Here is a 529,308-nt window from a genome sequence, read left to right as displayed (position 1 = left end):
GGGAGAGATTCTGGGGGTTTCCATAACGCCGCGTTCGCATCTTCAGTCTGGCACCCACTGCCATTGTTTAATATGTTCGTGCGTTCGTCCCTGGCACCAGTCTGTGAGCGCCTCGAGCGCGGGAAGTGTCCTCTCCCCGCTGGTTGTCCCAGACCGCACTGTGGGGGTTGACATGCAGGAGCTGCTCAGTAATTAGCAACAAAAAGTGTATTAGAGGAGAAAGTGTGTTGAATACAAGTCGCCTAATCCGATCCAGATAAGTAAGGGGAACAGTTTGCAAATCTACGCCGTCCATTGATGTTCTTTGGTTTAGGACTTCCCACTCACAACTCATGAGTGAAAGTACCTAATTCTGACAAGTTGTCAGCGTGAGAGTTTGCACAGCAAAGCTTGTTCCTGTTCTGTTAAAGCTTCTTTGATACTAACTGCTAGGGGGACAAACCGCTAAAAAAATTCAACATTGTGTCACTTTGTTCCTCTTTCCTTTTCAACAGGAAATGGCACCTCCATCCGTAAATGAAAATACTGCAGTGAAACACACTTTGCAGTTAAAGTGTTTCTGATAGCGAAGAAATAAATCGACTTTAAAACAATCGACCAGGGCGCCTGGGTGGCTCAGTGATTTAGGCCGCTGCCTTTGGCTCAGGTCATGATCTCGGGGTCCTGGGATCGAGTCCCGCGTCGGGCTCTCTGCTCAGCGGGGAGCCTGCTTCCTCCTCTCTCTCTCTCTGCCTGCCTCTCTGCCTACTTGTCATCTCTCTCTGTCAAATAAATAAATAAAATCTTTAAAAAAAAAAAAAAACAATCGACCAAACGTTCCTAGTGAGATATATTTTTCCAGCGGAGAAAAATCTAAGCCTTTTTCATAGCTCATATGGTTAGTAATAACCTTCATAGTGTTATTTCTGAAATATATACTAGTTTCAAAGCATATAAGTAATTTATTTCTGGATACGAAGATTTTCATTGTTGGAGAAAGGAAATACAAATACAAAAAGGAATTAAGTAAAAATTCTGCAATCCTAAATTTGAACTTAGAAATATCAGTATGAGCTCATGGTTTGTTCGTTTGTTTGTTTTCATTAAAAGTCTGTCCACTGAAAAGGCCTGGATTAACAATCAGCACAATACATACCCTTATTCTCCATCATTTCTAAGTATAATTTCCCACAAAATATCACTTGAGCTCCCCTAGGAAATCAAGGACTGATTCTAAGTCTGGAACAGGAAAGGTACAAGGAAGTCTAAGATACATGTATCAGAAAGCAAAGAAGAAAAATCGTAGGAGTTGTGTCAAAAACTCAGGAGCCAATTCAAAAGTGTGCCTACTGGTCAAAGGACAATTTAGCATTAAAAAATATAACATTTGCGACTCCTCTACTATTTAAAATTAATGTGTGCTGATTTTTTTAAAACATCACTGGTCACCTTTGAAGATGCCAAAGAATCATCACAGTCTGAAAACTGACACAAGAGTCAAGCATCCTAACTTTCCTGTTACAAACTGACTTTCAATCAAATAGTAAATGTGGGAACGTTCTTTAACGATAATAAATAAATGCAGAAAATAGATATCAGCATTTTGCAAGCCCTAATGAAATAAGGGATCTGGGTAACAATCAGCAAGTCTAGAATCATTAGATGGGCGCCTGGGTGGCTCAGTGGGTTAAGCCGCTGCCTTCGGCTCAGGTCATGATCTCAGGGTCCTGGGATCGAGTCCCACATCGGGCTCTCTGCTCAGTGGGGAGCCTGCTTCCTCCTCTCTCTCTCTGCCTGCCTCTCTGCCTACTTGTGATCTCCCTCTGTCAAATAAATAAATAAAATCTTTAAAAAAAAAAAATAGAATCATTAGACAAAAAGCCAGTGAATGGATGGGGCCGACAACACTTGAAACTGTGAGATCAATTTTAATATCCTCCAAAGAGAAACAACTAGATTATTAAGTGTCTTCTTATGTGATGCTTTAGAGGAACACAATGTCACCTGTGAAGTATTCTTGCCAGAGGGGATATGCTCAAGATTGAACTTAAGGAAAAACTGCCATTACTTCAATATATAAATTGCAAGAAAAGGATAAAAAGGAAATCTCTTTAAAAAAAAAAAAGATTTTATTTATTTATTTGACAGACAGAGATCACAATTAGACAGAGAGGCAGGCAGAGACAGAGGGCGAGGCAGGCTCCCTGCTGAGCAGAGAGCCCCTTGCAGGGTTTGATCCCAGGATCGTGGGATCATGACCTGAGCCGAAGGCAGAGGCTTTAACCCACTGAGCCACCCAGAAGCCCCCAAAAGGAAATCTCTTTTTAAAATACATCTACTGAATACAATATAAGATCTTGCTTGGAGCCTGATTTGAACATACCAATTATTAAAAATCATTTGAGACTCTCTGGATATTTTAAATACTAGTTTCATGACATTAAGAAATTGTTAAATTGTTAATTATAAAGTTTTGGTGCTGCTTTCAAAAGTTATTATCTTTTAAAGATATATAAACATGTATAGGTAACAAGATACAATGTCCCAGAAAGTAAATGTGATCCCAAAATCCCCAAATAAATAAAAATAAAAATAACCCACACTGATGGGAATATGTCAGAGGACAGCAAGAGCCAACACAAAGAGCTCCCGATGGCAAAGTTGGAAATATTTGAGCATGGAACTAAGGTAGTGTTGGATTATAATCCAAAGTATAAAGTAAACCCAAGTTCATACTAAGTATATATGATCATACAGTATATATGATCAAATATATTAAAATGGAGAAGAGACAAATCTCTTGTGCAAACAAATTTGAAATAATTTCGGTATCTGACTCTTAACCCCTCTTTCTTAGGTGTAGACCATGTAGAATGACTTTTTTCCAAAGTGTATAATATGCAAAGGGAGGGAAAACAATAACTTTAGAAATCTGAAGAACACTAGTCAGGTGGTGGTGTATCAAGCATGTTATCAAGGTGTATATAGGAGGTGTGTCTTTCCGCAATGTCAGCTTTATTCAATCATAAAGTAAGGTTAATACAATTGAAAGCAGGTTCAGGATACTAACTCAATGACTAACTCAATGCATTTCACTGTGCATTTAACTTGGCTTCATACACATCACCAAAGTACAATACAAAGTTATGCAATAAACAAGACACACTAAGGGTAAGAACTTAATGAATCAAACCAAGATAGTCTGTGAGCGTGATTAAGATGAGGTCTTCGTTGGGTCTACACCAGTTCTAGACACTTACAGCTTAATATGTTCAAAAGTGGAGAATCTCTATTATGTTCAGAGATCAATCAGGCACAGCCTTACATAGCAGTTGCCTTTGAATGTGATCATATGAGAAAGGGTCAGTTTCTAGAGAGTCTGGCAGTTTACTGAAGAAATCCTCCCTTTTTACAGAAGTTTCATCAGTCTTGCACCTTTGCAGGCCTTTTCTGGCTCTAGTGATTAACAGCTCCTAGGTCTTCAAGGCCTTACAGGTTATTAACCTTTAGCACTCCCAGTCTAAACTGGTTTTGGTGATATCTGGTCTTACCTGCAATATCCTAGGCTGCTTTTCTGACCATATCACCCCTTGACATGAGTGACATCATCTTGATCCCTACAGGTGGAAAATGCCCACCGTCATGAATCATGTTCACAAGAAGTACACTTGATATGGTGCTATACAAATGGCACTCTACCTCTTTAGCCTTCCTTCCAAAAATTCTTTATCCTAGTCTTATCATGAGAAAAACATCAAACTCCAACAGTGGAACATCTTTCAAAATGCCTGACCAGAACTCCTGGAAGCTATCAAGATCATCAAAACAGGGAAAGTTTGAAAAACTGCCACAACCAAGAAAAGCCTAAGGAGACATAACAACTAAATGTAATAATGCGGTATCCTGAATAGAATTCTGGCTCATAGAAAGGACAATAGGTAAAAACTATGGAAATCTAAATAAACTCTGGGCTTTAGTAATAATGTATCAATCAATGTTAGTTCCTTAATTGTAGTTAATGTAACCTACTATTGTAATATGAGTATTAGGGGAACCTGAGTGTGGTTAATGTGGGAAACTCTGTTCTATCTTCTCACTTTATTCTGTGAATCTAAAATCATTTTTTTTTAAGATTTTATTTATTTATTTGTCAGAGAGCGAGGGAGAGCGAGCACAGGCAGACAGAGTGGAAGGCAGAGTCAGAGGGAGAAGCAGGCTCCCTGCGGAGCAAGGAGCCCGATGTGGGACTCAATCCCAGGATGCTGGGATCATGACCTGAGCCGAAGGCAGCTGCCCAAACAATTGAGCCACCCAGGCGTCCCTAAAATCATTCTTTTAAAAAAATCTATTACAAAGAAAAAAACATACAAACCAGAATTTGCTTCCAAACAATGGGAGAAGCGGGGGGGGGGGGGGAACGAATGCAGACAAGACTGGGCGTGAATTGACAATGTTAAAACTAGGTGATACATACATGGGGTTACCATTTTTCTACTGAATTTGCTTGAACGGTCCCTAGTCCCTTCCAAAGAAAGTTTTACAGTTATATGAGTGGCACCAACATATAACCAGGTGCGCTTGGTCAGGGAAAAAGTGATCACCTGTGTTGACTTTCCAGGCAGAGGTAGCAGATTAATTTGAAGAACCTTGGAAGACTTTAAGTGGTTAATGAGACCCAAGTGACCCTTACAGAGATACGGTCTGCGACTTTGTGCTCAAAATGCACCATCTGAGTTCTCAGGGCCAAATTTCTAGAAGCTGCTGGAATCGCGGTACTGTCTTGGAAGAGGAAGTTCGTGAGCACGGAATCCTGGGGTCCAGCTATGTCTTCCACCCCCTCCCGGAGGCACAGCCTGGCTTCTCCTGCACGCGGAGGGCATGCGTGGGCGCCACGGGGCGCACGTGGGCGCGGACTGCGCAGGCGCAGCACTGGCGCAGGGCTGGCCATTGGAGGTGAGGTGAGCTCAGGAAGCGCATCTGGGAGGCGAGGCTGCCAGGCATAGGCAGACGCCACCACGGCCAGCCTTCAGCGACAGGTCGGGGTCAGAGGCCCTTTCGCCTCTTACCAGGTCAGGGTTCCCAGGCGCGTGGGGGTGGGGTGGGCCGCGAAAGGGGCTGTGTGAGGCAGCGGGGCATCAGTCGTTGGGGATCGGACGTTGGGCCCTGGACGTTGAGGTTGGGCGTTGAATTCGGGCGTTGAGCGGGCACCAGGGGCCTGGAAGCAGAGAGGATGGAAGGGTGGAGGAGCCCTTGGAGCCTTGGCTGGGAAGGCAGGTCTAGGGTTGAAGGTTGTGGTGGGGGAGGGGCAAGAAAAGCGAGAATTGAGCCCCTGGGTAGAGGGGGGTGCCTGTAGGTGGTTTAGAAAATAGTACTTCCAGGCATGATTCTCCAAAACGTGAACGTCCACTGGCATCCCAATAGAGGAGCTCTTTGCTTTTGTCTCTGGGAGAATCTAGTCTGGGGATTCAGTCAGTGCTTTTGTTTAACTCAAACCTGCAGTGCAACACTGACACTTAATAGACCTTTACCCTCCGTCTTACCTTCTGTAGGAAATGTAGATGCACCACGGCTTTGGCTAGGTACGGGTAAACCAGTAGTGGTTCATTTTGTATGCGTCTGTAGCTTGTCTGGTGTGCACCAGTCGCATTTCTTGGCATTTGGGTCCCTGCTACAAATACATTGGCCCTTTTGGCCTCTGGAGTATGAGAAGTTGCTTCCAGTTCCCTTGTTGAACCCTCAGGGTATTGAATGGGAAGTGGCTTGGTCTAGGAATCTGACCTGGATTTTCAGCTCAGCTGTGTAAGGGGCTTGCCCTGGGGGGTTTTGCAAGTTACTTAACCAGCTCCGGTCTCCCTTACTTACCTGGACTAACAAAGGAAATAAGAATACTTTAATCTTCAGGTTATTTCAGTGTACAAAGTAGTTACACATGAATGGAAGAAATTCTTAGTGGTATGAAAGTGAAGTTTAAAATAATAGCTGCTTTCAAAGAACCTAGTAAGCACTAGTCACTGTGCTAAGTAGTTAACATACGCTCTTGAATTTAATCATGGCAGGTAAGAGTTTTGAGGAAGTTACTAAAATTGGCCACATTTTACAGAAGCTGAATCCAAGAAAGATGAAGTGATTTTGCTCGAGATAGCATACCTAATGAGGAAGGTGAGACTTTGCTCAGATTTGGTCTGACCCACTTTAAAACTCATGTTCAGCTGAAACCATTGAGTTCCATAGCTTTAAAACTGGATGTTTCCTTGGGTGTTTGATCAGTTCTTTATAGATTTTAGATCCTAGCCCTTTAGCTGATACAGCATTTGCAAATATCTCTCCCATTTTGTCAGCTGTCTTTTGCTTTTGTCAACTGTTTGCTTTGCTGTGCAGAAGCTTTTATCTTGATGATATCCAAATAGTTCATTTTTGTTTTTGTTTCCCTTGCCTTTGGAGACATGTCACATAAGAAGTTGCTGCTGCTGAATTCAGAGAGGTTGCGGCCTGTGTTCTCCCCTAGGATTTTGATGGATTCCTGTCTCACATTAGGTCTTTCATCAATTTTGAGTTTATTTTTGTGTATGGTCTAAGAAAATGGTCCAATTTCATTCTGCATGTGGCTGTCCAACTTTCCCAACACCATTTGTTGAAGAGACATTTTTCCATTGAATATTCTTTCCTGCGTTGTCAAAGATTAGTTGATCATATAGTTGAGAATCCATTTCCGGGCTTTCTCTTCGGTTTCATTGATCGATGTGTCTGTTTTTGTGCCAGTACCATACTGTCTTAGTGACTCAAGCTTTGTAATAGACCTTGAGGTATGAGACTGTGATGCCTTCAGCTTTGTTTTCTTTTTCAACATTCCTTTGGCTCTTCGGGGTCTTTTCTGGTTTCAGACAATTTTAGGATCATTTGTTCCAGCTCTAAAAAATGATGATAGTATTTTGATAAAATTGCAGTGAATCAATGTATAGATTGCTTTGGGTAGCATAGAAATTTAACAAAACTTGTTCTTCCAATCGATAAACATGGAACGTTTTTCCATTTCTTTGTTTCCTCCTCAGTTTCTATCATGAGTGTTCTATAGTTTTCAGAGAACAAATCCTGTACCTCTTTGGGTAGTAGCAATGTCCACAATAGCCAAACTATGGAAAGAGTTTAGATACCCATCGACAGATGAATGGATAAAAAACATGTCTATGTACACAATGGACTACTTACTACTCAGCCATCAAAAAAAAATCTTCCCGTGATGTGGATGGAACTAGAGTGTATTATGCTAAGCAAAATAAGTCAAGCAGAGAAAGACAATTATATGATTTCAACAAAACAGTATCATAAGGGAGGGAAAAATAAATACAAATCAGAGAGGGAGACAAACCATGAGAGACTTAACCATAGGAAACAAACTGAGGGTTCTTGGAGGGGAGAGGGTTAGGAGGATAGGGTAACTGGGTGATGGGCATTAAGGAGGGCACGTGGTATAAGACTGGGTGTTATATGCAACTGATGGATCACTTAACTCTATCTCTGAAACTGGTAATACACTATATGTTAATTTTAAAAAAATAAAATTTTTAAAAAACCCAAAAAACTAAATGTTGCCTTTGAGTAGCCATTCTCTCTGAATGTGTGTGGTTACCAGGAAAACAAAAGCAAACATTAAGAGAAGAAAAAGAAAATTATAGTTGCATATCTGCCTCGAGTACTTTTGGTATTAAAGGAATTAACACACTGCGGTAAGAATTCATTTTACTCTAGCTTCTATTCTGGGAAGGAAGGAAGAAGGCTTATAGTCACTGGTTGCAGGTATATCGTGGATGCTCTTGGCCAGAGGGAGGAATGGGAACAGGATTCCAGAGGAGTATTAGAAAGGGTTTGCCCCTTAGGGCGCTTCACGTTTTATTGGTGTCAAATCATGAAGCACAGGACAAAAGGACAATACAAAGCCAAGGACTTCTTTTTGTGGGTGGAACTGTAGCAGTTACTTCCATTCCACTGGTCTTTATTACATCAGTGATCACTTTAACATGAAGAAATTTGGGGACTTCCTAATTAACCTCTTGTGTTAAGGAAATATATACTAATTACTGTGAATTTAGGGATGATTATAAATACATTTTTTAAAGATTTTATTTATTTATTTGACACAGAGAGAAAGATCACAAGCAGGCAGAGTAATAGACGGAGAGAGAGAGGGAAGCAGGCTCCCCGCTGAGCAGATAGCCCAATGTGGGGCTCAGTCCCAGGACCCTGAGATCATGACCTGAGCCGAAGGCAGAGGCTTAACCCACTGAGCCACCCAGGCGCCCCTATAAATACATTTTTATTCATCATCACTAGCATATAAAAAATAGTAAACAGGAAAATAGTAAAAAATAGTAAGCAGGAAACTGCTTATTTTAAAACTGGGTAAGATTAGCCCATGAGGTATCATGACCATTGCAGCGATGTCTGTAATACACCTGTACCGGTACCCAAAGTCAGTAGCCCAAGGTTGGGAAGCACAGCATTATGGAATAGTGTTTGCCCACTCTAGATTCCGAGATGTCCAGTGCTTCACACAGGATGAAGCAGAGTAGGGATAATTGCAATTTCTTACAGGCGTTTAACGTTGAAATACATGTGTTAGAATTCATAGGACTATAAATCAAAAAAGGCAATTAAAAACGGCAATTTTTATAGGATAATAAACATATTTTTAAAAAAATTAAATTTCAAAAGATGGTAGGTAACTCCCAAGTTTTAGGCGTACTCAGAGTAGTCCTAGGCTGCTACTCCAAAAGCTAGTGCGTGATTGGAAGTAGTGTTCGTAGTGAGGGGTGGAATGATGGTTCTGTTGACCGGCTGTTGGCTCCCATCTGCAGTCCTGTGCTCAGTTAGGAGAAGGATGTCTGTGTGAGGGTTTCTGATGAGCTAGAGAAAGTCCAGACTTGTGAGAACCCTGGAAGGTGTTAGAACAGTGGTGAAGGACCTGGAGGAAAATGGATATAGTAGACATCTCAGACATTTGGAAGGTTAAGGAAACAGGGCAGCAACAGGAGTCAGTCAGTTGGAAAGTGAACCCTTTTATAAAGGAGAATGCAGTACAGTTGGTTGTCCAAAATTAAAGGAAGTTAGAAGCTTCTAGTTATAGAACAGGTCTACATGTCTATTTGCCCTGGGCGTTGTAATGAAAATTCCTGAATAGGGTGAGGCAAGCGAGGTGTCTTTCTAACCTCCATATTCTGCTCTAGGTGGAGCTCCTTTTAAGCTTAAACTCTTTTTATTTGCTGCTTAAACTTCTAAGACTGATTCAGTTTTTTTTTCTTTTCTGAAGTCAAATTTATTTACTACTTTTTGGACTTTGGAAGAGTGGGTGTAAGACTTGAAGTTTTGCTATAAAGTTTCAGAAAACCTCATAACGTGATGTGATTCTCCATTTGAGACTGCCACATGTAATGTGAGAAATCAGGGTGTTTTTTTGTTAATGTTTTTAACAGACCTGGCTCCTGCACTCAAATTACTTAAAATAATCTAGAATACACAGACAACTGTCTGTAGCTAACTGTGCTGCAGGATAGAAAGGAGCTGACTGTCAGCCTTATCAAATAAGGACAAAGGAAAGGCTATTTTAGGAGTTACCTGTTGTGTATTGAGGGCCCCACTGGTATCTTGAGAAGATGACTATATCCTAGTTTTGTGGTTTAAATATTACTTGATCCTTGGTTAGGAATTAACCACACTTGAGGAAAAAATAGTCTTAATTTAAATGTAATGTTAATATTTTAATCTTTAAAATGCTTTTTTTTCTATAAAAGTAATTCATTTTTAAACATAATTTGAGGAACTGGGGTGCCTTGGTGGCTCAGTGGGTTAAGCCGCTGCCTTCGGCTCAGGTCATGATCTCAGGGTCCTGGGATCGAGTCCCGCATCAGGCTCTCTGCTCAGCAGGGAGCCTCCTTCCTTCTCTCTCTGCCTGCCTCTCTACTTGTGATTTCTCTCTGTCAAATAAATAAATAAAATCTTTAAAAAAAAAACAAACAAACCATAATTTGAGGAACACCTGGGTGGTTCAGTCAGTTAAGCATCTGACTTCGGCATAGGTCATGATCCCAGGGTTCTGGGATGGAGCCCAGAATCAGGTTCCCTGCTCAGTAGGGAGTCTGCTTCTCCCTCTCCCTCTCTCCCTCCCTCTGCTTGTGCTTGCACACTCTTTTCTTTTCTTTTTTAAGATTTTATATATTTGTTTGATAGATCACAGGTAGGCAGAGAGGCAGGCCGAGAGGGGGGAAGCAGGCTCCCTTCTGAGCAGAAAGCCCCACGTGGGGTTCAATCCCAGGACCCTGAGATCATGACCTGAGATGAAGGCAGAGGTTTAACCCACTGAGCCACCCAGGCACCCCAGTGTTTGCACACTCTTGAGCACGCACACTCTCTCTCTTTTTTTGTTGAATAAATAAAATCTTTAGGAAAAAAAAAACCAACAAAATTTGAAAATGAAATAGACTATAAAAAAGATTCCTTTTGTCAATCTCCTTTACCCCATAACACTCATTTAAAATTTCATGTATTTCATTGACCTTGCTTATATGGAGAGGTTATTTATTTATTACAGTTATTATACAATGTTTCTGATTTTTCATTTCCTGTTCTTAGACATTTTATAATGTTTTTGAAAGCTAAGATTCTGGTTTTTAAGATTTTATTTATTCATTTGATAGAGATTACAAGTAGTCAGAGAGGCAGTCAGGGAGAGAGGAGGAAACAGGCTCCCCACTGAGCAGAGAGCCTGATGCGGGGCTTGATCCCAGGACCCTGAGACCTTAATCCACTGAGGCACCCAGGTGCCCCGAAAGCTAAGATTATAAATGGTGGTGTTAATCTATCTAGTAGAGATATCACAGTTAACTTCTTTCTCAATTTTTTTCATTATTTTAAATAGGATTTTTTGATGTTCAGGATCATTATTATTATTTTTATTTTTAATTTATTTACTTATTTTGAAAGAGAGAGGAGGAGTGGGCAGAGGGACAGAGTGACAGGGAGGGAGTCTTAAGCTGACACTTGGCTTGATCTCCACAACACTGAGATCATGACCTGAGCTGAAATTAAGAGCTGGGTGCTTAACTGACTTGTGCCAGTCAGGCACCCCATTGTTAGGGTTATTTTAATGGGATGATTTCTAGGTGTAGATTTACCAGGTAAATGGCTAGAATATTTTTAAGAATACATGTACACTTGGGGTGCCTGGGTGGCATAGTCAGTTAATTGTCCCACTCTTGGTTGCAGCTTGGGTCATGAGATCAAGCCCCTTGTCAAACTCCGTGCTCAGCATGGAGTCTACTTGAGATTCTCTTTTGCTCTGCCCTTTCTGCTCATGCACGTCTCTCTCTCTCTCTCTCTCTAAAATAAATAAATAATAAAAATGAAAAGAATGCATACATACCTTAAGAATATGTATCTATTTATAGACGTACACACATGTAGGTGTGTATATGTATGTATATCCAAATTGTCTCCCCATAAAAGCATACGAATTTATATTCCATGCAAAGGAATTTTGTTTTATTTTTCAAAGATTTTATCTTTACTTTTTTAAAAGGTTTTATTTATTTGAGAAAGGAAGAGAGGGCATGAGCAGGGGGGAGAGGCAGAGGGAGAGAGAGATGCAGGCTCCCGGGATGGTGACCTGAGCTGAAATCAAGAGTTTGTCACTTAAGGGGCGCCTGGGTGGCTCAGTGGTTTGGGCTGCTGCCTTCGGCTTGGGTCATGATCTCAGGGTCCTGGGATTGAGCCCTGCATCGGGCTCTCCGCTCTGCAGGAAGCCTGCTTCTCTCTCTCTCTCTCTCTCTCTCTGCCTGCCTCTCTGCCTACTTGTGATCTCTGTCTGTCAAATAAATAAATAAAATCTTTAAAAAAAAAAAGAGTTTGTCACTTAAGCAACTTTGCCACCCAGGGGCCCAATGGGAGTGTCCTTTTTAATCACACCCATGCTGGACAGAAAATAATATATAATTATTTAATTTGATTTTTTAAATTACAAATGAGGTTGAATGCTTTCCCCCTTATGTTTATCAACTAATCTTCATTCTCTGTGCATTCTGTTCATGCCTTTTGCTCACATTTTATTGATATCTTTATCTGTTGGGCTGCAAATAACAGAATTCATGGGTTTATTTGATGTCACAGTGAGTCTGCATCGGCCAATCAGGGCTGGTGACTCAGGGATACTGACAGAGACATCAGGTGCTTTGCCTTTTCCACTCTACCATCCTTAGGGTGTGCATTCTTCTTTTTTGCTTATTGATTCCTGATTGCATTAAAGGAAGAAAGGGGTGAAAGATCCTGCAGCCAAATCTGTTCCTGTTCATCAGGAAAGGACAGAGCTTTCTGAGAAATTCTGCTAGGAGAAATTCTGCTCAGGAGAATGATTATGGCCAGCGTTATCTCTAACTCAAGCTAGCAAAATCAGAGGTAGAAGATGGCCTTTGGGTTAAGTCACATCGCTGTAGTATCTGAATGTTTTTACTATTTATCCCATTTTTTAAAAATTTTGATATAGAGTTTTACATCTGTGCATTAATCTTCGTTTTCTGGCTGCTTGCTATTTTTTGTAATTGTTTTATATAGTCATGTTTGCTATTTTCTTTGTGATATTTTACCGCGTTAAAAAACTAAACCGAAACCCTTCACCTGCTCATGTGGTTGTTGTAGGCTGATTCTCTGGGAAGCAAAACTTGAGGTGGAGATTTGGTAAGTGAACGTGTTTTTGCTTGGCATTAGTGTTTCTGGAGTCCGTGGAGGTGACTTTTCTAGTTCGATGTATGCCCCGTGTTGGAAAAATGAATGCTCTTGATTGTATTGGTCCTTAGTAGATCAAGTTTATCGTGGTATTAAAATAGCACTCGTTTTCTGTCTGTTGACAAGTGTGTAAGGCAGGTGTATATTTACTGTGGCCTAAATTTCTCCTCCCTCAATCAGTTTTTGTTTTATAGATCTGAGGACATTGTGATGCACTGATTCTTGGGTGTGCTCTCTCCTCGGGTGTTTCTTTCATACATGTAAAAAATCTTTGTCCCAGTTGAATTCTCTTTTATCAGCTATCAGTATTCATATTTCACCTTTTTTAAATTATTTGCATAGCACATGTTTTAATTCTATTATTTCCAAACTTGCCATAAATTTTATGTGTGCCTGCTGTGCATAACCTCTAGCAGGATGTTTTTCTCCCTCGTTTTTTCTCTTTCAATTAGCAATAATCACGCCTTGGATAAACCTCATTGGCTACGATACTGCCACTGAGCAAAGCTCGTTTTCTCTCTTAATTGAGACTAAATCATTGATAATTGGATTGCTTGGGTTTGGTTCCGGCATCTTATTTGGTGTTTTCCATTGTCCATGCTTGAATCTTTCTTTTTTTTCTTTTTTGTTAGACTGAGATTTTTCTTCTGTAATTTTAAAAATTACACCTTGTTTTTGTTCTCGTAGTTCCCCTAGTATCTTAATGTGCATTGTTTATATTTCTTGTAAATTGTCTGTTACTCAGTATTCCTAGCCCCACCCAGTTTCCCCTGAAAATTAAGTTCTTATGTAACTTCACAGAATTTGTCTCTTACCGAGCCCAACAATCTCATTCCCACCCAGTCTGAGCCGTGGGAGGATGTGCTTACTGTCAACTGTGCACTTTCCCCAGTGGCTGTAGGATCTCCCATAACTGCCCATCTGCACCCTTTAGTTAGGGATCTTCTCAGGATCTGGCCCACTGAGAGTCCCCCTCCCCAACCCCCACGCTTTGAGTGTGCATATGTATTTTTTTTTTATTATTTCATTCTCTTTTCTGTATTGTCACAGATTAGGCTAGGCCTAATTTAAAGCAAAAAATGATACAGAAATTTTAGGTCACCAGGAGGGAAGATGTTTCTGCTATATTTTTGTTTTCCCTTTAAAACAGTGTTAATCTTTAGATACTACTCATACCAGTTTAGCTTTCTGTGGCTTCCCCTCCTCTCAAAACTGAACAGTTTTGGGACAATAGGCAGTGTTACCTGAGGTCTGTGTACAAAGCTGTAGGTCACAGCCTCAGAAAGAAAAGTTGTTTGTCCACTTTTATTACTTCCCTTAGGCAGGACACTTAGTATTCTTTAAGAGTAATGGGAAAAAAACAAGCTAGCATCAAGTCTGCAGAGAGGTTTCTCAGAGGCACTTTGTAACAATACATGTACCTTATTTTCAGAGAAAGGTGCGTGCAGTTAAGTCCTTAAAAGGAGTAGATATAAATTACAGTTTATGGAAGCTAAGTTAGAGATGATCAAGCAGAGGGCTGGGGGAATACAGACCAAACAGAGGTAAGCTGAGGCAAACCGTGAAGGGTGCCTAGGAAGGAAGGACTTTGCCAGGCCAGTGAGGAAGGTAGAGGCACTGAGAGCTGGGCTCAGCATATTCAAGATCTCAGTTTCTCAAGTAGGAGCAGATAGAGGGATTCTGAGAGGCTGGAAAGGTAGGTGATGACCCGATGAAGACAATATCCTCATTGTATCTGACTGTTAAGTTGCATGCTCTGGCTTAGAAATATTTCTCTTAAAACATGCAAGTCCTTTTTTATTCCTGTTGTTTCAGAAGCTTTTTAAAGTAAAAAATGGTGTCGAACTCTGAGATGACTCTTTTGATGTCTCTTAAGTTAGCCTTTTGTCTGTGGTTGAATTGTGTGCAACTTGGGAGTTTGTACTTACTGAGATAGAGACTCTGTTCCTTTTGCTTTTAGGCCAGGATCTGATATCAAGGTTACCTCTGCTTTGATGAGCCTTACTTGTTACATAAGAAGGGACTGCGATGCTTCTACTTTTGTAATTAAAAATTGCCTTTTAAATGCACTTCTTCCCATAGGCTTCTGTGAATGTTAAATTGCCACATACTATGATGTCAAGAAATAATTTGGAGTCATCTACTTGTAAGATGACAGAGCCATTTAATTTTGAGAAAAATGAAAACAAGCTTCCGCCACATGATTCTTTAAGAAGTCCTGGAGCACATGCTAACCACCCTAATTTCCGGTTGAAAAGTCCAGAGAATGGAAATAAAAAAAACAGTAAAAACAGTTTTTTGCTTTGTGAGCAAACCAAACCGTATTTGGCTAGTCAGGAAGACAATTCAGTATCTTCAAACCCTAACAGCATCAATGGAGAGGTGGTTGGATCCAAAGGAGACAGGAAGACGTTGTCAACAGGTAAGTGAAAACTACAGGCTTATTACTTCTTGATTCTGATGGTTTCTTTGGCTTATCACAGGTACGTGATCACACACCCATGTGCTATTAACAAAACAACTAAATAGCTACTTTACAGTATTTGCATTTAAAGGTTTAGAAGGAAAAGCCAGGTGCCAAATAACTTCCTTTGACTAGATTCATCACATGAATCTACAGAGGAGCTTCCCCCCACAATGGGAGAACCATACAAGGAATGTAGAAAGGACATCCTCTGCCTTTTTAAAGATTGGCCATGTTTAAAAAATACTATGTAAATTGCATAATTTGCATTTGAGATACACAATCTGTCACAAAGATACACATAAGACATTATATTGTTTCATCAGATTTTTAAAAAGTTGTTCCTTTAGTCCTAATTCCAAAAACCTGGTTTTGAAGTTGGGGGAGCACTGGGTGAACGTATATCATATGTGATCTTTTAATGTTATGGTGATGTGGTTCTGGTGCATGGCCCTTGGGCCTCTGAGGTTTCCCAAGAGGTCGAAACTATTTTCCCGATAATACTAAAATGTCATTTGCCTTTTTTGTTGGGCTGACTTTACACCAATGATGCAGAAGCAAAGGTAAACCATTAATGCCATTATCATTAATGCCTCATTAGCTCCTACCTACTTGGGCTAGTGGTAATTGGGTATTTTCATTGCTATGAACTTGAGGTTAAAACAAAACCAGAAATGCCTTACTCAGGGCTGTCCTTGACAAATCTTGACACCTGTGTACGCATATTTTTAGTATTTTGTGTAACAAAATGGGAATTACCCCTAACTTCTGCTTCATAGGAAGTATGAAAAGCATGTATGTGACAGAGCTATAGGCTGTATGGAAACTTTTTTCTTGGAACATCATTTTTTACTTGAAAAGAATGAAAAATTCTGGTTATTCAGATTTACGTATCTGGCATTCATTTTCTCAAAAATGAATAAAGTGAACCTATTACTTCAAGGAAAACACCTGACAGTATTTTTGCTAATGATAAAATTCAAGCTTTTGAGCAAAATGAGAATTTCAGGAAATGCATATCTGCCACTCTGCCATGACAGCTTCTCGATACTTGGACTTTCCTGGGGAGGTGCCTGGTGATACTAAATAACACATGAATTTTAAAATATTTTGTAATGGAATCTGTCGACAATTGAAAGATCTGTATAACTCAAGAGTTTCTCATTCTTCTCCAAATGACCAATGCCTCATGTTGCACAGTCACTCATGGGTAAAAATCCACTCAAAGTGCAGGATCAATCAATGGATTCCAATGTCACATTATGAAAAAGTTTTAGATTCCTCATTGCAATTACCCCTCAAACTACCACTTGAGTTTTGGCATGATGTTAAAGGAAAACATCCATAATTACCTGAGAAAGCCGTTAAATACTCGTTTTTTGCAACCATGTATCTGTGCGAGGCCAGATTTTCTTCATACTCTTCAACCAAAACAACACAAAGGATTGAATGCAAAAGCAGGTATGTGAATCCAACGATCATGATTTAAACCAAACATTACAAAAATGTACAACAGTGCTACTCTTCTCACAATTTTTTTTTTTGCTTTTGAAAATGTAGTGTTTTACATACAAAAATCATGTCAATGTAGTGCATTTATTTTTAAATAAACTTTTAATTTTTAAAACTAATTTTTAATTTCTTTTTAACAGTTTTTAGGGGGAAGAGGGACAGAGGGAGAGAGAGAATTTTAAACAGGCTCCATATCCAGCACAGAGCCCTCACAGGGCTCAGTCTCAGGACCCTGAGATCATGATCCAAGTCAAAATCAAGAGTTGGATGTTTAGCCACTGAGCCACCATGTGTCCTTACTTATTTTTTTTTTTAAGTAAGCTTTGTGCCCAATGTGGGGCTTGAATTCATGACCCTTAGATCAAGAGTCACATGCTCGGGGCACCTGGGTGGCTCAGTGGGTTGAGGCCTCTGTCTTTGGCTAGGGTCATGGTCATGGGGTCCTAGGATCGAACCCCACGTCAAGCTCTCTGCTCAACAGGGAGCCTGCCTCTCTGCCAACTTGTGATCTCTGTCTGTCAAATAGATAAATAAAATCTTTAAAAAGAAAAAACAAAAGTCACACGCTCTACTGAGTCAGCCAAGCACCCTTTAATTTCTAATATAGGTAAGTATTGAGACACATAGGCCATATAAACAAAATCTCTCTGAGGTTCGCAATTTCTTAAGTGTGTAAATGAGTCTGAGGTTCAAAAAAGTCTGAGAATTGCTGCCTCGGTGAATGGAGAAAAATTCACAAGAGGAATAGCAATTAAGGAATGTTCAAACAAATCCTTATTTTTCATTAGGAAAAGTAAGTTGTTTATTTGTAGTGTAGGCTTAAGGCTATTATAGTATATCTTTATTATTTGAATATCTAATTATGGTTTTGTACATTTTCAGGAATAAAGTAATATTTGGCTCTTTATGTTTTCTCTCTCCAGGAAACTCCGTGTCCCCATTAAATGCCGGAAACAATTCACCACCCAAAGAAGTAAATAGTGTAAGGTTTTCTGTTTGTTTTCTATTTTGTGTTTTTGTTTGGGTGTAAAAGATTCTAAACATATTTTATATTGTGAAGAACTACTCAATTTTCAGATGTTATTGAAGGTGAAGCTTCCTTTTCTTCATCCTAATATCTTTAAAAAAAAAAAAAAAAATTCAGTTCTGTTGACGTAATTACAGTGTGCCGTGCCACTGTTAGTTCAGCCCTGCAATGACGTGCAGAGAAAATACAGATCCTGTGTAGCTCTTTGAGTTTCTCCCTGTGCGATGTGCTACAGAATTTAGTAAAATATGGTAACAAGGATGTTGACAGTGATACTGTCAAGATACAGAACATTTGCATCTTTCCCTTACATGCTTTTTTATGGTAATACCATTTCCCTCTTGCCCCTACCACCTCCTTAATCCATGGAGGCTACAAATCTAATCCACATGGAGAGTTTTGTCATTTTAAGGATGTTATATAAATGGAATCCTACAGAATGTAACTTTTTGGGATTGGATAAATTCATTCAGTGTAATTCTGTGGATATTCATCTAGGGTTTGTTGTATCCGTAGTTTTATTTTTATTGCTGAAAAGTAGTCTGTGGTTTAACGTTCACATTCTCAAGTGAACCTGCAGGGTTTCCAGTTCTTGGCTATCACAGTTAAAATTTACAAAACTCCATGTGCAAGGTTGATGTGAACAGAAATTTTTTGTTTCTGTTTGTTTCTCCTCTGGGATAAATGCCCAGGAGTGCAATTTCTGGGTCATGGAGTATTGCATATTGAGTTTTTTAAGAAGCTACCAAAGCATTTTCCAGAAGAGCTATACTATTGGACTTTCCCACTGAGAATATCTGCAGTGTCACACCAGCATGTGGTGCTGGCGGTGGTTTTATTGTCCCCCAGTCTTATAGACACATGTTGATATTATGTAGTAGTTTTAAATTGTGTTCCCCTGATGGCTACTGATAAACACTTTCTCATGTGCATAGTTGCCATTTCTATTTCATTTTTGATATGTTTACTCATGTCTTTTGTCCATTTTCTGATTTGGATCTTTTTTTTTTAACTGCTCAGTTTTGAAAGTTCTTTATATGTTCCAGGTTCTAGTCATTTTGTCAAATATGTGTGATTCACTAATGATTTCTCCCAGTCTATAGCTTGTCTTCAATCTCTTATCAGGCAAGGTGTTTGGCAGAGCAAATGTTTTTTAATTTTAATGATGTCTTGACCACTTTTTCTTTTATAGATTTTGCTTTTGGTGTCAAGACTAGAAATTCTTTGCTACTTCAGATCCAGAAAATTTGGGGCATTATTCCCAAAAAGTTTTATAATTTTACCTTTAGCTTTGTGGTCCACTTTGAGTTAATTTGAAGGTCTTTTTGTTTTGTTTTCTTTTAATTTCTCCACCATTTGTTAAAAATGCTCTATTTCCTCCACTGAATTGCTTTTGCACTTTTGTCAAAAATTAGACGTATTTATTCCATTGGTGGGGGGAAGAGGGTTGAGGGGGTCTAAGGAGAAGCTGTCTCTCTGCTGAGCAGGGAGCCGACCTGGTTTTGATCTCAGGACCCAGAGATCATGACCTGATCTGAAGTCCAATGCTTAACCACCTGAGCCACCCAGGTGCCCCTTTTTTGGTCCTATCAAAGAACCAGGTCTTTGTTTCATTGATTTTTTTTTTTTCTCTACGTTTTTGTTTTTTAATTTCATTGATTTCTCCTTTTATCTTTGTTTCCTTGCTTCTGTTTGCTTTTGGCATTTTTTTCTTACTTTTTTAGATTCTTAAGATGAGAATTTAGATTATTTGAAACTTTCCCTCTTTTCTAGTGTGTGAACTTAGTGCTATGAATTTACCTCTTGGCAATGTTTTAACTGTGTCTTACAAATTTTGATTTGTTATGTTTTCATTTTCTTTTAGTTCAACTTTTTTTTTTTAATTTCTTTTGAGACCTCCTCTTTGACTCATGAGTTGTTTAGAACTCTATTGTTTTCAAATGTTTGAAGATTATTAATTACTCTTGTTACTTATTTCTAGTTTGAGTCCACTGTTGTTGAAAAATCTACTCTGTGTGATTTAAATTTGTTGAGCTTTTCTTTATGGCCCCATGTGTTGTCTTAGTATATGTTCTTTAGCACTTGAAAAGAATGTCCATTTTATGGTTGGGTAGAATGATCTATAAATGTCTAACAGAGGGCGCCTGGGTGGCCAGTTTATGCCGTTTCGGGGTCATGATCTCAGATCGAGTGCATCTATAAACTGTCTAAATAAATAAAATCCCTTGTCTAACAGAATCCCTTGGTTGATGGTGATCTCAAGTTCTTTTGTATTCTTGGTGATTTTCAATGTAGGTCTACTAATTGTTGAGATAAGGATATTAAGGTCTCTATAATTATATATTGTCTTTTTCTCTTTTCAGTTTCATTTTGCTTCAATTTTTTTCTGTTAAGTCTATTGTGCTTATTGTATTTTATTTAATGTGTTCTTCCTTTCCTTTCGTTCCAGCATTCCTTTATTTCCTTTATGTTTAGAGAACGTCCTTTAGCCATTCTTTAAGTCTGCTGGTGACAAATTCTTAGTTTTCTTTCATTTAAGAATGTCTTGGTTTCTATTTCTTCTTTACTCCTGCAGGATACTTTAAAATGTTGTATTATTTTCTTCTGCTCTCCAGGGTGTATTTTGAGAAATCTATTTTCTTCTGAATTACTTTTTCCCCTGTAAGTAAAATGTCCTTTTCCTCTCTCTGCTTTTAACTTTTTTTGTCTTTAGCTTGAAGAAGTTTGACTACGTGAGTCTTGGTGTGGATTTCTTTGATTTGGTCAGGGACTTGCTCAACATGAATTTGTAGATTTATATCTTTTGCCAAATATTGTAAGTCTGGGGCATTTTTTATTTAAGAACTTCTTTGGGGGTGCCTGGGTGCCTCAGTGGGTTAAAGCCTCTGCCTTTAGCTCAGGTTATGATCCCAGGGTCCTGAGATCCAGCCCCACATCGGGCTCTCTGCTCAACAGGGAGCCTGCTTCCCTTCCTCTCTCTCTGCCTGCCTCTCTGCCTCCTTGTGATCTGTCTGTCAAATAAATAAATAAAATCTTAAAAAAAAAGAACTTCTTCACCCTGACTTTTTTTCTCTCCTGGGACTCCAAAGACATGAATGTTAAATATTTTGTTATAGTCCCATAGGTCTCTGAGGCTCTGTTTATTTAGTTTTTTCTCCATTTTGTTTTTTCTCTCTTCTTAGGTTAGGTAATTTCTGTTGTTCAGTCTTCAAGTTTACTGAGCCTTTCCTCTGTTCTCTCCATTTTGGCATGGCATCCCTCACCCCAAAATAACATTCCTTGTTATTTTGCTTTCCAGTTGTGAAACTTCCATTTGGTTCTTCTTTATATCTTCTGTTTCTTCACTGGGACTCTTTACATTTGTTTCAATTGTGCTCCTAATTGCTTACTGAACTATTGATGGCTCCTTTAAAATGTTTGTCAAACTTCTCTGTTGTCTTGATGTTGGCTTTTTTTTTTTTTTTAATTCAGTTGTGATTTCCCTTTTTCTAAATAAGACAAGTGATTTCATATTGAAACTAGCACATTTGGGGTATTATGTTAATAAAATTCTGTATCTTATTTAAACTTCCTTTTTAGCTAGCTTCCTCTGACCCTACATCAGAGGGTGGGTGCTGCTGGGTGGGAGTAGATGTCCAGGTTCTTCAGTCAGCCTGAGCTGGCACTGAAGGAGGTGCCTCCCTTGCCCTTGGGTGAGGGTGGGAGTTCCAGCTTCCAGGTAGGCCTCATGTGATACCTCCTCCTTGCCAGAAGTGATGAGTGCCTCTTTACTGATAAAGGAGTGGGATGGAGTGGGGAGAGAGTAGGTAGGTCAGAGAGGAGAATTAGAGGGGAAGATTTGGGAGACACTAATTACTTTTGAACAGTGGTTAAAAAGTCCTGATTGTCCACTGGGAGTCCTCTTCTACCTCCCCAGTAAAGGTGGTTGGGGTAGGAGGAATACTCCTACCTGTTGGGTGAAAGTCCGGGTTCCGGGGGAGACTCCTAGGGATGAAACGCCAGCACCCTACTCTAGAACAGGGCCACAGTTTTTACTGTGGTGTTTGTCTAGGGTAGAACAGTTACTGGTTTTCTGTATTGCTGGGATGCCCATTTCTTCGTCTTTAGCTCAAGAGAGGATACTTTCTGTTGGGGCTTTATTGTCTGTACTGTTTGGCATTTTGGGTTGCTGGCTTCTCCAGCACCGTGTCTGAAATATGTGAGGCAAAAAGAAAACTCCGGAACTCATTGTCTTGTTCTTCTCTGGGCCCCAAATTTCCTAGCCTGTCTGCTGCCCTCTTGTCAAAGTCAGCTTATGTTTGTTTATATTATAAGTCTGGGTTTTTAGTAGCATGTAATAGGAGGACTAGGGAAAGGTGCATCTTTTTTATCTGTCCAGAAGAGGAAATCCCAAATACAGTATTTAAAAAAAAACTACTACCAAGTTTTAATATTGCTATTCTCTTTTCTTAATAGAAGCCTAGCAATAACGTGCCTCCTGCAAAGTCAAAAAAAATACACAAGTTGGTTGAGAATTCCTTGTCCATAAATAATTCAGCACTCTTCAACTCCTTAGGACCTTCTTTTCGGTCAACAACTTGCCATCGCTGTGGCTTGTTTGGTAAGCATATTTCCCTAACATGTCTGGATTATTTTTTCACACATTTGAAAAATATTTTTACTATGGAAAGTTTAAAACATAGTAAGTATGAACAGAATATTGTACCTGCTCTATACCCATCTCTCTGCTTCAGCAGCCACTGGCATTCTACGGTTGTTCATTCATACCTTTCCACTCTTGCTGCTTCCTTACCCGATTATTATTTCCCATAGTTTTGTTTGTGACAAAATTTACATGCACTGGGAAGCACAAACTCACATGCTTATCAAGACAATATTTCTATCTTCTTAGAAAGTTCCCTTCTAGCTCCTTCCAATCTCTATGGCCACGAGAGGCAACCACAGTAGTTTTTTTAATTGAACTGTAAATTAATTTTGCCAGTTTTAGAACTTCATAAAAATGGAATCTTGATTCTTTTGTGTGAAGCTTTTTTTTCATTTAGAATAATATTTTTAGTATTAATATGGTCGACATACACTATTTTTTGGTGCCAAATAGTAGTTATACGATTCTATCACAGTGTATCTGGTTTTTTGTTGAATAGTTTTGCTTGTGTTTAGCTTTTGGTTATTATAAATAGATCTCTTTCCATGCTTTTTCACAAGTCCTTATGAGGATATATATTTCCCTTTCTCTTGGGTACATACCTAGGAGTATAATTGCTGAGTCAAAGGGTAGGTATATAAGTTTAGAGGAAACAGCCAAGCCATTTTCCTGAGTAGTTATCCTGTTCTGCCTTCCCAATGATAGTGAGTTTTGTGCTCCACATCACTGTCATTCGGTGCTGCTGGTCTTTTCAACGTTAGCCCTCCTCGTGGGTGTGTACTGGTATTGCAGTGTGCTTTTATTTTTATTTATTTATTTTTTTAAAGATTTTATTTTTTATTTGACAGACAGAGATCACAAGCAGGCAGAGAGGTAGGCAGAGAGAGAGAGGAGGAAGCAGGCTCCCTGCCGAGCAGAGAGCCCGATGCGGGACTCGATCCCAGGACCCTGAGATCATGACCTGAGCTGAAGGCAGCGGCTTAACCCACTGAGCCACCCAGGCGCCCCTGCAGTGTGCTTTTAAATTCTATTTCCCTCATGACCCGTGAGTGATCTTGAGCAGTATTTCACATGCTTACTGGCCACTTGGACATTTAGCTTTTTTTTTTCTTTTGAGTAGAACCATTTGAGGCCAGCCTGTTTTTTTTTTGGTTGTTGTTGTTTTTTTATGTGGGTTTTTTTTTTTTTTCTGCCTGTATATTCATAGGTTTTTTTTAGTACTTTATTTAAAAAACTTCTGGGTTTTTCTGGATGTGATTCTCTTCATTGGATTTTTGTCTTGTATTTTTTTTTAACAGCGCGAGGTAATAAGCCGTGTCAGAGTTTGCTTGCGCAAGTTTGTTTTCACAACCACACACTTTCTGTTTCCTTTGATTGTGCCTTTTATAATGTGTTCTGGGCTCTACTTTAGGAAAGTCAGTCATGTTTTCAGTCTGTCCCACCTTTCATTTTCATCTTTGCATTCCTATTTGCAATCTGAGAGAGCTTTAAAAATTTAATCATAATGCCTAATCAAAAACATCATCATCCTCTTCAAGTAATCTTCCTGATGTGATTAATAGAATGGTGATTGGTATGTCTGGTCTTTGAAAATGTCTTGCTCTCAGCAACAAATACTTGGAATAAAACACTGGTGATGTTACGGGCTGTGTTCTGTAGGATCGCTGAGGTGCTCACAGTGCAAGCAGACCTACTACTGCTCCACAGCGTGCCAGAGAAGGGACTGGTCCGCACACAGCATCGTGTGCAAACCTGTTCAACAAAAGTAAGCATGATTTCTTTTATTCACTAGGGAATATTTAAACGGGCTTTATTTTTGATAGTGTAAGAATCAAATGAGGTTAGCAGGCCATAACTATGTAGAAGTTGTCACTTTTATTTACTGAAGTGGTAACATAAAGGATGCAAATTTGAAATGAAGAGCTTACAAATTCAGGACTGAGTTTCCATGAATATGATTCTATTAGTACATATTCAGAGTCAGAACTTTAAGTTTTTAGTGTTTGTAATAAGTAGACCTTTATAATTTTTTTTTTTTAAAGATTTTACCTGTTTATTTGACAGAGAGAGACAGAGAGGTCACAAGTAGGCAGAGAGGCAGGCAGAGAGAGAGGGAGAAGCAGGCTCCCTGCCAAGGAGAGAGCCCGATGTGGGGCTCGATCCCAGGACCCCGGAACCATGACCCGGGCCGAAGGCAGAGGCTTAACCCACTGAGCCACCCAGGCGCCCCTATAAGTAGACCTTTAGAATTCCTTTTAAACACGTGTTCTTTCCTGAATTATGATAAGGTAGAACACTCACAGTGTCTCATGAATTGCGACTTTAAAATATGAAAATCTTAGTGGCATGGCATTTACCAGTATACAAAGCAGTTTCACATCTATAACTTCATTCAGTCCTCAAAACTATTGAGCTCGTGTAGGGATTACATCTTGCAGATAAGAAAGCTGGGGCTTGGAGATTGTGGCTGCAGAGGTCCCTTTAATCAGGTTGCTTTGGAAGAGGCGAGCTCGCCCACAGGGTAGACGGGTGCAAAGCCAGCCCTGGACTATTTTGCTCTGTTACTACTGTGAAACTCTCTGAAGGAAGCTGTTTCTCTCCTTCTGGATTTTGATGATTGAGAATTTAACATCACTGTGGCCCCTACTCTTGATTGGCTCTGTACTCTAAGTATTATAATCAGCTGCTTTATTTCAGTTTCCACAAACGTGAAGATAGTAAGTCACCTTTTGAAACAAAGAACATGGAAGTGAAAAATGAGGTATGATGTACTTTTTGTCTTTAGAGTGAATTTTGAATGATTTCCTTTTAAATTAAGAGGGCTTAAGCTAAATGCAATACCACTTCTGCATTTCACCAATGTTTATCCACGTGATCTCCACACCCAACATGGGGCTCGAACTCTCCAGATCCCAGATGGAGTTGCAGGTCCGTCTGACTGAGTCAGCGAGGTGCCTCTGCATCAATGTTTATTTTTTTTTTTTTATTTTTTTTTTTTTTAAAGATTTTATTTATTTATTTGACAGACAGAGATCACAAGTAGGCAGAGAAGCAGGCAGAGAGAGATGAGGAAGCAGGCTCCCCGCTGAGCAGAGAGCCCGATGCGGGGCTCGATCCCATGACCCCGGGATCACGACCTGAGCCGAAGGCAGAGGCTTTAACCCACTGAGCCACCCAGGCGCCCCTGCATCAATGTTTATTAAATCCTGTGTTTCCTGTGGAATAACCTGTACACCTTAATGATCGATTGGGTGACTGTTGGGGATTTTTGAGCATTATGTGTGCCCAGCACTCTGCCCCGAAGGACTTGTGATGCCTGTGTCTCAGTGTAAAATTGTTTGGATTCCTGAGAGACAGCCCCTCTCTCTAGTCCCTGCATGCACACATTCTCTGGCTTTGTGTCCTGCCCTCGTACCGAAGGAGCATTTTTTTCTCCAAGACCTCTCTTCCATGTAGGTAACTGTGGGCTAAGTCATTCATAACTTGAAAAATATCAGTAGTGCTCAGCTCATCTATAATTTTTAGGCTTCTCTAGCTGGTCCTAGTTTCTACTTAAAAAAAAAAAAATCTGACTTCCTCAAATATTCATACTTATAAAATGTTAACAAGTTCAAACTTAAAACACTAACCCCCCCTCGTTTTATTTTATAAACTCAACATTATCATCACCACTGATGATACTTCAGTATCATCACCACCACCTGATACTTCAGTGATCCCACTGCTGTGTAAACTGCCTAGGGACAGTGGGTTTTATTGGCTTTTGGAGTTACACACTATATCTCTCTGTTACTCAAGCCTCAGGGGCTATTTTGGCCTGAATTCCAGCAAATGGTGGCCACAGTATTGCTTGGAAACATGTGCTTGTATAAGTAACTCACTCATGTGTTTTGTTTTTTTAAAACCCAGGGTGATTACCCTCTTGGAGTTACTAAAGAAATAGCCACTGGTGCTGATAAAATAATGTTTTCTGATTTGAGAAGTCTACAACTCAGGAAAACCATGGAAATAAAGGTATTTGTTATTTAATTTCTATAGACAGAGATCCAAAGAACTATAGATTTTTATTCCTTGTTTCCTGTTTTTAGTTTGAGCTTCTAAGTGAGCTACGAAATGTAACTGATGAAACTGATTGTGAAAACTGTCTTAAAATACCCTTTTAAAAATCTCATTAGAAAGCTTTAAGAAATTCCCATGTGCTTGTGTTCTCAGTGAATTATTGCACCTTTTCTGTCTTTTGAAAGGGTACAGTTACTGAATTCAAACACCCAAGTGACTTCTATGTGCAGTTATATTCTTCAGAAGTTTTAGAATATATGAACCAGCTTTCTGCGAGTCTAAAGGAAACCTATGCACATACAACTCAGGAGGATTACATTCCTGTTAAGGGGGAAGTTTGTGTTGCCAAGTACACTGTTGATCAGGTAACCGCTGATGAAGTGAATTATTTAATACGATGTTTTAATTTACTTTTGTCATATAAGCTGGACACCGGAGCTTTTAATAATGCATTTGCTGGCTTAACCAGAGTCTGTGGTCACATTCCTGTCTCTCTTCCTCATTCGGTATTATGGATTTGTTGGGTGAGCCCTCCAGCTCTGTCGATAGGCGCCTCCTCTGCCAAGTGCAGACGGACAGCCAGCCCTGCAGCCTATGCACTTCTGTACTGAGGCATTAGTGTGTCATTGTGTCTCCTGGGCTAGAGTAACCTGGGAGTGGTTGTGTGTACATTAGTCTCCTAAGTAGACAAATTCAGGGATTTCTTAGCCAGATTGTTAGAAGATTAACCTGTTAAATGAGTCCCTCAGAACAGAGCTGTAGTTTCTCCTTTGGCTGTTCTATAGATGGGCTGAGAGTTTTGAAGCCTGAGAGACCGTTTTGAAGCAGAGCACCATTATATTTCACTTTCAGACCTGGAACAGAGTAATGATACAAGATATTGATATGCTGCAGAAGAAGGCACATGTCTTATATATTGATTATGGAAATGAAGAAATAATTCCAGTAAACAGAATTCACCAACTAAATAGAAACATTGACTTATTTCCTCCATGTGTAAGTCTTTTTTACTTTCTGAATTCCTAATAGTGTCCCCAAAGAGCTGTCTTTAATATATATATATATATATTTTAAAGATTTTATTTATTTATTTGACAGACAGAGATCACAAGTAGGCAGAGAGGCAGGCAGAGAGAGAGGAGGAAGCAGGCTCCCCACTGAGCAGAGAGCCCGATGTGGGGCTCGATCCCAGGACCCTGAGATCATGACCTGAGCCGAAGGCAGAGGCTTAACCCACTGAGCCACCCAGGCGCCCCTATCTTTAATATTTTAATGGGCACAATATTTGCTTGCTCTGTTCTGTAATGGTTATTATAAAAAAGTACCTATTGGTATATTTCTCATTTTTACTAAATGTAGATAAATGTCATTGGCTTTCTTGGATCCATTTAAGAAGCCTTAGGTAATACTTCATTACCTGAGAAACTTCGCATTTTTTAGGGACATCTTATCCATCTGTTCTTTTTTTTTTTTTTTTAAAGATTTTATTTATTTTTATTTGACAGATAGAGATTACAAGTAGGCAGAGAGGCAGGCAGAGAGAGAGAGGAGGAAGCAGGCTCCCCGCTGAGCAGAGAGCCCGATGCGGGCCTCGATCCCAGGACCCTGAGATCATGACCTGAGACGAAGGCAACGGCTTAACCCACTGAGCCACCCAGGCGCCCTCCATCTGTTCTTTTAAAAACAATCATTTCTATGTATAATACATTGTCTGGAAGCAACCTGAATTTATATGTATTTGAGGGATAATTAGTTATCCTTTCATAAATTTCTCAAGCTTCAGGTCCCAAAAGGAAAAGTACATGGATAGAGTAGCGCAAGAGACAAATTACATACAAAAATTAGATACAAAATTACGTAATTACATACATAATGTACATATGTAAAAAAATACATAATTACATATGTAAATACATAATTACATATGTACAAAAAACATAAAATTGCTTATTGGTTCTTGGAAGATTTCTGATAAATATTCAGTGATAAATGTATTACCTTTAAAAAATCTTCATGTTACTAATTAGAAAAAATCATTTTCAAATACTAATTTTTTAGTAACTCATGTAAAATCTTTCAGGCCATAAAGTGTTTTGTGGCCAGTGTTATCCCAGCAGAGGGGAACTGGAGCAGTGAATGTGTCAAAACGATTAAGTCACTGTTAATGGAGCAGTACTGCTCTGTAAAGATTGTTGACATTTCCAAAGAAGAAGTGGTTACCTTTGCTGTGGATGTGATGCTGCCCAGCTCAGGTAAGATCGAACTCTGTTTTGTAGATGCAGCAATTAATATGGTGTTTAGTCTTTAGCTGTTACGCAGAGAAGAAATAGAAACATGAAATGAGGCCAAGTAAGCTCCTCGCAAGTCCTTCAGGGTGTGACCTTGCTCTTGCCGGTGGCAGTCAGTCGGAGACCCGGCATCGGCATCGGTGGTGGAGCTGGGGGACTTCAAAGGCTAGGTGCTGACTTAGTGTGGGGATGACTGTTAGCCTTTTTTTTTTTTTTTTTTTTTTTTTTTTTTTTTTTTTTTTTTTTTTTTTTTTTTTTAGATGACAGGGAGATCACAAGTAGGCAGAGAGGCAGGCAGAGAGAGAGAGAGAGAGGAGGAAGCAGGCTCCCTGCCAAGCAGAGAGCCCGATGTGGGACTCGATCCCAGGACCCTGAGATCATGACCTGAGCCGAAGGCAGCGGCTTAACCCACTGAGCCACCCAGGCGCCCCGACTGTTAGCCTTTTGATACGGCTGTTACGATCACCATTCCTGATTTCTACTCACTTATGGAGAAAAATTTAAGAGTTTCCTTATGAATTGGTCCATACTTTCACCACGAGTGCTTTTTCCTTGAAGAATCTTCACAGAAGTGCGTTTGGTTAGTAATGAGAATGTAAGTGCCTAGTATTTAAGTGTGGAGATGGAAACCCCTCGGAATCCCTTCTGTGTGTTCAAAAAGTGACTTCTGACCATGTGCTTATAATTGTGTCTCACTTTCCAAGGTATCATTCTTTTTCTTTAGGAGACATACTATTGGTTGATGACATGGTAGAAAGTTCATTTAAATCTTTAGTGAAATTAAGTGTTTTCTTTGCTGTGTATTATTTTGTATTATGACTCAGTCTTCTGGATGGTATTTCTTTTTTTTTTTTAATTTAATTTTTTTTCAGTGTTCCAAAATTCATTGTTTATGCACCCACACCCAGTGCTCCATGCAATCCATGCCCTCCGCAATACCCACCACCGAGTTCACACCCCCCACCCTTTCCCCTCCAAAACCCCTCAGTTGGTATTTCAAGGAACTTGAAGTTTATGACATGCTGGCTACCCCTTGTTTCAGCCATACTTTGAGAAAAAATAGTCTTAGTTTAACACTAAACTTATTTTTTTCTTATAAATGGTGGCCATACTAAGCCTGCCAGTGAGGTAGCAACTAAATCTTTCATGTTATCCAGAATTTTGAGGTGAAATATTTTTATAAAATTTTCTGCCACATGACAATGGTAATTTTGCTTCAATTTTTAAGGCTGAGCATTAGTTAACAGTATTTTGCACACAGAAACTGAACTGGTAACGAAATAGGCCAGTGTATTAATAGATATGATCTCTAGGTCACATGATTATGATTCATTTGTTTCATGTTTATGCTTTTCTTCTTGGTATAATATCTCAATGGGGATGTATTTTCTTAACCATTTTTAGGAAAACTCTTAGATGATGTGCTCATAGAAATGGGATATGGCTTGAAACCCAAGGGACAAAATTCTAAGAAGCAAAGTGCAGATGCAAGTGAGTATACAGATTCGTATAGAACAGTACAGTGACTCCAGGTACTAAAGAATATCTTCTCTCCTAAACAAACAAACAAAAAAGGGCAGAGCTGTCACACTGACAGATTTAATGGAAGTAACCATTCTTTGAACTTTATGTGAAAAAGATAAATGTTCATTTAGTAGCACATTACGTCTAAGCTTAGTCTTCCCTCCCTGCCTGTTTTCCTTCCGCATCTGTCTTCCGTATTAATCCTTGACATGACGATTATCAGAAATCTCCAAAGTACTGAATATCATGACAGTTTGAGTTGAAGGGTTTTTAGCTAACATGTCCTTAGTTTAATTTTCCCTCCTTACTTAGGTGTTCCAACAATAACAAATAGGATAATTCTGTTCTGGTAAGATGGTGTTTCTTCAGAAATTTTTTTTTTTTTAACTTCTCGTTTAATTATGCGTGTGGCTTTTCCGTTTAGTATAACAAGAATTATATTAAACAAGAACTAAGAAGTTTTGCTACTAGCATTTTATTTTCTCATTTCCTAGTTATATGTGGTATTTATTGCCCTGTTTTCCTCCTTACTTTGTCTCTTTACCAATCACTTTGGATGTAGACATACCTCATTGTTTCTTGCTCATTCATCCAGAGGTGATGGCCAGGTTCATGGTTCTGTGACTAGATGTATCCCTTCATATAAACCAGGTTGACACATTTTTAAGTCTACCTTATCCTTACCTCCTGTCCTTTGCCTTGTCTCATTGGTTGCCAGGTCTCGATTGGTTCTTCTTCCTGAATATCCTTTGTATATGATTTTTTTTCTTTTTTAAAATCCTTTTTTTCCTTATTATTTTTCTAGGTCAGGAATCCTGACCAGTTGTGGATAATTCCAACAACCTTCTCTGACTTTTTCTGATGTCTGAATTTTTTTTTTAATTTATTTATTTATTTGACAGAGAGAAATCACAAGTAGATGGAGAGGCAGGCAGAGAGAGAGAGAGAGAGGGAAGCAGGCTCCCTGCCGAGCAGAGAGCCCAATGCGGGACTCGATCCCAGGACCCTGAGATCATGACCTGAGCCGAAGGCAGCGGCTTAACCCACTGAGCCACCCAGGCGCCCCTCTGATGTCTGAATTTTTTTTAAAGATTTTTTATTTTATTTATTTGACAGAGAGAGAGATCACAGTAGGAAGAGAGGGAGGCAGAGAGGGAGGAGAAGCAGGCTCCCCGCTGAGCAGAGAGCCTGATGTGGGGCTCGATCCCAGGACCCTGAGATCATGACCTGAGCTGAAGTCAGACCCACTGAGCCACCCAGGCACCCCTCTGCTGTCTGAATTCTTTATAATACTATACATGATATCCCCAGAACACAAATCTTAGTATGACAGCTCTGCTGGAAAGTTTGTAGTAATTCTTTGCCATCTAGAGGAGAAAACCGATCACTTACTGATCTAGTAGTAGTCATGGTTGAAACCATAAATGCTGGTGGTATATTAGGGAGAGTGTGGGATCGGGGAAAAAAAGGGGGTGGGGGATAAACCCAGGGCCTACAGCATCGAGTGAGAAGTCATAATGGGGGAGGTGGGTAGAGTGGGGACAAAAGTTGCCAGAGCAACAGAAGGGTGAATGCTTCTAGAAGGAAGTCATCAGTAGTAAAAGCAAGGCTTGCAGAGCTGTCTCGTAGAAGGAACAAAAATCTCCTGGACAGTATTTGCTTCACTGAGGGACTATGGAGGTGCCTTAGTGGAGGGTATTCTGTGGTCAGGACAGACACGTAGAGAAGAGATGATAGGGACGCCTGGGTGGCTCAGTTGGTTAAGCAGCTGCCTTCAGCTCAGGTCATGATCCCAGCATCCTGGGGTCGAGTCCCACATGGGGGGGGGGGGGTGCTTGCTCAGCAGGGAGCCTGCTTCTCCCTCTGCCTCTGCCTGCCATTCTGTCTGCCTATGCTCACTCTCTCTCCCTCTCTCTCTGACAAATAAATAAAATCTTTAAAAAAAAAGAGAGATGATAAAACGGCATGAGAGCGAGTGCATGGAGAGTGCAGTGCGAGCACCTGGGCGGCCACCTAACCTGGGTTAGGGGGAAGTCTTTTCAAGGTGACACCACACTGAGCAAGAAATAACCAGGTTGCTAGGAGATTGGGGGTGTGTTCTGGGAGGAAGAATAGCATGTGTTAAGGCCTAGAGGTGTTGAAGAAGCGTGACTGGGTTTGAAATGCTACAAAAATCAGCTGAATGATAACCAGAATGCCTTGGTTTTTGTTTGGTTTCTTTTGTTGTTGTTGTTGTTAAGATGATCTTGAAGATGTTGGAAAAATGATAGCTGAAAACAAAGTTGTTGTGGATAGAAGTGATCTAATCCCCAAAGTGTTAACTTTGAATGTAGGCGATAAGTTTTGTGGTGTGGTTGCCCACATTCAGACTCCAGAAGACTTCTTTTGTCAACAGCTGCAAAGCGGACGTAAGTAAATTTTCTTTGATTTGTGCTGGTTGTATAATCTTTGTACTTCAAGAGACTCAACATGTGAAAAAGAAGATAATGCGTAGATTTGTATGTACTGTGTTTAAGATGTGATCTATATCTACAGATAAGCTCGCTGAACTTCAGGCATCCCTTAGCGAATACTGTGGTCAAGTGTCTCCACGCTCAGATTTTTATCCAACCATTGGTGATATCTGTTGTGCCCAATTCTCAGGTGAGGGAAGAGTCTTAATGAATTTTTTTTTTTTTTTTACTTATAATCAAGTAAAAAAAATGGAACAATCTCCAGTCTGCACTGGATGGCTGCATTTGAAGTTTGAGTATTAGAGTGCACCAATCCTTTAACTATGCACAGTTAAACTGAACCCAAGTATGCAAGGGAAGAAGGTCTGTGAGTGCTGGGGGAGTTGGCAAAGGAAGTTCCTATTATTTTAACAGCCCTTTAGTTTTGGGGGACCGGTGCAGGTGACTTTGTTTACATCAAGATGTGAGCATGGAAACTTCCAGGATCACGTCTTCACTAGTTTCTTGGGAAGAGAGGGAGGGCCTGGAAGCACGGAGCCGTCACAGCACAGCTGTGATAACTGGCTTCCGTTCTGTCCTGCTGAAGGGAAGCAAGTCCAGTTGCCTCACAGGAGGGTAAGACGCAAGTGGGCCTCCAGGAAATGGATCGCTTGGTCGGTAGAGCCTGGTTGACTCCTACTGCCAGTATTCTAAAAGTAGCCCTGCTTGAGCTTAGCGAATTGTCCCTGTACTGATCAAAGCATCATGGTGGATTCATTCCCAAGACCCAGACATGTTCTCGGGCCTAATGAGTTGTTGTTGTTAACGGAGACAAAGCATGTTGTAAGTCATGACCTCCCAGGACATGAGCGGTCTAGTAAGGTATGCATAAAAGGGAGTTTTTAGGAATTGAGGGCGTCTGAGAAGCAGAGGTTGTCGTGTTGACTAGGCATACATTGTTCAATAAAGCCTGGTACTCTGTTAACGTAAAACCTACGAATGACCATCTCTAAATTTGGGAGGGAAGGTTTTTGTTTATATCTGTACTAGAAAATCATTTGAGACATAGTCTCTCCTTCTTTCAGAGGATGATCAGTGGTACCGTGCCTCCGTTTTAGCTTATGCTTCTGAACAATCTGTACTGGTTGGATATGTAGATTATGGAAACTTTGAAATCCTTAGTTTGACGAGACTCTGTCCCATAACTCCGAAGTTGCTGGAATTGCCGATGCAGGCTATAAAATGTGTGCTGGCAGGTAGGACATTTTTGAGGTCCCCATATTCTTTTTTTTTTTTTTTTAATTTTTATTTATTTATTTGACAGAGAGAGAGATCACAAATAGGCAGAGAGACAGACAGAGAGAGAGATGAGGAGAAGCAGGCTCCCTGCTGAGCAGAGAGCCCAATGCGGGACTCGATCCCAAGCCCTTGGGATCATGACCTGAGCCGAAGGCAGAGGCCTAACCCACTGAGCCACCCAGGTGCCCCGAGGTCCCCATATTCTTAAAAGTACTAAAACCTAAAGTAAGAGCATTAGAACTTAAACTATCCAGAAGATAAAAGAATGTGTTTAAGTATAACTTCTGTTAGTGCAAAAATAGTCCTTAATAGAACACTTCAAATACACAGGACTATATTGCTATCTCTAATAAAATAAAGTTTAATTCAATGTTCCTGTGGTTAAGAAATTGAGCATTCTTTTTTTTTCTATTTGTAGTCTGGATTATTGGTAAATAACATAGAAGCTGATTCATTACACAAAGTAGAGCAAAACCCATTTGTAAAAACAGTATGTTCGAACATATGCTTAGAAATTACTATATATAAAATCTATCCCACCAGGAGCCAGGGCTTCTTTCCATGTCAATAAATTGGCCTCTATTACCTTCACTCAGATATACCATAATTGAAGTAGTATCTGATTATCAGAAGGATTATTTCCAAGTTTTTGCTAGTAGAAGTATTCTTTTTTTAAAAGATTTTTATTAAAGAGCATGAGTAGGGGTGGGCAGAGGGAGAAGCAGACTCTGCATTGAGCAGGGAGCCCAGTGTGAGGCCTATCCCAGGACCTGAACCAAAGGCAGACACTTAATCCACTGAGCCACCCAGGTACCCCGTAGCAGTGTTCTTCTAACTGTATTTTGCAACCCTTCCATGATCATTTCCTGAGGATGACAGGCTGTGAGATATAGCTGTACTACAGAATTCCTCAGGTGAAATGGAGGTGTCTGTGGGCATGTTTCTTTTCCTGTTTGTGGTATATGTTATTATTGCTCCCCAGAAAGGATAGAACTAGTTTATACACCTACCAGAAAGACAGCAGGGGAGCCCATTCCTTCACACGGTGCACCAAATAGAGATACCTCTCTATTATTTCATGTTAGCCAGTTTTGATAAGTTAAAACTAAATCATTTTAATTATTTTATTACCATGAGGCTGAACTTTTTTTTCCATACATTACTTGCTTTTATGAGAAGGCTAGGCATAACGTTGGGTTGTTGATTTGCAAGTGCCTTTGCAGTTTAAGTACTGCTGGTGTTTTTTTAATGTCATTGTAAGGGAGCAGTATTTCTTCCTGGATTGTTGGATGCTTCTGTTTATGATTTTCTTAACTTATTGAGATATAATTTACATACCATAAAATTCTCAGTCTTAGGTATACAATTCCATGATTTTTAGTAATTTACTGTTCATAGACAGCACCCTGATGAGGTTTCTTGTGCGTGTCAGTAGTTAATCCCAGCTCCCCTGGAATCACTAATCTGTCTTCGAGATATGTTTTTCTGGACATTTCATATCAATGGAATTATGGTTTGTTTACATAGAGGTAGAGTAGTTTTCTATAGGCTTTTTTTTTCTTTATAATTTTGCCTTTGTTTTAATATTAGAAAATCCTTCTGCTCAGGTGGGACTTTTTGGCTCTCGTGTTTGTCATGTTCCTTAAATTTAACTTTGAGGAAATTAGGAGCTAAACTTTATAAATGCTTGTTATAAGAAGTATTTTAAGGGCGCCTGGGTGGCTCAGTGGATTAAAGCCTCTGCCTTCGGCTCAGGTCATGATCCCAGGGTCCTGGGATTGAGCCCTGCATCGGGCTGTCTGCTCCTCGGAGAGCCTGCTTCCTCTTCTCTCTCTGTCTGTCTCTCTGCCTACTTGTGATCTCTGTCTGTCAAATAAATAAATTAAATCTTTAAAAAAAAAAAAAGAAGTATTTTAATATTCTTTTAAACATTCTTTGATAGGAGTAAAGCCATCATTAGGAATTTGGACTCCAGAAGCTATTTCTTTGATGAAGAAGATTGTGCAGAACAAAATGATCACGGTGAAAGTGGCTGACAAGCTGGAGAACAGCTCCCTGGTGGAGCTCGTGGACGAATCCGTGACGCCTCACGTCAGCATTGCGCAGGCGCTCAGGGACGCCGGCTTTGCCATCGGGGAGGCAGGGGAGCTGGCCGAGAAACCCAGTGTCACAAAGGAAGACAGCGGTGAGTAAGATGTCCGCTCCATCATGTCTGTGCTGGAATCCCGATGGCTTGTGTGTGTGTTGGGGGGGGAGGGTTCTCATGCTTTCAAAGAGAATGATGTTGAGTATGTTCTCTCTTTTTGAATCAAGCATTCATTTAAATATAGTATGAGTGTGTGGGAAAACTGAAAAAAAAAAAAAAAAAAAAAAAAAAGCAAAAAAAAAAAAAAAGCAAAACCTGAAGGTCACTGGCAGATGTCACTAAAAGTCCCTGGACTTCCTCAAAAGCAGATCCCTCACCAGCCATACCTCCCATCCACACTTTGACCATTTGTTTTGTAAAAGTTCATTTTTTTTTTTTTTCGCAGTTGCCTTGGGTATAGAAGCAAAACTAAATCCATTGGAGTGGACGTGGGTTGAAATGGCTGTTGACCAAACAGTAGATGTTGTGGTCTGTATGATGTACAGTCCTGGAGAATTTTACTGCCATGTGCTTCAAGAGGATGGTAAGTGGACTCTTCTCATCTATTTCCCTTACAGATACATTGGTGTGGTAATAACTGAAGAGGAGTTCACTCAATAATAGAAGTACTGTCTTTCCAAGAAGGGCCAGGGCAGTATTTCTATTAATAAGAAAGATTTGATTAAACTTAATTGCCTTTTATTCCATTTTAAGCCACTGTTTCTATTTTTAAAAATCTATTTAAACCAGTTTCAATTTCATAGAACGTTTTCTAAATTTATTTTTGAAAATTAAATGGTAGATTTTACTAAAGCATGACATGCATATATGTAAGTGCACAAATATTGCAGCATTGATACGTCATCACGAAGTCAAAACACTGAGTGACTGACATCTAGGTCAAGATAATGAAGCATTACCAGTCATCCAGAAGTTTCCTCCAGATCTCCTTTGATTACTACCCCTTCTCCCGTTAAAAAGTAAATACTATCCTGCCTTCCAATAGCATAGCTTTCCTGGTTTTGAACTTTACTTTATGAAATGTGATCAAACAGTATGTACACTCGTACACTTGCCATCTTTTTTTACGTTGTTTGTGAGATCAGTTCTTCGTTTTTACATGTAGCAGTGGCTTGTGGTCCACTTTGTGAATGACACTGCAAATCTCTTTCTTTATAGGGCTGAACATGTAGGTTGTTTCTCGTTCTGAGTTATAGAATGGTATTGGTGTGAACATTTCCATACAGATTTGGTGCACACGGATGTGTGCTTCTTTTGAATGTATATCAGGAAGGAAATCGCTGACTATATCCTAAAGGGTATTTATATTTTCAGCTTTGATCAATGAATGCCACAAAGTTTCCAAAGTGATTATGACAGCTGTCAGTTTGAGTTTTAGTCGCTCCACATCCTCACATTTGTATTTTCCTTCTTTTTCATTTGAGCTATCATTGAGAGCATCCTTAATTTTAACATTTCTAAAATCTTGGCTTGCTTCCTCCGTGAGGACATTGAACTAGGTACCTGAGTCCCTGTCTGGCTCCCAGTTTGTGAGATTTATCATCCCTCCTTCCAGAATCATCTGGTAGATGGACCACTATTTCATATAGCATAAAATTAAAAATTTTTAAAGTCAGTTTTTATTTTTATAGGTGATTATACAAGTACATGGTACAAAATAAAAGTTTAAAAGAATGTATAGTGGGAAGTAAGTTTCCCAGTCCCTCTCTCAATTTTCTAAATCTTTTCAGAATAAGTAAATAATAATAATAAGGTTCTTTTCTGTGCATAAGCTTATGTGGATATATCCCTGTTTGTGTAGGCATACAGGTAGGTAAAATACTTTAAATGATTTTTGCAGCTTCTATTTTCTTCTAGGTCTTGGGCTGATAAGTTCACATAGTCTTTTCTTTTCCTTCTTTTTTTTTTCTTCAAGATCTATTTATTTATTTTGAGAAAGAGAGCTGGTGGGGGAGGGTTTGCAGAGGAAGGAAGGTGGGGAGGGAGAGCAGCAGCCTCCCTGGTGAGCGGGGAGCCAGATTTGGGGCTCCATTTCAGGACCCTGAGATCATGACCTGAGCTGAAATCAAGAGTTGGATGCTTCACTGAGCCACCTAGGTGCCCCTCAGCATTTTAAAGCCATCCGTGGTTTGTATCTTGCCCAACACATGGCTGGTGTGTCCTTCAGTGGTTTACCTTCCCTGGTTTTCCAAACTGCTCCTGCCAAATAAATTTTGGAGGCTTAATTCTGTACTTTGCCTCGGAGCCCTTTCTTCCTTCTGGAGTCACCCTCTCCTTGTCTGTCCTCTTTTTCTCTAAAAGCTTAAGGAGCACACACAGCTCACCTCTCTGTTTCCTTAGCAGACATCTCTGCATCTTCTCAGCACTTCTGTGTCCTCCTTCAGGACCGCTTGTATGTCACTTTCTGTACAGGCTTCTGCACAAAGCTCATGCTCTGGTATGCTGATAGCAGTGCCATGGTAGGGGGTTACCAAGAGACTTCACTAATCATGACTTATTTTCCCAATTAACGTTTTAGTAAGGAAAAGAGAAAAGCATCTGATGTGCACTTAACAGTTGCTTGGGAATGTATCTGAGATTTTTTTTTTAAAGATTTTATTTATTTATTTGACAGAGAGAGATCACAAGTAGGCAGAGAAGCAGGCAGAGAGAGAAGGGGAAGCAGGTTTCCCGCTGAGCAGAGAGCTCAATGTGGGGCTAATCCTAGGACCCTGAGATCATGACCTGAGCTGAAGGCAGAGGCTTAACCCACTGAGCCACCCAGGCACCCCTGTACCTGAGATTTTATGATCAAAACATTTCCCAACTTTAGAGGAAAAGCTGTATTCTGCATGCTTTCTGAATATTGAGTGCTGTATATGTATTGTGTTTTCAGCTTTAAAGAAACTCAATGATTTGAACAAGTCATTAGCAGAATATTGCCAGCAGAAGGTGCCCAATGACTTTAAGGCAGAAGTAGGGCAACCGTGTTGTGCTTTTTTTGCAGGTAAGTTGCACTTGATAGAATCTTCACTTCATTGATAGAAACTTTTGTTTCTTGACATTCAGCCCTTATTTTTTAAAAAAAGATTTTATTTCTTTATTTGACAGAGACAGTGAGAGAAGGAATCCAAATAGGGGGAGTGGGCAGAGGGAGGAGCAGGCTCCCCCAGCCCCAGCTCCAAGCAGGGAGCCTGATGCAGGGCTCGATCCCAGGACCCTGGGATCATGACCTGAGCCGAAGGCAGCTGCTTAACGACCGAGCCACCCAGGCGCCCCCATTCAGCCCTTATTTTTAATGTGTATTTTATTCCTGATGTTTAAGCAAATATTTCTCAAAAATCAAGACAAAATGAATGCTTAAAATCTCATGTTTTGTCTTCTCTTTGTAGCAAGGAAAATCCAAAAGAAACTTTCTTTTTTTTTTTTTTTTAAGATTTTATTTATTTATTTGACAGAGAGAGATCACAAGTAAGCAGAGAGGCATACAGAGAGAGTGGGGGAAGCAGTCTCTCCGCTGAGCAGAGAGCCTTATATGGGACTCAATCCCAGGACCCTGAGATCATGACCTGAGCCGAAGGCAGAGGCTTAACCTACTGAGCCACCCAGGCATCCCGCCCCAAATGAAACTTTCTTAACTCAACTTTGTTAAACTTTGCTAAATGCTTTTCATTCCAGAATTTCTGATATTAAAGTAAATTAGGTAATGGGAAACCTGTTTGCTGAAGGTTCATTGTTTCTTCTGGTCACCCTGTGCATGTTTAGTTTGAAAGTATATTTTGTGAAACACCTTAATTTCATTGCGTGAGCTTTTCTATTTGCTTTTTACATTATTTTACCAATAACAAGTAAAACAATTTGTCCTTAGTTATGAGAGTATTGTAATCTTTCCAGATTGACAGATACGTTCTGTAAACATTCTGTTTACAGAATGTGAAAATGAAGAGAAGTTATGAAGTCTTCTCTTCACTTTCACATTCTGTTTATTGGATAGGTGATGAATGAAATCTTTAATTTACATCTGATGTTAAAGTGTGATGCTATAAACATTTGGATGTATTCCAAAAAGTGGATTTTGAGAATTCTGGGGATTTCTGAATGAAAAATTAAAGACATCATCTGGAGAAAGAGAACAAATTTATTTAGTTACTTTAGACAAAGGATTTGTTTTTTGAAGATGAAAATTTCAAATGTTAGTAGAAGGGAAATAATGCTCCATGTTCAAACTTTGTGTTAAATATAGGTGATGGTAACTGGTATCGTGCCTTAGTCAAGGAAATCTTACCGGATGGAAACATTAAAGTCCATTTTGTGGATTATGGGAACATGGAAGAAGTTACTGCAGATGAACTCCGAATAATCCCATCCAAATTTTTAAAACTTCCATTTCAAGGGATACGGTGCTGGTTAGTAGGTATGGTGCAGAATAAGAAACTTTCTCAACTGTCTTCTAATACTTACGGTATACATACTTCACAATATCAACACCTATAATTTTAATGTGTGAATTAGAAGGTCCTGCTTCATATTGTACAGTTTAGAAATGTATTTTTGAAGATCCTGGCTGAAACATTCAGTGTTGATGTTAAAGTAAGGAAACAGCTGCTTTTCTGTGTCTGAGATGGGAGCGAAAACTAACGTGTTCTCTTGAAGGCAGTTTGCAGGATTTCTTAAGAGCTTCAAATATTTCTGCCTTTTTGTCTCAGCATTTTCACTTGTAATCATTTATTGCAAGGAAACGATCTTGGAGTTTCACAGTTTGTCTACAAGGAAATTCATTATGCTGCTGTTAGTAATAGCAAAACTAGCTAACTAGCCAGTTACAGAGGATTGGTTAAATGACAGTTTGTACAATTGACAGTAATAGTACCTATTTCAATTGGTTGTTATGAGGATTAAATGAACACTTTGAAACAGACTTTTTCTGACATGCAAAGTTCGGTTTAAGTGTTTCCTTTTACAGTCATTAAAGTGTTGTTAACCATGAGCTATTAATATGAAGAATGGTTAGTGAGGTACATAAAGCATGCAAGTTATAAAGGAGATTCAGGATGGCATTGTGATTACAAGGACAGACTCTGGAACCAACTCAGGAAAATCTCAGGAAAATGATTAAGACTCTCAGTGCTTCTATTTCCTCATCTGGAAAATAATAGTATCTTCCTCGAAGAGTCATTAAGAATAAAAGAGATGAAAAATATAAAGCACTTAACACTTCCTGGCATTATATCCATAAGAGCTATTATTATTATTGCAAAGGTTTCTTTATAAAAGAAATGAGTACATATGTGCATGTGGGTCTTTCCATATGCACATGAAAATTATGGAAGGTTGGATGTCAAAATGCTAATAGTGCTCATGTCTGGCAGTGTAGATGCTCTTTATTTCTCCTTTGGCATGTTTTCTTTCTGCTTACTACACTAAACATGTTTTAGTTTATTTTTTTGATTACCATGCTTTATGTCCATGCTTCTTAAAATGTGGACCCCAGGGTGCCTGGCTGGCTCAGTCAGTCAGGTAACGGCCTTAGGCTTGGGTCAAGATCCCAGAGTCCTGAGATGGAGGCCATGTTGGACTCCCCTTGCTTTGCAAGGAACCCACTTCTCCCTTTCCCTCTGCCTGCCACTCCCCCTGCTTGTGGGCACTCTCTCTCCCCCCCTCCTCTCTCTGTATCAAATAAATAGATAAAATCTTTAAAAAAAAAAAAAAAGTATGTGGCCACCAGACAAGCAGCATCAACTTGAGAACTTCTTTAAACTGCAGATTCTCAGTCCCTGACGAAGATCTGCTAAATTGGAAATTCTAGCATGTGGCCCTGAAATCTGTTTTAATTAGCCCTCTAGGTAATTCAGATGCACACTCAAGTTTGAGGATTACTGTTCTAAAAATAAGGGTATAAGCTAAAATTATCCAAAAAATAATTCTTGGTGAGGTGTTCAAAATAACATTTTGAAATAAGCATTAGAAAACTGTTTATGGAAGTGAAGGTGTATGGTTGAGCTCTTCTGCCGGCATAATTAGGAACTCATCATCATATACATAACAGTACAAAATGGTGGCTTCTAATCCTATTTATGCTTACTGGAAAAATGCCTGGTAAAGACATATTAGGGGGAAGAATAAGGAAAATTTCTGAGCCTCCCAAAACCCTAGTAGTATGTTATCTGTAGTCAGGCATGGAAGATGTAGAAATGTAACTCAGCATTGAAAAACGATACTCAAAATCGCTGACCCAAATGCAACACTTGACAAGGACCAGTCCCGGACACTATTGAAGCAAAAAATGAAGCTTGGGCACAGAATTCTTTTTAACGCTCTTCTTATTTGCCAGATATACAGCCTAGAAACAAGCACTGGACTGAAGAAGCCATAGCCAGATTTCAGACGTGTATTGCAGGGATAAAACTCCAAGCCCGAGTGGTTGAAATCACCGGACAGGGAGTGGGAATCGAGCTCACTGATCTCTCCACATCATATCCCAGAATAATTAGTGATGTTTTGATTGATGAACATCTGGTTTTAAAAACTAGTTCGCCACTCAGAGACTTGACAAATAATAGAGCCATTAGTAAATGTGATCTTCAAGTTGATATCCTGGGGTTTCAAGGTAATGTGCTTAAACCATTGATTTGTTATTTAAATTTATGTTATCCTTTGCTTTTATAGGCTATGAAAATTTTTCTAGCAGTTTTTCTGTAGGAATACATACTTTGTGGAAATAGGTAACAAGTTACTAAAATTAGTATTTATTGGGATGCCTCAAGGGAGCAATCGGTTGAGCGTCTTGACTCTTGGTCTCTCCTCAGGTGGTGAGAGACTTCAGGGTGGTGAGATTGAATTCTGCTTCGGGCTCCCAGCTCAGTGTGGAGTCTGCTTCTGATTCTCTGTCTCCGTCTCGTCCTCTACCCCCACTGCTCATGCAAACTCTCTCTCTCTCATACATAAATCTTTTTAAAAAGATAGTATTTATTGAAACATGGTTTTATTAAAAGCTATTATTTTTATCGTAGTTATTTATCAGGTAGTTTTGCATCGTACCGTTATATAGTCTCTACAGTGCAAACCAGTTATAAGATTTACATTAACTATACTATGGAAATGGAAATATATTACAGAAATAATACAGGAGTACAGCAGGTCAAAGATTTTCATTCTAGATTGGACTCCTTTGTAACACAGAGTCCCTCAAACTGAATACATTGTTTTGTGAAAATACAGATTTTCATTTTAAGGATTTGTGAATGTTGATTCAGTTGATGAATAAATTGAATAAAGATAAAACTGAGAGAGAATAACAACTTTGATCTGTTATACAAGATCTGTTTTGTATGATTTCAGCCATTTCTTCCCCTGAGCAGTGGAGGACAATAGAATTGCCAGTTAATAAAACTGTACAAGCAACCATATTGGAAATCATAAGCCCACACTTGTTTTATGCTATACCAAATGAGATGCCAGGTAAGAAACCAAAATTTGAGACCTATTTATGCTCATCTTTTTAACTGTATAATGAAAGCTCTTTTCTGAACTCCTTAGGAAGTGAGAGAGAAGGGGAGGCTGGTGATTTTTGTTTTATTCAATGTTTTAAGGAAGAATTGGCCATCTTCAGGGGTATTTAGTTATACAAACAAATGTAAAATAAATGTGCAGGGAAACACCCTGCATTTAACACCTTCCCTATCCAGTCTAACCTACAGCTTTTCATAAGAAAATAGTTTCCTTAATTACTGTATACTTTGTTGTTTAAAAATGGATACTATCACAAAAAATAGGTACTATGTATATTGAATTGCACTTAAAAAGCTAACTGTCTACAACTTTTTGAGAAAACCTGTTAATATTGAAAGAGTGCTTTATAGGTCACTCTATAATCACTGTTACTATGGCTTAGGAACTTACAGAAATGTTTTATATTGGACCTAATCCTGAAGAAAAGTAGCATATAAATATTTTCTTACTTCGTGGACATTTGTAATTAAGAAATCTCTTGAACATGTTTGAGTTTATCCTTGTAGTGTCAGAGAGAGTTAGGGCAAGCTGGGTGATGGCTATGCAGAATAATGGCAGGTACGTGAAGGCTACGGAAGTGAACCTTTGTTTCAGGTTGTCAAATCACAAATTGTGGTGATACCAGCAAGTGCTCTTCAATCTCCAGTATTATAAACTGTCATCTTCAGTCTATGTAGTGGAAAGCAGGGACTTCGGGTTAATGAATCCTGATGAACTGGAAGTACTTTTTCTTATCTCATTAACTATAACACACTTCCTGAAAAGTATGCCAAAAAACTGGGAAAGTATGATTTAACAGGGTTCTGTAGTGTGAGCACACTAGTATAACCAACCTGATCTAGAAAATGGCTTTCTAGAAGCTTCCTTCTCTGAGTATTAGATCTCTTGCGTACAGGGTAACCACTCGTGGTTTTATGTGTTCTTAAAACATAAATGTAAATGGGTTTTTTTCAGTGATTCAATTTGACACTGTTTTTGTATACTGTCTAAACAGTAGCATTGAAAATTTCTTAACAAAAGATTGCTTTTTTATGTTTCAGAAGATCAGGAAAGATTGTGTATATTGACAGCTGAATTGTTAGAGTATTGCAATGCTCAGAAAAGCCGAGTGTCTTACAGACCCAAAATCGGAGATGCGTGCTGTGCCAAATACACAAGTAAGCTTCTTTTAGATAAAACATTAAACAGGAAATGTTTGTTCTCTTTTACTTTAAATCTTGTGTATTTTGTTACATAAGGTGCACATTTAATTTTGCTTATGAAATTAAAAGCAAGTTTGTAGGTTTAACTCTTCATGTTGGGGTCCTCCAGCTTTTCTGTTTTGTAACCATAGATTATATTTAGGTGAGGATATAGGGAGATATCTACAAATCTGTCAGAACTTTGACATAATCAGCTCTAGATAACTCTACTGAATATGGTGGCCCTTAACATATTTATATATGGAAGAGTTGCAGATAATTTTAGAACTTTATTCATGTACTCAAAAAGGAATAAATGCCTTAATTAGTCAGACTTGTTGAATCAGGTACACTTAACCATTGTCCTGTTGTTTAATAATTCATGTTAACAAATTTCTTTTAGTAATAACAGCAGTTGGAGTGAATATTCTTGGGCAGAAATTTAGGGAATTCCTGAGTCAAAGGATATAAATTGTTTTGTAAGTTCTGGAAACATATTACTCTGTGGGCATCTTAAAGAAATGTCCGTATGTGCCAAAAGTTTGTGAGTGGGCCAGTTTCATCTTCATCTTGCCACCAACATATTTAAAATGCTTTTGGACTATTGCCCACATACAGCTCATTTAAAATAATTTGAATTTAGATTTTTTTTTAAATAGAGCATTTATTGATGGAATAACAAAAGTGCTTTTCTTAAATATTCTTCAAAATACATTTGTACAACTTACAATAATATATCCAAAATAACTGTATATACAAAACATTACCTAGTTTTTTTTTTTTTTTTTTTTTTTTTAAAGATTTTATTTATTTATTTGACAGAGAGAAATTACAAGTACACTGAGAGGCAGGCAGAGAGAGAGAGAGAGAGAGAAGGAAGCAGGCTCCCTGCTGAGCAGAGAGCCCGATGCGGGACTCGATCCCAGGACCCTGAGATCATGACCTGAGCCGAAGGCAGCGGCTTAACCCACTGAGCCACCCAGGCGCCCAAAACATTACCTAGTTTTAATGTATGTGCTTTTTTCCCCCAAAATTACAAAGTAACTTCTTTTTTATTTTTTTGGCAAAGTTCAACCTTAACAGAGGTGACAATTTTAAAGGTTGGTTTAAGAAAATAGAACCTGAGGGAAATTGACACGCAAGAGTCAATGACAAGCAAGAGATTTGGAGGAATATTTTTAGTTTGTTAAATAAAAATGCGTTTTAGAATGATATTTTTCACATTACAAAAATAAACCAAAATGAAGAAAAGGTCACTGTAAAATGATGGAAAAAGGATCTGTAGACTTGCTAAATATATATAAATATATTCTGTTAGTTTTGGTTTTCTTTTTTTTTTTTTAATTTTATTTATTTATTTTGACAGACAGAGATCACAAGTAGGCAGAGAGGCAGGCAGAGAGAGAAGAGGAAGCAGGCTCCCCGCTGAGCAGAGAGCCCAATGTAGGGCCCAATCCCAGGACCCTGAGATCATGACCTGAGCTGAAGGCAGAGGCTTTAACCCACTGAGCCACCCAGGCACTCCTGTGTTTCTTTTGTATGATAATGGGATCTATACTTTCCCTCCCTTTCTTCCTGATAGAAATACGTCACAGCTTTTGGTTAGATAAGTATTCTCTGTTACTCTGTTGGAATTGCATAAACACTATTCACAGCCTAATCCTGTGGTCCACTGTAACATAGGAGATACACGGTGACATAACTCTTTTGCCTTTTTTGTTGTCGTTACTAGTGTTCTGTATACTTTTCAGTTCTTTGCATTGGTGCAGATTCTCCCAGTGAAACCTCGTGTACTTTATCAGCTTTTGTTACATTGCCAGCGCTTGCTGCCTTCAGACCTGCTAGCCAGACTGCTTGTCCTCCAGATGTGAGCCATCGCCCTGAAAGTTTTCCTTCATCATCTTGCTGGGGTTGTTTCAACACCACTCCCTCGTGTTTCACAGTTTTTTCTCCCATCCCACTATGTGTTCACAGTCTCTTCCTTCCTCATCTCACCTTGTTTGCTGCAATACTTACTTTGGATTTGTTCTAATAATTGGGTATATCCCATCCTCCAGAAGCTAAGAAAAGGCATGTTTCAGATAAATTTTCTGTTATTTCTCCCATGTTCTCCCATGTTTGAAAAAGTCTTTATTCTGTCTTAATTAATTGCTTGCCTAGGTACAGAATTCTAGACTGGAAATCATCTTTCCCTTAAAACTTTGACGGCCTTGCTTTTAAAACATTTCTTAATTAAGTACTCTCTACCTGCAGCACGGGGTTTGAAGTCACAGCCCAGACACTGAGAGTCTCAAGCCTCACCAACTGAGCCATTTGGGTGCCCCGCTTTTGTTGTTTTTTTTAAAGCTATTGATGTTGCGGGTCAAAAGAGAGGTCATTTAGATCCTCCGAACTTTGTATTTTTTTCTCCTCTCTGGAACTTTTAGGAATCTCTTCATTCCATGTTTTGAAATCCATGCTGTGACTTGGTTTTAGTTTTTACCATTGTGTTGGACACTTTTAGTGGGTGTGCCCTTAAGTCTAGGAATTGATGAGCTTCAGTTTTGAGAAAGTTTTCTGAATGTTTTTTATTCCCATCTTTCATTTTCTGCTCTGTTAGAAACTCCAAATATTTTTTTAAAGATTTATTTATTTTAGAGGGGGGAGGGGGGAGAGGGAGAAGAGAGAATCTCATGCCAATTCCCCACTGAGCATGGAGTCCCACGTGGGCCTCGATCTCAAGACACTGAGATTATGACCTGAGTTAAAAATCAAGAGTCAGGGGCGCCTGGGTGGCTCAGTGGGTTGAGCCTCTGCCTTCGGATCAGGTCATAATCTCAGGATCCTGGGATTGAGCCCTGCATGGGGCTCTCCGCTCAACAGGGAGCCTGCTTCCCCCTCTCTCTCAGTCTGCCTCTCTGCCTACTTGTGATCTCTCCCTCTCTGTCAAATAGATAAATAAAATCTTAAAAAAAAATCAGGAGTCAGACCCTTAACTGAGTGAGCTATCCAGGTACTCCAAATAATCTAATGTTGGACTTGAAACTCTTCTGCTAAGTTTCCTCTTTTCTCTTTTACCTTTTTTGCTTCTTTTTTCAGGAGATTTCCTCTATTTTATTTTCCAGTTTATTGTTTCATTTCTTTTTTTTTTTTTTAGGTTTTTTTTTTTTAAAGATTTTATTTATTTATTTGACAGAGATCACAAGCAGGTAGAGAGGCAGGCAGAGAGAGAGAGAAGGAAGCAGGCTCCCTGCTGAGCAGAGAGCCCGATGCGGGACTCGATCCCAGGACCCTGGGATCATGACCTGAGCCAAAGGCAGAGGCTTAACCCACTGAGCCACCCAGGCACCCCTATTGTTTCATTTCTGATACCATTTCTGGTTTTAATAGCTTTTCTGTTTGTCTTTTCAAGTTTGTGTGTCTTTAATACTGACTTGCTCTCATTTCAAGGATGGAAGGCCGTTTGTCTGGGGACACTAATGTCCTTCTTCTAACTGTCCCTGTCTTCTCCCTGTTTCTCTGAGTTCCTGCTCGGTTTGGTCTTCTCTGCTGGAAGCTTTCTTCAAATGTCTGGTGATCCGGGGTGCCTGGGTGGCTCAGTGGGTTAAAGCCTCTGCCTTTGGCTCAGCTCATGATCCCAGGGTCCTGGGATCAAGCCCTGCGTCGGGCTCTCTGCTCGGTGGGGAGTCTGCTTCAGTTTCTCTCACTCTGCCTGCCTCTCTGCCTGCTTGTGATCTCTGTCAAATAAATAAATAAAATCTTTTAAAAAAAAATGTCTGGTGATCCTTCACTGTTCACTTAGGACGGGCCACTTAGGCATTGATTGGAAGCTGATTTGTGGGCAGAACTTGTGTATGTGGCCTTCACTGCTGGGCCCTGCTGTTTCCCTGGGGACTCCAGCTGTTGCTTTCTTGAAGTGCATTTGCCTTGGGATGGTTGTCTGCTGCTGTGTGCACAGCTGGCCCGATGGTGCTTTGGTCAACTTCTCTGCGCTGCGTCATATTCCTGAGTCCAGTCGTCTGTCTGGTTTATCCTCACTGGAGAAGAAACCTCCAGTCTTCTGCCCTTGAGTAGAGCAGATGCCTTGAAATGGGAATGGCATTCTTAGCTTTTATATTAAAACACATGACCATAAAACTGACGATCTTCTTCAGCAACTTTAGTATGTGTAAATTTGTTTGTAAACTAAAGTTTATTCAGTTTTCTTGGGAAATAAGTGTGTTTTCTTTACCCAGTCCTCATTTCAGCCCTGTTCTTACTTCTACTTTGGAATGAGTTAATTATTGGAGCTTGGGGATTTAAGATGCAAAGGAAGATGCTGCTTCACTTCCCCGTAGCCAGCTTCGGTTGAGCTCTGCTAAACCATTTTCATTCCTGCCATCTGCTTTTCAGCTTCAATATCATATTTTCTTCTCTCTTGTCCTCTCTCCTTGTGGTTCTGTGCCTTTTTCTTTTTAATCACATAATTGTCTTTTTAGTAGGATCTGGAAGGAGTGGAGGTGATACTTTGGCTTTATCTGGACTCTAACCAGAAGTGTTGGCATGAATTTCTCACTAATGTAAATGTAACTGTGAATAACTGTCTTGAAGGGTGGGGGAGTCATTGCATGTAACTTCTCACGTGAGGTTGCATTATATTTTCAGGTGACGACTTCTGGTACCGTGCCATTGTTCTGGGGACATCAGATGCTGATGTGAAAGTACTCTATGCAGACTATGGGAACACTGAAATTCTGCCTCTTTCCAGAGTGCAGCCAATTTCCACCAGCCACCTGGAGCTTCCTTTCCAAATTATTAAATGTTCGCTTGAAGGTAGTCAAGTCACTTTGCAATTGGGATAGCTGTGTGATTTTTTTTCTCCTGTTTTATAGCCCTATGTCTGAATCAAATTTCAGGCCGGATTTTCCTAGATTTCTAAATATCAAACAGAGTTTAGGAAAAAAAAAAAACACCTATCTTTCATCCTTTATTTCATTCTAAAAAAATTACATTGTCAGCCCATTGTTGTTTGGAGATTAGGTTTGGCCACAGGTTGCACCGCTGGAAGTGGCCAGGGCTGGGGGACCTGGGCTGTCTGACCCTTCCCTAAATGCCCCTCCATTCTGTCTTGGCACTCTCTTGAGAGGCTTGAGATGACACCATTTGGGACTTCTTTACTGTGTACTGTGTCTCCACAAGTTCAGTTCTTCAGCTGGTGTTTGAATAAAGCGAACGGGAATGCTAAAGTAGCTTTTCACCGTTACTCGTGATTTCATTACCTAGTGGTCCCAGCAGACGAGCTCACTCAGTGCCGCATCGTCTGCTTTGGTTTGGACTCGGGGAGAGAGTTGGAACATTTTGATGTTTGCATCTCCTGTTATAATGGACACATGTCCACGGCAGCCGGCCATTGTCTGTTTATGCCCTCCCGACCTACATTAGTGTATCTGTTGAGTGATTTTTTAAAATGCAACAGCAGTAGTACATCAAAGCATACCTAAGCCCAGCCAAAGAAAGTAAGACTTCCGTTTATTGTCTTTAGACGATATATGTGAATATTTATCTTTTTTTAAGGGACTCGAAGATTAATATTCAGTTGTTTTCCCAGGACTAATGGAATTGAATGGAAGCTGCTCTCAATTAATCGTAGAACTACTGAAAAATTTCATGTTGAATCAGAGCGTAATGCTTTCTGTAAAAGGAGTTATCAAGAATGTCCATACAGTGTTGGTTGAGAAATGTTCTGAAAATGGAACAATCAATATAGCTGAAAAGCTGGTGACATATGGTCTGGCAAAAAACATCACATCTAAAAAGCAAAGTGCTTTAAGTACAGGTATTTTTTCAAGTTTAATTAATGACAGATGTAAGTGTAATTAAGAACAGATGTAACCAATGTAGGTGACCTGGCTTTTCCTTACTCTCTGCGGTCACGTTCCCTTTGTCATCCCCCTTTGCAAATCCAGTGCAAGGTGCGACTCACATTACCACCTCAGGGGGCCCACTGGATAGAAGCAGGCTCCCAAGCCGGATTTTCCTTAGCGTAGCCTCAGCAGCGTTTCTGATCACATTAGTGATAGCATTATCACTAGTGATAGTGATGACCGAGAGCTTTAGGAATGGCTAGTATTCAGAATTACTTCCAACTCACTTTCAATCCTGAGCAAAGTGAAGAGTTTGTATTTTTGAGATTGGACCTTACGGATCTCTCATACGATGATTATTTGGCAGGCTTTCGCTTGGCCGAAGAGATAACCCCATTTTTGATAGGCAAAAGTCTTAAAATCTTGGAGATGGGGGCATTAATTTGGTAAAACCCAGGGTGCAGTAGTAGGAAATACTAAAACCCAAATGAGAAGGTAGTCGATTAAGTCTTTCATAGTTAGAACCCACACCTCAGAGGCAGAGCGGTGTATAGTCAGATTCCTCTGTTTGTTAGTTATGGTGTATATTCTCTAATGGCTTTTTGTATTTGCTTCTAGAAAAGACCTGCAGGATGAATTGCTGTTGCACAGAGTTACAGAAACAAGTGGGTAGAATTTCCTTGAAGTGAAATTGTACTTCTTACATTTTTAGAAATGAAATAATGCTATTTTTTCTTCACCCGTAGGTTGAAAAACATGAACAGATTCTTCTCTTCCTCTTAAACAACCCAACCAATCAAAATAAATTTATTGAAATGAAAAAATTGTTAAAAAGTTAAGTAAGTTAAACTTGATGATTTCACCACTCTGTAACCATCAACAGAACATCTCTAGGCATGTTGGGGTAGAACTGATGACGTGTTCTTTATTTTGTGATCTGGTGATCTGAGGTCTAGTTGTAATGTTTTTGCTGTCTTGCTGGGTTTAATTCAGTCATCTTACTTTGGCTCTGCTAATGGGACCGAGTCCTGGGGTGTTCAGGGTGCAACCACTCACCTTACTGTTGTTTGGTTCTGAGTGCTTATGTTATTGATGACATGGAGGGACTTGTAAAAATTGTTGCGAGATAAAGTTTTGCCTCAAATTCTTTGTGTCTGCATGTGGAATTTTTTTTTTTAAAGATTTTATTTCTTTATCTGACAGACAGAGATCACAAGTATACAGAGAGGCAGGCAGAGAGAGGGGGAAGCAGTCTCCCTGCTGAGCCGAGAGCCTGATGCAGGGCTCGATCCCAGGAGCCCAGGATCATAACCTGAGCCGAAGGCAGAGGCTTACCCCCTTGAGCCACCCAGGTGCCCCAGGAAGATTTATTTATTGGAGAAAGAGCACCCAGAAGTGGAATAGGGAGGATCAGAGGGAGAGGGAGAGAATCTCAAGCAAACTCCCCCCCTGAGTGCAGAGTCCGACACAGGGCTTGATCTTAAACCTTGAGATCATGACTTGAGCCAAAAGCCAAGAGTCAGGCCCTTAATCCAGGCGCCCCTGTTTAGCACTTTTGGTGAAGAGCACTAAGGGGCCAAGAATGGAAAATGGGCTGCACTGATCGTGTATTTCATTTCCAAACGAAACCTCCTCTGCTTTGGCCGTGGTGATTCTCGTGCTAACAGACCATTACTCTTGAGTTGTAAACAACAGTTCTCCTGCTGTTTTACTGTCTGGGATGCTTTGTTCCAAGATAGGGCTCAGAAAGTACTTCATGGTCAGTAGCCAATTAGAATTTGATTGAAAAGAAATTGTCCTTCCTGCTTTGTCTAATTGATATAATTCCAGCCAAAAGTGGGGGGTCTTTTGATTTAGTTCTTCTGTGCACTCTTGGCTGAATGAAGCCCTGCCTTGTGAGCACACTTGCAGGTCCCGCTCTGGACGGTACCGCCCTCTGTGGGCGGGCACGGGAGCTCGCAAGTAGGGGCCTGCAGTGGGGCCGCAGCCGTCTTCTCCCCGCGGTCACGCACAGGCGTATGGTTGTTTCTAAGAAAGTACAGCTGAGTTCAGAGGGTCCCTAACAGTTCTGAGCCCCCTGATGGGTTTTCTTTACAAGTTTTGTGTTATTTCAGTAAGGGCTGACTTTCATTGTTAGCTACAAACCTTTAGTCCTTGTTAACGCATTCAGTTTCAATACTGACTGCTGTCTTGGGTGCTTGAGTTTAAAACATAAATTTAAAAATTAAAAAGGCAAAATTTTAATTTAATAATAACTTCCTAGATTAAGGGACATACAATGACCTGAACTTCTGGGATTCAGTTTTAGTGCCAAATCATCATAGTTTTTCTTTGTGTCTTTTTCTTTTCTTCTTTTTTCTTTTTTTTTTTTAAAGATTTTATTTATTTATTTGGCAGATAGAGGTCAGTAGGCAGAGAGGCAGGCAGAGAGAGGGGGGGGGGAAACAGGCTCCCTGCTGAGCAGAGAGCCCGATTCGGGGCTCGATCCCAAGACCCTGGGATACGACCCGAGCAGAAGGCAGAGGCTTTAACCCACTGAGCCACCCAGGCGCCTCTATTTGTGTCTTTTTCATAAGGGTTTTGAAAGTGCTCTCACAAGATGAAAGCTGGATTTTCTTTTGTTTCCACATAGGTTGAAGACCTTGCTTTGAAAACAGAACAAAACAAAACAAAAAAACCCTGATTTAAAGCATAGTAGTTGAAATAGCATTTCCTTTCCTGTGGGAATACATATTTTATCCATATTTAAATATAGCAAAACACCCTATATATTATTTTAAAAACATTTAAACATCTAGTCACATATTTGATCATTACAATACCCCTGAGAAGAAAGCAGACCCCATTTTATTTTATTTATTTTTATTTTTTTGAAGACTTTATTTATTTATTTGACAGACAGAGATCACATGTAGGCAGAGAGGCAGGCAGAGGGGGTGGAGAAGCAGGCTCCCCGCTGAGCAGAGAGCCCGATGCGAAACTCGATCCCAGGACCCCGGGATCATGACCCGAGTCGAAGGCAGAGGCTTTAACCCACTGAGCCACCCAGGCACCCCCAGACCCCATTTTATACAAGAGGCTGAGACTCTGAGAGGTTGCACGGCTGCACCAGATCTCTCTCTCTCTCTCTCTTCCCCTGTCCCCCACACACAGGGAACCAGGTCTTAGACCCCACGCTTCTCTCTCTCTACTACAATGTCCTTAGATCAGTTCTGGAAGGCATGGAACCCCAAGGGGTTATATTAGGAAAAATTACATACATGCTTGTTTAAGCATATCTGCTTCATTTTGGTGAAAGTATAGTTGAATATGTATCTTAAATTGTTCTTCCTGGATACATAGAAAATACATTTCAAATGTAAGTGTTCGATCTCTCCTGGAGAAATCTGTAAATAACTGTAAAATGGCCCCACTAGGAGTGCTGTGGTGATGACAACAGAAAGCTGTTACCTGGGGCTCAGATGTGATAAACAAGTACTTCAGCACACATGTTAATAGAACGTTTTCCATCTGAGGGAGAGTGCGCCTGTGTTTCACATTCGGCAAGGGGAGTACAAATGGTTGTGGCTAACTCACATGCGTAGCTCTTGCGGGCGTGAATTACGTGAATGCGTTACTTTCAGTTCAAAGTGACTGTTGGGTTTGCTTGCACTTAAGATAGAAAGTAAGAACTATAGCGTCAGAGTTTGTAAATAAGGCATAATGGGGGTTGATTCTTCTCTTTCAGAAGCAGTCTCTCTCCGAGATGGTCACTTAGGAGAAAGGAGACCTCGAAGGCCGGCCTTCCAGCATGGCCTCTTGAGGCTTTGATTGGCGGTGTTGTCTCCCGAGCCGCCACTCTTGTTTGCTGGCCGCTCTTCTATTAGGTTGGGCGGTTTGATTTTTCTCTCTGAGTTCTTCCTCCCAAATAAATAAGTCTTGAATGAAGGTTTCATACCACATTCATGAGGGACATTGGGAAGGGATACACAGAGGCTTTCTACTGTATATATAAATTTTTAGGATTTAAAGGTATTGAAGAAAATATGGCTCCATGCTAACTACTAGCAGATAAATCTAGTTGATGTTTTATTTTTTTTGAATTTTTCTCACTGTTTGAAAAGCTTCATAATAAAATGTGCCCTCTCGCTGTCCTTGTCTGAGTGAATGCTCTTTGGCTTGTTGTTTCTTCAGTCCTGGTTCTTCTTTTCCTGTCCACTCTGAGCTCATCAGCTTCCTTCTCTCCATCCTGACTCGGATCTCTTTTCCTTTGGCCTTTGGGCACGAGGTTTGTCTGTGGGCTCTCAGCCACTCCAAGGGGGAAGGAACTTTCTCTTTTCTGCTCCTGCCATCCATATACTTCCAAATCTGTAGCCACTTAGACTTGTTATTGTAGGATCTGCATTTCCTGAAATACAAATACAGTTAACAATGAAGTTAGAGTATGTAATTTTCTTTTTTTCTTTTTTAGATTTTATTTATTTGCCAGAGAGATAGCGAGCAGAAGTAGGCAGAGCAGCAGGGAGAGGGAGAAGCAGGCTCCCCGCTGAGCAGAGAGCCTGATGCGGGGCTCGATCCCAGGACTCTGGGATCATGACCTGAACCGAAGGCAGACACTTAACCCACTGAGCCACCTAGGCATCCCTAGAGTTTGTAATTTTCTTGAAACACATAAAGCAACTGTAGTTTCCACTAAACGCACGTACAGAATCATGGACCAGCTGACTTTTCTGCTAACCTATAAATTTCTGTTTGGAAATTTTTCCATGATTTAAGTATCAGACTCTGATAAACCTAAGATGTCACAAACTCAAAGAAGAAAATACTTTTTTTTTTTTTTTTTGCTTTTACTGGTAACATGTCAGCCAGATTATATGGAATTTTTCCTCATGTAAAAAGTTGTTCAAATATTGATGCGCTTTTATTCAATGATCATGTACTCTGTTTTGCTCAAAATCCTTTCACTTCTTCAGCCTTGTGTTCTCATGGCCATTGTTTTGATAACTTCCTTTTCTTACCTGGACATACGGGGAGCAGTGGATGCTTAATTTATACATTCTCAGTTTAATTCCAGTCATCATGAAAATGTAGGAGAAAACTATGGAATCACAAAATTGGCCTTTTTGTTGTGGAATATTAGAGAAGCAAGTCAAAGAACATCTAAAAAAAAAAATCTAAGTCACAGTTTCTCGGATTCCAAGGTTTTATATGCTCCTGGAAATTTGAATACAAGAAGTTTAATTAAATGGATTCAATATGATTTGGTGGTGGTTCAGCTATTTGTCTTATCCCCAAGAAGAGACAAATGCTATTTGTAGCACTAGTTTCACAAGTAGAGATCGGGATTAGTTTTGTATAATCCTCTACTGGACCTGCTTTAATTAGCATTAACTAACATTTGAGTATTTATTGACCTCTCTCTACTTGCCTGGGATCGAGGTAGGTGTGCTGTGTTTGTTCATTAGGGTCATGAACGATCTGTCACACCTGCTGGTGTTGGTGTTCAGTTTCCCTCGATACAGGTAGTTCAGTCAGGTAAGTACAATATTGCTGAAGCTGTATAACCAAACAAACTATCCCTTGGCAGACGCCATGTAAATATTGAGATAAAGGCGCGTGTGGAGGTATATTCAATATGCCTTTTCTTTGAGTTGGAGTCTTCTGCCTGGGGCATAGAAATGTGAAAGTCGTAAAACTGTGAGTGAGCGTCATAAATATGCTGAACTTGAGCTCTCCTGCTGTACAGTAAGCGCTCCAGAAAACAGGAGGCAAGGATCCTTTTCTGCAGGGCCCTAAACCGTTTCCAAGAGAGGAATTCAGTGGTCCTGAGGCTTGCTACTGGGCGGCTGGCGGCCCAGAGCAGGAAACCATTAGTGTAACTGGTGGGCTCATCACTGACACAGCTCCAGCCAGGACTGGGCAAACGGATCCCCTATGGGGCAGGCAGAGAGTAGCTTGGAGGCCATCACCAGAGCACGTGGTTCCGTAGCTGGTCAGGATTCTCAAGGATGGCTTTTGCTTTGTTTTTCCGGGTGAAAGGAATTGGAGGGCAGCCTGCGGTTCCACACATGCAGTTAAGAGTCCTAGGGTGATTTTACCAGAATGAAAGCGAGGCTTGGTTAGAGTGAGACGACTGCATGGCTCTACACGGCAGGAGCAGCAGAGGCTCACCCAGGGATCTGCTGATGGGTTTTCTGCTGCCCTGAATGTTGTTCAAGTTCCCACTTAGGCACTGCTGTCCATCTTCCCTAGGAAGCCTCTCGAACCTCAGCTGTAGCTTTCGGAGAACCTGAAATTGGTTTCGTTGAAGATTTGAGCTGCCCAGCCTCAGCCACTTTCCTTTGTACCTTGAGATGCTGAGACAGAGAGAGCACAATCACAATCCCCATAAAGTGATGCCACTTTTAAGACCTTGTAGTGATAAGCCTTCCAGGAAGTGAGGCAGACTGAGACTTATAAGTCAGAAGCCCTCCTGCCCCCAACACAGTAAGGCAGTCGTCCAGGTGTGAAAACGGAAGCTACAAAATTTGGAAGTGTGGGCAGTGTGAGGGAGGAGAGTGCTTGCAGGTTTGGTTGTTCAAATGACTGAAGGATGTTACCCGAGCCCTTGCCTTTGGAGACATCCCAGTATTTCCTTGATTCAGCCAGAAAGCCTCACATTTCCCAAAAGCAATTCCAGTAACCTTGTGTATGATTCATCCCCCTGTCTACAGGAGTTGGATTGTCTGCTTTACCCTTTAGAGCCGTTGGTGCCTATCCCAAAACTAAAGGTCTTTGGTTTTGAGATGCAGCATTTCCATTCCGCATGTCCCCCTGCACAACTTTGTTCTCTAACTGCCTTGCCTCCATGGTTTTTGCTCTGGCTTAATGTACCACCTATGGAGCACTTGAGAATCAGGCCCTTTTCCTCTCAGATGGTTTCTTGGCCATTTAAATACCCACTGTTCTTAGATTTCTTGAGAGGGTTCTGGGAAGTCCCCTTTTGCAACTCTAACCTATTCTCCATGGGGGTCTTTTCATGTTCTGCCTTGCTTTCATCATTTGGGGGGCCAGGTGCAAAGAATTTGGGGCTTCCATAGGTTTGGGAGCCATTGTACTCATGAACCTTTAATTTTGTAGGCCAGAAAACGGGGCAAACATTAAGCATCACAAAGCCAGTAGGTAGCAGAGCTGGATCGGGAACCCCAGATTCCCTCACTTCCAAAAAGGTGGTCATTCCACAACACTGGATGTCACCCGCTATGTATTGCTGAGTGCTGATGTCCCCAGTTAATCTCTGCATGAAACTCCTAGTCTTCAAGCCTTGTGTGTTCCCGGAGACACACTGTATAGTGCAGCTCACGCCGAGAAAGGGCCCTTGTGCATAGAGCTAGCAAGCAGTGGGGCTACAAAGATGAGGAAGGTCAAGTGTTTGAAAGCAAGGAGCTCACAGACTCTTTGGGATGATGGTCCTTCATAATGCCTTTATTTTTTAAATGTCCACAAATCTTCACAAAGGAGGGTTTGCTGTGGATGACAGACAGTAGCTGCCCAGCTTCTCTTTGTGTAAAAAACCTCCACCCCTTCCACTCTCTGTAGCCTGGGCCACCTGCCTTTCCCTCTTCCCTGCATGCACTTCTGCTAGATCTGATAGGCGTCTAGAGCAAACTATACTTCGATGTGAAGGAGTTTGAAGCAACCGGTATCTCCACCAGAACTTAGAGTTTTCGTCTTTTACTACTTAATCCTGGAATGAAAATGTGAAACGCCCCCTCCAGTTAAAGCCATCAAACTGTCAGGAACATCCAGAATTGAAATCTGACTTAGACGTCTAAGGTAAACCTGGTTAGGTAAAGGTTTGCTGGTAAATATTAGCAAACAATCACAACGGGTTGGGGAGGGCCATCTGCTGAGAAATTTCCACTTTTGGCAGGACTTGTTCTGTCCATCTCAAAACGTCTGGAGTGACACAGGCCACTCACCACATGTGGCTATTGGACATTTAAAATGTGGCTAGTCCAAACTGAGATGTGCTAAACACGTAAAACAGGATTCTGAAAACTTTGTATAAAATAACTTTTATTTTGGTTACACAAGGTATTTGTTACACAAGATCTGCTGGGCTATTAAGTTTACCTGTTCGTTACCACTTATTTTTCTTTCAAAGATTTTATTGGGACGCCTGGGTGGCTCAGTTGTTTGGACGACTGCCTTCGGCTCAGGTCATGATCCCGGAGTCCCGGGATCGAGCCTCACATCGGGCTTCCAGCTCCATGGGGAGTCTGCTTCTCCCTCTAACCTTCTCCTCGCTCATGCTCTCTCTCACTGTCTCTCTCTCTCTCAAATAAATAAAAAATCTTAAAAAAAAAAAGATTTTATTTATTTGACAGAGCACAATCACAAGCAGGCAGGGAGGGGGGAGGAGGAAGCAGGCTCCCCACTGAGCAGAGAGCCCTACGCAGGGGCGTGGTCCTAGGACCCTGGGATCACAACCCGAATGGAAGGCAGAGGCCTTAACCCACTGAGCCACCCAGGCACCCCTGTTCTTTCCACTTCTTAAAATGAGATTTTTGGCTTGCATTACATTTGAGACCATGCGCACTCCGATGTAGAGAGGAACCCCTCCCCCCATTCCTCCAAGTATTTAAACCTGCTGCTAAATTCCCTGGCACAGGTGCTCCTGCATTGCTAATATGCTACGTCTTTACAGTAGGGTGCTCAGTAAGTGTTCCTGGAAGGAATTAGGTGAAAAATGAGTCTCTTCTCCCCGACTTTTTTGAAGCTTGCAACATTTACTTACCACAGGTCGCTTTCACTGGAAACTTAATATTGGGAATGTTGGAAACCAACCCAGAGTCAGAAAAAGTGAAATGTTTTTAGAATTTATTTTAGAGATTTTGAGAGTGAGAGCAGTTGGAGAGGGAGAAGCAGGATCCCTTCTAAGAAGGACCCTGGGATCATGACTTGAGCCAAAGGCAGCGTCTTAACTGACAGAGTTACCCAGGTGCCTAGAGTTTTTTAAAAAGGAAAAACGGGGCACCTGAGTGGCTCAGTCGTTGGGTGTCTGCCTTGGGCTCAGGTCATATCCCACAGTTCTAGAATCAAGCCTTGTGTGGAGCTCCTTGCTCGGTTGGAAGCCTGCTTCTCCCTCTCCCACTCCCCCTGCTTGTGTTACTTCTCTCACTGTCTCTCTGTCAAATAAAATCCTAACCAAAAAAAAGGGGGGGGGGGACATAGAAAAGTTAGTCCTCAGGACTGACATTTTTAATAATAATAGGGTAAGAGGTATGGAAAAGAGGAAACAGGTTGTTCTTCCTGGAGGGCAGTTTGACAATATACATAAGAAGCCTTAAATTGCAAGTATCCTAGAGTCCAGGAATTTACTTTTTTTGCCGTTTAGTCCAAGTAAGTAATTAGACAAAAGCAGAAATATCTAATTGCATGATTAAAAGTTAATGTTCTGGGTGCCTGGGTGGCTCAGTGGGTTAAGTCGCTGCCTTCGGCTCAGGTCATGATCTCAGGGTCCTGGGACCGAGTCCCGCATCAGGCTCTCTGCTCGGCGGGGAGCCTGCTTCCTCCTCTCTCTCTCTGCCTGCCTCCCTGCCTACTTGTGATCTCTGTCTGTCAAGTAAATAAAATCTTAAAAAAAAAAAAAAAGTTAATGTTCCAACAAGAGTTTAAATACACTAGAACGTTAAGTAGTGGCTGAAAGCATTAGATGTTCCAGAAGAGAAAAGCTGGACTGAACTGAAAATGTAAACTTTTATGTAAACTTACTGGAAGAGCATTCACCATGATGATAGCAGTGATTATCTCTGGGTGGTGGGATAGGTGTGGTTCTGCAAGTTCCTTACTGGCATTTTCTTTTTTTGCAATGAGCACCCTTTACTGATGAAGTATGAAAACTAAAGATGATGGGGTGCCTCGGTGGCTCAGTGGGTTAAAGCCTCTGCCTTCAGCTTGGGTCATGATCCCAGGGTGCTGGGATCGAGCCCTACACAGGGCTCTCTGCTCGGCAGGGAGCCTGCTTCCCCCCCCCCCCTCCACCTCTCTGCCTACTTGGGATCTCTCTCTGTCAAATAAATAAACAGGATCTTGGGGGGGGGGGACTACAAATGATGTAGGAATAGCCAACACTTATTTAACACTTACTGTTTATAAGCATTGTACCCTTTTGTTTGCTGGCGTCTGATTTTTGAATATCCAGCACCTGCTAGGCTTAACCGAGGACGCTGGCCGGAGAGGCGTGCGTATTACCTCCCACCTGCAACAGCACAGGCAGGTAAACGGCCATTGCCGTGACAAATAAAATTGGTGCCAAAGTCAACATTTTCGCATGGGTCTGAGCCATAAATCCTGCGGAGTCGACAGCGGGTGGCACAGTGCTCCCCGCTCCACCGCTGGGAGACCCGGAGACCCGCGCAGAAGTAAGTACTTCTATTTGCCTCCCAGGCCAACGCGGTGTTTAAAAAACGCGAGAAGGGGTGCGGGCCCAGGTCCCAGAAGCGCCCGATGCACCTCCCACGGCCCGCGCCGCGCTCGCCGCCTCCCTTCGGTGAAGCTACAGGTGTCCCACGTGGCTCCCACCCCGGGCGCCCCTCCTGCGGGCCTGCAGCGCCCCCTGGCCCGAGCCGAGTCCGAGGGCCAGCACAGCGGCCTCGGCGCCCGCGTCCCGCCGCGCTCGTCCCGGTGAGTCCGAGCTCGGAGCCCGCGCGCCCCGGGCTCCGCCGGCGGCCTCGGAAGGGGCGCGATTACCTGCTCGCGCTCTCGAGGTGGGGATGCTCGGCTCCCAGCCGTCCCTCCCAGCAGCGCTGGCCCGGTGCTGCCCCGCGCGGACGCGGCGGCCCGGCGGCGTTGCGGGCTTTGTTCGGCTTTGTTTGCGCCGCACCTGAGCTCGGCCGCGAGGCCCGCGCGCTGCTCCGGGAAACCGGCGTCCCGGGGAAGAGCGCACCTGGCGGACACCGCCTCCCGGCTCCCGCCCACCGCCCCGGCAGAGCCGGCCCCCGGCCTTGGGACGGGGCGTGCGGCGGGCCCAAGAGCGGGCTCTCCCTTGGGTCCGCGGCACGGGGTCGCAGAACCGAGGGGCGCGGAGCAGAGGTAAGGGAACAGGCCTCGGCGGCTGTGGGTGGAGAAGGGAACCACGTTTTAAAGCCGACCTCCTTGGCACGGTCGCAGTCTCTTAACCTGGAGACTTCGGAAGGGGACATGCCTAAGCTTCCCCCCCCCCCCCCCCCTGCCCGCCGCCTTTTTCAGGGCATATGCTGGTGTTAAGGTGACTTCAATGTAATTTTCTCAGCAGTGAAGTGTCCCCAGCAAAGCCTCTGCCAGTAGAACCCTAGAAGGGCCGGTTGCCCACAAACTTGCCCCTGGGCAATGGGAAATCTAGGGGGATTTGTGTTGATTTTACATACTGGGATCCCCCCACGCTACCTGCTTCCTGCATTTCTCCTTCTGGGGGCTGCACACTTGGTCACCACCTGGGAGAGTAAATGGAAGGGTCTCAGAATTGCACCTTTGAAACTTGCCGGGTGGCATTGGTTTAAAAACATGGTGGGCACCCAGGCAGGAAAGAAGGGAGGTGGCACCTTCCTGCCCGGGTGGAATCTGTGGCTCTCCAGCCAAGAAAGGCCTTTCCCTATTTCCTTCCTCCCAAGCAGGCTCTGGTCCTCTGAAATGCATCACAGATGCCCATGTTTTTACAGGTGAGGAAACAGACCTAGAGAGGGCAAAAGAATGCCCCAAGAGTGAATGAGAGAGCCCCTAGGAACACAGATTCCTGGGTTGTTAATGAGCTGGATAAATGGCACAGTCATTAATTGGCAAGTGAAGACATTAGGGATAAATGGGTGAAATTACAAGAGCATTTTGTTACTGATGCTCCCGTCTTGTGTGTATCTTACAGAGTATATTCATTGTATTCCCAGTTCCTAGCAGGGTGCTGGGCGCAGAGCAGATGCTTACTAGTGTTTGTTGAATAGATGAAATTTCATGTAATTATATCATTGGACGTTTCAACAACATTGTGAGGGGTTTTAGAGCAGTGGTCCTCAAACTTTTGTACTTCTGCACGGCACAGATCCGTTTTTTTAAAAAGTTTCCATCAGGAGGATAACAACATTTTAAAATTTTCTTCCAACTTTTAATTTTATCCCACAAGAATTTTCTTTTTTTCTTTTTGCAAATAAATCCCTCCTATCATCCCCAAGGCTAGTGGAGGTCTCTTGGGGATGCTGCAGAAGGAGGGGGGTGTCTATCCTACCCTAGCTTCTATATCAGGTCTGCTCCCTGGGACAGCCGAATGCACTTGGAAGTCCCTTTCTTTTGTTTAACCCTTCATCTTGTAAACAGCTCCAGGCCTCCTTTTCCACCCACAGAATTACCAGCTGGCCTGCCCTCAGTGTGGCTACTGTCCCGGATCCCTCCTTTCTTTTCCTGATCCCGAGTCCCTCCTCTTCGCTGGGATTTCCCTGCTCTCCATGTAGGAAACTTTGCCCTCACTCGGGGCACTTGTGTATTGTGGTCTCATGTGATCCCGGCATCAACCTTTGCAGGAAAATAGGATGAGTGATGTCACCCTCATTTTTGAGGGAAGGAAATTGAAAGACTGAAGAGAAGGGATTTACTGAGAGGCTCATTTGTGGACTTCGCAAGGTGCAATCGCTCTTTGACCTTGGGTCCCAACTTCTACGAGACCATTTTTCTCGTGTAGAAAAGTTGAAATGATCGTGTCTGCTCTGTGGGTGTTAAATGAAATTAACTTATTAAATGTAATAATTCTTGGGGCATCTGGGTGGCTCAGTGGGTTAAGCCTCTACCTTCAGCTCAGGTCATGATCTCAGGGTCCTGGAATCGAGCCCCACATCGGGCTCTCTGCTCAGCAGGGAGCCTGCTTCCCCCTCTCTCTCTCTCTGCCTGCCTCTCTGCCTACTTGTGATCTCTCTCTGTCAAATAAAATATTTTCAAAAATGTAATAATTCTTTAACATTGTGTATTTAGAAAGTGACCATTAGGAGGGATGTTCACATACTATTTCACTGGATCCCTACAGTACTGCCTGAGTTCCTGAGTTTGTGAAGCAGATTCACCCCAGGTGCTAGATGAAAGACCCTGAGACAGGGGGAGCTGTTGTTTGCAGAGTCACCCGGGTGGTCAGAAGCAGAACTAGTCCGGAATTCTGTCTCTGGACTTCTGGTTTTGCGTGGATTCTCTTATACTTTTATGTCCCAAAGTCCAAAGAACTTGTGTTCTATACAGTTTAAATAAGGGATTTTCAAATATCGTCAGAACAAACATCAAAATCCCTCTTGACTAAGAATGTCTCTTAGCAGGTGTGGCAAGAGTGGGAACCCTGAGTTTCATGCCCGTCTGACCGGGGAATCCGTACAGCACAGTGGTCCTCCCCTGGTGCTGACTTCTGCTTCTCAGACTGTTGGGTTCTAACAATCTGTGGTTCTTTTTCAGGGAGCATGACTTTCCCCTGGGTAGCTTTTTAAAACACTCCCTGCCCTATCAAGCTAGAAACGTTTGGTCCACTTCCTTGGACCTGAACCAAGTGTTTTGCCAAAAGGCCAAGGAAGGTGACTGTTACAGTGAAAGACACCAAGGGCTTCCTGGCTTCAGGCTTTTACCTCAGATTTTAAAGTCTTCCTGTTCAGGTGCTGCCTGTTCTTGTAAAGGGCTCTGATTTCCATCCCGCTGTTTGAGAGGAGGCTGCCCAGGGCTAATCTAATTAATATTTAGGGTTGGCATTGCATATTGTAAGGAGGTAGAAGGGGTTTCCTTTTTCATTTTGAACTTACTTCCAATCATGGAGGAGAAGGCAGGCATTGTCCTGCAAAGCTGCCTCCAGCTCTTGCCAGTCTGGCCCTTTATTTTCAAAAAGTAGCGTTATTTTGGCCTCCGCTTCTTCCTGTGTGAGGGTCAGTGTCAACCCAGTGTTTTGCGGAGCCCTGCGGCCAGCTTCCCTCGCCTGCTGTCCCTGGTGCTGCAGCTGCTGTGTGGCACCGGAAGATGGAGGGGGAGTGGTGAAAAGCAGCTGAGTCCATGTGTGGGCATCCCAGGAGCCTGGGATCGTGTGGGCTTCGCATGGGTAATGGAACAGAAAGGAACAGATGATGAGTGAGGTGTTTGCGTTGGAAGAGTTGACGAGGCTTACCCGGGATGGAACAATCCGTTTCTGCCTTGGGATGTCTAGTAGACCACTCCTTTGCTCAAGAATGCGGGGAGTTCTGGAAACCTTCTCACGTTATGTGCTGAGTGTGGGACTTGCTGGCAGGTATTAGCTTGTGGAAAACTGCCGAAGGGTGGATTCAGGTGGCGGATTTTTAATTATGCTTCTGTTCCTTTACCTTCATCCGCCAGGATCAGGAGGGGGATGGGTGGAACGGAGCACTGGGAGGCTAGAGGAGTCCGATCCGCTGATGAGCTGTGTCACCTGCGGCAAAACAACTTCCCCGTGCCTCAGTTTTCTCATCTGTAAAATGGGGAAAACACGGTCGCCGGCTGACTGTGAGGGTCAAGAAGGGGAAGATGCAGTGCGGATCCCAGTACCGGGCACACGGTGTATTTACCGCTCACTAGATGGTGGTAGCTGTGGGATTTTTACTATGCAGTTCATCCTTTTTAAAAAAAAGTTTTTAGATGCAGGGTTGAATGTAGAATGTGGAATTAGTACTGCAAGCAGGTTTTGGTGTGGGGATGGGAGGAGACGGAAAGTTTGCGATAACGGGCGAGGACAGACAGCAGAGAGTGCAGTTACTACTGCACCAGCACCGAAGTAGCATTCGTTTCCTTTCTCTCGGCATGAAAGAGAATGCGGGGAGTGTCGCAAGCCCAGGGACTCGTCTGGAAGTCGGCGTGATGGTGGTCAGTGTAGCCAGGAAGCACACATCTCGCCTCCTGTGTGCCAGACCCGTGCGGGCGGCTGGGGCTCCTGCAGGGACCAAGACTCCGTCCCTGAGCTTTTTGCCACCGGGCGGGCGAGGTTCTGGCAGGGGCTGTGTGACGAGACAGGCCACACTCTGGGCATAGGGGAGGGAAGTGCTGCTGAGGTCCCAGAGCCAGCACCAGCTGGTCTACACACTTAGCAGGAGGTGGTCGACTTCTTGCACGGATTTGCAGATTGCCAACATAAATTTTGTTTTAATGAGCAGAAACTTAGAACACTCTGGAAGACATTCACCTGGGCATGCTGAGGCACATAAGAGAGCGAGGTGAAGTTGCTTTCGTTTGTCTCATAGCAGAGGGAGGGGACCCCCTGTGTCCTGAGTGCCTTACTAGGCAGCAGGAACCTGCTGTACTTCCTTCCACTGTGTCCTCATGGCAGCCTGGGGAGGCTGCTAGAATCCTGCTTTTATTTAAAAAAAAAAAAAAAAAAAAAAATCAATAAGCCTCAGAGTCAAGTCTTGCACTTGCCCAGGGTCAGAAGCTATGACCCCAGAAAATCATCATGACCCTAATTAAGGAGTAGACAGCATTGAACTGCCCCTTGTCCCCATGCCTTGCCCCTGCCTGGCTCCCGGGAGCAGGTGGGAACCCATCCTTCATCTGTTGTATGGACCAAGAGGAAAGAAAAGGTGCCTTTGGGGGAAAGGAAGATCTGTCTTGCTGGCAGGGGCTGGGCTGGAAACTCACAGGAGCCACGTCGGCCCCGCCAGGCTGTGTCCTCTCTGTCCATCTTCCCCTCTGCGAAACCTCTTGACTTTTTCACTCTTGTGATATTCACTCTCCACTGGCCACTTAGGTGAAGATGTGAGCCTCACGGTCCTTTGAGGCACAGAGACTCTCATTTTAAACTTTCTGGGAAAGCATCTGTATTTCTTGGCGAACGCCGGATTTCCAGGGGCCCTTGCTTACAGCCTACTCAGAATCCTCTGAATGAGGAGTCACGTTCTGTTTCGTGGCTGCAGCTGGGAGACGTGCGTCCCAGCCTCGCAGCGAGAAGGTGGAGGGTGTCTGACGACAGAACTTGTTTCAGTGCCAGTTGTGTTAAAGACCCTCCCATGAGCTGCTGAGGATGAGCAGGAAACTCCCACCCCGTGTTGTGGAGAAATGACACCCGCCAGTGGAGACGTGGGGGTCCAAAGACCCAAGATACACATAGGAGGACTTGGCCCTGCCGCCTCCTCCTCCCCGTTCTTAGCTGCTGGAGAGCACCGTTTACTGAAGACGTTACACGGACTTTCTGATTTGGGTGCATCAGGCAGAAGGGAGGTTCTCTGTCCTGGGCTGCCCCGTTGGGTACCCCACGCTGTGACCGACCACCTTGTCCTCTGCTCTCTTCTCTGGAACCTGGCGGGGGTCGTGGGGGGACCCTGCTGTGCTTCCCTTTCCATATCTCTGCCTGGGATTTTCTCTTCAGAATTGTCTCCCGAGTGAGTGTCAACATTATGTGTTTAATGAAGGAAACTTGAGTAAGACCTACCTGTGGCTGTGCTTTTTTTTTTTTTTTTTTGATGGGCATTTTATGGTGAAGGATAAGACCTTGAATGAATATGGAAACCTCCAAGGCAAAAAATTGAATTTCTAGAACCTATTGTTCAGATATTTTTTAAAATCTCCCTGCTAAATTGGGGGAAAAATCTATCAATTTCATTCTATATGATCCTTATCTCCTTATACTACTTGCAAGTACACTCGCTAAAGTGTAAGACCGTCTGAATTGTACAGCATGTCTTTGTGGTTGAATAGATAATGAAAGATCCATTTCCTGGGCCTCATGGCTAAAATAAGAAGTATGTCTCATGTATGTGCTCTTATAGAATCAAAGTTATAGTCGTTCTTACTAAAAGCTTTTACTTTCTTCCCTTATTTTCCTCAAAAATTGTCATCAGGCCCATGGAACTGAATCTTACCTATGCTATAAACATGATTGGGCAATAATAATTTTTAAAAACCCCTTTTGTTTCTTCTCCAGCCATATTACTTTAAAAATATTTTAATTTTTTAATAAAATAATAAAATTTTTTTAATTTTTAAAGATTTGGTTTATTTATTTGATGCAGAGATAGCAAGAGCAGGAACACAAGCAGGGGGTAGGGCAGAGGGAGAGCGAGAAGCAGGCTTCCCTGCTGAGCAGGGAGCCCGAAGTGGGGCTTGATCCCAGGACCCTGAGATCATGACCTGAGCTAAAGGCAGAGGCTTCACCGGCTGAGCCACCCAGGCGCTGAGGTGCTTTACTTTTTATAATTTAGAAAGTATAGGTTTTGAGAACTTGCTAGAAGGTTTCAGAAAATGAGGACATTGGAAATCAAATCTTCAATCTCTTGGATTCTAACTCCTCATAAGAAACAGAGGCGTTGAGAAGGAAGGACTTTATTCAAGGACATGGGCTGGTCAGGGCCTGGCCAGGCTAGGACCCAGGACTCAACCTTGGGTACAGCGTACCTTCCTGGTGTCTGTGAAGGAGCTTCGGGGGTGGGAGGCTAGGTGTCTGGGAAAGTTGTTAGACCATCCTTTGAAACAAAATCACTGGAGCAAAGTATCCAATGGATCTTTTCCAGGCTAATATGGTTCTTGTGGCAAGGAGGAGCCTCTAGGGCCATCTTTGCGCCCTCGAAAAGGCTGATTAGTTGTCTTCTCATTTGGGGGTGACCTGGGGGGTACACAGAGCTAATTGCTGATGCTTTTTTTTCCTGTCCTGCCCTGTAGGTAAATCAACATGCCCTCTTCCCTGTTGCTGGAAGTCCTCTTCATTTTCCTATTTTCTGGAGGTAAGTTTGGTCAGGAATAAGGTGTTGAGGGGTTTAGTTTGCTTCATTTCCTGTCGATTTTAACTTCTAGAGGCCTCTCAAATACATCTGCAACTCTCTACTTCACGGCCACCTACCTAGTGTAAGCCCCATCGTCTTGTGCTTGGACCACTGCAGTAGTCTCCCAGTTGGTCTCCCTGGTTCCACCTGGTTCTGCTCCACACCACTGTGCACAGAATAGTCATTTCAAAATGTAAATCTGGGGTGCTGGGTGGCTAAATTGGTTAGGCGTCCAACACTTGATTTTGGCTCAGGTCATCTCAGGGTCATGAGATCGAGCCCCACATTGGGCTCTGCAATCAATGGGAGGTCCACTGGAGATTCTCTCCCTCTCCCTCTGCCTTCCACACACCCCCACCATGCTCTCCCTAAAATAAAAAAATAAATCTTTAAAAAAAAATGCGAATCTGATCATGCCTGGACCCCTCTCCACCCCTACACCCTGCCTAGATTTTTTTAAAAAGTTTATTAGAGAGAAAGCAAGAGCGAGCAGTGGGGAGGCTCAGACGGAGAGGGAGAGCAGGCTCGATCGAGTGTGGGGATCGATCCCAGGACCTGAGATCATGACTGGAGTTGAAGCCAGATGCCTGGGTACCCAGGTGCCCCTTGCCTCAAATTTCAAATGATACCTCATTGCTCTAAAGAGACTTTGCTTGATCGGACCCCAGGCCCCCAGGCATCGTCTGGCACCATCTCCCTCCATGCCGCAGCCCTTTTTCCTTCCAGTCCCGCCCAGCCCCCTTGCTCCCCTTCTGCCTGGGGCGTTCTCAGTTACGGTGACACCTCTGCCTAGATCACCCCTTCACCCAACACTGCCAGCCCAGTAAACTACGCATCCGTCAGCACCCAGCACAGTTCCTCCTGGTCCCCCAGGTCAGGCCATTTCCTCAAAGACCTGTAGCCCCGGGTACCTCTGCTATGTAGTCCTTCTATGTGAATTTTTAAAGACTCAGTGTCCATCTTCTGTACCAGATAGAAGCTCCATGAGAAAGAGATTCTACATGTTGTGTATTCACCATTGCATAATCTTGGCACTCGGCACCCAGCACCGGACCTGGCGCACAGAAGTGTTCCAGAAGTGCACAGATGAATGAATAATGGAGCAAAGCAACTTTGTTTTTACTCCCCTCTGGAGCTCTAGCCTTGTTAAAAGTAGAGAGGAATCAGAGTTCAGATTAGTCCTACAAGTAAGAACAAGTGGGCAGGGTACCCAGCCATCCCAGTCTAGCTCAGGGTCCTCTTGTGGTCTCTGAGACTCTGCTATGTTGAACCCTGTCACCACCAGCCTGGTCCCTGCGCGCTGCGAGGTAAGAGAGGCTGGAAGAAGGTGGGTGGTTGCTCAGCCTGTCAGCCTCCCTCTCTAAGCCATGTGGGTAGACGGTGTAACATTGTAGCTTCGTGGTGAGGGGCCTGGGGAGGAATGAGATATGTTTGGGGACAGGGCCTGAATGTGGTCCCCGGAGGCTCAGGCTCTGGTTCTGCTCTAGCTCATTGCAGAGTTCGCCTTTTACAGCCCCATCCAGTTTACAGAGCGCTTGTCCTGTCCATCTCTGGGTTGGACAGATGAGGTCGGGGAGGCCCAGTGAGGCCTGTGACTTGCCCAGGGTCACAGAGCTGTTGGGAGCAGAGCTGGGACAAATGTCTCTCTCCTGACTTCTGGGCTGGCCTCATCACTCAGGGGTCCTCTCGGGAAGAGAAGGTGCAGGAATCATTAGACTAGGCCTCTGCTCTCATCGGTAGAGTCCAACATTCATCAGCTCCCTATTTCAGAGGGAAGCCCTGCAAAATTCTGAGTAACGTCCTAGGGGAGCCATGGGGACATCACCCATGGCACCAGGAGGGGTCATCTGAAGCCTGGCACAGACCATAACTGCTGAGCACGTGGTAGAGAAGGACACATTGGCTGAGTGACATCTTTAGTGAGTGGTCTCTGGTCACCAAGCTCCTCTGCCTTCCTCTCAGGGAGAGGCTGCTGGCCTGTCTCCAGCTGGGGAATTTGCTGGTAAGACTTATAAAAAGGTCCAGCACTTTCCTGTTCTTTGTAGGGCCTTGGAGATTCCTTGGCTGTTGGGCCCTTTGCAATACTTCATGGACTTATTCGGGAAACCTTAGTGCATGTCCGTGGTGCACAGAGAGCTGGGCTAGGCTTTGCAGAGGACGGATGGAAGCATTCCTGCCCTCGGGAGCTCCCAGGGCGGCTGGGCTGATGGGAGCAGCTCGGCCTGATAGGGAGGGGGCAGCCGGGCTGAGTGAGCCTGCCAGAAGCCGAGAGCCTCTGTGTTCTGGAAGACCAGTATGCTGAATTATTGGGTGAATTTTCAGGTTTTGAAGCATTGCCCAGCCTCTGTCTTAACATGTGCCATTTTTTATGCAAGTGAAAGGGTGGTGTTTTTTTTTTCTCCCCATAAACCCAGTCTACAATCTTTATTTGTAGTTTGTCTTGTTTCTGCCTCTGGTGGCAAAACCGCAGTGGCAGATTGTCCCAGACCCCACGAACGATATTTGATGGCTCTTGTCTGTGGGGTAACAGCTGGTTCAGCATTTTGGCCAAGAACCATCTTATGTGAGTGAGATTGGGAACAGGGCAGATCAGGTGAGCAGAAACCGACTGCTCGAAGGCTAGGTGGGGAGAGCTGGGAAATACTTTTGTTTGCACTGGGGAGTAGGGAGTGGAAAGGAGCCAGAGAAGATGGGGCTGGGTCGAGCCCAGGGGGCGGCTGACTAAGGGGGGCAGGGGGTGTCTCAAGCAAGAGGCGTCCCCATCCTAGACCCTGACTTTTTCTTTTGGTTTCTCCCTCCTAATCACTTTCTTGGCAGTCACAGAGCCCCTTGGGCCCAACATACTGGCCTGGTGGGAATCACCAGACCCTACTCCCCATTCCCATGTTCCCAGCAGTGCCCCCGTGCCCAACGTGCCTTCATCTGCCCCCCCCCCCCCGCCTGGCCTGCTCCCCTGCTCCCCTGCTCTGCCCACCTCATTTTATTTCCTCTGTGCTCACCCACCACACGTGGACATTGATAAAGCCCGGGGACTTCTGCCACTAGACATCAACTGTGTGCACGTGGCGTCTCGAAATAGCCCTCCAAGTGGCACCTCGTGGCCTTCAGGACATCCACCAGGATTGGCTCACGTTCAGCAGGCCTGGGGCTTCCTTGACATATTACCCCTGCTCTCAGAGTTCTTTTGTAAATCAAACAACATTACCATTTTCCTGGACATCCTGTAAGAGAAGGAAAGATGTATTCACGGACTTCCTCCCCCAAAACTTCTTGGCCCTTGTTCGTAGTAATAGCGCTGAATAAATTTACCAGTGTTGACTCATAGCTCCGTCTCGCCAGGATTTGTTATCCCCACGGTTCCTCCATCACAAGTCAACCCGAAAGGAGACCCCGATGGGCCTTTTCCCCTCTCCCTGTTCTTCCTTCGAGTTCCTTCCCAGGTCTGATACTGCAGGGGCAGAGGCTGTCAGCAGCTTTAGGACTCTTCATTCGTGTGGCCAAATTGTTTCCTAAAAGGGTTGTACCAGTGTTCACCGCCATCACGGGGAAGGTTTCTCCCGATTTGATCTTTCCCCATTTGCATTTAAGTGTAGAAGCTGGTCGATTCATTTCACAGTTAAAAGGGTATCTCATGGTTTGGGTCAAAAACATTTTGTCACCTGTTCAAACATTTTCCCTGTGCTTGTCTATGAATTGGATGTTTATATCCAAGGTTAGTTTTTATGGCAAGGTGCTGTACCCTGAAGGGGTGGGCATCCAGTTATCATGCCTAACCAGGGGCAGAACTCATCAGAATCACACCTCACCTTCTATATATATTTTTTTAATTTTTTGCTTCAAAATACCCAAATTTAAATACCAGGTTACCTGACAGAAGTGAAGTAATTGGAGGGGTTTCTTTATGCTGTCCATCTGGTGACTTTTGAGATGCAACATCCTTAAATTCCTTCACATTCCGGTTTTCCCTTCTACTACCCGTTGGTTCTGGTCACATAATGTGGACTAAGACTCCTCCCCTTTCTGCTTTGCATTGACTGCTTCTGGTGTCTTCTCTCCTAGTACCCCTGTCTCATGCGCTTCAGGAAGTCCACGTAAGCAGGGAGACCATTGGGAAGATTTCAGCCGCCAGCAAAAGTAAGCCCATGTGTTCTTCAACCTTCTAGACCCCCATGCTGGCCTCTGCATGACTCCAGAATGCTCCTGCCTCACTCCCATCTTCCTCTGACATTGTGGCCAGAGTCATTTTCTCCAAACAGGCCTGATCCGGGTCTCTATCCTGGGTGAAAACCTTGGGTAAATTCTTGTTGCTGAATTTCTTGGTCTTGCTTGGGAGTCCTCGGCTATGTGACCACCATCTCCCCAACCAGCCTCCTCCCACCATGTTCCTGCCTCTTCCTCCCTTTTCAACATCCCCTCCACCTGCTCAAGCCACACCAGCCTGTTCCCAGAGACGTTGCGTGTCCCTTGTCTCCCTCTCTGCTGAAATCCCCTTTAGTCAGTGCCTTCTGGGTGGTGCCTTTTCTCTGGTGCTTCTCTGATGTCCGCTCTCCTCCATCCTGATGGGGAGGTGGTAGGGCATGGATTCTGGAGCTAGACAGCCTGAGTTTGCTTCCTAGCTCCACTGCTTACTTGTACTTTGGCCTTAGGGAAGTTACTGAATCGCCCTGTGCTCTTCTTTCCTCCTCTCTCCGCCGGCAATAAAAACCATACATTTATTTAGGAGTGGGGTGGGGATCTAGGGAGCTGATAGCTAAAGGGTATAGAGTTTCTATCCTTTTTTTTTTTTTTAAATATTTATTTATTTATTTATTTGACAGAGAGAGAGAGAGAGAGAGAGATCACAAGTAGGCAGAGAGGCAGGCAGAGAGAGAGAGGGAAGCAGACTCCCCACAGAGCAGAGAACCCGATCTCAGGCTCAATCCCAGGAACCTGAGATCATGACCTGAGCCGAAGGCAGAGGCTCAACCCACTGAGCCACCCAGGCGCCCCTAGAGTTTCTTTTTGAGGTGATGGAAAATGTTCTAAATTTGACTGTGGTGAGGATGGAATGTATCTGTGAATATACTAAAAGTCACCGAATCATATATTTTATTTTATTTTTGAGAGAGAGAATGCACGAGCTGGGGAGGGGCAGAGAGAGAGGGAGAGAGAGCTCCCCAAGGAGGGTCGACGCTCCGCACAGAGCCCACCTAGCGCAGGGCTCAGCCTCACAGCCCTGAGATCATGACTGGAGCTGAAATCAAAACATGCTTAACCAGCTGAGCCACCCAGGTGCCCCCTGAAGTATATATTTTAAATGGATGAATTCCTTGGTATGTGAATCGTATCTCAATAAACCTGTTAAAAATTTTTTTTTAAAAATAGCAGTCTGTCTTAGGGTGCTTATAAGAAAGTGCTGGGGGCAGTGCATGACAAAGAGGGAAGACCCAGTCAGTGCTGCCCTCACTTGAACTCTGGGATAATGCAGCTTCAGGTACCAGGGTTTCTGGCTGGATCCTGGACTAGATTGTGGCCCCCAAGGGCTGGGACCAAGGATCTTTAGTATCCCTCACTGGTCCAGTAGCCCCTCCTCTCCTTGGCGCTCCGTTCCCATTGCTGAGTTAGACTCCTCCAATAGTACACAGACTTCTGCGCAAGGCCTGTTTGTCAACTTTGTGCCCGCTGTGGGGGCGGGGGAGTGTACTTGCTGCTGCAGAGGAGAGCTGCCTCTGGCTGGGGCCTTCTCCTGTGTTATTTTCGTGCATGGGCTAAGAAGAGCAGCAGCCTGATGTACCCTGAAGTTGTCTCTGCCTCCACTCTGCTTCAGGAGGGCACCCCTCTGGGGATTGGAGGGCAGGGAGGCCGGTTGTCAGCCACTGTGTTCCACTCTCCCTAGTGATGCAGTGCTCGGCGGCAGTGGACCTCCTGTTTCTGATCGACGGATCGCACAGTGTCGGGAAGGGGAGCTTTGAGAGGTCTAAGCACTTTGCCATCACGGTCTGTGACGCTCTGGACATCAACCCTGAGAGGGTGAGTGCAAGCCTTATCATCCTTGCATTCGGGCATCTTGGGTTGCAAGCGACAGAAATCCAGTTCTAAGCAGAAGAAGACATTCACGGGCGCCTGGGTGGCCCAGTGGGTTACGCATCCGACTCTTGATATGCGCTTGGGTTGTGGTCTTCTGTGGTGTCGGGGTTAGGGAGCGAGCCCGCCTCGGGGGCTGGGGAGTCTCCCTCTCCCTCTGCCCCTTCCCCGGCTCATGTGTGTGCAAGCTATCTCTCTCTCTTTCCCAAATACATACATACATACATACATACATACATACATACATACATACGTATGTTTTTAAAGCAAATAGAAGAAGAAGAAGAGAACATTTTGTTGGCTTGTGGAACAGGAACACCAAGAGGGTGGTCCTGGTTCTAGGCATGGTAGGGTCTGAAGCCTCATTCAGTCTCTTTTTCTCCTCAGTTTTGCGTTCCTTGTTTGGCTTCCTTCCCACGCAGCCTCTCCTTACACAGCACATTTGCCCTGTACTGCCTTTCAAGCAACTGATCCCAGTAAAAGGAAAATGGATTTCTTTCCCTGCGCCCGCAGCGGACGGTCTCCGAGAGGGCTGCTATTGGCCAAGGCACAAGTCTCATGACAGTCCCTTTCCCAGTCCTAGTAGTCAGCGGGGAAAGATGCTCTGGCCACGTGAGTCACGGGCTGACGCACCTTCTTGATTCCCCACTGGGAAGAGGAGCTTGTGGAGGAGCGGGAAAGGGAAAGCATACTGAGGCAGACAAAAACTCTCCCTCTGAAAGGCAGAGCCTTTGTATGAAGTGGGGCTCCTACCCCACACGTTCACTTGAGAGGAGCTACTCCTGCCGGAGTGAATCCAGCCAGTTTGTTCATCTCGTGCTCTCCCTGGCTCTGGGGAGCTGCTCTCAAGCAGCAGCAGACTGTGCTAACTGTGGCTCCCACTGCTGAAAGGGGCATCTTGGGACAACCCAATAGAAAAATGAACAATGAACACAGTTCCCAGAAATTGAAACAGAAGTAGCCCTTAGACGCAGGAAAAGATGCCCAACCTCACTCACTCTAACAGTACAACTTCCACCAAAATACCATTTTCACTTTCTGGATTAGCAAAATCCCAGTTTGGTGACCTGCCCCGTTGGCAGATCTATAGAAGCGGGTTCGTGCCGGCGATGGGAGTATAACCTGGTGCGACCTCCAGGGAGGGAGTCTGGCAGCGTCCATTGGAATTACAAAGGCGTGGACCCTGTGGCTCAAGAATTCCACCCCATGGAATGTGTTCTACAGATACTCCCACAGATGCAAAGTGTTGGACAGTTATTCCTTGCAGAGTTGTTTGTTTATGATCATAAAACATTTCAGGTCATGCAAACGCCCACTCACAGGTGACAGGTGAATTCATTAGGGTACATTCATAAGGGAAACATCGGGCAGCGGTAGAAAGTGAATGGGGAAGTTCTCTTAGATGGAGGGGCACCAACCCAGATGAGACTAAAAAGTAAGAGGCAAATGGCATATGTAATGTGTGACTTTTTATGAAAAAGGGAGGAAAAAGTCTGTGTTGGTACTTGGAGAGATCTGTGAAGAGGCTGAGAACAGTGGTTCGCTGTTGAGCAGAGGGGGTGCAGATCCAGTGGGGGGACTCAACCGTTTTACTTTTTTTTAAATACTTGATGGATTTTGAGCCGTGTGAACCTACTCCAAAGTCAAAATTTAAGAAGGGTGTTTTGATCTGAAAAGCCATTCTTAACTTGAATTAGAGACTACTTGCAAACAGGTTGCAGAAGGAAGTGGTTTTCCAAGATGACATTCCATGGTTAATCCCAGAAAAACCTCTAGGACTGAAGAGCAAAAGTGGCTTTTAATGAAAGCCGGATTTTCTCCAGAATGGCAGGTAGTTTGGGGAGAGTGAGCCCATCACCCTGGTCTGCCCGCCATCTGGCATGGCCGTCTGAAGACACCAGAGCAGATTCTATTCCATTTGGGCTTGGGCAGCCTGGAAGTTCCAACCGTGAAGCCATCGCAGGTCCTCAGAGGACCAGGGCCACAGACTGCTGAATCCCCATCTTCTTCTGCACAGTGTACTGCTTTCCAAAGGAGGCGATTCCCCCCATGAGGTTTCCGTAGTTATTTGTGGAGGAAGAGCCATAAAAACCAAATGCTTGATGTCGGCAGTGATGTAGTGTGTGTCCTGAAATGGGAGGCCTGGAGGCCCCAGAGGATGGTAGGTTGGGAGAGAAGAGCTGTGTGGAGTATAGGTGAACATTTTACTGATGAAGAAACAGACTCAGAGAGGCTAAGTAACTGCCTGGGGTCACACAGTAATCAGAGGAAACAGCTAAGTGTGGAAGAACTGAGGATCTTGACCCTGAGCTCAGGACTTGCTCTGTTAGGTCCTTTGTCCCTCCCAGTGGGTAGCCCCTGGGTCAAGATGAGGTGACACCAAGAAGTCATACCCTATTGCATGGCAAATGGATAGCTGGTATAGTGGCACTGTGTGTGTGTGTGTGTGATGTGTAAGGGGTGGGCACTGATGGAATTCAGCATCCTCCAACAGGGTAAGAAAACCACCACAAAAGACTTCATGGCTGGTGTGCACCGGTGCAGCTGTGTCAACCACAGGTTCTCCAGAACTTGGGGAATTAAAGCTTGGTGCTGCCAGACCACATTTAAAATGTGGCATTATTTCCGGAGGCTGATTTTTAGGCTAGAAATGGGCAAACCACTCAGTACCCATCACAAGGAGCCAGAACAGTGAGAGCCCTGGAAACTTCCATAGATGAAGGAAGCCGATGATGACGTTCAGGCGAAAGAGGGTGTAGAGTGGCTCTATTTCATTCAGACAGAATCTGGGCATTCAGAGAGTTCTCTTGGGGCTAGACCTGAGAAAAACTTTCTCCAGCAAGATTCGTTGAGCAAAGGGTTTGGGGGCTGGCGGCTCTGTTTGAGTGAGCTAGTGAGCCGCTGGACCTTGAGCTTGAGCCATTCCGACTTGCTGGAATGCTAGCAAAGGGTGTTTGCAGGAGAGCCTCTAAAGATGGTTTGATCTGATTCGTGCTTGAGGCTTTCTGTATTTGCTGCTGCATTTCTGTGCCTCTTTATACCTCCATGTACAAGGGATCTGCGCCTTTTTTTCCTTTCTAAAATTTAGTTTTCAAGGTGCTGTAAGGTAAGGCTTGTTATGGATGTTGTGTTGTGGAGATGGATGGAAGGTGTTTGAAGTCTTCCTCCCAGTGATTAAAAGCTGAGAAGTTTGCTTCCTGGCTCCAGTACAGTGACTGCAGCAGAGTGATTACAGAGCGCGAGAAATCCGGGCAGGCTTGCCCTTGAGCATACAGTCAACTGAAGATAAAAGGAAACTGCTTTGCTCCCAAACCACCAATTACATTAAATGTCTTAACCACTGACTCAAGTTATTTCTGTCTTGTTTTGTTTTGAAGTTGTATCCTTCCTGTTTAATTCAAGTAAATACACCCAGCTGCTGGTCTCCGGGGAGTTTTTTTTTAACTCAATAATCCATTCACATGGTTCAATTAAAACGCAGTCAATGCCTAGTTTCCCTCCTGCTCATATATTTTCCATCTGCCCAGTTTTCCTACCTGCTTGCTTTTTTTTTTTTTTTTTTAAAGATTTTATTTATTCAACAGAGAGAAATCACAAGTAGGAGAGGTAGTCAGAGAGGCAGGCAGAGAGAGAGGAAGGGAAGCAGGCCCCCTGCTGAGCAGAGAGCCCGACGAGGGACTCGATCCCAGGATCCTGAGATCATGACCTGAGCCGAAGGCAGCAGCTTAACCCACTGGGCCACCCAGGCACCCCTTGCTTGCTTTTTTTTTAAAAGAAGATTGATTGATTGATTTGAGAGAGAACATGCGTGCAGGCATGGTTGGGAGGGGCAGAGGGAGAGAGAGTCTCAAGCCGACTCCATGCTGAGTGTGCTGCCCCACGCTGGGCCCGATCCCACAACCCTGAGATCACGACCAGAGCTGAAACCAAGAGTCGGACATGTAACCGACTGTGCCCCCCAGGCGCCTGTCCCTATCAGCTTTCTTGAGCATCCTTCCAGAACCACTTCTCCAAACACAAGCAGTATGAAGTGTACCATGCTATATTCACTGTTCTATCCTTTGCCTTTTTCTCTTCACGGTATCTTGGAAGTCTTTCCATATCTAAGTATATAAGTAACATAGGCATTAATATAGATCTATATTATTTTTTACAGCTTATTAACATTCTGTCATAAGGATTTCCTGAGGTTTAATTAACCAATCCCCTACTGATGGACATTTGATATTACAAATACATGGTGAGCCTGTAAATCCATTATTTCACACATAAGTATATCTGCAGGATGAACTCCAAGTAGCCCTATGTAATTGTAACTTTGTAACTTCTTTTAAAAGATTATTTATTTGAGAGAGAGGGAATGAGTGAGAGAGAGCCCAAGTAGGGTAAGGGGCAGAGAGAGAAGCAGACTTCCCCCTGAACAGGGAGCCTGTTGCTGGACTGTGTCCCAGGACCCTGGGATCATGACCTGAGCCAAAGTCATGATGACCTGACCTGAGCTTATCTGACTGAGCCACCCAGACTTCCCTGCAGTTGTAACTTCCAATAAATATTGACAAATTGCCCTCCATGGATGCAGTAACATTTATGTTCTTACCAGCAATGTTTGAGAACTTGCTAGTTTCCTTTGCAAACATTGTATTTAGCTTTTTGCAACATCTCCATGTGGTACAGTTAAGCATCTTCTCTCATACTAAAGAGACGTTCGTGTTTCCTGTGCAATCCCTGTTCATATACTTTGCCCATTTCTTCTAATGTGTTGTTGGTCTTTAACATATCAATTCCTAGGCACTTTTTACATATTGGGAGAACTAACCCTGTGCCTCTGACTTGAGTTGCAAACTAATTTTCCATTTGTCTTCATTTTTTATTGCATGATGGCATGTTTTGCCCTGCAGAACTTTTCCTTATGCAGTCAGATTTATCAGCCTTTTCCTTTATGGCTTCTGGATTTCAAGGCATAGGAAGGCCTTTTTCCACTTTGAAGTTATGAAGAAATTCTCTCTAGTTTCCTTCCAGAACTTTCACAGTTACATTTTTTCACATGTAGATCCTGACTCCGTTCGTGATTGAGGCTCTGTTTTGTAGGTGGCTGTTCAGTTGTCCCAGTTTCGCTGGACCGTCTCTTCCCCACTAGTTGGAGATGGCGCTTGAACCCAAGCTAATTTCCAGGGAGATTTCCAAAGGATTTTGTTCCTCAGAATCTCCTGAGCTTCTCTGCTGCTGTTTTCCAGCGTCCACCTCCCACACACGCCCACCCAAGACAAATTTCTTCCTCCTGTAGATGCTTATGAGTGCCTCCCTAGAACTCCCTGTTGAACCAAGATCCTTTGGGCTGTGCTCGCCGGGAGCAGGTGCAGCTGGCCTGCTGGGGCGGAGTGCTTTGATGGTCCCCAAAGCACCAGGCCTGCTCCGGGATTGGCAGTGCAGGAATTCAGGTAGTAGGTAAAAGGCAGCCTGGTTGCTTAAATATGAATCAGACGGCCTGTTTGCAATCTTGGCCAGAACTGGGGACAGGTGATAGAGTAGTAGCTGAGAATGCAGTTTCTTGAGGGGCTTTAGAGAGCCAGTGACTGGGTTCAGGGCGTGGGCCCTCGAGAGGAGGCCTAAACGCGTATAGCCTTTTTTGCTCAAGACTGACTGGCGTCCTCAGAGCCCAGAAAGTGACTTTATTCAGTTTCCCTTCTCTGGTTTTGGAAGGCGTTGGCGTTTCTCCAGCGGCCTCCGGAGCGAGGCTGCAGAGTCCGTCTGGCATCACCCATGGCTCTGGCTCCTTCACCTGCAGGGTCACTTCAGCTTCAGTGTTGCTTGTCCTCCAGGGTGACTCTGTTCTGAGAGCGGGCCTTTCCCCAGTGTGGCGACTGCCCCCTGCCCATCCCCCCACCCCAAGGATGCATGTGTGGTGGCTGTGGCACCCCGGGTGCATTCTGCTGCAAGCCCGTGCTGGCTGAGAGGGCAAGCCTCGTGGCTGAGGCTTAGCGAGGGCTGGAGGCACATTAGGAGGGTCCAACGGCCCAGTGTCCCCCTCTCACTAGCCCTGGGCCAGACCTGTGTCCTCTCTGCAGTTCAGTTCCTCCAGCAGCCCCCTGAGTATTGATGGCACCTGGGTGGGTTCAATGAAATAACGCGTGAGATTGCTGAAAACAGTGCCTGCTCCTGGGAGGCCTTTGGACATGTGACCAGAGACCCTGCCCTAGAGATGCTGACAGCCCAGGCCTGAGGGCTGCCGGAACGTGGGCTGAGAAGTTTGAACTGGTGGTTGTCCGCACGGCACGCGGGCCGACTCCCTGTTTCCTTCCAGATGCTCTTCCTGGTCTTCGGAACCTTCTTTTAGGGACACTGGAGAAAGCCCTGGCACTGGTAGTTGTTGAGTGGGCGGGAGGCAGGGTCATTCACCTTTCTGGTCCCTTCTTTTCCCTTAGGAATGTTTGTGACTTGACCTTGTTCTCAGACCCCTGGGCCCTCTGTCTCCTACGGCAGGTCCGAGTGGGGGCGATGCAGTTCAGTTCCACTCCGCGGCTGGAATTCCCCTTGGATGCCCTTTCATCGCAACAGGAAGTGAAGGCCAAAATCAAGAGGATGGTCTTCAAGTATGTATGATGAGATGCCGCCGGGGTTAGGACGCAGCCAGCCGCCCTTAAAATCGCTCCCTCGAAGGGTGTGATTGGCCCGAGAGCGGGCTGTGGTTTGGCTTCCAGAACCAGCGATGCACAGTCCGTAATGAGAATTCCCCTCTCAGGACTGCTCCTCATTATTACGTAACAGCGTCCTGGGTGGGCGTTTAAAAGTGCAAGGTAAAAAAGGAAGTCTTTTTGCTTCTGTTGTGTGGAGTAGTCAGTTAACCTGGGACTCAGTAGCTGGTGAAGGTCGAGGTGGGTCAAGAGCGTGAGGTGGCGGGAAGAACACTGGCTCTTTCTCCCCGTTCTTTCCCTGGGCACCGCTGTCAGCTGGGAAGGTTGCTGAGAGAAGCCTCGTTTTTTGTCTTCTAGAAAGAGTTGGTGTCGCTCTTTAAGAATGCTTTAAAAATTTCTGAATAGCTATTTATGTTGCTTGTCCTCCAGTGTGACTCTGGTTTTGAGAGCTCCTACACACACACGCCCCATAAATTATGTATGTAGTGGGGTCGTAACATTATTCATGATACAAGTCGACTGATGTGTGTATATGCAAATATGCATATGTAAATACGCATCTATCTGGTGTATGTTTTATATACATGTATATTATATACACACATCTAGCCCTATGTGTATGAAAGTGTGTTATATACTCATGCTACACACACGCATTCACAAACCCACACCAAAGCATGCCTTTCCTTCCTCTCTGGATCCTCTGTGGTATCTGCTGCCCCTTGGGGCGTGTGCCCACTGGAGTGCCACTGACAGCTCTTTATAAAGGTCCCAGCCCTTTATAGCCCGCCACCAATGGCAATTGCAAAAGCCCTAGACTCCGTGGCCCTTTCCCCAGTCATGGGCCTCTGTACATCTGCCAGTGTCCCCAAGAAGCCTGCACCCTCACACTGGGCATGGCAGGAGCAATGGGGGCCCTATGGGCCCCAGGAACCCCCAGTGACTTCATCCCAGGTTATTTACCCCAGCCCAGGGGTGCCCTGAACGGAATGAGAGGCAAGTGAAATGCAAAGAAATGAAAGGGAAAAGAAAAGAGCACATTGAAATGTTTGTTAAAAACAACATTAGTGTGCCCTGGTCTCTCCTAGTTCCCTTGGAGCCTTCTATCCTTGAGGCCTCCAAAAATAGTTTCTTATAGAGAAGCAGTCCTTAGCTCTGATACCTGGCACAACCCCTGTTAAAGTGAGGTCTTTGGCCAGGGAGTGTGTCAAAATGCAGGTGCCTTGGTTTCCTCCCAGACCTACTGATTCCCTCTTTGGGCTTAGGATACTTGGATACTAGATACTTAGAATCTGTCCCTTTTAAAGATCTCTCCCACTACCCCCTGCCCTGTGATTATTATGCACATTAGCCTTTTAAAAATACCTTATTGACATTTAATTTAAATATCATAAAGTCCACACACTTAATATGGACAATTCAGTGATTTTGAGTGTATTTTCCAGAGTTACACAACCATTGCTATAATCTAATTTTAGACCATTTTCATCATCCCTACAAGAAACCTTATAAACAGACATTTCTCCAGAGAAGATATGTAAATGATTATTAAGCACTTGAGAAGATGCTCAGTGTCCTTAGCCATTAAGGAAATGTGATCCAAAACTGTAATGAACCACCACCTCACACCCATTAGCGAGGCTAGGATAAATGGCAGACAGTAGCAAGTGTTGACAGGGACGTGGAGAAACTGGAACCCTCATGCACCGCTGGTAGGGTTGTAAAATGGTGCAGCAACTTTGGAACGAGTCTGGCCTGTAAACACAGATTTACCATATGACCCAACGACTCTATTCCCAACAAACTTAAAATGTATGCCCCTAGAAAAACTTGCATACTCCTGTTCAGAGTATCATTGTTTAGAATTGCCAAAAAATGGAAACAACACAAATGTCTAGTGAATGAACAGATAAACCAAATGTGGTCTACCAAGCAATGGAATATATTATTCAGCCGTAAAAAGGAAGGAGGCCGTGATTCATGCTCCAGCATGAGTAGGGTTGAGAATAGGGTTGAGAACCTTGAGAATAAGGTTCTCATTTATATGAAATGTCTGGAACAGAAGCAGAGACAGAAGCAGATTAGTCACTACCAGAGGTGGCGAGGAGTGGGGATAAGGAGTGATTACTAATGGGTGTAGGGCTGCTTTGGTGGGCGATGAAATGTTTTGGACTTAGTGGAGATGTTTGCCCAACTCTGTGAATATACTAAAAAAAACAGGGAATTATATACTTTTAAAAGGGTGAATTTTATGGTATTTGAAGTATATCATGACTGATATAACATTTTTTAAAAATTTATTTATCTGACAGAAATCACAAGTAGGCAGAGACTCAGGCAGAGACAGAGAGAGGGGGAAGCAGGCTCCCCACCAGCAGAGAGCCCGATGTGGGGCTCGATCCCAGGACCCCGGGATCATGACCTGAGCTGAAGGCAGAGGCTTTAACCCACTGAGCCACCCAGGTGCCCCCTGATATAACATTTTATTACAAAAACATCTTTGTAGCCCTTCTATGCATGCTAACATCGGCAGAAGAAGAAGTAACCTGTTGCTTTAAGTTTAGAACTGAAAGTCAAAAATTGGGTGACTCTGATTCCATCATCTGGCCCTGCTCTCTTCTGAAATCTAAGCAAATTGCAGCAAATTGGTTCAAAAAGGTACTTAAGAGGTCATCCAGGATCTGTTCCAGCCTGTTCTTTTACGGGAGACTGCTGAGGCTGAGGAGGAGCAGTGACTTGGCGAGGGCCACGGAGGTCTGTGGCGCGTCCAGCAGATGCCACCAGCTGTCCTTTTCCATCTCTTTCCACCCTCCTTTCCCACCCTCTGAAGAGTTGGTTGACGTCTTCTCATCTGTGTTGAAAGTAATAATGAAGGGTTTGAGAGTATTATTCACAGCATAGGAAGTCCAAAGACTCAGTAAGAAGGTGCCACGTGAGGACAGGAGGGATGGAGAAAGAAGCTTCTCCATGTGTCTGCACAAGGTCAGCTCTTCTTGCACGGCTGTGTGTCGTTAGTGCTCGTGTGTCCTAGGATGACTATAAGAGGTAGCAAACAAGGCAAGGAGGCAGTAACTAATTTTTTGGCCACAGTTGCAGGGTCGCTGAGGACACTAAACATGAAGATGTTGTTATTAATCAGTACAGAGGAATGTTGGCCGAGTGGGAGTGATGACCTCCCTGCGACTCTACCCTTTTTCTGCAGTGAAATTTTAAAGGCTGGATTGATTGGGACGGCTCTACCCAACCCTCCCCCACCCAAATACTTGCCTTTTTAGACCACAGCGATCCCCTGAAGTGTGTTTTGAGGTGGCTAAGGAACCGTCCTGATGATCCTTTATCGCTCCTTTGCAATAAGAAGTTTAAAAATACTGCAATCAAATCTTCCAGTTTTGCACCCTGTGATAACATAAAATCAGATAGAGCATGGCCAGCCAGATCCACTCCAAATGTCCAGAGCTCCTGGCCAGCTGGCTGTGTAACCTCCCCCATCATTTCCCTAATCTCCCAGGAACGCAGCTCTGATTTTCTGGGACTGCTTTTTTTTTTTTGGACCCCATCTGTAGCTTTATCAGTGTTTTACTGTATTTAGATAGCTCTACAAAAATAGCACCTCTTTACCTTAGCATGGAGCCTTTTGTAGCTGTCTGTGGCGTCTTTCAAGCCACATTAACGGTCAAGCACAGCTTTTAGGGGAGTCGCAATTACAAGGTATTTTGTTCTTTTTCAACTTGCTATTTGGTGTGTCTTTTTTGGATATAGTTGCATTATTTTTCATGTTGATCCTTTTTAATGGCTGTATAATAACCCAATGAATTAAACTATCATAGTATATTAAGTCATTCCTCTAAAAGGATACATACACATTGCTTCTGAGCAATGTCTTTGTCTATTGATTAAAGAAAGAGAAAAAAAAATACCTGTAATCAAACCCCTCTCCCTACAGTGAGTTTTCTGATGAATTATTTCTCAGAATCTGTTCCACGGATTACTTGCATCCATGTGATCACTGGGGCAGAGGAAGCCGATTTAAAACACAGATTCCCAGCCTGGTCACACACCCACCACCAGTCTGGAGTCTCTGATGATAGGATCTGAGAATCTCCATTATTCTGCCTCCCAAGGGATTTTTTTTTTTTTTAAAGATTTTATTTATTTACAGGTAAAGAGGCAGGCAGAGAGAGGGCAGGGTCAGGGGTGGGAAAGTGAGCTCGGGGCTCCATCCCAGGACCCTGGCTGGGATCATGACCTGAGCCGAAGGCAGAGGCTTTAACCCACTGAGCCACCCAGGTGCCCCGTCCCAAGGGATTTTTAAGCTCATTGGAATTTGAGACTAACTCAAAAGATAAACTTCTTGGAGTAGGATTGCTAGTTAATTTATCATGGTAACTACCACTAATGGAACACTCACTAGGTACTAGGAGGTACTGGGTGTAGCATTTAATCCTCAATACTATTACTGTCCCTACTTTAACAGGGAAGGAAACTGACTCTCAGGTTAAGTAACTTAAGTAACTTTCTAGTTTACTTGGCTAATAAATTTCAGATCGAATATTTGAGTCCCACCAGCTCTAGAGCCCGTGTTTTATTTTTAATTATTTTTATTAACGTATAATGTATTATTTGCCCCAGGGGTACAGGTCTGTGAATCATCAGGCTTACACATTTCACAGCACTCACCATAGCACATACCCTCCCCCATGTCCATAACCCAACCACCCTATCCCTACCCCCGCCACCCCCAGCAACCCTCAGTTTAAGGTCTCTTATGGTTTGTCTCCCTCCTGATCTCATCTTGTTTCATTTTTTCCTTGCCTACCCCCAACCCCCCCCTTCCCTGCCCCTCAAATTCTTCATATCAGGGATAATTGTCTTTTTCTGGTTGACTTCTTTCACTCAGCATAATACTCTCTAGTTCCATCCACGTCATTGCAAATGGCCAGATTGTATTTCTTTGATGGCTGCATAGTATTCCATTGTATGTATATACCACATCTTCTTTTTCCATTCATCTGTTGATGGACATCTAGGTTCTTTCCATAGTTTGGCTATTGTAGACATTGCTGCTATAAACATTCAGATGCATGTGCTCCTTGGGATCAATACATTTGTATCTTTAGAGTAAATACCCAGTAGGCGATTGCTGGGTAGTGGGGTAGCTCTATTTTCAACTTTTTGAGGAGCCCTCATGCTGTTTTCCAGAGTGGCTGCACCAACTTGCATTCCCACCAGCAGTGTAGGAGGGTTCCCCTTTCTCCACATACTCGCCAGCATCTGTCATTTCCTGACTTGTTAATTTTAGCCATTCTCAGTGGTGTGAGGTGGTATCTCACTGTGGTATTAATTTGTATTTCCCTAATGCCGAGTGATGTGGAACACTTCTCATGGATCTATTGTAGAGCCCATGTTCTTAACCCACATGAGTGGCAAAATGTTTAGAATCTGGAACCACACCCCACCCCTGTCAGGAAAGGTCCGTGCCCTTCAGTCACAACTTCCCGAGACAGTAGTCAGTCTGTGAGCCTTCGCTTCTGGTCTGGTTTAGTCTCACCGAGAGGAATTGGAAAAATTCTGGAGAGACTCTGGCCTGGGACCTCCGTTGTCTGGAGCCAGACCCTGAGCTCAGAACAGACTCTGAGTTAGAAATGCTGCACAGGAACGCAGAGGTGGCAGGACTTTTCCTCATTTCCCAGAGTTCAGATGTCTTTAGGAATCTCACCTGACCTGTGGAGAGTTCAGGGGTTGGGGGGAGGCAGGTTAGGGAGCAGAAGTGGAGAGGACAGGCTGCATGGCTATTCATATGCTGAGTGATACGAAGGGCAGACGCTCCCCCCAGGCCAGGGCAGTGGGAAGCCTGAGCTCCCACGTCTTTGACATTTGAGTTCTCTCTAACCACAGCTAGGAGGCTTGGGGGCACACTGCCAGGAGCGTGAAGGCCCAGGGAGCTCTGTGGCATGGGGGCACCTTGGCTTTTGGTAAACAGCATTGGGACCATTTAGGTAGAACAGCCTAGAGCAAGGGTCAGCAGACTTTTTCAGTGAAGAGCCATAGAGGAAATACTTCAGGCTTGGCCTGCCATCATTTATGTATTGCATAGACAAGACATAAATGAAGGGGCGTGTCTGTTTCCCAGTAAAATTTTATCTGTAAAACCTGGCAGACTAGATTTGGCCCACAGGTTGTAATTTTTCAACCCCTGGCGAGAGAAAGACCACTGGCTTTGGAATCAGTCTGACTGTTTAACCTCCAGCTAGCTGGGTCAGAGGCAGATGACTTGAATGGCTGTATAATGTTATGGCTAAGAACTCAGGTTCTGGAGGTGGAGGGTCCAGGGTTCAAGTCCTGCCTCCACGTTCATGAGCTGTGTGACTTTTAATAAGGCCTTTCCCTGAACTTCCGTATCTCAGGGAGCTATGGTGAGAATTATCGGAGCTTAGCATCTGCCCACACACACACACAGCCATGCCTGCCTCATGAGAAGTGCTCTGGAAATATTAGCAGTTAGCATTACTGTTCTTTGGGCTGGAGTTTCCTCGTCTGTTAAATGAGGGTAATATTAGCACATTTTACCAGAGTTGGAGAATTACTTCAGTAAGAGGAGTAAGTGAGATACTTGGCCTGAAGGAGAAACTTGGTGCTAGTATTGTCTTTTAGAAACAGGAAACAGTTTGTCCGTCCAGGGTCCTTAGAGGAAGGCTCTTCACAGACACACGGGCTTTGGTAAAGGTAGTAGGTCTTCTCGGAAATCGAAGAATAACTCAGCTCAGCCCTGTTCTTTTCACTCTGGCTGCTAGGAAGCGAAGTGATCTTTTCCAATCTTTCTTTCATTAGCTTTCTCCACTTCTCAACTATATCAGTCTGCTCTTAATTTTGTTTCATTAAAAACTCACTTCATCTCTCCAATCATCCCTCGTTGGTTGTCTTCAGTGTCTTGTAGGCAGACCAGCAGAGTGTGAGGAGGGTTGGGGGCACTTGGTGTGCTCTCTTCCCCCCCCCTTTGGATAAGCCCCTTGCTCAGGCCAGGCTCTGCTTACCAGCCTCAGGACACAGCCGGTGGTGTTCCCCAGTGTCTTTGCTTACACACTTTCTCCGGATTGGAGTGGACCTTCCCCCTCCTAATCCATAGACCCACCAAGACCCCATCAGACACTTTCCCTGTGGGAGCCTGTTCCCAACTCCTTCCCTCAATGAAGCCCCCCTCAGAAGTCTTGTTCATTGTCATCCTCTCACTGGTAATTTGTATTTGCTGGCCGGTCCTCTTTCTTCGGCTTAGACGGGCAGTTCATTGCGGGCTGGGATCATGTTATGCTTCCTGGTCTCCCTCTCACTATCTTGCATTTAGAGAGTCCACGGTAAACACCTGTGGGCTGAACACTGGCATTCTTACTGATGCAGATGCTGATCTCTGGTAGACAGAGTCTTCGTTCTAGGAGCTCTCCACTCTTGCTGACATTTGCTAACTTTATGGAGCCCTGCGGAGAGAATTGCCCTTTAAGGGTGCACTTTCGACAAAAAGCAGTAGAAGTGAAGAACATTCTGGGCCTGGGCCATAAATCCTTCCAAGCACACTCCTTGCTCTTCCCTCATCTCTGCTGAATGGAGAGGACTTTGAGGATGGTGAGGAAGGGGGAAACCACAAAATGCAAGGAGCCTGGATGGATCTCTAAGGAGCAACTTGGAGGAGAACAGAGCAGGACAGATGCCCAGGCAGGAGGACCACGTCAGGCTTACATGAGAACTGAGCATTTGCAGTGTTATGTTTAAAAAGTATACACACATTCACACACGTAGGCATTCACACACCTCCTGTCAGTTAGATGTTTGCACATTAGAAGAATCACTGTAGGGCCCTCTGCGAGGCCGACATCGCCTTCACTGACGCTCAGTGTAGCCTGAGAATAACCAAGTACGCCAGATCTTGGCTCTGCGATCGGCAGTTCAGAATGACGGTCTCATGGTTTTTTCTGTGTGTACAGTGATTCCATCAGCCTTGACCTTGTTTTCCATGTGGGATGTGTTTCCACCCACCGAAAGGTTTGGCCTAAAACCCACTGTAGGGAATCACCATGTTCTGCCCACTTGACTCTGAGAGCTGGCGGTTCTCCCCCTGAGGACGCCTGCGGGAGCCTCCTACTGTAAGATTTCATTCCAAGCTCAGTGGACTGTCCCTCAAACGGGGCTGGGATGAGGTGGGACCGCTGTGACGTCCCTGCCCTCCAGTTGTCCGTCAGTTCAGCCTCCCAGCACCCAACCCTGAGCTGGAATCGAGCCAGGAAGACCTGATCATAGACATGACCCCCGCCCCCCACCTCCGACCTTCAGATCAAAACCCTGCCCTTCGCCCTCACAGATGCACACGGTTTTCTTCAGCTCAGTGACCTGTTTACCCCCCGCACTGCCCCCAAGGAGACGCTGAGCCATAGCAAGAAGGGGATGACACAGATGGGGGGAGGCGGGAGGTGGGTGTTAGACACGCGCACGATGAGGGTTGTCAGCCCCCGAGCTGTCACTGGAGGTGGGAGAGCGCGACGGTCACCAACAACCGAGAAGCCCCTTGTTGCAGGGGGTCGTCGGGCCTCCTGTCCGTGGGTGACTGACTCGTCTTTGCTTTCTCCCCCTGTGTGAGCTTAGAGGAGGGCGCACAGAGACAGGCCTGGCCCTGAAATACCTTCTGCGCCAAGGCTTCCCCGGCGGCCGGAACGCCTCTGTGCCCCAGATCCTTGTGGTCGTCACTGACGGGCAGTCCCAAGGGCACCTGGCGCTGCCCGCCAAGCAGCTGAAGGAAAGAGGCGTCACCATATTTGCCGTCGGGGTCCGGTTTCCAAGGTAAGAGCCCCCGGGACGCTGTGGAGACACTTCACAGCCACGGGACGGGAAGGGGTCTGGCCAGACCGCCCTGGTCCTTCCTGGGCTCTGTCTTCTCCTCGCTCTGTATGTCGTGCCTGTGTAGGGAGCGCCAAGTCTGAGAGCGTGTGTGGCCTCTGATTTAGGGGTTGTCAGCGCCGGAAACTTGAGTCTTAATTCTTTTTATTTTTTCATGTGTCAGTACTTTTAATGTTGTGTGCATCAAATTATAGTCAAAAGATGACTATAAACAACACGCAGCGCCTCTGTTTTCATGAACAACACAACAGAGGACAGTAAACTGAGTTTATATTCCACCATCAAGTGTGGCTGTCCCATTCGTTCACTTTGTGATGGGGCATTAAGAATATCTTCAAACCCAGTAGTCTCCTCATTATCCTCAAAATACCCAGTGAAAGGTTCGGAGCTTGGAAGCAATGGAAGACGCTGAACCAGCTGCGCTGCCTTGAATTCCGTTTGTAATGTGAGTGGAGCAGACAGACCCTGGATGTTTCTGAGTGTAGAAAAATTCATTTTATCTTGGTTGAACTGAAAATTTTTTTCTGATACTTCAAGAGTTCTGATAATCCAAATGTTCATTTTTCACACAAGGAAAGCCTTTTGGAAGATGATCATGACTTTCAAAACGTCTGCTGGCGGGGCCCCGGGTGGCTCACTGGGTAAAGCCTCTGCCTTTGGCTCAGGTCTTGATCCTGTAGTCCTGGGATGGAGCCCCACATCGGGCTCTCTGCTCAGCAGGGAGCCTGCTTCCTCTTCTCTCTCTGCCTACCTGTGATCTCTTCTGTCAAATGAATAAGTAAAATCTTTAAAAAAAAAAAAAAAAGAAAGAAAGAAAGGTCCGCTTGCTGAAAGCTCAGTACAGGAATGCTGTCCTGTAACCGAGACCCCAGCCCTCCGGTGTTCATCTTCACTTGCTCTGTGAACAGCCTCTCGGCCCCGTCCCCACCAGCTGGCCCCGCCGCTCCTTGACTCTCAATTCTTTGGGGCAGAAATGGAAGTCATGGGTTCCTCTCACTTTACTGGGTGGGTCGGGGGGTCCCTTGGGGCGAGCAGGAGCCATGAAGATCCTTTTCTGTCCTCCACACGCATCTGCCACTCCCTCAGCCTGGCCCCCCGAGGGACCGGGACCCATGGCTGCCCGCTGCACCCAGCTGCACCCCGGAGAGAGCAGAGTCATGCTTCCAGTTGAATGATCCAAGAAAGGCTTCTCATTAGCTTGAGTCACAGACCCCTTCCAGAGGCCGGGAGCATGGGGGCCTGGGCCGGGCCGCTCCCCTTCCCAGATGCTGGCACGTGCTTTCCACGCGTCCTCACTGCTCTCAACCTTAAAATGGGAGGTGCCTTCGTGGGCCCTCGTTGTCAGGGGTATTACACGAAAGGACTCTGGTCCTGGTGCTATGTCTGCACACAGAAATCTCTCCGTTAATTTTATATATTTATTTTTTTAAGATTTTATTTATTTATTTGACAGAGATCACAACTAGGCAGAGGCAGGCAGAGAGAAAGGAAAGGAAGCAGGCTCCCCGCGGAGCAGAGAGCCCGATGTGGGGCTCGATCCCAGGACCCTGAGATCATGACCTGAGCTGAAGGCAGAGACTTCACCCACTGAGCCACCCAGATGCCCCTCCCCATTAATTTTAGTACATTTTTTATTCTCAGTAAATGCGCCAGACACCATTCTTGAGTGTTTAGGGATACAGAGACAGTACCAGGTGCCTGCCTTCACGGAGTTCCCATTCTAGGAAAGGAACTAGATGATAAACAAGTGAGTGAATAAACAATAATGTCATTTCAGGTGGAAATAAAAGGCAGAGGAGAAAGAGTAAGAGAGAAGGTTAACAGACCGATGAGAATCAGGGAGCCCAGCTAGTTTAGAGAGGGGAGTCTGTCAGGAGTTGACTTTGGAGGAGAAACTTGAGTCAAAGGAGTAGCAAGCCTCCTAGACAGCAGGGAAAAGAACAGGGTAGGCAGGCGTGTGGCAAGCACAAAGGCCCTGAGGCAGTAGCTAGCTTAGTGTGTCCACCAGGGCGTATCTGGAAGCCAGCAAACGAGGGGTGGATTACAAGAAATGGGGCAGAAGAGGTAGGTGGGAGTCAGGTCCAGAGCCTCTGTGGGTCATAGTCAAGACTTGGGACTTGATCGTGAGTAGGTTGGGAAGCCCTGGGAAGGCTCTGAGCAGGGAAACGGCCAGTGTTGGCTAACTTTTGTAGAAGATGACACCTGAAGATGCTCTACCTGCCCGCCAGGTAGAGCATAGATGGGCGGGCTGAGGTGGAAGGAGAGAGGAGAAGCAGTACTCGGGGACAAGGGGCATTGAGGCAGGCAGCCTTTGGAAGCTGTTCACATGAGCGGTAACGGCCGTGTGTATTAAGGGGGCGCTGTGAGCCCCTGACGAATGGTTGGACTGAGGGTCTGTTCTGAAGGCAGAGATCAGTGGCCGCTGAAGGGAACATGGAAGGATTTTGGCCGGAGCCCCTCGGGGAGAGGGAGTGCTGTCTCCTGAGATGGGGAAGCCTTGGGAAGAACCAGGGAAGCCGTGTCCTGTTCCAGATCAAGTCTGAGGGGCAGACGGGACGTCTGAGTAGGGAAGCTGAGTCAGCAGCTGCGTGTAGGAGCCCAGGGCTCAGGAGAGGCTGCACAGAGACCCTGCCCTCGGGGACGGCATTTGTCACCTGGAGATCTCCCGGGGGAGTGCGGAGAGGGAAGACTCCCACGGCCCAGCCAGTGCAGTGCTAAGGGGACATGCCGGGCCACGTCCTGGTGGTGGTGCAGACAGTTCCCAGCACCGTCGTCATGCTGTCGTTACTGGCAGTGAGACGCCCTCATCGTGGACTCTTCGCGTGTCCTCACATAGGAGGAGATAAGCCCGGTGAGAGAGGAGACGAGGGTGTTGCTTCCCGGCTCACCTCCCACGCCTCCCACACGGTACTGGATGGACGACCTTGCACGTCACGGTTCTGTCAGTGAGGCTGGAGCTTCCCAGACGGTGGACATCTGTGGCCCGTTCTGGGCTTTCTTCCCTAGCTGCTCGCGGGAGCGCGCTTCTCAGATGGCCTGTGGCGGAGTCCAGTTTGCCTTGTTTTGTGTTTTAATCCATCGTGGCCTGGGACTTCAGAGAAATACAATACAAATGAGCTACTGGGAAAGTAAAATAAAAAAAACAGACAGGGAGCTCAAATGTTGATTATTTGATCCAAGCAGACCGAAAAGGACTCTGTCAAGTCACTGTACAACTAGGTTCTAAGGATTTTTATTCTGTGTCTGTGCTTGTCTGGTTCTGGGTGAGGGTGAAACAGGGCCGGGGGCCTGCACCGGCCCATGGACATGCTTTGAGTACCCCTCCCTTGGAGGAATCGAGAATCAGGAGAGGGGACATGGCTCAGACACAGCAACCACCCGAGGAAGCCCGCTGGGTTTCCAGGCCCTCCGGACTCCGCTCCCCCAACTGCTGGTCAAAGGCCGGGTCACGGCCGACCAGAGGTTCTCAAAAGTCTGTTTCCTGGACCAGCAGCACCAGCAAGTGAGAACGTGTTAGGAACACACACAGTCGGGCCCTACCCCGCAGAATCTCCAAAACTCTGGGCCGAGGTGCCTCCTTCGGCGGTGTATCTGGCCCTCAGTGGTTCTGATGCCCCCTGAAGTTTGAGAGCCGCTGCTGTAGACAGGGTGAGGCTCTCTGCGGGCATGAAAATCTGACTCTCACCTCCTGGGAGTATTCATCGAGCCCCTTCCCTGATGGTTCTCAGCTCTGGCGTTGGTGAAAATGTGCTGCTGGGCTGCCCTCTGGATGCCCCCCTGTGCGGGCCAGGGGGCGCCCTCGTCCTGGGGAGAATGGGGAGTGACAGGGATCAGTACATTTTAGAGATAAATGAAGTTTCGGCCACACTGGCAAGCCTTTGTCTCGTTGGATGAGTTTCTGGCGGGCAAGATGCTAAACCCATTACTGACGCCCCTGTCTTCTCAGAAAGGCTTCTCGGCATCCTTTAACGTTCTCTTCATGTCCTGGGTTATCAAGCCACGTGTCACTTCTGTCCCGGGCCCTAACAGTGGTGCCCTCTGGCTCCTTCCTCCACACAACCTCACGTCGCTGGCCTTCAAGTGCTTCTCGTTCTTCGGGACTTTTCTCTGTCATGAGCCGGCCTCGGTTTTCTCGTCTTGCCACCAAGCACAGCCACGTTCCCTCATTTCCTTTCTGGTCACATTTTTTCCTCCTCGGCTCTGGGTGACACGGCCAGACCGTGACCTCCGTGAGGACCGGGTCTCTGAGAAGAGCTGCTGGTTCCGAGGGGGAGGCCTTCCTCTGAGGAAGCAGGCGGGCTCTGGAGCGCACACATTAGGACCCGTGCTTTGGGCACCCTCGGGGTCTCGCTCGGGTTCGCTTCTGGACCTCACCGGCACCCCGGGCGGATGAGGTTGCCGCTGAGCGGCTCCTGGAGCGTGGGGTCGTGTTGATGCCCACGAGGAGCCCACGGTGTAGGGGATGGGTGGACAGGAAGGTGGGGGCCGGGCGAGGAGAGGCCGTGACTTCTCTGCCGGGCCCGGGGACAGGTGGGAGGAGCTGCACACGCTGGCCAGCGAGCCGAGGGAGCGGCACGTGCTCACGGCCGAGCAGGTGGAGGACGCCACCAACGGTCTCCTGAGCGCCCTCAGCGCGTCTGCTCTCTGCACCGCCGCCTCTCCAGGTAAGGCCTTCCGGGCTGGGAAGCAGCGGTCTTGCCCTTGGTGAAAGTGGGGTGGAGACAGTTCCTGAGGCCGCAGGGCAAGCAGCTCCCCAGGCAGGGGGCTAGAAGCATTGGTGTTAGAAGCATTGCTCTGCTTTCTCTCCCTGTGTCAGACCCGGTGGCCTCTCTTGGCCAGGAACCCTGAGCTTGTCTCCTTGGGGTAGAGGAAGCCAGGGCTTGGGGCCCAGATCTAGGGGGTCCCTGTGCCTGTCCCCCTCCTCAGGGTGGACAGCTCCCCGGCATGGTCAGATTCAGCTGGGGTGAGGTCTCTGCACGCCCAGTTGCTGTCGTCAGGGTCTACCCAGGAGCACGCTGTGTGGAAGGAGCACAGGGGCACACGGCTGTGAAAGCAGTGTGCGGGGAAGGCTTAGAGACTGGCCCCTGCGAGAGGCAGAGGGTGGCCCGGGTTGAGGGTGATGGAACCACGGCGGGGGGAAGGAGGTGTAACCGTGTCTTCTCCATCCGTGTGCCCTGCGGACACAGACTGCGAGGTCCAGCCTCACCCCTGTGAACACAAGACGCTGGAGACGGTCAGGGAGCTGGTGGGCAGTGCCCGGTGCTGGAGAGGATCGCGCGGGAGCAAGGCCGTGCTGGCGGCAGTCTGTCCCTTCTCCAGGTTTGTCCACGTGGTCTGGGGTCTGAGCCCGAAGACACGTCTGGGTGGAGAAGGAGGCCCCCAAAGCTGACTGCTGAGTGCAGGGAGAACAGCTGTTTGGGGTCTTGGCCAAGGAGAGTGACAGGGATCAGAGAATGCCTGGTGGGGGTGGGGGGAGATAGGGACAGAGTTGTGGGGTCCTGGGGGCGGTCATAGGGAGGATCACAGCTACACAGTGGCAGGGTCTTATAGATACACTGCCCAGGTGCCCAGAGTGAGTGAGGGTGACAGGGTCACAGCTCTTCTGGAAGGCTCATAAGCGACTCAAAGTTAGTCCACTAGGGCCGTGGTCTGGATTTGGGATGGTGATCTGGTAGTTTGGTTCCTCTGAATGCCAGTTTCCATATTTATGGGACCAAGTGAGGCAGGAGGTTTAAGGTCTTGGATGAATTCTAGTTGTGGAGGCCATGGGAGATGCAATATTTGTCAGATCTGGCGCCTGGGCATTCTAGAGTCTCTGCTGCTCTGTGGTTAGCCATTTTCTCAAAAATTCCTGGACTGGCGCTTGGCCTTTTATCCAGACTTCCTACAGGACAGCAGGTCAGCACCTGGCAATCCCACATTTCTGCCTTTCCTGGAGATCCAGGGGTGACGTTTGAACCCACTGCGTCTTTGCCCCTTGGCCTGCCCTCAGGGATGAGCTCAGGAGACACAGCAATGAAATGGGTTGGCTGAAAACCCATGAGCTATCATGCTGGGCTGAGGGAGAGTCCAAGGACTGTCTTGGCAGAGAAGGGCCATGCCCTGTACATGGGTCCAAGGAAATGGGGCCATGTCAGAGGCCACTAGAGGACCTCTTCAGAACCCAAGCTTTCAAGTGAAAGGAGACAGTTCTTTGTTTCTCCCTGAACATGTTCTGAGCATCTGCTGTGAGTCAAGCAGCATGCAGGGAGCAGACCGGCATAGACACTGCCCCCAGGACGCTCATGGTCCAGAGGGGGCTTTGGACAAGAGGACTAGTGACCGCTGTCAGGTGTCTCAGGTGCTAGGATGGGGCCTGTCCTCCCCAGGACATCATGGAGAAGGGGTTGCTGGAACACTTTGGAAAGATCTGGGAACCCAGTGGCGCGCTGGGCAGAGGCTTTCAGAGTTGGGAGCCCCGGGAGAGGCTGGTGGGTAGGACCCACTTCGTGGCTTTGTACTCAAGATGCTGGAGTCAGACTGCTGAACTTTTCATTCCAACCACTAATGAGCTGGGAACCTCCTACCCACCCCCTTCTACATTTGAAAGGGGGCTAATAACCGTACCACTGCAGGGGGTTGTGGGGAGCAGGTAGAGCGTTCATATGAGTTCACTAATCCTGCAAGCTTCTGGAATGATGCTTGCACAGAGGAGCTCATCAGCAATCTCCTCACTCAAGAAACACTGAAGGCCTCCTGTGTGCCCGGCACCGTCCTACGTCCTGGGGAATCGGCATGAAATGTCTCAGAAAGAAATCTGCCATCATGAGCAGTAAATACAGCGAAAGCATAACACAAACTATTAGGTAGTGATGAGTGCCACAGAGAGAAAGAATGAAGGGGTGGGTCAGGGTGTGGGGGGGGTGGTTGGGAGCAGGGTTGTAATTTTAAATAGAGCAAGGAAGGCCTTGTACAGAGTCCAGACCTGAGGGAGCCATGTGCACATCCAAGCAAAGTCCTGTGGCCAGTCCCTGCTCCAACAACACCGATTTCCCATGCAGGTCAGAGAGGTGGCGTGGGGCGTCCACAGAGCTTTGTGGGCTAGGCCTTGTGGTTTTACAAAGTTACTAGGAGGAGATGTGGAGAGAGAGATTTCTCTTTAATGAGCTGGCAGCTTGGCAAACTTCTGATTTTAGCACCTTGAGTTTTGTAATTGACTTGGCTCTTATCCCAAGTGGATGTTCTGCTCCAGGAAAGACTCTGCCTTAGAGGTGAGCCTAATTAGCCTGCCCCAGTGGTGGGGAGCCTGGGGGTGTCGCACAGCCAGAATCCACTTGTCTAATTCCCACTGCTTCCCCCTCCACCCCCCTTGGTGCTAGCCCTGGAAAGGAATTCATAATAGAAAGCTCTTCTCATAGTTCAGAGTTTTGAACACAGAGTATTTCCAAATTCTGACATAATAGCCAATTTACATTTTTAAAAAATTGATTCTGGGTAGTTTGAAACATTCCCCACTCTGTGTGCAACTTAAAGCTAGGGTAGAATCAAAGAAAACAGGGTGGTCTTTCTTGACCCCTATCTGCATAGGAATCTATCAGCTTTTAGCGTTTCAAATAACTTTCCAGGTTTCGGCCTTCCTGTTAAACTTTTATTTATTTATTTGACAGAGAGATATCACAAGTAGGCAGAGAGGCAGGCAGAGAGAGAGAGGGAAGCAGGCTCCCTGCTGAGCAGAGAGCCCGATGCGGGGCTCGATCCCAGGATCCTGGGATCATGACCTGAGCCAAAGGCAGAGGCTTAACCCGCTGAGCCACCCAGGTGCCCCCCCTGTTAAACTTTTGATCTCCATCATTTGCTCCCTCGGGTGATAGCTGGAAGAGAGTGTACCGAAGCCACCATTCCACCTGCTACAGGACCACGTGCCCAGGTACAGTCTGCCTCTTGGATTCTCTAGTTCTTTCTGGGCCCTGGGGACTTGGCTGGCTTCAGAAGGGGCGTTAGCACTCCTGGGGCAGAGGGTGGGGTGGGAACCAGCTCAGGGGTGGAGAGACAGGCATTTCAGAGGCAGAAGAGCACACTTGTGCCGCACTCAGTCCTCTTTTGCACAGTAGTGGTTTTCACTAAGAACGGCCTTCCTCAGCCAGCGCCCCTTGCGTTGACAAGAGGCGGAGAAGGGCACGCGTTGAGCACCAGCTTTGCAGGTAGAAAGCCTCACATGCAGCACCAAACTCCAGACGGGACACATAAGCCTCAGTTTCCCCCTCTCTAAAACAGGGGTAATGGTCATCCCGTGTCTGGAAAACCCACTTCTCTGCTCCGTATGATAGCGAGCATCATAATTGGGATCCTAGGGAAGATTGAGTAGGTAACGCCCACGGAAGTATTGGCATCATTCAACCTGTTCCCTGGGGGGGGCCTCCCTGCTCCTCACCAGGGGCTCCAGTGCACCCCACTGACCCGAGAGCAGAGAAATTATACTCAAACGTGTTGACATCAGTCCCTTATGGATTTGCTTCTCCCGAGGAGGCAGGGAGCATGTCTCCTGGGTCCTATCCCTGGGTTTAGTGATCTCCTCGGCATCCTGTTTTCAAGTTCTCACATTGCTGGCTTCTGAAAGGCAGGAGACACCGAAAGTTTGGTTGTTTTTGCTCAAAAATTAAGGTTTGAGCACCTAAGGCTTTGGAGCCACAGTGACCAGGGGCTGCATCCGAATCTTCGCCTTTCTAGCTCTCTGGTCTTCACGGGACTTCTAGTCCTTGAGCTCTAGCTCCCCTGTCTGCAGTGATGGGGGCCTTTACAGGACTCATCGGGCAGTGAAACAAGATCGTGCACATGTGGCACTTAGTGGGGTGCCTAGCGTAGAAGAGCGGCTCAGTTAAAGGCCCATGTCTGTGCTGCTGTCGGGGCCCCTGGTCATTTCCATGATACGCCTGGGGCAGAATGGCAGCCCGGGTGCTCTCCATGAGCCTCGATAATCCCTATCCTCAAAAAGCAGACAGTTTGGTTTCAGTGACGTGATCTCCAAGTTATATATCAACATTTTCATGTAGAAAGGCCAGAAATCTCTACTTCCACTGGTAGCCATACAACTAGTTAGGAAGCCCTTTGAATATAAGACACATGAATTCATGAAGCTCCTGCCTGTTCTCCGAAACTCTATGAGGGAGGGCGCGTGGTATTATCTGCGTTTTATAGTAATGGATACGAAGCTCAGATAGGATCACGGAGAGGACACTTCAGACGTGAACTGTGGCTCCCTGGGCAAAATACCCCATTTGAAAGAGTTGTGGCCCAGCATTTGGACCTCATATCCAAAAACAAATATTGTCTTTACCTGTTATGGAGTGTTGGCTACATGCCAGGCTTTGTGCTCAGACTTTCCGCAGATTAGTTCATGTAATCCTCACAGCAACACTGTGGAACAAGTTCTCATCCTTTTTAGTGGAAGATACTGGGGCTTGCCCCGGCTAATTAAGGTGCCCAGGGAAGCAGAGGCCACATTTGTTGGCTCCAGGAGCCAAAGGCTCCCTGTTTGGCAGTGCCAGCCTGCAGAAGCCGTTAAGAACCACCACGGAGAACTTGGGGAGCGGCACCTTCCACACTGCAGTTTCCCCCTGCATCTCAGGACACCTGTGTGGGGTCGTGATGCTACTGAGATCTTCATCCTTAGGGAGCCTGGGTCCAGTACCAGTTCATTGTCATGGCCACCCAGAGCTTGTCTAGGCCTCCTCAGCAGGCAGGGATGGTGAGGCCCATCATGCAGTTTTCTAGGCCTGCCAGAGCCAAGTACCACAGACTAGGGGCTTAAAAACAGAAATTTACTTTCTCACAGTTCTGGAGGCTGATGAACAAGATCAAGGAGTCGGCAGGTTCTTTTTCTTCTGAGGCCTCTCTGCTTGGCTTACGATGGTCGTCTGCTCCTGGGATCCTCACGTGGCTTTCCTTCTGTGCACCTTGCTGGGGTCTCTCCCTCTTCTTCTAAGTCATACTGGGTTAGAGCCCATCCTATGACCTCATTTAACCTTAAGGAGCCTTTAAAGACTCTTTGAAGTCCTTCTCTCCAAATGCAGTCACATTCCAAGGTCCTGAGGGTTAGGACTAATACATATGGATTTGGAGGGATGCAATTCAGGCCATAACAGCCCAGGGGCCATTGGCACATCCCCTGTGAACCTGTGGTTCACGCAGGCCTGATGGAGCCCACCACGGCGTGTCCTTTGTACCCGCATCCAGCCTCTCCTTTGTGTACCTCACTCGCTTCCTGTCCTGTCTTTGCCCCAGGTGCTCTGGCTAAGTCCCTAGTGGTCCTGGGGGAAGGAGGGAGCTGGGCCCTGGTGGGGCAGGGGGGCCTGCTGGACTCACAGCACTGATCAGATCCCTTTGTGAATCTGAGCCGATGTGCTAGGCTCTTAATGGGCATCTCTCCGATAGGCGCTTGTGACTCGCAGCCCTGCCAGAATGGAGGCACATGTATTCCAGAAGGACTGGACAAGTACCACTGCCTCTGCCCGCCGGCCTTCAGAGGGGAGGCTAACTGCGGTACGTAGCACGGGACTGTTGGGGAGCAGCGGAGCCAGGGCTCCCCCTGTCCACTTCCCACTTCCTAGCTATTAGACAGAAATGGGCCCTTGGATTTCAGAGCCACCTACTTTGCAAGCACACCACTGACCTGACGTTCCATGTGAACTAGCCTCTGAGTGCTCTGTGAGTAGGTGACTGCTGGGGCTGCCCGGGGTAGGACAGCGGCTCCCGGGTAACTGGCCCCAGAGTGGGCCACTGCCCTCCCCTCGTGTGTGGATGGGTGCTGTTGCTGACCCCAGTCGGACTCTGAGGCCTGGTTCTGGGCAGAGTCTCATCTCCCCTCTCATAGGAAAAGGAGCAAGGGGCCTAAACCCTTTTTGGTTTTAAAGGTATGAGATGAACGTTACAATAGACTCTACGCTGTAGGGTTGTGGAGAGTTTTAAATAAGGTAGATGCAAAGTGCTTTGTAATGATGCTTGACACATAGCAAGAGCTTGTTAAACAATAAGTTTTTAATATATATACATTTATTACTCTGAATTTTTAAGTAATTACCTAAAAAAATCGAGTGCTGGGTCAACTGAAGGTGTATATGGAAGAACCAAAACTGGACCCCCTACCTCACAAGCTACCCACAAACCAGTGCCAGCTGGGTCATAGATCTTAATACAAAAGGCAAAGCAGGGAAGCTTCTGGAAGGAAACAGAGGAGCGTATATTGATGACTTGAGGCAGACAAAGATTTCTCAAAGAGGACTCAAGAAGCAGGAACCATAAGGGAGGAAAGTTCTAGATTACATTTTAAATTTTATAAAAAATGGTCAGGGTGCCTGGGTGGCTCAGTGGATTAAGCCGCTGCCTTCGGCTCAGGTCCTGATCTCAGGGTCCTGGGATCGAGTCCCACATCGGGCTCTCTGCTCAGCAGGGAGCCTGCTTCCCTTCCTCTCTCTCTGCCTGCCTCTCTGCCTACTTGTGATCTCTCTCTGTCAAATAAATAAATAAAATCTTAAAAAAAAAAAAAAAAAAGGTCAGATGGGAGACCCAGGAGGGAGAGCTGTGTCTCGCCCTAACTTGTCGAGGTGCTCCCCAGCCTCTGCCCCCTCAGTGTCTCTGCCCTGACTCACTCCTGCCCGGGAGGGGGACAGGGCCCCTTGAGTCGGGTGGGATGGTGACCCACACGCTCCCGGGGGCCGTAGTGTGACCGCGGGCTGCTGTGATCCTGGCAGCCCCGAAGCTGAGCCTGGAGTGCAGGATCGACGTCCTCTTCCTGTTGGCCAGCTCAGCGGGCACCACCCCCGAGGGCTTCCTGCGGGCCAAGGCCTTCGTGAAGCGGTTTGTGCAGGTGTCGCTGAGCGAGGACTCCCGGACCCGTGTGGGTGTGGCCTGGTACAGCGGGGAGCTGGCGGTGGCCGTGCCCGTGGGCGAGTACCGGGACGTGCCGGCCCTGCTCGAGAGCCTGGACAGTCTTCCCTTCCGCGGCGGCGCCACCCTGACGGGCAGTGCCTTGCGGCAGGCAGTGGAGCAGGGCTTTGGGAGTGCTGCCAGGACGGGCCAGGACCGTCCGCGCAGGGTGCTGGTCCTGCTTACCGAGTCACCGTCCCAGGACGAGGTGGCCAGCCCTGCGCGGCACGCGAGGGCCCAAGAGCTGCTCCTGCTGGGAGTGGGCACAGAGGCCGTGCGGGCGGAGCTGGAGGAGATCACCGGCAGCCCGAAGCACGTCCTGGTCTACACCGGCCCCCGGGACCTGTTCCACCGAATCCCTGAGCTGCAGGGGAAGCTGTGCGGCCAGCCGCGCCCAGGTGAGGTCCCCGCGCCCCACGGTAGTGGGGCTCCTTTTGTAAGAGGTTAACAAGCTACGTTTGTCGGAATTAATGACCCCGTATGGATGCATCTTCATTTGCTAAGGACCCCAGCCCTAGTTCAGAGTTCCTTAGTTTTTACTTAGTGACCTTTTGTGCTTCCAAGAATTCTGTCTCGGACCCTCCGTTACAGGTGGTCATCGTGTCTTGTCAGGCTCCTTGGGGTGGCCGCTGTTCAGATGTGCTTGTGCCGGAGCGGTTTCTAAAACCAGTGAATCTGACCCACTTACTCCGTGCCTAATCCTTCCCCCTGGCTCCCCTCTGCCTTGGAAGAAAAGCTGAGCCCCTTGCACTGGCTTCCGAGAGTCCCCTGTGGCTGGCCCTTCAGGCCTCTGTACAGCCCCCGTGCAGGGGGAAGGCGGAGGAGCAGCCCCTCAGGCCCTCTCCCTGCCCTCCACGAGCCGCCCAGCCCTCAATGGACCGGCCTCCTCACAGAGAGTCCACTTGCTGTGTGGCTCCTGCTAGTCCATCTCGCAGGACCCCGCTTTCTCCCCCATGCCCGCTCCTGGGATTTGTGATTCTGGGTTGGTTTCGTGGCTGTCTCCCCACAGACCGTCAGCCCGAGGAGGGAGGCATGGGCCCACTTTGTCCACTTGCTATAGTGGCGCCTGGAGTACAGGGCGTGGCACACGGAGAGTGCTCAGTAATGAGGGTGCGGGCAGGGAGCTGTCACAGAGGGTCCCCAGAGCTCGGGGCTGACAGATGGTAGGCGTCTGTTGCACAGTTCAGAGGTGGGTGGCCTCAGCCCACAGGGCGGCTTGGCTATCTTGAGGTTCCACCTCGAGGTCCAAGGTCACGGCTTCGAAGGGAAGTGGAAGGCAAGTAGCCTCCTTTTGAGGACAGATTTTGGAAACTACGATTTCCAGCCACATCCAGTCAGAACCTCAGCATGTGGCCACACCTCCCTGCCAGGGAGTCGGGGAATGTGGTCTAACCCCGCATTCACGTGTCCTATTATCTTAGGAGAGGGTGGAGGGTGGCTACTGCAGGGGACAGACTGGCTGACCCGACCCAGCACGGTCCCTCTTGCTGGCCTGGTCCCACGGAGGGGCTCTGCTGGGCACGGCCCGGCCCGGGGCTCACCGACGCGCTCCCACAGGCTGCCAGGCCCGGTCCCTGGATCTGCTCTTCCTGTTGGACGCCTCCATCTCTGTGGGGCCCGAGAACTTCGCCCAGATGCAGAGCTTTGTGAGAAGCCTCACGCTGCAGTTTGACGTGAACCCGGACGTGACCCAGGTCGGCCTGGTGGTGTACGGCGGCCGCGTCCGGACAGCCTTCGGGCTGGACACCCATCTCACCCGCGCTGCGGTGCTGCTGGCCACGAGCCAGGCCCCTTACCTGGGCGGCGTGGGCTCGGCGGGCACAGCCTTGCTGCACGTCTATGACAAAGTGATGACTGTCCAGAGGGGCGCCCGGCCCGGTGTCCCCAAGGCTGTGGTGCTGCTCACGGGCGGGATGGGGGCGGAGGACGCAGCGGTCCCTGTCCAGAAGCTGAGGAACAACGGCGTCTCCGTGTTGGTGGTGGGCGTAGGGCCTGTCCTAAGGGAGGCTCTGCGGAGGCTCGCGGGCCCCCAGGACTCCCTGATCCATGTGGCAAGCTACGCAGACCTGAGGTACCACCAGGATGAGCTCCTCGCATGGATATGTGCAGGTGAGTGGGGCTGTGCGCGCCCTCCGTGCCCCTGGGGCGGGGAGGGGGTACTCAGCCTGAGCCCCTAGACACGTCATCGCCAGGATGGCCAAACTTGAGAATTTTTGCACCTCATTTGAACAGAAGATGTTGCTTGAATCCCTACAGATTCCTCCCGGAATCTAAGGATCCGGGTTGACTCCGATTTGTAGTGGACGATGGAGCTAGGAACATAGGCAGTTAGGCCAGCCCGGCCCCACGCCATCCTTTTGCCAGTGACCTCCTTCCTGCCTTTTTAAAAGTGTATCCATCCCAGTAAACACTGCTGCGTGCCCAGCACACGTGAGAGGGAGAGAGTCCCTGCCTGCCGCAGGAGAGCTGGTGGAAGTAGCGTCTCCGACCAGCCGTGCGATGTGGGCCCCCCACCCTGTGCTGACCTCCGCCCTGCTGCTTAAGGGCCCACAGGAACACGGAGATGCGTGGCCTCACCTCTGTCCCGGGCTTCCTGAGAGGAGGGGGTCCTTGGGGCTGACCCAGCCTGGGCCCTCTGGGCATGTTCTCCCTTGCAGAAGCCAGGCGGCCGGTCAGCCTGTGCAAGCCCAGCCCGTGCCTGCACGAGGGCACCTGCATCCTGCGGAACGGGAGCTACCGCTGCGAGTGCCGGGACGGCTGGCAGGGCCCTCACTGCGGGAAGCGTAAGTGCGGTGCTCGCGCTGCCTGTGGGTGCTGGGTGGGGGGTCACTTGAGCCCTGCTCGGCCCTTGGGGCTCGCGGAATCAGAGGCGAGGGCTTTGGCTCAGTGGAGGGCCTCCTGCAATGGTTTGTTCCTTCTCGCACGAAACATGCGGTGGGGACCACCGGCGTCCCAGGCGCTGTTCCTGGTGCGGGGACATAGCGGTGAAGAGTGAGCAGCTCGGCCCTCCTGGAGCTTCCGTGCTGGTGGAGAGACGGGCAGTGAATAAGCACAGCTCAGGGCAAGTCGGCGTCAGGCTCCAGTCAAGAAAACAGCAGCTGGGAGGAGGGTGTCCAGGGAGGCCTGGGTCGGGAGCACGGTGGAGGCGGAGAGGCAGGAAGGCAGGACGTGGGCACAGAGCGGGGGAGGCCAGTGGGAGGTCATTCTCGAGCATTTCTCTCTGCTCGGGGCACTGGGAGGAATGGCCATCCACCGAGGGAGGACTGGGGAGGCACTGGTGGCACTGGTGGTTGGAGCAGAGCACAGTCCCGGTCTAGGAGAGAGGTCTGGACGGGACAGTCAGCCATTCTGGGCAGCATTACAAGCCCGCTGGGGCTCCTGCACTTGAATTTCAAGTCAGAGGAGCCGAGCGACTAGCAGCAGATGCCCCTTGGAGCCTCGGGCTCAGGTAACCTGAGGCTGGGGAGCAGCCCTGAAGGGCCGTCAGCTAGGGCCTCTCTGGTCTGGCCCTGGTGCTTGGGCTGGGGAGCAAGGGAGACAAGTGTCGGGGCCCACAGGCCGCCCGCTGGGGAGAAGAGGACTCGGACACTCCTCCTGTCCTCAAGATTCGCCTCTGTCCCAGGGTCCTTGCGAGGAGATGCCCCCAAGGCACGAGGCTCCCATCCAGAGCCTGCGGAAGGGCAGCAGCCCTACCCCTCCCAGCAGCCACCCAGAAGGCCCGGGCGCCCCGGGCACTGAGAGCACGCCTGCGGCTGCCTGTCTTCTGGGGTCCTCAGAGCATCTGCCTCCAGCTCCACGGGGAACCCTCCCGCCCATGTCCCTCAGCCCCAGGAAGAGCTGTCCCAACGGCAGACTGTGCTGCTCAGGGACACAGCAGCAGCCGGTTCAGCCACTACCGCAGCTATTGAAGCGTCTTGATGTGTAAGTAAATACTTTCCATCCCTGGATGTGCCCTGGTGTCCTCTGCCAGCTTCTCCCTGAGGAGAAACAGAGGAGCTTGGAGAAGGTCAGTGTCCTGTTTGAAGCTCCCTTTGCCCACAACAAACACTAAATAATGTTGTTGGGATGGTACCGCTCAGGAGGAGGCCAGCACTGCAGGGTCCTTGGGACCACCGGAGCCATGGCATTTTGAGACTGAAAAACTGTGGACCTTTTCACACGTCTTTTCCCAGAGATGTCCAAGTGCGTTTGCTTTTAGTTTGAGAAGGGGCTGGAGTGGCATTTGTGACCAGATCTGTGCGTGGCAAAGACCTAGAAAGACTCCAGACTGAAACGTGACGGTGAACCAGCTTGTTTGACTATGGGAGAGGAGCTGAGCATGCAGACCACCCTGGTCTCCAGGGGCTGGGTGACGTTGGCGCCGGGCCTGAGCTACATTCCCTTGGAGGGGCTTCCTTGGGAGGTTACTTAGTGGGGGCTAATTGTGCAGTGCCTATAGCTTGTCCTTTCTTGGTAGGACAAGGAAGAGTGGAATTCTTAACAAATATGACCTAAAGAAACATAGAGGGTACGGGCTTTTTGAAGCTTCAGACTTATGCTGTTTAGGTGGTTTTGCTTTCCATGTCCAGTTTTGAAAGGACTATTTTGAGAAATGATGTTGGTTATTTAATGGAACCCGTGTGGCAAGAGGGTCCGCTGGCCTATGTTTCTGGCAAACTAGGTACTCAGCCCTGCAGTCTTCAGGAAACACTTCTTGCCCTTGGTTGTGTGGTTAGAATTTGGGTTTTCAGTAGAAAGCTTTGCAGAGCTGGCACCTAAGTCCAGACACTCTGTCCTGGCTTTTCTTTTTAATGTTAATAATGTAACTGTTTTGCATGCAAATGTTCAAGGCTATTTTGATTTAAAGTGCAGGGAGAGGTCATCAGGTGTTAGACATCACAAAGGAACGGTCATTTTCACTCCCATTATTACCTTTGCTGTGGTAGCAGCGACATCAAGGTAGGGTCACGTGTCCACCTGGCAGGTGCTGAGAGGCGATGTCAAAGAACTTACATGAACCAACCATCTTCAAATTGACAGCAGGTTCATCATTTTGTAGTGTGAGCTCTTTGTCCAGGTCAGGGCTCATGTTTGGCTATCCCATTTGAATTGCTTCAGCTTAAGAAAAAAAAAAAAAAGAGCCATGGGCTCTGGGCTTACACATTAAAGGCTATTTCTAGTTTTAGGTCCCAGCCCTCAAGCCTTTTTTTTTTTTTTAACCTTTTCTAGGGAAGGTGTCACTGAACAGTTCAACCCTCTCTGTGCCCCAGTAGTGGCAGAGGGAACTCCTTTCTTTTAAAAGAAACTGGCCTTTAAGTACATAGAAATCGGTTTTCCTTGGAAAAATTTACACAGTGCAGAGAGATCACCAATCTTGTTTTCTGCATGATCCCAATTCCAGCCAACTTGCTGGATGCTCTAATCCTAAGAGTTAATTCTCTTTTCTAGAAAGATATTTATAAATAATCAGACTCACCCCTTCCTTTTGATGTTTATACGAGTACTTTTGTCTAGGATCTCTGAAATAATGATTTTAAAAGCTCGTGTCTGTTTCTGAACCCGGAGGGATCTTCCATCATTCTATGTGGATGACTTTATCAGGTTAGGAATACTTTTTTAGGAGTGTGGAGATGATCTTTTTTACATTTAATCTGATCATATCATAAATGGCCCATTAGAATATTTTCAGTTCTTGAATCACCTTTGCTTCCTTGGATAAACATGATGTGGCCGTGACGCATGATTCTTTAAACACTATCAAATTTCACTTGCCAATATTAAGGTATTTTTCATCTTTGTTCAAAAAATGAGATTGGGATGGGGTGCCTGGGTGGCTCAGTGGGTTAAGCCGCTGCCTTCGGCTCGGGTCATGATCCCAGGGTCCTGGGATCGAGCCCCGCATCGGGCTCTCTGCTCAGCGGGGAGCCTGCTTCCTTCTCTCTCTCTCTGCCTGCTTGTGATCTCTTTCTGTCAAACAAATAAAAAATAAAATCTTTTAAAAAAAAAATGAGATTGGGGTTTTCTTCTGTGATTTGTGTTGGATATTTGGTACCATGACTGTGCTAACTTTATAAAATGGAAAATGCATATTCTTCAAACTAAAGGTGGTTTTTAAAAATTCTATTTAATTTTGCCTCAGGTTGTCTCTTTATTGTTTCGGTCATTTCAATGAGCCAGATTTTGTCTTGTTTTAAGTAACATTCATGCATGGAACTTTCTTAATTCTTCCTTAGGCAACCCTCCAAGTATTGGTACATTTCTCTTCCCCAACAATTACGTAGGGGTGTGTTTCACTTCTAGGAGGGCGGGGTTCCAGCCCCTTATCTGCAGAAACTGATCACAGGTGTTTCCTTTGTGTTATCCTGGGGAAATCCTCTTCCAGGCTTACCTCTGGGGCGTGAGTTAAGGAGGCTTAAAGTCTCCTGCTAAGATCGCACCTTGCAGTTCTACTAGTTTTTACTGCACATGTTTTGAACTTCAGTGTGTTTTCCCCTTAAGGTCGACGTCTACCAGGCACTGCCCCAAGCCATCCCATGAACTACAAGAAAACCCCAAAATACAGGTAACGTTTTATTAAAAAAAAAAAAAAAAATCGAACTCACCACTTGGTAAAGGACACCAAGTGTATATGACAAAGGAAATAAATGCCCTGGGATTAGGAAGACAACAGAAATCGAGAGACCTTTAGTTCTCAGGAACCAGTGTTAGAGAATGCTGATTGACAACCCCCAGAAAGGCGGCAGGAATGGCGGATGAAATGTTTCAATCAGTGTTAAAAACAAACAAAACAAAACACTGCATCAGAAGAAAAGACACAATAAACAGCACTGCCAATTCTAGGAGGAGGACAGTGTCAACCTGAAACAGAATTCACCATGTTTTTCTTGGAAGGCGCCTGGACATTAAGCAGAACTTAAAAGAACTTCTCCCCGAAAAATGGCCCGGCCACAGGACTGCATCTGTAAACACCGGGTGACCTTTCCTCCTACAGTAATGTAAAAAGTCAGACCTTAAAAAGATCCTTCTAAATCTGAAAAAGACACTTTTTGCTGTTCTAAATTACAGGATTATGAACTTCCCCCCCTATATAATACAGTATCATTTAAAATTTTATTTAAAAGCAATTGATTCAAGCCTGCTTTAGGCTGGAAAAAAGTCCTTTAGTGGGGACAGCCCCTCATCTTGGTCCCAAATATTCTCGCTGTTACTGTTTCTCAAGATGCTTGTCAGGGATGGCTTCACACAGGTGGTCGTGATGCTGTTTAAAACCACAGAAGACAGAGTCGGACCTGCTCATGTTGGAGAGAAGTCGAAGCTTGGACGAGAGATGGCAGGAGTTGAGGTCTCCTCGGTCACCCAAGCCACATGACCAGTGGAACAGGGTCCTGCTGCCTTGATTTCTTTTCCACCAAAGTCCCACCATCAGATGCTTTTCCCTACTTAAAAAGCTTGATAAAGCAGTTGATGAAAACATCAAAGAAAAAACACAGAAGACCCCTAAACACAGCAATGTCTTATTTCCATCCAGTAGCAAGTTAGGTCCCCAGAGAAGCCCTCTATTTTGTTGTTGTATTATTTCCTTTGGCTCTGAAAACGGACAGAGCCTCCTCTGAGCCATGCTCTCCGCCCAGAGGACCACAGTCCTTCCTTTTCCTTCGGAGCAGACTCGCCTCTTGACAGAGTCGCTGCTCTCACGAAGACTTTAATGAAGTAGGATTGTCACCAAGGTCCGTGATGGCAGGAGAGTCTTTCGATGAAGCTTGTCTCCTAACTTGTTCCTTTCTTCTCCCATTCCTAGAGTGCCATTCAAATACCAGCAACCCCCCCCCCCCAAAAGAAGAAAGTTAGTTTTCCTCTCTAGCAACCTCCATCTACATAGAAACAGTGTGAAGGAGAAATATTTTTCTGAAGCATTGAAGCATTTCAGAATAGAGAGGCCAGTTACGTTTCAACCCTTGTCTGTTTCCGATCTGGGGCACCTGCTAAGAGGATTCGGAGGCCGTGGCCCAGCAGAGCTTGCTGGGACTGCTCTGACACACGGGCCACAGCAGGGAGGGGGCGGCAGCTCACAGGCTCACCTGGGCTCGGCAGCCAGTCATTGGTGCTGGGGGGCTTCAGACTCTCTCCAGCAGGCAGGACAGAAACCAGGAGCAGACTTTCCCCCCAAAGGCTGCCCTGGGTCTGTTCTTTACAGTGCAAAGAAGGAAAAGATTGACAACACTTTTCCATCTAGCCCCCAGGGGGAACCCAGGAAGGCCTTCTGTCTATTCACACCCTACCAAGCCTTCACCACCATTTAGCTGGGGGGCTTGAGGCAAATCCTATCACCTCTCTGAATCCGTTTCTTAACGGCAGAAGGCCTTTAGAATCGCTGACTTTCTGATTTGAAAACTGGCCAGTCACAGCCTGTCTCTGAACTTAGGGAATCACCCAGGCCTCTACAGATATTCCAGCGGGGGATGGTTGCAGGATCCGGTTTCCTCGGGCGGACTGGTAAGAACGCTGGAACCCCGGGGCTCACGCCTTTCTGGTTGGCCAGAGCCCTCTCAGAGCTGGTGCCGGAAGCAGGGGAGTGCTACCCGGGCCAGAAGAGGGGGCCCCACCTTAGCGACAGTTTGGCCTGGTGGCCCTGAAGGAGGCTGGGTGTGACCGCTTACCTTGGCTTTCTGGAGGACGGTGCCTTTGCCCGTGACCATGACCGAAAGAGGCCTGTTCTTGAGGGCTGTTGCCGAGTTGACGGGGGTACAGTCTGGGGCAGGGGTGGGGGTGGCGGCTTTGGGCTGTAGCGGGTAAGAGGAGAGCAAGGCCTGAGCGGAGGGCCTTGGAGCCCTCCCCCCGAGCCCCACTCCAGGCGGCGCTGCAGGCGGCACGGAGGCACCCCGACTCCCGCCACTTACCCGGGGGCTCACGTTCTCCAGGTGTGTGGTGTCCACAGTGGTGCCCAGCGTCACGGGCCCGGCCTCCGCCTTCTTCAGGTTGTCCTTCACCTCCACGATGTTGAGCTCGAGATCCACACGCCTTCTCTCCTCCACCCGGCACTCCTCGTCAATCTCCTTCAGCCTCTGCTCCAGGCTGGCCAGGGCGCCCTTGTCTGGGGGGGGGTGGAATTCAGCTGGCTGCAGGCAACGGCGCCCCAGCTGGCTGCGGACCACAGCTCTGGCTCCCCCACACTCAGAGCTGGGTCCTGCGTTAGCATTCTGCAAAGGCTGGTACACACTCTGGGGGAAAAGAGCTCTGCCCTCACCAGAGGGCATGGGTCTGAGGTATAAAACCTTCTGGAAGGTTCTTCACGGCTCTCAGTGGTTTTGATATCTGCTATTGTTGCAGCAACCCCCAGGGAGAGAGCGGCTTTAGTAACGACCCTTGGAGAATGGCTATGCTGTTTCCACCTGCCCCGCTGAGTCCCCACAGTCCTTCCGGCACTCCAGGCCCCCCCCAAGCTGGCCCGGAGTGGTGGTTCTCAGTCCTGGCATTTCCTCGGTCCTGTTTTATTCTCACCCTGCAGTCCTCAGGTTGGTACCAGAGCACCAGAACTGATGGCTCAGGAAACTAGAGCAGAGCCACATGGCACCGTGGTTTCCCTGAGCTGTGAGCTCCGGGCCAGCAACCACTGCCATAACGAACGCTCTCTTTCAAAACCTAGAGTGAACCCTCACCTGTCAGCCCCTGTCCGAGGACAAGTAGGCACAGGGCCCGATGGACAAGAAAACTTTGCAGAGAACAAGCTGAGACGATGTCATTGATGGTTTTGGAACTGGGGTCCTATTTTCATGGTCAGTATCCATACTTTGAGAATTACTTTCTTTTGCTCTGGCGAGTTATTAGCTTAGGGTTTCAAGGCTGCTTTGCCAGGAGAATGAACTCGACTGGAAGTTTTCTCCTCTCCTGCCCAGAGAATCCATACGGAAGGGAACCCCAGCCCTGCCTCACCACCCAGGCCCCGCTCCAGGTTTGCAAGGACCGTCGCGGATGAGCCTCTGGTCACGCTTGTGCGCACATGTCCCAGCTCTGCAGTCTCGGCTGGGCAGAAAGGAAACCCAGCTTCCATCAGAAAGCAGATTAGGGGTTGCCTAGGGAACGGGATGGGGGGAATGGGAGTGACCGCTAATGAGTATGGGCGGTGAGATGTTCTGAGGGTGCCTGGTGCCGGTGGCACAAAGCCGGGACGATTCTAGAAACCATGGCGTCGTACAACGTAGATGGGGCAGCCATCTGATCTGTGACTTGTATCTCAATAAAGCTGTTCTAGAACAAAGAAAGCAGGTGACTCTGGTAGAGGAAGGTGAGGGGGGCATAGTCATGTTCGCGGCTTCCCAAGAATCAGCGGGGTTTGTCCCCAAACCTGCCTCCCACACTTGCGCTTGTGGGTGTGACTCTGCAATGCGAGACGGACTCTGAAAATGCGGCAGGTGTTTCAGGGGTCCCCTAAGAGGCAAGTTTCTTCGAGGAGATGGCTGCCGAGTGACAGGGAAGGATTGGAAGAGGAGCTACAAGGACTCGGACTTCTTTGTACATGTCAGGAAAGGGGACCCGGGCTGGCCGGCAGATGGCCTGTGTCTCAGGCAAAGGCCTCGGAACCACATTTGAAGATGGAACATGTTTAGGTGAAAATAAAACAGTGATGTCTACATGTGTGATTTTGAGACCTCCTCCTCTGACCGGTTTTGTCTGCTATCTACCGTCCTGCTGACAGCAGGTCAGAGGGTCTCCGTACAGAACAGCCGCATTTCAGACAGGACGTGGGGGAGGACAGGGCAGGGGAGCCCCCCGACCCCCGCACTGCAGGCGGATGGGGCCGAGGCTCGTGGGCCGCCCGCAGGGGCACAGATCCGGTTTCTTCCCGCGGAGAGCCCAAACCCGCTGCCTGACCTCCCCACCTGGGAGGCCCCTCACCTGTGCATTTTAACATGGTCTCTCTCAGCTCCCGTTTCTCTTTCCGGAGCTGAGCCAGGTGTCCCCGGATTTCTTCCTTCTTCTTCTCCAGCCTCTCCTTCTCCTCCGTGTACCGCTTCACCTCCGCCTCTGTCCTGTTCTTGCCAAGTTTGATCTCTACGGACCCAGAGAAGAGTAGCCCCAGGTCAGCCAGGCTGGGACACAAGGGCCATTCCACCCCCTCCCCGTCCCCCCCCCGCCCTCGCAGGCTCCGACGCAACCCGAGGCTCTGGCCGTGGCTCAGAGCTGAACACCAGGCCAGCCTGGCAGGGACGGATGAGGAAATCGGGCGCACACTTTCTTTGCTGTGTGACCTCGAGCAGGTCCCTTCACCTCTCTCCACCTCTGCTTCTGCGTCTGAAAGGGCGGGAACTGGACTAACTTCTCCACGCCATTTCCAGAACATGCAACTCTTTTTTTTTTTTTTTTAAAGATTTTATTTATTTATTTGACAGAGAGAGATCACAAGTAGGCAGAGAGGCAGGCAGAGAGAGAGGCGGAAGCAGGCTCACCGCCAAGCAGAGAGCCCGATTCGGGGCTCGATCCCAGGACCCTGTGATCATGACCTGAGCCGAAGGCAGAGGCTTAACCCACTGAGTCACCCAGGCGCTCCCAGAACATGCAACTCTTATCTAGCTCAGGTACCTGCACTGGCCACCCTCAACCTCTCCTTCACAGGTGGGCTGGCTCCGGCTGGGGTGACGGCCGCCATGTCGGGGCAGCTTGATGGGAAGGAGATTTTCTGCTGCTCAGTCTGGATTTTGACGGTCGTGGTTCTCAGGGAAGGCTCCTCGGGCTCTGGACTCTCCTGCCGCAGAGTCTGCTTTGGGGGAAACAAACATGGCTCAGCCAGTCCAGGCGTCGTGAAGGCGAGGCTGGCTTTCCTATGTGGGGATGGCCTTACCTGCAGTTCGGGGTTCTCTGGAGACTCTACCAGGGGCTCATCGGGGGCAGGGCCCGGGTCTGCAGGGAGAGTCTCGGCAGGAGGGTCCGGCTGGGGTGGCAGTGGGGACTGGGCCCGAGACTGTGCACCACTGGAACTGTGCAGAAAGGACTTGACAGGTGTGAGGTCCAGGTAGACGCGGTCGGGTGGGGACTCGCTCAGAGCATCTGTCCCAGGGGCAGCTTCCTCTGGCGTTTCCGCCTGCGGAGGAGAGTCGGGGGGCTGTCACTATCGCCTCTGCCCCCTGCGCTGTGGAGGGGGCGCCAGACCTCCCTCTGGTCCCTGCCCCCTTGTTGGGGTTCACAGGGACCCGCCTCCTGGGGAAGCTTCTACTGAGCTGGACTTAAAAGGCCAGGGTTCGAGTCCTGGGTTTACCATCCAGGAGGTGGGAGGCCCAGGACATCGTATTTATTGTTCCTGAATCTCATTTCTTCATCTGTAGAGAAGAGACTACGGCACATCCTTATGGGGACAGTTAGGATTAAATGGGACGATCCGCAGAAGCCCTCACTACAGCACAGGGTTCGGTGTCCAGTAAACGGGACCTGCCGTCGCTATGACTGCCCACCATCAGTGTGGGCCTCACAGGTTAATGGTGTCACTCTTCCCGACCCCGACACCCCTCCTCCCACCCTCCCACGGCCCAGGCCGGGTCCCCAGGCCAGGGGCAGCGCACACAAGATGGCCTCGTTGCACTAGGTCCCTGCACCCTGCAGGGGACTTGGAATCTGCCCATCTTAGGGACAATCTGCTGGTCTCTGGCATCAAGGTTTGGCGGGAGGAGGACAGGACAGCCCAGGTCGCTGCCCAGCCTGGGTCCTTACCACGGCCGTCAGCTCTGACGTCTCCACGTCATCGTACAGCATCTCCTGACGGTCCTGTCTGGGCAGGCCGTCGATGTAAGTGTTCGGCTCTGAGAACTTTCTCTGCATCAGTCTGGAAGCCCCGGCGAGACACAGCGAGAGGGTGTTGATGAGGGGGGGGTGAACGCCACCGGTCTCAAAGATGCATGACGACGCGAGGTGTGGCAGGAGCCGCAGGCCGTGCAGGGGACCTGGGCGCTGGCGTCGACCTCGATTTCAACTCCTGTATTTAGGGATAACTCCTCCCTCTCTTCCCAGGCCCTTCTTACTGGAACTCCCCGTTCTGAATTTCTCTTCCAGGAAAACAAACTTCTTTGCCCCCATCACTGTCCTCTCTAGATCCTACTGCCTTCCCGCCCGGACTCCTCCCTTTTAGGATCTTTTTCCAACCATGAAATCCTTTCTCATGTCTTCATCATCACGATGCCCTTGGGCAGCCCAGCCACATCCCCGTTTTTGGACACAGGAAAACCGATCCCACTGCGGCAGCTCGGCCAGCTTCCCTGACAGCTCCCCAAACCACCCTGATCCAGGAGTGCTTCTCCCAGAGCCCCGTCTGCTTGCCTGGAGAGCAGAAGTACCGACCCTGCTTATTTCAGAGTGGGCCAGGACTTCGGGGGGAAGCCAGGAGAAAGCGTTCCATCGGCCGCAAAGAAAGGGGACGGTCAGGAGAGGCACCAACCTGCCGTAAGGAGCTGGAGAGTGTCCACGCAGGCCGAAGGTGCTGGGCGTCCCCTTACCCCGCCCCACCCCAGGCCTGGCTCAGCTCCTCACTGTCCTCAGGCCCTTTTCCCACTCCTGGATAGAACAGGGCTGACCCTGGGTTCTCAGCTGCCACCCTGCTCAACTGAACAGGCCACGGGAAGGGGGGTCAGTTGTGAGCCTGGGCCCGTGTCGGGAAGCATGGCTGGGAAGGGAGGGTGTGATGCCACAGGGCCCCTGAACACTCACAGCAGAGAGTTTTTGGCCGCACTCACGATACAGGACACCCTGTCGGCATCCACGTAGTCGTAGGTGAATTCTTCCGGGTCTGTCTTGGAGCCTGACTCAGAGAGCAGGAGGCCCAGCCAGTGGCCCATTTCCTCAGAAGACTTGGCCTGGAGGAGACCCAGAGGGACGACGTGAGCAGAGCCGGAGGGTGCCGTCGGGTGCCCAGCCCTCCCGGCCAGGCCAGCAGCGCCTCCGCCCAGGTGCCCAGGCCTCACTGTCACTGGCTTATCTCGTCCCTGTGCCACCAAACATTTCCTGCTACCGTGGATAGCTCGGCGCCCCCCTCAGTGACGCTGTGGACATCTGTCCGAGGACCCACCGTGATTCATAGACGGGGGAGTCTGGAAGGCCAACGAGCCCCGAGAGCAAGCACTGGAGGGTGACACCTCTATTTTATAAACTACCATGAGGCAGTCTAATCACCCAATCTGTAAATACAAGACCAGAACCCTAAGAAATAACAAAATCCAAATTCGTTTTTGTTGACAGTTTCAGTAAAGTCAGTGTCAGGATACAGGGCATGTTCAACACCCGACAGCGGCTCGGCAGCTCTCATGGACAACGAGGTAAACCCCGGGGAAGCTGGAGCCCGACTTCCTCCAGCGGACTGTGCGGTCGAAGCGAACACAAATGCTGGGGCGCTATTAAAACACCAACACTGCTTCTTGCCTTTTTAATGAGAAAACACTGGGAATCCTACAAAGACTTCGGGTTTACTTGCACGAGTACCAGGAGCCACCCCACTGGCCTGACACAACTCAGCTGAACGGCTGATGCCTCTGTGCTCCTCCCAGAGAGGCTGCTGGGAGCAGGGCTGGACATCGAGCTGCTTGTTGTCCGCCCTTCCCTTTCCAGTGGGCATTTCCATCTGCTCTGCGTGGGCACCCTTAGCTCCAGCCACCACCCTCTCTGCTCTGGGCTACTGTGGCGGTCTCCGTGTGCCCCTTCTGGTGGCCCTTCCATCCCTTTCCCTGCCCAGCAGCTGGAGGAAGCATCTTGCAATCCCAAGCTCAGCATGCCACGGTCCCCTGAAGCCCTCCAGGGTGTCCCCTTAACGAAGTCACCCACCGGGTGACTCGTTGAGTAGCATATCACACTCTCTCTAGAAGCCAAGTCCAGTGACTGCACAGCTGTCTCCTTTACCACATTATTATACTGGGTCGGTAGCTGTCAACAGGACAGCTGGATGGGTAGGCGCTATCAAGCTGGACCCGGGGGTTCTCCTCCAGGAAGCAACTGGGATGTGGAGCTTTTAGCCACCAGAGGGCAGTATCGGAGCACAATTTGGAGAAAGACCCGGGAGAAAGGACCAGGTGAACGGGGGTGAGCCTGGAAGGGTGCTTCCCTGTGTGTCTAGAACTCTGGCTCAGGCCTGCCCCAGCTCAATGCAAGGCATTAGGTCACCTCTTATTTTCGCAATTGTAACATCACATCAAACAGAGGGTGGGGAGTGGGAGAAACCTCATTGTGTCACAAACCTCATTCTTCTCCCAGATAAGCCCTAACAAACAATTGTCTCTACATACAGGGCCCCATCTGGTGATACACAAACCAAATCAAACCCACTGTGAATCCCCAGAAGGTTTTTCAAGCAGCTCAGGGAGTTATAAATAATCCTCCTGCCCCCAGTGCAGGAAGTAGCTCATTGTCCCTTTCCTATAACACAACTGTTCTGAGGTCAGAAAGGGAATGGAAATTTTTTAAAAAATGCAAAGAAGTAAAATGTGAGGGAGTAAAAACAAACAAACAAAAAAACCCAAAACCACGTAGGGCTGTACAGCCTCTCAGATGGTAGGATGGCAGTCCGAGCAGCACAGCCGGCAGCCTGGACGCCCATGCCCGGCCTCGCCCCTGCCCCTGGCCTTCTCCCCACCCCCACCCCACCACCCCGTCCCCGGCCTCCCCCACAGGCCAGCAGTACCTCCAGCTTGGCCACCTCCTCGCCACGGTGGAGGATGCGGAAGGAGTAGAGGTGGTCAGGGCTCGGGTCTGGGACCACCTCACAGCCCACCAGGCTGAGGGGCTGCTGGGCCACCTTGCTCCGGTTCCGGTCCTGGTAGAAATGCAGGTGACTGTCCCTGACAGAGCACCAGCGTGACTTCCACTGGCTGTTCACCAGCACGTTCAGGTAACCTGTCAGAGAGGGGACAAGCACGTCCATGGCTGCCATTGGGCCTCCCAGGATCTCCCCCAGAATCTGTTCCCAGACCTGTCAGGCTTTGCCCGAGCAGCTCTCTCACCTCAAGGAGGCTGGGAATCCAGCCCAGTCTTTGCCCTGCCTGTGTGTACATGGGCAGACCCCTGGAAAGCAGACTGCACAGCTCTGTTGTGTGGGGGACTACGTCCGGCCTGAGGGGAGGGAGGTGTGCGGTTGGCTAGAGCAGGCTGGCTGGCTATGCTGCAGGACCAGGCTCCCTGGCCTCACACCCTGCTGGCAGAAGCCCTCCCGGCCTCTGGTCACTTGGGCCACGTGCAGGAAGGTCCCCAGCCCAGGTTGCCCCACCACGGGTGCTGTCAGCTCGCTGAGCTCTACAGCCTTAGCCTCCTCAGCGCCCCTGACAGACGGCCCTTTGGTCACCCAGTCACTCAGCCTCAGTCTGCAAATTCCTCTTCCCCTTACCCAGCTCCCTCTCCTCCTCCCAAACTCCGCTAGCCTTGCTTGACCCTCCCTTGGTCCTGCACGTCTGGCTCTGCCTCCCTCCGGAACTCCCAGATCCCAGAACAGTGAGGCCTGCTTCCATGTCAGCTGCCCCCAGCAGACCCTGAGCTTCTCCAGGGCCCAGGGTTCAAAGTCACGCGATGGGTCATGGTGCGTGGCCACGTTCCCACCCACCCAGTGCTGGGCCTACAGTGGGGATCATGAGTTTCTCAGAGCCACACGAATAGCAGCACTGGAGAATTCAAGCCTAGAACCTAGGAATGCTGGCTCACCCAGGCAAGGGCCTCACTTGCCCATCACAGTTCTCTGGACTGAAAACTCTGCGTCAAGAAAGCAGGGAGCACAGAAGGAGGCTTTCCCTAAGACGCTTCCAGCAAGAGCTCCCACCTCTAGAGGCCCGCACAGTCTGAGCCCGGACAGAGGCTCCCTCCGGATATTTTGTGGGACAGGCCTCTGTTTCCTCAAGACAGAATGAGGGGAGTAGAGATGACCTCAGGGAGCCTAGCAGCACCCAGACACACCCTCTGTACCAGCAACGTGGGCTTCTGTTGTCCCCTTAATGGGCCTCACTGTCCCCATGTCTGAGTCCTAGCTCCTGCCCGGGGGCACCATGTCAGCCCGTTCAGCTCCTGCCCAACTGTTGGGGCTCAGGTCCAGGAAGCCCCCTCCGACCTCAGAGCAGGAAAGGTTCTTTCTGTCCCCGAGTCCTTACAGCTACTGCAATGACACAGCTTGTGGCTTTGGGGTATGAAGCTGCACTTGGCCTGTGGGCTCTCAGGACTGTGTTCCCCCTCTGCCCGGTCCCCATTCCCGGGCGCTGCTTGCTGTGCTCCTTCAAGACCGATCAAATGAATAGAGCTGCCGGAGGAGCACCGGGAGGACCCATCAGGCGCACCAAGGATCCAGCACTGCCGCGAGACTGAGGCTGGTACACATCACGAGCCACCTCCGGGGACGGCAGACAGAGGCAGGAGCTGCAGGGCGGCTTTCCCTAAGATGCTTCCAGCAAGAGCTCCCACCTCTAGAGGCCCGCACAGTCTGAGCCGCCTTCCCGGAGCCAGGATCCCACCCTGGTGGGGAGCCCGCGGGTGCCACAGGCGGCTGCGGGTCTTACTGGATGTCTCGAGGGACCTGTCCGGAGGCTCCAGCGAGGTAGATTTCTTCCTGCCCAGATTCATTAGGTTGCTCAGTTTGAGGCCAGGAGAAGACTTCTTCTTGACTGTCGAGAGGAGAGAAAAAGCTGTCAGCAGGGCCCACAACCCGCCACGATGAGAAGCAGGAACAGCACGCCCATTCCTGCAGCCTCGGCCCCTCCCTCTTGTGCACACGCACACACATCGGCAACCCAGACCAGCAGCCACAGACAGAGCCAGGAATCCCTGGTATCACACACTCAAGAAGGGGACACCAACTCATTTTTTTTTTTTTTTGGTTAAAGAAAATTTCTATTTTTTAAAAAAAGATTTATTTGAGAAAGAGAGCGAGAGAGGGAGCGAGCGAAATAGCACAGGCAGGAAGGGCAGAGGGAGAGGGAGAATCCCAAGCAGATTTCCCACTGAGCAGGGAGCGCCACGCAGGGCTCGATCCCATGACCCTGAGGTCATGACCTGAACCCAGACCATGAGCTGGAGGCTCCACCGACTGAGCCAGCCCGGCGCCCCACACACTGGAGCATCTCCACTGACTGTACTGGCTCTAAGTGACTGGGTCCGGGGTCAGCAAACAAGAAGACACGCAAGACTATTCTAACCACCCCCCCCCCGGCAATTCATAAAACCTGACCTCGATTTGCTCATCTCCCCCTTTCTCTTGGCTTGATCAGCTGTATTATTTCCAAGCAGTTTATAAGTTGGAGGCATGTTGCAAGCAGCTGTTAAAACCCATTAGGGCTGAGCCGGACAGCCACGTCTCACAGCCCGGGACGCCAACCCCCCGCCCCAGCCGAGGCTGCCGGCCGCAAACGCTGGTACCATCTTTGGCCTCTGGGACCTCGGCGTGGCCTTCTATGGAGCTTCCATATTCCGGGGCTGACAGGTACTTCTCCGTTACATCTAGCTGCGGAAGAGAGGGAGACAAGTGGGTGACCTTGTCTGGGAACGGTTGCCTCAGGGATCACAACGTACGGGAAACTCAGAGCGTTCAGATGTAGGCCAGGGGTCACTGCAGAGTCCGGGTTCCTGATGGCCCATCAGCCAGGCTTCCCTCAGGCTCTCTGGGCGACCTGGCTTCGCCTTCCCTTTCCCAGCCCCATCCTGGAGACGACCCTCTTCTTTGGGCCACCATGCATCCGAGTACGCAAGTTCTCAAGATGCCTGCTCAGCCTGCTGGGAGAGCAACCCTGTGGCCAGCCCGGGGGAGGCGGTGCTTAGAGTTCTCATCTGTATTGGAGCTGAGCGCCGGGCTGGGAATCACCCAGGCATGAGGGACGCTTTCAAGAACAGACGGCACGATGCACACATCAGGCTCCCGAGAAAGGCCTGCTTGTCTACACAGGGGCACACCGAGGTTGGAGCCCTGGCTGGAACACTCTCCATCCAGACCAGGTGCCCCACTTATAAGCCCTTCTGGGCCCTGCTGTGCATGTATTTAAATAGGGATAATATACCCGTCTACACCCCCAGGGCTGTTGGGGTACTTAGGAGTTTCTAGAAGGGCGTGGTGGCTGCTGTTAGAAGGTGAAGCACTCAGAGCGTTCCAACTTAGCTTTTCTCAGAAAACAACTTCGCCCAGACCTCCGGGAAGCAGGCAGAGGGACGCCCAGTCAACAGGCTTGGGCTGAGGCAGAGCCTCAAGGACGGCTAGACCCAGGCAGGAAACACTCCGTGAGGGAGGACCTGTGCCTTCCGGACTCCCTGCTTGAGACATCTCGGGACCCTCTGCCTTCTTCCCTGCCAGGGCTGGGGGTACCAGGGTGAGGCCCAGGGACGCTCTGCTCTGTGCACTCCCAGGCTTCAGAGTACCCGTTTACAGATACCTGGGACCTGGAATGTGAAGCCATAGGTGACAGCCCCCCTTTCCACGAGCACCCGGCCCCCCAGCTCTAGGCAAATGAGCAACAGAGCCCTTTAGTTGGAATCAACGTGGGGACAGTTCTCCCAGCCCTGAAGCTTGACCAGGAGTCAGTGCAAAAGAAAGGCCTCCTACCATGAATTTCTCTGTGTAAGAATGGGGGGCATGCTGACCTCGGCTCAACAAAGCTTCCTGCAGCCAAGCAAGAGTATCAAAGTCAGCTTTTCTGCCTGAAGCTACTGGCTTTATCCAACCTTTGTACGTCTCTTACTCACGGGGCTGGTGCAATCTAATTTTTACAGAGAAGGCAGAGAATTGAACTCTCTTCCAGGCAGGATAGAGGCTTACTTTCTGACAGTTCAGACGCTGGACATCTGGGCTGTACTGGTTTCCGTCGGACGCTCCTTCTACAGGCAGGCCACTCACCTCCTGGATGACCTGAAGGGAGACGGAAGCCATCCGCGGACGTCTTTCAGCCTGAACCACAGCCAGACCTTGTGACAGCCCCTCGGGGTCAGGGCACACGGTGGAGGAGAGGGGACGGCCGCTTGCCGAGGAACAGCGACTCTCCCTCGCCCCCGCAGCACCTGGCTGGGGCCTGGGCAGGCTGCTGGGGGGAGGCTTGTTCCCTTGGCCCCCTCTCCTGCAGACCCCCACATGTTCTGGGGCTGCGCAGGGCGGGGCTGGGGGATGCTTTACAGCAAAGCTGGAAGATGGCCGGAGCTGCCAGCCCTCAGCTCTGTGAGGCCCCTCCGTGCCCTCATCCTGGGGCGGGGAAGGCTGCTCAGCTGTGGGTATGATAAAGACAGCATTTGCCAAAGCCCCCCCCTCCCCCCCCGCCCAAGCTTTTTGGGGTCGTGGAGTCTGCTGCGGAGATCCTCCTGCTGCTTAGGAGGCGGGACTTCTAATGACCACCTGGGGCCTGTCACAGTCCGCCCCACCCTACTCCAGGAAGAGCCTTTTCTCCGGCACCCAGGGGCCTGGGCTGGGGGCCCATGGGTCAGAGGATGCTCTGGCCACACTGGGCAGAGGGTAACCACCTTGGGCAGCCACACACACACACATGCACACACACACACACATCCGGAGCCCGCTGGGTTCAACAAGAGCTCTTTCACAGACCCTCCTTCTTCAGTCTCTGCTTAGAGCACTTTGTGGAAACAAGTTCCAAAGTCGAAAGCCAAAGAAGCGAAGAAGAATGGCTACGGGGCTGGGGAAACAGAGGGCAGGGCTCACTTCGTAGACAGACTCCAGGTCCGGACCCCGGGCCACGCAACGGGGTGCTGCGGGAAGACCACAGTCAGCCCACCAGCTGCGTGACCCCGGGGCCGCGGCTGCGGTCACCCCCTGGGGCCACACCTGCACCGGGGGCGGCTGTGGGGACTCGCATATGAGCCAGGGCCCGGAAATGCCAACACCCTCGGTGGGGGAAGCATGTGAAACCTGGAAACCTCAAAGGCTTGAGGGCTTCTCTGGGAGAGTCCTGCCTGTGCTTTCTGGTCCCGGAGCCCTTGTCCCATACTCCGCGGTTCCCACCCACGGCCATCCACCTGTCCTGCCCTGTGGGCGCAGGCGTGATTATGCAGCGCTGGGACCCGGAGGCCAGGGAAGGTAGGTGGGTTCAATAAAACAGACACGGGTAGGTGGTTGCGAGCCGTCATACAGGCACATCAGCCCTGCCAAACCACAGGAGGGGGCAAGTCCTGGGAGTCAGGACTTTGCAGCCGGGCCTGCCTCTGTGCTCATCTGACCAGGGAGGAAGGTACGGCCAGCCCAGCAGCTGTACCTTCTGAAAGCGGCAGCAGGGGGTCTCAGCAAGAGGGCGTGTGAGTCGGGGAGGGAGAAGACTGAGGGGTCAGAGGAAGGAGAGGAAGGTCTGAGCAGCAGAGGAGCAGCCCTGGGAACTGGGAGCAGGAGGGGGGGTGGTGTGTGTGTGTGTGTGTGTGTACAGGTGCCTGCAGGTGTCTGTCCCTCTACAAGTGCATGTGCGTGTGAGTGCACACAAGTACTTGTGTGTGTGCACCCGCAGACAGGGCTAGACAGCAGATCCAGAGCCGTGATGAGGAGGCGGCAGCAGGAACCAAGGAAGGAAGGGAACTCTCTGGCTCAGTCTGGCTTCACCAGGGGTCCTGCTGGCTTTGGACATCCCTCTGCAACCGGGAGCCCCTTCCTGGTGCCAACCTTATACCTTCCAGAATGGTCAAGCTTCTCTTTAACATGGGGCACACCAGGCTTCATCATCGCTGGGGCCGTACTGTGTACCTGCGGGCCGACCCGACCGTCTGCACGGGGGATGGTAAGACACACAGGGCTGCGGTCTGACAGTCGTGGGTTTGAAACCCGAGGTTGCCACTCCCTTGCCAGGTGACCTTGATGGGTCAACTCTGAGCTTTAATCAGCACCCCTGTGAAACGGTGCTGTTGACACGGGGAGGCTAGCCCCCGTGAGGTCAGATGAGTTGCGTTGGCGACAAGGGCATGGCCGGTGGTAAGTGCTTTACAAGTGACTCTGTCATCTAGTCACCTTTCCCAAGGAGGCTGGCGATGCCTCTCCAGCAGCCAAAGGGCGAAGGAGTCTCGGGGAGAGCCCAAGGCCGGGCTTAGCAGCAGAGTGCTGTGCCCTTTCGTTAGGCCTGACTGCTACCACTGAGAACACAGGTGCCCTGAGAGTCTGAAGGCCCAGAGATCCTTTGCCCTTGCCGGGTCATCTCTTTTAGAAAAAGCCAGGGCACCAGAACAAGGAGCGCCCGGGAGCCCCAAGGGGAGCAGGCATGTGTCCCCGCCAGCCTGGGGCCACCCTCACCCTAAGCCACTGCTCCGCTTGGTCCCTGCTCTGCAGGCCTAGCACAATCACGTCGGCGTTCATGGGCGTGATCTTCAGCTTGTGCTCCTTCTTCCGCACTTGCTTCTCCTTGTGGATGACGCTGCTGCCCAGCAAGTTCACGTCCAGCTGCGGGCTGTGGTCCTTGGAGGATTTGTAGCACTAAAAGGAAAGAGAGATGCTGTGCCGCTCTCCGAGGGGCACCAGGCCTGGGCGGGTCCTGCAGAGGGGGGCCTGTGGCACAGCGGGACCCCCCAAGCCCTGGGCTCTCCCCAGTCAAACCAAAGGGGCAGAAACATGGTCCTCAGTATCAGTAGCTCTTGTCCTTGGCGTCCAAGTGACCAGGCAGATCGTCCCCTGTCCCTCATGCCTCTTCCTTGCCAGCTTCGCCCAGGGATGCCTACGCACCCTGCTTACCCAGGCTGCTCTGAGGTCGCTGCAGGCCTCGGCGAGCTGCAGGAAGTGGTCCCCAGCAGCGCACTCCCATACCTGCAGGCTGAACTCACTCTTCCTACTTCCCCACCTGTCCGCCTTTCTCACTTACCACCCCAGGAAAGGGTGCATCGGGAACAAACCCCAAGCTGCTTAGTTAGGAAAATGATTTGCAGCAAAAAAGAAAGGGACTCGCTTCCCCTCCCAGACAAAACACTTTGCCCCTGTCTGTCACAGGACTGCGGAACCGGATTCTCAGAAAGAACGTTCGCGCCGAGCACAGCGTGACGTGACCCGAGAAGAAAGTGTGATCGTAATGACTCCAAGGCACTTCAAATGAGGACATAAAAGTGAATTGTAATTTAGAAAAACAGTTAACAGGGCTGTGGTCAGAGCGCTATCTTCCAATTCCTTTAGGGGTTTGAGTTATAATCAGTGTCTCAAAATACCATGACTTCTGAGACAACGCCTCTGATTCTAACATTGTGACAGGTGAATGCGGCGGCCAGAACCAGGGTAGGGAGAGCCCTGACCAGGCAGCAGGCTCTGCCCCAAACGGCCAGGGGTCAGCATGTGAGGAAGAATGAGCCCTCAGACCAGGGGACGAGATTCCCAGAAACCGCATCTATGTGACAGAACTGGCGGCAGGGGATGGTGGTCCCAGCCCCCCGCAGAGACCTATGAAAACCAGGAGACTTTCTTAGTTAAGAAGCAGCACACTCATCCAGTCACAGGATGTTTGGCACCGCGTTTCAGGTTAGAGAGGGGAGAAAGCCTCGAGATAGAAACGGCTCCAGCCACCTGGTATCAGGGTCCATCTCCCCAACTCCCCCCAAAGAGAAAAGATGGGAACACGACAGGAGCCCAACTGACCAGGAGCCTGGTGTCCTTGATGACGCAGAGCTGCTTGGCCCACTGCCCCAGCCACTTCTTACGCCACAGGAAGGCACAGATGCGGGCGTCACGCATCAGCTCGATGCTGGCCTCCGGCGAGGGCCACTGGTGGGGGGCCGACTTGCCCTTGCTGTTTTCCTCTTCATCATAGGACTCATAGGAGCTGCTCACCGCCTCTCCATCCTCTGCAAGGAAGACCCACGCGGTCAGGACCCCACTGGGCAGGGGACCTTGGTCTAGGGAGAAGGGCAGGAGACAGGGGCAGCCAGGGGCCTCCAGGCCACATGGCCCCTGCCTCTCTGTGCCTTTGAACCAGACTGACAGCCACCAGCCACAGACCGGGGCAGGCCCGGCCCCCAAGCCTCCTCGGTGAACCTTCTTGGATGCCGCTTCTGGCCACAGACACAAATCACCCAAACCAGGAGTGCTTCCCTTTTCCTCCTCAAATCTCATCCCAGGTTCCACAGAAATTTCAGACACGATGAGGTACACAGGCGACTGTCCACACTTGACAAGGCCAGTCCCGCCTGGGGCAGTGGGGGGCAGTGGGCGGAGCCTGGCTCCCGGGGGTGGGGGGTGCCCAGAGGAAGGGGCCACCTTCTGAGCCCAAGATGGGCACATGGTAGGCCTCCCAGTGTGGCCAGCTCCATCCCCGGTTTTGTCCCCCGGGGAGGGGCTGCAGTTTCTTCAGGTGAGATAAACCACAGCAGGAAATGGCTCTGGGGCGAAAGTGGCCGTCCCTCTTGGTCACAGCCCTTTTCCCAACCCACTCCTCTCGCTCTCCCACCCCTGCACACCTCCCAGCACAGACAGCCCCTTCTGGTTTCTACCTCCGGCCCCTCCTCCACCTCCAGCAACCCACCAACCCCAGGCGTTTGTTCTGTCCAAGAGGATCCCAGAGCCCATCAGGCGTGAACTGTGTTCTGTTGTCTGCATGCCTCCTGTGCCTCAGTTTCTCTTCCCTTCCACCCCTCCATGGCACCCTGCAAGAGTCGCTCTGTTCTCCAGGCCTCGTTCTGCTGTTTAGGGCCAACCAAAACAAGGCGAAGAAAAAAATAAATCAGTAAAACCCCGAAAAGCAGGACATGGAGAAAAGAGAACCTAGGGATCCCTGGTCTACACCCCTGGCTCAACACAGGAATCCTGGCTGTGGGAACCTTGAGGCTGCACCAGCCTCTGTTTGAATTCCCTCGGGATGGAGAGCTCACTACCTCCTGATCACTGGCTACCTCCTTCTATGACCAGGTAGCTCTAACAGAAAGTCCGGCCGCCATCCACTTCCCTGTGACATCCACAGACTTGTTCCATCCCCTGAGTCCGGGTGAACGAGCCTTCTCTATCCTTCCCTCCGACCCCCTTCAGAAAAAAGTCAGCTCCTGGGCCCTCACACTTCCCTTCTGCAGAAGCCCCTTCTCTCTGCACTGGGAAGATGACCACATTTAACTTAGAATATAGAATATACAGAATATAGAAAACCAGAAGGAGGCGGCTGCCGTGGTCAGTCCAGCTCCAGGGCCAATGAAGGTGTTTCACTATTTGTAACAGTAACACTTCCCATATTTTAGTATCAGCTTTGGCAGCAGTGTGGTGCCACTCCCCTTCACAGCCTCACAGAAAAGTTGCACAAGCTCCTGATCTCACGCCCATGAAACGAGCAAAGATGGGGAGGAGAGATGTACCCAACGGGGGACCCAAACTCTCCCGCGGCTCGGAGTATCGGAAATGCACAGGAGCCTCTCAGAAAACACGGCGGCAGCGCGTTGCGGCGAGAGCTGTAAACACACCCCTACCCTTGACCCAGTAACCCCAGTCCTGGGAGTCCATCCTAGGAAACCAGGGTGGGGGGAGGGGGTGTACATGCATCCAGATGTTCATTCCAGGGCCATTCACAGTCATCCCGGATGGCGGGATGCATGCACTTCGGGGCAGGCCAAGCCACCAAGATTGCCGGGAGCTCTGACCGCTGGTGTGCAGCTCGGTAAGGAGGATGGGGAGGGACGAGGCACGATTAAAATTCCCTGTGCGGGGGCGCCTGGGTGACTCAGTGGCTTAAAGCCTCTGCCTTCGGCTCAGGTCATGGTCTCAGGGTCCTGGGATTGAGCCCCACATGGGGCTCTCTGCTCAGCAGGGAGTCTGCTTCTCTTCCTCTCTCGCTCTCTGCCTGCATCTCTGCCTACTTGTGATCTCTGTCTGTCAAATAAATAAATAAAATCTTAAAAAAAAAATTCCCTGTGCGGACAGATCGGTGCTGAGAGGCAGCAGGACAACCTCAAGTAGAGCTGATCTGATCCAGTGCTGGGAGCCGGGGGATTTTATTAAAAAACAAAGTCCTCCTTGTCCATATGGTATTATCTATTCACTAAGGGAAATCAGAAGAACAAGGCAATGTCATCGGGATGCTTCCCTTCATAACAAAAAATTAATAGAGGGAGGTCGCAGAGTTTAGCAGGAAGACGTTGACCAAACCCCACCACTGTTGGTGCTTCTGGGGATGGCCCAGGCATCCGTGGAAAATTCTAACACCAGCCCATCCACCTCTAGGGGGTTGTGGGGAAGCTGGGAAGAAACGGCCAATCCCAGTAACCTCAAACCACTTGGAGTACCTTCGGGGACACTTGGGCAAAGGTACTGTCAGTTTCTTATTTATCTCTAAGAGCGATCATAGTAGGGCCGTGAAAGCCAGACAGATACGTGGCTTCCAGGGGTCCAGGATGAAGAGGAGGCTTCATGTAATTCCATCCCCTTTCTGCATCCCTGGGTGGGACCCCCCGCCCCATGTTCTGCTGGTGGTCTTTGGGAACAGAGGGCAGAACCACCACGCAGCCCTCTGGTCCTGCACCCGTGTGGGCATCACGCCTTCGGATGCCGCCAGCAGAGGTCTGTGGAAGGTGGAGCAACCTCTCCTTCTGGAAGGGCAAGACGCGTGTGCACATGCAGGACCCATGCACAAGGCTGGGGAGAGGTCAGAGGCCACCCCTGGGCATGCATCCCATCTCCAAGAGCCAGGCAGCAGGCACAGAGTCACAGGCATTCCAGCTCTGGGGACAAACAGTACCCAAGGTGATCGTGGCGTAAATGACTCCCTCAGGCACCTGCACCCATCTGGGGACTCCAGTGGGGGAAAATCCGCCAGAGTGACCTGTGTGAGATCCAGAAGCACAGAGAAAGGAGAGATGGAGAGAGACAAGGTGAAGAGAGGGACAGACCCAAGCGCAGAGAGAGACACAGAGGAACCCAGATGTGACCACATGGCTGCCTGTCCCCTGGAAGCGAGGACTTTCCCACCAGAGGTGTGGGCTTCTCGGGACCGGCCCAGCCGGTTCATTTCCCAGCCCCCACCCCTCCAGAGATGACCAGTAACGACTGCAGTCACCAGTGCAATGTGGATAAAAGTCACTTCAGACTGGTACTTTTAAGAAGCACGCAAGGGTTCTCCGCTCGCTCTCTGAAGAGGATGCTGTGGCCTTCGAGGGTGGCCGAGCCCACACCATTAGGAGCCTAAGCTTCCCACTGACCAGTAATACCCATACTGAACTGCTCACGAGAAAGAGATTCGTGTCGGGTAACTGTGCACTGGGAGGGGGGTTATTTGTTCCAGGAGCTGCCACGAGCGCAGCACGAGACATCACAGCCAAGCAGCTGACCTTTCACACACGCGGGACTGGCCCTCCCCTCTGCACGGGCCGTCAGGGTGCGGACTCAACTTGCACTTGGAGAGAGGAGCCTGGCCCTTGAGAGCAGTGTGGGGACAAGCAGCTGGGCAGCTGGTCTCCTGTGGGAAGTCTACACATCGCTGGTGGCCGAAGGCCATTCCTCCTGCCGTGACCAGCTCCAGCAGCTGGCGGGGGACGGGGTTGGGGGCGGGCAGGGGACACACAGGAACTAAGGGCAGGCTGGCGGATAACATGGGTGAAGCCCTCCCTTGGTGGCCCGTGTGACCAAGTCTCTCCAAGTCATCCTCGGTCCTTGTCCTCGCAGAACAGGAAAGACAACCGATGGCTCACTACCCACCTCCTCACAGGGACACCCCAGTCCCGGCTAAAAGCAACATGAATTCACGTCCGGGACAAATGCCGAGAAGCTTGAGTCCACTTGTTTACGATGGGATGAAGTGTCTGCTCCACAAACGGGCCCCCAGGAGTGTCTGGGGTGCAGGCCCGAGCTGGCTCCGGCCACACCCGGGAGAGCAGGGTTTAAGACGCATGGAGGTACCCGCCGTGCTGAGTCACAGCTTCCGCCTTCCAGAGGCATCCAGACAGCAGCGCCACACCCTCACCTTGGTCTGAAATCACGGCCCCGTCGGGGACTCGGCAACATCCCACACACTCAGTGGGTTCAAGCGAAGCGAGGTCTGGCCACAAAGCTGGCCTCCCAGAATAAAAGAACCTCATTCCAAACAGGTCCTCACCTCCCACACAGTTCCTGGGACCGGAGCAGTAGGTAAAGTGTGAAGAAAGAAGGATCTGACGTGGCTGCAAGGGTCGGGTCCCCTGTGATTCTCTGGTCCTGCTCTTTACGGAGCTGGCAGCGCCCCTGCCCGGCCAAGCTCGTTCCTATACCGCGGACCCTCGCCTCTCACATCGGCAAACTGCTTTATGCTTTCAAAGACCTTTCACTCTACAAGGAAGGAAGCTGACTGAGGTGAGAAGGGCAGAGTGAGGGGACCAGAGTCCAGCTGCTTGCGTGCACAGGCCACAACACACTCTCCCAGAATTTGTGGGGCCTTTCTGTCCTATTGAATCCCTACCCCAAGAGCAGTTCTGATCTCACTTGCCCAGGCTGAGCACCACTGGCCGAAGACAGAGGGGTCCAGCGTGAGCCCTGTCCCTGTGGTACAGGGGTCAGTCACTAAGGAACCTCCCCGTGGCTTGCACTCTCGTCAGAAAGAAGCCAAAGTCCTTCCTGTGGCCTGTGGCTGACCCCTTGGTCCCCAACCTCCGTCTCTCCCCTCGCTCTGGCCCCGCTGGCTTCCTTGCTGCTCCCGAAGAACGCCGAGAGCCCTCCTGCTTCAGGAGCTCTGCAAGTGCTGTGCAGTCTAGAAAGTTCTTCCAGCAGGTCTCTGGCCTCGCCCATGGCCCACTTCCTTCAGGAATCAGCTCAAGGTCATGCTACCAGAGAGCCCCTCCCTACCTCAGAGAACACCCTCTCCCACCCTAACCAGGCCCTGTGTTTTCCATCCTAACACTATTACCCATCCCCTGACACAGCCTAGGTTTACCTGTTGTCTGTCTCTCCTCACGGAATCTAAACGCTGGGACTCTGGGCTCTCCTGAGCTCTCCTGAGCTTTCCTGAGTTCCTGACTCCTAGAAGCACGCATGGCAGACAGAGTGAGCATGGTTAACTATGAGTCCAATGAAAGCCACCCTGGAACGGGCTCTGACTCAGCCTGACCACACTCCCTTTGCTTCCAAGCACCCCTGGGCCAATACGCCTCTCCTCCATCTCATTTCTGTGCTGAATCCAGCTCTGTTCGAGTGTCCGGGCAGGAAGAGCGAAAGGATCAGACACAGTAAAGCAGCTGACTGTGGGCCATCCCAAGCCCCTTCTTACAGGCAGGCCTGGGTCTGCGATGCCGCTCAGCTCTCCACAGAGCAGAGGGCCAAGGCTCTGCGGCCAGTTCTCAACTCCAGCCAGACTCTCTGGAAAGGGCAGCCCAGGCCTCCCTCTGTGTCCAGCACTGGCGTCTGTGCAAGAAGCGGTCGCCCCCTCCAAGCCCCAGCCCTGGCCCAGGGTGTACCATTGAGGGATGCGTCGTACGGCTCAGCCTCTTCATAGTAACCCTCTGGAGACTCGATCTTTGGGATGGAGAGCTGTTTCCGCTCTGGAATCTGTGGAATGAACAAATAAACATTTTCAGATATGATACACTGGGAACGACTTGGCATTAACCCTTTGGGTGGAAGGAGGGAGTCTAGAAGCAAATAAAAAAAAAAAAAAAGATGCCCAGTCGGGAGGGAGACCGTGAAATGCCACGGCTCCCATCAGTCACCATGTCCACGGGTTTGCTTCCAGTGAAGGGCCTTGCACGTGGTGCTTAACCTTGCCGAGTCTCAGCATTCTCCTCTGCAAAATGAGATTGAAATCCCCCCAACACGCACACAAAACAGCGTTGTGTCCATGATGCGGAATCCCCATAAAGGTCCAGATGGTTTTAGGCTGTTATGGCTTCTAAGTACCATATACTTCCTAAATGACAAGGGCTAATGAAATGCACATGGAGGAAGAGGACCAGGGCTCCAAACCCTAAATTTTTACAGTAAGTTCAATCATTCGGTCAGCAAACACCGGACGGCTCCCGCACCCCAGCTGTGAGGGACACATCCAGATGTTGAGGGGTCAGTCCTGGGGGACAGTCAACTAGATAGTGGGTGTTCAAGGCCTCCAACCTAGTGCACTGTGAGTCATGTTCTAGGAAATAAGGTCAAAGTTCTGCAGGAACCTGCAGGATGTGGGGGAACATTCACCATCTAGAGGACACGATCTTTGAGCGGAGTCTCGAAGATAACCCTGAGGTTCTTACGGGGTCTAGGGATGAATGAGCACAATTTGAGAAGAAAAAAGAATATACACAGGCATGTAGAAGCAGAGAGCATGAAATCCTCCATTGGACCATGAAACTCATCTTAGGAGTCACAGCAGGGGAGAAGAGAGGAAGTAAATTATTACATGAGTGTTACTGTACGCTGGTCATAAAGGTACAAGGATCCATCCCCACTAGTCTCTGACGTCTCCCTGAATCACGTGAGCCCTCAGGAGGGCTAAGGGAATATTCATAATGAGAGAACAGAAATGGAAAAGTTTTCAGTGCATTCCTACTTCTGGTTTTGGGGAGTCCTTATGCTGGGAAGGGGGGCTTCAAGTGAGAGTGGTAGGGGGCGCGGAGAAGACGGAAGGAAGGCAGCCAATGGGAAGACCCCACGGGGCCCTGGGCTCAGAGGGACCTCTGGGTCTTGAAGGATTCCCTGCCCTACTGGCAGGAGAAAGGGAGGATCCAGAAACCCCAGCCTCTGAAAATGAGTTTCTTTGAGGGATCTATGATGGAGACAGCTGCCCTGGTCTCAGCCCGGGAGCTGCTGGGCGAGCAGTCAGCCCGGGCTGGGGTCCCCATGGGACAGTACTCAGCAGGGAATTCAAGAGTGCCCACTCCCAGCCTCCTCCAGGGCAGGGCAAGGCCCCTGCGGCTGCTTCAGCAAAACCAGCATCCCAGAGCCAAGTGTGGCCTGGTGGCTGGAGTCTGTTCATATGGACTCTGCAGCAAGTAGAACTTGGTTTCGATCAGGGCTATAAGACTCCAAATATTTGGGGCGCCTGGGTGGCTCAGTGGGTTAAGCTGCTGCCTTCGGCTCAGGTCATGATCTCAGAGTCCTGGGATCAAGCCCCACATCGGGCTCTCTGCTCAGCGGGGAGCCTGCTTCCTCCTCTCTCTCTGCCTGCCTCTCTGCCTGCTTGTGATCTCTGTCTGTCAAATAAATAAATAAAATCTTTAAAAAAAAAAAAAAAAAGATTCCAAATATTTAACTGTGAGGATATGACGCCCTCTCTCTCTCTCTCTTTCTCTCCCTGTAAGACAAGAATAAAACCAGGGTTGTCTTGATGCGTTCCCTGAGACAAAACATGACAGGGTTTCACAGCCCCTGGCCCGGATCAAGCACAAGGAGGCTGTCGTCAACATCTGGGAGCCATCCAAGACCTGGGGCGGGGGAGGGGGCCGCAGGAGCCAGGTCACTGGATCACCGTCCTGTAGGTGGGGACAGATTTACCTGCAGAGAGTCGGCAAGGCCAGGCCACAATCTGGGCCCAACACAGGAGCTTCCTCAGTTCATCCGGCCTCACATCAAGAGAGCGGACACAAGACCCCAAGGCAGGCTCCAAGCGGCTCTCGGCCCCCAGAGACGCAATGCCCCATAGGCAGGAAGGAGCAGAGTCCTGCGCTCTTTTCCTGAGCAGATGAGTTGCAGCCCGGGGCGGCGTCCTGGGCCAGGCCGTGCACGCTGCACACAGGGGGCGCCATCAGGAGCTGCCCAGGCATGACCTTGGTGCTTTGCTCCCGCAAGCCCGGTGAGCCGGGTCTGCTCATCTCAGCCACTCCCTTGACCACGTCTGAGAAAGGCCTGCCGAGACCCAGCTGTGGTCTGCCGAGAGCCGGCTTCCCGGGGTTCGAGGGGGAAACCTCTCTCCCCCGACCCTTCCCTGGGAAGCAGCAAGGTCCTTGAGGATGGGTCCTGGAGCTCACGTGTCCTAAGCTGGCCCGGCCTCCAGCTCCGGCCTCCAAGAAGCCCCAGCCCCAGCAGGTGGTGCAGGGACCCTTGTCTTGGTGAGGAGGTGGATCACCTCCAGAGAGAAGCGCTGAGCACCCAAGCTCCAGGTCCAGCCCGGATTTCTGCTATCAAAACAGGACAATGGGGTTTACCCTGGGTGGCTCAGGTGGCTAAGCAATGGCTCTCAGCTCAGGTCATGATCCTGGAGCCCCAGGATCGAGTCCCACATCGAGCTCTCTGACCAGCAGGGAGTCTGCTTCTCCCTCTGAGCTTCTCCATCTCATGCTCTCTCTCTCCCTCTTATTCTCTCACATATATAAACAAAATCTTTAAAAAGAAAAAAAAAGGACAATGGGGGAATGAACCTTTCCTCAGGAGTTCCTCACGGGACCCTTCTCAAGGGGTCCCCTTGTCCTATCTGGGGGTTAGAGCATGAGGGAGTGTTTTCTGAGAGTCTCCTAAGCTTGATGCTATAAAGACACCTATAAATGTAGAGGCAGAATAGGGCCGTAGTCGGAATCCGATCTCCAGGGCTAGGGTTTGAATCCTGCCAAGCTGTGTGACCCCAGGCAACTTACTTGACTTCTCTGAGCCTCAGTTCCTCCACCGCATAATGGGGAGAGAAATACCTGCCCCATGGGGTCACTGTAAGGATTAAATTCCGCCCAGCACTATTATTCAATACATATGAATTTTTATTAACCTAAAAAATATGAAAGTATCAGTGAAGGGAGAAAGGTTGCCTACATACATGTTTAGTAAAGGAAGACCAGCTGTCACCTAAGGGGACGGAGGAGAAGTTTGGTGTCGCCCAAGCTGAAGCCCAAGCTCAGCCTCATTGAAGAAGACAGGCCCCGTCCTCAAGGTCACTGGGACAAAACCTAAGCGCTTGAGTCAAGTTAAAGGATCAAAGAGGCGCCTGGGTGGCTCAGTGGGTTAAAGCCTCTGCCTTCAGCTCCGGTCATGATCCCAGGGTCCTGGGATCGAGCCCCACATCGGGCTCTCTGTTCAGCAGGGAGCCTGCTTCCTGGTCTTTCTGCCTGCCTCTCTGCCTGCTTGTGATCTCTCTCTCTCCGTCAAATAAATACATAAATTCTTAAAAGTTTTTAAAAAAAGGATCAAATAATTCCCCCCAAATTCAGGAGAGAGTCACATAATTACACAGGTGTAATGGCCTGTTCTCTGAAGTCAAAGGAGTGAGAGATGCTAATTTCTCGGGGTTAAGACTAAAGGAGCAGTACTTTAATTATCATCATCATTGTGAGGATCCAGGTTGGAGACAGTAAATGAAGAGGTGGAAGAGATGTGACTTCACAACCGGAAAGAAGTCTCTGAGAACGCACAGGAAGGGGCTGGGAAGAAAGCTGCCCTGCTCAGCACGATTTGCCAGAGGTCTGCAAACTTTAACTGCAAAGGGCCAATAATACATACTTAAGGGATCTGCAGGCCATTTGGGGTCTCTGAACTCAGCTATTCAACTCTGTGAATGCAGAGCAAAAGCATCCATAGATAATACACAACTGAGAAGTATGGCTCTGTACCAATAAAACTTTATTTACAAAAGCAGTGACTGTGGATTTGGCCAGGGGGCTACAGTTTGCAGATTCTGATTGAGATTAGACACAAGAGCTCAAAGAGAGAGGTGACCCGGATGACCTGAGGGGTCTCTGCGGTTACCAGCGACCTGCCCCAGCCTGCCCTGTGGAATGTTCCAGGGACAGGGACAGCAGATCCAGCCAGCCCTAGCTCCCTAGACCGACCACAGCAACATCCTCTTGTGGAGTTGGCTGCCTCCCCCCTAGAGCAGTTCACTTAGCCCAGCGCCAATGCATGTTCAGGCCGCAAGGGAGCTGGGGAGGGGAGGGCTAGGCTAGCCAGGGGCAGAAGCAGCGCCAGCAAACATCTGCTTCTCCTACAGTGACCGCAGCACCTGGCCGTGCACACAGCTGCCTGAGTCACCGCTCACGCCCACAAGGTCGCTCCAGACCCCTGGTCGCCTCTCCCATTGTCTGCTACCCCACTGACCCGGGAGGGGACGGAAGGGGACCCAAGCCACCAGAGAGGGAATCAGGGCCTCCTAAGCCTGCCCCAGAGGCCACACTCCTGGCCCAGGCACCGGCTTGGAGGACCCCAGGCAGAAATCCGGCTTCTGTTTCAGCCATCAGCAAGCCTGGAGCCAGGCCTCAGGTGCACAAGCTTCACGGCACCCCGAAGCGTTGTGGTCAGGGTGGGAAGGGGCACGGGTTTTCTTGTCTCGGGAAGAGAGGTTACAAGGTCGCTCCAACCTCAAGCCACGCTTGCTCACTCTCTCCCTCCCTCCTGCTCGGATTCTCTCATTCTCCTCCCCTGGAGCCAGAAGACACAGCTGTTTCCCACTCCACCCTGACGTGCTCCTCTGAGGTCTGGGGCTGAAGAGCGAAGGTTGCCAGACTTGACCAGAGGAGGCCTGAGGGAGGTCGGGCATGTGTGCGCGAGGCTAAGAACTCGCTTACTCCGCACCTTGCTCACTTGGCCCGTGGGAGTCCCCTACTGTCGGGTGTGGGCACCCCAAACAGGACAAGGAGGGACCCAGGAAGGGCAGCAGTCAGGTCAGTAGCCCCTGTCCTTCTCAGCAGGGAAACCCCACAAGGACGAGGGTAACGTCAGCCTGCCTGGTGGAACCCTCCCTGGGGCCGGGACTGCGTCCACGGGAGCAAAACCGCCTCACGCCTGAAGGGCCCCCGGGGGCGGTGTTATTTTTGGGTGGTGACAGTTCTCCCAACTCTAGGGTTTCTCTCAAGGGCTGATACGAGCCTCTCTGGGCCCCGAAAGGCCCCGCAGTCACGGCCAACACAAGAAGCCTATTCTAGGGGAGGCCACCTGCTCTGGTCTTGTTCAGAGTTCCCGGGGCTCCTATCACAGGGCCCTTGGGACCTGCGTAAGAGCCAGCAACTCCGGAGTCAGGTTCCCAGCAGCCGCCGGGATCAGGGTGGCCTGATTCTCACTAGCACCTGGTCCCGGGCCTCCTCCCCTGCCACCACCACCCCCACCACGCCCGCAAAGCAATTTCCAGAGCAAGCCAGTGCCCCCCCCTCCCCAGGACTTGGTGCCCATGACCCTGGCCTGGTGGGTGCCTCCTGGCGCAGGTGTTGGCCCAGAAGCGGCTGCCCCAGGTGGGTTACGGTAGGCCCCATTGGCCCTTCTGCTACCCAGGAGCTAACAGCCCTGATCAGAATCCGATGCTGAGTTCCTGAAAGTTCCAGCTCAGAGCAGCTGCCTCCCCTCCCTGACCCACCTGGCAATGCCTGAAACACACCAGGTAAACCAGAGCATCGCCCATTGGTTTGTGCAGGGGCTAAGTAAGGGTCTGGTCTGGAGGGGCCGCACCCCCTCTCCTCGGTCCTGGAGCTGAAAGTGAGGGGAGCCTGTGGCTGGGAGAACAGAACGGACGCCTTCCCTCTGCTGCAAGAAGGGCTTCCAGCAGCCGGGCCGCAGAAGGGCCTGGAAACCGAGAACCTGCACTCAGACCTGGGCCCTGCTACATCCCAGAGGCAGGCCCCTGGCTGGTTCTTTTAACTGGGCCTGTTTCTTCATATAGAAACAGTGACAGAAGTCTGCACCTCTAGACACATGGTGGGGAGGACCATGTTTGTGTGCATCGGGGTGACTAGCTACTCTGGTGTGGCCGTCACCTGCTTTGTCAGCATCCTGGGGACACCAGGACCTCAGGCTCAGGCCATCAAGTCTCACCCAGCCTGAGATGAAGAGTCTCTGTGAGCGGTCTCCCAGAGGGAGGGCTTCGCGCAGTGGGATGCTGTCCCAGGCATTCCAGAACAGCCTGCCAGCTGTGAGAGCAGCCTGAGGAGCCCGGCCACCTCCGGGGAGGCGTGGATGGAGGGGGCCAGGCTGGGGTCGGCCTCGGCAGGAACCCGAGCCCACAGATCTGTCCCTGGGTGGCATGGTAGGAGCTCAGTGCTCACAGATTTGCACAGCTTCCTGCTGGCGCTGAACCCAGGACCCTGCTGCCCATAGAAAGAAATCCTTCCCACTTCCTGACCCAAGGACCTGCTACCTATAGAAATCCTTCCCACTTCTCGCCTCGTACCTCTCAGGAAACCTCCCTGACCAGGTCCTAGACAGGAAAGAACTTGGGTGCAAATTCTGGTTCTGTCGTTATCTGTGTGTACAATATTCAGCCACTATAAACTTGCCGATTCTTGGTTTCCTCGCCTATTAAATATAAACTCAGCTGCCCGCCTCCCTGAATGCTGACTTAGTATGCTATGCACGGCCTTAGCTTGTCGAGCAAGACTTCTTAGGAGACAGAGATTCACATTCTTTCAAAGACCGGGAAACGAAGGGCCAGAGACCTTAAATGACTTGCTCAAGTTCAAAGAGCTCGTACCTGGCAGCACTGAGATCTGAATCCAGGTCTGTAGCGTTCCATAATTCACTCCATCCACCCCTCCGTCCATGAACAAATACATGCACACGGCCTACTGTGTGCAGACACAGGCCAGGAAGCAGTAAACGAGAGACACTCTCCCCATCCTGGGCAGCTCACGTCTGGTCGGGGAGGCAAATAGTCTTGACGGTGGTGAGTGCCATGGAGGGGTCACTGGCCATGGGGCAGACAGTAGCGGGGGACGGAGGTGTGACGTCTCATGTATCAGGGCAAGGAAAGCCTGTCTGTGAAAGCCTGCGAGGTGAGGAGGTGGCCAGTCACTGAAGAGTCGGGGTGCACAAAGGACCAAGACCCTGAGGCAACACCGATATGTGGTCCCATCCAGGGACAGGAGCCCAGTGAGGAGCAGGTGCACTGAGGCTGGAGATGCAGCTGGGCGCCAGGCTGTGTAGACCGTGTAGGCTGTGGGGCTGGGTTAAGGAACACGGATTTTTTTTCCCCCCTAAGTTTAATGAAAGCCTTTGGCAGGTCTGAAGCAGGAAGTGCAAAGCGATATGATTTACATTCCTAGAAGTTCGCTGCAGCCTGAACTGAGGACCACGGGTCAACATGGCACCCCTCGCATGGTGCTGGAGGGAGCCCGGTAGAGCCTCAAACACATGGCAGCATTTGATGAAGCCAACGAGCTCCCTGCATCTCCCACTCCCATAAGCCTTAGTGGCCTGAGTACTGCGGTCCTGGGCAATGACGTCACCTGCAGGCGGGCATTCTTCAGTTCTGTCTCTCCCAGCGCCTTGCCCCATGTTCTGCACACAGTATGTGTGCACACAGAAGGCGCACACAGTAGGTGCTCAGAAAATGCCAGCCACGTCGGGGACTGACGCCTGTGAAAACAACTGATATTTCACAGAGGCCCCAGTCAGGACATCAGGGGTCTCCGGTGAACACTTACGATCTTGGGTGGCGGGAGGTCTGGAAGACTCTTCTGTGGGGCCAGAGAGTGCTGGCCAGGCTCCCCGTTGGCCAGTGGGTTCTGCTCCTCGGTTGCTGTGGGCAGCGAAGAGAAGGCTTCGGTGAGGGGTGCCCAGTCTCCCAGCATTATCCCTCCCATGATCTGGGGATGTCTGGTCACGTGGACCATGAGATCTATTTGAGCAGGTGTTAATTACCCAGGTGGGCGGTCCCAGGGGCCAATGTGGTATTTTGGCCAAGAATAGTGCCTCAGCCGGGGCAGATTCCTCAGAAGGAACTGGTTTGGGGTTTCCGGCAGACTCTGCACCGTCTCTTCCACTTGCCCTATGCCAAAAATGGCCCAGCCACAGAGCTTTAGGCAGCAGGGAAGCTGTTCCCAGTCCCAACCCTGTGATTACGGCTCTTTCCATCCCAGAAGGGAAACGACCCTGGGCACAGTGGCAGCTGGCCTGTCAGTCATTTCTGCTGAGCCCCAGGCTTGGCTGTGGAACAGAAGGTGCCAAAGCCACATGGGAAGACTGGCCACCAGCCCTCGGCGCACCTGCCTGATGGTTTCAGCCAGCAGCCCAGTCAGCCCCAGGACAGACAGACTCAGACAGATTTGACCTCTGGGCTTGTGTGGCTGGCAGCTGAAGCCAAGCATTGGACAGGACCGAGGGCCCCACAGTGTTGCGTTCCCACCTCTTGCTAAGCCTCTGCATTTCGGTCACAGGCTGGGGAGTTGGGAGATGGGGCTTCTAATCCCCTCTCCTCAGCAGCACGGCAGCTCTGCAGATGCTGGGCCTCCCTGAGGTCCTGCCAGACCTCCTGAAGGTCTTCAGAGAAAAGGAGAGCCAGACAGAGCAGAAGAGGGAGATGTCATGGAAGACACAGTATGTCCTTCCAATGTAAGATACAATGTTCTGCCGAGAGAGCACCTTGAGCAAAACTTTTAATTAAGGCAGGTGCAGGCATCAGCGTTTCGGTCCTGTTACCCCCCCCCCCACCCCCACGCCCATACAATCCAGACTTCTATCAAAAGATATAAAGCTGGAGCATGGAATCAGCACCATACAACGGCTGCTTTCCTAGAACACCTGACCGTGACTTCCTACTCCTGGGATGATGCTGGGAAACGCTGAGACTTTAGGGCTTTATCCACGAAGGGGACATGAGACCTTTAAGAGGCAAGGCGGTGGCTTGATGGAATGTCCCAAAATACATCAACCCGAAATATCATCAGCCAAAATGTGAGTGCCAGAAATAACTCCACTGGGCTGTCTGGTGCTGGCTGGGAGGAAGCGGGGCGGGGAATGGGACCAAAGCTTATGCCTCCCCCTCCCGGAAGCCGGCCGAGATTAGCAGTGCCAGCCTCTACCTTTGCCTTGGGACTCCGCATTCTGCTGCTTGTTGACGGTCACTTTGTTCATATAAATGTACTCCTCATCAGAACCTGCAGAGGGAGGATGGAAGATAAAGGTTTCATAGGATTCCACAATGGGAAATGGCTCTAGAGAGAAACAGTGTCCCCCGAGAGACGGTCATTAGCCTGGGTTCCAGTAAAAGCATACAACATTTTGACTTGATTGAAAGAGTCCATTAAAGAGTTGACAAATTTCCAAAAACAGAAAGGCCAAGCTGCTGACTGAATTTTCTGGCTTGAGGGTGGGGATGGTGGGGGAGGGAGAGGGCAAAGACAGGAGCAGAAGGGCAGCTTCAGGAATGAGAGCGGAAGGGCACCCGCCCCTCAAAGGTCTACCCCATATCCCGCCAAGCAGATTTCTCTGGGTTTTCTAGCATTTCATTTAAATCGTAAAATATTTCTGGCGATTTTATTTATTCATTAGAGAGCGAGAGCACAAGCAGCGGGGAGGGAGAGGGAGCAGCAGACTCCCTGCTGAGCAGGGAGCACACGATTGGGCTTCATCCAAGGACCCTAGAATCCTGACCTGAGGCAAAGGCAGATGCTTAACAAGCTGAGCCACCCTAGTGCCTAAAATCATTTCTGTGTGGGCTACCTTTCCAGTGCCTGCCTGGGCAGAGATATGATGGTCTCCTAACACTGCTCAGTTTATGCCCCCAAAGACCCTTTCTTCAGAAGACAGCTCATCCAAATGCTTCTCCTCTTAGAAATCCTCCTGCATTTCCTTAGTTGCCCCTTAATTTGCATTTCCTAGAAACTTGTGTCTCCACTGGAGACCATGTCCCGAAGTAAAAGGACCCGAGTCAATCCCCAGGTGAAGGAAGCAGCTCAGGGTCAGACTCACGCCACCAGAGCCTTGGAAACCCAGAAGAACATGGGGAGCACCCAGCCAGAGGTGTCTTCTGCCATCGGTCTGCAGGACCACCACCCCAGCACCAGGCCCTGCCAGGACCCGTCAGCAACACCACCCCAGCCAGCTGGAGTTCATGCGAGGGAACTATGAGGTCTAAATGTAGCTAGCTAGCCACAACTGGTAGCCTTCCACTCAGTGAGAGCCAGAGTGGTCGGGTCAGGACCCTCCCCAGAGGAGAGCACACAGAAAAGGGCTCTGCAGGAGTCGGGGGCAGCAAGCTCAGGCATTAATCGTGTAATTCAGAACCGAAGAGCTAACTCACCGGCCCTGTCTGCCTAGCACGGAAAACAAGGGTGATGCACACTGCCTGTTTTTACCGAACTCTTAAGTTTCCAAGAGAACGAAACACAAATATTAAGGAACTTAAAAAAGTTAATCCTATAACTAAAAAAGATTAAAAATGACAGTCGAAACCATGGGGAATGGCTCAAAGGCTTGATAATGGGAAAAGTTGGGGAAAAAAAAATCACACATCAGCATGAACAACAGCAGTCACCTTTAACAACAAATGGATTACTAGAGGGTGTGTCAGTTGGCACAGACATTTTGGAAGAGATTTGGGAGGATAATTTAAGTGTCCGTATTCTTTTTTTTTTCCAAGTGCTCATCACCTTTAACCCAGTATTTCCACTGCCAGAAATTTATCCTAAAGATAAACTCTAGCATGTAAACAAAGTTTTATTTGAGGATGTTTATTGTAATGTTGTAGGAGTTTTGCTTTTTTTAAGATTTTATTTATTTGCGAGAAGGAGGGAGAGAGAGCACAAGTGAGGGGGTAGGGTAGAGGGAGAGGGAGAAGCAGGCTCCCTGCTGAGCAGGCCCCTGGGATCATGACCTGAGCTGAAGGCAGATGCGCAATCAACTGAGCTATCCAGGTGTCCCTGTATGAGGTTTCTTTTAAATTACAAAACCTAAGGGCGCCTGGGTGGCTCGGTGGGTTGGGCCTCTGCCTTCAGCTCAGGTCATAATCTCAGGGTCCTGGGATCGAGCCCTGCATCAGGCTCTCTACCCCGCAGGGAGCCTGCTTCCCTCCCTTCTCTCTCTGCCCTGCCTCTCCGCCTACTTGTGATCTCTGTCTGTCAAATAAATAAATAGAATCTTTAATAAAAAAAATAATAAATTATAAAACCTAATGCCACTAACCAGAGACTAGCTGAATGTCACGGTTCATCCACCCGTGGACACTACCCAACTGCGAAAAATATCAAAGAAGCTCTAGGTCCACAATTAGAGATACCCAACACTTAAAGAATCAGGTTTCAGAATAGCCAAAAAAGAAAAATATGGGAACTGTCAGCACATGGAAATGTGCACAGGCAGCAATTCTAAATGTAAAAATAACGTAAAGCAGAATACAGAGGCAAACCACGACTACATAAAAATATTCAGATGATACCGATAAAGCTCAAAATAGGAACTGAAGGCATGTAAATAGCGCAATGTTAATCTCATGTTCATTTTTTTTCTTACTGTTGACTAAACCCACATTCTTGTAAAAAGAAAAAAAAAGGCAAGATACTATTGTCATTGTTTTAACTGATAGATTCCGGGCAGGTGTTTTCTCCCCAAGATGGCAGCTTGTAAATTACAGAGAAAACGCATAGCACCGGCCCCTTCTCGAGGCTGTCTCCTGCCCTTGGCTGCTCTGCTGCAGGCCACGTGGTTGATCAGGTTTTGATTCTCGGGGTAGCTAATTCAGGACCATCCAGGTTGGTAAGTAAGAGCCTCCCAGGACCATCTGCGATCCTGGGAAATGCCCAGTGAACTTGGCCCTATAACGGGGCATGACTGAGCTGTCCTGTGTCTGGCAGGTGGTAGCCTCGGTTGGAGAATTTTCTATCATTCTCTCATTCATTTTCAGAAGTGCACTGAGCACCCGGCCCTGTGCGAGGTGCTGGGCAGACGGCACAGAATGAAATAGAAGACACTGTTTCTACCTTTGTGACCTAACATGGGTGGGGGAAACAGATCCTCTCCGGACAGTCAACACAAGCAGGTAGGGAATGACAACAGCACAGGTGGGGTTGGAAAGGAGAGCTCAGTGTGCCCTGAGTAAGCACATGACTCCTGGGGAATGACCCTTGTGTGAAGGGGGTGGTCTTTCCCAGAGAACGGGAGGGGCAGGAAGGAAGGACAGGGACCCTCTTTGCTACAGTTGGATAGACAGGACATCAGCAGACTTCCCATCTGAAGGGCTCTCCCGACACTTTCCCAGACTCTCTGAGCAGGGCACTGGGAGATCCACAGCCCTCTCAGGTGAAAACAGGAACAAAGAGTAATCTCCTGTAAACAAAACTCAAACCCTGCCTTGACCTCACCATGCAGATGAAAGGCACAGAGAGCAGAAACTTCTTGTTACACCCATACAATAAAAGATCAGAAAACCCAAATTTGGAAAGGGTAAACACATATAGTGTCTCTCTCTCTCTCTCTCTCTCTCTCTCGGTCTCATACTCTGCCCAAAAGGTGTGGGAGTAAACAACAGCTCAGCCAGTGTAGACCACAGACTATCTCAAAATGATCAGCCTGCCTCCACCTACAAGTCCCATCAAGCTGAGCTAATTCTCTGGAACGTACACAGCAAGAAGGGCCTCGGAGGCTGGGGAGGAGGACAGATGCTTTGATTTCAGGGACTCGGGATTCTGTCCCGTGCAGCACGATTTCAGTGGTGCAGATGAGTCTGGAATATGGGGCAAGGCGGGGAAGACAGCGGTTAGGGCTGCCTGCCCGGCCCCGAGCCACTCGCAGCCATGTGCCTAGAAGAGGAGACTCTCCAGCAGAGAAGACTCTCTCATAGACTTGGGGTAGGAACGAGGTGGCACCACCCATGTCATTTCATACACTAAGCCCCATGCTGGGGCAGAGTAGGTGCACAAAAGCTGTTTGCTGCTGCTCTGACCACTCTGCGAGCTAAGACAGAGCAAAGAGGACCGGAATGGACACCAGGAACAGGAGTGGCAGCCGCAGGTCTCAGTAAGGCTGTGCACACACTTCCGGTGGTCTGAGTGGTGCACTGTGGGCCATTCACGTCGGGGCGCCTCCAGCAAGCTGCGGAGACGAGGGTGGGGGGAGGGTTGACTTTATCAGTGCAGAAGGTGCAAAGATCTGGGGTGAAACAAAGGTCATCCTACAGGAAGCTATATAGCACATGACCCCAAAGAGGGGGAGCCCACCCAGGGGGCCCTGAGAGAGTGATCAGAACCAGGAACCCGGGCTCAGAGCCCAACCCGTGGGTCTTCCAATTCCCAGTGGAGTTGCTGTCTATCATTAAAACATCTCAAGTCAGAGCACATCCGACCTGACCTGTCGGTGGGACAGGAGTGTGCTTCTTACAGAGCTGCCTTGATAGATCCTGCCTCGGGGTGACTCATCTCTAACTCACCCTCTTTGTAATGTTCATTTCTCACCTCACCTTCCCACCTTTGATGTGCTGCTTGCTGACCAGCACTGGCGCAGGCCAGCAAGGCTTGCCATGGAGCCGGGAGGAGCCTGGGAACCCCAGGATGGCCTGGGGAGCAGCAAAGGCTCCAAACTGGGCTCCAGGAAATCGCCTCTCACAGAAGGCTAAGGGAGCCAGCTTGTTCCAGCACAAGGGAAGGCCACCAGGCAGATGGCAATATGCCTCAGTGTTAGGACTTCTCTCTCACTCAGAGAGTAAAAACTAGGTCCACAGGGAACAAAGGAAAGGAAAAGCAACCCCAAAACATAGCCTGGTGGATCTGGGTTGGACGTGCGGGGAATCTGGATGCAGAGGGTCTGCTTCCCTCCTCGAGCGTGTGTCTCGGCGGCTCCTGCCACCGGGCACGTGGATCACATGCCCTCTTCTGGTCCCTCGCTGTCCCGAAATATCACTTCCCATTCTCAAACATCCGACGTAAAAATAGACTCAACTAAACTGTCAGGACTTCACAAGAAGGCTTTTTAAAAAAAAAAAAAAGAAAGAAAGAAAATCTGAGTGTCCTGGAAATGAAACAACACACCCGCAAGAAGACTTGCACGAGAATGTTCAGAGCAGTCTTTTCAGTCGCAATAGCCCAAACCCGTGAACACAACACAGGTATGGTGGGAGAAATCAAAACAATGGTTCCCTTGGGGCGAGGGTGGGGGTGGGGAGGAATTTGCTGGGAAGGGGCAAGAAAGAACTTTCCGGAATGATAAAAATGTTCTGTCTTGTTTGGGACGGTAGGAACACAGATGTACACAATTTTCAGAACACACTGAACTGGATACTTAAGATCTATGTACTTGGGTGTATATAAAATCCACCTCACTGAAAAAGATAAGAAAAAAAAAAAACCAGGTACTTAGGGTTCTGTGATCTATAGCTTTAAAACTCTGTTTTCCTCTGGGCCACAGGACACTGGCAAGTGACTTCAACTCTGCAGACCTCATCTGTAACACCCTCGTCTGTAGCAACAGCACCAAGCTCAGAAGGGGGCCTTGAACATGAAACAAGTTAATACGTGAAGGGGGCCTTGAACATGAAACAAGTTAATACGTGTGCATGTAGCAACGTGTGCCAGTAGGAATGTGTGCATGTAGGAAATGCTCAATTAAGCATTGGCTCTTACCTGGACAGTTCCCTAGCCCTTCTCTACTTTGAGCAAATGAAGAAAAGTGCTTTGGAAACATTTTGTTTAAAACCACACTCAGGGCAGCTGTGTTGAGTGTTCAGAGATTTCCTGGGCTCACCTTCAGGTCACGTCACCCCTGGACAACCGCGAGGGGCTGAACTGCTTTCCCTACTCCCATTGCCCAAATTCATCTACGAAGTCCTCGCCCTGAATACTTCAGAATGTGATTCTGGTAGGGGAAGGGGTCCTTGATGTCAAACGGGGCCACCAGGGTGGGCCCCAGTCCAACAGGATCAGAGTTCTTGTATGAAGAAGAGGTTTGGACGCAGACCCAGGGGTAAGGTGGTCTGAAGACCCAGACAGAAGGCAGCCACTTACAGCCAAAGAGGGAGGCCTCTGAAGGAATCCACCCTGCCCAAAGCCTTGATCTCAGATTTCTGGCTTCCAGAACTCTGAGAAAACAAATTTCTATTGTTTAAGCCACCCAGTCGGTGGGGCTTTGTTGTGGCAGCCCGAGCATGACTATCTTTCTGTTTCCATGGGGACCTCTCGGAGGCACCCGGGTCACACTTACTGCTGCTCTTGGTGTAGACCCGGAGGAGCTCGGCCAGGCTGCTCTTCTTCACCACAGCTGTGCTGCTCAGGTTCTCCTGGTCGAGAATCTTGAGGAAGTCGTCCAGCTCTGTCAACAGCTGCTCCAGGGCTAGAGACAGAAAAGAGAACCCTTTATAGTTGCTGCCTGCTCTTCGAAGGGCCAGGTCAGACACACCCCCACATCCTGCACCATCTCGCCATGGGCCCTGTGGTCCTGCGTGGGAGGGACTTGAGGGGAGCCCTGAAAGCATCTAGGAGGCCCAGCCAAAAGTGGGATTCCCAGAGCTGGGGTCTGGGGGAGGAAAAGCAGGCCCTTGGTTTTGAGATGGATGACGCCGGCTGAAGCTGCAGGTCTCCCATTTGCTAGAGCGACGGCGGCCAAGACAGCCCAGCCAAGCCCGTCAAGCCATGACAGTCTGCAAACAGGATTGCTTCCTTGATAAAAAGCCAATCAGGACAGCTCAGGACTAGGGAACTTGAACACAGATCAAACCTGGAACCATCAAAAAAAATTTTTTTTTTGCTGTGGTTGACCCAACTGTTCATCCTTTCCCCAAGGACAGACAAACAGAGTCACTCCAAGATGAAACAGTGATTATGTTGCCCCGTTGAAAGAGGGATGATTCATCAGAAGCCACGGCTGGGCAAACAGAAAAACAAAACCTTCCTGAGTTTCTTCAGTAAATAAGCCTCCTCCACCGAAACGGAGTCTAGCATCATTCCCAAGCTGGCAAAGGGCTCTGGTCCCACGGATTCAAGGTATCAAGTTGGATCCACCATTGTAGAAGTGCTCGTCAGTCTCTCCCTGAAGCCACCCTGCAGAGATGCTAGCGCAGAGGACAACAGTGTGGGCACCGGACACATTCACCACTGTTGTTGCTGTTGCTGTCTATAGGATGCTGCGTTTGCAGATGGGGTCGCCATCTTGGCTCTGCTGCCCAGTGCCCCTCCAGAACATGCTCTCAGTAATGGCAGCCAGCACCTCGAGGTTCTGTGCTGTGCTTTCCAACCCTGGCTGCACTGGGTCACCCGGAGAGCTTTAGAAAATCCGGATACCTAAGCCACACCCTAGACTGATGATATCAGGATCTCTGGGAATAGAACCCAGGAGTCAGCAGTTCTTTCTCCTTCTTCTTTTATTTTTTAATTTATTTGAGAGAGAGAGAGAGAAGAATAGGAGCAGAGAGAGACAGAATCCCAAACAGACTCCACATAGAGTGTGGAGCTCAATGTGGGACTTGATCTCAAGACCCTGAGATCAGGACCTGAGCAGAAACTAAGAGTCAGATGCTTCAACGACTGCGCCACCCAGATGCCCCAGGAATCGGTAGTTCTTAAACCTCCCGGGGTGATTCCAGCGTGCAGCCAACACTGAGAACTGGCAGTCTAGATGCAGGCCCAGAGCCCACACCTGAGGGCCCCGGTCCCGAAGGCAGCAGTCAGTGAAACCCTGACTCATCCTGTATCGCCTGCTGTGGGAACGCTGAGCTGTCACATGCTCTCTCCAAACTCATTTCCTCACCTGGAAAGTGGCAAAGACCACGTAGGCCCTGACTGTTTCACAAAGTTATAAACACAAATGACAAAATCTTACCTCAATGAGGGGACCACATCTGTCCCACACCTTTGGCACCTACACTGCGTTGGATGAATGTGTATGGGATGAATGAATGAATGAATGAATGATATCAGGCACCTACTAGTTCAGAAGTTGAAGAGCTAAGCATGGTTATGCCCATTTTGAAGACATGGGTCTGATGGCCCAGAAGGTCCACAGGGCTCATGGCAGACAGCACATCTCCTGTCCGACTCTTAAGACAGAGGTACTAACAACACCCTATTGGACGCTTCCATCATTCTTCTAACATCCCCCAAAAGCCCAACTCCCCAGAATTGAACAAGAGCCCTAGATTACCCCTGCCACTCCCTATATTAGAAAAAGAAGCCCTCGGGCTCTCCTGGTTCTAAGGCACAAACCAGTAGCCTCTGTTCAAACACCTCCTTGGACCTCAGTGGGCTAGTAGCCTTTGAACCCCATCCCTACAAAACCAAACTCCCTGGAATGACTACTGCCACTGCTCGTGAGAGAGCCAGGGGAAGGGATGGGAGTGAGGATTTGCTTGTTTCAGAGGAGGGCAGTGCCAGCTCATGTGACCATCCGATCACATACAGGGGTCAGCCAGCTCACCCACAGGGGTGTGTACTGCCTGGCGCCATCAGAGCGCTCTCTTCTTGGCAGGGGTCCCTCCCCACAAAGGAAACTCCAGTTTGCCAAAGCTGGAGAAGCAGCAGAGAAACCGCCACTCTCCCTCTCAGGGTCCTGGTTTGAAAGGATTAAGATCGAAGCAAGCTCCACCAAGGTCGATGTGTCCATTCCCCTGTGGCTTATCAAAAGCCACGTGAAGGTCAAGGTGGCCAGCAGCCCAGAGGCTGCCGGCAGTCAACAGTGGCGTGGCTTCCATGCCTGGAGGCGAGTTGGAAGGTGGCCTTTGTCTCTGCCCGGGAAGGATAGAGGGTAAGTGAGAGCCAAGATAAGGCAAGCAGAAGGCACGTTTGGGTGTTTCTGCCTGGGGAAGGGCCCTGGGCCCAATAGCAGAGTCTCTTGCCCTGTTCTTTGTGTTGGGAAGAGTGAGTTTCCAAGAGGCCAATGGCTTTTGCCTGGTCTGCTTAGAAGCAATTAGACTCTCGATGGAGTGGGATTTGAGAGGGCACCAGCGAGAGCTCCAAGAGCCCACCAGTCAAGAGCCCACCAGTCAAGAGCCCACCAGTCAAGACAGTGGGACCCAAGGATGTGCCCAGCCCTCAGCTGGGCCCTTGGCCTCAACCAACCAAAACATTAACATGGAGACCAGGACAGTGTGGGTCTTGCCTTACACAAGCTCAGAGGCAGAACAAGCCCAGCCCGAGGGAAGAGATTCACAGACCAAGGCACCCCACCAAAAACTCATACCAAAAAATGTAGGAGATCAGACAAGAGTCTTAGGCCTGGAAGGCTTCTGGGAAGAGGTGCCGAAGGGTAAGTCCTCTCGGGTGGTTTTCATTTGGTTTTGAGGTTTTTTTGAACAGCTATTCAGGACTTTCCTGTTGGCTGCAGGAACTCGACAGGCTCAAAAGCAGGGAGTTTAAAGAAGTCGCAGCAGGGAAAACAAAGACTCAATCTAAGGAAATGACATCGAGCCTTGAACTCGGCTACAGGGGATGTGGAAAAGCGAATGAGCTTTGCAAAGCAGTTGGGATCTCAAGCTGCGCTCTTCCTGACCTTCTCAACCTTTCCAGGCTGTTACTGCTGCTACTTCCGCTCACCAAAAAGAAAAAAGCACGAAAACTCAGTGCCTCTTCAGTCTCGCGTCCTCCGCTATTCCCCAAAGCATCCCGATTCCTGGAAAACAGCTTGCGTTTATCTTCAAGCAAGCAAGTATGCACTGGGCCAAAGGGTAAAGAGTGTCCTGTCTGTCTCTGGGGAGACACAGTTGACCCAGATGGGGTCCCCCAGCCTTTCCGGGAGCTCCACGTCTGGGGAGAGGGGCCTAGGGGACACTGGGGTGAGCAGAGAAGTGATTCAGGAATGTGTCCAAGGATCAGGAAGGTGTCACAAGACAAACGGGCGATCGGCAAGAGGAATTTATAAGCTCACCACTGAGGATGAATAGGAGTTTGCTGGGAGGAGGTGGAGGCCTTTCAGGAAAAGGGAAGGAGATGTTCTGACAGCTCAAGTGCTGGAGGCACACAGGATATTTGAGAAACCACACGTCTCTCTGTGCGTTGGGGCACTAGGGGCGTGGGGGAACGCGGGGGAAGGCGGGCTCCAAGGCCAGAACTGGGACGTTAGATCAGGCAGGCAGACCATAAGGGCTTGATTGGCTTTGCTAAGGAGTCCGTGCCTTATCCCGCAGGACCTCTAGACAATGCTGGAGGAGGGCCATGCACACGGTTCTTCCAACAGCCTAGAGATCAAATAACTCTTCAAACAGTAGGGAGGACAAGGAGGGCAGGCGAGGGTGGGCAGGGGACCAGCACTAGCTCAAATGAGAATGACAAGAGTGTGAACTAATCATGGTATCCAGGGGCCACGAGGGATGCCGTACCCCACCCACCCCCAATTCTTCCAACCACCCTTGCAAGTGCATGGCATGGGAATGGGCCCTTGAGACCTGTATCTGCAGTTAGTAGTGGCCCTGGGGCTCAAGTCCAAGTACTTCCAAGTCCCAAGTACTTGCCGTCCGTCATCCCTTGGCTGGAGCCACCGCCAAGAAGTCAGGGAGGTTTATCTGGACCATGACCTCTGCCTCCTGTTCCACCATGCTTGGCAAAGGCACAGCAGGGGACTCTAGATGGGTACAATACAGAGGCAAGGGGACTTGGGGATAATTCCATGAGATGCAGGGACTTAAGGTGTGCTGGGTGACAGAGAGCTGCAGAATGCCATCAGACACAGGCCTGTAGTTCTGGGGGAACCAGTGGGCCAGGCAGACGGGTGGGAGTGGGGGGGAGCACCAAGAAAGCAGAGACACCCCCACTTTTCCTCTTAAATGGATGTGCTGGGGAAGGCTAAGCCCCAGAGCTGAAGAAACACGGGACCAGGAACCAGAGCCACAAACCATGGGATGTCCTCTCTGTCCCTCTCTAGATCTGCACCCAGAGAGGCCCATGACCAGCAGCCATCAGCTTCTGCCTCCTGCCATTCCTCCCTGTCCACGCCAGCTGTTCATGGTGTCTCCCAGTGAGCCCGGTCTGTATTCCTGGCTGGGTGGGAGCGCTTCCGGGTTGAGGGGCAGCCTTTGTAAAAAGGTTGGGGGCTCCAACGAGGTGCTAAGCACAGCAGAGGCCAGGGATTCTCCTGTGGTCATACCCTTTCAGGCCAAGCTCCAGACTCTCGAAAATAACAATCAACAAAAGCAGGGCCCTCGTTTGTGCCAACCCTGGTGACATTTTTCAGCCCTCAGAGCTCAGAGGAATGTGGCCATTTCATTGAGGCTCTGGAAGGCACCCATCTCATTCCCCTTCCCCCACTCCCTAACACCCCGCCACCCCCCCTTCTCATTTTGCTCTCTCTCTCTCTCTCTCTCTCTCTCTCTCTCTCTCGTCCTCCAGCAGAGGGAGGGAAAAATAAGTGTGTTGTTCATTCTGGAAACTGTAGGCCCTTGTGCGGGCTTTCCATCCTGGCTCTGTTAAAGTTCAGAGTTGTCTGCTCACGGTCTGACGAATCATCAATAAGATTCTTGTTCGGGGCTTCCAAGGCCCACGCAGCGCTGGGCGGTTCAGCTGCTCGATTCATTGCCTTCGGCCATGGCCAAGCTCTGCCTCCTGGTGACCTCCTCCCCCGGTTTTTCTCATCTTGAGGCAGTCTTGCTTTTTGGTCACTAGGTTCCCAACCATAAGCGTCTTCCCAACATGCCGAAAAAGCTGCTCTTCATGGCTCCCCCGCTGTTTTATGCACAGTTTTATTTATTCAGCTGCATTTGTTAAAGACCTGTGACTGACCATGATCTTCCCTCCAAATATGAAACAAAACAGACCTCTTCTTTAAGTATAAAGACATGCATCCCTCTCCCTGCCCCAACAGTTCTGAAGATGGAGCCACTGGGCATATTATCTGTGCAAACGCAACTGCTGGGGACCGACCACAGTGAAGAACGTGGGAGAAGTTTCTGTGACTGGCAACGGCACCCTGTAGCTGCAACCAAGAACAGAAAATCCCAAGTCCCTTCTTCCTGGTCACTGAGGAATCCTCAAGTTCTCAAAAAGAGCTTCTGGAAAACACACCCCTTCATTCCGCCTAAGAAGGAACACATGAGGCTGAAGTCCCCTTTCTTCAGAAAGGCCACGTGCCAAGCCAGCCTTCGCCAAGCACCTGCTGAGTCCCAGCATGCTAATGAGTGGCTTTTCTTCTTTGTTTTTTTATGGTGGCAACAGACGCGTAACATAAACTTAACCATTTTAATGGCTTTGAAGTGTACAAATCAGTGGCAGTGAGTACAATAACACGGGTACCCTTCCACATTTGCCTATTCTAGACATTTCACATAGATGGAGTCAAGGAACATGTGGCCTTCTGTAGAACGGCTTCACAGTGTGTAACAATTTCAAGGCTCATTCGCCTATAGTCTACCAATACTTCATTCCTTCTCCTCCTCTGGCAACCTGCCTAGCCTTTGGGGTCTGAGTCCTCTTCCTTAACATAAGGCACGTGAGATTTATCTACGTGGTTGCACAGATAAGCAATTTCTTCTTTTTGATTGTTGTGCGGTATTCCGTCCTGTGGAGGTGGGCAGCCCGAGTGTCTCCATGGGTGCACGTATCTCCATGGCCAGGGGCTTCCGCAGACACAGCAAGGTTCCATGTCCTTAACCCAGGTCTGTCCTGCTCCTGAAAGCACCTTCCCGCTGACTCAGGAGGGTACGCCTGCGTTCCTCACACTTAAGACTTAATGCCCACTCGGGGGCACGGCTACAAATGGAGAAGTAGCGATTCCTCACAATGGCTGCGCAATGGAATCATCTGGGAAGTTTAAAAAAAAAAATTTCTGATGCCTGTGTCCTGCTGGATGAGAGAGATCCTGCTGGAACTGCTCTGGGTGGGGTCTCTGGGCTCCAGGAGCTTCTCTCCCAGGAGACTCAAAGGTATAGCCAAGTTGATGAACCACCGAGATAAATAAAAGTATAATTATTGCTTTATAAAAAGTCTTTTTACTTTATACATTTTTTTAAGATCTATTTATTTTTAGAGAGAGCGAGCGAGCACGTGAGCACATACATGCACGTGAGCATGAAGTAGGGCAGAGGGTGAGGGAGAGAATCTCAAGCAGACTCTGCACGGAGCACGGAGCCTGATGCTGGGGTCCATCCCGCGACCCTGAGATCACGACCTGAGCGGAAACCAAGAGTTGGACGCATCACCGACTGAGCCACCCAGGCACCCCAACTTTATACATCTATAAGATTCCTTAAAAAGCAAACCTCCACAGTCCTTCTTTACAAGACTCAATTCTGACTTTTACATGTAGAACTTTCTAGGGTGATGCCTGTTCTGCAGTCGGATACGCTTGAAAATCCCTTTTTGCCTCCAAAATCTTTTCCCTTCTGGACAGTAAGGATGTGGACAGCAAGGACCAACGTGCCTATAGGCTTACACACTGTGGAGCTCAGTTCGTCATTCTGCTTAAACAGGTGGAAGTTCTTATGGAAAATCAGCACCCAAAAGACTCAGAGGCTAACCCTCGGACAGGCTGTCACGGCTCCTGCCTCCTTGGAGCCCGGAAAGTACATAACTTTCTCCAGTATAAGAAATATTCGAGGAGGGATGCCTGGGTGGCTCAGTGGGTTAAGCTTCTGCCTAGGGCTCAGGTCATGATCTCAAGGTCCTGGGTCAAGCCCCAAATCAGGCTCTCTGTTCTGGCGGGAAGCCTACTTCCCCCTCTCTCTGCCTGCCTCTCTAAATATTTGTGATCTCTCTCTCTCTCTGTCAAACAAATAAATAAAATGTTAAAAAAAAAAAAAGAAGAAGAAAAGAAATACTTGAGGAGTTGGTTTTTGTTTTTGTTTTCTTTCTTTTTTTTTTTTTTAATCTCCATCTTCAGGAAATGAGGAGAGGGTTTTGCTTCATTTACCAGCATTGTACACACCCACCCCACCCCTTGCAGGGTCGACCTTCAAGGTCAGCCTGTCATCATTTTTGCAAGATCTGCTTTTTCTCACCTATCTTGGAGTCTCATCACTTAAAACACTTTACCCATGCGCGCGGGGGGGGGGGGGGGGGGGGGGGGGGGCCGCCTGCATTCCCAGATGAGTGGGATGAGTGGCGCGGGCTGAAGAGATGGGACAGATGCTTTGCTGCAGTTTTTGCACGGCTGGAAAAACAACTCGGCTTGCTTGCTCACTGCTGACCTCTCCAGCGGAACCAACCTCCCCAAGAGCAGAATTCCAAACCCAGCCACCGAGCCAGCTGGAAGCAGCGCTGCTTCCTTAGGGCCCTTCGGAAATTCACACAGTCACCACCGAAGACATCACACTGAGCAGAGCAGGTCAGGGAGGCCAGGGGCCTGCCCAGGGCCACCTCCCCTCTGTCTCAGCCTGCCCAGAAGCACATGGCCCTACTGGCCATTCTCCCACCTGATTGTTTGCTGCCTGTCCCCTGAATGCAAGTCCTGCGTCTCCAATGACAATGAAAGACCTGTGTAGGGGCACTTGGGTGGCTCAGTGGGTTAAAGCCTCTGCCTTCGGCTCAGGTCATGGTCCCAGGGACCTTGGATCAAGCCCCGCATCAGGCTCTCTGCTCCACAGGGAGCCTGCTTCTCTTCCCCTCTCTCTCTCTCTGCCTACTCTCTGGCTACTCTCTCTCTGGCTACTTGTGATCTCTGTCTGTAAAATAAATAAACAAAATCTTAAAAAAAAAAAAAAAAAAAGGAAAGACCTGTGTAAGGCGGGGCTGCCTGATCTGGTTTCCCCGCTGTGCCTAAACAGGGCTTTGCTCAAAGTCAGGGCCTGGAGAACATCTGCTGAGCATGAGGCTTCCAAACCCACACACACGCCGTCCTGTGAAAGCTCCCCCTGAGTTGTCTTCTATAAAAGGGTCTGGGCGGGGCCCCTGGGAGGCTCAGCCAGTTAGGCAACTGTTTAGTTGCCTAGTTCAGTTCATGATCTCAGTTATGAGATTGAGCCCCAAGAGATTCTCTCCCCTTCTGTGCTCTCTTCCCATGCTTGCATGCATGCTCTCAAATAAATAAATATCTTTAAAAAAATAAAGTAAAATAAAATGAAAGGGCCTGGGCTCCTTTGTCCAGTAGGTCTGGGCCAGGAGCTCACCAGTCTCCAGCCGTAACTGCAGTCCCCCACCTGGGCCGGATGACAGCTCTGGAATGACCACCCAGAGGCAGCCCCCGGCAGGTGATGGGCTAGGAGCACGTAAGGCAGATTCCTCCCGGGTGGCCTGAGCTGGGAAAACTCTCTCGGGGGTGCAGAGAGGAGGGACAGGGAGGCAGCTGTTCCCCTGGAGGCCAGCAAGCCCAGGGGTCGGAGCTGATCCCCAGGGCATCCCTGCAGGTCAGGAGGCTCATGACAGCGGGGGCCAGACATGCCACGTTCTAGCAGCCCCCAGGGGCCAGGCCACACAAGGCAGCTTTGGGGCCTGGGAGGCCTTTGTTCCCCAGCCCAGTTAGGACATTCCTTAAATGCAAACTGCCTGAAGAGTGGCTTCATTCAGGCTCAGCGGCCGAGGCCAGTTGTGTGGGTGGGACACAGAGGTTGGGTTGGGGGGCTCTGTGCGGGGCGCGTCCCCCGCCGGCGGCAGCCTCTGCAGTCTCTGGACAAGAGGCTGTCGGGGTTCACTCGAGGTCACGCTGGAAGGTTGGGAAGTACTGTGCGGCAGAAAGAGAAGCTGGAGGGGGAGCGTGGTTATCTGTCAGTGGAGAGGTTATGGGAAGTTTTCCTTCTTTGAGAGCCTACCCTAGTCCGCAAAGCGGAAGAGTGAGTTATTAGACAGAAGACACATCGGCGCGGCGGCGCGGCTTTCGGGCACGTGCTATTGGTAGCAGAGGAAAAGGATACAAACTAAACAAAATATAGGAAGGAAAAAAATAAAAATCACCCTCCATCCCAATTTCCTGTTTCTTTCCGGCACTTGGCAAAAGGAACCAAACACCCACGGACTGATGTGTTGGAGGAGGCTGTATCCTGCTCAGGCCTCTGTCTCCCAGACGGTAAAGTCAGCCCCGGCCACCGAAAACCACCAGCAGCCTGACCCTGGACTCGGGCAGGAGGCTGTCCCCCAGCCTGATTCAGGACCCACCAGCCCCCTCAGGCAAGGAGCCCTGCCTTGAGCTCCAAGAGAGGTGGGCTGGGGAACGAGGGCCTCCTAGCTCCCCAGGCTTCTTTGTCTGGCCAGGACCTTGGGGGGGCTCCCAGAAAATGGGGTGTCTCACGCCTGCTCTCACGCCTGCTCTCACGCTCCCCCGGGTTCCTGGTTCAGGCCCTTGCCGCCTGTACCCAAGTCTTAGCTCCAAATATTGGTTCGCTCTTGGCTTCACTGTATACTGGCTGTGTGGCCTTGGAGAACTTAATTAACTTCTCTGGGTCTCAGTTGTCTCATTTGTAAAATGGGGTTAGTAACAGTACCTACTTAATAGGATTGGCATAAAGACCACAAATAATCTCATGAAGTGTGTACACGAAGTTAAATGTTAGCTGCTAAATAAAACCTAAACTACTCCTACAAGATGGGTATAGAAAGTGTCAATAAACATATCCCCCCCAACCCTGCCAACAAATACATTATAATTTTAGTAGGGCAGCTTCAAAAAGGCCACTGGAAACATCCCTCCCTGATTTACAGGACTACTAAACCACGCCCTCACAGGGATACCGAGGTGGAGTTTAGGTTAAGCCCTCCTGGGGAACAACCTTCCTAGAAACACACAATGCGGAGAATAAACAAGTGAAGGTTTTCGAAGTTTCCTATAGCTCCTGAGCCCAGGGCTCAACAAGTTGAACGTGATCCCAGAAACATACAGGGAGAAGAGTCAGGGGCAGGCTGTGATGGGAGAGCTAGCTATGGGGTCCTGTTGCCTCTGTTCTGTCCCCTGCCTGCTCTCCAGCCCCTTCTCCCCTGCAGGCTGCCGGCTGCCTCCCTCCACAACCAATGTTCCTTTGGGCACAACACCGCAGCAGGCATAAGCCATAAGCGTGGGCAGAGTCTATCTGTCACTTTCCTCCTCTTCCCTAGCATCCGCCTGCCCTTACTTGTACTCAGTGCTCCTTTGGGGAACCCCTCTACCCAACCCTATTTGTGGTTGGGGTGAGACTAGAACCCCTGTCCCTTCTCCATGGGCAGCTGCATGACCTCAGACCCAGCCAAGCAGCAGGTCACTCCCCCAGCCTGTGGAAGGTCTCAGGACCAGAGCTGAGCCAACGGACATCAGCCTTAGGACTCTATGCAGGCTGTGCCGGCAGCTCCTTCTTCAGGCACCCAGATCTGCTACAGCGTCGGCCCCAGGTCCAGAGGCCCCTCTGGGAACAGTCTGCCTAAGAAGGAAAACAGGGCCTGGAGATTCTGCTGCCAGCACTGCCGCCCAGACTCAAACTCGCCCTCCCCTGCACCACTCTGTTACGTGTGACCAAGACGCCCCATTGTTTCATTAAGCCAGCTAGAGGAGGGGGGTCTCCCTTGCTGGCAAATGGACAGCAGACTACCCAGCACACGTTTATGATGCTGGAATCTGGGCCAGCCCGTGTGCAGAACCAGTTTCCCTTCCTCCTGCAAGGCAGGACCACCACACCATTCCCGTTTCCCTGAGGGGAGATCAGGGGGTGCCAGAGCAGGGTCACACTGTAAATGTCAGAGCTCAGAATCAACAGGTCCTTCTGGCCCCAAGCCTAGAGTTTATTCGATCAGTCTGAATCCACTTGACACTGGTGAAGATGTGCTTATTAAAATGAACTGGAAAGCGAAACACCAGAACATCCTCATGAAAGCAAAGCGCGATGAAAGACAAGGGAAAAAACACACACACACCTTGAGAAGCTGAGATGGAACATCACGGAGGCCTAGGGCGAGGGCAGAGGACCAGCAGGCTGAGGGCAGTGAACCTGAACCTGTGCGAGCCTTAGGAGTAAGACAGGAGTGGAAACCAAAGGGCGAACTCCCAAGGCCCCGGCGGGGGGGGGGGGGGGGGGGGGGGGAGCATGACCTCTGGCGACATGGAAAGGTCAGAGCAAAGACCATCACTTATTCCGGGCAGTGCTGATGGATTTCAGGCCACGGAGACCCGCAGGACAACCCCATGGGAGCACAGAGGGTGGAAACTACGACTCCCGACTCCCAGCTCCGGGTCCACAAAGCTGGAGAGGATGCATTTGCCCACCTGCCATGCCTGACTCCCCGGTGCCAGGGGCCTCGCCCAGAGGATCAAACAGCTGATAAAATGGGTGTGGTCTGATTAAGTTAGGAGAGGAGAGAGATTGTCTAAAATAGTCCTAACATTAGGAAGAATGGAAAAGTAAAAGTTCCACACAAAAGAGCCATTTTATCAAAGCCTGCAGACCTGTAGGGCTGTCTAGCAGAACTAAGCTGCCTCTGCCAAGCAGAACATCTCCAGCGGGGGACATCGGATCATCACACAGAGCCGTACACAATCCCTTTATGTGAACCCCATCCACTCGGAATCAGTCGCGTGCAGGGAGGCATCAACAAGGGATGAAAATTAATGATTTTGTTCTACTCGGCGTTCTATCTCCCTTCTTTTGGTAGTGGGAGCACCTATTCCATATGGTTCAGATTTGGCTGACCCCCACCTTCACCGCCGGAGCTGGGGAGGTAGCTGAGGACTGGCCATCCTTCAGACTACTGTGATGGATTGAAGCAAGGCCAGAATTTCCCTTGGGATTTGCTCTATGGGCTTCAGGAGCACAAGGTCTTTTTCTTCTTTGGATTACAAACCATGAGGATGTGTACTTGGAGCTGGAGTAGACCCATCCCCTTTCCAGTCTGAGGAGGAAGCCAGTGCCCAGACGGAAACAGAACTGATAATTAGAGAAAGAGACAGAGCCCTACCCACATTGCTAGAGTTCCTAGATCCAGCCATGCCTGAAGCTAACTTTGTACTTACCAACTACATGAACCAATAAATTCCCCTTTTCACATAGGCTAGTTTTTAGTCACTGCTGACCAAAAACTCCTTGTTAACATGGAAGTAAAGTCTGAACAAACAGTGGCTCCATGTAAACCATGCACACCTCAATTTCCCAAAGTCATAAAATGGCTCCCTTTGAAAAGTCCAAGCACAAAGCTTACAGGGCCAGGTAATTTTCTCGGATGACCCACATGGTGTCCAAACCACCAGAAAAACTGCTGACAATGGCCAACCAACACTGAGACCATGGCTGGCTGGGATGGTCCAGGTTAAATCACAGTGCATAGCAGCAGGCGTGGGACAGACGGTGGGCTGGGGGTGGGGATGGGCTGCCTCCTGGCCAGGAGCCCATCCCGCCTCTCTTTTCAGACTGGTGCTTATGTCCTTGTGCTAGTCTCCACTGTCCACAGTGCAGGGCCCACAGCACCCCCAAATTGTGGGTGTGACACATTTGTGGACTTTGCTGTGAACTCAGCAAGTCAACACCTATAGCTAAAAACAAAACAAAACAAAAAAACACAATGTAGTAGAAAATACCAAAAGGCACCTTATTCAGTAAAGGAGTGAGATCTTCCATACAACCTTTGGTTTCGGTGTGTGTGTATGTATGTCCTGGGATACAATATAAGAGACATTTCTTATCAAAAAGGTCCAATAAAAAAGTTTGAAAAACATTACTATAGGCCCATGATCTCTTATGTGAAACCTGCAAAGCCAGAGGTGTTTTGAAATTCAGTATGTGTCACATTCCAGAAAAGAAACATGGCACACGTGCCCCAGCAGGGTCTGGAGAAACACTCAGGAACAAAACACATTAATTAGCAGTTCTACGGCAAAATGCACAAATCCTCCTATGAAGTGGGGTCGGTAGATTTAGAAATAGTCTCCCGCCATTTTAGCAGCCTCCAAATCCATGTGCGCCGACCTCCCAGAGAAATTTCTGGTTTTCCAAGTCTGGGGACTTGGGAATCGAGGAGAGGTCTCTCAGTTTCCTGTGGACCTTTCTCAGGATTCCCAGGATCTTTCTCCTTCTGTGGCCGCAAAATTGACTTTTAATTGTCCAATTTTTTAAAAAAGATTTTATTTATTTATTTGACAGAGATCTCAAGTAGGTGGAGAGGCAGGCAGAGGGGGTGGGGGAAGCAGGCTCCCTGCTGAGCAGAGAGCCCGATGCGGGGCTTGATCCCAGGACCCTGGGATCATGACCTGAGACAAAGGCAGAGGTTTTAACCCACTGAGCCACCCAGGCACCCCTTAATTGTCCACTTTTTTTTTTTTTTTTTTAAGATTTTATTTATTTATTTGACAGAGAGAAATCACAAGTAGATGGAGAGGCAGGCAGAGAGAGAGAGGGAAGCAGGCTCTCCGCTGAGCAGAGAGCCCGATGCGGGACTCGATCCCAGGACTCTGAGATCATGACCTGAGCTGAAGGCAGCGGCTTTAACCCACTGAGCCACCCAGGCACCCCTTAATTGTCCACTTTTTAAAAGAGAATTCCTGGATGGTGGCAAACCCATACCAGGCTTTTAATGAATTAGTGCAGAGCTGCAAGGTCTGGGAGCGAAGCTGCTGGGGACAGATGGTCTGTTGACCGAATTAACTGTGCTTTGGAGGGGGACTCACTGGCTTCCGGTCCAGAATGGTACCACTCAACTCTTCGGTCACTAGCCACACGTGGCTACTGAGCATGTGGGGTGTGTTTCATCTGAACAAGATGTGCTATCAGCAACCCAGTACCACTTACTTACTTAGTGCCACTCCCCCCACCACCAAAAAGAACGTGAAGTATCTCAAGAGTGTGTCTTCTTTAAACATCGATTATATGTTGGCAGGATGGTATTTTGGATGTATGGAGTTAAAAAAAATTTTCTGAAAATTAATTTCACCTGGTTTTTGGTAAAACTGCTTTAAATTTTAAAATTGATAGCTTAAAACTACCTGTGTATTTTGCTTTCTATTAGACAGCATTGGTCTGAGATGTTGATTAGACTTGGAGGTTACCAAATCATGAAAACTCCTCCTCCCGATACAAACAAAAAGTATTGAGAGAGAGAGAAAGAGAGAGAGAGAGAGAGAAAGGGACTTGGCCAAAGTCACACAATTCTTTTGTGGAAGTCTCCATTTCCTCTCCCTGCCCAGGGCTTTCCAAACCTTCTAGATTGAAGCTGTTCTGTATCCTGAAAAGCAGAGGAAGGAATAAAGGTCATTCTTTCAGGAGAGCTCCAGGGAGTGGCCGCAAAGGGCTCGGAACAGGTAGAGCCTTCTCCACATGCTGGCTGTTCTCCATCAAGGTGAAAGGGGTAGGAAGCGAGAAGTTCTCTCCTCAGGAAAACAGCCGTGACCAGGATGAAGCAGATCTGGTTACCCCGGGGTACACTGTCCTTTGCTGCCAGGAGCAAGGGCCAGTCCTTCATTGCAGAAATATTCTAAACGAACCCTTGAAGTTCTGTTCTATAAACAATGCAAAGGTATCTCAGAGTTCTGAGTCAGACCATTGTTTTCACTTAACGTTTGAGCCAAAATTTGTCAAAAGAAACTGCTGATGTACGATTTCCGACATGTCTCCACTGCATTTCGGTTTCCGAGAACATCTGAAGTCTGCGTTTGGCTCTTTATACAAATCTCCCTTCCTCTCCCAAGCCCATGTCAAAGGGACCTGTCAGCCCCTTTCCTCCCTGTCCTACCTCCTCTCCTACACCAACTTCTCCAACACTGCGCCCCCAGCCCTGAACACTCTGGAACCATCCTTAGCCACTTTTCCTCTGGCACAACCAAGTTCTCTCCAGCAGCCACCATGCATACCACACTCTCTCCCCTCAACCCTCCAACCAGGCTCCCCGAGCCCCCAGTCCATCACTTCAGCCCACCAACGTGCCCTGCCCCTGCCCCACCACCACCTACCTGCTCCGTCTACCCATTACAACCGTTCAAAAGTATTTTCCAAGGGACGGCTATCAGACCTCTTTTTAAAGATGTATCATCTGCCAGGGCACGCTAGACGGCAGTGCAGTGGGGGAAACCAAACAGACAAATCCCTATTTCTCATTTGAATGTATCCCTCGAAATAATATAAATAAAATAAGTTTGAATCTTGCAACTGTTTGCATGTAACACAGAAGCATTTCCTTTATTTCCTGACCTCAGCTGTGGTGTTACTGGATTGGGGATGCTTCTTAGAGCCCGTGACATCTCAGAATCTGCCTTATCTCAATCAACTCCTCTCCTTCCAACTGTGATTTCTCCATTTCCTCATAGCGAGAGGGCTCTAGGCGCCATGTCATGTTTCTTTGGACAACAGATTACTTACTAATTTTTCCAAGTTCCTTAAACGCTAAAATTCCACCTGTCTCAAACCTCAAACCAGATTTCTCAAGCACAGGCATCTTGTCTTGGGGTTTGTTCTGGGCATGACTAATGAAGACAGTGTAGGGTTTGGGGGGGCTGGGGGGTGCTGGGGAAGTATCCTCTTCTTCCAGCCCGCGCTTCTGAAAATCTCTGCCCTTTCCATTCAAAACTGGTCATTGGGACCCCATTCAGAAACTCCAGAACAATCCCAGCTCTGAATCCCTAACTTGGTTCAGGAGTTGCTTACTTAGACATGAGGCTTAATTAGAAAAACCTGGAAATAAAGGCGGTTTGCCTTACCATTGTTCTGAATGTCATCTGGCACAAAGTGAAGCAAAAATACAATGAAATCTGAATTCAGCAACAAGGATTAATAGATGTTATGATGGGTCACTTTCTACTGAAACTTAAACTATGAAGATAGAATTACAGTTAAATAGAGAACACAAAATGCTATTAATAATAAACCAGTAAAAGAGAAAGAATACAAACCGAAACGGGGAGACTGCTTTTATTAAGAATAAAGTCAGCCAAATGACTGACCAAGTTTGTCACACTGAGCTCTTATAATAAGCCTATAGAGTAGATTTAATCGTCTCCTAGATGAAGAAACAGAGTCAGGGAGGTTAGATAACTTGCCCCAAGTCACTCAGCAAAGTATGTTCAGATCTGAATTCAAGTCACTCTAATCCTTCCCCCCCGTACCTTGTCTGGCGTCCTCTGCAGTTTCTTCTTTCACATCCAGAAGTTTTCAAGAAAATACTTAAGTAATTTAAGAAGTTTTTAAGCAAAACTTAAAAACAGAAAAAAAAAAAATCCCCATTCAAAAAATAGACCCTAGCAGAGAAGGCATAGCTAGGGGAGTATTACTTGCTTAGATTTATATATGAATAGAGAAAACTCTGATAGCCCATTTCTGCTCCAATTATTATCAACACAAGTTGTTAGTGACCAACTCATCTCCTGTGAGAACAGTAACACAGTAAAAGACTCAGGAGAGACATTTAACTTATAACAGGTGCCGAGACCACTATGTTCAGGTCTCTGGGGTGTGACACAGAGTTGTGCAAACACTTGACAAGTTTCCCAGTAAATCCCACATGGTAATTATTCTGTAAATGCAATTGAGAATTGGTGGCCACGTGGCAAAACATGATCAGCTTTAGTACTGGGTTTTAGAAGACTTTTGGCTTGAAAAAGACTAAATGCCTTTGAAAAGGTTTAGCTAATAGAAAATAATCCGGCGCGCGAATGTATTTTGTGACCCCTCTGGATAAACATGTCTGACACAGCTCATCACAGTGAGGAAATGAAAGGGGGCAGGGAGGGGGCTTCATGAACACCTGTGGGCCAGCACCATGCGCGGCAGTCCTGAGTCCTCTAGGAAAGAATCCACTTTCCCGGTTCCCTGCACAGCAAGTCTACTTAGACAGGGCTCATGGGGAGAGTTATACAAGTTACTGGAAAGGTAAAGGGAGGGGTTTGGCTGGCAAATGATGCTTTTTTTTTTTTTTTTAAAGATTTTATTTATTTATTTGACAGAGAGAGATCACAGTAGGAGAGAGGAAGGGAAGAGATCACAGAGAGAGGAAGGGAAGCAGGCCCCCTGCTGAGCAGAGAGCCCGATGTGGGACTCGATCCCAGGACCCTGAGATCATGACCTGAGCCGAAGGCAGCGGCTTAACCCACTGAGCCACCCAGGCGCCCCGGCAAATGATGTTTTAATCAAAGCCTCCCTCTGGTTATTAGAAAATAGTTTTAGGGGCACCTGGGTGGTGCAGTTGGTTGAGTTTCCGCCTCTTGGTTTGGGCGCAGGTCTTGATCTCGTGGTTGTGGGATGGAACCCCAAGCCAGGCTCCGCATTCAGCACAGAATCTGTCTGAGATTCTCTCCCCCCTCCCTCTGTGCCTCCTGCTTATGCGCACTCTCTCTAAAATAAATAAATAAATCTTCTTTTAAAAAAATAAAGGAAGAAAGAAGTTTCAAGCATGTGATCTGTTGGCTTTGTATGGACTTGGTCAAAGAAACCCAAATAGCCCTCCCTGCGTTGTCATAAGGTATCTTACCCATCCTTCCTTTCATTCATGGGGCGGGGGGGGAGGGTACTAGCCTGCTCAGGGCAAGGGACAAAGTGGCCAACTGAAATTGAGAAACTAAGAAAACAATGCATTTCACCAGTCCCTTTTTGGATTTCTTCCTAAGCTCTTACACTCCCATTTCAACTGAGCATACCTTTGCCAAGGTATTCTATGGGTCATACCTATGACCCAAAGAGGGTTGTATATACGACACTGCCACCTTACTGAGCTAGGAATGAGCAAATGCCACAGAGTGTGATGGTTGCTTTTACGTGTCAACCTGATGGCCACAGGCCTCCATAATCACATGAGCCAATTCCTTACAATAAATCTCTTTCTATAGATAAGTGGATGGATGGACAGATGGAGACCTACACCCTATTCATTTTGCTTCTCTGGAGAATGAGAACTAGCACAGGAACTTTTGCAAACCAAAGAGATGGCCTGCTCCATTTGAACGACATTTAGAAAAAGGCAAGAAAAACGTTACATGCTTGGGAGCTAAACATTTATCACTATTATCCTGAAACCTAAAACTTCCTAGGTACTTTTTGAACCCAAATTTACCCCAACAAACATGGTTCAGAACCCCACAGATCTGGAGTCTCTTGAGTGTTCAGGCTCAAGAGTTCTCAGAACTCTTCAATGGGGAAGCATATGTGCCTTTTCTTCTCCAAGCAAAATTTCTACATCAGGACAATAATCTCTTCCACTGACATATATTCTATTCCTGTGAAATCATGGGACCGAGTGTCAGAAACGAATCCAGGCAGAAGATGGTGAGCACATTTCTGTCTGGGAAGGAGTAGAATTCTGTAGCATTACTGTGAAGTCTCCCCTAATCCCAGTCTGGAAAGTTCAATAAAATGATTGAGATTATTCTCAATCTCCTGATCCCTGATGTTTAATACAGATTCCTGCTGTCGAGAAATTCTGCCAAATATTCAACTGAAGGCCTAAGGACAGCACACTTGAGAAAAGCACTCCCCTCTGACATCTGAACAGAGACTAGGTAGGATAGTCTTGGCGCCAAGCATCTACAGAGTGATGGAACCACCTTGACCTCCGTTGGGCAACCAAGAGGTCACAGCCTATGGTGAGGTGTTGCCTCAAGCAGACCCTGTTATCGTGCTTCTCACACCTCAATTTCTTCCAGCATTCATTTCTTCACCAAATATTTACAGAGCATCTTCTTTGTCTTGGATGCTTTGATTCAACCACTAAATAAAATGGGCCTCTTTGAGAAGACATCAACAGACCTCATTGTAAGTCCTCTCGCTAGAGTGATGCTAACTTCTCTGCACCTTTTGGACAAACACCAACATAAAATTCCTGGTATTCTTAATGTCCCAATATTCTGTGCCTCTCCATGTGCGAGTGGATGGGAAAAAAGAAAACCTACGTCTCTTTCGTGACAACAGCTTTTATCCCCCTTATAATGAAGGGAAGGAGAGCAGACTAGGCTACTTCGAAATAGGCTACTTTGGCATTTCGATTATTTTGACTTAGAGTTACTTAAGAAACAGCAGATGCGAGAAGGGCACTCTGACCCTCCTATTCCCCCCCAAAGCAGGAAGTAAACCTCCCATGCAAATATATCCTTATCGGGGCGCCTGGGTGGCTCAGTGGGTTAAGCCTCTGCCTTCAGCTCAGGTCATGATTTCAGGGTCCTGGGATCAAGTCCGGCATCGGGCTCTCTGCTCAGCAGGGAACCTGCTTCTCCCTCTCTCTCTGCCGGCCTCTCTGCCTACTTGTGATCTTTGCCTGTCAAATAAATAAATAAAATATTTGGGGGGGGGGTAAGTATCCTTATCAAAGAAAGGGAATTCAAGGCCCAGAAGGCTGGATGAAAAAATTGTGTTACTTCTTCATTAATTTGCTACCCCAAGTCCAGCCCCTTTTGTTTTGTTAAATCTGCACAAGTAATTGTTTCTTCATCTAAAAGGTAGGAAAGCTGCCTGCTCTGGTTCGTTCTTTGAGCCTCACGTTTCTGTGAGCTTCTGTACACATGAAATTAGATTTTTCTCCTATTAATCTGTCTTATGTCAAAAAATTGTCCTCCTCTGCCATCCCAGGGTGGTAGAGAGAGTCGGGTTAACAGTGGGTGACTGTACGAACCAGGCAGGGGAACATCAGTGAGTCTGATAAGCTCTCTCTACAGAAGTGGGAAGAAATCGCTTCTCCTTTGCAGGGCTTGTGTGAAGATTCAACAAAAGAACCCATGAAAACCACCAGACACAAAGTGTTTTTCAGTGAATGTTATTATTACCCCCTATAGTAGGTTGCACAGTGGCCCCCAAGAGGATGTGTCCAAACCCTAAGCCCTGGTTCCTGTGACCTTATTTGGAACTGACTGGGTCTTTATAGATGTAATTAAAGATCTTGAGATGAGACTCCTCATCTCACGCAGGGTGGGCTCTACACCCAGTGACTAGTATCCTTCTAAGAGAAAGGAGAGGGAGCTCGGAGATCCCGAAACACAGGGAAGAAGGTCGTGTGGAGACAGCCAGAGACTGGACTGACACTCTCACAGCCAAGGAACGCCAAGCACCACAGGAAGCCGGGAGAGGCAAGGACAGAGTCTCCCCTAGAGTCATCAGAGGAGCACAGCCCTGCCGACACCTCGATTTGGGGCTTCTGGCCTCCAGAAGAGGGAGGCAGTAAGTTTCTATTGCTTTCAGCCATCTACTTGGTGGTAATTAGTCACAGCAGCCCTAGGGAAACTAAGACAACCCCGTTCGACTCACGAGACCAGAGCAGAACATTTACACACAGTGTCAGGAAGAAAACAAAGAGCCGGGAAGGAACAGACTTATGAAAGGCCAACCTGACTGGAAAAAGTCTGATTTCTCCCCCTGGATTAGAAGAGTCTGAACAGATTTAGAACCAGTCCGGACAAAAACTTCTGAACTCGAAAATATTTATTCTGGCAAAAGAGAGCCTTCCATTTTTGCCATAAATCATCATCAACAGAGGGCACCTGGGTGGCTTAGTCACTTAAGGGTCTGCCTGTGGCTCAGGTCATGATTCTGGGGTCCTGGGATGGAGTCCCCCATCGGGCTCTCTGCTCAGTGAGGAGCCTGCTTCTTCCTCTTCCTCTGCCACTCCCCTCCGCTCATGCTTGCTCTCTCTCTCTCTCTCTAATAAAATCTTTTTAAAAAATAATCAACAATTTTCATGAAAAGCCCAGGGCTTCCAGGCAGGAAGCAGACAGGTGCGGGTGGGACAGCTGCACAGAGGAATGCGCCCAGCTGCCCTCTGCCAGGCTCTGCCCGTCCCGTGGTGACAGCGGCACGTGAGCCGCTCACACATTGGCAGCGGTCTTGCAGGAGCAGGTTCTAGACACAGGAGCTGCCAATGGGGAAAACGGGTTTCTGGGAGCCAGAGTAAGTCAACTCTTGGAATGTGTGCCAGACACTGAAATTCCAAGCTGCATCTCTTGGAAGGTCCCTTGAGCCCGCTGGCTTCCCAGCCCACATGCAGCGTGGACGCCACACATGCCTCTAGGGCCGGTCAGGCCAGCTGTCTACTGGGCTGTATTCTGTGAGGCAGGGCCCTGGGCCACCAGCAGCCCCAGGCCCTAGGTACGGGACTGAGCCCCTGCTCTCACCACGTGGGCCTCCAACCGGCATCACTGAGCTCGAGGCACAAGGGGGCTATTTGCCGAACTTTGTTTTGCTTCACTTATGTATGCCCCCACCATCTTAGAAAGAAGATTCTATAACCAATATGTCAAGATACTTCCCCTCATTAAGGTCACAGAAAGAACAGCGGCACAGCACAAAATCCAAGCCCCGATCTTTGGCCCGGCACCGGGAGCTCACCCCTCCACATCGGTGATGCCTCCCCTACTTCGTCCAGATGGCTTCTGGCCTCCAGCACTCAGCCTGCTCTCTTCAGACCACTGCCTCAACAGTGCTGTCCTGCGCTGGCCTGCGACAGCAAGGCCCTCCACCCCCACTACTTGACTTCATCCTGATGACAGCCCTCGGTGCCATGTAGCGTTAACCCTATTTTACAGATGGGAAAACTGAGGTCCCCAAAGAGAAAGCACCTTGCTCACAGCGACACAGCCACGTGAAACAGAGGAGGATCTGAGCCATGGCCCTAAATCCTGCCCTTTGTCCCCAAGCAGAAGCCAGGCCACGCCAGTGACTTGCAAAGGAAGGCCTGTCTGAGCAGCAGGTATGGGCCTAATCAAAGGTTAGGGAGTGAGAACCAAGCCGTCAACTTACATTCCCCTCTTCGAGCCGCTCTTCCCTTGCTGACATCTCTGGGGCCGCCTGCCGCTTCATGAAAAACTCAGCCTAGTCACAGCTGTGACAGCTGCTGTGGGTTTGCCTCTCGGCTCCTGCTGCTGCCCAAGTTGTGAGTGTTGGGGGAGGGGCGGTTCCTGGCTTTGCCGTTCATACGGGCAAGACCTTTGGGGCCTGTGTTCGAGTCCTAGGGAGAGGCCATGACAAAATACCACGGAGAGAGGGGCTTGAACAAACAAGGAGGACTTCTTTCCCAGTCCTGGAGGCGAGAAGTCTGAAATCACCGGTTGACACACATGGGCCACCCTCCCTCTCAGAAGTCTGGGGAAGAATCCTTCCTTGCCTCTTCCTGGTTTCCAGTGGCCGCAAGCAGTCCTGGGCCTTCCTGGGCCTCCATGACTTCCACCTCTGCCTCTGTCATCACAGACATTCTCCCCGGGGGTCTCCGTACTCCAACAGCCCTCTTCTCGTGAGGACACCTTACTTCCATTGGATAAGAGCCCACCTCAATCTGGTAGGACCTCATCTTAACTGGGTTACAATCTGCAAAGATCACGTTTCCAAATAAGGTCCCATTCCAGGGATAAGGACTGGAACGTATTTTTTTAGGGACTCAATTTGAGCCCCAACATGGCAGCATGGGCGCATAGCAGCCCACATGAATAAATCCCTCTTCTCTGAGTGCTCACACCTGTGGCCCCAACACCAAGCAAGCCCCCCAACCCCACCGAGCTGCGAGGAGGGACTGAGCTGACTTACCCGGTGGGCTACAGTGTGGCATGATTGGGGGGGGGGTGTCTCTCTGGGTCCTCCTGTTCGCCCTTGGGCCTTGATCTATGCCCCTGACCATGTAAGTCAGACCATCTCTTGGGCGAGGCAGGAGGTTCCAATACATGAGGCTCCCCAGTTGATTCAAATGAGCTCCCAGGCTTCAGAGCTGGAGTCGGGGCTGCAAACTGACCAAAGCCTCCATGCAGGAGAGGTGGGAAGCCACGTGCCACCAATGGCTGACATTCTTCTGCAATGTGTTTCCTACGCTTCCCCGACTTCTCCCCACAGTCTCGATTCGTCCAGACTTGTCTGAGGCCTGACTCTCCTTCCGTTGCTTCCCCTCTCCCCACCTGCCAAGCCGGTGAGGAATATTCCTTCAAGTCAGTCCTGATGACCACTGACTCACGGGGCCGAGTTTGGTGGCCAGCACACAGCAGGCGCTCAATACAAGTTTGTTAAATGAACGAGTGAGCGAACGAGTGGACGGAGGCATGGAGACGGGCATTGTGGAAGAAGACAGAGCTCCGTCAGGAGGGTAAGTGGAATCCCGCCATCGACCCAAGAGCTCACCATCCAGAAGGTGGGACCGACTCCCACCCAGCTCCCCACGGGACAACTCAAGGGACAAGGCTACATGAAGCATGAGGCAGAAAGGATGGTGACAAGTGACTAGAGGAATCAAAGAAGGCAAGATGATGTCTGGACTGGGCTTTGGAGGGGCAAAGACGGTTGTTGAAGGCAGATGTGAGAGCTACGGGGGCCGCCAAGGGGGAGGAAAAGCCGGAGCACAAGCTTCAGCAGCGAACGGCCAGACGTGACACCCACAGGGGGAGCCCGGCAGGCCTGAGAGGGCCTTGCCAACCAGGTGAAGACATGTCACCTTGCTCCCCAGGCGAAGCCACCGCGTTGGCACTGGGGAGTCCCTGCGGGTCCTCAGTACACATACGGATTAAACTGCTGTGGCTACCAACTTCTCCAAGCCCTGCTTGACGCTCACTAACATCCCAAGGCAGTGTTACCCAAGTAAAATGTACAGAAGCGTCTCGGCGTGTATATTGTTCTCTTCTGTTCCCAAGCTGACACACCATCCAGGAACCAACCCCCACCCCCGCCACCCCGCCAACCCACCACACCCTGGTGGAGCCTCCAGGGCGTCCCGTTAGCACTGGTATTTCGGGGACCCCTTCGGCACCAACCTCATCGGGAATATATAAGAGGCAACAAATTCCAAGTCATAAAGGGCTCAGGATAGGCTAAAAATAATTTTAGAAAAATGCTAAAATGAAAATATAAAATGTAAAGTTCTCACAGAGAAACAAATAATCTCTAGGGCCCAGTTTGAGGAACATGATCTTTATGTGCGATATAGAAAAGCTCCTACAACAGGTTTCCGAGGAAATGGTCCCTACCCCCCACCAAGCTCCCCGCAGAGCTCACCACCCACACAAAGGTCTTCCAACCAGATCCATCGGAACCCAGAGACCACAATTAGTGGAAGGGGCAACCTATCTTTGAGCATCCTTGATTTTCTGGATGCCGATCTCTATCTTTGGAGCCGAAACTGAGGAGACAGGCATGTTCTGAGAAGGAATGTTTAATGAGCGGATTCTCGAATTACAGTGAGGAGCAGAGGGTCTCAGCTCTCCAGTTAGGAGACGCAATCTGTTAGCCAAAAAGGAAGAGTCTGGGATCCTTGTGAACGATGCAACTGGGACAGGACTGGTGGGGCTTCTGCCAGGAGGGAGCACGTGGCCTTCCAGTAGAGAGGACCCTGCAGGGACCTCAGCACCAAAGGACAGAGTAGCAAGAGCAACAGAAGGGCAGTGCAGCCTTTGGACAGGTCACCTCTTTGTGCCCCGCAGACAACCTAAAGGATTTCTGAAACTGTTAATCAAAAGCCAAAACCCAAGGTGAATGAAGGGGCAAGAAAATACACCCCAAAGCCAGGCTCCCGTTGTAAAGAACATGAAGTGTGAGCTCCGCCTTTCAAGGCAGTCCAAAAAGCCAGTAAACGAGGGGAGGCAATTATTCTTATCTGATCAAAGATGCCATGCTTCGGGAGGGACAAGCCTTTTCCTGATGCTAAGTTGTAAGAGGAATTCCTCACATTTGACAGATGAAGGCTCCCTCTGGTTTTTTTTTTTTTTTTCCCTTTCCCATTAATGTTTACCAGCGGCCCACACAGGTCAGCTAAGATGGTCCGGCCACACCACACCCAGGAACGAGGCCCCAAATGCGGGGGAGGGGACAGCCCGCACATCACCTTTTGACTGAGCCAAAAGGAAGACAGAGCTCTGGGTGACTTCTCATCTCCCCTGTGAACAGGGGTCTTCCTGATGAAATGTGAGCAGGCAGGACCCCCCCGACTGTGCCAGGATGGAACATCCTGGGCTATTTGCAGATGGACATTCGGGGATGGAGGCACGTCTCCGGCCAACCTCATGTTCTCTACGAACATGCCCCAGAGCGCAAATTTCAGGGTGCATGCCATCTCCAAAATGTTGGGGGGTGGGGGGTGGGGAAATTACCCTCCATCCATCTGTCTCTGGGGGCTGTCTTCACTGCACATCGTCCCCTCCTTCAGCACGGGCCGCCTGATGTGCCACACAGCACTCGGGGGGGGGGGGGCGGCAGGACAGGATGTGGCCATGGGCAAGAGCTAAATGTGAAAGGCGCATTTGCAGAGCAGCAAGGAACTGACCAATAAGGAGCCCAGTCCCGGAGCAGATAACAGAAGGCCAGAGGCCACACTAGAACGTAACCTCCAGTAAATCACTATTAATTGCCAGGGAGAGCAGAATGAAGGCGCTGCTTGAACTTGCAAGTTTATTTCAGGTTATTCCAAAGCCTTGCCGGCTTCCTGGCCAAGAGGCAGAGAGGGCAGAGGAGATGGAAGACAGTCTGCTCTCTGCCTTTCTCAAACCGTGGAGTAATGTTTTGCAACATCCACGGTGGCCACTGAGGGCTGTGAGAATGCAGTACACTCAGTACCAACAGCAAGTTAAGTCCATCTCCCCCGCTTGCAGGCTGGGCCCGAGCACGGCACGTGGGATCATCGACGACAGGGACAGAGTAGTGCGCTCCGTGTGCAGACGGTGGTGATAAGGAGCGTGAGTCACCAGGAGCGAGATTCCGCACATGGCTGCTGCGAGCTGTGGTGTGGGAGATAAGAGGACCTGGAGGCTGCACCTGCTGCCCCCCCCCCCAGGGGAGGACCCCTCAGCCGCAGACACCAGGCTTCCCTGACCGGCCCAGGGGGAATGGGGAAAAAATCTTATCTTTCCAGAAACGGATTCTGGCTGGCAACCACAGGTATTCCTGGTGACAGCGGTTTCCTTGGCTGGGTGTGAGGAAAATCACTCTGATTTTTTAACAACATCTTAGGAAACACTTTCCATGAAATTTATGAAGCATTTTCAAGGGAAATTTCAAACATACAGAAGTTGAGAACAGTAACACGAAGCCCTCTGCCCCTGAACCCACCGTGGAGCATCAACCATTTGGACCTGCTCTTTTATCTGAGTTTCCCTCGTGCTGAAGGACTGAAAACAAGTTCATTTAAAACACAGGAAGCTGGGGCGCCTGGGTGGCTCAGTGGGTTAAAGCCTCTGCCTTCGGCTCAGGTCATGATTTCAGGGTCCTGGGATCGAGCCCCTCATCGGGCTCTCTGCTTAGCAGGAAGCCTGCTTCCCACCCCACCCCCCCCACCGCCTGCCTCTCTGCCTACTTGTGATTATCTGTCTGTCAAATAAATAAATAAAATCTTTAAAAAAAACAACAACAACACAGGAAGCTTAAATACTGCAGTCGTCATCAGTACCTCGTGTGTCTACCAGACAGACCCTTTGTACACGAATTTAAAACCAATAACCTGCCCAATAGAATTAACATCCCAAACCATACTCTCTGGTTGTTTTGGGCTCCTCTTGCCCAGACGAGGGATGCAAGGGTAGTCACAGGGGGAGGTGAAAGACGGTCGTCATCTGCTGCCACCAAGCAGGGTGACCCTGGGCGAGCTGATCAACCTCCCTGACCCTAAGCCTCCTTGCGACTAATAGAAACTCGGGTGTGGGGGGCACCTGGGTGGCTCAGTGGGGTAAAGCCTCTGCCTTCGGCTCAGGTCATGATCCCAGGGTCCTGGGATCGAGCCCCGCATCAGCCTCTCTGCTCAGCAGGGAGACTGCTTCCCCCTTTCTGTCTTTGGATGCCTCTCTGCCTACTTGTGATCTCTGTCAAATAAATAAATAAAATCTAAGAAGAAAAAGAAAAGAAGAAGAAGAAGAAGAAGAAGAAAGAAACCCAGAGGGGTCAGTCTCTTGAGTTTTATCTAAACTCAAAACACTTCTATCCATGGGCCTCTGAGAGTCCTGGCAGGTTAGCTCAGATAACGCCTAGAATTCACTTTAATACCGTCCTTCAAATAGGGTCACATGGATTGGCGTGTGGGTCACTTGAAATCCACACCCCAGGGTGCGGAGCCCAGGTTTAAAGTAATCTGCTGGGACGTCGGAAGCCCCCACCCCAGAGGCCGCTGCCACAAGGCTTCGGACAGGTGTGCGGATGTGCCCGCAATCTCACTGCCGAGAGGAGCGGTGTGAGATGAATGGGGGAGGGGGGCAAGGATGTTCTGGAAATCTTCCCCCAGCACCTGCACCACGGCATGAGCGGGAGGCGAGAATCTAGGTCCGCCCAGCAGCCTCTGTCTCCCACCCAGAGCCACCCCCCGAGCCCGGGAGAAAATGCAGCTCGGTGTGCACCCCGTGACCAGAAGATTCTGTCGCCCCACCGGCTGTGGTAGCTGAACACTGCCGCTGGCATTCCGTTGCATCGACCTTCAGTGAGGGGCCCGCGGGGCAGACACGGGAACCCCGGAGAGCCGTGGTGTCACCGTCGGGCCCAGCGAACACGCGGTAAGACTGTTCTAGTATCTGCTTGCTCACCGACGTCGGGGATGCAGCTGAATTCAGTCAGAGACGCGCCTTCCCTTCGGTATATGAGGGGGAGGGGGTCGTGGGCAGGAGGCCGGCGGCCACTTCGAAATCTCGCCATTGGGAGCGCCATGGTTGCAAGCGCACCCGCAGCGTGGCCCTCTTCCCACTTCTCAGCATCTCCTTGCGTTATTTCCCTTCATCTGGAATTCCCTTTCGGTCCCCTGCTTCTCTAGAAATCCTTTCCATCTGTGACAAGCCCGTTCAGGGCCTGCTTCCTGCAACCTGCCTTCTCTGCACCCATGGGGACTTAGGCGGCTGCGGAGGGACCCCCCGAGCGAATAGTCGCATTTGCCAGGACCATGAAATAGATTTTGGAATATATTTGGAATATTCAGGAATCCTGGGAGTAGTCCTGTGACAGACTCGCGTCTGCGGGGCCTCCCCCAGGGCCCCAGGGAGAGGACGCGCTGAGTGCTCGGCCACCAGCCACGGGCTGGCTGCGTTTCTCTCCGCTCTCCCCATGGGCTACTGGGCAGAGTAGCGAACATCAGGCTGAGCACGCGTCTCGGTCTGCTTGTCAACACACTCCGTTCTCGAAGAAGCAAGCCAGGTGGGCTTGTGCGGAGGACAAGAAGGGCTGGAAAAGGGCAAGGATTTGGCCACCATTTTGGAAAGAAGCGATTCAGCTGAGCGGGGGGAACAGGCAGATCGTGTAATAAAAGGGCTTCTGGTGTGGGTAGTTGTAAATGCTGATGCTGAAGAAAGACCAGCAGGGCAAGACCCTTCATCAATCGCGAAAAACAAACAGAAAAGATGATTTACCAAGGGCAGTGTTTGGACCACGGAAAATTCCCTGTGTTGACTTCATTTTTTTTTTTAACAGCACAAGAGCAGAAGGAAGATGATTTTTTTGTCAGGGGGAGGAGAAAAAACAAACCTTTTAGAGCTCATAAACCTAGTGAATTAAATAGGATTCCAGCATGAGAGTAATACTGGTGAGTTCGACTGTATTTTATCAGGGGGAGAAAAGATAAAATGGAATACCTCCCCCCAACAAGAACCACTACATTAACTTCTCCCCAGCAAGTCACATCCTGGAGAGACAGTAACAATAAAGGTTTCTTGCCTTTAATTTGGATGAAAGAGCAAAAGTTTTGACTAATTTGCTCCAAATTGAAGTTTCTTCTTGGGCTTAAGGAGTGATGCTGTACGAATCTACGAGCTGTTTTGTGGAGAATTTCAGGGCAGCTGGAGGGTTTAACCCCCAGAAGGACCGCTGGTCTTCGCCCTCGGTCCCTGGACAGTCACGTGAGCAGGCTCCAGAGCCTGCTGGTGAGCTCCTCCTCCCAGCGCAGAAGCCTGGGGCGCCATTTTTCATTCCAATGGGTTCCCAGATTTTCCATCTGTAAACACCAAGCCCGGCCCTAGGCTGACTTGCCATTGTTCGTCCCAGAATTTATGGCTCAGATAAGGGAAACTGCACAGGGCTGGGTGGGGTGGGAGGGGGTGGGGCTGCCACAAGTGAAATAACCCAGTATTTTCCTTTGCTTTATTCTCCATATCTCAATGTCCAGAACAGGCCAAGGGTGACCAGCTCCGGAAGCTTTTGTGATGCCAAATACATTCTCAATGACTACTTTGGTGCATTTTCTTCTGTTTTTTATTAATTTAAACTTTTACTGGGAAAATGGCATGCATGTCCATGGTAAAAATACACCTGTGTGCAGGCATATGTACCAATCCATCGAACAGCGGTACAAACGGGCACTGAAAAATTTCTTATGCATAATATTCTATATAAAAATGTAGAGAAAAATACAGATAAATCTCTTATATAAGTAACCTCACAGTACATACAGCATTCTGAGCTTTGTTACTTTCACCTGTCCCCTAGAGATACACTTTGGGCAACATACAGACATGTCACATTCTTTTTCACAGCTACATAGTATTCTACTGACTGGAAGCAAGGTATGTTTATTTGACAGAGATCACAAGTAGGCAGAGAGGCAGGCAGAGAGAGATGGGGAAGCAGTCTCCCTGCTGAGCAGAGAGCCCAATGTGGGGCTCGATCCCAGGACTCCAAGATCATGACCCGAGCCAAAGGCAGAGGCTTTAACCCACTGAGCCACCCAGGTGCCCCGCAAGGTGTGTTTCAAAAAATAGATCCTGTTTATAAAACGTGACATAGTCGTCATTTTGCGAAACTGCATTACAGGAAAGGCAAAGTGCCTCTCATTAACTCCCTCCCCCACCTTTTAAACTTTCAATGATGACACCGAGATAGTCAAGAGACATCAGAAACTGGAAAGGTCAAGGCCAGGTCCTCAGAACTCTGCCTCCACTCCCTGGTCTCCCTCTTCGAAGTCTCCAGGCCTCAGTGACCACCGTTCTCTGCCAACAGGCCCCACAGTCCACTTATAAGATCATTTGGCCCCTTCTCTGCTGGGAAGATCAACAAGACCAGGGTCCACAACAGAGACTCTGTCTGGGACCCAAGACCATACCTGCCTAGTGTTGAAGAAGATTCAAAAGTTCGGAACCCCTGCCCTTGTGGTGCTCACACGTCATGCCCAAGAGCAACACGACACAGTCCCCTTGGTGAAAACCATCGCATGAAAACGCCACATGCCCAATCCCCTCTCGCTGGCCTCTCCGTCGCCTCTGCATTCCAGGCTCGAGAGGACATTTTATTGGTTATTTCACAGACCTTAACGTGCCCTCCCCTAAATCTCCCAGGCAACTTGACCCTACACATCCCAGCTAAAGTCACAAATTCGAAACGGCTGCACATTATCACTGGATTTTTCTGAAACGTGGTCATTCAAACAGAAAGGGAAAAAGGGTTTCTGGAAACTTTCTCCATGAGACAACAGCACAGCTGGCTAACCCTCTGGCCCGAGCAGCATGCTGGCGGCAAAGAGGACCGTCCGTCAGGACAGTGGACTCATCTGAGGAGTGCAGATGTGCGAGCTTCCATAGAGGGTCTCCTTAGCTCCCCAGCTGAGCGAGACAGAATCTGAGCGGGTCTCAGAAGACCCTGTTCCAGGCTCCCCTTCCCCAGCCGTGGCCTTGAAATAAAGGCAGATGCTGGAAGTCTTGGCTTGGGGGAGGCCATTCTCACTGGTTTGGGAGCAGCAGGGTTTGCTCCAGATTTGTTCCCAGATTTGTCTTTAGTTGCTCAGCATTTACACTGCCAGAGTCCTGGACTCACCCCCTCACTGGATGATTCTAGAAGGAAAAAAAAAATCATGCAGCTGTTTCAGCTTCTCTATCCTTGGAAAGACCTTCCAAATAGGAGTTGGAAGGGGCCCAGGGCTGACGTTGCATCCTGAAGAAACTCTTTCCTAGACAGATTTTTAAAGAACTAGGTCTGTGGGATTGGGGGGTTGAGTAGGGGTGTGTCGTGGCGAGCAAGGCTTTGTGGGGGAGGCAGGCGTGTTGAAACCCCCTCAGACCCAAGGTGTGGCAGGTGAGAACAGGAACACGCCTCATGGTTGTGGTGGGAAGGAGTTTCTCATGAGACCAGATATTACTTTGTCTAGTGTTTTTTTCAACTGACCAAGTTGTGTCAGGCATTACTGGGGGCTGCTGTCTCCTGCTCTAGGAAAGGAGTCGGCAAACTGAAACACTGGCCAAATTCAGCCCACCACCTGTATGGTTCTTGAGCTAAGAACGACGTTTACATTGTTCAGTGGTTGAAAGAAAACCCAAAGGATGACATTTCCTGACATGTGAAAATTATATGAAATTGGAATTTCAGTGGCCATAAAAAAAGTTATATTGGAACACAGTCACCCCACTTGTTTACATACCATGTATGGCCGCTTACAGACTACAGTGGCAGAGTTGAGTCATTGCCATACAGACCATATGCCACAAACCCTAAAATATTTACTAAGTGCTCTTCACAGAAGTTTTCTGACCTCCATTCTAGAGCAGCCCAGGAGGCAAAAAGTGAATTCTACAGCTACTAGAATAACAAGAGAAAACACATACATTCACCAATTTTCTATTGACAAAATCCAATATAATAATAATCCAGCACAATATTTTGCAATACAAATCAATGAGAATGAACATGTTTCTTTTTTAGAAGGGAATAACATTTTGCTTAATTGGGATTTGAAGTTATTGTTCTCTGTCATCCAATGACTTGCAATGTTCATCAGCAAAAGCCGTTCTTAGCTTGAAAGCCACTGGCCCGTACAGAGAGAGGGGACTTCAATGTTCTGATTTCATATTTCAGGCCCCTAAATGTTTAACAGAGACCAAACATAAACATTTTAAATCGGAACTGGGACAACAAACACGGCTCCTCCCACGCCCCTAAAAAAAAGTCATCCCCTGAAAGGAATTACACACACTAAACCGTCTGAGAGATGGTGAGGTCTTCCAGAGGCAGGACCGCCTCTGTGCACTGCTGTGTAAGCACTCTGGCTTGTGAAATAAACCATCTTGTGAAAAGCTTCAACTGTGAACCTGGCCTTGTGCTCAGGTCAGGTGGAGCGGGGGAGGGAGGGTGAGTGGGAGCCTAAACCGAGTGCAGGGGTATCTATACTTAAGGACTTCCAGCTTAAAGAAGAGAAGGAACAGCTAACAGAATCGAATCCTGTCGGCTGCTGCCAGGGTAGCACCTGGCTGGCATGTCAAGACCCTTGATGGGATCCCAGAGATGTGAATTTCTCTCAACGTAGGGTAGGGACTGTGCAGTTTCTCTTACTCAGAACCGAAGAGTGTCTGTGATCATTGCTCCTCTTGGAAGAGGATTAGGGCAACGTACCTAACTCAAAAACCACAAGCAGGAGCATTTTGAAACAATCACACAGGCTAAAACAACACCGCACATCCAGGCCCGATAACGCGATGGCTGAACTCCTTATATCCAGAACTGTCGACACTCAATTAAAAACACACACAACAACCTCAGTACTATCCAAGGGATAGAAACACCGAGGACTTAAGAATAGAGAAGCATGGGAAGAATAAAAGACCACCCAGAAGGAATGAGCCAGAGACTGAGAAACCAGTGGGTCTTCCAGGCCTCCCCAGAAGTCACCACCCACGGAGCCAGGAGCCAGGAGCAGTGGGAAGGAGATGGTGGAGAAACCCCAGGGGACTGGGCTGGGCACATCCTTCACCTGCTTTCCCAACACGGGGAAGGCAAAGGGCCGAGTCATACTTTGTTGTCTCAAATCCAATGAAAAACCTGGTGTTTTCAAATATCACTATGGGGCCTTATACAAGTCAAGGTCCTAGTGCACAGAGAAAACATGTCCTTTGGCCTGCAGTTTACTAATTTGCTCTTACCCTCTCTATCCTATCCCCAGACATTCCAAGTTAAAACACACCTTCGAACAACCAAACAGGAGATGCTGGGAACTTCACCTTTGCTAACACATGAGCTACGCAGATGGAGTATTTTTATGGGTTATCTGAAAAATCTAGCAGAGATACTCCTTTCCCAAGACTCTTCAAAGAGGATCCTCTCAAGGCAAGGATCAAACAGGGCACAGAAGACAATTTGTAAACTAGATGACCCTGGGTGAAGTCCAACCGAGAACAATGACATGCTTTTCAGAAAGAAACCATCGTCATGCCCATCCAGGTGTGGTGGACAGGAAAGACATTAGCACCTCCGGACTGTCTGCTCTATCAGATACTGTTAACACACGCCATAGATATCAATCAAGAGAACACAACTTCTGCATCGGTGGTCAATGCCGGCTCCAGAACTGAGTTGGGAAAATAACAGTTAATGGAGAGAACAGTGACTGGGTTTCCTCAGTGGGATAGTGGAATTATTCAGTAATTATTGAGCTCCCATACTCTTCTAGATACTTAAATGAATAAGATGCATTTCTGCCCTCAAATGCCTTAATTTCAATTCTGCAAGATAGCGATGAACCAAGGGCCAGGAAAACACAGTGAGAGGAGTACCAATCGGCCTTAGAGGCTTACAGGCATAGCTGGATGGAATACAGAAGAGACTGGGACACACGTTAAAAAAAATCGGAGCCCTTCCCAGAGGAAGCTGAGAAGCTTTCTATGAATAAATATTAAACCTGTTGTCACTATCTTCATTCCACCCCTAGAGACCAGGAGAGGTAGCATGTAAATGAATACCTTCTTACACGATTGACTACAATTTCCACACAGACAACAGTCTCTCTCCACAGAGCAATGTTGTCTTGCTTTTCCTTCAAATGTACCCTCTTCCAGATTGTTAGAGACCTCTGCTTCTAAGATGATGCCTGAAATTAAATTAGCCCCCAAAGACCAAAGCTAAGAACCTGGAAGAGGAAAAGTAATGGCTGCCTTCTCCAGCTTCCCTAGACCCTACCGTTCAAGAAGTCCCCCAGAAAGGATCCATGGAGGAAGAAGTTTGGTCTCCAAGCCTACAGGGATGTTCTGGCCACTATGGAGGACCAAGAATACATCACTGGTCTAAGGGGCCCCAGCCACCAACCATGAAGATGCACCTGACCCTGGCCTGTCCTGGGCCAAGACACATACCAGATGTTGGGCTACACCAGCCAGAGCAGCTCCTCTGCAATGGTGATGTCCGCCAAACCAGGATTTTCAAAACCTGGTCATCCTGACCCAGCCTAAATAAGCCTATTTTCCCACAATAAAAAGTAAGCAACCATCACCCACCTACCCAGTGGAATTGTTAAATTTTTACCAAGAGTTTCCCATAAAACGAATGTCTTTGGGGGATGAAAGAAGGAGAAAAAGACATTTTCTCCTTTAGTGGAAGTTTTAAAACACTGAGGCAACTTTGACTGCATTTTTATTGCCATGTCCAGGCAAAATCTTTTGAGACTTCTTGTTACTCATGGGTTCGCCCCACATTCCTACAAGCCCAAACTTGCAAGGGCAGTCACATCATGCTGTCTTAATCCCATAGCCCCCAAACCCCAAGTGTTTGATCAAGTCTAAGAAAGTGAAAGTTAAGTAGGTCTCTTCCTCGAGTAAATCGGTTCCCTTGCCTTACAGCTCCCTGGAGGGTGGAAATCAGCCAAAGTCAGGAGAGTGAGTCTGCCTGGGAAGAGATGATGATTTCATTGGTTCAGACTTTATGAGGCTTTGTATGTTTTATGTGGCAAATACTTCTGCTATCCTTTTGCAACGGAGGGGGACCAAACCAAACAGAACAAAACAGCTCCATCCCTGGCGGGGATCTTGAGTCCCACAATCTGGGAAGAGAATGTAGCCAAAGTCTAACCCCACCTCCTCACTGTCTGGGTTCTCAATGACAAGTCAGTGTTGGAGACTGACCAAAGTTATATTCAAGAAGCTTCCATTCCAAACTGTGGACCTCTCCTCCGAGGGCTCAGTCATCTTGGTCATTCTACTGTGAGGGAGCAGACAGTGGCTGCCAGAGAGACCATAGGTGGAATTTCCCACCACGTTGCTTTGGAGAGTCTGTCCATTGACAGACACCCAAAAGCACCTGACCCTGAACTTTTTGAAAGCCAATGCTGTCTGTCTTTTTTCTGTCTCAGGGTTGTCGGTCTCAAAGACTTGGTCTCGTCATATCTACGATGGGGACGAAAAACTCTACCTACCCAAATAATTCATGTAATGTGTTTGTGAGAGGGTATGGCAACGAGAGCGAACTCCTATTTACCACAAGATTCTGGGTGGCAGGAAGAAATGCTGGATTTGATCTATACAATCTAACTCTGTACTATATAGAGATAAGGATTTAATAAATACTCGTGATGTGTGGGTTTTTAAAAAATTAAGAGGTAACATGCCACAAGACTACAAAAATTAAAGCACTGTGGCAATGTTATATGAATGGACAAACAGATCCACGGAAAAGGCTACAGTATGTGGAATAGTATATATAGTGATTTATGATTTAAAGAGAAAAAAAAAAACCTGAGAAGAAAAGATTGGAAAACACTGTTGTTACAATGAAATAGCCATCTGGAGAAATACACATTTAACCCCTAGTCATACCTTCTGAAGGCCTTCAGGTTATTCAAAAACTTAAAACCTGAAAAATAAGATCACAAAAGCACTAGATGAAAACATAGCTGGTGGAAACGTAAAAGAAGGCAGTTGCTTTGGAAAACAGTCTGGCAAGTCTTCCAATGATTAAACATCAAGTTACCACATGACCCAGAAATTCTACTCCTAAGTATATACCCAAGAGAAACAAAAACCCATGTCCACACAAAAATGTGTGTGCAAATGTTTACGGTGGCATCATTCACAAGAGCCAGACAGTACCAACAACACAAATGTCCACCAATGGATGGACGGATGGATGAACAAGGGGTGTTAAAGCTATACCTACACATACAGTGATATATTATTTGGCCATTAAAAAGAATAAAGTACAGATAGCATGTGACAACGCAGAACCTTGAGAACATTAGGCCAAGTAAAAGAAGCCAATCACGAGTCTACATATTACGTGATTCCATCCACAGGAAAATCCAGAAGACAGAAGTCTAGAGAGACAGAAAGTAGATTAGTGTTTGCTTGGGGCTGGGGGTAAAGGAAGTGCAAGCGGAGAATGAAGGGTAGCAGGGTACAAGGTTTCTTTCTGAGGTGATGAGAAGTTCTAAAATTAACTGCGGTCATAGTTGCACATATCTGTGAATATACTAAAAACCACTGAACTGTCCATTTTAAATGATGACTTTTAAGGTATGTGACTTGTATCTCAATAAAGCTCTTTTGCAGAAAAAGGAAAAAGATTTTTTAAAGTAGAGAGAGAGACTTTCTAAGTATTAAAAAAAAAAAAAAAAAAAAAAAACCTAGAGCCATACACGGAGATAAATTTGACCACACACATACAAAAATTCTACTTTGGGAAAGTAAACAGAAAAGCAATTCGAAAGACAAGAAACTGGTGGGGAGGGGATATGGGGGTGGGGATTTGAAACTCATATAAAAAGGGTTAATCTCCTTAACATATAAAAAGACCAACAACCCAGCAGAAAAATAGATCATGCATATGAACAGAGTGTGTACACACACACAAACACACATACACTCACGGCTTTTAAACATGTGAAAAGACACTCAACTTCATGTATCATAAAAAAGAGAAATCTTGCAGAAATACCTTGGTTCATTCTGATGGGCAAAGATGACAAAATGTAATAACACATTGTGTTGAAGGGAGTGGAGGGAAACAGATCCTGACACTCTGCTAATAAGAGTGGAAAGGACACAACTTCTAGAAGGACATTCTGGCAACATCGAACCAAACTAGAAATGCACATGCCCCTTCAACCCAGTGATTCTCCTTCCGGAGAGTTTACGCTGCAGAAATCCTTTGGGTGTCTGAAATGAGCTCCCCGCCAGGAAATTCGTGGTGGCCTGGTGTGTTACAGCAAAGGCCTTCGAGAAAGGTGATGCTCCACGATTATGCCATCTCCACGTGCAGGAAATACTGAGCCACAGGACAGAAAATGCAGATCTATCAGGAATGAGCTCCAAGAAACAGCCTCAAGTTAAAGAAAAAGGTTCCTGGTGCGCGTGTTCCGTCTGGGGAAAGCAGGAAATTGTATACACACGGGTCTGCTTGTACACTGACTCATTTTGAAGGCTACTTGATAAACCGGGGCTTTTTTTTTTTTTTTTCCTTTTTTCGCTTTTGGTTTTTAAAACTTGATACCCCTGAGGCTGGAAAGGAGGCTGAGGGAAAGGAACAGAAGGGAGGGGAGAGGAAGAAGGAACGGAAGGACAGGACAGAAGGAAAAAAAAGGACAGAGTGCTTGCAGAGGAAGAAAAATATTTGGATGAACAGATCCTGGACAGATATTATCCTCGACGGTGGAATTCTAGGGATTTTCACATTCCAGGTTACAAATTTCTGCCACGGATGCATATTTTGTAATAAGCAGGTTGGCCTCTGCCATAAAAAATACATGAGAAATTGCGGCACTGAACTCCTCCCAGAGAGAAATAACGCGTGGCCGTTGTCTGCGTTATTCTCAATGATGCCAAGTGCCTTCCTGGAAAAGGAACAATAACAAGGAGAGAGAAAAACGGAGTTTGCCCAGTTGAGCCATGCCAGCTTGGAAGTCTGATCTTGAACCTTTGTCCTAGGAAGTCCACAGACGCACACCAGAGAGGGGACAGCCGACACAGGACCCGGCGGGAGGGGGCCTTGCGAGTGCCCAGCCGGAGGCAGGCGGCGCAGAGACACCGGCTCCCAGCAGCAGCCTCGTGCTCTGCCTGCCTTGCCAGCTCATCTTCTGTTTTTCTACACCTTTCCCCGCACCTGGTTACGGGGAGAGGGAGGCAAGTGGATTGAGGCCAGGAGTCAGGGTTCGGGTCCCCGCTGGGCTCCTGACCTCCCTTAGCCCAGCACTCTCACCGCTTCAACAGCAGCGGGCAGGACGACATGCTCTGCCGGAGAAGCACGAGGCCCTCCCAAACCTGCGATCCTAGAATGACCATGGAGGGCTTTGCAAATGTATCAAGGAGAAGGGCCATCGCGCCAATGGTCAACTTCTAGAGATGGTATTTGAAGAGTGGAATCAGTCACTCTGCTAATTCGAGGCCTGTCCCTGCAGCCATGCATCCGGCATCCTGCTGCCTGCAGCCCAAATCCACGGCTGTTAGAGGGCCTTCCTTGCTGAATCAATGGCATCTTGTCTACGGTCTTGACCTAGCTCCAAGTGATGAACCAACTTCACTGGGAGCGTCTGCTGAGAGCTCTCTGAGAAGGGTCATTGTTCCTCCTGCACTTGTCCAAAGCCTCCATTTAGGGACGGCTGTGACTGTGGACGGAGGACATTCATCACTGGGAACATTTGCCAGCAAACGAGAGACAGCTGTTGGGCACGAATGGCGTGTGGCTGACTGTTGCCTGCAGTGAGATTTACTTTCCAAGTGAGAACATCCTAACATACCTTTCCTTCCAAATGGTGAGAAGTGGGGAAAATGTTTATCCTTCCCCTGGCCATGTCAGAGTCCACACTCGTTCCCCTAAGCACACGGTGTGCAAAGCGGCACAGGAGCACACAGCAAACAAGGCCTCCTGGGCAGGGGTTAGGCACCCACCTCTGGGCCCTCGGGGAGAAGTGCCCATAAGGCTAGGGACAGCGCCTCGCCTCTCTCCACCCTCTGAGTGCCCACAGCAGCGCTGGGCAGAGACTCCATACTGACTTGTGAAAGCTCAAAGCCTCGTATAAGAGGCAGAGGGGAAACTGGACAGAAACTCCTGGGAATTGGCAGAAACAAAGTGAATGCCTCCCCGAGTGTCCGGCTGGACTGCAGCCTGTAGACTCACACCCCACTGAACATCAGATTAAACATGGCTTCCTGTCCAGGATGGAGATCATGTCTAGCTCGATCAGGCTAGACCAGGCAGCAGAATGTGATCAAGCCCATAGGAGCTGGGTTTGGTTCCCCACCACACTGGCTGTGAACTTGTGCTTGCGCTGCCTCCGGCCTCACTGTCTAGCTTCAATTTCCTCCGTCCACAGAAGAAGGATAATAATATTTACTGCTGGATGCCTGCCTCCCCGCCCCCATGCCCAGTCCTGATTCTGCAGGGGACTTCTCCCCCAGGAAGCAATGCCAAGAATGTCACTGAGAGATTCTAGGAGGCCTTTCCAATCAGAACACTCCCAGGCATTCCACCACCCCCGGGAGGCTACAGGTGCCTGGTGAAGGGTGAGCCGGTTCTGTGGGTTCTCACCACCATCCCTCCAAAGTCTCTAGGGATTGACTGAGATGGGGAGAATAAATGCCCAAGGAGGGACACCGCTGCCCAGCCTGGGCACACGGTCACAGTCAGAGGCCGGCAGTGAGGCTGGCCCCTGGCTCAGGGCCAAACCCACCTTCTGGGAGAGACAATTTCCTACTCAGTAGCTGTGGGACAGTGACATCCAAAGGCTCAAGCCCTCAGTCGCCCCATGAAGAAAAAAGCTGTCACAACGCTTCTGACACAGCTCACTGGGATATTTGTACAGGTTAAAAACAGAACAGACACTAAAGAAAAAGTAAAAGGTAGTAGTATTTTTGATAAGCATTCTTGATTCTCAGTGATCCACTGGATATGAAGCAGACAGTGGTTACGGACCAGGGAAGGTGAAGAAAGCCAAGGCTGATGGGTTGGTGGGCAAGGGTCTCCCCCAAACAGAGGCAGTGCAGGAAGTCAGGAGAGGGAAGACAAGGACATCCCAAGCAGCCCAGCCCTCATCAGGCAGCAGCTGCCAGGAGACTGGGGCTTCCTGGGGCCCAGGGCCAGGCTCCTCCCCATAGCCAGGCTGGAGAGGAGCAGCGTGGGAGGAGTCACCGAGCAGCAACTAGTCTCTGAGCCGATGCTCTCGTGGGGCTGCCACGGGTATCCAGGCCATGTGGGCACTAGTCCTGGGACGCAGACGGCTTAGCCTCCGCCACATCTTAGGGTGAGCACCCTGGCAGGGAAGGACCCACTGCCCACAGGAGTGAGACGAACCTGACCAGCCCGCCTGAATCTCTTCTTGAGACTCACTTCAGTTGACTGTGATCCCGCATCTAATTGCTCATTTCATCAGCCAAACTCAAACATGATGCACGATTCCACCCAGCGCTGGGTTTCCATGACCGATGGAGCCTGTCCTCCAGCCGGGAAGACCCCTAGGTTGAAAGCTGGAGCAAACAGCAATGCCTCGGAAAGCACCACGGACTTCCCTTGGTCTGCAATGCAATTCCCAACCCGACACTGAGCCAATCACCTGGTACATGTGTTCAGTGCTTTCCAGCTTTCAAAACACTCATATGCACAGCTTTCTACGGCTCCTCCAACAAGCTGGGCACATGAGTAGAGCAGCAACTATTCTAGATGGGATGGCTGGGGGGACAGAGGACTTGTAAGGCACAGTGTTCTCACACTGATGGGTTCAGAAACAGGAAACAGCCCCTCACAAAACCGCTTCCCTGTCCCATGCAGCCTTAAAGGCAGTATTATGGGAAGCAAAGGTTTCAGGCATCAGAAAGGAACATGGCGGATCCGTGGCAAAGTCAGTGTCTTGTTTCACCACCACCTACCACCAGTCACCAGCACTTGCTCTGACTGTGTGTGCCACCGACCGCGAAGTCAAAGATTTCACTCAATCCCTACAAACCTCCCAGTAAATGGTCAAAGTCCCTTTCATATAAAGGAACAGACACTCAGAAATAGCTAGTCATTGCCCAAGGTCCCAGAAATCCACACTGGCTGTGAACGAGTTCTGCACAAATGCTGCAATTTTCAACCTGATATTCCCTCCAGCGTGAACAGTGAGGGAGTGAGTGCCCCTTGGAGAAGCAATGCAAAGACATGGGTGGTTCAGAAGATCCTCCCTGGCTTTGCCTGGTGGGAAAGATGATGGTCCCACATCATTCAGGGATCTCAGGCCATTGTCCTACATCCGCCACCCAGGAGTTGTGGCTCTGTGGGCGCACTCCACGCCCGATCCCACCCCCGAACCCCCTTCAGTGAAGTGTGGGAAACTGCAACAGGTCTGTCCCACCTCTACCTCTTCAGAAAAGATGGAGAATATTCTTTTACGATGCGTTTGGACTTTGCCTGTGGACAAAAGACTGTTTAGAATCCAAAGTAGTCCGCATGCTAATAACCTAGGCATTTGGAAGAGGCCATGGTCACTGGCTGGGTACTTGGGAAGCAAAATGTCCCTGCGTGGAAGGTGGTCTGAAAATAAGACCCGAGCTCCAGGCACAGCTCTCCCATCACATCTCTCTCCACCTTCCCCATAGCTGACCAAGCTCTGCCCCTGCCCCTTCCCAGCTACTCCCACCCCCATTCTAGCACACGGTGGCTTTACCTTTGCTCTTGCTGGTCCCTGGACCTGGAACTCCCAACCCTGGTTCTCCACCCAGCAGGCTCCTCCTCTTCATTAAGGTCTCAACTCCAATGCCATCTCCTCAGATACACTCTTCCTGAGCACCTGGCTAATATGGGGAGCTCCCCTGGAATTCCTCTCCTGATATGCTATGTTTTTCGTGTTACTTACAACTATCCGAAATTGTCCTTTTTTAAAACTGTATTTGCTGGGATGCTTGGGTGGCTTAGTTGGTTAAGCATTTGCCTTCAGCTCAGGTCATGATCTGAGAGTCCTGGAATTGAGTCCCGCACCAGGCTCCTAGCTCAGTGGAGAGCCTGCTTCTCCCTCTGCTTACCCAACCCCAACCCTTCCGTCTCTGGCTTGTGGGCACTCTCTCTGGCAAATAAAGAAATAAAATCTTAAAAACAAAACAAAAAAAACAACTGTCTTTGCTTACTTGTGGTCTGCCTTCCTCTTCTGGAATAGAAACTCCATGAGGACAGAAGCCACATTAATAGCGCACCCAGCTTGATCTCAACACCAAAACAAGACCCGATACATACTGAAGCTCAAGAAGATACCGATTTCATGAACACCTGCAAATTCCCCCATGCCAAGGGGCTATGTAAGGATGTGAGCAAGTTCACAGCAAAACTGCAGTCTTTTCATCTGGAAAGGACCCTGGCGGGGTCACTAACTTCACAGAAGTGGAGATCTTTATTGTTCCATCACTCAGGTGTCAACATTCCAGTGGACCCAGGAATTGGGAATGCAGATCCAGAGATGTGGGGCCGAAAATGAACATCATCAGCCAACGGACAGGTGGGAGAAAGAACAGCGAGAAGAAATAGGTCCCTAAGTGACTTCAGCGCATGAGAAAGAACAGTGGGGAAACTGTCAAACCAGCAGAGCCAACCTCAGGGGTTTTTCCGTTTCTGAAAGCATTTAGTTCCTGGTTTTACCAATGGTTGGATGTGCTGCCCACCTGCTGAGCCACATGGGGAAAGATTTCGCTCTTCCATCCACGCTGAGAAGACCCGGGCAGATCCAAGTCCTATCCTGGCCCAGAAGCTTCCCAGAGCACACCACTGGGCAAAAGCAAAAGCAGGAGATGCTCTCCTTGGTCCAAATGGCTCTTTACTACCTAAAGCCCTGAATCTCAAAAAGACAAAAACAAAACAAAACACACACACACACACACACCCCTCCAGAAAAATATTATTTTAAGTAGAAACAGAGATGGAACAAGCAATGTCAGGGGCCGTCTCTGTCCAGATCACACAGACCCCTGGTCAGGAGAGGCATTTCATCTTCTTTGGATGCCCTATTTGGAGAGAATACTGGTCTCCTGGATGGAGGGGAGCAAAAATGAACTGCTGTATGGAGTCTAATGACTTCACTTCCAGTCAGGTCCTGGCAAAATCCAAGTCCAAAGCAATCTACTCAATCTGATAACTGTTGGCCATAAGCTCCTGGCCATGACCTGCCCTCAGCAGTGAGGACCTAAAAAGGACTCAGGTGCTCAGAGTAGCTGGAGACAACTGAAAAATACTCAACTCTTAGAAGCCAACTCTACCAGCCCACGCTTATCCAAGGGAGCGTTAGAAGAATCCCCTTCCCTCATGACAATGGCATCACCACTACAACTCTGACAAAGGGTAAGCCTTGGAATCCGATGGAAGGGTGGTCTGTTATAACCACCTCAGGGGCAAAGGGTCTTGAACAGTCTAGCAATGAATAAGGAACGTGACCTCCCTGTTGACTCCTCCCCATGGGGCGGGTATGGGGGCGGCAGTGAGAAGCTCCCGTTCCCTCTTTCCACAGAAACTTCTTGAGCTTCTGGTGTTGCCCTTCTTATGCCACATTCTGCTTCAAGTCAGATTTGTGACTGGCTTCCAGTATCCACAACACACCATAGGCAAACTCTTACAAATTCCCTTTCATCCCTATATCCCTTTTCTCGCTCCCCAAGATGAACTTTCTAATAGGTACCTTTTTGTGTGTATGTGATCCTGCTTCATGGGTCCGCTATAGGAATTGTTAATGGCTGTAAATGCTATTGTCAGATGTCCTACCCTGCTTCTTACCTTTCACTTGGCACTAGGTCTTCAAGGACTGTCTATGGGGCTGGATGGATAGCCAACCCACTGCTTCTGGGGTGGGTGATTCACTCAGATGGGCGCCCACCATCATCGTTCACCTGTCCACCTCTCCCCAGAGATGCCAAGGTGGCTTCCCATTCTCGACCACCACAAAGAATGCTACAAAGATCATCTCCAAATCCATTCTGTGCAGACCCAGGCAGAAATTTTCACATGTTCTGAGACTACTAGGTAGCCTTCAGCCTCCCTCTCTCCAGTCAGTCTTCTGGGTGGTCATTTTGATTGGTTTGTCTCTGCTGACTAAAGGAGCCCCATACTTCTTCAGATGCTCATTAGCTTTGTGAAGCCGCCTTCACTTATAATCTCCCATTCATATCCTTTACTCGTTTTTATTTCTTTTGCAATTTCTGCCTTGTTCTGGTTGATTTGCAGGAATCCTTTGTCTGTTCTAAATGTTAATCCTTGGAGGGTTTTGGATACTGTAAAGCTCTCTCTCCTTTTTGTCAGCTGCTAACTCTGTCCAGGATGTCCATTAGTGAGCAGAAGCCCTAACTTCCATACAATCAAACTCAGAAAAGTTGAGGATGACAACCACTTCTCAATCCCACAATGCCAATTTCTTGAACACCCACAACACCCATGGGTTTAGGTGCTATGGACATAAGGAGGAATAATGGCTTTGACCCTCCCAGAGTTTACAGCCTCCTAGGAATATAGAAGTTCCATCAACTACAATGTGGACACAATGACCATGGCCATGGAGGATTGTATCAGGTGCAGTGAGGAGTTAAAGGCTTCAGGGGGTCCGGGCTGAGTCAGCCTTGACAGATAAGCTTAGCAGGCAGTTCCAAGGAGAGGACATCCAGACCAATAGAACAGCACATGCATAGGCCCAGTCTGCAAAACCACAAGTAATCCAGTGTGGCCGGGACATACAGCAAAGTGCGAATGACTACAGAGGCTAGAACAAACAGGAAACAGCCATGCAGAGAAGCAGCTCGGATTTTCTCCAGGGCAACAGAGGGGATAGCACCACTCTCTCTCTCTCTCTTGCTCTCTCTCTCTCCCCCCACAGGCACTGGCAAGGTGCCTTAGACACCACCTGCACTCAAAGAAGAGGGCCTGGTTCAGGGGCCTTAAGAAATCTTGTCTCATCTTAGCTACAGTGGCAATGTACTGAAATCTCAGAGAAACCCAAAGACAGAACATTCTAGAAAGACAAGGGTTTGTGAGCATTCAAATTAAAGGACCAAGGCAGATACAAGACATCCCCTGGACAGGTCTGGGTTGTCCAGAATGAAATGAGGCCTTCCCTTCCTGGCCTCATCTGGGAGCTGTTCCTGCCACTGCTCTTGCCTTGATGAAAGTTCTCAGCCACAAAATTCCCCAACTGCCAAGTGTGCTTGTGCCGGAAATGTACCGAATAAAGTCATTAGTGACACAGCGGAATCTTACCCAAGACCCCACCAGGATCTCTGCCAGCCAGCTGTTTCCTCTTGAATCTAAACCATTTTCACACTCAATGATGGTAAATTTTTTAAGGGGAAAGAAAGCCATTTGTAGAGAATATTTTATTACAAGCCACGTGACTGCCCTTATTTTTTTCCAGCCAGGGAAGGAATCCATATGAACGAACACACGGCCGCCAAGTACGAAAGCACAGAAAAGGGCTGTGCGCGATGCAGTGAGGGGTTAAAGGCTCCCAGGGGTCAAGCTGTCAAGGCTGAGTGAGCCTTGACAAACAAGCCTGGAGTCTGGAAGTCACGCCACCCCAACAGAACAGTCTCTTGGCACTCTTACTTGCTCTCTCCTGGCTGCCTCAGCCTCCCCAGGGCAGAAAAATAAATCTTGTTGTTAGACAGCAATCTTACCCTTGGAGGGCATTAATAGCTTTAGGAAATTTCAAGAAAATGGGGTTGATTGTCACCTGACACCTCTCTCCTCTGACACGAGTGTACACACACACACACACACACACACACACGTCCCACTCGTGCCTGATGGGGGTGAAGAGAAGACTCTTAGCAGCCCCTTCCCCCGTCACCACAGCCCCACCAGCTACGTAGGTTTAGGGCAAGAACGCCAGCAGGGGAGGAAGCCAGACCCCCAGATCAGGGTCCCCTACGACCTCCCACGCACTGAAGGCGTTTTCCAACACAATCTCTGTGACCACTGTTGCTCGGAGAGGACTCCCCACTCTGTTGCTGTGGAGAGGGAGAAAGTCAAGTGCCCCAAACCATCTCCACACTCTGGTGCCCCCCCATCCCCCGCTGAGGATGAGAGCCCCCCACACACACACCTGTCAGCTGCCCCGTGGGCCTCAGGAGCCGGGCTGAGCTGGAGAACCGAGGCTGAGTGTGACCTGAGCGCACACTCCGGCCCTGATTCTCACACGCACAGAGCGTGGGCCGCTGGTCTGTGCTTCTGTCAACATCCGTGTGCCTCCCTGCAAACCTGGGCACACTGAGGACTCCCCCCCTTGGGGTCAGAGAAACCACCAAGAGATTCACCAGGGAACTCGAGTCCCAAAGCCTCCTTCAGTCCGAGGGGCCAGATGGAGGGTGGGGCCCGGGGAGGGAGTGGTGCTTCAGAAGGATCCCGAAAGCAGCAGACTAAATTCTCCCTCTGAGAACAGAACGGCTTCCCCCCTCCCCTTTGAGGGAACCGGGAGCGACACCTGGATCCCATAACTCTCGGAGGCTTGCTTGCTCTCAGCCCGAGGGTTTACAATGACACACACCAAACCAGCCACAGATGGGCGGGGGATGGACGCCTGCCCACCGAGGAGCCAGGAGGTCAATGGGAAAAAATGATTTTCATCAGTGTTGAGCCTTCATGTTTGGACCTTTTATCCAAACCGTGGCAGTGTTCTCATGCTCCCTCGGTGCGGACGCTGGGCCCCTCTCTGATGCTCACCGCCAGGGAGCCTGGGGTGGCGCGGGGACGAGCCTCCACCCCTAGGAGGTTAGCAGGTCCCAGGGCTGTTTAAGGACCCGCGCATCGAGGCTAACGATGCTCTTTCCTGGGAATCGAGTCACTGTGGTATGACCCGCACGGGCCAGCCGGGATGGCCGGCAAGGTCCCGGGGGAGCCAATGGCGTGGGCCAGGAGGCTTGGAGAAGGCGGCCTTCTTTGCGTCAGGCCATACGGAACGACACTTTCTAGGGCCTGAGGAAACACCAGGGGCTATGCTGAACAGAGCCTCACTCTGGCCACTCTGCCAGGAGAGAATGAGATGCTCCTTTGGCTGAAAACAGGGCCCGCTTTCCCCACCCTGACTCTGAGGTCATGGGCTCCTCCCGGGGAGGCCTAGGATTCTAGCCATGGCTACTAGAAATGAAAGTCTGACAGTACTAGAGATCTGGGGTCAAGGGGGGTGGCGGGAGAGCGCTCACTCTTTCTGGGTCTTTCTGGCCTTGGGTTCTCAGGGGGAATCCCTTTTCTAAACTCAAGACTCAGGAGACCTGAATATCGGATGTGGCAGGAAAAAAAAAAAGAAAGTGGGAGAAAGTCAAGAGGGGAGAATGAGGGAATGAAAGGGGAGCAGGGAGGGCGGGGGAGAGCGAGAGAGGGAGGACTCTGCACGCACAGGAGCAGAAGCGAGTCTGGGGGAGGCGGGGCCCGAGGGGGCTGGGAGCACCTCAGGCTTGCATTTGCCTGGGATGGTTCTGTCAGGAACCCAACTCATCTGCCACAGGCTCACGTCAAGGGCATCTGTGATGCTGCGAACTTGAACCGGAGATGGGTTCCCCCAGTCCCCAGTGGGCCACGAGCCCCCGCCAGCTCAAGTACTTGCAGCAGCCGCTCTGTCAGGAGATCCCAGAGAGCTCCAGACACCAGGCGCCATCACGGGGCGGCCATGTTGCCACCGTACAGACAACTGGACAAGACCATCCTACACCCGCATGCTTGGCCACCATTTCCGTAGTACGACTGCGGGGACCCCGTCTCTAAAGCATGCGAGAAAAGGCACACAATCCAACTCTCCCAGGACCATCATGGACCGGCCACACTGCATTGGGCATCCGAGTGGTGGGTGTGTGAGGCTGTCTGACGCTTGCCACTTCAGCCCAAGATCTGCCACATGCCCCGCCGCCTTTCCTACCCTCCACTTGTGCTAGAGAGAAGGCTGCAAAAGGCCAGCCAGTGCAAAGGGCGGTAGGCTGGTGACCATCTCAAGCTCATGAGGAGCCTGGGATTGTAACCCAGAATGTATCCACCCCTTGGGGGCCCAAGACCATAAAGATGAAGAGAAGATGTCCCAAGCAAAGTCACTACCCAACAGGTCCCAGCCCTGATAGCAGGGGTGCCCAGCACCCTCGCAGAGTTCCTTCCCAAAGGACCATATTTGAATTTTAGTAAATCAGCTCAATATGTTCCAGGGCCGTGGGTATTACATAAAAGAAGTCAGTGAAATCTCCAAACAATAAGCTCATTCAACACAATCTCTTTTTCTCCCCCCCAGCTGGGGACTTGAATACAGTCAACATGAATAAATCCTGTTGTGTAAAAACTGGGGGAGAAAAAAAAGAAGAGGGTGGAGGACAGAAGGAAATGGCAGGGCTCCCACTCGCAGGAGGCTAAGACCATCCTCACGACGCAGAAGGATGCCTGCGTGCTGGCGCAGCCCTGGGGAGGGGGAGGCAACCTCTGCGGCCCAGGTAAGGAATCCTCTGGAATTGCCCCCATGCAGCCCAGGTAAGGAATCCTCTGGAATTGCCCCCACCCAGCCTTCCTAGCCTCTCCTCTGCAGCCTTCCCATTCTCATACTCAGACTAGCCAGTGGACTCTTGGGCTGCCCCTGTCCTGGCCTTTCCTAGTTGAACCCACGATAAGCGAGGCCTGACCAATGCATCAGGGACATTTCGCTACGAAGACGTACAAAATGCTTTTCCTGCATCTTTCCCTCCCCCTTCAGCGTCCCCCCCGCCCCCAACAAAGCCGAGACAATTAGAACCAAGGACCGCCTCAGCAATTCTTCCTGAGTGCCTTAAGGACAGGTGAAACAGACCGGCCTTTTTGAGCCACTACTGACTTAGATATATGTGTAAGAAGAGTCGCGCGTGGGAAACTCTCCTATGTAACCCATGGATGAATGTGATCTAGGCCCAGATTGTTCTCAAGGATGGAAGTCCCACACCCTTTCAACACGCTGTATTTAAGAAAGATGAGAAGACACGGGTTCAGCTCCCCAGGGCGTAGACCCAGACGCAGTGTATCTAAAGAACAAGCCAATTCAACATGGGTTTTGGTTAAACAAACAAACAAAAAATGGAAACCACCAAGGTCTTTGGACTCCATTAGGACCACTAGAGTGATACTCTTCCATTCCCGTGGAATGCCACACCCCATCTCCTGGACCGGTGCCACAAGGGCTGGTGACGCTGCCCTCGACTGGGAGACTTTCCCTGTCTGGAACCAAGAGGACGGATCCCTTACATCATATAGAACTAGGCGCGTTATTTTGCTAAATCATGGGTTCTCCCTGCCTCAAAATCGTTAACTAGCATAGACAAGCAGGACTTCCAGAAAACAAAAAGTCAGCCAGGAAGTAATTATGGCACAGACTTGGGTACTCAATTCCAATTCAACGACTTTATTGGTGAGGGGAGGGGAAAAAAAAAAAAGACTTGCAGGAAGGCTGCCAGATTCAATACATTAGATCCATGTGTGTAGCGGCGGAGTTCCCAGGGTGGGAGCCCGGAGCGAATGCTTCACAATTCCATGACCCTCTTGGGTTCATCTGCTGCCTGGGTTTTAGGACAATGATTTTTCCTTCTCTCTAAACAGAGGGAGAGCTTCCACCCTCGCATGTCTGGGCCTCCTGGCCAAGTCTCCTGCATTCAGGATGCTGTCAAGCAGTCAGTCTTTTTGTTTCCTACCAAAATTCTACACTCCCTTCTGCTGTTCCCCCCCAGATCACTGCCAACAGGAAAACACAGAGCCCTCAGATTCTAGTCACGACCTGAGATGGCCAACGGACATTCAACAGATCTTTCATTTTAAGCCACGGCACTCCAAACTGCTAGGGTTTGTCTTATTTATGTTTAAGATTTTGTTTATTTTAGAGAGAGAGAGAGAGAGAGAAAATGTGTGCCTATGCGACTAGGGAGGAGAAACAGAGGGAGAGGGACAAGCAGACTCCCCAATGAGGAGCGGCGTGGGGAATCGATCTCACGACTCTGAGATTGTGACCTGAGCTGATATCAAGAGTCAGACACTTAACCACCTGAGCCGCCCAGGGGCCCCACAAGGGTTTGTTTTAAAGTCAGTTTCCTGGAGGTATAATTTACACACGGCGGGAAGGTGAGGGGAGAATGCCCAGCACGTTACACACAAGTTTTCACAAACACCTGAACTGTGGAGCCACTTCCACCACCGAGAGCTGAGCCATAAAGATTTCAGTCATTCCCAAAACATCCCACATACCTTCTTGTGGTCAACCCCTTCCCTCAGCCCTGGCAGTGACAGACTGGTTTTCTTTCCCTCTAATTTTGCCTTCTCCAGAAGGTCACATAAATGGAATCCCACAGTGCGGAAGATTTTCAAGCTTGGCTTCTCTCACTCAGCACATGCGGATGGACCTTAGGTACGAGCTGTTGGTTTTCAAGCTTGGGACTTTTACTTTCTTGCCAAGGACATGAAACGACTGGCTGCAGCTCATCTTTGCTATGGGGGAACCAAATTCTTGATTTCGGGCCTTTTAATAAAAAGCAGAGGCCTGGGAACAGGGTGACCTCCCGGCTTCGTCTGCCCAGAACTATGGGATTTCCTGGGATTTGGGGCTTTCAGGGGCAAAACCAGGGAAGTCCCAGACAAACCAGGATAGTTGGCCACTCTCCTTGGGACAGCCACCTCCGAGGGCAGGGCTGCACAGGTGCCCTGCTCAGATGAGAGGCAGGATGCTCGCTCTGAGCTAACAGCCGACTGTCCTCCCTCAGTCTCCTCGCCGGCAGAAGGCCAAAGTGCGATCTGCTGGGGCCGAGCGCCGGCACAGAGCTCACGCTCCGACAGGCCTGCAGCTGTCTTTGAAGGCCCCAGCAGGGGGTGGCGGAAGCGAGAGGGGCACGCAGGGGTGTGCTGGGAAAACAGCAGAGCAGGGCTCCCGTTGGTGCCGGTGCCCACCCCAGGCCTCCCTGGTATGGGACGCGCACAGACACAGGGCATGAAGGTGCTCTGGGCTCATTCGGAGTTTGCTCCTGTCCAGTTTAATATGCCCAGGGTAAGGCCAGCTCCTCCTTTTCTATACCTTCTCCTTGCTCCTCCCGCCCAGTGGGGTTTTCCATGTGGAGACTAACTAGGGAGAAGGTGAGAGCCAAGAAATAGAAAATGAATATAAGCAGCTTGAAGTTCTTGTTAGAATTAAAGGGTTTCTCCTATATAAACTTACCAAGACATCAAAGAAAAGTCAGGCAAGGCCACACACAATACAAGGCTTGAAAATGAGCAGTTCTGTGCCCACGCCCTTTCCAGCTGACTCGGGAGAGATACACAGAGGCTAGTTTACCTGAGAACAGGCAGAGCTTCCCCAACTCTGAGCTCCCAAAAGCTTGGAAAAGCATGTGATGGACATGGCTGGTGCCCAAATTAACAGAGGATCGCCCCTCAGTACACACACGAGAAGGCGGGAATTGGTGGGGTCACAATCCTGTCCTAGAAGCCTCGGCTGGCCACTCCCTGGATTAGTGTGACGCTGCCCCTGCTCCAGTAGCTCTTACCATTGATTCCACCAAGCAGCCTGGAAGGCAGGTTAGTAATCATTATCCTCACTTGTACAGGTGAGGAAACAAGGCCCAGAGAGATTAAGTGACTTGCCCAAGGTCGCACAGCGAGTTAGTGGCAAAGGCCAGATTAGAAGCCCGAGCCCCAGAGTGCCCAGGCCAGCGCCCAGCTCCACAAGATCCCTTAGCCCTCGGTCCAGAGCTTGGGCAGGGCCAGGTCTGCACCCTTGGGAACGCTGGAGGCCAGGGGAGCTGCTGCAGAGAGCACAGGCAGGCTCATACTCACAAGCAGAAACCTGCAGGATCCTTCTCTGTACCAGCAGACAGCAACACCCCTGTGCTGGAACAGACAGAAATAAGGCTCAAGTCGGGAAAGCCAAGGGCCACCGCTGTGGGCTTGTCTCCACTCATGAGATGGGGCTTTGAGAGACTGCTTCATTTCCCTCTGGGAACCAGGTCTGCTCTTGCGAGCCGAGCATCAGAGAATATGAGCTCCCGTTGCCTGGGATCATTCACTCACTCATGCCCCAGTTATGCCTCGGAGGACCCAGGTGCTGGGGGCGCACCAGGGGCTGAAGGGGAGGGACACTGGGAGGAGAGAGACAAGATTTCGGTCTTGAAGGGATTTGACGTAAGGGAAGAAACAGTTAAGACATGACATTAATTCAACAGATATTTTTGCTGAGTACCTATGATGTACCAGGCGTGGATGATTGTACCTCAAGTAGCACAGGAACACAGAGGGAATCAGGGGAGGCTTCATGGAAGAGGAGGCATGTGGACTGGGTCCTGAAGATTGAGCAGAGTTTCACTGGGCAGCTGGTCCCTTTGTGGCTTGAGGGACACAGAGAAGGAAGTGGTCTGGAATTGCTTTGAGTACTTCTTTCTAAATAAACCCTTGCTCTTAGTAGAACAGGAATCCAGCCCTTCAGAAACTCAGTTCTTGGGGCGCCTGGGTGGCTCAGTGGGTTAAGCCGCTGCCTTCGGCTCAGGTCATGATCTCAGGGTCCTGGGATCGAGTCCCGCATCGGGCTCTCTGCTCGGCAGGGAGCCTGCTTCCCTGTCTCTCTCTCTGCCTGCCTCTCCGTCTACTTGTGATTTCTCTCTGTCAAATAAATAAATAAAAATCTTTAAAAAAAAAAAAAAAAAAAAAGAAACTCAGTTCTCAGGGATGTGGCATCCTGTTTGACTTTAAGCTGTTGTTTCATCTCTTCAGACCTCAGCTGACCTGTCTGTCAAATGGGACTGAACAATCCTGTGTTTCGGAGGGTGGCTCTGGCCTTCACTAGCGATCTCTGGAGACGTGTTCACACAGAAGTCCTTGAGAAACAAATTCCTCACATGGCCAATGGACGTCTCTTTCCCACTGTCTGCTGCTCTTGGCTCTCGCCAGGAAACCAGTTTTATTTATAAGAATCACAACCCTAAACTGACCTTTGTTGGGCTATCCGCATTCCCTCCCTCCTTTCCCTCTCCTCCAGGAACATTCTCCACCAAAGATTCCGCAGTGACCACAGAGCACCCGGCATTGAAGAGCGCTTGGAAAGTCAGGATAGACCAACTCTGGAGGCTGTTTGCTAGATGGGGAAACTGAGGACCGGAGAGCTCAGTGCTTCGTACCTGGAAACGAGGGTGTGGGTTTCCCTGTTCCCAAGCCACAGCTTTCCTCATCACGCCACAACTGCTCTGCCTTTTGCTTCTGCCTGGGCCTGGGCAGATGTGCCATCCTCTCTCAGCCTGGGGAAAGTCTCCCTTCCCCAAAAATGACAGAAGTCTTTAGAGAAATATTTCCCATCATTAAAAGGATTTGCAAGAAAACTGGCACAGCTTCCTCAGCTTTGAAGCTTCTTGGCCCCTCCTGGCCCATTAATTGCGCTTGGCTCCAGCCCAGTTCCCAGAGCTCCTACCCCTTCAGAAGAGGGAAAGGGTCCACAGCAGAATTCCCGCCGTCACCCAGCCTGGCCCTTCAGCACCAGAAGGGACCCCTCAGTGTTTGTTTCAGACCATTCCACTGCCAATGCATCAAGGACTCCCACACAAGGAGCTTCAAAGTCAGAAGGGTTCAGGGTCAAGTCCAAGCATGAGTAAACCCTGAACTTAGGATTGTGCAGCAACCTTTTGAGATGGTTCTGAAGTAGTATTCTCACGGCCTTTAAAGCCTAGGATGGCTTCAGGGGAATCTCAGTAGATTTCTGCAGGTACCAGAGATTTGGTTACGGCACATTCACAGGAGTACGGAGGGGTTATCAGTCTTATTCCCCCCTTGCTTTTAATTTTCCAGGTGAAGAAGGTGGATAAATGACTATGTATCTTTTCTCAGGGATTCTCAATTTGGGCTGCACATCAGAGCACCTGAAGACCTAAGCAGCACCCTTATACCAACTGAATCAGAAGGTCTTGAGTGGGCTCTACAGATCCCTGTTTGTTTTCTTTTAAGTCCCCTGATGGTTCCCATATGTGGCTAAGGTTATGGAGCACAGCCTGAGGTACAGTTTCAGTAGGGAAAAACCTGAACTCCTGAATCTGATGATTCCTCTGAAATGAATGATCAATCTGCCCATCTCTCTTGGTTGTTTTTGTTTTGTTTTTGGTTTTTTGTTTTTGTTATTGTTTTGTTTTTTTCCCAGACCTTTCCTGACCACAGATCGCAGCCTTCCCAGGTGAGGCTTTCAAGAATTTTTACTGGCTCATCTCTACTTTGCAGTACCTTAGAACAAAGTGCCCTCTCCTGGGAATGGGGTGATCTGACTTGGAAGCAAACAAACGAAAACAGAAAAAGAATGACGACACCTTCGACCAATTACTGTGATCCAAATTAAAGTGAATAGCTCAACCATGACTGCTCAGATCCAAGTGTGATGCAAATTCAGGAAGCTTCCGTGGGGTCGGTCCAAGTGCAATCCACAGATAGTAGGTCAGTCACATTTGGCCCCGAACACACTCACCAGCTGGAAGAGCAGCAGGAACCAGAATCCTTGACCACATGGTGTGAGTTCAGCCAATGGACACAGCAGTCCAAGGGCGCTCTTATGAGAGTCATAAATATGTAAACACCCAAGGATGGGAGGCTTTTCAAGGGACCCTGGAGATGCTGGCACTGCTTATACCACACCAAAGAGATGCACCCACAAGAAACAGCAACCCCACCAACACTTTTTATGCGAACTCTTATAAAAGCTCCATCTCTCTGGGAAGACACCCCTATGTAGTCTCTCACCACCCTACCCCTTGCTTTTGCTTGAGAGAGCCATGGCTATCTAACACAATGCCTTTGGTGGGATGGGGGAAAAGTCTGGAAATGTTTCTATGTTAGACAGAGGGTGATATCCCAACCACTCTAGCTCCAGACCTCCCTTTACATCCCATGTAACAATGGAAAAATCAGCTCTGCATCCAAAAAGGATCAGTAGTATCGGAAGATAGACAGTATGTAACACCAGCTAGGGAACATGGAAGACAATTTCTCCTACATCAACTGCTTTATAAGACTTACAAATTAAAAAAAAAAAATTTTTTTTTTTTTGAGAATTTGAACACAACAATGAGGCATTCTACCTATCTGGGAGAGCTCAAAATCAGGAATTTAGAAACATAGCACGGGGCATTTCGGTAACGAAATTTTAAAGTGGCACAAATGAGAATTCTTCATTATAATTTTTGTATGTTCTAAAAGCCCAGGTAAATCTTGCTTTTCTGTTTTATTTTGTTGTTAAAAAGATACCTAGTCATTCCATAATTATTTAATCTTACCTTAAAAACAGACAGCTTCTATTAAAAAAAAAAAAAAAAGGTCGAGCTGTGCAGTTTCGGTGGGTAAATAAACATCTGACTATAAAAAACAAAAACAAAAACAAAAACAAAACAGAGATAGCTTCAATCTCTGATGAGCAAGAGAAAACTGACAGATGCCAGTTACAGCTGCCTTGATTAATCAGAGACTGGGCCCAGGGGCTTCACTATGCACAGATCAACTTTTCAATTCAATGAGAGTTCAAAACACAAGTTTTTCAAAACACAAGCTTCTCAAAAGAATGGGGACTTCTAAATTCCTGGGATGGGGGGGTCCCCTAAATTCCACAGCTGAACCCTGTAGTTAGTAAACACCAGCATTCACTGGTGAGTCTTTGAAGACTCCCTCTCCAATCAAACAGGAAAAGATGTGTTGGATTAGCTTCTGCAATCCAGATAATTCTCAAATGTATCCACTTATCACTCTCTGATTTACTGCAAAATGATGAGGCAGATACATGTGTTACCAAAAACATAAACACTCTGAAATGGAAACTAAGTTTCCTTCAGTTGGCAAAAATCCCCTAACTGATATTCCAGGGAGGGAGGATTTTAAACTCCCAAGAGAAAAAGATAACTAAGAAGACTTTCTTAGGTCAAGGGCCAAAAGCTATTAATACAAACAGCTTCTGATAATAATGGGCATTTAGAAAGAACATCCCCTCCATGTTATAATTTGCCCTCCCTTGGATTAATATGCTCCTTTGAGAAAGCAGCTTTTACCCCGGCCCTTCAAACCGGAGCCAGAACTCCCTCACTTCCCAATTCAGAAAGGGCACCCCCTGAGTTCAGAGGGACCTCAGAGGCCACCACTTCCCGCACAAGTCCTGAATTCCCCCTGAGGGTCCTTCCCAAAGGGTGGAGGTGCAGACAGAGTGGGAGAGGGAGTAGCAAACTGCCATTTTAGGAGGCGAGGGGCTGTGGCTTCCTCCAGTGTCTGAGACCACATAAGGGCGCATTCAATCATCCCAGCACAAAACTGACATGATCTCAGCAGAATCTGGGATGAAAAAAGAATACACCCCCTTAGAAACGAGAGAGGCGCTCCAGGGAGGGTTTAAAGAAAGAAACCAAAGGTTGCCAAGCAATTTAACCCGGTCCCCCCAGTCGGCTTCCCGTGCTCTTGACAAAGACCCTTTCCCTCTGCATGAAGTGCTGCCTAGAATGTAAACCTTTCGCCCTCACCTGCAACCAGGTGACCCAGATGAGAAAAAGCAGTGGGAAAAATCAACAGACACGACTCGTTTAGGGAACTCAAGCCGGTCCCAGAAGATTCCTTTAAGGCAGTCTCAGAAATGAGAAACCACCAGGAATGAGATTCCTTGGGAATCTGAGCATTCTCCTTTATCACCCTCTCCCAGGGGAAAATAAATATAGAAACAGTATTTCCTCTCGCAGGTTTGGCAGGGACGAGTCCAGGGCAAGGAAGTGCAAAAGACTTTCCCAAATGAGAAGGGGGCAGGGGGCGTCCGCAACACCCCGCTTAAGGGGCCGCTCTTTAAACCCTCTTTCCGAAAGATCTTTAATCCTTTAGACCGCGGCCCCGGGGTTCCCGGCACCGGCGCGAGCCGGGGAGCGGGCACGACCCGGGCCGGTCCGCCCACCGCGGTTTGGCCAGGATCCCAGCCCTCGGCCAAATCTAAAACTTGCTCCAGCTGCGCACGGAGCTGAGCCCTCGGGCCGGGACGCCTCAGCGCGCTCCACCTGCCGGGCATCCCCGTTCGGCCCCCCGCCCTCCACTTGGCCCGACCGCTGCCCGGAGATGCAAGAGCGAAGGACCCGCACAGAAACGGCTACCGGAGCGGCCGCAGGACTGGGGCAGCCGGACCCAGCGGGAGCGGAGCTCCGCGCCCACCCCACCGCCCAAGGGCACCCTCCGCTCAGCCTGGTCGCCGGCGCCCGCGGGCAGCCCTCCCCTCCGACAGGCGCCCGGGCCCGACGACCCAACGACTTGCTCCTTTGCCCCCAAGCGGCGCGGCGCGGTTCTGAACTCACTCGGGGCCTCCTTGGCTTCGGCATCTTTCCGGGGCGGCCGGGGCGTTAGAGATAGGTCGCCGGGCGCACCCTCCCTCCTCTAACAGGTGGGAAGCCTTCCACGCCGACCCCCGCCCTCTGCGCCCGGGAGGGTCCGAGAGCCCGGGCCGTAGCCGCCACCTAGAAGCCCACTCGCCCGGTCCGCCGCGCCGTCGTCGCCCCGGTCTGCGGCCCAGCTCCGGGCCGGGCGGGCGCCGCCGGCTCTGCTCACCTGAGTCCCGACGGGACGCGAAGCGCCAGCAGTGCCGCCCCCGCTAGCCCCAGCCCTCCTCGCCCGCGCTGTCCGGCCGGAGCCGCCGGTGCGTGCGCGCCGCGCCGGGACCCGCGCCCTCACCTTTGTACCGCTCCATCGGGGCCGCGGCGTGCGCTCCCGGCCGCTCGGCTCCCGCGCTGCGCTCTCGGCGCTCGGCTCCGCGCCCCGGCCGCCGCGCTGGCCCCTCCCCGTGAGGTCACGCTCGCCGCCGGACCTCCAGGCGCGCCGGCCGCGCCCGGGGCTCTCGGACCCCGTCCCCGCCCGGCGCACCGCCCCCGCGGGGGAACTCCGCCGCCGAGCCCCGCGGCGCTCAGCTCCGTGCGCGTCCCGGGCCCTGCCGTCCGCCCGCGGCCGCCTGGCGGCTCCTTCTCGTCCCGGACCCGGGGGCGGCAGGAGGGCGGGAGGCTCGACTGTGCCCGAACCCGGGGGGGGGGGGGGAGGAGGTTCTGGAGAGGGGCGGGCTCGGGCGGGCCTATGAGAGCCGCTCTTCCAAACGCCGGGCTGCAAACCCACTGCCCGGAGGAGGAGACTGAGGTCGAACCCGGGAGGCAGAGGCGGGCCTAGAGCGCCTGGCTCCCGTCTCCCGGCGCCCTAATGCCTTGGCTTCCCCGAGAGGCGACAGGGCGATGAAGGTGGGGGCTCCCGAGCCCTTTCCCCGCGCCTGCCCGCGTTCCTTGGGAATCGCTCCAGCCCTGCAGCAACCGTTCTGGGCGGTCGTCGCGCCGCCGGTCGCAACACACACATCAGGGAGTCAGAGAAAATGTCTGCTTGCTGCCATCTCCGCGGACCCACGGTCCCGGGGAGCGGTTGTTCTAGGCTCTCGTGAGCAGTCGAATTCCTAGAGCCGTCTGGACAAGTCCGGGAGCACCTGACCGCCCCAGGGGTGGCATCTGCTTGGTAGGAGCTCGCTCACTCGTTTCTAACTCCACCCCGCGCCGGGACACTGAGCGCCACACTTCTGTCCTTTACCTTTTGCCGTCTGTGCCTCCTGTCTCGCAACCGCACCCGCCCCCAAAGGAGATCCAGGTTTTCCTTTAAACTTCTTGATTTTCACTTCATAATCTCAATTATGGTTCCTGCAGGATGCCTGGGTTTTTCAGCACGTCCCCCGACCCCCTTTCTTGAAGGAACATTAAGGAAGATTTGTTGTTGGAATTTTCTAAGAGATTTCTTAATTCTTCTAGGAACAGCAGAGTTAGCTCTGATTTTTGGAGACCTTCTGCCCAGGCAGTCTTAGAAATATTCTTAGTCGTACTAGCGGCTAACCTCCGTGCAGTCCTCCCCACTCGCCCGCCTGGCACTTAGGGCTGCTGCAGGCACGGCCTCTCTTTTTCCCAGTCATCTTGTGAGGCGGGGATTATTATTATTATTTCTGTCATGTAGTTGAAGAAACCAACGTTTACAGAGATTAGACAACTTGCCCAAAGTCACACAGCGAAAAAGCAACAGCAACAAAGCAAAACCAGAAACAGAGCAGGCTTCAAACCCAGGTCTGCTGCTTCCAGACATCCGCTCACAAAGCTTTGCAGACACTCATGGCCAGGCTGTCTGTTACCAGCTTGTGGAGCACAGGGACAGGGGAACAAGGTAAACGCAGTCAGGCGGGTGCTCTGATAAAAGCACAAGGGACTCTGGGACCCCCAGGGGAGGGGGCTCAACCAGCCCAGGAAGCCTTGTCAATCCTCGGAGGAGGAGATGCCTGAGCGAGTCTTACAAGATGAGATGGAGCTAGTGGGGCGACAGGAGAGGTAGCATGAGGGCAGCCTTCCAGGCAGACAGGACAGCGGGGACAGAGGCAGGGAAGTGAGCTACTTGAGAATCACAATTCTCTGTCACCAATGCCACAAGGGTGAAGCAGGGAGTGGAAAACAGTGAGGCTGGGAAGGTGGGTGCAAAGCCCCCTTTGAGGCCCCAAAAGACTGAGTCATCTGAAAACCAAAGGACTGGGCAGCCCTGGAAAGTGACAGTGCCCCGGTCCCCTGGGGGTGTGAGTGGGAGGCTGAGTGTGGGAGGCAGTTGCTCGGGTGTGGGGAGAAGTCCCTGGGGCCATAGAAAGCTGACTGAGGTGGAGAAGACCATGGGCAGAAATACGCAGTGAGTGTGATGCCAGGGCTGTGCGCCCGAGCACAGAGTGTGAGGGGGAAAGAAGAGCCGAGATGGGCAGGGTTTCCTGGTGGGTGGAGAGTGTCACCTCCGGCACGCCATCAGCCCTAAGATACTACCTGAGGCCCTGTTAGGGGCCAGGGGCTGCCAGGCACTGCACAGAGCCTGCAGGGTGCGCCAGAGACTCTCAAGGGACAGCTGTTGGGACTGGGGGTGGGAGGACAGCAGCAGGACGAAAGATGAGCTTTTAAGTTGGATGCAGAAATAGCGGGCTGAGGTACTGGGGTAGAAGGCAGCCAAGGGCCCCTGGTGCCTCCAGGTGAGTTAGAGCCCTGGGTGTGTGTCCTCAGCTTCATCCATTATTTTACTTAATTCTCTCGGCCGCTCTTCCAGGTGGGCTGGGCTCTTGGGGATTCAAGAAATAGGAAAAGTGGAGGTTGAGTCAGGAACACAAACATTCCAGGGAACCATAGGATGGGTGGTACGCTCAGCGGCCCTCCTGCAAGCTGGATGGGGAACGGGATCAGGATGGAGGATGCTTTTGCCCTTTTGTGTTCTTTTCCCCTCCCTCCCCTTCCTTTGCTTTCCTCCTCTTGCAAATGTCCCTCCGTGGTGCCTAGCCTCCAATCTCCAGTATCTCCAGACTGGTGTCAGTGGGTCCCTGGTTTCCTTTCTAATGCTCAGGGAGAATCTGATTGTGTGGCTCTCGCTTCTAAAACCAGCCTCAAGTCCAAGTCTAGCAGCCGACCTCTCTTGACCAGATTCCAGCTGTAACAGTCAGCAGAGGCCAGCAAAGGAGCTTTCAGGTCCAGCCCCACTCAGTAGGGGTTTTGTTGGAAGTGACCTTCTGAGAGGGGCCGAGGGCCAGGCTGGCTCTGACTGAGGTCACTAAGAACAAAAGACAGGGATTAAACTATCCTCATCCGACTAAGGAAGACACAAGTTAGGGGCCCGGCCCCAGTCAAAAAGTCAAGTCATCTCTCTTCCGGAACTAAGACTCAAAAATCTGGTTTCCCCATTCTAAACCCTGTGCTTTGTCACACCCCTCAGTCTTTGCCAGGGCTCTCTCTAATCGGACCAGGCTCTACCCCGGCAGGTCCTCTGGTGGCCATTTGTGCAGGCACTTCCCATCACTGGGCCAGCTCTCTGCAGGCTGGCAGCTTGGTACCTCCATCAGGTACGTTCACTCTCCCCTTTCCCCTCCTGGCTCCAGCCCTGTAATTACCTCTTCCGAAGTCCATTCTAGTTTATTGACGGAGCCTTGGCAAATCCCAGAGCCTCTAGACAAACACAAATCGATCAGAGACATGCAGAGTGAATTTAAAATGAGAATTCACTGCCATTTCCAAGAATGAAACCAAAATACTACTAAAAACCATCAATAGAAATCTCAGACACTGCTTTCCCCTCTCTCCAAAACCCGGGGGCAGCCTTGGTCGCCTTGCAGCCTCCACGCCTGAGCGCTCACATTCATACCCTCATTCACCGAGTGTCTTGCTCCATGATCAGAAGATCTGGTGTCCAACTCGTTCTCAACCCTCTAGGTGCTCTAACTGACCCCAGCCTAGACCCACAGCGTCTGAGATGGACAGATGCAGACAGGCCTGAAACCAAATCGAGTGCCCCCACCCTGGAGTCTAGGTGGTGGGCGTTCCCACCGAGCTCCGCTAGGTGGGGGTACACAGGGTCTTCTAAGCGTGTGGCTGAAGGACACACAATCGAACAACAGCACAAGGTTTCCTCAAGATTCTTGGCCGCAGAGACATTTCTTCAGCCACAAGGGGGCTTCTCCAGCTGATGCAGTGAGGAGGGGTGACGACTTGCCTTACAGAATTCATCTTGTTTAATTCTCGTTATGATCCAGGCAGATACTTTTGTCCCCGCTTTCACACATGGAGAACTTAAGTAATTGTCGAAGGTCACCACCGGGCAAAGCCCAAGCCAGTCAGACTGGAGAGACGTCTCTGACCTGACTTCCCCACCCAAGCTTTCTGTGGTAGTCAGGTCTGATCACAAGTCATCTGAGCCGCAATCCTTTATCTCATCCCTAGCCTCTCTGCAATTTTTAAAAAAGATTTTATTTATTTATTTGACAGAGACACAGCAAGAGAAGAAGCACAAGCACAGGGAGTGGGAGAGGGAGAAGCAGGCTCCCCAATGAGCAGGGAGACCGTTGCTAGGGCTCGATCCCAGGACCCTGGGATCAAGACCCGAGCCAAAAGCAGACGCTTAACGACTGAGCCACCCAGGTGCCCCAACCTAGCCACTCTTCAAAAGTCAGCTCAGAAGACACCCGCTTTGAGGACAAGCTCTGCCCCCATCAGCCTCCACATCCCACCGCCACCCCCACCCCAGTCCTGCTCTGCCTGTCCCTACTCATACTGTAGACCTTGGTGTTGTATCGTGTCGATCCTCTGTTCCCGAGCTTGACACAGCAACCCCCATGCAGGAGGTGCTCCATCATGCCTGTTGAATGAATTAATGAGTGACTTTTCTCTTTTTTCCCTCTTGGGGTTTCTGTGAAGAGGAAACCACACACACACACACACACACACACACACACACACACACACACACACACATGTCTTCTCTGGTTCACACTGATGAGACAAATAATTACCAAAGAACGTATCAGCTGTGGTTTGACACGGGGTGGGATGAAGCAGGAGGAAGGTACCATTTGAACCAAGCCTTGAAGGGATGAATTAATTCTTTTTGGTTGCTGTTGCAACAGAATACCCATAAAATTGACCATTTTAACCATTTTTAAGAGTACAGCACAGTGACCTTAGGTACATTCAGGTTATACAGCCATCACCGCCATCCATCTCCAGAACATTTCCATCATTCTGATCTGCAGCACTTTCCATTAAGTAATAAATCCCTAGGGCACCTGGGTGGCTCAGTCGATTAAACATCTGCCTTTGTCTCGGGTTAACATTGCAGGGTCCTGGGATCGAGTCCCACATCGGGTTCCCTCTTCTGCAGGGAGCCTGCTTCTACCTCTCCCTCTGCTTGCAACTACCCCCTGCTTGTGCTCTCTCTATTTGTGCAGGCTCTCTCTCGCTCTCTCTCTTTAGAAAAAAATAAATGGGGTGCCTTTGTGGCTCAGTGGGTTAAAGCCTCTGCCTTCAGCTCAAGTCATGATCTCAGGGTCCTGGAATCGAGCCAGGCATCAGGCTCTCTGCTCAGTGTGGAGCCTGCTTCCACCTCTCTCTCTCTCTGCCTTACTTGGGATCTCTGTCTGTCAAAAAAATAAATAAAATCTTCTAAAAAAATAAAGTAAAATAACAAATCCTTATCCCTACCTCCTCCTGGTAACCAGTATTCTCCTTTCTGTCCTATGGGTTTGACTATTCCATGTACCTCCTATAAACGGAATTACATACAGTATCTGTCCTTTGGTGTATTTCACTTAGTGTGATGTCCAAGATTCATTTATGTTGTAGCATGTATCAGAGTTCCATTCCTTAAGGCTGAATGATATTTCACCGTTTGTATATATCAAATTTTGTTTATCCATTCATCTACCGATGGACATTTGGGTTGTTTCTATCTTTCGGCCGCTGGGAATAATGCTGTTATGAACGTTGATGTAGAAATAGCTGTTCAGGTCCCTGCTTTCAATCCTACCATCCCGTTTTCCGGATCGGACACACCAGTTTACTTTCCCACCAGCAATGCACGAGGGCTCGTTTCTCCGTATTTTCTCCCAACAATTATTATTTCCTATTTTTTATTTCCATCTCAGTGGGGATCTTTCCTTTTTTAAGACTCTGAAGTCAATATGGCATAAAGTGAACGTTTCTTACATCTGAATGGCCGCTCCGTGTGCGTGTTTGATATTATAGGGTGAGGGCCGCTGGTGGGAGTCCGATCCTCTCCGTGTGGACACTTGAGGAAACAAGGGGTCTGGGCTCTTGAAGACGGGGGTGTTCATCGAATACCCAGTGACGGAACCTTCTGGCCAGCGTGTTTGAAATACTCCAGAAAAAACAACAACAGTAACAATAAATATTTGGCTTCAAGAAAGAAAGCAAGGCTGACAGCAAGGGGAGGAAGGGGAGAGCACGGGAGCAGGTGGGGAGGGGCTCCTGGGTGACCCTCTGAGCTGGGTTCTGCTCCAGAACCTACAGCAGGTGACAACAGGGAAGAGAAACACGGGCACCATTGTCACACTCCTGGCCCAGCTGGCACAGCCAACGGTTATGGGTCTACACACAGGGGTGAGGACGATCACTTTTAGCTGCACTTCTAGAAAAATTGCAGCCTTGAGAAAGACCCCCGCCCCCGTCTATTCTGGTCAGTATTCCCTAATGATTTAGCTCATGTAAAGAGGCTCTTTATTCTTAAACATTTCTTTACAATACTCCTAGGAGGTAGAGTAAATGAAAGGTGACTCTCTAAAGACCTGCATAATTGAAGATCAAAGAGTCCAAGAAGGTCAGTTTGGGGGGTGGAGGATGAGGCAGCGATTCCAGGAATGAGGATGTTGTCCAGGCTGCACTGTGGGTCAAGAGCTCACAGCCCGGAGTCCAAGGCTCCTTCAGGTTCCCCTCCTGTGGCCTGAGTGTCCTGTCCCCTCTTTGGACTCCAGGACCATAGGTGGGCAGGGCTGCTGGGTTTCCTGACTCGGTATGAAGGTTGTGCTCTCTTCTCAAAGCTCTGCAGTGCTAGCTAGGTTCCCCCTTTGCTCTCCCACAGTAGGACGGGCCCCGCAGGCTGCCGCCGCTGCCCCCACCACCCTCCACATGTGGGTGCACCCCCCCCCACGCCCCACTCTCCAGGAGGGACCAAGGATTGGCTCCCTCATCCCCTTTCTCACTTTTGTCCCTGAAATCCGACAGCGACAGCGACAACGTAGATCACCAGTAGGGGTTTCCAGTTCTCTGTAGGGGCTTCTCACCTGTCAGTTGGGGGTGGGGAGCTGGAAAGGAGAAGTCCCCAGTCATCTTCCCACCCAGAATTTCTGCAACTCGGGAGACACATGTATCCTTGTTCTGTCTTCTTCTTTCCCCACTTCCCTTTTGTCTCTGCCTAACCTGTTGCCCAGCCCACTTCCAGGCCCTTTGGCTCCCCTTTCCTGCCATGATTCTGAATCCATCCATGTAGACTCTTCCCAGGCTGTTTGGAAACTTGGAATCAACAGCGAACCCAACTGTGTGACCTGATGTTAGGAATGCGGTAGCCGGGAGCGATGCCAGCGCCTGCCCAGGGAGACCAGCGGTGGGTGGTTGGCATCGGTGCTCAAGCACAGTGTCCATCTGCTTCTCCTCAGGGCTCAGCTGCCTGTTCTCCCTGGGGAGTCCAACCCCGGGTCGTCCCTCACAAGTCACACAGCGCCACTGCAGTTTGCCAGAATTCTGGTATCTGGGCAGTTGCCAGGGTCTTGATCTTGGATTCCCTTCCTTGATTGTCTTTGCTGACTTTTCTTGTGATTGCGAAGATCACTACTTCCCACAAGAGACTCAGGCAAAAATGCAGATGGACCAGAACCGGCAGCCCCACAGGTTCCTCCCAAGTCCCCAGACGAGACCTTGGAAGGAATCATTCATTCATGCCTGGAAACAGAGAGCACTTCCTGCCTTTCCCCTAGCACAATGCCCCTTCCCCCACCTCCCTGCAACTCCCCCGCCCCCAGCAGAGTCCTGGCTGCTCCTGCCCCTTCCAGACCCAGCTCAGCAAGCTTCCTCCTCCAGCGAGGCTTCCCAACATGTCCTGAAAGTACGGAAGGATTGAAAGGATTCTCAAAATCCTGGGGCACTTCCCCCTGAGATTCACTTCTCCTTCCATCACAGAAAAGAATGACCATCTTTTCAGGTCTTACTTCTCTAAACAGGCTCCAGGATCCTGTGAGCAGGAACTCAGGAAAGGTCCCTTGGTGTCCAGCTAGGACTGGCAACTCTCAGGTGTCTGGGTTTAGGGGTTTGTGGTGGTTCTGGGGACCCCGCTGCAGGCTGACAGCCACTCGCACTGAGTCACCAGCTTCTTGCGGTAACTGCTTCCCTGGAGACTGGTGCTGAGCTGCGGAGGAAAGGGGGGGGGGTGTTCCCTGAGAGGCTCCCTGAGGCCTCTCATGGCTGCCTCGGTACCCCACCAGCCAGAGCAGCTCGACCTCAGTCCTCCTCCATTCAGCACGGCCAGGCTCCTGCCAGCTCTCGAGCTGGGTTTCAGACCACCACGGCCTCCCGGCTGCCACGCCTGGCTGCGACTTCTTCCAGCTCCCTCGTGCACTCTTCTTGGGTCCCTTTCAAGTGGTTGGATGGATGGAGTGGGATTTTATGTCCTTTCCCTCAGAGCCATTGGTTGGGGGGAAAGGGTGGAAGTGGGAAGAAATTATTTAGGGATTGGCCCAAACTTGCAGAAACAAGATTTTTGAAAATTGAAATATGGTTGACATACAAGGTCATATGAGCTTCCGGTATACAATACAGTGATTGGAGGAATCTACACATTACTCCCTGCTCCCCACGGTAAGGATAGCCACATACAATATTATTACAACATTATGAACTCTCTTCGAAATAAGGTTTTCTTAGTATCAAAGGAAAAATGAGGCTCCTGCCCAAACAATTCCTGTCGGTGGGAGCGAAGTGCAGGGCCTTCTGGAAGACACCCTGATCTGAGATGCTTCCCTGATAGGTCCTGTGTGCTATTTCTAGCTCACCAATCTGCCTCCCCTTGGAGGCACAGCAGGGTTTTTTGTTTTTATCCCTTAAAAGGGCCTATTTAGTTCAAACCCCTCAGTTTCAAGGCTGGAAATGGAAATGCTGAGAAATGGAATGACCCAGAGCCACGCACGTGAGCAGGTAGCGGCAGGACGGGGGCGGGGCTCTGGGTCTCCTGACTCATGGTCCACGGCTCTTCCTGCGGCAGCCACTGTGCTAAGAAGAAACCCAAGGCCTCAACTGTTTCCTGCATGACAGGAGAGGTTACTGAATCTGGCCAAGACCCCAACCCCATTTTTCTGTTCCAAACCAGTCTTCCCAGAGCCTCAGACACCAGGCTCCTCACTATAAAGACAGCGAAGCCCACAGTAAGTGTCCACGTGTCATTCATGGAAAATGGAGGCCTTCTCCATAAGAGTGATTGTATCCCCAAGAGCACAAAAGCTGGTTCTACAGGGAAAGTGGGGAAAAACAAAAACAAAAACAAAAACTTACATAAACACACGCAGAGATAATATAAACATATAAAGTATATCTGTGGCATTAAAATTTCATGGAGGAGTAAGATCCTGGCCACAACTACAATGTGTATGGGGTGAGGGAGAGTTGCCCACACCAGCAAGGAGTCCTCAGACACCAGCTGGACATCCTACAGTTCATCTTAATTCTAACAATATCAATCTGGAGATAGCATCCGATCCCACAGGTTAAGGGTTCAGTCCTACAAGCTTACCCCAGCCCCGTTCCCTCTTCAGATGCCAATCCCAAGTTCAGGCTGTTTGTCACCGGTGCTTCAGACTGATCAGCTCTAGGTTGGTGGGTCCAAAGACCTCCTCAGGTTTGATTAATTTGCTAGAGCAGCTCACAGCATTTAGAGATACATTTTACTTACTAGATTACCGGGTTATCATAAGAAGATCTAACTCTGGAACAGCTATATGGGGGAGATGCCCAGGGCAAGGTTTCGGAAAGGGGCATGGAAGCTCTAGGCACGCCACTCTCCCCCAGTCTCCACGTCTTCACCGACCTGGAAGCTCGTCGGAGAGATCACTTCTTTTAGGTTGTTCTGGATGCCTCCTGACATAGGCAAGGTTGATTAAATCATTAGTCACCGGTGATCCATTCAAATTCCAATCCCTCTTTGTACACCACCCCCCACCTCCGAGTTCGGGAGAGTGGGACTGCAAACTCCAGGCTGCCAATCCCAGCTTGGTTCCCCGGGCAACCAGCCCTCACCCTCGGGTGCTTTTCAAAAGTCAGGGCAGAAACAGGAAGTCAGGTGTGGTTCAGAGGAGTATGTACAGATCCGGACACCTTGATCATTCTTTTTTTTTTTTTTCTTAAGATTTTATGTATTTATTTGACAGACAGAGATCACAAGTAGGCAGAGAGGCAGGCAGAGAGAGAGGAGGAAGCAGGCTCCCTGCTGAGCAGAGAGCCCTATGCTGAGCAGGGAGCCCTATGCCCCCACCTTGATCATTCTTAACACTTAAGAAATTCCAAGGGTTTTAATCAGGAGAGTAGAGCCAGAAACAGGACTCAGACCAAAGATCTATTTCTTATTATGAATCATAATATCACTGGGAGCAATTAGGACAAAATGCTTAAAAAGGCTCCTAGAAGGCGGTGATAATAAAAATCAAAACACTGGGGGGCCTGGGTGGCTCAGTGGGTTAAGCCTCTGCCTTTGGCTCAGGTCATGATCTCAGGGTCCTGGGATCAAGACCCACATCAGGCTTTCTGCTCAGCAGGGAGCCTGCTTCCCCCGATCCCTGCCTGCCTACTTGTGATTTCTCTCTCTCAAATAAATGAAATCTTTAAAAAATTTTTTTTAAAAATCGAAACACTGGCATATAGGTTCTGGCTAGACTCTCTCTTGTACCCTTGTCCAGCTGGGTGACTTTGGGTTGTGTATTGAACCTTTCTGGATCCCAGTTTTCCTCTCAGTCAAATGGGAATAAAAATTATATTCCCCTCAAACAGAGCTACCAGCTGTTTCTGTCATCATTCAACACGCAGAAGGGTGCTGGTCAGTGCCAAGGACTGGAACCGGTGTTGGGATTTCAACCTGCCCACCCCGCCCCCGCCCCCGCCCCCACACAGGGCTCCACCCCCCCACTGAGCACGGATGGCACCAGGTGCTTTGTCAGATAAGAGAGCACACAAGGCCCTTCAGGGTCCTTGAAGGGGAAACCAGAAACTCCATCGTTACTGGCAAAAGAGCCTAATCTTCTGTTAAACAAAAAATTCAGCTGAATAATTTAAAAGATTAAATTGGTTTTATCGAACAATTCACGAACTGGGCAGCATCCCATCTAGCAAACAGAAAGGAGATCTGTTGAGCTGTAGAAAAGTAAAGGTTTTAAAGCAGAGAGGGAGAGAGAAAAGGAAATTATTAGCAAAGAATGTATTGTTTTAGGCAGGGTTGCCCTCCTAAGGGGAAAAGATGGGGTCTATCAGAAAATTTCCTGGTGCTGACCAGGAAATTCCATGCTGATGGGTTAAAGGTTACATTCCTGGGGACAGGGGTGGTGGTGTTGAGACTGCTGTTAGGTTAGGTATAAAGTCTTGGTTTGCTGATGTGGGACCTTAGCCTCAGTGACTCCATTTTGGGTCTGTGGTTTCCTTTCAGACTACTGAGCCAGGGCCAGTCAAACATTAACATGTACGGGCATCACCTGGGGGTCTTGGTAACATTCATGTTCTGACTCACTAAGTCTAGGGTGAGACCAAAGAGTCTGCATTTCTCTTTTTTCTCTTTAAAATGTAAACATTTATTTGTTTGTTTGTTTTCCAGCCTTCTGCATTTCTCTGCTTGCTCCCAGGTGATGCCAACCAAGGGGGCCAGGACCACAAACCCACAAAAGGAGGAGGCAAGTTAAAGAAGCTGTTCTCTCCTTTCCCATAGTCAGCCAGCCTAGGGAAGTGGTATTTCCCTTTCTCGGCTGATGGCTGCGCCTTACTTGGCTGTCTTATGGGGCCCACAATAATGTGTGTAGAAGATTCCATGCTGGTAAATTCTGGAACAAAATCGTCAAGGCGAGTTCATCCTGCAGCTGGGGTCGTGGCCGGTCTCCCGGTATTTTGAACACCGTGTGACAATGGGTTCGCTTCAGTGCCCAGGCTGGATCACGCAGTTGTGTTTGTTTTTCTTTCATGATCAAAATACTTAAGGGGGAGGGAAGGGAAAGACAAAGGAGGGAAAGAGAGAGAAAAGAATGATCAATGCCGCCTCTCAGCGTCCTTTTGCAAACAGCCTCGGGTCGCCGAGATTTCTTCTGGCAGAGACGACCGAGAGAATGGAAATGGGAATCCTTTACGGAGAAGCCTCTAGCAGAGCAGAACATCTGAAACCCGGCCACTGCAATCATACAGTGTCTGGGGAGCTCGCCCTGTCACTCGATCAGAATTTTAAGTGTAATTCAACTATGGTTTATGGAAAGTCCCAGAACAAAAGGGATCGTGGTGTGGGGTTTGAAGCCAAGCACAGGCAGGTCCTAGACAGCAAGGAACAACAATCTTTTATTACTAATTATTAGTGTTATTATTAATGCATTTGAGGAGCAATTTCCTCAGAAAAAGAATAATCTGTTAACACATAAGGGTGTGGCCACTTGGACCTTCCAGAGAACAAAGTTGCAAGTGTGTTTGACTTGCAGATTGGGGGCTGCTGGCAGCATTCAAATTCTACCACCCACTATTAGTGCTTAATTCACACAATAACTTGGAACACCAACGTGGGGAGGTCCTAGAGTCCCTGGTCTCGCCCACAGCTGGGCCTCCTGTAGGGTTGCTGGAAAGGTGGTACAGCTTTGGTGGCCTTGCCCACCAAAGTGGGCAGGGCCATGTCTTGCTGCCAACACATCCAAGGGGCGCCTGGCTAGCTCAGTCAGTAGAGCCATGTGATTCTTAATCTCAGGGTCATGGGTTCAAGCACCATGTTGGGCATGGAACCTGCTTCAAAACAAATCAAAACAAAACACCATGTGCTGCCGGCGGAAGATTGGAGTGTCCAGATTGGGTCCCAGCACCATCATTTAGGGCGAGCACCACTGGGCATAGTTCTTCATGTGCAGGATGGGAATGATAATACTTACTTCATAAACACATCGTAAGGATGCTGGGCTGAAGCACGCAAAAACTGAGCATAATACCTGGCGTTGAGGGAGTGCACAAAATGGTAGTGGGTGCGTCCAGAAGTTCTCAGTTTTGGGGGGCAGTGGTGAGGGAACAGAAGGAAGAAAGAGCTAAGAACTTAGAAATCTCTCTCTCTTTTTTAAAAGGTTTTATTTATTTATTTGACAGAGATTGCAAGTAGGCAGAGAGGCAGGGCGGGGGAGAGGGGGAAGCAGGCTCCCTGCGGAGCAGAGAGCCCGATGTGGGGCTCGATCCCAGGACGCTGGGATCATGACCTGGGCCAAAGGCAGAGGCTAAAACCCACTGAGCCACCCAGGTGCCCCTTCGAAATCTCTTTTTCTACCAATGCCTTCCTCCGTACACATAGAACCAAATTCAACACTTCTCACCCTGAGCCATAAATGTACATCCAACCTGCCTAAGCTTCTTGTCCATTCCCTACCAGGGAAAAAGCCAAGGCAACCACTTCTGACACAGCCTTTTCGGTGAGAACTCTGAACATGCATTGTCCTTGCTCCCGCCTGACGTCTCGGCCAGGCTCCCACCCTCCTGTCTCTCCAGCTGACACTCCGCTGGATCTTGTTCTTCTCTGCTCTTCTTCAAATCCATTGCATCTTTCTCCACTGCATAAAATAAACTTTACTTACAGCTCTCAAGTTAATTGCCCTTCCTTGTCATTGGATGGGTTTTTAATTGTTTTGTAAATTCTAGCTTATTGATAGTTCAAAATTTTTATAACCATCCTTCCACGAAGGGCTGTTTGGGTGATTTCTGGATTTCAATATTCTAAATAGAACATCTAAAACATCTTCATATGGATTATTTTTCTTCCTTTTAAAAAAGCAGTTTCATTGAGGTAGAACCGACATATCATCTAAGTCACCCATTTAAAGTGTTCCGTGCAGTGGTTTTTAAAATAGTAACAGAGTTGTGCAACCATCATCACAATTAATCTTAGGACATCTTCACTGGGGATGCTTGCGGGGCTCAGTCGGTTGAGCATCTGCCTTCGGCTCAGGTCACGATCCCAGGCTCCTGGGATCAAGTCTGCATCAGGCTCCTTGCTCAGCAGGGAGCCTGCTTCTCCCTCTGCCTCTCACTCCCCCTGCTTGTGCTCGCTCGCTCTCTCTCTCTCTCTCTGACAAATAAAATCTTTAAAAAAAAGAAAAAAGAAAAAAATCTTCATCACTTTATGAAAAGAACCCTCATACCCCTTAGCTGTCTACCTATTCTCCCCATTCCCCAGCCTTGGGCAGCCACCAAACTATCTTCTAACTCAATAGATTTGCCTGTTCTGGAAATGTCACATAATAACCATATTCTTTTTTTTAAAAGATTTTATTTATTTATTTGACAGACAGAGATCACAAGTAGGCAGAGAGGCAGGCAGAGAGAGAGAGGAGGAAGCAGGCTCCCCGCTGAGCAGAGAGCCCGATGTGAGACTCGATCCCAGGACCCTGGGATCATGACCTGAGCCGAAGGCAGTGGCTTAACCCACTGAGCCACTCAGGCACCCAATAACAATATTCTTGAAGACCATTCCATTCCATTTTTGCCTGGCTTCTTTCACTTAACAAAAAATTTCCGAGTTCACCCACGTGGTAGCAAATATCAGTACTTCATTTATTTATGTTTGCTAAATAATATTCCACTGTGTGGATATATTACATTTTATTTATCCACTCAATAGTTGATAGACACTTGAGTTGTTTCCATTTCTGGTCTATTATGAATAATGCCACTATAAACACTTATGTCCAAGGTTTCATGCGGATACATGGTTTCATTTCTACTGGGTCCACTGCATAGTTTTGCCCTTAATCAAGTGTTGTTTCCTGTAGCTTAACTCTCGTTCCTAAGGTGAATTCATGGTCTTCCTCCCCGCCCCAAATCTGCTCCTACTCCAAAGTACATGACTGGTGCACCACCTACGGTGTTGCGCAATCCAGAAACCGACCAGTCATCCTTTGCTCCGCCCTCCACTGCCCCATCCTGCACCCCACTGCAGCTCGTGCCCAGTGCAAGCAACTCAAAGAGAAGACTTCCCCAGAGGAGGCTTTGCTGACATTCTAGAATGAATTGGGAATTAATCAGAAGTAATTTTTCACACACTTGTACCCTCCATTACATTTGTGGGGTTATTAGAACCATGTCTGTTTGCTCACAATTTTATCCCAAGTGCTTCGCATGGTGCCGACGTCCTAGCAAGGCTATCAGCCTCTCATGATTGGATAGGGATCACATTTCTTTTACAACATCTCCAAGGTCCCAATACAAAAGTACTGTCATTGAAAATGTGTGGACTTGAACTGCTTTTCCGTCTTTTGGGGGAAATTTCAAAAAATGAAGGTACAATTTACATATAACAAAATTCAGCTTTTTGGGGGTACAGTTCGGTAAGGATTGATTGATGGATGGATTGACTTAAAGTAGGTTCCACGCCCAGCGTGGGGAGTTAAGAAGCAGAACGTTTCACCATCCCCCAAATTTCCATATGCCCCTTTGTAGTCAACCCGTCCCCTCCTCTGTCTCCTAGAAGCCTCTGATTTGTGTTTTTTTTGTCCCTTATAGTTTCACCTTTCCTAGAATATCATACAGACCTAATCAGGCATTATGTAACTTTTTTTTTTTTTTAAAGATTTTATTTATTTTATTTGACAGAGAGAGAGATCACAAGAAGGCAGAGAGGCAGGCAGAGACAGAGGGGGCAGCAGGCTCCCCGCCGAGCAGAGAGCCCGATGTGGGGCTCGATCCCAGGACCCTGAGATCATGACCTGAGCCGAAGGCAGTGGCTTAATCCACTGAGCCACCCAGGCGCCCCATTATGTAACTTTTTGATTGTGATTCCTCTTTCGATTCCCACAAAGCATTTGTGCCTCCCCAGTGCTGTTGCCCTACGTTATTCCTTCTTATTGCTCAGTACTGTCCCACCGTGGGGATGAATCCTAGCTGCTTATCCACTCACTCCCCAGTTAAAGAACATTTGGGATGTTTGGCAATTGGTATAAAGTCAGTATAAATACTTATGTATAAGTTTTTATGTGAACCAAGTTTTTTTTTTTTTTTTTAAGATTTTATTTATTTATTTGACAGACAGAGATCACAGGTAGGGAGAGAGGCAGGCAGAGCGAGAGGAGGAAGCAGGCTCCCTGCTGGGGAGAGAGTCCCATGTGGGGCTCGATCCCAGGATGCTGGGATCATGACCGTTGCCGAAGGCAGAGGCTTTAACCCACTGAGCCACCCAGGCGCCCCTGAACCAAGTTTTTTTTTTTTTTTTTTACTTTACTTGGACAAACACCTAGCATTGGGACTCGGGGGTCATAGGACAGCTGTATGTTTAATTTTATAAGAAACTGTCAAACTCTTTTCCAAAGTGGTTGCTGCATTTTGCATCCCAGCCAGCAGCGGGTGGGAAGCCCGGTTGCCCTGCGTCCTCACCAGCACTCGGTATATTTGAATTCTCGCGGAGTCCGGATTCCAGTCCTTCAGCAGATCTGTGATTTGCAAGTATTTCTTCCCAGCTGAGGCTTGTGATTTCGCTCTCTTTAGGATTGCTTTCGAAAAGCACAAGTTCTTCATTTATTACTTTTTAACATTTTATGGATGATGCTTTTGGTGCCGTATCTAAGAAACTTTTGCCTAACTTGGGGTCATGAAAATTGTCTCCTAGAAATGTTACAGGTTTAAGGTCTACATTTAGGTTTTTGGTCTGTTTTGATCTCTTTTTTAGCTTGTGAACATTCCATCTGCTTGGGGCCCCAGGTCTAATCTACAGGTTACTCCTCTGCGCTGCTCTCCAGTCTCTCAGCTTGTTGAGCGCTGGGACTGCGTCTTCTCGGAGCTGGCAGGTGCATGATGCTGAGGGGGAAGCTTTCCTGCAGCTGCGAGCCCCGCCCCTCACGTGACCCACCCCAGCCCTCCCCTGATTAGATTCACGTTCCTATTTCCCGCAACACCAAGCATCTCCTTTCTCCCTTTAGATACTGAATAGGTGTTACTGAAATTTTAAGAACAGATCTTAGGATGGCTTAGGGATGCGTATGCCATTGAGAATAAAGGGAAGTTAGCACAGCTAGTAAAAACATTTTGAGTCATTCAACAAGCCCTGTACACTGTACGCCTCCTCCGTACCAGCCACTTGACCAGCTTCCGGTGGCCGAGACCTCCAGGAGGTTATTTCATCCTATGAGACCTTGTTATAACAGTACCCGGAAACCAGGAATACAGGGGTTGTATGACAGATTTTTAAAAGCTGAAATACATTCAGGTAGAAAGTAGCAATGGGAAATAATGTATGAACCCAAAAGTAGAAAGATAAAGGCCAAGCTCCCAGGGCCACTTCTCACTCGTTCCCCTCTTTGGTTCCACTCATTGCACTTTCCCCCCCAAATGTGAGTGTTCACGTAACATCTGCTTTTGGGCTACACAGGGAGCAGGGAAGGAAACTTCTCCATTCAAGGATCCCAGGTTGAAATTTATTCTCTCAGAGTTCTAGAGTCCAAAAGTCCCAAACCAAGGTGTGGGTAGGGCTGTGCACCCACTAAAGGCTGTAGAAGATTCCTTCCTCTTCCAGCTTCAGGTGGCTCCCAGTGTTCCGGGGCTTGTGTCTATGTAGGATCTCTGCCTCTGTCCTTACATGGGCTTCTTTGCATGTATCTTTGTGTCTTCGTCTTCTTTTTAAAATTTATCCACTTGAGAGAGACAGGGAGAGAGAGCACAAGCAGAGGGAGGGGCAGAAGGAGAGGGAGAAGCAGGCACCCCGCTGAGCAGGGAGCCCAACTTGGGGCTCCATCCCAGGACCTTAGGATCATGACCTGAGCTGAAGGCAGTTGCTTAACCAACTGAGCTACCCAGGCAACCCTCTGTGTCTTCTTTTTAGTCTCTTGTAAGGACCCACCCGAATCTAGAATGATCTTGTCTCTAGATCCTTGCCTTCATTACATCTGCAGAGACCTTTATTCCAAATAAAGGCATATTCTGAGGTTCTGGGTGGACATATCTATCGGGGCTTTACTATTTCAACCCACTATTGATGCTTTCATGTATTGAGTTTAAAAACAAAAACAACTAGGGGACGCATGCTGGCTCAGCTAGTAGAGCAGGCAACTCTTGATCTCCGGGTTGGGAGTTCAAGACCCACGTTGGGGGTAGAGATTACTTAAAATAAATAAATAAAAATGACTGCTTTCAAGTAAAAGAAGAATCTGTCACCACCAGTCCTGGCTTCCTGATTCTCACTCCCGCTCCAGCCAGGCCCTGGAAGTAGTTACCAACTTTCCTTGGAGGGCCTGTCTCAGTAGAAAACTTAACCCTGAAATTCTTTCCACTTCCCCTGCTGGCACATAATAGGCTGAAGAAACAGTGAGCCCATTGGGGGAAAAAAAACAAGTCATCTGATAAAAAAGCAAGATTTCTAGGCCATTTTTCAACATTCAGGGTTTTCTTACAGTTGTGGGCACAGAAAGGGAGAACAAACGCCAACAGATTGTTTTCCCTTTCTGCACCAGGGAGGCGGACTGGCTCTCTCTCTTCTCAGCCTTCTCTCTTTCAATGGAGACAATCTTCTTAATCTTCTTGCAAATGAGGTGACATTTGAGCTGATTCTGAAGTCATCTGCTCCGAGGGCTGGGCTCCAGGGGTGCTAAAGGGCGATGCTGGTGACTCTGTAGGAGGCCACTGGGGACCCTGGGCCTCTCTGCAAGGGCAGACTTCCAGGCCTTGTCTGACTGCTGATTCCATGAATTAGGGGGGACAAGGAGTGACCGAGCCTGGTGACAGATGCTCGGGTTAGTCCCAGACCAGCTCTGCTCTTGACTTGAGACTATGTCATGAGGAGTAGGTGCGGGGCAGAGGTTCCCAAACCTGGCGGATCCATCAAGAATCCCATGGAAGCTTTCCAATTTCGTTTAAAGATACGGCTTCTCAGCTCCCACCCGAGATCTACCCAATCAGAATCTCCTTGTGCACAGAAACATGAGCTTCGTAGTTAGACCTGGGCCCAGCCTTCTTGGCTGCTCCCACAGGGGGCCAAGGGAACCTGGACAAATCAGGCAACCTCTGATTTGCATCGCGAGGGTTACCCCTCGCCCGTGCTGCTGGTGGGATCATTGCTAATGCACCCAGAGGTGAACACTTGGCAGAAGCCATTTGATTAATGATCAATAAATATTAGCAATTTACTGTGAATGGTCTGAAACACCCTATTTTTATGTGGAGGACATTAGAAATGGTTCTATTCAAACCAAAACGAAAACAAAAAGCTCCCAGGAGAATCCAGCAGATTTTTGCTCCTATCTGATGGGAAGTAACGGCCATGAACATTTTCTAGCTTTCATTACGAGAGGTATGTTCCAACACAAAAGCAGGAACGAAAGGACCTACTCTTTCTGTGCCAACATGTGTCCAGTTTAGAACAAAGTGTTGTTATTCATGGCCAGGCTCCACCTTGCCGAGGGAGGCTGGTGTTTGTCTTTGCAAAGATGGTCCTTCTGGCAAATCCTTAGAAAACCATGTGCTAGCCTGGTTTTCAGAGACCCCCAGAGAGCGGTGACAGCCTTCGGAGGAACGTGGCTTTTGGACCTGATGGGAGGGGTTAGAAGCCTACCCACTTGCCAGGGGGCCTCTCCCCATCCTGGACTTACCCTCTGCAGATTAAATGAACTAATCTTTGCCAAGTATTTCGGCCAGTACCTGGCGTTCCGGAGGCCCTCACCGAATGTCTGCTGCTGCCGCTCTCCACGCTCTCCCTACCATCCGGACTCGTATACCTGAGTCAGATTCCCAAACTCTGTGTCTGGAAGCCGCCCAAGACTCTACCCGGCCTCCAGGCCCTCAGGGATGTTCTGGGAGGTCCCGCCACGAAAACATGCTTAGGGCAAAGCAGAAACTGCCTCTGCTTTGGAGGAGAAATTTTCCCAAGACTACTTGTCTTTTTATCTGAGGGGAAGGGCTGAGTTAAGACACAGCCGCAGGGGGACAAGCACAAATAAATATGGAAAAAACCTCTCTAGGGGCGGCCATTGTACTTGGCACAATGGCAATGGCGGGCCCAGAGAGCATTTTTATCCAGTTGAGATTAGAAAGTAAACTCCATGTGGACATATTACCCCTCCTCCAGGGCCCTGACCCACTACTGCCCACCCCTGAGGGCTGTAGGAGTGGAAGGGGTGAAGATTCTGACTTTTGTCAAGCGTCCTGACCTACCAAGGGCCCGGGTTGGGGTGGGTAGGAAATTCAGGGCGTGGAGGCAGGTTCTCAAGCACAGGGTTGGGATTCCCAGAAGTTTTGGGCACTAGTCCTTTGACCACCCTGGGCTTTCTCAAAAGCTGCCAGAGCCAAGTCCCCACCCTTCCCAGCACTTTCCGGCCAACAATGAGCGCGTCCAAAAGGGCAGGGCTGGGGACACACCCAGGCAGGGCTGGCCCTGCAGAGAGCAGGAACCCCGTTCCCGCGATGGGCAGGAGGGACTGAGTAGGCCTGGTGGCTTTCTGGAACCGAGGAAATATGCCCCAATACTGTAAGGACTGGCAGCTCAGCCTTTGCTGCCTTGATTGTTTTGAAATAATACAGTCAGAAAGATCTTTCTGGAAGCAAAGGCATCTTTCATGAAAAGCAGTCTCAGCGCTTCCACGGATGGTGTTTCTAAAGGATTCCTCAGGCAGCTTAGGGAGATCCTCCTGACCCCGGAAGCACTGGGGCCCTACAGCTTCAAAACCCCTTGGGAAGGGGCGCCTGGGTGGCTCAGTGGATTAAGGCCTATGTCTTCAGCTCAGGTCATGATCTCAGGGTCCTGGGATGGAGCCCCGCTTCGGGCTCTCTGCCTGGCCGGGAGCCTGCTTCCCCCTCTCTCTCTCTGCTTGCCTCTGTCTACTTGTGATCTCTGTCTGTCAAATAAATAAATAAAAATCTTAAAAAAAAAAAAACAAAACCAAACCCTTGGGAAGAGCTGAGCCCCGAGCTGACAGCTTGGCATGCTACAGTTTTTTTTTTTTTTTTTTTTAAAGATTTTTATTTATTTATTTGACAGAGAGAGATCACAAGTAGGCAGAGGCAGGCAGAGAGAGAGGAGGAAGCAGGCTCCCCGCTGAGCAGAGAGCTCGATGTGGGGCTCGATCCCAGGACCCTGGGAGCATGACCTGAGCCGAAGGCAGAGGCTTTAACCCACGGAGCCACCCAGGTGCCCGGCATGCTAGTTTTGAGCAGCCTGCCACCCTGGCCAGGGCGCCCGTGGAGGGGACCTGAGCCCTTCCCTGTATGACTCTTGCCTACATGCTGATCTTGAAACTGGGGAGCTGGCGGTGGGGGGGGGTTGCTGGTGGAGGGCTGATGTAAAGAGGTGTGTGGGATAAACCACAAGATATGCCCAGCTAAGGGCTGGGCACATACAGCTCCTCATTACATGACAGCAACTTTTTTTGAATTAAAAGCTTGTCACTGTGCATCTTGTATGGTGCCAAGCCCTGTTCTACCGGAGGCTCGCAATAAACCTTTGAAGTCGCTATTATTACTCCTCTCCTATAGAAAGCAAAATTGAGGCTTTGAGAAGTTAAGCAAATTGTCAGTAGTTCCACAGCTGATTATTGGTGGAGGTGGAACCCCAGCCCCAGCGACTCAGCTACTGCATGATACCCCACAGCCGGACTCAGCTACTGCATGATAATTTGTTATTACTCCTCACTGGCACATCTTCAGATGATCTCAAGCCTCGCCCGAGTGTTACTAGACAAAGGGCGGGCTGTTATTAAAGCAGATAAAAGAAGTTGTGGGCTTGCTTTCACGCTGCGATATTTATGAAAACTGGGGGAGAAGCAGCCCAGAACAAAAAACTAAAATTCTTGAATGATGAAACTACTTAGTAGTCGTAGTGATACTAAGTAGTACCAAGAAACCCTCATTCCCCCAAACTACCTATCAGTGTAATTAACGCTTTTCTGTGTCTGAGTGCTCCACCTTGCTTCATTCAGCCTAACAACCCCCAGGATGTATCCAGAATGCCGGTATTCACTCCTCATTTGCTGATGAGGAGACTGAGGCTCAGAGTAGCAGGGGTTCTTGGGACCAATTACTCTTCATAAAGATCACTGATGTTTCTTGAGCAATTACTATGTCCTGGATACTGTGTGGTGCTCAACATGAGTTAAAATGAAGCAATAGTCTTCTGATGGGGATTAGTATTCTGGCCATTTTGCAGATGAACAAGTTGAGGCCTAGGGAGGCGAAAGAACTGGTCCTAAGACACGGAACTAGCGAGTTCCCCCAAGCTTGCTCGGACTAGTAACTTGGCAGCCGTGATGGGGCTCGCAGCCTAGTGCAGGTAAATGGCCAGTCTCACGGGGAGAACCTCCGCTCTGCCGCGGACCCCGGGAGATCTGGAATGTGGGAGAGGCAGTCCTCGCCTTTGGAAGGTCATGGAGACACAGAAGAGAACAGCATGGGATTTGAAGATAGGCCTCCGCAGTCCCAGTTTTGTGGCTTGAGCAGGCACATTGCATGAGCTCCTGAACGTTGGGGTCACCTGTAGAGCCGCGCCGCAGTGACCTGTCTCGTAGGGATGTCGTGAGAAGCATGATTCACACAAAGCCTGGCACTTGCCAGAGACCTTACCGCAGTTCAACGGAGGAGCAGAAACACACACCAAGCTAGCAGCACTGGGCAAAGTTTGAGGAGTGTCACACGTGATGTTCAGCCACAGGCGTGCAAAGAATTTCCTGGAGCAGGTTGGGCTGGGCTCATCAAGGCAGGCTCTTCGAAAGGGTGTGAACTCAGGCTTGTCTTTGATTCAGGGCAAACGGTGCCCATGGGAAATTCGCACGGGTAACTCCAAAGAGCTCTGGATGACTGATTTCAAACAGTGTTGCCGTTACCTCCTGTCCCTGGGGCCAGATCCTCCCGTTCTCCACCTCCTCGAAGAACCGGACATTGTACGAGAGAAATGCGCTCCAGCGGCAGGATAGAGCATGGTGTGCTCAGGAAAGTCGCAGGGCTTTGGAAGAGCTGGAGGGCCAGATTCTAAGATGCGGCATGGTGGGAGGGACAGCAGCGGGCGCCGTGAAGGGCCTGGGGCTGTGAACCTGGCTGTGTGTGAGGTCTAACGACTTAAGTGACACAGGGGGTCAGTGTTCAATGAAATGGTGATCATTGTGGCAAAAGCCACGGAGAGCTCAAGGTAAAGGCTGAAGGTCAACACGGACTGCAGTCGTCAGAGCCCAGAGTGGTGACGCCAGCGCAGGTGGGGACAGAAGTTAATGGAACACAGGCCTCTAGCTGGGCCTCCTGACCCGTTTCCTACAGTAGTAAACCCAACGTGCCAACTGTCTGCAAAATGGACAGAACACTGATCCCCACAGTCTCAGCTCCCAGCTTTGTGATGAGGGTCCACATGAACGCTAGTGCGACTGGTCCCCAGGATGGGTGTTAGGGAGTGCATGTTTGTGTCTCCCTCACCCCCCCCCCATGGATGTATATGATGAAATCCTAATCGCCACTGGGACGACATTAGCAGGCATGGTCTTTGGTTATTAGGAGGGTAGAGCTCTCATGATGGGATTAGCACCCTTATAAGAGACAGGAGAGCTTGCTTTCTCTCTCTGCCCTGTGAGGACACGAGAAGTCTGCTATCTACAAACCTAAGCACATTCTCACCAGACATCAGATCTGCCAGCACCTTGATCTTGGACTGCCCAGACTCCAGAACTATAAGAAACGAATGTTTGCTGTTCCAGCCGTCCAGGCTATGGAAGTCTGCTAATAGCAGCCTGAACTGACTAAGCCAACAGGCTTGACAGACACGCCGTAGAAAAGCTATGGTCAGAACAGGCCATCTTGAGTCTAAATACATCGTGTTTTCCAGTAGGCACAAATGTGTGGCAGTGAGAATAACATGCACATCAAAATCTAGATTGCTTCACCTAAAGTCTGATAACGCAGGGGAGGTCAAAGCTCTGAAAGACCTATTTCTACCATCGCGCTGCAGTTTCCTGGTAAGTAGCCCCCACTCGCCATGGTTCACAAGCTCTTGTCCTCCGACTTCAATTCCCCCTTCTTGTCCAGATGATGAGACTGGCACTGCTGTGTCACAAAACCAAACACCAGAGAGACTAGCACAGCCCAACGGCTCTTTTTAAATATTTTCCCTGTAGGGCCACCTCGGTAGCTCAGTGGGTTGGGCGTCCAACTACTGATTCTGTCTCATGGCCATAATGGCTCATGGCTCAGGGTTGTGAGATCGAGCCCCTGGACAGGCTCTGTGCCCAGCGGGGAGTCTGCTTGAGATTCTCTCCCTCCCCGACACCACCCGCGCTCACGCACTCTCCCTCTAAAAAATACGTATTTTCCCTTCGGCCAACTTGGTCAATTTGGTCTGATTACTGGACAGTCCTGGAATGTACCATTGCTATTTGTTGAATTTCCCCCTCTCCACAGCCCTCCTGTGTGCTAAAATTGCATTCCTAAGGCTTTGGTTTGATTCTGGTTTTGTGCTGGTCATCAAAAGTCATCAAAAGTATTTCTTCGAACAGGACAGACTGTTAAAGGGTGCAGAGAAGCAAGGAAACACGGCGTGGAGGCGTCTGTGGATAGAATAAAGCACACACTTTATTCACTGAGTGGTGAGTGTACAGCAGTGACGCGGAGGGCAGGGCGGGGAGCGAGTGTGGCTTGCAACAGGAGCGCGAAGCAGGTCGGGGCCTTAAGCACAGCAACGCGGGGCCGCGGGGCCACCCCTGCCTCAGCACATGTCTGTGGTCTGCCGGGCGCAGACCGACACCCACTCACTTTCACGGGGACACGACACATCTTGTACACAGCGGTTCTTCCCAATACTCACTTTCATGTTTCTGAAAGGGGAGGGAAGGAAGAACTGGACGTCCTCTGACGCTTGTAAGAAAATTCCATTCAACTGAACTTAAAATGAAAGGACTCCAAGAGAACGGGATGCAGGATTGTCAGCAACTCACAGACACCACACATTTATTACTGGACGGGTCCGTACCCAGAACCCACAAGGAACATCAATATCGGGGACACTTGTTTTCTCTTCCACGGGATAAGGAAACACGGCACGTACAGTCATTAAGGGGCTCCCCAGCTTTCTGAATGGCAGTGGATCTAGTGGTGTCTCCCGCTACCTTTGGTGAGTGAGGTCCGAAAAGTGACTCGCGGGGTCTTCATTCTTGAGAGAAGACACTTTGGGGAAGAATTTTATTTCATGGTAACAACTGCCAGTCCATTACCCCAACCATCATTGCATTTGTTTGATTTTGCTGTGTTTACATATACTGCTTAGAAATTTCTTCCAGCTGAAACAGACCGCCTCCCCCTTTCCACTTTGCCATAAATGAAACTCACCCACTTAAAAACACAAAAATCCATATGCAAAGCAGATCAATCACCATCTCCTCATGGCTTCCTGGCAGCAAATGGAAAGAGTGATTTTTTTTTTTTAAGCCAAAGTAAAAATTTCTCTTTCATCACAGCATAGTTGCCTAGTTTCCTTAATGTACATTATCACTTTAAGGTGATATCACAGCAAATCTCACGCCTGAAATGATCTCTTTTTCTGAACAGAACATCCTTCAAAAGGGAGTACTAATGAGTGAGTTGTAGGGTTTACTCACAAACACTTGGTTTGTCCAAAGAAAATTATTTTAAAGATCGAGTCAGGTCAAGGCTGGCCTAGGAAGAGTGGATAAAACAGTGACCAGTCATATGGAAGAGGTGATTTGTAAAAACAGCTGGTCTCGGAGGACACAGACGGGGGGATTACATGAAGTTCATGGAGTTCACTGCCTTCCCCACTCTTTCCTGACAGTCAAAGAGAGGGCTCGCCTACCCCTTCAACGCACAGAACGCGAACGCTTTTTGAAAGAATCTTTAGAAAGACCTACCTAGTCAAAAGTGGTTAATTCCATTTTTTTTTAAGTTGCAAAAGCATGTATATTTTATAGAATCATCTGAGAAGCAATTCTTTAGAAAAAGGTGTTTGCTTTAAAGTGTACAGAAATTAAGTGAAAGTTTTATAAACATTTCCAGCAAGACTTCTCTGGAAGTCGAGTTGGCGGCGGTCACCACACTGAGGATGAGCGGCAGAGGGAGTGTGCACGGTAGGACCCACCGACCCTGGCTTTTCTGTGGGAAGTTTCAGCGAACAGGCAGTTTGTCCTTAGTTGCTGAAGAAGTCCCATTAAGGACATTTCATTACTAACATGAATCAAAATACAGACGCTTAGCTAGCTATACAAGTTCCCAAATTCTCTTTAGGTCTCATCTTGAACCACACAGGAAGAGTAAATGGTATCCTGGCTCTTCTGGACTCTTCTTTAAAGTGCTGACTTTCAGGCGGTCAGAGGCCTCTTTTGCTTCATGCAGGTGCTGGGTACTTAAAGAATCAAAAATGAGCCCAGTGCTCAAAAATATAGCCCTTGGGGTATGAACCAGGAAAGCCTGCCTCGTGTCGAAGTCTTCCCCTAAAGTAAACAAGCCTGTTCCTCGGGCTGCATTCACAACTAGAATTTCTGTGTGCCATGCAGAGTTGGGTTCAAGCAGAGAACACTGATCTCCTATACAGTGGCCTGGATGTTTTGAGGACAAACGTGCTGAGCCCAGTTTAAAAGAAAAAAAAATGGCGAGGCCATTGTAGCCCATATATTAGATTTGGCAGTTAAGAGAACCCGGTTGCCCCATGACCCATCCCTCCACTGGAGCCTTCTGCGGAGAGTGGAGTTGGGCAACCCAGTCCATGTTATGGTTTCCCACAACCCCTCCCCAGAGCGTAGCACTGCGTTCTTTGTAGACAGGAGGCTATGGACATTTTCCAGTAATGCGTTTTGCACAGTATAGTTTAAATTAGCTAATATACTTGGAAAGAAGCTTCCCGCCCCCTGTACCCCCACACTGGGTACAGAACGGAATTCAAAAGAGATATGAAAAGTAGAGTTTCATCGGTGGGAGCAGGTTTTGGGTTCAGATCTTTAACTATCATTGCAACTTTTCTCACCCTGACATTTGCTTGCATGTGCATGGGTCATAACTCGTTAACCAATGACAACATTGAGGGTCTTTTATAATCCCCGTTAATGGAAAAATTCTCTCCACCAGCCCAGCACTGGGACCCATCTGGCCATCCTCACTGTGGATTACTGGGAAGGCACCATGGTCCCCACTCCTCCCACTTTCCCAGTGCGAAGCCAGGACTAGGATTCACAGGCATTGTACTGAGGCTGCTGTCGTCAGAGAGAGCAAAGACCGGGCAGCAGAAATAGAGAATGAAAGCAAGAGGCCACTCAAGGCACCAAACTGCAACCTGCAAACTAGGAGCTTCAGCCCAACGAGGAGCTGGTTGTCTCAGGTCTGCTCCATCAGGATCATTTGCGAAGTATTTTAGTAGGTCCAATACACACACACACACATGTGCACACAGGCACGTATGCACACATGCACGCTTGTATATGTGAAAACAGGCCTCAAACATGCAGTGTGCAGCACTCAAAGGACAGCAGTTCTAGAGCTTTCGGGAACAGCACACGGGAAAAGCCAGCCCAGATCTCCTCACAGCACCCAGGTGATGGAGCGGGTGCCACGTTACAGGTCTGCAGCATTTTCCAGAACTATTTTTGTTTGCTCTTTACCGTGGAGATTGTCTACTAACTAATTCGGATACTTGGTGGCCACAGGAAGAATTTCTTAGCTTTTTAAAAGTAGTGGCGTACAAAGAGAATTCAAAGGATTTCTCCTTTGGCTTTAAAACAGAATTTAAATTCCTAGGCAGAGCCCCCAGAGCACGAGACCAAATGTGAAAACCACCCACGTGTGGAGCTGGAGGGAGATACCCTCCCTTGTCCGCCTCACCACTCGTTAGAGTCACGACTGGAGGCGTGCGGGAATCACGATGTGGTCGGTCTCACATGCACGCATTGGTGAAACCCTGGGCTCCCCTTCGAATCTGGTGTTGCTGAATTTGCAGACTCTGGTGGGACGCTCCGAGGTCCACGTCCAGCCTGATCTGAGGTCTGGGGTCCTCACTGTGCTGCAGATCTGAGCTATATGCATCGCGGGGGATGCTGGTTTCCGACCCCAACACCCTTCCACGGATGCCCCGTCGGGTGAGGTCTGACCTCAGTGCTGACCTCTGAGTCACACCCAAGTGTGCAAACGTCCCTCGGAAGCTGCAGCACCCGAGCAGAGACGAAATGCAAAATAACATGCAGATGCCTCAGACTACACTGGGGCGTCCAATGACACACACACACACACACACGCACACACGCACGAACACGCACACTGTGAAGTCAACAGAGCTAGGCAAGAAGGAAAGCTGAAAAGGTCAAATGAAATCAGTCTGAGGCAATATACCCTGGAGCTGCAGAGATTTCCAAGAGCAAAGCGTGCCTTTCCTTAGCCTACTACTGAAGAGACCTCAAAAAAATCCCAAATCCAAGTGGGCCTGATCAGATTCAGGGGCCCTGGGGTGAGGAGCAGGAGATGTAAAGTAGAAGAACTTGCACTGGCGGGACCAGGGGTTTTCCTTCCTTTTTTTTTTTTTTTTTGCCAAGAGTGTTGCGGTCCTGGGGCAAAAATCATCCAACAGCACACAACTGGAGATCATCTCTCCCTTTCCTTTCTTTGCAGTGGGGGCCTGCGATAGCACCTGTCCTTGGTGGGGAGGCAGAGGGAAGCGTACAATCTGAAGCAGAAAAAGAATTAAGGGCTAACCATTCCTTTTCCCTCTCTTTCTCTTATTTATTTATTAATTTTTTTTTTAGTAATAGCTAAGTAATTTGCCAACCAGGTCCTAGCAAAAAGTAGAGAAAAAGGAGCTTACTAAAAATGACTGTGGCTGCTATTCAGCCCACTCGCTCGGAGCTGCCCAGCTCCCTACCTCTGATTTCCATCCCGCTGGGGCCCAGGCCAGGCTTCATGAGGCCAGTGAGGACAGGGGTGTGCGAAGTGGTGCGACCACATGGGTACATCCCTCAGGCTCTTCCTCCTTAGCCGTGGTGCTACACAATACATTCCTGCTTCGGAATGATTACGACTGCTTTTTCCCATGCGGCATCCTAAGGGCACTTGCTGGCTCTTACCCAAACAGTCAGCACTCTGGTTAGACAACAGATAAAGGAAAAGGAAGAAGTAGCTCCTGTTGTGTACATAAGGTGATGTTGGAAGGTCACGTGTGAACACTACTGTTGAGTGTGTGGGGAACACAGAAATTCTGACCCCATTACTTCTTGGCAAGTGTTGCCAGTGGCTGGCCCAGTATTTGGTTCATGGGTGTTTTAGTCAGGTTTCCTGTTCTGTTGTTGCTGAGGGACAGAATTCTGTCTAAAGTTTGCGAATGCTCCAATCACATTTGGGCCTTAACACAACATCCTATGTGTCGCCGCCATGTCAGTCCTTTTCTTAACTGCTGTCTACATGGTTGGGGTGGGGGGGCGGCGCGGGCTTAGAAGAGTTTCGCTTTCTTCTTCATGTCATTGCGTCTCCAAAGAGGTAACTTGTCAAATTCCTGTATGGACATTCCAAAGATTTCCCAAAATACTTCTGGGGCTAAGTGGCGCTGTGGGTGGGAGAAAGAACAGTGGTCAGTCCCGATGGCCATGTGGATGGCCTTGACACTTGATTTTGAGTCCATTTTAAGTAATGGTTTTGAAAAGCAAGGCAGAATGATGGCAGAGGAGTTTACCTCTGAGGCTGGCTGGCAGGCCCGGGACCAACTGGCTCTTTACCTGGTTGGCCCAGATGAGGCACCCACCCCAGTGGACAGAGCTGGCGGAGTAACGATTATTTCAATTACAATTATTACAATACGCTACCCGGTGATGGGACATACGAAGGTGATTCGTTAAGCTAGAGGCAACTCCACTTCAGGTCCTTGGGATGCTGAGAAGATGCAGGGAAAATGGACCACAGCACTAAGAAAACCAGAAACTTCCAGAGTGGGGTCTGGGTAGCCCTGGGGCTTCCTCCTGGCTCAGCAGCAGCAGCAGCAGCAGCAGCAGCAGGAGCTCTGCAGGACACCTGGTCTACCAGGAGAATGGATTCCATCTGTCATCCCTCCTACCATTCCCTTGGGATAGTAGAGCCTTTTATCTCTGCGCCAACTGACTTCACATACAAAGGTACTGCCTTTCGTCAGGAAAAAGTAATGATTCTTTATGAGACTGGCAGCCGGAGTTTTTCTTAATTAAAATCACTCAGACAGAACAGTATGAGCAGCCTTGCATGTCTAAGGGGATCTTGGGTATGTGCACCCAGATAACCCTTCAGCTAGCAGTGTGGAAACAGCCAAGAGGGAAACTTGTCCAGGGCAAACCTCTTCACTGAGTACTCCTTCCCTCTCTCGACAAAGTTCAACCCAGGTGCTGGGATGTCTGAAGAGAGATGGGATCCCATTCTACAACACCAGGCATAATTATGGCAACATCGGGCTTCCTCAGAAGGTGACTAACATCATACTGTGTCTCCTGGCTCATCTTTTGGGCTTTACCACATATTTGGGCTGATCTAACCCCAAGTTACCTTAGTTCTATCGGCCATATGAGGTGGATTCTTCCCCCCCCCCCTTCATGGAAACATTGCTTAGGGGGAAGTTGGGGGTAAATACGGTCCCTGCGGTTGGGACTGGTTAGTTTTTACCTCCAGCCTGGTTCTGTCCACGTCTCTTAGGATTTTGTTGCGCCCTCTGTTGGTCACCATTAGCATTTCATATGGAAAGATCTGAGAAGCAAAGAGAAACACCTTTCAGAACACTGCTGTCCATTTGATTAACAAGCAGAATCTCGCTAAAACCTAGTACTCCCAGGATATAGCTTCTAAGACACTATAATTAAGGTGTCTGAGTGATGGGTTCCTCCCATATCCCGTGGACTGGGGCCAGTTCTTTTACCCTTTCCTCAGCTCACCATGTCTCATGGAGCCCTGTGTCTTTGGAGGGCTTTGTTGAGTGAAAGAATACAAACTTATTATGTCTTGGGGGTAAGGGTAAAAATTAGAAGTGAAAAGACAGGTCATGGTTGATAGGGCCAGGGTACCGCTGCAGGGCTCAACAATCTTGTTCCATGACTGCTTCACGATTTCATGAAACCACGCTGGCCCAGAAGCAGTGTTCTGGCGGAGGACATTGAAATAAGCCCCAGTTGTGGTCACTGGGGAGCCCAGTCTTAGACACCTCTGGAGTTTCAGAATGGTCTAGAGCTTGGGTAACCAACCATCCCAGTTTGCCTGGGACTGAGGAAGTTCCTGAATGCTAGACTTCCAGTGCTAAGAGTGGCAATATCCTAGGCAAATGCAATGTCTTGGTCACCCTATCTGGCATGGTCGGCCCCACTCGGCAGTGGGCATGCCTTGCGGTGCTGGCAGCAGGGGCCAAGCGAGTACTAAGTTCATGAGAGGCAGGCTAGTGCTTTACTGTGAACCCATAGTACCACGCCCTGTGAAGACTTAAACCTGTTGACTCAGTGTGACAAAACCAGTGAGTGTCCAGGTACTTTCTGACATGCCTTGTTTGACCTATCAGCTTGGAAGCAAGTGGGCCCCAACACTGAGAATGGTAGAAAGAAAGCCCCATCTTTTCAGGATGATGCCTGGTTTGCTGACCCCATGTGAGAATAGGGAGATTGGCTGTACTTGCCTTTGGTTCCAACATGTTGGGCATGGACACCCCTCGATCCATTCTCGTCCCAGACATGTGGCCATCTGGGAGAGTCTGCAACAGAAAAGCTGGTTGAAAGGAGGAACACACGACACCACACGGTGCTGTGGGGGGAACTCTGTGACCTCCCCAAATTCCCCGTTTGGGTCCCAAATCCTGTAGATGTGTCATCTTCATCAGCATACATTTTTCAAAATGAGATCCCTGCTCCATAAAAGCAGGATGACTGGGAATACTGTTCTTCCACTTCCACTTCCAAGTGCCATATCCGTGATCGTGTTCTTATTTTACTCTTCGTTTTCCTTGCATTTTTTCCCCTTTTCTCGTTCTCCACCGTAATTTTGTAAGGTTTAGGGTCCAGCAAAAAAGGAATGGTACCAGAACAGCTCTTTCCTTTTGACCAAGACAGCTGGACCACAGGAGGGAGGGGAGGACCGAAAGTACTGAGTGGTTATGATTAAACGGAAAATCTGTATTTGAGCAGACCCCTGATGCTGGTTCACTTCCACCCCAGAGAGGACTCTCCGAGGCCAGAGCAAGGTCCCCCCCGACACCTGCCTGGTTCATGCCACACCCCAAGGCCTACAGAGCCAGCCCGACACCCACACCAGGATGCCTGATCCTCATCACTCCTCACATCTATGTACTAATGAACCAGACAGATCAACCCCAATAGGGATCTTCTCAACAGAAACCCTTCCGGGGAGAAGCCACCCGTGTCTGCATTGGGCAGTGTTGTTTCGCTGGTGTGGCCAACTCGAGAAGAGGCACTGTTCCATACCTGGTAGTCTAGAAAGGAAAGAAAAAGAAAATATCAGAAGGATAAGATCATAGAAGAACACGGAAACATCAAAATACCATTCATCCTACTGCAATTCCCCTGACAGTTTCCAATGCACCACATTCCCCTCTCTGTGGGGGGTCTCGGTACATACCACGTCTCTGCCCCCTACAACCCAGGAAATGCCTCCTCCAGTTGCAGTGGTCAGTTAAAATACCCTTTCCTCATGGAAGCTTCCCGCGACACCCTGAAGGTATTTCCACCTTCTCCGATTCTGGCACGCATCATGGGAATCTTCTCTCCCCCGAACCCAACCTGTCCCTGTCTCTCCGTCACGTGCATTTCTGACAGGCAGACCACCTTTCTTAGAGAGCATGGCAACACCACGTGTGTATCTCACTGAGTACTCAGCACGTGGCAGGAGTAATGAATTCATTCTTACACACCCTGCTTCTCATGGTCTCATTTCCATAGAGATGCTTTGAGATTTTTTGCAGTTAATTAATTAATTAAAAGTCAATTAATTAACTATAACCTATTGTTAGTTTCAGAAGCAGAGGTCAGTGACTCATCAGTCTCACGTAACACCCAGTGCTCGCTACCTCATGTGCCCTCCTTAATGTCCACCACCCAGTCAGCCCATTTTCCCACAGTCCTCCCCTCCAGCGACCCTGTTTGTTTCCTATGATTAAGGGTCTCTTATGGTTTCTCTCGGATTTCATCTTTAGTTTTTTCCTCCCTTCCCCGTGATCCTATTTTGTTTCTTAAATTCCACATATCAGTGAGATCACATGATAACTATCTCTGACTTTTTTTGCTTAGTGTAATACCCTCTAGTTCCATGCATACTGTTGCAAATGGCAAGATTTCATTTTTTTGAAGGTTGAGTACTACTTCATTGTATATATTACACATCTTTAGCCATTCATCTGTTGATGGACATCTGGGCTCTTTCCATAGTCTGGCTATTGTGGACGTTGCTGCTATAAACACTGGGGTGCACATGCCCTTTCGGATCACTACATTTGCATCTTTGGGGTAAATACCCAGCAGTGAAATTGCTGGGTCATAGGGTAGCTCTATTTTCAACTTTTTGAGGAACCTCCATGCTGTTTCCCAGAGTAGCTGCACCAGCTTGCATTCCCACCAACAGTGTAGGAGGGTTCCCCTTTCTCCACATCCTTGCCAGCATCTGTCATTTCCTGACTTGTTAATTTTAGCCATTCTGACTGGGCTGAGGTGGTATCTCATTATGGTTTTGATTTGTATGTCCCTGATGACAAATGATGTTGAACATTTTATTGTGTGTCTGTTGACCATTTGTGTCTTCTTTGGAGAAATGTCTATGTCCTCTCCCCACTTCTTGATTGGATTATTTGTTCTCTGGGTGTTGAGTTTGTTAAGTTCTTTATAGATTTGCATAAGAAAGAGATGAAGCTGATAAAACATTTGCAAATATCTTCTCCCATTCTGTCAGTTATCTTTTGGTTTTGTTGACTGTTTCCTATGCTGTGCAAGAGCTGCTGATCTTGATCAAATCCCAGTAGTTCATTTTTGCATTTGTTTCCCTTGCCTCATAAGATGTATCTAGCAGGAAGCTGCTATGGCTGAGGTCACAGAGGTTGCTGTGTTTTCCTCTAGGACTTTGATGGATTCCAGTCTCACATTTAGGTCTTTCATCCATTTTAATTCTATTTTTGTGTGTGGTGTAAGAAAATGGTCCAGTTTCATTCTTCTGCATGTGGCTGTCTAATTTTCACAACCCTATTTGTTGAAGAGACTGTCTTTTTCCATTGGATATTCTTTCCCGCTTTGTCGAAGTTTAGTTGACATAGTTCTTAAGAGTTAAGGATCCATTTCTGGGTTGTCTTTTTTGTTCCATTGATCTATGTGTCTGTTTTTGGGCCCATACCATACTGTGTGGTTGAGTGATTACAGTTTGTAATAGAGCCTGAGGTCTGGAATTGTAATGCCACCAGCTCTGCTTTTCTTTTTTTAACATTCCTTTGGCTATTCAGGGTTTGTTCTGGTTCCACAGAAATGTTAGGATTGTTTCAGCTCTGTGAAAAAAGTTGATGATATTGTGATAGGGACTGCACTGAATGTACAGATTGCTCTAGGTAGCACAGACATCTTAACAATATTTGTTCTTCTAATCCATGAATTTGGAATGTTTTTCTATTTCTTTGTGTCTTCCTCAATATCTTTCTTGAGTGTTTTATAGTTCTCTGACTCTTTTATTTCTAGGTCTAATCTTATGGTTTTTGGTGCAACTGTAAATGGGATCGACTCCCTTAATTTCTCTTTCTTCTGTCTCCTTGTTAGTGTATAGAAATGCAACTGATTTTTGTGCATTGATTTATATCCTGAGACTCTGGTGAATTCCTGTATGAGTTCTAGCAATTTTGGGATGGAGTCTTTGGGGTTTCCACATACAATATGTCATCTGCAAAGAGTGAGAATTTGGCTTCTCTGCTGATTCAGATGCCATTTATTTATTTATTTATTTATTTATTTATTTATTTATTTTGTTTCTGTTGTTATTGTCTGATTGCTGAGGTGAGGCCTTCTAGCACTATGTTGAACATAATGTAGTGTATCACACTGATTGATTTGTGGATGTTGAACCACTGTTGCAGCTCAGGAATAAATCCCACTTGGTCATGGTGAATAACCCTTTTAATGTACTGTTGGATCCAACTGGCAAGTATCTTGGTGAGAATATTTGCATCCGTGTTCATTAGGGTTATTGGTCTAATTCTTTTTGGCAGGGTTTTTGTCTAGTTTGGGGATCAAGGTAATGCTGGCCTCACAGAGTTTAGCAGCTTTCCTTCTCTTTCTATTTTTTTAAACAGCTTCAGAAGAATGGGTATTTAATTCTTCTTTAAATGTTTGGTAGACTTCCTCTGGGAAGCCATCTGGTCCTGGATTCTGGTTTGTTAGGTTTTTAATTACTGCTTCAATTTCCTTGCTGGTTATAGGTCTGTTCAGGTTTTCTATTTCTTCTTGCTTCAGTTTTGGTAGTTTACACATCTCTAAGAATGCATCAATTTCTTCCAAACTGTCGAACTTGTTGGCATATAGTTGCTAATATGTTCTTATAATTGTTTATATTTCTTCAGTGTTGGTTGTGATCTCTTCTCTTCCATTCATGATATTATTTTGGGGGGTCCTTTCTCTTTTCGAGAAGTCTGGCCAGGGGTTTATCAATCTTATTAATTCTTTCAAAGAACCACCTTCTAGTTTCATTGATCTGTTCTTTTTTTTTTTTTTTGGTTTTTATTTTATTGATTTCTGCTATAATCTTTGTTAATTCTCTTCTCCTGCAGGACATAGGCTTTATTTACTGTTCTTTCTCCAGCTCCTTTAGGTGTAAAGATGGGTTGTATATTTGAGCCCCTGAGAAAGGCTTGTATGGCTATATACTTCCCTCTTAGGACTGGCTTTGCTGCCCAAAGGTTGTGTTTTCATTACATTTGATTCCATGAATTTTTAAAAATTCTTAATTTCCTAGTTGACCCATTCATTCTTTAGTAGGATGCTCTTTAACCTCCATGTATTTGAGGTCTTTCCAAATTTCATCTTGTGACTGAGTTCAAGTTTCAAAGCATTGTGGTCTGAAAATATGCAAGGAATGGTCCCAATCTTTTGATACCAGTTAAGACTTGACTTATGACCCAGTATGTGATCTCTTCTGGAACATGTTTCATGAGCACTCGAAAACAATGTGTATTCTGTTGCTTTAGGATAGAATGCTTTGAATATATCTATGAGGTCCATGTGGTCCAGTGTGTCATTCAAAGTGTGTCATTCATGTTTCCTTGTTGATCTTCTGCTTAGATGATCTATCCGTTGCAGTGAGGGGGGTGTTAAAGTCCCCTGCTATTATTGTATTACTATCTATGTGTTTCTTTAATTGTGTTATTAGTTGGTTTATGTAACTGGCTGCTGCCATGTTAGGGGCATACATATTTGTAATTGTTAAATCTTCTTATTGGACAGACCCTTTAATTATGATATAGTGTCATCCCTCATCTTTTATTATAGTCTTTGGTTTAAAATCTTATTTGTTTGATATAACGATTCCTACCTCAGTTTTCTTTTGATGTCCATTGGGATGATAAGTGGTTTTCCACCCCCTTACTTTCGATCTGGAGGTGTCTGGGTTTAAAGTGAGTCTTCGGCAGATAGCATATTGACAGGTCTTGCTTTTTTTCTAGTCTGATATCCTTTGTCTTTTGCTTGGGGCATTTTAGCCCTTTATATTCAGAGTAACTATTTGAAAGTTACGAATTTAGTGCCATTGTACTACCTATAAAGTCACTGACTGGTTCTGTATATTCTATAGTTCTTTCCTGGTCTATGCTACTTTGGGGCTTTCTCTTCACTTAAAGGATCCCCTTTAATATTTCTCACAGGGCTAGTTTAGTGATCATAAATTCTTTTAGTTTCTATGTGTTCTGGAAGCTTTATCTCTCTATTATTTTGAATGATAGCTTTACCAGATGAAGTATTCTTGGCTGCATATGTTTCTCATTTAGCACCCTGAATATATCATGCCAGCCCTTTCTGGCCTGCCAGGTCTCTGTGAATAGGTCATCTGCCAGTCTAATGCTTCTACCCTTGTAGGTTAGGGACCTACTGTCCCTCACTGCTTCTAGGATTTTCTGTCTCTGAGATTTGCAAGTTTCACTGTTATATGTCAAGGTGTTCACCTATTTTTATTGATTTTGAGGGGGTTCTCTGTGCTCCCTGGACTTGAATACCTGCTTCCTTCAGAGTAGGGAAGTTCTCGGCTATAATTTGCTCCAATATAAAAGAGCTCTCTTTTTCCTCTTCCACTCTCTCTTTCCTCTTCCTCTGAGATCCCAATTAACTTTTATATTGCTTTGCTTTATGGTATCATTTATCTCTTGAATTCTTCCCTCATGATCTAGCAGTTACCTTTTTCTCAGCTTCTTTATTCTCCATCATTTTGTCTTCTAGATCACTAATTCTCTCCTCTGCCTCATTTATCCTAACAGAGCCTCCATTTTTTATTGCAGCTCACTGATAGCCTTTTTGGTTTTGACTTGATTAGATTTTAGTTTTTTTATTTCTGCAGAAAGGGATTCTCTAGTGTCTTCCATGCTTTTTTCAAGCCCACCCAATATCTTTATAATCACTATTCTGAACTCTAGTTTGGATAGCTTACTTATATCCATACTGATTAGGTTCCTGGCAGTCAGTACTGCCTCTTGTTCTCTGATGCAAGTTTTTCCATCTTGTCATTCTTGCAGAAAGTGGTCACTTTTCTATTTGTAGAGTTTCAGATATTATTTTTTAAAAATATCAGGTTGAGTTCTCAGGTGTTCAGAATGATTTGACAACTGTCAGCTGAATTCCTGGGACCTGATGAAACTAAGGTCCCTTACTCATCCATAATCTTGAACTATCTCCTGCTTTGCAATCTTAATACATGCTCCACTAGCTCCCAGAGGCTTGCTGTGATCTGGCTTTCCGATGACAGCACGAGCCCAGCCAATGTACACTTGACTACACAACCTTGTCTCAATGACTTGGCCAGTCATTCAGCAGCCCATGTACACGGGTCTTACCTCGCACTCCCCCACTGACGTCCCCATAGCTGTTGTACTGAGCAAAGTCTGTGGAAACAGGCTGAAATGATAAAACAAAACAAAACAAAACAAAACACACCATTAGACAAACTGCTCCAGAGCCATGGTTTTGGAGTCAGGTGAAAGGGAAGAAAGGATTTACAAAATCCTCAGAATTCTTCCCAAGCTGAATTCCTGAGTGTTCGTTATTTGTCTTCTACTATTACAAAATCTCTTTGTCTTTTGCAGGGCATCCAATGCCAGCAGGTGCTGGGTAAGCAAGTTATCTTTTGCCAATAAATGAAAATACATTTCTCCACACAGACTGCACAACTGCACAACTCTACACAACTGCATTTGTTCTATGCTTTTTGGGGAGGGCAAGAGCAACAAACTTTCCCATATCCTTTTATAACAGAGATAAAGGCTCAAGTCATTACTTGTAGCTTGACTGTGGAAATATTTGCCACACAATTAATTAATGTAGTCTTCCCACCAGTTTATACAGGCTATTCTCTCATCTAAAGTCAAGTTTTCTTTCTCTCAATAGAAATATGTTATTTTGCCTGTAACTTTAAGGGATTTGCGAGGAGATCAGGGGAATTACATTTTTTATTATATTGTAACACTGAGATCATATTATCAGACACAGACAGTCTATTAGCACTTCAACAAGGACTGAAGAGGGAATCAACTCAGGAACAATTAATTGAGAAATCTTACCCGGTGAAGACCATTTTTTCCATAGCCTGGGAGAGATGAGGTTTTAGATGATAGAACATGTGAAGCTGAATGAGAAAAGGTAAAAAAGGAAATCAGAAGTCCAATTCTTAAAGTAATTTATTTATTTATTTATTTGAAGTAAACTCTACCACCAATGTGGGGCTCAAACTCATGACCCCAAGATCAAGAGCTGCATGCTCTACCAACTGAGCCAACCAGGTGTCCCTAGAAGCCCAATTCTCTTATGAAAGTGGCAATGCATCTTCTACCTTACTGAGTAAATGATACACAGAAAAAGAGAGCAAAAAATAACTCAAATAATATTGGGCTCTAATGCTCATGGAAGGCCACCACATTTGGGTGATGCAGAGAGGGGGGGTGGAGAAGGAAGAGGTGCTTGGTACTGTACCTCCAAATCCTCAATACAACCCTAATAGCACTACCGTATTACTTCCATTATAGGAGAAGAAATAGGGGCTAACCTTGACCTTGTCCAAGGTTGCTCGCTCACCTTATAAACAGCTAAGCAATGATTGGAACCCAGGGCCATCTGGATGCATAAGCTCATGCCCCAGTTGGTATGGTGACGGTAACTGACCTGAAAGCCACCATGTATGTTGTCATGCTCTCCTGGCTCACCACAGCTCCCGAGAGGCATGGGATAGGATATCCCGTTAATCAATAGCATGACATTACATCAACTGTGGAGCTTTGCAGGGAGCGGACCTGAGCTTGGATTCTGGCTCTGCAACTTAACACCTCAGCGTGGTATTTCATCTGTGGAAGTCTTTGTCTCTTGACTCATGTAGATACTGTGCTATGTATTCTTACAGAACCGTACTACAGGATCAGAAGGAACTCTGAAGATTAGTAAACCACCAAACTGAGATCGATGCCAGTGAGGCATCAAGGAGGTAGTAGGGCATTCCAGTTCAGAATGTGGGCTCTGGGGTTATAATGCTCAGACTACAGAGTCCTAGTTTTGCTAGTTATTAATAATGGGACAGTGGGTAAGTTCCTTAAACATCCTTTACCTGTCACCTGATCTACAAAATGGGAAGAATAATATCATCTACTTCATTGACATGTTGTGAAAATAAATGGAACAATGTCTAACAAAAGTGCTTGTATGTAGGAAACACTAAACACATTTTTTTTTTTTAAATTTTATTTATTTGACAGAGAGAAATCACAAGTAGGCAGAGAGGCAGGCAGAGTAAGGAGGAAGCAGGTTCCCCGCAGAGCAGAGAGCCCGATGTGGGGCTTGATCCCAGGACCCTGGGATCATGCCCTGAGCCAAAGGCAGAGGCTTTAACCACTGAGCCACCCAGGCGCCCCAACACTAAACACATTTTTAAAGAAGCTTCAAGGTTCAAGGGGTGGCTCAGTTGGTTAAATGTCTACCTTTGGCTCAGATCATGATCCCAGGATCCTGAAATTGAGCCCCAGATAGGGGCTCCCTCCTCAGCAGGGAGCCTGCCTTTCCCTCTTCCTCTGTCCCTCTCCGCTCATTCTGTCTCTCTTATGAACGAACCCTCTCAAATAAATAAATAAAATCTTTAAAAAAAAGAACCTTCAAGAGGGAAAATTATGCACTAGTTCAGAACATGGGAGAAGAAATCTTGTGGGTGAAGAGAGATTTGGCTTCTGACAAATATAAGCAGGACAAAATATACTGATGGAATGTTTCAGACCAATGTATAATCTTCCAAAGTGTCAAAAACAACACTGTAGGTCTTCAGCTCTTTTACTGAAATCTGAATGCAAAAACAGTATTTTGAAAATGTTCATGATCAAAAGGCACTCTATTCCCTCCTCCCCCCCTTTCTAAGAGAAGAGTCAAAATGAAATGACCTATAAGGTTCTTGATTCACAATGCCATATTATGCTCTAGATTAAAAGGATGAATCAATTTAATCAATTGTTTTGAAGTCTCTTCTGCAAAACTGAGTTCCCTGAGCCAAAAATCATAGTTCTTCTCTAACAGAAATAAGGCAATAGGAATTGAAGGGGCATGGATTTAGAAAGCCTGAGACCCTTTCCAGGGTAAGATACTACCACCGGTTCCTTTGGCATGTGTGGATGTCTTCTTTTCCCAGCAGAGAGTGTAAACACCATAAAGACAGAAAATCCTGATCATGTACCTTCCTTCCTTGCCAAATCTAGACCTCTCAATGATTGAGCATTTTTTTAATGTTTACTTTTAATTTTATATATATGTGTAACTGTGTTCCATATATTACAGATATAGAGATATACCCATATCTCCAAGTGCCCCAAAGCATTCTGTTCTCTGTGAGAATTTCCTTCTGCTGATTCCCTCTAAGATGAATATCCTGAATTGACCACCTTCACAAAATCCTCCAAGGATGGGGCACCTGGGTGGCTCAGTCGGTTAAGCATCTGCCATCAGCTCTGGTCCTGATTTCAAGGTGCTGGGATCAAGCCCCATATAGTACTTGCTGCTCAGTGGGGACTATGCTTTTCCCTCTCTCTTTGTGCTCTTTCTCTCTCTCTAATAAGTAAATAAAATCTTAAAAAAAAGAAAAAAGAAAAAGAAAAATCCTCCAAGGGTTCCCCCATCTCCAACATGAAGGAAATATACATTTAAGGAAGAACAGCAGCATGCTTTTTTAAAAAAGCTTCTTATTTATTTGAGAGAGAGAGAGCACAAGTCAGGGGGAGGGGCAGAGGAAGAAGCAGACTCCCTGCTGAGCAGAAAGTCCTACACGGGGCTTGATCCCAGGACCCCCGGATCATGACCAGAGCCAAAGGCAGACGCTTAACTGAGTAAGCCACCCAGGCACTCCTGAACTATGGCAACCTCAGAAGCTAAACTGACATGCAGTGCATTTCCCACACTTCTGTTCATGTAGAACACTCTGCAGGTTCCACCAGGAATGGCTCTGCCTCTCCTGGAACAGTCCAGATGGGCTCCCTGCAGGCAGGTGGCTGGCTCTTGGCTGGGAGAAGGCGGTGGCCCCGCTGCTCACCTGAATTGAGGGGAGAATCATAGCGACTGGCGGTCAGGGACGACCTCTCCCGGCTCTCCTTTTCCATCTCCTCTTTCAGTATCAACTGCCCTAGGCCCGAGTTGAGCTACCGCAAAAAAAGGAAAGTGAGAGTGAAGCCCACAATTATCGTCAGAACGGCAGTTTCTGTTCTAGAAGGTCCTGCAAGAAATTCCTGACCGTGGAGTGGCCTGAACACACACAGTGCCAGAGCCTGGTGGTTCCTCAAGGGATAGGCCGGGCTTTGGACCTTGAACCCCTCTCAGACAAGCATGGGACGAGCTCCATGCCTGAACACTGTTCTCCCCCCTTTGCCCTCCCCAATGAGCCAGCAGGAGACCTCAGGAGGCAGGTGTGGCTGTGTGGCGATTTTTGATGTGCAAAGGGGAGTTTGGGGACAGTATCCTTTAAAAACAAATTTAATTGAATTGTTTAAAAACAAGAAAACAAGAGTAACACAAGCTTACTGCACAGATTTTAGGAAATCTAGAAGGAAAGAAGGGTAACCCATAATCCCATAATCCACCCCTCAGAGAAAATCACCATTTACATTTCATTTATATCCCTCCAGCACTTTTCTATGCACAGATCATACAGAACTGGGATCATGCTATAAATGCAATTTTGTATCCTCTCCCTCCATATAACTGGTATCATGTGCATTTCCCATATGATTAAGTATCTTTGGAAAATGTCAAGGGACATGAAAAGACTCATCAGTCCCTGATTGCTGGGACAGTATACAATGTCTTGGTTCCCTCTACCCCAGGCTGTAATGGACTATCCTTCTTTTGGTCTTCCGGGATGCTGTGGGGGTGTATAACGAGGACGTCTTGGTGGCAGTCCATTTTATCCCCTCCCTCCTAGTCCAGAAAGACATACAAGGGCCTTCAAGTCCTGGGACAAGCCCTGGAGAAACACTCAACTCCAAGGGAATTCCTTCAGCAGAGCCTGCACTGAGGAATGCAGGTGTTGTACCACGTGGCTGAACAGCATGGCTTCACCTAGCCCTTCCGACACATACCCTGCACACCCCCACCCCCCACGTGGTCTGGCTCTCCTTGCAGAAGCTCGAAAGTTTCTGGAACCCACTCAATACTAAGTACCCTGCCTTTGGGTCACTAGAATCCTGTCTCCTCTTGCCTACTGGATTTCCAGATCTGTGAGGGCTAGGATGGCCTCTCCTTCCCTTGGTGGCTCATTCAGTGTCCATTCGAAAAATTCCCGATCTAGGGAACTGAACTGAAGACCACAGCAAAGGAGTTGAAGGACAAACCTTCATTAGCTGCTCCTCCTGCAGCTGCCGGCGCCTCAGCAGCTCCTCGTCGTCGTCTTCTCTGCCGCCAGATCTGCGTCTCGCGTCGGCTCCTAATTCCACAGCACAGACAACTTCTCACATCAGTCCCACGGCCAGAGGACCTTAAGGGGCTAGTCCTCCTGCGCTCAACTTATCCGAGGGCAACACCAGCAGGGGTCTTTAACGTTCATGAACCCATGACGCAAGAAGGGCCCACCGCCAATGGAGCCCTGCTGGTGGGTTTTGGGTTTCAGGCAAGTTTGATGTGGGATCCAGTAAGTTGTGAATTTTGGCCTCCTAACAACTGACCTGCTCAGTTAGGATACTGGGTGCCATTATGATTGGGTCTAAGTCATCCCACTGGCCGCTGGCCAAAGCTGTCTATGGTAGTGGGGAGGGGCATCCAGACTTATTCTGTGGATGACACGGAGGTCAGCTTTCAAACAGGAAGGAACCCAAATTCATGTCCATGACCATTAAACAGGTAAGACAGTCACTCTCTCGTGACATGCTTTGTAATCTTCTAGTTTTCTCCTTTTCTGAATATTTAGACTTGTCCTTATAACGATCACCCCATCTTCTGCCCTTAGTAAATTTGTTAAGAACCATGCTTTTATTTTTCTTTTAAGAGGTGAGTCTCAAATGTTTCGTTCCCTCAATCCTTTGAAAAAAATGGTCACAAAAAGTTTTATACTAATGGGTCAATGAATCGTGTTAAGACAGCTAAAAAAGTGAGCTATTTTAGTCCAATCTAGCAGATCATTTACAATTTTTAAGCTTCTTGGAAAAGGGGAGTGAGGGAGTAAGAGGCAGGAATCCATCTGAATGGTTGTAAAATTAAGATAATTATTGTTTTTCCTAAATTGCTTGGATTAATCTGGCTGTGGGAGGAAACAGGAAAGCTTGCTAATCTAATCAAAATAAACTTGAACTAATGGTCTCAGTTTTTATCATTTTAATTAATGGGCCAGAATTTTTCTTCATTTTGTTCCAAATTGGGTTCCATTGGGTTCCCCAAAAAGCTTTTAACTAGTTAGTGATGATGATTTTAAGAACAAAATATTAATTCTTCCTTTCCCCTAAATTTAGCTGTTTACGTCCCCATGAGTAGCAAGACTGAACTAGGAACCCCAAAGGCCCCAGGAACTGCCTGTGGGATAGAGTCTGGCTGAGAAAAGCTGATGACTGATTCTTAGTTCTTAAAATCATAAATGTCACTGTGAAAGCTCACTCTCCGATCTCTACTAATAAAAACTAGAAGACACAAGTTTGTAAGAATCAGATAGTCTCAAGTCAACATGATATACAGAGTACTTGCAAATCATAAACCCAGGGAGGTAAATTATTCCTTCAAGTATTTCTACATAGATTGCTTTAATATCCACCTACATGTCTGTAAAAGTTGTTCCAGAAAATAACTTGTTGAGAAAAAGCATGATAAAGAAAATTTGGAAATTTGGAAAATTGAAGGCCTTTTTTCAAAGGTTGTCGACAAAAATCTGATGACAGTTGTATCTTTGTAAAGCTGACTCACTCAATTTTCAGTATTAGCTTCTGAGTTTGCTAATAGCACTTTTTAGGCCAAACAATTTCACAACTGACAGAACAGTAAAAACACTAACACAGTTCTAAAGCATAGATCTGTGGTTCAACGCAATGAATGAAGCAGCTCCAATGTGACGTTTTAGCACAGACTTCATGGAAATGAGAGATGGAAGATCACATAACTACACGAGTAGGATTTTAGAACATCCACGATTCTGCGTCAGCCCTTCTTAGTGACAGAGTATGTGATCTTGCAAGAAAGGTGTGAGGGCTTCTGTGTTAAGACTGGTTGTTAAGAGAACTGAAATTATAACCCAGAAATAGTCTAAAACAAGTTTAACTGAAAGAAGTCACGCCTCTGTGGACACTCAATAAATCCGCCCACCAGACTAATTAGACAGGACAGTGTTCTTGGCAGGAGGCTTTGGTTCCACTGTTTCAAGAGTTACTGATTTTGCAGTAATAACTCTTGAGGTCCATGCCAATCATCTGTTTTAGACCAGTTCTGTCTGCCTCTCAGTGGCTTGGTTAGTGTAAGGCTCTGGTGATTGGGTTTTTGTAATTTTGAAGTGTTGTGCACACACACGAACATTACCTCAGTGCTTTTCTCTACCTCTCGTCATATTTTCTTAAAAGTCTTTACAATAGGACATATTTTCTTGTGTATTTTGAAGCATTTCATTTGCAATCTCCTACCAATTTGTCCATGGGGCTTAGCTGTCGCAGTCGCATACCTACGGCGGCAAGTGAGGGGGGACCGGGCCAGTGGTCCGTCTCAATCTTTGGTATCTCGCTGGGGTCTGGAGCCTGGGCTGCTGGGAACTTGGAAAACTTGATGATATCTTCTGAAGACTTGCTCTGGGCTGCTAACGCAGCTGCATCTAGGTGGGAATCAGGGGGAGCTTAGCTATTGGTCTGCAAGGCCATGATGGTACAACCCACTTACACAATTTTCTTGTTTTCTGGCAAAAGTTTCAACTCTAGAAAGCTGTTTATGACCAGTATCAATTGCCTAGCCACTCGGGAGGGCCTAGTGCCAACTCATTTTCCTTATGTTCTGCTGGAAGCAAAACTTCAATCGACATCTGAAATACCTTGTTCCAGAGCTGGGCTGTCCAATACCAGCTCTAGCAATATGTGGCTACTTAAATTTCAATTAATAAAATGAAATGAAACCAACAAATGAATAAAATTAAAATTCCCTTCCTCGGCTGCAGTAGCTACATTTTAAGTGCTCAGTAGCCACCTGTGACTTCGTGGCTACCATACTGGAAGCACAATGGTAGACCATTTCCATCATCACAGAAAGTTCCATAAGGTAATACTCTTCGAGAGTAATTAGAAATCTGAATTATAAATCTGAAATTAAAGAACTAAGTTAAAAACATGACACTGTAATTTGACTGACAGGGCTGGCTTTGTCTCTTAGGGTATTTGTGTCTGTTCATTTTAACTAACATCCGTCCAGTTCATTCTAATCCTCACATATTATACATGTGTCTTGAGTCCTAGGAGAAATGGCAATGGGAAAATCTGCTCTCAGCTTGTAGGAATTCAACATGGCGCCTTACGTATGCAGAACACTCCTTGTTTTTCTCAAGGGTCTGCACATACAAGTGAGTCATCCCACTTGAAAACAACAAAAGCCAGACTAGCAAGGGCCTTAGTTCAGAGGGTTCTTAATGACTCTGCTTAAAGGAGGAGTCCCTGGCTTAGAGCTCCAAATCTAATCACCGAGCTGGAACAAAAACCAGGTTTAATGGTCAGACCCTGATTCTGGCTAATCTGGCAGACGGGCCTGAGATGTTGCTAAACATTTCAAGTAGAGTTAGAACACTTTAAATAAAATCCACCCCCCCTAACAAATTTTAAAATCTGGAAATAATTTTTCTGAATCCTCAGCTCGAACTGCCCACTTTTGTAGGAACCTTCTGTGTCTCGTTTTCCTGAAGCAACTTGACCAAGGTCACCCTATAGACTTGTCAGGGGCGAAGTCTTGGCCAAGCACGAGGTAGTGTTTCTCTGACTCTTTAACCTCATGAAAAAAAGAATTAAAAATTCAGCCTGGAAAACACTGTAGAGGACATCTTCTTCTTAAAGAGGGACAACATGGGTTAGCACATTAAAGATGGAGCTGTTCTGCATTACAAAAAAAAAAAAAAAAAAAGAAGTGTGACTTTATTTAAATCTAGCATTTTCCAAATGCAGTTTTTACCGTGCCCTCTAGTTCTATCCCCTGGAACTGCTCTTTTGAACACTGTCCTTTGGGAAGGCACTCTGACTGAGCTACTCTCAATGATAACAAAGAGTGAAGTCAGAGTACATTTCAGGGGGAAAAAACCCAGTCTCTTTCAAATAAATAAGCTAACACTATCCACTTTCTTTAAATCTTAAGTATTTGATTATGTTTGTTGAGAGAGGCAGGGCCTTAGAGATTTTAGTAATAAAAACAGTTTCTACATTAATATATCAAACTCTTGGAGTCTCATTCCTAAATTTAGAAAAAAAAGAAAAGCATGACTTCAAACAGTACTTACGCATTAGAATTGGTGAAGTCAGTAAACATTCACATGTTAATGAGTGGGTGAGAAGACATTAAACCATAAAAAAACAAACAAAAACAATGTTAACAAACTTAAAAAAGCAAGCACATGGTGTAAAATCTTAAAAAAAAAAGATGAGAAAAAAAAATCACAGTTCTAGAGTCATTGCTGTATGTACATTGTCCTTTTTTTCCCCTAGAATGTTGGCCTAATTTTTTTCCTTGTGCATTTTCAACTTTCTTTGCTTTTCATGTCATCCTGATCCTTAAGGACTCATTAACGTCTACTAGATTTTTTAAAGGCAGCCTTCAAATTTCCAGGCACATTTTGTGTATAATTTTCTGAAATCACCTGAAGACCAGTGTTGGCTTTCTCTTCCCTTCACAAAGACTTACGGCACCTCCTCTATAGAGACCTAAGAATGCTGGGGGGAAACATGATTTACTTATGGTAATGTGAATTCCTGGGTTTAAAAATTTTATATTTCCAGAAAAGGAGAGCACAATTATAAATCCACGTTAGGGATTTCAGTTTGCAGGAATTTCAGAGACAAGCTGGCCTAACTCACTAGTTGCTGCCTATAAGAAATTACTGAGGGACAGAGAAATTGTGTCTGTGATATCACAGAACCATTGAGGGTAAGGGCTGGGACCAGATTAGGTCCCTGTTCTTGGAGTGTGTCCTGTTCATTCTACCGCAAGGTGCAGACATCTGCATGCCTGTTAAGAAATTGGGGAACTAGAGAGTCAAGCTGATGTAGGCTTAGTCCAGTTAATTTTTCTAGGTAGCTGGCCTTCACTATTTTAATTAAATTAATTAGAAGCTTATCCAAATTATTATAGAGCCTGGATTATATTATCTGATGGCAAAAAAAAAAAAAAAAAAAAAGTGTGAATTACTGGGATCTTCCTAACCAAGCTAAGTGTTCTCTTTCTAAGAAAACCAATCTCACAGTAATTGCATCTTAGGAACCCATAAAAGCATAATATGCTGGGTGCCCCAGTTTGATTCTCAAAAGCAGCAGCAGAGAAGCCCTTCAAAGGACAGCAGAGCTCAGTGGGCGCCCCTACTTAAAAGCTATGCAGAGGAAAGTGGGTTTTACCATGCTGTTTGTAGATGGGTGGTTTTCGGTAAATGTTGATCCCTTGATCTGTGGAAATGAAAAGCAAAGGTGTGTAATTATGGGAACCCGTTCAGCAATGGGAAAAACAGATCAACCAAGAGGGAGGCAAACCAAACCCAAGACTCTTGAACAAAAATAACCCCGAAGGTTAACTTTTGTATTACAAAGACCGAAGTTCCTGGAAGAAGCTCCAGGGATGAGTGAATTACTACAGACAAGTGATATGGAATCCTTTGTAATACATTTTAGGATATATAGAGACGTAACTAATTCATGAGCCATTTATTGCAAATATGCACTTCACTAAAAGTGGGATTAAAACAGGAAGAAATGGAAGCAGTGGAGGGACTCCAGTGGTGAGGAAGACATAACCAGTTTGGGGAAGGTCCCCAAATAGCTACTGTCTAGAAATTGAGCTCCAAGTGGATACCAGGGGCTCAATTTACTTTTCAACTAATGAGTGGAACAGTGGAAAGCAACGCAATACAAGTAAGAGTTGTTTTTTAAAACACAGAAACAGTTTTTATGTGCAAGGCTGGTCTGATGTGCTGACAGAATGTTTGAGAGAATCCTAACTAGTATAGGTCAAATTTTTCAAAAAGAGAAAGGAAAAGAGATGCCAAATACTATTCATTTATTTATATAGGACCCCATCTGATAATGCTCCAGTTTCGCTTTGACTGCAAATACTCAGGAAATTTCAAAGGTCTGTTTCCCCCCAATCTTGGGCACTGTATCTTGGTGGGGGCATTCTTCATGCACAAAAGTTGCAAACGTACCAACAACTTTGATTTTCAGGGTTCGGTGAAGCTTTATTTTAAAAGGCAGTTCTATCTTAGCGGTATGAATCTCACTGAACTTTCCTCTGTTTTATGAGGTTAAGTTTGGAATGCAAAAGAAAAAAAAAACTTACAGATTCCAAATATGTGTCCCAATATTAACATAATGGGTAATTTATTAAACCACTTTCAGTAGCTTAGAAGAAAACAATGTACTTCCAATGGGGGGAAAAATATCATGACTTCTGATGGCCAACCTTGCCCCTAAAAATTGAGTTGACCCTAAACATTAAGATACTGTTGGGTTCTGAGTTTTCCAGATCTTGGTGGCAAATTACCATTTGTACCATGACAGCAAATGTTTAGGATTTCAGCAAAGCTTACAGCACCAAGCCTAAATTGCAAGATATCTTTGTGGGCTAAGAAGGTAGTCAGTTGGTTATGAACTACGAAGGACCAACCAAATGATCCAATTTTATACCTCTCTGAAAAGTTCACAGAAACAATCTCCCCACGGGAGACAAACAGGAAGAAATAAAATCACTCTTGAGTGAGGCTGTGGTTCATTCTTGAGGATGAGACGGTCACTAGAATGCCATTGTGACAAGTAGGCAATGACACCACACCACAGAGCGGTATCTTCGAAGGGCACTCATTAAAATCTCCGTACATTTAAATTAAAATCTCAGTAAAAGCAAAACAAGGCAACTCAACTCCTTCCCTCACTCTCTGCTTCCCCTACTCCCTTCAAAAATTTTTGAGTGAACTTAAACCTTCCATACAATCCTTGGCATTTTTCACATCCCCAAACTTCTGAGAGGCCTTCTGGGTCAGATCGTGCAATTTAGGGTTTGTCAACCATGTGCACCCCGATGAAGACAGTGTGAGGATGAGACGAGACAGCTAACAGTGCTACATTCTACACCGTGACAGGACACCCAGACAAAGACCGTGTCAGCTCCTACCTGGAACATGGAAATGTTTAGGGGCCTGAGCATAGGTTGGAGTGAGAGGACGACTGTCTGGCCGGTAGGGGAGAGGGGAGTTCCGGCCGCTGGACGGCTCGTTGCCTCCAATGAGAAGAATGGAGAAAACAAAATAAGAGAAGGGACAGCAATAAAGAACACAAAGCGAGCATAATAAAATTCGAAACAAACCGGAAGGAGGTACATTCAAAAGGAGAAACAGCGGAAACAAACTCAATTTATCCATTTGGCTCACGGGGTGATAGAAGGTTTAGTTTTCCGCAAGAGAGACTTGAGTTCGCGCGGAACTGGGTTAGAAGCAGCTAGCGGTAGGATGCGTCATTCCAATGGCATGCGGTTGAAGGCCGTGAGCTAGCAGCAAACTGATTAGATGGAAAGTACATTAAGAGTCATGGAAGGTCACTTGGTAATGATTCAGGTTCAGTTGTCAGACCATTAAGTCCCAAGCATGTGAAGGGGCGGGATACGCAAGCCCAATTACAGTCACTTCCAGGCACGACGGCAGAGGCTGGCGATTGGAATGGATTTCTCTGAATGGAAGGCTACGTGTATCTGGGACCCTGCGTGGTCACCCAGTCCCTCCCCTTAGCAATGCAAAATGCCTGCACTTGCAGCAAATGCTTCTGTTTCCTCACTGTGCAATACACGCCGCAGGGTCAGAGCCCTTTCTCCCAGGGACTCTGCGACCTCTTACTACTCTCTCCACCTGCCTCTTCCAAGGCTTCTCTGAGGCTCCACCCCGTCCAGCAATTTCATCTGTGAAACAGGTCTGGACACCTACCAAGGCTGGGCACTGAGCTATGACTGAGGACATGGAGATGAATGACAAGTCATCCCTGCCTGTCGGGGGCGGGGGGGCGAGTCTCAGAAGCTACCTAAGGAGACAGACTATGACACGGACATGCCTGCTCAGGAGAGGGTGCCATCAATTCGTGCGCAGAGCTAAGACGTTAGACTGAGCGGGGTGTCAAGGAGTAAGTACACCAGGTGGGAGGGTGGGCCGAGGGGTAAGCAGGCCTAGAAGGGCCATGGTGTGTAGGAACAACACTCCGAGCCACTGTGGCTGGACAGCAGGGTCTTCTTGGAGGAGAGAATAGGGAAGGGGCTAGAAAGGCTAGCTGGCATTGGCTGCAAAGCCTTGAGTTCCACCAAGGCCAATTATCACCCCTTCCGGCCAGGATGAACTAAGGCTTGCCTTGAGCTATCAGAGGTCAGCTACTGCCCTAAACTGTCCTCCTACCCCATGTCTGAGAAAACATCTGCCCCAAGAATACACAGAAGGTGCAGGGGACTATCAGAAGTTAATGACCTATAATGCGATTACTTCTGTTCATGAGTTAGAAGACTTCTTTATATATTCTGAAGGCAAGTCCCTTTTCATATAGATAGACGACTTACAAATGTTTCCTCTCGTTCTGTGGGTTGTCTTTTGCTATCTTTATAGTGCCCTCTGAAGCACAGAAGTTGTAAGTTTTCACAGTGTAATTTATCAACTAATGCTAATGATATGAAACAAACTGCGGATCTTCAGAAAACAGAGCACAAGCTGATTTCTTCAAGTAAGCCAAGCTGCTCTAAACATGCCCTACAAAGCAGAAAAGATATCCATTGCTGGAGCTTTAAAATAATGCGCTTTCTGGAGTTTTAATTTCTCAGTGTGTATTTTTGGGTAACCAGAGCACGCATCTGTACTGAAGGGGCAGCAAGACTTCCAAATGAGATTTGAATTTGTTTCTGGCTTCAGTTTAGATTCCCGGTTTTCAGTTATCATGTTCTGAAGCTTTTCTCTTTTTCCCCACAAGAGTCAGTTTCATGTCTAGCTCCCAGTACATTATAATGTAGACCTTACTATTAAAATCAGGTATTAGCTTCTAAAAATGCTGATGCTTCATCCCAAACTGCCAATCTATTCAAAGGTTAATTTTTTAAAAAGTCATTTCATTTATTATCACTCTTCTAATGAGAAATAACTAGCTCACATCCGAAAAAAATGAAAAGACACAGGTAGGGGCACGCAGGGGAAGGAAGAATGTGGCTTACATGCAGAAGTCAGTCCTGTTTTAAATCTTCAACTGAATTAGAACTAGGTCCCATTCATCTCTCTATGCTCAGCACAGTGCCCGGCCTTATAAATGCCTGGCCATGAATGACTGAAGCAGTCTACTTACGAATTCTTGAGCTATTAACAGCTGAATTTAATAAACACCACTGCAGGACTAACCTTCACCTTGCTCTTGGATAAAGGCACCAGATTCCTGTATTGAGTAACAGGGTCACAAGAACATCTCCTTTTTATAACTTTCCCACTAGATCTTTGATAACCCCTAAACTATTTCACTCCAGAGGAATTCTTTACTCCTGTAAACATCAGAACTTACGAGAGCAATTAATAATTGAAAAACAGAATACTTCTGGGGGGCTGTTCTCAAAAGAAGGTAGCTTTCTGCAGACCCGGAACACTGGCTGCTCCTGCTTCGGAGCCACAGTGTTCTCTGGCCTTCCCCTCTACCCTTCCTTCACGGGAAGAAGACATCAGACATCTCAGGGAAATGTTCTCATGGGTTTTGGTGATAATATCCAATCAGATGAAACTCCATTAAATTTGGTCTGATGATGATTAGCCTGTGGCACACACACATGCAAAAGTATCTGCATAGATGGGACGCAAAAGTTTAAGGTTATTAGAATGAGCCTTTGCTCATGTATTAAAAATCTATCATGGAGATGGTCTGCTGGCAAGGGGCAGGAGGAGCCCATCACTTCCCTACCCATCACTTCCTAGGGCAGATGATTCCCAAAGGCTGGGGAGTAACTGTCGGGACCCCCGATGGGTGAATTTCAGCTGAACGCTGTCTCTTGTTGGGCATAGTTCTTTATTCGGCTGCGTATTTCAGCAACCACTGGCCTTTCTAATTGCTTAAAAAAAAACGCACACACAACCTCACTACCATGTTCAAGTCTTATAAATAGATTTAATGCTAGAATCAATTAAAACCCCCCACAAAACATTTTAAAGCACTAGGCAAAGAGAGACTCAACAATGCACCCATCTAATGGACTCTGAAAAATATGACCTCCACTTGTCTCACTGGGAACAAGCCTCAGAATACTGTTGCTAGGTACCAAATGCTTAGCCCCTGGAACACCAAAGGCATTAAATATCTTTGGCATTTTTTTTTTTTTTTTAAAGTAGGCTCCACGACCAGTGTGGAGCCCAACGCAGGGCTTGAACTCATGACCCTGAGATCAAGAACCTGAACTGCAATCAACAGTTGGGACACTTAACCAACTGAGCCACCCAGATCCCATTTTTTGGCATTCTCAAAGAAAAAGAAAAATTCTCAAGGTAAGTCCTCTTTCTTCTTTCTAACTTAAAAACCCCTATCTATTCTAGAAGGAAGTAACTGAGGAGGGCCCGGAAATAATATTTTTATGCCTAGTGCATTACTTAGGCAAAGTAATACATGTGGTGTCACAGGAAAGACCATACACGGAAGATATTGCCATCATCATCATCAGCCTGGAGATGCAGACACTGTTTAAAAATAACATAATAGTGTGTATGTCATAGAATATTGTACCTATCACATTCAAAGCCATTTTGTTCCTTAAGTAAGTCCTTCCTTGTACTGGCTAACTCTCAGTTGTCAGCGATCTTAGCTACTGTCATGAGAAGCTACTGCATACAAATATTTCTTAGCCTTCACTGTGAGCTCCTTCCACATCAGCTTTATTAGCTGATTTTTCTGTCTGGGAGATAAAATCACTTGCTTAACAAATTTGAATGCTCTGTTCTTGTTTTTAATCTTCTTTTTGGTACTCTGAGAGCCCAAGTGACAAATCCTGAGACAAGTAAATCAAAATGGCTGTGCATGTGTCTGCTGGGGGCACCTGCTGGAGTGCTGCCTGGTTTTCTGGATGCTAAGTGCTCATGTTTCAAAATATAAATGAGTAGTTTGAGGGGATCGTAAAGTTGGCAGCCTCTAGAATTTCATGACAGAGTTTTAGGATTGTTGGTTTTTGTCTCAAGTTTTATTTTTATTTATTTATTTATTTTTAAACAGACTTTATTTATTTATTTAACAGACAGAGATCACAAGTAGGCAGAGAGGCAGGTAGAAAGAGAGAGAGGAGGAAGCAGGCTATCCGCGGAGCGGACAGCCCAATGCGGGGCTCGATCCCAGGACCCTGGGATCATGACCTGAGCCGAAGGCAGAGGCTTTAACCCACTGAGCCACCCAGGCGCCCCTTGTCTCAAGTTTTAACAAGCATTATGGTTTTCTTCAGCAAGTGTCAAATATTTGGATCAGAGAAAATCATTTCTATGGCAGAACAGCAAAGATTCCTTTCAAAGAGACTTAATATAGGCAGCCCTCCGGGTCCCAAATCTGTTTTCTACCTCGTGGACACAGAACATAATGTCTAACAGTATTTCCAAGGGGAGGGAAGAGTAACTCAGCAAACATGACACAGACAAAGCTCAGAACAGAGTGAAAAGCTTCCCAATCTAAGCATGTACTTGTTCACGTGGCCCAACAACGACAGAGCAACATCGAATGAAGCTGCAGGAGAGTCCAGGGGACAGAAATAAAAACACAGCGGGAAAGAAGATGGACATTCTAGAACGTGGCTGGAGAAGCCAGTGGGATAGAGAGACAGCCTGTGATGGGCATCTTAGCTTTACACGCACGCAGCAACCTCAGCTCCATGAACCCTGGGGGTTCCGGACCCATGTGTCACAAAAAGGACGAGGAGGTGGACTTGGGAAATGGCGGGGTGCGGGGGGGGGCTGCACTTCCGGTTGCCACAGTAGCAAGGGGGCCCCCAGCTTCTAGCTACACCTTCCTGAGAAGGACATACATCCTGCCCTGGCATCCTCGTTTGTCTTAAAAATAACCGCCTCAAGACTGTTAAGACGAACTGTAAGATAAAATGTGAATGTTTAAATGAAGGGCCGTGGTGGACTTGCCTCCACTTTGAAGACACCTTCGAGGTGTTTCTCCAAAGGCCATAAATGCCCTCCATGTTGAAACTTCCAAGTGCTGGAGAGGTCTTCCATGGAAATGGACACAGGTTTTTTTGGAATAACTAAGAAGTAATTCCTTGAAGAATGAGCTTTTACTGATCCAACTATATTAGGCTTTTAAAGCAGTATCTTTACTATACAAATTCTTCATGATTTATTTTGTAGTTTAGCAAAAAGTGCATCTGATTTTAAAACTAGGCATATACCCTAATGTACATTACATTTTGTATCTGATGTATTTAAACTATTTTATAGGAATGAACTATAGCCATATGAGAGAGAAATCATTAGGTATTTCTTAAGTGTGAACTCAAGGTCAAGCTAATCCCTCCTGGCCTAGTGGTCTCTACAATTTAAAATCACAGTATTTGTGTCAAAAAGTTCAAATTCAGTCCAAAAACAGAAAACGATGTACCTCTGACCCTTGAATGACATGGGCTTGAACAATATGGGTCCATTTATACACGGGTATTTTTTGGTAAATGGAATAGTGCTATTTTCCTCTTGATTTTCTTAGTAATATTTTCCTCTTGATTTTCTTAATAACATTTTCTTTTTTCTAGCTTCCTTTATTGTAAGAATATAGTCTATAATACATATAACATACAAAATATGTGTTAATTGACTGTATTATCAGTAAGGGTTAACAGGAGGTTATTAGTAAAGTTTTTAGAGAGTCAAAATTCATACGAAGACTTTTCCACCACACAGAGAGTTGGCGCCCCTAATCTCCACATTGTTCAAAGGTCAACTGTATAATTACCTTTTTAGTAAGGCACCATTTGGGCACACAAAGGTACGTAATTTTTATTGCTATTTGGTCTTCCGATTGAAAAGGAAAAATTTAAATGACTGAAAGAAGCTGTTTGTCTTAGCCTCAACAAGAATGCAATTTTTGAATTAAACAGAGATGGAAAAGAAGTTTGCTTTTAAAATTATCCTTCGTGTATATTTACACTGAAACACCCGGGGGTGGGGGCTGGGGTCTGGTCCCGTGTAGCACACCCCAGGTGTGAGCCCTTGGCCAGGGGCCCCTTAACCAGAGAATGGAATAGAATGATGTAATCAAAACTCCTTTAAGGGCACCATGCCCAGGGGGAAATTGTCACAGACAAGGTGAGCTGAGTGCTTACTACACGGCTCTTGACTTCACATACCCACAACAACCTAGGAGAGGTTCTATAGACCAGGTAGGCAAGTAACACTCAGGAGGTGAAGTCAACAATCCAAGGTCCCACAGTGAGCACAGGACAGAGATAATATTTAAACCTAGGCGTCCAGTGTCCATCTGGGCATCCCAAGTTTCCATAAAGCCATGCACAGACACGAGGTTCTATGTCTTGATACTTCATGACGTGTTATTTGTACAAAGGGCATGTGCATTTTTCTTCCTCCAAAAAGCAGCTCTTTGGAAAGATGAAACATCTAGTAACCGAACAAGGGAGCTTACATTTTTTAATTAAAAACCCATTTTTCTCTTGTATATTAGAAGCAAACAAACTAACCTTAGTTGGGCCATGAGCTTCTATATTAAAGTCTCTTTAAAATACATCTCTGAAATTTTTTAAAATAACTTCTCACCGCTTTAGAAACATTCTCTAAAGCACCCCCCATACTAATTAGCAATAATAATTGTAAGTACTCTGTCAAGAATTTTAGAAAGTGCTGCTCCAACTGAAAAAGGCTGATCCCTTTGCCAATGACAAATAATGTGTATCTTCAATAAGCATGTCAGCAACATTATTTTTATGGCATAGAAAATGCTAAAGTAGCACCCATAAAAATAACAGCACACTGATTAAGTGAAGTATTTATATTTTTGGACTCCGTTGCTCAAAAATCCAAGTAAGCAGTAAGAAAATAACTTGGGTAGACGACAAAGGAAAGCTCAATCAACTGGAACAACATTTTGGCTACTCAGTAGCAGGGCTCAGGACATGAGCGCTTGGATCACAGGGTTAGAATCTGTTAGGTCTCTCTCAAGTCCCCTAACAGCATCTGTGCTCATCTGCCACTTCCCTCCTTTAGCTGCCGTCATGGGTTAATTTGGTTCAAATCAAGACTATGGAACAAGTTAGCATGCTTCTGGGAGCTCACACGTATTTTAAATTATGGCCCCTTTGACACCCCTTCAGGGCTCTTGGATCCCCCAACACATGGAGGGGAACGGGAGCCCCAGTTGAGGACTGCTACAGAAGCATGATGGACAAGGAGGAAAACAATGGGAATGGCATAAAGGGAATGGGCAGGGATGGAGGGCAGAAACAGAAAACAGAAGGCAAAGCTCTTCTGCATCGAGCAGAGATCACGACCAGTCAAAAGAGGACTGATGACTCAAAGGGTTGGCTTGAGGAGAGGAATTCGTTACATTGCCACAGATCTTTGTATACCATCCAAATGTTTTAATATCATTAAGTGGTTAAGTGGCTTATCACCAGTAAGACAAGTTTTGCATTTTTGCTGCTAAATGCGGGTATAATTCGCCGAGCCACATCACATATCAAAACCAGGAAAAACCCCAACTATATATTATATTTTGCTTTTGACACACAGAAAAACAAAATGATAATATATGGTTTTTTTTCCTACGTGGTGGATAATAAATCTTATGGTCTTAAATACTTCCTGTTTCTTCATCTAGAGCCCTCAGAAATGACATGGTTCTCCCGTGGAGAGAGGCCATGTCAGTTCTAAGACGCCGGGCGTAGTCATGACACACGCAGGCATGCGGAGAGGTCGAAAGCTGGGAGCTAACTCTTGGAGATGCGCCTTATTAGCCTTCCCCGGGTGCTAATAAATCTCCACTCTGCGGGGGGGCTGCCTGGAGAAGCCTGCCTCCTTACCTTTGATATGGGGAATGAAGTGGTGTCGGAAGGGGGAGTTGGGGCGGGAGTCGCTGTGGGCGGAGCTGAGGCTGCTGGTGCGCAGGTGGGACAACCTTTGCACACCAGGAGACAGCAGCTCTGTGCAGCAAGGAGTCAGGGGCAGGGCCAGGTGGAAACAGAAAAGAAGAACAGAAATTAACACAGGAGCAGGGACAACATCATCATTCCAAGGGCGGGGTGGGGGGGTGGGGAGGAATTAACGTTAATCAGGAGTCTGCAAAAGGAAGAAGGCAAAAGGGTTAAGAACGCACCTGCCGAGGGAGAGGCAAAGTGGGGAGAATTTGCAAATAGGTTCGGGTTGGTACAGAGTCACTCTCTGGAATAAATGGCTTTATGAGAAGGAATGGCCACCACGACATTCTCTGTCAGGATGACACGGGCTACTCTGGAGCCAGTACCTGGCACAACATTTAGACTCAGATAGTTGTTTTTAAAAAGCACCTGACAAAACAGAACCCTTGAAACACACGTTAAAAAAGCAAAAACAAAAACAAAAAACCCCAATAATCATTTTAAGAACCTTGAAAAGAAGTAGTTATATGTAAAGGTCAGATTTTTTTTTTTTTTTTTTAATTTTAGGCTGCCAACTTCTCCCGGTAGCAGTTTAATTTTATTTGCTTTTGTAGAAGGAAAACTTGTTTGTGCTCCCTGGGTAGTGAAGATCTACTTAGGATCCTGAGAACTGCATGGTGGTAGCACGCAGGGACTGGAAGCTTCATTATCTTGGAAGGAAAACTTGCCACTGTCACTAAACCCAGACCTGGGGAATATGTACCATCATCTGGGATCTTGAAACCGCAGGGAGGATAATCTGAGGTTTTCTATCAGAACCCCAATCGGCTTCACTTGACAAGGGTAGAAAAAATAATTTGGATATAATTTTTGAAAAAATAATTGTTTTTGTATTTTTTGAAAAAATAATAATCATGCCACATGAGACACCCACTAATAGTCACCGGGACTACACTGTGCACAGATGAAGGTCACCTCAAGTCCACTACCATTTGATATTGTCTATCCTAATTATTTTATCGAAATAAGTCCAGACCCAGGTCTAGGGCATTAATTAAATGAATATAGTTATATATGGCCAAAAAAAAAAAAAAAGGAATCCATTTCTTGAAAACCTCTCATCTAACGGAACTCAACAAATATTATTTATGACCTAGAGTAGACTATACATTATTGAAGAATCATAGAGTAAAACAATCAATTTTCTATGTGCATTAAGTCTATGGCTTTAAGGGAAAGATTGCAGCCTTTTTATATGCTGTTCATTTCCTTTGGTTCTATTTTATCAAATAAGTTAGCATACGAATGAGTTTGTTCTCATCAACCTGCACAGAAGCAAGAAACTTAAAAGGAAGTCTTCTTAGACGTTCGCTGCCACCAAGGTGCTTTAGGAGGCCAGGGTCTCCCTCTGGGAGTCTAGTTCTCAGGGAACCCTGGATCCATGCTGGGATCTCCATTTTTCCATGCCACATGAGACACCCACTAATAGTCATCGGGACTACACTGTGCACAGATGAAGGTCACCTCAAGTCCACTACTGTTCGATATTATCTATCCTAATATGTCTCTAATGTTTTTGTTTTCCAAGTCTGGTTCAAAATCTAAGGGCTAGAATAGATCTGAAAAGTTATCAAATACAACCCCAAGGTGCCATGTAATACTTCCTTCTAGAAGGTGCTTAACCAAGCACACTTAGTAACACCCTGTGCCTGGTTTGGGGAAACAGAGCAAACCCACCAACAAATGACCAATGCTAGATTTAATGACCAATGCTAGATTTTAGATGTGTCTAAAAGGCACATCAAAATATTTTCTTTGGAGAGCTTCATGTTAAGTCTCAAAGTGATGAAATTTTCTTTAAGTCTAAAAAAAGAAAAAAAAATCTCCCTGGCTTCCCGTTGTTCACTGTCAAAATGTAATTATTTAATAAATCGTAATGAGTATAATCACAAAATTACACAAATTATAGTTAGATAGGAGTTTTCTTTTTTTTTTTTTCCCTGGGAAAACAGGAGATCTACTTGGCCGCAGATTTTAAATACACTATCAGTGGTGGGAAAAAAGAAAATCACACAGCAACACAAAGCCAATCTCCAGGACAGGCACCCTTACCAGGTCTATGAAAATGCTGGGGAGAGCGAGATGTGGTCGGAGTGTAACTGTGGCGGCTGTAGACGGGGGAGTTGATGGAGCCCTGGCTGGTGGACCGGTGCATCACCCGGTCCCTCGAGTCCTGGTAGCCCTAAAAGAAAGAGCGAGAATGTGGGCGCATCAGACACACATTCAGGCTATCACTGAGTCCCAGTGACATCCAGCTCTACAAGGACTGCCTGATGTCGACCTGTTCATACATTTTAGGGTCATATCCCTCAATATGTACACAAAGGAGTATTCTGCGGTTAACGCATTTTGTTTGAAACCCATAGCTCTTGCATTTCCCCAAATTTTAAGATGTAAGATGGTAAACTCCCATGTTGCTAGACCTCTGGGAAAAAGAGAATACCCTGATGGCCACACTGGTATGGTACCCTTCAGTTTTACAAAGCATGTTCAGCATTTCATCTGATTTTCATAGCAACAAAAGTAGAACACAAGGTATGACCTCCCTTCTCCACAAATGTAAGATGTTTCTGAGCAGATTAAGAGACCCTTGTGCAGGTGTGTAGCTCGCATAGGGCAGAGCCTACTTCAGAACCAGCCTCCCGGCTCTAATCTTACCCTTTGCTCTGGCCGCCAACCCACACTGTAACACTGATCTGGTGACATTTTAAAATGATTTTCCTGAAGAACAAGCTGGTGGTGGCCACAAACCCAAGAAATCCTACTTCTCACTTTGAGAAACATACCCCAAGAAGAAAATAAAAACTGATCTCCAAATGGGAAAATCTGCTCAAAGATATTTATAATACCACCATTTATAAAGATTAAACTTTCTCAACAAATTGGGGAATAATGAAGTCAATTAGGTGTATCCATTCAATGGATACACCATATGCCCACTATCTCCAAAGCCAGAAAAGAGCAGATTAGATGTGAAGTACAAAAAAATCATACACACACAAACACAACACAAAACGGTTCAAACAATGAAAAGGGTAGGAAGGAATGTTCTACATTTTAGGAAATGGTTGTCTTATGAAGTTTCTGCTACCACAACAGAAACATAAGTTTGGAAGACAGAATGGAAAAATGCCTAAAATTAAAAACTCAATAACCAGGGCTGTGTGAAATGTGGGAGTAAATGGCCAGGAAACTACGGTTTGATTCTAGTTGCCTAGCACAATAAGTTGTGTAAAAACAAAATAAAAAGAAGTCCCTAAACAATGTGCTTCAACTTTGCAACTGGTTGATAATGAAGTCAATGCTTCATAACTTCTGTCATTAGAATACTAACAGAAATTAATTTTTCATAGCCCTCAGTCACAAACATTGGAATGCCACAGAGTTTTTACCAGGTTAAATTATAATGGTTATCTAAGATCAATCCAGTTTTACGTAGAGTATCCAGCAAGTTGCTTGAAGACTCACTGATTTTTATTTTTTATTCATTTTAATTTTTTTAAGGTTTTATTTGATTTCTCAGAAAGAGAGGGCGAGAGACTCTGAAGCAGACTCTCTGCGGAGCACAGAGCCCAACGCGGGGCTCGATCTCACAACTATGAGATCATGACCCCGGCCAAAGTCAGGATGCTTCACTGGCGGAGCCACCCAGATTTATTATTTTTATGATTATTCTTTTTTTAGATGGGAGTAGACCCAACACCTGAGGCGTTGGCTCCCCGGATACCTAAGGAAATGCAGAACAGTAAGAAGCCCGCTAAACACGCGATCCCTTGGTGACTGTTCTCTGAAGAAGCGAAAAGGAAGAAAGTGCCGGGTCAGAAGTTGCTGCAGAACCGCTAAGACGGTTGTGAGAAGAACTAATCCGGTTTGGATTAGTCTGGTTTGGACACCGGACAGCGCGGAAGGCGTGTGTACGGACTGAGAGGGGACCCGGGGCTCACCGTGGAAGGACCATGACGGCGCCACGCGAGCCACGCGAGCCACGCGAGCCACGCCGGGCTACTCCCCAGGGGACGGCGGGCCCGGTGGGCCGGATACAAGCCACGGTGAGATTTCTTTACCCTGAGGAGCGGGACAAGACTATGGATTTGAGACAAAAGGGAGTGTCCTCCCCTGAAATGCTCTGTGACCAGGACAGGCCATTTCAGATAGTGCAGCAAGCTGGGCCTCCCCAGCAGGACGGGAGGTCTCACTCCCCGCAAACCCTTCCTGGGCACTTAGGGGCAGAGGCTCAGATTACTCTAGGGCTGTTTTTACCCCCAGTCTCACTGGAGAAAACACGGACTACCGTGTCTTAGAGTCATCTCATACGTAAGGGATTCGACATGCATCACAATTTTGCACCCAGTTTTTGTTTTTTTGTTTTTGTTGTTGTTGTTTTGTTCAACGTCCTTCCTTAAAAACTCCGGTCTAGGAAAAGTCCAGGTAACTCCCAAATCCCATCCATTATAATGTTCAACAATGGTACTTACTTCTGCTGAGGGAGTAGGAGACAAAGTCCTTGGAGACTAGAAGAATAAAAGAGAATCGAAAGTTACAGTGGATACTGATTTGTTATCAGTTTAATTAGTTTACCAGAATCGCCTGGAAACAGCACACTGCATCCACACCCCTGCTCTCCCTGTCCATCCCCATCTTCTGATTAGGTTAAATTGAGAGTGGGGCTCAGACAGGAGCATGACAACCAAGTTCCCAGGAGCCTGGCTCATGTCCTGGCCTAAGAACTATTGGTTTTGAGAAAGACGCAGTCATACTTTGATGCTTAAGTTAGACAAACTGCAACTATTTTTCCCTCTATGCTCAAACTATGCTCGGTTTACTACTATGAGTCATGGTGTCTACTGGAACACAGAATTTTATAAACATGGTTGTTGACTCAATTATAATCAGAGCAATCACGTAAAATCATTTGCTGCATGACACAGACCAGGGATGACCAGGTCTGTGGCATCCTGCCCTGGTGGGCTTGCCAACATGACCACATTCACCTGGCTTCCAACCTTCCGGGCACAAAGGCTTCCTTGGGGGCAGTGAACAGATCAAACCCTCTCTCACCTCAGGGCCTTTGCATCTGCTGTGCCCTCTGCCAGCAGTGCCTTTCACTTAGACACATGCCGGGCTTACTCCTCTTCTTCAGTGAGGTCTCATGTGGTACACACAGTGCCTTCTGTGACCGTCCTATCTGAAGAAGCAACCCAGTCCTACATGCTTTCTCCTTACTCTGCTTCGCTTTTCTGCTAGCACTACACCCTGGAGAAGGGTGTTATGTATCTGCTGATGGTCTGTCTCCCATATCCCACTGCAAGTTCCATGAGGGCAGGAACTGTTTCTTTACAGCTACTTGTATTCCCAGGGACTAGAGCAGCTCCTGGCACCTATGAGGTACCCAACAAATATTTCCTAAATGAATGAATGAAATGTTTACAATTAAAATGCAAAAAACATTTAAATGGAAATGAAATGCAAACAAAGCATCCTGAAGAACAGGGCTAGATTTCTCAGCATCCCAGTTTTCCCCTCACCCCAAGGTCACAAGACGCCACCGGGCTCTCCCGGCACAGCAGCTTCCTCAAGCCCCAAAGTCTTGAGACAGCTACAGCCTGTGTTGGCGTTGTTGGTGGTGGGGGTGTCTAAGCTGGGGGAAGACAGGCTCCTTGAAGTACAGAGCCAGGCCTGACTCTGCTGACAGCAGGCCTCCTGATCCTACCCCCTTCTCATGTTTCCTGGAGGCACAAATGGCTACACAGAAGGTCAAGTTTACTCCTCCGGTGTTTCTAAATTGGCAATCTATGGATTCTTTGGAGAAAGTGTTAATAAGTAGAGGAATAAATAATCAAACGGCGTGTGTCAAGTTTTCTTCGTTGCAAGATTCATGTGTTGGGGAAGAGACGGAGAACATGTGTTCTGATCTGGGGGCAAACTCCCATCAAGCTTCCGTGCTCCGAAAAACCCACAGGTCATCATTCTGGGTCCTGACGGTAATGATGCTGATTACGAGAGTGGCCAGCAATTTTGTCGAGCACTCACGGGCCAGGTACTGTTCTAATCTAAATATTTCACTGACTCACAGAAGACCTCCGAGGCAGGTGTTACTTGAGTTTACAGATAAAGAGATTGAAATACGTATCTTCCCCAAAGTTGTATGGTTAGTAAACAGAAGTCTGACTCCAAACCCTGAAACGTTCACTTCAAAGCCCAAACTCTCAAGTGCTTGATGTTTTACTGCTCAAAATGGAGCCACCGGGAAATAGATATGTACCCCCAAACCTAAAACACCAAAAAACAACTCACCTCCCCCTTGCTTGGACAACCTGAATATGAGCAAATTCTCATCTACTTGCTCCAGGCCCAGGCCCTGTGCACCCTATTCAGGAACTGTCCTTTTCCTTGATTTTCTACACAGCTCTCCAGGCGGGGCCCCTTGGCAGCTCAACAACACAGCGCCCCCCCCCCATCGGTGTGGCTGCAGATGCAGTTACAAGCATATGACCACTAGGGGGCACTACATGAAAATAGATATCACTTCCTGTCCAATGGGCCATTTCAACCCCAAATTGAAAAATAAGTGAATGAACAACATATATTACAATTACGAATACATATACATATAATTATGAGACAGATGTCATATATACATGTATTATTGAGAACAAATGAAACAGAATCACCATGTTTGCATGGCTTTTCTTCATCTAAGATCTCAAAGCACTGTGTGGACATGTTAGGTAGTTTATAGTCTGTTTTAACCTTGGGTTGAACAGCTAATTTCAGTCCAATATTTGGGTAACATCTCTCCGACTGGACTCAAATCAGTGTATAGAGGATTCCAATTTTAAAAATAAAAGAGAAAAAGGTTTAAAGTGAGTTGAACAGGCCAGGATAAACAGACCAGAGCCCATGCAACCCAGGTAGGGAACCCCCAAACCTGGGAAGGGATAGGGAGGACCCCAAGGGGCTGAGAGGCTGTGCTCCAACCTCTGGACCATTAATGCTGGGAAAGCATTACTAAGCCCCAAGAGGACAGGGAATGCCCCACAGCAGCAGCTGTCATTTCCTGAACATTCACCACGAGTCTCTCAGGTAATTGCTTTAACAGAGTAGTTTATACAGATTAGTTTCAATAGACAGTAAATGATCTAGATAGTCTATAGATACTAACCTTTAAGAGATCATTTATTTAATCTTTACTAACATCCTGTGAAGTGGATTCTGTCATCCTGTGTTACTACTGATGAAGAAACCAGGGTCAGAATGGTTGCCACGTGGCCAGTCATCCAAGCGGCACGTGGGGTCCCCAGGCTGAGCCCAGGTAATTTGATTCCAGAACCCTGGCTCACTTCACTGTGCCACACCATGGTCTCCGTCTCTCTGCTGTTTCTGTTCTCTCACAGTCTAACTATCTTAAGATGCTGCACACAGCGGCTGTCCTAACTGAGGATGTATGTTCTCTTCCTCATGATCCCCATGACTGTACCTCAGATGGTCCCCCCAGGAAACCCCCAGAAGACTCTCCCTCACTCCCTCTACCCAGCTCACAGAATCTCCCCTGTGAATTCTGACTCACTCCCCAGTATGCCCGCTCTGCCATCCTACAACCTGGTACCAGCGCTCATTCATGCTTCCCCGCTGTTTTCTTTGGCTGCTCTCTCAACCCTCTGTAAACTCCTGGGGCCAGGGATGGTGTGAGAGATTTCTGAGCCCCTCAAAGCACCTGGTACAGAAGCCTGCAAACAGTAGGCAATCAAAAGAACCCTCTGACTTATTGTGATTCCAGTCAGTCATTCTTACACATGTGATGAAAGAGAAGTTGTATAAATACAGCTTCTAGATGTGTTACCTCTCCCAGGCTCTGCCTCTCCTGCTTGTCATCATAGCCGGAAGTGTAGAAAGGCTCATAGGTAATAAGATCTGGACGTTCAATATCATAAATTGCCTTGACCTTGGGGATGGCTGCTAAATCCTTATAATCCAGGATTTCATTGTCCACTTTTGCCTGGCAAAGTTAAACAGAAAGCAAAATCACTTTTCAGTCTCATCTCTTTGGAAAACTATTGTTAGTACATTTCACGTCCTGCTTGAAAGGTGAAGACCTTAAAAAGAAACAAAAACCAAAGCATTTTGCTTTAGAAAGTTGCCTATTTATACCATATATTAATCATGTTTTATTAAAAAAAAAGTCACCAAAAGCTTAGGAAAAAGTCTGTGCAGAATAAACCAAGCAGAAATGCCTGCAAACCTTCAGGATAATTTTCCTAAATTTATTACAGAGATGGAGAAGCTCAAACAGATGGTCAAAAAAAAAAAAAAAAAAAAAATCCTCCCAGATGGCTAAAAACAAGAACTGCATATTTGATAAACTAAATATTTAAATATCTCGTGGCAGAATTTAAGAATACTCAGTATCAGCCTTACAAAATGTTTAATTAATCCCCAAGTGTCTATATCCAACAATTTTTCAAGTCCTACATGGTATTACTACATTTTATAGGTCATTGACATCGATGGTCACATTTGTATATAAATTTAATTACCCGAAGGAGACATGATTGGGAAGGCTGATCTTTAACAAGGGGGTGAAAACTGGATCTCGTAACAGAAACAGAAATCATTTCAAATTATTCTACTCTGGGTTACCCACCCCCGCATTACCATCTGCTACTTTACCTGTCCCGGAAGGAAGGTTCTTTGCCAGGAGTCAATACTTACATAGATAGTATGACCCGGGGAGCCAGGGATACTGGAGCTTGGTCTAGAATAAATGCTTTCAGAGGAAGTCCTGGTAGGCTGTAAATAAAACGCGCCTTGTAAGATTTCAGACTGTGGCTTCAGAATCAAGAGTGACCTGAGTCCCTAGCATTTACTCAAAACTAAACTGGTTAGAAAAGATCTGTGGCCTTTCTGAGTAAAGGAAAATATAACCTAGACAGAAAGTTTAAAGAGAACCAGCTGTGCAATCAGCCTTGAGAATGCATTTGGGGACTTGTCACCTTCTCTTCCTCGTCCCCTCCAAGACCTTCTGGCTCTGCCTTCACCAACACCTCCCTCTGCCTCTGTTGCCACCGACCCAGCCCCCGTCTCCAGCTCTGCTCATCTGGACCGCTGCAATGACTCTGCCTGAGGGTTTCCTGCCTCCATTCTCATCAAATCCATGTGGTACCCAGAGACCAGAGGGATCTTTTTCTTTTAAGATTTCATTTATTTATTAGAGAGGGAGAGTGAAAGAGCATGAGTGAGGGGAAGAGTGGAGGGAGAAAGACAAGCAGACTCTGCGCTGAGCACAGAGCCTGATGCGGGACTCGATCCCAAGACCCTGAGATCACGACCTAACTGAAATCAAGAGTCAGACCCTTAACCAATGGAGGCACCCATGCAGGCGCTCCCAGCGAGACCTTTAAGAACAGAATTTGGTCACTACATTTGGCTTCAGCAACCACTTAAAATCCCAACTCCCAGCACCTCAGGGTTTGGATCCTGTTCTCCTGTCCCACACTCACTTCCTTCCCACCATCACTCATGGAGTATGACGCAGGTTCCTGCTTCAGGGTCCTTATCCTCGCTCCTCCCTGTGCCTGAAATGCTCTGATCCTCGATTTTTACATAATTTTTTTTTTCCTTCCTCTAGTTTTGGCTTTAAATGTCACCTCCTCAAAGAAGCCCTCCCTGATCTTTCAACCCCAAATAGTTACCCTTATTTTCTGTCAGTGTCATTCTTAGTTTTCCTTCATGAATAGCCCACAGCTATGGGACAGATGAGGTGAAAGCAAAAGAAAAAAATGTGTGATCCCCTAGCAGGAAGAGAGTGTCCTTAGCTCCACAAGAAGCCTGCGGTGGCTCCATGTTGGGGTGGGGTAGGAGAGGGGGTAATGCAAGGCAGTCACACGTCTTCAGGTACTGATGCTGGTATGACGAAGCCCTGTTTTCATCAGTGAGCAGCGAGGACACTGTGTGACCAGCCAGAGAGCACAATGAGCCGTGGGGTCTCTCCCACGGCTCACATCCTATTTTTGTGAGATACGGGTCAGGGATGCTTTCTGCCATCCTTTAATGATACACTTGGGGATGGCTCTGAAGTACTGCAGGCTTCCTCTGCAGCAGTCAGCAGGACTGTGGCAGAGCTAACAGCGTGAAGAGTTATCCGACAACCTTCGTTCAAGGCTTTCAGATCTGAACCACCTCCATTTTGCATACAACTGCCCCAGGTTCTCTGATTCTAGAAGTATTTTCGAAGTATTTTGAACACAGTCAGACTGTGTTCAAAGTCAAATCAGCCGGTCACCAAACCTGCCGATGCTCTGACTTCTGTGGAGAGCTCTGTCTGCTGGGAGCATCTCCAGACCCATCAGCACAGGGAAAGGCTCAAGATGTCTCTTGGAGATTCGGAAATTGCTTTGTTTCATTGCATTTACTGTGGCTCGCTTTTGCTTCACTCGGGTCTCCTTAGTTAAAATCTATTTCCATACACTTCCTACTTGCTTATAGGTTGAGTTACATCCTTATTTTCTTACAATGGCCCTTTGTTCTGCTTTCCCGAATAAAATGAGATGGTGGATAAAACACGACTCCATGTAGTATAATAGAGGGGGGTTAGGAGGCTGGATTTGGAGTCAAGGTAATTAGTTCAAAACCTCGCTCTCCTAGTTGTGTGACATTCTGAGTTTTTCTGTTTCTCTTTTTTCTCGCTTTCTCTCTTCCTTAAGTTTCAACTTCTCATTTCTAGAATGGAGTAGATGGTACTAACACCTAGTTCATAGGATCAGAGGAAACAACACCTATAAAGCTTCAAGCACCTCACCTCGCACAGGGCATGTACCCACTTCCAGCATCTTCCAGACACTGGACCTTAGTCGGGATTTCTTCATCTGTTCATCTCACATAGCGGAGGAGACCACCGCCTCTGTTTCGCTCTTCATGACAGAAGAGTCCTTTCAAATGTGAGCTCCGTGCATGAGATGTCTGTTGAACTCTCTACGGCTACTGCATTTGTGTGCCTTCCCTTCAGAACTCAGATACATGAAGTCATTTACCTCAGTCCACAGGGCGGCAGTCAGATTGGCTGATGCCCTTCCCCTTTTCGAGAGCTCTGGAAGTGACTGCGTATCTGCTCAAGACGGTGACTTCTAAAACGCCGGTCTCAGGTTTATTAATTTATGCCCTTCCCCCGCCGTATGGCAAAGACCTTGCACAAAGGCCTGTCTTATCTGCCGGAATGGTCCCTGGTGTGCTGCCTCTTCAGCCGTGCTCAGGTCTCAAACAGCGCACACGGATCGCTGGCTTTTCTGCCACAGTCCCAATGGCTCCCAAAGTGTATGAGCTCACCTGGCGGAGGTTGGAGGTCCCTCCTTCATGAGGATAGTAAGGTTACTTTTTAAAACTCAACTATTAGTTTGGGTATTTTAATCTTAAGTATTTGGAATTTTGTATTTCGATTTTAAATATCTAGAATTATAAAAGTGAACAACCTCGTTATTAAGAGAAATTCTTTTATTCTTCTGGCTGTATCCCTCCCCCCCTCATTAATAAATAACTTGCTGAGGGTCTCTGATGGCCAAGAGAGCTTCAAAAGGCACATAGCTGTCTTCCAATATAGCAGCTCAAATCCACTCCAACTGAAACTCATTTAACCTGAAAAGCAACAACTTTCTGCCACTGACTGTTTCTTCTTTATCAGGAACTGAACTCTACTATCACCCAGATGGGCTAGAACAAAGTTTTGCAGATGAGCCACATTTCCACAGATGATCCTTCTATGCAATTATTTAACCTACATTAATTACGATTTCAACCCATTCTGATATCCAAGTTAACAACAGTGACTCAGTAATTACTAATTGAGTTCAATAACCCTATGGGTCAGCAGCCTTTGTGAGCCTCTACTTACTCTCTTGTCTATACAGTTGACCCATGAACAATGCCAAGGTTAGGAGCATTGACCCACTGGGCATTTGACTCCCTCCAAAACTTAATTACCCATACCCTACGGTTGGAACCAAAGCCTTACTGACAACATAAATCGTTGAGTAACACATTATTTTGTATGGTATGTGTATCACATACTGTATTCTCACAAGAAAGTACATCAGAGAAAGGTAATGTAATTAAGAAAATCCCAAGGAAGAGAAAATACATTTGGAGTACTGCAATGTATTTACAAAAAAATGAAAAGTGTATGAGTGGACCCATGCAGTTCAAACCCATGTTGTTCAAGGGTCAACTGTATTATAAATGAAGATTATTTCTAATACGTATCCCCTTCTATAGAGAAAGGAAACAGAATCTGTTGTTAGAAGTAGATGCAATTTACTTATTTTCCTGAAAGCACCTTTTCCCTCATGCCTTATGGAAAAACCAAACTTGAAAGCACAGGTGGAAATTTCAATTCTATTTTTTAGTGCCATCTTTAGCCAAAAAAAAAAAAAAAAAAAAAAAAAAAGGCAGGGCAAGGGTGAAGGCACAGTAGATGATACAGAGAGGATTACAGACAGGCTGTGATATCTCAAAGTATTTTGCTAATACAACTAGGTGAAGAATTTATTCCTTATTGTGGTGACTGAAGGAAAGAAGCTTCAGGAAGAAACGCCTATTGCGTGTGGCTGTCCTAGCTCACTCTCTCATCCAGGGGTCCCTGTAACCTACATTGATCTCCCCAGGACATGTTCATGGACCCACTTTCAATTTCAAAAAGGTTTTTTATTTTTCTCAAAAAAAAAAAAAATCAACAAGACGTTGATTTCTGAGTAGTTTGTTTCAAGAAGGAAGAGAAAAAAACAGCCTTTGATCACTCACAGTAGTTGCCTAAAAATACACGTCTCTTTGCTTTCTTCATGAAGTCTTTTTAAAAGGCCTCTAACCACCTTACAGCTGAGCTTTCCTCTATGCCTTGACTTGGTCCATCTGTCCCCCCATTCAGAAGGCACAGTCACAAAGTGAGAATGACACCGAAGACATCTTTTCATGGGGCCACATGGCGCTCGTCCTTCTTCAGGTACTCGCCATTAAAACACTTACCAGAGCTCTGCCTGGTGAGTAAGCAGAGAAGTAACATTTTCCATGGACTTTCACTATGGGCCACTGTGCACGTGGCCAGGCCAGGGAGTGCCTGAGAGCTCTCCGTTGCCCCCCACCTCCCCGCTTTCAGCAGGAGCAGGGGTGTGACAACTACCCATCTAATTTGCATTCCTCTAAAGCCATGCTCTAAGAAGGGAGAGAAACTACAGGCAGCTGGCAACCAGATGGGAAAGAGCTGATGAACCCCTAGGGGACAACTCCCTATACAAGGTGATCATGCCTTATAGGAAGGGCTGCTGGGACTGACAGTACCTGCCTTGGGTTTTTGCTGAAGTTCACCAGACAAGGTGGTGATAATCGCTGCAGAAAAAGGAATACTTTTAAAATTTGCATACATTGCATGTTCACTGCTAAGTCAAGAAAGGGTGAAATTAACTCCCTTGGAGAAAGGGCTTTTATGTTTCAGAGGAAGCAGGAGGGGCTCAGGGGAACAATGTCCCTTCTCTGGAGAGTTTCACAAATGCCATCAGCCTTTACTATGACCAAAAGCCATATGTCTTTCCTGTATAAATCTTGACCCCTATACATCCTGATGCATGATAAAAACACAGCAAAAAGAATAAAATATTTGAGGGCGCCTGAGTGGCTCAGTGGGTTAAGCTGCTGCCTTCGGCTCAGGTCATGATCTCAGGGTCCTGGGATCGAGTCCCGCATCGGGCTCTCTGCTTGGCAGGGAGTCTGCTTCCTCCTCTCTCTCTCTCTGCCTGCCTCTCTGCCTACTTGTGATCTCTCTCTGTCAAATAAATAAATAAAATCTTAAAAAAAAAAAAAGAATAAAATATTTGAATAAAGCAAAGGCCTGGAATAAAGCAGTATGTACTGATGTTAATAAAACAATAACATTATGTCCTCGTTCTAGACATATATAAAGCCTCCCATTAGCTCTCAAAAAATATGCACACATATAAAAAATATGTTTGATATATTATAAGTTTGCAAGTGCATATGTTATAATAGTGAATGTTAGTTTCAAAAGAAAAAAAAATCTCATGCCCATTTTGTATAGCAGTCCATTCATGCTTTAGCCTCCAAAGGCACATCAGAGAAACTCCTTTCTAGCATATAGCAAGTGATCCAATGTAGATTATAATAAACTTGGACCTGGGAATATCATCTGCTTTGTCTACAATGAATTATAGCAGAAATTAGAAATATTCAGTCCTGAGTTTTCATCCAGACAAAATTCACTATTCATATATAACTTTTCCAAGCAAGTAAAACTGAGTATGTTTTTCTTAGGCAATTCTACTTCATCATTTTCTTTTAACCTGTACCTCAGCGTGAGGAATAAAGGAGTGACTGCAGAATATAAATAATAAAATGACGTTCCTCCTATCAATTTTCTTCACAGCAAAACCAGAGCTTACCTCTCGGGCAAGAATGTTCCTGCAGGAGGACAGCCGGTTTACCTAGTAACTAAAAGGGTCTGATACTATCTGGTGAAATGAGCTGCCGCTGGAAGCATCTAAAAGATCAACATATATGTGTGACCTGAGAATTGCCTTGGCGTTTCCAGGCTTCTTTAAAGTTCTGGTGAGCTGTTCCACAATGGCCAATGGGTGAAGAGGGGCCTTGTCAAATGGCCTGTTTCTCTGCCAGGTCCCCAGCTGTTTACAGCTTTCTGTGATGGAGCTGAAGTTGACTTCATTGATACTTACGGCCAGATAATGGGAATCAGATGTCCCTTTTGAACCAGGCCAGGAAGAGAGTGGTTATTAAAAACAGAGCTCTCTCTCCTCTAACCCACCACTACCTAAGAGGCTCCCCATCTTTGAAACTTAAGGGTCTGAAGCAAACCCAAGAATCTCACACTTGATGATGGTATTTTTTGTTCAAGTCATGAAAATGCATCAGTTGGCTACAGCCTCAGGCTAACAAAAGAGAATGCTATTGGAGTTATAAGGAATACTTTGGAGAAAGGACCCCCAAACTACTGAAAAAGCCACTGCTTGCCGAACAGCGACTCTAATTCTGAGCAGCACTCCTCTGCGGTGGGGACCAGCTTCCGCTCTTCCACTGGATTCAGGAGACTCTAATTTCACTGCGTGTAAAATCTCCACCACTGGGGCTGAATGAGCTTTAGGACAGAACGAAGATCAGAATGACCAACACAAGTCGGGAGTGTGACCCAGTACTGTGGGCCAACCCAATGCACCGCAGGCCCGGAGTCTGCAATTAAGTCTCGCTGCTGATGTCTGGGGAGCACCGTGGGCTGATCTCATCCTCTGGATGAAGAAACTTAGGGGCTTGATGTCTAAAAGGTGTCTTTCCACTCTGAATGTATCTGCCTCTAACTCTCTTCCAAACCATTTAAAGAAAGAAGGTGAAGTCATAATAAAAGTACAGTCAGCAACTGTCCTCAGCCGTGGCGCGGTCCTGGAAGGCACGGACAAAAGGTGAAGGCACAGAGCCCAGACTGAAGTGTTATGCTATAACCTCGAATTATGAGCAGAGCTAAAAAATGGGTTTCCTCTGGGCTATGATAGGACTGTGGATAGTTATTATAATTTAACAGGTTTCAACGGATTCTGTGAGACCCCTAAAGAAGGTCAAGTAGGCGCTTGAGAGCCCAGGCTCCTTCCTGCTTCACTGGTCATCGGGCGAGCTGGCCGAGCCCTCTCCTGGCTTCGGGACAGTCCTGCAGGTCAAGCTGCTCTCTTTCTCAGACACATCAGATGGAGCCAGTATGCAGGGCTCCCCTCCTGTCTTCCTAAATTCCTCTGTGCTGTAGTGGAAAGAACGTAACTCAGAGACCTCTCTTACTATCTTCACTCCTCCACTTACTGGCGGGCTAACTCTGGGCAAATTACTTAACCATGATGGGTCTCAGTCTCTCATTTGTAAAATGGGGCCAAGGACAGCTACTTCACAGGGATTCTTAGGGAGAGCACATCAGAGTATGTTTAAATCTCCTGGCCTCTGCACAGTAGGTGCCTGGTCCCTCTCATTTCCTTTCTCATTTCACTATTGGTTTCTTGAGCCGAACCAGTCCCTTCCCAAGCACTGTGCCCCCTGGTGGGCTAGTGCTCTTCTCCTCACCAGTCCCAAGCCTTCCTCATCATCTCCATGGGTGCTCATCTCAAACGACCTCCACCATTCAACGCCAAGATCACTTTCCCCAGGAAGTGCCCCCTGAGACCCTTTCTCTCATCTGAGGTTCCTGGACCTACGTGATAGGTTTCTACACCATTTCATAATTATTTATCTATTATTTACCGGTCTTCCCTGCTATCCAGCCTAGCACTCACTCCTGCTGGGTGCCTGGCAAATATTGGTTCAATGAACAAATGTGTAAATACAGGACCAAAAGGGGAGCTTCTACAGGGCTCACTTGAATGAACATAATGAACAGCCAGAACGTGAGATGCACTCCGTGGGGTGAGAAAAAGCATCTGCTTCTGCGGGAGCCAGAGAAGTTATGGGGGAAAAGCAGCACGGAGAGGACAAGCGACAGAAGCCTGGGGCCAGGACAGCGGCTCGAAGCCTCAGCCTAGACACAGCGCCAACCTGCAGAGACGGAGACCGTCCTGTGCGTCGAACCAGACTTTTGGGATAAAAGAAATCGGATGAAGAACGATGCGTGTTTGGCAGCTGCCATAAAACATGAAAAAAGGGAAGAAATGAACAAAGAAATATCCTCAGTTTAGAAACACTATACAAACAAAACAAAACAAAACAAAACGAAACCTTTGGGAAAATGAAGTTGATAGTAACTGTCAAGGGGCATCGCTTTATAGTTTGTGTGTGTGTGTGTGTGTGTGCGTGTGCGCGTGTGTGTTCTTATGTTCAAGGCCCCGTGTGTAAACAGCATACTTACTGGTCTTCAAGTTACAGTTTATTTACCTACATTCTAACCCCCCATGATTCCCTTCTATTTATTTCCAGTTAGACAGTTTCATATATGAAGAGTAAGAAGCCAGTGAAGCCATTGAGAGATGTCTTTAAGAATCTATCATTATAAATGGTCTGTGAGTTCTTAAATACCAAGAATGTAGATTACTCAGTAGGGTTGCAGAAAAATTCTTAAAACATTTTCATTTTGCTATGGTAACTGCACTGATGTGGTACCCCATGAAAGGCTTGGAAATCTTGGCTCAAGGTCTGTGATCTGTAGACACACCCGTAAGAGAGCACAACATTCATTCCCTTATTCAAAAAACGATTCCCCTTTAAACCCCACCAATGTCAGCACACACCCTACTCAGGGCACTGGGACCTCTTCCCCGCTGGAGTGCTCTGTCCTACGCACTCCTTCTCTTCCCAAACGTGAGCAAGCTGAGGGTTGGACTGACTTCCCCAGTGGCTGAATGTTGGCTTTAGGAGAAAAGTCTTGGAATTTTCTGGAAAACTTGACTAAAGGAAGAAAAATTAACAGCTCTTCTTGGCCAGAAAGAGGAGAAGTATTTCACTCATTGTTTTCACAAGCTTATCCAGAGAGTTCTATCAAGATGCAATCAAGAGTGGTTTTTTCCTTTCTTTTTAAAATATCATTTTAGTCACACTATCTGCAAACTCAAGCGATTCTTACAGAGAAAAGACATACATTCCATGCAGTCTGGTCTCATTAGCATTCTTCTCCTCGTCTCCCAAAAGACTTCATCAGAGATGAAGTGAAAATGAATATTCAAAAAAACTGAAAGCAACACAGTAGAGAGAGTACAAACCACTAGTTAGTTGGGTGTTTTCTGGGAAGCATTCCCAAGCTACGCTATGAATTTTACATTCTTGTGATAAAAGTGACAATAACTACTATCTTTAATGTTCTGGGATTTTAGAAAGATAACCCACTTCCAAAGCATCCATAGTTCCTCAAAAATCTCAGACTCTGGTGCCCAACACGGGTGACTGTTCCAGTGTGCACCTGCCTGGTGGGTGGACTTGAGGGTTATACACACATGTTCAAGTTGAAGCTGTTATGTGTCCACCTGATACTGGTGGACAAATTCCTTTTCAGTTTGTCTTGTTTTTACTCCATTATTATGAGAATGAGGGTTTTTTTTTTTCTTTTCCATAGAAGTATGATGCCGATGGGGTTACAATGCAGAGCTGCTTACACCTACTAATGGCAGCTTAAGAAGACCTGATACCACACTCCAGAGTTTGGCTTCCCAAGTAACTTTAGGTCTTTCTTTTCTCTGAGATGCCAAGGGGAACACAGCCAATTATAGTTTTTCCAGGGGTATCAGTAAGTCAGCTAAACCAAGAGCCTGGGAGCCTATGGACTGGGATCCAGTGTGATTACTGCTCAGAAAATATTTCACAGTCCAAGGGAAAAACCAGGGGCATCTGATTAGGATACAGATAATGATACTGACTTATAAGCGTGTGCAGCTCTTTGCTTCTGAAACATATAAAATAATGTCATCTGGAGGTGTTGTCAGGGCTGAATAAGACCAGGAGAAGGTTTTAGAAGTGAGAGGTGAATAGGGTCTATCCTTTTGTCGGAGCACTTAGTGTTCAAGGACAGTTACTGAAACATTTTGATGTTACCTAAGAGTTACGTTACCAAGATGCTTATTCACACTGACACTTTTGGGAACATCATTGTTTTCCCCAAGGGTTTTATCTGACAAACCATTAGCTTGTGGAGACAGAGGCTACTCAGTGGATTTGGATTTAAGAGGTCAGTAAAATGTACCATGGATGCAGAGTTTGGGTTGGGGTAGTACATTATGGACTAAGTACAAAAAAGTCTGGTAGGCCACCAGATATCTGACTTAGAACTTGATGAATAATTTCTTCTCATCTGTATGTTTTGACTGTTCCTTGAATGCTTTCCTATGAACCTGACTAGTGAGGCAAGGCTTACTTTCTCCAATACAAGCATGGGAACAAAAACCACAATCAATTTAACATTGGAGGGAAGGGAACCTCCTTCCCTGGCCAAATGGTCTTTGAACTTGATCTGCTCTTCAGGAAAAAAAAAAAAAAAAGAAAGCCATGATAAAGTAATTTCCCCCAAACTCCAGCCCTGAGAATTAGTGGCAATGACACAGAGGGCCAGCAAATGCACCTGGCACCACAGCTCTCATCGTTTCCTTACCCGCAGCTTTTCCTCAGTCTTGGTCGATTGCTTACAGTCGGGATGCCAAACGGTGGAACCTGGAAAGACATGATGCCCGCAAAGAGTTAAAGGAAATAGAAAGAAGACATAGTCCTATTAGCCAGAACTTCTGAGAACAGTTCATATTCTTCTCTATCAGAGGAGAGTGTGAGAGCCCTGGGACCAAGTGAATTATGGCAACTCTAACCACCAGGTGAGTTTTCCTCACCCAGCCTGAGCTCGCTCTAGAAAGGTCATAATTCTAGACCACAGAGACCACTAACAGGCACAAGAGTGTTCTGACACGAGAGATGTTTGATTCTTGACTGAGTGTTGTTGCTGTCATTTTGGACCATATTATTATCCTTTAAAAGTCACAGCTGTATTTAATTTAAACAGAAGCCATAAACCATGTTTATAGAACATCAAAACAACCAAGCAATTTAGATGAGGGAAATAGAGTCAGACAGTCCATACCCAGAAGCAAAACTCACTGAATTTTTTATTGATCCAATTACACACGGTCATCTACAAAGATATGGAAAATTAAGCCAACTCGTAGAAAGGTCAAAAGTTATGTTATAAATGCAGAAGTCTTCTTTAACTTTTAACCCTTTAATTAAGAACAATAAGAACAACAAAAGTCTCCACTCTCAAGTGAGTGAAATTACTAAGTGTCATTTTCTGTCCCTGAGTCAATACCTCACCTTCTCTGAGAATGAAGCCCTTCCTTGGAATGGTGCACGCATCCTAGAACTAAGCACAACACTTAAATCCTATAGAATGCTCTTGTAAGAATTCAAGTCCTCCAGTATGACTTCGTATGCCTAGATATGTATGTCATTTATACAGCTGTGGGTCGGACCTGTATGTAAGTCCTATGTTCGTGGAAGGAGACGCTCAAATATGGTTATGGGCAGAAGAGCCGTAGGAGCACTGGATAAGACTTGAGCAAGTGAAGTTACTAAGTTGAAAGCAGCGAGTAAATGATATGAATTTACTAAGTCTCAGGAGGAACATCAGACCTGTTAAGTCTTTACCTCTTCAAGCAACCACCTGTGTATACTTGAAAATTCACCAATTTAAAAACTCTTGAATTATTTTACACCACTGATCTAAAATAGATAAAATAATATTCATGATAAGGATAATACCTTTCCTATCAGAATAATACTTTAATCCCTACTTAACAGTCATCCTATCTTGCTTAACCCAGAGCCAATAAATAAATAAATAAATAAATAAATAAAGGGGGAGGGGAAAAAAGGGGGGGAGATGAAACAAACAAACCAGACAGACACATAGTCCTTTTAGCATTAGTGTTTACTCTGAGGCTGGCTACAAAGCACAGGAAATCCTCTTAATGTGGGTGGCCCAGGAGTAGCATTCACTCTGAAGGTTTTACTGAGTTGGAACCCTTGGCCAGATCACTAGGTTTGCTCACAGGGTCACACTATTCTCCGTAGGTCAGATGCACAAGGACTGTGACGTGGGGAACATGTCAGATGCTGAGGAAGATGAACTACTCTTTCTTCAAGGACATGTCGAAAGGGTAGGCAAAGGGCACTGAAGCCCAACTCTAGAAGCCATTTACAACCACCCCCGGAATTCTGAGGGCAGCCCATCTTAACGGACGGTTGTTTATTTGTAGTATGAATATGTTCTCATTGGCGCACAGCTTGAAATCACTCTCTATTCAGGTTCCAGAAGCATGTGAACGTGCAGGGCCGCACTGAGAGCCTTTGAGTCTCAGTTCCCAGCAGACACGGAGTTGCCACACACTCTTGTGTCTTTGTTTATGAGTACTAGCATAGACACACTAAATCTAAAACAAAGCCTGGAGACCAAATGGAGAATAAATATCGATTCCATGCTGAAAATGCAAAGTGACACCTGCCTGTGGCTATGGAGACTCACAGCCTGCCCTCAGAGACTGTGTCATAAAAAGTCCACGTGAGACTATGGGTTTGGGGGCCTGTCACTTGTCTTTATTGGGTCCTTTAAAATTCAGTGACTTTTTTCATCAGAATTTTCCAGACTGATCATTTAAAAGTAAGTGATATTTGGATTGTCAATTTCTCATAGAGGCAGCATTTTTCAGAGAGTAGATTAAGACTTTGCTTTAATATTCAAGAATCATGTCCGTTGACTTTCTTCATTGTATAAAAACAAAATAGAGAGCAAAGGAACCATTCATTAAAAATACACGTAGTGTTAAGTGCAGAGAGACAAAGAAATGAGCGCGAAGGCAGATGAGACCTGGTAATTACCAAACTGAATGAGCACCAGCTTCCATGGCTCTCGGTAATTTTACTGATAAGCCCTTGTCAATTTAATGACTCTTTCTCCGGCTAAAAATAGTAAAATGTTTGTGCAGATGGTGCTGTTTGACTGGAAGAGAATCCTCCCCCGAGCTTCTCGCTGAGAAACATCAGCATTTTAGGGGAGATAAAAACTAGTCATGGTTGGACACTGGGAAAATTTCTCAAAATGATTTTCAACTTGAAAAAATCTGGGGGCACCTGGGTGGCTCAGTCGGTTAAGCATTCAACTCCTGATTTGGGCTTGGGTCATGAACTCAGCATTGTGAGATGGAGTCCGGTTTTTGGCAGGGAGCCTGCTTAAGATTCTCTCCCTCTGCCCCTCCCACCCATCAGTCCCCCACATCTGATGGCCCTCTGGTAATGAGTACTTCTTTGCCACCAGAAACTTCTCCACTTCTCTTTCAGGGACTCTGGAAATGTTCTCTCTCACCCTCCTGCTATCTTTCTTTCAGTATGAGAGCTATGTCATCTTAAGGGGATGAAATACATCTATGATGCAATTCACCAAATATGAGATGATATTCTTCCTGAAAGCTTGCATCAGAGCAGGCTGGAGGCATCGAAAAATCCTTCTCGCGGGGTAGTGAAAGGAGCAAAGACAAAGTAACATCTAGAAATGCTTTTTCTTTCGTCTTGTTTCCCAACCTCCTGGGGAAGGCTGGGAGGAGGTGTTGCTAATTTTCACTCTTGCCTCACTTCCATGGGACCAAACATCAATTCCTATGCATTCACTCCAGAAGCAACGCATTCCTTTGTTAAACAGACTCAGGGGCTCATGGCCAGCATGTCAACTGCTTGGCTGACTAATACTAACTGATGAGGTAACTTTTGGCCACGCTCATTTTGGATCTGGGGAGCCTTGCAGCTAATGAAATGCCTCCTCTCTAAAAACAAACAAACAAATGAACAAAGCAAGGTTTTCCTTCCCCAGATGAGAAGAACTTATGAATTCCGGAGACACCTTACCTTGAAGATACATTTCCTCTCCTTCGGTGAACATCTGGTTGCATCTGCTGCATCGTGCACAGCTGGGGTGGTAATGTTTGTCACCTGCCTGCAAGAGAAGAGGGAGGGACTCTTTAGTTTGCACCTTGTCACAGCTCCCAGCCTCTTTTCTGGACCTGGGGATTCTCATATTTAGCGGATTTTTGCTAAAAATAATAAAACCTATCTAACGTGCATCAAGATGGGAAAAACCAAAGTAAAGGACATCATTCACAGCTTTCACCTTAGGAGAACCCCAAATTCCTGTGTTGCTTATAACAGTATTTTGCCAAAGTCTTCTATTAAGTGTTTTCTAAAGAAGGCATTTTACTGAGATGGCCCTGAATTATTCATGAGCTTTTCACATTCCTAAATATGACAGATGCCATCACAGCAGGTGTTGACTTCCCCAAAGCAAAATGTCACCGGACACAGGGACCATTCTCTAGACAGGTGCCAAGTCACATTAGAGTCATGGTCCAAATGCATGCCTGACAAAATGAAATCTTTTCATTTATAGCTTAGCAAAAAATCTTCACCACCTAAAAATTTTCTAGTATACTCCACAATGAAATCATTTTATCAACCAAGAGTGAAATATTTCTTTTGCATGAACCCCGTGCTATGGCAGTGCCGAGAGCCAGAAGTAGCAGCACCCTCTATGTTTGCATAAAATCTCAACAGGAAATCAGAGGCCAGGTAGTGACTCCTTTCTCACACCCTCCAGGAGAAACTACAAAAGCCACTTAGCAACAAGAGTGTGAGATGGTAGTTGGTTACTCAAGGCACTCAAGTGGAAAAAAACTGAAGATATTTGAAAATAGAAGCCAGGAATGAAATCTGTTCAATGGTGACAACTGGAAAATTCTAGAAGTGGTGCTCTTGTTTTGCTCCACACACTATTATTTAATTTTTCTTCCCTAGGGCATGAAGGAAGCCTAGGCAATGTCATGTAAAGTAGCTCCTTCCTCTAGGCCATCCAGGGTCAAATGTGAGTGAAAGGAGAAAGAAGTCACTGTAAGTTCTAAAGCACTGTAGTCCAGCTGGGATGTTAATGCTGAGAGTTCCCAGCCAGTTAGGACAATCTCGGGATTCTCAAGGAAAATGTAAGTGAAAGAATTAAGGCACCTTTACAGGAAGTTTGTGTAGTCTACAGTGAAAAGCACACTCCCCAGTAAACTGGGAGTAGGAAGACAGATCTTCAAACTGATACAATGTATCTATTGTATTTAGTGGCACAACATTAGCTGCATTCTCAACAAAGAGCACCAAGACAATGAATTACGTTTTCACCAAAGCTTTTTTACATTGTTTTAGTCCTAGCCAATGTGATAAGGCAAGAAGAAATAAACATGCAGGTCATTAATGAAAGAGTTCAAACAGCTAGATAAAAAATAAACATATAAAACCTCACAACTTTCTACAGACTAGCAAAACAAATTCCGTCAGTGTCATGGGAAAACAAGACTCCATTTCTAATACCAACAAACAAACCCTTCAATGCAAGATCTACATAAAGAAAACTATAGAATTTAACTGATGGACAAAAAAGGCTAACAGGCATATAATATTTCTGGATGAGGAAACTAAATATTTAAAGATGTCAATTTATCTAAAATGAACCTATTAATGCAATGCATTTCCAATCACAATACTCATAGGAGTTTCGTCTACAGACACCTTGACAACCTGATTCTGTAAGTTCATACGGAAGAAGAAAAATGCACAAAAAACAGCATCAACTAAGGGGGGTTTTCCCTCCCTGACATAAAAAAGTTATTCTAAGGCTCAAATAATTCAAGTGCTTTAATACTGGTACAGAATTAGAACATAAGTCGTGAAACACATAACTTAGGAAAGCCAGTCACACAGCTCTACACAAGAAAAGCCAGTCACACAGCTCTACACAAGAAATTTAGTTTATGATAAAGAAGGCATTTCCAGTGAGTTGCAAAATGGATTATTCCACTAACAGTAAGGACAATGGATTCTCCATACAGAGAAAGGTAAAGCTAGATTCCTAATTCATAACCTACAAAAAAAGAATTCTAGAGAGTTACAGAGCTAAATACAGAAACAAAAATGTAGAAGTATTAGAAGGATTTATAGGAGATAATTTAGTACACTCGGGATAGGAGTGCTTTCCTAAACAAGGCAAAAATCTAGAAACAATGAAGACAGATAATGACTCTGCACATACATAAAAATGTCTAGACTTAGAAAAGTTAAAGGAAGAGTAGCGGGGAAAATAATACTTGTCATGCAGGCCACAAAAAAGATTATTATCCAGAATATATAAAGACAATCTCTAATAAAAAGTAAGTGGCAATATGGGCAAAAAGCAATTTCCAGAGGACACGTAGAAGACCCAAAAAATAAAGAATTAGCTCAACTCCACCAGGAATCAGGGAAACACAATTTAGGAAAAAAAAAAATCTTTCCTCACTAAACTGGCAAAGATAAAGAGAAGACTAATGTGAGGAAAAAGGCTTTCTCACAGACTACTGGTGAACAAAATTCTTTTGAAAGGCAGCTTTGGCAATATTTTTTCAAATTTAATATGCACATAGGAAGCTAGCCTACAGAAACTCTCATACCTTACAAGTATATGTACTTAAGAGTATATGTATTCAGGATCTCAACATTATTTATAACCTCAAAGAACAAAACAACAGAAAGCAATCTAAATAACCTAAATAAGAAAGTAGTTAAATAAAATATTGAATCATATGTAGCCATTAAAAGAATGAAATAAACTTACACGGAAACAAACCAATGCAGCCAAGAGAAAAAAAATCATCCAGAAAAACAATGCCTATAATATAGTCACATGAAGTACTGGCTCAGAGTGTGGAGATACTGGGGTAAGGCTGACTGGATTCAAATCCTGTTTCAGCATTCTATGGTCTTGGGAAGGTGGCAGGCTCTCTAAACATTCAGCACTCCACTGTTGTAACTACCTCATAGGACGTGATTAGGGTGAATGATCATATGATATTTTGAAAATGGTGCAGCACATCACTACATACGGTAATCCTAGAAACAACAACAATGAGCAGTAACACTCTGAACAGAGGTGGTCCCAGGGCCATTCACAAAAGAGAAAGTTTGTCAGTACAGGTTGGCACGCTGGTAAAAGCCCCCCCCCCCCGTGCCTGTTCTTTCCAAGGACAGGTATAGGAGGGTAACTGTGTTACACAAACTGTCATACGAGGTGGATGGAAGATACACCAAGGTCCCAAGCAGCAGGGCTGTGGTCTAGAAACCATGAGCAAAAACACTGCTAAGAAACAGTATCATCGTAACGCAGGCACTCGCTCATCTCACAATGCCGAACGTGTCAAGTAATGCAGGGAGCCAGAATCAAAGGCCACTTCACAGCCCTTCAAAGGTCTGGTTTTGTAGCAGTGCGAGCCCGGGGGACCACCCAGTCTCAAGGGCAAGGGAGCCTCTGCTTTGCATGGGAAAGTCACTTCCTCTCTTTCATTTCTTCTTACTCCAGTACCCATGACGGTTCACAGTCAAGCCCTACGCACAGGGCCAGGAAAAGGGATCAGAGCTGATCACAGATGTGGGCTCCTATGCGAACCAACCCCCAACATGGACGTAGCTTAATCAAAGTCATTTACACTGGAGTCTGTCTACAGAAGAAGGAAAAGTATCTCAGATCATGAGCAAAATGGAAGACCAGTGCCTACATACGAACAGACAATAAACATGTAAATCATTGTGAAGAGGAGGCTATTGATTACAAACTTTTAAAGCAAACTGTGGGCTTTGTTGTAACAGGTGACTTCATAAAGGACAGTGACTAGGTAGCTGGCCCCAAGCCCACAGCCCAACATCCCGCTGTGCCTGAGCCTGTGGGGCCAGATGTGTTGCAGGGACACCGCCCCCACCCCCTGGCCGCTGCTGAGCTCCACAGTGGCTGTTTTCCACCCATCTTTCTACCCTGCTATGTTAAAAAAAGTACAGCCTATTTTGTTCTTTTTCACATATTCAAAATGCACATATTAAAAGTCTACATTCTGGCTGGCATTGAACTCTATGAAAAGTAAACAATTTGCTTATTTAGCTGAGTTTTATAAAACACCTGCCTACACATTCAAAGTGGAAAAAATGGCTTGCCTTTAATAGTGCTGATTATGTCAGACTTCTGTGGTAATTATTACTATTTGGTTAATCTCTAAATTGGAGCAGGAACTTGAGCATACAGACTAGAATACCATCTGGAGTAATACCATTTACTATAAGGCAGGATATAGTTTAACCCATCAATTTATTTTATTTTATTTGAAAATCCACCGTCTGGCAGAGGAGATAATTCTGAATTCCTTGTGGATCAGGGGGTGCCCTGGGAAAGGACTACCATGTTTGCAACCGCCATTCCTTAATGTGCTACCCATGAGACCTCAATGATGTCACTACCTAACCTCTCAAGCCTCCAGGCCCCTCATCTGTAAGAAGTGAAGGGCTGGATTAGACCATTTCAAGTCCCATGCAGCTGCAAAATTCTGTGATTCTGTGTGAAATCCCATACCTCTACACGCTCACACAGCAGTGTTAACCGGAAAGCAATTTGGGTAGAGAAAGGAAACTCTTGATGGCAGGGAATGGGGTTAAAGCAAGGACTCTCTAGTGCCTTATACCAAGGAGGATTTCTGGATGCCCTCAGGCCTGTGCCAACTCTAACAGCCCACCGGAAGTAGCAAAAGAGAACTGTGATTACAGGACCCATCCTTGGACAGATAATCTGCTTGCCTGATAATCTGCTTAGCTCCTGTATGACCAACTATACTTTTTAGTTCTTCTTTACCCTCTTTTTCTTGCTCTACTCCTAACAAGAGCTCAGGAGATGGGGAAGAGGGCCTCTGAGGTCAATCTTCAGCCATTTATACTAATGTTCTACCTACTTCAAAAAGACACTTGCAGATTCTTATCAGAGAAGGTCATGATCTATAAACAACTGGACAAAAACCTTAGAGGAAAAGAAAATATAAGGACTCCAAACTCAGGCTAACCTGTGATGATCCAAATTTCTCAGCAGATAAGGAAAAAAGAAAACGGGCCACTAGAAGTCTCACTGTGAAAAAAAAAAAAAAAGAAAAAAAATGGCCACATATAACTGTCACTAGACAGGCAAGGTTTCCCAGTCTAAATTAGTAACAGTCATTATAGGCTGAATTTCCACCAGGTCTGGCTCTGTGCCAGGCATTGTATCAAGGACTCTAAGGGCCTGCTCTCCCAACATTTCTGTCATTGTAGGTGCTATTTTACAGTCCTAGACTGCAAGCAAAAAAACTACCACTTAATGTGGCCAGTGTACTCGGAACCCCCAGTGCTTCCAAAAAGTAGAGCCAGGCCTACCCTCTAAAAGCACCAAAGCAAAATCCTGGAATTGAAAATTATCTTCCACACTAATTTTGCTGATGGTTGGCAACGCTGAAGTCATTATTTCTTACACAGACCCTTGAGAAAAACCAAGGGTGTAACCCTGAGAGATAACTGATTGTAGTCATTTCCATATGGGGAAGTTAAGCTATCAAGGTCTAGGTTGCCTGTTTTTTTTAAAGTTCTAACTTGATTCAGAGACGATTTGCTTAGAACACCCGAAGGAATAAACAAATTGCTTTCCTGTCCCCAAGACTGTTGCAAACACAGCTCTGGCTGATAGTGACTTTAGATAAAGGGCATGCAAACACTTTAGAGGTAAGTGTGTTGACCTAGATCAGGTCTTTGCTAACATTACTGTGTATAAGCAACACCCAAGATCCTTTTAAAAATGGGTTCAATTAATGGCCTTAAGGTGGAACCTAGGAATCAGCTTCTTTGTCTTACAAGCAGTGAAATGAGTACACAAATCATCATGACCTGGGGAAATACCAGTCATGGTGGTCTCCAAACCCTAAACCCAATAGTAGATGAGGAGGCCAAAGAAGAGTAACAAGGATCTGTCACTTACACAGCAGGTGCACAGGTGGGAAAGGAGAGCCAGAATCACCTTAAGTTCCCTGTCTTACTCCTGCAGAAAGGCAATGTAGGGGCTGACTCAGCCTTCTTTGTGTTTGCTGTTTTTTCCTTGAAGCGGGAGAAACTGCCAATGGGACTGGAATGGCTTGATCTCCAAGTTGAACATCACTTGTTTCAGGAGTGGTTTTTGTTTTTGTTTTTGTTTTTCCTAATGCAGGATCCTGAACAGGCCAGATAATGAGGGTGTGCCTTGGCCCAAAGTCTGTATTCTGGGCAAAGGTTAGTAAATCAGTTTGCCCAGGCAGTGTTTGTGAAGCCCAGAGGGCTCTACACAAGTCTATACAAAGCCAACCTGCACAGATGAGAACATCCTTCAGCCAGACACTCTTAACCACCCAACCGCAGCTGCAGCCTCTGCTCCAAACATGTATGCTGTGTCAGAGGGAGGGGTGGTGGCTCATCTTTCCCTGCGAAGATGCACAAAACAACAGAGAGAAATACACCACTGCCTTCCAATGATCTGATGCCTTGCTGCTCAAGATATAAAAGAACTCCCTTCTATTTTAAAAAAATACTTCTTTACAAGAGACAGAGAGGGAGAGGGAGAGAGAATATCTTCAAGCAGACTCCCCACTGAGCATGGAGCCCAATGCAGCACTTAATCTCAGGACCCTGAGATTGTGATCTGAGCTGAAATCAAGAGTTGGCCACTTAACCAACTGAGCCACCCAGATGCCCCTCAACTACCTTCTTTTAATGAGGGGTAAAGAATGAAGAATGTGGTAACATCCCAGTGTACATGCATATCCCATTTTTACAGATGGTTATTGCTTTCTCATCTCCTTCCAAAGAATTAAGTGCAAAAACTTTAAAGCAGTCTTTACACTTTAATAGTGCTAGATAAATGTTATCTGTGAATGTGTGCATTCCCCACAGGACCTAACCAGTGTCTTTAAACTGATCTATAGATTCAGTTCAATCTCTACCAAAATTCCAGCTGGATTATTTGTAGGGACTGAAAAGCTGATCCTAAAATGTATGTGGCAGCACAAAGGATGTATGAAAGTCAAAAAACTTCAAAATAATAGGATAAAGTCAGAGGACTTATACTATCAGATTTCAAAAGTTTCTATAATGCCAGAAGTTATCAAGACAGCATGGACTGGCACTAGAATAGATATACAGGTTAATGGAGTAGAAGAGAGAATTCCAAAATAAACCCCCACGTTCATGGTTAACTGATTTTAAGTTAAGTGTGAAGGCAACTTGCTAGGGAGGGGATAGTCTTGCCAACAAATGACGGGACAGTTACATATACATATTCAATCAAGCCCCTACCTCACACCATAAAGGAAAAATGAACTTAAAAATGGGTCATGGACGTAAATATAAAAGTTAAAACTATAAAATTTCTAAACAGAACATCAAAGAAAATCTTTGTGATTTTGGTTTACTATTTCTTAGATATTCTACAAAAAAATAATTCATTAAAGAAAAAAGATTGACAAATTGGATGTCCTCAAGATTAAAATTTTTTTCTCTTCAAAGGACATCATGAAGAAAATAGAAAGATGAGCCATGGATTGGAAGAAATTTGTGCAAATCATATGTCTAAAAAAGGACTCATATCCAGAATATATAAAAACCAATTACATTTCAAAATAAGAGGCCAAGGAATGGGAGAGAAGCAAGATGGTGGAGGAGGAGCAGATTGAAATGACATCAGATCTCAGGAGCTCAGCGAGATAGTTACCAAACAATTCTGAATACCTACAAACTCAACAGGAGATCGAAGAGAAGAGGAGACGCTATTCTAGGAACAGAAAATCGACCGCTTTCTGAAAGGTAGGACATGTTGAGAAGTGAATCCAAGGCAACAGGAAGAGAGACCATGGGAGAGGGGCTGGCTCCCAGCAAGCTGTGGAGCAGTAGAGCACAAAATCAGAATGATTAGAAGTCTGCTCTGGGGAAGGATGTCACTCCAGTGGCTAAGTGCCCTATGGAGTCCTCGCAGGGACAGTGTGGAGTCCTTGCAGAGACAGTGTGGTCTCAGGACCCCATGGAGTCACAGAAGGATTGAGGGTGTCTAAGTGTAGCAGAGCTTGCAGGTATCAGAGCGGGGAAGCCAGGTGCAGAGACAGAGACAAGGAGTGAGGTCTCAGCTCAGGGTTACCTTAAACTGTGATCCATGGCACAGTCAGGGCACTGCTCTTTGAGCAGGGATCCCACATGTGGCAGATCCGGGGAGACTCACCTTCCTCCTCTGGAGGCAAGAATCTGCTGGGTTTGGAGACTCCAAAAGGGGTTGTGTGTCAGAGACAGAAATGCCTGATCACAGGCCGGGTGAGCTCGGAGTGTGACTGGAGACCAGGGAGATGGGAGTAATTGACCCCTTTTCTCTAAGGGCACACTGAGGAGTGGGGCACCAAGCTCTCAGCTCCTCCAGGCTGTTGACTAGGAGGCTGCCATTTTCACTCCTGTCCTCAGAGCTCTACGGAAAGTGTTCAGGGAATAAAAGCTACCAAGAGTGAACCCAAGGAGATTACTTAGCCTGGACCCTGGCAAGGGCGATGCAATTCCACCTCTGATAAAGACATCTGAGAACCACTAAAAATCACTACAACAGGCTCCTCCCCCAGAAGATCAGAAAGAACATCGAGGCAAGACCAAGATCACTGCTCAAGAAGAACAGTGGAAGTCCAGAGATAGGGGAAAATAATGCATGGAATTCATGGCTTTTCCCCATGATCCTTTAGTCTTACAAAGTTAAATTTAATTTTTAAATTTTTTTTTCTTATCCTAATTTTTTTTAATGTTTCCTCTTTCCTCTTTCAATGTGTTTCAACTAGTTTGTCTTAATAATACCTTTCTGAAAAAAAAATCTTTTTAAACTTTCATTATTACAGTCATATTTTATCCTTCATTGTGTTTAACTTATTTTTTGTATATATATATAGGGGGTTTTTTTCTTCCTAAAAAATTTTGGGATACAGTATCTTCTAATAGATCAAAATATACCCTAAACCTAGCAAAGGGCTTTGTACTAGTCTCCAGCCAGAGCACATCCCCCACCAACCTTTTTTTTCTTTCTTTTTCCAACCAACTTATCTTATCAATTCCTTTTTTAGAATTTTTAAAAAATTTTATTCTTTACAGTCATATTCCATCCTTTCATCATGTTTACCCTTATTTTTGTATATATATATACGCTATTTCTTTAAAATTTTGAGAGGTAGTTTATTCTAAGAGACCAAAATACATCCAAAATCCAGTGGGTGGCTCTGTTCTATTCACCAGTCTAATATACATATATATTAATTTTTTTACCCCCCTCTCCCCTGTTTGGGGTCTCCTCTGATTTGATTAGCGTACATTTTTCTGGGGTCTTTGCCACCCTTTTAGTATTTTCTCATTCATATATTTTTATCTGGATAAAAATGACAAGGCAGAAAAACTTACCACAAAAAAAAAAAAAAAAAAGAACAAGAGACAGTACCAATGACTAGGGACCTAATCAATACAGACACTGGTAATATGGCAGATCCAGAGTTCAGAATGACAATTCTCAAGATGCTAGCTGGGCTCGAAAAAGGCATGGATGATATTAGACAAACTCTGTCTGGAGAAATAAAACCCCTTTCTGGAGAAATAAAAGAACTAAAATCTAACCAAGCTGAAATCAAAAAGGAATTAATGAGGTGCAATCAAGAATGGAGGCTCTTACTGCTAGGATAAATGAGGCAGAAAAGAGAATTAGTGATATAGAAGACCAAGTGACAGGAAATAAAGAAGCTGAGCAAAAGAGAGACAAATAACTACTGGACCACGAGGGGAGAATTCTCTCTCAATGAGACAATATTAGAATAATTGGGGTTCCAGAAGAAAAAAGAGAAAGAGGGGCAGAAGGTATATTGGAGCAAATTATAATAGAAAATTTCCCTTATATGGCAAAGGGAACAAGCATCAAAATCTAGGAGGCACAGAGAACCCCCCTCAAAATCAATAAAAATAGGTACACACTCCATCATCTAATAGTAAAACTTACTAATCTTAGTGACAAAGAGAAAATCCTGAAAGCAGTTATGGACAAGAAGTCTGTAACATACAATGGTAGAAATATTAGATTGGCAGTCGACTTAGCCACTTTCTATCAGGCCAGAAAGAACTGGCATGATATATTCAGAGCACTAAATGAGAAAAATATGCAGCCAAGAATACTATATCCAGCTGGGCTGTCATTGAAAATAGAAGAAGAGATAAAAAGCTTCCAGGACAAACAAAAATTAAAAGAATTTGCAAACACCAAACCAGCCCTACAAGAAATATTGAAAAGGATCCTCTAAGCAAAGAAAGAGCCTAAAAGTAGTAGACCATAAAGGAATAGAGACAATATACAGTAACAGTCACCTTTTTATTTTAAAGATTTTATTTATTTACTTGACAGAGATCACAAGGCAGAAAGACAGGCAGAGAGAGAGGAGGAAGCAGGCCCCCCCCTCCTGCAGAGAGCCCAATGCAGGACTCGATCCCATGCAGCACTCGATCATGACCCGAGCTGAAGGCAGAGGCTTAACCCACAGGCAATACAATGGCACTAAATTCATATTTTTCAATAGCTACCCTGAATGTAATTGGGCTAAATGTCCCAATCAAAAGATAAAGGGTATCAGAATGGATTAAAAAAACAAGACCCATCAATATGCTGCCTATAAGTAACTCATTTTAGACCCAAAGACACCTCCAGATTTAAAGTGAATGGGTGGAAAACAATTTACCATGCTAATGGACATCAAAAGAAAGCTGGGGTGGCAGTCCTTATATCAGATCAATTCGATTTTAAGCCAAAGACTATAATAAGAGATGAGGAAGGAGACTATATCATACTCAAAGGGTCTGTCCAACAAGAAGATCTAACGATTTTAAATATCTATGCCCCTAACATGGGAGTAGCCAACTATATAAACCAATAACAAAATCAAAGAAACACATCAACAATAATACAGTAACAGTAGGGGACTTTAACACCCCCTCACTGAAATGGACAGATCATCCAAGCAAAAGATCAACAAGGAAATAAAGGCCTTAAAGATAACTGGACCAGATGGACATCACAGATATATTTAGAACATTCCATCCCAAAGCAACAGAATATACATTCTTCTCTAGTGCACATGGAACATTCTCCAGAACAGATCACATCCTGGGTCACAAATCAGGTCTGAACCAGTACCAAAAGACTGGGATCATTCCCTGCATATTTTCAGAACACAATGCTCTGAAGCCAGAACTCAATCATAAGAGGAAAGTTGGAAAGAACTCAAATACATGGAGGCTAAAGAGCATCCTACTAAAGAATGAATGAGTCAACCAGGAAATTAAAAAAGAACTTAAAAAATTCATGGAAACAAATGATAATGAAAACACAACTGTTCAAAATCTGAGGGACACAGCAAAGGCAGTCCTGAGAGGAAAATATATAGCCATATAAGCCTTTCTTAAGAAACAAGAAAGGGGGATGCCTGGGTGGCTCGGTCAGTTGGGCCGCTGCCTTTAGCTCGGGTAGTGACCTCAGGGTCCTGGGGTTGAGTCCCACATTGGGCTGCTTGCTCAGCAGGGAGCCTGCTTCTCTCCCCGCCTCTGCCTGCCACTCTGCCCACTTGTGTGCTCTCTCTCTCTCTCTGACAAATAAATAAATAAAATCTTAAAAAAAAAAAAAGGAAACAAGAAAGGTCCCAAGTACACAACCTAACCCTACACCTAAAGGAGCTGGAAAAAGAAAGCCTAAACCCAGCAGGAGAAGAGAAATAATAAAGATGAGAGCAATAATCAATGAAATAGAAACCAAAAGAACAACAGAACAAATCAACAAAACTAGGAGCTGGGTCTTTGAAAGAATTAATAAGATTTGATAAACCCCTGGCCAGACTTATCAAAAAGAAAAGAGAAAGGACCCAAATAAATAAAATCATGAATGACAGAGGAGAGATCACAATGAACACCAAAGAAATACAAACAATTATAAGAACATTTATGAGCAACTGTACACCAGAAAATTTGACAATCTGGAAGAAATGGATGCATTCCTAGAGACATATAAACTACCAACACTGAACCAGGAAGAAATAGAAAACCTGAACAGACCCATAACCAGTAAGGAGATTGAAGCAGTCATCAAACATCTCCCAACAAACAAGAGTCCAGGGCCAGACGGCTTCCCAGGGGAATTCTACCAAAAATTTAAAGAAGAATTAATACCTATTCTCCTGAAACTGTTCCAAAAAACAGAAATGGAAGAAAACTGCCAACCTCATTTTATGATCCATTACCTTGATCCCAAAAGCAGACAAAGACCCGATTAAAAAAGAGAATTGCAGACCAATATCCTTGATGAACACAGATGCAAAAATTCTCACCAAAATACTAGCCAATAGGATCCTACAGTACATTAAAAGGATTATTCACCACGACCCAAGTGGAGTTTATTCCTGGGTTGCACGGTTGGTTCAACATCCACAAATCAACCGATGTGATACAATACATTAATTAAAGAACAAGAACCATAGGATACTCTCAACAGAAGCTGAAAAAGCATTTGACAAAGTACAGCATCCTTTCTGGATCAAAACTCTTCAAAGTGTAGTGATAGAGGATATATTCCTCAATATCATCAAAGTCATCTATGAAAAACCCACAGCAAATATCATTCTCAATGGGGAAAAATTGAGAGTTTTTCTCCTACGATCAGGAACACGGCAGTGATGTCCACTATCACCACTGCTATTCAACATAGTACTAGAAGTCCTAGCCTCAGCAATCAGACAACAGAAAGAAATTAAAGGCATCCAAGTCAGCAAAGAAGTCAAACTCACACTCTTTGAAGATGATATGATACTTTATGTGGAAAACCCAAAAGACTCCACTCCAAAACTGCTAGAACTTGTACAGGAATCAAGTAAAATGTCAGGGTATAAAATCAACATACAGAAATCAGTTGCATTTCTCTACACTAATAGCAAGACAGAAGAAAGAGAAACTAAGGAGTTGACCCCATTTACAAATGTAACCAAAACAATAAGATACTTAGGAATAAACGTAACCAAAGAGGCAAAGAATAAACTTTAAAATAAATAAAATAAACAGAAAACTATAAAGTACTCATGAAAGAAATTGAGGAAGACACAAAGAATTGGAAAAATGTTCCATGCTCATGAATTGGAATACCAAATATTGTGAAAATGTCTACGCTACCTAATGCAATCTACACATTTAATGCAATCCCAATCAAAATACCATCTATTTTTTTTTTCAAACAAATGGGACAAATAACCCTAAAATTTATATGGAACCAGAGAAGACACCGAATAGCTAGAGGAATGTTGAAAAAGAAAGCCAAAGTTAGTGGCATCACAATTCCAGACTTCAAGCTCTATTACAAAGCTATAATCATCAAGACAGTATGGTACTGGCATAAAAACAGACACACAGATCAATGGAACAGAACAGAGAGGCCAGAAATAGAGCCTCAACTCTATGGTCAACTAATCTTCAACAAAGCAGGAAAGAATGTCCAGTGGAAAAAAGACAGTCTCTTCAACAAATGGTGTTGGGAAATTTGGACAGCCACACGCAGAAGAATGAAACTGGACCATTTCCTTACAGCACACACAAAAATAGACTCAAAATGGATAAAAGACTTCCATGTGAGATGGGAATCCATCAAAATCCTTGAGGAGAACACAGGCAGCAACCTCTTCCCCCTCAGCCACAGCAACTTCCTCCTAGAAACATCACCAAAGGCAAGGGAAGCAAGGGCAAAAATGAACTACTGGGATTTCATCAAGATCAAAAGCTTTTGCACAACAAAGAAAACAGTCAACAAAACCAAAAGACAACTGAAAGAATGGGAGAAGATACTGGCAAATGACATATCAGACAAAGGGCTAGTATCCAAAATCTATAAAGAACTTATCAAACTCAACATCCAAAGAACAAATAATCCAATCAAGAAATGGGCAGAGGACATGAACTGACATTTCTGCAAAGATGACATCCAGACGGCCAACAGACACATGAAAAAGTGCTCCACATCACTTGGTATCAGGGAAATGCAAATCAAAACCACAATGACATACCACCTCACACCAGTCAAAATGGCTAAAATTAACCAGTCAGGAAACGACAGATGTTGGAGAGGATGTGGAGAAAGGGGAACCCTCCTATACTATTGGTGGGAATGCAAGCTGGTGCAGCCAGTCTGGAAAATAGCATGGAGGTTCCTCAAAAAGTTGAAAATAGAGCTACCCTATGACCCAGCAATCACACTACTGGGTATTTACCCTAAAGATACAAATGTAGTGATCAGAAGGGGCACATGCACCCAAATATTTATAGCAGCAATGTCCACAATAGCCAAAGTATAGAAAGAACCTAGATGTCCATCAACAGATGAATGGATAAAGAAGATGAGCGGTATGTGTGTTGTGTGTGTGTGTGTGTGTGTGTGTGTGTATACACAATGGAATAGTGTGCAGCCGTCAAAAGAGATGAAATCTTGCCATTTGCAATGATGTGGATGGAACTAGAGGGTATTATGCTGAGCAAAATAAGTCAGTCAGATAAGGGCAATTACCATATGATCTCCCTGATATGAGAAATTTGAGAGGCAGAATGGGGGGTTTGGGGGATAGGGAAGGAAAAAATGAAACAACATGGGAACGGGAGGGAGACAAACCATAAGAGACTCTTCATCTCACAAAACAAACTGAGGGCTGCTGGCGGGGAGAGGGGGTGAGAGAGGGTGGTTGGGTTATGGACATTGGGGAGGGTATATGAAATGGTGAATGCTGTGAAGTGTGTAAGCCTGACGATTCATAGACCCATACCCCTGGGGCAAATAATACATTATAATGTTAATAAAAATAATTTTAAAAAAAGAGGCCAAGCAACTCGGTTGAAAAAGATGGGAAAAGATTTAAATAAACACTTCACAAAAGATATATGCACGCTGAATAAACACATGAAAATATTTTAAACACCCTTAGTCATAAGGGGACTAAAATGAAAACCACAATGAAAACTACACACTGGCTACAAAGCCTATAATTAAAAAGACAGACGGTACCAAGTGTTGAGGAGGATGTGAACAAAGTGATACATTCATCCAATGCCGATGAGAATGTAAAATGGTACAGCTAGTTTGGAAACCTCTGGTTTCTCAAAAAGTTGAGCATAAATATACCATGTAACCCAGCACTACTCCTCCTAGGTTTTGAACTAAAAGACATGATAGCATATGTCCACATAAAGAGAGAGAAAGGAGAAGAGAAGAGAAAACAGAAAAGAAAAGGAAAGAGCAGGGTTGGGGTTAGGAGACCTGACTGGGAAGACAGGAGGAGCTTTTTTATTCACTATCCACAGTGACACATCAGGGCACACACACACTCATTCCTTTTGGGGGGTGTGGTGTCCAGATTCTTTTGGAAAGCTGTTGAAAAATATGGATTCTTTTTCCAGAATAAAATGTACCTTTACATATACAGAAAGCAGTATATACATATAATATCATATTGTTAGCAATTATCTGAAGACTTGAACATTTATGAAAGGATTTAAAAACAGTTTGTTAATCTAATTATTATTTCTCTGTCTTCAGAGGCAGTACCATTCTTTTTTGTATGAGAAGAGAAACTGGACTTCTGGGAGATTAACTTGCCAGCACCACATGAGAAGTTGAACTGAAAACCTGGACAACCACATTCACATTAATGTAGCTACTGGGACTCTCTGGGCTGGTTCTTTGACTTGTGTGCTTTCACACACAGTATTTAATTGAATTCTCTTCTGACCCTTTGATATAGGTGACATTAAAAAAAAAAATTTTGGGAGGGGGCGTCTGGGTGGCTCAGTCGTTAGGCGTCTGCCTTTGGCTCAGGTCATGGGATCAAGCCCCACATCAGGCTTCCTGCTCGGAGGGAAGCCTGCTTCTCCCTCTCCCACTTCCCCTACTTGTGTTCCCTCTCTCACTGTGTCTCTGTCAAATAAATAAAATAAAATAAAAAATTATTATTAAGAGAAGGGGAGTCAGAGCAGACTCCCACTGAGCAGGGAGCCCAATGTGGCACTCGATCCCAGACTTCAGGATCATGTCCAGGGCTGAAGGCAGTTGCTTAATCAAATGAGCCATCCAGGTGCCCAAAACAGGTGGCATCATTCTTCTTGTTTATGATGGTCCAAGTGAGGCTCAGAGACCTCTCAGTCTTGCTGCTCCAAGACCAAGGTCATACAGCTGAGTGTCAGAAGCAGAAAACATCCCAGATCTGAGGATACGAATTCGATTCTCTTGGATCAATACCACCACACCTACATTGTTTTTCATTTCAGAAATCCTAGTCAACAAGAAAATAATTCCCCTGTGGTGCAAAAAGATGGTTAAGATGATTGAGAAGAGACATTTTATTAACCTCTATCTTGGGTATTTTGCCAAACTGCAAGGTGGAGCAAATAACTAAGATTGAAGACAATACATAATTCTGAAACTAATCAAGGTGAATGTCTACATTTGAAACTAACCTCTGCAGCTCTGTGCTCCCATTGTCAGATGTGTTTACTTTTGCCTTGGGTTATTATGGCTGGACTGTCTGTCCCACCCCACCATGCAACAGGGAATGGAAAGAGATGGGCTTTGGAACCAAGAGAACCCAGAGGTCTGCATTCTGGCCTTGCAAACATTGTGGTTTTGGGCACTCTTCTGGAATAATTTCTTATCTGTAAAAACTGGCATGAGAATGTCTACCATGTAGGATTATTATAAAAACTAACCAAAGGTAAGTTAATAGCAAAGTATCTGGTAGCAGTCCATGTTGGTGAGCTGTTTCTCTCTTTCACATTGGATTATGCATTCCTTTGAAGACACAGGCCACACCTATACCTCCATAACTCCAATCTCTCTTGCTCTCCACCTAGCAAGTGCTCTAGAAACCTCTGGCGAATCAGTATTAGAAACCCTTACCACGGGACGCCTGGGTGGCTCAGTTGGTTAAGCAGCTGCCTTCGGCTCAGGTCATGATCCCAGCGTCCTGGGATCGAGTCCCACATCGGGCTCCTTGCTCCGCAGGGAGCCTGCTTCTCCCTCTGACTCTGCCTTCCACTCTGTCTGCCTGTGCTCGCTCTCACTCTCTCTCTCTTACAAATAAATAAATAAAATCTTTAAAAAAAAAAAAAAAAAAAAAAAAAAAAAAAAAAAAAAAAAAAAAAAAAAAAAAAAAAAAGAAACCCTTACCAGAAAACCTCTACATCAATTAGCCACCATACCCTGCACAATTACAGCAGCCCAAAGAGAAGTAATAGATGAATTTTGGTGCCCCAGCTACAATTTCATTATTTACTTGTTTCCAGACACTGTGCTAAGCACCTCATAAACCATATACCATTCGACCTTCCCTGAAACACTGAGAGCTAGGTGTTAGACCCATTTAACGGATGAGGAAATCAAATGATAGTGAGATCAAGAAACTGTCCACAGTTAGTGAGCTAGGGATAGATCTGTCACCTGAATTCAGGTCTGTCCAACTCCAAAGAGCAAAACCACCCCCTGCAACCTTCCCAGCCCTTGGCAGCTCAGTTAAACAAGGGAGTCCCCCCACTACCCCCACTGCCCCCACTGAGATCCTCCTTCGCTCCTACAACTTTATAGGATCATCTTTCAACTTCTTTTTCTTTCTCTAAGAATACAAAAGAAAGTTTACCGTGCAAAATTAAGGACTTCCTATTTTACAATTTGCTAATGTTAAGGAAAGACAAATTAACAATTTGTTAATGTTAAGGAAAGGAAATTTCTTAAGTCCTTTACAAAAATTTTATTTTCCCTGTCCCTCCTGCCCTTAACTATCAACAATGTGATCAAACGTTATTTAAAAACCACTATAAATAACACCAAAGCCTTTCAAGCCAACTACCCTAAATGTTCTTTCTTGACACAGGCGATCTTCATGGTATGGGGCAGTGTGATCCCGAATCCTTGTAAAGCAGGCCCAGCTGCTCCAACCTGTTGTTTTCAGATTCAACAATACAGCAAGGTCAAGTCTCCAAGGTACCAAACTTCCTTGAAACTAAGAACTGATTAAATAGCACAGATAACATCATCCCATTAGTCTCTTCTGATAAGTTATAAGGAAATGCAAGATAAGTTACAAGGAAATGCAAGGGTAGTCCAGAGGGTAGCCAGTGACCCGAGGATTTGGTGTTGAATTTCCTTGGGTGTTAGCTGAATTTGGTATTCCCTGACCAGGTGCTTTGTTTGTGGTTACTGCAATCTGTCCCACAGTTTGGTATTTTCCTTTTCGTGGTCATCAAAGTGCCATGCATTTTACCTATTATATCATTTTGTTCTCCCTTACAAGGTAGGAGGTCTTGAACATACTTTCTTCTCCTTCCTTTCTGGAGTAGGAAAGAGGACTGCTTTTATTTTTTCATTTAGATAAACTTCTTTATTGATGTATACCACGCACTGAAAAAAAATGGACAAACTGTATTTCATAAATGCACCATAATTTTCAATGGGCACCCAAAGCAAGAAAGAGAACATTTTCTGCACCCAGAAGCTCCCTTTCCGCTCTTCCCCAGTCACGTGACTTCTATTCCGTACATGGACGTCCAACTCCATAGGCGAGTTTTACCTGGTTTAGAAGTTGACATAAATGGAAGCAAATATGTCTGGCTTCCGTTACTCGACGGAACAAGGACTACCCATAAGGCTGCATGTAGTTTTCTTCATTACATGTTGTGACATGTATCCCTTTGTGTAAATGTGCTACATTTCATTTATCCATTCCACTCTCGGTGGTCATTGGGGTAGTTTGAACGCGTTGGACGCTCTCAACAGTATTGCTGCGAAAATTCCCACCTGTGCCTTTTGGTGAATTATATCCAAGTTCCGGCCACGCATATTACATAGGAGCAGAGGGCACATGGCAAGGTCACTGGGAATGTGTATGTTGAACTTCAGTGGCCACAGCCAAACCGTTTTCCAAGGTGGTTTTTGCCTTTTATTACAATTTTAATCTGAGAGGAATTTGAAGGGATTAAATAAGAAGAATCAAATTAAGAGCACTTGGCCAAATGGATTCCCAGTGCTTTTCCTAATCTCTGTGAAGCAAATGATTTTTTTTTTTTTAATATAAAATGGTCTCTAAGTAGACGTGCTGTAGCTCAATCCCCTTGGGTCTCCATTATTCCAGGTCCTCCAGGGTGCCACTGAACAATTTTCGATCCTTTTTTCATCCTTGTCCTTTTGTTGGCCCTATTCTTTCAACTGATGGGAGATGTGGGTGGAATGCAAATAATGCTCATATTTAAATCCTAAATTGACTCAAAATCAGCAGACAATGGCTGGCTTTGCCTGGACCACTCTGCAGAAGTCTTGGCCACGCAACCTCAAAAGTGGCTTCTTCTAGTTAGCACCAGGACCCACTGGGAAAAGTAAACAAGAATTGGATTTGGAAGGCTGAGCACTTCAGTGGCTACTAAGAGTTTAGTGGCTACTCATGATTGAGCTTAGACATTTCTTATACCCATTACTTTTATTGGTAATAATACCTTGACATTAGTTCTATAGTAGAACACTTATTAAGTGTGTTCCCATTTAATCCACCCAGGGCTTTATGGGGTACCCTATTACTTTTAGGCCTATTTATGGGCTCAGAAAAGTCTTCAAAGTTACAGAGCTAGGGTTCGAATCTACGGTTTTTGATAAAGTCCACTCTCCCCTCCCCCACAACCTGCTACATGTCAAGGGTCAGAAAGACTGAAAATCACTTTGGTGACTTGAACAGCTTAAAAGTAAGAAGCTTCTATCCTCCCTCTCAGAAATTACCACAGAGTACAGGAGCTAACCACCCAGGTAAGATCCAGAACTTCGTAAAGCTATCCTTCGTACAACAGTGACTCACTTGAGGTAATAATGATAACTTGAGATCGTTGACAAGGACCTTGGTTCCTGAGGACTCCTTAGGAGAGACTCAATCAGCCTGTTTTAGACATATTATTAGGCTGCCCCAGTTTCCATATGTGCAGTGCGGGGCGGGCAGGGCGGTGGGGGGCGGGGAGGAAGGTAGATGTCTGAGAAATCTGTTTTATTAAACTTTCAGAATGAATGGATACACTGGGACCCAACTGCTCACTTCCCCCCATCCCGGTTACTTCCCAAAGAGACGTGTATATTCCAGAGCGTTAAAAAGGTGTAAGATACTGGTCCTGCCTTGCTTGCAGGACTGCGGTGTAGGTAAAAGAAATGTAAATTCCACATAAATTCACTCTGACAACACAGCACAGGGAGGGAGAGGATGAACCAGGCTCCAAAACCCTGAATGCTTCTAGTTTCTTTACAAACACTATGTTCTGAAAGGAATTTTCAAGGGGTCTCTTCAGGAAGTTGAAGCCTGGAGGGAGAGACTCTTGGAATCCAGTGGAATGTGACTGTGACGGGGCCGCTGGCTAGCTGCTGCTCTGCCTGCGGTGAGGACTATTAGCACAGTTCCCGGGAAGGAACACTGACAAAAGCATCACGCTTCTGGCTGATTCTGGCTGAGTAGGACTCGCTTCCCAAACGCGGACACCACCCTGCAGTCAGGGTCAAAGGTTTTCCATCCTTTCCTTTCTTAACACCAGAAGATAAATATTTGCCTTCAAGTTCAACACTCTTGAAACCTAATCCCAACTAGATCATTTTTGACTCTTGCGCAAGGATAAACGCTTAAAGTTCCTTGTTGCTTGTGATCTCATTCCTGGTCTCCCTTCCAACAGGAGAACACGCTGGAGTCAGGAATGTGTAGCAGCAGCCCAAAGGGGCTCTTTCATGCCAGCCGCTCCAATGGAATCAATGATCAATACATGGGTCCTGGTGGCCAAATGGCACAATTAAAGGCATGGGGGGGGTGTGCGGTAGGAAGAAGTATGGATTACAGTATGGGATTACAGATTACCAGATTACAGGACTGGCCCCTTTACTGGCTGTCTTGGTAATGACACTGCAACTTGTGGGAAACACGCAGAAGGCAGGAGTTTTTTAAAATTAAAACACTGAAGTTTTCACTACATCGGCTGATTGAATTTAAATTTAAAAAATTTTTTGATGTTATTAGTTGTCTAGCGTACAGCAAACGTGTTGTCCCAATTCAGTGAGATTCCTGTTTGTCAACAGCTTTTCTCAGCCTGTTTGCTAACTCTACAGTCCATTTCAGTTCTGTGATTTCTTTCCTTCTCCGGGAATTACAAATGATTTCCCATCCTATCCCTCTCTTGTTTCCTTCCTTGGTATTTCTATTCTAAGACAACTCTTACAGAACTTGGTTGGAGTTGGGTTCGTGGTCCATGCCTCACTCTGGAGAGTCCTGGCTGACGCCTTACATGTTATTTCCACAAAATCATTGCTCTAAGCTGCTCCAAGTTATCAACGCCTTTGCAGATGGTTCAGCTCTCGGGCTGCCGAAAGCATACTATCAGACTAAAAATATTTTTTCTTCCCTAGGGTTAGAGGAGCCTTTGGGGTGGGAACCATTACTAGACCAGTCAGAAAAACACAGCTTGCTTTTAAAAACATCCTTGTCTGATTTCCTATCCCATTGTGGCTGGATTTCACCCCCTTTTAACAAACAACCAGGCTTTCCAGCCCTGAATCTCCAGGGCCCAGACTCTATCATTTCTCCGGGAGCGGTAGGGAGGGGTGCTTCCACCCATCCCCGAGTGTCTGTTCTAACTGCCAAAAGGAATAAAAAACAGGGTGAAAAGTAAGTAGGAGGGAAGGTGTGTGAGGGATTCAGGACCCCTGGGTTTGGCCATGCCCCAAATCAGAGCCCACTGAAGACACCGCCTGGCCCGTGCCTCCGGGGGACAGGGACAGCATTTCTGTATCCTGCAGAGAAACAGATACGCAGATTTACTTTCCAGACTCTACAGGCTGGGGGCTGGGGTGGGGAGAGGGATGTTTGCCTGCTGAATCCTCGGGATTCCTCTGGAACCGCTGGCGGCAGGGAGTACAGCCACAACAAGCAGGGAGTGGCAGGGAGTGCCAGGGAGTGCCTTGCAGGCAGGTCCCCTCCCAACGGCACCTGCCGGACCTCAACCCGTAAAATCAGGTGACAGGGGACCAGCCGGAGCAGAACCAGGGACCCTGCCATGGCTGGATGCTGCCACGGCTGGATGCCAGGACCTGGAGGACAGCCTAAGCCACGCACGTCAACCCACGATTTTGTGAACTTTGGGTTCCACTGTGTGTATTCCTACGGCTCCGTAACCTTCACCATCCCAGACCGCTTCAGCTTCACCAGAGCTGACGTCATGCCTGCACCTGGCCTCAGGGCAGCAGACCAGCCTGTGTTCTAAAGAGCAAGCATCTAAGAGCCCCTCAGCACAGTCTATCAGACTTAAAGTCAGAGCCAGCCAGCTCCTCTGATGACAGAGAGACGGACCTACCGGACCTACCCTCCAGGCAAACCAGCAGCTCTGCCAAGATATGCCAGCGGTTGCGGGCGGTGTCTCTTGGGTTAGTCCTCCCTCCTTCCCTCCCGCTAATCCACCTAGTCTCTGAGGCCTTTTACAAAGCTCAGGACACTCAAAGGTCAGGATCATCTTTATCACATATCCCAGGGATCACAATACTCTCCAGATAAGAAGTCTTTAACATTGTCCACTGCCTACTGACAAGGTCAAACTTCCTAAGCTCTGGCATTTGACAACCTTGGTGATCTCCTTGTCTCCATCACCCACAGGCCCCTGGAGAGAGACGGAGTAGCTCAGAGCAGGGCCTGGGCATCAACGCCTTCTAAAAGTTCCCCAGGGTGGTTCCCAGGTGCGCCGAGGTTGAGCAACTCTGGACGAGAACAAGCCTTCCCCAGCTCTTCTGACTTACTGACTTATTCATTTTTTTGTATTTCCAGAGTCTAAAAAGTGTTGAGTACCTATTAAGTATTTTTTGTAGGAAGTCTATTTTATATAATAGAATACTAGTGTTCCAAGCTTGGCTCAAATCCTACCTTCTCCAGGGACGTTTTCTCAGTGGTCTCACCCGGACATGATCTGCTCCCCCATCTACACTCTGAAAACATTTATTTATTCCACTCATATGGCCTGGAGCTTGAAGATATTTATGTGTTTTATGACTTCTGCCAACATCTTTTAAAGATTTTATTTATTTATTTGAGAGAGAGAGAGAGCATGAGCAGGGGCAAGGAACAGAGGAAGAGGGAGAAGCAGACTCCCCACTGAGCAGGGCGCCCAACACAGGGCTCAAACCCAGAACCCCAAGATCATCACCTGAGCTAAAGGCAGATGCTTAACCAACTAATCCACCCAAGTGCCCCTGACTTCTGCTCACTTTTTTTAATCAGAATTCTTTTTTTTAAAATTATGTTCAGTTAGCCAGCATACAGTACATTATTAGTTTTCGATGTAGTGCTCAGTGATTCATTAGTTGCATGTAACACCCAGGGCTCATCACAAGGCGTCTCCTCTTTAATACCCATTACCCGGTTTCCATCTCCCCCACCCCTCCCCCTTCTGTGACCTTCACTTTGTTTCCCAGAATCCCTCATCGTTTGCCTTCCTCTCTGACTTCTGCTGACTTTTAAGTTCCATGAAGGCAGGGGCTGTGTCTTTTACAACTGTATATCATAACTATAATTATGCAATCAGCCAGCACAGTATAAGCATGAAATGTTATATTCTTGTTCAAAGAATGTATTATACATCAAACTAGTAGACCAAAAATATGTTATCTAAGTATAGTGTTGGGAAAATTTGTAGCACTGCAGAGCACAGGCAGAATCAATTTCTGAGAACAAGTTATACTGGTGAAGGCACATTAGGATTCTGTTCTATTCTAAGCTATGTTTTCCTTCTAAAAACTCGTTTGTATACCTCCTCACCTCTTTCTATAGAGAAACAGAATAGTCCTATTTCCTGTAATATTTCTCCTACTGCCTTTCTGGGAAAAGACTGATTCTCATTCTTTCAGTATATACCAAACAGGCCACCTGCACAAAATACTCCCAACTCTCAGACAAAAAACCACTGTCTGTCTTCTCCAATATTCCCCTCCAGCTGCCCCGAGCACCATAAAATTTAAAGGCCTTCCTCTCTTACTGGACCAAGCAGTTCTCTCTCCCTGCTACTCTCTCAAACTTGACCTCGGCGGCCTCACTTTCTTATCAACAAACAATCGCAGGTGGACAGATGCTCTCTCAGTGTCTTCCTGGAGCAGAACAGCCAGCCCAGGCAATCCTGATCCAAGACAAGTCAACTGCCTTCTGTCCAATTAGGGCAGTACAGCTGCCCCACTTCCTTGCTGCAGGCCAGCTATGATGAGCAGAAGACTCGGATGAACATTGCAGAGAGGCGGGGAGTACTTCTATCAAAAGTAATCAGTCTGTTAAAGGCAGACCTGCCAACAAAACGCGGCATTCTCTTGTGCATAAGGAGGGCCGGTACTGGCGATGTGAGGAAAAAAAATGTGTGCCAACCCCGTGCAATGCACACATGCTGAATACCTAGGGTATACTCAGGTCATGCTACATCCTCCAGGGACAGAGACCTGTCTGCAGGGGGGGCAAAAGCCTTTAGGCAGGAGCCTCATTCATCTCTGCGCCCCTAATGTGTGTAAGCAGTCAGGGCTCAATCAGCATTCATTGAATCAGTGTGGCCAGGGATCAAGAAGATGGGACAGTTAATGATGTTTCAAGAGGTCAGAGAAGACTTCATGGAAAGTGGACCTCTACACTGAGATTAGAAAGATGAGCTGACTCTCCCTTTCACTCTATCAGCACCAAAACACTAGCACTTTCCCCCCATCACCTGCACTGTGGTCAAGAAGATATCACTACTCTCTTCATCTTGTTTCCCCAACAAAGATAGACCCAGACCCCAGGCACTTCTTTATCTAAAGTTACTTTTCTATGTAATTTCCAGGCACACGGATCAGCTGACCGTTCACTTCTTACCCCCTGCACATTTACCTGACACGCGTGACGACCTCTGGAACAAAAATGAAAGCGACAGAAAGAGAAGAGAGAACACCGGTACTTCACTGCAGGAAAGCAGCTTTCTTAGGAGAAAACTGGGTTTCAAATGTCACTACTGTACAATAGAATGGCTAAGAACAGAGAGAAATCAGCTTTATTTCCCTAACAGCCTGTATTCCACCGCCTCTTAAATCAAGCAAAAGTAATTATCTCTCACACACACACTTAAGAAACCCACTAGCAGGCAACATCCGAGTGTAATGATTTCACAGTCAATTTACCCCGCGCTGGCTTATACTCCCTCATAGCAATCTTACCAGGTCAACGAGCTCCAGTTCACCCTTTCCTACACTACAGTAAATGGCCAAGAGCCCCAGTCCGACTCGGCCTGTGATTCTAGTGTGCTTGGACTCAAGGGGAATTGAAAGCCCCTCCCTAATTCTGGAGGCTGGCGGGAGCGGAAGGGTGACCTGCGTTAACCAGGAACGAAAGACCTGCTAAGTGAGATTTTAGCACTTCCCGCCTACTCCAGAGCTCTGATATGAGCAACTGATCTTTCCGAAATGAAAGCGATGAATGAGGTGTTACCAAGAAACATATCCTTTACCAAGGAGACAGTAAGGATTAGTGAGTGTCCTGGTGGAGTCTACTTAGTTACTGGTATGGCCAACTTTGGGTCATGCTCTGAATTCCCAAGGCAGAGACTCTTGAGAATGTTATCAAAAGCCCCAAAAGTTTTCAGACAATGCCATCCCTAAAATGATCATACCCATGGGGTCACTATGCTGATCTTGAGGCTGTACGAGTCTCTCTTCCGGGATTATCTACAGATTAGTTATCTCAAGTGGCTTTCTCTATGTTGATGATGGTAGACTCAGGATGAAAAGTTATTTTCCGGGCGCCTGGGTGGCTCAGTGGGTTAAGCCGCTGCCTTCGGCTCAGGTCATGATCTCGGGGTCTCGGGATCGAGTCCCGAATCGGGCTCTCTGCTCAGCAGGGAGCCTGCTTCCTCCTCTCTCTCTCTGCCTCTCTGCCTACTTGTCATCTCTGTCTGTCAAATAAATAAATAAATAAATAATCTTTAAAAAAAAAAAAAAAAGAAAAGAAAAGTTATTTTCCAATAGCAGCTAGAGTCAAACATAATTAAGAAGTGAAATGAGCTTTCTGAATTATGAGCCATTTTGATAATATATACAGTCATTCCCCTGAATTAAGTGTAACATTTGCAGTGGAACGATACCTTTTCTTCCCACAGTCCATTCAGCAGAGTTTAAAACTGTTTCTGCACTAGTGTGATTCTGTTGAGACGTTTAAAAGCTTTAGTTTGAAAACCGAGAGACAGAAAGGACCTGTTGTTGATACGTATCACCATCGAGTCCTTAGGGATTAAAGACAAAATTGCTAGTCTCTGTATGCTTTCCACCTGAATGCAAATGAGCTGACCTTTCAGAGAAATTAAAAATCTAATAATACATCTGAGAACATCTCCCAGAACCCGAAAGTGGGTTAGTCCAGGTTAATGCACAGGGGATGAAAAAGAACAAACCCACGCACGAGATCCCATTAATAGCAAACCAAGACAAGGGTCATTTAAAAGCAACGCGTGACTGCGGCTACACCGAGCTCACATCCCCCACTCCCCAACCCTTACCATGGCCCTGTCAAGGCGACTCTCGTTTTGGGGGGAGCTTCATCCTCCCTCAGCTCTCAACATGGGAGCTGCCATTTTCTCCACGACTGCCTCTGGCCATGGCGAAGGGTCCAGGCTGGATGGCTGAATGGGTGACCACACCACAGGGCATCTTCCCCAGGACTTCCTGCTGTGATGGGAATAGTGGCGGGCAGGGGGAGCAGTGCCCCTCTGTGGAGGTGGAGGAGCTCTGATCTGCTACACCTGCGCCCTTTCCGCCCAGAGAGACTGGGTCTGGGAACAGGAATGCACACTCTGCAACAAGCCAGCTCAGCTGTGGGAACACCAATGGCGCCCGAGGCCCAGGCTTCAGCCATGCTGGTCCCCTGCAGCTGGCTGATGTTAGCCCCTTTCTGCTGTAGCTGGTGATATGGGTTGAACGCTATGTCCTAAAAAAAGAAAAAGGATAATTTTGAAGTTCTCACCCCCACTACCTCTGAATGGGACCTTCTTTGGAAACAGGGTTGTTGCAGATGTAATCAGCTAAGACAAAGATGTACTAGAGTAGGCTGGGCCCTAATCCAATCTGACTGCCGAGGGCAGGGAGTCTGATGAGGAAAGGACTGCCAAGTGACAAGGAGGCAGAGATTGGAAGGACATCGCCAGAAGCCAACTGATGGCTGGGGCTATCAGGAGTTGGATAAAGCAAGAAGGATCCTTCCCTGGAGGCCTCAGACAGCCCTGGCCCCACCGGTACCTCAATTTCAGACTTCCAGCTTCCAGGCCAGTGGGAGAACACATTTCTGCTCTTTGAAAGGCACCACTTTGTACTACTTCCTTACAGCAGCACTCCAACCGAATTCAGCTGCTCTGAGGGGAGTTTCTGCCACTTGTGACCAAAGGTGCTGTCTCAGAGTCTGAAGTGAGAAGGTGTTCCTCGATTTTTTTAAAAAATTAAAACCCTTTTGCATCCAAGTGTCTTGCACCACAAAAAAACAGCTGTTTCCTCAAACCCTTATAAGCAGATTACATACCCAGCCACAGTCCTTGACTTTTGCAGTAATATGACTTTCTCCTGAGAAATGATACAAATGAAATGAAATGTATGCAAACTCTACAAGGGATGGTATTGATCACCCAGCCTGCACACTGGATTCAAGCTTCAAAATGCAACAATTAGTGCTGGTTAATTTCAGGCAAAGTCTGGCACCCACTGAACTAAGAACTCTTGGGGATCATAAAGTTTCCTTCTGCTTCTTTTTCAATTAAACTATCAGATATGCAAACACTTTACTCATTCGCTTTTCATTTTGCTAAACTCCCAAGAAAACTCCTATTAAGGCTGCCAGTTCTGCTAGTTTTCTGCAACTGATTTCAGATTTGTAAATGACTAACAGCAGGTGCTGTTCCTGGGCTCCCAGGGTTCCCAGAGAGCAGGGGTTCTGATGAGGACAAGAATAAGGCTTTTGCCCCTCTCCTCACAAACAGGAGGAAAAGCCTGAGAAGGAAGAACACTGGTTTTTCAGATAGAGAGCATGGAGTGGGTTGAATGATGACCCTCCAAAAATGTCTACCTGAAACTTCAGAAGGTAATTTTGCTTGGAATGAAGGGTTTTGCCGATGTCATTAAATTAAGGATCTTGAGATGATGGTCCTCTTGGATTTCAATGGCAAGAGAAGGGGAAATGGACTCAGAGATGCAGAGAGGAAGGCCAAAGATTGGAACGGTATGTCTACCAGCCAAGGAATGCCCAGGAATGCCTGCGGCCACCAAGCCACTGGCCACCAGAGAGCTAGGGACGAGTTCTCCATCAGCAATTCCAGAAGGCACCAACATCTGCCCTCACCTTGATTTCAGTTGTCTGGCCCCCCAGAATTGTGAGAGAATAAATTTCTCCTATTTTAAGCCAAGTCTGTGGCACTGTGTTACCACGGCTCTAGGAAACTAACACAGGGCATCTCCAAATGCACAGACCTTAAAGGGAGAGCACAGTGTATGGTGTGGGTCTGTCCCATTCACCACAAGGCACACTCTACAGGACTACAGAATACTCAGAATTTTCAAGGCTTTACAGAAATCTCTCCATAATCAACCATGATGCTAACCCTAACGTTGCTCTGAACACTTCAGTCATGCAAAATCATTTATTTTTTTTTAAGATTTTATTAATTTAACAGAGATCACAAGTAGGCAGAGAGGCAGGCAGAGAGAGAGAGAGAGAGAGAGAGAGAGGAGAAAGCAGGCTCCCTGTGGGCTTGATCCCAGGACCCTGGAATCATGACCTGAGCCGAAGGCGAGGCTTTAACCCACTGAGCCACCCAGGCGCCCCATGCGAAATCATTTATTCACTCACCACTTGGATGCATTGCTGAGCTGGGAGGAATTGAGGCAGAGGCTCAGTACTCCCTTTAGAAAGGCTAATGTGGAGGGCGCCTATGTGACTCAGGTTGTTAGGCATCTGCCTTCCACTCGGGTCATGACCCAGGGTCCTGGGATCAAGTCATCCATCAGCCTGTTCTTCCCTCTGCCCATCCCCCACTCTTCCCTCCACCCTTCCCCCCTGCTTGTGTGCAAGGTCTTGTGCACCGCTGCTCTCTCTCCCTCGCAAAAATAAATACAACCTTAAAAAGAAAGGAAAAAAAAAGAAAAAAGAAAGGCTAATGTGGAGTGTCACCCTGTGACAATATAAAGGAAACAAGACATTATCTTTGACTGCTGGCCAGTAATTACTAGTATATACAGTTATATATTCTTCTGTATTTGGGATGATTTCTCGGAGGAAGGTGGAGAGGGAGGCCACTGTGTCCCCCTGATAAAGGAGTCATAAATCAAAGCACTGACACGAAGTCACCACCCAGTGAAGAAAAGGAAACCACAGAAAACTATGCACCATGTGGTCCTATTTGTGTAAAACAAGAGTATACAGCCTCCCACGTGTCTCTGTACAAAAAGAAACCAGGAGCAGAGCAAGGTATGGAACTCTACATTCTGTAGGTCAAAATTCCCGTGACTAAAGCCCACATCTGTACCGTGCTGATGCACGCCAGCGGGAACAGACTGGACATTCCATCAGTAGCCCCCTCTGGGGAGCGGGGCTGGGGAGCGAAGGGAGATGTTTCCTTTTACCTTGTATGAGGGTTAGCAAACTGGACCTGTGGGGCCCACCCGCCTCACCACCTGCTGTTATAAATGAAGCTTCACTGGACCCAGTCATGCCGTCTATCCATCTGGTATCTATGGCCACTCTGGCCTCATGCAGCAGAGCTGAGTAGTTGAGATGGAAACCATATGGTCCATGAAGCTGAAAGTATTTACCATCTGGCCCATTACAGAAAGAGTTCACTGTCCTTCGCTTTTTCTGGTACAATAAGCAGAAAAGTAGTTAAAGGTGCAAACTGGGCTATGTTGGGGGTTGGGGGGGTACCAAATTGCTCTGAAGTCCACTTGTGGCTTCCTCACAAATGGGATATGCCTTCTTGGTGTTTCTTGGGTCTAGTGTCCTTAACTTTAAGAAGGGGAGACTCGATTAAATCTATGGAATTTTCATTCTAGGAGTCTTGAGCGGGACTTACCTTTAACACAGAAAAGCAAGTAGAGAAGAGATCTTTCTAGTTGGTGCATGGCCAAGTCTGGAAACCAGCCAGCTGAGTTGCAGCTCTTGCTGGTATGAGTTTAGATTAGGCAAGGCCCAAGTTACTAAATGGCTCTAGTCTGGGAGTGGCATGAGTGAACAATTAACCAGTCAGAAACTCCTTTCTCCGACTCTCATTGCCCAGTAAGTTCAACTGCACATCACAAGACATACTGACTGACCAGTGAGCACATCCAAGGCCATTTAAGCTGTGTTTAAAAAGTCCAAGTCCCTCCACCCTCGCTCGGGGATGGTTAAAGGGCCAGGAAGCAGCTGTTTTCTTTGTGATGGACAGAAAAACTGGATGACTTGCTGGGGTTCACCCCCAGATTCCTCACACACCCCCAGGGCTGGAGGCCTTCGGAGTTTTGTCATCCCCACAAACGGCATGTGGGTGCCACCTTCCTGCCTAGCAGGCCTCCCACCAAGGAAGATGGGAAACCGCTGTGTTGGCCCAAACTTGGGTGAAACTTGATTATGAGCCAAGAAAAGCTTCGACGGACCAGCCTCATCAGGCTGCAGACTCTGCCTGGCTGGAGCTGTCATCAGAACTTACATGCTGGAAGGTTCCGCTGTCAGACAATAAGGGACGCGCAGCGGACACACCAGCACAGGCTGCTTCCATTCCAACCGGAGCCACACCAGTGCGGAAACCCCTGGGCGTGAGCACAGTAAACAGTTCCCACCTCAGCTTCACGTAAAGACGGCAGTTCTGCCATCTTAGAATGGGCCAGAGAATTACACTGGTGTATCAGCAAAGGCTCCTAAACTTGGTCTTCTACTTCAGCGAAGGAATATCCTGGGACCAACCAATCTCATAAAGACCGGTGTGAAGGCAAGCCAGGCGACTGGAAGCACTCGATAATGTTAAAAACACTGAAGAAATGCTGACACTTTTAAAATTTTTAGGCCTTTTCACAGAAATTCCTACCCACAACTGCCCACTGGAAACCCCCCTTGGTTTAAGTACATATGTGTGACAACAGCAGCTGAAATTTTTACTAACAGATGTGTTTACATAAGAAAAACGAGAGTTTAATCAATCAATTGAGCTGTCAGTTAAAGAATGGGACATGATAGACAAGCTAGCTGTCCTTAGAGATGAACGAGTACGTTTGTATTTAGAGTATTTATATAAGTATTGCAGTTGTATAAATAGTATTTGTAAGTTCAAATAGTTAAGGAAGAGAGGGCGGAGGGGAAGCCTTAGGTTTCATTCATTTGGCAAAGATGGCGGACCTGTGAGTCAGACACCTGCTGGGGAGGAGGAGAAGGCTGGAGAAGGTGGGCTCTGAAGACAGACATCTAGGATCCAAATTCTGACCCTGCTCGTAATCATCTGTATGCCTTGGGGCAGCTGCTCTGAGCCTCAGTTTTGTCACTTGCAAAACCAAGATGAGAGGCATAGTGAGTACTGTGCATACAGTCGGTAGAAGGACTTTAACGAGCTACAGAGTACACTGCTCAGCGAAATGAGTCAGTCAGAGAAAGACAATTACCGTATGAGTTCACTCATATGTGGAATTTAAGAAAGCAAACAGATGAACTTATGGAAGGGTGTGAAAGGAAAGAGAAAAAAGAGGGAGGAAACAAACCATAAGAGACTCTTAGAATAAACGGAGGGTTGATGGAGGGGGTGGGGGAGGGGCTAGATGGGTGATGGGCTATAGGGAGGCCAGTTGCCGAGATGGGCACGGGGTGTTGTATGCAAATGAGGAATCACTAAATTCTACTCCCATAACCAATACTGCACGGTGTGTTCACTAACTAGAATTTAAATTCTTTAATTAATTAATTATTTTATTTTTTAAAGATTTTTATTTATTCATTTGACACACAGAGATCACAAGTAGGCAGAGAGGCAGGCAGAGAGAGAGGAGGAAGCAGGCTCCCCGCCGAGCAGAGAGCCCGATGCGGGGCTCGATGCGGGGCTCAATCCCAGGACCCTGAGATCGTGACCTGAGCCGAAGGCGAGGCTTTAACCCACTGAGCCACCCAGGCGCCCCTTAAATTCTTTAATTTAAAGCACTTCTTTAGGGGCGCCTGGGTGGCTCAGTGGGTTAAACCTCTGCCTTTGGCTCAGGTCACGATCTCAGGGTCCTGGGATTGAGTCCCGCATCAGGCTCTCAGATAGGCGGGGAGCTTGCTTCCTCCTCCTCTCTCTCTCTCTCTCTCTCTGCCTAGTTGTGATCTCTGTCAAATAAATAAAATCTTTAAAAATAAATAAATAAATAAATAAAGCACTTCTTTAAATTAAAGACTTTAAAGAAAATTTAACTAGAATTTAAAGTTCACTAACTAGAATTTGAGAAAAAAAAAACAAAGGGACTTGGAAGTACAAAGTACAAAGGCAGTAAGAACAGGTAGTAACTACAACCGTCACTGCCCTCTATTAGCTACTCCTGCCCTCACGGAGCTTACCCCGAAGAACGGCGGCTGACCCGGAAACAAGTGGGTGCAGGAGAGTAAGACTGCTGTGTCACACCGAGCCAGGCGGGTATCAGGGAGAAAACCGTCCAAGACTGCTGTGCAGGGGAGTCATGGAGACATCCCAGAAGAGGGGCACTTAGGGAGATTTAAAGCGGGGGAGACCTTTACGAAGCGCATAGTCCTTCCCCCCACCATCCCTTCCCATTGGTCCATTCACCCGCCTGTTTACTGAGCATTACCTTCCGGTCAGATAATGTCTTAGGTGCTGGGGATCTGGCTGCACCTGTCGCGAAGTCTGCATTTTAGCAGCTGATGGCAGAGCAGACAAGTAGATGAGCATCGAAGAACTTTAGATCCTGGGGCAGGGTGGTCGGGTGGGGGGGAGTACCATGAAGAAAAGGAAACCGGTCCAGGGGACAGAAGATGACCTGGGGTTGGGTAGACGGAGGCAGCCTCAGCTACCGAGATCAGGGGAGGCTTCTCTACGGAATGGCAGGCAAGGCGAATACTGAGTGCACCGAGACAAGGATGTTCCAAGCGGAGAACAAGGGAGTGTGCAAAAGACCCCACAAGATGGAAAAAACAGGTCTTGAGGGACAGAAAGCAGGCCAGGGGGCTGGTATGAATGAGGGGGGACAGATGTAGGTGACCAAGAGACAGAGTGGGGTGCTTAATCACAGAGGGCTGGGTAAGCCGAGATAAGATTTTTCAATAGATTTTTTAAATAATTCTGAAGGTTAGAGTCGAAACAAAAAACCCAGTCAACAACATTTTCTCCCCCCTCTCAAGCTTTCAAACTCTTTAGAAAACACAAAGGGAAGGCTGGAAATCTCCCCTGGCCGCTTGAGTCTCTGGCCCTCCGCTTTGTTATGTAAGAACCAACACCCTTCTTTAATCTGTTGCCAGAACCAGATACACTTTGCATCCCAAACAAGCTGCCAAAACAAAGCAGAAAAAGCCGGGCTCCAACTCTGTGAGAGGATGTTCTAAACTTTACAAAAACACATTTCTGTATCTTTCAAGTATGTTTATTTGGACAAGGTATACGGATATATGAACGGACGCAAGGGGCCAGCTGCTGAGAACCAAGACCGACCAGCAAAATGGTTATTTAGCGAGAGGGAAAGATAAAAGCCGTCTTAAGTATAAGCAAATGTTTCTGCTTCATCGAATTAGTTTATGAGCAAAACACGACCTTAACGTGAAGCAATGCAGAGGAGGACACAGATGCGTATTTGCCAAAACCATTTTGGGCTTGGTGAACAGAAGAGTAGCAGGGTGTGTTTCCTTTTTGGCTAGGGGCCCCCCGGCTCCCCGAGGCCACACCTTGGTGCTGGGGAGGTTCATTCTTGCTCATCCAGACTCCTAGCAGCAGCTCTGCTAAGGGAAATGGAGCTGCGGTCTGTGTATACAGGACGGCATGAAGACTATCTTCTGCTTCTCTCCCATCTCAAGCCGTTGGCCTCCACATCCTGATTCAGGAAATGGGGGGGTCAGTCCAATCTCCCAGGAGACCCCCCCAATACTCCAGGATGAAATGTTAGGAGACCTAGAGTTAAGGAGGCATATTTTTTCATTTGTGATCTACAAGTTTTTTTCTTTTGACCAGATAATTTTCAACAAACAAGTTGAGAGTACAACGCCTTTGGGTCACATCCTGGAGCTGGTCTGCTTTTTAGGTTATTAAATCTGTGTGGCATCTTTAGCATGTGGGATTTTAAATAAGAGCAGAAGTTTAATTTCCGGGCCTCATGAAAGAAAAATTCACAAAGCTCCCCATTCCATATTCTACAATCCATAGATCTGCTTTTTCTGCATTCTTAAAAGATTCTTCTGGTAGTCCCTCGAACATTAAAAGCTGCTTTGCCGGGGTTGGATTTGTCCTTTTGGAAAAACTATGGACTGACAATGTGAACCTGGCATGTGAGCCTCTCACAGACCAACCTCCTAGATGGTCTTTCTATGGGAATCACCGACATTTACTCACTCATTCATCAACTACTAAGCAACCAAAATGGCCAGACACTGGGCCCATCTTGGGGATCAAATGGACCTATAACCCTAACATTCTCTGTGCTCATGGGCCTCCGGTATAGCAAGGGAGGGAGCAAATTCTAATAATGACCAAATGTTTCTAAAAGAGCACACGGTGTATGATACCATGTGGTATCAGTATCCCAAACTGGTACCTCTAGGTAGAGGTAAAAAAGGAAGGTTTTTGAGGTAAAAGGAAGGTTTGCTTTGCAATAAAAAAAGAAGAAAAAAAGCAGAAAACATAATTTGTTGGGAACAGTAACAAAAACCATAAATTGTTGATAACACTGTGGGCCCGTCCAATCCTATCACCAAGAATGGACTCAAACAAGTAGAGGCATTTCCTGATATGTTCAGCCAATGGCAAGGGCCACCCCTCCCACCCCAACTGGGCTTGACCGGAGTCTTCCCCAGAGTGGCGTGTCCCCTCCTGTTTGGTGGTAGCTCCCAGAAGTCATGGTGCTCAGTGCAACCTATCACATTCTTGGAGAAATGCCAAGAAAATGTAACATATAACTGGATTGTAACAACTATTTTATGAGGTTATGAATGTATACTTATAAATTTTAAAGTTATAATTGGAACACTGGGTCCACCCAAAGAAGTGGGACTACGAAAAGTTAGCCCAGTCAGATGTTTTGTATCAGTGTTTGTTTGCTACAACTTTACTCACAATCTGTTAACTTTTGAGAGCCAACAAGCAGCAGCACAAGCAAAAGGTATAGGAAAAATTGTAAATGGGGGGGGGGAACCCCGCCATGGTCTTTATCGTTATCTGCGAGCTGGAGGAAAGGCTGTGAGTATTCTATTTCATTGACAAAAGAAACCCAATTCCTAGAAAATCTAAGTTTGAGACCTACTGGTATAGAAGGGGAAAGGAAAAGAGAAATGAAAGCGCTCAGCTGCAGGTTCCAAAAGAAAAACCCAAATATGCATGCCCAGATTTACTCAAAGCCCACATATCAAAAAACCTCTGTTTGCAGACTTGATAAATAATGGATAATTATTTGCTTTATAAAGTGGGCTATTACACGAGATCCCTTTAAAAAAACAACAACAGGGCGCCTGGGTGGCTCAGTGGGTTAAGCCGCTGCCTTCAGCTCAGGTCATGATCCCAAGGTCCTGGGACTGAGCCCTGCATCGGGCTCTCTGCTCAGCAGGGAGCCTGCTTCCCTCTCTCTCTCTGCCTGCCTCTCTGTCTACTTGTGATCTCTGCCAAATAAATAAATAAAATCTTTAAAAAAAAACCACCACCAACAAAAAACCCCCACATTCCTGGGAAGCACTGAACAGGAGATTCAGGTTGGAGAAGTCAGACTACTATACAACCAAGGCACTGTATCAAACAAGGCCCCAAGGGACTGTGACCGGAGTGGCCAGAACAGAAGAATGTACACCAAGAATAGAGTTTAACCCCTGCTCTCTGGCTCACGCCAGGACCTGACTTCAAACAAAAGCAGAACACAATAAAAACCAACACAGGCAGGGCAAAGTATTGTCCTGTCCAGGTTCCTTTGGCTCAGACACTGTCCCTTGGGGTCTGGCCTCTCTCTCCATTGCCCGCTCTTCCTTCATGGCAGCTGGTCTCAAAAGCGGCTTCCTTACAGCAACGGTTCAACTGGCAGGTGACTCTGTCCTGCAGGGAACCGCTGGCAACATCTGGAGACATTCTGGGTTGTCACAACTGGGGAAGGCAGGCTATGGTCAGTAATGAGCAGAGGCCAAGGATACTGTTGAACATCCGAACAGGCCCGCCCTCCGCAACCAAGAACTGACCCATCCAAAATGTTAATAGTATGGAGGTTGAGAAACTCTGGTCTACAGGAGGCAAAATTATGATCATCCCTCTAGAGCTGGGATTCAGAGACCGAGTATTTTGAACTCTCCCATCCTTTTAAATGAGCTACTATTTAGTTGGAGGGAAAAACCCCGCAGATCTGTTGTCCTGATTTGATATTCTCTGGATCAGCTGGATAGGCCCCAATGCAAGGGTTAGACTCATTGACACATAAAAATGGCTAAGCAGCCACTTGAAAACATTTGGTCAAAACATGCATTCATAGCACCACAACGAAACGCTTGGCAAGGGCGCATACTTAGTCTTAAAAAGCCTCCTCAAAAGTAATTTATGCCAATGAGCCGTGGCAAATTCACCTATTCTGTAAGTACATCGTGACTCAACAAGCCTTTTGATCCATTACAGAACGGCAACAATTATAGTTTAATGAGTTATTTTCACTTACTTGTCAGAACCTGTTTGGATAATCTAAATAACTTCACATCCTCTTAACATTCCTCATGAGACCCTCTCAGAGAAAACAGGCTCAACTTTCTTTTAAATCCCCAATCCCAGTTAAGTGACAGCTGAAGCTGTAGTGACCATTCTCCTGCTGGGTTTTAGCTAGATGCTTCTTTCCACCACCCCCACCTTTCCAAAGTCAGAAATCTCTTTCTTTCACAGTTGAGATTTCCTTCTTCTCATTCCTTCTTTAGAGCCAGCATGGCCTATTTTAAAACTTTTTTTCTTCCCCTAAAAAATGAACGAGAGAGCACAGTTTAAGAAGAAGATTTTCCAGAAAACTATTTTCACCCTAAAGGCAAACGTCTCTAGGCGGCTTTCCCTTGACGTTCGAAGATGGTGCGACAGGTAACAAACAAGCCTTTTCAATCTGTAGCTGTAACAAAATATGAATAATACCCAAATGTTTTTGCTTCCTCATTTTCATTCATGGGGAACTTCTTTAAAGAAAAACCCACACATTTATAGTGACAGATAAATCCACCCGAGTCCCTGCACTACAAACCCCCCCAAACAGGCCTCCCAAACCCTTTCATCCCAAATATAAATTCCACAGAGCGCCACAAACCACAGACCAAAAAATAAAAAAATAAATAAATAAAAATTAAAAAACAAACAAACAAAAAACCCCGACAAATCTGGGAACCACATTCTCCTTTCAATCTTGAAGGTAGTGGCCTGAAAAAACACAAACCCTGTTAAAAGGTCCATAAGCCCAAACTCTCAAACAACCTGCCTTTCCTGCTCTTTAGTACTGTGTCAAGGAGAAAAAGCTGCACAGTTCATTTCGTATCATGAAAAAAACACCCACGAGTTTAAGTTAAAATGTCTTTCAGGCCGGTGGCAAGCGGGTTCTGGGGCCAGCACCCCGCAGAGCACATCTGGAGGACCCCGGGGAGGGGGGCGGGGGGTGCTCCCGGGTCACCAAGGAAGCCAGGAATCCCACGTCCCCGCTGCAAAGCCAAGGACGGACAGATGCCTCGCGCGCCGCCTGCTTTACCTTCCGCCAGGGCGCCTCTCCTCCTGCTGCTCCTTCCCTGGCGGCGCTGAGCTGGGAACGCCTCTGAGCTTCCAACTCGGAGCGCTGCAGAGGGGCTGCTGTCCACCCGACCCCCGCCCCACGGATGCGGGGGCCCGTGCCCTCCCGGGTCACCGGCGCGGGCTTCTCTCCGAAGACAGGCAAGCGCGCTGTGCCCCTACGGAGAGACTCACACACCGGAAAACAGATCGGGGCAGGCGTTCCCACGCCTCCCTCTGCTCGCTGTACTCACTAGTTCAACACACCAGCAAACCACTACGGGCCAGTCCAAGTTCTCACAGAAAGGAGGGGGGTAAGCTGGCTTTTCCTTTTTTTTTTTTTTTTTTTTTAAAAAACCCGCAGGTTGGGGAAAGTACCATTTCTTCAGGGTCACTCAACACTTGTCTGCATCACTGCTATTGTCCCCGAGGCAGAGGCTTGCACCGAAACCAGATTCTTCTGGCTTTTTAAATGTTCCTTTCTTGGGTTTGAGATGAATGGAAAGGTGTTGCAAGCAAACACAGCTATGGAACAGCCAGCAGCCTTCTCCTCCAAGTCGCTGCTATTGAAGCACGTATTATGAAATTCTTCATGGAGTAAAACGGAGAGCAACTTGATTTTGATTCCCACTGAGTATTCAGAATTTTCTGATCTTCATGGTCATATTTTGTTTGTTTTTGAGAGAAATGTGACCCCAAAACGACTTTGCTTATCAAGCTTCCTTGAGTCATATTTTTGGTGCAGTCCATACTGTGCTTTTTTATTGTAGCCCAAAAAATTCAGTAGAGACCTTCTATATTGCAAGTACTTTACACACCTAACTGCCTTGCCAACGAAACCATGCTGCAGAAATCCCAGATGAGCCAGGGACAGAAGGTGAAGCCACAGGCTGTTCATACATGTGAACAGAGAGGAGCCAAGGACCTTCCACTCTGATGGCGCCGCACTTTGGACAGTCCCCTTTCTTAGGACGAGGGCCCCATCCTGTTCCTGCTTTTGTCATCTTTAATACCACTGAAGCGATCTAGGGAAATTTTTCATGAAGATTATTTGCCCATGAAACGAGCTAGTAGAAAGACCCCTTATGTATGGATGGAAGCAATTTCCAGCACTGGTGAAGAAATGCAAGGTTTTTAGCAACAAAGCTGTGCTTTCTAAAATGAAGAGGAAGCTATTGGATTACACGTTATAATAACTAGAGGGCATTTTTTTTTAAAGATTTTATTTATTTATTTGACAGAGAGAAATTACAAGTACACTGAGAGGCAGGCAGAGAGAGAGAGAAGGAAGCAGGCTCCCTGCTGAGCAGAGAGCCTGATGCGGGACTCGATCCCAGGACCCTGAGATCATGACCTGAGCCGAAGGCAGCGGCTTAACCCACTGAGCCACCCAGGCGCCCAACTAGAGGGCATTTTTTAAGCTTTTCTTTCAAGGAGTTGGAAGCCTCCAGGAATGTGCCTTCACCACACCCTTGCAGGGCAAGTTTCTTGCAGTTTCTCCCAGTGTGAGCTGTTGCCCCCAAACCCCCGCCCCCACTAGAATTACCCAGAGCAGGGTGGCATGTTAACATGCAGATTCCTGGGTCCAGGCCTGGACCCTCAGCCTCACCCCAAATCAGAATCTCTGGGTGAGGTCTGGGAACCCACGCTTTCAACCAGGTAACCACGTGATTCTCATGCACAGCCTTTGGGACTATAGGATCCCAGCCTTAAAACACTAGCAGTCAGGAACTATACCATTTATTTCTGTGATCCCAGAACTTTGTGCTACATCTGGGAAATTAGCAGGCAGTCAACTGTCAGAGGAACGAAGGAGAGCCTCTTCACAAAGGAAAAGGGGAAAATCACTTGGGCTGTCAGTCACGGAGGGAAGCACGGGGACATCAGAATTGGGATCCTTGATCCCCAGACTTCATCGGTCTACTCTCCTGTATTTGGAGGATTGGCTCCTCTTTCAGATTTTATTTAAATACCCTCTGTCTTCCAGGATGGGGAGAAAGAAAATGGTTCATCTTCACATTTACCCAGCAAACTGCCAAATTTGTGGGTTTCCAAGTAAAAGGGGCCAAGAAATAATCACCATGTAGAGTCAAGAGGTTTGAAAAATCTGCCTGGTTGGACAGTCCTTATCGAGCAAGAAACGAGAGGCCTTTCCTCTCCACCTGTCTCTTGTCTGTGCATATGGATGTGATTTGGGGAAAGAAAATAAAGAGTAAAGAATCAAAGCGAGGGCACAGGGATCTGTCTGAGGTGATTCCAGTTTCTATCCATGTTTCCAAGACGCCTACAGCTCTGGATTTTGCGGCAGGGCCGTGAAAACAGGTATTTTATGAATCGTTTTCGTTTGTAAGGACACTCCAAGGTGTCTTTTTGGGGGAGGAATTGCTGCACCAGTTCATTTCCGCTGGGCTGTATGGGCCCCGGCCCAAACCGTCACTCTTCCTGACTAACTGGCAAGCTCGAAGCAGGTCCATCTGCTGGAACTGGCATAACATCTCTCGCAAGGTGGGAAGCCATGACGTCCAGGAAGCAAGCACGTTCAGGTGGAAAACAAAAGAGAAGGAGGCCTGCTCCCAAGAGGACCGGTGGGGGCCAAGGAGAGCAAATGCTCCCGCGTCCCCTAGAGCATCCATCTCCTGGGCTTCAGGGCAAATTTCACATCCTTTCCTAGAGAAAGCTATGCCCAGTATAGAAGTCCTGGTGACCTCTGTGCCCCCCAGTTCAATGCTCAACCAAGAGAGGCTTTGTGGACAAAAGCACAAGGACAAAACAGAGCAGAGGTAGCTTGAGATGCCACCTTTGGTCTGTGTTGTCATGAATCCAGAAGCTCGAGAAGATGGTTTGAGACTCAAAGGGCCGCTGTAATGGCCGCCCGAGGTACAACCCGGATTGCAGGAGAAAGCGTGTGGAACGCCACTGGGCTCTCTTGTACCACCACCACTGACTGGCAGGTAGGCAGATTCAAGAGGATGGCAAGCATTTTCTAACACGGTTAACCTTTCAGATGGAGAGTGGGTCCAGGTGAGCCCACAAAAGCCATTGTACCTCATAATTAAACTAAAATAATGCCAGTCTTTAATGGAAAAACCAAAAAAAAATTTAGTCTTTAAAATGTATAACCTGACTACTTACAAAAATGATTTGAAGCGGAAAAGAGCACATTATAAGCATGCAATTAAGCCACTTAGTAAAAATCAAATCACACATTTAAATCAAAGAAACAAACAAGGCTGGAAAAAAAGGACCTAAGACTTCAATAAACAGCAACAAATGGAGATAATTTCCCACTTGCACCTGCCAGCGATGACCCATGCCTCCAAATCCAAAGCTGACTGCTTTCCTAATCGTTGACAAGCAACTCTTTTAAACCCAGGTTATTCACTGTGTGCGCCTCCTACTCAGCCTTCGCACCACTGTGGGTCCCCACTTAGCTTCTCTGTACTGATACACATTGCCAAAGATTAAACTCTTTTTCTGCTCCACCAAGAGAAGGTCACGGGAATTATCCTGGAATTCATTGACCACCACCTGTGCGGGGCTGCTGAGGCATCTTGAAATCAATCACTTAGAAGAAGGAGTGTGATCATCCTTTAGTAGAACAGGGGTTAAAAAAAAAAAAAAGGACATGAACAGGGCCAGAAATGGGAGCAGGTGCGCAAGGTCAGGAAGGGAAAGGTTGGCTGCTCTGGATGCACGAGACAGCAGACACGTGAGCCCTTCTGAGGCCCAGGAAGTGCCCTGGAGAGTAGAAAGGACAACTCCAATGGGTCATCACTTTTGTGCCTAGAACACTGGCCAGACGGGGAAACCCATCCCATCACTATGCCGTGTAGGTGGGCGGTCGGTCTCTCTGCTTTCGGATCCTGATCATTTCTTAAGTTCAATACCACCACTGAATCACTCTTAGACTCTGAAGATGCTATAAAAGCTTTGGGTATTTGAGGGCTGGGTGGCCGCTTGGACCCTACAGGGGGTATAGTTGTAGACTTGGACATCCTATTACTTTTAGAAATGCATGCTTCATCTACCTGAGAAGAAGTCCTAAATCTTACATTTTCTTCTGTGGCCCCCAGTGCTGGGCCCAGCATAACTTCAACACTGCTTGTTCAGTTCTCTGGAAGAGTTATATCCCACCCCTTGGTTCAACTGTCACCCCCACACCTCCCCCCCCACAATTTCACCAGCATTAAGCTAAACTCTCTGAAGTTAACACTGAAGTACAAAACATAGTTTTAACTCCAAATACAAATTCTTTTCAAAACATCATTTCTGGATAAGGAAGACCTTCCATCTGTGCTGACAGGAAACGGGGTGATTTTTTTCATAAATATCGAAACTTTATGCTTGTGAACATAGTTCTCTGTTACCCTGATGACACATTTCCTCTTGTCATTAATGGAGGAGAAAATAGAGAACTTCAGGTGAATCAGATACATTTTCCTCAAATCATTTATCCTGCCAACGTGCTTATGCCCTGCTGGGCCAATTCCAAATCTGTTCACGACGGAGGGGACAAAATATGAGCACCAAGTTGTTCTTTGCAAATAAGCTATTGCAACCAACACATCATAAACCATACGCTGAATATAAACCCAAGCTCACTTTCCTGTGCTGGAAAGATCTGGTATTAATCAAGTCATAGTTCGTGATCAAGGGCACAGTTCTATGCAAGGGCAACCCGCGGCCACACAGGCAACCAAAAGTTGGAATGCTCAGGAAGGGGGAAAACCTGGCACACAATGTGGCAGGAAGACAGTGACTGAACTGAATTCCCGATTCTCACCCTTTACTCTCTGTTCTTCTACCCAATAAGTTCAACCACCCAAGACCCAAGACTGGAAGAGAGAAGGAGAATCAGGGAAGGAAGGGATTATCCTTACCCCTAACTATGCCAGCAGCTTTGCCTGCCTTCTGTTGTTTTCAAATCCCGCAGCCCTAGGACGTGGTGATTACTATTCTCATTCACAGGTAAGGAGACTGAGAGTAACAGGACTCCAGCTCCATGTTTCCTGTAGGTCTCTGCATAGCAGACGACAGATAGTGTGTGTGTGAGAGTGGTGTGTGTGTGTGTGTGTGTGTGTGTGTGTGTTTATACGTATATATTTAAATTGGGACATGATCCACATACCATAAAACTCATCCTTCTAAAATATATAATTCAGTGGATTTCATGTATTCAGAGTTGTGTGCCCATCACCACTAGCTGATTCAAGAATGTTTTCCTGGGGCACCTGGGTGGCTCAGTGGGTTAAAGCCTCTGCCTTCAGCTCAGGTCATGATCCCAAGGTCCTGGGACTGAGCCCTGCATTGGGCTCTCTGCTCAGCAGGGAGCCTGCTTCCTCCTCTCTCCCTCTGCCTGCCTCTCTGCCTACTTGTGATCTCTGTCTGTCAAATAAGTAAATAAAAATCTTAAAAAAAAAAAAAAAGAATGTTTTCCTTAACCCCCAAGACCCGGTACCCATTAGCAATCATATTCTTCATTTCCCATAGCCCCTGGCAATACTAATCTACTTTGTCTCTGGGGGTTGCCTATTCTAGACATTGACGTGTCACACACATGGAATCACATGACAGGAGGTCTCTGCGGCCGGGCTTCTTTCACTGGGCGTCAGGTTACCAAGGTCCCTCCATAGGGTAATGTGTTACCAGTACTTTGTCCATTTTGCTGCTGAATAATATTCTATTGTGTGGATATACCACATTTTAAACTTGTATTTAAAGAAGAGCCCCTTTCTACCGTTTATTGTTAAGCTCTAGTTTTAAATTAGGAAACACGACTGGAATCACTATACTCTAGATGGGCCCTGCTCCACAGGACCTTCTTGTCCATCTAGTGGAGCTCCGTGAAGAACGCCTGTTATCTAACCTGAGACAGCTTCCTCCATCCACGATGTTCCCCTAGGCCTGCCAGGTGCCCTCGTGGAGCCCACACCTAACTAAAGGAGATGAGGCACTGTGAGCTATGACTGCATAGACCAAACACTGAGGGCTCTGATTGCACAGACTGGATGCTGTGAGCTATGACTGCATAGACGAGACGCTAAGAGCTATGACTACACAGACCAGGCACCGTGACCTATGATTGCACAGAAGTACAAGAGACTCTATGAGAGGGGGTCACTGACTTCCAGTCACATTTTACATGGGTAAAAAGGAAACCAAACAAGCATCAAATGTTTATCATCCTGAAAATAGGTATAACAGGGCCGCTAGTGAGATAGACTTTCTCTCTTTCACCGGGAATGACAAATTTTGGTCCTTCAACAAGTTATTCTGGGAAGCAAATTAATCCCCCGCGTTCTGCAGTGGTGACTGCCAGGTGGCTCAGGAAGCAGGGTGCGCTCCTCTCTTTGGAGATCTGGGAAACCTGGCTTCTAATCGCCGTCTGTTACCAATTAGCCCCCGAGTTGCTGACCTCTGTCGATGGAGGTCAATGGTAACTGCCTTGACCACTTTACAGGCCTGTTGTGTGAATTAAATATTTATGAGGTCATTAGCAAGCATTAAATATATTATCCGAGAGTAGGATATTGTGGTGTTTCACCATCCCCTGAGACAAAGACCATCTCAACCAACACCACCAGGATTCCTTGATTCTTCTTCCAGGATTCCTCTCCCTAATCCTCAAATGCATCTATGGTCAGAGATCAGTGGAAGCGTGAATTCCTTTGAGCACAGTGGGAATGGGGAGACTGCAATCAGTTTTCAGTGAGAACATGGGGTGCCGTGCTTGCATCGCGTATGTAAGACAAAAACCAAGGAAGGAAGGGGCAGGTGGCATTTCAGCCCATCTTTCGCAAATGACATCTTTGATGGTTGCAAACAGACCATATAACGTGCAGGTGCCACGAGATAACCGCATTTCCTCTCACTACATAGCAGATGAGCCCAGAACAAGACCGGCCCGTTGCTTACGGTTCTTAGAGCATAACATGCTTGGAATCCCTGCTCCAAAAGGAAAGAAGGGGCCAAGGGCCTCCACTTTATAACGTGAATTAATTTCACAGGAACATTCTAAACCTTTGCCCTGGGCTTTAAGAAAAAGTCCAAAAGTGAAACGAAACAGAGCCACTTGTTGTTAATTCCTGGAAGCATCAAGGACAAGGCTTTGGCTGAATTATGTTGTGATTCCATTTCCTCCACTGCAGGAGTTCAGCAGGAAGGGGTCTAAAGTCGGTATAAACTCTGTCCTTTTGTCCGTCCATAATTTCCCAGTTCCCAGTTAAGACAGGACAGCATCACCCAGGAGGTGTGAACGGGAAGCCCCTGAAGAGGCAAAGGCGCTGCCTCGGCTGCGTGGGAGGGTCTCACTCTTACGCCGTGCAGCAGACACGCCGAAGCATCACACGGTGTCCCCAGAGGGCACGAGTGGGGCCGTAAACATCACGCCACATCAAGACACGTGTCACCAGCCTTCCTGGAGAGAAAGGTACGAGGACTGGAGGGCTGATTCCCTGGTGTGGGGATGTGGGAAAGAAGGGGGAGGGGAAGAGGAGGAGACCCCAGCAAGAAAGGCAGAGCCGCCTTCCTCCTCTGTGGTTAGTAAGCGTGCTGACCACGCCGCTTCGCTTTGTCCCTGAGAGAAGACCTGCTAGGGGGCGGCGGGGAGGCCCCATCTGCGGAGGGAGCCAAGCTCTCTGAGGATGAAAGCATCTGTCTTGAAGGAATCCGTGGAGTTCTGGGTAAACACAGAGCCCCCGGCAGAAGGCAGTTGTGCAAGAGTGCTTGGGAGGCTGCTGACGGAAGAGCTCAAGAGTTGCTTTGTCGATGGGACAGTCCAAGGCCAGGGGTAGGGGTCAAGGGACAAACCCTTTTTTCTTTACCCTCAACAATTCCAGTTCCAGTCTGACATTTGCCTTTTTTTTTTTCTTTTAAGATTCTATTTATTTATTTGACAGAGATCACAAGTAGTCAGAGAGAGAGAGAGAGAAAGAGAGAGAGAGGAGGAGGAAGCTGGCTCCCTGCTGAGCAGAGAGCCCGAAGTGGGGCTCGATCCCAGGACCCTGGGATCATGACCTGAGCCGAAAGCAGAGGCTTAACCCACTGAGCCACCCAGGTGCTCCCCCCAACCTTTTTTTTTTTTTAATAAGTTGGCAGGTAACAACATTCCTGTGCCCAGGAAAGGAATTTTGCTGGAGTAAGAGATCTCCAAGGGCCATTAACCAAAGATGGAAGGAAATTCATACCAAAGGGATGCCCGATGTCTGCTGACATCTGTGATCTAAGTCTAAGAGCTAAAGTCTCCTTTCACTTCCTGTCCCCTGACTCTGCTAAAGCACGAGGAGAGGAGCAGTCAAGGGTGGGAAGAAAAAGGGGGAGGAAGGTTGCTTCAGAGGAGAGTTTCAAGATACAGATGGAGATAGAAGGCTATTAGCAACTCGAGTATTTCACACTAATTTGATTCTGGACTTAATTAGGAGGCAGGTTGTAAACATCTTCAGAACGCTCCTGAATTTATAGGTTAATTAGCATAAGCTTTTAAAGCCGTTTATAGCAAGACCTCTCTAAAAAAGACTCTTGCTGAAAACAAAATTGAAAGCCAGCTAATGACAAATAAAGCTACAATTTGAGCGTATGCTCCATGCCAGTTTTCAGGAAAATCTCTCCAGGAGAAAGAACTGCTGACTCGGATCCGTTAGACCCAAGACACGAGCATTACGGAACTCAGGTCCTAAGAGCCAAAGAAACTCGGAGTCCAAGGCTTGGATATATTTTTAATGCCTGTACTGAAAAACCGAGGCTCAAAGAAGTTGAGAGACTTGCCTGAGGTCCCATAGTTGGGAGTTCCAGAGCCAAGAGTAGATTTCGGATTCCCTATCACATGGAGCCCTTTTTATTAAAATACATGAATACCCTCTTCCCAGTCCGTGAAGCCAAAGCTTCCCCAGGTGTCTGGAGGCATCTCGGTTGAAAGCACCCAGAGAGGAGGCTACAGGGCACCTCTGATGCTTAGTGAGGGTCACTGGATGACCCTTGTCTAAGTTCCCAGCTTTACTGGAGTGCATCTAAAGGGTGGCCCAAAAGATATGTCCACATAAAATCTCTGGAACCTGTGAATGTTTGGAAAAAGGGCCTTTGCAGGTGTAACCGTTAAACTAAGGATCTTGAGATGAGATCATCCTGGATTATCTGGGTCAGCCTTAAATCCAATGACAAGTGTCCTTCTAAGAGCAAAGCAAAGGGAGGGGTGACACAGAGAGAAGACACAGAGGGGAGGCCCTGTGTAGAGGAAGGCAGAGATCAGGGTCACGCGGCCAGAGGTCATCACGAACTGGAAGGGGCAAGGGAGAGTTCCCCTGGAGAGTCTCTGGAAGGAGTGTGGCCCTGCTGACACCTTGGGTTTGGACTTCTGGCTTTTGGAACGGTGAGAGAGTAAGTTTCTGCGGTTTTAAGGCCCCACTGTTAGAGCCGATTCAGGAAACGGATACATTTACAATCTCTATGGAAACAATCAATCAGAAAAAAAACCAACAGTAACAAAAAAGATAAGGATCCCAGAACAGATAAGCATAACAAGGTATATCTATATAATGCAATATCAATCGGTCTTTAAGGAAGGAAATTCTGATACATGCTACAACATGAATGAACCTTGAGAACATTGTGCAAAGTAAAATAAGCCACACACACACACACAGCCCTGGATACTCTCTGATTTCACCTGTATGAGGTGCCTAGAGTAGTCAGCTTCACAGAGACAGAGAGCAGGATGGTTGTCGTCAGGGCTGAAGAGGGGAAAGGGAATGAGGATTTACAGTTTAGTGTCTCCACTCCACAAGCGGTAAAGGGTCCTGGAGAGAGATGGTGGTGATGGGGGTAGCACCTGATGATATATTCAATCCCACTGAACTGTGCACCTTAAAGTGAGGACGATGGTAAATTTTAGGTCAGGTGGATTTTACTGCATTTTTAAAACGGAAGGGGGCAAAAGCAAAAGGCGGGGATCAAAGTTTTACCGATTCACAATCATAACATTTCAGTGATGGGGTCGGAGAGTGAAGGCACAGGAGGAGGGTGGAGTTTAGAGACTGTCCTGGTTTATAGGGGTCACCAAGCCAAGCTGACTCAGAAGCTGGTCACTTGTCAGTGTGCTTGCTACACAGGCGGGACATTTTTCTAGATCACACCCTTCTGAAGAGGTGGGCACACCCGCTGGGTGGGTCTTAACTCCACCATGAAGTTTGTACGAATGACTCCCGAAAGTCCCAGCTCTGCAGGCACTGTGTGTAAAGCCTCCACCACGTCCAGGGGACAGATGGACCTCACTGCAACCTGACGCCAATATGGGGAGGAGTTCCAGCAGCCACCTCAAACCCCACCTCCGGTGGGAGCTGGAGGAAGCGGATGTTTCTGCAAAATGGCATGTTCCTAGAGCACCTGGGGCTCAGTTGGTTAAGCGACTGCCTTCGGCTTGGGTCGTGATCCCACGGTCCTGGGATCAAGCCCTGCATTGGGCTCCCTGCTCCTTGGGGAGCCTGCTGCTCCCCCTACTTGTGCTCTCTATCTAAATCTGTCAAATAAATAAGATCTTTTAAAAAATGTCATGTTCTTGGATCTGGTATATTTTATGCATTCCTGCTCAGAGCAGTTAAACAAAATCCTAGGTCACCAACAGCACCCCTCTGCCTGCTGCCTCCCCAAGTCTTTTTGAAGAACATAGTTCCACCCGTGGACTGAATCAGCTGTTTCGATCCGCGCCTTCTGTAAATGTGGCTGGCTCAAATCTGGGGGCTAGGGTGGGTGCCTTCCCACCACTTTTCCTCCAGCCAGACATCTGGGAGATGGTTCTGATAGTTTATTATTATTGTTTTAAAATGCAATTTCCTCCTTGCTCCCAATTCAGCGGGCTTATTTCAGTCTTATACAGATCAAACTGGGGAACCCCAAAGGAAATGCTGTGCCCCACCCCCTCCTGAGCTCTGGGGCGGGAGAGAGACATTCAGAGGATAGGTGGGGAGCACCGACCACCGCACTGAATGTTGTGGTCTGACCACCTGGACTTCATGATGCCCTCTGGGGTGCTTCACCAAGGGCCAAAAACCCAGCACTGACCACATTTGGGCCAACTTTTTTTTTTTTTTTTAAGATTTATTTGACAGAGAGCAAGTGCACAGGCAGGGGAAGCAGCAGAGGGAGAGGGAGAGGTAGGCTCTCTGCTGAGCAGGGAGCCAGATGCAGGGTTCAATCCCAGGACCCTGATATCATGACCTGAGCCGAAGGCAGACGCTTAACCATTTGAGTCATCCAGGCACCCCTGGGCCAACTCTTAAAACCACTGAAAAGGCCATGAAAACTCCTTCTAGCCAACTGTGTGAAGAGGGTGCGTCCACCTCTCTGGTCACCATACCCCTCCCCCAAAGCTCCTACTGTTCTGTGCCCTGAGCTCCGCAAGAGTCTCCTGTCTCTACCCTCACCCCCTTTCCAACCATTTTTAAAGAAATTTGAAGTAAAATTCACATCCCATAAAATTAACCCTTTAAACATGAATCATTCTGCAGCACTGAGGACAGTCACAATGTCGTGCATTTACTGCCTCTATCTTGTTCCAAAACACGCCGCCGCTCGCTCCCATTGGGGACTGATGAGCACTTAACCCTGTTTCCTGACCCCTTGGCCCCAACTCCACACAATCATCAGTCTGCTTTCTGTCTCTGCGGGTTTACCTCTTCTGGATGTTTCTTCTAAATGGAAGCAAACCGCACACAGCCCTTTCTTTGTGCCTGGCCCCTTCCCCTTAGCATAATTTCTCGAGGTTCACCCCTGTGGTAGCAGGTGTCAGAATTCCATCCTTTTTAAGACTGAGGGTTATTCCTTGTCTTTATATCCACATTTTTTCGTCCATTCGTCCACACGTGGACACTGGGTTGTTTCTGTCTCTGGCTGTTGGGAACAGAGCAGCCGTGGATGTAGGTCTGCGTGTATCTGAGGACTCCCGTGTGTTGTTTTTTTTAAAAAGATTTATTTATTTATATCAGAGAGAGAATGAGAAAGCACGAGCAGGAGGGGCAGAGAGACAGGGAGAGAGAATGTCAAGCAGACTCTGAGCTGAGCGCAGAGCTCAACACCACCCTGAGATCATGACCTGAGCCAAAACCAGGAGCTGGATGCCTAACAGGTTGATCCACTCAGGCGCCGCCCCGTGCATTCTTCACACAGCGATGTGATCCTGCCACGCTTGACTCTAACTAGTCACTTCAACGGCTTCCCGCCATTCTTAGGATAAAGGCCCAAGTCCTGAGTGTGACTCTCAAAGTCCTCGTGCTCTGACCGGTCGCGGGCCCCAGCATCACCTCTCATACCTGCACTCTTGCCCAAATGACTTGTTTCTGCTTTGCTTGTCCTCACCCTTGGGCCTCTCTGGAGGTCACTCCTGCTTCCTGGAGGCCCCTACCCCTGGGTCAAAGACAACTGCCTGTAGCAGTCACTCCCAAATCCAGGTAGCTATACCAGGTCCTAGCACAGAGCCGACACTGGCCCTTCTACATCTCCTGGAAAGAAAGGCAGCCCCGAGCTTGCCATGGGGTTAGGAAAGCTGTGCTAGACCTTGCTGTGAAGCCCACAGAAGCTGCCCACAGACACGTGGGGGCCCGTCAGATCTATGCCCGGTGTCTCTGAAACACGCCCTGCTGGGAGGTTTGAATGGCTGATGTGGCGTCGGTGCCCTGGTGTCTGTGGAAGCTGTAGGACCTGTTGGTCGCCTTCCCAGCTGCTGGGCGTCCTGACTTACCTCTGCCCATGACACATTCTCCACCCTGAAATGTGGGACGGATATGAGGTAATTGTGTTTTTTTTCCTTTTCTTTTCTTTTCTTTTTTTTTTTTAAATCAGATCTGGTTAACGCCCCTCAGGCCGGGGTAAGGTGAAGCAGTGACTCCCTCTGAATTCTGGCCCCTCATTCCACAGGAGGCAGCCGCTGGCGGGGCCGCTGCTGAGAAAGCAGGAACCGGGCTTGGTGGCATGAGAGTCACACCTGCACCCGGTGGTGGCTCAGCCCGGCCCACCGGGTGTTCTGGGTCACACAGGATGTGGTTTTTTTTAAGGGTGGGAAGTGTCTGCCTTCACCTTTCACCCGCCCCTCCTTTGCTTCACTGCTGAGCTCCTGCCCCGCGAGTCTGTACGCTCTCACACGTACGTGCACACGCACATACGTGCGCACTCCCACAGAGGCACACACACGTGTGCACAGTTCTCACACGCAGGCACACACGTGGCTCTAACACACTCTTCACTTCCTATCTCTGACATCTAAAAATAGTCTCATGTAACCCTTCCTTCTCCATAATAACTCATCGTCCCCTTATCACTTTTGGTAAATTCTCCATCATTCCAGTTGCGCGTGAACATTGAGTAAAAACTGCCTCTGGAGACGGCCCCGCAGGTTAAATCCCTGAGAAAGCCGTCACTGACAATTACTCTCCTTCCTACAGAGGTGAAGATGAAAAAAAAAAAAATGGAATAAGAGCCTCTTTTGTGTTTCTGACGACTTCTGAGGAAAATGACAGTAGCTTTGACCGCAGCCACTTACCTCCAGGACTTTCCCTGTGATAAACTGGTGACAGGCCTCGCATTTCACCCCGAAGAGCCCCTGGTAGTCCTTTTCACAGTACGGAGCGCCATCCCTGCAACACAGAAGGCTGTTCAGCTCCTGAGAGGGGGCTGAGGAGCAGGGAAGACACCAGGACCCTATTTCTCGAAGCCCTTCTTCACAGAATGGAAGCAGGCCGGGCTTCTCCCCCGCCCAGCATTCGCATGCCTGGGGACCTGGTCAGACATGATCACAACGCAGGGACCCAAACGATGTGGACAGAGGGCTGTGGTTCTCTGGGCTACACAGAAATTACAGCCAAATCACCACATGATTACCACTGCTGCTTCCCTGTTGTCTCAAACAGCAAAACATGGGCACCATTCCCTCTTCCCCCCAAGCCAGATGGGCTTCAGATGTGGTGGCGGTGTTCACCCTCCTTTGAGGAGGCCCCAAGGTCACCTTCCCCTCACAGCTTCCTTGAGCTCACATGCAAGGCCCTCCCGGCAGCGCTGAGACGCTGTGTCCTCCACCCTCAGGAAGCCCGAGGGGCACAGGGCCTTCTCATCCAGCCTCTCAAAACCTCCTTCTTTTACCTCAAAGGACAGTAAACATGTAGTCTTCTAGGTGTGCCATTGAGGGGAAAACCCAAAAAGCAGCACTGCAGAAAGCCCAGTTACCTACTCCCACACAGCCTACTGGGCTAGTTTAACATCCGGGCACTTTCCTGTCTCTTCTTTCCTTGGCTGCGTGTCAGAAATCACCTGTGAAGTTTCTTCCTTCAGGTGTTTTGGCTTCTCCCCTACGTATGGAATTGGATTTCCAGGGGGTGGGGTCCGTGCTACTTTTGCGGTTGTTTTTTCACTCTATTTTTAAATTAAATTCCCTTAATTTTTTTTTTTAAAGGTTTTATTTATTTATTTGACAGAGAGAGATCACAAGTAGGCAGAGAGGCAGGCAGAGAGAGAGAGAGAGGAGGAAACAGGCTCCCTGCTGAGCAGAGAGCCCGATGCGGGACTCGATCCCAGGACCCTGAGATCATGACCTGAGCCGAAGGCAGCGGCTTAACCCACTGAGCCACCCAGGCGCCCCTCCCTTAATTTTTTTTTTAATAGCTGAGATAATTTACCTGGTTGGAGAACATTTTTTTTTTAAAGATTTTTATTTATCTATTTGACAGAGAGAAATCACAAGTAGGCAGAGAGGCAGGCAGAGAGAGAGAGGAGGAAGCAGGCTCCCCGCTGAGCAGAGAGCCCGATGCGGGACTCGATCCCAGGACCCTGAGATCATGACCTGAGCCGAAGGCAGCAGCTTAACCACTGAGCCATCCAGGCGCCCTGGAGAACATTTTTTGAATCATAGTAAGGTTTAGGGGGGAAAATTGTCCCTCACTGCCACTGGATCCCCCCTTCTCATTTCCTTAACTCAAAAGGTAAGCACTGCAACTGGCTTCTCCAAGCCGCATTAAAGCACCACCACCACCACTTCCCTCTTCCAGCTGTTATCTGCGCCCGCATCGACTCTAACAGGAACCCATTCCTGGCAGGTTGTTTGGTGCGTTGGTTCTAATGGGTTCCGTGCTTAGACCCTGTGTGGTTTCCTTTAGGGTGTGTGTGTGTGGGGGGGTGTCTACAAATACGTTCAATACCTAGAAAGTGGTCAAAGGTTTCCTATTTCCAAGTAGGAAAAAAAAAATTAGGGAAAGTAAAATGACTAAATGCTTAATGGATGACAACAGCTAGTGCGACATTATGTCAGCTTTGCTAATTGCTGAATGAGGCAAGGATTCCCACTTCATCAAAGGTATTGTAGGCAGACTATGGCGACAGCCTCAGAAGAAAATTCCTTTTAAGAAAACTAAAGAAGTTGTACAGCAGAAGTTCGCACTGAGGGTGGGATGCGTCTGTCTGTCATTCTGTCCCGTGGGGGGGTGGGGGTGGGGCCCCAGCCTTACTTGCTGATGTACTCCCCGGTGAGAACTTTCCCGCAGGACTTGCACTTGAAGCACCCCAGGTGCCACTGCTTGTCCAGGGCCAGCAGCGCCTGCCCGTTCTTGATGTCTCTCCCGCAGCCGGCACAGTCTGGAAAAGAGCAGCCACTCGCCGTTACTCCCCATTTGTTCTGCAAAATCCAAGCACGAAGCCCGGCTCTGAACCCCGGTGTGCGCCCGCCTGCACCCAACAAATAGTTACTTAGGCACCATGTCCTTCCACTCCTTTCCCTGCATCCTGTCTTTCTTAGTTTCACACAGCTTGGGAGCTTCAGGGACCCCAGTGGATCCAGGGGATGGATGGCCTTCCTCCGTTCATCGCCTTGGTGGTGACTGACATACCCCCCCGAGCTCCAGCTGGCCCACAGAACATTTCATTATGCTGTCCTGGCTGTGATCTTTGGGAAGCTCTCCGAGGCTTCTATGAATTGAGGGCACATGCGAGTAGTTGAGCATGGCGTGCTAAATGCCACACCCAACGATATATATGGGACACCTGGGAAGCCGCCCGTGAATCTCATTTTTGTTCATGGGACCTTCCTGCCTTATCATCCTAAACCGGACTTTTGAAGATGCATGACCACCAATTGAATAGCTCTTAATTCCTTAGCTTTAAATTCTCCGTGGCAGGCTCCTATGAGGCAGATGAAGGAGAAAGTGTTTCTTTGCGGTAAAGGGTGTGGGCTCTGGAAGGAGCTGGCCTGGTTCCTGGGTCCCAGCCCAGCTCAACAACTTGTTGGCCCGCCACGTGACCCAGGCCAGTTCTCCCCCCTTCTAAGCCTTGGTTTCCTCTTATGAAAGCTGGGGCCTTATGAGTGCCTGTCTCAAACCTCCAATGAGGATTCAATGAAGTAATGGTTAGCAGTGAGGCTGGCACATGGGAAGTGGCCCTATAAACATTTCCTATTATTATAATCGCCGTTATTCTCATGATTAAATACCTTGTTGTTAGGAAGTTGAGTACTTAAAAGAACCCAGAAGAATGTAAATTAATGCAACCTTTTTGGAAAGCAACATAAACATCCACGGACAGTTAAAATCAACGCAGCTGAGCAAACGAAACCCAGCTTTGCCGGGAGGTTGGCCGTCGGTCGTGTCCTTGCAGATTAGAAGAAACACTCACGGAATATAGCAACGCCCAGACCAGGCCAGTCGGCGCACAGAATGATGAAACACCCCCCTCTTCCGACCACATGTGTGACTGCTGCTTCTTTACCAGTGACACTCCACGCCCTACTTCAACTCTTTTCTCCTCCTAGAAAAACTTGGTGAGATGCACAACCACAGACCTGTTCCTGTGTCTTGACAGCACCCTGCCCAGAAGGGCTCCTGCTGCCTAGGCTCCCCCTTAATACCACCCACCAAATACTCCCATCCTATGACGTTTCCTCCAGAGAGACTCACCATGACTCCCCTGCTGTTTTCCCTTGCTGCGGCTTACATTAATTTCACTATTTTTCTTTCCCTTTTTTTTTTTTTTTGACTACAGGCGTGTTTCTGGTGAACTTTGGTCAGTGGGTATCAATCAATATACCTTTAGATCCAGCAATTTCCTGTGTAAGATTTTAGTCTACAAAACAATTTCAAAAGTTTGTGTGTGTGTGCGCGCGCATGTGTGCCATGTGCCCATGTATGTATTCCCTGAGGAAAATAAATTCATTTCCTACAGCACTTCTGTAACAACAAAACTGAAAAGAGCCAATGGGGCCTTACTGAGGATCTGGTTACATCAATTATGGTAGAATCTGGAATACAGGAATAGTATGTATTGTTAAAAAGAATGAGGTCAGTTTGTGTGCTGACATGGAAAAGTGTTCAAAATAGATTAAGTTTAAAAAAAAAGTAACCTATGGAACAGTGTATGTAGCATAAGCTAATTTAGAAAAAAACAGTAAAGGCTATATAAGTATTTGCACACATGCTTGTATAGGAAACAACACATTTCTTGAAAAAAAAAAAAAACCAAAAAACCTGAAACTCTTAAGATACTTTTCTCTGTGAAGGAGGACTTTTTATTTTGTGTCTTCTGTGTTGTTTGAATTATTTTTTTGTTATCACAAGAATGTAAAAAAAAAAAGCAAATATTTATAAAGTTAAAAATATAATTGCTATACAAGTTCTAAATTATTGCAGATTAAGATTTCTGTAAGTATTGCCCATTATTAGCTGAATGTGTATTATATGATCACAAAGCATTATGTAGTTTTTTTTTTTAACTAGAGTTTATGTTTCCCAGCATCTCAACAAAAATCTTTATAAAGGGGATATCACACCTGGTAGTTTACTCTAAGTTGAGTAAGTGGAAGGCCATGATATTTGCTCATACATACAATTTTTAAAGGTTAGGAGCATGGGATCAGTAAGGTGAATTGACAATTTTTTTTTGAATTAACAATTTCTAATCCACGTTGAACTAATTTTTTTTTCCGTTTTTCTGATTAGATCATGTCCACTAGGTGGCAGTAAAGACTTAAAATAATAAGGAAGATGTCGGTTGGTAGTTTTTGTTTTTTTTTTTTTCAGTCAGAAAATAAATTTTAGAGATGGCTTTCGATTTTAGATACTGAAAACAGTAGGGCTCAGGAGGGTTGGAAGAGCCATATGGGGTCTCTCCCTGCACAGTGCTGAGATCTAGGGAGATGGACGGCCTGGGGATGGTAAGAGCCCAGGCTTTGGAATTAGGACCCCAGGGTTAATTTGGGCAAGTTACCGTCTCTGAATCCCCTCTTCTTCATGTGTGAAATGCCAGCTGTGACATGCTTTGCATAATACTTAGAATGCCTGGTCCATGTTAGCCTCTCAGTGTGGCTCTACCTTTCTTTGGTGGGAGCAGAGCTAGGACTAGACGCCCCATTTCTGGATGGTAAGTCTTGAATGCCCAGATATCCCAGAGCTTTGAAAGCAGCTGAGACACAATTTGAGAGCGACAGCAACTTCTCTGACCATTCTGCACTGAGGCTTTTGGATGAACCAGGCACCACGTAAGGGCTTTATAGAGAGGGGACCGTTTACTATTCAGTCATATGGTCAGAATGCCTGCCGTCTGGACACCGGTGGTGTCCCACACTTCTCAACTCCTCTGTGCCCTGCAGCGTCCTATGGATGGCAGATGTTCTACAACTGACTTCGACAATGGTTTACAGAGAAGCCTTCACCGAATGCTGAATGTCTAGAGCGAGGCAGCCGGTAAAGTGAGGCAGAAGCAGAGATGGAGATGAGCCTCCTTCCTCCCAAACCTTTAGACATAAACCAAGCAAATCAAAGACCACCTCCTAGAAGGTAGAATACCGGTCCCACTGGCTGAAACAAACTATTCTGGCATATGCTGCAGAGGCTGCCCACTCATTCCTTTCTGGACAAAACCCTCAATTCTCCACGTAAGCCTGATGTCATGCTGGGAAAACTGGAAAAGATGCAGAGACAAAAAGATTCGTGCTGGGTCGTTCACTCCTCCCTTGCTCATCCCAACTAAGCTCTCGTATAAAGAACAAAATGTCCCACTCTGTATCTTCATGGTTTTCAGCTGTTGAGAAAATTGTTTCCACATCACTGAAGCAGCTGCCGGTAAATATAGAAAGCTGGCGATTGGCGCTGGAATTATTGCCGAAGTCGGAAGTCGGTGACAACGGAGCAGCATCAGCATCAAGGAAATCAAACCTTCTAGCAACTTGCCAGTATTCCACCGAAAACAAAGAATCACCAGATGTGAGAAGAGAAAAACACAACAACCATAAACACTTTCCCTCAAGCCTTTCATTTGTGGCACCAAGAGCTAAGAGAGGAGCAGGAATTTGGTGAATTATGCCTGAGTTAAACTAATATCTAATGACACATCTGGTTCCATATTTGTATCACTTTGTTCTAAGGCCACAAATACCCTTGAGAACAGCGATCTTGACTGTCTCCTTTTTTTTTTTTTTTTTTTTTTTTTTTTTGGAGGGGGGCGTCAGGTCATGAACACCTGGGCTTTGAAAGTATTGAAGTTGAAAAAGGTGACAAATGGCTCTCAGTGAGAAAACTTGTGTTCCCAAGCTGAGAAAGATGTCTGCACTTGGGCAGCACTTAAGGTCCTATCAGACTGACACCTATTTTCTCCTTGACAATGATTTTTGCCTTTTAAGAATTTCTCACTTGGGAAAAGTAGGGCCCAAAAGATGTCTTACTCTGTGAGGATGCCTCTCCAGAGAAGAGGACAGAGGACATGGAGCTCTAGAAAAGAAAACCAGGTCGAATAAATATTCCATCTCCTAAAGAAGGATGCCAGGAATATCCTTGAGGACTTTGCAAAAAACCAGTAGGTTCTCCTGATGATTACCAACCCCCATTTCCTACCTACTTCTAAAATCAGAAATCTGCAAGTGCATGGGGGGAGTTAGCAGGGAGCTGTCCACACAGCGGGAGGGTGGGGGTGTTCTCTCCCCGCTGCTGTGACAGGGATTAAAGGACCCTGAGAGGAAGGACCTAGAAGTTTACTGAGTGGGGAAGCTCAGGTCCTAGCACGTCTACGGGTCCAAGAGAAGCTTGGCGTTAGAGTTCTTGGAACAAACTCATTGGAATATCCTACACCTTGGAAGCATTCATAACCAGAAAAATCTAGAGCCTGCTGAATTCGGAAGATTTGGAAGGCAGGAAGCCGGTTGGAGTCTCCCGGCCCCACCCCAAATGGAAGCCGAAGGAGAGGATGGAGAGAGACTGGCCTTCACTTCCACCGTTTGGCTCACTGCGGGATGCACTGAAGTCTTGTAGCGGGTACTCACGCCCAAGCATCTAGAACGAACCCACCGGAGAAAGTTGCCTGCTGAGGCTTGGGGACTTCGTTAGGAAGAGGGTAGGAGGCTACAAGGAGCAGGACCTGAGGCTGGGGGAGGTGGGGGAGTTTGTTGCCAGAGGTTAACCTGAAAATGCATGCTTTTGTCAAGGAACTCGACGTGCACCCCCATAAGAAATGTCTCCAGCCAGTGTTAGCTGAGAGAGCAGCGTGACAGTGCCAGGTTCCTAACACCTCATCCCTTCTACTTCCAATCCCTCTTGTCCCTGACTGGCCCACAAAGGAGCCACAGGACAGGAAGGAGGTAAAGAAAGAGGGAAGAAGATGTCATGTCCACTGTCAGTCTCTACTTGGGGTCGGATCTGAGCGGGGCCAGACTGTAGCTCTGAAACGGACAGGAGGATCCAGTCGGGGATTCCGAGGAGCTGAAGGTGACCGGACAGCTGCGGATCTGCCTACGATGGGATTAAGGGTGGGAAAGGGAACTCTGATCAAAGATGATACAAGTAATGAAAGGAAAAAAACAAGGCTGTTCACCGGTCTGTCCCACCTGTGCTTTGGTCTGTTGCATATACAAATCGTGCATTTCCCAACAGTCAAGGACTTGGGAAGCAAAGAGACCTGGAGTGGAAATCCAGCTCTGACATGGAGCTGAGGGGCATCGGGCAGGTTAGGTAAGCCATGGGTTTCAGTGTCTTCATCTGTAGAATGGGTGGTTGGCAATACCCACCCTCCTGAGTGTATATACACTCAGTGTCTGTTCTCACGCATGCAGTAACCTGCATTTCCTCTTCCCCTCAACAAACAGGCGAGGCCCATCATCAGCCCCCGGGGAAGGCATTTTGGTCTCTGTGGTTCCGTCCTCACCATCCCATTACCATTACCATTATTATAGTTACTATTCAGCTTTTAACTTTGGAAAGGTCTGGCCTGTGGGTTCTCTCCACCCACTCTCAGGGCTCCTGCTAACCTGGGAGGGCAGGGATTATCTGCATTTTACAGATCACAGAACATCGAACAGCCGGAGGGACCTTCGAGACTGATGCAAACGCTTCACTTTCCCCCCAGGATACTGGACCCTGGGCGGACATCAGCTTTGCACACAGCCAAGCGGGGAAACAGTGTCCAATTAGCCGCACAGTGGGAATCTTATGTTCTCAAGGGCACATGTGCTCAACTCTGCAGCTCACAGAGCTTCTCTGAACCCAACCTCCACCCATGGGTTTGGCTTTCTGATGATCATCTCTTCTGTTATCAATGGGCAAAAAGAACCAGGATGGCAAGGGAGCACGAGGTGTTCACTGGAGAGGGAAGACTGTGAAAGTAGAGAATTGTTGTGCAAATAAATAATACATATTAATAATAATAATAAAACATTGTCTTGTAAATTGTAAAAGGGACCAGAGGGAGACTTTCCTCCTGCAATTGATGCTTGCTCCATCCTGGGATGTTATAAAATGTCTCCAGGGATTTTGAGTCACTTCTGAGTATTTCCTTACTTTGCTGAAAAAAAAAATTAAAAATTAAGAATAAAAAGGAAACAGGTTTCAGTATTTAAACTATTGCTCATATAAGCTCCAGCAAATTCCAGGTTTCCCTGGAATCCTTTTCAAAAAATAATAAGGAAACAAAAACTCTAGTTGTTATTACCGGAGATTAGTGCACAGGGTCATGGCTGTGCACGGGGGATGAAAAATAAACAGAAGCAAAATTGTTTCATATTTAGATCATTATTATTAGAACGTAGAGTTAGACTTTGGACACCCTGTAAAATATTCAAGTGGTGTCCTTTAAATAGTACGTTAACGAGAGGCCCTTTACCCCTGGCCAGGACTCGGACCAAAGAGCTTCAAGATTTAAAAAAAAAAAAGAACAAAACCAAAACCAAATTTAAGTTCCAGAGTTTGGCTCACTTGAGATCCTGAATTTAATGATGCCAGATCTTGACATTCAACTCTTCCTACGGGACGTGGATTTCTCCTTCACTGTGGGATAAAATGGTGCAGGAGAATAGCTGTTCTATCCAAGCAGGAGAAGTCTATCTTGTTCTATCTTGTTCTATCCAAACAAGAGGGAAAGAAAGGACACAAGAGGAAAGCGAGCTGATTCTCCCAGGTTAACAAGCTGCCTTTGACACAAGCCTTCAACCCATGTCAGCTCAGCCTTGGACACATGGATTCCCTCATGGGAATAACAGTTTGGAGGCGTGTGGTGGTTGCCAACTTCACACAGGACAGATATTTCCAGTTTGCTAGGGTTCCTACCTCTCCGCAGAGTCTAAATGTCCATTGCTCCCTGGTGTCACTTTGAAACTGACCTGGCCTTTTCTGTAGGACTTCCAGTTTGCAACCTATAGATGAAAAAAAATCTAGACTCTCTTTATGTTATTATTATTATTATTATTTTAGTAAGAGTTGGCCTAGAGTTTTAAGGTCTTTAAGATGTAAAGGATTTGGGTATTTGAAAACCTTTCCTTGACCAGAAAGGCCACATCACCCTAGTAGTGATAGGAATGTCAATCTAACAAGTGGTTGTGGTTGAATGTTGACATCCTTTTATCGTGCTGCTCAGTGTGGTCAGGTTCCAAATCAGACCTTTATGAGTTGACAAATATTGACTGTCCACAGTCCAGTTTTTTTGTTTGGTTGTTGTTGTTGTTGTTGTTGTTTTTGTTTTGTTTTGTTTTTAGTTGAAACCAAGTCACCAAGTTCTTTTTTATCATGTCGGGTGCAGGGTCACCATACAAAAGGGAAGAGAAGGACAAAAACACACTGTGAAATCTGCAAACATGTTGGGCTAAGCACTTCTCAAAAGCGCATTCTGACTTCTGAAATTCCAGGCCACCATTAGCCAAAAAAACAATATGAGGTCACGAGATAAATATTGGCCTTGGGGTTGGGGGGGAATGTTCATGCAGGTACAAGATACTTGCCAGTCTATGGCAAAAGGGGGTCTCAATGCTATAAGTAATTCATATCTCAAATCACTAAAAATGAATTATTTTCAAAGGTTATGTGCTGCTTAAATATTTAACCTTGAGCCAGACTTTTCCATAATAGCTCATGTCCCGGCTTAGGTCAGCTGCTCCCTTTGCTATCTTGATGGCCACGATGGAAACACCACAAGCCAGAACAGACTGGAACCTGCTATTTTAAGTGAAGGTCCGTGTTGTCTTTGGAAAACAATACTGTGCAACAACAAGTTTCGTAGGCTATAATAGCAACAGGTTATCAGCCTTCATCAGGAAAGTAGAAGGCAGGCCTGGCAACAAGCCTTTATCCGAGTCCTCTAAATCTTACCTTTCCTTCTTTTAAAACTGTGTGTCACATATATATACGTAAGGAATTTCAGTTACATTGCTCATAATTTTTATAAATATGGACCATTTACACATTTGAAACTTCCCATTCTAACCTCTAAACCAGTACTCACAGAATTCTGTTAGGAGTTATGCATTCTCAAGGTCAGGAAGTCCTTTCCTTCAACTAGTATTGTGTATGTGTACGTGTGTGGGTATTTCCCATATTCATGACCAGGATCTGAATGGAAAATTAAAAGGAGCCAGATTGTTGACTTTCCTCTCCATTAACTATGAAATCACTAAGTAGGAACCTCATGGCTAGTGCTGCTTGGCAGGTTGATAAACATCAAAGAAACCGAAGACAGTCTATCATGGACTTGATACCAACCCAGACCTGCACCCCAAAAGCATTAGAATGGAGAGTCTGAGAATCTCTGCCAGTTGCCTTTGGAATATGGCTTTGAATGGCCCATGAACATGACACAGCACTCAGCACCGGACTTGAGAGTGGTTCCAGCAGGCCTTATTTCCCATTGGGTTCCCCAGGACCTGTTTGCAACACAGTGAATGATATGGGAGCCTTACACCCTTACACACAGTGAGGATGCCAGATACCGGAGACTATGCATATATGGAACAGAACATGTACTTTGGAAAGGATATTGAAAACTGATTACAAGTTGGGAACCTGAACATCTGCTTAAACATGGTGTCCACCGCCTTGCATAAGAAACTCCTGAACGACTACTCTTCCACTCTCTGAACTAGAAATAAAAATTCTAACACGCTGGGGCACCTGGCTGGCTCAGTCAGTGGAGTATCTGATTTCAGCTCATGTCGTGATCTTAGGGTTGTGGGATCAAGCCCTGCGCTGGGTTCTGTGCTTGGCACCGAGTCTCCTTTCCCTTTCCTTTGGATCCTTCCCCTGCTCTCTCTTTCTCTCTCTCTCTCTCTCAAATAAATCATAAAGAAAAATGATAACATGCTTGTATTCCCTGGAGATGTGATGAGATTCTTTGATAGGAAATAAAAAATATTAGTTTAAAACATTAGCACTATTTTGTCATTTGCTCTCGTTTTCAGGTTTAAGGTCCTATCAAGGAGAACTCCATGTATGTGTGTACACACAGGCCCACGTCTGTGTTTTCAGAACCACAGCTAAAAAATGGAGATGGGCTATATTCATGGAATAAACCACCATCCTAATAAGCAGAGTCACAACGGCCAAATTCCCAACTAACAATTTCAAAAGCCCAGCTGGCAAAGGATAGACCGAAAGGTTCACGGCTTTTCAGGCCCTTCCCCTGCACTGCCAGGCTGTATTTGCTTCATGTGGCTACTCAGCATCATTTCTGATGATATGCACACATCCCAGGGATTCACCGGAGATCAAAAGTAGGATTCCCTCTTGACTAAAAATGCCACCAGGACAGCAAGAGGAAGTTGGAGAGTCATGGAAACAAAGCCCAATCCTGCCTCATCATGGGATGCTCTTGGAAAAGCCTGTGGTCCCATGGAAGCCTCAAGGAGGTCGATTTCCAGCTTACATGGGTGAGGAGTTCCAGCCAAAGCCTCAGTGGTTCCCATGGGGCCTCCCCCAGGACAGAGTGAATGACTTTGCACCTAGCACACGGCTCCGCCCACATTTTTCTGTGGGCTTGGAGCGCTTCTTCTTTCTGCTTACAGTGCATAATCCAGACATGCCTTGTAAACATTGCTTGATCCCTGAGCCATCCCTCAAAAGGGCACTGTTACCTGAATTTGTGCAGGAAGACAGAACTAACGTGTCTGAAGTTCAAAATCCGAGTCCTCAGGACTATGGATACTCTGCTGGACAAGGTGGAGAAAACGGGGGGTCAGACTTCTCCCAGCAGGACTAAGTAGTTCTCTGCTCAAGTTATGGCCACCAATGGAGGAGGAAAACAGGTAGAAGAGAGGAGGGAAGGAAGAGTAGGAGAGGAAGCAGGCAGGTGCCCCAGATGAAGGCTGCCACCTGGGGCCATTCGGTGGCATTCAGCCTGCCACATGGTGAACATTAGTGGATACCAACCCAACAGTTTCTGGGGGAGAATCAGAAAATTTGGTAGCCACTGCCTTTGAGATTTGAGATAGACCTTGTACAACGCCTCTTAAAATTGTACCAGGCCTCAGATGAATTAAAAACAGGGGCTCAGACCAATACTCGTCCATGCACGTGCACAGCAACACTATGCACAACAGCCAAAAGATGGAGATGACCGAACGGTTCACTCACAGATGACTGGATGAACAAATTGTGTATTCTATCCACATAATGGAATATTATTCAGCCACAAAAAGGAATGGAGTACTGATACATGCTACAACCTGTGTGAACCTTGAAAACATTATGCTAAGTGGGAGAAGACAGGCGCAAAGGGGCACTTCCATTTATTTATTTATTTTTACTATTTAAATTGTTATTTTTTATTAACATAGAATGTATTTTTGGCCCCAGGGGTACAGGTCTGTAAATCATCAGGCTTACACACTTCACAGCACTCACCAGAGCACATACCCTCCCCAATGTCCATAACCCAACCACCCTCTCCATACCCCTCTCCCCCCAGCAACCCTCAGCTTGTTTTGTGGGATTAAGAGTCTCTTATGCTTTGTCTCCCTCCCGATCCCATCTTGTTTCATTTTATATATTCCATTTATATGAAATAGTCAGAATCCATACATATGCAGAGATGGACAGCAGACTGGTAGTTGCCAGGGGCTGGGAGGTGGGAATGGGGAGGGGCTGCTCTATGGGCTTGGGAGTTTTCTTTCGGGGTGATGAAAATGTTTTGGAACCAGATAGAGGTTGTGGCTGTACAACCTCGTGAATGTACTAGAATGTTCACATTAAAATGTTTTTTTATTTTTTTAAAAAGATTTTATTTATTTATTTGACAGAGAGAGAGATATCACAAGTAGACAGAGAAGCAGGCAGAGAGAGAGAGAGGAGGAAGAAGGCTCCCTGCTGAGCAGAGAGCCCGATGCGGGGCTCAATCCCAGGACCCCGGGATCATGACCTGAGCCGAAGGCAGAGGCTTAACCCACTGAGCCACCCAGGTGCCCCTAAAATGGTTTTGTTATGTGAACTGCACTTCAATGAAAAATGTACCAAGAAGGCTTGTGCTTGTACTGGTTTCCCTAATTTGGTTGTGAACTTTAACCTAGTGAAGAGTTAAAGATAAATCTTTAACTGGCTGTGGTCACTCAGCATCCAGGAGCTCCTGCTGCAGGGGAAGTCACACTTGAGCTCGAGGTCAGTTTCTCTGGTTCTGTACTCATGAGCAGACAGCAGCTCATTTACTTCCTCCCAGAGACAGGAAGAAGAAAAGGGGTAGAACGTCTGTTTCAGGACTTTCATCATGTGACCAGTCACTTAACATGCACACACCGAAGGCCACAGAAAGGGCAAAGTGCATTTTTTTAGTTTGGAATAAGCCTTTCGTTTTATTTTGTAAAGTTAGCATTATTTTATTTATTTATTTTCAAAGATTTTGCTTATTTGACAGAGCACAAGCAGGGGGAACTGCAGGCAGAGGGAGAGGGAGAAGCAGGCTCCCCACTGAGCAGGGAGCCCCATGCGGGGCTCGATTCCAGGACCCCGAGATCATCACCTGAGCTGAAGGCAGATGCTTAACCGACTGAGCCACCCAGGTGCCCCACATTATTTTATTTTTAATCTACTTTTGTTTTAAATAGGTAATTCATATATACACAGTTAAATTTTTTTTCATAGAGTAAAAATAATTTCCTTCTCTCCCTCCCTGCTGGAGACAAGTACCACAAGTAATACAGTTTCTAAAATATCCTTCCAGGACAATCTATAGGGTCATACAACTCTCGATATATACAATTAGCTTTTTACTGCCACTGAAAAACTAAATTCAATTGAAGAATGCTGGTCCAAGCAATACAATTCTAGTTTTACGGATATGTTGTTAGAAGGTGTTGGTCTTACTATGTAAGAGGCATATCTAATGAAATAATGTCAATTGACCTTCCATTCGCTAAGGCACTTTTTGTATTCACTTTTGCTTTCATCTGCATAAATCATACCAATTCCCTATCAAAGCAGAAACTTCTCTTCCTTCCTTATAACTGAGATGATCAAGTTCTTGGTGAAGTGAAAAGACGTGTCACTCTGGGATCTTTATGTCGGACTCATCATGGTTATGGTGTTCAGTCTGGAAAAAAATCTGAATATTACTGTTTCTCTGCAGCGACCCTCTGGCTAGTATTTAAATTCCAAACCCTCTCATACCCTCCTCTACAGCCGGTACCGCGCACGACTGGAACTGACACACCAGGTTAGACCCCCGCCCCTCCAGGCCAGGGCTCACACCTGAGACGCCCAGAGAGGTAAGCCTTCCCTCCAACCTCACGCTTCAAGTTGGGGAAATATCTTTCTTGGCCCTTCTACTTAAAACAAAACAAAACAAAACAAAACATGGGGTGCCTGGGAGGCTCAGTCAGTCTGCCTTTAGCTCAGGTCATGATCCCGGAGTCCTGGGATCGAGCCCCACACCAAGGCTCCCTGCTCAGTGGGGAGTCTGCTTCTCCCTCTCTCTCTGCTGCTCTTTCTCGCTCTCTGTCAAATAAATAAATAAATAAATAAAACCTTTAAAACAAAACACCAATCTGTGATACTGTCATCAACAGATCTATCTGAAACAATAACTGTTTCCGCTTTTATTAAATAAGGGAGTAATCTGGTAAATATGAAAATAAAGGTGATTTTTAAACATGCCAATTCCCCAAACCACACATGCACCTGAGCTGTGCCTGTATGATTTCCCAGAACCACAACAGCCATCTTCATTCTTCTTCTTCACTCACTCATTCAAACAGTAGTCAGAACTCCCTGGACCTGGCAGCTAAGACTTAGTCCCTCAGAGGCCCTCCAGGGTTGGCATCAATTCACTCGCTAAACCAATGTGCCGTGTACTTGCTGTGGGCATGGTGAGAGTCATAAGAATCAAAAAATACATACACAGTCCTTGTTATTAAGTAGCTCATAGTCTGGCAGGAGAGATGAGCATGCGGAGAACTAACACGAGACAGGGTCATCAGTGCCTCACTAGAAACGCAAAGCACAGCTCTGGGCAAGACATCTGTGCATGGGCCTTCTTGCCAAGGGGCTTAAGCTAATTCAAGGCTTTCAGTCCTTTGTGCAACCCTCAAAACAGTAAATGATTTTTGAAAAGACATGTGAACGGGATGCTATGAGAAGAATTTATGTAAAGTTGTACACATCTATAGCACTTAACAAAATCCAGAAGAATGTTCACCAAAATGTTCATAGAGATGCTCTCTTGGTGATGAGATTTCAGGTGATTTTTATCTCCTTTTTGAACTTTTCTGTAACATTTGTATTATTTTACAGTGAATACCTACACCCATCAAAAAGATTGTTATTGGGGTACCTGAGTGGCTCAGGAGGTTAAGGCCTCTACCTTCGGCTCAGATCATAATCTCAGGGTCCTGGGATCGAGACCCACGTTGGGCTCTCTGCTCAGCAGGGAGCCTGCTTCCCTTCCTCTCTCTCTGTCTGTCTCTCTGCCTACTTGTGATCTCTGTCAAATGAATAAATAAAATCTTAAAAAAAATTGTCATTAGCCCATTTAGAGAAAGAGATGGCTTTGATTCAATTTCCAGAATGCTGATGTAGGGCTTTCTGTGCTAGACCTTGTGAAAGAGAGAGAAAATAGGGTCCCTATATTAATGAGGTCATTATCTTGGTGGTAGAGGTGGGCACACATGTACACAACTAAAATGCAATAGGTTATGTACAGATGTTGTATTCTCAGTTGTGACAATTGTCTCACACCTAATGTTAAGCATAAAATAAAGTTATAGCTATGTTAACTATAGAATAAAGAATTGGGCTAGTGGCTGGAACATCACTGGTACTCAAAGAAATGTTTGTGGAATGACTGAATGAATGACATCCTATAGTCTTTCTTGAACATTCACATTCTTCATCTTTTCTCTCTCCTCTGCCCATAATCAATGATCTCCCCAACCCTGATCCCTGATCCCAAGTCATTGATTTTGCATAGGAATATCCCCATTACTACCTCAATCTTTCTAGAACATGGCTTTCATCTGGTCATCCTCCAGGTTAAAAGCTAACCTCAGGAGCTCCAGGTTGCCAAACTCCTCAAGGCCTACCGAGCCCTGGTCCTGTCACTCTGTTTTTCCAGGTTCATGTCTCAGGACACAGAACAATAAGGCCTTTGGTTTACTCATGTTTCCCCTGCACCACTGTTTTTTTAAGAACGCTCTCCACATTTAGACTGTCCTCTCTTGCAGTATCTCATGCATTATAACCCTTCGAAGTAGTTATTTTCCAATTTTTAGATGAGGGCAGTAAGATTCTAGAACATCAAATAATTTGCCCGAGGATCCCTGGCTAGGAAGAGGGAGGATTAGGATTCTGACCCCGGCTTTCTGACATGTAGAGGCCATCATCTTAACCATCACGCTATGCCTTCTTTTGTTCCCTTCTGGTTGTAAGTATCTCTAAGCTCAAGTTCTAGTCTTGTAACTTCCACAAAGAATAATGGCTAATGTATAGATGAGCTTATTAGACATCATGAGTCTTTTAAACACATTACTCATACAAATCCCCACAACAACCCACTGAAGAATGAACTATTATTGTTTCCCACTTTGTAGGCAAAGAAATGGAGATAGAGATTGAGTTCTTGAGTGCTGTGCGTGGTGGAACTGGGATCAGAACTGGCTACAGCCTGTCTGAAACCCATACACCCTCTCCTACAAGATGAAAATGTCTAAAAAAGGAGGAGCAGATCTGGTGTTGGAGAACCTGCCACAAAACCCATCACCACGAGTCAAACTCCAACAATCCATGGACTAGAATGTCTGGATGTATTCTTCCTTCACTGGTTTTTATACTGGTGGAAAATATCAAAGGAGCAGATAAAGACAGCTATCATGAACAGCAGAGTGAAAAAAGTAGAGACACAGGAAGTAGTGATGGTCCTAACAAACACTCAAAAATAATGTCTGAACAGTAAGTTATTTTTTTTTAAATAAGAATACGGCATTTAGGGGCACCTGGGTGGCTCAGTTCGTTAAAGCCTCTGCCTTAGGTTCGGGTCATGATCTCAGGGTCCTGGGATCGAGCCCCACATTGGGCTCTCTGTTCAGCAGGGAGCCTGCTTCCCCTCTCTCTCTGCCTGCCTCTCTGCCTACTTGTGATCTCTGTCAAATAAATAAATAAAATCTTAAAAAAAAAAAAGAGCACGGCATTTACATATAGGTCCTCATTTAATCCTACAAGGTAATTATTACCATCCCATTTTAGGGATAAGGCAATGGAGGCTGGAAAGGTAAAGAGAATGCCAGCAAGCAGCAGAGCTAGAGCCTGATCCAGGCAGGCACACACCAGTGTCAGATCGTCACAACCCCACCCGTTGTTAAGTGTCTCAGCAGCCAAATCCCACTCAACCCGCAGATGATTTTTTGGGAGGGAACAGAAAGATAAAATAAAAGTCATCTCGCAACTATAAAAAGAAACATAAAATAATAGGAAAGTTCTTCCTCCCCTTTGAAAGTGTGCACATGATTCTTTATCTGAAATGATTTAAATTCAGGCCAAGCCGAGCATTTGCCTTGATACCTGTAGGAGTTCCAATTGCAGTTGGAATAATGACAATGCCGTGCAGAGGGGGAGGAGGGAGGAGGATGGGTTTGGATGTATTTGTGTGTGGGTGGTCATGGTGTCAATCCACCAAACCCACACACAATCAGACATTAGTCAGACAGCCTTTGAAATGGGAAGGGTAATGGTAGACAGCAGCCCACTCCTGCTCAGGTGCCTGAAATAGACAGGAGCTGTGCAGCCAACAACAATCCAAACCCCGATTCCCTACATTCTAGGTTGCCACACACATATTTTCCCCTCACAGGGCTCCTTACCCATGGGAATTCAGCTCAACTCTGGCAAAGACTGGGGAAGAACTGGGCTGTAGAGGAGTGCCCATCACCTTCTGGTTGGATTTAACGTCTTCCGGATGTCAATTTTTATTTTTAAAGTATAGATCAGCTGGACATAGGCAATTGATTTTTTTTTTTTAACAGTAAAGCCAGTTTAATTAATGTTTATCGCAACCCTTTGAGGTGATCTTTACCATTATTTCCATGTTATAGAAGGTTTATTGCTTATTGAATTCAAATTACATCAGACTGGATGCAGCAAGTTTTGACTAATTCAGGGGCGATCACCTTTACTGGAAGTAGTTTTTAGGAATAACTTCTCGTGGTTTCCACTCCTCAAACCTGGTGACAAAAGGAAGGCAGCTGTGGTGTATAGAAAGCGCATAGCCCATGTAGGCAGGACGCTCAGGTAAAGGTGACAAGCCGGGCCATCGCCGGAGGCTCTGTGCACAGTAACGCCCACCTTTTGAAACAGACATCACGGACGCCAGTACAGTCTCTGGAGCCAGCCAGACAGCCTGGGTCTGTAACTCAGCTCCACTGTTTACCATCTGTGTAATCTTGGACACATTAACCTCTATGGCCCTTTGTGTCTTCTGGGAGAAGGAGATAGTTACAGTACCAACCTAGGGGGTGGTAATGCGAATTAAGTGAATTAAAATTCATGGAGCAGTTATATAGGACCTGACCCACAGTGAAGGCTACATGAGTGCTTGAAGAAGAAGATAGAATAAATATAAAGGTTAAAGGAATGATTGTAACGTGAGATCAAAGGCACGCGCCTGAGGATCCTCTCTAAACCAGAGGATAGCCCGGTAGCTCCCGATGGGCTGTAGTAGAAACCACGCCTGTTTTGTGTGGTCAAGCAGACACTGTTTTGTGCAAATTCTCATTGCATCATTGACTTAGATCTGTAGACCACCCCTCACTTCTTCTCACACTGTGTCCCACCTCCTAGGCAGTGAAAATGGGAAACAGCCACCCAACGCGAAACACAATTGCATTTCAGAAGAGCAAGTTTGTTTTTGGAAAGAACATTTCCAAAGGAGAAAGAGGACCTTGACTCTCATGTATTTCATGGACTCTGTGAGCAGCATCAAAGAGGCATTTCCTCTTTCACTTTGATTTAAGGTGATTTGCCAACTTTTGGACATTTTTAAAGTAAGAATCAAAGTCACATCGGGATAAAGGCAATTCTCACGGAATCACAAATAACGTCCAAGTGTCTTCTAATTACGCTCTAGTGCATTTCAGCAGCTTGCCGAGATTTCCCTTGCTCTAGTATCTATGTGCCTGTCCCGCTCGGGTATCCATACATAAGAGCTCTTTTTCAACACCCCACGTGCCCCATAAATGTTATTTGAGTACTGATCTAAATAGACAAGTACTTGTGGAAAATAAAACTGTTCTGACCAAAGCAGTAGCATAGAAAAGAGATCTCATCCAAGGAGAAAATAGGACTTGGTCCAACAATGTGAACACATGCAATTGTTATTACATCTAGCATTAAAGATACCATAAATTTGGGTAAGATACATATTTATACTTAAAATTTTTATTTCTTCCTTATGTGTATCACATGGATGTCATATAAAATGGAAAATACACATAAAGCAAAAACATGTTTAATAGAAATTGGAATAACCATTTCGGTAATGATGTGAGGAGAAAACCCATCCCCGAAATGGATGGGAGATGGGACAGGAAGCCTTTAAAAACACCTGGGTCTGATTCTTAAGCCAAACAATGAAGAGTATGAGATGAAACAAAAGAGAGCCCCAAACTCAAAAGACCTGCCTCTAATCCTGTCTTATTAAGGGACAGCTTCAGTGACCTTACGTATGCCCGTGGGCCCTAATGACCTCACCTATCAAGAAGGGTATGGGGTGCTGGGCTGGCTCTGTCAGCAGAGCATGTGACTCTTGATCTCAGGGTTGTGAGTTCAAGCCCCACACTGGGTGTTGAGGTGACTTAAAAAAAAAAAAGATAGTTGGACTCTACAGATTTTGAGGACATAGTCATTCCTATTACAGGCCTCTGGACATGACCCTCTATTAGCAGCTGTCATTCTTTCCTGGGACTCACCAAATCCTTTTTCTTTTTTCTTTTCTTTTTCTCCTCCCCCCCAAATCCTCTTTCTTAATTAGACTGAAAAACCTCCTCCAAAGTTTTGGTAATGTACTTGCGAACTAGGCTGTCCCACACAGTGGTATGACTATTCCCATCCTGGCTCACCTCCCCAGTGACCTGCTTGGGGTCAGGGTGGTTAGAAGTGTGAAGCCCTCCTATGGTGTAGGACTGGGCCTTGCCTTATAGCTCTTGTCCTATTCAGGCTGCCAGTATTTATCAATAGGACATATAAATTCACATGCTAAGGATCCGGCCATGTTGAATAAGATGCACGATTACATCTCTTTTCTTCTTTTCTCCCAACGGTCAAATCCAATTTCTATGCAAATGCTTTGGTCAGAAGAGTCTTTTTGAAAAAAAGGTATAAGGATTCTTCTTCTTGAACAAAAAGACTTGGACTCACTGCCATGGATTGCCCAGAATTCCTCTAGAGCAGAAGTGGCTTATTTCATTCTTATGTATCGAGACTGGAGAGGCTTAATGGAATTTGGTGCAGATCTCCCAAAGACTGGAAAAATCTGCAGAAACCAAGGAAAACCCTGGTCTACTTCCTAACGCCACCAGGAAAGGAGCGGAAGTAGAGCTTCACTGTTTGGTGCCAGCGATCAGACTACATCTCACTTAAAAGTTAACTGACTTACCTGGTGTTACTTAGTAGGAGAAACAGTGCTACTAGCTCTATGAGGGAAGTCAGCAGGGGGAAGGTCTGGGAGCGAGTTAGTGTTCTCTGGATTCCCACACGTCAGACAAGACCTCGTCATAAGGAACTACAAATCCCATGTATCTTGTTCCCACACTTTTTTCAGATTCTCCTTAAGGGTCACCTTTGAGAGATGTCTCCCTCGACTGCCCCTTATAAATGCCACCCCTCTACCCTGCATTTTTCTTCCTACTTTAATTTAGATATTAGGTATTTTGGTGTATGCACTTATGGTCTGCCTGTTCCTGCTGGAAAGTAAGCCTCTGGAGGGTGCTAACTTTTTGTTCACGCCTGGATGTCTAGTGGGAACAACATAACACATTGTAGGTGCTCAGCAAATTATTTGTGTAATAAATCAGTGTTGGAAACCCTCCAAGTGAATAAATATTTAAGGATAACAGACGTAAAGAGTTAAGGGTAAATATAAATCATTACCTTTGCCCTAGGCACAGTGCGGATAGCTTTTTTTTTTTTTTAAAGATTTTATTTATTTATTTGTCAGAGAGAAAGAGAGCAGCAGGCAGAGCAGGCAAAGGGAGAAGCAGGTTCCCCTCTGAGCAGGGAGACCAAAGTGGGACTTATCCCAGGATCTCGGGATCATGATCCATGCCAAAGGCAGACGCTTAACTGACTGAGCCACCCGGGTGTCCCAAGAGGGACAGCTTTTTTAATACACAGAGCTATCAATTCCTTCACCACCAAATGTTTGCACATCTCAACCACCATGACTAGGGAATGGGCATTTCTCGTATAAAGTGTTATCCTCTTTTTCCTTCATTTACTCTCAAAATGCAGTTTGATGTCCGATTCTATTTACGCCTTTTTGACATAAGGGAGATGCTTCTCATTGCACGGGTTTTAGCGAAGGCTTCACGTTTTACAATCGCAAATGGCCTTAGACATGACTATGCTCGGCATCTGCTACCAGCTTCACAGTAAGGAAGGCACTTGCCTAAGCTACCTTTGAGCTACGAGCAACTCATGTCAACGGGTGGCTGGGACACTTACTGCCGGAGCAGGAGGCTTCTTTAGGGCTGGACGACATTGGCTGTGCGCACAGTTGACAAAGACAGTCTCTCCCATTGAACGTGACTCGGTCTCCAGGTGGAAATGGGCGCCTGGAGACAGAAAGACATTGCCCTCAAGGTTATTCCGGCAATTTAATTTCTTTTCCTTACTCCTTCTGCTTGCTGCCCCCACCCACCCGTGCCAATCCATTTCTTTGAGGAGCACCGGCCAGAATGTCTGAAATGCAGTCTTACCCAAGCCGGCCAGCTGGATATAGTCCAAGCAAATAAACATGCCTCATTTTGAGAAGGGAGAAGGCGCTGCTTCTACCAGCATCCAGACAGTAAATGGAATGATTTACCTCTCCTCATTAGTGGAGGGATTGTTCCAACAAGTCACCGAGCCAGGTATACATGGAAAAATTTTCCATTTTCCAAAAGGAAAATCCTTCAAGAAGAAATATTTTAAATGCCATAAATTCCTATTCAGGCTTAAGGCCTCTGCCCAGAAGAACTGGTTATGGGTCAAACATTAACACTTTCACTTCCCTAGACCTACGTGGTGTTTCTGCACCTAGTTAGACTTTGTCCCAGATATCTGACTGGGTGAACGGGGTGTTTCAGTGCTGGAGACCCAGTTCCTGGTGGAGAACTACAACTGTGCTGTAACTACCTGTTTTAAAATGATTAGCTTCTAAACACTTAAAAAGAAAATCATTAGCTTCTTTTCAAAGAGATAGTTTCCTTTTGTGTTATTTGTCAATAACAGTGTTTGCAAAAATACTGCCTCGGCATGCGTGTTACCTTGTCTCTTCTCCTGCCAGTTCAGGGGACAGGTAGCTTTCTGAAAAGGAAAGCTATCAACGATGACACATGTGACAATTTCCAAGCCTGCTTACTTGTCATTGGCAATTTGCCAATACCCTTCGTTAACGTGAGTTTTCAAACGTGTGATTCTGTCAGTTAGGAAATGGAGAACTCACAAGCAAAACAGCCCCACACATCTGAGTCAGAAGCAATTACTTAAGAACAAACGCTAGCTCCGTGACAGGAGCCTCACTTTCACAGCTGCCATCCCTCCTTTAAGTGGCCCTTCGGCTGCCTAACGGTTGGTAATTAGCCGCAACACACGCACAGGTAGTAAATTTGGACTTAAAACAACCCCACAGATGTGCTTCGCGCTGGTCCTCAAGGAGCCTGAGGAGCTCTTACTCTCCCCCGCACGCTCCTTTCACAAGGGCTGAGCTGAGGCTGTCTCTTCTCTCACCGGGCTGTGTCACTTTCCATTGTTCAGATAAGGCCCAGAGAGGTTAAGCGACCTGCCTGGATGGACCAGCTCCGGAGACGGGCCCCCAGCCAGGGGCAGGTGGCATCCACCAGTGCAAGGCTTCTCAATCTTTAACAATCAAAACTCGTGGTCTGGTGAATGCCAGTGGGCCGACTGCTTCATCCATGAACCCCAAACAAGCCCCCAGTCTGCTCCGTGATGGGGCATCAGGAGTTAGGGGGCCAGAAGCGCAGGCATGGGCTTTTTGCATCTGATCAGGGCCAGGACTAGGTCGAGGCCGGTGAGCACCTGGGGCACCTGGGGCACAGCATTTAAGGAGGCCCCAACTCTCAGGTGCAGACCGTGCAAGGCACGCTAGCCGCCTCTGGCCTCTGAGCCACGCCTGTAGGTTTAGCCTCGAATCCCACCTGGATCCACCAGGGGAGAAGCCAGAGTCCAGTTCTTGGGTCACTGGAACGCTGGCTTGTGGGATTTTATAAATGACCCTCTTCGGTTCTTTCCGCTGGCGGCCCGCTGTGTCCTCTGCCCACATGGCTTCACTCCCCTCTGCCATTGGTGTGAATGAATGTGTGTGATCCAGAGAACTGGATTTGGGGTCAGGAACCCTGAGTTCAAATCTTATAAGTCTTGCCGTGTTAGCCTGGGGAAAGTCCCTTAAACTCTGAGACTCAGAGTCGCTTATAATTAGGGACACTAATTCCTGGCTGACTTCACGGAATTGCTAAGAGGGTTAAAGCAGATTCAACCAGAATGCAGTTAGTCACCCATAAAGGAGGCCTCCACTTGAGGTCAGATACCGTCAGCCAGCAGCAGCGGCAACGGCACGCTAGTAGCAACAGTGAGCACCTCTTGGCTGACCCCAATGGCCGGGGACAGGACGGTCACTAACAGAGGCTTGTCCTTCATCACCGACTTTAAAACGATGATCTCTCAAGGTCAGGATCAGGAGGGCTCTTAGAGTTTATCTGGGCCAGGGCCTTCCAACCTGGCTGAGTAGCCCCATACTTGGGAACCCTCTAGAAACTACAGGATCAGCAGGAGAGTTTGGGGGAAAATGCCAGAAACAGATATTTGTAAAGACACCCTCCCCAGGGGAGGGGCCCACGGCTGATCCCAGTTTGGGGAATCACTCGGCTCTGGTCCACAGCCTCCCGTCTTACAGATGAAGCAAAAGTCAATTCACACCATCCAGCAAAGCTGGACTAGAACTTGGGACTCTCAAATGCCAGCCAAGGGCCTTTAAGCAGACAGTGAAAAGGGAGTGGTCAAGAGGAAACTTTACTTTGGATTAAATACACACAGATTTTCAGCTCAATAATCCAGCATTTTAAAATTGGGGTTTATAAAGACGTAATTAAAAAAATAAAAAGATGTAATTGAGAAATGGGATAATAACTATGAAATATTATTACAATAATTTTACCATAATACCTCATCTAGATCTTATATGGTTCATCTGTCAGGACTACCTTATTAGCTAATTAGATAAAATGAAGTTTACCTTTCTAGAGTTTCCATCTCTCTGGCCTAGAAACATAAAATGCTGAAAAACAAAGCAAAACACCTTCTCTGAACCATCATCTTTACAAAGCCGCAGCAAAATGGGCCATCAAACACGGAAAGGAAGGGGACTGCTCGATGAAGACAGGTCAGTAAAGCCACTGACCCTTGTGGCTTTGTGGGAACAAAGTCATCTTGATTTCTATAATGTGCAGCATTCAAAACACAGCAATGGTGAAACCACCACATTTCCCTACTCACGCTTCACATACTTTCCCCTTCTTCCCTCTGACTGGTCATGTTAACCAAGCTGCTTTGTGCAGTGAAAATTTGACCTTGCTGGAGGATAGAAGCCTAGAGAGCAGAGGTGGGTTAACTTTTCCCTCTGAGAGTTCAGACCGGAAGTAATTTTTTAGATTTTGTGGATCATACGGTGTCTGCCATGACTGCTCAACTCTGCCACTGTAGCTCAGAAGCAGCCACAAGCAGCCATATGGGAACAAACAAAATGTGTCCCAATAAAACTTTATTTGTCCCAATAAGATTTTATTTACAAAGACATATATTGGGGCTAATTTGGGCCATGGGGCAGGGTCTGCCCAGGTCTGCTACAGAGTAAATGAGACTATTTTTAAACACACGCATATGAACGTAAACTTCCACAGAAGCTTCATCTTTCCAAGCAGTTATACCATTTCCTAAGGTTTTCATTGCTCAAAGTGTTTCAAGACCCAGAGTTGCTTTCACACTTGGTTTCAAGTCACTTCAAGTCAGTCCGATTACTTCGGAGAAGACCTCATGTGTAAAGTTTCTCAACTAAATAACATTTTGATGAGGACTGATAAAACAAAAGGAATATATATATATATATATATATATATATATATTAATTTAAGGGTGCCTAGGAAAAAGATTATTTCAAGACAGTACAGCTCAAGACAAAAGGCGTACATCCCAGGCTGTAAGAGCAAGAACCCGTTGCTCCTCGGTCGGGGAAGCCACCACTTACTTGCAGATGGTACAGGCAAAGCAGTTGGGATGATAGGTCTTGCCCAGGGCGGTAACCACCTCTCCTTCCACGAACTCCCCGCAGCCGTGGCAGCGTGTCCCATACATCCTCTGGTAGTCCAGGGTGCAGAGATACTCCCCGTTCTTTATGAAGAAGCCCCCTTGTGCCAGGTCACAGCCGCACACTGTGGAAAGACAAGGTCGCTCTTGGTCAACATCCGCGAAGCTGCTGGTCAGCCGCCGCCCGCCCCTGCCTGCTGGGAACTTACCCCCTGATGTCAGTGGCTGGGGGTTAGGGGAGGGGACTGGTACAAAGAGTTATTTATTGTTGGGCTGGGAGTGCTCTCTTGCCTCCCTCCCCTTCTGTTTCCCTCCTTTTGGGAGCATGCAATAGCTCATACAAGTAAAATGCCTTGGCTGGGGCTCAATGACTTTTGTGGTATGTCTAAGATTCAGAGATAATCAGTCTTTGATGGAAAGATGCCCTCGGTCTGTGCTGTCTCAATTAGGAACAAAGGTATTCCTGGCAGTGTGATTTAGGAAAGGTATCCAAGGCTTGCCTGCACAACTGCTTGGTTTGGGCCAGGACTGTTACTGAGCTGAGTAATAAATTCCCACGATACCGAAAGCAGTAGATGAAATGTCCAATGTCCGTTTGTTCCCACTCTGGAAACACTTCCCCACAGCTATGAAAAACTCAGACGTTTAATTTTCTCCGTGGGCAGCAAATAGGATAAGCCAATTGTTTATATAGTATAGGGAGAGATAAAAATGAACAGACAAAAGAGGAAAGAAAAGGAAACGTGTCCAAGATAAAACTGTCATTCCGGACCTCAGTACATGCCAAAGGGAATTGCCTTGCTGTGTCTGGATTTTGGTGTCTCTTTCGAAACTGTGCAGCTGTGGGTTATGGAGATAGTGCAAGGTCCCAGGCTGTCAGGGGCTTGGGCGTGGCCTACATGTTCAGACAAGACTGGAGGAGGGCACAGCGACTTGTCCAAAAATAAAGCCCAAGGCAGACCCTGAGAATAAAGCGTTTCTACTGCCAAAGGACTGGCAACCAGCACGGCAGCTGGGAACCTCCTCTCTCGATGCCCAAGCTTGGGTGACTCTTATATAACTAAGGGCCTTAGACAAAGAATTCTGGATTCTTCCTGCAAGCAGCTGGAATAGGACCCCAGTGGGCAGGGGGAAGTTGAGCTCCACCACTGACTTGCTTCCCTAAGAATCCTCGCAGAACATCTCTTGTGTTCCTCTGGTTAGTTCCTGTGACTCATCAATGCCTTTGGATGACGGGCGCCCAGCACAGTAAGGTAGTGACTGAGACTGACAAGTCTCCCACCCTCTGCTGGCAGTCTTCCCTACTGCAAGCCACCAGGGATATCGAAGGTGACACCGAACCTACAAATAAGCCTTCCACTGTGGACTCACCAGCCTTTGTTTACATCAACACTCCACAGCGATGACCTCCTTCCTCGCAGTTTATAATCAAGTAACCCAAGACGATGGCCCGAGTCCACCACGCCTGAAAATGACCACCCTATAAATACGACTCCGATCACATTACCTGGAAAACAGCTCGTCCACCACCTGCTGCCTCCTCTAACCTGCCCACGTCCCCACTGTGCACACACCTGCTTCTTGGTTGGGGGAACTCAGGTATGGACCGAGCGCACTCGGACTAGCAAATTCCTTCAACAGCAACAAACACAATCCTGGGGTGTGGGGGGCGGGTCACAGAATACCTCAGTATCTTATTTCCCCACCAGATGACAAAGCACTTTCTGGTGAGAGCCCTCATCTTTATGTCTTTGGATTCTTCTTCAGGAAACTTTAACCATGACGTCTAGGGTATGACTAAGAACACAGTGTGTGAGTTAAGTTGAATCCAGCATCAAACCTGGCAGGCTCCCCGGGATGTCACTCCTCAGTGACATCAGCGGTTCTGATGACTCTGTTGCTTTTCTAAACACAGGTAGGGGCAGAATGATGCATTTGGATGATCAGTAATCGCCTTTATTTCTCCCTCCAATCACGTTGGGTATGTTTTAAAAATTCACAGATCCTTTATAAAAAGATCAGGTGGCAGCAGGGTCATCTGTAAGCTAATGGAGATTGTGGGGGACAGTGTCTGCGCTCACTGTAAATGTTTTAGAGTTTCCCTGTATTGGCTGCTTCTGTGGGCACCGCTGTGCGACATTCTGGTTCACTCGAGATGGTGACATTGACATATACGCTCCTTTAAGTCCTGGCTTATATAAACTGAATAGTCTTTAAAACAACCTTGTAGGGGCGTCTGGGTGGCTCAGTGGGTTAGAGCCTCTGCCTTCGGCTCAGGTCATGATCCCAGGGTCCTGGGATCGAGCCCCCGCATCAGGCTCTCTGCTCAGCGGGGAGCCTGCTTCTCTTCCTCTCTCTCTGCCTGCCTCTCTGCCTGCTTGTGATCTCTGTCAAATAAATAAATAAAATCTTAAAAAAAATCATAAAATGACCTTGTAACTTCTGTTGAGAGTTGTCGAACTACAGCTGAACTCTGCCCCTTGGAGAGTTTGTTCGGCCTAGTCAGTAATGGCCCAAATTGGCTTATCAAATTGTGCCATTGTTTTTGCTGGTTGACATACAAGGAAACCCACATTTGCAGACCACCTTGGAGGCAGGGCTCATTAAAGTTCCTTACCTGCCAATTCTCCTCCCTCTCAGATCACAGCATCTCCGTCTCCCTAGCCAGACTCTTAAACACAAGTAACTGCCATGAACGCTCCTTCCTTCCTCTAGAATAAGGCTGCCCTGGGAGCACATCTTACTTACTCCCACAGCCTCAACTATGACTTTGTCTATGACCAACTATGATCAATGTTTCCATCTGTGATGTCTTCCCCAAGCCTTAGGCCCTGATTTTTCGCTGCCCAGTGGACACAGATAACATGCCTATCTTAAGCCTGGTATTGTACTGTATTGTTTTTTTTTTAGAGAGAGCGAGAGCATCCGTGAGTTGGGGAAGAGGGAGAGGGAGAGAGAGAATCTCAAGCAGGCTCCAGGCTCAGCACAGAGCCCAACAAGGGGCTTGATCTCATGACCCTGACATCACGACCTGAGCCAGAACTAAGAGTTGGTCGCTGACCGACTGAGCCACCCAGGCACCCACGCCTGGCATTTTAAAAACAAAGCCCATCCTCTTGCTTCTATGCCATCTGTCCATAACCTCGTTCTTCTTCTCTTTCCTCTTTCAGTAACATGCCAGCACTATTCATTCTCTGCTCTTGCACCAAAATTTTCAACTTGCCCCTAAAACCATTCCATTTCCCAACAAAACATTCCTTTGAACAATTCCCTCCTCTGCCTCCTTGTTGTCACCACTGAGATCCCAGCCTTCAATCTGTATTATGATATGTTTATTCTGGCAAAAACAGAACAAAACACAACTGGAAACAACTGAATTTCCATCAGTAGGGCAGCAGTTGAATAAATTATGGCCCGACCATTCTATGGAGCTGGTATTAAAGAGAATGAGTTAGACCAATATCTATAATCCAGAGGCTCATCATTGATAGAACCATAAGTGAAAAGAACAAATGTCACAGAGTAAAGAATTTTAATAATCACCTTTTAAAAGGTCTACGTACATTTTTATGAATAAGGAAAAGTTAACACAAACATAGGATTCCTAAGCTAGTTATCTCAGGAGGATGAAGAATTGATAGCTTTTTCTTCATAGGCCCATATGCCAGCTCATTTAATTGCTTCAAGTTGTGGTAAAATACCCATAACATGTCATCGTAATCATTTTTAGTGTACAGTTCAGTGCTACTTAGTATTTGCATTACTGGGCAACTAGCGACCAGAGCACCCTTCATCCCTCATCCTGCTAAACTGAAACTGTTCCCATTCAACACTAATGCCCCATTCTCCCTCCCTCAGCCGCTGGCAAGCACTATTCTACTTCTATTTCTACGAATTTGACCACTCCCCAGTAAGTGGAAGTTCACTCAGATAAGATGTTGAGAAAAATGAACCAGAACTTGTAAACAAGGTAAGGGAGAGAAGCATCTTCTTCCAGCGCCCCGCCAAGTATTAACGGCTCACCCAAGGATTATTTCATTACCCAAGGCAATGGTGTTGTGTTGGACAAGCTCTTTATTATGGATTGAAGGCCCAGCCTTTAAAGTTAACGGTAGAGATGTAAATGATTTCTGTCGGGTTTTGTTGTCCTACTGGACTGCTAATCACTTTACACCTGACCCTGACATCCTACCCTGACATTCCTTCCTGAATGCCTTTATAATCTGTTCTTTTGGTTCTCCTGTGAACCAGCTTTGCCAGCCTGCTGGGCCCCTCATTAATGTATTAAATCAATCTTTGGTACATGCTCATTCTATATTTGTGTGTCCTATATCTAACTTCTGAAAATTATACTTGGTTACTCTCTTAAACCAAAAATAGCTAAAGGTTTAAGGAACCTTTGGTCAGTTTCATATTAACAGCTTAGCAAACACTTCACACTGGAGGCACAAAGCAAAACTTTCCCATCTAAATGATGACAAAATCTCCATGGGTGGGGTCAAACTTCAGTAGGATATATTTAGATTTTTAACTTTGGGTGCGCCATTTGTCTTTGCTCTAGGTGATCACCAATGTACGCCCAGGAAAAAGCACAGACTCCTTTCATTAAAAAAGGAGACAGAGCTGCCAGTAGAAGAGATTAATTGCTTTCTTCTCAATGATCAATTATTGAGAACATGCCCCACTCAGGGCCCCACTGAACCTTGCCTGCTGTGCCGTCACTGAGGCATGGCCAACATCAGCCCTATGCCTTTCGATGGTACGCTCTTGAACTCATTGTTTGCAAAACACCGACCATGAACTGGTTAAGTAAGAACATGTATGTCCCAGAAGTGTTACATAAAAGCTGTGAGATTAGAAACAGGCATGTTTTAAAACCTTAAATCTTAGAAAAAAAATTAAGAGGAGCTGCCTGCGTTGTAAACAGCATGGAGTAGGAGGGAACCGAGTATGGAGGTGTCAAATACGGGTGAAAACAGAACAGTATTTTAGCAGGACGAACAGGGATGGGGTGGTAACTACTTCTCTGACTTTCTGAAAACAGCGGATAACATTTTATGTTACAACAAGTTCATTTCAGTGACCCTCCATCTGCCTGTTGGTTCACCTCGCCAAACACTTAGCAGAATAGGTAATACTTAAAACTCTGCCCAAAGGTGGGTGTATAGGGCTAAAATGCAAACAATGTTTTCTTCTTTTCTGTCAGTAGGCTGAACATCTCTGCAGGGCTACTGTTCGTGTGGGTGTTTTAATCAATTCATGCCAGCAAGAGAGGGAGGAATGCTCAGCAAATGTGATCAATGTTTTCAATTTGGTTTTGAGTAACAGAAGAGCTTTAATTGGGGGCCAGGAGCCTCGGAGGGCGGGTGGTGGTTCTTCCTTCTCTTGTTTAGGGCAGGCATGGGGTTTTGGCTCTGGCATCTGGCCAGCTGGTCAACCCATCACAGGCTGTGAGGAGCCTTTCTGAACTCGCACAGTGATGTGGAGGCAATGCACGGCTGGCACCTGGGTTGCACCTACTCATTTCTGGTGACGAGGGCTATGTGTTCTGAAAGTGCTACTTTACCCTTTGCCAGCTTGAAACCCTACTCTACCCTTCCTGAGCCAGCAACTCCTCTGCCTCCTCCTCGGGCGCCATGCACTAGAGCTGGGGGTGGGATGGATACAGGGTACGGAGCTCCCAAGCACTTCATGATGGAATAGTAGTGTGAATGCCAAATACTTCCTATTCTCTGCCTCCATCCTCCATCTAACTATATTTTAAAAGAGCCATATTTCATTTAAGATGGTATTCTATTCGTTTCCCTAAATCCTTTCTTCATAGAAAATATAAAGGTCGACTTTGACATAGGTCTCCCAAACCACGAAAATTCCATTACACTGTGTGTGTGTGTGGGGGGGGGGGTCTCACTGAATCTGCTTTTGCTCTGAAACCAAGAGCAATGCATTTGAAAGTACCAGACACCCCGAAGCTCAAAAGTACTATCTGCTGTAGCCCAGAACTCAAAATAGCAGAACAGAGACTCAGACAATAATGTGAGGGGGCTGCTTCTCACCAGAAATAAGTATTTGCTAATATATCATACTGGAAGCAATTACTAAGCTTCAAAAACATATTAAAATAGTTTTTCACGTTCATTTCTACATGCCCATCAAAATCAGTGATCATTTCTGAGAGAGAAGATAGGTAGAGGTCCATCCAGATGGCAGAATGGGCCCCCCGTGGAAGGCACTTGAGGGAAAGTGTTGAATTCAGAGTCAAGAGCTTTAGTTGGAAAGGAATCACTTCAGAACCTCTTTTGTTAATAAAATCTTTGACCACATAATAAGTCTGTTTTTTCAACACTTGTAGAATTCCATGTGCAGACAACATTAACTATAACAAGCTCAAATAACAAAGGTATTACTGAGAATAGTATTTCTCCCTCAACAGCTACCAAATGTTCATCTCAGTGTCTCTGCCACACCCCTGGGGAGGGACACCTCGGCTCACCTCCTGCCAACCCCATCTCGTTTCCCTGGCCCCACTTAGGCTTGACCTCCTGATGAAGCTACAGCCACCTCAGTCCCCTCCAGCTCTGCTCCCTTGGAGCTCAGAACAATTATTGACATTTGATTCCTACTTTGGATATGTTGTCCTGTACCTTATACCCACCATTGTGGCTTTTGCCTTATCTCAATTATAAGCTTACTGAAGTCAAAGATCACCTTTCATGCTCTTTCGTGTCTTTAGAGAGATGGCAAATTCTTGTCCCTTTCCTTCTATTTCATACTGCTGGTGTCCAGACAGTGTGGGCAGAGCCAAGTGCCTTGGCAAGTACAAGGAAAGCATTTCAGCATGACTTGGAGCCAGTAACCCTCCCTCCTTCTGAAAGCACCTAATTGGCATCAAGATACTTGTGCCAAGGTAGTAACATCACCCCCCACCAACCTCTCAGGTCCTTGGAGATTCTGAACTTTATTGGCGATTGAAATTAACTGCAATTCAACAACTCAAGAGACCATTCCCACGCACAAGTGCTACATCCAGGGTTGGACTCTGCTTTGTGTTTAGCAGTACCAAGAAGGGCTGAGTACAGAGAATAAGACTGTGATTGGTTAAGAACTCCATCATGTCAGGTACATGAGAAGGAACCAGAATGGGTTCACAGGGTAGCAACAGGAATAATTAAGGGGCTGTGAGAGAACACTTAAGGAAAAAAAAAAGTAGATGAAATTGGGATTAGATCACAGAAAAAGAGGTCAAGGTAATAATGGTCTTTAAGTGTACAGGGAGTTATTTTCAGCTCTTTTCCAGCTAAGGAGGACAAAGTGGAGAAAAGTTTGTTTTATATGTACCAAGAGACATAGGTTAGATAAGCTCACAGCTATAACCAGAGAGATGATCATAGCCATGATACAGCTGAAGGAGGCTGTACTGTATTTATGCTTTAGAAGTATTTATGATAGAATAAATGGCCTTTCTATCCAGGATAGCAAGCGCACTTATTCTTTTGGATATGGACAATGTGATAAGTTACTTTTTTGACTTTTTCTGTCTAGGTCAAATCATAGGATTACATTGCATTGAAAAAAAATCAAATCCATAATTTTACCTAAACATCCTAAGTTTTATTTGGGACATGGGATATAAACATAAACTATTAGTTCTTATAGCATATAAACTAGAGAATACAATTTTACTTTTATTATTTATTTTTAAAAAGATTTTATTTATTTATTTGAGAGAGAGAGAGAGAGTGAAGGTGATAGAGCACGAGTTAGGGGGAGGTACAAAGGGACAGGAAGAAGCAGACTGCTCACTGAGCAGGGAGTCTAATATGGGGCTCGATTCCAGGATCCTGAGATCATGACTTGAGGTAAACATTTAACCGACTGAGCCACCCAGCCATCTATAATTTTACTTTTAAAAAAATGAATACAATTAGCAGCAATGTCCACAATAGCCAAAATATGGAAAGAGCCTAGAGGTCCATCAATAGATGAATGGGTAAAGAAGATGTGGTATGTTTATCTATAGTGGAATATTACACAGCCATCAACAGGAATGAAATCTTGCAAATCTTGCCATTTGCAATGATGTGGATGGAACTAGAGGGTATTACGCTAAGTGAAATAAGTCAGTCAGAGAAAAACAAGTACCATATGATTTCACTCATATGTGGAATTTAAGGAACAAAGTAGAGGAACATTGGGGGAGGGAAGGAAAAATAAAGTAAGATGAAAATCAAGAGGGAGGCAAGCCATAAGAGATGTTGAACTCTAGGAAACAAACTGAGGGTTGCTGGAGGGCAGGTGGGTGGAGAGAAGGGACAATTGGGTGATGGCCATTAAGGAGGGGATGTGATGTAATGAGCACCTGATGTTATATGCAACTGTCGAATCACTAAATTCTACCTCTGAAACTGATTGATAAAAAAAAATATAAAAACCCTAAATATAGAAAATCCTTAATCTGTATATCCAACTCACCATCTTACAATTTTCATCCATCTTGCTCCATGAAGATCCTTGCATTTTACAAATGTACATATTCTATATGGAATGATCCTAACCTGGTCAAAACCCTCTAGACTCCAAGATGGCATATATGGAAAGTGCTGTTAGAGATGGAAAGTTTATCCCAAGCCACTTTACAAAACTCAGTCTTTAAAGACTACTTTGTGAAAAATGTACTACAATTCACTAACATTAGTAAGAAATATGGCCTGAACTTTCTAACGGTTTTACATAAACTCCTTAAAAATAAGTTGGATGTCCATGGGCTTCCTTGATGACTGAACATTTCAGAGGACAAGGGTTTTTTTTCCAAAGCTATCAAAAGGTGACATTTTCCACATCCTCTAACACATCGCTGAGACTCATATCTCTAAGTAGTGACAGTGTCTATTAGAACATAATTCAATATAACAATTTCTGCCACTGCTATCTTGAGGGAAGAGTTTACATGATATGACTTCTAAAATTTTCCACAGATACCCAATGTTCAGAAGTCTTTTTAAAACTATGTGACTATAAATAACATGTAACACTAATTCCATTTTTTGAAAAGGAATAGCTACTATAATTAATGTTTAAAATGCCATCTTTCAAATGACAATGGGAACATCATGGTTCCATTCACTTTCATAGGGAGTTGTTTGCCTGAGCGAAGGCCAATGTCAAGTCTAGCTGTACCCTTGTCTTCACCATCTGCTGCCTTGAACAATGCAGACCCTACTCCCCCTGACCACAACTAGCATGCACCCCCTTTCTAGTCCTGGGAAGGTTATTAAATTTTCCAGAGGACCCATGCTTTCTCACATGCTGCTTCGCCCCTGGCAACATCCCTAGACCACTGAGCTCTAGGTGGCTTCTCAGCCTCTGACTCAGCATACCTGGGCTGTGGACCATTCACCCGCACCTGTCTGCTGACAGTGACAGGTCCCCTAGAAAGCACATTGCTTGCCACCCAATCACAGGTTCCCATCATATATCTCTTTCAATCCTCCACACACTGGCTCAGTGAACGATAGATGACAGATGTCCCATAAACATTTCACATGGTAAGGATTTGAAGGCCATCAAGCATCGATATTCCCAGGTTGATCTATGCAAAAAATCAAGTGACTTTCAGGAAGAAAAGAGTACAAATCTACTCTTTGGAATAACAGAGTCCATTTAGCTGACTTTTACTGCTAGAAAGAATAAGTGATGGTTATATTTTTAGCCTTTGTCAGCCTAATCTCTTTTGAGAGAGGTGGGGGTGGGCGGACCTTTCCTGACCACCTGCCCCTCCCCCCATCAACAACACACCAAGACCCTCCTACTGCAAGCTCACATCTTTGTTCATGGAGCTTTTTATTTTCCCTTTACTGCACTGATCACAGTTGGTAAGTCATATTTATATGATTATTTGAACATCTGATTAATGGGCTATCTTAGTCCATTCAAGCTGCTCTACCAAAGAAAAAAACAAAACAAAGCAAAACAAAAAAACAATGATTGGGGGACTTATATTACAGTAGTCTGCAGGCCAGAAAGTCCTGAGGTCTGAGCGGGGGGCACTCCAACGGTTCGGGGTCGGGAGATGAAAAGAACCAGCCATATGACTGGTTGAATGCTTACTTTGAAAATGCTTGAGGACAGTCTCAGTGTCCCTCCATCCTCTGTTGTATAAACCGTCCCACAACCTCTGCGGTAGAACTTATTTCCTTAGAAAACGTGTACTTCCTCCATCAAGCGGGGTCAACTTCAGCATACCCTTTCTCAAAAAATAAGCTTTCAAGGACATGGCCTTGGAGGTGTCAAGAACCGTAAAGATCCTGAGATTTTACCTGCAAGCTAACAAGCGAGTCTGCTCTAGCTTCACGGGTGCTGGCAGAAGACAGTCCTGCGTCTGCAGCAAAAGGGTTTACTACTAACAGCAGGCAGCATGAGCTCTGTATTCGTTCCTGGTTTTGCTGCCCTGTAAGTCCCCAGAGGCAAGAGAAGTATATGCATGTGCAGTGACTCTGTTTCACAGCTGAAGAACCCTGAGCTTAGGAAACCCCAAATTTTTATGACGAGCCCCAAGCAAACCTGTCCAACCTTTGCTTCAGAAGCAGATATTATTTCTAATATACTAGACAGCAAACGAATCTACCCTCTACTCCAGAGGGAGACACTATCTTCCAAGGCTGTTGGCTCTATAACCTCGAAAAGAAAATTCAGAACAAATGGCACCTAGCACCTCGGGCTCACAAGAGACCCGTGGATAATGAGCTCCCAGTAAGACAATTGTTAAGCAGTATATTTTGGAGAATTTATGAGCCCTGGCTCTTCCAGTAAGACAATTGTTAAGCAGTATATTTTGGAGAATTTATGAGCCCTGGCTCTTTTCCAGCTTGGAATTCAAAACCTCAACCACTTAAAAATCTAAATCATATTTATTTGGGTAACACTTTAACACAGTACAAAATTCAAAAGGATTATCCTTTATAAACAAAAGAGGGCATGAAAGTGATTTCTCTTTTGCTAGGAGAAGGGACCACATTTATAAAAGACCTCTTTTTCGTGTATTCCGGTTAACTCTGCCTTTTAATCAGTTTCTGAATGACTAATATTCTCTAAATAGGTATTAGAAGCCCAAGCTCAGCTCTTAGGAGATCTAAGCAATCACTGCCATTTTATGGGAATTTCATCAATTTCCTTCTTGAGGCCCCACATAACGCATAACCACTCTGCCCGCGCAAGCCCAGAAGAGAAAGCGCAGGGTCTAAACCAGCATAAAAAACTAAGCAGCAGCAAGACCCTTACCCACAGCTCCCTGATGGCACCTTCTGCACTATCTCTTAACTCTTCCGTCTGCCAGTCAGACGTGCAGCCCTGTCATCGATGATAGAAAGCTTTCCTTACGCCCCTTCTTTTGGGAGGGAATGTTACTGTCTAGCAACCATAGGAGGATATATATTACTTTAAGCACTTGATAAATCTTGTTGAGTAGCTATTCCACTAGAAACATTTACTAATATTCAAGTTCCAAAGAAATACATGAGTATTTTTCATTCATTCATTCAGTCCGTCAGCCATTCACCTTATTGAGCATCTACTATGTTGGACATTGTTCTAAGCGCCGGATACATAGTAGTGAACAAAACCGACAAGTCTCTGCTCTCAAGGAGCCTCTAGTAGAGGGTGAAGATAAATGAATAAAATGTCACATAATGGTAAATGTTCAGGAAAAAAGGATACAGCGGGGAGAAATGTGATACAGGGAGGAGGTGCAATCTCACACAGGATAGCCCAGGAAAGGCTCACTGAAAACCAAATATTTGCCCAACAGGCCTTCTTGACCCTCTCTCTGGTCCTTGGTTCGTCCTGCCCACCTATCTATTTATGTGTTTTGTTCCCTCGCCCTTTCTAAATGCTCTAGAGCTTTTTGGCAGAAAAATGAATCTAGAACATTATTTTGAGAATGAATGCTCAAGATAAATAATAAAATTATAATAAACAATATACATATCAATATAATGAGCCACATATATTACAATCAAATGTTAAATACATAATAAATCAATTATTAAATATATAGTTAATTCAACATTAACTATATAATATTTAAATGGATTTCTTATTCTCTCATAGAGCATTATTACAACCGTGATGAGGACAAGGTGATAATTAAAAAACTATCACAGCCCGGGATCAATATCAGAATGAACAGAGAGCATTAAGGAAAAAACTCCTTGTTCGGGACGATTGCCACTGATCGGAAACGATGCTCTGTCCAGAGCCCTGCAGCCATATCTTACTCCCACTGAGTTAATATAAAGAATAACAGAAGCTTTGGGGATTTCCTTCTCTTTTAATTATAGAACCCAGTGTTAATTGAAACATTTTCCCGCTTTCCTCATCTCATTAGCAGGTGGGTACATTTCCCAAGGCGACAAATGGAAATTGGGTTCTACCTCCTTCAGATGCTGGCATTCTTCATTACTCATTTCCTGCCTTTTGTCCTTTTCTAGAGCAATGTCACACACCATCATCCGGCTTCAACCGCTATCTAGACGCCAAAACACTTTCAGATCCTTCTTCCTGGGGTGCCTGGCTGGCTCAGTTGGTAGAGCATGCGACTTCTGATCTCAGGGTCGTGAGTTCGAGTCCCAGGGTGGGGGTAGAGTTTACTTAATTTAAAAAAAAATTAAAAATCACCCTTCTTCCCAACACAGACCAGGATCCGTCTCTTGAGTGTTAAGCCTACGGGATTCCAAATGCACCATGTGTCTTCAGCCTCGACATATCCCAAGCTGAACGCTCCGCCCGGAACGACCCCGGGCTCTCACTCTTCCTTAGTGGGTGGCAACCATCTGTCCACACAGGCAGGCCAACTGGAAACCTGCATCATCTCCATTGCTCACATACGGTCACCAAATCCTATCAACCTTCACTTTAAATGGCTCTTAGATCTGCCTCTGATTCTCTATCATGCTTGCTGTGACCTTCCAGTATTTGCACCCGGACGATGCTTCTGTCTCCCCAAGGAGTCCCCCTGCCTCCGGTCAGCATCCTATCGATGTCTCCATCATGGCGCTTATTACTCAAGATCATGAATGTTGCTTATTTAAATGTCTCTCCAATAACCTATGGGTCCTTTGAGGACAAACATGGCGTCCTGTCTCTTCCTATTCTTCGAACTTGGCATAATATCCCACAAGCAGTATGTGTCCAATTAACATTTACTAATTGGGTAAATAACTCCTACACCATCAAATCCCAAGATGTCAGACATTTTAGGGAGATGAGTTCAGCAACAAAATTCCTGCTCACCACCCCTGGGTTCTGTGACTCAGGGACCGATACCTGGTTTAAGTCTGTGCTCTGACTCTAGGTTCCTACAAAGCAACCCTTTCCTACCTTGATACATGTCAGGTTCTCATGGAAGATGTCTGCTGGCCTCTTTTTCTCTCTCCTTTCAAAACCCATTCCTAGTTAAAGAGTTCATCTCTGCTTTTTATTCCCCTGGGTGTCTGGATTTTAGGATGTTCTTTCTAATTGTGGAAAGTAGTCTCTGGTTCCACTCAAGGACTGTGAGGCTTTGGCAACAAGGTGTATGAGTGAAGGTGGACAGGGAGGGAGGGAGGGGAGAGAATTTGAGGGAGAAACTCTGTCTGGCCCTGAAATCTGAGTCAGAACCTGAATGTTCCTCCTCTGTACTTGGCCAGCTCTTGCCCCAAAGCCTAGGCTTGTTCTAGCAACTGCTCTCCACCCCAAATCCTGTGTCCCAGGATACTCGCTCACTACCTGGACATAATGCCTGTGTTTTAGATGGAACAAGCAGAAATCAAAACGTTGTTTTCAGACTGAGCTGCAGTCCAGGCCGTGTGGACTAAGAGGACTACAGCACCTCAAGGAGAAGACTTCTGTTTCCTCTGGGAAACTATCCTAATGGATTCATAAAAAGTAGAGACTCTATGAAAAATTTACAATCAGGATAGCAAGGGAGCAGGAAATTGAGGTCCTGGGGAGAGAGGGGAGAAGGTCTTTGTAGAGAGAGGAAGACCTACGGAGATGGTGGCAGGTGGAGGTTCTGAATACATATGAGAAATGACCCAGCTCTGTGCTTTCTGTTCACTTTTTCTGTAAACCTAAAACTGCACAAAAAATTAAAGCCTATTATTGAAAAGAAAGAAAGAAAGAAATGACCCTGGCCAATGAGAAGCTTCTAGTTCTGGTCATGGCCTGAAAATATTAGGACAGTTGTTGCCTCTTCGGACAACAATATTAGGACAGTTATTGCCTCTGCTATAACTTCCCTCCATTATCACAAACTTTCAGTAGAATCTGCTGAAAATAGCTGCCTTGTGTTCATGGGATTTGGGAGAAATAAATGGGGTGAAGCAATGCACAAGGAGAAGCATTCACAAAGAGAAGCTAAGAATCTGGTACTGGAAAGAATGTGGAGCAACACGGGCCACGAGAATGCAAGCCTCAAGGACTCTCAGGGCGCCTGGGTGGCTCAGTCAATTAAGCATCGGCCTTCACCATCTCGGGGTCCTGGAATTGAGCCCCGCATCAGGGTCCTTGCTCAGCAGGGAGACTGCTTCTCCCTCTTCCTCTGTCCCCAACTCATGTTCTCTCTAATAAATAAACTCTTTAAAAGGAAAAAAAAAAAAACCTCAAGGACTCTCTAGAACTGTGTTGTCCCATACTGGAGCCACTAATTACAAAGGGATTTTTTTTTTTTTTTAAAGATTTATTTATTTATTTTAGAGAGAGAGAGTGAGCACACAAGCAGGGGTAGGAGCAGAGGGGGAGGGAGAGAGAGAAAGTTAAGCAGACTTCCTGATGAGCATAGAGCCTGATGTGGTGCTTGATCTCACCACCCTGGGATCATGACCTGAACCAAATTAAGGGTCAGACACTTAACTGACTCAGCCACCCAGGCACCCCTACGAAGGGCTTTTGAATACTTTAAATGTGACCAGTCCAACCTGAGATGTGCTATTAAGAGAGTATGAAAAAAAATGTCAAATATCTCAATAATTTTTTACAAGAATTACATGTTGAAATGATAATATTCGGGGTATATACAGATGAAAGACATTATAAAATTAATTGCACTCACCTCTTTATATCTTCTAACTCTAGCTATTAAAAAATTCAGAATTACATACGTGGTTTGCACCATATTTCCATCTGGACAACATCACTCTAGAATCTTGAAGGAAATCAATGAGCTTGGCAGGGTTTAAGGAATGAGAAATGTAAGCCACTTTCTTTGGATATTAAAGAAAAGGAATTGAGGACATAAGATAACAGATATTGACAGATGAAATGTGAGAAAATACAAATTTACAGGAATAGAAGACGTTTATTTTAGTAAAGTTTTGTTAAATTCAAAATAGTTCCTACAAATAGCAAGCACTCCTAAAATATGATTCAATTTATACAAACATTTGACTTTTCAGGAACACATTCATAGCATGAAACAAAGTTTATGGGAAAACGTTCCAACATAAATAATTTACATTCAGTCCTTCGATTTAAACTGGGAGAGAAAAATAGCAAGGATGCTTCTGCCCGTGGGGGATAAACAAACACAACTTCTAATTTCTTAGCGTGCCGAACAGTAACTCCTCATATCCAAGACTAGCACTTTGTACTTTCAGTTAGAAATACGGAATACAAGGGGCGCCTGGGTGGCTCAGTGGGTTAAAGCCTCTGCCTTCGGCTCAAGTCATGATCTCAGGGTCCTGGGATCGAGCCCCGCCCTGGGAGGGAGCCTGCTTCCCTTCCTCTCTCTCTGCCTGCCTCTCTGCCTACTTGTGATCTCTGTCGAATGAATAGATAAAATCTTAAAAAAAAAAAAAAAAGAAAAGAAAAGAAAAAAGAAATACAGAATACAAGCAAGGCCCCCATCGCTTGTGGACTGTATTTACTGCCAACCCAATCTACCCCTTGAGCCACGTCGTAGGAAATTTATAAGCAAAAAATAAAACGGAATGTAATGCCTGATTCTAAATTAATCAATCTGGATGTAACAACAACAACAAAACAAAAACCACGCCCTTTTCTCTGACATGCTAAGAGGCTCTAATTCAGTATGTCTGGCTTCTCTATTTTACACATACACTGTTCTGTGTACATGGAATTGGCAAACTTCAGACCGAAATGACTCGAGTAGCCCATGGTCTAGTCTCTTTTTTGTTCAGATAAGGACATGGGGCCACCGAGAGACAGGTAACTTGCCTGAAATCACAGAGCAACTTCGTGGCAAGGGCAGGACTCAAGCCACAGAGAATGGCAGCACAGTCAGGACCCTGGTGAGACCCTCATGTTTCCTGATGGCCAACCTGAGTTGTCCAAAAAAGGGATTTTTGGTACTTACTCCTCTGGGTTTGGGGAAGAGCTACGGAGCCCCTCTCTATAAAACGTGCATCACACCTTCTGTCATCCTCCGCGGGAGCTCCGTGGGAGCTAAGCTGATGTCCTCCCCAACCCTTCTGTCTTCTCACCGGAGCCATATGTTAATGCTTTTTTCTCAGAAAAGTTTACCCTCAATGCAACAAACACAGAAGCCCCCACCTCTCCTGTTTTTATGGATTTGATGGTCTCTAGGTAGCCTGGTGTCTCCTTGAGAGCTTCCCTGGCCAGGAATGGATGGCTTAAAATGGCCACGCTGAGTTCACAAACTAAGGCACTGAGAAGGAATGCAGTTCCCGGGGATGAGAGTAGCCAGCACACGCCGACGGCAGAGTGAGCTACAAAGCAGGCTCATCATCTTGCCTCTCTTTCCACCTCTCCTTCTGGATTCTTCAACCCTGTCTGAGCTCCCCACATGACCCCAGCTCAGGTAACCTGTTCCTCAAACACACACAAAACCCACTCTCTCCTTGCTCGCTTTCCCCACTCAGAGCCGCCCTGGCGCCAGAACACCAGATCAGCATATTTCATACTGGGTTGTCAACAGTTACAAACCCCAAAAGGGAGGCTTGTTAATGGAAATCAACCTCAACTTGTTAGCGTCTTGGAGACCTTCCAAGCATTGTTGATTAATTCTCCCTTCTGAATACACATGCACACACATGCATGTTCGTGCACACACGTGTTCCCCACTCACCCCACAGGACCCAGGGATTTAGAACCCTAATATTATAAACTTTCCAGCTCTTCTATAAATAATGGCTGTGGGGACAAGGTGACTTTGGGATAAGAGTCCCTCATTTCAGGGGGAAAATAAATATAAATCACAAAACACAAAACTGGGTTTTTACGGCTCTCACTCCTCCCAGGATCAGGACCTTCAATAAACACAGAAAGGCTTATGGACCATTAGTCTTCAGGGGACCAGCCTCCCCCTTGAGTCTAATCTCACCCAAACTAGAGAAGGGAAATGATACCAGGGCCTCTGACCAAATTCACTTATCACCTGGTGGCCTGGCATGGGGTTAAAGGGACGGACCCCGAGGTGAGCACAGACTGACACACCATGAGACCAAGAAGCTGGAGGCACCATACCTTTGCAGGTGAAACATTTGATGTGGAAATGTTTGGTCTGGACCCGAAGTACTTCCCCCTTGCATGGCTCCCCACATTTATGGCAGTGAATGACAGGCTTCTCCGATGGGTGGTGAGGGTCCTGAGGGTGGGCCACTGGAAAAAAAAAAAGACCCATGTGAGTAGAAAGCATTCTTACAGAAGGGGTTATTATGGGTGTACAGAAATAGCCCCATAATTATGTTATCCAATGAACCACACGTTGATTCAGGAAGGATGAATTGAGATCCTTCTCTGCGCCATAAGCATGAGGATACACAGAAAAAACAAGAGAATTGTGGCTTTAACTGTCCAGTGGGGGAAAACACTAGGCTAGCTCCTCTGGGAGCCAGCAACGCTCTTTCTTCCTCCCAGATTTCTCTAGGACTACACAGTTGAGCCATTGGCTAAATAATACTGTTTGGTTCAATATTTTGTAATATGTATTTGTAATATGTCTTTATCTTGGTTTAGAAACACCTATCAGTAAGGAGATCACAGAAGACTGTAAGCTTGTTGAGGTTGGGGGAAATTTCTTTTTTTTTTTTTTTAAAGATTTTATTTATTTGAGAGAGAGAGAGCGAGCATGAAAGGGGCGAGGGGCAGCAGGAGAAGCTGGCTCCCCGATGAGCAGAGGGCCTGATGTGGGACTTGATCCTGGCACTCCAGGATCACGACCTGAGCCGAAGGCAGTTGCTTAATCAACTGAGCCACCCAGGTCCCTGGGGGAAATTTCTTAAAGTTCATATATTTCTCCCCATTTGCTCCCCAGCTTCCCAGAACACAGCAGCGCCCTCGGGCACCAAAGGAGCACAGCAAATGCATCTTTACTCATTAGGTAGCATGCACTGGCCAGAGGCTCGTCTGGTCTACCAGAAAGCTGCCCGTGGTCCTCATTTGGCAAGTCCCATAACCAGCCGGAGGCCTGTGACGAGCCTCGTGTTGTGCGCACGTTCCCTCATACATGCAATGTGGGCACAAATTTTTTTTTTAAGAAGTTCTTTTTTATTTTATTTTATTTATTAATTTGACAGAGAGAAATCACAAGTAGATGGAGAGGCAGCCAGAGAGAGAGAGAGAGATAGGGAAGCAGGCTCCCTGCCGAGCAGAGAGCCCGATGCGGGACCCGATCCCAGGACCCTGAGATCATGACCTGAGCCGAAGGCAGCGGCTTAACCCACTGAGCCACCCAGGCGCCCTTAAGAAGAAGTTCTTAATAACTATGCGGGTCTCTCGGAACCTCAGCTTCGTTTCCTGTAAAACGACTGGGATTGATCAGGCTCTAAAATCATAGGACGGGGCTCACTGGCCTTACTTTCTCCAGTTTCCAGAGGTCAGCCTTCAGAAAATGGGAGTTTTTGTGACCACCCTGCCCCAGGGATAGGATTTACAGCCTTTCCTTTATAAAAGAGCAAAATAATAATAATAATAATAATAATAAATTTTTTAAAACCTGTTAAAAGAGAGAGAGAGAGAGAAGACTAGGAGAGGACACTGTGGCTTTAAGCTGACACAGGTCTTTGTTTAACTTGCAATTCCTCCAGCCAGAGAATGCAGATAGGCACTTTGTGCTATCTTTTTTTTTTTTTCCTGCCCTGATTTGGGTCCTCAGGAGCAGGACCACGTGATATACAGAAAAGTATTACATAAGTATCCACATGAGCAAGAGATGGGATAAGAACAGTGAACCTAAAATTAATCAACCAACACAAAGAACAAAGATGGTTCTTCCCCTGCAACACTAAAGCCAGGTTGGAATGGGGGGGATGGGGGGCGATACGCTGAGACTCAATTTAGAAAGCCCGTTCCAGCAAGGCGCCCGCCGGCACTCCAGGCATAATGGTGCATTGTTTCTCTCGGACCCTGTAATGTTCCCCTCTCATCTGAAAAGAGTTTGAACAACCCGGTCCAAATAATCCATTACTAGCTGAATTCGGAGCAACAAGGTGGTCCTTGTGAGATTTTGACTAGGAGCAGGTGTGGTTTCGGGTTCAACACCTGAGCCAAATTCTCTGCGCTGGCCCTGGGGAAAGTCCATCCAAGGTACCAACACTGTGACACAGCTGCATTTCCTTACCTGACCCCTGGGACCGCTCTTGGAAACATGTACTTATACAGCAGTCAGTATTACCTGAAGGAACTAAGGAGGGGCATCCTTTCATGACAGCTAAAGAAAAACCGCTGACGTTTAAAGAGATGTGTAATGAGGTCCCAAATCTATTCACCCTGGTGTTAAAAAAAAGTGTGTGTTGGGGCACCTAGGTGGCTAAGTTAAGCATCTGACTCTTGGTTTTGGCCCAGGTCATGATCTCAGGGTCCTGGGATTGAGCCCTGAGTCGCTGCTCAGTGGGGAGTCTGCTTGAGGGTCTCTCTCTCCCTCTGACACCCCCCAATCTATGTGCATGTGCTCTCTCTCTCCCAAATAAATAAAAAAGGGTTTTATTTATTTATTTGAGAGAGAGAGAGCCAAAGAGCACAAGCAGGGAGAGTAGCAAGGGGAGAGGGAGAAGCAGGCTTCCTGCAGGGCGGGGACTCCACCCAGGGCCTTGGGATCCTGACCTGAGCTGAAGGCAGACGCTTAACTGTCTGGGCCACCCAGGTGCCCCAGTGCATAAATCTTTAGAAAAAAAGTTTATCTTAACAGTATCTGCTTCAAGTGCTAGAGGAGAATACGAGTTGTTTTTTGCTTTTTGTTTTGTTTTGTATTGCAGTGAATTCCTGCTTCCTATGAGACAAGAGAAAAGTGATATTTATTGAGCCTCTACCTATTAAATGCCAGGCATGGCGCTAGGGGCTTACCGGTAAGTCATTCTATCCCCTCCTCACCACCACTTCCCCCTCTCAGCGGCGTGGGTTATATTGTTCCCATTTGACAGATAAGTAAATAGAAATATTTCTTGAGCAACCTACCCGAGGAACGGTAAGTGGGAGCTTGAAGATCTCCCCTTCTGACTCCCAAACTTACGCTTCTCCCATGCTGTCTGTCTGAGTCACAGACTGTGACGAGTCAGGCAACAGTTGATGGAGCCCAGCTCCAGTGTAGTTCTAAAAGCAACAGCTAGGACTTGACTGGCAAAGGGGACAGAGTGTATCATGAAGTATCACCGGTGGGCCTGGCACCCAGGGGTACACCCCCAAAGCAGGTCCCGAAGCCCTGTGCCACAGATGAAAAATGCCGATTCCTCAGCCCCACTGAACCTGGGGTGGGAATCAGGGTTCTATCATTTTCATAGGCTCCCCAAATGATTTTTTCTTTAAGATTTTATTTATTTGAGAGAGAATGAGTGCAGACCGAGAGAGAGAAAGATGGGGGTGGGGGCAGAGCAGAGGGAGAGGCAGAGAGCAGCAGAAGCAGACTCCCCATTGAGCAGGGATCCCCACATGGGGCTCGATCCCAGGACCCCGGGATCGTGACCTGAGCCAAAGGCAGAGGCTTAACCAACAGAGCCACCCAGACACCCTCCTCAGAGGATCCCTATGCATACTATAGTTTAAGAACTATTTCCCTTTCAAATTCAGACAGTATGGATAAGCAAGTTCCAGAAATGTTAGAGTGAAGAAAGCGGTCCATGAGGCCATCCTCTTTAGAAACAAGATTGGAGCACAGTGGGCCTCTTGGCCAGAAGGGAGAATGCATTTTTGGATAAGAAAACTGACTGCAGTTTCTCTTGACGCTCGAATTCTTTATAGCTAAGCAAGTAAGCCATGCTGAGTAATGACGAGGGGAGGGAAATATCATTTCACTTCTTGGCTTTTCCCCATGTCTCAACAAAGGTGCCAGTGCAGCGGCCGGCACCAGTCGCAAAGGGCAGAATTGGGATCAGCATTTGCATTTTGCAAGCATTTCCCTTTGGAAATATGTATTACACTCTGAAGTCCTCTTTGCCCGGAGGTGACCTTTGTTAAGCGCCAGAGATGAGCAGAGCCTCTACCACATTTCCTTGCCTTTCCATCACATATCAGCCCAGGCAGACGCGTATCAGAACCTCCCCCTTGAGAAAGAATGGGCTTTTCTTATTAGAAAACTGATGGGATCCAAAGACCAAGCGAGTGCATTCATTGTATCCCAACAGTGTTGACAAAAGAATCTCTCTCTTTTTAAAGATTAATAAAGAGGTTTGTTTTATGTAAGTGCCTCCAGCAGTTTGGTTAATACCAAATGTATGTTCATTGGCTCAATTTTACATTTTTGAAATATGCTGAGTCAGTTGCAATATGGCCATGACGGTAATTCCACACTCTTACTTCCAGTTGGCTCTGTTGCTAATTTTTACACACTTGCTCCATCTTTCAGAGCCTGGGTGGTCCCCACTTATTATACTGATAGGGAGACTGAGGGGTGAAGAGCTGACATTCCTTGCCCCAAGCTACGAGCATGTTATTGGCAGACGCACCCCGAATAGTCCGGCTGCCCGACTCTTTCTACTGTACCAAGTAGTCAATGATTTGCCCTGGAACTTGCATAGACAAGCTTAAAATCTCCCATGGCTCAACAATCCACTGCTAACATAAGAGTTGCACAATGAAATCCCAAAAGCATGGCTGCATACTTTCTGAATAATAAGGAGATAGGACATGACGAGCTAAGAAGAGTCCATTTGTCCAGAAAGGTAAAGGGACTCCTCCATGGTGCAATATCCCATTTGGAGGGATTCTGGCTACTCCGGTAAACAGCCCATTGTGAGCTGGGAAGTTTCACACTCTCTGTCACAGGCAAGCAAGGCCAGTCACACCTCTGAAACTCTAGTTAAGGACGGAAGTCAAAAGCGCCATTTTGGATGCTTCACTTTTGAAATGCCCAAGGGGTATGGCAGGTGATAAGGTTGGGGGACTGAGCTCAGTCAGGAAATCCCAGGAGCCTTTAGTGCCCCCAGGCAGGGGTTACTACTGGTGGTAAGAACGCCGCAAAGATTAGGCAAAGCCCTTCCTTCCAATCCAGAACCAGCAGTCGTCTTGCCCAACAGACCATGGAACTAGATCCCTAGAAGCAGAACAGCTGAGAAAGCAAACATCTGCTTAGCCGGTGACAATCACAAACCGATGGCAGTGTGTGCGGTGTGAGTTTTGAGTAGCTCCTGGTTATCGGAGGAAGTCAGAACCCCCTCCTCTCCTCGCACTCCCTTAGCCAGCCTTCAGAGATGCAGTTTTTGTGCCTGTTTTCTGAGGGCTTGCCACTGCTCTTTCTCATTTCACTCCCAAAGAGCCCCACAAGGCAGGAAGAACAGGAACCGTCAATGCCAGATAACAAATGGGCAGAGACTCAGAGGAACAAAGTGACACAGCCAAAGTGACACAGCTAAGAAAGGGAGTTGGCAGTCAATGCATGCATCGCTCTCTGTACTCAGACAATCCCCTAATACTCCCGCGTGGAACCTTGAGGTCATCCTTGATTCGACTCTCTTTTCCTCTCCCACTAACTTCTGTCCACTGTCACATTCCTAACTCTGCCTGAATCTAATGTAGCCCTCAAACCCCTTTTCTCAGAGTGTAGAGAGTGTCCAATTCTCTGGCTCCTTCTTCTCCAATGCAACCTCCAAAGAGTAGTCTGCACGAAGAGGTGGCATTAAGTCCTCATTCTTACTTGGTACATTCTGTACATAGTTGCTTCTTCCAACAGTATGGATGGGGGAAAAGAGTGACTTTTCAGTGGACAAATCTGATGGGCACTGCTTCAATCACGTGCTCGAGGTCAACATCAACAGTGACAGTCATGTTGATAGTTTGCACCTTCGAGATAATGTGGGCAAAACTGGCAGTTTGTCTCTGTGGTCTTCCTTCCCAAAACTCCATAATTCTAATCTAATCATGAGAAAATTACAAAATTGAGGGACAGTCTACAAAAACCCACCCAGGATTCTTCAAAATTGTCAAGGTAACCAAAACCAAGGAGGAAAGTCTTCTTGTCATGGCCATAACAGGCCCAAGATGGTAACTCATGGTTACTCATGGTAACGAAACATTAATGTGGCATCCTGATGAGATCCCAGAACAGAAAAAGGACATCAGATAAAAACTGAGGAAGCATGAATGAAGGATTGAGTTAATACTCCATCGATACTGGTTCATTAATTATAACGGAAGTATTATATTAATGTAGGAAGTTACTACACAAACTTCTCAAATTTTCTATAGATCTAAAACTATTTTATTTTATTTATTTATTTTTTTAAAGATTTTATTTATTTATTTGACAGAGAGAAATCACAAGTAGATGGAGAGGCAGGCAGAGAGAGAGAGAGGGAAGCAGGCTACCCGCTGAGCAGAGAGCCCGATGCGGGGCTCGATCCCAGGACCCTGAGATCATGACCTGAGCCGAAGGCAGCGGCTTAACCCACTGTGCCACCCAGGCGCCCGATCTAAAACTATTTAAAAAAAATAAAGTTTATGGGGCGCCTGGGTGGCTCAGTGGGTTAAAGCCTCTGCCTTCGGCTCAGGTCATGATCCCAGGGTCATGGGATCGAGCCCCGCATCGGGCTCTCTGCTCAGCGGGTAGCCTGCTTCCTCATCTCTCTCTGCCTGCTTCTCTGCCTACTTGTGATCTCTGTCTGTCAAATAAATAAATAAAATCTTTAAAAAAAAAAATAAAGTTTATTAAAGTAAAAACAAAAAAGAACCTCCAACAGTTCTCTCAGTCCCAACCCATCAAGTCTAAAGTTTCTGTCTAGCTTCAGGGATCTTCAATAACGTGGTCCACACTAGCTGTCTAGATTTGGAGAAGGAGCTACATTTGCTGAGTCCATAGCACTGTGTTAAATGGTTTTGAACTCAAGCAGTCTAACCCCAAAGAATGCACACTAAAACACTCTATTATTCATGTATGGAAATATGCAAATACCCCTTTAGTTGGGCCTCGTCACTATTCCCTGACCTATGATTTTCAGCGTCCTCGGAGCCTCCACACAGGGCTCTCAGCCTCACCTGGAATGGCTTCTTCTTCTCCCTCCTGCCCAAAGCCACCCTGACCCATGGGGCCCAGCTGATCTGCTGGCTCTTCTCTGAAGCCTTCACTCTGGGCCACATTGATCAAATACTTTGTTCTTTCCCTTGTCCTTCCCCACTAAATCTCTGTACTGTTACCCAGTGTTTGATTTTCTTTTGTTTTGGGCTTCCTTTGTTTCTGCTTCACAATGTATCAATGCTGGCCCTATACAAGTACAAGATCAGTGGTCAGTTCCTCCAAACTTCTGGGATACTTCTGACTTCACACATCGAGTAATCTGAGTTGCCATCTCTGTGCTTCTCAGCTCAATTTTTGGATCAGGGAAAATACGGTTACCCCCCAATACATATTCTTGGAGCATCTCCCACATAAAGCCACAGAATTCTGAACTTAGAGCATCTCAGTAAATAACTCCTTAGCACCATTTTGTTATTACAGCTGGTACAACTTATTGAACACTGATTATGTTCCAGGCATGAAGATCACTAATTTATATGCGTGATCACAGGTCATTCTCGCAAATGCCTTACGGCGATGCTATCCTATTATCCTGGGGTGCTAAGGAGAGCACCAGGGCTGAACTGGAAACCTTGTTCGAGATCACACAGCTAAGCAGGAGTCTGACTCCAGAGCCCATGCTCTGAAGCACTGTGTAGGGGATTTCCACAGGAAAGTCTTATGCAGCACAGAAGGAAATCAAGCTAGTGCAATGTACTAGCTAAATTCTGATTACACAGCTCAGAAGCAGTGAACACCCAGCTGCATCATAATCCCAAAGGTAACACCTGCTAGTAAATAAGCAGATGGGAAATAGCACTTCACATATAAAAGGAAATTATTCCAGGCTGCAGCAATTTCTGGGAAAAAGAACCCTCCAAGGGGGAGGGTGATACAGGGAGGAAACGCAGCCCGCCATCGGGAGGGCCCCCCCCTGCAGCCTCTACTGTAAGCCCAGGCCTGGACTGGTCTCTGGTTAGGATCCCTCTGGGTTTGCAATCATGAGATGATATTCTGCTGGCAAGGCTGGTTTCTGCTTCGAGGTGGGAATCCTATTCTCCTGGGAGACTACATTTCAGAAACTGTTGGATTACCTAGAATCTTTTCTAGGCTTCTTCTCCATGAGTTCCCATTTGATCGTAAACTCACAGCACAAAGATGTGTTCCCCCTGCCCCAGCCTCCCTCACCTCCTACTCCCCTTCTTTGTGTTAGAAAACGGCACTGGGGGCGCCTGGGTGGCTCAGTGGGTTAAGCCGCTGCCTTCGGCTCAGGTCATGATCTCAGGGTCCTGGGATCGAGTCCCGCATCGGGCTCTCTGCTCAGCAGGGAGCCTGCTTCCCTCCTCTCTCCCCTCTCTTTGCCTGTCTAGAAAACTTGTGATCTCTGTCTGTCAAATAAATAAATAAAATCTTTTAAAAAAAAAAAATTAAGCGAAAAAATAAAAAAAAAAAAAAAAAAAAAAAAAAAAAAAAAAAAAAAAAAAAAAAAAAAAAAAAAAAAAAAAAAAAAAAAAAAAAAAAAAAAAAAAAAAAAAAAAAAAAAAAAAAAAAAAAAGAAAAAAACGGCACTGGTATTGAGCCCAGGGAAACAAGAAACTCAAGACTTTAAATAAATGCAGAGTGCTTAATTTGTAGTTTACCTAAAAGTTCATTTCCTGCTGTGGCAAGTGGTAGTTACTTGAAGCTACACACTGTAACCCCATCATTTGTTGTCCAAAATGATCTTTCTCTTTAATTGGCTTCCACGACCTCATTTTTTTTTTTTATATCTATACACCGTGTTAGTTTGTTAATCAGGATTATTACGTGGCACCAAGCGTAGGGCTCCTTGGCATAGACACTCCCGGCAGGCGGGGCAGAGGTATTGGCAGGAAGGCTGTGTTCTAGCTGCTCTGCCACTTTCCACTGGTGAGATGTCCCGATACTTGATTTGCCTTTCTGAGGCAGTGCAACAGGTCTTTGCTACTCCCTCTAAACATAAAAGGCACTGTCAGCTCTCCGTCAGCTGGGCTCCTGATTATGGAAACAGCCCAGGAGCAAATCTGGTTAATCTGATTCTCACAAGGCAGAGAGGTCCTAGGATTATCATAATTCGGCCGGGAAATTTCCTCCTTGTAAATTACAGGACGCTTTTGCCCGGATGTGTCACACCTGCCTTCTCTATAGGAAGGCGAGTCTTGGAAAGGGATATAAAACCAACTTGGACACTTCTCCCTCTTTTAAAAGAGGGACTCCCAAGACACACCTCTGGGCTGACCTGACTCACGGAGGCAACACCCTTCTGTGACCTCTCCTAGCCTTTCCCTGACACAGTCAGCAATGTTACTTTGGAGCACACTGATTTGCTTGGAGCCCCACCTCCTCTCCCTCACAGGAATTAGAGAGGACTTCAGATGAGGAGGGAGGCTCCCTGACCCCCAGGCTGTCTTCCCAGCCATTTGCTTCGGTAAAGAGGGACTAAGAATACAGGTCCCACCTCCCAGGTGACCACATGAGGTCATCCCCTCATGGGAGGCCCTCCAGCACCTGCCGGGCACGGAGTGGCCCACGTCGGCTGCGCGTCAGTATGAGCGGGTATATCTCATGTGTAACAAAAATCCCTTCTGAGATCTGATGGAGTCTTTTAAGGTTATCCAGGGATCTCACATCGCCCTTCACTAGAAATTCCATTCAGAAATGGATCAAGTCAAGCAACTGGGCAGTGGCTTGAGGATGAACCCTGTGGGCAGAACACCACATCTTTACGGGGGCTGCTGGAGAGTCACCGCCATGCTGATTTCTGGACCAGGGGTGACCATGGTCCTGCTGGAGCCATTCTGGGAATGCAGGTTCGGAGACAGGATCACCATCTCTGCGCATGTGGGCCTAAGGGCCTGGGACAGGGTTTGGCTTAGGCACAGTGCCAATATTGCCTTCTACCCCCCAGTTCCAGATCCAGACACCTTAGAGGAGTTAAAAAAAGAAAGAACCAAGATCAGGTCAAAGTGTCCCTGTGAGGGGATGACCGAAGTCTGGTAAAGCACAAGAAGTTTCCAATTGTCTTTGCCTTTTCTTTTTGGCGGCTTCTACTTGTGGCTCAGGATACGCTGGGAAATACCAACTAGTTAAAAATAGCATTTTAGGGCGCCTGGGTGGCTCAGTGGGTTAAGCCTCTGTGTTCAGCTCAAGTCATGATCTCAGGGTCCTGGGATAGAGCCCTGCGTTGGGCTCTCTGCTCAGCAGGGAGCCTGCTCCCCCTACCCCTACCTCTCTGCCTACTTGTGATATCTGTCAAATAAATAAATAAAATCTTTTAAAAAAATAGCATTTTAGACAAACTAAGCAAAATGATGACTATCGGTATGGTACTTTGCAATTTATAAAAAGGTGTTCAAAAGTAATATCTCCCTTGATCCCGTCAACTTCAAGTTATTCTCACCCTACAACAATGAAAATGGAGCTTCAGGGATGTTAAGGGAATTGCCCCACAAGTGCGGGGCTGGACTGGCCCCTTGCCGTTGAGAGCTAACTCTGCACAGCCCTGCCCCACTGTGCAGCCAGTGACTTCCTCTGAAATAGGCCATTGCGGGGCAGGGCGGGGGCGGGGGGCGTGGCATTGACACCATGGAAACTGGCAGACTTTACACCTCAGGGCCCTCCCCCACTCCCCTCCTAGAGCTGGTTGTTAAGCATTCACCAGCACACCCCTGGGTTGAGGTTACAGTGCTAGTGAACAGCAAAATGAGCCTCTTAGTTCAGGAAAATTCTAAATTTCCAGAAATAGGAATTTGAACACTTTCTGAAAAGGCGCTCCCACTCCTGCTTTGTGAGCAAACATACCAACTCGCCTTCCCCGGGATCTCTCCGGTGTCTGCAAGCCCATGGGGAGACAACAGTAAATGGCTTGAGTTCTCAGCATCCAACATGCAGAATCAGGCACGATTTTACAAACACAAGCCCTCTCCTCTGAGTACTTGAGCTCCCCACAGACCCGAGTTTTTGGTCCATTCAAGCTTTCTGTAGAACAGGACTTTGCCGGGTGCGGCCTTTGCAAGAAAAGGCAAACATGCATCATAACCTGTACTTGTCTCCTGGCCAGGTGTTCTCCTAGTCATCCAGGTGCTAGCATAACTCTGGGGGGCTCGATCTTCCTATACTGAACTTCAGGGGTTCATCTGCCTGAGTGTGAGAGAGGAGATTATCTCTTGAGGTGAAGAAAGCTTAGACTTAGTGGAGTCATCACTGGGAAAGAAAAAAATACGTTTGAAATCCAACGTGGGACTGGGGGAGAGGGAACAGACATTAAAAATACACCCCCATGAAAACGAAACACAACGTCCAGTCCTTGGGACATAATTTCTCATCAACACAATCAACAAATACTGACCAGATGAGTGCCGCTGTTGTGTGCTCTGTCATTCAGGCGCTGTGGGCCTCCAGAGATGCCATCCCTGCCTCTGAAGGGGGCATCCCAGGGACGTGCACAGCCCACAGGATACCCTGCCTGGGGAGTTGACCAACACAGAGAGAAAACTCACCCTCTCCTGGGAGGTGAAGACTATAGGACAGGCTCAGACACTACGCGAGGACTTCTGAAGAGAGAAGCACACAGTAAGCTGGGACAGTGGGGTAGAGAGAGTTCCTCTAGGGAGATGAGAGTGGGATTTGACTTGGGGGTGGGCGACAGCTAAAAGGGTGACAGGGGGATAGTTCGGGGAGCTGGGGCGCTCTGAGCCCTCAGGGCCCTAGTGGGAGAGAGCCCAGGACACATCTGGGGGGGGGGATGGTAGGTCGGTCTTCATCTTCTGATATAGAGGCTTCATGGACAAGAGCAACAGAAGGGGAAGGGGCAGTGTTTCTGCCTTGACATGCTCGTACACCCCAGGTCCTGCCCTCACAGAATTGACCGCTTAGTAGGGTAGACGGAAGGAGGTGGAGGGAAGGTGGAGACAGACAAAGTGGAGGAGAATGAATGAGTATGAATCCAAAGGTAGAGAACAGATCAGGTGCCGGAGGAAAATTGTGAAAACGGGAAAGAGAAAGCAGGAAAAAAAGCTTCGAGAAGGAAGCACCCTTTCATTGTGTCTCAAAGGAAGGGTAGGATTTAAACAAGTGGGAAGGAAGGGAACTGCCTCTGAGACCGTGGCGGGTGGGATGGGGTGTGCTTGGGACCATCAGGAAATCTGGTTCCTCGGAAGCACAGAGGAAGGGAAGGGCATTGTGGAATAAAGACAGTGGGAGAGGTTTGCCCCTGTGCCTGCTCCAAGGACGGGCTGAGGAACAAACTTTAAAGTTCCTTATTTCCCCGGGGATGAAGTTCCTGAAAGGAGGGACAGAACCAGAGTAGAGTCTACTCTGAGATAGGACTGTTTTTCAGCTCACGGTGTAGGCAAGTTGGGGGCCCCTGCTCTCACGTGATGGTGTGTGCGGAGACGTCACCACCAGTGGTGACTCGGTCACTGTGTGTTCCGGTCAGACAGACTTGGTGCGAATCCTGGCTGCACCCCTCTTAACTCCGCGATCTTGAAACAAATTACCATCCTTCCCTAAGCCTCAATTTCCTCTTCTGTAAAATGGGGATAAATCCTACTTTGATAGTTGGGAAGATACATGAGTTAATGGATGTCAAGTGCCCCGCACTTTTCCGGACAGCTAAGGGAAGCCATTAATTACCATTACCATGGTGCTTCGATGCAGGGATATGGTGGGACACAGTTTAAGGTCCTTGATCATAAACTCCCATGTGCTCTACCTCAAACTCAAATACGTTCAATTTCCAGTCGTGTTGTCATCTGTGACTATTGGCAACAGACACTTGCTCTTCTGCTGTGTCCTAGCCAGTGAACGGTCAGTTCATCCATGAACCTTACAGCCTGCAGTGTACCATCCCAGCTTATCCCACCAGGCTGTAAGCAGTAGGCTTTATTTTAATAGCTTTATTAAATTCACATATCATACAATTTACCTATGCAAAGTATACGATTCAGTGACTTTGGGTATTTTCACAGAGTTCCGTGATCACAATCTACTTTTGGAACATTTTCATCACCCCCAAAAGAAAGCTCGTGCCCATTCGCAGCCACTCCTCGATCCTTCCCCTGCTCAATCCTTGGCAACCACCAATCCCTTTTCTGTCTTTATAGATTTTAACCAGCAGGTTTGACTAGTGTCTATGAGTCTCAGCTTTCCGATGTTTGCTCAGCTATCCAAGGGAACGACTGTAAATGCACAAGGAAATGGGAACCACCCAAACCCTTTCCGCATCTCACACCTTATTTTGATGCATATTTGTTTCCCCCTCGTACATCCCCACCCTAAAAAAATGCCCTCATTTATCCTTTCATCTTGGCTGCCTTCCTGGGAAAGAGACCACAAAAGAGAAAAAAAAAAATACTTTCGATCAAGACACCATCAGACCGCATTCATGGCTCAGGTGGGAGCTTTCATGATCACTAGAGGTAGATCTAGTGATCACTAGAGGTAGATCTAGATCACTCTAGATAGACCTAGAGGCAGATCAACTCCAGTGATTTGTCAGAAATTTAGAAACAATGGGACATGCCTAGACATGACTGATCCCCTCACCAAGCTGGGTGTTAGGGGGCGTTTACAGAGCAGTCAGGAGGAACCCAGGGAATCTACATCTTCAAACAGTTTGGGTTTGGGACTCAACCGTTTGATCGCCTTGCCACACAATAACCAGAATGATCGTTTTGGGCCAAATTAGAGCACATCATTCCACTCACCAAGTCCTCTAAGCACTTTCACTACAGGACCCAGGATGCCCCCGGTGGCCCCAGAGCCCGGGCTACCTCTCCAGTCTTCCTGGGAGCTCTGCCTCCAGCCCCCGGGCTCTAGCTCCCACGGCTTTGGGATCTCCATGTGCCTTCTTCCCTTCCCCACGGCTCGTCCCCCAGCCATTGGCTAGGCTGGCCGCCTCTCCTTCTGGTCTCACCCGAAGGCAGTTTATCTGCCATCTCTCGGAGCAGTTTCTCAGACCCATCAAAGGAAAGGCAATCTCCCTGCGTCCCCACCACCCCATCTCTGTTTCCTGTCCTTATACTTACAATCTAAGCATCCTGTTTCTCTCTTTCTGGGCTCTCCACCACAAGCTCACTGCTGCAATATCCCCAGCATCTCGCCTGGTCCTGGCACCAGGTCTGTGCCCCATAAATATGTGTTCAAAACATGCATTCATTGAACATGAGTCTGGTTTTCTTCCTTAGTAACAGCCTCGGGAAAACCGAGAACGGGTTGAATATCTTGGGTCCCCGACAATGTCTATCCATTAGGTTAATTGTGATGATGTCAATAAACTCAACAAATGATACGAGACAACGCTTGCCTAAGTCTCTGACTCAGAAAACAAACAAAAGCCAAGGGCATGACTTACTGACCGCCCAATCTCAGATCAAGTCTATCTAAGTTTCTCTTTGGTTGGGAACCACACAGCAAAGCACAATTTCCAGTTGAGCTGATCTGTGCGGAGGACCGAAGGTGGCATCAGAACCTTGGAAATGATAATGACTGTGACCCCCCCAGGGCATGACATGATGACCTGGAGGAGTGGAGAGGGAGCACTGCCGGTGGGTGGCCTGCTTCCTCCTCCAGAATCCTGAACACATGCAGCTTCTGGCCTGAAGCACTTTAAAACCATGCTTTTACCAGGTGGATCTACACATTCCAGCACCAAGTCATTATCGGACATCGCATTTCATTGCACAGCAGAGAGATGAAGTGGAGTCATCAGCTTGCTTGCCCAGGGGACACAGGCATCACGAACCCAGTCGAAAGAATTCCTTGGTGAAGTTCCATCACCCAACTGGCCATAGGAAGTGACTCGTGTGGTCCTGGAGTAGCTCCCTCGGCACAACCGAAGTTCACAGCTTTGTTCTGCTTCAGGTCAATTACAAAGCGGTTGCTCAGCAGACATGGGTGGGCCTTCCTGCTTCCATAAGTCACCTATCCCAGCTTAATTTACTTGCCTGAGTCCTGAAACTAATCTGATGGCCTAACGCAACAACAATGAACATGGCACCCCTGACTTTTCTCAGCCAGGAGGAATAGTGGTAGTCATAGCAACACGGGCAAACAATCGATGAGCTCTTGCTGTATGCCTGGCATTCTTTTTAATGCCTGATATTTGTGAATGGATTCCATTCTCATAACAGTCCTATGAAGCTCATACTAGTAACACCCTTATTTTCTGATGAGGAAATTGAGACCCCCTGGGAAGTTAAGGGACTTGCCCAAAGTCACACAATCAGTAAACCGTACAGCCGGGATTCGAACTCGGGCAGTCTGGCTGCAGAGCTCCCCATCATAAACACAACTTATTTTTCAGGTAAACCTATAAAATCCTGAAGACTTAGGGGATAAATTTACAAAGCCACCGAGGTGAATGGAATGGTAATTGTCCCACAAGGGAGGAATGAGACAGAAATGGACTCCTCTAGGGAAGGGCTTCACAAGTTCAGGCTTTGAACTTGTCTCTACCAGGAATCCATGCTGAGGGAAGTTTGACACTGCTCTCTATCAATTACAGATCTCATTCCTAACCACCTATATTTTCATCTTACTCTCTCTGAGAGGGATCTTGGGCCATTCCCTTTGGCTCTGAGCTGTGTACCTACCCTGCTCCTTAAAACAACAACAACAACAAAACCCCAAAAAACTCTAGAGATCAGCTGACCTTCAACTAAGTTTAGGGATTACCTATCATGGCAAGAACCACGTTGGAAACTTTTACGAATCAGATTTCATCTACATTCACCCTGACAATAAGATATGGGGAAGGCCGTATGGTTTTTCTCCCACGTTTTTATTTTTGTCAAAGTTTAAGAAATGAAATAGGCCTATAGGCATAAAAAACAAGTTTGCTTATAATGCTTGATGGCAATGGCCCACTCTGCTCCTCCAACCGGCCCATAGGCAGATGTGTCCTGCGTTTGGTGTTTTTCTGGCCATCAGCGCTACAGTTCTTAAACCTGTGCTTACAGCAGCTGGGCCATTACTTTTTAAACATCCTGTTCTCACCAATATGGCAATACCACAATTTTCAGTGAAATCTGTGGTCACTGTTTAAGAATGCAATTATTGCTCTTCTAAACTCTGGGGTGTGTCCTGTGAATAGATTCCCTTTCTTGTACAATTATTTTTCATCTCCCAAATTTAATCATTTCCTTTTCTCCTGCTCACTTACTTTCTTGATAAACAATCTGTCATGGTTATTATTATTTTTTTGATCAGTTTTTGTCATAGATCTAGCCATAATTCTTCCCAATGTTCACACTCATCCAATAACTTACAAAACCTCCCCAACCTGGAGAAAAAAGTGGGTGATCTCAGTACCATTTTTACTGAGGGGAAAAAAAAAAAAAAGATCTCCAGTAGGGTTAAAGCTCGGCTTTCTGTCCTCTGAGAAGGGGCAGAGATGTGGGGCATCTGATACAAAGCCCAGCATCAGCCCCTGGCAGCACACGGCCTCTGGGTAGAGACGATGTGCAGGATATGGGCTGCACGGCTCCAAAGGGGATGCTCCACCTACAGGAGGAGGAGAACAAAGCCCTGTAGGGGAGCAACGCTTGGGCTCTGTAAAGAAGGGGCTTTCACCTCTTATCTCGAAACACTGCCCCATCGTCCTGCATGGGGCTGGCCCTTGACCCCTCACAATCTCCGTCTGCTGCTGTCTGTCCCAGCCTTGTTGGCTCGATTCAGGTTTAGTGTCTGCCTTCTCTGCCTACTTATTACGCAAAACCACAATGTTGGTGTTGCCGCCCAGTGTTTGTGTGGCGTTCCCAGTAGGCATGGCCTTTCCCTGAGGGTGTCTCCCTCCTACCAGCTCCTTCCAATGGCAAGATGCCACACTTGGCTTCTTGTTTCAAGAGTCCAGGATCACGTAGGGTCTTGTTGCACTCAAAAGGGAAGTGAAGGCAGACGTGCCCCAAACCCAAGGCCGTGCCTTTCCTGCTGCACTGGGGGCTTGCTAGGACAGCTCAACCCTCAGACCTTCATGAGTGAGAGGTCACATCTCTCTGAAGCCCCTAAATTATAATATTTCTGGAAATGCTCTGATAGGTCAAAAATGAATGCTATGCATAGCACGTGTTCCCCAGCAGACGGAGGGGAGGAGCTTCTGCACGGATGGTGGGGTGACATGATGCATGACAAACTGCCCAAGGCCTGAACTTGTCCTTGTCTCCCTGGCTGAGAGGCAGAAGCCAGGAAACCTGGTAAGCATGGCGACAGGAAGTGGTGACGCAGAAACACAGGAAAAAATTCTTCTAAATGAAAAGGCGGTTCCAGAAATACCAGGCTTAGAAGCTGATGAGGCCCGAATGGGGGTTTTCCTTTGGCTTTTCTGCTGAACTTCACCCAAGTAGCATTGTACTCAGTGAAGCCACTAGCTCAGTTCTCAATTGTTCTCAAAAAGCACCCCAAAAAAGGACACCACATTCTGGCCAACTTCTGTTTAGGGTAAAGTGATCACTAACAGTTCTACAATGATTTTGTGAAAACTTCTCCAGGGTTGCTGGAGGGGAGGCAGGTGTGTCGGCGGGGGGGAGGGGTAACTGGGTGACAGGCATTAAGGAGGGCATGTGATGTATGAGCACTGGGTGTGACATACGGCTGATGAACCACTGACCTCTACCCCCGTGAAACTAATAATAGGCTCTGTGTTCATCAAATTTAAATTAAAAAAAATTAAAAACCAAAACAAAACAACTTCCTGAATTCAAGGGAAGAAATGCCACTTAACCTAAACATACCCATTAAGCTTCACTCTAAGAGTACCCAGGAGAGAAAAAAGGGTGCTGTTCTGTTTGTATCCGATAAGACTTTAGTGTAGATGTTCTAAACCCGTGGTTTTCAAACTTCAGTTTGACCCACTGAAACATAAAATCGGTTCAACGGATCATGGCCAGCATATTTTAAAAACAGAAGAGAAGACAAAATAAGAGTAAATGCATTGCTTCATGTGACTTTTATTTTAGCCATTTATATGATGAGTGCGCAAGTCCTGGGTCTTGATGTGTGACGATGGATTCCTTGCTGTGGGTAGGTGTGGGGAATGCTGTATTAAGTCCCAGACCACAATCTGGAGGCCCTAAGGCCGAGTTCTGCCCACAGACATGTTTTGTTTGGCCCACACAAGGATTTTCTTGAAGAGAAAGTTGAATCATTTGCCAACATTTAAACATCTGGAGATTTTACATAAAAATTCCTATTTCTAGTCACTCTTGGAAATCTGAAGCTCTGGCCCCTTGGTGCATGTTCCTTCTTGAGAACTAGGTTGGAGCCACAGAGCAGCTTCTCTCTTTTTATTTTTTTAATTTTTAAAAAAATTTTTTATTTTTTTAAATATTTATTTATTTATTTATTTATTTATTTGACACAGAGAGAGAGAGATCAAAAGCAGGCAGGCAGAGAGAGAGAAGGAAGCAGGCTCCCTGCTGAGCAGAGAGCCCGACGTGGAGCTCGATCCCGGGACCCTGAGATCATGACCTGAGCTGAAGGCAGAGGCCTAACCCTCTGAGCCACCCAGGTGCCCCAGCTTCTCTCTTTCGAGGGCTACAGTGTCCAGTTTGCCCTAATCTTCAATCATGTCGGTCACCTGTCTGGCTCTTGGAGGCATCTGTACATCCAACTTCTAGGTGTACCATCCTCAACTCATTCTGACCCATAAAGCCCTCTGTTCACCCTTCCTTGTATTTGCTGTTGTATTAAGTGGCCAACTAGAAGTTCATGCCAGACTCAACTGGCTGTTCTTCCTCAGACAGAGGTTATACTTCCCTGCTTCTGTCTTGCCAATTTGACCACCTCTTTCTCACTTCCTCTTTAACCACTTGTTGCACTCCGATTCATCCTTCAAAGCCTAGCCAGCCGTGACCTTGAGAGCAGAATTAATCACTCCCTGCACTATGTAACATGTTACTTTAACAGTTCTCTGTCTAATACATTTCACATCATACCATAACTACTTCCTTATGTGTCTCTGTTCCTTGCTAGAATATGAGTGCATTCAGGCCAAGAACCGCATTTTATTTGTTTCTATACCTAGAGATTGCTTATCTCTTATTGGATTCTGACCACACATTTCAGTAAGTATACCCATCTTCCCCACCAATACATACCATTCCTTCACATATAAGTTCATTCAGCATCATTGAGCACTTACTATGGAGAAGACACTGTCTTATGGATACCAACTGAATCAAATACCATCCCTAAACATAAGAAACTTATAGACCCCTCAAGGACAATCTTAAATATGCTCTCTTCTAGATAGCCTTCTTAAAAAAATTCCTTTGAGACACTAACTCTTCCTTTGAACCCCCACAGAATATTGTTTATACCTTTTCTATTGCCTTATGTCTCCTTGATTTACATCCTTAGTCAGTACCCCTTTCTACGCTGGCTAATTCAATAACCTACTGAAGGTAGGAACTTTTCACTGTCTTAGGCTACCCCTAAAATGCCTTGCAGAGAGTAGACCTCCCAAAATCTACAATGTGATCATTAAACCCATTGCTATGGTTCATTGTTTCAGATTGGGACCTTTACATATGGCAGAACTACTTGTGTTTTCCAGGTGAGCAGGTAGAACATAACTGGACTCCAGGATAGCAGATACCATTCCCACCATTGGTCCCCAACTCTATTCCTCAATGGCTATCTAGACAGGGTTTCCATGAGTGGCATATAGAGAGCAGTCCAGTAGACACTCATCCAGCCATGGGTTACTTACAGGACCCTCAGTGGACCTCGGAACCCACAGCTCCTGCCATTTTTCTTGGGGGTACTCAGCCTGCTCTTCCATTTCCTATCAGACAGTCCAATATGGAAGGATCTCGATATCTTTTTCTATCATTCTGTTTTTCTTAATTTTTCTTAAACTTCTTTCTTTACAGTGTTTCAAATCATAAACAACAACAGAGATACCACTAGACTATAAGACCAGCTATAGTCGTAGTGAGTAAAACACACCAAATATGAATAATATATTTTAGTTCCTCTAAGACTAAAGAGGGAGTTGTAGCCTTTGTGAGACAAGATATCTACGGAAACCATCTTTCATCAAAGGATTCTAAAGAGCTCTGTGAACCCCAGTAAAAAAGTTCATCTAACCTTTCCAGAATTAGGGACGATGCCTAGAGAGTGGAACATGCCTAGAGAGTGGAACCTAGAGCCTTGACTCCAAATGAGCACTGCCTTCCCCCAAGCCAGGCTGAGCCCCAGTCACTGCTGGGAAGAGGGGCTTTGTATCTTCCTCCCACACCCACTCCCCACCACGCTCTGGACACCCAGTGTCCTATGCTGACAGAAGTCTCTGGCCACTCGAATCTCGCAGAAGGTCTGCTTTATCATGAACTACAGCTTCATTCTACACTGTGGGAAAGTCCGTGGAAACCACACTTTTTGCTCCTCTGTGACATCTGTGCATTGTAGACAAGATAAAGTTAGTCAAATGGAATGGAGAGGCTACTTACAAAAAAGCTCTCACTTTTCTGCTTAAAGGGCTGATCATTTTACCCACAGAAACCATGGATTACCTAGACCATGTCCAAGTGTGGTCCCTGGACAAAGGGCATCGATGCTACCTGGAATTGGCTTGGAATGCAAAACCTTGGGCCTTTCCCCAGACCTACTGAATCAGAAACCCTGGGAGCAGGGTCCAGATATCCGTGTTTTAATAAGCCCTCCAGGTGATTCTGATGCTTGCTGATGTTTGAGGACCACTGCCCCAGACACTAATTTCCCTGGAAGTGTTCAGAAATCCAGCATCTTCATGGTTAAGTCCAAGTATTCAAACAAGTCAGCCTGTTTGATCGCAATGGGCTAGAGACATGAGCCTCTTGGGTCCCCCCAGGGTACACTGGACCATAATAGCATTAATCATGTCAGTGTGAACACAAATACAAGGTTTCAGAGAAAAGAGGTCATGCATACAAATATTCGCCCTCCCCAGTGTTAACAAAATTTGCCCTTGAATACACAGCTCCTGCCAATTTGGGATAAACATACCTCTCAGTATGAGTCACCATCAGACCAACACACAATGAAATAGGAAGCTGGCTGGTTTCTGCTGTGGTGTGGCCAGATCAGGCTCAACCACAATGGGAGAAATCTGCACCACTCACCCATCACTGAACCTTCGGAAAAGTTCTCTGGCTCTCTAATGCTGGCTCAGGAAAACACTCAGCATTTTGACTTCAGCATATTAGAGGCAAACAATACCAGGACTCTTTCTTGCCCCTCAAGGGCTGTGTATATGTCACAGCGGACTCCTCTCCTCAAAGTGAATCCGATGCTGAGATTTTCCTCTTGGTAGGCTGAGTCTACCTTAGGATGTCTTTTCTGCAGGAATTTGGAAAAGTCAATTTGTTGTTTTGTAAAAGAGGGTTTCTGGGATGCCGTACAGGGGATGTCATCCTTTCTGGTCACCTGACCGGGTCATCAGAGAGGCAAGAGGCAGGGCCACCTCTCAAATCTCCACCTCCAGCTTAGGTCCTCGCTGTCTCCATGCTCTTGAGTTCACTCCCTCATCTACAATCACTCCCAAGACCTCCCAGTAAATTCAAGTCAGTATTCCTTCTCTCAGATTTACTTGGACATTCAGCCTTAACTCTAGTACAAATCAAGTCTTCTTTCATTTCTGGATGAACATTTTGTAGATGTCGGTGAGTAGACAGCACAGGGAAAGGGATTAGTTTTCTAATGTCAAATTCTTTCCCTTAGCTTTGGAAATCCCATTATCCGGACAGCCCTACTGTAATGCAGCTAAGCTGGGCATACTTCTGGTGAGAGCAGCACTTCCATCTGTAACATAGTAAGAGCTATTCACACTTGGATTTGTTTTCCCTCTCAAGAGGAGCATGATAAAAACTGGAGCTCCACTCCCTCCAAAGATGCAAAGTTCAGAACTGAGTTGTACACATAAGTCACTAATCAAGACAATTTATTCTGAAACTTGTAGCATTATGGCATCTCCTTTAATAGATAGCTTCTCTTTAGCCCTACTTTAGGATGTCCTGGTCTTTTGTTATCCCTTGAAAATCTTGGGGCTTTTTGAGTTGAGGAAAAGATGAAGAACTAAGACAAGCCCAGGAGTGTGCAGGGCATGAAGCATTAATCTGGGAAGCAGGGTTGGAAAACTCAATCTAGGAGAGGCTATTAGACACTAAAAAGGGGTCCGAGGGGCAACTTGGACATGAGGAATCATGACACCATGGAGAGATCCACCGTCCCCAGAACTCCCCAAGGATGGAGCAGAAATGGGTTTCAGTTACATCAGGTGGTGTGCCTGTACCTGAGTGGGTCGTGTCCATGGCTGTATGGGTGTTGACAGGAGTGGGATTGACCAAGGCAGACACCCTAAGAGGCAGCAGCTCTTCACACCTGGAAAGGCTGTTCTACAAGACTGGATAGGAAGTCAACAAACACTTGAGGAGAGAGCACTTTCTTAAGTTGCACCGGTGACCCAACTGTTGTTTAATTTCCCTTGCGTTTACTTAGGTGGACAGAGTAATTCTAGAAGAATTTACAGAAGGGATGGGCCTTTGAGAAGCATTATAAGGAGGCTGAACTTAAGGTAGATCTTTGACAAAGGCAGAAAAGGAGAATATAGCTATTTCCCACAAGGATAGCAGGTGTAGCATGATGGGGGCTGGAGAGAAGAAAAACCTTCCACGATGATTCAAACAGGACGAATGTGGGGCGAGAGGAGCAGCAGTACAATTAGCACAGACTGGGGATCTAGGTAGGACTGCATGGAAAATCAGCTCCTCTGCTTTTCAGCTTAGCGATCTCTGGCAGGTTTCTAAATTCCTCCAAGCCTCCTCTTCCTCATTTATTGGAGAGGAGGAACACCACTGACCTTGCTGGGTCAAAGATTAAAGACAAGGTATGTAAGGCTCTCAAGGCAACGTCTGTCACTTTGTATGTGTTCAGTAACTGGCAGATTTAATAATAACATTGAAAATAAAAACAAAATAAGATGGGCTTAGATAGGAGTGAGGCGGAGGTAAGCTCAGGACTTAAGGAATCCTCAGTGATCAGCAGGAAGCCTTGAACTTTACCTTGTCACTCATCAAGGTTTTGGAACTGGAAATATGATGACATCAGTGTCCTAAGAGGATTACTTTGGTGCCAGTTTGTAGGACACATTTGAGATACAATATACCACTGTTCTCAGCAGCTACCATGAAACAAGATTGCCATGTGTGTGTGCGGGTGTGCGTGCATGCGTGCCTGTGTGTGTGTGTGTTTCACCTGAATGTCAGAAGGAGATTGAACGTCTCTCCCTTGAGGTTGGACTGAAATGAGTTTCACTGGATCCCACTTTTCCTTAAAAGCAAGTTGGGCCATACAATAGTTTCAAAAATCTTCCAGGACACAGAACAAAACAAAGAAAAAATGGTGTGTCCAAATGTAAAATCCTCTCTACCTTAATGCTGTCTCCCTCACAGCTAAATTCTTATTCTTTCGCATGGTTTCCAAACCATAAGTATCCCTCATTATTTAAATTAGATGAGCGCTCACATAATTTAATCTCTAGTATTTCTTCTCGTTTTCTCTAATAAAAATAATAAATCCCTCTTGTACTTTTAAAGCTTGCACTAGACCATACACATAAGCTAGACAATTATAGCTTTTAATGAGTATAGCGGGCCTCTGGAGTTTAGGTTGATGAGAGTGTATTCAGGAAGACAGATATTGACTGATAAACCCACAAAAGTCTCTCCTACTTATTTGTTACGGGATACAGCAAGGGTAACATGTCCTTGAACACATCAGAGAAATAACCGTTTCATCAAGATTCCTGGATCAATAAGTGTCAGTCCCTGGAAGAGGGTGGGCGACCGGTTAGGGGAAGGAAAGATAGTGAGGGTCAGAATATGTCGGCAAATGTCACTCTACACTAGCAGAAGTGTGAGTTGCCAGCAAGCTTGCTTTCCAGCGAGGGCCAGCCCCCAAAGCAGACAGATACATGCAAGAGAAAAGGACGCCCCAAACCGGTGTGAGCTAAGTCATCTCTAAGTGGAGAGCACATCAGGGAATCCACGTCCCTCCTTCGCAAGGCCCCCCATATTCCTCGGGAGGGAGGCTACCACAATCCGAGCCTACTCAAGGGTGACTTGTGTCAGCTCCAGGAGGAAGAAGCAAGGCATCTCTGGGAGCAAGAAGGAATGCAGAGGACCAGAAGACTCTCGGGATTGAGAAGACACAGGTTCAGGTCCAAGCTCTGAGCACAAGCCAACCTGTTTCAGCTACTGAGAATCTGTGATGGGCAGATACTAAGGAAGCTGTGTGGTCAAGAATTACAGATGGAGACACAGCGCGGCTGCGGGGAGGCTCACCTTCTAGTGAGACAGCCCGTGGAAGTCAACCATGTGGCAAGTGCAGTCACTGACCCATGCCCACCATCTGATGGGACACACCGAAGATGAACACTGGGTCCAAGGAGCTGCCGCATGACCTTGAACAATTCACTTACCCTTTCCAAACCCCCGTTTTCTCATCTCTAGGGTGAATGCCTGGGCTACGTGCTCCCCTGGACCCCTCTCACTTTAAAAGTTATGATGGAATTCCTCTCTTTCCACAGAAGCTCTTGTGTACCTGCCCCAAATCCTGCCTCCCTCTGTTGCTGGCAGAGGTTGGTGCAATCAGAGAGCTGGGAGGTGGCAGCACGGACTGGCACAGACCTTAAAATAAAAAAGGAACAGCCTTTAATCAGTGGCTAAGGGCTAAGATAATTCTAGTATGTGACCTCTCGGTGGCCCGTGCCAATGTTCCGGTTAGAGAGTGGCTACTGTGTTATGAAGCAAATGTGAACCCAGGCGATCAGTTTGGGTTTTGAGGCATCTGCAATGGCTTAGAAAGAGAGCTGCTCTTTGGGGACCACTGATCTATGATCTGTCCACCACACAGAGCAAGTCTGGGGCTTCCCTGGGCCCCACGGAAAGGGAATCAAGAAGTGGCTTTTGCAATTCCCTTTCCCATTATGCATAAATTACTTATACTGGGGACACAAACTCAAATCCATTAGCAATGGAGGTCAGGGCTGGGTTGTTCCAGTTGAGAAGGAGGTATGAATGAAGAAACCTGGCCTTTATTAAATGTCAGCATCTGTATTTGTTATTCTGAGGGTTCCTGAAAATATTCCTAAAAAAGAGAGCACATCAGTAGAAGCATCTATATGTGCACCCAAACATTTCATTCAATTACCACTTACTCAGTGAAAGACCAAAGCTACTGACAGGCTTACGAAAGATACACAGGAGGAGGATGGATGGAGCAGAACCGCATTTCTCTTTGTCCTAAGGTGCAGCCTTAACACTGTGAGCTCTCGTGATCCTATTTCTCCGGCCATCCATTAGTATAATAAATCCAAACTGTGTTTCCAGCAACAAGGATCAATTTGAGTTCAGCGTGTTCACCTCAAAGTCATTCCCTGTAGGAGCTTTAAGTGAAAATAGATACAAATAAATCACTGAAATGATTCAAGACAGCCCCAAAAGAACAAACATCCGTGTTTATGGAAGAAGTTATGTCCCACAATAAGAAAGTGTGGCAGGATAAATCTAAGCTTACCAAAGAGCAAAATTAAAGGGTGGCTATTCACATTATAAAATCATGTGGTAGAGGTCCCCAAGACATATATTATTAAGAGGGAAAAAAAATCAAGTCACAGAAAAATGATAGAACGATCTCATTTTTATACTCCTCCTGACTATCTGTCTTATTCCTGTCTAGAAAGATACACAATATTAACAATGTTATCTCTAGAGAGAGGGGGGAATTGAGGTTGGCAGGGTAGGGACAAGGGACTTTCACTTTCTGCTCTCTGTTCTGCACATTTCATTCTAAGATATATTTTATATATTACTTGGATAATTAATATCAAGGATTGCTGTATTTCTTTACAAGTTCCAGATAAACTAATAATTTAAACTATCATTTAATTCCTAAAGATTTAACTCGCATTTCAGGACCACGCCCAGTTCATAAATAATGTACACCTGCGCAGAGCGCCCCACCCTCTCTCTCCCTTTTGACATTCTCCTCGCCACTTGAATTGCCCCCTTTGACACACATCGCATCCTTTGAAAAGGTGTTTGGATGGGGTGATTAGGGATGCCGCCGAAATGCCGGGTGATCAAGACAGCACACCTGAAACCTTCAGAACAGCTCGCTTCTCTTTTCAGCCCATCCCAGCTGGGCTTGGGCATGTCCCAGAGCAGCAGAAGCCCGGTCGAAGGTCCCTTTCATTACACATCTTCATTAACTGCCTGATTGCAGCGGGGTAAGGAAGAGAATGAAGGCTAGGATGGGGGCAGGAAAGCAACTCTCAAACACAGCACAAATTTCAAGACGCGATAATCAAAAGAGACACACATCCAGGAGCTCAGCTGTGCAAACACTCCAGAAATAGGATACGCTTCAGACGCCGCGGCTAAATTAGAGGTTCTTAATGACTTCACAATACGGAGGTTCTCGCACCAAGAATATGTCTGCCTGGCTTTCGATTGATCATCCCCCATTAGGTGGCCGAGCCCTGCAGCACCATTGCAACTTCTGCAACCATGCACGGGGATCGATATTTATAATTACCTTTCTCCTTCACCATGGCAACCGGGTCCTCTGGCCAGCAGCGCGGAAGGAAAGAGGAATCAAGTCTAGGAGTGGGAGCGCTCCTGGGCGGACAGATCCGCGGCTGTAGACGCTGCGAGGAAAAGCCCCGGGCATCCACTCGCGAAGTCCGGGGCTGCTTTCTAAAATCCCGCCCCCATCCCGGGGGGCCGAGCTCCGGTGCCCGCCCCGCGATCGCCGCCGAGTGGCGGCCGCGCCCAGCTCGGGGACTCTGCCCTTGGGCCGAAACCACTCGCTACAGCTGCTGCTGTAACAAATGCAAAATTCCACTGTCCTAATCTCTGGTCACCGACACCACTTTGCATTCCTCGCACCCAGGCTGGGGAAACCGGCACAGAACGCTCCCTCCCCGGGTCTGATAAATGATTGCCAGAAGAGGGGGGCCGAGGAACAGCCAAGGGACTGTTTCGATAAATAAAACTAGTCAATTGTTAGCTCATTAGTTTCCTATTACTTCTGCTCGCAATTCTTAGTCCAGCTTCTCTGGGACACACTGAATAGATAAAATTAACCATAGTAGAAAAAGGAAAACATAATGCCAGTGACTCCAAGTTCATTTTCTTCAACTTCTGAGGCTCAATTATAATGAATAAAGATTGGCCTGGCGCTCACCTCCGCCCCCACCCGCCCCGCCCAACACGGTTTTCCTGAATGGGGATGGGGGAGGAGGTCGGGGAGAAGCCAGAGGGGACCCGAGACAATGAGAGCCAGCCGTGGAAGAGGATCTTTCAGGATTCAGTTCCTTCCAGGATCAAATTCAGGATCAAAGCAAAAATCTGACTTATCCAGTTAGGTAGGATTCCGACCGTCCACTTTCTCTTTGCTTCCTTGGAGTTTTCTAGACAAGCCCCTTGAATATATGCATGTATGAGGGACGAACCCTAGCCACAAAAGTGGGGAGCAAACAGCTGCACCCGCACCACTCACCCCCCACCCCACCCCACCCCACCCCTCCAGCCTGGCGTAGCCACAGTGGCTACTGATAAAGCTTTTGCTTTCTGACCCACAGGGTCAAAGGTTGGTCTCCAGGGAGCAGAGGACCTCTGGGTTCGCAAAGCCCACACCCACCCCATTTCAGCACCTGTCTCCCGAACTCAGATCATTCCGCCGGCCACACGTCACATACATCCACCACGTGGGAGAAATGTGATGAGTAAGAGACAAAAAGACAGCCGTAGCCCCACTCCGGCAGAGCGGCAGATAGCCAACACATCTTTCCCAACCAGAATGCACAGCGCCAGTATTAGACTGTATTTATTGCAAATATTGTAACGTGTTGGGTCTGAGAGAGCCAGGGTAGCAGAAAGGAATGAAGTCAATGCACCTGCCTCATCTTTGACTGGGAGGTTGTTTATAGCCCCGATGAGGTTCAGTGCGGGGTGGGGGTGGGGGGGCGGAGGCCCTTTACTGCTGGTTTTCTGATGGGTAACAGTAGCAGATCTCAAGCAGCTGTGACATTCCTACATCTGTGACTCAGGGCTTTACTATTAATAGCTTGAGTGTCTCAGCCTGTAAGGGCCAAGTCCTGTCCAAACCCTGAATTGTCTTTTCTGTGAAACATACTTGGCCCACACTCTCCCTGCCCCCACTGTGGCCCTACAGGTCGGGTTTTTCCTAAGTCAGCAGCCAGCTGGAGCCTAAGTGCGAAAGAGCCTTGAAGCAGCTTTTCCAACCTCCATTCATACGTAGTACCAGCCAAGGGTTAGAGCAACCCCGGCAACTTGGAACTTGCAACTTGCAACTTGGGAGAGATGGGCGGAGCTCAAGCGCATGGAGGGGACAAACCCTTTAGGTTCCCAGATTTCCGTGCACGAAGGCTGTACTCGGCTGCGTCTCCCACCCCTGATCACCCTCAGAGGTTATAAAGAGATGCTGACAAGCAGAATTAACCTCAGAGAAGTGGAATTAGTTTAGTGCTGTGAGCCTAGCAGGTGAATTTATTTTATTACCTTTTTGCTGCATGGGCTCTGAGGCACATCTCTCCAAGGCTTTCGTGGTATTCAGCTCAAAGCTAAGGCAACCGAGCTCTCTCGTCTTTCTCCCTCCTTTCCTCTCCCAGCTGGTACATGACAGTGAAACATAGTTGGGTTTCTAGTCCAAATCCAATCCTATGTAAGTGTTCCAGATACTATAAATGCAATTAGTTCAATTTCTCTTTTACTCGGCATGACAGTTTTTAATCCCGAGGTTTATTAACCAAACTGGTCCCTTTTTACACTTCCGAACAGAAGTGTACAGAAACCCTGATTTAGAAAGGCTCTCTGGCAGCTTTAGGGACTAAGCTCCTGGAGTGACAGTTGGTGGCTATTCATTTTTCAGAGCAGGCTTTTCTGAAGGAAAATACTACATAGTGGTTCAGAGAGATTCCCTCCCTCCTGTGTTTTCCATGGAAAGAATTTTCCTGCACCACAAAGTGAATGAGTCACCAGCATTTAGTTGCTAAATAACAGTCATATGGCTAAAGTTCTCCCAACAGTCAGACACTGCTACTTTAGGATAAAAGCATCCACTCGGCACTTTTAAGATAACCAAAGAGGGTATTACTAAAAGTTATTTTTGGAATGTGGGAGCGTAAAACTAAATTGTTTTTGTCTCCTTGCCTCTGGCTGAATAGTTCATAGCTTAGAGAACAGAACGAAAAGGTTGATATTTTCTTCTTTTTAATTTTTTTACTTTACAATGCAGCAAAATAAATCAAGAAAAATATAAGGTTCACAAGATGGCAGGACTTTTTGTTCCTATTTTTAGAGATGATTTCCAAAGAACTTATCTCCATCTTATTCCACCCAAATGAGATAAGACTTCATAATACAGACACCAGCCCAAGGTTTTATTGGTCATTTTATTCACCCAAAATGACTCCCTGCCGCCCTTTTCATTCACTCACAAAATGAAGTCAGGGCTGGCCACAAGTGACCGAAGGACAGGAACCATTTTGTGGGAGAGAAAAGCTTTGCTCGCCTACAGCTACTCTTGGCGAAAACTCAAGAGTACATCATTTCAACAGAAGCGAAGCCAATGGAAAGGGAAATGCTGCAACCAGAACAAGCCACCTGGCAGAGCCCACTTCCTCATCGTCCTCTCCCTTCCACAGATTGCCTACTGCTTGTGCACCTGTACGGCAGGAATTTCAGGACCCCTCCGTGACTTCAGGACCCCGGGTTTCCGGGTATCACACATCCCTCGATGCATTTGGACTCAGGGGCAAAAGCGCATGCAAAATCCTTTCTAGAGGAATTCAGCTGAAAGAAAACTCAAGAATGAGTTCCTTACTTGCTTTCTAGGTCATGCTTACGTTAATCACCCTCACTGTGGACATGTCTGGAGCATCTACTGTGTGCCAGAGACTCCTGGGCTGGCAGTTCGAACACAAGATGAGAGAAACCACTGCTTCGGAATTGCTTAACATCTGCTGGAAGGGATTCATACATGTGAATGTGCTCCATGAAATTAGGAAGGTGTTCAAGAGAGCAGTAGGGTGTCGAGGATTCCAGGCATTGCTGAACCCCAAACTGAGAGCTGGGACAGGCTTCCAGGAGGAGTGAGAGGACAATTAAGGGCTGCCGAGTGAAGAAAGGGGCTAAGATCATTCATTCCAAGCAGAGGTCATGGGGAGCAAGAAGGTGTCAAGAAGCTCTTGGTTCATGGGGAAGAGGGAAAGGCTCGAGCTAAGGCCTGGGTGCTAGGTAGCAGCAGAGGGCTCTGAATGCCACACTAGAGAGGTAGGACCTTAGAATTGATATGGTTAGAGTCTCAAACCTGGGTTCCCATTTCTTTCCAAATTAAGTTCAAAAGAATTTGGCCCCATCTCAAAGTCAGCTGTCATCTGATTCCAACGATATTGCCTCCTCCCTCCATTTTAGGTGGGTTAGTGTATGCAGGTCCAGAAGTGTCTATGTACATTAGTTTATTTAAATATTTCCTTGATACCCGGAATAAAATGATAGCCATGTTCATCCCTTAAAATGTGCAGCATTTTAAGTAACTCCAGCCATCTGGGACTATAGTAATGGTTTCATACCCACCACCAAGCTGTGAGTTCCAAGTAGGGTTTTGTGACTTTCTAGATCCCCAATGGTATAGTTTGCAGATCTCCAGAGATGAAAATAATAGGGATGCTTTAAATGCAGACACCTGGTTCCCACCCAAGATCTGATGGTGCAGATTCTCTGCAGAGGAGGCTGGAGCTGCGGCCGGCTCCTTAAGTGACTAAGGACCCCGGGCCCGGCACACTGGCATGTAAAGCAGGAGATGAATGAATATGAGATGTCCGGACACAGCTATACACCGAGCTGCCACATCTAAAAAGGAACCCCTCTCAGTTGGCTAAAATAACAATCATCCGGACATTCACTGCGATCTTAACGGAAATTTAGTGGAAGTGATGATTCCAGAGTTTCATATGGCCTGAGACAAAGTCCTAAATGTCTGAGCCCTCTTGATCTACTCTCATGTCCTCAACGGAGAATTCCTAGGATTTTTTCCATATGAATCTCACGGAATCGATGCCCAGCAAAGTTCTTTTCCATGAATTCCTCAAGTAGAATCATTTCACATTTGTATGCAAAACTTTCCCCCACGGTCCTTCTCAGAAGCCAGATCTGAATTTAGACCTGAGCAATAGTTTACAGCTTAAGAACAATCATTAAGGTATATTTAAGCCTTCCTATAAATAATCCACTGAAGAGATAAACTGCAGAGTGCACATAAAACAAGCCATTTCCCTACATGAGTACTGGAACCTATTACCGGAATTTGAAGGATCTCTTGATAGTAGAGTTTCATGGATTTTAGCCTAATTGGAGGCATGTGAGAAGTTCACAAGAAATACAGAAATAGCTCTGAATTACTTGGGGAAAAGGTCCTTTTAAAAAGCTTATTATTAGCTTTATCTTTTTTCTTTAATATTTTCTAGGTAGAAATACAGGTAGTGGGGAAGAATGATGGTCACTTTCTGTCATCGGGAACTGGGATGGCTTCCCAAGCAACACTCCCTTCCTCCTGGTCCTTAGGGCCACCAGCGCTCTGGGCTTGACTATAGGGCAGTGAAGATTTACATGTTTATTTTTGCAAAAGGCTCCTGGCTTTCTGAGGAAGGGATCACATGTGAGTATCTGTATCCACACAGTGATAGGCACAGAGTAGGAAAGCAACATTAGATGAATATTCACAATAAATGTCCCTAGCTCATCAGAGTAAGTCAAAATACCAGATAAGGGTTCACTTTTATTTTTTTTTCATTTTTTTATAGTCAAATAGACTGACTTAAAAGTCTAACTCAAATACAATAAAAGTAAATTCAGTATCATATGTAAGTCAATTTAGCAGTTGCTTAAAAGTATTTGTGAAGATGCAAACCCATAATGCACCTTGTTTTGAAAGCAAGCTGAAAAGAAATATAACCGGGTAGGCGTCTTAACAAACCCTCAGTACTACTTTTGTCACCACTTACAGAATGTTTATAATGTGTCTGCCACTATTCTAGTCTGTTTACATTTATCACCTCACCTAATCCGCATACCAGCTGGGTGAGATAATATTATCACACATAAGGAAAGATCCCAAACCATAGGCCCTCTCTTTGCTCTGTTGGGCCTTCCCTTTACTGGAGGTCGTGAAAGAGCCTCTCCTTCCCTGTACATGCCGCCCCACACACACACACACACACACATTCTCAATGTACATTGACTTCTCGGGCATTTCCAAAACACCTGGCACAACAGAAATGATGTTGCATTTTGCCTTCTTTGTATAGAACCATCTTCTCTTGATACCTTATCCTTTGTTAGTTCTTGGACTTCTTATGATAGGCCCTGATAGGTAAACAGGTAAACTGCATCATGACCTTGGCCTGTTGGGCTCGTCCTTGGCTGGACGAGGGAGGATAGTATACCAGATCTACATGTTACATCTTTTTTTGTTTTTTTCTAAGATTTTATTATCTGTTTGAAAGAGAGAGACAAAGAGAGCCCAAGCAGGAGGAAGGGCAGAGGGAGAGGGGAGGGACATCCCCACTGAGTGGGGAGCCCGATGTGGGGCTTGATCCCAGGACCCTGAGATCACGACCTGAGCTGAAGTCAGATGCTTAACAGACCAAGCCAGTCAGGTACCCCCATATCACGTCTTTTAAGATACCATTCAATCACCTGTCCTGTGGAATCCTTCTCAAGGACTAGCATTTCTATGGTTTACATAGGAAGACAATTTTAAAAATTGGGGGAGTTGGATCAAAAAATTTTTGCAGGGTTTACAAAGCCTGCATTCGTTTCCCCCCGCCCCCCATTTAGCCTTACAACTCTAATTATGCCCACTCCCACTCTGGCACACTCCCAGAAAATAACTTCTCTCTCATTCTCCCTTGACATTCCAGCCGTCTTCTGTGGGACAGTCCAAAGGAAGCATGTGGCATGCACAGCCATTAGCACATCTGCTGCCCCCAGAAGGGCACCACTGTCACCCAACATACGTCTCAGTAGGTTTCTCCAGTTCTTGCTGCAAGGACAGAAGGGGCTGTGCACCCAACGCTGTTTGGAAAACACTGTAACATGTGGGAAAAAATAGGCATCGATTTCCTATAAGATGCATATGTCAGAGGGAAAGTAAGTCCTAAGGCAGACTTGTCCAAGGTTATGCAATTACTTAAAATGGGTCAAAACTCCTGATGTCTTCCCTCTACCCAGTGGTTATGCCACTCTGTCACGCTGGTCACATAGGCAGCCTGATCAAGCACAGCCAGGGTTTGAACCCCAACTCCACCGTAGGCTGAGTAACCTTGGGCCCATTTGCTGTCCTTGGCTTTCAGCGGTCTCCTCTGTGAACGGTAATAATACGCTCCAGTTGTGGGGTGGTGGGGACCGGGCGGCTTCAAGGGCGTGCAGCCCATGCGGTTATGCAGGACCCGTGTTCAGAAGGGCCCTCCATTTGGTTTAATGCTTTGCTCTTGTCCCATTGGTATTTGTAAGAATTTTATCTCTGAACTTGTGTTTTGTAGATGACATCCAGAGGGACAATGGAGCTTGCGTGTGAGCAGATGAGACAGATGCAGGATGTGTGACATCATGCCTGCCGCCCATCTGCAGATGGTGTTTATAGCGCACCATGAGCACAGAACTCCAGTGGACCCAAGATGCATGCGGGGAGCAGGGAAACGCAAGGTGAGCGCAGTTACGTCTACCACTGAATAAACAGGGATGCTGAGAGAGCAATTTCCATTTAGATTGGAATACTTGCTTGAAATCCAGACAGAAGGCAGTGGTGATCCAGAAAACAACTAGCCAAGGAACCCTACCCTATCCTTTCTGACTCTTGTTACCTCCTTGTATCAGCCAACCACTTACATTGAAAATGACGACATAGAAGGAACACTGCTCCCTTCCGGCTCTCAGCAAGCAAAGACAGGGAGCCCAGCAGAATGTGTGCGCATCAAGAGGCAAAATTAAAATAGTTGAGCTGTGTGTATATTTCCCTCTTCTTTATTTATTTATTTATTATTAGTAAATAAACTTAAGTTTATTTAATAAGAAATATATTTTAAAATAAAATTAATATTATTTATTTATTCTTCTTTATTTCCCTCTTCTTTATTTTACTTTTTTTTTTTTTTAAAGATTTTATTTATCTATTTATTTGTCAGAGAGAGAGAGAGCACGGGCGAGTGAGCACACAAGCAGGGGAGGGGTAGAGGAAGAGGGAGAAGCAGGCTCCCTACTGAGCAGAGAGCCTGATGTGGGACTCCATCCCATGACCCTGGGATCACAACCTGAGCCGAAGGCAGACACCCAACTGACTGAGCGACCCAGGCATCCCCCTACTCTTCATTAAAGAATAAATTGCATATAGATCTATAGTCGATGAGATGGTGTCATTTCCATGATTCCACATATGAGCTAAATGCTCTTCTATTTGCATTCAAAATGAGCACCACACAATATAAACATGAATGGCCCAATTCATGTTAAAAATTTACAATTTTATTTTAGGAGGACCTGGGTGGTGCAGTTGGTTAGGCTGCCCACTCTCGGTTTCAGCTCAGGTCGTGATCTCAGGGTTTTGAGATCGAGCCCCACGTTGGGCATGGAGTCCGCTTCAGATTCTCTCTCTCTCCCTCTCTCTCTGCCCCTCCCACTTATGCTCTCGCTCTCAAATAAATAAATAAAATTTTAAAAATGAAATTTTACTTTATTTAGGACATTTAATAGCAAATAAAAATACCATGACAAGGTGAGAAAAAGAGTGTGGAATAACATGTTATATTTCAATAATATATTTCAGAAAAAGAGTGTGGAATGATAATAATACATCATATAATATAATCCTAAAATAACATATTTTAGGATTTTATTTATTTTTATTGGAGCACGAGAGTGAGAGGGAGAAGCAGACTCCCCGCTGAGCAGGGAGCCTGATGCAGGCCTTGCTCCCAGGACCCTGGGATCATGACCCGAGCTAAAGGCATATACTTAGCTGACTGAACCACCTAGGCACCCCTATATTTTAGCACCTTTAATGGTATTTGATTTCTGTACTTTAAACAAGGTGCCCCACATTTTCCTTTTGCACAGGGCCCTGCAAATTCTGTGCCAGGCAAAGGGTGAGGACGAGAGGCGCTCTGTATGAGATGAAACTGCCCCCCGCCGAGCCCCAGTACAAGGAAAGGCAATAACCATTGTTATGGTCTAGCCTCTTACTGCTTCATCAGTTTACAACAAAATAGGACAGACTTGAAAATGGTAAAATCCCAGTTTTCAAAACCATTTTAGGATATCAGGAGCCTTTTGAAAATACTGAATCTGGGGGACTTAACTTACAATGCCTTGAAGACTTTTAGTACCTCTCAATACCTTGGTATATGACCTTTGCTGCCATATGAGAGAAGGCATGCGATGCCCACTATTAAAGTGAGAATGGATGTTAGTGTCAGGAAAGCTTCCCAGGAAGACAAAGTTATTCTTCTCAACCCACTCACTCATCCAGCAGGTACCGACTGAGTGCTTACTGTCAGACCCTCTTGTAGGTGCTGGGATATATCACAGCAAATAAAAGAGAAATCTTTGCTGGATGGAGCTTACATTCCAGTTAGGGGGAGGGTTGCTGATATAATAAAATATATAAGTAAAAAATACATAGATGGTAAGAACTCTGGGGGGAAAATCAAGGCTGGAGAAGAACACGTTGGGGGAAGGAACTGGGGTTTTAAGTGGGTGGCCCAGGAGAGCCTCTTTGAGAAAGTGTCATCTGAGTAGGCCTGATGGGGTTGGGAGTGTGCGCAGTGTGACGTCTGTGGAAAGAACCCCCCGGAAAGCGTGAATGGTAAGAGTGAAGGTCATAAGGTAGAACTCACCCAGTGTGTTCAAGGCCCCGTGGGGGCCAGTGAGGCTGGAGGTGGTGGGGTCCACTGGTCCCGGCAAAGACCTTGGGTTTTATAGGTGAGTGAGGCAGGAAGGCTCTGAGCAGAGAAAGGTGAAGTATATGATGGTCATTTCCTGGCCAGGATTGTCCTGGCTTCTGTGTGGTGACCAGAGGAAAGGAGAGGGGGCAAAGATGCAAAATGTTGCATTGATGCATGAAATTAAAAAAAAAAAAAAAAAAAGAGTTTCAGAGTGAGATGAAATCAGGACAAAATGAGATGAAGGAAAAGATGGTAGAAATAAGGAATGAACGCTGCGGACCAAGATAGTATCAATAGCAATAAATGAAACACCAAAGAACAGACACTAATACAACATCCACTTTTTAGCATAGGAACGGGCTTGAACTGATCTCAGTGAATGCAGAACAAAGCACCTAAAACAATGAGTGGGAGTCAATAGATGTTCAAAATAAAGGAAGACTTTAAAAAACCCTTATGTCCTAGATGTGGAGAACATAAAAAAGAGAGAAGCTATATTCAAAGATTAACCCACAAGGACATCCTGAGGGGCGCCTGGATGGCTCAGCCAGTTTAGTGTTTGCCTTTGGCCCAGGTCATGATACTGGGGTCCTGGGATCAAGCCCTGCATCAGGCTCCCTGCTCAGTGGAGAGTCTGCTTCTCTCTCTCTCTCTGTCTTGTGCTTGTGCCTTCTCTTTCTCTCTCTCAAATAGGTTTACACTTAACAGATTTAACAAATATAGATACAATATTTTGGCAAAATTTGACATAGGATGCTAAGTCCAAGTCCTAGCCAGAGCTTCTGAATGTCACAGGGTATCATTCCCCATTTATCCAGGCAGAAAAAACCTACAACCCAGAAAAAGAGAAAAAGCTCAGGCTCACCTCCGACTTCTCAACAGCAACACTGATGTGTAGAAGACCATGGGGCAATACTTGGAAGTCTGGAGAAGGAAAGGTTCCCAAGAACTTCACATGCACAGTCAAAAGGTTCATACAGGCAACAGGCAAACCACCACAAACACAGGGCACTCAGGAAATACACCTCCACACACCCTTCTTGGTAAAACCGTTTAACAACAACATTGGCTCACTACTGGGTTATGGTTCTAGAAGAAAATGGGAATGTCCTGAGCAAAGAAGGCAAAGAACAATGTGCGAACAACACCAGAGGGACAAAAACCAGGAGCTGGGTGGGAGACAAGGCCCAGAGGGCGACTGTGCTGGTTTTCCCAGCAGGAAGAGAGTGACCTGCACCAGACCAGCCAAGCTTCTCAGTGTTGGCGTCCTTTAGAAGAGTCTGAAAGCACACCACCCAGTTGCTTGTCTTTGCTGAGAGCTGAGGCTCGATCTCATGACTGTCTTAAACGTCCGCCCTCGTTTCTTAGACTTAAGGCAAATGTATCTCCGGCATTCTTTAAGAAAAGGAAGGTGACATACCTTTGCCTTTTTACTGCTTATTTTATTTTTTTTTCCAGATGCTTAGTTCAAAAATTGAAATTGTTACTACTTTATTTATATCTAGGATTTCCGTAGTATCTTTCCTCCAGAAAGAGGATACACTAGTTCAAAGGATAGTCACATAGGTTGTTTTTATTTTTTTAGCTTTACAGTTATTTAGTCTATATGTTCATGAAATGCCATGAAAATCCTCATGACAAGACTTTCACTTATCAACACAGAGTCTTGTCCAGGTGTAACTACATGCCTTGGGGGACCCTGACCCATCCACTCCTCTTCTGTTCCCATTCTCCCCCTCTTTTGCATAGGTACTGAGCCATATGACTTCTTGCCTTGGCCATGGCTGACTGGATCATTAGTAGACCCTGGAAGGCGGGAGGGATAGGAAACCTCGTACATCAGCTGACCAAACACTTACAGTTTATATTCCGCCTTGAAAAAGATGAGCAGGGCCAACTAGGTTTTCACTCTTGGGAATCTGAACTAAGACACATAGAGAAAAGTCCCAGTCAGTGGTGGGTACTTGTATTAAAAGGTCAGGTAAGTCCAGGCAAGGAGGCCACCTTACCAAAATTCTGAGGGGAACAGTATCAGAGGAAGCCAGCTGGGAGGGAAGAGAATAGGATGTTCCCTAAAACTGAACTGATAGTCCTGGAAGGGACTGGAATTTTATACTTCTGGAGACCTGGCGGTTCAGCATTTCCTGGGTTCCTATGAAACTTCTTTATCTTCTCAGACTATCCTTTCTCCCCTCGTTTGTTTGCTCGTATCTCCTTGGCATCCACTTCTACAATTCAGACCTGGTTACTAGAAACCTCATCATGGGTGAGTTAATGCATCTGGAAGCTGTTTCCAGGCAATGACTGGTGGGGAGGTTGCAGACAGAGCAATGCCCCAGCTGGGATATTTCTGAGGCACAGTCTACATTACCTCCCCGAGTTCCCAAGGAGTTCAGTTTGGGCTACCTGGGTAGCCTTGGGTAACTAGTTTGATAATTTACCTTTTATTAGCTTCACTCTCCTACCCGCGTTTCCTGGATCACCTCCTAAATAAATAACTTGCCCTCAAGTCCTTGTCTCGGGGTGTGCTTTGGGGGGTGTTCAAAACAAAAGACAACCTAAGTTATTCATATTTTTATGACACAAAAGAAAGAAAAATTGGTCTTGGTCCTCTGATCACTTTCGACCCGTCCTTTACTTTACATCTGAGACAGATTCTAAAGAGAATAGATTCTTCTTCTCTCAAGAGAATCGGTGACTCACGGGATCGTTTTTCTGGACAAACATCATGGCATTCGTATGCACACACTGTGCTAATGCGCTTCTTCCTTTAGAATATGTAAATGCACCTACTTGCCTGAACTCACCTGACAGGTGTGCGAACTAACCACCGCCTCATCAACAAACAGGACCCCCACATGTCTGTTAGCCCGCAGTTCTGTTTTAGGGAGGAGGATGTGACTTATAACCTTTTTCGAGTTCTATGGCAATGAGTCCTTGTATAATGATGCCCTGTTGTGTTTACGTATATCCGTGAGATCTCTTTAAAGACTTTCACGCAGACGAACGTTTGTACAATCCAATCAGAGACTGTGCTGGTCTTACAATACGCCATGTCTCACGTTGGCTGTATTTCTGAAGAGGTAGAGAAGGTAGTTTTGTTCTCTTCCTCCCTTCCTCCTAGTCCCCAGCAAGCTAGAAAACACGCCGCATACGTATAAGCTTTGTTAGGGTTTGCGAAGATTAGAGGGAGGTTGGGAAGAGAAATATTTAGAACTTCAATCGCTCTTGGTTTTGGATCTGGGTTGCACAATATAGTTTTTCTCTTCCTGAATAAAATACCCTTAGAGTGCTGAGCCTTTAGCAGTAGGCTTTGCTGGCCATCACGTTCACACACAGGAAAAAGCACAAAAGCCCTAAGAATGGCAGTAAGCTGTAGCATCACGCCGCTGAAAGCAAAGTGGGCAAAAATCAGGGGATCATGAAAAGAAATGAACAACAGTTGACTCATTCATTATGCTCACAGATATCCACTGAGCATCTACAATATGCGTAACATCACCACTGAGAGGCTGAAGGTGGGCTAGAGGTCAAAGATGCCTAGTAAGCCCTCGATGGGCTTATATTCGAGTACGGCAAATAGCGCAAGTACCTGAATCACGCTAAAGATGGAGCAAGGTGCCGGAAGCAGAAATACCGAGAAAATGCTACAAAGGTTTGAGGGAAGGAATACTTGCTGCCTTGGGCTCACCGCTTCTCACCAGCTGTTCAAACAGAATATGATCTAGACTGTCCTGGTACCTAGACCGAGATGCTAACCAAACGTGTGTTAGAACCAGCTCCTTGTATTCTCTTTAAACTCTTAAAACAAATAGATTTACCACGATCTACGTTAGCACAAGTTCATCTGAAGTATTACGAAACAAATTAACATCACATGGTCTTTTTGTCAAGAATAATCCTGGACCTATTGATGACCTTAACAATAGGCAGCAGGTCTGGCTCCCAAGTGATCACAGAATTGGACTGCACCCTTCAAGGACAGGTCCTTGCCGGAGGAAAAGATAACAGATGAGCATATCCAGCTACTTACTAGAATCACATGATAGCACTTCAGGGAAAAGGGTGATATGAAACAGAACTGGGACCTGTCCCACGAGAGGAGTGAATGTTAAACACGCCAGAATATTCCGGTGATGTCAAAAATGACCTTACAACGTGATCGGAGTAGTGATGGACAGAAAGGGGGAAGGGTGGGTGCTGGCGGCGGCTCCAGGTATTGGGCTCCTCTTTCCAAGCTCATCTTCTTCCCAGGGGGACCCATTTTCTGTCATGAGGGTTCTCCCTCTCCACCGGGCCACGTACAGACCTTTGTGAGCTGGATTTTTCTGAGCACTGTGAGTCAGATCAGTTCTGACGTCCTCTGATTCATTTCAGTTGCTATCTCTGGCTACAGAACCTGGATGAGGAAAGATCTCGAAACATCAACCAAACAAAACTTGGGGGGCACCTGCAGCACAAGAAGGAAACCAGCCAGTTACTGTCTCAGAGTAAAGGTCCTCCCTTCCCTTAAAGGCATTTGCAGGCCTTTAAGTAGCAGGGATATTGGGGCCAAGATCCAGGATGTAAACAGATGTGAAGGTCCAGTGGGATTTTTTATTTCACTGAAAACTGGCTATTCCACTTTTGAGGAAGAGCTTGGACTTAATTTAGAATTGTATTAAGTGCTATTTTTAATGCAAAATAGTGCAGTCACTGGGGAAAATGGCTTGGCAATCCCTCAAAAAGTTAAACATAGAGTGGCCATATGACCCAGCAATCCCACTCCTAGGTACATACCCATGAGAATTGAAAACACATGTTCGTACAAAAAACTTGCACTTATATGTTCATAGCAGATTCATAGCCCCCAAAGCAGAAACAATTCAAACGTCCGTCATCCAATAAATACTAACCAAAATGTGTCCTATCCATAACATGAGATATTGTTTGGCCATAAAAAGGAAGAATGAGGTATAGACACGCGCTATGACACAGATGAACTGTGAAAATACTATGTTCAGTCAAAGAAACCAGACACAAAACGCCACATGTTGTATGATTCCAATGCTACGAAACTCCAGAAGAGGAGAATCCATAGATAGATAGAGACAGAAAGTAGATGGGTAGCTGCCAGGGGTTGGGGGTGCTGATAACAGGACGTGACTGCCAACGGATACAGGGTCGTTTGGGGGGTGATGAAATACCCTGGGATTAGACAGACAGGAATGATGGTTATAGAACCCTGTGAGTACACCAAACAAGCCACAGAATTGTCCATGGTAAAATGGTATGTTTTTATGGTGCGTGAATTATGTCTGAATTTTTTTTTTTTTTTAATTTATCAGAGAGAGAGGGGGAGAGCGAGCGAGCACAGGCAGACAGAATGGCAGGCAGAGGCAGAAGGAGAAGCAGGCTCCCTGCTGAGCAAGGAACCCGATGTGGGACTCGATCCCAGGACGCTGGGATCATGACCTGAGCTGAAGGCAGCTGCTTAACCAGCTGAGCCACCCAGGCGTCCCTATGTCTGAATTTTTTAAATGTACGAAGTGCCTTCATTTATCAAGCAGAGTCATACGCTGGAGAAACAAGGCCACGTTCCTACTCGTAGGAACCTTACTACCTGGTAGGGAGAGACATGTAGACACATGTGTCCATCTGTGAATCAGCGACTGTGTGGGACAGGAAGGGCCCCCAAAGAGGGCAAGTCTGGAGAGGCTTCCCAGCAACGTTTCACCTGAGCTGAATCTCAAGCTAAACAAAACAGTACGGAGAACGCTTTGATCTTCTTTTCTGCAGTGCTAATGGGGGGGGAAGAAGCCTAATCTTTCCTACTTCTAAATGATATGACAGACCCTTGGGAAAGTCATTTTACTTCTCTAAGCCTCAATCTCTCACTCCCTGAGGAGGGTGTTGATATCAAAGCTTTATTTCTACCTTGAAGAAACATCTAGAACTCTAAGGCATACCATAGTCCATCTGGAGTTCTAGCATATTTAAATTTGAAGGTCCCATGAATTCGGATTCTGCCAAGGATTCCTCGATAGCATTCCAGGTGCTGTGCCTTCCGAAGGCTGAGGAAGGAGTCCTCGCTCTTCTGGCTGCCTCTACACCCCGAGGAGTGGCGCGCACACACTATGCTACCTTACAACCGGCAGCCTTTGTCTTGCATCCCAAGGCCATTCCTAACTCATTCATGTCCAACTCACTCAGTTAACAGGAGTCTATATTCCTGAGCCCAGGGTCACACCCCCAAAATCATTAAGATCAAATGATGCTAAATTAGGGGTTTTTGTGAAGGTAGCCCATTCTTAGGAAAAACCTTTTTTTTTTTTTTTTTTTTTAGATTTTTATTTATTTATTTGACAGAGATCACAAGTAGGCAGAGAGGCAGGCAGAGAGAGAGAGAGAGAGAGAGAGAGGAAAGCAGGCTCCCCACCGAGCAGAGAGCCCAATGCGGGGCTCGATCCCAGGACCCTGAGATCATGACCTGAGCCGAAAGCAGAGGCTTTAACCCACTGAGCCACCCAGGCGCCCCCTTAGGAAAAACCTTTTTAAAAATATTTTTAAAACTAGGATAAAAAAATTTTTTTTAAGTTGGGATAAAAACAATGACAGACAATAAATTTAAACAGACTGCCTTCCCCTCGGACTTTAAATAAGATTAGTTTTTTGTTTTTTTTTTTTTTAAAAGGTCTATTGACTTATTTTAGAGAGAGAGAGGGAGAGAGCACACAAGTAGGAGTGGCAGAAAAAAGGAATGTCAAGCAGTCTCTGCACGAAGCATGGAGTCCGAGGTGGGGCTCGATCTCACAATCCTGAGATTACCACTTGAGCCGTAGCCAAGAGTCGGATTCTTAACCAACTAAATAAGATCAGTTTTTAAGCATAGATAATTAAAACTGGTGGAGCATTTCAGCATTTTTAGTCACTCAAGGAAGTAAATTAGATGGGAACATTTCCTTTGAAAATAGTTACTTGTCCACATTCCTGGACCCAAATAAATAAATAACAAAGAAATAAAACAGCAAGGTTGGACTGAGCAGGGTCAGGCAAGGAAACCAAGTGAAAATATGTCTTCTAGTTTTTTTCTTTCTATTTCCTTATGGTTGAGATATTGCCTTTCTGTTCGTATTTTCAGGATTCCTTCTCTGTTTTCTACCCATTTCCTTCCTTCGAAAACTAATGGTATTTACTACATAACCGTTTATTTGGATTCTCCTACTTTTGGGGTGGAGAGAAGCAGAAAGCAGGGACATAGTGACTGAGAACCTACTCTAACCTATATTAAATGCTGATATATTTTCTTCTTCTATATCTATGTTTTCTTTCAATCCTCATAAATTACTGTACCACCCACATTCGACATGTGATAAAACCAAGGCTCAGAGATATTAAGTAACGTGTCCAGGTCACACAGCTAATAAGGAGTGGTGCTAGAGTTTGAACTTGGCGGGGGGGTCTGACCCCATAGCCCGGCACTCAGAGCCACTGCCCGCCGCGGCCTCACCCAGCCTCAGTTACGGGAAGGCAGGGGGACGATTTCATGCCCTTCGTGTTCTAACACAGCGATCTGATTTCTGCAAACATTCATTCATTCATTTACTTGCACACCTACGGGCTTTTCTGCGCCGGGTACTAGAATCAAGTAAAAATATGGGAGGGGCTCCCTCCACACCCAGAGAGGAACTCATGGTGCATTAGAAGAGAGGCTTAGAACTGGGCGACTAACAAAAATATGCACAGGGTGCCACAGAAGCACAGAGGAGGAGGAGGTGAGAAGGAAGGTAAGCCTGCCCCGAGGAGGAAAAGCTTAAACTGGATCCTGACAGTCAGAGGAAGCAGGAAGCCTATGCCAGGCCACAGAAGAGCATGTGCAGGGAGAGACCCATGGGGAGAGGGGCCTTCAAACATTCCTGACAGAGAAGTCTGATGTGGGCATTTGGGGGTTAATCGTAGGACGTGACAGAAAGGCAGGGCCTGACCGTCAAGAGCTTGAAACCATGATTCTGGGAAATATGATTAAATTAATGGAAGAGGAAGCCTTGGGAAGCTAACAGGGTCATTGCTAACTGCAAATGAAAAGAATGCCAATGAGCTACACCCTTACCAAACAGATGAAATCTCTAATCTGTCTCCTTCAGTGCCTTCCCACGACTTAGGAGGAAACTGTCCACCACCCATCATGTCCATCCCCAGGAGAATAAAAGTCAAAGCTTTTGACTCCCACATGCTGGGGAACTGAGGCCAGCCCCTTGCCAGCCCCAGATTCCTGTTACTACTTTGTGCTGCGCTCAGACACGAGCCGTAAGCCGCCAGTCAGGACCGTAGGGCTGAAGGGAGGAACCAGACCTTCTTTCGGGCGGTATCTCTTGGAATACACTGTTTTCCATGGCAGGATCAAGAACTTCTCTTACACGTAAGGGAGGGGCTTTACAATGGAGTCTGAGGTTTGCAAAGTATGAAAAACATTTTCCCAACATAGCATCTCAGTAGCACCAGGAAGATTCGATAGAAAAGCTCCACAGAGTCCTGAGGAATAGCTCTTTGAACGAGACAGCAAAGTCCCTCAACATCGAAGCCCTTCCCCTGGCCCTTTGCCATATGTCTGATGGGTGGGGTTGGGATCAGTGAGTGAGAAGGGGGACACAAAAAGGAACGTTGCAGAATCACAGTTATGGTCGGTTTGAAAACAGGTTGATATCACTTTAAGAAACAACAATGCACAAACACCCATAAGGTTCCCTCCGTCCTGTGGTGAATCTGAGTTTTTGAGTCTTGGTGAAGACAGTCCCTAGAGATATATTAAACATAATAAGGAGGACACAGCAGGTGCCTGAATTGAAGCAAAAACGCTTTTCCCTCTTCCGGGATATGAATTATTTTTCCAGGGAGAGGGCTGCCAAGTCTACTTTGGTCCCTGGTCTTCAGTCCAGAACATTCTACTTTGGGATTTGGACTCAGCTGACAACATAATCACTGAATCCTTTCCAGGTACCCTTCGGGTGTTTGATAACAGTGCCAGTCTCTCCTTGTTTGTTTGTCAAGAAGATACTTGCCCTAAATTTGTTCTTTCGTTTTCACTAGTCACAACAGCTCAGAGACAAAAAAATCCCAGGTGCAAAAACTTATCTAAGTTGCTATAGTAAAGCCAAGAGAAAACCCCATACGGATAGCTTGTGTTTGTGAACCAAGGAAAAGCAAGGTTTGCTCACTTTCTTGGTGAAAACAATTTATTTTATGAGAGTCTTCAAATTTGAGTTGCGAGAGGACTCAATTAGTCCTACTACTTAAAAATGATACGTGTGCCAATGCTTAGCCGATCTCAGGGCTGACTGTCCTTCTGCTCGTAGGGCTGAGGCCATACAGCAACATGAGTATGACCCTAAACTTGGGTATTCAGCCAGGCTGGCATCAAGTCCAAATCTAGCTCTTCTACTCACTACCTATGTGACTTTTGGCAGGTTTCTTGTAGCATTCTATGCCTCCGTTTCTTTATCTATAAAATGAGGCTAAAAGTAGTCCTCCCTTTGTTGAGTTATTATGAATATTTAATACTTAATGGGGAAAATGATAAAGCAGTGGAACACAATGTCTGAGGCATAGCAGGCCCTCCGTGAATCACAGCGGTTCTTCTAGAATGGTACTGTGGCCACCATGAGACAGTTATCTGCACACGCACAAGCTGTTTTCTGCATTCGCTTACCTGTTTGTTTTGTTGCTATGTCCCTGCTTTTTGCCAATTCCCTTCCTGTTCTTCAATGGAGAAAATAGTTTCTTCCTTACCAACTTGCGAAGTTGTTTTGAGCATGACAAAGGAAAGGTCCATGTATGGACACTTTGAGGAGCACGGAGGCCTGCACCACTCCGAGTAGGAGTCGAGCCCCAGACAACAACAGGAAGCTGTAGCATCTTGAGGTCTTTCTGGCAGCTGCAGGAGGCCTTTGCCAAATATCCCCGAGCATCCTGCCAGGAGGTGCTCCCGAGCACTCGGCGTTGCTAGTACAGGAACACGCAACGGCTGCGGGAGGGTGCATTTCCTCCGAGCACCTGTCCCAAACAGGATACTCTGAGCACACGTGGTGGCTTCCTGGGAATCCCACTTCCTGTATTGTTCTGGGCCCAGGTGGTGGCACAAAGCCTGGGCCCTCATTACTTCACAGCAGTGGCAGACAAACAACAGAAATCATTATTTTTTAAAAATAATAAACAGGGGTGCCTGGGTGGCTCAGTGGGTTAAGCCGCTGCCTTCAGCTCAGGTCATGATCTCAGGGTCCTGGGATCGAGGCCCGCATCGGGCTCTCTGCTCAGCAGGGAGCCTGCTTCCCTCTCTCTCTCTCTCTGCCTGCCTCTCCATCTACTTGTGATTTCTCTCTGTCAAATAAATAAATAAAATCTTTAAAAAAAATAAATAAATAAACAGTGTTATTTTATTCCTATTGTAGTTAAAATTTAGTGGATGCTCACATGTGCCCCTGTACTGTACAGTTTTCATATGCGTGTTCTCATTTAATCATCATAATCGACATTGCCCTTTGGCTGGGCTCCTGGCCCTAAACCATACCTTCTTCAAAAATGTCTAAGTCCCCTTCTGGTGCCTGGGACCAACTAGAGCCAGTAGTGCTGCCTTCGGGTTGGGAGAGGGGGGCACTGCAGCCTGCTTCTTGGAATTCTCTCTGATGATCCTCTATGTCTCTCCCATGCTAGGCAGGGGGTTGACCAGATGCCCTCTGAAGGTCTAGGACTCCTGTCAATGGCATTGTCTCAGGGCCCTGGAACTGACTGGAGTCCAGGAGGGGATTTTGGTGAGTGATCAGTCCCTCCGGCTGGCATGATATTTCTTTCCCATGAGGGAACAAGATCAGGCTGTTGACACACTGATTTCAGGTGATTCAAACTGTTCATATACACAGGGGCACCACAAAACAATATTTTCCCAGGGATGCATATATCCTAGGGGCAGACCTGCTCACTGCAATCATAGAAGATAGGCATGAAGATAGGTATTCTTCTGCATACTTTATGGTTGAAGAAACTGTGACTTAAAAACACTATCTTCCCCAAATAACACATTTAGTAAGTAGAAGAGCTGGGACTGAAATTCTGGAATGTCCAACTCCAAAGCCACATGCTAAACTAATCCCCCAGATTTCCTTATCTGCCTTCCCTGAGATATGGACATCCCAATAATGGTGACTCTTTCCTCTAGCCAGTATCAAAGCCTCTCTTTGATACTGTTTGTTCTCTTGTTATTGAACCTACTGACAAGCCATTTTCTAGCACATGCTCTTTCAACCACAGTTTACTGGTCTACCCTTGACTTCCTGCCTTCTCCTACCGGCAGACATTATTTCTTCCACAAGCATCAACGGCTCAGTCCAAAAACATCTGATTTGAATCTCTTTCAGTGGAAGCATTCAGTAGAAGCACCAAACACCGTCACAATAAAGTGTTAGCTCCAGCAGAAACCTGCGTGTTCAGTTTTTATCTCTAATTGTGAAATAAACCTTTTTTCCTCAATAAAGCCATTTAGGTTTCCACCAGCATGGTAATGTGATGGTTGAGAGGTTAGGTGTGGTAGTGGGTTCTGAATACGGTTGTTCTCGGGCAGAAGAAGGCGGCTGGGAGAGCTATTATAGCTTCTCCCTCCCTACTCTAGGCTCCCCTGAGAAGGAGGGAGTGGAGACTATTGGGGAATGCGACAACCAAGGAGCTGGCCACATCAGCATGGCAGGTCCCCACCCCATCCATCTGCCAGCCTCTCCTCCCCACTCCCATCAAAGCTCAGGAGAGCCACAGTGAGACACCACTTTATTCCCGCTAGGATGGGTCGAATCCCAAGTCAGATAGTAACAAGAGCTGGCAAGGATGTGGAGGAACTGTGCCTTCCCATGCCGCCCATAAGAGCATAAAGTGATGCAGCTGCTTTGAAAATGGTCTGGCAGTTTCTCCGAAGGTGAAACGTAGTCCCCATGTGACCGGCAATGTCTCTCCTTTCGAGAGACCTAAGAGAAATGAAAAAAGACACGTCCGCACAAAAACTTGCATATGAATGTTATAGCGGCATGATTCGTAACAGCAAAAAAGGGGAAAACCACCCAAATGTCCATTAGCTGATGAGCGGACAAACAAACTGTGGTTTAAGCGTACAGTGCAACCCTATGTAGCCTACCCAGGGAAGGGAGTTCTTGAAAACATGCTAAGTGAAAGAAGCCAGACACAAAAGACCACACAGCATATGATTCCACTCAGAGAAATGTCCGGAATAGGGAAATCCATCGAGACAGAGCATAAAGTAGTGGTTTCCCAAGACTCAGGGTGGGGTGGGAAGGATAGTGTAGTAATGGGGGAATAGCTAACGGTACAGCATTTCTTTCTGAAACAATAAAAATATTCCAAAATTCACTGTGACGATGGTTGCACGTATCAGTGTATATTAGTGAATGAACTAAAGTCATGTATACTCTAAATGGGTAAATTGTATGGTGTATGAATTCTACCTCAAAAAGATGTTAAAAAGAGAATTGCAAACAGCAAAATGAAACACCCCCAGGTTAACTCACCCACTGTGCTTCACCTTAATCCAGCCGTGCCCGGGAATGAGCAGCTCGCTATTTGACTTCAGAAAGTCACCAGAACATGGCCCATGTTCCTGGTTTGCAGGGACCATGTCCAATAGCCTTTCTCTCCTGTACTGATTCGAGCCCGATTTGGAAAAGGAGCGGGCAGCTAAGTACCTTCTTCATTAATCATAAATTCGAAGTGTGCAAACTCCTCAGTGTGCTTACTCTCGCCCACAGGCTGGGTTTTCTCCCTCTCTTTCCTGGGCAGCTGGACTGGTGACCACGTCCTCATGAACTTCGCCGCAAAGAAGCCTCAACCAGTTGTCCAAAGATTACAACTATTTCCCCCTTTTCTTTTGTAAATATCGCACAAGATGAGCGCACCCTAGGCAGGAACACAACAGAGATCTCGCCTTTCCAGAGGGCTTTCTTTACTATTGTCAACAGGCTGCCTCAAATATGTCTTTTCGATCGATGCTTGAACATACGGAAGAACAGCGTGGGTGGCCAGAGCTCTTCCCTTTCCATCACATTTCCTAGTTCGGAAAGAGGTGCACTGGCTAGTGAGATTATAAAGTCCTGAACAAGAATACCCTCAGAATTTGCTCCAAAGCTGTACTCAGGTTGCACGCTCCTTTCCTCCTATGCATTCCCCTCCCCCTGTTAATTATGTATAAGGGATAGGGTTTCTTTTGAGGAACGCATTAGGGAAGAACAACTCTAGATGGTACTTCAGAGGCCAATCCCAAGACATGAAGCCATGTGCAGAGCGGGCTCCCTCACTTACCGGGAGGATCCAGGCAGCTAACCAAGTGCTCCAGGGTGCAGTAGGTCTCGGGGTGCAGATACAACAAGTGGGTGATGGTGGCCCGCCGGTGAGCAGGCGGGGGGGTCCCGGCGATGCTCACGTCCTGCACAACCAGCCTCCTCCTGTATGAGCCCATGCGGCCGGCTCTCTCAGCTCTCTCAGAAGAGGACACTCTGCTTTTCTCAGAGCTGCACAGTTTCCCCAGACACTTTAAACCGAGGAAGGAGGGCATCTTGGTATGGACTGCACACAAAGGAGACACAGACACCAGGAGCCCAAGAGGCTGTGCTTTTCCCTCGACTCTCCTGGCTCCTTCTCATTTGTTTGTTTATTTGTTTGTTTGTTTGTTTGTTTTTCCTCCCTGCCCGTAAAGAAGATTAGGGGAGTTATAGTTCAGTGATTAGCCCCAAGAGCTTAGGGCTCCACGTAGTCAGAGGATCAGGCATAGAGAGAGTCACCACCAGGAACGCAGGCAGGGGTCAGTCTGAGAAACGAATGCATATCCAAAAACCAGATTAAGATCCAGAGCAAGGGGAAGGACACAGCTGCAGTATCTAAAAGAATTCACCTGCCAAGAGTCCTTGTACATTAATATCTCTGGCAGGAGGACTGCGAACAGCTCTAAGGGTATCCATTGTATGTAACCTAAAAATGCAGAGCAGAAGAAACCCAGAGAATAATTCCATGTTCTTCAGTATTTCAGATCTCACGAGAGAGAGACCTCAAGAGAGGTCTTCAGCTTCCACTAGCTACAAATCCAGCTCCAGGCCACAGTCCATACTCCTCTCCACCTTCTAGAGGGAAACCCCGCCTCCTAGTGCCATGAAAATCTTTCTGCCTTATTCCATTAAGCCAATGCTAATAATATTCTTGATGTTGTTTTACAGGGTTTCCGCCATTGCAGAATCATGTGACAGAGGCAGAATTACCATGTAGGGAGCTGCGTGTTCTCACAAAGTTATAAGCTAGCAGGACCCTCACTCAACTAGGGGGGTGACATATCAAGGGCAACCCTAGCCATGAACGTTGACCCTCTGACACCCACTCAGGGTGCAATATACGACAGTCTGAAATGACAGAACAGTCATAAGTCAGAGTGAAAAAACCCATACCGCCTGCTCCCGTCACTGTGCCATTATGTTCTGATACCATTTTTCCTTTCATTAAAACCTGTACACACTTTATACAGAATAGAGTTAGAGAGCCGGAAAGGCCTTCAGAGATAATCTGGTCCAGTGCTTCCCAAATAATGCCATGCCTAAGGGTCTTCTGTTGAAGCATTCGACTGTGGAACACTAGCCTGGACCTGTGAATGCGATGCTGCAGGGGGGTCAGGCCCAGGAATAGAGGCAGGCAGAGAGAGAGAGAGAGAGGAGGAAGCAGGCTTTCCGCCGAGCAGAGAGCCCGATGCAGGGCTTGATCCCAGGACCCCGAGATCATGACCTGAACCGAAGGCAGAGGCTTTAACCCACGGAATCACCCAAGCACTCCAGACCCAGGAATTTATATTCCTCTGAAGTTCCCCAGACCAGGACCGCCACTCAGGAAGCACTCATCTCCTCCAGCCCTTCAATTTCAAGATGGGGACTGTAAGTCTCAGAGATGCTAAGTGACTTTCCCAGGACAACAAAGCAAGCCCATAGCAGATCCAGGTCTCCTGACTCCTAGGTTATGACCGTTCCTACCACAGTCGTCAGGTCCTTCCACAAAACTTACAGAGTAGAGAAAGGAAACTAGTTTCTAATCTTTAATGCAAGACTTGGCAACAGAGCTCAAGAACCAGAGAATCCAAATATGCTATTATGACCCTAGCCCAATGGGAAGCACAGTGGGACTGGGGAAGTAGATTCTGTTTAGAGGCCTTCCACAGTGGGACGGAGCTGGGGAAGGGGGAAATAGAGGAGCCTTTCTACTACCAAAGTCACATGGTAAAATTTCTATTCTCAAATTTGGGGGAATTAAGCCCTGGACCGCTATTGCCCCCAGAAAATAAATCCTTCCAAGGTCTTCCTCTAAAGACAGTTTACAAAGCAGGTGAAGCAATCTGTGTGTGTTCTATTTCTTGCTTGACTATTCAAAGATCCTTGGGATATACAGTGTAAGATACTTTACCAATGCTTCCCAGAGTGTGGTTGTTGGACCAGTTTGTTTAAAACACAGATGCCTGAGGCCCATCTCAGACAGAGATCACAAGCAGGCAGAGAGGCAGGAAGGTAAGCAGTCTCCACTCTGAGCAGAGAGCTTAATGTGGGGCTCGATCCCAGGACCCTGGGATCATGACCTAAGCCAAAGGCAGAGGCTTTAACCCACTGAGTGAGGCCCATCTCAGACCTAGGTTCTTCTAGAGCATTTTTCTATAAACATCATAGAGTGGGACCTCTGCCCTCTACCCGTAATTCCATCTTCCTGTGGTTAGGTTCCTATATGCCTGCTGTTTTCAAACTAAGCCCCTGTGCAGCTCTCTCTGCTTATGTGTGTTCACATGGCTCGTCTGCGAAATGTGTGTGTGTGTGTGTGTGTGTGTGTGTGTGTGTGTGTCTGTGAGGCTGGATCCAACCACTTGAAACATAGGCTCTAGCATACATTAACAATGTACAAACACAGACTTTGGACAGATCAGATGATTATTTCCTTCGAAGCCAGCATCTTCCTGACCAAGCCAAAGTGTAACTATTCCATGGCAAAGCTGGTGTGCCTTTTCAGTCCCGAAAATTGTCAAGCGTTGCCCACTGAAACGAATTCTATAGCATCGCCTCCATCTCAACACTTAGCTTTTGTTATCAGCAGATATTCAAGCCACCTCTAAATTTTTTGACAAGATTAGAGATCCATATATTTAGTTCAAGAAGCAACTGGGTGCCCATAGCTTATATAAAGGAAAAATTAAATTCTTCAATAAAAGAATTATATCTTATATATTATATATATGTTATATGTAACATATTTGTGTTATATATTATATATTATATGCATTATATGATGGAAAGTGAGCTAAATGGGGACCATAGACAAGGCTGATGAAAATAACAGGTTTGTTTGCTTTTAAAGACAATCTGACTACACACAGATGTGAGGGGTGACTTCCTTCTCAGGCGGTGGAAGGAGAGAAAGCTCAGACACCAGTCACTTGGGATTTAGGGCCAGCACTGACAATGCGCGCTAAGTTCCACTTGCCAGGATGTCCAGAGTTGTTAACCTAACCTCTTCCACATAGTTCAGGGTAAACACCCAGCAGAGGACAAACCTCCTATCTTTTTTTTTTTTTTTAAATAAACACTTTTGCATTTTGCTATTGAAGTGTAGTGGACATGCAATATTATTTTAGTTTCAGGAGTACAACATAGTGATTCAACATTTATATGTATTACGAAGTACTCACAATAAATTTAGTCAACACCTGTCGCCATAGGAAGTTGTTGCAATATTAATCATTAAATATATTCCCTATGCTGTACCTTGCATCCTGTGTCTTATTTTATAGCTGGAAGCTTCTATCTGTTAATCCCCTCCCCCATTCTGTCCCTCCCTGCCCCCCACCGCTTGCCAAGCGTCCAATCTTAAAGATATGCTTTCAGGGGTCTTTGCCTGACAGCCATCTCTTCAGCCAGGAAAGCACAGTATGGAGAAGGTCTGTAAAGCATCAGTGGATCTATTTCTTAGCACTGCAGGGATATCAGCCTCTTGCCACGGCCCATAAAATGACAGGCATAGCAGTTACAAAGAAGTGTAGTGGGTTTGGGGACAGTTTATAGGGTTGTATGACGCAGTATCACAATGCGTTACTACAAAGCTAACGCTAATTACAAAGGCTTAACATTCACCCCACGTTTTGGTGGCTTGCCTACCTCATCAGGTAGGACATTCCTAATTCTTCTAGTGACAGTTCCACTGCACATGCACAAGCCCTTCTAGGATAAACTAGGACAAGAAACCTTCAGTCGGCAAATTCACCAAGCGGCTTCCCCTCGCACCAAGAGCCCCGAGAACGCTGCTAGCTGCGGGAGCTCCATGATGATGAGATGAACCCCAGCCTCCCAGCCAGGCATTCCGGGGCTCCCTCGTGTTCGGAGGCTGGATGCCTTTACTACTTCTTAATGTGCCAGTCACGGGTCAACTCCTGCAGCGATTTCTTCCAGAAATGCTCTCTGACTTTTCTTTAATTCTGTTCTCTCTTATGACGTAGGTCTTTCTTCCCCCAGACAAAGGCCTACCTGTCCCTTTAAAGTCTCTGCAGCCATCTATCTGCTTCTTGCTAAGAAAAAAAACATTTTAAGAGACAAAACCAACCCCTTCGAATGTGGATCTTTATGGCATTTAGTTTTCTGAGGGAAAGGCCTGAATTTGCATCCTGTGGCTTGATCAGGGATAATGGAGTTGTGGGGTTTTTGGTTTGGGTTCCGGTTTTCATCAGAACCTGGCCAAAAAAGCAGTTCAGCAAGTGCATGCCGTGGCTCCCAGTTATCGGGGTGATCTCTGCTGCTGAGCAGAACGGGGGAAGCAGAGAAACAGTTTTCTAAGTGGGAAACATCAGAGGAAGGGGCACAGTCAGACTTTCAGATGCACCTCGGCCCCTCAGAGGCTCTCCCCCTCCAGCAGCTCTGCCTCTTGCTGCCATCAGCAAGCCTCAAGTTTAGCCCTTCTCTTCGCTTGCAAGGGCAACCCTGGGCATCTCCTCTGTAAAGCTCAGTTTACGGGGTCTTACCCTTTCCTCCAAAGCAGGCTGTGATTTTCTGAGCACACTGGCACAGGTTCCCCTCTGGGTAGAGCTCGTCGGGAAGGCCTGCTTCGTCCATCCCTCGGCAAGCAGCGGCCTCTCTTCCCCTACGGCCACCCGCCCAAGACCTGCTCAGAACAGAACAAGCAGCCAAGCCCCCTGGTCCACAGCATCTCCATTAATAATTCAGATACTACACAAAATCTGCTGAGCATTCAGGATTGAGAGTACCAGGGCGCTCTGACGACTGAAGTGTCATTAGTTTAACAGACAGCAAGGGGCTCAGATTACTCCCTGACAATATTCTTCACGGGCAAGATTTCCAAATGGCGGTGAGAGGAAGAAGGCGCAGACGGGGATCAGCTCTGGGAGGGTCACAGGCGACCCGGAGCCCGAGTCCCGTATGTGAGACAAGGCTGCCCCACGAGTCTGTCCCATGGGGTCCCAGCACTACCTTTCTGACTAGGTATCACAACCCACTAGCCTTGCTCTCATTCAGTTTCTAAACTTCTCTCTACCCTGAGCATGCCCTGACCCTTAATCGTTCCCATGCTTCTTTCTCTCTTCCTGACATTCTTTTTTTTTTTTTTTTTTTTTAAGATTTTATTTATTTACCAGAGAGAGAGAGAGGGGGAGAGAGCAAGCACAGGCAGACAGAGTGGCAGGCAGAGGCAGAGGGAGAAGCAGGCTCCCTGCGGAGCAAGGAGCCCGATGTGGGACTCGATCCCAGGACGCCGGGATCATGACCTGAGCCGAAGGCAGCTGCTTAACCAACTGAGCCACCCAGGCGTCCCTCTTCCTGACATTCCTCACCCTTCTCCCACCCGATCCTTCTGAGAATCCACCTGGGCTTAAAAACGCCGCTCAACTCTCACCTCCCGCATCCAGGTGTCCAGAATTACTCCGGCTAGAATCAGTTCCTTCCTGCCTTGTCCCAAAGTCTCAGCTCTCCCATGGCATTTCTTCTATCCTGCACTATAATGTGGTTATCTGTAGACTTCTATTTCCTCTGCTGGCTGCGAAGCTTCTAGAGGGCAGGAGTCTTGCCTTTGTCACCCTGTATCCGACATGCCTCCCACACATCCTAGGTGCTCAATGTCTTGTAAAGAGAATCTGACTATTCCCAGTAAGAACTCAGTGCGAAACAGGAGCCTCTAATACTTGGGCAAAAGGCAGGTTATCAAAGACAAAGCACACTCTGGTCATTATTAACTACTTAAATAGGAAAGGAAAAGAAAGACCTTTTATACCGACTGGCCTGAGAACCACCTATTCCTACATATGTGAGATGGGATTCTCCTCCTGCAGGTCAGAGCTGATCTAAAAGTGCCACCGACCTGGGAGGCTCAAAGTGACAGGCACATGCCCGCAAGGCCCAAGCCAGGTGAGGCCACAGGAAGCTGTGCTGGAGGTTGGTCATGAGGAGACAAGCCGTCCTTGGTGGTTGGATAAGTAGCTGAACGAGGACCCAGAAACCCTGACGTCGGCGATTCTCAGGACGTCTGCTGACAGAGGCGCTGGCCCCCGAGCGGGCGCGCGGTGCCTGACTGCCCCAGCCTCCCTGCTCAGCCCTTCCAGAGGAAAAATGCCGAAGGAAGTGTTTCCAGCGACATGGTTTGAAGTATTTATAATTCATCTATCTCAACATGAATAGCTCCAACTCGCTCTGGCAAACCTCACGCTCGCTGTCAGTTTATTAGAAAACATCAACCATCCCCAGATAATCTATTTCCTGACTATGTTGCAAGCAGGGCCTCCGGCTCACCAAGGTCTTTTCTTACAATCGTTCACCTCTGGACTTAAACTTGAGCTTCAAAGAGGAACTCCTTGTAGTTTATGGTCATGAGGAATAAGCAAGGTAGATAAGGAACAGGACACCTGATTAAAATCAGTGTCAGGCTTTTCACCATCTTTTGTTTAAGGGATCTATCTTCATGCTACAAATATTTACTGAGCACCTACAGTAGGCTAGGTCAGGTCTTAGCCTTCATAGTGAATGAGACGGGGCCCCTCAACAGGCACACAAATTACAGGCGATGCAGGCATGTATGGGCCCAACTGTAGCGCAACTTGGTAAATACCTCCCCCATGTAGAGTTAGAGCGTAAGAGGTTGGGGGCTGGGCTTGGAGATTTGGGATGTGGGAAGTGGTGCGTCTTAATTTTCCGTCTTAAAGAAAATGTGTTTCTTTTGTGTGTGTATGTGTGTGGCAACCCTGTTTGTTTTGTGAGATTAAGAGTCTCTTATGGTTTGTCTCCCTCCCGATCCCATCTTGTTTCAGGAAATGTGTTTCTGAAAGACAAGTGGCTTGTGTTCCACCTCTTACGGGGACAATTGTTATGTATTTCTAGTCCGTTCCCAACAATGGCACACAAAAACACGTTTCCCTTAGGGAGTCTGCAGGCGTGTGTGTCACACGTGCTCCTCCAGCACACTCTCCATGCCGTGCTCTGATATTATGAAGGTGCATGGGAGGGAAAGACTGAGTCAGCCTGGTGCTGGTGGGATTATGGAAAATACGAAGTTTGATCTGAACCTCAAAGAAAAAAAAACGTACCAAGCAAATAAACAGATTGGGGGAAGGCAGAAAGGATGATCTGAAGAGAGGATGCTCCAGAAGAATGTTTTATTCAGATCACACACCTGATGATGGGAAGGGTGGTCAAGAGCCAGGGAAGGTCTTAGAAGGAAGAACCTACCCATCCACCTATAAACAACTCTATTTAAAGAAATAAAATGGCATTACGACTGAGCAAGCACACACACACACACACACACAAATGCCTCCGAACAGTTTGCTGACTGCTATTCTTTCTCCAGAGGGTCAGAATGCTGAGAAAACTGGGCACACGGCCACCAGTGCCTCAGCCTGATTCAGTAGTAACTGCCCCACTCAGCACTTGTTTTTGTCCAAGAACCTTATAACCAGAAACGTGTTCATCATGGCAGCTATCCTGAGAGGGGAGGGGGGTGACACATGCTACAGGAAGCCCCTACAACTCGGACTGAGAAACTGAGACCCAGGGGTCACTGCTCCCCTTGAAACGAAACCCACAGTCAGAGCTCGATGTGTGAAGAGAACCTAAATTCCCCAAAGGCAGGTCCAAGAACTTAATATAAATAAAAGATGTCTCTGACTGTTCGGAATTTCAGGGCTGTAAAAGGCTTCAGAACACGGTGTTTTAAATGTGGCTACGGATGGACAATGCTTTTTCTAACAATGGGGAACCTGCCCTTGTCTCTCTATAGTCTGAGCTGGTCTGGTGACTTCCACGCGGCACCTTTGACTTGGAAGGGACAATTTTACGGGATGCAAAATTGGGAGTCTTTGATGTGAAAGATGCTTTCAGGAAGAATCATCATCCAGGTATCATTTTGTTTCCTGTTTGTCAAAATAGGGTATGTAATCACTGTAAGATAATCTACTGAAATGTAGAAAGAAAACTCTAGAGCATATGTGTGTGTGTGTGTCTCCTTTAACATTTTAAAGTATGCATATGCTTTAGAATGTACACAACATTAATACAGTTCAAGTGCATTGTTTATCAGCAATTAATACACATAGCTATGTGTTGTTTTACTTTTTTAATGCTAGGATGCAAAATCAAGAGAGGTTGGAGACTGGCGATTCATCTATCAAAATAAATCATAAGGAAACTATCAAGAACTCAACTAACCCAGAGGTTAAGTACTAAATAATGGTTGAACCTAAGTTGAAAATGCATAAAGAAGAACAACAGTGTGGTGGATAAGCGCATGCCTGGGCTCTGGAGTCAGAGAACTTCGTTCAGATCCTACCTAGTTCTGCTACGTACCATTGGGCAAACTCAGGTGAGTTTTTCACTTATTTCAACCTTGACTACCTCATCTGTAAAATGGATACAATAATAGTAACTCCTCTATGTATCTACTAAAGCCCTTAGCAGATCCTAGTCCCTACGAGGGGCTCTGGACATAGATGTGGGATTAACAATAGAAATTAAAACAATTGAGGCCATAGGTTGGTCCTGAGATACTCGTGAGCCTTAGGATATATGTAAAGTACAGTCCTCCCTAAAGAAGCAGCCACTACTCAGATCCAGACAATTATTGCTAGTTTGGGATGCAGGCCAAGTAGGGCCAGATGTTCAGAATTTTATGTGAAATCTCCCAAATTTCAAACATTTGCAACTAGCTAAAAAAAAAAACCCAAAAAACAACAAAAAAAATTTGTCTCTCTCACCCACCCCGCTCATGCCCATAGGGGCGCGCGCACGCGCGCGCACACACACACACACACACACACACACGAGAAAACATGCTTCCAGGCCTACCATGCCTGTGGGCCAGCAGTCTGGGACCTCTGTACAAGTTCTTTCAAACCTCGGTGTAAACCCTCCCACTCACTGAGCTTAAACCAAACAGTTATGATTTATTTGGGGTACTGGCAGAACGTGGTGGGGTACCAGATTTGAGAAGCGTTGGCAGTTTTTACATAAAAGAGTCATACCTTCTCATTTGTAAAATCAGATTTTAATTAAGGCACCTCTGTCCTGAGCCACCGTGTGCACATCCCTGTATTCCCCCAACAATTATGTGTGTAATACTAGTAGCATTTTCAGAGCAAAGTTTGTCACATTTTCTTCCATGTGACAAATAGAAACTGTCCTTTCTCCATTATATTATTGTTTATATCCACATTATATAATCTTGGATCTTTAATCCCTCGTAGGATTAAATCATACACACTACTCTGTAACTTTTCCCTAAACTTTTTTTTTTTTTTTTATAAAATTAAGGTCTAATTTACATAGTGACAAGCATAGATCTTGGATGTACAAGTCAATGAGTTTTGACATATGCATCCACCCATGTAACCCACATCTCTATCAAGATATTGAATACTTCCATTCCCACAGAAAAGTCCCTGTGCTCCTTCGCCCTTATGCTCATCTCCACACCAGAGACAACCACTGTTCTGGTCACCACTCTGGTATGTTCTAGAACTTCATAAACATAGATATCCAGGCTCTACCCCTTTGCCTCTAGCTTCTTCTCTCAGCATGGTTTTGAAATTCATCCATGTTTCCCTGTTAAGTTTTACCTCTAATATTTCTCCTGATGCAAAAATCATAGCTTCTCTCCAATATGCTATAAATCATAATCTGGGTGTGATTACCACATGGTAAACACCCATTTCATGAACTTTGGAACTGATAACAAATGCAATACCTACTTCTGGAGTCCCAGAACGGACTGCTGTTGATACCACGTCATTGATGGGGGCAGGCCCATCATCTGGGAGGCTGCCTGGGTCAGCAGTCTGGATAGGAAGACTTCAGACTATACCAACTTTGAAGGGGCAGTGCCTGGGGGAGGAAGAGCTGTCTGTCTCTGGAAGTACGGAATCAAAAAGGGAAGTGGAAACGGGAAAGGAGTCAATTATGAATCAGCACATGGGAGAAGGAATCAGACAGGGAGAACACCTAATCCAGGATGAGATGGGACAAGAGATAGGTAAGCTTGACTAACCATGGGGCAAGTAGGGTAAGACAAAGTTGTTAGTAGATAAGGAACACGTGACAATTCTAACATCTTCCCACAATACAGAGTACCTCATGGAGCCATCCCTTTCTTGCCTGGATTCATACACCCAGCCACACTGAGGATGGGCATTGTTTATATGACTTGACTCCAATGGACAAATGGCCAGAATACAAAGATGCGGAATGCTTACTAAAGGGGAAATAAATCTGTGATACGAGGGGTTTGGTTAGAACTCCAAAGAATAGAGCCTGAGTGACTAGGGAAAAAGAAGTACAGCCATTGAGACAAGAGATACAGGAAAGAGATTGAGTTTTGTTGATAATGAACTAATTTCCGATATCATAATGAGTTTAGGATGTCATCATAGTATCTACAAAGTGGTGTCTAGCAGACAAATGGGAATGTTTCTCTGAGTCTCAGTGGAAAAGTCAAAGCCAGAGCCGTATCTCTGGCAGTGTCCATCAAAGTGAAGGCTGGAGCCATAGGAATAGATGAAAGAGGAAAAAAATCATTGAACCATGAACTTCTTGAAAGCAAAGGTGGCCTTCTCCATTTCTGTGTTTGCTTCACGGGAGATGGTTTACAAATATTTATGAGCACTGGACCTTAAAATGAATCTTCTTGTAGGTTATCTGGGAAAGAATATTAGAATTGCCCATCTAGACTCAATTTACTCAAATTGACCCTTTGTGCATAAATGCTTGAACCTCTCAGCTCATTGCATTAACAAAATGCAACTCAGCAGTACTTCCTAGCATTCTAATTAAAGACGCATGCATTTTATTGATTAAAATTTCCAGTAACACAGCATAATGCTATTACTTATCTTGCCAAGAAAAGGAGAGAAGCAGTTAAAAAAAACATAACAAAACCAAAAAACCACTCACAGAAGGCTTCAATACATCCTCCAATTTATCATGGATAATTTAAAAATGTAGTAATTAAACTCATCTAAGAGGATATAGGTTTGCAGAGAACAGATTTAGAGAAATATTGGATTCTAAAGAATATTACCCTTTCCACAATCCATTTCATAATTATAAATGTGTACCCATCAGTAAAACTTCCCAGGAAAATCGAAAGGTAGCATGGACCATGATCTGTATAAAGACAATTTAATCAGCATTTATCGAACATCTCCTTGTGCATAGCCCTGTAATAGGTATAAAATAGAAAAACAAAGTGCCTTGCTTTTCATAGAAGCCTCTATAAAGGCTTCCAATATTGGAGCTCTCAAGACAAAGCAAGCAAAAATAGCCTGCACCAGGATGAAGTGGGTGGTGGATGTCTTCAACAGGACAGATGGATCATTTGGAGCTCCGTGTGTGTGTGTGTGTGTGTGTGTGTGTGTGTGTGTGTGTGTTTCTGTGGTTCTTTTATTTATTTATTTTTTTCAGAAGGAGAGAATTGCTTGGCACAATTTTTAAACTCACACGGGCATATGGAGAAGCAGAGCGGGGGGGGGGGGAGGCAGCCTCGAAATAGAGAACCGAGCAAATGGTAATGCCTAAGGATCCAAAAGGATAGAAAAAGAGCTTTTTAAGAATACGAATTACAAATGGTTTAAAAGATTATCATGTTAGAGTCCTAGAAAAAAGCAATTAGATACTTGAAGTTCCACAGAATCCATAGAGTAGATAGAAACAAAGACCAGGCTGAAAAAACATCACACTAGGTTAACTGACCACCTACTAATCTTGATTTCAACCAAACCCTTCCCTCCACACCGCCCGTCCCTCCTCCTTGGGTTTACTGCCCTGCAAAGCCCTCTGTAACTCTCCCCTATGAATTCACCCATCTCTGAGTGGCCAATTCACCCATCTCTGAGTGGCGAATTCACCCCTAGAATTGCAAACTTGGTTTATAACTGAGGGTCGAGATATGTCACGTATTTTCTTACCTATAGTTTCTTCCATTTGATTTTGATATTTCCATTTCTGATATACTTCATTAGAGAAAATTTGAGAAACACTGAAAACCATAAAGAAATGAAGGTAACATAATCCCACCATCCAGAAACCACTATTAATACATCAGTATTAATATTAATTTTTGTCTTTCAGTTTTCTCCCATAAAATATTTCATGTGGTTCAAATCGCATTATATGTGCAATTTACAACTTTTGCTTATCAGAATTTCTCCCATGTCATTCAAATATATTTTTAAGGTAATTTCTAAAGTTAATTTTTTTATTGAAATACATCTTATGGTAAAGTTCAAAAACCTCTTGTACAGAGCTCAGTGAAATTTTACCTGTGTACAACCATGTAACTACCTCTCAGATCAAGATCTAGAACATTCTCAACACCCTAGTAGGTTCCTCTGTATTTAGTCAATACTGCAAATCCCTTCCTCCAGGCAACCACGATTCTGACTTATCATAGGAGATGCTTTGCTTGTTTTTTTACCTTGAGATAAATCTGTGGCTTCTTTGCTTGGCATAATGCCTGTTCAATTCATTCACATTGTGTGTATTGGTAGTTCTTCCCACCCTAAGTAATGTTCCCTTTGAACACTACACCACAACCACAACTAAATGATCCATTCTCCTGTTTTGGGACATTTGGGTTTTTCCAGTTTGGGTCTATTATGAATAAAACTGCTATGACTATTACTGTATGTGTCCATTCGTGGATACATACTCATTTCTCTTGAGTATACACCTTGTGTAGAATAGGCATATGTCAGCTTTGGAAGGCACTGGACGGCGCTCTCCAAAATGATTGGTTCAGTTCCTCACCTAGACTTAGTGCTAAGGGTCCTTCTAATTTTAGCCATTCTGATGAATAATGGCATCTCACTGGGGTTTTAACTTGCATTTTGATGTCTCATGATGGTGAGACATATTGGCCATTTTGGATATCCTCTTTGGGAAGTATGTCTTTATAAAGTATGGATCATCTGCTTTCCTATGAAAAGGATGTAGGATGTATACACACACATACAAACGGTGTAGCACGTAGGATCTATACAGACTGCCCCACACTGGTACCCCCCAGGCTGAAACCCACACCGTAATAAAATAATCCTGTGCAACAGTCACTAAGGTGCACATTTATTGACATGCATCCACTCTGTAAGGCTCACAATGACTTTATGCATCAGGGAGATATTATCACTTCCCAGGGCTGCCTTAACAAAGTAGCATAAACTGATTCACTTAAATGACAGAAATGTATTGTCTCCCAGTTCTGGAGGCTAAAAGTCAGAGCTCAAGGTGTCAGCTGCGTTGGTTCCTTTGGACAGCTGAGAGGGAGATCTGTACTCCACATTGCTACTGGCTCCTGGTGGCCTCAGGTGTTCTTGGCTTGTAGATGGCTGTCTTCTCCCTGAGTTTTCACATCATTTTACCTGTGCGTCCAAATTTCCCATTTTAAAAAGGACATCAGTCATCCTGAATCAGGACCCACCCTAATGAACTCATCTTATCTTGATCATCTGCAAAGACCCTAGAGCCAAATAGGGTCACATTCACTGGCGGGGGGGGGGGGGGGGGGGGGTGGGGGGGGTGTTAGGACTCAACATGTTTTGTAAAGGACAATTCAACACAAAACACTGGGAAAGTAACTGACATAGAGGAAAGAGAACTTCCCAAGAAAAGAAGGAAAACATGTATACAAATGTATCTTACGAAGGATGTAAGATAATAATCAGTAACAGTGAGAGTGCCCTTAAAACAGGATTATGTTACCTGGGAAAATGGTGTTTTTCTAAGAAACCCAGGGGATTTCAAATGATTGTGTTCTCAAAACCTCCCCAGGATTTCTTTTAATTTTTTGCCAACCTTGGGTGTAATGACTCTGAAGAAAATTCTAAATCCTTTTAAGGTGCAGTTTGATTTTAATCAGAGGTATGTAAAATCAGGAGGGAGTTTATTTACTTTGGGAAAAGTCCCTCTTAATTTCTGAAGAAGGCTGGTTCCCTCCCACCCTGGGATTCCCAGGGGCACGTTGACATGCTGTGGTCCACATGTCCATAGCTGACGCCAGCCTGTGGGTGCTACGAAGGGAGGGGTCAGCTTTTTCAACTGAGGCAACTCCAGGTCCTAGGACAATAACTGGTATCAATCAGGATCTCAAAAAAAAAAAAAAAAAAAAAAATTGAAATGAGTGAAATGGACAATATATTCCAGTACCCACCTTCCATGTATATTTTGACATCTTCCACAAGGAGAGAAAAACCAAGAAACAAACATTAAGAAAGATATGAAGCTTTAGGAAACATTTAAGAGAACTGAGACTCTTACCCAAGGGGCATTCCTTTTTCCCACCTTTCTAAAAGCAATACTCCAGACTTCTGTATCTGAGTTTGTTTGTTTTTTAAAGATTTTATTTATTTATTTATTTATTTATTTATTTGTCAGAGAGAGAGAGAGGCACAGTGAGAGAGGGAACACAAGCAAGGGAAGGGGGAGAGGGAGAAGCAGGCTTCCCGCTAAGCAAGCAGCCCAAGATGGGGCTCGATCCCAGGACGCCAGGATCATGACCTGAGCTGAAGGCAGACGCTTAACGACTGAGCCATCCAGGCGCCCCCGTATCTGAGTTTAATGAGCAGAAACCTACCCACGTAACAGGCTACTGACAGGCTGAATGTAAATGAATAAACAGGTATTGAAGATTTTGAGAAAGAAAGACCCTTCATTTCCCAACAGCATTCTGAGCTTTTTTTCTATCTTCAAATATAGGGGTAGAAAAAAACCACAAAAACAAAAAAAAAACCTCATGAAGATTGCTAAGTAATTCTAAGTGAAATACAACTGAGACGGACAAACGTCCACTTGAATCCTGTATATTCTTAGAAGTTAAAATAAATCATCCCCATTAACCCCTTAGCTCCCTTATACAAATCTAGGTCACGTCGGTCAAGTAAAATCTTTAAAGTGGCATAAAATCAAATCATTTTAATTAGGTGTTTCTTGTGCTGTATTTCTAAACCCTCTTTCCCCCTCTTTCTCCAGCTAAACAAAAGCATCAACATTCTCGGTAAGCGTGTTTTCAAACAGGCTTTTAGAGGCAGAAATGATTTATAACGAGTAATAACGTGGACGAAGGTGGCATTTTCACTCTGCTCGAGCCACATTAGCCTGTGGGAAGATCTGTCTATTGAATGACCATACGGGTTTTACTGACTTCTCTAAAAGATATCTTGGTAAGCGACATTAATCTTTACTGCCTTCAAGATAGTTGTTCCTTTTTCAAAAAGCTTTCCTTAGCTGACTCTTTCTTATTTCCTTCACTATTCCAGCTCAGTAGACGATCCAAAAATGCCTGCCGTCTGCCTTTGCAAAGTTTTATTGGAACTCAGTGATATCCATTCATTTCTGTATTACCCACGGCTGCTCCTGTGTTACCATCACAGTTGGTGAGTTGCAGGAAGGACTGTTTGGCTGACAAAGGCTAAAAACAGTTACTATCTTGTCGTTGACAAAGAGTTTGCTTTAGGCTAGTCACCCAAAGTGTTCAAACTTCTCTTTCTTAGATTTTTTTGCTCTACATACATCAGTGTTCATTGGCTTCATCTGTAGATCACTTCCTCAAGTGCGGTTAGCAAGGTCCCTGTGGGTTAAACTAGTCTTTCTCTTCTTAAAAATAAAAAACAAAAGTTCCGCCAGATTAACGAGGCATAGACTTTTATTTTGGTGTCAACAAGGGATCACTCTCACCAATGCCCTTGCTACGGCCACAGGACCCTGTAGGCATCAGTGACCCTAATTTATCCCTCCTTGTAGCCAAGTCCTTTGCCATGTCACTTTCCAATGTCTGCTCACTTTGAGACTGGGCTTGACCACATGACTTGCTCCAGCCAGAAGAGTAAAGAAGACATGTCAGTGTGTCATTTCTGAACTTAGGCCCCAAGAGACCAGGCATGTTTGTGCTAGCTCTCTTGTCCTTCTCTTTCACTGTGATGAGGACATGCTTGACAAACCTGCTGGTGCCAAGAGGAGGGTGAGTGATGCATGGAGCAGAGCTACCTCCAAACACAGGAGTAAGTCCGCCGAACTGCCCGCTAATGGCAAAGAAAGCCACTGACCCTCGGTATGCAGATCCATGAAACATAATAAAAGATCATTGTTTTACATTTCTGAATTGGGATGGGTATAAAACAGCAATAGGCAATGGATAGAACTTATTTGCCTGAAAATACTGACTGCTAATTCTTGTATTTCCCTGGAATTTTAAAGGCAAAAATGAGAAAGTTGAAATTTTTTTAAATGACCTGGTTCTTACATGACCATACTGCTAAAGTATAGGGGAAGTATAAAGTATAGGGGACATATAGGGGACATATAGGGACATATATAGGGGACGTATAGGGGACATAAATGTCCCTCGACAGCCAAAGAACAAAGGATAAATAACTAATCAATAAAATTTAGTAAGCATCTACCATGGACTCAATCACAGAGATTTCTGAGAGATATAAAAATTATAGTTTCTAATATCAAAGAACTTCTACTTCTGCTGTAGGAAAGGAAACAAAAGGAGGCGGATAATTAGAGTATAGGCAGTAACTGAGTTCCAAAACTTCAAGGTTCTGGTTAAACATAGTGCTTTGATCATGTGTTTATCTCTGCATCTTGAAAAAACCCCAAAACGACAAGAGAGGAACACCGGCAGACGAGGTGTGGACACCGTTTTGGAAGCTGGAAAGTGAATGAATGATATCTGCAAAGAGCAGGGAGGCTGTAAGTTAAGCTGGAGGGAGAGATGCCTACTGGGGCACACCAGGAAGGGGCTGGTATTGGGGGTACCTGGTACCACTGAAGGCAGGGATGAAGGATAAGACTGAACAGCCCTGACAGTCTTTATGGGAAGGAGTTACACCTCCATTCCCCCTCCTCATCTCTCTGCCCAGAGACTAATCCTCACGGATGCCTGCTGAAAATGACATGAGGTTCTGTGCCAAGCTGGAAGGTCCCTTTTGGCGTAGGTGGAAATGGGATAAGAGAGAGGAGGCAACAACCTCTTTCAACTTTTTTTTAAGCTATTTATTCTGGTACTTAATTCCATTTCCCTAAATAAGATGTTTCCATGGTCATCTCTTGGTATTTTTTTTTTTCATGGTAGACATTATCTATTGATTTACTACAAAGGAAGTTTAGGATTTAATTAACTCTTCTATACTCTTGACAATAGATAATATCTAAAACATAAAGGTTAGAAGGGGCTCCCCAAACTTTCAAAAACCATGCTGGGTCATGTGTCCAAAGACACTATGAAATAGATAAAGAGCTGCACTGAGCAACAGGGAGGGATGGGTTATCGAAGGGAGTCGGGCCAGGAAAACTCTAGAATCCCTGGCTTTCATTCCTTTGTCTCTCGCTCATGAGAGAAGACACTATTTCATTTGGAAGACTAGAAACATGAATTATTTTGTTGAAAATAAAATGAAAAAATAAAACTGATAATAGTAGTTACCCCCTAGGTTTGAATGGTGGTCAAGGAAACGCTTGCCTTTCATATATTATTTGAAATTTTATAGCAAAAGCTTATTCTTATATGATTTATACAATTTAAAATAAAATACACACAGAAAATGAAAAAAAAAAAAAAACCAAAAAACCCAAACTGAATCAAGGTCTTGGATTCCAAGACACTTCAACAAAATAATTTGGAAGCATCTACATTTCTCAGGTAGAACCATAACCAGTAATTATGTAAGTCATTATATTAAGTAAGGTATTGTGTCATGGGTTTTATAAACGTAAACATATTCATTTAATACTCATGATCTTACAAAGAAGGTAGTACCTATGAACTCCATTTTATAGATGTGGAAACAGGCTTGGAGAACTTCACAGCTAGAAGATACCAAAGCCAGGCTAGGAATCAAATCCCTCTGCCTCTAGAGCTCAAGAGCTTGACACCATGTCCAGACGGAACCCACTTTCCTCCTGCAAGTCTGAAATTATTGGTTTACATTAGAAAAACTACCTTTGAAATTCACCAGAGAATACCATTTTAGCAAGGGGAATGTAAATCCCCAATCCCTTGTGGCTTTGGAAGTGAGAAGGGGCAGAGATGGTTCTGAAGAACAAGAGACAAACTTCCTCCACGCTGGAACCACGGTGAGACATGATCTGTGGTCAGGTTGTGCCCCTTGAAACCACCGGGCTCATCTCTATCCCAGGAGCCCCTGGGCCTTCCCTAGCCAGCATCGTAATCTCCTGAGGTGACTATCTCCCCTAACATCTTATATTCCTATACTTGCATGCTTCACCCTGCTCAGGAGGTTATTAATTTGTCACGTAGGTGACTTGCTCAGCTCATCTTTGGCACATAATGCCAGTGATCCTTCCAAGATTATGAATTCTAAATGAAAAAGATTTTACCCGATAGTACCTAGCACGGTGCCTGCCACCTGCTGAAAGATGCTTCGTAAATTAATGGTAACAAACAGAACGTTAACGAGCTGCTTTAATGCCAAGTCCAGCCTGGGCTCTATGACACATCAGCAGACCCTCCCTGAGGAAGCTACCAATTAGAGAGACAGACTATTAGAGTGAGAGTTCTTTTAAAGTTAAAAAAAATAATAACAATAAAGACATGGGTGAGGCCACGAGCCTCAGAAGAAAAATGGCTGATTAAATTCACGCATCTGTACCTGCATTTGAGGGTTCATGTAGGCAACGACATCTTGTATAGGAAAAATCGGGAAAACAGACCACTTAAGTCATTTAAAAAGAGTCAAGAGATGCGCTTTCCACCAAATCATACCACTCCCCCAATGTGGTGCCTTTTTTCTAAGGGCACTCTGCATTCCAGTTCACCTTCTAGCTCTCTGTTCCTTCAAGTCACCTGTCGGCGTGAGGTATGAGTCCCAGGAAAAGTATTGTAAAGAAGAGTAATACCAGCTCAGGAAGTTTCTATTCCATTAAGATCTTCAAGATATGTGGTCTTTGGGGGATGGTCAAGGTACCTCGGTGCAGTCAGGCAAGGGAGCCTGTAAGCATCAACAGCAGGGGGAGGGGCAGAGACAGGGACCAGGAGGGGAGATGGGGACAAGCCCTCTCAAAGCTCATTCTATTGTTGACTGTTCTATGACAACCCGATAGCCGGTGCTCCTGAGGCCGGCTCCCACTGCTTGGGCATATCCCCGGCAATGTCATGCTCTAATTGACCCACTGGTCCCTGACCTTGGCAGAGCTCATTTGCAGTGGCAGCTGTGACTGCCTCTTAAAGCAGAAAAACCTGTCCAGCATTCCATTCTCTCAGATGAAATCTAAAAGGAGTGCTCGCCAGCATGTTTCACCCCCCCCCCTTTTTGGAAGGGAATGGGGTTTAGAGATAAGTTTTGCAAAATCCCAGTCCCGGTATTCTGAATTGATATCCTGATGGTCACCCCAACCTTTAAAGATTTTATTTCTAAGTGGTCTCCACACCCAACGTGGGGCTGGAACCCACAACCTGAGAATCGCACGCTCCACCCGCTGAGCCAGCCAGGCACCCCAACAGTTAGATGTTCATATAAAGGAGTAGGTTGGGTGCCTTGTATGCCTAAACTACTATTAATTGTATGCAAACACCAGCTCTAAGCGTATCATTTAGAGCAGAAGGTAGTAAATCAACAGTCATCTAAGTAGCCAATGCTTTCAAGGTGTGCCAGGAGAGAAAGGACAGAATGATGTACTCATTAAAGAGTGACGGATGAGCAAGGATAGCTTTGTTAAAGCTTTAAAGTATCGGGAACCCAGCTGCAGGAAAAAGAGACAAAATTTAAGAGTGGTCAAACTTGTTTGTTATAGATCCATTCAGAATATCCTTCCATTTAAAAAGTAGGTAAGTGAAATGTATTGTCAATTTTCCCAATGGAGGATACTTTTAAAACAATGCAGGGTAGTGAAAGTCCTTATGTTCCAAACATAAGGTGTGCCTGTTTCTGAGTCTCAGAATAATCTGTCAGCCTTCCCATTTAATTATGACCGAGATTCAAGTCAACTGTTGAGTGTTCTAGAGATACACGTTCTGTAAATTCCAGCTGGCAACGAGTGGAAAGACTCCAAATCCCTTAAAAATATGCCATGGAGTAGAAAGAAAGAGTAGTCAAAAAATGGAGAAAAGAAATGAAATTCTTTTGAAAGATTATTTCTTTTTTTCCAGTTTGACCTCAAAAAAATATAATCAGATATATGGCTTACTCAGTTTACTTATAATCTCTCTGTCATGGAAGATTTTCTAAAACCTGCCCTACCTTTCCTGGAAACCAAAACCAAAATCCACTCTTTTTACAGTGCCAGGAAAAGAGAGGGCTCCAAGTTTATTCAAATAGAGACATGCAGACATCTTGAGATATTCTAATTTTATCCCTTTCACTTAGGAAAAGCCATCGAATCAGAGTTTCCAACTTCAAATACTAGTAATACATTAATATTAATTAAGGTGCACCTTATAATTAAAATTCAGATTTCTATCTTCGAGGAGAGCCCAGACATTATTTGAGCATCTAGAGGCCTTTTATAACATCAGGTGATGTTACACTTCAGAAAGAATAAGGGGGAACTAGTTTTGACAGAGTTGGCTGACTGCCCCCATGGGGCCCCTGTCCGCTTTACATTTTATTTTTCTGATGTTTGTCAACTTTTGTCTTCCCAGTGGATGTCTAAGGGAGATCAATAAAGAATACGGAACATTGGCGGAATTTTAAAACAGCCTTGTCTTTCAAAATAACATTCATTTGCAGGAGAAAGTTTCCCAGCACAAGAAGTCACCACGAATTATTCATCAGTCACAGAGGGTGCCAACCTGCAGGTCCCCTGTACCTCTCAACAAGTGTGGACATGTGAGGGGCAGGAGAGCCAGGTCCCCCGGTCCTACATGTCCTGGATAGGAAGGCAACCGTCAGCTCACTGGACATCCTGGTAAACAGAGAAGGGCAGAGGGCTCGGAAGTGAAGGTGGGAGGGTACAGAGCGGATCTGCCTTACATGGAACTGCCCGCTAGCCTATTCTGAAGCCAAAATAAGTTACAATCTCTTATCTTAAAGGCCCAGTATCAAAAGAGGCCACATGAATCGACAGTCTGCTGGCTTCAGGGAAACAGGCCACCTGTGAAGTTGGGGTGGTGTCTGCCAGTCTCTGGGGATGCTGAGCAGGATAAGCTGGGTCCCTCCTGAAGCCAGTCTCTCCAGGGGACAAACTCCCACAAAGCACAACTATGGGGGAAGCATTCTAGAGATGGGATCCAAACTCAAAGCACCTGCGTGCCCCCATGTCGGGGCACAAATAAACGACATCCTCAGGAGGAAAGAATTCATCTCAGAGCTATGTTAACATGGAAGTATTGTCATGGAAATGGGGCCTAAAAAACGGGGGGTGGGGTGGGGAACAGGAGCAAAAATGGAATCACAGGCTTCGCTCACAGTCACTGAAGACTCTTTTTAAAGTGCTCCAACAGACCAATCTAAATTTAATTTAATTTATTTCTTTTAAAGATTTTGTTGATTTGAGAGAGAAAGGGAGGGAGGGAGAACGAGCATGGGGGAGGGGCAGAGAGAGAAGCAGACCCCCTGCTGAGCAGGGAGCCCCACATGGGCCTCCATCCCAGGACCCTGGGATCATGACCTGAGCCAAAGGCAGAACCTTACCCGACTGAGCCACCCAGGCATCCCTAATTTAATTTGATTTAGCTGGATTCCCACTACAAAATAGTCATGTCAATTTTAAAACCTCATTATATTAATAATATCTTTAAACACATTGCCAAAGATGATACATATTTAACAACAAAAAAAGTTATGCACATAGAGTGTTAATATATTGTAAATAAGCCTAAAACTATTTGAGCCAACGGAAACGCCTCTGAACTCTCCCCATCTTTAAAGACATGGTCTGGCCCAGGCAGCATGTATGCCAAGTTTACAAAATGAACAGTCAAACAAACCTTGGTTGTCTTCAACCACGTGATGAGGCTCCATGAACTCAGTCTGTTCCCAGGTCATTCACTAAACACACAGATCTCAGAGCTTAAGATGTCAGCTTTTCTTCACAAGGTGGCCGGGCACACACGGAAGGACTGCATCTACTCAGAGGGAAGGCTTGGTCCCTGGCTTTCCTCCCAGGAGTTCGTGGGCTGAGCCGGACTCCAGAAAGGGGTGTGCCACCCAGAGGGTGTGCCCCAGCCAGCTCAGGAAGAACGAGAAGTTTCCTGCATGATTCTTGCTCCCTCCTCGTGCACAGAGTCCTCACCCTCTTCTCCTCCCCACTCTGGCTCCCACCAATTCTGAAGACCACTCAAGAACACACCAGTTCCCTGACATCGCACCTGCAGAAAATCATCCCTTCCGCCATTAAAACGCGCCCGGAATGACCCTCGGGTTTTCCTCCACTTTGCACAGTCCAGAATCCAGATTTTGGTCAATGTCATTTCACAATAACTCAGAAACATGAGACAAAAAAAAAAAAAAAAAAAAAAAAAGAGAGAGAGAGAGAGAGAGAGAAAGAGAGAGAGAGAGATTGATCTTCCCAAGCCTTCTGCCTCATTTTTATCGTTTAATGAATTATTGTCTCACCAGATGGGCACTTACTGCTTTTTTGAATACAAGGATTTAACAAAAATACTATAACTCGAGCAGGTTCCTTTTACTATCAGCCGGACTATTCCTCATGGCTTGGGATGTGGTTCCCTGACAACACACTGGTCTGAGGCAAGCCATGGACTTTGAGCCCATTTATATTAGGTACAGGCTGTCTGAAAACAATGACCTCATCCGGAAAGGCTCAGGAAAGAGACATTTTTTTCCTTTAGTCAGGAATGCCCTGATGCTGGGTTGAATTACCCGCCACCCACAGTCCAGAGTTTCTCCTAGTTATTTTTGAACACAGGGGCTTTTGCAAATTGGAAACATTACGAAGATACAGTTTAAATGGGAAAAGACACTTAGGACAACTACCCCCAGCCTCTGGTTAGGAGCTTGGAGGAAACTGACATCATTGTTTTAAGTGTGAGGGTAAATCATTTCATTCCTCTAATTAAGATAAGCACCAAAACCATTCTGAGATATTAATTTAATATCAAGCCCATAAACTACCCACTGGAAGGAAAGACTACATGATCACATTGTTTCAATATCAAGTTTGATTAATTGCACATCCCTGGCTTACTCTCTTATAGCTGGCTTTTTTGTTTTGTTTTGAAATGGCTCTGGGGACAGTCATACTCCTGGATTACCCCAACCACTCTCCTGCTAGCCCAGGCCACTGCCTGGAACTTTTTGCTTCTGATAACGTTCTCCTGACTTGGCCAAATCACCAGGCGCCAGACAAAGGATCACAACTGGACCACTCATTGATAAAATGCTTGGCATTCGCAGAGCTGTCTTATGTCAGCTGCTGCCAAAAGGCCAGTCACATTGATGGAAATCTTCTGATTACGCCTAATGCCTAACATTCTCATGGCAGTGATTTCATGCTTTACCTTAGTGGGGTTTTGTTGTTGTTGTTGTTAGTGTCTTGGGAATCTTACCAAACAGTGGAATAGGAGCCTTTCACAACTGCGGGGTTTTGTTTGTTTTTGTTTTTTATTCTCATTAGCCTCATTTCAAATGTAATGGAAGCTAGTTTTCCCTATTCCCTTGAAATCCCAAATTATGATTCCTACCGTATTTGACATGAAAAGCAGAGGAAGAAACCACGTGTAGTGCTGCTACTATTTCCTGGGGCTAACCCAGGACTCCAGCGAAAAGCAGCTTGCATGGGTTCCTTGCCCCTTCATAAGGCAGGACTGCCGAGGGTGGAAAGCAAGCCGATACTGAAACTGACTTTGGGAGCCATCAGCCAGTGCAAAGCAGCTCCTTCCCAGCCACAACCTCCCAGATTTGACACAAATACTTGGGTGATTTATTAGACTCCACGAACCAATCACTCAAAAACAGTTTAAAACATACAACCAGGGGTGCCTGGGTGGCTCAGTGGGTTAAGCCTCTGCCTTTGGCTCAGGTCATGATCCCAGGGTCCTGGAATCAAGCCCCGCATCGGGCTCTCTGCTCCGTGGAGAGCCTGCTTCCTCCTCCCCCGCCCCCCACCCACCTCTCTGCCTGCTTGTGATCTGTCTGTCAAATACATAAATAAAATCTTAAAAAAAAAAAAAACGTTCAAACATTTTCTAATTACATGGCAATGGTACTTCTAGAAGGTCATTTAAAAATCAGAGATATTGGGGCGCCTGGGTGGCTCAGTCAACTAAGTGTCTAACTCTTGTTCTCAGCTCAGGTCATGATCTCAGGGTCATGAGATGGAGCCCCAAGTCGGTTCTGTGCAGGGTCTGGAGCCTGCCTGAGATTTTCTCTCTCCCTCTCCATCTGTCCCTCCCACCCCCAACTCGCATGCCTGCTCTCTTAAAAAAAAAAAAGAAAAAGAAAAAGGAAAATCAGAGATACTGTTGTACATTCCTCGCTGTACGTAACTCAATCATCTAGGAACCTCAGTGCAAGCCTCTCCCTCAGAACCCCTCGGAACTCTTCCCAGGAAAGCAACTGTCAGTCAGCAAAGTAAATGAATAAAAATGCTTTAATTTGCATAGTCACCTAGATTTGAGAAATACTTGATTGAGCATTGTTAGGTTTCTTAACCGTGGATTTCTCAGCGACATGAATATGTACGTGTGCCTTTTAACTCTGTAAGAGAAGAATAAGATAAGCATTTCCCAAATTTATTTGGTCAGAGAACCCTAACCCCAGCACAAATAACTCCACACAAAACCCTGCTCAAGGGAAGGAGAGCACTGGACAGGATTTTTGAGATAATTCCGTTCAGAGCGTCAGAGATGACACAACTTAAAGCCAGAGGACTTTGGGGACCGGCCCGAGGCGGCACAGAATGCAGCAGCAGGTCGACTCTGCCCGGCAACGCTCGGCTCTGCTGTCTGGGGGCTTCGACGGGCCACGGCGCCCGGCTCTGTCTGCAGGGAAGGTATGGTCCCCAGAGATGCTGCATGTTCTTAGGCAAACAGCACATCTTAAAAGAGATTGTGTGAAAAGACCTGGCCTAGGAGATGAAGCCTACCCGAATGGGATTTATGGCAGAGCTGAGAGACAGGAAGAGCCGCTATCAGTAAGGAAACACGCACGGGCCCCAGCCTCATCTTTCAAAGTCAGCGAGGAGAAAGAAACCTAAAGCAAATTGAATTCCATTAAAAAAAAAAAAAAAGATTCCTCTGGGAAAGATGAAAATGACATTTCTTGAAAGGTCACATTCACGGGGCGCCTGGGTGGCTCAGTCGTTAAACGTCTGCCTTTGGCTCGGGTCATGCTTCCGGGGTCCTAGGATCGAGCCCCGCATTGGGCTCCTTGCTCAGGAGGAAGCCTGCTTCTCCCTCTCCCACTCCCCCTGCTTGTCTTCCCTCTCTTGGTGTATCTCTCTCTGTCAAATAAATAAATAAAATCTTTAAAAAAAAAAAAAAGTCATATTCACTAAGGAAGAAGCCCCTTCCAGACCCTAACTAGAAAGGCACAGGAAACAGGGAAGAACTGATGTGTCATTCCCCTTGAACTTGGGTTCTGCTGATACTTTGTTAGAAGCCCAGATGGTTGGCCCCAACCCAAACTCAGCTGTGACTCCCTTGGAAGGATCAACTTTAAGAACTGAAAGAACTTGGAGTTCACCAAGCCCTTAAACACAAAGCACTCCGCAAGGCTAGAAGGGTCTTTATAGCACACAGGTATCTTTGTGCTAGCAAACCCAGTTTCTGCTTGTGATTTCCAGGTAGATTCCACGTAATTATTTTTATGACTGGAAAGAAAATGTTAAGGACTTTACTAAGAATATCAATGCCCGTTACCTATGGTCACGCCTATCAGCTTCATAAACCGCAAACAGAACGGCCTCGTCACTATTCATAGCTCCCCTGTACTGAGGGCTCTCTCTCTCTCTCTCTCTCTCTCTGCAGGCATCAAACAAAGATTCCCTCGCTGATTTCTTATAACCTTCTGAGGCATGCACCAGATCTCCATCCTAAAGATGAGGCAGTTAAAGTGGAGAGAAGTTAAAGAAATTGCCCCAGGTCACTCCCCCTGCGAGAGATACAGCTGTGGCTCAGACCCAAGCAGCTGGAATCAGAGGCCATGCCCAGGATGCTAGAACTTCCTCAAGACATTGCAAAAGCTCAGGGAGAATCATTTTATCAGAGAAAATGCCAAAGCCATTTCCACCACACCTGAAATTATGAGTTGACGCAAAACATGAGTTTAGTGATACAAGAATTACTGCATACCCAAAGGCTGCTAATGCTTTTTTTGCAAAAAGTCTAGAACACTGAAAACTGAGGGTGGGAGGGTGGGGGCACGTTCTTATTATTGATGTCAAAAGAATCATTTTTTTTCTGAGTCATTTTCTGTTTTCATGAGATTCTCCTGAATTAATCTCATTCACAAAGAGACACAGCCATTGGCTGGCACTGGTCTCCATAAGGCGGCAGTGAGGGGAGAACCATCGTGGCACACTGCTCCCCCGCCTCGTGCCTATGGTACAGGGCAGTGTTTCCTGTTCAGGTTGGAGATGCCAACCAACACTTACTAGACCGGGGACGGGCAGAAGGACCCAAGTTCTTGACCTGGCTCTAGCTCACCAGTGATCCTAGGCAAACTGCCAAGCTATCTTCTAAACCTATAAAATGGGCCACTAATGTATGCTTTGTCTACATCAGAAGAGATGAGAGACAACAAAACTCACCGATATTTTCTGTCAGCTTTTTCTCTTCTTCTCCTTTTCTCCCCCTCCTTCCCTTTCTTTCTCCTTCTGTTTCTTTTTATTTTCCCTTTATTTATTTACTTTTGGCCAATATTTGTCAAAAAGGATTTGAGATAAAATCTCCAGCACACAGAAACCGGATTCTCGACAGCAATCTTAGAAGGTCAGTACCTAGAAGCAGGGTGTTATTAATCCCTCTTTAACAGAGGAGAAAATGAAGGCTAGAGAGAAAGTGACTTTCTCAAGGTCACCGCTTGCAGACAGAGGAGCTGGGACTCCAACTCAGTTCCAAGGGTCGTAGTCACCATGCTACAGTGAGGTGTGATACAATGACCCAGTGTAACCATCTTCAAGCCTTCTCCCTGCCGTCCTGCTGAAAGAATCCGCAATTACCAATTAACCGATATCTAGGATGTTATTCGTGCAAACCTTTTCAAACAAAGAGGGAAGAAGTAGAAACAGAATGTACTTAGTGGTTGGCATGAGAAGCCTTCAGCATCGTGCCCTGCCCCCGCCATTAACTAAGGAGTTGACAGTGGTGGACTTGTTACTTCCTGGCCCCCTTACCTACTTTGTCTGCCTTGACTCTTGCTCCCACCTGCTGTCGCTGGCTACTGGGACGAAAAGGCCTCTGTACTCCCTGTGAAAACAACAGGCATTTCTCTTCGGTGACTCATTTGACACAAATAAGCTGTAGGATCGGGATGGGGGTGGGGGGATTCCAATCTTCCTGTGCTTCAGAAAGAGCAGTGAGGATCAAGTCTACAAGGAAGAAAATGACCGCAGAACGAGCAGATTCTACCTCACTTTCATTGTAAGAGGATCAAGTGTTAGGTTAAATCATCACGATTTCCTAGAGTCTGGATTTTTATGATTTCTACATCAATTTCCATTTGGCTCCGAAGGGAGAGACAACCACGGCGTCTGTAAAATATTGCACACATAGCTGCATCCCTAAAGAAAGGACAAGGGTATTTATTGACAGTGTTAGGCACAGAGGGCTGCATTTTGGATGGAATTTCTTGTTGCTGGAGGGTAGGAAAGGAAAATACACCCCTAGAAGACACGTACCTGCCCCAGCAATGTTACGACATCGTTCTGTCTCACTTATACCTTTGGCTGCGTGTACCTCCACCAAGCTGGTCCACTACCTCCTTGGAAGCAGGGTCCAAAGTTAGTGGGAAGAGAAAACATGGCATATTTCAATGAGGTTGAGGATGCTCCCTCAAACCGCTGACTCAATTCAGCTTCCCAGCTCACTCTGAGGGACTTTAACATTCTGTATGACCCTGCCTAGTTAGCAGTTAACTGACAGTAAAACATTCATACTTAGTCTCTAATGCAAGCAACCATTTACTTATGGTCACAGGCAAACTAATTATTCCGAAGACTTTCCTATTGACTTTTGAAAATCTTAGTGGTTTGTCTCTGCCCGCTTTCCACTTTCATTTGAAGATCCAAAGGGGGTTAGACTAGTTTGTCACTACATATATCACAACCTTATAAATCTAATAAAAAAATCAAAACAACAATCTTCCTACCCAGTTCCAAATTCAAGAGGGTAAGTCTAGTGTAAGGAATTTAACGATAGAACAAAAACAACAACATTAAGCCAATTAAGAATAAGTCAATTCTGAGGATGTCTTGCTAAATGTTTTTAGACTTCCTAAAAACCAGACTCTGGGGTCAAGGACAAGATCACCTTTAGCAGTCAAGTACTCTTGCAAACAGAAGACTCCAGATAGGCTGTGTTCCATTCCTGTGAGCACACAGACATGGAGTGTGTGGAATCTGGCGGAGGGAGGGTGCTTTAGATCATCTCATCTGGGTGTTCTGAAGCTCATGTACAGAATAATCAGGCTTTTCAGGGACTGGGGTGAAGGCTGGATTCTGGTTCCCACCCCAACTTCCACCAGAGTAACTATGGCTCATCTGCCTCCTCTGAGTTTCCAGATAAATCTTTATTTGAAGAAAGGGTTCCTAGCTCAAAACAAAACATACTCTTTGAAAAATTCCCAAACTGTCCAATCTTTTCATTTTACAAAGGAGGAAAAGGAAGGCCCGTGAGTTACTGACTCGTCCCAGGTCCCAGGATGAGTAGCAGCCAGCGCAGGGTCACACCAGCCGCGGGCTCTGAGCGGCGCACTCCAGTGCGTGCACTTTCCCCCAACTGCCAGTTACACAGCCCCCAACACACAGGACCCCCATCCTTGTCCTTGAATGCACTCAGGTCTGAGCACTGTGGCACAGCCCTGCACTGCAGACTTGTGGTTGTGAGGGTGGTCTTATTCTTGTCCTTGCTCTCATCTTTATCCTTCTTATTTTAGCATTTTTAGAGTACTAGAAAGTGGCAGGATGGTAGCAAGAGTCCTGCCCTCGGAAGGTAAAAATGAAACTTTCTGAAGTTTTATGTCAGTCAATAGAAAATATTTGGTTGATAAAAGTTGAATTTATACTCAACTTAGGATGAAGCAGGATGTGTCCTGCTTGCTGTGTCCTTCATTCTCCAAGTTGAAGCTGAGCGCACAGTGTGGGGTCTAGCCCCAGGTCCCCTCCGTGGTTCCAAGCCTCTGCAGTTCATCTGGGGTCACATTCCAGATAAACACCACAGTCCCTGGATCCAGGAGGGTGGGCGCTGCATCTTGTTAAACATGATGAGACCCAAGTGGGAGTAACAAAAACTGATGAATTAGAGTGAACTACTCCAGCTATTCCTGGGGTCCCTGATTTACACAGGGTTCCTTCAAATAACTCCTAAAGTGATCCCTGTTGCCATCCACGAGGTGAGCATCTGAGCAAGTTGTTTTATCCATATGTGTCTCAGTTTCCTCACCTGTAAGATGGGGTAAATATAGCACCTACTTTATGAGGTGTTGTGAGAATTTAAGGAAGCAGTTCCTGGTCATAGTAACCCTTATACAAATACTAGTCGTGACAGTTATTCTTCTTATTAAAAAAAAAAAAATTAAGTACTAGACAGAGAGACCGGGGTCAGGATAGTAGCAAGATGGCCAATGTGAAATGAGAAATGAGGGGTGCCTGGGTGGCTCGGTCATTTGGGTGTCTGCCTTTGGCTCAGGTCATGATCTTGGGGTCCTGGGATCAAGCCCCTCATTGGGCAGGGAGTCTGCTTCTCCCTCTGCCCTTCCCTCTGCCCCTCCTTCTAGCCCTCTCCACCATCACTTGTGATTTCTCTCTCTGAAATAAACGAAATCTTAAAAAAAAAAAAATAAAATAAGAACTGAAAACAAAATTGTTCTGAAGTTTAATGTAAGTCAATAGAAAATAACCATGGGTTGATAACAGAGGAATTTACAAATCGGGATCCTGGTCAGCCTCACCGGCAGTTCCAGGGTCTGGCTCCTCCCAGTCCACCTGGGGCGTCAGCAACGCCCTCATCTGGGAACTCGTTAGAACTGCAGGACCTCGGGACCCAGCCCTATGACTGCCTACCAAATCAGGATCTGCCTTTTAACAAGGTTTCCTGGTGATTTCCGTGCATAGAAACCCTGGAGAAAGGCTGCTTTATAGTATATACCGAGATTTCCCAATTTGTAGGTAAAAGGAATGAGACCTCACTTTTTTTTTTTTTAAAGATTTTATTTATTTTTGAGAGAGATTGAGAGCCTGCACAACCAGGAGCAGCGGGGGAGAGTGGGAGGGGGCAGAGGGAGAAGCCGACTTCCCATTGGGCAGGGAGCTTGATGTGGGGCTCCATCCCAGGACCCTGGGATCATAACCTGAGCTGAAGGCAGATGCTTAACCGACTGAGCCACCCAGGCGCCTGGAATGAGACGTCATTCTCTAGTTACATCTCCACACGTTATCCTAAATCCTATACCCCTTTTCATCAGCCCTCAGTTTACATAGTTTCACACTATGTAACAGTGTGTCTTTAGTGTGTCTTAAAGCAGTTTCACACTGCTTTAAGACACACTAACCTGTGTCTTAAAGCAGATGTTCCTCTTATGGAACAGAGCAACAGCTCAGGAGGACATCCACGGCCACAAAGTCACCTCTTATTAGTAAAGTCAATGATTTAAAAATGTCATCCTCATGCTTGTCCATCCACAACTAACATTTCTCAGGCTCTTAAAGTGTGCACGGATTAATGCAAGGTTAACACTTTCCAGACGTTCTCACTCTGTACCCATAACGCCCCTTCAAGCAGGCATGACTCTCCCCAATTTTCAGAGGAGGGAAGCAAGGCTCAGGGAGGCAACACTGCTTTTTCAAAGTCAAGCTGAACGGGGAAAAGGACCTTTCTGAAGTCCACTTTCTTATTACAAATTAAGGCCTACAACACCCAAAGTACATCTCTGTAAAATGGGGAGGAGGGATTATGTCCCTTTGAATGTGAAGAAAACTGAGGCCACAGAGTGAGAGAACGATGTAGAATCAACCGCCTGAGACTCAGGTCAGAACGTGGTCCGTCAGAGTTCAAGTTTCTCAAGTTAAAGAATTCCGGGGGCACCTGGGTGGCTCAGTCAGTTAAGTGTCTGTCTTTGGGTCAAGTCATGATTCCAGGGGCCTGGGATCGAGCCCTGCATTGGGCTCTCTGATCAGTGGGGCATCTGCCTCTCTCTCTCCCTCTGCCTGCCCCTCTCCCCACTTGTGCCCCTCTCTGTGTGTGTCAAATAAAATATTTAAAAAAAAAAAAAAAGAATTCTGGTGCCAGAATTTCCAGTGAGGGGCACCTGGGTGGCTCATTTATTTAAGCAACTGACTCTTGGTTTCAGCTCAGGTCATGAGATCAAGCCCCACATCAGGCTTTGCACTGGTGTGGAGTCTGCTTAAGATCCCCCCCCCCCACCCTCTGCCTCTCCCCACCACTCTCAAGGAGAGAAAGAAAAGAAAGAAAGAAAGAACGAACCCATGATAACGCAATGGCATTGAAGAGCTGGGGAGGAAAGGGCATATAAAATGGAAAGGACGTTTTCCATTCATGAAGCTTTGCACAACCAAACCAAGGAACTTCAAATTTTCATCTCAGCCATCAAGAGCTCACTGGGGTGTCAGATTCTTTGGCAAACCAGAACCTCCAGATTCTTCTTGCTGTGACTTGTGGCAGCTGGTCCTCATCAGCCTATCCCAGCGAACATCCCACGCAATTACTCTCGCACACCTGTGAAATTCTCCCAGGTACGGTCTCTCTGGTCTCGCTCGTGAAAGTCAGAACTCAGCAACATGCATCACAATCCCTTCCTTGACAGCACCAGCAGCCTGAAGTCAAAGATGCAGGTTTTAGGATCAGGAGTTCGGGGCTCCTTGGCCAGGCCCCAGAGAATGCCTTTTACCTTCATCCCGGAGCCCAGCAGGGAAAGAATCAGAATTTGCTGGTGTATGACTCTGTATCCGTTGGTGAGGGCTGCCACAACAGAAGACCACGGACTGGGGTGCTTAAGCAACAGAAATTCATTTTTTCCCAATTCTGGAGGCCAGAAGTCCAAGATCAAGGCGTCGGCTGGCAGGTTTGGCTCCTGAGGGCTCTCTCCTTGGCTTACGGAGGCTCACCTTCTCTCTGTCCTCACCGGGTCGCCCCCCTGTGCGTGGATGTGTCTAGCCGTCGCTTCCTCTGTGTCCAAATATCCTCGTTGTGCAAGGACACCGGTCCCATGAGATTACGACCCACCCTAGTGACCCCATTTTAATTATATTTTTAAATTAAGGGCTCAATTCCCCCAGTCACATTCTGAGGTACTGCGGGGTAGGGCTTCAACCTGTGAATTCTGGGAGGACACAAGTCAGCCTGCACCACACGCTGGCGGGATCTTGTCACTCATCACCGCAAAGTCCTAGTGCTAAGCGGACTCATCCACTTGGGCTCAGTATGAACAAGAATTCCTAATAGTCTAACTCTCCCAGGCCCATGACTCAGGGCAACCTGAAGAAGCAGGCGAACAAGGGTTCCAGGTCAGACCTTTGCTTCTCCATCTGTGCTATCAGAGACAAACAATTCTTGGCCTCACTGTCCACCAACATGGCCTGTCTTCTTCCCCGCCCCCACTCATCACGCGCTTCTGTAAGGTCACGCTGAGGTGGGTTTTTAAAAAATTTAAGTGCCCCTTATAAAACAGTCTGAGTCAGAGATGAACGGTTGCTAAGAAGTACGAGCTGGAAGGAAGAGCTGGAATCTGGCACCTCGAAAGGCCTCTGGGGCCTGGGGGCAAAGCTGCTGAGCGTGGGCTGGGTGAGTCCTGGGGAGCCAACCCCGGGCTTCCCAGACAGCTGTCACGCACAGCAGGACAGCCGGGGGGCAAGAGCCAGCCCCAGGCTGGGCCACTGAGCCGAAGCCGCCACCCCAGCCACTGCCAGCCAGCAGGGGTAAGAACACCAGCAGGGGCGGGTCTGTCAGGAGGGTGTGGCTTCACACAGAGTGTGTGCAAAGGGCTTCTAACGACAGTTAGGACATCATGTGTTCGTGGGCACCTAAACCGTCACATCACAGGAACAGAGCCAGACGAGAGGGAGACTGGCACTTTACTATGAAAGAGAAAACCCACACGCATCACTTAGTCTAATAAACCTCCTTCGTTAGATTGCCCTACATTTCAATTTTAGGGATTCCACTATTCTTCACATCATCAATGTTTAAACTTGGTTCTCCAAACCTATTCATGTGAATATAAAATGCTATAATGCCCTTTAGGGTTTTAAGAAATCATTTTGCCATTTCGCTTAGGTATGTAAGTGATTTAAAGTAAAGATTGTTTTAGTTCCATAAATTAAATATTTTTAAAGATTGTATTGTAGAGATCTCTTCTTGTACATGCAGACCAAGACAACTACCATGGAAAATTATGCCAGCAAAGAAACAAAAGAAAAAATCAATCACCCAAATAGAAATTTCCTGATTAGTTCATTAACATAGTTGAAGGAACAACTAAGAATTACTAGATATTTAAGGAAAACAACCAGCACAAAGACGGGTCAAGATGAAAATACAAACATAGGATTCTAGAGAAAACATACAATTCATGCAACAGAAGAGGACCTAAACACAAACTCATATTCAATTCATATCCTTTTAGGTGTTTAAGAACACACTGTATCCATGAAATAAAGATGAGAAAAAATAAAAGGAGCCAGAGAAAAATAGAGTTTTGACAAATTAAAAACCAGTATTAGGGGTGCCTTGGTGGCTCACTTAGTTAAGCGTCTGACTCTCGATCTCAACTCAGGTCTTGATCTCAGTTCAAGCCCTGTGCTGGGCTCCACGCTGGGCATAGAGCCTACTTAAATAAATAAAAATAAATATGAAATCATTATGAAAATAAAAATGTCAAGATCTCCAACAAGGTAGAGCAAAATAAAAAAAGACATTGAAAATATGAAAAAAGAATTAAGAGACATGGAAGAGGGTTAGCATTCATATATTAGGAGTCTCATCAGGAGAGAACAAAGTAGGGCACCTGGGTGGCTCAGTGGGTTAACTCTCTGCCTTCAGCTCAGGTCACGGTCTGAGGGTCCTGGGATCGAGCCCCACATCGGGCTCTCTGCTCAGCAGGGAGCCTGCTTCCTCCTCTCTCTGTCTGCCTCTCTCTGCCTACTTGTGATCTCTGTCTGTCATATAAATAAATAAAAATCTTTAAATTAAAAAAAAAGAGAGAGAGAGAACAAAGTAGAGGGACAATTCTCCATGTTGGAAGACATTGGTCTTTATATGGAACGGGCTGAATAAGACAATAGTTGAACAGCAAGCATGTCCTGGTGGAATTTCGAAACTCTGAAGATACCGAGATCTACAAAGAGATCAAGGCGATCTATCAGAGACCAGATCAGGCTACCAAGAAAGTAAAAGGATTCTAGCCGCCACCAGGCTTGGCAGACCCTGTGGATGTCAGGAGATAGTAGAACAAAGCCTTTTGAGTTTTAAGAAAAACATGGCTTTGAATCTGGATATCTATACCTGGTCCAACAAGCATGTGGGCATAGTAAGGCATTTTCAGACATGCAAGTATTCAATTTACTTCTCATGCACCCTTACTGAAAAAGTTACTTGAAGATGAACTCAAACAGAAGAAAAAATTAGGGGTGCCCAGGAGGCTAAATCTTAAGCCTCCGTCCGACTCTTGATCTCCACTCAGATCTAGATGTCAGGGTGGTAAGTTCAAGCCCCCACATTGGGCTCGATACTGGGCATGAAGCCTACTTAAAAGAAAAAAAAAAAAAAGAAGGAAAAATTAATCCTCAAACATAAAGCTACTGATTCCAAGATAACAGAGAATTAGTTTAAGAATTAGATGGGGGTGGCCAAGAATCCCCTAACAGCAGTTACGACAGATCTAGAATCTTCAAAAAGTGTATTTCATTCAACAAGTTAGTATCATTAAGAGGATGGGAGATCTTGGTGATGCTGCTGATATGTACATTTTGCTTAAGGGGGAAAAAAAAGAATTGGAATTAAAAGCTCTATGTAAATTAAAAATCTGTATAGGAAAATCACAGTCCAAATGTGAAGCAAATGAAAAAAATTACATAATTTTGAGCAAAAAAAAAAAGAATTTGGCCGAGGGCACTTTGATGATGAGGCTTTGATAAATGCCAGAACATTCTCTAAGTAAAAAAGTCTTAGTGCACAAAATTGTAATTCCTTCTTTATAGGTCCAGTCACATATCACTTGTGCAGTTGAAAATATTTATATAACTTCAATATTATAAATGCTTTCTACTGGTTTTCGGAGCTAAAAATCAGCTTATAGGCACACTGGGTGGCTCAGTCATTAAGCGTCTGCCTTCGGCTCAGGTCATGATCTCAAGGTCCTGGCATCAAGCTCCGCATCAGGCTCCCTGCTCGGCGGGGGCCCTGCTTCTCCCTCTCCCACTCCCCCTGCTTGTGCTCCCTCTCTCGCTAGGTCTCTCTGTCAAATAAATAAATAAAATCTTAAAAAAATAATCAGCTTATAATAAATATGAAAGCATACAAGTTGGCAGATTTCAAATATTATAAACCTTGACAGTATAAAAGCAAGGCACTGCCCAGAGCAGTGGGAGGGGCAGGACAAATGGGTCAGAGAAAAGAAGTGAGGAGCGAGGGGACAATTCCCTCATTTCATATCACAGGGAGTCAAGAGCTGTTATTTAGAGTCAGAAGAAAAACAGTTTATCATTTAGAGTTAAAGAGACAACCAATTGTAGATTTAAAACTAATGAAACTCTGGACATGAGTATTAAAGGTAGTTATGAGACGTGGTTGAAAAAAGTACAAATATTATTTAGAATATTATTTAGAATTATAGTGGTACCCAGCAAAAGTAAAAAATGAACTTTTCAAAGACAGTTATATTTGTTATAAAAGAGCAAACACAGGAATCTGTGATGGTTCATTGTACTATTTGGGTCATGTTTATGACCAAAATCTTCAAACACAGGCAGAGTGAAGGATGCATACTGAATTTTAACTTTGTAATATGGCAATTTATGATCAGATGTTTAGAATTCTAATATTTGAGCTTAAGAAACTGAAATGGCCAATTTCTATTCTTCTCATTCTTTCTTTTTGAACAGCAGGCAAAAAAATAAAATATTTCAGTGTCCTGTTTTCAAGCTTTCTCTCTAAATACCACACGATATGTGAGGAAAGTCTTTACTGCTATTAATCAAAAACTCAAATTGCAATCTAATATATAGCCTTCCTAAAACATTGGCTTTTGAAATATCATAGATATTTTAATGAGTTATAGGAGAATTTTAATTAGGTGAATAAAACTTATGGGTCTTGTGAATATCAACTTGAAAACAGAATGTGCAGAATTATAGGTTTTAATGGTAAAAAAATTGGCTTGTATATTAACATCAATGTTTTCTTTATTTCTCATCTTTAACTAATGGTTTGTCGTGACTATGTGTTGAGTCATATATGAGAAAGAAGAAAAACACTAAAATAGCATAACACCCAGTATCACTAGAAGTGTTCATATAAATAATAAGTCAGCCTCACCACTTAAAATACACTTTCCCTTACTAGGCATTCAGAAGCTCTCAAACCACTCATTCTTAAAAATATTATCTAAACAATCACTTCATTTGATTATTTCTTAATTAATTAATATCTTAATTATATCTGATACCATTATTATTTTAAAATACATGAACTCGAGGAATATCTAGATAAATTAATTCAGACATCTGTAAACCCTAATAAGGGAAATTCTACCACATACAATTTCTGCTGAGTAAAACTTGATTGTTATGATGCATGGAAAAGCCTTTGTGAAATACTGGAAGTTTTACAATCTTAGATATAAACAAAGTAAAATCATCTATGTGCCTTCAGCCTGGAATGCCCTTCATATCCCCTCACAGACATAATCTCCACCTACCGGTCCAAAGGATTTTACTTACCTTTGACACTCAGCTCAAAGACCACTTCTTCCTTTAAGCTGTCCCTTCAGATCCTAGTCTAATTCGTCACTCTACTGACCCTCTGTGGCTACAGCCATTTATCTAACCTCTATTACAGCACACTGATGTCAGAGTCGTTTGTCTCTGTGTGTGTTTTCCAACAGATGTAGGTTTTAGTAATGGCGGAAGAAGGGGTAGGTATTATTATACCCATTCTACAGATGAGAAACCAAAGACTGAGAAAGATGAAACAACTTCCTCTCAGGTCCCATTGCCTTCAGCTGGGGATCCCAGCACCAACTCTGTCCCCAGCCCACACTCTTAAAGACCACAGGAGGACCGCCCTGAGAGCTGCCCATACAGCTCATGATTTGGTCAGTCACCTACATCGCCTCCAAAGTATCTGGTCTGTGCTTTACACATTACCCATTCTATACATTGAATTTGGCCCTAGCTTACATGAAATACTGCGAGAATAAGACATTCAGTTAAAATAGCTCATCAGTCACACACATTTGAACAAGAGTTCAGAAGGCTCCCGAGCTCAGGCTGGGGGCATGGTCCACCACCACCCTCTACTGGAGAACCAGGTTCTCACATGAAACTTGCGTGCCTTCTCACCGGAATGAGCTTGATCCCTTTTCAGAGTCAATGTACTCTATCTTCATCCCTGAGATACCTGTGGATTCTCCTCATAGAGACAATGTGTAAAGTGTATACTCACATTGCCAGACACACCAGCGAACAAAAGCTATTGGACTTAGCACTCATGAAACAGGAGCCACTTCTCAACAGTGTATTGAGAACAGCAAGGACCGACTTTCAAATAGGGATATTTTATGCCTATGAGACTCTATGCCTAAATTCAGGCTGCCACCTGCCATCTGTAATTTACTTGGCATTTTTTGGTTTGGTTTTTCTAGTTACTCGGTGACTCAAACAATTTCCCATTCTCTCTCTCTCTCTCTCTCCCCCCGACTTCTCCTGCTCTCTCCCTATTTCCCTGCCACATACATTTTGTCTCCTAATGTTACATCTCTAAGGTACCTTGGAGTGAGTAACAAGAGATTAAATTGTTACCATATAAACTATGAAAATGTAACTATAGTGTTTCTCAGTAGACTATTTTCAAAAAAGGAGATTATCTATAAATTTGTTCAGCCAGTTACAAAACTAGAAGTTAGGATGTGCATTACACATCGGCAGAGATTTCCTAATACCCAGTTTCAAGCTTTCTTTAAATTGGTTATAGCTCATTTATTTTTTTATATACTTTTCAATAAAGGGATTCACTGGCAAAGCCTACCTTTGGTCAGTCCGAGGGGAAAAAAGATTAACTTAATGGCAGGGCAAATCAGCCTCCCCCTTCCTGAGTGGCTGTGGGGTCCAATGTCTTTTTTCTGGCATGCCTGGGAATGTGAAAGTACACTTTGTTACAGGCTCTTTTTACAAAGAGAATTCACAAATTGTTTCCAAGGATAAAGATTTAGTGAATCACCAACTCTAATAAGGAGTCAAGTCCAACTTCAGTGAGTTCTGATTCTCAAAGACAAACTCATGAATAGTTCATAAGCCAGAGGAGAAAAGCTGCTTTATAATTCCTTTAATGTATCCTAGTCTTAAGACCTTTCCAAAGGATTTGGTAATTGTGCCAAACATTTCGGAGCCCACTGGAGGACCTTAAGCAATATGGTGAGGGCATAAGAAATAGAAGTTTGAGCTCCCCAGTTTCCTAAGTACCAGGTCTGGTTCTTAAAGTAAACATGTGCAGAGTCAGCTCAAAATCTGCTGAGAAATGTCTGCTTCCTGCCATGACCTCTAGGCAGAAATGTACTTCCATGCAGGGATATTTGTGCTCACTCTCAAGACTTCTGGGCGAGAGCGTAGAATTCTTTAAATTCTAAAACCAGACAACAGGCAGAATCCCGGCTTGACTGGAATACACCTGCCTGAGCAGTGTTTTCGAGCAGTAGCTTATTGGCAAAGGCTATGAAGCCAACAAGTATACTTTCTAGACATCATCCTACAGCCCCAGCCAAATGTGGGTCCCCAGGAGGGTCCTGCTGTGATCCACGAGGGGATGGTCACTGGTGGGCAGGATGCAAATTAGCTGGGAAAGGCAAAGACCCAGAATAGTGGAACCTGGAAGGAGTACTCCAAAAACCATTATTAACAGAGGTCAGACCTGATGAGTACGGAAGAAGGAAAAAGGAACTGGGGGTGGGCGGTTTGGGAATAAGCCAGCACAGGAGACCGATAGGAAATGGAAGAAGCAACACATCCAATGAAACTGGACATTGCCCCTTGGCGAGAAAGTCTGTACCAGGACAGGCACAAAAACAAATGTGCTCTCTCTTAAATATGGTGCCATGTGAGGGCGGAAATGCACAAGAGAATGAAGCCACTGCAACTTCCAAAGGCAATCATTTAAAACATTATTTTAATTTATTCAGGGAGCCTCAATACTCAAAATCATAACAAAAATTTGAAATTGTTTGAAGAGTCTTATTTTGTGTACAGAACACTGCAGGGCAAGGGCCGTGGCATGGGTGATGGGATACGGGTATTGATCAAATTGCTTGTAAATATATTCCTTTAGGTTGTTTTCCAAGACAAGTAGCTGACAGGTCAGGTTGGCCCTACTACCTCGAAGACAAGGCCATGGTCATTCTCACCATAAAGGACTGGATCCACTGAAAAAGTCACCAAGTCAAACTCACATCTTCAAACCTGAACCTCAAGACTATGCTCCTTCTTGATGTCAGCCTAGAATCTGATGGTCTATCAACCAGAATCTGAATCAGTACATGATTAGGCAAGGAGACACAAAAACTTACTACATATAAATAAACACAGCAAAGGCTAAAGGATGAGAAAGCCTTGGGTAGTCACGCAGATTTAGGCACAGGCTCTCTTTCTAGGACAGACTTCATATTGTTTCTTCACAAGGCTCGTTCTGGTATCTGAATCACATAAGTAATATTGTATCAGCAGCAGCGTAGCTCAGTCACCAACTCATCGACAAAGTGTTGCGGGATACCCCTGTCAATCACTGAATCCTATACCTTGGGTTCTTCTCGCTTAGGTTCCCCAGCGATGCTGACACCAAAGTTGATCCCAAGGAACAAGTCAATGCACCTTCCAATGCGCTGGAAGCACAAACCGTAGGCAATTACAAATCCCATAGCCCGTTTCTTTCCTCCTGGTAGACCAATTGCAGCTTGCCGTTGAAAGGAGGGCGAGAACCATTTCCAGACACCCCTGTGATGAGGCCCGAGGCTACAGACATCCAAGACAACTGCTGAATTACCATTGGCAGAAGAAAGGTCACAAGAGATAAGCTTGGGGGAAATATTTTCCTAAAAGGAGAGACTTTGTTCTGTGGTTTAATGTGCAACATCCCCCATGGGGGTTCCTTATCCTAACTCCATATAAAAAGAATGATCTGCTACTCTGATTTGTTATGTTTCAGAGTTTGGTTCAACAGTAAAAAAAAAAAAATCTAAGAGCCTGCCCAGTCCTGTAGAAAAGCGAAACAGCATCTCCCTAGACTTCCAGGAAGCCTGTACACTTCCACTCATACAGAATGGAACTTGAGAGGCCGGCTCCACCAACAGAAATATAAAGTGAGTCGCTGACGTCATTTAAATCTTCCCAGGGGGTGCTTGGGTGGCTCAATGGTGAGGCGTCTGCCTTTGGCTCGGGTCATGATTCTAGGGTCCTAGGTTGGAGTCCCGTGTTGGAAGAGACCCTCTCCCTCTGCCTGCTGTGCCCCCTGCTTGTGCTCGTGCTCTCTCTCTGTGTCAAATAAATACATAAAATCTAAAAAAATAAATACATAAAAATAAATAAATAAATCTTCCTAGTAACTGCATTTAAAAAGAGGAAACGTGAAATTAGTAACAATTACTTCATCTAACCCAACATATCAAAACACACTAGCCCTTCACCAAGGACCTAGTAGCCATGTGCAGGAGGGGACTGTCATCTGGCCACTGCGGTCAGAGGCCAGAGGATCTCGGAGTTGTCCAGTTGTCAGGATTTGGCTTTGCTTTGGATGACAAATCTGAAGCTCCCCTGGGCTTCCTGAATTTTAGTCCCTGCAAACTGACTACCAAACCGCCTTCAGCGTTTCACTAAGCTACTTTGCTGGTGGCTCACCTTCAAAGTCTCCTTTGAGGGCGGGTCTTCTATGTGTCCCCATGTGGTGCCACAGACAAAACTGTCTCGGTGACGGGAAACCTTATGAAAACCTTCCTCAGCCGTAAGGACTGACCCAGAGAAGGACGGCGGGGGTGAAACGCATGCTGGGCCATCTCTAGTGATGCAGCCACCGGCACATTCTTCAACAAAACGATGTCAGCGGGCACCTTTCCAAGGCCGTCCTGGGCTGGCGAGGCAGCGACGCCCTCAGACACGGGCACAAAACCTCCCCACCTGAAAACCAGCAGGGAGTTCCCCGGAAGGGCCTCCTCCTGCCGGTCCAGTCCTCTCTCCGTGCTCTCTCTACCACAAATGTCTCCTGGCCAAGCATGGGTCCAGGGAAAGGGACCCTCCTCTTGTGCGACTCCAGACCACAGGGGACTGGTTGGTAGAGGCAGAAATGACACCCACAAAATGCTGTATTTCTGGTGAAAGAAGAGGCAAGAGGGGTTAGAAGAAAAAGTGGAGAAAATACAAAAGAGAGAGAGAATGAAAGAATAGCAAATAAGTTAATTTTAAAAAGAAACATTCTCTTCCTATATTTGAGGAAGAAGGACAGGAAGGGAGAGAGGGAAAGAGTTGGGAAATGGAGGGACAGGGAAAGGGAAAAAGGAACTGCAGTCATAAATGGGTAATAAGATCCACCTATCCTAAAAGTCAACTCTACGTAATAATAAAATCTAGGGTCACATTCTCAGTGCGGGAGTGAGGTAAGAGACAAGCCTTCTAATATAATTAATAGAAGCTGATTTATCATGAAGCTGATAATGCTTAAGCTTCAGGGACTCTTACTTGCAAGGACCCTTTCAAAGTCCTAAGAGGATCCATAAGATTTTTCACATGGCTACATGTCCATAAAATTTGCGCGCACACACACACACACACACACACACGTACTCAAAGATCATTTTAACCAGAATCCTTTTAAGACCGCCATCTCTCGGGGCACCTGGTGGCCTCAGTCAATAGGATGTGGGACTCTTAATCTTAGCGTTGTGAGTTTGAGCCCCACACTGGATGCAGAGATTACTTAAAAATAAAATCTTCACTAAAAAAAAAAAAAAGAAAAAGAAAAAGACTGTTGGGGTGCCTGGGTGGCTCAGTGGGTTAAGGCTTCTGCCTTCGGCTCAGGTCATGATTCCCAGGGTCCTGGGATCGAGCCCTGCATCGGGCTCTGTGCTCTAGAGGGAGCCTGCTTCCCTCCCTCTCTCTGCCTGCCTCTCTGCCTATTTGTGATCTCTGTCTATCAAATAAATCAATAAAATCTTAAAAAAAAAAAAAAGACTGTCATCTTTTTGCATTTTGACCCTTCACCCACACCCTTTCTGTAGGTTAGTATTTAAGTACCCAGGGTATATTTTAAGAATCTGGCTAAGGAGCAGCTGAGTCAGAAACATTTAGTTTGGGGTTTCATGGAATATATTTATGGGGCTGATGGTCACTACCATGTATAGTTACATTTTTGCTACTGTTGCAAAGTGTGAGAATGATTTCCAGGAACACTCCCACTGCTTATGATGCTGACTCACCTACTGCCATGACATGAAGACGTAAGACTAGAGGTCATATGATAAGAATGTGTCCCATGGCATCCAGCACAAGGATTGTGTGGGTACTGGAAGAGAAACAGAGTTGAAATTGCATGAAGGAGAAAAATGGTCTATGGAAAAGATCTTCCAACCATCAGACATGTAAAATCAGAAGTAAAGGATTCAGTTCTCATCAACGTCAGAGGTTCTTTCCTATCATGAATATAGTTGGCAATCAAACAGATAGTGTTATAGATGCAGCAGACATTATTAAGGGGGCACACGTGAAATAGAATTTATCCAAGTTCCACTTTTGGTAGATCCCAAACTATAGCAGGGAATGCAACTCACTATGAAATTGCTTGTTTTATATATTCCAACTAGCAATAACAACAAATAAGTAACAATAACCTATGTTATTGAAGGATAAAAGCATTTTTCTTTTGTCTGTATGGGAAATACTAGAAAACTGTTGTCATGTGAGGAAGCAACCGAAGAGTATGCCGTGTAAAATGTAAGGGGGAAAGTATTAGATAAGTATGTCATAGGGGCACCTCGGTGGTTCAGTCAGTTAAGCCTCTGCCTTCAGCTCAGGTCATGATCTCAGGGTCCTGGGATGGAGCCCTGTTAAGCAGGGAGTCTGCCTTTTCCTATCCCTCTGTCCCTCTCCCAATTTGTGCTAGCTCGCTCTCTCTCTCTTTCCCCCTCCCCTCCACCTAAATAAATAAATAAATAAAATCTTTTTAAAAATATGTCATAAAATATTTATTAAGCCTGTTATTCTATATTTTCTGACATTTGGTAATTTTCATTTTTAGAAATTTGGCATTTCTTATGGGCTCTTTTTCCTTAAGTAAACATTCATTTATATGCCTAATTTTGTATTCCTAATTTTCCATCCTTTTACCTAAAGTGGGATCCTCAATTTATATAAGCTTCAGGCTTCATGAAACCTGGATCTCTCCCTAATTAGCAAAAATAACTACACACGCCATCATCCCTACCACGTGCACACATAGGTATACACACGAACACACACATGCACACATATCTACTTGGGCATATCTACCACTGTATCCACTCCTTTCACAGATTCAACTGCTTGACTGATCCAGAGTTAGAGGGACTCAGCTGGGGTGGGGAAACTATCAGGATTGTATTAAAAAGCAATTTTGACAAAATGTACACATTGGCTTCACAGAAGGAAATACATGGGTCCATTATTTGCATACTGTTTGGGTTCCATTATCTCCCTAGAAAAAGTGAGGCTCTGGAACGTTTGCTTGTCTCTCATTCACTCTGTAACATTCCAAAGACATTTTGATGTGTCCTACTCAGAGATGACCTATACTCTTGCACCTGATTATAACGTGGACCTGAAAAGGCTGCTCAGGGACTATGATACTGTTCAGGTTATTCCTCGCCCATTTTGGGGTCACTTGCCCATCTACAGCATCTATAAGCCATCATATACTCACCTGTTAAACAAGTGAATTTTTACCTGTCATAAGAACAGTAAAAAAAAAAAATCATCTTATTTCTGGTTGTTATAAGCAAGGCAATGACTACTGTGATCCAGCTTCCCATTAGAAATTTGGTTTTACTAGGGGTATGGATATTTTATTTTGTTGATTTTCTCTTTGTAGTCATCCCATTTCAACTTATCATGAGCCCTTCTGTTGCTATAATGATGCTTTTCTAGAAACTGTGTATGTTCCCTGTCTTTTGATGCTCAGTTTCCAAGGTGACAGTGTGAAGACCACTGAAAAAGCCAAGTGTAAAGCTTATGATGGACGCAAGTCTCACAGTCCCACACCTCACTCTCGGGCAGGACAAGGGGTGGCCAGCCCTCACACTAGACTTACGTAGCAGCCTGGGTCCCAGCAGGAAGCAGATGAAACTTTCAAACCGGATTGTCTGAAGAAAGCTGAACAAAGGGCATGTTTACTGAGGTCCAGGAGGGGGTTAGGGGAACCTAACAAGGCACAGGCACTGCACAGAGGCCAGCCACAGTGGAACAATGTCACTACTTCCAGGTCTAAAGAGGCAAGAGGCAGAGTAGATGCTAGAACTGAAGTGGGTAGCCGAATGGAGAGGGCGACCTCACAGGAGCTGTCGCCTTTCACAGAGGGACAACCAGCCAGTGGTGTCCTGCTGGGGAAGGGGTCATGGGGATAAACCCCCAGCCATATTTTCCAGGGGAGCCATCGCTGGCAGGGGTAGAGGTCAGTCTCTGGGAGCGCAGAGCAGGGCAAAGGGTAGAGAGAGTGGAGTTGAAGGACCATGAGGAATATAGGCCATGTATCCTTCAGAATGAGAGGGAAAATGTTAATTATGATGTACATTAATGCTATAATTAAAAGCTATGGTAATTCCTTCATAAGGCCTGAAAATTATAATGTAGAGGTATAAGATGATTTTCAAACCAATCTAATAAATGCATAAAATAGAAAATTTCAAAACAAAAAGACTGCAGACCCACACTTAGATTGGTTACACTTAAGTGTACCTTCTATTGGCTGACGTCCCCAAGGTCACGTTGGCTTTCCTGTTTTGTTTCGTTTTTTTAAGATTTTATTTATTTATTTAATTGACAAAGAGAGAGAGAGAGTGAGAGAGGGAACACAAACAGGGGGAGTGGGAGAAGGAGAAGCAGATCTCCTGCCGAGCAGGGAGCCTGATGTGGGGCTCAATCCCGGTTCCCCGGGGATCATGACCTCAGCCAAAGGCAGGCACTTAATGACTGAGCCACCCAGGTGCCCCATTTTCCCACATTATTGCTCCTTCAGATGGAATGTCCAAGATCCCATGAAAATCCTTTGTAGTTTGTTATTCTGTCATGAAGGAACACGGGAGCCATGGGACGGTGTTATTTAAGTTCCCAAAATAAGATCTGGCGATAAACTATACATCCCAGAGAAATCAAAACCAAGTGTGAGGTGACCAGAAGTGGAAGGTCAAAAAGGAAATTGTCAAGAGGGTACCGCTCAGGGGAGGGGATGATGAGGCTTCTGCCCTCACCGGTCCCACCACTGGCATTTTCTTAGAGAAAGCATAGTATTTTCACTTTGGTTCATCTTTTTTTTTCAGGGACTAAAGAACTTTGAGGGAGTCATAATTCTTCCCATTTCACCCAGCCAGCATCATTCAATAGGATCCCCCCACCCGCTCTCCCCCGCAAAAGGGCAGCTTTGAAGAAAACTTCACTCCTCTCAGTAAAGGTAATAAAAACAGTGAGGAATTCCCACACATCTTTCTCTATATGGAAAAATAGTAATTAGTGAATATCATTATTGCACAGAACATTGTGTCTTCCTGCTTAAAAAACACACACACAATGGATTGAGTGACAGCCAAAAGGGACTCAAATGAGACAAAAATGGGAAGCTGCCTTCCACCTCTTCTGTGTTAACCACCCTCTACACACCAGGAAAATCATCTCCCAGAAATGCCTATGGAGGAACATCCTATAAATATACCATAATGAGCCCTCACAACGATTTTACATTTCCCGAACATTCTTCCCAAAAGAACATTCTTCCCAAAAGAACATTCTCAGACCTGGCCAGCCTGTGCTGTTTAGCCTGCGATGGGGTGCCTTGTCTTCCTGTTTATGAATCACAGGGTTAGAGCTGGTTTCTTAATTAACTTCATTTAGATCATGAAATCATCCATTTGGGACCTCAGGCTTTACATCTCATTTTACAGATGAGAAAACTGAAGTTCACTGAGGTTAAGTGACTTGCTGCTGATCAGACAGCTAAGCGCAGTGAGCCGAGAACACAGGTCTTTAGACACGGACACGAGGGCTTTTTCTGCCCTCGTGTTCTGGGTCCTGAGCCAAACACAGCCATTCAAAAAAGAGGCCATCCACGACCAGCATTGAAAGAAGCCAGCAATCCTGGCATCTGAAGTTGAAAGCTGCACTTGGAAAAGAACTCTGGAGGCCTGACATCCTTGTGACTAACGCTCCGCCAGAGATTCCTGAGTTGGAGTTGGATGTGTCCAACGAGACAGTGAGACTGTGCCATTCTCCAACCCACACCCACCTGGAGGAGTTTGTTTGTTTGTTTGTTTGTTTGTAAGAGGACTGCACAGCAGTCAACGGGGCAGATGACTTTCTGTAAACTACTTACAGATGCTGAAAACAAAGGGAAAGCCTGAAGAAGGCAATTATCTGTCTGCTATAATAAGAAGTCAGTAAACTGACCCCATGTGATGTGTTTATCATAGAGACAGAAAAAGGGTCGTTATTTAAACACTTAAAAAATATTCAAAGTTCCCTTCTTCTCTCTTTCTGCCTTTCTCTCCCTCTCTGTTTCCCTATTATACCATGAAGGCAGAAGCATTCCAACATCGACTTTTGAGTATTCCTGAAGACAGGAAGAAGGAAAGAAAGAAAAAGGAAAGAAAAAACCCCACAAAAACAAAGCTGAAACCACATCTAAAATTGCAATACTTTGAAAAGCTGCCTGTGTTTAAAGTAATATTGTTCTTCATGAACTTCCTAACTTTTATGGAAGCACAGACTTTCTTATGTGATGCAAGGGAAGGAGCGAAAAGATTTCCCCGACAGGCTGAAGGCCAAGGGATCTGGAAGAGAGAGCCAAGAATGAACATTCCAGTCATCTTTGCTGCTGTAATTAGGGAGCATTGCCCTTTCCTCCTAATTAGCTAGCCAAACACCATTGATTTTTACAAACACACCTAGGATTGGTATCCAGCTCTCTTCCTTCAATTCTTTCCAAGTAAAATCACTTGCTAGGAAAGAACAAGCCTAGGAATTTGGGAATCTTCTGCTCTTTCCCAAGTAAGAACACACTTAGTAAAGCAAAATAAAAAACAAATTACATTCCTTCAAAGACACGTACTTCCTAATGATGCCTCCTCCCTGATAAGTAAGCCGGACTAGCAGTGTGGCTGACCTGCGGTCGCTTAGCCACTCAGCTCAGTGGGGAAACTGCCAGGTGGCTCACACACAGTCAGTGTCCTAGGCAATAAAAGTATGGAGGGGTCTCCATTCTTCTTGACTTCTACCTTCACTCTGACCTTTCCTTTCTGGAAGAAACATCCATTAACATATTTAATACTCAGACTTTGGGGGCTAGTTAAACTTAAAATTCAAGTCCATACATCTCAAAGAAAACCTATCTTCTGAACGCTATTTCCATTTTCAACCAAATATTACACATCTGAATTCTTTTGTCTGCGTGCCACACACAAGGAAGTGTTAACAGTCATATAATATGAAAGACACAACAACAAAAGGAACATGTTATAGACTGCCTTTGAAATTAGTCCTAAGAGTGAGGCACACACAGTTCAGAGCAATCAAATTCTACTATGTTGCCATACGGAGCCGAGTCGTAGAAGTTCTGTCTGTCCCCACTTCTCTCTCTATTTACCCACCCAAACAATCAAGTGTTTCCACACAGGGATAGGGTGAGGATAAAGCACAAAATGTCTCTGGTGCCATTAGAAAGTGCATTTTCCACCAACCCAAAGAGTCACTATTTTCTGTCTTGGACTATCTTCTGGAGTCCGTTAGGCCGGGGTGGGGGTAGCTATCCAATGAGAAGGAGAAAACATAGAACCTTTCATCATCATCCAGCATGTCCTTCAACAGAAAGATAATTTGCTCCATATGGCCATTTGGTGTTAGAATGGTTTCTCTGCCTCTGGTGGCCATTCTTAAGCTACTAAGGAAGGAGAGTAGATATATGCAGGCTTGAGTGATTTTTCACAGAGAGCATCTAAAATTAGTAAAAAGAAGATAAATAAACAGACAAACAAAAACTCCCTGTGGTCTCAACAAGAAAAAAAGAAATGATGCCAAGGTAACTAAGTTCTTCTGATTCTCCTCTGTGGGAACCTCTATCTCCTGAATTTATAAGGGATGTTTTCTTAAGGATAATCAGTTTTCTTCTCATTGATGGACTTCATCTTGAACACACATGCCAACTGTTAAGATCATGTAAAATTTCCAAGTTAGAATGATTTGGGAATCCGAGGGAAAATTGAATCCTTTAGAACTACAAGAGCACATGATCCTCCACCTGAGTAGAGCAGTGCTTATGCAAGTCTTCAATGACAAACTCCTCCTATACTAACTACTTCTGCAGGACCCAGTTATGTACAGATTACTTCTGTAACTGCTTGCACTTGCTGGAGCTGATAATCAACAGGAGTGGCAGGAGAATAAAGGAGAAATGGGCAGTTCCACTCATGGAAACTACCAGATGAACAGAGAGATGTCATGGAAGTCACAGTCACCATGAAGCCAAGTATTGGCTGCTGCCAAGTTTCTCCTCAGACCACTGCCACAAGCCCGTCAACCTATGCCAAAGCATCATAATATCTCATTCACTCAAATCAATGTTTACTGAGACCCTAGTAGGACCTGGCACTGGGGACATTACAGCAGATGAGAGGCCTCACATGTGATCGAATCACCGGTAGGGTAATTCCTTCCATCGATGTTTGTTAGGAGTAAGTGAAATATTCTGCACTAATGTCTTTATCTACTGATAATGAAGAGATTCTGAGAATCTTACAACTGGGAGAGATGTTTGCAGTCCTAAGAAATATGCAAAAACAACAAACCTCTTTCTGCACACATAGCGAACCATCAGTAAAATGAAAAGGTGACCTACTGAATGAGAGAAAACACTTCCAAATTATATATCTGATTAGGAGTTAACAAGCAAAATATATAAAGAATTCATATAACTCAATAGCAAGAAAAATAATCTGATTAAAAATGGGCAGAGGATCTAAATAAACATTCTTCCAGAGGAGACATACAGAAGGCCAACAGGTATATGAAAAGATACTCAGCATCACTAGTCATCAAGAAAATGAAAATCAAGATCACAATGAGATAAAACCCCACACCTGTTACAATGACTATTATTAAAAAGATGAGAAATATGAGTGTTGGTGAGGCTATAGAGAAAAGGGAAATCTTGTGCACTGTGGATGGAAATGTAAATTGGTATAGCCACTACAGAAGACAGTATGGAAGTTCCTCAAATAATTAAAAACAGAATTGCCATATGGATCCAGCAATTCCACTTCTGGGTATTTTTCCAAACAAAATGGAAACACTAATCCATGAAGATATATGCACTCCCATGTTCACTGCAGCATGATTTTCAATAGCCAAGATATGGGAATAATCTAAGTGTCCATCGATGGATGAATGCATAAAGGAGATGTTATACACACACACACACATTTTTAAATATTTTATTTATTTATTTGACAGACAGAGATCACAAGTAGGCAGAGAGGCAGGCAGAGAGGGGGAAGCAGGCTCCCCACTGAGCAGAGAGCCTGACGCGGGGTTCGATCCCAAGACCCTGAGATCATGACCTGAGTTGAAGGCAGAGGCTTAACCCACTGAGCCACCCAGGCATCCCGACATATATATATTTTATGTGTAATGTGATATGATATATATATCTATATCATATATATATACATATATATATTTTTTTTAACACACAATGTCATGAAACACTTTTCAGTCATGAAAAAGAATGAAAAGAATGAAATCTTTCTATTTGTAACAACATAGATGAAACTTGAAGACATTACACTAAATGAAATTAGTCACATAGAAAAAGATGAATACCATATGAGCTCACTTATATGTGGAATTTAGAAACAACGACAAAACAAGCTCATAGATACAGAGAACAGACTGGTGGTTATCAGAGATGGGGGCTGAGGGTGGGAGAAATGAGTGAAGGTGGTCAGAAGTATGAACTCCCACTTATAAAATAAGTAAGTCATGAAGATATAATCTTTGGCAGTGAGTATAGTTAATAATAACATAAGAAAATAGAAAATAGATCTTAAAAGTCTTCATCATAAGAAAAAAATTCTATAATTATGTACGGCGACAGATATTAACCCGAATTATTGTGGTGATCACTTTGCAATATATACAGATACTGAATTATTATGCTGTATACTTGAAACTAATATAATGTTATGTGTCCATTATACCTCAACTTAACGGAAATAAACTCAACAAAGCTGAAATCATGTGGAGAGAGAGAGAGCATTGAACTGGATCCATCAACTAGAAGACTTTACCCTTTACAAGTCTGACACTTTGAGCCAGATAAGTCTTTGTTGTTGGGGATGTCCGCACATTGTAGGATCTTAAACCACATCCCAGACCTCTGTCCACTGGATGCTAGTAGCACTTTTCCTCTAGCTGTGAAAACCAAAAATGTCTTCAGACATTGTCATATGTCACCTGGGGAGCAAACTTGCCTCCAGCTGAGTACCACGGAAGCAGAGAACCACTACTCTCTCTTGAAATTAGGATTTTATGAAATTGTAAAAGGCAGGACACTGGAAAGGGATAGAATGCACACACGGCATGCCTTTGAATAACACTTGAAAATTATCAGTAGATGACCCCAGCGAGTTAAGTGATTTACCATTTACCCTACCCCCAACACCTTCTTTTCTTCTCTATTTTCTGATAGGAAGCCCAATATGGAAACACCTTTTTTATGACCTGCTGTATACTCTAAAAAGAACCACATGTGGTTCCATTTTGTAAGAAAGTTTTCCTTCTCCAAAAGTTACTGGTAATGAGGGCAAAGAATGGAGCATTCTCTCCTGATTCAGGCTGGATGATTAATTACTTCTGTGGAACAGCAAAGCAGCAGCTAGGTCAGCCAAGTGTCCCTGGGACCCATAATTAACCCAGAAGGTCTTCCAGAGGGAATCAGACTAGAAGCCAAAGGAAAATAATTAAAATCCCTTGCAGTTTTAAAGGTGCCCAAGTCCTAGATTCTAAACAACACTCATTCTCTGCCTTGAACCCTGAGTTCTCTTCCCATTTTTTGTCCAAGATGTTCCAAATAATCTAGCTTTGTATTACTCAATATTGAATAATGTAAAGTTAAACAAAAAAACAAATAATAAACCAAAGATACCGAAGAGTGTGGTTGGGCTGCTCTCATTGGTATAAAGAACAAGGCCCATGTGTGCACAAATACAGGAAAAAAAGTGTTTGGAAGGAAACAAAGGAAAGTGTTGACATGGCTACCTCCAAGGAGCATAAGTGGGGTCACAGGAAGCTCATTTCACTGAATAGCCTTTCATGCTGTTTGAACTTTTGTTCACATGCATAGCTGTTAAACAATAATGGCCATCCATCATGGGGTAAACTTGGCAAGAATGGCCTGGGATATGATGAAAAGTAGGAAAGATAATGAAAAACCAATGGATTCCATGCCTCCCTACCTCCCCCAAAGGCCACTGATCTCCCTGCTTTATTTATTTATTTTTAAAGATTTTATTTATTTGACAGAGAGAGAGATCACAAGTAGGCAGAGAGGCAGGCAGAGAAAGTGGGGGAAGCAGGCTCCCCGCTGAGCAGAGAGCCCCATGCAGGACTCCATCCCAGGACCCTGAGATCATGACCTGAGCCGAAGGCAGAGGCTTAACCCTCTGAGCCACCCAGGTACCCCAAGATCTCCCTGCTTTAAATGACAGAATTTATGTTGGCTATAGTTCCACAGAATATGACAATTAAGTATCTAGGCTTTCTCCATAAAAAGCCTAATAAACAATTTTTGACTACCGACCATGCCCACGATATTGTACCGGGCAGTTTACATAAAAGATCTCTGTTGACCCTCAAACAACCTTGAGAAGCAGAATCTCTACTCTCATATGGACTGCAGGACTTTGCCCAAGGTCACTTAGTTCAATGCTCACAGTGAGCCTTGACCTTGAGGCCAAATCCCATCCTTCCACTTCACCACACATCTCCAAGGCATTATGTGAACATAATCTATCCAAGCCATTGAGCTCTCACCTCCTTAGAGTATTTTTGTGATCAGTGGCCTTTTCATGGCTGGAATCAGGAACACAGTCTAATTCTAGGTATTGCAGATAGGAAAACATCCACCCTTGCCCCACAGGCTGTATGTGGCAGAGCAGACCGCAGGAAACAGAGAGGCTCATGTTTGTGCCCATCAGACTCCCATCTTCTGAAGGACCATCGCAGCAGCTCTGTGCTGGCTGTTCTGGCTGAGGTCTGGGGCTCCCTGCTCTAGTATTCCGATGGCTTCAGAGAATAATCTCATTTTCCCATTGTTTACATTTTCACAATCTCTACTCTTTAGTCAAACATATCTGCCTTTTCTTCCATTCCTTCAGAATAATTCTCAACAATGAATCCTATAAACTAAGCCATAAAGAGGTGTCTATGAAAAGTCCACATGACATGTCCAACTAACCTTTCTTCGGTATTGTATTTTCACAGGACTTCTAGGCCAATGAGCAAGTGCCGGGAGATATCCTCAGGAAAGATCAACTTCCAGTACCCTCTGAATCACAATGCTTGCTCATCCTGAACCCTCTTGGTTGATGCCTTCTCCCCAGGTCCTTAAGAAGGTGGCAAGACCAGGGAAAGGCAATCAGATCAAAAACAGCAAGCATGAAAAACTTCAATCTTAAAGGAAATAAGACAACCAAATTCACTGTCCACACAACGCACACCACAAAACAGCCCTTCCCATTCCCTGTTGCACATTTGCTTGTCACTTACAGTCTTCAGTTCCAAATGTGCAAAGAAACAAATGAGTATAATGAACAGTGTGTCTAAATGACAATCTTCTCCCATCAGTGGCTTAAACCAAACACAGAATATCTAGGACCCTAATCCCTACTCTGTTCCTCAAGGGTCCTGAGCCAGCATTCGCCCACCTGATAAATCTGATTCGTACCACAGGTCAATTACCCTATTAAAGGCTGTCCTGGGAATTAATTGGAAATTGTGCTCAGTTTTGATAAGGAGGAATGCCACACTGTTTATTAATAGATCAAGTAGCTTTTTAAATCTTGTTTGGCGGCAACGGGGATTAGCTGTGCTCTTTTCCAAGCACGTTACTGGCCTGATCCCTTTGGGGACAGCTTCCTTAGTTAGCAGTAACTCCCTTAAAGGTGACCTTCACCCCTCGGGAATGGAGGCCGCGCAAGGGAATCTTCTCGGTCTCAGGAATGAGCACGTTTACGGTTCCAGGAATGATGGCTGGTGGACTGCACCTGACCCGCAGGACCCCCTCCCCCGGAGCACTCCCATGGACGGAAGTATCTGAGTGACGTCTTGCCGCTTGCTGCTGACAAATCAGTCTGGAGGGGCACGCTCAGTGAACGGGCAAGCAGGCCCTGAGAATAACTACGTGACCTTAGAAGATAATTTTTAAGTCTCATCAACAGACCTCAATGCCCAATCATATCTTTTTTTTTTCCCCCTGATTAAAGCCCAGAAAGAAAAAATTTCAGAGATCTAACTTCTAAAACAATCCACAAGCCTTAATTAAGAAATAAAAAGTAGGGGCACCTGAGTGTCTGACTCTTTCCTGTCTTCAGCTCCGGTCACGGTCTCAGGGTTGTGGGATTCAGCCCTGCGGAAGGCTCCACGATGGGTGTGGAGTCTGCTCGGGATCTTCTCCCTCCCCCTCTCACCCCTGCTCACATACTCTCTCTCGCTCTCTCTAAGGAATAAATAAATGATCTTTTAAAAAAAATTATTGTCATTTATTCACAGCTCCTACCCCCTATTTATTTACACACACACACTCACTTTGAGGGACAAGGGGAGGAAGAACACTTGTTTTCCGGGGATTTCTTTTATCTGCATATCAGTTTGCTTACAGGAATCCCACTGGTACCCAAAGAGGTCACTTGGAGCAGAAACGCTTTATCCTTGCTGGGGGAGGGAGGGGGGAGGCAGGCTTATGGCAGCAGCCAACAGCCTGTCCCTGGCTGCCCAGGACAAGGGAACTCAGCACCTGGATCTCTTTCCCTCCTTTGCTGACCAGCAAACTCCCACTCCTGTCTTAGGGCCAATTCAGACTGAGCCAATCCCTCCATCTTGTGTGATCATAACTCAAGGCGTACAAAGCCCAGCCATGGCCCGGAGCCTATGGTGCTCTCGTGACTAAGCGGCTGCCTCGCTCGTGGATCACGGATTCCTGCCTGAGCTCCTGAGCTCCCCCAGCATCTCACACAGTGCACAGCCCCAGGGCAGCAGAACACGCTTCTATTGAATAAATGCATACTTACCCTCACGTAGCTCGCCTATCTGGTATTTCTAAGTGTCTGATCAGATTTTGGTGGGGAATAAAAAGCAACAGGTCCAAAAGACAGGACTTCCCAGGGGAGGCAAGTTCAGGAGACGACCCGGGCCACTGTGGACAGAGGACAGCTGTGGGTGCTGGGAGGGACACACAATGACCAGGGACAGGTCCCTACTGAAAATCCTCGGGTTATCTAAGAGCAAGCTGTAACCTGGCTGGAGGCTGGGGTCTCTGGACACGGAATGGGGGCAAGCAGATGTCAGTGGCTGAAACAGGAATGAATGAAAGGCCAGGCCGCCACCCAGGAGGGCATGTTTGGATGAGATTACGTTGTGAGGCTGAACCAGACAAGCATGAAAGGACTGGAGGGAAAGGTCAGCGGGCATCTTGACCTTTTCAAAGCTGTGAAAGCATCATCAATCTACTTTCGGCTGACTCTAGCCCATCCTTCTCCTTACCTAACCTACCAGGGGGGCAGCCCTCTGCTGTTTCTTCCCATTGGACATGCCTCCAGAAATTGTGCAGAGATGGATTTCAGTGGAACACTGAGGCATTAGCTATGGACGACACAAGCAAAAGGGTGTTTTGATTCCAGCCCTGCTCATTGTCTTGGAGTCCTTCTGAACTTCTTTGTGTCACAGGTGGCCAAGAGACACACAATTTCGTTCAGTAGAGCTTCGATGATCTTCCCTTCCCCTCTTTGGAAAGCTCAAAGTTCGCCTCCATTAACAGATTCATTTCAGTATTCCCAGAATCCATTTGTTTGGTTTTCAACTCTCTTTTAGATTGCTTATAACCTCTGCATGGTTCCTCCGTCGATGAACGAGTGAAATCAAATCTCTGACCTGTGTTCATTTTGAGATCTGTGGGAGGGTCACGATCTTCCTCTCTCCTGAAAACCCTCTTTCAACAGTTGCTACTGTCTCTACTCAAAATTTCAGTCACGTTGGAACAGGAAGGTCCCTTGCTTTATCTCTGGAGGGTTAGGGAAGGTTATTAAAATTGCACAGTCTTTATTACTGCCCAGCAGAAAGAGTCCTTGAGAAGAATTCCTCCTGGCTCTGCCACTGACTTGTGTGTCCCTGAGTAGGTCCGCTGATGTCTTTGGGCCTCAGTTTCTTCACCTGTAAAACAGAGTCAGTGGGAGGACCCAAGGAGAAATGCGTATGAGGGCGCGAGCCCCTGTGTAGACGGTGCACGAGAGCTCTCACCACCGGCATCAACGCCATCTTTGCGGAAGCAAGGGATTCTTCAAACTGGAAAAACTCAGCTCCCCTCCTGTTTCTGTCCAAGGACAAAGCAGGTAAAATGGCCTTTGGCCATAGATACCCCTAAGGATTCCCTCTTCTGGCCTTCATTCCCTGAAAGCGACCCTGAAAGCTATATATTATTTTTTTAAGTTTTTATTAACTTATTTGAGCGTGGGAGAGAGTACACACGCAGAGGGAGGGGCAGCAGGCTCCCCGATGAGCAGGGAGCCCAACATGGGGCTCGATCCCATGACCTGAGCTGAAGGCAAACAGTTAACCAACTGAGCCACCCAGGCACCTCTGAACCGTTTCTATTTTGTCCTTAAGTCACTCAAGGCCTTCCAAGATGAAGAGTATTCCCACCCAGGTAACACAACAGGGCCTGGGAAGCCCTGAGAAGTCCTGCCTTCCTCCAGGAGCATAGCAGGCCCATTTTACAAAGACCTTCTTGGGCCAGACCTTCACCTGGACTCTTCAGCCCTAAGGAGAGACGCCCAGAGGCCTGTGAGGCCAGAGAGGCAGCGAAGGCAGTTACCTCACCAGGAGAGACAGGCAGCGGGGCCCCAGTGTGCCCCTGAACCACACCAGGAATCAGCCACCTATACTCAATGCCCGTCATGCTCCTGCCAGTAAACGAGACTGTGCACTCCCTTCGTGCAAAGTACAACAGGTTAGTGAAAACATGCTTCACATTTTCATATATTTAGATACACCATGATTTAAAATTATGTTTCTCTTTCCTCTTCTCTCCCTCCACTCCCAACCACACAAAATAACTCAATGTTGTTTTTATTTTTTTTTTTTTTTTTTTTTTTTTTTTTTTAAAGATTTTATTTATTTATTTGACAGAGAGAGTTCACAGTAGACAGAGAGGCAGGCAGAGAGAGAGAGAGGGAAACAGGCTCCCCGCTGAGCAGAGAGCCTGATGCGGGACTCGATCCCAGGATCCTGAGATCATGACCTGAGCCGAAGGCAGCGGCTTAACCCACTGAGCCACCCAGGCGCCCTGTTGTTTTTATTTTTTTAAAGAGGGGAGCTTCCTCAATGAACCTCAGGTCTTCAATCCAAAATCAGCATTTGGGAATGTACTTTTTTTTTAATCTCCAGTATTAAAACTGAAGAGTTTTAAAGATTTTATTTATTTATTTGACAGACAGAGATCGCAAGTAGGAAGAGATGCAGGCAGAGAGAGAGGGAGGAGGAAGCAGGCTCCATCCTGAGCAGAGAGCCTGAGGCGATGTGGGGCTCTATCCCAGGATCCTGGAGTCATGACCTGAGCCGAAGGCAGAGGCTTAACCCACTGAGCCACCCAGGTGCCCCAAAACTGAAGAGTTTTAAAAATCACATAATGGGTAAACTAACAAATCCCACCACTGGCAACTGACCTTCAGATATACCAGAAAAGAGAGGTCAAAGAACATGTTCAAGGATGTTTCCTGCAGCCTGACATGGAAAAAGCAAAACCAAACAGAAACACACAAAATCCTAGAACACCTAAATACCCATTAATAGGGATTCTAGAACTAGTGTTTAGGTTTTTTTTAAACAGAGACTATTGGGCTGCCTCGGTTGCTTAATCCATTAAGCGTCTGCTTTCAGCTCAGGTCAGGACGTCACGGTCCTCAGCAGTGAGTCTGCGGCTCCCTCTTCCTCTTCCCTTCTCCTCCCCCCACCCCACCTGCTCTCTCTCACTCTCTCTCTCAAGTAAATAAATAAAATCTTAAAAAAAAAAAAATGGAGACCATCCATACAACGAATATTGTACCTCCATTAACAAGGACCCAGTACGTCTATATGTGCGGTTATGTGTGACATGTCCCCAAGACAGATTATCAAGTTAAAAAAACTGAAGAACAAATTAGTGTGTCACGAAGGAAGCGCCTTTCTTCTGGAAGAATACAAAGCAATTCTCTCGGAAGAAATGCACTGGATGTCAGGGAGGAAGAAGTCTCAGCAAATGTAAGTCACGTCCGGACATCACATTTCTTGTTCCTAAATGTCCATAGATATTATCTGGATTGTGCGACTTTGGTTCCTTTTCTTTTCTGTGCATTTCCGTATTTAATTGCTGTGGTTTTTTTTTTTTTAATACTTCTAAAGAATATGAGTGTGCAATCTGTAAGAAGTTTTAGGGAACAGGCTGGGAGATTTGTTGTTGTGGTTACAAAACAAAACAAAACAGCTGTTACAAGTATGTGGGAAAGCTATTTTCTGCAGTTTTTCCAAAAATGTTTCATTTTGCCAGTAGGCAAAAGGGTTTTGTGCGCTATAGCAATTCAATTGTCTACCTTGCAGAAACAATGTTAAATGTGAATCCGCACAAATAATAGCAATAAAGCAACCCCCCAAATTCTAAAGAATCTCAAAGTGTCATCATCAAAGATATTTATCTCCCTTTGCGAGGCTGCCATGTCCCAGGGCATAAACAAATCAACAGACCCATTTCATTGCCTTGCCATCTTTTCTAATGTAATAGCATACTAAGATAAAAGTATGGTGTCACCTGCCAAAACAATCGAACAAATATTTTAAAAGCTTTCACCAGGAAAGAAGAGTTTCACCCTAGGAACAAGATAAAATTTCAAGTGACAATTCAAAAGTTTCTGTTTATGTTCTGATGTAGTATCAAAAAAGTAGAATATGGGATTTTTGAGTATATGAGGGAGTATTGAGTATATGAACCCATCTTGGGTTCTTGACTGAGTCTCTATAATAAAAGATTAACAAGGGGCGCCTGGGTGGCTCAGTGGGTTAAGCCACTGCCTTCAGCTCAGGTCATGATCTCAGGGTCCTGGGATCGAATCCCACATCGGGCTCTCTGCTCGGCGGGGAGCCTGCTTCCCTTCCTCTCTCTCTGCCTACTTGTGATCTCTCTCTGTCAAATAAATAAATAAAATCTTTAAAAAAAATAGTTAAAAAAAAAAAGATTAACAAGAGGAAAGCACACAAATTCATTTAACATAAGTTCTCCATGACAGGGAGCCTTCAATAAGGAAAAGAAGACATCCCTCAAATGGTTAAACCTGAGTGTTTTTATAGTAGGGTTTTTTTGTAACAGGAGGTATAACTGATACATAATATTATATGTTAGTTTCAGGTGTACAACATAATGAATCGAAATTTGCCTGTGTTACAAACGGACCCAATACAATGAGTCTAGTTAACATCCATAGTTACAAATTTTTTCTTATGATAAGAACATTTGAGATTTACTCTCTTAGCAACCTTCAAATATATAATACGTTATTGTTAACTATAGTCACCATGCTGTACATCACATCTGCAGCAGGTCTTTGCTTTATAATTGAAAGTCTGTACCTGTGGACCCCCTTCTCCTGTTTCACCCGCCCACCACTCCCTGCCTCTGGCAACCACCTTTCTGCCCGTCATGAGTTCCATGTTTTTGCTAGGTGTGATGAAGAGTGGAAAGTTGTGGGAAAATATAATAGAACAAAGTTAATGAGCTAAGTGTAAGAGATGAGGAAATAAGATTTTTTTGTTCAGTTTCCTCTCAGCATCCCTTGTCTCGGAAGTACGGCTGCTCCTTTCATCCAGGTATGCGGAAGGCACCCCTCTCATGAAGGTCTTGTGACCTGCACCTGCCGTTTCTCAGATTCTTTCAGCTTAAGATAGTATGTCTAGGGGCCATATTTTGGGGTAGTATGTCCCGAAGTTTGTCAAATATCTAAAACAAATGCGGAAAAGTATTTCCTTTTCTTTTTTTTTAAAGAATTATTTATTTGACAGACAGAGATCACAAGTAGGCAGAGAGGCAGACAGAAAGAGAGGGGGAAGCAGGCTCCCTGTGGAGCAGAGAGTCCGATGCAGGGCTCGATCCCAGGACCCCGGGATCATGACCTGAGCCGAAGGCAGAGGCTTTAACCCACTGACTCACCCAGGTGCCCCCAGAAAAGTATTTCTATCTGCTATCCACGAATTGAGAACTTCCCCAGTGTTAAATGGAGTGGTCTCCTGTCAGGTGCTTGCCCGTGTAAAGGAAAAAAAAAAAAGCTAGATGCCTAGTTTATAATATATACACAAATAAATCCCCCAAATGGATTAAAAATACTAGTAAGACAAGCAAAAACTGTAAAACTTTGATTTCTTTAAAGGATTTATTTATTTGTTTGAGAGAGCGAGTGAGCTGGGGAGGGACAGGCAGAGGGAGAGGTAGGATCCAAGCAGACTCCCCACTGAGCATGGAGCCTGACAGGACTCAATTCCATGTCCCATGACTCCAAGATCATGACCTGAGCCAAAATCAAGAGTTGGACGCTTAACTGAATGAGCCAATCAAGCACCCCCAAACTGTGAAAATTTTAAAAGAGAATATAGTTTTAATGAGCTTGGGGCAAGAAAGAGTTTCTTAAGCAGGAGTTCAAGAGCACAAGCCATAAAGGAACAGTGTTAAAAAATATTGAAATTTAAAATTTCTGCTCAGGGGCACCTGGGTAGCTCAGTCTTAAACATCTGCCTTCAGCTCAGGTCCTGATCCCAGGGTCCTGGGATCGAGCCCCATGTCAGGCTCCCTGCTCAGCGGGAAGCCTGCTTCTCCCTCTCCCACGTCCCCTTGCTTGTGTTCCTTCTCTCGCTGTGTCACTCTCTGATAAATAAATAAATTAAATCCAAAATAAAATAAAATAAAATTTCTGCTCAAAAGCAGCCACCGTAAACAAAAAACAAGTTGAGAGATTTGAAAAAAAAATGATGAAGATTAGTACCCAGAATTTATAAACAACATCTACAAATTAATAATAATAATAAGATATAGAAATTCACTGGAAAATGGATAAATTCATTCACAGGCAATTCACAGTTGAGGGAAAAAACATGACCTTATATAAACGTAGGGAAAGTGTCATTCAGATTCATCAGTGATCTGGAAAATGCAAGTTAAAACTAACGTGAGTTATTTCATACTCAAAACTGATGGTGACACATGTTGGCAAATTTGTGAAGAAATGGGAATGCTCTTGTGATGCTGGTAACATAAACCCAGACAAGCATTTAGGAGAGCAAATTGTTACTATCTATTAAAATTGAGGAGACACAAGCCCATAGTCCTGGTAGTTCCTCCTCTGTGTATGACCCTGCATCAGGAGGACACATATGACTATGTTTACTGCAATGTTATAATAGCAAGAAACTGGAGAGAAGAGATACCTAAGTGTCCATCAACACCAAGAATGGATATATAAATGGATAGCCATAAAATACTACAAAGCAGTTAAAAAAAATAAAGATGAACTCTAGTACCCTGTATCAACATGAATTCATTTCAAAGACATAATACCAAAAAAAAAAAAAAAAAGCAAGCTGCAGAATAGTACATAATGCTTTTTTTTTTTTAACTTAACTTCAATTAGCCAACTTACATATAAAGAGTGAAACAGGAGAAGCTGTGCTGTATGTTGTTCAGTTACCAAGATAAGCAGGAATATTCTAAAAGCGTGGTGGCAATGAAAACACATTCATGATTGTTATTATCTCTAGGGAGAGGGGATTAAAGAGATTTGGGAGGGGTGCATAGGGGAATTCGACTCTATTTACGACATTTTAAAATTTCTTTAAATATAGCAAAGTTGTATAGTTCCACATATTAGTGTGTCTATTATGTTTTTCTTTTCTTTTCTGCACATTCCAAATGTTGCTTATTTTAAAGTGTTAATGTTACCCAACCTGTAGTTAGGACTCCTCTCACTCACGCACGCATTCATTCATCCCGCCGTTATTTACTGAGCATGCGCGAGCTCTGGTTCTAGGTGCTCCCACAGGTGCTGGGCTCCATGCTCACTACATCTCATGCTTAATCCCTCCACACATCTTTACTCATCACTTCACACCCATGCTCTTATGATCTTATGTTGCCAGGGAGGAAACTGAGGCTTAGGGCAAGTACTTGCCCAAATTCTTAGAGCTAGCAAGGGGTAGAGCCAACGACTCAGGGTGACTCCAAAGCCAGGGCTCTCCCAGGGCACTCACCATCTGCCTCCAGAAGTTTCAAGATGTGGATATACCTCAAGCTTCAAAACGGGTAGGAGCTCTCTGTTCCACATAGCGGCACCACACTGGTCCCATCAAACGTGACATCAAGGCCTCAAGGAAATGAGGATCCTTTTTACAAAGAATAAGAACTGTGGTCTATGGTAGCCAGAGCTAATTACCTATGGTATAAAAATAGCCCAAAGGAGCAAATCTTGAAGCGGAGTCTGGTTCCCTAACTGAAACAGAAATTGTTGAATGAGTTTTGAAGCCCTCTCTGTGATTGTCCATAGCTTCCCTCAGGACATAGAGCCCAGGAAGCTAGGCAGCGGCATGCCTAAGGGATGCAGTCTGAACACAGATCGAGGGTGCTTCTTAAACCCAGGCCTGAGAAGATGAGACTGTGCTAAAGAGAGACTGGAAATAGGGAAAAAGTCAACACTGGATGGAACTGAGGTTTGCTACGCAAAACTCCTTTCTGAGCGTTTCGCTTTAGGGTCTACCGACATGCTAGTTAAAAGCCATGCTATTTGGCTCAGTCAGCACCATTACTGTGTAAAACTATGAGCCAATTGAAAAGTATCAGTTTCCTCTTGTTCAGCCAACTCCACGAATGTAAACATTTTGAGAACAAGAGGTATTATTTTACCAGTAAATGTTCATACAAACAAATCAGCCTAATTCAGTGGCTTTTCATTCTTCATTCAAAACCTGCTTTGCTATTCACACGGCTGCGTTATGTTTCTTTTCTAAAATAACATGTAAACAAAAAATGTATTCCTAGAAGAAAAAATGTGGAATATAAAGAGCTGGAGTGTGGTTTCCTCCAGCGAAGTACAAAATTCCCCCTCGAGTGAAATGGCTGATTGGTCACTGTGATAAAATCCTGAGCCACTGGACTAATGACGCTATGGATTAGGTAACTGATCCATAATTCACACAAATTAGAGCTAAGCTTCCAGCCAACCAACAGCAAGTGTACGGACCTTTACGGGATAATATCAGTTTCATTCCCAGATCCAATTTACATCTAGAGGCTAGTTTCAATCCTCTCACCTGCTTTGTTTGTGAGATATAATACATACACCGTATGTAATTCACTCTTTTAAAGTGTGTAAGTCAGTGGTTTTTAGTATACTCAAAAAGTTGTGCAACCATCATATCGAATTCCAGAACATTTTCATCATCCAAAAAACACCCCTGTTATCTATCGGCAGTCCTGCCCTGTTCTCCCTCTCCTTGGCAATGACTGATCTGCTGACTGTCTCTGTGAATTTACCTATTCAGAACATTTCATATAAATGGAATCACACAATATGTGGCCTTTTATATCTGCGTTATTTCACTTAGTGTGTTTTCAAGATTCATCCATGCTTAGCATGTAACAGTACTTTATTCTTTTTTTTTTAAGATTTTATTTTATTTTTTTAATATTTTATTTATTTATTTGACAGACAGAGATCACAAGTAGGTGGAGAGGCAGGCAGAGAGAGAGGAGGAAGCAGGCTCCCTGCTGAGCAGAGAGCCCGACGCGGGGCTCGATCCCAGGACCCTGGGATCATGACCTGAGCCGAAGGCAGAGGCTTAACCCTCTGAGCCACCCAGGCACCCCTATTAGTACTTTATTCTTTTTATTGCTAAAAAATATCCCACGGTGTGGAGAGATGACATTTTCTTTATCAATTCATTGGTTGATGTGTATTTGAGTTGTTTGCACTTTTTGGCCAATGGGATTATCTGCTATACACATTCACGTACAGGTTTTTGTGTGGACACACGTTTCAGTCCTCTTGATTATATAGCTTGGAGTGAAATTGCTGGGTCATATGGTAATTCTGTATTCAATGTTTTGAGAAACTGCCAAACTGTCCTCCAAGGTGGCTGCACGGTTTCACATTTCTGCCAGCGGTGTATTAGGTTCCAATTTTTCCTCATCTTCACCAACACTTTTCTGTGTTTTCTATCATAGCCATCCTAGTGGGTGTGAAGTGGTATCTTGTTGTTTTGATTTGCACTTCCCTAATGACTAATGATACTGAGCACCTTTTCACGCATTTATTGGCCATTTATATATCTCCTTTGGAGGAAGGCCTATTCAAACCCTCTGTGCATTTTAAAATTAGGTTACTTTTGTTTTTCTGGTGGAGCTGTAAGAGCTCTTTATATATTCTGACTAATTGACTCTTATCAGATATATGATTTGCATATACTTCTCCCCCTTTGTGGGTTATATTTTAACTTTCCTGAAAGTTATATTTAACTTTCCCTTTGAAACATAAAAGATTCTAATTTCAGTGAAGTCCATTTTATTTCTTTTTCCTTGGATGCTTGTGCTTTTGGTGTCATATCTAAAAAATTGTTGCCCAGGCTAAGACCATGAAGATTTGCACCAATGTCTTCTTCTAACTGACCTATTTTAAATTATGCTACTTGGGTACATTTTACAGATATATCATTATAAACTGCTTTAAATTAATTCTAGAAAAAAGCAACCTATTGATGAGTTTTTAAGAAGTTACAGTCACTGAAAAAGACAACTATGTTAATTATCTTAATATACATAAATATCTGTAACAAACACTTAAACAAAAACTAAAACATCTAGGGGCACCTGGGTGGTTAGGGGGGTTAAACTTCTGTCTTCAGCTGGGGTCAAGATCTGTGGGTTTCCTGCTCAGCAGGGAGCCTGCTTTTCCCTCTCCCACTCCCCTTGCTCAGACTTTCTCTTTCTCCCTCTCTCTCCACTTCGCAAATAATCTTTTTTTTTTTTAAAGGTCTAAAAAAGCTAAAAAATCTGTAACTCAAAATGTGATAGTGAATTTTTTACACGGACTTGGGCTCCAACTGACCTTCAGGTGATATGAATCTCGCTTCATGCTCAGATTCTCTAGTCCACATTATTGCATTCATTTAGTATAAATAAAATGATTAAGAATATGCTGGCATCCCTGATCCCGTCTTGTAAATCCTAAAACTGGATTAGGACCATGTTGCAGATGGGCAGGTGTGTGATGTTAACAGAGTTTGGACTCTGTTGTGCAAACAAAACCATTTGGGTTCTTGAGCCAGAGAGGGACATAACCTCAGCGGTATTTTAGGAAGATCTGGTGGGCTGCCAGGCACAGGGTGAGGTAGATCTAGGTGTGGAGCGGGGGCGGGGAAGAGAGAGAGGAAAGTTTTAAGTAAGAGCTGCAGGGAAACCGGCTACTATTTTAATTCCTTTGACTGAGTTGCCTAACAATGCAAAGCAGGTCAAACAAATTGCCCTTTGGAACAAAAATATCGTAACCCATTGCTCTTGGGGCTTGATCGTAGGTAATTCAGCCACTGCAATGCTCTACCCCAAGTGAAAACATGCTCTCTGAAGAGCTTAAGTTTAGTCTCTGGAATTAATTTAATCAGCCATACTAAACAATTTAAAAGTCAGCCTTCTTGTAGCATGCTGCGCTGAACTTACTGATTTATATACCCAACTGGAACCAGCTGAGATAAATCCTTAGAGATGTCACACCCCATTTTCTTCAGGACCCAAGGAACACAAATGGTGCATGGGAAAACTGATTTACAACACCCAAATCCAGTCTCCTTATAATCAGAGAGAGGACTTGTCTGCTCCCAGTAAGTAGGAGACCAGGTACTTCTGCCAAATGCTACTTGTACCAGAAACACACCCCTGCTGCTCTCATGTTCTAGGAAAATGGTTTTGGCATCTCATGCCTCTTTTGTATTTTTCGCCACTAACTCCCTATTTTAGGACCTTGGGACTTGACTAGGTGGTCGCAGTAACTCTCACTGGTCTTCCCACCTCTTCCTTGTCCAGCCCCTACCACCTAATTTAATTCATCCTGTAGCTGGCTCCCCACCAAATCTACCTAAAATACCACAATACCACTTAGATTCTCAGTCTCTTGTTCAAAAACTTTTCAAATGTTTTTTTTTGTATTTTTGTTTTTTGGTTTTTGTTTTGTTTTGTTTTTTTGTCTACACAGCAAAGTCCAAACTGTATAACCTTACACTCACGGACCTCTGTGATACGCTCCTAACTCACCTGTCCAATCTTCTATAATCGTTCACTCTCTGAAAGTCTCCATTCCGGTCGAACTGGTCTTCAGTTTCTCCCAAGCACATGGTCCACTCTCCCCAACTAGCACATTTCGCTCCCCTCGTCTTCCTTGTCTGGAAGGCCGTCCTTGTCCTCACCCACGCCTTCCAAATCCATCCAACCCCTTGAGAACTGAGCTCAGTTCCCCGAGGGAGGGAGCTGTCCCTGACCATTGGGCACATAATACAGTTAAGTGCTTTCCTGTCTGGGACTTGACTGACCATGTCTTCAAATCCTCAGCCGGTCATGTTACGTGGATTACTGAATTTTCAAAAGGGTTAAGTCTTCTCTTCACAGCTAAATGCTAAGTTTCCTGAGGGTAAGGTCTCTTTAGTATGCCTTCCAGCTGGTAAAACCTTAGTAAATAGGGGCACATGGGAGACTCAGTGGGTTAAGTCCTCTCTGCCTTCGGCTAGGGTGGTGGTCCCAGGGTCCTGGGACGGAGTCCCGTCCATCGGGCTCTCTGCCCAGCGGGGAGCCTGCTTCCATTCCTCTCCTGTGCCTGCCTCTCCGCCTACTTGTGATCTCTGTCAAAGAAATAAAATATTAAAAAAAAAACTTAGTAAATATCTAATAATTAAGTAAATATACTCACGAAGTTGAGAAAGTTCTTGCCTGGAATAGTTTTTCAGTGAGGCCATGCTATTTACACGGGTTCCAGAAGGGAGTTAAAGCAGTTCACGGGACTGCATAAAGTGCGGCAAGTGAGCGAGCACAAGTTTGAAATTCTTTTTTTCTCCCCACCAATGCAACTGTAAACTGCAAAGGTTTACCAAGATAACATAAATCCTTGAGTCCTTGACCTCAAGAAGTTTGAAATCTAGTAAGCTTGCTCCAGCCCCCAGCTATCTTCTGTATTTAATACGTTCCAGGTAGAGGAAATGGCATGGAAGGAGAAAGGCAGGCTCCTTAGAGTAATCCTGATGGTCTCAGCTCGAGTAGCCATGATTTTCCCAGGTATCTAAGAGTGTTTATTTTGCTCTCTGTAGAGCCAATAAAGTACTGTCCTTAATTTCCTTTGGACACAGATAAACAAAAAAATTTCCATTTTCAGTATGTTCCAGGGATATGGAAGCCAATTGGAGTCCCATCTATTTTTTTATTTATAGATTTTATTATATTAATAATCATAAATACTTGGTCTTAGAATAAAAAAAGTATTTTAGTAAAACTGCTACGTTTGCTGTATTGGCAAAGCTGAAACAGGAATCCTATAGCCAAAGATTACAACATAGTACGTGTGCCTCTGTCACTAAGGAGACTAAGTGAGGGAATTATGGATGTGTAATCGCAAATCTATTACTCTTGAAATATCAAACCACACATTCTTTACCAACAGAGGGCCAGAGATCTTCCTGCTTCCCCATTTGTGGAGGAGTCTGTCATCTGAACTTGCTGGCAAAGGAGTGTTTTTACATAACACACCCACAGAGAGAGAGAGAGACTTTCTGCAAAGAGATTTTGATAGGTGGTAGTGTTTTTCTACAACCATTTCTCTAAGCTTAAGGTAACCCCCAAGAACCAGAAGACACTGGTTTCAAAGTCCACTCTTAGACTACCTGTCATCTGTGAAAAATAGCCTGGACCCTGCCTGGGATGTAAGCTAAAACAAAGATATTGTTTGCTTTAAGCAACGAACTCATAAATAAGAATGTAATAACTGGACCATGGTGATTTAATCCTCATGGCCCTTTGGGGATTGATGATCAAGCCAAGCCAAACAGAGACAAAGAATTAGATGATTGTGTTGGCTGACTGGCTTGTACATTAAAGGACAGTAACCCTTAGGTGCCATTTTAGTCACTGCTTAAAAAGCAACAAAACTGACAAATAGGCATATTCATTAACCATTTTTCTATAAATAATAAAGGAGATATTTGTGCTGGGAAATATATAAATGCTACATCCCATGACTGTTCTCTAAACACAAATTTGGAGACAGCATTGAAATGAACACTATACCAGACAGGGTAGTCTATAAAATATATAAAGTGCCCTTAAATCTAGTGACCGACATGTAGTTAGAAATATTACTTCACCATTAGTGCTTTTAAAAGGCCGATTTAAGGGGCGCCTGGGTGGCTCAGTGGGTTAAACCCTCTGCCTTCGGCTCAGGTCATGATCCCAGGATCCTGGGACCAAGCCCCGCATCGGGCTCTCTGCTCAGCGGGGAGCCTGCTTCCCTCTCTCTCTACATGCCTCTCTGCCTACTTCTGATCTCTGTCTGTCAAATAAAATTTTTTTCCAAAAAAAAGCCGATTTAATGCAGTGATGCTTAAAATATCTATATCTGAAATAAGTTTCAAACTGCATGTTGCTGAACATCTAGTAACTCCAGAAAGAGAAGACACACTGGCATGTTCCTGATCCATCTGTGGGATGTGGCAGCTACCATCCACAGGAAATAAAATGGGGCCAAGAATGGGCAGTCCCTAATTAGTCTGAGGAAGCCACTTTTTCCAATCTGACCTCTTCAACTCAGGGTGCTAGTCTACCTTGCTCTTTGAGACTTGTGTCCTCCTCAGTGTTTGCTGACTTCCTGGTTTCGATACAACAGCAGTTCTAAATCGAAACCCCTTCTAACCTGAACCTTGCTACTCCCCAGACCCCAAATCCTGACCCTGTAAAGGGGCTTTTTCATATCCTGCTGAATCCTTATCCGAAATGAAAGAAGATCCTACCCTTGTATGATCAACACATACCAGTATCACTTAAAATTTTTTCCAAGAATTTTATCTCACAATTTTATCTTTTTCTAAGAATTCTGAAGATGAAGTACTAAAAACACAAATAATAGAGGTCAAAGCCACCCAGTAAGAAAATCTCTAGACTTGTTGCCACACAATGCAGAGAACACTCAAACAGATCGGACTGATTATAATCTTGGGAGATACTGGACAAAAACAGAGTGGTTTCGCACTTGCATATCCACCTGATAAAAGACTTTGCATTTTTAAAGGAAATTCGCTTCTCAAAAGCTAATGTTTCCTCAAGAGCAGTTCAGCCTCAGAACTGCTCTCATAAAAATAGGCACCATTATAGCTGTTCATCATGGATAATGGATACACAGTCATGCTACTACTTTAACCACTGTTGTGGATATTAAAATATTTTACCAAAAGCAGTTAAATTGCATAATCTCGTGACTTTACTAAAAATAACCAAATTATACAGGTGAGTTTTATGATATGTGAATTATATCTACCTATGGGGGAGAAAAAAAAGGATTATGCTTTCCAGATTAGAGATGGGAGAAATTTGAGGTATCTGGAGAAATAAAGTCATTTGTTTAAAGCCAAAAAGGATACACAGAAAAATGTGCAAATGTGGACAAAATCTAATGTAGCACCTTATCCCCTCCATGCCTTCGAGGAAAGACAAAGACTAACTACAAAATCCGTTCAGTCTCTTGGTTTAAAAAGGAAAAATCCAGAGACTGCACCAAAACAGAGTTCAGGAGATAGACAAAAGTTTTTGGTGACTTTACATGGATACTTATGGTCTTCTGTAGCCCCTTTATCCTTTCCTAACTAGGTTTTACTTCAAAACCGAAAAGGAAAAAAAAAAACCCAACAATTTCATGAACAAACTCCTACTTGGCTCTCTAAGAAATAGAACCTAAAACATTTTAAGCAAAATTGGGACAGCTGGATGACAAAGAAAGGGAAGAGAGACTCACTGATCACTAACATTCTAATTGCAAAAACGAACGGCACTCAGGGGCATCTGGATGGCTCAGTCGGTTAAGCGTCTGACTCTGGATTTCCACGCAGGTCATGGTCTCAGGGTTGGGGGGTCGAGCCCCGCATAGGGCTCTGGTCTCAGTGAGAAGTCGGCCGGGATTCTCTCTCGCCCTCTGCCACATCCGACCCCTTGCTAAAGAAACAAACAAACAAACAAACAAGGCTCCTAAAACCTCCAGAAAAGGTCGAGAAGGTACAAGAAAGTCTTTACGTGACTAGAAACCAGTTAAAAGGTGACGTCACTTTGAGTAAATGTGGACTGCAAGAAAAAGAACTCCATTTGATCTTAATGCCTTAAACATTCTTTATTTTATTTTATTTTTTGAATTTCTTTTCAGTGTTCCAGAATTCATTGTTTACGCACCACACCCAGTGCTCCATGCAATCCGTGCCCTCCACAATACCCACCATCAGGCCCACCCAACCTCCCACCCCCACCTCTCCAAAACCCTCAGTTTGTTTCTCAGAGTCCACAGTCTCTCATGGTTCGTCTCCCCCTCCAATTCCCCCCAATTCCCTTCTTCTCTCCATCTCCCCATGTCCTCCGAGTTATTTCTTATGCTCCACAACTAAGCGAAACTCTGCTTGAACATTCTTTAAGAAGCACAGATTTGGTTATGTGGAGTTGCATTCCTTCTCTAGGTTCCCATGGATAGAACAAGCCTATAGACAAAATGTTTAATAACATCAGAATGTAAATGTCCGAATTCTGAAAATGTAAGAATGGTGGTAGAAAATGGTGATAAATGGAATTCGGGGGTCGGAGGGAAAACATGGTGACTGATTCAGAAACACCAGGCCTTCCACTTACAGTCCAGTGAGTCCACGGGGTTTAGTGGACAGAACAAGAAGTTGGGATAAAGGCATAATTTTTCAAATTAAAAACAGTTTCTGTTATAATAAAAATAATGAAACACTAGGTAGGACTAAGGAAGGTACAAGAAGTGTACTCAATTTTTTTCTTACTGAGGAGTCTAAAGTGAAGGAATAAAAAAAGAGCAACATTGTTTTTAGGTTTTATCCACCAGAATAACAGGGTTTAAAGTAGTTGCTTCTGATGTGTACAGCAACTGGGCTAGGGTATTTTTTCTTTTCACTTAATACCACTCAGTACCTCTTGTTGTTTTTTTACCTTTTACATACATTGTTTTTATAATAATTTCTTGATTCTTAAGTCACAGAATCAAGGGGGAAATGATCTGCATACCAACCGGCACGTGGAAGAGATCTTTGCCATCAAACACTCGAGTCCCCTAGATATGGCAATTTCCCATTTCAATGCAGATGGTCAAATGCCAACTCGGCTGGTGTTCAGGCGATGTTAGGTCCTTGCTTCAACACTAGAAAATAAACTGAATACAGGCTAACAGGCCGAAAGGAAGTGCAATCAAGGTATTTTCTTGGTAAGGCATATTTTTATTGATAAAACGAAAGTAAAAAGCAGTAAATGCACTGGCCTTGAGTATAATGGACAGACTCCCTATTTTCAGCTAGGATACGGGTGTACATTTCTGAAACAAATCGGTAACACCAATGTATAAATGGGGGCACCGGCTGGCTCAGTGGGTTAAGCCGCTGCCTTTGGCTCGGGCCATTGTCTCAGGGTCCTGGGATCGAGCCCCACGTTGGGCTCTCCGCTCAGCGGGGAGCCTGCTTCCCTTCCTCTCTCTCTGCCTGCCTCTCTGCCTACTTGTGATCTCTGTCTGTCAAATAAATAAATAAATATCTTAAAAAAATATATAGTCTTAATCTGAGCATACAACGTACAAGTATAGCACATAGGGAAAGAATTGTCACCAAAACGATTTAACAGTTTCCAGGCAATAAATGGAGACTCCCTTATGATGTAGTAGATGGTTTAATACACATTTACACAATTTTTAAAAAGATTTTATTTATTTACAAGAGAGATCAGGGTGGAGGGATAGCAACAGTTGGGGAGGGAGGGGCAGGCTCCCCCCTGAGCAGGGAGACCAACATGGGGCTCAATCCCAAGACCCTAGGATCAGGACCTGAGCTGAAGGCAGATGCTTAAACCACTGAGCCACCCAGGTGCTCCCACATTTACAGGATTCTTTTCCCTACATTCTCTTAGGGACATTTGTTGTGGCTTTGCTTAGGACTGTGTAGAAATAAGTAATCCTGGGGGACTTCCATCACTTCCCCTGGAAGTCTTTCTTATTCTACCCAGGAGGAAATCTACCCAGGCATGATTAAATCTCAACTCCCACGCATCCTCCTGGGGGACTTGTTAAGATGGAAAATTGTGGGTATGGAAAAGGAAGTGACTATAGCTTCAACTTTAAATTTGCAAGAAAATTAGTTCTACACCAATTAGCAGTGCATAGTCTCTTGGACAGAGCTGATATAGAAACATACTTTTGAAGTAAGAAAAGCACCTGCTTCCTAAGGTAATATGCAAATTACAAACCAGGGAAGATGCTATCTCAGCATCTGGGAAACCATTTAACAATGGGTTTCAAATTACCCTAAAGAATTCTATGGACAAACAGTGTGATAGGCTTACTCTTCATATGACTCCTTTAAAATAAGGAAAGAGCCCTAGATTTAAAATCAAAAGGCCTGACAATAACTGAGAAGATACATGCAAAACATATATCAGGGGGGAAATGGTTAATTTTCAATGGTTGATTTCTCTTCTTTAGGGAGAGAAATGGAGGGACATCCTCCAGTGGTCACCCACATCTTCATGAATACCCCACCATAAAAAAAAAAAATCAGGCCATTCACAAAATGTAGTTTATGGGAAGAGACCAGAGTCCTTAACTGAAATCATAAGTTCGAATGAGATTTTTCTGTTCCCTGCAAGTAACTGACAGAGATTATTGTAAATTTAAAATAGAAACTGTAAGGACACTATTCTACACAGCCAATGGATGTCTAAAATGATACAGCCATATATCTTCAAATTATAGTACATTCGTTCACTGCAATACTATGCAGTCATGAAAAGAATCCTCTAGAAGTTTTATGGACATGGAAAATTACGTAGGGAAAACCATAACAAAACGTAAGTACATGTGTTTGTCAAACACAGGAAACACAAAGTATTCATAACTTACAGACTTTCTATATTCAATAAGAACAGTCAGGCTTACTATTAGAAAAAAGCAGATTGCCTCTACCCGTCATTCTCGTAGATTTTGGTAAAGAGCTAGGTTATCTCAAGCCGACTCCGCCTTATGAAATATGGAAGCCCTAAGAAACAGGAAGGTCCTCAGTTTCTGTATTTTGCTTTATAAAGCAAATGCCCTGCAAAGCGTTCTTCAAAAGTCCTCGAATATTCTTATTTGGTGTCTTTATTTTATTTTAAACATTATCAGATCAGTTAGTTAATTGCAAAAGGCCAAAGAATCTCTAATGATAGACAACTGCCAAAAATACAGTTTGCCTTCACAAAAAAGCGTGGAGAGGTACAATTTCTCTTTGTGTCCCTTCCCTGAATTATGTATTTCCAACCATTAACAAGTGAAACAAAACAAAAATACGATCATTTGCACACGCTACACATGACCTACTTCCTCAAGTAAAACATCCAGACCAGCAAGGTGAGAAGGGAGAAGACCCTCTTCCTCGACTCAGCAGCGTTGAGCCAGGTACTTGATCTTGCTGTGCCTAAGTTTCCTCATCTAACTAAAGGGGTCATAAGAGTATCTACCTTGCCACAGTAGAACAGTTTGTGTCCCATCCCGAATTCATATGTTAAAATCCTAACAAGTGATGGTGTTAGGGGGTGGGACTTTGGGGAGCTGATTAGAGCCCCAGGGCAGTGGCTCATGATGGGATTAGTGCCCTTATAAAAAGAGACTGCAATGAACTCCTTTCCCCATAGTGAGGAGGAGGAGGCCCCTTTACCAAAACATGAGCGTGCTGGCACCCCATCTTGGACTTCCCAGCCTCCAGGACTGTGGGCAACACATTTCAGTATAGAAGCCACCTTGTCTGTAGTATTTCGTGATAGCTGCTAGAAAAGACTAAGCCATACCTCAAGGATGATCAGTTCAATAATCCGCATAAAAAAATCTTACAACCTTGTTTGGCATAGAGCCCTTCGATAAGTGTTAGTTTTCAAAATAAATAAGTGCATAAAGAAATGGTGGTTTTCCATCGGGCTCCTTGCTCAGCAGGGAGCCTGCTTCTCCCTCTGCCTCTGCCTGCCATTCTGTCTGCCTGTGCTCGCTCTCTCCCCCTCTCTCTCTGATAAATAAATAAAATCTTTAAAAAAAAATGGTGGTTTTCATAATTACTATTATTTTTAGTTGAAGTGTAGTTGACATTGGTTTTTGTAATTATTACCATTACGGCTACTACTAAGAAATAGTTTGCTTTTTAAAATTTTATTACTACTATCACTATATGTGAGGATATAAGTAATAGCAGTAATCTGATTAAAGCCATGAGAAAATTTTTGCCTAAAAAAGTAAGATTTAGAATAGCTTCTAGAATGAAGGATTTATATTCCAATGGTGTTGACTTAGGAGCAATGAAATCTTGATGGAATTCAGCTTGTGGACAATGTGTCCTGGGCAACCTTGTGGGGGCGCTTTCAGAATAAGTGACTCAATTAGCTATTAAAGGTGTCATATTTTAGAACTCAGGGAAACTAAGAGTCAACAGTAGAACCACTTGTACTTTCCTAAGTTCAAATTGCCAAACTCAGATACACTTGCCAGATTTCGTGCATAAATTAGATAAAATCATCTCGGCTCTTTCTGTGAAATAATAATGTTCTTAAACTCCATTTTAAACCACTGCAAGTGGTAAGACAGTGCATTTTTTCTTCTCTTTTTTTTTTTTCCTTTTTCCAAAGCATGAGGAATTCTTAAACCTCTAAAAATCAAATTCATCCTTTTAAAAACTGTTAGTCCACTGTATTAGTAACTGTGTTGGTAACTGTATTAGTCAATATCACATTTGGAAAACAAAAACCCTACAGTCTGTGCAAACGATCAGGCCAGGCTGATCAAGGCTCCTGCTCCCCATCATGGACCTCATGTGCACGGGCCCATATGCAAGAGAGGGTCCTGGGGAATGGAGACAGGATGGCCCCATTGCCCAGCTCTGCCACATCGACAAGGTCTGAGTTCTCTAAAAAGAGGGGCTGAAGTAAAAGAAGAAAAAAGCTGCTTTCTTCAGGGAATTTACAAAATATAAAAAAACCTCAAGTATCAACAGGTTTCTCTGGCGGGCTATGTGACCAAGTGAGACAAGAAGCTGGGGGAAAGGGGCACCTGGGTGGCTCAGTCAGTTAAGTGTCTGACTTTTGATTTCAGCTTAGGGCATGATCTCAGGGTCTGAGCTCAGTGGGGACGCTCCTTGAGATTCTCTTCCTCTCCTTCTCTCCCCCCCACCCCCCAAAATAAATAAATAAAATCTTAAAAAAAAAAAAGTTGGGGAGAAGGACCAGTGTGGAGACCAAGAGACATCACTTGGACACTGAGGCAGAAGTTTCTGGATGGGCTCACGGCGCCTCACCACGGGCCACCCTACAGTCCCTGCCTAGGGAAGAAGGCAGTATGAAATGGCAGTGAATCTGCCCTTTGCAGACAGCCAGACTAGGTTCAAATCAGGAGAAAATCAGTTTTCCTTCTACCTCACTGGCCATTTATTCTTAAGCTTTGTTTCCATGTCTCCCTTCTCTGCTCAACTTCTAAACATCAGAGTGGCCTACACTAGACGGAACCTACACTAGACCATAGTAAGTTCATTCACAGCACATCTAAGACTCCCCCTCGCTCTGCCAGGAAAGGTGGAGAGGGACATTCCGGGAGGAAAATGCTCGGCTCTTCCAGTTTTCTAGGTGAGGGCCACCAGGCCAACACAGTCTGGATATTTACACAAATACGTGCTCATTTGTACTCACTGGTTGGTGGGTCCTGGGGGAACTGGGCAAGCATTTGCATTTATACATCTCATACTAAAATGCCAACCTAGGTTTACAGATGTCTGGAGAGTACCTGGAAATCCCATGTAATTTTATATCTAGAAGGAATCTTACTTGACAACCTCCCATTTTTCTCAAATGGGCCAATATAGAAATATGACTCTGATTTTGCAATCTTTTTGCAGGGAAGCAGGTGATAAACAATCATGCTCTTTGCTGTAACGTCCACATATACTAAAAGCAACAAGGAAAACAGAACGCATGTACTCTACAATCAGTTCCCCTGATTCGCCCCTTCATAAAATTCAGAGTGCTGTGACATCGCGTCACTACATATCACCAAGAGTACTAGTCACTCTAGCGTTATTATGAGCTCATGCCTCCCTCAACCCCCCTGATCCGCCCCCCCGTCAGAACGTGTCCGACCAACAGTCAGCTTTTTTCATTCAGGGACACCCCACCCTTAAAATGACCTCTTTTTCTTCTGATCTTTGGAATATTTTTATGATGTTCTTGTAAATCTCCGTTCATCAGTAATTTTAGTTGAATGAATAGGGAATTAAACCAGGTTAGTGATCTCTAGCTCATGTGGTCCCTAAAAATACATCAAGGATATTAGAAGTGGAAAGATGATCACAGTTCAGAAATTTGTCTGGGGTGCTGATGTTCCTCTTATTTCCCCCTGGCTCGATAAGTAGGAAGGTTGCACAAGCACAGGAGCCCAGGAAATCGGCGTGCACCTGTGCAAGGTGGTTGGTTTGGTTTTTTTTTTTTTTTTCCATGCCTGAAGAAAAGTGAGCGGGAAATCATAAGCACTTGTAAAAATCGTTGCTGCAGGGTTTCTCATTTCAATAAGCTGCACTTCAGCCTCCCAGTCTTGGCACTGCAATGTGATGGAGTCAGTGACATCGGAGACCCAGACAGCCAGGCTCACCTGGGTATGAGGCTTCAACCCTGTAGGCACTTCAGACAGAGGGCGACAGGGACCCTGCTGGTGCAGAAAAGGTCCACGCTTGACAGGTTAAATCAGAGGCTATTGGAGGAAATGGGAACGTGGGTATAAAACAGGGGAATTGTTACCGAATGGGTAGATTCCAAGAAGGAGGATGAGGATCTTCTCCAGACTCTTCCACTGCAGTTTTTTAGTCGAGTGGAAATAAAACTGAAGCCTAGACTAAGGCATTAGTTGATCAACTTCATGTTTTATGGATTTTTAGAAAGCAGCAGATTTTAATCGCAAACACTTTATTAGAGGGAGAAGATTTTTTTCTGTGAGATGGATCTGTCCCAGGAGAGCAGATGGAAAAGGAAGCTCAGTGTTGCAGTCAAATGTTACTTAAAGGTTAATGGCCCAGTCTTGGGGCTATTCTGATTGTAAACGATCTCTCATCCCTCACAGAGGTCTTCAGTTAGCCCGGCTCCCTGATTCCTGCTTAGGATTGTCCTTGTAACTTAAAAACTACTTTTCCCTCATGTTTCCTCCTCCAGACGAAAGCTCTTTTCTCCTCAGGGCTGGCTGCTTTAAACTAAGTCAGAAGAAACACAATCAGATAAAAGGAACTCCTTTGTAAGACCTTTCCATGTCACTGCATTTTGAAAGAGGATATTGGTTTACCCCACCCCAAACCTCTAAATCATTCCCCCAACATAAGATTCCCTGCCACTGTTTCATGGACAGACCTAGAATCACAATGACCAGCACTTTTTTGGGAAGGATTGATGTGTCTTATCAGAATTGTGTCTCTTGTGGTTTTTTAACTTGACTAATAATACAATGATAATAATTTAATAACAACAGCAATAATAATAATAGAAGTGAGGCAAAGAACTCATACACTGGGCAGTTAACACTGCTTATCTCCCTTCATCTGCACATTCACTCCTCTACTCTACGGAATAGCTATTATTCCCAACCTTTGACAAAGGAGGAGAATCTGAGGCTAGAAAATTTAAGTATAACCTGAAATTCACACAGCCGGTAGGAGGCAGAGGCAAACTCTGAACTCAAAAACCCGTGCTCTTTTTGATATACTCTGTTGCTCCATAACTTCAACACAAGAAATATTTATTAAGCACCTTGGAGGTACACAACGCCATGTTAACATTTTTTAAATGGGTAAGACCCATAGCACAGTCAAACAAACCAAGGTCCAAATCTTGTCTCTGCTTACTGGCTGTATCTTTACTCTCATTTACCTTGAAAATGGGGATAATATAAACCCCAGAGAGTTTTTCTTAGGATGATATATTATGATGTTTGCAAATAATAATCACAAATGTTAATCGAGTGCTTACTATATGCTAAGCATTATCCTAAATCCTTTTTTAGGTGTGAATTCATGTAATTCTCTCAAACATCCTATCAGATGCTTGCAATTTATGAGGAAAAAGGCACAGAGAGGGGAGAGCATTTGTCCAGGGTCACCCAGCTGTAAGCGTCAGTGCTGGGTTTTGAACCCAAGTAGTCTAACTCTAGACTCGCCTTAACTACAGTGCTATAATGTCTCTCTGCCTGGCACATTGTGAGGACTCAGGAAATAGTAGCTTTAAAAATGTTTCCTTTCTAGAGGCACCTGGTCTGACTCTTGATTCCAGCTCAGGTCATGATCTCAGGGTCATGAGATCAAACCCCGCGTAGGGCTCCATGCTCACCAAGGAGTCTGCTTGTCCCTCTTCTTCCCCGTCTGTTACATCCCCCTTAAATGAACAAACGAATAAATAAATAAATAAATAAAATCTTTTAAAAAATGTTTCCTTTCAAGGGGCACCTGGATAGGCTTAGTCGGTTAAGTGTCCAATTCTCTATCTCAGCACAGGTCATGAGTTCAAGCCCCATAATGGGCTCCATGCTGGGCGGGGAGTATACTTAAAAAAAAAGTTTCCTTTCCAAGTACAAGGAATACAATTAAAACAAGCACATACATCCTCATAATGTAAAGAAGATTGTTACTCAGGAGACCAAAAAAGCAGAGGAGACCTCTCAAAATTAAAGTCTTCATAGCATATAGAATGGACCTTAAAAAAATAGTCACCATGTTGTCATAAAGTGGTTGTTAGACACTGAAAAAAAGAGCATTCCAGGTAGAAACAGAGTCAAAAGCATAGCCATGTTTGGAAAAGATGAACTATCTAGCTTGACCTAAGCAAGAGTTTCAAAGATAGAAAAGTCAAGGTGGGTATCCGGGTCATGAAGACCCTTGAATGCCATGTGAGAGGAATCGGAAGGCAATTCAAGAGGCAAGAAGGAGGCCAATGCAATCAGGTAATCAAGCCACAGAAAATCAATTGATCTGGAAGTCGTTTTCTGCTGTGTGTGCCTGTCTCTCTACTTTGCTCAGTGTGTAGACATGCCCAATAAAGTCATCTCTTCCCTCCAAAAAGTTAAAACATTCTGGTAGTTATCACCAGGGAGCCTTAAAATCTGCAGTGGAGGGGCACCTGGGTGGCTCAGTGGCTTAAAGCCCCTGCTTTCGGCTCAGATCATGATCTTAGGGTCCTGGGATGGAGCCCCGCATCGGGCTCTCTGCTCAGCAGGGAGTCTGCTTCCCTTCCTCTCTCTCTCTCTGCCTGCCTCTCTGCCTACTTGTGATCTCTGTCTGTCCAATAAATAAATAAAATCTTAAAAAAATATTGAGAAAACAGTGGTGGAGGGATCTAAAGGTAATTTAAGAAGCAATGGGGGTCAGGGAAGGTTTTGAGAGGGAAGCCATGCAATCAAGGCCAAGTTGTAGAAAACTAATACCGATGACACAGAATGAAGTGGAAAGAAGATACGAGTGGTACTGATAATTGCTGTCTATATGTTCCGATCGCTTTCTTTACACATTCTCAAAATTTAGGAAGAGCGTTAATCTGAAATTAATCACTTAGTAGGCTTTATTAGACACTGGAAACCATAACAAGATCACACTTGAACTGCTGAAATGCCAAAACAATGGGAAAAAATTATAGACCGTGTGAAGCTCTATGCTCGAATAACTCTCATTTTTAGTGCAAGTCATGAGCTAAGTTTGGAGAACTGGGCTGACTATATTTTTAGCTATCATTTGTCTCTGTTATCTTTCAGTTCTTAGAAAATACACATAGTAGTAAACAGACATGAAATTAGCTACTGTCTCTGGCTGACCAGCTTACAAGATGCAATCGATACAAAAGTGATCCAGAGGGGAAAATGGGCTCAATCCTGAAATTACATTTCTACCATCAGATATGCAGACAGATGCAAAGGCAACAATGAAACTGTTATCTGAGCATGTTTTAATATAGCCCCAGGCCTTCCGAAGTCATGTCTGCTGTGTGTGCCCGGAAGTCATGTCTGCTGTGTGTGCCCGTCTCGTGCTCTGCTCAATGTGCATGCACGTCCAATTAATTCATCTGTTCCCTCCAGAATTTTGTTTTCTTTAAAAAAATATTTAAGACACCCCAGTACATACTATCAAAAACCAGGCAAGGAAGGCGCTGAGATGTTTGACAGTCACACCTGCGTGTAATCTCTGTCCCAGGGCACAAGTCTCTAGTTCAAATCACATGTTAGAATTAAGACTGCCTGGTAATTTCATTGGTGTGCCATTCCGAAATCCTCGGGTATATTGAGAATATAGTGATTTATCATCACACATCTTGATTTCTAAGCTTAGTCACACCCTTCACAGCATGGTTATCTAGTTTTACAGCTTTTCCTTTCTGAAACCACAAAAGGAAGGGGTTTGCCTTCCTCTCCTAGCTATTCTTCTGGACTGTATCAAGCACTCTAAGCCAAATGTTAGGCAATGGCTGCCCATTATCCCTTGGCTATATTTGCTTCTTTCTTGTTCCCACAATGGAAGTGATTCGCAATACAGGATATACACTTTGTTTGTAAGCTACAAATTGTAACCGTAGCCCGAGCTATGTTTTATTCACACAATTATTCACAAATTAAAACAACACACAGGCAGGGCAGGAGGAAGGTGATTGGAATTAAGTGTCTAGAGGGCAAAAGAAAAGAAGGCATCCCTCACGGTCATCGCGCACACCCCTAACCCTTGTGCTGGCTCTGTGTGCGTGCACAAGCACACACACACCACAAAACCTAAAGATGACCAACTACAAAGTAAGTAAACAAGCTGAAAGCCACAGCTCAGGGTTCTCACGTTACACTCAGTTCAGGCCAGTATTTTTATTTGTTTGCTTGTTTGTTTTTAAAGATTTTATGTATTTATTTGACGGAGAGAGAAAGAACAAAAGCACAGAGAGTTGGAAAGGGAGAAGCAGGCTTCCCGCAGAGCAGGGAGCCGATGCAGGGGTGGATCCCAGAACCCCAGGATCATGACCTGAGCCCCAGGCAGACACTTAACGACTGAGCCACCCAGGCACCCCAATTCAGGTCAACTTTCAACTGAGCACGTTGGTCCACTCAACACTCTCCAAGTGTCTGCATGTCACACAGCATAAAAGCCAAAGTCCTTCTGGTGGGTCCCAAGACAGCACATGCTCAGTCCCTCAAACCCCCCACCATCTGGCTACTGCCCCCTCACTGTGCCTGAAACACTCCCAGCACCACATTCTCACACGGCTTGCACTCCCTTCCTCCTCTTTGTCTGAACATCATCTTCTCAACAAAGCCTTCCCTGACCTCTCCCATCCTGCTCTTTCTGGCCCCTCCCACCAATCCTGCTTCGTTTTTTTTTTTCCAGAGCACTCACCACTCTATGACTTTCACTACTCATTTTTACTTCCGATACTTCGTAAATGTCGTTTTTGCATAAATGAAATAACACAACTCAAGATGTAGGCTCCCTCATAAGTTCCCATTGGCAAGGATTTTTTTTTTTTAATGTTTAGTCCAATGCTGCATCTTCTGATTCAAAATAGCAGGTGTTCAATAAATATTTGTGGAATGAACGCACTGGGGACTAGGCAGACAGCTTTAAGCAAGATATTGTTTCTACTATTGGGGTGATAACAGTATCCATGAATATTGCTCCCCCAAATAAAGCCTGACATAATTTATCTCCAGAAGGGGCTCTGCCAGCCTGGTGATGTTGTTAACCTTATTAAATCAATATCAAAACTTCTTTAGAGAAGCGAATGTAAACACTTCTCATAATAAGTGCACATATATGCATAAGCTAGTTTAAGCAGAATACAAAACCCAAAGAAAGGCTAGGAAATAAATTTGAAAAGAGACAGTGTAGGAATGTAAAAATCTTGTTGATAATATTCTCAACAAAGCTGAAGGCAGAGCACATCCCTTTAGTCATAGTTCATATCCTTGATACTCATGACCTCCAGAAGGATTCTGCTGAATTTCAGAAGTATATTACATGTGACAACAATTCCCAATAAAATATCTTTCTTCTGGCATTCTGTTCATGAAATATGTTTCCACTAAATGTCATCCCTGTTTTACGACCTAGTCAATAAGATAGTAAAAATAATTTTTCAAAATAAATGTGTCTTAACTGGCATTAAAGTCATATTTTACAGACTTCATTTAGCAGCCCAACATCAGTTTCATGAGGGATATTTCCTTCTGCAATAAATAATACAAAAGTAGAAATTATCGTGTTTACCATAAAATAGCCAATAAGTGTGTAAGAGCCTTCTTTCCCTTACTTATCCATTAATGCTTCCTTTTTGTAATTGAGAAAGATGTATAATTTGACTATGATGATCCAAGACTGAAGTGCTTGGTGGAGAATCTTTTTTTACTACCAAATTCATTCTTATTCCAGAAAGAAGAATGTTCAGACGCTGATGCTTTGCTGCGAAGTCCAGGAGCTGTATGAGGTCAACAAGCACTGTTCGGAATAGACCCTCAAATACGCAATCCGCATTTCCCAAATTTGCATTTCCTCTTTGCCAAATACATCTTTGGTATTTTTTGTTTGTTTGATTTGTACCAAAAATAACAGGAGAAGGCATTAAAGGAAAAAAAAAAAAAAAAAAAAGAAGATGATGACATTTTGCTGGTTCTTTCTGCTCCAAACAAATGTTGGCATTCAAAATCTTTTATAAAGTAGATCGGATATTCTTACGTTAAGCCTTATCCGTCAATGCTTCCAAATAACTGCATCCAGCAAACCCAATGAACATCACGTGACCCCTTCTAAGCACAAAGTAGGCTCTCTGTTAGTTTTATGTTTGGGATCCTTGACCAGACTATACTGGGATCATCATTTGAAATGGTAAACGACAAACAAACTCAAGAAGGATGTTCTCCCTTCACTAAAAAACTTCTATTTTTGTTCTTCTGACAACACCCAACCCATCACAGACCTCTCAGAAGTTAGAGCAGCTCTCCTTTCTGGTAAACTAGGGGTCACCTCTTGCAAAAAGAAAAAGTGATAGTCTAAAGCTTCAGGGCCCTGACTCCCGATGACAGTCGGCCCCTTCCCAGCCCTCCTGCCCAAGTAACATTCCCTGAGATGCTGCCAGTCTCTCTGTTGCCGAGGGCTGAAACCCCGGCTGAGAGTTAAGCATTACAGGAATGGAGTCAAAGTGAAATTGAGTCATTGGATTGGGAAATTCATTTTTGATTTCAGGACTTGGAAGTGGAAGAGTCTTTCGAGGTCATTAGGGAACAGAAGGAAATAGGGAATGTGGCTCTAAGAGGGGCTCTGATGCATGCTGTACCCATGATCACATCCCATCACAGGAGAACAGCGCTCAAGAAAGAACTCCGGTCTCCCACTTCATCATCCAATCCTTCCATGGGAATGTACTACCTGCTGTAGAGGGCCTGCCATATTTGGATAATTTTTAAGAGAGACACATTTGGAGTCAACCTTAAAAAGAATTAATTTTCAGATTTTTTTTTTGATGGAGTGTAATAAGAAACCATGAATAAGAATAAACAATTCAGCCTTTGAGAAATATATCAGCACCAGACTATTCCATGATTATCTTATCCTAAAAGCAACTGATTTCTTGCTGCCAGTCATTCTGGGGAAATCAATCCCATAACAGGCTATGAGGCTGGCTTTAGATGAAGCAAGGAGAAATAAATATCCTTTTTTTCCTCAGGGCTAGAAGTGATCTGTGCCTTGGTATAAATGAAGGAAATGTCTGTAACATTTTCTAATGCTCAAGAAATAACGTGCTCCTCGATGGAGAGAGAATGAGTCAGTGTGGGGGGTGGGGGGAGGCGGAGGCAGCGCGGGAGAGAGCACAGGGTGAGTCAACCACAGAGGCGTACTTAAGGTCTTCCCTGGACCATGCTCGCTTTCCAGTTTCTCTGAACTATCAGTAAAGCCTCATTAAAAGTTAGTCTAATACCTCTGTGTTCTAAAAAAAAAAAAAATCTCAACAAGATACATGCACAAAGATGTTCAGTGTAGCATAGCCTACTAAAGCAAACAAGCAAAGTATCTATCAATAAAGGACTATTAAATCAGGTATAGGAACAACCATGTGCTTGAACATTATGCAGTCACAGAAATGAGCTCTATTTGTATGTACTAATATGGAAAGATCTCAAGATATATTATGCAAAAGGCCACCTGGATGGCTCAGTTGGTTAAGTGACTGCCTTCGGCTCAGGTCATGATCCTGGAGTCCTAGGATCGAGTCCAGCATCTGGTTCCCTGCTCGGAAGGGAGTCTGCTTCTCCCTCTGACCCTCCCCCTTCTCATGCTCTCTCTCTCATTCTCTCTCAAATACATAAAATCTAAAGAAAAAAATTTTTTAAATGGTAATAAAAAAAGATATATTATGCAAAAAGGCAAAGTGGATTTTTTTTTTAAGGAAGTAGGTAGGAAGATCAAAGTGTCATTGGTAACAGATAGATTGATTTTAGTGTCCTAGTGAACACATAACTTTTCCCACCAGGTTGCGTGCATGGCAACCCTCTTCTTCCAATTCTCTCAATAACTTACTTAGTAAATGTCTACTCAGCTTCAGATTCTCGGGTGGGCTAGGATCTGGGAAAATGTGCGTAACACCTGGTCCTTGGCTCCCCAGAGTTTACAGACAACTTTGCACAGTGAAGTGTCAGCGTAACAGACACAAAAAAGAAAGAGCCTGGTCGGGGGGTGAGGGTGTGTGTGTAGCTGTTGGAGGATAAGCAGAGTTACACCACCACATTCAAATTATGTTTAATAGCAGAGAAATCAAGGCAAAAAGATGCCTCCAAGGCATCCTGATTTAATCAAATGGATGCAGGGGACCAGGGCAGGCTCGTCTTCAAGAGACACTAGTCAAAGGCTCACTTAAAGCAAATGCTCTGAACACCAGTGAATAAATATCTTTTATCCCTTTAGACAGCTCGGCTGTGGAGGGAGAAAAGGCTGAGCTAAATGGTATCTGCCACTTCAGGCCAGATGCCCCTGTTCCCTTGTCACCCCTTCCAGGGGTGGAATATTCCCACCTTGCTCCCACTCTCCCTATGATAAACGTGTGCCAGGCTCACAGGAAAGCCTGATATGAACCTTAAAGTAGACAACCACTTAGTATCCCTTCCACAGCTGTCTGAAAGGGTTCAGGCCTCAGACCAGACCACCCTAAGGAGTGCAAATGTTCTAGAAGGCAGGATAGAGTGAACGTGACCATGGCCTTCCAATCACAGAGAGATATCAATCCCTGGTCTGACATGGCCTCTTGAGGCTGGGACTGTGCCTTTCCCACGGCTATACCTCTTTCCTTGAATAAGTGAATGCCGTCCTCAGCACTTGTCCAGCCTGCTTTGTGCAGACAGTAAAACTTCAGTGAGGCCCTCAGGTGATCCCTCACACTAATAACGCTGTCAAAGCATTTGCCAAGCTTTCCCAAAGGCCCTCTGTGGGATCCCACGCCTGTCTCTGCCTCTCTCCATGTTACCCGCTGGCTGGACTTTTCTGCTGCAGGAGGCCGGGTTCAAGTCAGCTCTGCTGGGGTCTTGTGAGCACCGCAAGCCAGAATGAAGAATGTGGTATTTTTAACCACACAGAAGTCTTTTACTTTTATGTAGCTAAATGTATCTACCTTTCCTTTTATGATTTTAAGGCTTCCTATTCTGTATAAAAGGTCAGGAGCCTCTAACATTCTCGTGTCATAAACCTGCCTTCTTCCAGGGTATTGATTGGTTTATTTATTTTATATTTAATTATTTAATACACTAGGAATTTTGTGCATATGGAATAGGAAAGGGGTCCACATTAACTTTTTCTAAACGGGTATTATACCCACATTATTTAGGGAACAATCTCTTTTCTCACACAGATCTTAAAATGCCACTTTACTATAACTCCATTCCATATAGATGTGTTCACTGATCTTTTTCCACCATTCGATTGTTTTCTCCAAATGTAATTGGGTTAATCATTACAGTGTCATATCGTTTTAATATTCAGTTAGGCCAATCTCTCTTAATTACACTTCTGTTTCAGAATCTCGTTTGTGTAGAATAAAGAAGAGTACATTTTGCCATACCTCTACAAAAAGAGTCTGCTAGTACTTTAATCAGGACTTCCCTTCTTTTATAGAGACATTTTGGGGAAATGAACATTTTTCAAGATGGTGTTTTGTTATCCAGGAGCACGGTAGCTCTCTCTGATGGCTTAAACATTTCATGTTCCCGAAGGTAGTTTTTAAATTTTCCTCATAGCATTCCTGTTTGTTACACTTCACTTCAAATGTCTTCTTAATGCATACCATGCTTAATTACCATTTTTAAAATTCTAATAACATGCCGTTTCCTGTTTTGGAATCCTTCTCTACCACTCCTCCATTTTGCAAATTCCACTTGTTTTTCAAAGCCCTATTCCAATACCACGTGCTTGTAAGGTGTTTCTTGGTCCAATATCCACCAGGATGGACCGCTGCCCTTCCTCTGTGTTCCTTCACTGTCTTATATGTGCCACCATCACAACACTGGCCCCTTGCAGCTTCTGTACACAGGTCGCTCACCTTCCCTCGTCAGAGAGCTCTGCAATTAGAGAAACTAGGAACCCCCACCCCACGCCCACATCCCCACACCACCCCCAAGCATGGCTCACAGTAAGCACTCACTGATTACATCAAGTGAATGAATGAATGATTGAATGAATGAATGATTGAATGAATGAATGCCATATATTTCTTCATGTTTCAGCAGCATTTTGTAGTGCTAATGATAATGTTGATAAATGGTAAAATTTGCAATAATATAACAGGTTTTTTCCTTAAACACAAGCCATGTTTAAAAATGCAGAAAACTATCTCATAATGAGAAATAATAAATAACTAAGAAATAAACCGTAGATACACTATTTTTGTGGCATATATTTCAGCCTAATATAAAGAGGAGAGTAGAGTATTCTCACCATTGACAAGATCTTGGATCAACCACTTACTAGCTAGATGGTCTCAAGCAAGTTACTACTTCTAGGCCTCATGTCCTCTATCTGTATAATGGACACAATAAAAATCTTCATAATAGAATGTCTAAGAAATATCTCAAACTGAAATGTCCAAACAAAGCGCTTGATTCCGTACTCCTCAAACCTGCTCCTTCTGCACTCTTTCCCATCCCAGTTAATTACGTGCCGTCCTCACAGGTGTGAGAAGGAGGAGGAGGAGGAGGAGAAGAAAAAGAAGAAGAAGGAGAAGGAGAGAGAAAAAAAGGAACAGAAAAAGGAAGCATCCTCAATTCTCCTCCTTGTGCTCCATGCTTCCAACGCACCAGCAAGTCCCATGAACACTTCCTTAGAAATAGCTCCAGAACCCAGTGACTTCTTACCAGCTGCTCTCCCACCATCTGGTCTAGGTCACCACCTTCTCTTTTCTGACCATTACAGGAGCCTCCTTGCTGGTCTTCCTGCTCACTGTTGTCTGTTCTCCACGTTGTTAACCAAGCAATCTTTCCTAACGCCATCAAATCAAGTCACAACTCTGCTGAGAACTACCCAAGGCTCTCCTATCTCAGTTGGCCTCACTCAGAGGAAAACTCAAGGATGTAATCTGCAAGGATGACCATCCTCCTCCTGTTCCCAACCTCATCTAACTTCCTCTCACCTGTGCTCTCTGGCAACAGCGGCCCCCCTGCTGGTCCTCAAGACAGACCTCAAGCCTTCGCATTGTTTGTCTCACTGTCTAGAAAACCCTCTCTCAGAATCTACATGACCCTCCTCATTTCCTTTGGGTCCCTGCTCAAATGTTACTTTATAAAAAAGGCCTCCCACTATCATCCCATATAAAATAGCACCTTCCCTGCCCTTCATTCCCTAGCAGTCTCTCTTCTACTTCTTCTTTATGTTTCTTTATAGCCCTCTATCACCACGTTTATTTGGTAAGTGTCTGCCTTACCCCAATACCTAAAACAACCTGAGCACTTAGCAGGTGTTCAACTAAATACTTACTGAATGACTGAACACACAAATACAGGATTTATAACTACATTTCTACAATTTCCATAAAGTCTAGCCACAGAATAGATTCTCCTAAAACAAACAGTAACTAAGGAGCTGGTGAGAAAACGAAGCCATCGCGGATGCTCAGGCTCATTACTTAACCCAACTGCTTAAATGAATCAAAATAAAGATTCCCTTGTTTTACACAGAACAGCAACAACAAAAGTCTCCTTGGAAGCCATTAGAGATTGCCAACCTAAACCTCTTTTTTGCATTTTTTTGTAACATTTAAAAATTATGGCTTTCCCCCTCCTCCCTCCTCCCCCCAGACTCTGGGACTCCTCTCCTTCTGTTCATTCCTATTTGGAGCTGAAAGCCAGAAATAGCTGTTTACTTCATTGTCCTCATTTCCCTGCATTGTTACCATTCAGTTCTCCCGTGGCTCCCCTGTGGTAGATGTGTTTTGTAAATGAATTCTCAATAAGCTGGAGAAGAAAAGCATGCGTAAAGACCTTGGACACAGTCTAAAGCCAAACATAGGACAGGGTATTTTCTTTAGGAGAAACTATGAATTGACTAACAGTTTCATATATACCATCAAAATATTATTTTCTACATAATGGTATTATAGGACTAGAAAAAGTACACATTGTATAAGGAACTTTAATTTATTAAAATGTAAATAGTAATAATTTTGTATGTAGAGCACTTCCTCTTATAAGACTGAAAAAAGTTATCTAACAGGGGACCAAAGTCATATGATCTCTAATCGGTCAGCAAGTAATTTTTGAGTGCTTGACCCACAACTCCTGTTTTCTTTTTTATTCTAATGGTGGGCTCACTAAGACAAAGGATTTTACATGTACATCTACTAAATAAGGACTTGCCCGTCCAGTTATCATAAAACAAAATATGGACAAATTCCTTATAGTAGTAAATGCATATTACATAATTTTCCTAATAAAATAAATCAGTGTACTAGGGAAATACACCTCCAACACATTGGAGAGAGTCCTCAAGTACGTAGTGAGTCCAAGAATAACCACAAGTAAATCAAACATTTTAAAGCTGCTTCAAAACTGCATTAACTGGAAGAAAAGAATCATTCATTCAAAATGACTATGGGAGAGTGGGGGGCACCTGGGTGGTTCGGTAGGTTAAGTGTCTGACCCTTGATTTTGGTTCAAGTCATGAACTCTGGGTCATAAGATCAAGGCCCATCTGGGGCTCTCTCTCTCCCTCTCCCCTGCATCTCCCCCCTCTCTAATAAAAAAAATTAAAGTAAATAAAATGTTTGCAGAAGGACCAAAGATACTAAAGATTTCCATTCCACAATAGCCCTGCAAGAGATAATTTACCCCCAATAGAAATAAATTCTATTTATAATGTGAATTTACCAACACCCCCCCCTCAAAAAATTCACAAATACACCAAAAATTCATTTGGGTTTGACTTTGTACTAAATGTTTTTGTTTGTCTCTAGTAGCAATTACATCTGAACATATCAAGTTCCCATGAGAGGGAACAACCCAGAAAAGTACTAGATTGATGGGAAGAAATAGCCACCTCAGGATTTAATTTAAAATTTGATGCTGATAATATACAATGTAGCTAATACTACAAATAGAAACTCAGAAATTGACCAAAACTGTATCTTTTGAGACAAAGGAATACAATCCCACCAAAGCATGTTCTGGCTAGAAACAGTTAGGAAAGCCAGGGTCCCAATTTGCAGGGGATAGCCCCACTATGTGACTGTTATCCAGTGTCCCATCCGGTTTAGCATTTGTTCTAGACAGAAATACCCCATTTTGTTGTTTACTTATACGGCACATGCAAAATATATTATAGATTTAAATGTGAGCAATAAATGTTGATCAGCTCCTAATTGCCCCAGTCTAATTCAATCACAAATTCTAACCCCCTTTAATTCTTTTCTACCCCAAAATCATGACAATGCTTCCTTACCCCAGACTGTTCATTAGATATTTGTTAGATTACTTCATTAATTAATATATTAGTATCACTAGCCCAGAAATGTATGAGATAGAATAAATCTGGCTACTTGAGGAGAAAGGTTGAATAAATATTATCTGATTGATTAGCAGTGGGAAAGGTCAAAAGACCAAAAGAGTTAACTACTGCCCATCATAGTCTTCTTGCTTGCTGTCAAGAAATTTACAGAAAAACGGTTGACATTTCTGTTTTGAGGAAGAAGAGAGAAGAAAGCATATATTTTCTTAAATGGAATCCTTTTATAACTAACATAAATTGTAACTCCATTTGCTTCTCTTCCCTTCTCAATAAAGAATGAATGTAATAATTAATTTATACTAGCAAATACTTATTTTTCTAACTCAGATACAATCTCTCTATTTTCAAGTTTCAATAATCTTGTTGTAGCTACATTAATCCCTCTATTGGTCTCATATATTCTCCCTCTCTCTGCCTCTTATCATTCTCTGTCCCTCTCTCTCTCTCTTTCTTTTTTTACCCTTAAAACAGTTCCCTCTCCAGTTTGTATATGAGTTGGTTTTGGCCTCAGGCTGTTGTCTGTGACAGGATGACATTTGTGCTCTAGACCATGAGGCACTTACAAAGGCAGCAAAGAGCATTCCCTAAACTGCATGGGAGAAGACAAGAGATAAACATGGAAGTGCCTCGGGGGAGCCTGCAGTTAATGGGGGCTTGTTCTGTCCAAAGGCTAGAGTCATAGGTACCTGAGGAGCTTTACCATGCTGTCTCCAAGACGGATCGACAAGATGGGCTACAGAAGACAACAAATCCAGACAGTGGGATTTTCAATGATGTGTGTATGATTATGAACTCTAGAAAGGCTCAATGGATATCTATGGGATGGATGGATGATATTGCTAGAGATGGCTACTTGAACCAGAGTGAAATACTAACCGTTCACATTCCTTTTCCTTTCCCTATCCAAGTACACAGGAAACCAGGGATTAAGCAGATAATGGGCAGCCACAAGTGAAGAACATACGAAATCTTACTGAGTAGCATCTTGTGACTGGAGCAACGGAATGGCAAACTGTATCAAGTGATTAGTACTACTTACATCAATGAATACTAATATAGATTCAGTTAGGATGAACCTGAAATCATAGGCTCATGAAAGAAAATATTTCTACCATAAAAGATGATAAAGACTAATTTACCATCTCAAAGGAAATGTTCCATAAATTTTACAAAATTTCATCTTTAATTTTAATGGGCTCTATTAATTAGTGTGGCTTTGTTCTTCCTTCAAAGTGAGGGAGCTAGTAAAGTGCATATAAAAACAGGATCAAGTTCGGGGCACCTGGGTGGCTCAGTCAGCTAAGTGACTGCCTTCGGCTCGAGTCATGATCCCAGAGGTCTGGGGTCAAGCCTCAAGATGGGTTCCCTGCTCAGAGGAGAGCCAGCTTCTCCCTGTCCCTCTGACTGCTGCTCTGCCTACTTATGTTTTCTCTATTTCTCTGTCAAGTAAACAAATTAAAAAAAAATATTTTTTTAAATAGGATCAGGTTAAGAACACACACTTCTTAAAAAAAAAAAAAAAAAGAACGCACACTTCTGGGGCACCTGGTTGGCTCAGTGGATTAAGCTTCTGCCTTCAGTTCAGGTCAGTTCAGTTCAGATCTCAGGGTCCTGGGATGGAGCCCCGCATCAGGCTCTCTGCTCAGCGGGGAGCCTGCTTCCCCTCTGTCTGCTTCTCTGCCTACTTGTGATCTCTCTCTCTGTCAAATAAATAAGTAAAATCTTAAAAAAAAAAAAAAAAAAAAAAAAAGAACACACACTTCTTTGTGTGTGTTCATATGTACTTCTTTGTTCTTCATGTGTACTTCACTTGTGGCTGCCCATTATCTGCTTAATCCCTGGTCTCCAGTGTACTTGGATAGGGAAAGGAAAAGGAATGTGAACGGTTAGTATTTCACTCTGGTTCAAGTAGCCATCTCTAGCAATGTCAACCTTACATCCGTCCATCCATCCCATAGAATGGCCTCACTCCTTCCCTTTGCTATGCACAAACATGTTGTTTGGCTGTTCTGCATGCAGCCTTCCTGTGTGCCAGCATTCTTAGCATGGGATGTTGTGGTGTCAAGTACAAAGCTAAGGATAAGGCTCAGATAGCCTAATCTGCCATGTGAAAGGAAACACAACAGGGGGCCTTTGGCAAGATTTCTACCTCAGTGAGAACTGTGGTCAGGATAAAATGTAACTTCCTGCAGCATTATGTGGTGATAAAATACCATGTCTAATGTGGATTGTGGGCAGTTGCACAACCAGGGATGAGTTGTTACCTGAATGTTACCAAGAAGAGACCTCTCCCTTCCCTTCTCTGCATTTGTAGCTCTCTATTTAGGAAAGACTGTGGTGTAGAGGCTTACTAGTTTCATCCATTCTCCCCTTGTCTTCCTGCTCTTCTAGCCTCCCCACCACAAATCTTGTGCCCCCTCGTATTTCCCAGACTTCTTCCCCACATACCCTGCACCCTCACTCCTCCGTGCTTCACCTGTGCTGCTCCTTCTAGAAAGAAAGCACATCTTTAGTGTTCTGCCTGTCACATTCCTACTCACCCTCCAAGGCCCAGTTAACATATCAGATTCCATCTCCTCTGTGAAGGAAAGATGCTCTGGTTATTGGCAGCTACAATTAGTTGATCTTCCCGTAGCATGATTACTCCCAGATGAAAATCTTTACCATATCCTATTCCAATCAGCTGTGTATATAACTTTACACACACACACACACACATACACATAAACACACACTTAACTCAGTTTATGTTCCTCTGAGGTGAGGACTAACCTTTTTTCATTGGATATAACTAGTCCCTAATAGAGTAAGACATGCTATTATATTTAGTGATGTAAACTTCCAAATAAGATCAGAAATAGGTACATGTTCATAAAAATCAGTTACTTAAGACTTTGACTAATCCTCAGAAACATACAGACATAATACATACAGAACATACATAAAATAACTTGATATTTATAATTTCAAATATAAAAACTGGTCTAAGAATTGGTTTTGCTATTAAAAACCATTGACATGCATATCAACTTCATTAGAATAGTTGCCTATGCAAAAAAAAAAAATTAAAAAATTTTTAAAAAAGGAATGGGAGAGGCTCCTGACTGGTCCAGTCAGAGGAACATGCAACTCTTGATCTCACGGTCATGAGTTAGGCCCCACATTGGGCTTAAAGATTACTAAAAAAAATTTTTTTTTAAAGTTTAAAATAAATAAATAGATAGGCAGCTAAGATAAGAGCAGAGTCGGATGAACTCATGATGACAATAAGCCATAACCTGAGAAAATATGATTAACTCCAACTTCTCTACCTGAGGTTTTAAAACTAAACACAAATGGATAAATAAAAGGTAATGCTATTTGCAGATACAATGTGGGAACAATTTAACCTTCTGAAAATCTTTTCTGAAAGATGATTCTCCCACTTACAAGATACTAATGTCAAAAAGTATTTCTCTTATGTTAAAAAAAAATCTACATATTGAATTAGAACCCATTTATTCTAAATACAAGAAAAGTGCTAGAAGTGTAATGTGTTGCTCTTTTGATTTTTTTCATATCAAAACTAATAATGGCTAAACTTGGCTTTCAAACATATCTTATTTGTCTTCAGTTTGTTAAACTGATTGAGGCTCTGTAACTCAGAGGAAAAAAACTTGGCTAAGACAGGCCAGGAAAATGGCCCCCATATAACACCAAATAAACACCCCTCCCCATGCATTAATCTTTACAGCATCACCATGAGAAACTGATAAGGGCTGAGTGATGCAACTGGTTGTTGTAACAGCCATCGAGTTCCACGAAGAGGTAAGAGAGAGAAGGAAGAAATGGGACGGAAGTCTCCCCGTTGTCAACAAAGAGAGACAAGTTCGTGGAGTCCCACCATAAGCACGGAACTGGAAGAGGTCAACAAAAAGAATGTAGCTCTGATTCTTATGGTCGCCCTACATCCCAGCACTGTGGAGGAACCATCATCCAGCAGAGGACTTGACTGCTACTCTAGAAAGCTGATAACAGCCCTCGCTGCCTCTCTGCCTTCAGCAGATACGGCCCGGAACTCAGCATGGTCTGCAACCAAAGCCCCCATGCCAAAGTGAGGACACTTGAGGCCAATCGCATCCAACCACCTCTCTCATTCCTGCAGTCTGACTCATGGAAACAATGAAGAGCTCCCATCCCTGTTCATTTCCTCTCCCCTCTCATCGCCTTCTCCCTTGTGCTTCTTCCCTCTGACTGCACATTTTCTCACCACGGAAAACCTTCCATTGTGCTGTCTGGAACCACAGCTCCTTGTAAATAAAACTCCCTACATCCTTAGCCTTTCCCTGAAGTGCCCTCTGCCATCTCCTGACTCAGCTGAGATTCGGCTCTCCTCTCGCTGGCAAGCGTGCCAGCCCACACCAACACGTTTTCCAGGTCAACACACATTGTACTGTTTCTCTTCTATGCCCCCTCCCTAAAGAGCCCGTCCCTCAATCCCATCCTTGGTCATCTGGCTCATCTAAGAATCAAGCTTGTTCCTTAAGAACACAAAAGTCCGTTTTCTTCAAGATCTCATAGTCCTTAACCCCATGGCTATATTCTCGGCCACTCTTTCCTATCACCAAAATACTCTCCCTATATATCCCATATTATTTCTCTCTTTCTCCCTGCACTCAGCATATCCTATTAATGTAAGTATTTATGCATTTGTCTCTTCCACAAAATTGTGAGCTCCTTGACGATATATACTGGGTCCTGTTCACCAACTGCTGGCACATAACAGGTGTGCAATAAATACTGAATGAATGAATAAAAACCCATGTTCCTGACTTGACAAAAATGAATGAATGGGGAGGAATTGTACATTTTTTCTTTACTAGATTTTTCTCTCAATCTATTAAGGCTATGCCTACTTGTTAGCAAACAACAGAAAGATGTATTTAAAAAAAAGCCAGCTATCTCCCCTCCTCACTCTTGCCTTTGAGGTAATCTTGGTGTCTATGGTATTTTCTGTGCCTCCAGAGCACACAAACATATGCACACATATGGATTTCTCTGAGTTTACAAAACCGGGATTGTGCATTACATATATTTTATTCTAAAACTTGCCTTTTTTCCACTTAACCATGTATCATGGCCATCCCTCCAGACAAAACACATTATGAATCTAACTCATTCTTTCTAATAGTTGCATAATTGTCCATCGTATGGACGTACCATAACTTAGTCACTCATTTCCCAGTGGATGAACATTCAGATTTCTTCCAGTTTTATGGAAGTTCTAAAAACAAAGATTATGATCTAACATTTCTAGAGCATACATACTTTGAGGTCTTTCTCTGCCAGAGCAATGGACTCTATCTACATACACCTGCACCTTTCTTCTCAAGACTCAAGATTCTGAAAACCTAGTGGGCTCATGAGTGATCTCTTACATGTACACTGTCACATGTCTTGTACAGACTAGGCATTTAAGATTTATTATATTTAACCAAATCTAACTAGATGGAAACTTTCAGGCAGTAGGCACAGTATGTACTGCTTGTCATACCTAATTCTCAGGATTTGGGAGGAAGAGAGTTAAAAATAGGGAATTTTCATTCTTAATTTTATATATTTCTGTTTGAATGTATATATTACTTTATAATTTAAATATTTAGTATATCTATAAATTTGTTAATATAAAATATTTGTATTACATTAATATATTATTAATGAATTATAACACATTACTTTTATAATTCATAAGCAGCTTTAAAAAAAAATGATACAGAACCCTAAATTAGAAGAAACAAGCTTTAATTCAGTGGCTGCCAAATCTGTCTATACATTAAGAATCCACTGGGGGCTTAGTAAACATTCAGATTCCCAGGCCTCTCCATGAATATTCTGACTCAGTAAATCTGAAACAGGGCCCTCACATCAGTATGTCAACTATTCCAGATGATTGTTATGGCTGTACTGTAATGGTTTACGGAACTACCTGGGGAGCTTTTCATGCACATGGATTTGGGGATTCTGTCTTCAGAGTTTATGAGCCACTAGATCTGGAATGAGGCCTAGGAATCAACATTTTAAAAAGATTATCTAGGGCGCCTGGGTGGCTCAGTGGGTTAAGCTGCTGCCTTCGGCTCAGGTCATGATGTCAGGGTCCTGGGATCGAATCCCGCATCGGGCTCTCTGCTCAGCAGGGAGCCTGCTTCCTTCTCTCTCTCTCTGCCTGCCTCTCAGTGTACTTGTAATTTCTCTCTGTCAAATAAATAAATAAAATTTTTAAAAAATAAAATAAAATAAAAAGATTATCTAGATCATTCTCCCCAGTTTTAGGAACTCTGTTCTAAAGTGTTGTAATTTCCTTTAGTTGGCAACCCAAAACTCAAGATATGATAGCTCCATTTAGGCCTTCAGTAGTAAAAGTACACCACCAAATTAAAAGTCTTTGATGAAAATATTCTAAAAGGAAAAAAAAGAAAGAAAATATTCTAAAAGACCATAAGATGGTAATGTCTTATCTTGTCCTATTATGGAATTAAAGAATACTTCTTATTGTTAGTTTGAGTAGGGAATTGAATTTTACAACCCAGTTTCTATCTTAAAGACCAGATGAATTAAATAATGATCTTTTTCTCAGGCGCCTGGGTGGCTCAGTGGGTTAAGCCGCTGCCTTCGGCTTGGGTCATGATCTCAGGGTCCTAGGATCAAGTCCCGCGTCGGGCTCTCTGCTCAGCAGGGAGCCTGCTTCCCTCTCTCTCTCTCTGCCTGCCTCTCCATCTACTTGTGATTTCTCTCTGTCAAATAAATAAATAAAATCTTTAAAAAAAAAAAGAATGATCTTTTTCTCTCTAAAATTTTTAATAAAACCACTTCTCTTATGAAATTCAATAGTTTTCGATGTTTAAAAAATAGTTCTACCCCACTATAACCTACAAGGCTAGATATTAGAAATAAGCAGAGATCACTTCTTAGATTAATGAAATTTATCTTTCCAAATGTCTAAAGACCTTTCCACTTACAAATTGGGTATTTAAATAGACACATTAACTTTCTGACCCTGAAACTTTATCTCTACTTTCAGGAGTATAGGTGAGAGCAGATACTGAATTAAAAAACCACACAGTAAAGCTCACAGTTTTGACATCTTTTGTAAAAGAATAAATGGCAAGCAGACATTTTTCCAAACCAGCTTAATTCAATAGCTCCTCTATTAGGTACTCTGCTAATCACCTAGAATTGGATTTGTTTGGTTGATTGGTTGATTGGTTGGTGGGTGGGGGGTTTTTTTGTTTTGTTTTACAAATTCATAAAAATAAAAGCACTTCGTAAAAGCATTAGAAAAATCCTCAGTCAGTAATACATTAAGAAGTTCTGGTCCTCTAAACTGAAGTAGGAGGAAACAGAGTGGAAATCCCAAGTTAGTAACAGTAGGATCAAGTGGTCTTTTTCCCTTCACTCTGTCCTACCAAGTGCCCATGAATGCATTGGGAATTCCTACTTACTTACAAAGGCCATCTCCTTTAAACTCATGTATAGGGCATTTTCTCTCTCGTCTTGGAAAATCAATGACTGGGATGTTTACTATAATATTCAAAGGACTAATAACTTTGAAAAGGCAGTAAAACAAAGTGATGTGATCAGAAGTCAGACAGACCTGGATGCGAATCAGGATCTGCGACTTACCAACTATTTGAGCGCAGGCAAGTTATACAATCTCTCAATATCTCAGTTCCCTCATCTGTGAAATGGGTAGGTAATAACAGTATCTACTTGACAGTTGTTGTGAAAATTAAATAATTTAATACATGCAAAGTACCTGACACATAATAAGTATGCAATGACTGACACCGATTATCATGGTTTTTTGTCCCTGCAATATTAGTCATATTTTTAACTGTTAAATGCAAAATTATCAACACAGTTTGAAGAGAAAACAAGACAACTGAGTGACATGTCTGTGTCTGACTCCAAATCTTCCTTCTTGAAACCAGATTCAAGAAGAAATATTTGAGAAATATTGAGAAATATTTGAACCCAACCCAGAGGTCTAGCTCTCCGAATCCCTGGGGCCGTCCTCATTCATAACCTCAGATAAAGCACAGAGACCCCATAACAGAAGGGGCCAGAGATACGGCAAAACTTCCAGGGATGTTTGTGGGGGTGAGTGGGAGGGAATTGGTTTCTTAATGAACTTGATGCTTCCTAGGACATAGCAGGTTCCCAGTAGTAGTAGTTATGAGGCTCCTACAGTGCAAGGTACTGTACTAAGTGGTCTGGGTGATGTCAAGTTGGGTCAGAAGTGGACTCTGACCATAGACAGCTTTACAATCTATGAGAGAGATTCTTCCCATGTGCCTTGTCGTACTCAGAACAGAGATCAGGACCAAAAGCCTCCGTGCTAGAACGCAGTTTAGGGATTGTACAGCTGGAGTCGCTTGGATGATCCATACACACACCCAGATCCCTAGAATCATATCTGTTCCACCCTCTTTTTTCTTTCTTTAATTACAAATCATTAGGCAACATCAGGCAGGGAGTATCTTGGGGCCTCCTGTCAGCTCCGGAGCCCAGTATTTACAAATGTACATTCTGTCATTCCACCTAGCCTTCCCACCCCATGTCCAGGTATGGAACCTCTCAACCATATTGCCATATCAACAAAGACCCGTTTCCTTCAAAAGAAATCTAAACATAAGAAATTAGTCTATTCATTACATGCCCCAGAGTGAACCCTGGAAAGCAGCACTAAATTATCCAACAGATGTTATTAAATTCCTTAACTGCCCCACTCCAAAAGCAGGGTTAACCCTTCAGACTCAAAAAAAAAAAAAAAAAAAGAGACGCAAAAACAACTCTGCAACTCCTCTTACAAGTTTTAGGGTATCAAAAGGAGTGGTACTTACTGCTTTGCAAATACTCTTTCTAAAGATAATCAATATTTTCCTTAAACACTTATGGCAAAGCAACCAAGTCGCTCATTTTAATTGCTAGCAAACTGCACAATGACTTGATCTCTTTAATATTTCACTCATAGTAGCAGCCACTGAGCTATGACTAACCCACTCTCCCCAGCATCACCACTGGCTCCAGATGGCAAGAAATACATTCCCTTCACTCTTGCCTGAAAAGCAATTTGGAATTTTTTATTTTATTTTATTTTACTTTCACCCAGTTTTACCTGCAGTAATTGTTTCACTCCAGAAAGAAAATGGGTGGGAAATGAAGATTAATGCTAAGAGGAGTACAGGTAAGGGAATTTACTTTTTTTAATGGGGTATAAGCACTGCAGCTTTAAATCCTACTGCATCAAGCCCTGGATTCCTTCCATAACCAAGCTGCAAAATGGTAACAAGAAGGAGGAAAAAAATACCTCTTCCTCTCCTGGACAGCCCTTCTGGCGGCTCCTCAGCAGGACGCGCAACGGGAAGCCCATCCCCCACGCCCTCCCAGCCCAGCCGTCAGGCTTGCACAGGTGAGCCAGGCACCGACCTTGGCCCTCAGGTTTCGCCCACATCCGGGGATCAAGGTCAAGGGCGAGGGCTTCCTTTTACCCCCCCCCCCCACAAGTCGCCCAGAGCCCAGGGATCCCCTGTCAAAGTTTCAGGCCGGGTTGGGGCCAGCGCGACTCCCACAGCCCCTCGCCCTTCCGCACCTGCCCGGCCCGCCCTGGTCTGCGCCCTGCCCCGCGGGGCCTGGCACGGGGTCGAGGGACGGTGCCCACCTGGTCCCCACTCACCCCTTGCGGACATGGTTCAGGCAGCAGGAGCCGAAGCGGAGAGGGCAGAGGAGGAACCCGGCAGGGCGTGGGGAGGAAAATATCTCCGAAAACGCACCCCAGCGCACACGCGCCCGCCGTCCGCCGTGGGGAGGCGGCTGGCAGCGCGGGGACGCCGCCCGCAGGACACCTGGCCGCCCGCTGGGCGCAGCGCGGCAGGCTGGCGGGGACGCTGCGACCGCGGGGACCCGCCGCTGGGCGCGGCAACGCTGACAGCCCGCGGCCCGCGCTGGGCGGGGCCCGCCTCCCGGCCTCCCCCGCCTCCCGGCCTCCCGGGCCTCCCCCGCCTCCCCCGCCCCGGCCGGGCCCACCCTGTCCAGCGGCCGCTGGGGACGTGCCGCCCGCTCGGCTGCCGCGCCAGGCGGGGCTTTTGTCCCCGAGCGAGGTGGGGCGTGCGGTAAGGGTCTGCGTCCTCCCCTCCCCCGACTGGGATTCTTAAATTAAGATAATTATTAATAATATTGGTGCTATTATTAGTGGCTTTCCAGCCTCCCGCTTTGGTCCCGGAGAAAGCAAGCAAGAAAAAGAGCCGTTCTGCTCCCTCCCCTAAGTAATGCCCTTGACCACCGAGGATGACCACGACTGCCTCAGG

The 529,308-nt window shown here is 46.0% G+C and overlaps 4 protein-coding genes, 1 long non-coding RNA gene and 1 pseudogene across 40 annotated transcripts; 2 read left to right on the top strand and 4 right to left on the bottom strand.

Annotated features, from left to right (window-relative positions):
• The first annotated feature begins 4,907 nt into the window (after nucleotides 1-4,907).
• Nucleotides 4,908-54,568, top strand: TDRD1 (tudor domain containing 1). 5 transcript variants are annotated; one of them, XM_045069042.1, is made up of 26 exons: nucleotides 6,058-6,138; nucleotides 14,830-15,169; nucleotides 17,647-17,705; nucleotides 22,206-22,350; nucleotides 24,055-24,160; nucleotides 25,093-25,156; nucleotides 26,305-26,409; nucleotides 26,640-26,819; nucleotides 27,307-27,450; nucleotides 28,535-28,706; nucleotides 30,147-30,233; nucleotides 32,507-32,674; nucleotides 32,802-32,909; nucleotides 33,784-33,954; nucleotides 35,940-36,182; nucleotides 36,529-36,666; nucleotides 39,019-39,129; nucleotides 40,366-40,536; nucleotides 42,454-42,729; nucleotides 43,461-43,580; nucleotides 44,672-44,788; nucleotides 49,436-49,603; nucleotides 50,379-50,606; nucleotides 51,253-51,299; nucleotides 51,381-51,473; nucleotides 54,362-54,568. In XM_045069042.1, the coding sequence occupies exons 1-25, from the start codon at nucleotides 6,130-6,132 to the stop codon at nucleotides 51,471-51,473; spliced, it is 3,570 nt and encodes a 1,189-aa protein (XP_044924977.1). In that variant the 5' UTR covers nucleotides 6,058-6,129; the 3' UTR covers nucleotides 54,362-54,568. The 5 variants fall into 5 exon arrangements, with proteins under 5 accessions (XP_044924979.1, XP_044924980.1, XP_044924978.1 ...); XM_045069044.1 differs by lacking the exons at nucleotides 6,058-6,138; nucleotides 54,362-54,568 and adding an exon at nucleotides 4,908-5,048 and having other exon boundaries at nucleotides 51,381-51,778; XM_045069045.1 differs by lacking the exons at nucleotides 6,058-6,138; nucleotides 54,362-54,568 and adding an exon at nucleotides 4,914-5,015 and having other exon boundaries at nucleotides 51,381-51,778.
• On the bottom strand, nucleotides 8,421-31,792 carry LOC123388772. The gene is made up of 3 exons (XR_006603287.1): nucleotides 31,659-31,792; nucleotides 27,184-27,308; nucleotides 8,421-8,938 (listed from the first exon to the last, which is right to left on the bottom strand). It is a non-coding gene; the product is annotated as an uncharacterized LOC123388772 (long non-coding RNA).
• LOC123388788 lies at nucleotides 13,099-13,256 on the bottom strand (annotated as a pseudogene).
• Nucleotides 54,569-60,882: 6,314 nt separating the features above from the next.
• On the top strand, nucleotides 60,883-106,920 carry VWA2 (von Willebrand factor A domain containing 2). 8 transcript variants are annotated; one of them, XM_004763820.3, is made up of 15 exons: nucleotides 60,954-61,019; nucleotides 62,250-62,294; nucleotides 68,242-68,303; nucleotides 72,402-72,476; nucleotides 74,218-74,351; nucleotides 80,886-80,995; nucleotides 89,666-89,860; nucleotides 94,448-94,581; nucleotides 95,104-95,236; nucleotides 97,768-97,823; nucleotides 100,328-100,435; nucleotides 101,644-102,216; nucleotides 103,376-103,927; nucleotides 104,476-104,601; nucleotides 105,441-106,920. In XM_004763820.3, the coding sequence occupies exons 3-15, from the start codon at nucleotides 68,252-68,254 to the stop codon at nucleotides 105,554-105,556; spliced, it is 2,364 nt and encodes a 787-aa protein (XP_004763877.2). In that variant the 5' UTR covers nucleotides 60,954-61,019; nucleotides 62,250-62,294; nucleotides 68,242-68,251; the 3' UTR covers nucleotides 105,557-106,920. The 8 variants fall into 8 exon arrangements, with proteins under 8 accessions (XP_012917573.1, XP_004763877.2, XP_044924986.1 ...); XM_013062118.2 differs by lacking the exon at nucleotides 60,954-61,019 and adding an exon at nucleotides 61,043-61,689; XM_013062119.2 differs by lacking the exon at nucleotides 62,250-62,294 and having other exon boundaries at nucleotides 60,883-61,019.
• Nucleotides 106,921-108,354: 1,434 nt separating this feature from the next.
• On the bottom strand, nucleotides 108,355-204,521 carry AFAP1L2 (actin filament associated protein 1 like 2). 4 transcript variants are annotated; one of them, XM_045069046.1, is made up of 21 exons: nucleotides 204,208-204,521; nucleotides 198,337-198,390; nucleotides 146,418-146,546; nucleotides 140,312-140,386; nucleotides 138,935-139,029; nucleotides 131,078-131,168; nucleotides 128,395-128,478; nucleotides 125,319-125,524; nucleotides 123,996-124,175; nucleotides 121,542-121,631; nucleotides 120,155-120,239; nucleotides 119,299-119,403; nucleotides 117,447-117,658; nucleotides 115,487-115,632; nucleotides 114,497-114,608; nucleotides 113,634-113,873; nucleotides 113,375-113,552; nucleotides 112,691-112,846; nucleotides 110,695-110,888; nucleotides 110,455-110,577; nucleotides 108,355-109,591 (listed from the first exon to the last, which is right to left on the bottom strand). In XM_045069046.1, the coding sequence occupies exons 1-21, from the start codon at nucleotides 204,221-204,223 to the stop codon at nucleotides 109,565-109,567; spliced, it is 2,598 nt and encodes an 865-aa protein (XP_044924981.1). In that variant the 5' UTR covers nucleotides 204,224-204,521; the 3' UTR covers nucleotides 108,355-109,564. The 4 variants fall into 4 exon arrangements, with proteins under 4 accessions (XP_044924981.1, XP_044924982.1, XP_044924983.1 ...); XM_045069047.1 differs by lacking the exon at nucleotides 198,337-198,390; XM_045069048.1 differs by lacking the exon at nucleotides 128,395-128,478 and having other exon boundaries at nucleotides 204,208-204,520.
• Nucleotides 204,522-228,604: 24,083 nt separating this feature from the next.
• On the bottom strand, nucleotides 228,605-528,922 carry ABLIM1 (actin binding LIM protein 1). 22 transcript variants are annotated; one of them, XM_004763809.3, is made up of 25 exons: nucleotides 528,678-528,922; nucleotides 379,225-379,359; nucleotides 361,688-361,871; nucleotides 357,892-358,001; nucleotides 337,969-338,095; nucleotides 336,015-336,108; nucleotides 284,450-284,537; nucleotides 281,160-281,218; nucleotides 278,624-278,707; nucleotides 270,758-270,835; nucleotides 269,889-270,044; nucleotides 266,524-266,559; nucleotides 264,101-264,230; nucleotides 261,935-262,054; nucleotides 254,045-254,149; nucleotides 252,280-252,327; nucleotides 249,369-249,515; nucleotides 247,069-247,160; nucleotides 245,775-245,880; nucleotides 242,782-242,846; nucleotides 242,059-242,119; nucleotides 236,462-236,469; nucleotides 235,660-235,734; nucleotides 234,666-234,746; nucleotides 228,605-233,586 (listed from the first exon to the last, which is right to left on the bottom strand). In XM_004763809.3, the coding sequence occupies exons 1-25, from the start codon at nucleotides 528,688-528,690 to the stop codon at nucleotides 233,473-233,475; spliced, it is 2,316 nt and encodes a 771-aa protein (XP_004763866.1). In that variant the 5' UTR covers nucleotides 528,691-528,922; the 3' UTR covers nucleotides 228,605-233,472. The 22 variants fall into 22 exon arrangements, with proteins under 22 accessions (XP_004763866.1, XP_004763862.1, XP_012917554.1 ...); XM_004763805.3 differs by lacking the exon at nucleotides 528,678-528,922 and adding an exon at nucleotides 450,669-450,864; XM_013062100.2 differs by lacking the exon at nucleotides 528,678-528,922 and adding an exon at nucleotides 450,669-450,863 and having other exon boundaries at nucleotides 249,369-249,509.
• Between the last annotated feature and the right edge of the window lie 386 nt (nucleotides 528,923-529,308).

This window comes from Mustela putorius, unplaced genomic scaffold, assembly GCF_011764305.1.
Source record: "Mustela putorius furo isolate JIRA1106 unplaced genomic scaffold, ASM1176430v1.1 tig00003909_pilon_pilon_pilon, whole genome shotgun sequence".
NCBI lineage: Eukaryota > Metazoa > Chordata > Mammalia > Carnivora > Mustelidae > Mustela > Mustela putorius.
The sequence above is the reverse complement of the archived record's forward strand: the minus strand, read 5'-3'. Positions and strand labels throughout refer to the sequence as shown.

What these genes read in the sequence shown, in the direction of transcription:
- VWA2 (XM_013062119.2), top strand. Translation starts at nt 68,252, where the DNA reads ATGCCCTCTTCCCTGTTGCTGGAAGTCCTCTTCATTTTCCTATTTTCT. An exon ending in GTGCGGCCAGCCGCGCCCAG is followed by an intron (nt 102,217 to 103,375) that starts GTGAGGTCCCCG and finishes GCGCTCCCACAG; the next exon opens with GCTGCCAGGCCCGGTCCCTG. An exon ending in GGGCCCTCACTGCGGGAAGC is followed by an intron (nt 104,602 to 105,440) that starts GTAAGTGCGGTG and finishes CCTCTGTCCCAG; the next exon opens with GGTCCTTGCGAGGAGATGCC.
- ABLIM1 (XM_004763805.3), bottom strand. Translation starts at nt 450,726, where the DNA reads ATGACCTGGGAACAGACTGAGTTCATGGAGCCTCATCACGTGGTTGAA. An exon ending in ACCCATCTACAAACAGCATG is followed by an intron (nt 249,516 to 252,279) that starts GTAAAACCCACT and finishes ATTCCCACCTAG; the next exon opens with ATGCAGCTGCGTTAGCAGCC. An exon ending in CCAACATGTTGGAACCAAAG is followed by an intron (nt 234,747 to 235,659) that starts GCAAGTACAGCC and finishes TTTGCTTCTCAG; the next exon opens with ATCTTTCCATATGAAATGCT.
- TDRD1 (XM_045069042.1), top strand. An exon ending in GAAGCAAAGTGCAGATGCAA is followed by an intron (nt 30,234 to 32,506) that starts GTGAGTATACAG and finishes GTTGTTGTTAAG; the next exon opens with ATGATCTTGAAGATGTTGGA. An exon ending in GCACAGAGTTACAGAAACAA is followed by an intron (nt 51,300 to 51,380) that starts GTGGGTAGAATT and finishes CTTCACCCGTAG; the next exon opens with GTTGAAAAACATGAACAGAT.
- AFAP1L2 (XM_045069046.1), bottom strand. An exon ending in GGTCCCAGAGGCCAAAGATG is followed by an intron (nt 119,404 to 120,154) that starts GTACCAGCGTTT and finishes TCCTCTCGACAG; the next exon opens with TCAAGAAGAAGTCTTCTCCT. An exon ending in CAGAGAACCCCGAACTGCAG is followed by an intron (nt 113,553 to 113,633) that starts GTAAGGCCATCC and finishes TTTCCCCCAAAG; the next exon opens with CAGACTCTGCGGCAGGAGAG.